At 35.5% G+C, this 576716-nt stretch overlaps 1 protein-coding gene across 2 annotated transcripts; it reads right to left on the bottom strand.

Moving 5' to 3' along the window:
• Positions 1-186347: 186347 nt before the first annotated feature.
• On the bottom strand, positions 186348-560358 carry hrg (poly(A) polymerase hiiragi). Of its 2 annotated transcripts, none has more exons than XM_090407503.1 (21): positions 560180-560358; positions 515320-515541; positions 472370-472436; positions 452251-452332; positions 428764-428873; positions 418780-418833; positions 403713-403824; positions 384186-384275; positions 364709-364847; positions 354408-354480; positions 328779-328899; positions 311787-311871; positions 290431-290484; positions 268889-269002; positions 257165-257265; positions 243239-243308; positions 229766-229829; positions 219473-219649; positions 213019-213219; positions 206562-206690; positions 186348-187206 (listed from the first exon to the last, which is right to left on the bottom strand). In XM_090407503.1, exons 1-21 carry the CDS (start codon positions 560185-560187, stop codon positions 187189-187191), a joined length of 2091 nt encoding a protein of 696 aa, XP_090263629.1. In that variant the 5' UTR covers positions 560188-560358; the 3' UTR covers positions 186348-187188. The 2 variants fall into 2 exon arrangements, with proteins under 2 accessions (XP_090263629.1, XP_090263628.1); XM_090407502.1 differs by having other exon boundaries at positions 186348-187137.
• Between the last annotated feature and the right edge of the window lie 16358 nt (positions 560359-576716).

Genomic DNA, 576716 nt, shown 5'->3' with positions numbered 1-576716 from the left:
TACTTTTACCACCATCTTATTACAGACCAATCCCAAGGTGGTGATTGGTCTGTAATTAACTACCGCAGTCTTAGAGCCACCTTTATGCAAAGGAAACCACTTTGCCTTCCTTCCACTCCCTAGGGACCAACCAGAGCTCAATTAGTCACCTCAATACCATCAGCACCCACTAAGGTTATCCTTCCAAAGTCATTCTTTCTTTTACTTGCCACATAGCGGAAGAACTCTTGGAGATTACCCTTGATCTCCTTGGCTAAGATCTTCTCATAATCTGATTTAGCTTTTCTTACTATGCTAGTAACCTTCCTAGTTTGAGCCTTGTACTGCTCGTGGGTGTACTGATCGCATTCTATAACATTTCTTCTTTTTTTGCAAGTAGTAGTATCAAGCCTGATACTACTACTCATCCATCTAATACTACCTACCTTGTTTATCTTCCTGACCATGGGAATACAATCTGATATTGCCTTCCTCCTCAGATACCCACTGATTATATCCCATGCATTGCTAACATCTTTCCCCTGCAATATGTTCTGCCATGGGACGGCTGTAAACTCACTCCGAAGCTCGTTATAATTATCTTACCTGTAGTTCCATATATATCCCTTATTAAAAGAGAAATCCACAAATTTTGCAACCTTCCAAGTCAATACCACATGATCGCTCTCACCAATTGGAGGTAACGAGGACACCTTACTTATGCATATGTCCTTTGAACCTACGACCAGATCCAACACTCTCACACCACGAATCCCTTCAGTTATGTGCTGTTTCAAGTAATTATTTTTTAGAAGGTGTATGAATTCCATTTCCTTTTTGCCATGTGATATTTCCTTCTTTCAATTGAATATTTGAATATCCATATCACCATAATTAAAATCCCCCATAATAATCACTAACCTTGCACTCATTGCTCCAATTTGCTGATGCACGAATTCAATATCACCCCTTGGCCTATAGCAGCAACCAACTGTATATTTGGTTGTGTTGGTCACTATTTCACACCAGACCACCTCAAATGAACTATCGTTCACATGTCTATCCTCTTGATTCACTTTCTTTGGCTGCAACTCCCCCCCCCCCACTTCTATCTTCTCTATCCTCCCTGAAAATACTGTACCCATCACATTCAATTCCAGTAACCACATCTTCTGCTGACAGCCAAGTTTCACTAATGCCTACAACTTTTGGTGAGATTGCACTGACTAATGCCAAAAATTCTTCCCTCTTATTTCAAATGATTCTTGCTTTAGTATACAAAAATTGCAGATTCCCTTTAGTTCTGATATACATTCTACTAATTTCAGTAGTCCCGTGCCGATTTTTATCCACTCTATTCTTCAAATGATTCCACGAAAAAGAATCAACAAATATACATTCCACTGCATAGGTTTCTCCTTCTTACACTCAACCTTTTCAATTTTAGTTTCCCTGCCCAATTACTTTAATTTGTAAAACAGTAACTTCTTCAAATTCTTATGACCTTCCATGTTCAGATGCAACCCATCTCTTGCATACAGCTGTCTTTTGCCTTTAAACACACTCCAGACATCAACAAATGCCAGACCTCTTTTTTTGCACATTCTTGCAATCGCATCATTCCTTATTATCCCTCATCTGTTTAACTCAGAACTGTCAAAACGAGGCAGCACATACACTATCCTCCCTTTGACACTTTTCTTCTTCACGATATCTAACTATGTTCTTAAATCTTGTGCTACCCGATTAATACTACCACTCAGGTCATTTGTAACCACCATAACTATCATCTTTTCTGCATCATGCCCTATCTTTATTGCTAAAGTCACTCTCTCTATTGTTCCGCCAGACAAGTACTCCTCAGGCATACTGCTCTCCATATCCTTAATCGTTGAATATTATACCACTCATAACTTCATTCAAACCTAAACAAGCATCATTCACGGCTTCATTTTCTACACTATTCAGCATGACTATCCCAGTTTCATTACTTTCTCCCTCACTTTCACAACGTCTCATTTCTTCTAGACCTCTCGTGCTTTCATTTTTAGGTCAGAATACTGATATGGCCAGATTCAATTCTAATAACTTTTTCCCTCTAAGCAAGTATGAACATGCTAGTTCTGCAGAACTTGCTATAGTAAAGATGTCATAAATTAGTCCACAATATCAAGATACGACAGTTCAGTTTTCAGCACTATGACCTATAGCTACAATCTAGTACCATTTCCCTGTTCTGAATTGTACATCTGGTATGAAATGCTATAGCTTTTCCTAGATGTTCCTAATAAAAACCTGTTCATTACATCTAAAAACTACCACAAAACTTATTCAGTTAACTAAGAGTATAATCAAGACACCAACTGTCAGCCAATAGATGGGGATGACTGAAGAAGTTGTCTGTTTGTTTTGTGTGTGAGCAAACTGCCAATTCAAATACTGAAGAAATAAAATATGCAAGCAATATAAGTGACAGTCCTGTATAATCTGAGACATAACTATCCTATGTTATTCATTTCTCTTTTGTATTATCTATCTTACCTGTATCTTGAAATTCAGAACTTGCAAATACATCTGATTCCTCTACATTATTTAAATTGTTATTTGGTGAATGCTGTACATCCTTACAAAAAGATTCCTGAAAAACAAAAAAAGAGCTTAACACATAACACCTGACCACAGAGACTGTTCTCAGAATGCAATTTTCGGATTTATAAATCAGAAGGCATTTAAATGCACATAACTACTATTTTTTTTTTTCATTAACAAATCAACTCTATAAAATTTATATAACAGAAACAGAAATGAAAAGAAGAAGAAAAAGCAAGTAAAAAAAAGTGAGAGTGAAAATTGTTGGTTTTACCAAGATATGACATCACTAAGTTAAGGGCTATAATAGCAAATTATAGACACCCAGCTAAATTCTACCATGTGCACAATTATTGGAATACTGAGAAGCATCCCTCTCCCATGGCTGCCTTCCTATCTAACATTGCTCCACCAAATATATGGAGAGGACAAGCCTCAATTAAAGAATTTAATAAAGTAATGAGCAAACCACTCCTGCCCCTGCAGCAGACTCTCATAAATTCATTTAGTCTTCGCCTAAAATCAAGAAACCCTTTCTGGTCAATGGACGAACTCTCTTCAGCTACCTTACCATCAACACTTGACATGTGGAGAGAACACTCGTCTAACAATCTTCCAACAAATGGCTTCCTGGTTAAAGATCCCTGTGCTCCAACCTGGTTTTGCTCTTCCTAGGAAGACTTGGTCATCTATCAACAAAATCAGAACTAACCAGGGCAGATGTGGTTACCTTCTACATAAATGGAGACTGTCAAGACCACCCTTATTGTGATTGTTCCCCTGTGGCCCAGATATTACTCATATTGTGAATGGTTTTCCCAGGCACCAATGGTGGTGACCTCCCAGACATCCATGAGGTGACAGATGAGGCCCAGAAATGGCTTTCTAGACTGGACATTGACCTGCAGCTGCTTTGTATTCCTTTTGCCATAAGAATAAATAAATAAATAGCAAATGATTCAATGTGCAGGCTGTATAGAAGAAATGGTTATGAGTTTCAGGATGTGTGTAGTGAATCCGATGGCAGAAAGGACTTCTATAAGAGGGATGGCCTGCGATGAATGGATTTGGCATCAAGAACCTGGCAAAATTACTTATAAGGGTGAAAATTCATGCACAGTCCAGGAAACTAGACAATCATTGGAGGAATGATGAGAACGTGTGAGGGGTAAGTTCAGCTATCGTATGCAGATATGACAATGATATGAATGTCATTGAGCCTGGTTATGAATCTGGTCAAGGGGTGGAAATTACACTTTGGGTTCAGACTCTTTGTGAATGGGTCTGTGGGCAGAAAACTGCCCAAATGGGTCAAGTAGACTGTGGATACTGAAGACTTTTGTATGTATACAAAAAAGCCAGGAGCATCAAGAATAAAATATATGGTGTGGCATAAAACTGTTGGCATTAATGAAACATGGCTATAAGAGTCACTGGAATCAACTGTAAAGGGTATAATATTTTTAGGAAGGATAGAAGATATAGAAGTGTGTGTGTGTGGGGGGGGGTATTACTCATGATATAAGATGATTTCTATCCAGTTACAGTAGAAACTCAAAGCAATAATAGTGGTTCAACTGCTGGGGATAATGAAATGCATCACTAAATTACCCTGATGGGTACTAAGTGAGTAATAATTATCGGTGAATTAAATCATCTAAATATTGATTGATAGAAGAGAAATCTAATGATAAGAATGAAGAATAATTTACTGAGCATGTGAAAAAAAAAGGAACTCGAGATCAAAAGATGTTAGATTTCACCATATCATTACAAAGGGTTTCAGTTAAGAATGTGAATGGTTTGCCATTGTTGTACTACCCTAGAATGTAGCTAACTACATGGATGTTCCAATTAGGACTAGTTACATGCTAAAACTACACAACTGGAAATTATGGCAAACTCAGAGAATACTATCTGAAAAAGGATAGCAACAACTGGGAAGCTTTGAAAAAAGGTGCTTAAATGAGGCAGTATATCTGAATGTGTTCCTAGAATTCAAAGAAGGTGGAAGTGAAATGGATGTGCAACCTTATTAAGCAAGAGATTCCTAAAAAGATCATGTGGAAGGAATATCATAAGAATAAGAGTGAGAGGAGTTATGAAATACATAAAATGAAGTCCAGAAAAGTTAAAGTATTATATGAATGCTAAATTGGAGCACAAAAAGAAGGTGACTGTGTAGGCAAAAGGCAATCCAAAATAATTTTATCATTATGCTACAAGTTAAATGACAGAATGAGAGTAGAAAAATAACTTTAACAAATGCATACTGTATGGTTCAAATAATGATTGCTCACTTTGTTAAGACCTATCAACCAGCTGTATGTAACATAGTACATAGTGCTACCACTCCATCAAATGAAGAGTTAGATGTGCATGAGAATGAAGTTCAATGGACCAAGCACACCTTATTACAGACAACTTCAAGCCAACAGCAGTCAGGACTGCTGTTAGCTTGAAGTTGGATGTTGGCCTAAATTTTGGATAGAAATAGCTCATTGGTGCACGAGATCAAAAAATAATGGCAAGGATTGTGAAACATGACAGGAGGATCATAACCAGTCAAATCACAACTCAGTACAACAGTGGTGGTCAGAACATCATCTCAGAGCACATAGCTTGCTGTATGCTGTCACAGATAGCACACAGGAGCAGATGACCATCCCCAGCTCCCAATGCTGTTGTCAGCTAAGAACAGGAAGATGAGACTCCATTGGGCACATAATCACAATACAAGAGGTGAAAAATGCAATCCAAAATTTTATCTTCGTATCACATTTCCCATCAGCACTAATATACTGACCAATTGACTTGTTCAACTCTCTCTCTCCATCTAACTCAGGATTAAAATCTGGTTATTTCTTCTTTCAGTACACATTTCTTTCCTCAATATTTATATACAGTTTCGATGCATCTAACAGTTGTGTTTAGGAGCTAAAAAATTTTCTTTAGGTCTATTAATTCTTGGGCATAATTTATTTTAATAAAAGTTAATAGTATGATATGAATCGCATTTTATATATATATATATATATATATATATATATATGATAATAAATAGTGAAATTCAACTTTTTTCCTTTTAACTTGGTACACACTACATCAAATCCTAAAAATTCACCAGTGCATTACAAAAGAAGCATATGAAGAAAAATGTCCCAAAATATTAATTCTGCTTCTTCCATACTAAGCTTGCATGGAACATTTTCTGATGTGATAAGAAAAATGCAAGTTTGAATATGTTCTAATAACTGTAAATATAGAAAGTATGATCTGCTTGTTGTTTTAATAAAAGTACAATAAGGACAATGATATATATTAGAGTTTCTGCAAATGATATGTGTATTCTCTTACCTTCAAAGGACTGAAGGCAAGAGAACATACCCACACACAAAGTGGACTTGACCTACCTGTTTTTCAGATGGCAGTAATGGCACTATCCTTTGTTCTGTATCTGCAGGAAAATTTTCAAAAAAAAATTCTCTTACTTAAAATGTCTTGAAAACCAAACAGAATAATACATTAAAAAATGAAAATAAAGGCAACACACTAAAGCACTGCTATTATAATTATTATTACTTACCACAACAAACTGCTGAAAAGTTCCAATCAAAGCCCATAGGTGCAATGATATTCTAAAGGAAATTCGCCGTGCAAATTATCAATTACAATGAACCATTCTTATAGTATATATGGTGCGAGTAACTATAAAATAAATAGCTGACAAAATGGGATTTCTGATTTAAGCCAGTTTAAAACTGACTAATACATGTCATATTTATCTGACATATTATCATCAGATAAATGCAAATCAAAGAAAGGCAAACTTATGTTTGGTTTTCTCAGAGAATCCAATTAGATGGAAATTATTACTGTTATTATGGCTCCTCCAGGAAGTCCAAGTACCAAGGGAAGAGACCCCTTTATTCATGCCTAAATACCTATTATATCCCTCCTTAACTATGTCTGTTGAAGGTGCTCAACAACTAATAATATAAATTTCAAAATATTACTTGTATCTACTTGTATATTTCTCTCATATCTCTGTCCTACATCTATTCCTTACACTGAAGACCATATTTCCCAATCTGCCTTCATATGCAAAATTGCATTATGCTAGTTATCTTGTTATCAACAGCTGGATCCTTTCAATTGTCACTCCCATCTTCTCAGAAACTAAATACCCATATCTAGTAGTCCTGATATGGTCTTATCAAAATCTTTTTCTTACAAGTTAGAGTTCTCTTCCATGGTGTAGTTATCTAATGCAACAGGAATTTTTTCACTTGTTTTTCTTGCTTTAATCACATTCTTGCTTTCATTTTTCATATTCTTGCTTTAATCCTATACTTGAGTGGAAGCAAACAAAGTTCGCATATGAGATATCTTCATGGCCAGACTACTTTTAAGAGGATGGTCTGAAAAGTTCTCGGCCTAACAATGAAACAACAAATTTATAACTTCAAAATTATTTTTATTTTTCAACATAATCTCCCTTAAGACTAATACATTTATTCCAGCGATGCTCCAGTGCCATTATCCCATCCCTGTAGTGGTTCTCAGTAAGATCTGCAAAATACCCCTCTATAGCTGCAATCACCTCTTGATTCTAAGAAAAACATTGACAGCGAGGAAGAGTTTTAGTTTTAGGAAGAGATAGAAGTCAGAGGGAGCCAAATCTGGGGAATAGGTTGCATGTCCTACAATTCATAGTGTAGATCCTTTAATTTTCCCATTGCCAAAACACCTTTGTGGGCAGATGCATTGTCCTGATGAAAGATGATTTTTTTTCTTCTGTAATCTGAGTCTTTTCTTACGAATTTTTTCATCTAGTCTGGTTAAAAGATCAGAATAATATTCCCCGGTTATTGTTTTACCCTTTTCAAGATAATTAATAAACAAAATGCCTTTAGCATCACAAAACACTGATGCCATGACCTTTCCTGCTGATGGAACCAACTTTGTCTTCTTTGGCGCTGAACAATTCTGTCCATTGTTTTGACTGCTGTTTGGATTCTGGTGTATAATGGTGAATCCACGTCTCATCAATAGTAATAAGTCGATGCACAAAATCAGTTTTATTCTTGTTAAAAAGCTCCAAGCACTGTTCAGAGATTTTCATGTGAGTGCATTTTTGATCTGCTGTGAGTAAGCATGGCACCCATCTTGCACAAAGCTTTTTTATTTGCAATTCTTCATGCAAAATATATCTTACACATTCTTTTGAAATGCCTATAGTCTCAGCAATTTCACACACTTTGACTAGCTGGTCATCCAATACTATATCGTGCACTTGATCAAAGATTTCTGGTGTTGTACTTGTACCCATATATAGAAGCTAATGACCACATCAAAAAGCAATTGATGTGAAGTCATTAGCTTCTATATACAAGTAACCCAGTCATGAAGATATGTCACGTGCATACATTGTTTGCTTACACTTGGATAAAGGACTGAACCAAGAATATAATTTGTTGGCAGCTTTAATTTATACTAAAATTTCTTGTCTGCTATAATTTATTTGATGACCAAATGGAAAAATTTTCTATGGCTATCGCTGATCCACAATATTTTTAAAATGGTGAATATTTTACTACTTTATATATAGATTAGATTAGATAAGATTAGATTAGATAGATAATATGACTTCCAGATTGATTTAACCTCAGCATTTTCCTGAGTGTAGCTTCAACTGAAGTAACATTAATAAAGGTCAAAATAAGTTTGGGTATTAACTTTTCCCATAATGCATAGTAATATGTATGTCTAAAAGAAACTGTGATTTGTACTGAGATACTAACACAATTAATGTAAAGTCAACAGCCTCTATATACAAGTAACTATTGTGAAGATACTTCATGCATAAACTTTGTTTGCTTACACTTGGATATAGGATTAAAACAATCTAATATAATTTCTTGCCTACTACAATTTATCTGATCCAGAAGAGATACCAAGTCATGCCTTAACCACTTTAAGGATATGGCTTCTAAACTAATTCTCGCTCTCTCTCTCTCTGTCTGTAAATATTTCCAAGCTTCATTGCCTATTGGCAGGCAAATTTCCATTCATATAATACTCTAGATGCAATTTCTTCAGTCCAATATGCATAGCCCTATACTTGGCAAAATTAATTATCTTCTTCTTCTTCTGCAGCTTCTCCCACTTAAGTGGGGTCAATGTTGATGATGAGTCTCCTCCACATCCTCCTGTCTTAGGCTGTCACCACATCCAAGTTCTTCATCCTCAAGTCCTCTTTTACCAGCTCCCTCCATCTTTTCTTTGGCCGCCCATGCTTCCTCCTTCCTTGCACATCCATCTGCATGACCCTTCTTCCCACATATTCGTCCTCCCTCCTCATCACATGACCAAACCATCTCAACCTTGCTTCATGTATCTTCGCTCCTAAGTTCGTAACTTTCACTGTTTCCCTCACATAGTCATTTCTCAGACGATCCTTTCTGGTCACACCACACATCCACCTAAGCATTCTCATCTCTGCTACTTCCATCCTGCTGATGTTATTTTTCCTCAGGGCCACAGTTTCTATAGCATACGTCATAGCTGGCCTCACTACTGTCCTATAGATTTTGCTTTTCAGATTGATCGGCACCCTCTTATCGCATAACACTCCAGTCATCTCCCTCCAGTTCCTCCAACCTGCTTGTATCCCGCATCCCACTTCCTTCTCAGCTCCTCCATCTTCTTCCACTTTTGAACCTAAGTATCTAAAGTCCCTCACCTTCCTGATGACATTTCCTTCCAGCTCCAGGTCTGTCTCCTGGCCGCCACCCACTGTGCAACACATATACGCTGTCTTACTTCTGTTCAGTCTCATACCTCTCTCTTCCAGTACTTTTCTCCATCTTTCCAGTTTAGTTCCCGCTTCTTCTCTTGAATCTGCACACAGCAAGATGTCATCTGCATACATTGTCCAAGGCGCATCTTCTCTCACCTCCTCCGTCACCACCTCCATCACAATGTTAAACAGAAATGGACTTAATGCTGACCCTTGATGCCACCACCTCCATCACTTCTGTTCAGTCTCATACCTCTCTCTTCCAGTACTTTTCTCCATCTTTCTGAATCTGCACACAGCAAGATGTCATCTGAATACATTGTCCAAGGTGCATCTTCTCTCACCTCCTCCGTCACCACCTCCATCACTTCTGTTCAGTCACATACCTCTCTCTTCCAGTACTTTTCTCCATCTTTCCAGTTTAGTTCCTGCTTCTTCTCTTGAATCTGCACACAGCAAGATGTCATCTGCATACATTGTCCAAGGCGCATCTTCTCTCACCTCCTTCATCACCACCTCCATCACAATGTTAAACAGAAATGGACTTAATGCTGACCCTTGATGCAAGCCAACTGTTACTTGAAAACTTTCTGTTCCGTCCCAGACAGGTCCGAACACTTGTCTTCACATTTCTGTACATCTCCTGCACCAACCTGACATATTTCTCCAGAACCTTCTTCTCCCTCAGACACCTCCAGACTTGCCTTGGCACTCTATCATATGCTTTCTCCAGATCAATAAATGCCAGATGTAGCTCCCGTTGTTTCTCTCGAAACTTTTCCATCATCTACCGTAACCCAAAGATAGCATCTGTTGTTGATCTACCAGGCATGAATCCAAATTGTTCCTTTGCAATCTCCACCTCCTCCCTCAATCTACCATCAAGAACCCTTTCTAGGATCTTCATTGTGTGGGACATCAACTTTATTCCTCTGTAATTTTTACAGTCTTGTGCATCCCCCTTTACCCTTGTAGATGGGAACAAAAGTACTCTCCTTCCATTCCTCAGGTATATTTTCCTGTTGGCAAACTTTCATGAACAGGTCCCACAGCAGGTCAATTCCCTCTACCCCCAGTGCCTTCCATGCCTTTACTGGAATCCTGTCAGGGCCCACTGATTTTCTATTCCTCATCCTCTTCATGGCCTCCGTCACTTCCACTCTACTGATGTTCTGCACCATCCCCTCAGAAGGCTGCCCATCTTCTCTGTGAGTCCTTGCATTTTCCTCAAAGTATATTCTCCATCTGTTTCGTATGTCCACATCCCTCCATAATATTAATTATAATTTTCCTAAATTATCAGTCAGCTCAAGTCAACCAGCAAGAATTCTTTATTAGCTATGTCTTGTATCACTTATCCCAACTATGCATTATCAGCCAATAACCAGATATCATCTTCTCAACCATCCCTAATATCATCAATATACAAATTAAACAACAACAGCTAGGTACAGAACTAGTGGCCATCCTATTCATTGTAGATGTGCCGAGTCTGCAAATGGAGGTGCCGACTCCATACGTCTTTTCTGACACCTATCAGTAATACTTCAGATAAGATTTTGCATACCCATTCATTTGTAAGCATGTATAAAAATCTTGCATGTGGAATCCTTCAAATGCATGTCTTGGCAAAATCCAAATATTTCTGATACAATGGTTTATACATTCATTCCCCTTCCAGCTCTGCTGTGCTTTGACTCTATTATAGTTTTAGAAATGTTTTGGGAAAATATGGTAAAAAGAGCAAGCTAATAATAATAATTATGATTATCTTCACTCTAACAATAATTCTTAGATTTCTGTTCAGGACATAAATCTGGTCATAAAATAACTTATATTAGACAGGAAATTATATTCCTGTATGAAGATACTTCATGACTATTCTATGTGTATATGGAGGAAGATGAAATTATGTGTGTCTGGATAATTTGGAATACCAGAGCAATTTGATGTGAAGTCATCTGCCTTCACATCCAAGAAACCTGGTCATAAAGATACTTCATGCTCAGACTTCGTTCACACTTGGGTAAAATATAAAAACAGGAATTTGTCTAGTCAAATTTACTTTCTAATCAAGTGAAAAAACTTTCTACAGCCATTACTAATACCACATTCCAACATAAAAATGTGCAAAAATTCACATGAAGAAAGCAAATAAGGAATAAGAATTATCTTTTGACTATGTTATTGCTGGTATTGATATCTTCAGACTGGTTCAGAATATAACAATATACCTAGTCTAGCCATAAATACTGTTACAACTTGAATAGCACATAAACCTTTAATCTATCATTCATTTTAAAAATCCTTTCTTTTAGGGTTTTTTAGGCTTTAATCTATGATTAAATCATTTATGGATTTCAGCACATACAAACCATTTGTATAACATGCATATAGCAGTGCTCAATGTTCGAAATGTCTGCCTTTTGCCTTCATGCATACACCAAGCCTCTGAGGCCACATATCAATTGATTCCTGTTGGAAGGTCCAGTGCCTACTGTGAAACAAAGTGTTGTTCAGGTTCTGTACCACAAGTTCCAGCACGAATAACTGCTGGTACCTTTTAATTCATGATTAACCCTGCATTAGTAAGGTGGGGTGTCACAGACCCCAAAGATATAGAAAGAAATAACTGTGACACCCCATCTTACTAATGTCGGGTTAAGTACTTGTTCACTGGAGTAAATCTTCAAAGCCCTTTTTTATTGTGTGTTAATGACACCTAGTTTTTGTGTTGGGTGGTAGTAAGAGTTTATGTGTATATATTAGCCAGTATGCATAGGCTTACAGTAAACAGTGAAGGAAAGACTGCTGGAAGGAAGATGTGTGACAATTGTATCTGAAAAAGGAAGTGTGTTCTGACTTTCAATTTCAACTAAATGCATTTTTGTTTGTTTAGATGGCTGAAGAAAGTGTCTAATGTCTGGCGGCTTTGGGACACCAAATAACGAAAACATCATCAACATATCTAAGCCAGACTTTGTGTTTTAAAGTATAAGAATCTAGAGCACGTTGGGGGGTGAGCACATGGCTGTGCCTTCATTTTGCAGGTAGAGTATTTTGCCACACAAATAAGCCAAAACATAGTACATGTGCATGGGCAATGAGCGCTGTGATACTGGGTGTTGTTCAGTATCACAGCGCTCATTTGTGCCGTAAAACAAGAATTGGGTCACTGATTGAAAAGAAAAGGAGTCCAGTGAAAGTCTGTAAGATTCCCTGACTAAATTGAATAACTGTTAATAAATTTGGAATGAAAATCAGGGATAAAAACACAAAGACAATGAAAACAGGCAGGAACATTAAAAACATCTGCTATATCCTGAATGCTGAACCTATAGAACAAGTAAAACGTTTCAGCTATTTAGGCACAATTTTTAGTGAAGGTGGTAAATTTAATATGGAAATAGACAACAGAATTAGTAAGGCTGGTATGGTAAGAAGTCAGCTGAATAAATTTATACCGAATAAGAAAGAAATTAGTCAAAACAAAACTAGCTGCATACAAGACTGTGTTCAAACTAATTTTAACTTATGGATCCATGAGCTGGATTAGAAATAAAACACTTGATCCAAGTCTTCAGACCTCTGATATGAGAGTTCTAAGAAAGTTAGTAATGATGTAATTTTTCATGTAGTACTACCATATCCTGTACACCCCTAGAGGGTAAATGTCAGAAATTTGATGATGTTGATGAACAGATGGCATTAATGGCAGTATCATATTAAAAAAATGAAGGATATTAGGAAAGAACTTGCCATTGTTAGAATTCAGGAATGGCATTGGTGTAGATGATGCGGTTCACTGAGTTGGTGGATTGAATGGTGGAAATAGAGAGTTGTAGAGCAGGTGCTCTCTCTCTCTCTATGAGTCTTTGGACTCCTTGGAGGTGTTATGTAATAATAATACTTTTTCCAAGCAGAATGCAGATGATGCATTCAATGTTCCTGCCTATTTTCATTATCTTGTGTTTGTCTTAGTAGTTATTTCATTTACAAGGATGTGTGCTGAAAAGTTATGATAATCAAAATGAAGGATTTGGGATAGAACCATGCAACTTACACATTATTCTACATATTCTCCATGAAGCTATACACTTGTCACAATGCCACTGCATCATTTACAATCCACTGAGAAAAAAGTCCTTCCTTTGTTGCACAAACCAGTCCTCAGCTGCAAATATGATTTCATCATCCATAATAAATTTTGTAACTTTCGAGTGTTCTTTAAACTTGAGAATAGGAACTAGTCAGATGGGGCCAGGTCTGATGAATAGGGTGGGTGAGGCAGACATTGAAAGTCCAAGCTGTGTATTGTCTGTTGGGTTTCATGAGCAGAGCGAGCAGGTGCATCGTTCTGAAAAAGCAACATGCCTCTGCTCAGTTTTTCACAGCATTTTCCCTTCAGTACCTCCTTCAATTCCTTCAGAGATGTTGAATAAACTGCTGTTGTACCAGTTTCACCTTTTTTGAGGTACTTGGTAAGGATTACACCATCCATATCCCAAAAGATAATGGCAAGAACCTTCCCTGTGGACTTCTGGGTTTGGAGGTTTGGCCATGGAGAACCTTTGTGTCTCCACTCCACACAAATTTGTTGTTTGGTCTCTGGATCATAGTGATAAAGCCATGTTTCATCAGCAGTCACAGTATGAGCCAAAAAATTTTCACCTGATTTCTCAAAATAACCCAAAATCCCTTGATATGACAGCACATGTTTTTGCTTTTGGTTGGCATTCAAACATTTGAGGACCCACTTTGCTGAGAGCATCTGCATGTGGCAGTCCTGCAAGAGGATTTGAATAAACTAGACAGATAGGCAAATGAATGGGGGTGCCAGTTTAATGTAGCAAAAAGTAAAGTCTTGAAGTTTGGGATCCATCGATGGGAGGATGCATACTCGATTGGAGAGCTATACTTGAGGAAGTAGTGAAGGCAAGAGATCTGGGGATGATGATTGATAACTGAGCATATTGCAAAAGTGGTGAAGGTAACCCAGAGGATTGCTGCAATACTGAGAAGGACTCTGACCTGCAGAGATAAAAGAGGTATCATTCCATTGTATAAGACCCTGATCAGACCACACTTAGACTATTGTTCTCAGATTTGGTCCCCAGGATTTGAAGGGGATAAATTAACTGTGGAAAGGGCACAGAGGTGGATAACAAAGATGGTTTCAGGACTGTACAGTGTCAGTTACGAGGATAGACTGAGGGAATGTGGACTGCAAAGTTTGGTAGATAGAAGAAGAAGAGGTGATATGATCGAGACTTTTAAACTGTTGAGAGGCAGTTACAGGGTAGACATTGGGGAGTTCTTTCACTTGGTGAAACGGCGGGAAGGAGCAACGACAAGGGGCCATCCCTTGAAGTTACGAAAGGAAGCTGTGAGCAAGAGGGTGAGGAGTGGTTTCTTTGCGTGGAGAGTGGTTGAACCATGGAATGCATTGCCTGAGAGAGTAGTTAGAGCAAGAATGGTCAATGAGTTCAATGAGTGGTATAATAAACTTTGTGTTTCCTAAAAATGACCTCCCACGATGAGTCTTTTGACTCCATGGAGGTCTGAATAAAAATAATAATCTTTACTCATTCCCAGAGTCTTTGCAATGTTTATGGCTGGTATTTGTCTATGATCATTGCAAGCACTACATTGATGTTTTCTGGTGTGATCACTGTGGAAGGTCTTCCTGACCTGGGGGCATCTGTTGTTTGTCTCAGGCTGCCCAGTTTTAAACTTGGCCACCAATCTGGCAACTGCTGGACATGCTGGAGTACAGTCCCCTAAAATCTCACATAAAGTTTGGTGAATATCAGTTGCAAACACTTCTTGCATGAAGAAAAATTTCATGACAGCTCTGTGTCTTTGAATTTCTTCAAAACCTCTGACATGTCTTCTTATATATCCTAAAAGAAAAAGAACAAATTATTACAATCTGATGAAACATGAGGGTTAAAGGGTTTTAAGATATGTTCTTTCTTGTGGTTATATCATTTGCTTTAATATCATTTTTTGTTAAGGTGTTCATCCGAACTTTTCAGCCTTCCTCCACTCTTGTAATCAGGGAATCATGCAGACATGTATTGGATTTATTTAGGAGTATATAACATCACCATAAAACTAAAGACCTGAGATTAGTATTTCCAATTTTAATAACAAGTTTAATGCCATGTTCCTCAATAACATGAGTCAACTAAATCATAGGTTGCCAAACTTTTTTGGGCCACCACCCACTTTGCAAGACATAAATTTTGTAACCCCCATTATAGCAGTTTGAATAAAACCATATTTCAAATACTCAATACTGTACTGTCGACATTTCTTCTTATATTCAGACATAATGAAGTAATAAAATTTGCAAAAATATTCACAAAATAAAAGATTTAATTTACACTTTGTATGGCTCCACTTAATCTATCATACTTTCGACTAATGATTGTTGGCAAAGCACACAAAAAATAATGAATAAATTACTCTCTGATATCTTTCCATCAACCATCCTCCTATCCATCTCACCAACCCTATATTAACCCACCTGGATAATATACTCTTGCAAAGTGTTTACTTAGTAATTCTACTATTTCAACTGATTCAGTTACCTCCTTACCATCAATATTTGTTAAAATCATTCTGCCTTTTACTTGCAACATATCGAAAGAACTGTTTGGGATTATCTTTCACCTGCACAGCTGATTTCCTTTCATCCCACACTGGTTACACTTCTGGCTTGTGCTTTGTACTGTTCATGTGCTTGCTGGTCACCTTTTGCCTTGAATTCTATCCACAATTTTTTTCTTTTTTTGTAGCTACACTTAATAGAAATATTCATCCATTTAATTCCCATTTGATTTGCTCTCCTGACTCTAGGTATGCAGTCTGCTATTACCTCCCTCAAACACTCCTTTACCAGTTCACATGCACTATCAACATCTAGCCCTTGCAGTTTTACATGCCATGGGACTGATCCAAGCAATCTTCTAAGCTTGCCTTACTTACCAACCTTGTAATTCCACATATATCCCGTCTTACCTGAAAATTCCACACATTTAGCCACCTCTCAGGTCAAGACCATATGATCACTCTTACCAGTTGGTGGCAACGTGTCATATTCATTGTAGACAAATTCTCAGATCCAAAGTTGAAATCCCTCATAATAATTACATGTCCTCTACTCACAGAGTCTATGTGCTGATGCATACTATCTCCATCATCTTTTCCATCCCCTGGTCTATAGCAATGTCCATGTATATTTTATTCTATGGACCTCAATCTCACACCAGATAGCCTCAAATTTGCTATTTTCACTGGCCTGCAGTTGAGGTTCTACTCTCTTTGGTTGCAGTTCATCAGCTATCAATAACACTCTCTCTCTCCCCATTCTTTTCTCCCTATCCTCCCTGAACACATTATACCCTTCACAATCTATATCTTCTTCTGTTAGCCATGTCTCACTAATGCCAAAAACCTTTGGCCAGGATGAGCCAACCAAGGCCAAAAATTCCTCCTGCTTGTTCCAAATGCTCTTGGCATTAGTGTACATATAAGTGCAAAAGCCCCTTAGGCTGATCGCTATCCTGATGCTTTATACTAACTATCCCATTCTGGTATGTTACCAGTGGTACTAACTTAGGCATATTATACACATTCTTACACTCAACTGCTTGACTGATGTCTGCATATCCACTCAAGAGCTTAGCCCCCCCCCCCCAAGCTCTAGTTTCCCTGATTCTGCACATACTTCATTCAACAACACTTTTTCTAGTCTTCAAACACCAAATCCATTCAGATGCAAACACCATCCTTCTTGTATAAGTTCTTTTGCCTGTCTCAAATTTCAAAATTATTAGCTGATTTCATCAGTTAATAATTTTGGCCAGAACAAATTATTTAAAAGACAAAAAAAAAAAAAAAAAAAAAAAAAAAAGTATGAAATATGAATGCATGCAAAACAGTACTGGAAGGAGCAAAAAACATGAAAGTGAAGTTGCTCTTACCAAAGTGTGATAAGTGTGAGAAGAAACCGTGAGTAAATAAATCAATGTGTAGTCGTATAGGAAGAATAGTGTAAAGCGTTTAGATGTTCGATTGAATATGATGAACCAAAGGACTTGTAACTGATGGATTGCACTTAGATTCACAGTTAGCTGTCTAGAGAAATTTTTGTTCAGTGAGAGAATGGATAGAGAAAAATCAAGAAAACTAAAGTTATTGAGGAGGAAGCAGGCAAGGATGCAGGCTTCCTTAAGGTGAGTAATACTGAAAAAGACCATAGAATGCTGAATGCAGTTTCTCAGTTCTCAAATCTGAATAAGATGCTGATTCAAAGATTCAAGGTTATCTCGATCCAAGAGCATTTCACAATATAATGCTGATAGAATATATGCAGAGTATGCATATATTCTATCAGAATATATGCATGAATGCATATATTCTGATAGAAATATCGGGAACAATGGCGAGGTGTTTACTGTAGTTAGCTTCAAGTAGACAAAAATTATAGGCATGAACATTTTTTTAATGTGTTTCTCCCACCCATGAAAGACAGTAAACCTATAGTATATTAGCACTGTGGACATGCAAAGATTTTTTTATCATTTTATTTGGTCTTTTATTTTTTTTATTTTTTTATTTTTTTTTTTATAGTCTGGAAACTCTGTTCTACAAAATATGGAACTTTAAACTACTTCGGCCTCCAATAACCAGGATGATAACATCACACCAGCCAGTGCAACTGATTTCCAACCTAAAGACAATCACAAACATCCATAACCATGGCAGGATTTGAACCTAAAGTCTGGCAGTTGGAAAACAGGTAAGTTAACTACCTAGCCAACCATGCTGGGTGGCTAGTGGTTAATTGTCTCCAAGTGGGAAGAGTGATCATGCAGTCTTGATCAGGGAGGTAGCTAAGCATATGTAATTTTCAATTTAGACTGAGTATATATGCACATACAGAGTATTATAACAAATCTTGGAGTCAATCAGAAGAAGATATTGACACAGGGTTAAAATGTAAGGGATACTGTATTTTCTGAAAGAATAGAGAGAACACAACTGGGGAGAGTTCTGCTAACGATAAAAGAAGAACTGCAACCAATAAAAGTAGAATTTACCAGGAAGGTAAATTTGAAGATGGCAGTAAATATGAAACTACATGGTATAAGATAAAAGCCAATAGTATAAAATATATAATTGGTTGCTGCTATAGGCCAGGGAGAGCAAAGGGAATATGAGTGATATGGATTGCTATATTAGCTCAATGAGCAGAGGGTAAGAAATCATAATGGAAAACTTCAATTTGGAGAAAGAGAGGAGGAAAGTGGAGTTTATGCAGGTATTGAGAAACAGTTATGTGAAACTGTATGTGATGAAATGCACTATGAGTTTAAGAGTATTGAATTTGGTGAAATTTTATTCAGTGGCTAAAAATGCTGATATCAAATAAAAAAAGTTCATCATCAACAAATACCTGATATGTACCCTCATGGGGTTTAAAGGAATAAAAAAGAAAAGTTAAACACCAGATTTCAGCATTCCTTTCAACATGTAGCATTTCATAACTTTGGAGAAATTGCATTATCAAACATGTTATATTTTAATCTCAGTGATAAAAACTTAATAAATTGCTAAACAAAGTCTCTCTATGTGATAAATATACTGGATATTAACTTCCAGGCATGTTCTCATCCAGGGAAGTACTTCCTTGGAAGCAAATAGGAATAGGTTTATTTGGAAAGGAATAAGAAAAGTACTACTCATACTTTTCTTTTCTTTTTAAATAGTTGCTCTTTTTTTTTTTTTCATTCATTATAGCAAATTTTTAATAACCTTAATAACCATTAAGGAATATTTCTAATTTATAGCAGAATGTACATACACTACTTTAGTTCTATTCTATTCTGATCAGTTTATCTAATGGTGAAAAGTTCAGCTTTTCCTACCTTGTAGTATTTTTTCTAATTCATTAATCATGACAGCAGATGAACTGTGTGACTGTGTTATTTCTTTAGGGCATTTCTCAGTGCAAGTCAGCTGGTGCTTTAAATCAGAAAATTCCTTCTCTAGCTCTTTATAATTTGATTCCAGCTGGGGAAAAAAAGTGAAGAAAATTATTTCAGTAATAATTTGCCTGCATACTCCAAAGTTTACAAATTATGAATAAAACTTTTACTTGAAGTCACAGAATTACTTTAACTAAAAAACTAGATTCATAGCCAGCTTAATTAGAAGAGCTGCTTTCTATAATGACTTTTCTATAAGAATGTCACAGAACCAGATAGAAAACAAATAGTAATACTTGTTGAGTTTTTCACTTGGTTATAAATTAAATTAAAGATGCCAAGAAATTATATTCTTGTTTAATCCTTTATCCAAGTGTAAGCAAACAAAAGTAAGCAAAACAAGTGCAAGCAAAGTTTGCTTACACTTGGATAAAGTTGTGAATACTTCACTTAGTTGTGAAGTATCTTCACAACTAAGCTACTTGTATATAGAAGCTGATGACTTTACATTATGGGGTAATAAGGCAATTAATGTGAAGCACACATCCTTTCAGAAAATGTGTAAAATGTTATGCATTATGGGAAAGACCACTATCCAGACTAGTTTTGACCTTTACTGATGTCTCATCAGTGCGAGCCAGACCCAGAAGTGATATCGAATGTTGAAGTAATGCAGAATTCTAATGTTATAGATGCGAACACAGATTGATAAGAAAATAACTATTTATTGACTTAATTGCTAATATTTCACTGGTATTCTCTCCAGCATTCTTCAGAGCACACAAAGTTTGTTACAGTAGTGCGACAACCACAATCCAGTGTAACAGTGGGACTAGTATGAGCAATTGTAGCATGCAACACAAAGACTAAAGTCTTAATTAGGCATCATCTAAATTGAAAAAAAGAGAGAGAGAGAGAAAGCAGATGTTAATTTGGTCTTAGGATGACTGTCTCCCAAATCTTTGGTGGACTTATATGGCCATACTTGTTGAGGTTTGGAGTGTTTCAAGGCTTCTGTTGATTCCAGGAACAACCTCTCTGACTTGTAAAAGCTTCTGTGCAGCACATTTGTTTATTTCCAATTGATCCTGTATGCAGGGGTATCCAAAGCATGGTCTGCTAGACTCAACTTGCCATAGCAAAAGTGACGGATATATTTTTTGTGTTCACTGAGGCAGATGTCCACGGTTCTTCCTGTCTGTCCATAGTAGACTCGATGACATGAACAGGGCATTTCATAGACTCCTGGATGTGATAAAGGAGAGAATCTGTCCTTAATTCTCCAACAATGCATTGCTACGCAGTGGCCACAATTACATCAACAAATGAGAACAAATGAGAGTTGCCAATTTCACATAACATTTAAATACGGTGTGTAGCTGGTGTTTGAGCACTCTAGATATCTTTTCAAATGTGCTTTTAATGTATGGGATGGTGACAGTTTTGTTGTAGTCTTCTGTGGTTGGGGGAGGGGATTTCTGGACAGCATTTAGTATTTTATTTATCTTATGGGGATTACAATTACAGCCTTGGTCAGGAAGGTGTGACGTAGGTGAGAAATTTCAGCAGTGAAAACAATGTCATTGGAACAAATTGCTCTAGCTCTATGGGTTAGTGTTTTTAGAATACCATATTGTTGAGATGGGTGATAGCGTAATTGTTTGTGTAAATAAGTCCAGCGTGCCCTACGTGATATACTATCTAACATTTTAAAGAAGCTATGGGATATCCTGAACAGCATCTCCGACTCTACAGCCAAAAAGAATTTGCCAAAGTTAAAAACCGGCACCAGAAGAAATTTGAAATCCTCCAACAATGCACTGCTATGCAGTGGCTGCAGTTACATCAAGATGGCATCATTGTGAACTTATCATCAGTACCCTTAACCAAAGAAGCCACCAGTGTGTTAAGTCAGGGACACAACTTTGTGTCACTCCTAAAGAAGATCCAAAAGCTAAAATAATGGCTTCCGTTGAACGCAGGATATACGACCTGCTTCCAGCAATAGCCAATAATATTCGGTTAGACACGGCCAACATCCTAGTCCATTCTAAGCCTCCCAAAAATAATATCCCACATAAAGAAATCATGACTCTAAAAGAGTTACACAATAATAACCACATTACCATAACCAAAGCAGACAAAGGAAACCAACTGTGGTGATGGATACAACAGAATATGAAAGCAAAATGCACGCATTTCTCCAAGACCAGTCACCATACCAAATTACAGATTGGGATCCCACCAACTCACAAAAGAATAAGGCGTGCAAATTATTGAACAAAGTCACTTCCTGGCCTAAAGAAACAGTCAACAAACTCAAGCCCTTCCACATTAAAACACCCAGAATATATGAAGCTCCAAAAATTCACAAAGACGTTACACCTTTAAGCCCTATTGTAGATAGTACAAACAGTCCTACATATAAACTTGCTAATCATTTAGCCCAACTACTAGCCACTTTCACAAACAATTCTCCCTCTTTTGTTAAAAATTCTACACACCTAAAAAGTATTTTAGAAAACCACACCTTAAAAAGTTCAGACTTAATGATGAGTTTTGATATCACCTCACTATTCACGAATGTACCATTAACTGAAACCCTTAATTTACTAAATTCACAATTTCCCCCTAATATATTTCAACTATTTAAATTCACAGTACAAGCAGGTTATTTTACATGGAAAGGGAAAATATATAAACAATCAGATGGGACAGCTACGGGATCCCCCCCCCTTAGCCAACTTCTACATAGAACATCTGAAAAAGCTAGCTATCAATACAGCCACTCTCAAACCTAGTCTCTAGCTATGTTATGTTGATGATGTGTTTGTTATTTGGCCACATGGCCCAGACAAGTTGAATACATTTTTAATGCATTTAAATAGCCAGCACCCAAAAATCCACTTTACAATGGAACTAGAAGTCAATGCCTGGATGTCCTTCCTGGACACACTAATCACACGTCTTCCCGAAGGTTCATTATCATTCTTATAAAAATAAAAAAAAAGTAAGCAAATTATTAAGGCAAGCCTAGTTAGAAATCCAGCAAATTAGCAAGTTCAGACATTTTTTTCTGGTGTCGTTTATACTGTTAAGCAACGTTATGAAAAAAAAAATTTTTTAAATAATACTTGAATTCAGTTTTCATTCTAGGACCAGCTGAGTTTATCATCAAGCTTAAATTATTACTATTATTACCAGAGACCTCCAAGGAGTCAGGGACTCATCACCTGTCATACCTTTTCTAGAATTCATTCATACCTGCACTCACCACCTCAAAAGGCAATCCATTCCAATCATGAACTGCTCTATCACAAAAATCTAGCTCTCATCCCATTCTTGATTACATTCATTCTCATATACCATGGGATGCCCTGTGGTCCTCTTCCAACCCTCCATAAAATTAAAAATTCCATCTACTGGTATCCTATATGACCCTTTCAAAAGTCTGAAGTTCTATCTTATGAACCCTCTTTCTCCTTTGCTAGTAACTGCAGCCCACAAATTCTCAATTTCACTTCATATTCTAAGATTCTGCAGTCTCACTGCACTCTTCCTCCACTGTATCTGCATCACTGTGGAAACCATGAAAACATATCAGTGCACAATAGTACAGGCGACATCATATAAAGAAGAGGAAAATGCCTTTCTTATTCTTACATGTCAATGTTCATTTCAGCATTGCAATTATCTTCTGAGCTGTATTTTCGATGTTTGCTATTTTTCCTGTAACATTTCTGATGCAAGGTAAGGAAACCATACATTTGTAGTCATCTGGTTGTTGTCACTGAGAATGAGATATTTCATTTCAAAATGGTATTGATAATTTTGATGTAACCATTTTTTAGGAGAATGTCGTTAACCAATTTTTTTTTACATATATTTTTTTTTATAATGATCACTGGATATTGTAATAACTCTTTCTTTGAGAGTTCTGATAATGCCTCTTTTCTGTGCTGGGTATACCAGCCTGTATTGAATCATTCACATCAGAAATGTTACAAAAAAATAGCAAAAATCCTAAAACAATATAACTTAAAAGTTGCCTTTCAACCACCTTGAAAAGTATCCATGATGTTAAGATCACCAAAACAATATCATCTGCCTATGAAGAGATCAGGGGTATACAAAATTTTTGTAACAGCATTTGTTACGTTGGACCAACAGTGCAGTCTGGAGAAATCCATCAAAAAGAACATTTTTCTCCACAGAGGTGTGGAGAAAAAATAATCATATAAATGGACTAGTTTTTCACACTACAAACAAAAACATCAAGGTAATTGGCAACTCACTAAAACGTGATATGTATAATTTAATAATTACATGCATACATTTAATGAGGTAAGCAAGAAGATAAGATGACTGACCACATGTAATAAAAACCAAGGTCTAATCTTAAATTAATTCTGGGCAGCATACATAAAAGATCTACATAATAATGAATTAAGCTTTGAGACAAGCTATGTGATATCTTATAACAATGAACCATGGGTCTGATATCTCATTCCTACAATCAACATATGTCTCAATGTTAAATGAATTTTTTAAAAAAATTATAGTTGTTAATTCAGAAAGCTCTTTGTAAATACCACTTTTTATTTGCATTCTGCCCTAATCTGCAGACGTACACAATAGTGTTGTACTAAACTCGTAATTAATTTATTAAAGTGATTTACTTTTTATATGGTTTTGTAGTAATCAACAAAACATGAATACAACAAGCCATGGAAACTAACTCTGATGATAAATGCTCATTGGACATTTCCACTGTCTTCAGCAGTAGAAATGTCCAATGAGCATTTGTCAGTGCATTTCATGTAGAAATTAGCAGTAGTGATGAATAACAATAGGAAGTTTTTCTCACTTGTACAATGGCACAAGGGATAAACCAAATCAATGATGCACAACTATAGGTTAGGTGTATATATCAGTTGAAGTAGTGAAGGTGTTAAAGAGGTTAATTAGAGAGAATACAAACCTAAGAATGGAAAACTTTTGAGAGGGCTTTGCTAAAGCACCTCCCCTTTTGTTAAGGGGAGGTGCTTTAACAACTAAGTTACATTTTACAACAGGATTACTAATGGATGGGACAGAGGAGATGTTAATACAGTGAATTTCTCTGGATTTTGCTGAAGCATTTAATGAGTACCACATGAAAAACTACTATGGAAACTGAGCAGGAAAGATATGACAGTCAGTTGGTGCTTGATTAGAGGGTTGACTGATAGGAGCCAGTTATTATATGGATCATGCAGTGTCCCAAAAGAAAGTAACAATGAGTAAGATACCACAGGATTCTGTTGTAGGACCACTGTTTAAGTTGTTCCAGCAGAACCACTCTTTCAACAGAACTCAACCATATACACAACAGCTTCCTATACAATGGGTGCAGTGCTTACAGAATTAAAATAAATAATCAATCTTCCCCCAATCCTTGGCCATCCCTTCAGAAAGATTTCAGAAATGCCATCACCATCCCCTATGTCTGGGATACATCAGAAAAATAGCTAGGTCTTTAAAAAAAGTACAACATCTACACAGCTTTTAAAGCCCTACCAGAAATTTGCTACCCTTTTCCATTCTACCAAAGATCAGCTCCCTCCTCTCTCTCTCTCAGTGCCTGGAGTATAAAGTACCCTGTTCCTGCAAGTTGGCATACTTCAGACAGTCAACAGGTAGATCAGCTACTGTCTGTTCAGATGAACACAAAACTTACATCTGCAATTATAACTATGTCAATCTGGTGTTGCAGACCATGTAGTGGAAAAGAAAACATTCACATGGGATCTTCTGGAAGAAAACCACCATGCTCCAGCAAAGACAGTAAAATTAAAAAATGAAAGACTGTTTTTAGAATCAGTTGGAATCTTTTTAAATAATTATGGGTGCAAAAAACTTCCCAAAATTTGAGAAACATTAATCATCAAAGGTCCTAATTTACATCTTAGGCCACCTACAAATGCCCATAGACAGTGGATAGGATTTTACAGTCACATCCACATGTTTCATTGAGTACTGTGTTGTCTTTTTGCATGTGTTACCAGTGTTACTTGTGCTCTCTGAAGATATCTCAGTGACTGAGATGAAATATTAGAAGCATTAAAATTATTTTTTAATCCTTTCTTAGTACTGTCAATACTCCATTAACCTTCCAACATGATGTCAAGAATATCTGGGGTATTATTCCTAATTAATTTTTCTATTACTGTCAGTAACACTGTGCAAAATTAATGGTCTTCAAATCTCTGACAATCAGAAGAAACTATTCCTAATCTCAGCAACTCACTAAAGAGTGACGGCTGAGTTGAATCCTGAAAAAATCATTGAAATGTCTTATGATGATACTGCATATCTTCAATTATATTGATGTAAAGTTTGTTCTATTAGTTGACTTTTTACTATTTGTCCTGGTTCCCTGACAAACAGGGAGGAGGCACGTTTAACCAGATAATATCCCACCCTGCATGACATTTCCTGACATTTACCCTCAAGGTTAAATGTCAGGAATCGGATGATGATGATGATATAAGTCAAGACGGAATAGAATTTGGTTGGTTAATTCACATACTGCCAGCACAGACATTACGTAATACTAAATGTAGAAACATTTGTACATTAGATACTAAATCATTCTCTCAATGATTTAGTATTAATTAGATACTAAATCATTCTCTCAATGATTTAGTATCTAAGCAGATACCTAAGAATAGGATGTACCATGAGAAAGGACTGGACATTGAGTCAAAGTCCTAGTCTGTTCTCTTCATTCCTTACAGTCTGTATGGAATGAGTTTATAGGTATCTTAGCTTGGTCCATTTCTGCAACCTAAGAATCTTCATCTAACTTACTGATTTTTCTAATAGTATCTTAATGATTTTACTTGCTAATTAATGAAAACTCGGATGTAAATCTAAATGTATATAAGTCAAAGAATAATACACAACACACATACCTTTGATTTTCCATTTTGCAACTTTTTCATTTGTCGTGATATAAGCTGAAAATTTCTTTCTTTCTCTGCATATTCACATATTAACTTTTCAAGCTCTTCTTGTTTTAGCTGCAGCAATTCCTTAGTTTCTGCCAATTGTTTCTGAAGAGTGCTTAGTTCAGAACAATCTATTAAAAAAGGGATATCATATGTTAAATAAACTAATTAAAATAATATGAACATATTGTAAATGATCTTCCTAGGGAAAGAGAATCGGTTATATGAATAATTATCTAAAGTAATTATGTTAAAATTATAAATATTACTACTATTTCAGGAGTGATGATATCTCAGCAGTTGTGGTACTGGAAAAGTTGGTTAAGGGCAAAATTCAGGAATGGTTGAATAAGAGACATGATTTTGTGAAGAGGAGGTATTATCTTAGCAATTTACTCACTTTTTTACAATATACTGGCACCTATGGCTGTACCATGATACTGCTAAGCTTTGCAAATGCATTCAATAGGATTCTGCATGGAACCCTGTTATGCAAAATGAAGTAAATGGGAGATGAACTTAAAGATGGTGACATGAATAAGAGACAAGCAAACAGACATACATCAGAGAGTAGTATATAGTCACCTGTCTTCTCCATGAGTTGAATCAAACAGAAGGCAAGTGACAATGGTGTGCCACATGCTCTGTACTTTGGGTCACTAACGTTTAGTTTGTACATTAATGATAAAATAACAATGATTGGGGTGAGGTGACTACCAAATTGTGTTCTGATGATGCTAAATTGAGAAAGGGAATAATATAGAAAACACAGAAGTCCAACATGATTTGAACAGATTGACAGTATGGGCAAAAATAGCATGTGGTGAAGTGTACAGTTATGCACTTTGGCCTAAAGAGATTATCAACTTTAGATTATACTGATGAAACTGCACTTCAGGAAACTGATGAAGTTAGATATCTGAGGACATGACAAAGCTAAAGTTAAGAGGACGAATGCCAAAAGTGCACAAAATAGTTCAAAGAATCGCTTAGATTAAACATTTTAAGGAGACACGTGTCAGACATTTTTATAAAGTGAATAATGGTTAACACATAAAAAATACAGATTTATTGCTTTCAATCTTTGATTTGGTTCCCTGAATAACTTGGAAATGTGAAAGTGGTGAGGAAAATTCAGAGGTGAGCAATCAAAATGGTAACTGTTCTGTATAGTGCTCCCTATGAGGAGACTGGAAAGGGTTAAAGTTTAGCAAGTTGCACACACATTGTACAAGTTATTAAACGGTTTTATAGAGTAGAAGCTAAAGAAATACATGCAGAAAATCCTTGTTCTTTGTAGAGGGCGTGTAAGGATGTGGTTAGCAAAGATGTGAGGACAAGAATTTTTGTATGGATAGTAGCATATGGATGGAATGAGTTGTCAGAGATAGTGGTGAGTTCTACGTTGGTGAAAAAGTTCAAGAGGTATGTGCCTCTCACAATGAATCTTCAGATTCTACGGAGATGCCAATATAATAATAATGTGATTAATTTGTTTCTGTCTATATGTATGAGTTGGAGGACAAGAATGATGCCAGGATGTCAGCTTCAAAAGTGGTGTATGTGAATGAAAGGGGGGCACAAGTAAGAAAAAATTTTGCCCAATGGCCTTTGCAAGGGACAAGGCACACTGCCATCTGAACAGGAGCAAAGTTTCTGCTGATGACCCTTTCTAAGATTTGGATTTGTTGATGTCACTGCATGCTTCAGTGTAGAGCGAGTACAGCATTTCTCAAGCCTTGCATAAATCTTACCAGGAACACTCAGTAGGCAAATACCTCTGTAATTCTCACATTCAGTTTTATTTCCCTTTTTTTGCATATGAATACAATGAGATCTCTACTCCATCATCTGGAATTCGTCTCTCTTTTTGCCCAATGGCCTTTGCAAGGGACAAGGCACACTGCCATCTGAACAGGAGCAAAGTTTCTGCTGATGACCCTTTCTAAGATTTGGATTTGTTGATGTCACTGCATGCTTCAGTGTAGAGCGAGTACAGCATTTCTCAAGCCTTGCATAAATCTTACCAGGAACACTCAGTAGGCAAATACCTCTGTAATTCTCACATTCAGTTTTATTTCCCTTTTTTTGTATATGAATACAATGAGATCTCTACTCCATCATCTGGAATTCGTCTCTCTGTCCTTCTGTTCAGGCTTCTGAACTATGCAGTGCAACCACTGTAAGGCTTTTATATCTCCATACTTGAGCATTTCTGATTGAATATCATCTACTCCCGTTGCCTTTCCACATTTCATGATTTTGATGGCTTTTTAAACTTCAAGTATGGATATCTATTCCTGACTGCATGCCTGTTGAATGTTTTTTTTACCACTGTGCTGTCACTGCTTGTTTAATTTAGCAATTTTTTAAATTACTCCAAATATCAAGGACAATTTTTTCTCTAGTTTTCATGTCACCTTTATCACCTCTAATTCCTCTAAAGCACTCTTTCCTACATTTCTGAACTTTTTACAATAGCCTCCAGAATATTTTGCCACCTTCCTGATATTTATTTTCTATGTTCTTGCCAAAATTTTCCGATGACATTTGTTCAGCTAGTTTTACAGTGTTTAGCTTTCTTGCATTTGTATCTGTATTCTCTAAGAGCACAAGCTGACTTATTCTCCAGTAACTTTTGATATGCTTTCTTCTTTTCCTTCATTGCATAACATAGTCAATGAGACTTTTCTTATTCCTTGTCTCTTCTTTCCATGTGAATTTACGCACATTTTTATGTTGTTATGTTGGAACATTGTGCTAGTGATAATCAGTCCATGTCCTGAGTAGAAATCCAATAGGAATTTACCATAATTATTAGCTTTGCTCTTTTCTCCAAATTTTCCCAAAATCTGTATGTCTGACAATCATTTCCTACTCTGCTATTTAGATCTCCAACAATAAACAACTTTTCTTTTTTCATTGTTTTTCCTAAAGCCTCAAAAAATTCCTTCACTTCTACGATACCTTCTGTGATATCATAGGCACAAATAAGTCTCATTGTGCAATTCCCCATTCTGATATTTGTCCACATCACTCTACTCAATATTGCCTGCCATTCAAGAATGATTAGCCTCGTACTTAGTGTTGAATACTATAACTACTCCTTCTTTTCCCTGATTATTGCCTGAATATAACATTTTGTATTTATTGCTTAGACAAATCTCACCAATTTTTGTCTTTTTTGTTTCAGTCACCTCTGCCCCCTATTATGTTGATCTGGTACTTATCCAATTCCTCAGCCAGCTTAATTGCTTTGCCATTCAGGCTTCTTATACTGATAGTACCAATCTTGAATTCTGGTAATGTTGAGTTGGGTGTGTGTTTCAGGATTTGTTCCAGTAGATGACTTTTCGCTGTTCACCCTGGTTTCCTGGCATAAACAATGGGACCCCTGTTTAACCGGCAACGCTCCGACTGGCATGAAATTTGGTCATGCTATACCATCATTTTATTTGTGGTTTAAGCCAATGAGAATACAATTTGGTCGGCTAAATCCCAAATTGCCAGTCCATCTCTGTTCGTTCGGTATCCAGGTAGATACCTAAGAGGGTGCATCACAAGAAGGTGAGGATTAGGTCTGAAGCCCTGGTTGGTTCTCCGCATTCCTTTAAAGGCTATGTGAAGTTCTCCTCTCAGTTAAACAGATAATGTATATAATGAAATATCTGAAAGCAGAAATATCAATGGAAAGCATGCATTTGCTATGAAGCTGTCTGCTGCAAACTACTGGCAACGACACGCATATTGAGTTGAAGTAGAGAGGACCAGACTTTAAGTAAAATCAACCCTTGTTTTTTGTTTTACTGTTGAGTGTTTGATCATTTCAGCTGATTCCTTGTACTCTCTCTCTCGAGAAAATAAGTGTAACCTATGTGGAGTTTTTTGGTTTGTTGCCATAATACTTGATGTTTGGTTTCAGTTGTATGTGATGCAAGTCCTGATTTGTGTTTCCTTTCATTGTCTATATCCTTGATGTATTCAGACTGGCATACTTTTTCTGACCCACCAGTTTGTCCTATGTAGTGCAAATCACAGGTACAGCTGATCTTGTAGACATCAGAATTTTTGATATGTGGATGGGGAGGTTTTGGAGGTTAGAGATCTTGTTGAGGGGATATAAGGAAACATTTATATTTTGTTGTTGTAGTATTCTTGATATTTTATTTGTGACTGACTGTACATTGAAGTTTTTTTCATGTTCATCCAACTATCCTGCAGGTTGACTAATGTTCTATTGTAACCATTCTTTGGTAAGATGGGGTTGAAGGAGTTGAGCTCTGGCTTTCTTTTATCTGTATTAGTGAAGATTTTGTCAGCCCTATCATATAGCAAACAATTAATGCCTATTTTTTGCACCAGGTAGTGGTTGAGATGTGATATGCAAGTATCATCTAATATTTATTCGCTTCCTATACACTGAGAAATCGCATGCATTCTGTGCAGATACTTCTACAACTGTGTAAACATGTCTTTTACTTGTAGAAGTATCTGAGCAGACTCAATTTCTCAATGTACAGAGAGCTAACAAACACTGGACGACACTTGCATGCCACATCCTATCACCACCTGGCAAAAAAAAAAAAAAAAAAAAAAAAAAAAAATAGCCATTATTTGTTCCATGTATGATAGAGCTTACAGAATTTCCACTAATACTGATAAAAGAAACCAAGAGCTCAAATATCGCAGCACCATCCTACAAAAGACTGATTATAATAGAGCAATCTTCTCTTCTTCTTCTTCTCTTCCGTCTAAGACAGGTTGAGTCTTCTCTTGAGCAGGATCTTCCAGTCTTCTCTATTCCTTGCTGTTTGAAAAAGTTCCTTATACGTTCTGCATCCCGAGATGTTCTTTATTAATTTCAGCCAGGTAATTCTTAGTCTTCCAGGTCTTCTTTTTTCAATTGGAAAAGTATTGATTAGGACGTTAGGAAGTCTGTCTGCATCCATGCATACAGTGTGTCCAAACCATCTCAGTTGTTGTTTTCTAATTTTTTCTATTATTGTCTTTTTATACAATAGTTCTTTTCTGACTGTGGTGTTTGTTTTCTTTTCTATCCAACTTGTTCTATTTATTTTTCTTAAGCATTTCATTTCAAATGCCAGCAGTTTTTTCTCCTCTCTTTTTTTAACTGTCCACGCTTCTGCTCCATAGATGACTGTTGGTATAATTATTGCTTCATATAATTTGATTTTGGCTTGCTTAGATATCTTGTTTGTTTTCCAGATTTTCTGTAATTTTCCCATGGTGATCCATCCTTTCACTATTCTGTGTTTAATTGTTTTGAGTTCATCTATTGTTTCTGTTAGTTTTGATCCAAAATATATGAAGTTGTCTACTTGTTCTATTTGTTCTCCATTTAGGGTGGCTGAGATGGTAGTTCCATTCCTTCCTATTTTCATCACTTATGTCTTTTGTATATTTATTGTTGTGTCATATGTTTTACAGGTTTCGTTTAGCTTGTTTATCAACTTTTGTAGTTCATCTGGGGTTCTTGCAAGAAGGACAAGATCACCTGCATATTTGATATTATTTATGTTTAAACCATTGACATTGATTCCAGGCTCATTGTCTATTGCCTTCTTTACAACTTCTTCTAGATATATGCTGAATAGGCATGGGGATAATGGGCATCCTTGCATTACTCCTTTTTGGATCTCTATGGGTTCTGTTGTGAGTGTGTCCGTTTTAATTATAGCATTTGTCTTAGAGTAATATTTTATCAGAAACTGTATTTGTCTATTGCTTTTTCTAGTAGAATTTTAAGAAGGATTTCTCTGTTGATGTTATCGAAAGCTTGTTTAAAGTCCACAAAACAACAATATAGTTCTTTATGGTCTTCCCAGCTGAGCTTTGCTAGTTGGTGCAATGTAAAAATTTGGACTATTGTTGAATAGTTTCCTCAGAAACCAGCTTAGCTTGTTCTATGCCTATCATTTTTTCATAGGTGTGTTTTAATCTATTTTGTATAATTCTTATGAATATTTTATAGGTGTGAGGGAGTAAATTGATTGGTCTGTAATTTCTGCAGTCTCTTTTGTCTCCTTTCTTGTATATTGGGATGATCTTTCCAGTTCTCCAGTTATCTGGGATCTCTCCTGTTTGTAGTATTTTATTGAATAGGTTGTTAAATATTCTGTTGATATGCTGCCTCCATATGACCACAGTTCAGTAGGGATAGTATCAATGCCTGGTGCTTTATTGTTTTTCATCTGTTTTATTGCGTATCTTACTTCTTCTTGTAAAATTTTATTGTTGGCATTGTAGTTTTGTTTCCTTGGTGGAAGATAGGCTTAAAATAGTTTGACCAGATTTTTCTTATATATTCAATATTCCCGGTTTCAGTCATCTTGTTGTAATAGAACAATACTTAAAATTCCGCAACAACATCTTTAAAAATATATCTGATCATAAGATATCAGCTATGATATCTTATGATCATATGCCCTTCAGTTGAAAAAACCTGGATTTGAATTCTGTATAGGACATAAAATTCATCCAAATCTATACCAGAGCTTTTCAATTGAAGGCGAGTTAACCAGTGTCATTAGTTAACTCACCAATGAAACTGGTGGAAGAATTTTTCCTCCCTGAAAGTCAAGATTTTTCATCCTGCAAAACAGATCTGACCAACCTTGGAATATTGCTCCTGCATTTTGAGTGATGCACCCAAAACCTCCCTAAGAATTCTTGACATATAGAATATACAGATACATATACAGAATATACAGATGAAACTTTCCATGAAACTTGACCACCTACAATTCAACTATTCATAGTGAGATCATCTTCCTGGGTGATCTCAACATCCACAATTCCAACTGGCTCCCTTACTCCAACACCACTGATCAAACAGGATGAGAAGAAGAAGTCTTTGCCTGTAAATAATGAATTAACACAAATTGTACATCCCTGATCACCCTCATCATCCTCCAAATACTCTGGCTCTCTTTTTTGACCAGTTCCCCTTCCAGATATACCAAAAAAAGGTCACCTCTCCTCTTGGCAACTCAGACCACAATTTCATACAAGTCTCCTCTCCCTCACTCTCAGAACCTTGCATACTCTGGCACTACAAAGGAGCCAATTGGGATGACCTCCAGGATTTCTACTCCTCCCTTCCTTGGCCTGACTATTGCCTCCACTCACCTGTCTCTAACACCTGCTGTGAACAAGTCATAGAAATTATTCTCACTGGTATGAAGGTCTTCATCCCCTTCCCCCTCATCCAACCCATAATCCACTTTTCAATCCCTGGTTCAACCAAAAATATGTCAAAGGAATCAAAGCAAAAAATTCAGCTTACCACATGTGGCTAAGCTAGCTCTGCCTATACCAAAGCACGCAACATATGCAAATTAGCCATCCAAATCTAATTTCATAAATGCCATCAGCAGAAACACCTCCTGTCCAAATGGAAGTTGTGCCTTCTACTCGCTAAGACCATTGGATGCAACTGCTCTCTCCTGCACTCCTACCTCTGTCTCATCCTAATGGCACCACTGATACTTCACCCAAAGATAAAGCTGATCTCCTGTCAGCACACTTTTCCTCAAACTCCAGCATAGATGACCAAGGAAATCACTTCCTACCATACCAGAACCCAAGCACTGCATGATTCCTATAGTTGATTGACAAAAAGTCATCAGAAAACTACTAAATAACTTTGATACTAAAAAGTCTTCTGCTCCTGACTGCATCTCCCCAATTGTTTTCAAACACTGTGCTCCAGAATTAACACCTGTCCTGCATTGTCTCTATAATTTATTATAGGTATCTGGTACTTATCCCAATGCATGGAAGCAATCTCATATCCATCCTATTCCAAAAAAGGGTGATAGGATGAATTTTTGTTAACAATTTGTGTTAGTCTACCTTCAAACTACCAACCAATTGCTATCACCTATGTCCTCTCCAAAATAATAGTAAAAATCATCAATAGGCAAGTCCTCCATTACTTAATCCACCAATTAATCAGCAACTATCATTACAGATTCCACCATTCATGATTCACAGCTGACCTTGTAGCTAACCTCACCTACCACTGGACATGTACCATGAAAAGGTTTGGAGAGACTTGCTGTTGCCCATGACATTTTCAAAGCTTTCGACCGTGTGTGGCATCAAGGCCTACTAAACAAATTCCCATCCTTCAGTCTCCCTGCCGCCCTCGGTAATTGAGTACCAGCTTTCTCTGTGGTCATTCCTGCAAGTTGTGGTAGATGGCTCCCTCTCTGAGCTTTGCCACCAATGCTAGACTCAAGATTCTGTCCTATCACCTACTCTCATTCTCCTACACATAAATGACCTACAATAACAACTAATCCTATCCACAGATATGCAAATGATAATACTCTGCTCATTTGACAAACCATGCAGTAGCCTGGGATGTAGCCAGACATCCCAGGCTACAAGATCATCTACAACTAGCACCTTAAACATTGATCTACATCCTCTCCCTCAATGTGGCAAGGAAAACCTTGTTATTTTCAAATGGCTAAAACAGTCTTGCCTTTTCGCACTCAAAATAGATCCTAGCTCCCTTACCCTCAGTAATACACAAATCACCAGACAAGAACAGATCTGTTTGCTAGGACTAACATTTACCTGCAGTCTTTCCTGACATAAACATATCACATGAATATCCTCCTCAGTATCCAAGAAATATGGCATTCTCTTTTGTTCAAGAGGCTATTTTACTCCCAACTAACTCTTCACTATATACAAATCCCAAATCCATCCATGTTTAGAATACTGCTCATATGTTTGGGGTGTTGCATCTAAAAATTCCCTTGAAATACTTGATGCCATCAAGAGGTTGCACGTGCAATTAGGCTCATAGATAGTCCCTCCCTCTCTTACAAACTTGCTTCAACTTCTATCTCACCGTTGCAGTGTTTCCACACCATGTCTATCCTATAGGTACTTCCATGGTCACTGCTCAAGTGAATTGGAAACCATCATTTCTCCATTTACTTTCTGTTGCAGCTGTTATAATAGAAAAGCTGCAGTTGCCCAACATCCCTTTACTGTGTAACTGCAAGCACACCGAATCTAATTCTATTCTCTGAAACAGCCTTCCTCAAAGATATTCCCAAACAACGACAGCCTACAACTCTTCAAAAAAACATCAATATACTTTTATCTCAGTCCTCATCTGCACCCCGCACAAGGCACTGAGTGCCTAAAGTTCCTTCGACCTCTAGTGTATGGGATCAATATATTAAAAAAAGTATATTGATGTTTTTTTGCATTATTAGATATGTTTTATGTTTTTTGCATCACAGATAGTCCCTCTCTTACAAATTTGCTTCAACTTCTATCTCACAGTTGCAGTGTTTCCCATCCTTCAGAAATCTGCTTAATAGGTGACCCCCTCTCCCTAACAGAGTCACTTTCCCATAGGCTCTCTGTTTCTGCAATGTGCCTATTTCATAAGTACATTCACGGGCATTGCTCCTCTGAATTGGCTACTACCATTCCTCCACTTTCTTCTAACCATATAGAAATAGAACAGCCACTGGCCAACACCCATACACTATCATTCCATTCACTTTTATTCTTTGGAACAATCTCCCCATAATGTTTTTCCCACTGAGTACAACATCCAACTCTTTAAGAAACATATCAATAAATTACTTCTTTCTCCTTAATCACTTATCCATTCATGGCACTGCTTTATTACAGATCCTGCAAACTATTGTATATGGAGTCATTATAAAAAAAAACACACAAGTTCAGAGATTTACTTATTTCACTGAGATTTACTTATTTTACATGAGGATAACATAATGGTTACTACTCTCACTTCATGATAAAAGTGGAAACTGGAAGTATTGTGTAGTGCATGAGTGAAAAGAATATAGTAACTAGTAAACAGCTGAGAGAGCGATACAGATAGATATGAAAAATTTTTTGGAACAAGCTAGTGGAAGGTTCCATTAGTAGAAGGTTGTCATAAAGAAAGAAAGGAACATTTAAAATTGTTAGCTGTTATATTACAAAAGGTAACTAGAATAATGGGGGAGGAAGAAATTATAGGAATTTTTACGATATGTATATAATTATTATTATTACTACAGTAACTTCCATAGAGTCAATAAACTCATTGTGGGAGGGCCCACTCATCCACCACCGTGTCTATCATATTGAACTTTAAAATTATTTATACTCGCTGCATTCACAATGTTCCAGCAATACATTCCACTCACCAACAACTATCCAAATAAAAAATTTACTCTTCACATCCTTCTTCACCATATCTTTATACAACTTCCAGGGATCGCCTCTCATTGTTCCCATCCTAATGTGCACTCTTTTTTATAATTCCATCTATATTAATCTGGTAGAATCCCTTAGAAAAATTGAAAGTCTCTCTCTTTCATACTCCTCTTTTCCTCCTATCCACCAAACTCTGTAATCCACATTCTCTCAATTGTTCTGAATAACCAACACTTCAGAGTCCGGATATCACTTTAGCCATTCGTCTTCAGATGCTCTCTAGCGTTTCCAAAAGACACCTCCTTATCCATACATGTCAATGTACTTTTTATCATAGTAACAATACAATGTTCCCTCAGAACTTTAGTCTACTGTCTACCATCATCCCAAGATCCTGAATCTTCCACTTCCTGAAGCACAGCTCCAGCAATACAGTAGTACATTGCTAGCCTTGTAACACCTTACATTTATGAATATTAACATATTCATTTACAATGAATTAAGTTACAATAAATAATTAAGAAACTGAGTCAACACAAATTTTAGTTTATAGAATAGCATAATGAGTCTAAACTTTTCTAATGGTACTAAAATCTCTGTCTCAAACTTAGAAAAAGAAAAATTTTCTAAGCATGTAAATTTTAGTCAAGTTATACCTAATTTTACAGCTGATCTGGTGGGTAGTGCTTTGTCATTTGCATAGTGGAATTTTCTAGATACTGTATCTGGCATATCAGCTACATATAAACTAAATAAGAGGGGGGGGGGGGCAATACTGAGCCTTGTGGAAGGCTGTTAAGTTTCTTCTGGTTACTAATTTTTTCCCCAAGGACAACACGGAAATATCCATTGCTGAGCACACTTGTTAATTTCTGCCATTATTAACAAGTTGTATTGTTCTTCGGCATGGTAGTACTTTCATTAATTTATACAGTGCCCTCACTTGTTAATTAAAAACATGCATTTCAGACTGATGGATAAAACCTATTAAATGCAAAAAGTTAATTATTTCTGTTTGAGTTCTATCTCTCTTTCTGGGCTTAAGTTCATTGTACATATTTATACAGCTTAATCTGGAACAATTGTATAATCCCCCCCCCGCGCGCCACACACACGCACCAATGCTTCATCATCTTCAGTTTCCTAATATGTACCCCAAAGGTGTGGTCAGGTTACTATAACAGCATTACACGATTAAGTTTACATTCTTATTAATCTCCTATCAACAATGTTCCTTCAAATCAATCTATTTGTGCACTCCAATATTGTCATATCTAACAATTCATGCTTCTAAAGTACTTCTGACAGAATCAATACACCAAGACCTTGATCTTCTTCTTCTAGGTCTCTTTCCAAGCTATCTTAGCATCAAACACCTGTTTTGCACACCTTTCTTTACTCATTCTACAGAAGTGGCAATATCACCTTAGACTAGCTCTGCATATACATTCTTGAATGCTAATAATGTCCAGGTCCTTTCTAATATCTTCATTTTTAATATGATTCTGCTATTGATGCCATCAGTTAACTTTGCTAATTTTTCTCCGACTCTTCATATCTGTGGTCTCTAGTCTTTGATCAAGTGCTTTGTTTCTAACCCAACTCTCAGATCCATAACTTAAAACTAGTTTATACACTGTCTTGTATACTGCTAGTTTGGTATTTTGGCTAATTTCTCTCTTATTCCATATAAATTTATTTAGCTGTCTCCCCACCATACCAGCTTTGCTTATTCTGTTGTCTATCTACAGATTTAACCTGCCATCTTCACTAAAAACTGTACCTAAACAGTTGAAATATTTTACTAATTCTATAGGATCTCTATTCAGAATGGAGCTGAAGTTTTCTATGCTCCTGCCTATTTTCATAGTTTTGGTCTTTTTTATTGCTGATTTTCATGCAAATTTGTTATAGCTGTTATTCAATTTAGTTATTCTAGTGGTAAGACTTATGCGTTGGTTAGACATAACTGGTGATTAATTTACGGAATTAACAACGCATATAAAGTAAATTAATTAAAGATAACTTTAATGAATCACTTCTATATTTCGACAATGTCACATTGTCATCTTCAGGAACATAAAGATATGGTATGTGCACTAAAGGAACTAACAAAGCAAATGAGGAAGAAATTAAGACACTAATTTTGTTCCTAAAGTCCTAATGGTGCCCTCTTGCGGGCTAATTTGGTAGTCTTGGCCGTTGGGCTGAAGTTCTCATAATGAAAGTCTCCCAAATTTGGGGCAGTTTCATGCACCCAAATTTGTTGAGGTTAGGAACGTTTTTTAGAGCTGCTGAAGATTCTTTGAATAATCTTTCGTATTTAAACTTGCTGCGATGGATTATTTTTGTCTTCTTCCAACGAATTTTATGGTGGGTATCTAAGGCATGGTCTGCCAGCCCAGAGCGGCTGTACTGGTGAAACCGGATGTAGTCTTGGTGTTCTGAAATCCTGATATTTGTTGTTCTGCCTGTTTGGCCAAAGTAGGACAATTTGCAGCTGCAAGGGACCTGGTATACACCAGGTAGGTCTAGGGGAAGTGGTTGGTCTTTGGTAGAGCGGATAAGGGATGCCAACTTTTTATATGGTCTGTAACAGGAAGTAAGGTCATATTTCTTGAGGATATTAGTTATTTCTTCAGAGGTGCCAGATGTAGGGGATAGTGATAGACTTGGTGTAGTCTTTATTGTTGAGGGGGGGAGGGGGGTTGTGGTTTTCGGGTTTTAGTATTTTTTGGATTTTTTTGGGGTTATAGCCATTGGCTAAGAAAGTGTTGAGGATGTGGTTTAGTTCCATAGTCAGGGCCTTGTCATCTGAGCAGATTAATTTTGCCCTGTTATATAGTGTTTTTATCATCCCATATTGTTGTGAGGGGGGGGGGGATTGCTGGTGAATGTATCTGCCAGTGTGGGTGGGTTTTCTGTAAACAGAGAAAACCAAAGATCCATCAAGCTGGCGGGTGATTAAAGTGTCTAGGAAGGGGAGGGTGTTGTTTTCCTCTTTTTCTAAGGTGAACTGGACTCTGGGATGTTGGTTGTTTAAGTGTGTTAGGAAGGAGTGGAGTGAGTCTGAGCCATGTGGCCAAATAGCAAACACATCATCCACATAACGAAGCCAAATAGTCGGTTTTTGTGGGGCAGAGTTTAAGGCTTTTTCTTCAAATGTCTCCATAAAGAAATTGGCCAAGGGTGGGGAAAGTGGTGAACCCATGGCTGTCCCCTCTATCTGTTTGTAGAACTTTCCTTGCCAAACGAAATAGCCTGAGTTCATTGTGAACTGAAATAGGGCTGAGATATCGGGAGGAAACTTGGCTTGGATGAGCTCAAGGGTTTCTTTGAGTGGGACATTAGTGAATAGGGAGGAGACTTTAGTGCACATACCATATATTTATGTTCCTGAAGATGACAATGTGACATTGTCGAAATATAGAAGTGATTCATTAAAGTTATCTTTAATTAATTTACTTTATATGCGTTGTTAATTCCGTAAATTAATCATCAATTTAGTTAGTGAATCCTGGAGACTTGAACTAGGTGTGTTTAGGAGTACAACATCATCTGCATAAAGCAAAGAGCTAAGTTTGACATCTCCAATTCTCATATCAAGCTTGATGCCACTTTCTTTCATAATGCAATCTATACAGATGATGAATAAGAGTGGAGATAATGTGCATCCTTGTCTTATCTCTGATTTTACATCGAACCATCTTCCTGTATTTCCTTCAATTTGAACTGCTGATTACAACTTAAATATAGAGTATGTATTGTTCTGTGTAATGTTCCATTCACCCAATATAATTGTAATGTTTTGAAAAGCTTTTCTCTGGGCACTTTGTCATATGCCTTTTCCAGATCTAGAAAACTTAAGTACAGATCCATGTCATATCCCCATGATTTCTAAACTATCTGTCTTAAAGTGAAAATCTGATCTTGACAACCTCTATTTGGCCTGAACACAGCTTGTTCTCCAAGTTTCTCTTCCACAATCTTTCTCAACCTCTTTTAAGTATGCCTGCATAAATCTTACCTGGAACATTTTATGGAGAAATTTCTCTGTAATTCCCACATTGTTTTATTCCCTTTTTATAGATGGGTACTATGAGAGCTCTACTCCAACATCTGAGAATTCAACCATCTAACCAGGCCCACTGCATAACTTTTATACCTCCATACTTAAGCATTTCTGGTCAAATATCTACTCCAGCTGTCTTTCCACATTTCAAGTTTTCAATGGCTTTTTCTACCTCAAGTATTGATATGTACCCCTTTTTTGCATTCCTCTTGAAAATTTTCTAGTATGGTTATGTCACTGCTTGGTTCGTTTAACAGTCTTTCAAACTTTCAGACATCTAGGATATCCTTATCTTCAGTTTTCATGTCACCTTTATCATCTTTAATACCTTTTACAGTACTCTTTCCTCCATTTCTAAACTTCTTCAATAGCCTCTAGAACATTCTGCCACCTTCCTGATAATTATTTTCTATATTCTTACCAATCTTCCCATTACTTTTGTTTATCTACTTTTACACGTGGCTTAGTTCTCTTGCATTTTTCTCTGTATTCTTTTAGGAAATCTGCCGACTTATTTGCTAAGAACTTGTGGTATGCTTTCTTTTTTTTCCAGGACTGCTTCTTTAATGTGTCCACGATGCTGTTCTTATTTTTATATCCTTGCAGACAACTTCACCACCTAGCTGAATTAATCAATGTGTTCTTCAGAGTTTTTCACGCATGTGGAAAGGCATAGGTGTTCGTTGCACATGTTGATTAATTTTAATGGTATACACGAAAACACAGACTGATATGAAAATAACTATTTATTAACTTATTGGTGATATTTCGCTGGTATTCTATCCAGCATCTTCAGAGCAGAAGTTTGTCACAGTATGCGAAACAACAATCCCGTATAACAATGGGACTAGGTTGAACAATTGTAACTACAACACAAAGACTAAAGTCCTAATTAGGTGCCATCTACATTGAAAAAAAAAAAAAAAAACAGAGGGAGAAATCAGATATTAATTAAGTCTTAAGATAACTGTCTCCCAAATCTTTGGCAAATTTATACAGTCATACTAGTTGAAGTTTGGAGTATGTTTCAAGGCTTCTGTTGATTCCAAGAACAATCTCTCTGACTTATAACAACTTCTGTGCAGCACTCTTCTTTCTTTCCAACTGATCCTGTGTACAGGGGTATCCAAGGCATGGTCTGCTAGACCCAACTTACCATTGGATGACCACAGTTCTTCCTGTCTGTACATAGTAAGCTTGATCACATGAACAAAGCCCTTCCATAGACTCCTGGATGTGATAAAGAAGAGATTCTGTCCTTAGGTGAACGGATGAGAGTTGCCAATTTGACATACAGTTGAAATGCAGTGCATAATTGATGTTTATTAAGCATTTTAGATATCTTTTCAGATGTGCCTTGAATATATGGGATGGTGACAGCTTTGTAGTCTTCTGTGGTAGACAGTCGGGGAACTTTTAAGGGGATTATAGCCATTGGCTAAGAAGTAAATCAGCAATCACTCAATTAGTGAGCCTAATGCGTTCTTTAAAACAGGCGCATTAATCGAAAACCCACTAATCGAATATAATTGTAAAAATAATCATAATTTAAAATTCTGAATATTTTTACGTATTGTTTATGTTAGAATTTTTATTAGTTTTAGTTTCATAACACGCATTGCCAGCACTTGCAATGTGCCCGTTATTGAAATTGTTTTGTCAAAAATGATATGTAAAGCAGTTAAAAATTTATGTACTTACCAGATTTGATATTTGTATTACTTAAAAGAATTTTATTGTAATTTAAAATCATCAAAGGTTGTGTTTTATGAAGACATTCTCTTGTCGCTAACGGAGACAACGTGTCAGCCATTATTTATACCTAACTTCTTGCTTACCAGTTTCACGAAGTGCGCATGCTCACCGAGAAGTTTGATGTGTGATTGACAGCTGACAAGTTCGGTATTGAAGCAACGGGAGAGTAAACAAGAAGAGCGTTCGAGAGAAAAGTAGAACACAGACCAGCAGATATTCAGATTCGGAGGAATTTGAGTTTTTTTATGTGACAGTCGGAAGAAAATGAATAGTATATTCCGAAAAAGGAATCATGGAACTATTAAGTTTAAAGTGGAATAAGTATTGATAAATAAAAGGGAAATATTACTATAGGCGTTTTAAAAGGAATATTGGAGGAAACACTAATTGAAAGATTTATAGTAGGTTCCAAAAAGGGGATTGTAGAACTATAAATTCTTTTAAAGTGGAAGAGTTAAGAGACTGTCTATGAGCATTAGTGAATAAAAGAAGTTGCTATTTACATTCTAAAGGAATGTTCAAGGAAACTCTGATTAGGAAGTTTCATCTGTCTTAAGGATGCCGGATCTAATTATTATTTCTATTAAAAAGAGGAGACAGAATTGAGTCAGAAAGAATTAATGTGTGCTACATAAGTATTGAGAAAGGATCCTGTGAAAATGAAGAATAAAGTCATATATCTTCGGAAAAGGGCCTTAATACAGAAAGAAACTGGCTATGAACATTTTGTCATTGTGAAAACAAAGTGTTTAATCTAGTCTTAAGTGTAAGTTTATTTTTAAAAGGCCTTGGATGCAATTAAATTTATAGCTAGTTATGTAATATTGTTTGAAGTGTATATATATATTGTTTTTGTTTTATTAAATGTGTTTATTTTGTATTTTGGTCTTGAGTCAGTGATTTATTTGGATTCTGAAAGAAATAGTAAAAAGGAGGTCATTGCACCAATCAGAGTGAACCCTTGTGCATATAATATATAGGTATGCTCGGAAATAAAAAAAAAATAATTGTTGAACAGAGATCATCTCTATAAAGAGATCAAATAAATATTATGATAATATCCTCTATATAAAATCTATATAAACATTACTAAATAAAATAAATCTCTAATTATTAGCAATGGAGATAGTAATTTCAGTAGTGAAGTTTCTTTAGTTAAAGATGAGGAATTTTTTAGGTTAATTAATCCAACTTTAGTAATACCTTCTTTCTCAGGAGATAGTAGTGAAAGTGTAGAAACAATTTTTAAATATGCAGAAAAAATTAGAGATTTAGCAGAATGGTCAGATTTTCATTTGTTAATTATACTTCGTAATAAATTATTGGGTAAAGCCAAAACATTCTTAAACACATCTCCTTTACTAAGAGACACTGACAGTTATGCAACTTTTAAAAGTCTGCTAATATCAGAATTTTCAAGTGAAAGAGAATTAGGGCCTAACATTTGGAAAATTCATCAGTGCATTCAAGGTAATAATGAGTCTGTTTCAGAATACTATCATAGATTATGGAGCATTGCTCATAAATTTAATGTTTCATCTGAAGATAAATCCTCTTTAGAATGGTTGCTCTTTAATCAATTTAGACATGGCCTTAGAGATAATTTGAAAGAAACAGCATACAAGAAAAAGGTTAAAATTTTTGAACAGTGTTTTGAACTTGTTAAGGAAAGGAAGAGAGACTTAGAGATATATTTCATTCCTCAAACAATAAACAGGTAAACTCTTTTCAGTATAATGAAGCTCATTCTCCTAGCATTGTGGTTACAGATAAAGTGAGAGAAGGAAAGTTTCAAAAATTAAAAGGTGCTAAGAAAAGGAAACAGTCTAAGGAAATTTCTGTAAATCTAATAGAAAATGTTCCAGAATATGATTCCAAGGTACAATCACATGATTTGGGAAAATTAGAGGAACTGAAAACATTTCTTAGTGAAGAAATAGAAAGAGAACAAAGACCAATATTAAATACAAGAACTTCTGTTTTAAGATGATATCTGATTTAACAATATCCAAGAATCTTACAGATAATCAATCTTTCTCTTGTAAATCTGATGGTATTGACAGGAATAAAGCATCTCATAGGAGATATGTTCCAAAATGCTTCAGATGCAATAAACCTGGTCATTTTGCTAAGGAGTGTTATGTTAAGGATAAATCTTGTTTTCAACATAAGAAATCACAGAATAAAGAAAAATCTGGGAATAATTATTATTCCAATATTATACTGGCAAGGACAGAAATGTCAAACTACTCATTAGATAGGGGTAAAGCTATAGACAGCTCCAACCCTAAAAGAGAGTTTGATGTATCATTAGTTCCTTATGCTAATGGAGATAATCCTTTGACAGTTCTACAAGGATTTATTGAAGATGTGCTTTTGTGAAATCTTGCTTGACACAGGTGCACATATTTCACTCATTTCTTATAGTTTAACAGAATCAAATCTCAAATCCCAAATGACATTTCAATTTTAAGCTATCCAATAAAATTAAAGGGCATATTTGATTCAGAAATTTCAGCTGATAAGCAAATCAATGTTTTTATTTCAATTCCTTGTTTTCCATTGAAAGTTTGTCATCCATTAATAGTTCTTCCAGAATCCTCAAATACAAATGTACAAGTAATATTTGGAATTGATTTTCTGAAACGTCATGGTTTTGCGTGTAATTTTGTTAATAATACAGTGTCCTTGTGTAGACTAGAATGCCGTTTAGACAGGAAATTGGGTGACAATAGAAAATTAGAGCAGTCTCCTGAAGTTTTTCAAGACACTAATGATAATGATCAAGTGTTTAATATTGATACTCTAAAGAATAAGGAACCTAGTTCACAAATTTGGGAAAAGGATGAGATTGTCCAAGCACAGAAAGATGATCCTGTACTTAAAACTATTTATGAAGCCGTATTGAAGGGTGAGACTCAACTGGATACATTTTTAAACCTGGAAAACTTATATTTAGATAAAGATGGGTTATTCTTATCTAGACAAATGGAAGATGGAAATTTGAAAGTGAAAATATTGGCACCAACTAAAATGATTCCTTGGATTATGTACACTTTCCATGATTCTGACTTGGCGGGATACCAAGGATTTTCTAGAACTTGGGAAAGAATAAAGGATCGTTACATCTGGAAAGGTATGAAGAGTGACATACTCACATACATCAAATCATGACATAAGTGTCAAATAAGATCCCCTTTTAGAGGAAAAGCTCCATTACAACCATTTCCAATTAGACCTTTTCAGACTGTTGCTATTGATGTGGTAGGTCCACTTCCAATTACTAAAAAAAAGCAATAGGTACATTCTGGTAGTCATAGATATGCAACTAGATTTCCTGAAGCAGTGTTGATGAAGGATCAAACTGCAAAGACTATTGCAAGAAAGTTTTTGAATATGATTATTTGTATATATGGAACTCCTCAGACCTTACTTTCAGATCAAGGAGCAAATTTTACATCTGAATTGTTATTACAATTATGTAATTTACTTAATGTTAGGAAGATTTTTACTACACCTTACCACCTACAGTGCAATGGTATGTGTGTGAAAGGCTGAATAAAAATATAAAGCAAATACTTCTGGCAAACACTAAAATGAATGATTGGGATACATATATTTCTCAAGCATTATTTGCATGCAGATCTGCTTTTCATTCTGCTATCAAAGAAAAACCATCTTTTGCTTTATATGGCTTTGATGCAATATTTTCTAATGAACTTGTTTCAGTCATTCCTAATATAGGATACAATGACATAAATGAGTATCTTGAAACAGTAATAGATAAATTTTCCACTACTCACAGATTAGTAGGTGAAATAAGTAAATTAAGTTTTCAGAAAACTAGACAGTATATTAATCGTTTTAGAAAGTATAAGCTATTTGCATTAGGAGATTTAGTTGGTAGATGATAAATCTAGTATAAAAAGAGTTGGAAAATTAGGAAGGAAAACTTTAGGTCCATATAGAATTTTAGAGAAATTTTCTCCTGTTAATATTAGGATTCAAGATGTCAAAAATCCTAGTAAAATTATAAATGTGCTCTGATAGGTTAAAAAAGTACTTTTTAGGGAGTAAAAATTTAGTTATATTAGGAGACAATATGAATAGAATAGTGAAGGATGAAAGTTGTTTTCCTGATACTAATTGTGCATCTCATTCACAATCAGTTAAAAAGAAAGGGAATAGTTTTAAACCTCATATTTCAAATACACAGCAAAGGAAAAAATTAAATATGGGTAAAACTAAACCTTTTACAGGAAATTTTAGAAATCCCGAGGTGCATAATTCAGATAATGTACAACGTAAGAGTGACTATAATCAAACCGACTCTAACATTGATGATATAGTAGCAGAATATCATAGGTTAGTTAATCTGGAGTTAAATAAACCAGAAAAATGTGAAAATACCTCTAATTTAGTTAATGAGGATAAAGAATCACAGATACCTGTAGAATTTGATTCTGATAGTCATGATTCTGTAGATTTAGAGCATAATTCGAATAGTTTAAATGAAATATTTGAAAAGTATAGAAATGAAATTTGTAAGTATAGTAAATTAGAAGATGTAAATTCTGAATCATCTCTAGCATCAGATGATTCTGAGAGTGTAAATAATGATAAGCAGGTATCATGTTATTTTTTAAGATCAAGGAATAAGGATTAAAAGTTTTGTTAGATATAGGTTAAATATTTAAAATTTTTCTTTTAAAAAAATTTTCAAAGAAAGATGAAACTAATGTAAAAATAATCATAATTTAATATTCTGAATATTTTTATGTATTGTTTATGTTAGAATGTTTATTAGTTTTAGTTTCATAACATGCATTGTCGACTCTTGCAATGTGCCCGTTATTGAAATTGTTTTGTCAAAAATGATATGTAAAGCAGTTAAAAATTTATGTACTTACCAGATTTGAATAGTTGTGTTACTTTAAATAAATTTATTGCAATTTAAAATATTAAGTTTTGTGTTTTTATGAAGACATTCTCTCTTGTCGCTAACGGAGACAACGTGTCAGCCATTATTTTAGTTTTTTTATGTGATGATAAAAAGTCGGAAGAAAATTAATAGTATATTCTGAAAAAGGAATCGTGGAACTAATAAGTTCAAAGTGGAATAAGTATTGATAAATAAAAGGGAAATATTACTATAGGCGTTTTAAAAGGAATATTGGAGGAAACGCTAATTGAAAGATTTATAGTAGGTTCCGAAAAGGGAATCATAGAACTGTAAATTCTTTTAAAATGGAAGAGTTAAGACTGTCAATCAGCATTAGTGAATAAAGGAAGTTGCTATTTACATTCTAAAGGAATGTTCAAGGAAACTCTGATTAGGAAGTTTCATCTGTCTTAAGGACAGCCGGATCTAATTATTATTTCTATTAAAAAGAGGAGACAGAATTGAGTCAGAAAGAATTAATGTGTGCTACATAAGTATTGAGAAAGGATCCTGTGAAAATGAAGAATAAAGTTATATATCTTCAGAAAAGTGCCTTAATAGAAAAAGAAACTGGCTATGAACATTTTGTCATTGTGAAAAAGTGTTTAGTCTGGTCTTAAGTGTAAGTTTATTTTTAAAAGGCCTTGGATCCAATTAAATTTGTAGTTAGTTATGTAATATTGTTTGACGTGTATATATATTGTTTTTGTTTTATTAAATGTGTTTATTTTGTATTTTGGTCTTGAGGCAGTGATTTATTTGGATTCTGAAAGAAATAGTAAAAAGAAAGTCACTGCACCAATCGGAATGAACCCTTGTGCATATAATATATATGTACACTCGGAAATTTTAAAAAAATAATTGTTGAACAGAGATCATCTCCATAAAGAGATCAAATAAATATAAAAATCACTCTATTTTAACATAATAACCTATGGGAAAAAGTATAATTCGTTCCTCAAATTTCTTTTTTGAACCTTAATTTTTTTATAAAAAAATTAAGGTATGTCTCAGGGCCTAGTTAAAGGAAAACCATGAAGCTGAAAGACAATAAAACATATTCAGAATATAAATTTTATTATTCTACTTCTTAACAAAGAATTGAGGTAATAACTTAGTTAGGGGGACATTTTGTTTCTCTTTTTATATACAACCAATGGTATGGCCCTATTGCCTCTTCTACTCTTCTGCAAATTTTACTGCTTCTCTCTTCTTCAGGGTCAGTCTCTAAGCATTGCTGCTTAAAAACTTCAATTGTACGAAAAATATTTTCAAATTGTTTCTTTGAAATTTCTTTGGGCTAGACTATCAGTGGTTAAATTTTCTTCATATTCTTCGGAATCTTCCTGCTGTGTATCTAAATTTAGCAGGTCGGAATCCCTCAATTCTTCAGAATGAGATTTAATTAACCTTTGGACGTTATCACTGAAGGGGAGAAAGAAATGAAGGACGTATGAATTGGTCACCAACATGCGAAACCACATGATTTATAGATAAAATATCCCAACTGTTATACAAGCAAAATAGTTACCACTTTAAGAACTACAATGATCGTAAAAGAGAAGTTAATTTTCCGATGTGTAATAATAAACAACTCATCCCTGAAGACGGATTGATTACCCTATTATCGGAATGGATTCTCCTTTTTGTGACGTGCGCAGAAGAGTCGCAGGGTCTCAAATCTGAGGGCCCACTATAGCAGACGACATAAATTTTGGCAGTAAAAATTTGGAACATAGTATATAGCGTACATGGAAGTAGTGTAGTATGCCATTAAAAATAACTTTGTAAAATGTTTTAAATCGGTAACTAAATTATTTCATTCTGGTGAGTGATTTTTTAAAATAGTTAGCCATAAAAATGTATAGATAGAAAATTTTTAAAATCTGCAACATTTATTTTTAAGATGTATATAGATGCACTAATCGAATTTGGGTATCGAAAAAAAATTATTATTATTATTATTTGACACCTCCAGGGAGTCCAAAGACTCATCAAGGGAGGGCACCTACTCTACCACTCTCCAACTCCACCACTCAACCTCATCCACAAACCTCCTCATCTACACCAACGCCATCTGCTGTGCACCATCACCATTACTATTTCCACAGACAATCACAAACATCCATGACCATGGGGATTCGAACCTGCAGCCCTTCAACTGGAGAGCAGATACAATAACCACTCAGCAAACCAGGCTGGCTACCCAGTGACAGGCTCACCCCCACCACCAGCAAGCAGAGCCATAATCTCAGCAGTGGCCCCACTCAGAGAGAAGCAAAAACCAATCCCGATTCAGGGCATCTCAAAGCCTAACCCACACCAGTTTCAATCCTATTTGGGGTGTCGTCAGTGGGAGCCAGACCTGACAATGACGCACTAATCGAGGACACGTATAAATTTCGAACATAGTATACATAGTGTACATGGAAGTAGTGTAGTATGCCATTTAAAATAACTTTGTAAAATGTTTTAAATCAGTAGTTAAATTATTTCATTCTGGTGAGTGATTTTTTAAAATAGTTACCGATAAAAATTTCATCATCATCATCAAATTCCTGCCATGTACCCTCAAGGGGTGTACAGGATATGATAGTACCACATGAAAAATTTAAGTCATTATTAACTTCTTATCTACAATTTTTCTCCAAATCAGCCTGTTAATTATCAAGACTCCAACATTATCAGATCTTATGTTTCTATGGTCTAAGGCACTTTGTAAAGTATCAATCCACCTATATCTTGGTCTTCCTCTGGGTCGTATTCCTGCCAACCTGGCAAAGAACACTTGTTTTGCTAATCTTTCCTTGCCCATTCTGTTTAAGTGATCATACCACCTGAGATTACCTCTGCTAATGCATTCCTAGATGCTGACAGTGTCAAGTTCTTTCCTAACATCTTCGTTTTTAATATGATATTGCCATTGATGCCATCTGTTCATACCTCTCATATCTGCAGTCTCTAGTCTTTGGTCAAGTGTTTTACTTCTGACCCAGCTCTCAGATCCATAAGTTAAAACTGGTTTGAACACTGTCTTGTATACTGTGTAGCTAATATAGTGTTCTGACTAATTTCTCTCTTACTCCATATGAATTTATTCAATTGACTTCCTACCATACCAGCTTTATTGATTCTGTTGTCTATTTCCATATTTAACTTACCATCTTCACTAAAAATCGTGCCTAAGTAGCTGAAATATTTTACTTGTTCCACAAAACACAGTTGACATTTTCAACGATTCTAGCTACAGCATACCATACCATATCTATTACAATAGTAATTCAATTTAGTCAGACAATCTTGCAAACTTGCAGCGGATTTATTTAGAAGTATAACATCGTCCGCATAAATCAAAGAACTGACATTAACATCTCAAATTCTGATATCATGTTTAATACCACTTTCATTCTTAATGTGATCCATATAGATACTGAATAACAGAGGGGATAATGTACATCCTTGTCTCACACCAGATTTAACGTTAAACCATCTTACCGTACTTCCTTCAATTCTAACTGCTGACTTGCAACTCAAATAAAGACTAAGTATTGCTTGATATAATTCCCCATTGACACCATATAACTGTAGCATATTGAATAGCTTCTCTCTTGGCACCTTGTCATATGCCTTTTCCAGATTGACAAAACTTAAATACAGATCTTTGTTATATTACCAAGCTTTCTCAACTATTTGTGATAAAGTGAAGATCTGATCCTGATAGCTTCTATATGGCCTAAATCCAGCTTGTTCTTCACCAAGTTCTCTTCCACAATTCTTCTCAACCGTTTCTCAAGTATACTGGCATAAATCTTACCTAGAACACTCAGTAGGGAAATATCTCTGTAATTCTCACATTCTGTTTTATTTCCCTTTTTTATATATGAATGCTATGAGATCTCTACTCCAATAATCAGGAATTCGTCCCTCTGTCCAGGTCTTCTGAACTATGCAGTGCAGCCACTGTAAGACTTTTATACCAACATACTTAACCATTTCTGCTGGAATATCATCTACTCCTGCTGACTTTCCACATTTCAAGCCTTTGATGGCTTTTTCTACTTCAAGTATGGATATGTATTCCTGCCTGCATGCCTGATCAGTGTTTTTTACCACTGTGCTGTCATCACTGCTTGTTTCATTTAGCAGTTTTTCAAAGTAATTACTCCATACTTCAAGGATATCTTTTTCTCCCGTTTTCATGTCACCTTTATCATCTCTAACTCCTTTTACAGCACTCTTTCCTCCATTTCTGAGCATCTTCAACAACTCCAGAATATTTTGCCACCTTCTTGATATTTATTTTCTATGTTCCTGCCAAAGCCCTCCCATGACTTTTGTTTAGCAAGTTTTACACGGTGTTTCGCTTTCTTACATTTGTCTCTGTATTCTCTAAGAGCAAATGCTGACTTATTTGCAGGAACTTTTGTTATGCTTTCTTCTTTTCCTTCACTGCCTCTTTTACTTCCTGTGTCCACCAACAAGTTCTGATTTTTCTATCCTTGCAGACAACCTCACCACATGCCTCTCTGGCTGAATCAATCAGGGTTTTCTTCAAGGTTTGCCACTGAATCTCCAAGGTTTGGTTCTTTTTCTCAAACTCTTTCATTTTTTCTTCAATAATCTTTGTGTATTTTAGTCTATAGTTCACATCTGAGAGCTGCTCAACTTTTATTCACTTTAAGACTTTCTTACATGTCATTCTTTTCAATATGAAATTCAATTTTATCCTGCTCAAGACTAAATGGTGATCACTTCCAATTTCAAATCCTCTGCACACTCCAGTGTCCTGCACCAGGAAGAAAACATCACTATCAACAATAACATAGTCAATGAGACTTTTCTTATTCCTTGCCTCTTCTCTCAATGTGAATTTGTGCAAATTTTTATGTTGGAACATAGTGTTAGTAATAACCAGTCCATGTCCTGAGCAGAAATCCAACAGGTATTTGCCATTATTGTTAACTTTGCTCTTTTCTCCAAATTTTCCCATAATATTTTTGTATGTCTGACAATCACTTCTTACTCTGCTATTTAGATCCCCAACAAGGACCAACGTTTCCTTTTTTATTGTGTCAGTTGCTTTCTCTAGAGCCTCAAAAAATTCCTCCACGTCTCCCTTAGTAGAACCTTCTGTGAGACAATAGGCACAAATAAGTCTCATTGTCCAGTTCACCATTCTCATATTTGCCCACATTACTCTACTTGAGACTGACTGCCATTCAAGAAGATTAACCTTGTATTTTGTGTTGAATACTATGGCTACTCCTTCTTTTCCTTGATTGTCATTGCCTGAAAATAACATTTTGTATTTATTGTTCAGAAAGATCTCACCAGTTTTTGTCTTTTTTGTTTCAGTCACCCCTATTATGTCGATCTGGTACTTATCTAATTCCTTAGCTAGCTCCATTTCTTTGCCATTCAGGCTTCTTATGTTGATAGTACTGATCTTAACTCTCGTGATGTTGAGTTGGAGTGTGTTTTCAGATTTGTTCCAGTAGCTGAGTTTTCACTGTTCGCCGTGGTTCCCTGGCGAAAATAATGGGGGCCTTGTTTAACCGGGCAATGCCCCAGCTAGCCTAAAATTTTGTCATGTTGTACCATCATTTTGTATACTGGTTTAAGCCAATAAGAATACAATTTGGTCGGCTAAATCCCAAATTGCCAGCCATCATTGTTCGTTCAGTATCCAGGTAGATACCCAACAGGGTGCACCACGAGAAGGTGAGGATTGGACATTAGGTCAGAAGCCCTGGTCGGTTCTCCGCATTCCTTTAAAGGTTATGTGGAGGTCTCCTCTCAGTTATACAGCTTTGAACCTTAAGCATCCCTCATAAAAATGTATAGATAGAAAATTTTTAAAATCTGCAACATTTATTTTTAAGATGTATATAGATGCACTAATCGAATTTTAGAGACGCACTAATCGAATTTGGGTATTTTAAAAAAATGACGCACTAATCGGGGGCCCATTATTCGAAGGATTACTGTATTTAAATGTGCTAAGAATATATTAAATGTGTCTGGGCCATGTTGCCAAATAGCAAGCACACCATCAACATAGCTTAGCCAAAGCATTGGCTTGAGAGAATGGCTGTACTAATTGCTAGTTTTAACAAGTGTTCTATGTAGAAGTTGGCTAAGGGGGTGGGGGAGTCCACTGCTGTCCCATCTAATTGTTTGATGGATAGAATATTAGCGAAATATCAGCAATAAGTTAATAGTTTTTTTTGTTTTTGTTTTGTGTTTTTTAAATCATATGTGTTCTCATCTATACTGTTAATAATCAACACTTCTTCAGAGTTTGCCAGTGACACTACAAGGTTTGGTTCTTGTTTTAGTTTCATTGTTTTCTTCAATAAAGTTTATATAGCTGAGTCTACAATTAACTTGTAAAAGCTGCTCAACTTTAATTCTTTCTAAAACTTTCCTACATCCTGTTGTTTTTAATGTGATATCCATTTTTTTAACCTGCTTAGTAGTAAGTAATGACCGCACGGTTAGCCTAGTGGCTTTGCGCTTCGCAACCATATGCCTGGGGAAGGAGTGTCCCAGGTTTGATTCCGGTTGTAGACGTGAGGAATTTGAGGATCTTCCTCAGGCATAGCCAAGTTAGCCGGTCTTGGGCGCAGTCAGTAGGGTTTTTTCTGCCAGTTTATCTGCCGTTTTTCATCCCGCAAGCAGGCAAACCGGCCCCATGAACATACGCCTCCACAGTCAAAAAATATCCCCCCCCCCCAGCGGCAGACCAGGCGACGGGTCGGTTGGGAGTAGTACTAACAAGAAGTCGCATCTAAGTAACACGCGGACCCTGCATAGGAAGCGGGAATAACGCGTAGAAGAAGAAGAAGTAGTAAGTAATGGTCACTTCCAATTTCAAATCTTCTGTACACTCTTGTTTGTATCCTGAATGAGCATGAAGATATCACTATCAACAATGACATAATCAATGAGGCTTTTCTTGTTTCTTGTGTCTTCAGTGCATTGTGAACATCTTTATGTTGGAACATGGTGTTAGTAATGACTAGCCCATGCCCTGAGCAGAAGTCCAGTAAATACTTACCATTATTATTAACTTTTCCCCAAATTTTCCCAAAATGTTTCTATATGCTTGGTAAGATTCATTTCCTACTCTACTGTTCAGATCTCCAACAAGGACCACTTTTTCTATTTTCTTTATGTCATTTTATAACATGCAGTTTAAGTCACTAGAACATGCTCATTCGACTTAAAAAGAATTCCTTCGCTTCTTCCTTGGAAGAACCTTCTGTGGGACCATAGGCACAAATAAGTTTCATTGTCCATGTCCCCATTTTGCAGTTTGCCTGCATAACTCGACTTAAAACTGCTCTCCAATCAAGAAGTTCATCTTCATATTTGGTGTCATATGCTATTGCTACTTCTTTCTTTCCTTGATCGTTGTTGTCTGAATAAAACGTCCTATACTTAGTAATGTCAGTTATGTCCATGTGGTACTTTTCCAATTCTTCTGCAAGTTTGATTTCCTTTCCATTAATACTTCTTATATTGATTGATGGTTCCTATCTTCAATTCTTCTAGTGTTGGGTTTATTCTTCTTCTTTTTCTAGATGTTGAGTTGAAGCTTGTTCCAGCAGCTGACTCTTTTCACTGTTTTCCCTGACAAAAACAGCTAGGGCTTAACGAGCCAATAAGCTATTTTGCCGGCGCCATAAGTTAAGTTAAAGGGAGATGGTAAATCCCATTTTATTTTATAGCCAGGTACGAAACTCAGATCGAAATCCATCGAGTTTCATGCCGAGAAAACTATCGGCGAGCCCAAGTGTAAGTAATCACTTGGGTAGTACAACACCAGGGTACTACCCAAGTGATTACTTACACTTGGGCTCGCCGATAGTTTTCTCGGCATGAAACTCTATGGATTTCGATGGATTTCAATCCGAGTTTCGTACCCGGCTATAAAATAAAATGGGATTTACCATCTCCCTTTAACTTAACTTATGTTGCTGGTAAAATAGCCTCTTGGCTCGTTATCGTAGTAATAACAATATAGGAGTACACCAGTTTAGTAATCGATAGTAGAGGTATATGTAAGTTCGGTTCACTTAAAAACCTTGATATTCCAGGTCTACCTACTCACTGATGAGACCTCAAAAAAGGTTGAAACCAGTCTGGGTAGTGACCTCTTCTCATAATGTAAAACAGTATATATACATCTCTTAGGAGCTGTGTTTTACATTATGAGAAAATATTAAGGTTAGTGACGGAGCTTGCTCCACCTTTGCTTGGAGTTGCCCTGGTGTTGTACTACCCAAGTGACTACTTACACTTGGGCTCGCCGATAGTTTTTTCAGCATGAAACTCTATGGATTTCGATCCGAGTTTTGTACCCGGCTATAAAATAAAACGGGATTTACCATCGTCCTTTAACTTAACAGCTAGGGCTTGTTTGACCAGGCAACGCCCCAGCCAGCCAGCATGAAATCTCATCATCTTGTACCATCATATACATTTGCGGTTTAAGCCAATAGAGAGTACAATTTGTCGGCCAAGTCCCAAATTGCCAGCCCATCCTTGTTTATTCCCATCCATCTAGTACCCACTAGATACCTATTAAAATAGTGCACCACTTCGAGGTGAGGATTAGACAATTGATCAGAAGCTCCAATGTCAGTTCTCCACATTCCTGAAAGGTGATATGGAGGTCTCCTCCCAATTATTTGGCTTTGACCCTTAAGCAACCCATCTATATACTTCTGTTTACCAATTGTTTAAACTAATTTCTCATCACGAGTTGTGGCAGAGATACTGCTAATATTTATTGTATGGAAAGCAAATACAACAAATCACATAAGCCCTAGATCATCCAACTTTTATATTTAGTAGAATAAAACTAATATTAGGAATAACTGAATAAAAATATTCATTTTATAAAATTAAAATGCTTACCTGATATACTTCCATTAGTCTCTTTAAAAAACTTTAGTTTTTCCTGCAGATGAGAAATTTCATTTTGGCTTTCTCTTTGTAACTGAGAATAATGATCTTGTAATGCTGTTAATTCATGCTGATGTTGATCTGTAACTGTCTGTAACTTTAATTCAAGCTCCTAATAAATAAAGAAAATAATTTTTTTATCAGCAAAAAAAAAATATATATATATATCATCATCATCATCAAATTCCTGCCATGTACCCTCAAGGGGTGTACAGGATATGACAGTATTACATGAAAAAATTACATCATTACTAACTTCCTATCTACAATTTTCCTCCAAATCAGTCTGTTACTTGTCAAGACTCCAACATTATCAGATCTTATATTTCTATCATCTAAGGCACTTTGTACCGTATCAATCCACCTATATCTTGGTCTTCCTCTGGGTCGTTTTCCTGCCAACCTGGCAGAGAACACTTGTTTTGCTAATCTTTCCTCTCCCATTCTATTTAAGTGACCATACCATCTGAGATTAGCTCTGCTAACACATTCCTGGATGCTGACAATGTCAAGTTCTTTCCTAATATCCTCATTTTTAATATGATATTGCCATTGATGCCATCTGTTCACGCCTCTAATCTTTCTCAGGACTCTCATATCTGCGGTCTCTAGTCTTTGGTCAAGTGTTTTACTTCTGACCCAGCTCTCAGATCCATAAGTTAAAATTGGTTTGAACATAGTCTTGTATACAGCTAATTTAGTGTTCCGACTAATTTCTTTCTTATTCCATATGAATTTATTCAATTGACTTCCCACGATACCAGCTTTGCTGATTCTGTTGTCTATTTCTATATTTAGTTTACCATCTTCAGTAAAAATTGTGCCTAAGTAGCTGAAATGTTTTACTTGTTCCACAGGTTCTCCATTCACAACACAGTTGAGATTTTCAATGATTCTGCCTATTTTCATTGTCTTTGTCTTTTTATTGCTGACCTTCATACCATATCTATTACAACAGCTATTCAATTTAGTCAGAGAATCTTGCAGACTTGTAGCGGATTTATTTAGAAGTATAACATCATCCGCATAAAGCAAAGAGCTGACATATATATATTACTATGTGTTAATATGCACCATACCCTCTTTTCCCATGAAAATGAGTGCATGTCACAAACACAAATTGCCCTTATTTGGGGTAGTGAATCAAACAGCAATAGTAATCCTACTTCAGTGACTTTTTAAAATTTTTTTTTGGTAAAATAATGTGTTGTGTGTAATTATTGCTTGTGTCTTTCAGATAAACATAAAAAATATTGGTGTAATTCCATAAAGTATGAATAAATATTCACTCTTAATTCTTTCTTATCTAAATGGACATCCTTATAACTCACTTGAGCACATTATTTGATCTTCATATGCCATAATGTTAATGTATCTTCAAGAAAATATTCATATATATGTATCAAAAGGGTAATGTGTTGATGATTATTCATATTAGTGCTTCAAGGTATAAACAACACCAAGAGATGAAAATTTATTGTACATACTAATATTTTGCTGGTTTTCTATCCAGCATCTTAAGAACACAAATTATAACTGTGACAAACACATAGGCACCACAGTAAAACATTAGAAACCATTCAATTTGTAACTGACACAGAACTAATATAACAACAAGGCATCCTCTATGGGCCAATTAACTGTAAAATTAATTTGGAGGAGTTAGGCTATATGCTCTCATAATGACTGTCTCCCATATTCTTTGGCAAATTAATACAACCACACTTGTTAAGGCTAGAGGAGTGATTCATAGCAGACACTGATTCTAAAAATAGTATTTCAGACCTACCTCGACTTCTGTGTAAAACCGATATCTTCCATTTAATGCTATGTGAAGGAGCATCCAGAGCTTGGTCTGCTGGTCCCAACTTGCCACAAAAATGATCGCAGATGTTAACTGCTTTATCGATCTGTCCAAAGTAGGCCAAACTGCAGGCACATGGAACTTATACACTCCAGGATGTGAAAGAGGATGAAGTTGATTGTTAAAAGAGCAGATGAAGGTGACTAGCAGCATGAATGGTTTAAAAGTGGCATGGAGATTATACTTGGAAAGAACTTTAGCTATATTTTATGATGTGCCTTGATGATGATGATGGGTAGAGAGGCAGTGAAATATTATTATGTTCAATAAATTAATTAATTTTTTTCAATTCTTATATGAAAATATTTCTTAGTTAAACTTTTGGGAACAGATCAAAGTTAATAATGATAATGTGATTTTTAATGATTCATTAGAAATTAGACTATAATGAGAGAAGCCAAGATTAAAACATTAGATTTAACTACAAAAAATGTATAATATAAAAATTGGTATATAAAAAAATTAACAAATTGTATATAAGTTAAGATTAATATAAGTTCTGAATTTAAAATATTCCACATACAATTATTTAGATTTAAACTAATACAGATTATGGTCAGCAAAAGTTCCAAATTGAAAATCCAAATCCATCTATGTTCAGTACCAAAGGCAGATACTGAACAAATAACTGCACACCATGAGAAGTTGAGGACTGCATATTAGATTAGAAGCACAGGTTGGTTTCCACATTCCTTAAAGGATATGCAGCATCCCAGTTATCTAGCTCTGACACTTAAGTGATCCTTGCTAATAGTAATGGTGGTAATGATAAAGTTCTTCTGTTCATTGAGCATCCACAGATGCCGTATGGTCACTCTGATGCTCGGTGATGTGCCACATCAGTCCTCGCCATGTAGTCCTGTTATATGCTTTTCTGGAAGTTTCAATCTCTGAAGATCAGTCACTTCACACACACACACACACACACACACACACACACATGCACAGGCACCATCCATCTCATTGACGGTCTCCCCGTCCTCTTTTTCCAGGAACTTTACCTTCTATTATTCCGAAAAGTCCTCCTTCCATCCTTTCAATGTGTCCAAAATATTTTAATTTTTTTCTGTCAATATCCTTAAGGAGCCTTAAAGTTCTACTGATCTTTTCTAACACTCATTAATTTGCATGCCTTTCAGTATACGATATCCTCAACAGCCTTCTGTAATACCACATCTCAAAAGCAGCTATCCTTTTCTCATCTGACTTCTTTAGGTTCCAAGTCTCATATCCATAAGTCGCTGTTGGAAAAACAACTGCATCAAAATCCTCAACTTTGTTCCCATAGAGACAGATCGATCCTTCCAGATTTTAGACAAGCCTCTGATTTAACTTCCTTTTCTTCTGGCGTTTTCTGAACAGCAATTATCAGATTAATAATGGATCCCAGGTACTCAAACTTGCTGACTTTCTCAATTCTTTCTCCATTAAGGTAAGGTACAGTTGTTTCTCAAGAGCTTCCCTGTTTGTATTTCCTTTGAGAATCATAATCTTTGTGTTGCTAGGATTGAGTTGAAGTCCTCTGTTATTACTGATCTTGCTAACTTCTTGTCATGTATGGTATCATCAGCATACCTCAGATTGCAGATGATCCTGTTAACTTCTTGTCATTACTGAGGAGTATGGTATCATCAGCATACCTCAGATTGCAGATCAATCTACCATCTATACTAATTCCACCATGCTTCAAGCACGATGTTCTCAGCATATATACTAAACAAATGATAACTGCCTGGCATGTTTCTGTTCAAAACATGGACTAGTCATTACTGATACCATGTTTCAACATAAAGATGTACAAAAGTTCACATGAAGAGAAAAGACAAGAAATGAAGTCATAATGACTATGTTACTGTTGATTTTATTATTATGGGCAACTTCATAAAGTCCTTAGACTCATCAAGGGAGGTCCTAAACATCTTGCCAAGCACTATCCAACATTTGTGCAGTATTTATCATACTCTGATTGAACTCATTCAATCAGTGAGTAATGACACTTACCACCTATTTTCTGGCCACATATTCCACTCATTTCACCACTCTCCATACATAAAATCTAGTCCTGACATCCTTACTAACTACACTTTTGCTCAGTTTCCAAGGATGGCCCTAGTTCTCTCACCACCAGACCTCTTCTGAAAAATTCCCTCATCTTGTAAAACCCTTCAGTAATGTGTATGTCTCAATCATATCACCCCTTTTCCTCCTGTCAACCAATTTCTGTAACCAAATCTTCCACCTGTCCTCATAAGGCTCATTCCGTAGATCTGCTACCATCTTGGTCACTCACCTCTATATCCTTTCCACCTCGTCCTCATCCCCAAGAAACCAGATCTGTGCACAGTGCCAAGATGGGGTTTTACCTAGGCTCTATAAAGAGGTATAATAACCTGCTTGTCTCTGTCATCAGGATATTCTTCAGTAATAAAGTAATCTGATAGGCTGCTTTAGCCACTTTTGCAATATACTCTCTAAACCTTAATTCCCTATACACTAACATTTCCAAACACCCTGGGCTTCAATTTTGTGGAGTACAGTTCCATCAATGTGGTACACAGCTGGTAAGGTAATTCTTTTACCCCTAAATGTGTAGTATACTTTGTGCCAGATTAAACTTACATTCATTCTCCTTTGCCCAGACTACCAGTCTATCCAAATCATCCTGCAAAATTTTAACGTTTCAGTAAGGAAATACCGTGAATAGATATATTAATTAAAATATAATAATGGAATTAACTCATGTAAAATATTATTTATTAGTAGAATTTTCACCTGAGTATCACACACATCTTCAGTGCATGTAAAAAGCTAATTAAACAATAACTGACAATTCCAAAAGGTGCCACCTACGTAGCTAATGTAAGATAACTAAAAAAAGTCGTTCAATTTCCTAACTAATTTAAAAAAAAAAAAAAAAGATAAATAAATAAATATTATTAATAATATAAGTGACTGCTGAACTGGATAAGGGTAATGGGTTTACAGTGATACTGCTGGACCTTGCTAAGGCCTTTGACAGGATACCACATGGAATTCTAATCAGTAAACTGCAGCATATGGGGATGGATATAGGGTTGGTGAGATCGATAGGAGGGTGGTTGATGGAGAGATATCAGAGAGTAGTTTATTCAGGAGTAGAGTCCAAAAGATGGCCTGTGACTAATGGTGTGCCGCAGGGTTCTGTTCTTGGACCACTACTATTTAATTTGTTCATTAACGATATAGGAAAGGATCTGAGAGGAACTGTTCATTTGTTTGCTGATGATGCAAAGTTGGGTAGAGCAATAGTGAATGCACATGATGTCAAAATTTTGCAGAATGATTTCGATAGATTGGAGGACTGGGCTAAGGAGAATGGATGTCAATTTAATGTGGCAAAATGTAAGGTTTTTGAATTTTGGGGTGAAAAGATTAGCAGCAGTATACCACATTGGTGGAAACTGTACTCCTGGAGATTCACGAGGCAAGGATTTTGGGAGTGTTGGTGGATAGGGAGATTAGGGGGCACATTGCAAAAGTGGCTAAATCAGCTCATCAAATCACTTGGTTACTGAAGAATACTTTGAAAAGCAGAGACAAACAAGTTATTGTTCCTCTGCATCGAGCCTTGATAAGACCCCATCTTGACTACTGTGCCCAGATTTGGGTGTCAGTAATACGAGGATAATCTTCTTGAATGGCAGTCAGTCTCAAGTAGAGTAATGTGGGCAAATATGAGAATGGGGAACTGGACAATGAGACTTATTTGTGCCTATGGTCCCACAGAAGGTTCTACTAAGGTAGAAGAGGATGAATTTTTTGAGGCTTTAGAAAAAGCAACTAACACAATGAAAAAGGAAAAGTTGGTCCTTGTTGGGGATCTAAATAGCAGAGTAGGAAATGATTGTGAGACATACAAAAATATTTTGGGAAAATTTGGAGAAAAGAGCAAAGCTAATAATAATGGCAAATATCTGTTGGATTTCTGCTCAGGACATGGACTGGTTATTACTAACACCATGTTCCAACATAAAAATGTGCACAAATTCACATGGAGAGAAGAGGCAAGGAATAAGAAAAGTCTCATTGACTATGTTATTGTTGATAGTGATGTTTTCTCCCTGGTGCAGGACACCAGAGTGTACAGAGGATTTGAAATTGGAAGTGATCACTATTTAGTCTTGAGCAAGATAAAATTGAATTTCATATTGAAAAGAATAACATGTAAGAAATTTTTAAAGCGAATAAAAGTTGAGCAGCTCTCAGATGTGAACTGTAGACTAAAATACACAAAGATTATTGAAGAAAAAATGAAAGAGTTTGAGAACAGGAATCAAACCTTGGAGATTCAGTGGCAAACTCTGAAGAAAACATTGATTGATTCTGCCAGAGAAGCATGTGGTGAGGTTGTCTGTAAGGATAAAAAAATCAGAACTCCCTGGTGGACACAGGAAGTTAAAGAGGCAGTGAAGGAAAAGAAGAAAGCATATCAAAAGTTCCTGTCAAATAAGTCAGCTTGTGCTCTTAGAGAATACAGAGACAAATGCAAGAATGCTAAACACTGTGTAAAACTAGCTAAACAAAAGTCATGGGAAGACTTTGGCAAGAATATAGAAAATAAATATCAAGAAGGTGGCAAAATATTCTGGCGGTTGTTGAACAAGCTTAGGAATGGAGGAAAGAGTGCTGTAAAAGGAGTTAGAGATGATAAAGGTGACATGAAAATGGGAGAAAAAGATATCCTTGAAGTATGGAGTAATTACTTTGAAAAACTGCTAAATGAAACAAGCAGTGATGACAGCACAGTGGTAAAAAACACTGACCAGGCATGCAGTCAGGAATACATATCCATACTCGAAGTAGAAAAAGCTATCAAAGGCTTGAAATGTGGAAAGGCAGCAGGAGTAGATGATATTCGACCAGAAATGCTGAAGTATGGTGGTATAAAAGTCTTACAGTGGCTGCACTGCATAGTTCAGAAAGCCTGGACAGAGGGACGAATTCCCGATGAGTGGAGTAGAGCTCTCATAGTACCCATATATAAAAAGGGAAATAAAACTGCATGTGAGAATTACAGAGGTATTTCCCTACTCAGTGTTCCTGGCAAGATCTATGCAAGTATACTTCAGAAACGGTTGAGAAGAATTGTGGAAGAAAAGCTTGGTGAAGAACAAGCTGGATTCAGGCCAAATAGAGGCTGTCACAATCAGATCTTCACTTTACGCCAAATAGTCGAGAAAGCATGGGAATATAACAAATATCTGTATTTAAGTTTTGTCGATTTGGAAAAGGCATATGACAAGGTGCGAAGAGAGAAGCTATTCAATACGCTGCAGTTATATGGTGTCAATGGGGCATTATATCAAGCAATACTTAGTCTTTATTTGAGTTGTAAGTCAGCAGTTAGAATTGAAGGAAGTACGGTAAGATGGTTTAACGTTAAATCTGGTGTGAGACAAGGATGTACATTATCCCCTCTGTTATTCAGTGTCTATATGGATCACATTATGAAGGAATGTGGTATTAAACACGATATCAAAATTGGAGATGTTAATGTCAGCTCTTTGCTTTATGCTGATGATGTTATACTTCTAAATAAATCTGCTACAAGTCTGCAAGATTCTCTGACTAAATTGAATAGCTGTTGTAATAGATATGGTATGAAGGTCAGCAATAAAAAGACAAAGACAATGAAAATAGGCAGAATCGTTGAAAATCTCAACTGTGTTGCGAATGTAGAACCTGTGGAACAAGTAAAACATTTCAGCTATTTAGGCACGATTTTTACTGAAGATGGTAAATTAAATATAGAAATAGACAACAGAATCAGCAAAGATGGTATGGTGGGAAGTCAATTGAATAATTCATATGGAATAAGAGAGAAATTAGTCGGAACACTAAATTAGCTGTATACAAGACAGTGTTCAAACCAGTTTTAACTTATGGATCTGAGAGCTGGGTCAGAAGTAAAACACTTGACCAAAGTCTAGAGACCACAGATATGAGAGTCCTGAGAAAGATTATAGGCATGAACAGATGGCATCAATGGCAATATCATATTAAAAACGAGGATATTAGGAAAGAACTTGACATTGTCAGCATCCAGGAATGCGTTAGCAGAGCTAATTTCAGGTGGTATGGTCACTTAAATAGAATGGGCGAGGAAAGATCAGCAAAACAAGTGTTCTCTGCCAGGTTGGCAGCAAAACGACCCAGAGGAAGACCAAGATATAGGTGGATTGATACGGTACAAAGTGCCTTAGACGATAGAAATATAAGATCTGATAATGTTGGAGTCTTGACAAGTAACAGACTGATTTGGAGGAAAATTGTAGATAGGAAATTAATAATGATGTAATTTTTTTCATGTTGTACATTCATATCCTGTACACCCCTTGAGGGTACATGGCAGGAATTTGATGATGATGATGATGGGTTTCTTCTTGATGGGGAGGAGGTTGAAAGGATCCAGAGGCGAGTGACCAAGATGATAGCAGGTCCATGGAATGAACCTTATGAGAACAGGTTGAAGATTTGTGGGTTGCAGAAATTGGTTGATAGGAGGAAAAGGGGTGATATGATTGAGACATTCAAATTACTGAAAGGTTTCTATAAGATTAATTCAGAGGATATTTTTGAGAACAGGACTGGTGGTTGGAGGACTAGGGGCCATCCATGGAAACTGGGCAAGAGTGTGGTTAGCAAGGGTGTTAGAGCTAGATTTTTTACTTGGAGAGTGGTAAATGAGTGGAATAAGCTGCCAGAGTCTGTTGTGGGTGCCATGACTGTGAATGAGTTCAAGGCAAAGTATGATAGATACTGTGTGAATGTTGAATAGTTGTTCTTGACATGATGTTAGGGCCTTCTTTGATGAGTCTAAGGACTCCTTGGAGCTGTCCGTAATAATAATAATATGTGCGTGTGTGTATGTATATGTATATATATATATATATATATATATATATATATATATATACACATACACACACGCACATATTATTATTATTGCGTGCGTGTGTGTATATACATACACACACGCACATATATATATATATATATATATATATATATATAATTGAACATTATTTACTCAGTAGAAAATGTATATAAAAATAAATTTAAATGACTCTATACCGAAAAAGAAGAGTTTAATGTTAAGATATGACTAGTTTTTGAAATTTAACTTCTTCAGGTATCACAGGAAAAGAATTAAATAAAAAATAACAGAGACATGATAAAATACATTAACAGATCAGTATAAAACACACAAGTACATTTAAAAACAGGAATGCGTGCTTGAGTTCCAACTGAAATTGACTACATGCGTGAGCTGGCACAAGTGCGCCAGTACTGAACAGTTGCAATGTGTGCATCAGAAATATTGTAGCTAAGGCTGTTATTGATATGAGATGAATCAAGCGATATTTCTCTAGATTCAATTATTCTTCTTTCAAGTTCTTAATTGTAATATATATATATATATATATAACAATTAAAAAAGTTAGGAAAGATTAACTGATTTAAAAAGTACTATCTCACACAAAGGGATAGATGTAGACCATCGGATCTGTTTAAGTTAGGTGAAGTAAGTTTTACATGTTTTTTTTATAAAACCGTTTCTTGTCTTGTTCCAATGAACTCTATGTCTAGTGTTGATGGCATGCTCTGCAAGTCCAGACTGATGGTAACCTACATTTCTCAGTCTATAGGAAGAAGAGCCATACAGGCCATTATATCCATTTTGAATCTCATCACCATCCCAATCAAAAGGCAGTAACTATTAAAACACTGGTTCATCGGGTCCACTCCTTTTGTTCTTGAGATGAAGAATAAAAGGAAATTTAATGATCTTTTTTAGTTATCTTACATTAGCTTTAGCTACCAAGGTGGGGCCTTTTGGAATTGTCAGTAATTGTTTAATTAGCTTTTTACATGTACTGAAGATGCCTGTGATACTCGAGAGAAAATTCTACTAATAAACAGTGCTGTAACGAGGGTGTGGCGAAAGAGGCGTCCACCACAGGCGCAATTAGGTTTGGGGCGCAAAACGTAAAAAATAAAATTAAATAAATAAATATAAAAGTCTGCTATTTTATATTGTATTTTTAAATTTCGGCAATATGCCACTTTAGACATACAAATTCTGCAACACAGCGGAATTCCGCTACATTTGGCAACACCGGTGAGTTCCAATTCGTCTCGAGTTAGATGGCAACAACAGCGCCTAAAATCACAACTTGAACCACTTGAGCATAACATTTCTTTGCAATTGTTCTCGTTTTTGTCTCAAGTAAATTGTTCCGTCGCATCATTAACTATTAATGCCTTTTCCCATTTTATGATTTTGTAGAATTTTGTATCTCCAAATTCCCGTCTAATCCTAAACATTTGCATAGATAAGCTAATACATTCTTCGGTTATCCTCCTAATGTGTCTATTTTCCCATCCCAAGTTTACCTTCCATATTATAATTTTAATCCCTTTATGACCTCCTTCGATATCGTTCCATCTACCTGAATCCCTCATTTCATGACCCACCCACAAAAATTATTCGCCATCCCTTATTTACACCCATCAAACCCAGGATCCAATGAAAATCAGGATCTTCCCACCCTCGATATTTCCATCCATCTCAACTTTTTGTAGATAATTACATGATTTTTTAAATTCTCTTATTATTAAGTCTTGTTGTCATTCATAACATCAGTTGTTTGTTGCTGTGTCGTAATTACTGTTAGATATTTTTGCTATTTTGTGGAACAAAGCATACTGGAAAAGAGATAATTCTGTTTATATACAACATACTGTTACACTGAGTAAGTACTATAAATAATTATATTAATAAAAACACAAATTTAAATTAAAAAACACTTCTAGGGTAATATGCCACCATAAACACCTTCTGGTGCACAGTTTAAAAAAAATAAGAGAACAGAAGATTGAAAATATAAAGAAAAATATAATTCCAATTGATATCTTTATTAAAAAATCATCTACACCTCTAGTTCATTCAAACTTAACAAATGAATTAAATCTGTCTTCTACAATAGTCATGTTTCATGTGAAATTGAAACAGAAGAGAAAAGTACAATTGTACATCAAAACCAGGAAATCGAGAAGCAATGTAATAATGATAATTATTATGGTGGATGTAAAATTAGAAAATATTGATAATGCAAAAATAATAGATTTTAATGATCCCACAACATGGCACATAACCAATAGTAACATACAAATATTTGTTCAACATGGGCCCAAGTTGTGTGATAATATAAGTGTTTATCCTAATACAGAAAATCGGCATTTCAATAAAAAATGGTTTGTAAAAACCATGTCAAATGGAGAACAAGTACTCAGAAATTGGTTGATTATATTCCAAGCGAAAAGATGCACTGTTCTGTTTTCCATGTATTCTTTTTGGAAAAAATCAGAATGTATGAACCACTGCGGGGTTTCGAGACTGGCAGCATTTGAATCCTATGTTACCACGTCATGAAAATTCATTATATCATAAAAGAAATTACGTCAAATGGAAAACTTTCGAATCAAAAATTAAGAAAGGCGGTTTTACAGATGATCAATTACAAGAAGCAATTTTAAAAGAAAAAGAAAAGTGGAGGCATATTTTAAAAGTTATTTTGGATGCCTTCTGCACTGCGTGAAAAATAATGATGCTTTGAGAGGAACTTGTGAAAATATTGGTCATCCCGAATGTGAAAATTTTTTGAACACAATAGAATTAATTAGTCATTACAATCCTATTATTGTGCAACATATTGAAAGTCATAAGAAAAATCAAATTAATTATTTCTCTCCTATAATACAAAATGATATAATTAATATAGTTGCTTCTAAAATTAGACAGCATATTATTTCAAATATTCAAAAAGCAAAATATTTTGCTATTTTATTTGATAGCACACCTGACACTTCTCAGCAGGAACAGATAACTCAAAGTTTGCGCTATGTTAACATTGATCTTAACACGAATAAATGTAGCATTGAAGAAACCTTCATAGATTTTATTGTGACACATGAAAAAACTGGCAAAGCACTTGTGAATGACATCAAAAAAAAGTTAATATCAGATGGATTAAATATTAGAAATACAAGAGGACAGTCATATGATAATGGAGCGAATATGGCAGGTAAATACAAGGGGGTACAAGCCAGGATATTACATTTAAACAATATGGTGAGGTTTGTTCCATGCACTGCTCACAGCCTTAATTTAATAGGCGTTCATGCTGCACAAACATCTGTTTAAATAAAATCATGTTTTGGAACAATTCAATTTTTTAACTTTTTTTGTAAATTCTACTAGTAGATGGGATCTTTTAAAGGAAAAATAATCTGTTCATCTTAAAGGTTTAAGTGACATGAGGTGGTCCGCAAAAGTTAATGCGGTAAAAGCCTTACGAAATCAACTGCTGAGAGTTTATTTTTCACTTGGTTAGACTATAATAAGTTTAGTTTAATTCTTTATCCAAGTGTGAGCAAACAAAGTCTGTGCCTGAAAGTATCCTCAGGACTGGGGTAAGGTAGTACAACACCAAGGCAACTCGTTGCAAAGGTGGAGAAAGCTCTCCTCACTCCTATCTCAGTATCTCCCATAATGCAAAGCACATCTCCTTGCGGATATCTGTAATGTTATGCATTAAGGCAAGGGCCACTACCCATACCGGTTTCGACCTTTATTGAGGTCTCGTCAGTGGGAACCAGGCCCAGTAGTGGAGACACCAAGGCAGAAGCAATGAGAGGTCATCCAAACCTATAGGAGTTGCCAAAGGGTGTACAACCTTATTATTAAATTACTCCGGATTCAGAGAAAAATGTTGATTTATTTTTCACTTGGTTATATAGGAGTGAGGAGAGCTTTCTCCACCTTTGCAACGAGTTGCCTTAGTGTTGTACTACCTTACCCCAGTCGTGAGGATACTTTCAGGCACAGACTTTGTTTGCTCACACTTGGATAAAGAATTAAACTAAACTTATTATAGTCTAACCAAGTGAAAAATAAACTCTCAACATCTTTCTCTGAATCCGGAGTAATTTAATAATAAGGTTGTACACCCTTTGGCAACTCCTATAGGTCCGGATGACCTCTCATTGCTTCTGCCTTGGTGTCTCCACTACTGGGCCTGGCTCCCACTGACGAGACCTCAATAAAGGTCGAAACCGGGTAGTGGAAAATGGGTAGTGGTCCTTGCCTTAATGCATATCATTACACATATCCGCAAGCAGATGTGCTTTGCATTATGGGAGATACTGAGATAGGAGTGAGGAGAGCTTTCTCCACCTTTGCAACGAGTTGCCTTGGTGTTGTACTACCTTACCCCCAGTCCTGAGGATACTTTCAGGCACAGACTTTGTTTGCTCACACTTGGATAAAGGATTAAACTAAACTTATTATACTCTAACCAAGTGAAAAATAAACTCTCAACATCTTTCTCTGAATCCGGAGTAATTTAATAATAAGGTTGTACACCCTTTGGCAACTCCTATAGGTCCGGATGACCTCTCATTGCTTCTGCCTTGGTGTCTCCACTACTGGGCCTGGCTCCCACTGACGAGACCTCAATAAAGGTCGAAACCGGGTAGTGGAAAATGGGTAGTGGTCCTTGCCTTAATGCATATCATTACACATATCCGCAAGCAGATGTGCTTTGCATTATGGGAGATACTGAGATAGGAGTGAGGAGAGCTTTCTCCACCTTTGCAACGAGTTGCCTTGGTGTTGTACTACCTTACCCCCAGTCCTGAGGATACTTTCAGGCACAGACTTTGTTTGCTCACACTTGGATAAAGGATTAAACTAAACTTATTATACTCTAACAAAGTGAAAAATAAACTCTCAACATCTTTCTCTGAATCTGGAGTAATTTAATAATAAGGTTGTACACCCTTTGGCAACTCCTATAGGTTTGGATGACCTCTCATTGCTTCTACCTTGGTGTCTCCACTACTGGGCCTGGCTCCCACTGACGAGCCCTCAATAAAGGTCGAAACCGGGTAGTGGCCCTTGCCTTAATGCATAGCATTACACATATCTGCAAGCAGATGTGCTTTGCATTATGGGAGATACTGAGATAGGAGTGAGGAGAGCTTTCTCCACCTTTGCAAAGAGTTGCCTTGGTGTTGTACTACCTTACCCCAGTCCTGAGGATACTTTCAGGCACAGACTTTGTTTGCTCACACTTGGATAAAGGATTAAACTAAACTTATTATAGTCTAACCAAGTGAAAAATAAACTCTCAACATCTTTCTCTGAATCTGGAGTAATTTAATAATAAGGTTGTACACCCTTTGGCAACTCCTATAAGTTTGGATGACCTCTCATTGCTTCTGCCTTGGTGTCTCCACTACTGGGCCTGGCTCACACTGACGAGCCCTCAATAAAGGTCGAAACCAGGTAGTGGCCCTAGCCTTAATGCATAGCATTACACATATCTGCAAGCAGATGTGCTTTGCATTATGGGAGATACTGAGATAGGAGTGAGGAGAGCTTTCTCCACCTTTGCAAAGAGTTGCCTTGGTGTTGTACTACCTTACCCCAGTCCTGAGGATACTTTCAGTCACAGACTTTGTTTGCTCACACTTGGATAAAGGATTAAACTAAACTTATTATTGAAATCAAATGCCTTTAATAATACAACTTCTTAATGAAATGTGTGATGGACAAAGACAAGTTACAGTAGACTCTGTAACAAATGCTCGAATGTTGCTAAAATTATTAACAAAATTTAATTTTGTTGCACTATTAATATTTTGGATACAATATTAGGAAAGATAAATCCAGTAAATTTACTTTTACAAGAAAAAAAAACCACAGTCGAAAATGCTGCGAAAACGATAAAAGCTCTAAAAAATGAAATTCAACAGTACCGAAATGATTTTTTCAATTCACTTCAAAATTTGACAAAAAGTTTAGCAGAAACAATAAATACTGAAACTTACATTCTAGAAATGAGACGGTGCAAAATAAAAAATATGCCTGGTGAGAAAGCTACTGATGATTCGTTTGCCATGAATGAAACTGCATTACTAAAAAAAGAAATATGTGAAGTTTTGGATATAATACTCATACAACTCAAAGACAGATTTACTGCTTTACAAGAGGTCACAAACGACTTCAGTTTTTAAATGGAAATGCTTTGAAAATTGTGCAACTAGATGATCTCAAACGATGCGCAGCTGACCTGGCATTGAATTAAAATAGCCACTTAGATGCTCCAGAATTTGTATGTGAAATTGAGAGTTTCAAATATCAAGCCATGAAAGTTTTTGAAAATTTAGGCAATATAGACGCTTTTCAAATCTTGCAAAAAAATTATGAACTTTCATTATAAAACACGTATCCAAATCTAGACATAGCATTAAGGATTTTCATAACAATGCCTGCAACAACAGCTTCCTGCGAACATTTGTTCAGCAAATTGAATATTGTAAAATCGTACCTTTGTTCTTCTATTGGACAAGAGCGATTGACAAACATGTCTATAATATCAATTGAAAAAGATATTGCAAAAACATTAAATTATGATGATATAACAGATATGTTTGCAAATGAAATAGCTAGAAAAATTTCTTTATAAAATATGCTGAACTTATTTGTTTTTATTATATTATTTTATATTATACCTATGTCATGTATTTCTTTAATTTATTTGTCATTGAATATGAATAAAAATTTGTTCTTATTTAATAGATTATTTATTTATACAAATGCATAATTGGATTTACAGGCAATTCATTTTGATGGGGTTAATAGTAAGTATTTAACATATTGCATTTAGTAAAATTTAACTTGTTACATTTAAATTTTTCTAAATTTTTGTCATTTTTGGGTTAGGGGGAATGCAAGTTAGACACTTGCCACAGTGCTTCATACCCTCATTACGGCACTGCTAATAAATAATATTTTACATGCGTTAATTCCGTTAATATAATTTTAATTAAAATTTTAACATCTTTATTAACTATTGCTTGACTCAATTTCGCATCATCAGCAAACAACTGAATAATTCCTTTCAGATCTTTTCTTCTATTGCTAATGTACAAATTAAACAGTAGTGTCCCAAGAACAGAGCCCTGTAGCACATCACTAGTCACAGGCCTTCTACTGAACTCTACTCCTGGATAAACTATTCTCTGATATCTCTATCAATCCTCTTATCTACTTAAAGATAATGTAAACCTGTAACGTATCTTTATCCAACTGAGCTTTCACTGGATTATAAAACATTAAGCAAGTTACCGAGGCATGACCTACCCTTCACAAAACCATGCTGCCCCTCCCAATATAGTATTGGAGCCTCCTTTATGCAATGGAACTACATTAGACGGCGGTTATCGTGTTCACTTTGGGACAGTCAGTTTTCGATAACAATAACCGGCTGATAACATTAATCAAAGGATATAAAAAACTGTATCATTTATTTGAATTTATTGTTATGAAAACATTATTTAATTTACTGTTATAAACACCTTTTTAATAAGCAACAACATGAAATTTATTTTAAAAACATATCTAGTGTTATCTGTCATGTGTTTGAATATAGTAGTTCGTGAATAAATTGCTCATACTCATGCCTTTCGAAGTTTGTTGCTCTATGTTGCACACCACGACGAAGTATTGATAGAGCTTCTTGCATCTGAGCATTGGTTGGAGGAGCTTCTAAAATTTGTTCTTCACTTTCTTCCACTAGTTTAAAGTTCTCAATGGAAGCAGCTTGACATATTTCCGACACTGTCATTGTAGCCACCATTTCAACATTGTTATCAATATCCAACCAATTTTCAAATTTTTCTTTTGAAATACCGTCTGGGGTTTTATCAAAAATTTCATTTGTAAGATATTCAAATTCTTCAGAAGAAGGAGTTTCAGTGTTTGTTTTAAAAAAATCCATCTTTTTTGGAAGCAGTTTTCAATAGTCTTCTCTAAGACTTGCTTCCATGACATTGCTATGAAATGCAATGCATCAAGAAGAGAAATCTTTTTTGCAATTGCACTTGCATCAGATCAAGTTCAATTGCTATAAAAAGCTTGTATGATGCCTTGGTCACAAGAAGATTGCTTTGATGTTCTTTAACGATAAATTGTTTGTGTGTACAATTGCAGTTGTCTACTAACAAGAATGTGTACAATTGCAATTGTCTACTAACTTGGATGACTAATGGCATTTTCATCAATTGGTAACCAATTGATGAAAATGCCATTAGTCATCCAAGCATTTGCACTAGAACAGTAGTCAACAGGCAAACTTTTGACATCTTTAAAACACTGAGGATTTTTACTTTTTCCAATCACTAGGAGCACTTGTTTCTCACCTTTCATATTAGCACAACAAAGAACTGTCACTTGCTCTTTTGAAGATTTAAATCCTTTTAATACTTTCATTTTTAAACAAATAAGTATGCTCAGGCATTGCATGAAAATAAAGTTCTGTTTTCACTGTATTGTAAATATCCCCAGGAGAATATTCAGCGATAATTTTTTGCCACTCAGTCTTAATCCATACATCAGCTGATAAAAAATATCAGCACTTTTTTCTTCACCATAAATATGCTTGTACACAATATTCTCTCTCTTTTTCCACCAGTTAAACCATCCATCAGTTGTGGTGAAATTTTCTTTCCCCATTGATTTTGCAAGTTCTGCTTTTTGATGCATTAAATGCTCATTAATCGAAGCATTCTTTTCACAACATTACTAAACCAAATTGTCAATGCTGATTCAACTTGAGTATCCTTACCAGATCAGGCTCTCTTCTGATCCATGTTCTCATTAGTAAGAGCTGAAGTTTCAATGTTTGATATCTATTTCTTTAAGATCTTACACAAGAGTGGTTGCAAAAATTTTAAATGTACAGCTGCACTATGTTGACTCATTTTGGGAAACTTATCATAGCACTCCAAAATTCTTTGCTTTTCTTGAAAAGATAAATCTTTACTTTTTTTACTTGCTTCTGCCATAATGTTAAGGGCTGTAATTCATTTACTGAAAGACAGCATGAAAATAAACTCGAAAAATCACAATTCCACTGTATTTATACCCGCCAGCATTTTCCTGGAAGACATAAGATTTACGGAAGAATAAGATTAAAAGAAGATTTCGACAAATATTCTTTGTCAAATTTTTTTCCTGATTAACCCTTAAAGTTCTTAATTTAAAAAAAAGTGGGAGATGCAAAAGGCTAAACATTCGAGGATTTTGATAACAATAACCAGAACTTTGATTATAATAGACAGTTCATTTTTAATTCATTTTAAATCGTGAATTTCGGGACAGACTGATTTTGATAACAATAGCAGATTGATATTATCCACGATCACAATAAGCAGATTTTATTGTATTTTCCCCTAAACAATAAATTACACAATAACACAGTAATTAACTTTAATGAAATTAAAGTAGAGATATTTCGTATTAAAAATAACACTACATCATCAGTGCGTAGAAAGAAGCAAATCAAAGAAACGGGAATACAAGGTACATACAGCAGTCAGTGGTTTACCAATTAAAAACTACTGTCGAGTGCTAGCAATTCGTATTAATAAATGATATTATTAAAAACTATTTTGATAGATTGTAGCGTAAGCTAAAGCACATAGTTCAACACTAGGGCAACTCGTTGCAAAGGTGGGTAAAGTTCTGATCACTATTCTTAGTATTACCCATAATGTAAAACACATCTCCTAGGAGATGTATGATGTTATACATCGTAACCCACCTTTACAACGAACTGCCCTAGTTATTAAAGGGATAAAAATCCTATGTTGTTATATAGCCAGTAAGCTTTTCATTTTAATTACAGAACTGCCCTAGTGTTGAACTACGTGCTTTAGCTTATGCTACAATCTGCCGAAACTTTTATAGTTTACTATATTCGGCATGAAACTCTTTGATTCCGATCTTTGAGTTTCTTATTCAGCTTTGAAATAATATGGGATTTAAAATCCCCTTAATTTAAATAATGTTACATTGCCAAAGTGAAGCCTATTGGCTCTTTTATTTAAGTAATTTATGGGTGCACCTTTTTGACAACTAGTATAGCAAAGTACATAAGTTCTTTTTGCTATAACGTCAGTATTACCTGGTCTACCTAGTCACTGATGAGACCTCAATAAAGTTTGAAACCGGTCTGGGTAGTAACCTTCCACCATGATGTATAACATCATACATCTCCTAGGAGATGTGTTTTACATTATGGGTAATACTAAGAATAGTGATCAGAACTTTACTCACCTTTGCAACGAGTTGCCCTAGTGTTGAACTACGTGCTTTAGCTTACGCTACAATCTGCCAAAACTTTTATAGTTTACTATATTCAGCATGAAACTCTTTGATTCTGATCTTTGAGTTTCTTATTCAGCTTTGAAATAATATGGGATTTAAAATCCCCTTAATTTAAATAATGTTACATCGCCGAAGTGAAGCCTATTGGCTCTTTTATTTAAGTAAAACTATTTTGATAGTCACACAAAATAAGAAGCTCCTGAACTTTTGGGGAAGAGAGACAATCATTCCAATTCAGATTTGGTCAATGTAAAAGGGCTTCGCAACTTGTTTTGAAAAGGCATTCATATTTAAACCTGCTTCTATGGAGAAGATGGGCTTCACACTGCAGAATACTGTGTTTAGTGTCAATACTATGTTGTGCCAGATCAGACGTTTGAAGTTTCATGTATTCGATATAATACTGATGTTCATTAATTCTTTTTTTCCACAGAACAGCCTGTCTGCCCAAAGTATGTTAGATTACATTCACGAAGTATCTGGTAAATGCCAACTAATGATGGAAGTGACAGTTTGTCTTTTGCGGATGGCAACAGATGAGAGCAATTTTGTTGATAGGAAAATATGTGGGAATGAGATGATACTGCTTCAAAATTCTGCAAATCGGTTCAGAGATGCCAGAAATATAAGGGACTGGAACCTTCAGTCTGTTGAAGAATCCTGAGGTGTTGGAAGTCAATTATCTACTGGATTTGATTAGGGTTGTAACCATTAAATTTCATTAACGTTTTGATAATGAGAATTTGATAATGTTGTAAGCTTGAGTGAGAAGAGCACACATTTAAAAGCACATTACCTCCATGTAATTTATCTAGTACTGAAAATCTGTGCACTGTTTTAATTAAGACAAAAGAACAACATATCTATTTCGAAAGCAGATAAAGGAAAAGCTGCAGTGTGTTTTTGTAGAATTTTGCTGGAATCTAGAAACACGAAAAATAGTTACTAATATTGCAATCCAAGTTTTCTACCCTAACTGGACATAAATCATCTCACAACAGCAGCACACCCTATCTTTTCTATCCATCCTAAAAATACTGTAACCCTCACACTCAATAGCTAGTATATCTGACTCTGAGAGCTAGGTCTCACTAATGCCAATAATCTGAGGCAACAACATATTCATCAAGGCAACAAACTCAATCCCTTTGTTCCTGATAGTCCATTAATTTATTTACAGACTTAATACATTATCTTCAGGCTTTTTGTATACTCACCTCTGTAGTATGCATGACTCAGCTAGACAACATCTATTCATATCTATAATTTGCTTAAGCAGACATCCTTGCACATACTTAAGTCTGAATTAGATGAATAGAGAACATCCTTTCATCGTAATCACTTCCACAATAATGGATATTTGTATCATTATCACGGGCAACTCCAAGGAGTCCTTAGACTCATCGAGGGAGGCCCTGAACATCACGTCCAGAACAACTATTCAGCATCCACACAGTATCTATCATACTTTGCCTTGAACTCATTCACAATCATGGCACCCACAACAGGCATTGGCAGCTTATTCCACTCATTCACCACTCTCCAAACAAAAACCTAGTTCTAACACCCTTACTCTTGCCCAGTTTCCATGGATGGCCCCCTAGTTCTCCCACCACCAGACCTGTTCTGAAAAATTTCCTCTGAATTAATCTTGTAAAACCCTTCAGTAATTTGAATGTCTCAATCATATCACCCCCCTCTTCTGCCTATCAGCCAATTTCTGCAACCACAGATCTTCAACCTGTTCTCATAAGGTTCATTCCATAGACCAGCTATCATCTTGGTCACTCGCCTCCGGATCCTCTCTACATCCTCCCCATCAAGAAGAAACCCTGGCACCCAGATTTGGGTACAGTAGTCAAGATGGGGTCTTAATCAAGGCTCGATAAAGAGGAACAATAACTTGCGTGTTTCTGCTCGTCAAAGTATTCTTCAACTAAGCGATCTAATGAGCTGATTTAGCCACTTTTGCAATGTGCCCCCTAAACTTCAGCTCCCTGTCCACCAAAACTCCCAAATCCCTGGCCTCATCAATCTCCTGGAGTACAGTTCCACCAATGTAGTATACTGCTGCTAATCTTTTCACCCCAAAATGCATTACCTTACACTTTGCCACATTAAACTGGCATCCATTCTCCTTAGCCCAGTCTTCCAATCTATCAATATCATCCTACAAAATTTTGATATCATGTGGATTCACTATTGCTCTACCCAACTTTGCATCATCAGCAAACAAATGAACAGTTCTTCTCAGTCCTTTCCTATATCCTTAATGAACAAATTAAACAACAGTGGTCCAAGAACAGAACCCTGCAGCACTCCAGTAGTCACAGGCCTTCTTTTGGACTCTACTCCTGAATAACCTACTTTCTAATATCTCTCCATCAACCACCTTCCTATCCATCTCACCAACCCTATACCCATCCACATCTGCCACAGTTTACTGATTAGAATTCCATGTGGTATCCTGTCAAAGGCCTTAGCAAGGTCCAGCAGTATCACTGTAAACCCATTACCCTTATCCAGTTCAGCAGTCACTGTGTTATAAAACGTGAGCAAGTTATGAGGCATGACCTACCCTTCACAAAACCATGCTGTCCCGCATACAGTATCCCATTATCATCTATCCATTCCTGTATTTTCCTCTTGACTACTTTCTCCAAAACCTTGACGACTCCTGATATGCTGATCAGTCAGTAATTTGCAACAGCAGTCTTGGAGCCTCCTTTATGCAATTGAACAATAAACACAGTTCTTCCATAATTTAGCTGCTTTTACACATAGATTCTCACCATTTCTTCCATAATGATCTAGTTTCCCTGTCTTTGCATTAAGTCTCATCTCAATAAATAATTTTTCCAGACTCCTGATACCAAACATGCAGGCCATCCTTTGTGTACACAGTATTTATTACTAGTTAAATCATTTATACCTACAAGAACTACCATCTCTTAATACTTTTCTTTTCTTCAATTTTATAAATTCACTATAACATTTTTTATATATATTCTACTTTATCACCTAATTATTACTCAATAATGTTAATAATCGTTTTTTTCTAATTCCCACATTTGACTATATAATAAAATCTCAATCTTGAGATTTCAAAAGTTAATTCACTTTCAATACTCCCACTATTTTCAGCACTGGCATGTTTCTGTTGAGTGGGGAAAAACCTTATTCTCAAAATGGTGCCAAAAAATGTTCTTATGCTTTCGTTACTATTGAAATGGTACATTAATATTGCAATTTCCCAACAAAATGTTAGAAAACATGAAACATAGCAAATCCAATAAAAAAATTTTTTTTAAAAAGAATCAGCATTAAAAAGCATGATTAACCTCTCTGGCCGATGTGGATGAATTAGGGAGACCAAACTGCACTTCTTATCCATATTATTCAATAGGTGTTACAGAATCGTATCCAGATTTAGCTGAATGTCTATAGATGCCCTTGCCGGTTGGTGTGTTAAAAACAGATACAAATCACCTATTTCACAGGAGTTTTAAACAAACTGACCTTTCATGTAATAGACTCCATTGCAAGCACAAGTGAACTTTAGTTAATAAGTTTGTATTTACAGAAGTTTGTTTCTTGCATTTATTTTCTTTCATATCTTCAAGTTTTGTCTGTTATTGTCTAAATTTGTAACATAGACAAAACTAAAAAGATATGAAAGAAAATAAATGCAATAAACACAGTTTCTGATAGGGTGTATTTTATCATTTACACACTCATTCTTTCACACTCTTGGCATACCAGTCATAGCAAATGCAACTCATATGTGACCAACCTCAAGCAGTGTTCAAATTATTATAGTATTAACAGTATAGTATTATTTTTAACTGAGTAGTTTTCAATTTATCACTGCATATCAGTGATAAGCATAACAATATCAATTAGCAATTGCTGGAATAGAACTATGAGCACAATGTTCATAGTTCTATTCCAGCAGAACTATATTGATAGTTCTGCTGGAAAATTAAAGGGGAAACTCATTAAAATCAAAATTACTGAATTTTTTTCTGACCTGGTTCCAAACTATGAGAAACTTAAGTGATTTAAAAGAAACATTACTTACATTTGTAGAAATTTGTTTTTCACTTGATGGTCCAGAACCACTTGGAAAAACACTCTTCTGCAGCTGAAATGATGAGCTCTGTAGAATTACATCTTTATCAGGAAAACTCAAATCTATTTTTTTATCAGGAAAACTAAAAGAAGATTTTAAGGCAACTTCTTTCAAATAATCATCATGATCAGATATCTGTTTTTTGAGATTCTTAATTTCCTCCTAGTATAAAATAAATATGCAAAATTACTCTTCTGTATGAAGCATTGATCATTAGAAAAATTAAAGGTTTGTAGAATCATAATGTAAAATCATAAATATTTTCCACACAAAGTTGTACTTGCTTAAGAAATCTTCTCTGCCTTAATTTGGGATTTTAGATAGAAATTGTCTGCTGTTAAGTTACTGTAACCTTCAACTGACAATCATGGAGTATTTGCAAAAAAAGAAACACAAATTGCTTGTAATATCCAAAACACTGGACATTACAATAATCCACAAGGAATACATTTTCTTTTTCTAACTAGAATATAAGGTGGGCCCAATACAAAATTTTTATTTATGATAAGAACTTCTAATGAAAATTTTGCATTCTGTGCAGGTTTTTATTGTCAAGAACAATTCACTCATGAATCAATAACATAAACAACTTTTTTTGTTTCAGGAATTACTGTTTTTGAAGTTACAATCCGTTACACGCTCAAACTACTAGCCTCGTATTGTCCTAAGATAAGTGGGTAAGCTTTCCTTTTAAAGTTCATATATTTTTATCATCTATTATTTTTCATAGTCTGTGGTACATAACCCCAAAGCAACCAATTAAGGAAAGCAGTTACATGTGATGGGTTATTAAACAAGAAGGAAATTTAGATCTTTGCATCTTCTCTTGTATTCTAACCTACACACTAAAAATTAAGCTTCATTAATTTAAAGATTTATTACATTAAGAAGAAAATTAAACATACCTCTTTTTGTTTTGAAGTAAGGAATGACATTATTTAGTACTAAACCTAATGAGTGAACCTAAAATAGTATGGGATTTGAAGAGGGAGGGAAAAAAATTCAAGGTAAAGAAACCAATACGTCAGCACAGAGATAACAGTAATAAGCAATTAATGTGATGTCATTAGCCCTCTACACATGTAGCCAAGTTGTGAAATTACTTCATTTGCAAACTTTGCTTGCTTTGTTTGCTTACATTTGGAGAAAGAATATAAACTTTGAATCCATTCGGTTTGTGGTTGTCATTACTAAGGGACAGAATGAACCCTTTGTATAATCCAATCCCTTTCTTGGCATATCTTTAATTTAAAGAACAAAAAAACAGTAATATACATGACATGCCAGCAACATAAAACTCACTCATATACCCCTCCACACACACTTTTCTCCCTATTAGTATCTCTTACTATGATAGATATGTGGACAATGTCCTATGTATCGGTAAAAGGAGTGCCATGCAAAAATTTTGTGTGCAATAAACATGAAAAGACCCTATCTAATCTTGTTCTTGTGACAATTAAACAAGATAAATTGATGTTACTGTTCAAATAATATTGATTTGTATTTGTATAAATTGATGTAATTTATCTTGTTTAATTTTCAACCATGCTGATTCCAGAGATCAGAAACTATTTTATTCAATAGTTTCTGGACCCTTTCCGACATCTCTTCTTCCATGAAATGAAACCAGAATCTCCTTACTTCTACAAGTCAGAATCCTCTACATCATTGCCAGAATTTGTTGTGTTGTCATCACAATTTTGGCAATCCTTATCCACAATCAGCCCAAAATCTCTTATTTTCTCCACGTCCTACAATACATTCTTACCAAGAATAAATAATACATCCCATCTTTGTTTCCAAATTTTAAAACCTTACATTTGCCAACATTAAACTGGTATCCCCACTCCCATTCCATTCACTCAACCTATTCAAGTCTTCTTGTAAGGCCACAGCATCTGCTATATTCTTCATTGTTCATCCGAACTTTGCATCATTTCAAACAACCGAATAACCTCCATTCAAATCTTCCCCAATATCATTAACATACAGGTTAAACAGCAATGACCCTAAAACAGATCCCTGACACACACACACACAACTAGTGAGTTTCCTCTTCCAGGATATTGCTTCACAATACACTTTGATGACACCTATCAGAGAGCCAATCTGTAATTCAATACACTAGTCTAATATCTAATCCCATCCACTCTAGTTTGACTATCAACTGATCATATGGTAATCTATCAAAAGCCTTTGCAAAGTTTATGTATACTACTGTGTATCCATCTTCCTCATCCAATGTAACTGGACGAGGGAGATGGATACCTTATTGTAATAAGTAGATTACTAAAACATGATCTCCTTTAGCAAATCTGTGATGTAAATCAATGATAATATCACTGTTGTCAACTCAATTCTGGATCCTAGTTCTCATCAGCCTCTCCAACACTTTAACCACTACACCTGACACACAGATTGACCTATAATTTGATGCTTGAGTTCTGTCACATCCCTTATAAAGAAGTACAATCTTCCCTTCCTACCACTCCTTTGGAACGGGACCCATGCAGCCCACTCTGAATTCTTGCCCAACTATACTTTTGCTGAGGATTCTGTTGTTGTGCTACTGTGTTTCTGACTTACTATCCAATCACTTTACTCCAGTAATTACAGCAGAGTTTCATGGCATTCAGTTTGTAATTATGCATACAAAAGAAAACTGCTACCAAAAGTGTATAATTTATACAGACTCACTAAGTTCTTTATTGGCCATCTCATCTCCTGTACATAATCCACATCCAGTGTTTTGCAAGATTTTACATTTGTTACACAGAATGAAGACCATTAATTTTGATGTTTGGTTGTGCTGGATTCCCAGCCAGATTGGAGTTAATGGAAACGAGACTGCAGATGCAGATTAGCTCATGCTTTTTTTCACAAGCTTCCACCTTAGTATCACTTAGTCAGTGGGAGCCAGACCCAGAGGTCTGGCTCCCACTGACGAGAATTCAAGAAAGGTCGAAACCAGTCTGGGTAGTGGCCCTTCCCTTAATGCATAGCATTATACATGTCGTCAAGGAGATATGATTTGCATTATGGGAGATACTAAGACAAATAGTGATGAGAGTTTGGTCCACCTTTACCATGAGTTGCCTCAGTCCTGAAGATACTTCAGGTGCAAACTTTGTTTGCTTACGCTTGGATAAAGGATTAAACTAAATTTATTAAAGGTAAGACTCATAATAAACAAATATCCCAAGACAGATGTTAACTCCCTGGCACATTCCTTCAAAATATGTAGTGATATATCATCAAAGCCCACAGCATTATTAACATCAAGTTTGCTCAATTCCCTATATATCTCTTGCTCACTCACAGTCAGTTTATCCTCATCATCTCCACTGCTCTCAAACTCTCCATGATGTCACATTCACAAGGATGAAAGACCTTTATAAACTGCTCATTAAATATCTCGACTATATACTCTGCAGCAGTTGTCCTTATACTATTTTCTACAATCAGCATCATGCTACAATAATCATTCTTTTTTTTTTTCCTTCATTACCTAACTGTTGATCATACTGAGTTACCCTCATTGCCTGTTCTTTGTACTCCTCATGGAATTGATTATTATTGTTGCCTCCATAATGCCTTCTTTCTCTATACTGCACGCTTAATCTCTTCATTCATCCATTTCACACTTACCTTATTTAACCTTCTGACTCTTGGAATATATTTAAACATTGTTTCCATTAGATTGTTCTTGGATATCATCCAAGCAACACTGATCTGCTTTCCACCCAATCCCTTATTCCATGCTACAGCTGCAAGCTGTCTCCTGAGCTTCTCATAATCCCCAGCCTCATAGTTACACAAATATCCTTTCCTCACAGAAATCCTCACATAGCTGGTAATCATTTTGAAGTAATTCTCACAAACTGGAGAGACCTCTTTTATAACAACATCCAGTGATGATATGCGACGAGATGATCAAATCCAATGCCCTCAATCCTCGTGTGCTCTCTATTACATACCCTTTTCTACAATCCATGTCATCCTACCATAATCATCCTCTTTCTTTACTGGCTACATATCGAAAGAACTCCCTAGGACAGCCACTAGAGAGTCACAACATGAGTAGTGTTAGAAAAGAGTTCCAGAAAAGTGCTACTTTAAGTAATAACTGGTAATACTGACATAATTTTAGTGTAGTATTTTGATAACTTAGTGCATCTGTGTGATTGGCCTTGGGAAATTATTACTAATTTTATTAATTGAAATCTTACCTTCTTTGAATGGAACACAATGGCAGTACTTAGAAGGTTAACACAAGCGAGAGTCGACCAGTGTAACTAGGTGCATGCTGCAAAAATCAAGTGCTGTTAACGACATAGACTTTTCAAAAATGGTTCGATGTCGTGAGCGTAATATGTATGTGTGTGAAATGTGACAGATGTGTTTGTGGAGAGACTAAACAGAAGACGAAAAAGTATGGATTTGTAGGAAGTGTGACGTTTTGTTAGGCTACGAGTTAACGAATGCAAAACAGACTGAAGAAATGAAAGCATCTGGAGCCCGGATTTCATCAGGAAGAATTATAATAATACAGTAATTCTCCGTGATAAAATGAGGAATATGTACTGTAATTTACTTTGCCAAGGCATTGCAAGCGGGTGCGGATTTCCCCACTTCGTCAGTTGTGTATCGGATGTCCACAAGTGCAGAATACGTTTGGCACTGATCCTGGTTACGTTAGTAAATTGTTGTTTGGTGTGCTTTGTTGTTTTTTTATTAAAGATAACAAAATGGATGATAAACGAAAAAAGGTTGTAGTGACTATGAAGGAGAAACTACGCGCTATAAAGTAACTAGACTCTGGGGTAAGGGCAAAAACTATTGCTTCGGAGGTAGGAGTCAGGAAAAGTACAGCTGGAGACTGGAAGAAAAATTGAGCAGAAATTGAAAAGTGGGTGCTGCCCAAGCTAGTGGAAGTGGAATGAAAGTAAGAAAAACGATGCTGAAAGGTAAGCATAAAGAAGTTGAGGAAGCTTTATTTTTGTGGCACATGAACACTTAAGAGGAAAAGGCTTGCCTGTTACTGGGCTGATATTGCAGGAAAAAGCATTGCAATTTAAGCAACAAATATATGTAGAAGGAGAAGATTCAGAATTTAATGCCAGTGACGGATGGTTAGATCGGTGGGAAAAAACGATTCAGTATTCACCAGATTACCATAAGTGGGGAGGCTTTATCCGCTGATAAAGAGGCTGTACCTTTGCTCAAAGACTATCTTTTTAAGCTTATTGAAAAGGAGGAAATTTCTGGGGAGCAGTTGTACAACTGCGATGAGAGCTGTTTAAATTATAAGATGCTCCCTAAAAATGCTTGCATAAAAAAAAAAGAAGCCACTGCACTAGGATACAAGAAAAGCAAGGAACGAGTCACCATCTTGGCTTGCAGTAATGCAACCAGCAACCACAAGCTTAGGCTTACGTTAATAGGAAAATCTAAGAAACCTAGAGCTTTTAAAAAACTGAAAAATCACGAATCACTACCCCTATCTTACACACGTCAAAAGAAAGCATGGATGAATTCAGAAATCTTTAAAACCTGGTTCCAAAATGAATTCGTACCAACTGTAGAAAAACATTTGAAAGACAACAATTTGCTGAGAAAAGCTGTGCTACTTCTTGACAATGCACCTTCGCATCCTGCCAATAAAACTCACAGATGGAGACATCAAAGCTTTATTTTTACCACCCAATGTGACTGCTGTTTGTCAGCTGATGGACCAGGGCGTCCTTGAAATGCTAAAGAAAAAGTATCGTCAGAGTTTTCTCAGTTCGTTGATATCAGCAATTGATAATAATGAAGACTGTGTAACCACTCTGAAAAAGATCGACTTGCTAGATGTCATAAGGTGGTTGGCCGAAGCATGGGAAGAGATTCGAAACATTCACTTGTAAAGTCTTGGAAAATTCTTTTGGATCATGAAGGTGGACGTTTCAACCTCGAACCTGTGTGTGAAACCGAAGTGGAAGATGAAAACGAGAAACTTGTTTCGTTGCTCAAAAATGTACCGAGCAGTGTGATGTCGATGCAGAGGACATTACAGAATGGATGTCAAACGACGAAGTTGATGAACTAACTGACAACGATATTGTGGAAATAGTGACACAGGGGGAAGAAGAAGAAGAGGAGGAGGCATCCTTAGATGACAGGAAAAATCTCATCGCACATTCGGAAGGGTTCAAGACGATTGAGGCAGCGCTGCAGTACATTAGTGAGCAGGAGGAAGCGATGCCAGCTGATATCATCTGCTTGCGCAAGTGGAGGGACATTGCGTCGCAGAAGAGGGCTAAAAGGGTGAAGCAGTCATCTATCAAGGACTTTTTCAAAAACTAAAAACTGTAAGTTTTGACTCTTTCATCTTAGGCCTACCTTTTCACATTTGTGTGAAAAGGTAGGCCTAGAACTCTGGCCTATCCGGCATTTGTGTTATCCGGCCTGGCCTTCTGCCACATTAGGCCGGATAGTTGAGTCTACTGTAATGGAAATGGAACGAAAGCTAGTGAGACTGAGAGAGTGAAGAACGCAAGAATGTAGAAGTGAAAGTAAGTGATAAGGGAGCAAAAAAGAGGTATAAATGAGGAAATGGAAGTTAGGCATTGCAGAACACCTGCCTATCCGGCATTTGTGTTATCTGGCCTGGCCTTCTGCCACATTAGACCAGATAGTTGAGTCTACTGTAATGGAAATGGAATGAAAGCTAGTGAGACTGAGGGAGTGAAGAACGCAAGAATGTAGAAGTGAAAGAAAGTGATAAGGGAGCAAAAAAGAGGTATAAATGAGGAAATGGAAGTTAGGCATTGCAGAACGAGAGGTAGCAAGATTATCGAAGTGACAGAGTGAAATTGTTGGAATGCAAGATTTGATAAAACAGTTATTCAAAATAAAAAATGAAATGAGGAATATGCAGAGTGATATCAGATGTTTAGTGGAAACAAATGAAAGTATGCAAAAGAATAGAATGAAAGAAAAAAAGATAAAACAGGTTATGAGTGAGTCGAAAATAGCAGTGTATGGAAATTCCATTGTTAGAGGATTGGTTAATGAGAGTCCATAAAGTCTGCTATCCAGGGAGGAGAATGAGCAAGATAATTCACACTCTGGACATGAAGAAGAATGAGCAAGAGAATTACTGATGGTTGTGGGGACAAATGATTTAAGTGAACATAAGGAAAATGTAAGAGCAAATATCAGAAAGTTATTGAGGATAGTGAAAGATAACAGTATAGTGAAAAAAGTTGTCAATGTGTTGCTGAGGTATGACAATGAGTTGAGATGAAGAGCCAGAATCATGAATGCTAGTGGAGCTGTGTGAGGAGAAGGGAGTACAGTATGTGGATATATGGCATGTATTCGATCTATTTACACATTTCTTCATCACCACCCTCCACATTCCCTGGCCTATAGCAACATCCAACTAAATATGTCATCCTGTCAAACTCCACCTCACACCACATTGCCTCAACCATTGACCATATATTCCCATCTCTTCCATACCACTCAGGAGAGTGGTATGGAAGAGATGGGAGTATTTGGCAATGGAAACAGTAGTAGTGTGAGAAGATAAAGAGGAACAGAGAAACGGGGGAGGGGGGGCTGGGTGGACAGGGAAATATAGCATAGAGAGAGTGGATATTAGAAGTAGTAGTGAATGTATGTATGGGGATGATTGGAATAGATCGAGATGTGAGTGGGGAAGTTGAGACCGAGCAGACACATGAGGTAAGCAGTGATAAAGGTGATTGGGCAAGGGTAGGTGTGGTGAGGAAATTACAACCAACAAGTGGCTTGGGTAGGTCTGGTTATAGACCTAAAAACGAACTGCTGTTTACTTACAAATGCCAGAAGTATCAGAAATAAAGGACACAAAATGGTATCAGTAATCGAGTTTATTTGCCCCAAAATTGTTGGAATAAATGAAACATAGTTGAATGAAGATGATATCCTTACAGGAATAGAAATGGAAGAGTACAGTGTTTTTCATGAGGATAGAAAGGACAAGATGGGAGGGAAAGTGCTGCTGATGATAGCAGGGGAATTATGTCCACATAAGGTAGACATGAGAGATGGAAATAGTGGCAATGGTTATGAGGCAGTGTGGTGTGAGGTGGAGGCTGACAGGATGACATATTAAGTTGGATGTCACTATAGGCCAGGAAATGTGGAGGGTGGTAGTAAAATTCGGACTTGTGATGAGTGGTAAAGCTGGTGAAAGTCTTGATCATTACGCAGAATGAATGCTCGCTTATACGTATACTTTTAGAACACATTCATACGCATTTCACTGATGTAACTCTAGTGATGTTATTTATTTCTGAAAAACTTGACACAAACTTGCTTTACAAGATTCTTGAAACTACAAAAACATTATAATTTGCCTTCAAACACTAATGTTGTACTTATTCTTTCACTTCGGGCACATTTAAAAAAAATGGATACCACACACAGCGGAAACTTTTCTAATCAAGTCCTAAGCGTCGTCTGCTTCTGTCACGACTGCAGCGCCTCCTCGCCAAAGTACACAGTTTTAAAGAGAATTCGCAAGTCTTTGTGACAAAAATCTTTACAGCTCCCTTTGGGGGAAGCACATCCGTCACAGGAGTGTCGATGTTGCATCTAAAAAAAAACTCAGGCGAGTAATTGACTCTAAAATACAAGAAATGAGGTGAGAGCTTTATGGTGCGATGCAGCTCCCACACACACAAAAAAAAATTATATAATTATCATTAACTAAACATCAAGAAAATATATAATCATTATTAAGAAACAAGCCAATAGCATTAATTAATTATATCAGTTTTTAATCTGGAAAGGGCATCAGCGTTACCGTGACGACTACCCTTTCTATATGTAACAGTCAGATTATAACGTTGTAGGGCTAAAGCCCATCGGGACAACTTGGCACCATGAGGGGCACTTTTAGTTAGATAGGTCAGAGGGTTATGATCTGAAATTACCTGTATTTCAGCACCAAATACCCATGTGTCAAACTTTTTCAACGCCTCCAAGACGCAAAAAGCTTCCCTTTCAATGGTTGACCATTTCATTTGACAGGAATTTAGTTTCTTACTGAAGAAAGCAATGGGCAATTCTTTTCCTTGTTCGTTGTTTTGAGCTAAACATGCGCCAATTGCTGTTGCTGATGCATCCGTATACAACTGGAACGGCTTGTCGAGATCTGGAGTATGCAAAGAAGGCATTTTTATAAGCTCTTCCTTGAGTTTCGTAAAAGCTTCATCAGCATCAGTAGTCCAAGGAATGTTGTTTGGGACACTTTTCTTAGTCAGATTTGTCAGTGGTAATACAATTTGGGAGAATCGTGGTATGTAGTCACGGTAGTAGCTAGCCAGTCCAAGTAGACTTCTTACTTCCTTCTTTGTTGCTGGTGTCGCTAAACCTTTTATAACCTCGACCTTCTCTGGGTCTGGAGAATGTTGACCGGATCCAATCAAATGACCTAGGAACTTCACTTGATTTTTCCCGAATTCGCATTTTTCTAGGTTTACTGTTAAACCCACCTCTCGTAATGTTTTGAAGACTTCATCTATGTGGGTGAGATGTTCAGACCATGTTTTAGAAAATATAGCCAAATCGTCGATATAAGATCGGCAGTATGCCTTATGAGGAGATAGTGCTTTATCTAATGATTTCTGGAATGTGCTTCCAGCGTTCTTCATTCCAAACGGTAAGACATTCCATTGATAGTGACCAGAATGCTTCACGAATGCAGTGAAGGGCTTTGCTTCCTTTTCCATAGGGATTTGCCAATATCCCTTGGTGAGGTCAACTACAGTGATAAATCTTGCTTGTCCTACCTCAAATAATTTTCACTTGGTTAGAGTATAATAAATTTAGTTTAATCCTTTATCCAAGTGTGAGCAAACAAAGTTTGCGCCTGAAAGTATCTTCAGGACTAGGGCAAGGTGATACAACACCAGGGCAACTCGTTGCAAAGGTATAGCAAGCTGTGGCATACCATTTGGCAACTCCTAGAGGTAGAGATGACCTACGAATGCTTCTGCCTAGTATCTCAGCTTGGGCCTGGCTCCCACTGAAGAGACCTCAATAAAGGTCGAAACTAGTCTGGGTAGTGGCCCTTCCCTTAATGCATAACATGAGACATATCCGCAAGGAGATGTGTTTTACATTAAAGGAGATACTGAGACAGGAGTGTTGGTTGCTTGCTACACCTTTGCAACGAGTTGCCCTGGTGTTGTATCACCTTGCCCTAGTCCTGAAGATACTTTCAGGCGCAAACTTTGTTTGCTCACACTTGGATAAAGGATTAAACTAAATTTATTATACTCTAACCAAGTGAAAAATAAACTTTCAACATCTTTCTCTAAATCCAGAGTAATTTATTAAAAAAGTGTGGCACACCATTTGGCAACTCCTAGAGGTAGAGATGACCTACGAATGCTTCTGCCTAGTATCTCAGCTTGGGCCTGGCTCCCACTGAAGAGACCTCAATAAAGGTCGAAACTAGTCTGGGTAGTGGCCCTTCCCTTAATGCATAACATGAGACATATCCGCAAGGAGATGTGTTTTGCATTAAAGGAGATACTGAGACAGGAGTGTTGGTAGCTTGCTACACCTTTGCAACGAGTTGCCCTGGTGTTGTATCACCTTGCCCTAGTCCTGAAGATACTTTCAGGCGCAAACTTTGTTTGCTCACACTTGGATAAAGGATTAAACTAAATTTATTATGATTTATTCATCTTGTCAGCAGGTGCATAGTGGAGTGTTCCGAAATCTTCATCTAGTTCGAAAACTAGACCGACATGATTAATTCTTTGAATATATGGTCGAAGCTTATTTATGTGGAGCTCCCTGATACTTCCATCCTTCATCTCAACCTTCGCAGAATGTGGTCTAGTAAGTTGGACGACTGTAGCAGGTCCTGTCCAAGTATTTAGAAGCTTATGAGAGGATGAAGGTAACAATACTAAAACCTTTTCACCAACCATGAAGGATTTTTCTTTGGAACGAAGATTATATCTGGAGGAGTATTGTTCTTGAGACCCTTTGGCATTCTCGGATGCAATTTCATGAGCTTTTCTTAGATTTTCAAGAAGCTCTTGTAAATAATTTTCAACCGAGTGAGAGGCAGCAGTTGGGATGACTCGTCCACCAGTCCAAATTTCTTTTAACAAAGATAAGGGGCCTGGAGGTAATCTTCCATATACCAACTGGAAAGGTGATAACCCAGTAGTGCTATGTGGTACTTCTCGGTATGCGAATAGAAGATAGAGAAGATGTAAATCCCAGTTTCTTCCATGTTCCTGTATATTCTTATTCATCATCTCTTTTAAAGTTCTGTTCCAATGTTCAACAGCGCCCATACTCTCAGGATGTCCTGGAGTGGAAAAACGTGGAGCTATGCCTAGCAGATCTTCAAAAGCTTGAGTGAGTTTAGATGTGAAATTCGTACCTTGGTCGGTACAGACCATTTTAGGAAATCCAGTCTGAGTAAATATCCTCATTAGAACATTACATGTAGTTTTAGCACTTATTTCCTTGACGGGTATGGCTTCGGCCCATCTAGTGCATAAATCAACAGCACATATTATGAATCGATGTCCTCTTCCCGATGGGGGGTTCTAACGGTCCGATACAATCCACGCTCCATACCTCAAACGGAGCTTCTGGTCTGACGATAGGTCGTATGGGGATTCTATCTCTATATGTAGCAGTCCTTCTCATTTGACATTCCTTGCAGCTTTCGCAATATTTTTTCACGTCTTGTTTAATGGTAGGCCAAAAGAATGAGTACTTGATTCGCTGACGGGTTTTCTTTTCGCCGAGATGGCCAGCAAGAGGGATTTCATGTGCCATCTTTAAGACATTCTCTCGTTTCACACGCGGTAGCACTACTTGTCTAATATTCTCGCCACAAATATGTTCATTATGAAGCAGAACCCCATTGTCAAACACATAGGAATTTTTCTGTCTTTTTGCCCATTCAAAACACCTTCGAAGCGTCTCATCATCCTTTTGAAGTTTGCCGAATTCGAATTTTGTTTTTTCTGGTATACACTCATTTTCTTCACCTGGTGGGGACTCTATCGTACTTACTGCCAATGCTGTACTGGTTATTTTCGAAGGCATGTCTTCATCTTCATCATCTTCTGACCGTTTATCGCTTAAATCTTTTGATTTCAGAACCGGTGTCTCCCAATGATGACTACTCTCATGTAGCTCGACGCTTTCGACCAGCATTTCATAGGCAGAGGAGCTCAGTAGCAGATCGGTAACCAGTTTTCTTGAGACAGCACATGTGACTGGAACATTACCATGTAAATTATCATCAATTTTCATTTCAAAAATCCTTAAGGGTGTTATTTCATTTTCTCCGAAAGCAGAAGATATTTCTATCTTACTTTCTCCATCATGGGGCGTATCTGCCACTAAATCTTCGCGCACTACCGATATTTGTGCTCCCGTATCTATTATTCCATTTAAAACCCTACTTCCACATTTGATTTTGACCGCCTTCAAATCATCTACATTTCGATCAATGTCCACTGATTTGGATACTGGAATGGAAATTTTGGCAGTCAACACACCTGATTTATCGTCATTCCCAGTGGTAGACGTTTGAACTAGGTTACTGTGTGCTGTAGTAGGAGTACCTTTTGATTGACTATTTTTCATACAAAACTTGGCAATATGACCTTCCCTTCTACAAGTAAAACAAGTTGGTTTGTAGTGAGGCTTGTATGAATCATCATTTCGCCACGGCTGGTACCATCTCGGTGGACTTTGAGAGGGAGATAACTTATTTTTGAATATTCGCTCAGCAGGTGGAGTATAAGGTCTAAACTTTTCAGTAACCTTGTCCTTCGGAATAGCTCCGATGGGCTTCCTTGATGTACTACGAACACTGTCGTATTCGTCCAATCTGTCAGCTAACTTGGTTGGAGAAACGAATTTTGTCCAGTCGTCTAAGAGATGTTCTCTCACTTCATGTGGTACTTTCTTCTTCAGTTGATCCGTAATAATTAGATCTTTTAACCCTTCAAAATCCTTGATATCAAGGCCACCAATCCACTCTTCGAAATAATTAGTTATTTCATAACAGAAATCCCTCCAAGATTTTTCAGCAACCTTTTGGTGCATCACAAACTTTTTTCTGAAACTTTCAGGATTCAGTCTAAATCTCTTTAGTAGAATTGTTTTAATATATTCATAATCTTCGCAATTTTCTTCTGACTCTCTACCAATTAATTGGACAATCTCAAATGGTAACAAAGTCAAGAGACATGATATCCAGTCTTTAACACCTATTTTTGTTCTCTTAGCTTGTCTTTCAAACAGGGATAGGTATATCACAATGTCATCCTCTTGTAATCTAAACCTAGGCATTAGCTTAATTAGTTCAAGACAATATGGTTTATTGTCACTGGATACTGGAGTTGAGGTTGGTTGAACACGCGCTTCAATTTCCAGTTTCTTCAACTCGACCTCCATTTGTTCTCTTTTCTGTTGGGCCCCCAATTCATCTTTCCGGCATTGGGCTTCTAGTTCTTCCTTCCGCCGTTGAGCTTCTAATTCTTCTTTCTTCATCAGTTCTTCCTCGAGTCTGGTACTAATAATCGTCTCCAACATCCCTTTAACAAATTCTTCTTCATAAAATTTACTTCCCGTAATAATCATTTTAAGATCTATCACTTTCATTTCAACAGTTGGCTTCTCTCCCAATTCTTCAGCCAATTTACGTAAATCTTCCTTTCTACCTTTGGTTAAATAAGTCATGGTGCTAAACAATAACTCTCTTTACTGATAAAAAAAAAATCACCCTAAAAAAAAGAATCAATTGCACTTTTTTTTTTTTTTTTTAAAAGCCCAAAAAGAGATGTATACATTTGGCGATTATGGGACTCATAATTAAATTCAACATATCATTTGTAAACATAGATAAATCTTACAATATTATCAGATAAAAACTTCAACTACACAATTTACTACACTTTCAAATACACAAATATATATATATATATATATATATATGTGTGTGTGGATATATAAAAACAAAACAAAAACAAAAAAATAGTTCCGATTTTACACCGCTACTATATAATAACTGAAATCTCGAAACAGAACTATCAAAACAGTATGCAAAAATTAACTATGATAACACTGTCGTGTTCTTTCTCTGGCGAGAAATCACAAGTTCTGACTGTTCCAAGCTGGAACTAACATGCAAAACAGGACAAATCGGTAACTGCAGAACAAAATAAATTTAAAATGAAAAAAAAAAAAAACTATTCTGAACTATCTGGGACGAAAATATAGCTTGAACACTGGCGTGTTTTTCATTTATCCAAACTGTTGTACTACTGTTCCAGGATGGAACAAAATTTGAATACTGACGTATTCTTTCTCTGGCGAGAAATCAAAACTACTACTGTTCCAGGATGGAACAAACTACGAACACTATTTTTTTTTTTGTTTTGTATTAAAACAGACTTTCGCCCAAATAATCAAAATAGAACTCTAAAACATGGGAGCATGCATTTACATAACGAATTGCTCTCACCTTGTAGGTCCTATCGACTGCGCCAGTAAAATTCGGACTTGTGATGAGTGGTAAAGCTGGTGAAAGTCTTGATCATTACGCAGAATGAATGCTTGCTTATACGTATACTTTTAGAACACATTCATACGCATTTTACTGATGTAACTCTAGTGATGTTATTTATTTCTGAAAAACTTGACACAAACTTGCTTTACAAGATTCTTGAAACTACAAAAACATTATAATTTGCCTTCAAACACTAATGTTGTACTTATTCTTTCACTTCGGGCACATTTAAAAAAAATGGATACCACACACAGCGGAAACTTTTCTAATCAAGTCCTAAGCGTCGTCTGCTTCTGTCACGACTGCAGCGCCTCCTCGCCAAAGTACACAGTTTTAAAGAGAATTCGCAAGTCTTTGTGACAAAAATCTTTACAGTGGTGATGAAGAAATGTATAAACAAGCTGTTTTGGTGAACAAAGGAAGGATGATTATTATGGGCAATTTTAATTATGGTGATATAGAATGGAATGAAGAGATAACATCTGGGTATAAGGAAAATTAATTTCTTGAGAGAAAACTACTTCAGATAGCATGTAAAGGAGGGCATGCGAGGATCGAGAGTTTTAGATCTGATCATTTCATCAGAGGATGTAATTGTGAGGGGTTTCGCACTTTCCTCCAGTTGGTGAGAGTGATAACCTGGGTTGTTGCCAACCATATGCAGACTTCTGTGAGGAAAGGATATATGTGGAATTAATAAGGCTGGAGATCATGACAAGCACAAGAGACAGCTGGGAGCTATAGCATGAAATGAGAAGTTGAGCAGTAAGGAAATAAATGCTGCTTGGGAACTGTATGAATGTATTCAGAAGGTCAAAAGGCTGAATAAGGTAGGTGTAAAATGGATAAATGAGGGAAATAAGCATAAAATCTAGAAGAAAAATGCACTTTGCAGACAGTACAAGATTAACAATGGTAATAATCAGTTGCATGATTTTTGTTGAGGTATTCAGTGATCAATTTATAAGGGTGTTTCATCTTTATCAGGGTGAAATCATGAGAAACTTGAGGACACAGGAGAGGATAGCTTAATTGTAAGTGAGCAGGAGGTATATGAGGAAATGAATAAACTTGATGTCAATAAGGCAATAGGATTTCATGACGTATCACCACACGTCTTAAGGGAATATTCCAGGGAATTGGAAGTAATATTGGCATGCCTATTTAATAAGAGTCTTATAACAACACAGGTTCCAAGGGAGTGAAAAGAAGATAAACTTGTTGCTCTGTATAAAGGTGGTGATAAGACTGTGGCTACAAATTATAGACCAATCTGTATATCTGGAGTTGTGGTGAAGGTTACTAGAGAAACTGGTGAGAACTAGGATAGAAGTGGGTTGATAACAGCAGTATTCTCTGTGGTTGTCAGCATGGATTTGTTAAAGGAAGATCATGTTTTACTAACTTACTTATGTAGTATAACAAGATGACAAGTCTCTTGGAGAAGGAAGATGTATACAGTGGATTTAGATTACGCAAATGCTTTTGATAGACTGTGACATGACAAGCTGTTAAATAAACTTAAACAGATTGGATTGGATAACAGACTTCTGAGTTGGATCAGTGACTGGCTGTCAGATAGGTATCAGAAATTTGTATACAGAGGTACAAGTATTATCCCGAAAGAGGAAGATCACTAGTGTGCTGAAGGGATCAATTTTAGGACCATTGTTGTTCAATTTGTAAATTAATGATACTGAAATGGGTTTAACTAGTGATATGCAGTTGTTTGCAGATCATGCAAAATTGGGGATAATAATATAGAGTCAAACAGATGTTACACCCTTACAGGAGGACTTAAACAGATTCAATGAATAGGCAGGTAAGTGGACCTGTCAGGTCAATGTTGTGAAGTGTAAGGTTTTGAAATTTGGTAAGCAATGATGAGATAACTTTAAAGGAGGTAGAGAAGAGAGATCTGGGAGTGGTGGTAGACAAGGACTGAAATTCAGAGACCACACTGCACAAGTTGTGAACACATAACATTGGATAATGGCAATAATGCAGAGGACCCTGACATGCAGAAATAAACAGGTTATGATGGCATTGTATAAGGTCTTGATCAGGTCTCATGAATTATTGTGCACAGATTTGGGCACCAGGTTTTCATAGTGACAAGGATATGATAGAAATGATCAAGAGATGATTCACAAAGGTGCAGTAGTGAATGTGGAGTATGATGACAGATTGAGAGAATGTAAATTGCAAAGCCTCGTGAATAGGAGGAGGAGGGGAGATATGATTCAGACATAAGTTAGGAGTTATCAGATCGACATGGACATTTTTTTTTCATAAAATGGGGGGGGGGGGGTGGAACAAGAAGCCATCCCTGAAAACTGTATAAGGAGGGTGTGAACATAGAAGTGAGGAGCAGATTATTTACATGGAGAGTGGTTGGTGAATAAAATGCAATGCATGATTATGTAGTGATTGTAGACACATTGATTCAGTTAAGGCAAAGTTGAATGAGCTTTGTGGGTGATAGTATGTACCTTTCATGATGAATCTCTGACTCCATGGAGGTCAGATATTAATAATAATAATACTGCCTGAAGTAGTTTTCCCTCAAAAACTTGAGAAACTCATTTTCTTTACTTCTGGTTGCTATCTCATCAATCCCAATCTATATTGCCATATTCATCAAAATCACCCATAATCATCACATTTTTCCTATTTGCTTGGATAAGTTGTTTATACATTTCATGGTCACTGCCCTACACATTACCAGGTCTATAGCAACATCCAAGTATTTCATTCTATTCAAATCTATCTTACACCATACTGCCACTATATCCCCTTTGCATCTCTACTTTGTATGGACATAACACTTTTTCTATCATCAATACCACACCACCTCCATTTTCACCCTTTCCATTCACATGAAATACATCGTACCCTTCCACCTTTATTCCTATCAGGATGTCATCCTCATCCAACCATGTCTCACTTATTTCAACAATTTTTGGGTGAATGAACTCGATCAATGCAACCATTTCTTTTGTTTCTGATACTTCTAGCATTCATATACAAACACAACAGTCATTCCTAATAACAAGTTTTACTAATACCCCTTATGAGATGTAACTTATCTGTACCTTACTCGAGCTATTTCTTTTTCTCCTTACCCCATCCAAGAACCTTCTTCAAATCCAACTGTTTTCCCTACATTCCAGACCATTCCCTTCTGGTCTACACATGCATTCACATCCTCCTTGCACAAATATCTTGCTCATACTGTTTCCCTATCTACCTGAGTCTCCCCATTTCTCTGTCTGTCTTGCACACTTGTTCTCTCATTCTCTACACTCATGCTACCCACTTCTCCATTCATAAGCATCACTTCAATCTCTCCTTCCTTATTCTGTTCTTTCACATTGCTTCTTACTTGCTCAGATTCATTCTCTGCACTCATTACTCTCTCTTCCAGCAACAGTGTCTCCAAATGACTCTCACCAAAACCATAAAATGCAGTTCACTCTTATACAGTTCAATTCATCCTTCAAACTCATTCCACTCATTAACAAACTGCTTCATTTTTTTTCTCCTTTTCTGCTTCTACATTTTTCCTTTCTTTTATAGTTGACAAATGCATGCAAGGAATGTAAAGATGTCAAAAATGTCATACAATAATTGTGGAACAGAAGCTAAGAACTTAGTTTCTGTTGCCATCGTGATAATCAGTTATCGCATCTTTAGTTCTGGATCTGAGTGAAGAGTGCATTTACAGCAAAAAGTGGATACACACCTTTTTCTGCTTAAAAACCTGAAGTAAAAGCCTATAAACAGATACCATTTAAACAGATATGTTCTCATTGTAGGAAGGCATCTCTTACAAGTTTCTAAATGGACGATCCAATGTCAAATGGCTCTACAAAAGCCACAGTGCATGTTAGAGAGAGATCTTTTTCTTCTAAATGCCAGCCAGAGAGTTCTGGCATTTACCATTTTCTCCAATATCTACAAAGATAGCTGGATAGATTAATCAGTAATTGTCTGCTTGTGTTGGATCTTTTTCCTGGTTTGATATTATTATTGCCTGGATGGCAATAATAATTGATTTATGCCATGAATCTGGAAACTCCTACTCAGTATTTTGTTGCATAGTAAGAAAAGGAGATCCATAGGTGGTGAAAGGTGCATCATCACAAAATGGATGTCATCAGACCCAAATGCACTGGAGCATGAGATAGTAAAACTGCTCCTCTTAGTTTCTTCTTAGTGAATAACAAATTGTCCCCTAACCCATTTGTAGAAAAGTTGTTGCTGTTTCTCGTGTTGTTCTTTCAATATCAAAATTCAGGAGGATAGGAAGTGATGCTGATATTTCAGCAAAGCTTTCTCCTAAAGTTTCTGCAACTGCTTGTTCAATTACATATCCAAGGTCTGTAGACGAATAGTATATTCTGTATCTACCCTCCATTTTCTGGCTTTAATCCCATACAATTTTCACATTGGTTGTATGATTGATGGATGTTGTGAACTGCATCCAAGATTATTTTTGACTCTAACATAATGTACTTTAGCACAAGCTCATATAGCATGCTTAAATGCTATATGAGATCTTGATTGCCCTGGAACTCAAGGTTCCACTATGGCTTTGAATATTTTTTGGATGTGTTTGGAATTACAGTTGTTTCTGCCTGGATAACAGAATTGGACTGAGTGCCTCAGCATTAAATTATGTAAGATAGGAAAATGTATTCCAGTCAACCTAGTCAATTTTCCATGTGGGAAATCTGTGTAGGAGAGCATGGTTCCTTAAGGATATTAGCACAAAACACAGGGAAATGATCACTTCCATAAACTTTCTCTTTAACATCCCACATGAACAGCAGCAGCAGCAGCAGAAGAATGGCAGGAACAGGCTGTAAGATCCATTTGAAAATACATGCAGGCAAACATATAAAAGAATGTATTGTGTCCATTATTAAGAAGAGAGAGAGAGAGAGGTCATTAGCAAATCTTGTCTTGCCATTCATGTTGGCACTGCCCCACAGGGAACTGTGTCCATTAAATACTTTTTAATAAGATTATCAAGGTTGATCCGTGTTAATTCTAAACCCAGTGTTCAATGGAATATGCTGTAATAAGAAATTCTACTGAGGGACATATTGCTACAACTTCCAAAGCAGTGTCAAGTCAGACGTGCTAAAAGGGAGTATGGTGTGGCTGTCCACTAGCATAGTGACTCCTCCATGATCAAGTCCAGTCCTTACAAATAATAGTGAAATGCCTCTAAGAAATCTACTGACATTTTTCTTAGAGCCAGAGGTTGAAGTACTGGGAAACATTATGAGAAAGACTGTTCCAGAGGACAAAGATAGATGGGATTATTGAGGGAGAGAAGAAGCAGGTGTGATGTGTTTGCAGTTATGCTGAAAGTGAAAGAATGATGTTTGCCAATTCAATGGAGCAGAGACCAAGGAAGTACTTGAAGAGACAGAGCTGAAATATTGCATCTCTGAGATAGAGATTTGAGCGAACTTGTAAGGGAAGGGATATCTACGAGATGAATTGCTCTTCTCTAGACAGCATCAAGAATTTTGAAGAAGGTTTTTTAGGTGCATAATCCTAAATGTGTGAACAGTATTCTAAGGATGGGCATATTTGGCATTTGTACAGCATCAATAGCTGGCTTTGTGTAAAATACCTTCTTGAATAAAAAAGAATAGCTAGTTCTCTAGAAGCTGAGGAAGCTATTGATGTGACAGGTTTATGCCAGGAAAATTGTTGGAAGTTTTTCCACTTGATTATACTATAAATAAAAGATACCAAGAAATTATATAGTGTAAGCAAACAAGTTTGCACCTGAAGTATTTTCAGGACTGCGGCAACTCATATACAGAAGCTAATGACTTCACATCACTTGTCTTAGTATCCCATAATGCAAAGCACATATCCTTATGGGTATATATAATGCTATGCATTATGGAAAGGGTCACTACCCAGACCAGTTTCGACCTTTATTGAGGTCTCATCAGTGGGAGATAGACCCAGAGCTGATATGATATTAAGGTTGAATTAATGCCGAAGTCATATTTTTCATATACGAGTAGCCAAAAGGCATCATGCCTTATTATTAAAATACTCTGCATTAGAGATAGTTGTTGGAAGTTTTTCCGCTTGGTTATACTATTTATTTATATTTATATGCCAGGAGAAGCTGAAGGTAAGTGTCAGTCCCAGGAGAGATAACTCATCCTGCTTGGCGATATGTGTAGAGGATAAGAAAAGGTGAGATGCGATCCCTTTTGTGAAAGAAAAGGAAGGACTATGTTTTGGTGGCATTGAAGGTAACCAGGTTATCCTTGTCCCACTTTAAAACAGTATGGAGATCAGTGTTCAAAGCACTAGTTGCAAATCTTGATGTCTGAAAACTACATGGTCTGTGAAAGAAGAAGGATAAGAAGGATGCATGGAGAGTGCTACTGTCTGCAAAGCTATGGATAGGATTTGTAGTGACCCAGAGTAGGTTATTTAAATATAAGAGAAAGAGGATAGGTGATAGAATGGAGACCTAAGGGATTCCTGCATTGGTGGTAAAGCTCGAAGACAGTGTGCCATCTGCCATGACACACAGTGAACGACCAGAGAAAGCTAGCTATCCAATTACAGAAGGAGGCAGGTAGACCGAAGGAAGGCAGTTTGCAAAGCAGGCCTTGATGCCAGATGCCAAACACTATCAAAAGTCCCAGAGATGTGAAGGACGACAGTACACATTTCTCCAAACCTTTTCATGGCACATGTCCAGTGGTGGGTGATGCAGGATAAGAAATCATCCATGGATCTCGATCATCAGAATATATACTGGTGGTTATGGATGAACTGATGAGCTTTGAGGTAGTGAAGAAGTTGACTATTGATAACTTTCTCCATTATTTTGGAAAGGATTGAGATGATGGCAATTGGTCAGTAGTTGGATGATAGACTTTTGTCTCCCTTTTTGTTAGAATGGTCAATGGAACAATCAATAATATCGTAACTTTTAAAAAAAATTACATTAAATAAGTTTCTTGATGAGTTTCCTCCATTTTTATATTTATTTTGATTATGCCAACTTACGCGGTATTCCATTACTGAAGCAGGGTAAGTGACAGCAACACTGTGTGCCAATGACCGGGAAGTGACTTGTCACTGATCAGTTTGGGCGTATATACTATCTGGTGGCCTGCCTACATTACCACCATTTTAACTGATGCACCCTCAAAATGGAGGAGGAGGATCTGAATATCTTAAACATGATAGGCATGTCCTTGAAGGGTATCACTACCCTGCAATGGAGAAGAGAGGTAGGATGGAGATCGGAACCTCTGCTGTGGAGGCCAAACATAGCCTTTGCGCTTCAGGCTTCAGTCCCCCCCAATAAGCAGGGTGGTGGTGTTTCACTGGGTGATGAAGGTTTTCTACCACCCAATATATGTGTCAGTTGTTTCTTATTTCTGTTATCAAGCGATGTATCTATGGTATCCGTAGTAGGTTGGGACCTTGTGAGGGCCTAGAAAATTTGAAGAAGAATTCATGCTCAAAGGGATCTTTTGGTTCAGTGCCAGAGATCTCCACCTGCTACAGGGCCACCCACTATATAGCAGCAAGCAAAAAATTTGGGGAATGTAAGGATTACCCCAAACACTATACACAATGTTGCAAGACTTGTCTGCAAAGGTCAACAGGAAACACTGTTGATATTTGCACTTAAGCTCATTAACTGACTAATCCAGACAGAGCCATCCAGGACTGCCCATCCTACCAAAGCAGGGAACAAAGTAATGTAAGGCAATCAGGATCCCCTACAACCCACCTCATGCAGATGAGGTGGGTTGTGGGGGATCCTAATCAGGGGATCCAGGTTACAACACATCGCAAAAACAACATCTGCAGGATATTGGATCACAGTGATGGTGGGGTGGAAAAAAGATACCAAAAAAGACTCATGAGAAGGAGAGCAAAGAATATGGGAAGAAAAATATTTTAAAAAAGAGAAAGAATGAATGGGATCTGTAGCACTAAAAGCCCTCCCTTTACTACTAAAAGGTGCCCCACATAAGGAGGGGAGAGATATCAACATACCAAATGTTATTAGTCTGTCACTCAAAATGTAATGAATCCAGAACATACAGAAGGTTCCTAATTTAAGTACACGACCTTAACTAATATTTGTAAATCTTAGTTTTGTAAAATCTGAGGTTTGAATATGTTTAGTAACCTATTATGTTCTTCTTTCTCTAAGAATCAAATGATGTTTAACATCCAACAAACACCGAATACATGTCTGCCATGTTTATAAAGGAACATTACAGGAAATCTCAGTTCTCTAACCAACTAAAATTTCCTCCTCATCATCCCTTCAGGGATTTAGACAAAGTGGCCTGATCTCAATCCTTCTTTTCCTTGGTTATCCCTGACTTCTACATCCTCCAACTGGGTGATATTGAAGTATCTTTTTTTTTTTTTTGGTAGTCTTGAATCCATTCTTTCAATATGTTCAATCCACTTCTTTCAGTTCACATATTTTATCCAATACTGAGCATTTTTGAGAGGGATTTCATTTCTGGTTTCTCTTCTTTTTTCTGCTGCAATTTTTATGGTCCATAACTCACTTCCATGCAGTAGAGAAAGTCTTGCCAAAACTTTATAAAATCTTATTCTTGTATGCTTTATGCTTCATTAGGTTTGAAAATATTATTCATCACCCCTGTTACTCAGGAAGTTTCAAATTTTGATGGTGATATCAGCTTCTTTTATATATGATATAGCACATCTGATATGTATCTGAAGCAGTTAATTTCTTCTAAACTTTTATTTTTGATTGAGATTTCACTTATAACGGGAGATGATACTTTAAAAGCCAAGATTTTTTCCTTTGTCTGTTGATAATTGCATTCCAAATATCACTAGCAGTTATGTTTAAAGAATACATAGATCTCTGATCAGTTATTTTTTTAAGCAAATTTACAATGCAAACTAATTATAAATGTAATTAATATTTCCGATATTTTGACAAAGTCGAATTGCTATCATCAGGGAACACAAACACAACACAGTATGACATGTGGACATTGGCAATAACACAATGGACAAATGGACTGAAGCATGGAAACCAAAGTTATTGAGCCTAAAGTCTCTAGAGGATGCTATTTGGGACTTTATTATCATTATTACGGGCAACTCCATGGAGTCCTTAGACTCATCGAGGGAGGCCCAAATCATATTCATCACAACTATTCGACATTCATACAGTATCTATCATACCTCGCCTTAAACTCATTCACTGTCACAGCATCCACCACAGACTCTGGCAGCCCATTCCACTCATTCACCACTCTAAAAGTAAAGAACCCAGCTCTAGCACCCTTACTAACCACACTTTTGCCCAGTTTCCATGGATGTCCCCTAGTCCTCCCACAACCAGCCATGTTCTCAAAAATATCTTCTGAATTAATTTTATAGAAACCCTTCAGTAATTTGAATGTCTCAATCATATCTCCCCTCCTCCGCCTATCAACCAATTTCTGCAACCCACAAATCCTCAACCTGTTCTCATAAGGTTCATTCCACAGACCTGCTATCATCTTGGTCACTCGCCTCTGGATCCTCTCAATCTCCTCCCCCATCAGGAAGAAATCTAGGTGACCAAATCAGGGCAAAGTAGTCGAGATGCCCAGACTCTGGCAGCCCATTCCACTCATTCACCACTCTAACACCCTTACTAACCACACTTTTGCCCAGTTTCCATGGATGTCCCCTAGTCCTCCCACAACCAGCCATGTTCTCAAAAATATCTTCTGAATTAATTTCATAGAGACCCTTCAGTAATTTGAATGTCTCAATCATATCTCCCCTCCTCCACCTATCAACCAATTTCTGCAACCCACAAATCCTCAACCTGTTCTCATAAGGTTCATTCCACAGACCTGCTATCATCTTGGTCACTCGCCTCTGGATCCTCTCAACCTCCTCCCCCATCAAGAAGAAACCTAGGTGACCAAATCTGGGCACAGTAGTCGAGATGGGGTCTTATCAAGGCTTGATAAAGAGGAACAATAGCCTGCTTGTCTCTGCTTGTCAACATATTCTTCAGCAACCAAGTGATTTAATGAGCTGATTTGGCCACTTTTTCAATGTGTCCCCTAAACTTCAACTCCTTATCCACCAACACTCCTAAATCTCTCGCCTCATCAATTTCCTGGAGTACAGTTCCACCAATGTAGTAAACTGCTGCTAATCTTTTCACCCCAAAATGTATAACCTTACATTTTGCTACATTAAATTGACATCCATTCTCCTTAGCTCAGACCTCCAATCTATCCAAATCATCTTGCAAAATTTTGACATCATCTGCATTCACTATTGCCCTACCCAACTTTGCATCATCCGCAAACAAATGAACTGTTCCTCTCAGATCCTTTCGTATATCATTAATGAACAAATTAAACAGCAGTGGTCCAAGAACAGATCCTTGTGGCACACCACTAGTCACAGGCCGTCTTGTGGACTCTACTCCTGAATAAACCACTCTCTGATATCTCTCCGTCAACCACCCTCCTATCCATCTCATCAACCCTATATCCATCCCCATATGCTACAATTTACTGATTAGAATTCCATGTGGTATCCTGTCAAAGGCCTTAGCAAGGTCCAGTAGAATCACTGTAAACCCATTACCCTTATCCAGTTCAGCCTTCACTGTGTTATAATACGTGAGCAAGTTACTGAGGCATGACCTACCCTTCACAAAACCATGCTGTCCCCGATACAGTATCCCATTTTTATCTATCCAATCTTGTATTTTCCTCTTGACTATTTTCTCCAAGACCTTGATAATGATTCCTGTTATGCTGATTGTAATTTTCAACAGCAGCCTTGGAACCACCTTTATGCAGCGGAACTATTTTCCCCTCTTTCCACCCCCTTGGGATTGACCCAGACCCGAGGCTCAAATTAAACAAAATGGTCAAGGGCACTGACAATTCTTTAGCCGCTTCATGTACGACACAAGTTGGTATACCATCCAATCCCAGAGATGTATTCACATTGAGGTTCTGTAAAAGACTAGTTACCTCTACTTCATTCATCACAATTCCAGTATAAGCTGTTGGTTCTTCCATTCCTGCAATGTCACCACCTGGATGATATACTCTTGCTAAGTGCTCGCTCAGTAATTCCACTATGTCGACTGATTCAGTACCTCCCTACCCTCAGCATTTTTTAAAATCATTCTGCCATGAACATTTTTCCTTTTACTTGCAACATATTGAAAAAACTGTTTGGGATTCTCTTTAGCCTGCATGGCTAATTTTCTTTCGTAATCCGCTTTTGCTTTTCTTACCACCCTTGTTACCATCCTGGCCTGAGATTTATACTGTTCCTGCGCCTGCTGGTCACCTTTCTCCTTAAATTCCTTCCACAATTGTTTCTTTTTTTGCAGCTCAAGCTTAATAGTGTTATTCATCCATTTAACCCCCTACTTGATTTATTATTCGGGCTCTTGGTATACAGTCAACCATTGCCTCCTGCAAACACTTCTTAACCACCTCCCATGCACTATCAACATCCAGCCCTTGCAGTTTTACATGCCATGGCACTGAGCCAAGCACACTCCTAAGCTTGTCATACTTACCAGCCCGGTAATTCTACATGTACCCTGTCTTAATTGTAAATTCCATTCCTTTAGCCACCTCCCAAGTCATGACCTTATGATCACTCTCACCAATTGGTGGCAACATGGTCATGTTTGTTACAGCCACATTCTCTGATGCAATTACTAGGTCAAGCACTCTCTGCCCCCTTGTATTTTCCACTACATGCTTTCGCAGATAGTTGTCCCTTAATAACCGCATAAAATCCAATTCCTTCCTCCCATGTGCCCTCTCCTCTTTCCAGTTAATGTTACCATAATTGAAATCACCCATAATAATTACCCTCCTTCCACTCATTTCTTCTATTTGCCTATGCATACTATCCCCACCATCTATTCCATCACTTGGTCTATAGCAGCACCCAATTGTATATTTTGTTCTGCTAGACTATCTCACAGCAAACAGCCTCAAATGTGCTCTTTTCTCTATCCTGCAGTTCAACTTCTATACTCCTTGGCTGCAACTCATCAGCTATCATCAATAACACTGCTCCCTTTTTATTCTCCCTGTCACTCCTGAACACGCTATACCCGTCGCATTCAATCCCACTAGCTTTATCATCTTCTGTCAGCCATGTTTCACTAATACCAACAACCTGTGGCCTGGAAGTGCCAACCAAGGCCAAAAACTCTTCCTTCTTGTTCCTAATACTCCCGGGATTAGTGTACATGAATTGCAGAAGCCCATTAGTCCCATCTCTTCTTTGATGCCTTATACTAACTATCCCATTCTGATTTGTTGTCCTTCGTACTCGCTCGGGTATATTATACTCATTCATATACTCAACTGCCTCCCTAAAGTCTGCATATCTACTCCCCACCCTTAATAAATCTTGTTTCCCTGAGTCTGTATATCCACTTCATTCATCAGCACTTTTTCAAGCCTCCGTACATCAAATCCATTCAAATGTAACCCATCCAACTTATATAAATCCTTTCACCCATCAAACTCACTCCACATCCACAAATTCCACACCACTCTCCATGCATAACCCACGCATAAAGTCATTGGCAATTATGGCCCACCTTCTAAACACTTCACTGTTATACCGCAGTAAAATACTCACCATCCTAACTCTCTCACTCTTCTCTTTTGCTATCTCAAGTAATTCCCTCACATCCTCTATCATTTCCATTTTGTCTTCTTTCAAATCATTTGTTCCTGCCACGATTATCATCTCTTTTTGCACTTGAATAGATTCGTTAGTGTCCTTTATGTTCGCACCTGGCTGGTACGATTTCGTCAAACTCTCAACTAACACACCTCTTAATAGCGAATCTCCATACATAATGATGTGAATCTCCATAAGGGTCATTAATAGCGAATCTCCATAATGATCAGATTTGATCATTATGCTATTGAACTGAAGTTTGAAGAAAGAGTGCTTCCCAAATTTTGAACAGTTTCATGCAATTAAACTTGTCGAAGTTTGGTAGTTTAAGAGCAAGGCACATTCCAGGAATAATCTCTCATACTTATATTTGCTGCAGTACAGTAAAATAGCTCCTTCCATTGTATCTTGTGGTAGGTATCCAAAAGCATGGTCAGCAAGTCCTGAGTGAACGTAGTGGTGAAACCAGATGTAGTCCTTGTGTTCAACAATTCTTATATTGATGTCCTGCCTGTATGGCCATAGTAAGACAATTTGCAACTGAAAGGAACCTGGTAAACACCTGGCAGGTATAGGGGTTATTTCTAGTCTTGGGTGGAGTAGATAATGGACTGCCAATTTCATATATGGTCTTTAAATGGTTGTAATGTATTGTTTTAGGATTTTTGTTAGAAGATAATTCTGGTACATCAAAAATACAAACAAAAATACATAAAACTATAAAATGCTATAAAATATAAATTTTATATAGTATTATAATATAATACTATAAAACATGAATTTTTCTAAGAAAAAACACAACAAAATAGATAAAAATCACTTATTTATTCAAGTAAAATACACATTGCTTTAACTATTGTAATTTGATTGCAATGATTGCATTATATATGTTGTAAAATAGTGAATTTATGAAAGTAGCAAAGAAATGAAGTAAATAGGGGTTATTTATTCAGAGTATTACTGAATTATGTGAGTGACACCAGCTTTAACTGCTCACATTACAGTAGAGTAATTATGATAACCAAAACTAATTTTAATAGTGCACAAAAGAATTTTACACTTTTCACAAGACAAAAAAAAAAAAGGTGTAAATAACAGTATTTCAGTGAAGTTATAAGAAGTTACTTCTAGACAAAAGTGTATGTTGACAATAATACTACAAAAGCAATATTGTTGACTGACACAATCCATGTCATTACATACCGTTTCTATGGTTAGCAATAGAGAACATTATAAAAATAATACAGATACAGAGAAAGAAAGATCCACATTATTCCATAACATTAGAAGTTATGGAATAATATGGATCCAGAATTTCCATAAATTTAAAGAATATAATAGAAATTTCATTAAGAAGTGAACAGATAGTACGTTAACAGCAACTGATATATAGCAATATATTTCAAGAGACTTCTTATGAGAAAAGTGGAATGGATGACTAATCATTTGAAATGACTCATTTCAGTAAAATTATAGAGACTACAACCATATTAGGAATAATTACTTTAGTTTTCTGAAGTGTTGACTTTCATATTAAGGTCATCATCTGGAGCACGCACACACACACACACATATATATATATATACAGGGTGGTTCAAAATTCCACGTACAAAACTTTGAGAGGAGGCAGAGAACATCAAAATCAACCATATTCACATAGGAAAGCATGACCAGAAACGCTGCCGGAAGGTACTAACAGGAACACAAAGATACAGAAATAACACAAGGCAGTAAGTAGTGTAAAAAACTTTATTAGGCATAACAGAACAGTTCAATAGTAGTTGGATACATAATATGGTAAACAAGGTGCATGTCTGCCATCTCAGCGTTCGTAAAATGATGCATGTTCTTCGTACAACATCGAAAGCTTGAATGAGGAAGCCCCAATTGCTCACTTGGGGCACTAGCGAACAGCGCCACCTATCACTTTCAGGTGGAATTTCCGGTCATGCTTTCCTATGTGAATATGGTTGATTTTGATGTTCTCTACCTCTCCTCAAAGTTTGTATGGGGAATTTTAAACCACCCTATATACATACATACACAAAGACAAGCTATATTAGATTTCAAGCAGTATGCTAAAGTGACAATGATTTGATCAACTGTTATTCTAGTAGCCTGACCTCTAGTGAAAAAAAACTACATCAAAGATATATTCTATTTATAACATCATCAGAGAACAAATTCATATCTAGTTTTAATACTGCAAAAGTGGTGGTCTAATCCATTTAACATGAGTGTTGTTATATTAGAGATAAGATCCTAGATTACTTACTAATTATAATTAACTCTTAGACCAAAAGGTTATGTGGGTAGAATATGAGCCATCCATATTATTGGATTTTTAGACCATCATTATTGTTAAGATTAGGGTGGTTGATAAGAATTTCACAGGCCTCCTTAAATTTACGCTCATACCACGTTTTGTGCGATGCAATTCCAGAATGTCTTGTGAGTGCTAGAAGTATGAATGAATTTAAGTTCAACATGACAGGTATGATTCTCACTGAATGAGACTTCCCACAATGAGTCTGCTGACCCCCAAAGGTTTGTTATAATAAAATGTTTTCAGTGCAAACATATAGATCATCATCATCAAATTCCTGACATGTACCCTCAAGGGGTGTACAGGATATGATAGTACTACGTGAAAAATTACATCATTACTAACTTCCTATCTACAATTTTCCTCCAAATCAGTCTGTTACCTGTCAAGACTCCAACATTATCAGATCTTATATTTCTATCTTCTAAGGCACTTTTTACTGTATCAATCCACCTATATCTTGGTCTTCCTCGGGGTCTTTTTCCTCCCAACCTTTCAAAGAACACTTGTTTTGCTAATCTTCCCTCTCCCATTCTGTTTAAGAGACCATACCACTTGCGATTAGCTCTGCTAACACATTCCTGAATGCTGAAAATGTCAAGTTCTTTCCTAATATCCTCGTTTTTAATATGATATTCCATTGATGCCATCGAGTCATGCCCCTAATCTTTCTCAGCACTATCATATCTGTGGTCTCTAGTCTTTGGTGAAGTGTTTCACTCTTTTGAACCAGCTCTCAGATCCATAAGTTAAAATTGGCTTGAATACTGTCTTGTATACAGCTAATTTAGTGTTTTGACTAATTTTCTCTTATTCCAAATAAATTTATTCAGTTGACTTCCTACCATACCAGCTTTGTTGATTCTGTTGTCCATTTTCATATTTAATTTACCGTCTTCACTAAAAATCATGCCTAAGTAACTGAAATGTTTGGCTTATTCCATAGGTTCTCCATTCACAATGCAGTTGATATTTTCAATGTTTCTGCCTATTTTCATTGTCTTTATCTTTTTAATGCTGACCCTCATACCACATCTATTACAACAGTTATTCACTGTAGGCAGGGAATCTTGCAGACTTATAGCAGATTTATTTAGAAGTATAACATCACATCTGCATAAAGAGCTGAGAGCTGAGATTAACATCTCCAATTTTGATATCAGGTTTAATACCACTTTCCTTCATAATGTGATCCATATAGATAATGAATAACAGATGTACATCCTTGTCTGACACCAGATTTAACATTAAACCATCTTCCTGTACTTCCTTCAATTCTAATTGCCGACTTCCAACTCAAATAGAGACTAACTATTACTTGATATAATGCCGCATTGACACCATATAACTGTTTATATGGTGTCAAAGCTATTTGAAATGCTTCCAATCATCTGGAAGCATTTCATATAGTTTCTCTCTTGGCAACTTGTCATATGCCTTTTCCAGATCTACAGAACTTAAATACAGATTTCTGTTATATTCCTATGATTTCTCAACTATCTGTCGTAAAATGAAAATCTGATCCTGACAGCCTCTACTCGGCCTGAATCCAGCTTGTTCTTTACCAAGCCTCTTCTACAATCCTTCTCAAATGTTTCTCAAGTATAATTGCATATATCTTACCAGGAACACTCAGTAGAGAGAGTATACCTTTTTAATCCTCACATTCAGTTTTATTTTCCTTTTTATATATATAGGTACTATGAGAGCTCTACTCCAATCATCTGGAATTCATCCCTCTGTCCAGGCCTTCTGAACTATGCAGTGCAGCCACTGTAAGACTTTTATACCTCCATACTTGAGCATTTCTGGTTGAATATCATCCATCTACTCCTGCTGCCTTTCCACATTTCAGGCTTTTGATGGCTTTTTCTACTTCAAGTATGGATATGTATTCCTGACTGCATGCCTGGTCAGGGTGTTTTTACCACTATGCTGTTATCACTGTGATAAAAAACACTGACTAGGCATGCAGTCAGGAATACATATACATAAACATATAGATCAATAGTAAGTAATTACAAATTATTGTACATAATAAGTGCCATTCATAAGCTGATTAATTGTTAATGTTGGTTACTGTTGAAAGTAGTTTTGTTAATTATTATTAACCACTATTATAAATTTTAAATGAACACTGATATGAATATAATGATAAGCAATTAATAACCGAATGTTATTACTGTTAAATTTAATGACAGGATAAGAAGGGATAATAAAATGATTGATATGAAATTAGTACTATTGAAGATGGTGTCATTAGTTGTTTTTTTTTTTTTAAATTATCATTAAAATGTATGACTTATGAGATACTGCCATGTAACTATACTTCACTTATCTGACCCTTCAACTATCAGAATGGGAAATTGCCTTTATTGAATTTTTTCAGGGGAAGAGCAATTTAGCCCTTCAGATTTCATAAAGAAATTAAAACTGATCAACATGCAGTAGAAGTTAAGAATTGTACACACTTGGAAGCGAATGTCGATGCTGAAGGTGGAACTAGCAAGGATATAAGCAATATTTGAGTTCAGAAAACTGAATAATGCAGCTACGGTTATATAACACGTTAAGTTCCAGACCACCATTATATAGTGAAGCACGACTTTTTTTTTTTTTCCCACTTGTAGATACATGTATTGGTTTAATAACATATTTAGGTGGTCATGTATGTGTGCAAATGACTTAAATAAAGAATTAATTTATGTCAGTTATACAAACAAAAAAATCAAACAAAAAAGTTATTCTAAATAGCTTGGCTTAAGGGAACATGCAAACCTGTTTGGTCATCAAACTATACCATTAAAAGCTTTTCCATTTCAGCAATAAGATTCTCATGTTTACAGGTAACTGTAGTAATAACTATTGTAGCACATTTCACTTTATCATTGTTTTTAAAACTGCAACAACAGTAATGGAAAGTAAGTTTAGCCCACAGCCTATCTCGGTGTTTGATACACTGTCGTCACTACACTTAATATTTAATATTAATGTAACAGGTTTCAGTGTCTTCTTCTTCTTTTTCATTGGGAGCAACAGCACACTTTCTTTGAATTTTATCTGCCATTATTAACAACAATAAAAAAACAACACTTATAAACAGTTTATAATTTACAGCAAAGCGCAGATGCAAGCCATGAAATCGTAAACAAACATTTTGCAAAAATTGCACATTAGCTGATTCATTGGCGCATGTCACTAAAACCATTGAGTGAATGCAGCAACATATAAATGACCATCAGTCGTAACTGAAAAGTACTGTAGGAGTGGATTGTTGTAAAGCTCAGTATATATGGAAATCATCCAAATATTATAATAAAAACCAAAAGAAAGTCTTCAATAGCAATGTAAGGCCATTGTAAAAAATAATCATAATTTAAAATTCTGAATATTTTTAAGTATTGGTTATGTTAGAATGTTTATTAGTTTTAGTTTCATAACACGCATTGTCGGCACTTGCAATGTGCCCGTTATTGAAATTGTTTTGTCAAAAATTATATGTAAAGTAGTTAAAAATTTATGTACTTACAGGATTTGATATTTGTATTACTTACAAGAATTTTATTGCGATTTAAAATTTATTAAAAGTTGTGTTTTATGAAGACATTCTCTTGTCGCTAATGGAGACAATGTGTCAGCCATTATACAGCACTTAGTTTCTCGCTTGCCACGGAGTGCACATGCTCGCCGTGAAGTTTGATGTGTGATTGACAGCTGACAATTCGGTATCAAAGTAACGGGAGAGTAAACAAGGAGAGCATTCGGGAGGATTGAACACAGGCTGGTAGATATTTAGGTTTATAGGAACTTAAGTTTTTATGTGACAGTGGGAGGAAAATTAATAGTATATTCCGAAAAAGGAATCGTGGAACTATGAAGTTTCAAAGTGGAATAAGTATTGATAAATAAAAGGAAAATATTGCTATATGCGTTTTAAATGGAATGTTGGTGCAAACACTAATTGAAAGATTTATAGTAGATTCCGAAAAGGGAATCATAGAACTGTAAGTTTTTTTTTTTAATTGGAAGAGTTAAGACTGTCAATAAGAATTAGTGAATAAAAGAAGAAGTTGCTATTTACGTTCTAAAGGAATGTTCGAGAAAACTCTGATTAGGAAGTTTCATCTGTATTAAGGACGCCGGAGCTGACTATTATTTCTACTGAAGAAAAAAGATAGAATTAAGTTCAGAAGAATTAATGTGTGCTACATAAGTGATGAGAAAGGATCCTGTAAAAATGAAGAATAGAGTCATATATCTTCTGAAAAGTGCCTTGACAGAGAAAGAAACTGGCTATGAACATTTTGTGATTGTGCAAACAAAGTGTTTAGTCCTGTCTTAAGTGTAAGTTTAATTTTAAAAGGTCTTGGATACAATTAATTTGTAGTTAGTTATGTAATATTTGTTTGAACTGTATATATATATTGTTTTTGTTTTATTAAATGTATTTATTTTGTATTTTGGTCTTGAGTCAGTGATTATTTGGATTCTGAAAGAAAGAGTTAAGATCATTGCACCAATTGGAGTGAACCCGTGTACATATATAGGTACACTCGAAAATAAAAAAATAACTGTTAGAAACAGAAATTATCTCTATGGTAAGATCAATAATATGATAATAACTATGAATATTCTATATATAAAAATCCACCAGTTATTAACAATTGAATGACCACCAGTCATAATTGAAAAGTACTGTAGGAGTGGATTGTTGTAAAGCTCAGTATATATTGAAATCATCCAAATATTATAATAAAAACCAAAAGAAAGTCTTCAATAGCAATGTAAGACCATATTATTATATGGATTATAGACATGAAAATTTACCAAAAAACATGAAGCTAAATAAATAGCTTTCAAACACAGTATTTCAATTTTAAAAAATTTAAATATTTTGTCCCTAACATATAACAAGTGATTAAAGCAACAGCAGATATTCCAAGAGTAAGACCATACAGCTTTGACATAGATGCCAGAAGAAACAAGGAAAAGGAGCAGGCATAAACTAATTGGAAAAGAATGACCCATTATTCACACAATACTTATCATAGTATGAGAGTGAATAAGCAAAAACCAACATTCATTATTGGTTTTGCCCACCCATAGTAGTAGAGAATATTAATATATGACTGATGTGTTACTGCAGATTGTGATGCCTTTTTTTTTGTTCCCAATTCATACTGTGTAATTCATAATTCATGGAATTCATCCCATTGTTAAATATTTTATTTTATGTGATTTATACTTAAAGTGTTTGTTACTTGATTATGTCCTTTCTTATTCAAAACCTTATTCAATTAAATTCCTGCCGGCTGTTCTATTGTTAGGTCGTTGCTTTCTGGATATATTCTGTTTTATATATATCTATTCTATCTTTCTATCGCTATTTTACTTCTTCAGATATCGGGCCTAATATGCTTACATCTAGGATTGTATCCTCTTCGGATGCTGGCAAATTTATATTTTGCTGCGCCAGCCAGTATCCTATAGCAGAAAAGGATCCTTGCTCAGAGAGACAATACTAGATTATGAGGCTTTCTTACACAATATCTTACTTTAACACTGCCGTATAGATTCAGATTATTGCGGTCGTGACCTAAATCTATAATTATATACACTTCCTAATTCCTTCCCACCAAAATAGGTTCTATTTTTATAGGTGGTAATCTGGACTCGTAATTAGGCATGACTCAGGCTTAGGTAAACATGACATGTTTATTGGAATATCTAAACAGAATACACAAAAATTCATACACTTAATTTGGCTCAATACTAAATAAAAAAAACTCCAGTTAGGAAATTAACATACTCTAAATTAAATCAAAGCTTATGAAACAGCGTAAAATACAATAATTGAAAATTGGGATAGATTGCAAATGATATGAAGTTAAGTTAAATTTCCTTTCTGCAATGCTATTCATAAGATAACATAAACAAACATATTTATGTTACTCAGTTACTATAAATCCACTATTCTAATCTTGTTAAGTTAATTCTATCACAAACAACACAAAAGATCTCTTCAAAATAATTCTTCTTACTCTCAAAGGAGGTTAACTTTCTAATTAGAGACTGTCCACAAAGTTCTTTAGAAAATTGTTCTTAATTTACACTCACAAATAATCTTCTCTCTTCTAAGGAATTTTATACACAAAATAGAGTAATTTTACTTTACCGAACTTTTTCCCACATCTTTCAGCACCACGTGTACGTCTGGTTACTTCTTGTCTATTGGCTGTCCTCACGCCAATGTAGGCGTTACGCTATCTTCATGATTTCTGCTGAAAACGGACTCGAATCTCTATGCTTCAGGATACATTTCGATGGGACTTTTCAGCGACAGCTTGATTCTGCTAGGACTGGAAATTTTACCTTCAGCTCTGCGTAGAATCCTACTCCATTCTCAAGAAAGCTTGCTGTCTGACATCTTATCTTAGCACAGACTTCATTCCCCCCCTTACGCAAAACTACCCGCTAACTTCCAAACCACCAAGCAGGAAAACGATACGACCAGAGAGATCTGATACGGCGCTTGTCCCCTTATATTCCTCCTTAGAGCGCCCTCTTTTTCCTCAGTCCCCTTTGCACATGACCCATATCTTTTCACCCCTTGGGTTCATCCCTTGCTTTTTCCCGACGCTGTTATGCTCTTGTATTCCCAGAATTCGCGTCAATATACGTTCTGCTTAAGCTACTGCCGCCAGCGTTACGCTGTACACGTGTAGTTTTATACCTTCCAAGAATTATTATTTAGTAACTATTTGATGACTCACAGTTAATTTTACACAGCTTAAGTGAGGCTTAAATTAAGTCAGATTATCCCTCTTTTAAGACATACTCTAATAAAATCTTAATATGAACACAATAGATTAAATATGTCGTACATGAAATAAGGAATGCAAATTTTATACATAAAGTGAAGAAGTTTCACTTTTAATTTTAGCTGATGTGCAGGTATTTCTATTTTTTTTTTGTAAGTTTAATTTGTTAGATTATGAATGAAGGATTTCTTTGTAAGATTCCTTCATTCAGTATCTAACAAAGGGCCCCTCTTTTTATAAAAAAAAAAAAGTTTTTCTAATTCCTTTATAAAAACTCTTTTTACTTCTCCCTCAATCCTCTGGGGATGAACCATGCATTCTTTCTGGGCTTAAATTCCTTAAAAGGGTTAATCATGGTCTGCCTAACACCCACATAGTTAATTTCTAGAGTGTCCTTGCTGTTCTCAATCTTTTTGCGGATTGCAACCTTTTCTTCAGTTTGTGTCTTTTCTTCCTCTGGTTTGATTATCTCAGGATCCTTTACCGGTCATTGATGGGGAGATCTCACTCAGTTTCGGATTTTTGAGTGTGTTAAACCCTGTGTCTCCCTCCCCTTTAGCCTGTGATCCCCTTTCGGCTCCAGTGTTCTCCTTTCTTCTTCTCTGAAAACAAACTTCCTTTCTAGTGTAATCACAAGAGAACCCAAACTTAGATGGGAAATCACTCCCAAGGATCAATCTTAGGTAAGGAAGAGAGTTCCTCGGCAAGACTATAAAATTGTGCCAAGCAGATATTCCAAATTTTGGCAAGTTCACTCTCAGCCTCGCAGACTTCGTAGCTTGGGTAATAGAGGAGGACATTCCCAGAAGTTTGATGGGTCTTCTTAGGTGCTTTACCCTTCCCTTTACATATGGCTCTATCTCCCTGAAGTAGTTTTCGGGGATAATAAAGCCTGTGTCTACTAGTGCCCTAAAGTTTCTCTCACGTATCCTTCCTTTTACTGTTAATTCCGTGTTTCTTTTTTGATTTCGTCCCCTTTTCCTTTCCTCCTGTTTGCTACATACATGTGACTTGGCCTCAAAATGATAGTTTTTCTTTGAATTTCCTTGTTTGCTGAAACAATTACGTTGGGACATCTAGTAATACAATTACTAGATGTCCCAACTTATTGCAGCTATAGCATCTTGGGGGCTCCCGGGAATAACCTCCAGAATTATCTCCGTCCGAGAACATAGGAGAATTGCCATTGCATTTAGCTGACAGCTCTGATAACTTATTCATCATCGTGTCCATTTTATCAAGAAGTGGGATCTGCATCTTTTCAACTTCCTGGTGGATCATGTTATTAATTCTTTCTTCTGGAAATGAGGAGTTCTCGTGGTTTGTTCTTCAAGCTGTTGTCAGTTGACCTAGTATAGCATCAAAACGCTCCATGATGGGCTGTTGTAATCTCTCCACTTCTTGTTTAATCAATGAGCGAACTTCGCTAAGACTTGGACTGCTAATGGCAACCTGGTAGACTATCTCAGGTCTATTTACTTCACATCCCTTCTGTGCCCTCTGCTTTTCTTTACTTTCCTTTCTACCTTAGCATCCTGTTCCCTAATGCTGTTTCTCTCTTCTCTAATGACATTGACGGCCCCAATTGAGGCTGCAGGACAAATGTCTCCAAACAGTTGCTCTCTTTGTCTCACTGCTGTCAAGCACTCCTCTAAATTTGTTATGTCCCTCCCAAACGCTGTTTCCTTGTTCTTGTCTCAATCCCCCCTAAAATGTTGAAAAACTGCCCAGTTAAGATGGTGCCGGTCTTTGTCAGAGACACTTAATGTATTGGCAAGAGCTAAGACTCAGTTGTGGTAGTCTAATACACTTTCTTTGTCTTTTTGCACCATCTTCTGGAGCTTCCATAAATTTGGTCCCACATTCCTTACTTTAGAAAACTGGGATATTAGGACCTCAAACTTATAGTAATCTCTAGTTTCCTTTAAGACAGGGGAGGAATAAAAGTATGTCTTTGCCTTCCCAATAAGCTTACTACAGAGCAGAATTAGCAGTTGGAGCTCACTCCATCTACCAATTCTTCTTAGTTCTATATACTCAAAACACGCCAGAACGTCATCAGACTCCTCCCTCGAAAACTGAGGAAAAACCTGTTGAGGATTTATAGTCCTAAAGAATTCAGAGTCATCTAAATCTGAGCTCGATGGTTGAGACATACCTGCATTCATCTTACAAACTTGATAATTTACCCTTTTTCACACTCTCTGATATTCCAACAATTGCCTGACTGTCTGTTACGAATCCAAGACCAACTTATAATGATTATTCCCTATTAACCTTAATTTTAGGGGCCCTAATCACATCCTGCCGACTGCGCCATTGTTAAATATTTGTTTATTTATAGGATTTATACTTAAAGTGTTTGTTACTTGATTATGTCCTTTCTTATTCAAAACCTTATTCAATTAAATTCCTACCGGCTGTTCTATTGTTAGGTCATTGCTTTCTGGATATATTCTGTTTTATATACAGGGTGTTCGGGATAAATTTGACATATTTATAATTAATTATATTTTTCCGTAAGTTACATGTATTAACACACACTTCTCTTCATTTAAAAGTTTGGACCCTTCTTCATTCACATACAAGATGTCAGAAAGGATGGATAGCTGGAACTCACCTGAATCATGGAAGAGAATAACTCATATCATGATGATTCGTGCCCGCCATCAAAATAAGGATATTACGACTGCTGCCCAATGCTCCCTGAATACAGTAAAAACAATCAGGCATGAACTAGAGACTTGCAATGGTGACTACGAGGATGTAGCAAGAAGAAAGATCCCTAGCAGACGATCTGATTGCGTTCGTACAGCAGAATTCCTCGCAAATCTGCAGGAACAGGTGTTGAAGAACCCTGGCATTGGAATTCGGGCTTTGTTCGTGGAGTTGCTAACTGTAGTCAAGCCCTGGATAACAAGGGTAGCCAATGGTAGGCCGTATGTATGGCAGCAGGATTCGGCCCCTTGCCACACCTCTGGGAAAAGTCAAAAATGGTTGTCTGAAAATTTCTACGACTTCACCAGTCCAAATGTTTGGCCTCCAAACTCCCCAGACCTTAACCCCATGGATTATTTTGTATGGGGCGCAGTTGAAAAAGACACCAATCGCACTTCCAGTAATACAAAAGCCCAGTTAATGGATAAAATTAAAACAGTTTTTGCGGCCCTTCCCAGGGAGACTGTAGCATCAGCTTGTTCGAGGTTCCGAAGCAGAATTGAAGCTGTGATCGATGCTAATGGTGGTTATTTTGAGTAAATCTTGTTGATAGTATTGTAATTAACTCTGCCTGTAATGTTTTTTTGTCAATTCATTAAATTTAATAGATACAAAGAAGATTTTCTTTTTCCTTACGAAACTGTCAAATTTATCCCGAACACCCTGTATATCTATTCTATCTTTCTATCGCTATTTTACTTCTTCAGATATCGGGCCTAATATCTAGGATTAGAATAGATATATATAAAACAGAATATATCCAGAAAGCAATGACCTAACAATAGAACAGCCGGTAGGAATTTAATTGAATAAGGTTTTGAATAAGAAAGGACATAATCAAGTAACAAACACTTTAAGTATAAATCACATAAAATAAAATATTTAACACCATTATCACCTTAATAGTCTAATGTATCCTGGTGAAAGGTTAAAATAATAATAAATATTTTAAGAAAAGACCACGCTCACCTCTTTTTGTTGAAGAAGAGTTCTATACTGTAATGAAATTTGATTAATTTGAAGCTCAGCTGACTGGCAATGTTCTTCTTGTTCCAAATTTGATGCTTTTAAGCGGTCAATCTAAAATATATATATCATCATCAAATTCCTGATATATGTGCCATTAGAGAGTGTAAAGTATATAATATAATATAATATAATATAAATATATATATATATATATATATATATATACATAATATAATAGTAAAACATGAAAAGTTTACATCATTACCAACTTGCTATCATCAATTTTCTTGTAAATTAATCTGCTACCTGTCAGCACTGTAATATCATAAGATCTTGTATTTCAGTCTGTTGAGGCACTTCTTACAATATAGTAAGAAGTGCCTGTTGAGAAGAATCCTTTTGTATTCTCATCCATTTCTAAGCTTTTTCAGTTAGCCTGCAGAACATTTTGCTAACTTTCCGATATTTATCTTGTATGTTCTTAATATATTGAGGCACTTCTTACTATACATGGGTTTTTTTTCTCATGGTCTTTCCCTGGCAAAAAACACTTGCTTTACTAATCTTTCCTCTTCCATTCTGTTTAAATGATGAAATCACCTTTTTGATAAGTTCAACTCAAACATTCCTGAATGAAAACAATATCAATTATTTTCTAAATATCTTTATTTTTAATATGGTTTTGTCATTGATGCCATTTGTTTACTCCCCTAATTTTTCTCAAAACTCTCATAACTGTGACCACAGTCTTTAAGCAATATTTTTATTTCTAAACCAGTTCTCCAATCCATAAGTTAATGGAAGTTTGAACACCATTTTGTATCCTGCTAGTTTAGAATTTTGACAAATTCTCTTATTACATAAAAATTTATTCAGTTGACTCCCTAAATTTCTTTATCCTATTATCTATTTACATATTTAATTTGCCATCTTCATGGTCCTGATATATAATATAATATATTGTTAGGTTAAATATAATCTGCTATATATAAGCCTATTCTATAAGAACACTTATAGAATAAGCTTTACTTATTCTATAAGTGTTCTATTCCGAATTTCTAAATGTTTGCTATGTTCCTGCCTATTTTCATAGGCAATCTTTTTATTACTGATTTTCAAAACACACTTCTACTGGATTTCTTTAAGCAATCATCATCATCTGAATAAACTAAACAGCTCAGGAAGATACTTCTATCATCAAGCCTCCCAGTGAAGCTTTCCTTCATAATGTGATCCATATAGATAATAAATAACAGTGGAGATAATATGCATCCTTGTCTCCACCATCTACAATATATATAATTGTAGTATTCTGAACAGCTTTTTTCTTAGTACTTTGTCATATGCCTTTCAGAGATCTATAAACTGAAATGTGGATGCTTGTTATATTCCCCATAATTTCTCAACTATCTGTCTTAAAATCTAATCCTGTCAACCTCTGTTAAGCCTGAAACACAGCTTGTTCTCCTCCAAATTTCCCTTCCACAATTTGTCCAAGCCTCTTCTGAAGAATGTTTGCATAAATGTTACCTTGAACACTCATTAGGGAAATTCCTCTGGAATTTGCACAGTTTTATTTCCTCTTCTAGGAGCTATGAGGTATATCAGGTTATTTTGGATTTACAGCCAAAGCCTCAGGCTATGAGACTTGTATATTATGTCTGTAAATTGCTCTATTCCAATCTTCTGCACTTTGACTTTCTGAAAAGCCTTTCTCATTTATGCAATGCAGCTATTGCAAAACTTTTATACCTCCATATTTGATTATTTCTGGTCAGATATCATCTACTCCTGCTGCTTTTCAGGTTTTTGATGGTTCTTTTCTATCTCAAGCACTGATACATATTCCTGAGTGATTCTCTGGACTATTTTCTATGACTAGTCTATCACTTCTTGTTTCATTCAGTAATCTTTCCAAGTAATTACTCTGGACATCTAGACTCTTTATCTTCAGTTTTCATATCACCTTTTATCATTTTTAATTCCTTTTGTATTCTTTCACCCATTTCTAAGCTTTTTCAGTTAGCCTTCAGAACATTTTGCTACCTTTCCGATATTTATCTTGTATGTTCTTACCAAAGCCTTCCCATGACTTTTATTTAGCTGCTTTTACAACTGCTTTGCTTTCTTGCATTTTTCTCTGTATTTTCACATAGTACATGTTGGTTTACTTGATAGGAACTTCTTTTCCCAATTTCCCAAGTCCACCATACCGTTCTGATTTTTTGTATCCTCGTAGACTTCACTATATACTTCTCTGGCTAAATCAACTGAATATTTTCTTCCAAGTTGGAAAAATTTGATTCTTGTATTCAAACTATATATATATATTCAACTTTATATTCAATTTTATCCTGCTCAAAACTAAATATCACTTCATATTTCAAATCCTCTGTTTACGCTTGTCTTGAATCGATGGGAAGATATCACTGTCAACAATAACAATCAATCAGAGTTCACTTATTTCTTGTGTCTTTTCTATGCTTGAATTTGTGTACATCTTTATCCTGGAACAAATTTGTAATCTGTTCAGCACATGGTCTAGTGTGTGTGCGTGTGTGTATATATAGATAGATCAGGCCATGTATTTACAGGGCTCAACAAATTATGCAAAAACCCCATTTGCCATACAAAAATGTACTCGTTCAAGATCCTCCCCCCAACCCCCATTTTTAAATAAACAATTCCCATGTCCCAAATAAGTGAACAGGAGTTCCATAAAGTCAAGCTACACTTGTGTCTTCTTAAAGTTTAAAAAAAAAAAATTTAGAAAGTTTTTTTTTCCCATTAAATAAGAAATATTCTATTTTGTCTCATTTACAGCTACTTGCTAGCTGGTAAAATCTACTTACCACAGGAAGTGTATTTGTCAAGTCCTGTGTGTATGTGTGAAATCAATAACAGGTTTTATTGTTGCAATGAACACAATAACTAAAAAAATAACCACCATTTTAATAATTCAATATCTAGAAGCTTTGCAATAGTTGAACATAAAATGCAAAGAAAATGATTACAATCTCAGTTATTTTCTTAGTTTTTGTGTTTATCACTATAAACCCAGTGTTTGTTATTATTATAAAAATCATCACTTAACTTTTTGCATACTTTGCTGATATGATTTTCTCACATCCCTCTATGCACTCCCAGACTTACATGAATATCTTACTGTATACAAGGAGGTACCCAAAAATAACCAGAATCTGAACTTGGCACGCATGCATTTTCTAGTTATGGATAATGTCGCTAGGCATCATGGGTATGCTGTTTTCTGTGGCAGTCTGGCAAGTGGCGTCATCCTGTGTGAAGTGATCCATTGTGCTGGATGCTTTTTTGTTAGTTTTTACAAGCAAGTTGGGTGATTTTGTGATGGCTGACCACAAGGAACAAAGAGTGGGCATGAAATTTTGTTTTCTTTTGAATAAAACTGCAACTGACACTATTGTTATGCTTTGGCAAGCCTTTAAGGAAGATGCTTTAAGTAAAACGCAGGTCTACAAGTAGTTTTCCCATTTCAAAAATTAGGACACGTCAGTTGAAGACCAACCATGATCTTGCTGACCTTCAAAAAGCAATAATGATGAAAACATTGAAAAGGTTTGCCAGGTAATCAATGAAGATTGTTGAAAGACCAGTGAGAAAGTTTCTGGAAAGATGAATTTGTCATGGAGTTCGTGCCAGGATATTTTAGCAAGAGATTTGCAAATGAAATGCATGTCTACTAAATTTGTACCTTGTTTGCTCACATAGGATCAAAAAAAAAAATCGTGTGAATGTTTGCTGCATTTTAGGGTGCAAGTTCTTGATGACCAGAACTTTCTTTCAAAAGTTATGACCAGGGATGAGTCTTGGCGCTATGGTTATGATCCAGAAACAAAACAAACATCAAGCCAACCAATGGAAACATGCAAATTCACTGATACACAAGAAGGCACGTCAAGTTCAATCAAATATCAAGACAATGTTGATTTGCTTTTTTTTTTTATGTGAATGGAATTATACACAAAGAATCTGTTCCTCTTGGACAGACAGTGAACCAACATTTTTATTTCAATGTTTGTGTGTATTTCATGATAGTGTGTGATTAAAACAGCCAGAAACATGGAGTAACGGAGATTGGTTGCTGCACCATGCCAATGCCCCAGACGACATGGTCTTGTCTGTTCCAACAGTTCTTGACAAAAAACAACATGGCAGTTGTTCCCCACCCTCCCTAATTGCTCCATGTGACTTTTTTTTTATTCCCATGGAAAAAGAAAACCATGAAACGGTAGCAATTTGGTAATGTGCACAAAGTGAAAGAATAGTCACTGGAGGCCATAAACAGTATTGCAGTTGAATAGTTCCAGAACTGTTTCCAGCAGTGGAAAAAATATTGGGACAAGTGCATTGATTCACATGGAGAGTACTTTGAAGGAGACTAGAATATCATATTATAAACTTTAATACAATTTTTGAGCATGCTGTATCAATACAGCATGCTCAAATCACACATTGCTCTTCCCACAGAACTATTATCTTCAAACACATTTTTTTTAGTCGATGGCTACAACCCCTATAAAATAACAAAATACTGTATAACCTCTCCATCCCACCCATACCTAACACACGTGATCACACCAAAACTATTATCTCCTTATCCAGAATATACTGAAAAATCAAGATTGACTTTTTTATATAAATATAATCTCTGTGACAATTTTAAAACATGCATCAAGATAGCAACTTTTATCCATTCTCTGTCAATGTGTAATAAGATAAAAGATCAGCTTCATCCTCTTGTGCATTCTGGAGTGTATAAAGTTCCTTGTGTTTGCAGCTTGCCTACTTTGGACAGACCAGTATTTCTCCTAACATCCAACTTGAAAAACCTAAAAACTATATTTATGACCTATATTTTTAGAATCAGATTCAGTTATAAAACACTCTCCTAACCTATAAACACAAGTGAATTAAATGGTCAAAGATCTGGGAAAAAGTTATTTAACCTGACCACATTTAGTCTGACTTCTCTGAATTAACTGTTTTTATTCAGTCTCTAGAAGACATCTTGATGGACATTACATTTTAGTTAAAGTGTGAACTGTTTCTTCAGCAATCTAATTGAGCACTACATGTTTTACCACAGTGTGCTCAGATAATACTGGTTAGAAATCCAGTGAAATAATAAAAATAGTAAGCTCGGTACATTATTTTGTTTTTTTGGAATTTATATCAGAAAGCACTTATGAATAACCAGTGGGTTTCAGTTTAATCCTTTATCCAAGTATAAGCAAACAAAGTTTGCACCTGAAGTATATCTTCAGGACTGAGGCAACTCATGATAAAGGTGGACCAAACTCTCATCACTCCTTGTCTCAGTATCTCCATAATGCAAATCACATTCCTTGTGGACATGTATAATGCTATGCATTAAGGGAAGGGCCACTACCCAGACCAGTTTCGAACCTTTATTGAGGTCTCATTAGTGGGAGCCAGACCCAGAGATGGTGATACTAAGGTGGAAGCAATGGAGAAGTCATATTCACCTATACGAGTTGCCAAAAGGTGTACCACCTTATTATTAAATTATTCTGGATTTAGAGAAAGATGTTGGAAGTTTTTTCCCACTTGGTTAGACTATAATAAATTTAGTTTAATCCTTTATCCAATAAGGTGGTACACCTTTTGGCAACTCATATAGGTAAATATGACTTCTCCATTGCTTCTGCCTTAGTATCACCACTTCTGGATCTGGCTCCCACTGACGAGATCTCAATAAAGGGCGAAACTGGTCTGGGTAGTGGTCCTTTCCTTAATGCATAGCATTATACATGTCCGCAAGGAAATGTGCTTTGCATTATGGGAGATACTGAGACAAGGAGTGATGAGAGCTTGGTCCACCTTTACCACGAGTTACCTCAGTCCTGAAGATACTTCAGGTGCAAACTTTGTTTGCTTACACTTGGATAAAGGATTAAACTAAATTTATTATAGTCTGGCCAAGTGGAAAAAACTTCCAACAGTGGTTTTAGTGGTTATTCACAAGAGCATTTGGTATCAACAGACTGATACCAAATGTTTGTATTGTTAAATTCCGCTGATGGATGGCTCTAGTCTAATTATATGATCTAATGCTGAATGAATTTTATGGAAGCTATATTGCAATATCAGAAAAAGGATGATGTTTTTCAGAGTAAGGTAACAAAAACAATCAACACTTCCCTCATTTAAAAAAAAAATATATATATATATATATATATATAATTAAACAAATTAGGAAAGATTAGCAGATAGACAAAATTGGGAGAGACTTTTGTCCAGCAATGGACTGATCCAGGCTAATGAAGAACAGCAGATTGAAAAGCTATCTCCCATGCAGACCATCAGACCTATTTCAGTTTGGAGAGTGGAATAATGTTTCACAAGTTTCCTTATCCAAAATAAATGCAGTTTATTGCAGAATTCAGTTCACTTTAGAAAAAGAAGAAAATAATCAAATAGCCTTTTTTGGATCTGCTAATTCTTCATCAACCTGATGGCAGTTCAATTTTCAGTATTTCAGAAGATATACATGCCACTATATCCATATAGAATAATCACACCATGATCCTAATCAAAAAAACTGGGACTACTAAGACCTTGAAGTTCCCACTCTATATTTCTCAGATAAACTTCTAAAGGAAGCAGTGTAACATATTAAGTCAACTTTCTTATGAAATTGTTTCAGGAAAGTGTTTATCAATAAAGCATTCAGTATTGACAGAATATCTGCCTCTTCTGTTCAAGAGGAAATCCCTCATATTCCACTTCCTTATATGCAAGGAATCTCTGAATGTATTTGTAAAAAAAATTTTAAACCTCTGAAGGGTTTTGGCCTTTTGTCCAGTTAGAAAAATCTCCACTTTTCTTTCATCTCCTAAGGACAAGCATCATCTACTTGGTTTTCCAGGTGTTTGCCAGATGTTTTTCTCCTGTGGTTTATCCTGTTATCGACAATCTGGAAAATCTGCTTTCATTTCATATATAAGACTTGTGTTCTTCTTGACAAATACCAGGAGCCCGAAACAGTCAGGGCTTGCTGAACATGCCATCTCCAACAGGCACAGAGTTCTCTGGATAGACCAAAATCCTTCATAAGAGCCAGTTTCTTCATCATCATCAAATTCCTGCCATGTACACCCTCAAGGGGGGGTGTACAGGATATGATAGTACTACATGAAAAAAATTACATCATTACCAACTTCCTATCTACAATTTTCTCCAAATCAGTCTGTTACTTGTCAAGACTCCAACATTATCAGATCTTATATTTCTATCGTCTAAGGCACTTTGTGCCGTATCAATCCACCTATATCTTGGTCTTCCTCTGGGTCATTTTGCTGCCAACCTGGCAGAGAACACTTGTTTTGCTAATCTTTCCTCACCCATTCTGTTTAAGTGACCATACCACCTGTGACCATATTAGCTCTGCTAACGCATTCCTGGATGCTGACAATGTCAAGTTATTTCCTAATATCCTCGTTTTTAATATGATATTGCCATTGATGCCATCTGTTCACGCCTATAATCTTTCTCAGGACTCTCATATCTGTGGTCTCTAGTCTTTGGTCAAGTGTTTTACTTCTGACCCAGCTCTCAGATCCATAAGTTAAAACTGGTTTGAACACTGTCTTGTATATAGCTAATTTAGTGTTCCGACTAATTTCTCTCTTATTCCATATGAATTTATTCAATTGACTTCCCAACATACCAGCTTTGCTGATTCTGTTGTCTATTTCTATATTGAATTTACCATCTTCACTAAAAATAGTGCCTAAGTAGCTGAAATGTTTTACTTGTTCCACAGGTCTCCATTCACAACACAGTTGGCATTTTCAATGATTCTGTCTATTTTCAATGTCTTTGTATTTTTATTGCTGACCTTCATACCATATCTATTATAACAGCTATTCAATTTAGTCAGAGAGTCTTGCAAACTTGTAGCGGATTTATTTAGAAGTATAACATCATCCGCATAAAGCAAAGAGCAGACATTAACATCTCCAATTTTGATATCGTGTTTAATACCACTTTACTTCATAATGTGATCCATATAGATAATGAATAACAGAGGGGATAATGTACCTTGTCTCACACCAGATTTAACATTAAACCATCTTCCTGTACTTCCTTCAATTCTAACTGCTGACTAACAACTCAAATAAAGACTAAGTACTGCTTGATATAATGCCCCATTGACACCATATAACTGCAGCATATTGAATAGCTTCTCTCTTGGCACCTTGTCATATGCCTTTAACAAATTGACAAAACTTAAATACAGATCTTTGTTATATTCCTATGCTTTCTCGACTATTTGTCATAAAGTGAAGATCTGATCCTGACAGCCTCTATTTGGCCTGAATCCAGCTTGTTCTTCACCAAGCTTTTCTTCCACAATTCTTCTCAACCGTTTCTCAAGTATACTTGCATAGATCTTGCCAGGAACACTCAGCAGGGAAATACCTCTGTAATTCTCACATTCAGTTTTATTTCCTTTTATATATATGGGTACTATGAGAGCTCTACTCCAATCATCGGGAATTCGTCCCTCTATCCAGGCTTTCTGAACTATGCAGTGCAGACACTGTAAGACTCTTATACCACCATACTTCAGCATTTCTGGTCGAATATCATCAACACCTGTTGCCTTTCCACATTTCAAGCCTTTGATGGCTTTTCTACTTCAAGTATGGATATATATTCCTGACAGTATGCCTGGTCAGTATTATTTACCACTGTGCTGTCATCACTGCTTGCATCATTTAGCAGTTTTTCAAAGTAATTGCTCCATACTTCAAGGATATCTTTTTCTCCCGTTTTCATGTCACCTTTATCATAATAATAAATTTAGTTTAATCCTTTATCCAAGTGTGAGCAAACAAAGTTTGCACCTGAAAGAATCTTCAGGACTGGTGTCAGGTGGTGCAACACCAGGGCGACTTCTTGCAAAGGTGGAGCAAGCTACCATCACTCCTATCTCAGTATCTCCTATAATGCAAAACACATCTTCTTGTGGATATATCTAATGTTATGCATTAAGAGAAGGGCCACTACCCAGACTAGTTTCGACCTTTATTGAGGTCTCTTGAGTGGGAGCCAGGCCCAAGTGGAGATACCAGCCAGACGCGTTATAAGGTCATCTCTACCTATAGTAGTTGCCAAATGGTGTGCCACCTTTTTAGTAAATTACTCTGGATATAGAGAAAGATGTTGAAAGTTTATTTTTCACTTGGTTAGAATATAATAAATTTAGTTCAATCCTTTATCCAAGTGTGAGCAAACAAAGTTTGCACCTGAAAGTATCTTCAGGACTGGGGTCAGGTGGTGCAACACCAGGGCGACTTCTTGCAAAGGTGGAGCAAGCTACCATCACTCCTATCTCAGTATCTCCCATAATGCAAAACATATCTCCCTGCGGATATGTCCAATGTTATGCATTAAGGGAATGCATAACATGAGACATATCGTTACCCCCCAGTCCTGAAGATACTTTCAGGCACAAACTTTGTTTGGTCACACTTGGATAAAGGATTAAACTAAATTTATTATATTCTAACCAAGTGAAAAATAAACTTTCAACATCTTTCATCCAGAGTAATTTACTAAAAAGGTGGCACACCATTTGGCAACTCCTGTAGGTAGAGATGACCTTACTAATGCTTCTGGCTGGTATATCCACTTGGTCCTGGCTCCCACTGAAGAGACCTCAATAAAGGTCGAAACTAGTCTGGGTAGTGGCCCTTCCCTTAATGCATAACATTAGACATATCTGCAAGGAGATGTGTTTTGCATTATTGGAGATACTGAGATAGGATTGATGGTAGCTTGCTCCACCTTTGCAAGGAATCGCCCTGGTGTTGCACCGCCTTACCCCAGTCCTGAAGATACTTTCAGGCACAAACTTTGTTTGCTCACACTTGGATAAAGGATTAAACTAAATTTATTATATTCTAACCAAGTGAAAAATAAAATTTCATCACCTTTATCATCTCTAACTCCTTTTACAGCACTCTTTCCTCCGTTTCTAAGCTTCTTCAACAAACTCCAAAATATTTTACCACCTTCTTGATATTTATTTTCTATATTCTTGTCCAAGTCCTCCCATGACTTTTGTTTAGCTAGTTTTATACAGAGTTTAGCATTCTTGCATTTGTCTCTATATTCTCTAAGAGCACAAGCTGACTTATTTGACAGGAACTTTTGATATGCTTTCTCCTTTCCTTCACTGCCTCTTTAACTTCCTGTGTCCACCATGGGGTTCTGATTTTTCTATCCTTGTAGACAACCTCACCACATGCCTCTCTGGCTGAATCAATCAGGGTTTTCTTCAAGGCTTGATTCCTGTTCTCAAACGCATTCATTTTTTCTTCAATAATCTCTGTGTATTTTAGTCTACAGTTCACATCTGAGAGCTGCTCAACTTTTATTTGCATGAAAACTTTCTTACATGTTATTCTTTTCAATATGAAATTCAATTTTATCCTGCTCAAGACTAAATAGTGATCACTTCCAATTTCAAATCCTCTGTACACTCTGGTGTCCTGCACCACGGAGAAAACATCACTATCAACAATAACATAATCAATGAGTCTTTTCTTATTCCTAGCCTCTTCTCTCCATGTGAATTTGTGCAAATTTTTATGTTGGAACATGGTGTTAGTAATAAACAGTCCATGTCCTGAGCAGAAATCCAACAGATATTTGCCATTATTATTAGCTTTGCTCTTTTCTCCAAATTTTCCCAAAATATTTTTAAATGTCTGACAACCATTTCCTACTGCTATTTAGATCTCCAACAAGGACCAACTTTTCCTTTTTCATTGTGTCAGTTGCTTTTTCTAAAGCCTCAAAAAAATTCCTCCACTTCTACCTTAGTAGAACCTTCTGTGGGACCATAGGCACAAATAAGTCTCATTGTCCAGTTCCCCATTCTCATATTTGCCCACATTACTCTACTTGAGACTGATTGCCATTCAAGAAGATTAGCCTCGTATTTTGTGTTGAATACTATGGCTACTCCTTCTTTTCCTTGATTGTCATTGCCTGAAAATAACATTTTGTATTTATTGCTCAGAAAGATCTCACCAGTTTTGGTCTTTTTTGTTTCAGCCACCCCTATTATGTCGATCTGGTACTTATCTAATTCCTCAGCTAGCTCCATTTCTTTGCCATTCAGGCTTCTTACGTTGATAGTACCGATCTTTAACTCTGGTGATATTGAGTTGGGGTTTGTTTTCAGATTTGTTCCAGTAGCTGACTTTTCGCTGTTCGCCCTGGTTCCCTGGCGAAAACAACGGGGGCCTTGTTTAACGTCCCAGCCGGCATGAAATTTTGTCGTGTTGTACCATCATTTTTTATTTTGGTTTAACCAATAAGAATACAATTTGGTCAGCTAAATCCCAAATTGCCAGCCCATCCTCGTTCTTTCAGTATCCAAGTAGATACCCAACAGGGTGCACCACGAGAAGGTGAAGATTGGACATTAGGTCAGAAGCCTTGGTCGGTTCTCCGCATTCCTTTAAAGGCTGTGTGGAGGTCTCCTCTCAGTTATACAGCTTTGACCCTTAAGCACCCCAGGGAGCATATTTCTAAGGAAACTTGTGAAACGTTATTCTATTGCCCAAACTTAAATGAACTTGCAATAGTCTAACTTAATAACAAACTGTTAAAAAAATTTGTGTGGAAAAAATTTTTCATGGAATGGAGAGAGACAGAGACAGAACATGTGACCATGGAGATTGTTTAAGAATTGCAATGGCAAGGGAGTGAGAATCAGTCCTCCTCCCTTCCATGGAAAGTAACTGGCAAGTGGTACAATGCCTGAAAGAAGTGTGGTGAGTGAGGAAACAATGAATGAGTTTAAGTTATGGTGCAACAATGAGTTCTGTATATGACAGTGAGGCCTTCCAATAATAAACTGGGATCTACAGATGTTTGATGATGATGATAACAATAAATGTTTATTTTGTTCTAGGAACAGGTCCATAAAGAATCAAAACCAGTTAGTTTCAGTTTAAGACTAATTCTGTATGGGATTATTTAAGAAGTCAAATCTTCTTAGAGATTTAATTGCAAAAAATGCATCGAACAAAATATCATATACATCATTTAAATTAAAACATTCTTACCTCTTGTTTTTGTGCAGCACACTGAATTTCTAAGTGTCTTATCCTTTCATTTGCAATGCTCAGTTCTGTAACACTGTCTAGAAAAAAATACTACTGATAAGAACAACAGTTTAACATATTTTATACATCTGTTTCAGTGCTAAAAAAGAATACAGTATAACTTAAAAATAAAATAAACATTATTAAATAGAAATCTCCAGAGAAACCAAAGACTCACTGTGGAAGACCACCATCTCTCTGCTTAAATTCATTCAGACAATGCACTCACCACTTCTACCAGTTCACTCACTAAAAGAAAAATCCAGCATCTTGTTAATCACTCTTCTACTCAACTTTCAGAGATGGTTCCTTCTTTCTTTGACTACACACCTGATTTTATCTATCTCTATCCTATGAAATCTTTATGCTACCTTTACTCTGCCTATTTGTCAGCACTTGTAATCCACATTCTCTTAATATGTCTTCATTGCCAATATGTTACATTGCTAATATCATTGCAGTTACATCCATGCCCTTTCCACTATTTCTTCATCCCTTTTAGAATCCTAAATATCAGATCTGAATCCATATGCAGCTGTAACAAAGCCATGTGAAGAATATGGAACACAACTGTGTTCCATATTCTTACAAATGTGTCCTTCTCAGCATAACTGTTTTCCTATGTTATTTTTTATCCATCTTTGTAACATGCCTTAATTTCTGAAATTCTTCGCTTCATTAGTTTTCCATTTTCCTTTGTGTGTTAAGCTCAATGGCCTGTTACAGACAAGTAACTTGAAACCTAATTAATACTCTGATAGGATGGTTAATTCTATCAGGATGGTGTATTATTTGCTGTCAACTGCTTCTGCCTGTTTTGAGGGATGAAAACCCAAGTTTTCTGTGTGAAAAACACTATCATTTCCATATGAGACCAGCTAACACACCTTTATATGAAAAATCCTGATAAAGATTCTTTGCTAGAAGGGATTCAAACCCAGGGCTTTCCAACCAAAGGGTATCATTAAAAAACTGACTTAGGTATAAAGGTTTCTTGTTACTTTCTTGTATCAAAATTCCAATGCAGTATGACCAGAATTTCTTCAGTTCAAAATGCATTATTTTGTATCTGGTATCATTATACTAGTATCCATCATCATTTGACCATAGTACCAGTCTATCCATATACCTTGCAACCACTCTATGCTGGACGAATAGCAAATCACTATCCTACCCAATTTTGCACAATCAAATAAATGGATATCTGCTCAAGCATTTCCCAATATCAGTGAACAGTAACATTCTCAGAACAGAACTACTGAAAATATACTCCAACCTTAATCCCTTATTATTATTATTATTATTACCCTAAGATCCCATGGAGTCAAAGACTCATCTAGGAAGTCACTTCCCTCCATATACTACTTGCATTATGACCCCTTATCCACATCACTAATTTAAACATTAATTTAAATAATGTTTATATCACCGAAATGAAGCTTATTGGCTCTTTATATTTAAGTAACTTAATGGGTGCACCTTTTTGACAACTCGTATAGCAGAGTATATAAGTTCTTTTCGCTATACCCTTTGGTATTAATTTGGTCTAGCTACTCACTGATGAAGCCTCAATAAAGGCTGAAACCGGTCTGGGTAGTGACCTCCCACCATAATGTAATAACAGCATATATTTCCTAGGAAATGTGTTTTTACATTATGGAAAATACCAAGAATAGTGATCAGAACTTTACCACCTTTGCTGTGAGTTGCCCAAGATTGTACTACGTACTAGGACTACTTGCATTAGCTCACGCTAGTAATCGCCGATACCTTATAGTTTACTATATTCGGCATGAAACTCTCTGATTCCAATCTTTGAGTTTCTTATTCGGTTTTAAAACAATGTGGGATTTAATATCCCCTTAATTTAAATAAAGTGAAGTAAGCTAATCTTATGGGGGTATAATGCCATGCATTATGGGAAGGACCACTACCCAGACCAATTTTGATCTTTACTGAGGTAGGTATGCTAAAGTGCAGGGATACATCTCAAAAAAATCTCTGAGTGATCTACAAGATTACTCTAAAACTCAATGAGTGACCAAAAGGATCACTATTAAACTCATCACTCCTGACCTGAAGCACTCCATGATAGGAAACTAAGCAGTCTCATCACTGGAAGCCAGACCCAGAAAAGATACCAAGGTTGAAGTAACACAGAAGTCACATCTCCCATATACATGTAGTGAAATGGTGTAACAACTTATTATTAAAATGGTCTGGATTAGAGATAGTTGTTGGAAGTTTTTCCACTTGGTGATACATTAAATTAAAGATGCCAAGAAATTATATTCTTGATATCTTTAATTTAATGTATAACCAAGTTGGAAAAAAATGATTCTATCATATCTCCACTTTTCTGCCTATTAGTTAAAATTTCAGTCTATACTCATAGGGTGCACTCCACAAACCAGTCACGAGAGGTCACTTACCTATGAATCCTCTCCACCACTTCCACATCTCCGAGAAACTCCAGGCAATCAAATCTGTGCAGTTCAGATGTAGTTGCATCAAAGTCTTATAGTGATAACTTTTTGCTTCATGCTTCTGTGTGTTTTTAATATCTAAGTAAACCTTTTGAAATATGTCCTTTGAATGTCAACTCTGTCCAAAAATACCTCCTACATCCCTAGCCTCATCAATTTCTTACAGTACAGTTCCACTATGCAATATACAGCGTGTCATCTTTAGAATTTCCTCAAGTTCTACAAAGGAGTGCCATCAGAACTAAATTAGGGAAATAGATATACCAAAATATTTCTGGATTTTGACAAGATTGACAGGATTCCAAAAGTAAGGTTGTTATATAAACTTAGAGATGGGCATGCAAACCAAACTTGTATAATGGATAGGAAAGTGGCTCAGTGACTTCCACTGTACTTAGTACTTGGGTAACTGTTATTGTTTAATGATGGTGGAACTGCAAGGGCAGCAGTTCCCAAACTCCTTTATAAATAAAACAACTACAAGCCATTACATTTTCTCTGAAAGCAGCTGTGCAAAAATCCTTTGACACTGATATTTTTCAATTAATGTTGTGTGACTGCTTAACTTTACTCAAATTCTTAATCTCTAGAACACTGAAGAAAAGCAGTTGTAAATCTTGTTCAGGACAGACTATTTTAATACTTGGTTTTTAAATTTACACATGGTAAAAATGCTTTTTTTTTGCATAAATACATTGTTGCAAATGGAAGCAAAACTGTAATTGTTTTATTTTACAATTCCTTCTTCACACTCAACATCTTAATAAAGATAATACAAACATTTTCTCACAAGACCTTCCCCAATATATGATTCATATATCCCAAGGATTTGCAAACCATAGTTTGGGAAATGCTAGTCCAGAGAGAAGGGTTTGAAACCTTTTTAGTTAACTTGCTGACTCCCTCATAAAGGCATTTATCTCTCAATGACCCCAACTCCATGCAAAAATATACACATTTTAACTTTAACAGACTGATTATAAGAAAATATTGGTTAATATTTATTAAAAAACAAATATAATAATAATATATAAGTAGCTATCAGTTTATAATAATCATTATTTCTGCTTATAATAATTATAATTTGTCTTGGAAAAACTGCAAGACATTACATGTTAATAGTCAGTCTCCCATAATCAAGTTGCTTGGAAACCTGAACTGATGTATGGTTTGAGGACCAGAATCCTGTTTCCCAAATCTTCCTACGTTGATGTGGTATTCCTATGGTCTCTCCTAGGAAACACAAAGTCTATCATACCACTCCTTAAACTCAGTGACCATTCTCGTTCTCGCCACTCTATCAGGCAATGCATTCCATGGTTCAACCACCCTCCATGCAAAGAAACCACTTGGTGCTGACATCAGATGTCAGCACCAAGCATGACATCAATTTCATGACTTCAAATGAGTTCAGAGTTCAGGATGACTAACAAAAAGCAAAGCAGGGTAGAAACACGGTAAACAAAAGCTTCCACATTATGCTGCAGTGGGTTCGCATGGATAGGCCTTGTATAAAAGCCAACCAACTTGATGAAATCAGACCCAATTCTTTTGGGATATCTTAGAGGAGGTGGAGATGATGAAAGAGTTTGGGTGATGATGGATAAGAACCACACTGCTGAAATTGTGAGGACAGCACAGAGGATTATGACAATAACCTGGAAGACACTGATTTGTTGAAGTAAGGATGGTATTACTGTATGCACAGATTAAGGTCACCTGGTTTTCAAAAGGATGAACAGATACTGAAATATCATCACGAAAGTGACATTTTGCAGCTTATGAGAGTTTATTATTATTATTATTCAGGTCTCCATGAAGTCAAAAGACTCATCGCTGGAGGGTCTTCCTAGGAAACACAGTCTATCAAGCCTCATCATGGGAGGTCCCTCCTAGGAAACACAAAGTCTATCATACCACTCCTTAAACTCAATGACCATTTTTGCTCTCACCACTCTATCAGGCAATGCATTCCATGGTTCAACCACCCTCCATGCAAAGAAACCACTCCTCATCCTCTTGCTCACAGTTTCCTTTCGTAACTTCCAGGGATGGCCTCTTGTCATCACTTCTTTCCACTGTTCAATCAAATAAAAGAACTCCCCAGTGTCAACCCTGTAACCACCTCTCAACAGTTTAAAAGTCTCAATCATATCACCTCTCCTTCTTCTATCCAACAAACTCTGCAGTCCACATTCCCTCAGCCGATCTTCATAACTAACATTGTACAGTTCTGAAACCATCTTTGTTATCTGCCTTTGTACCCTTTCCACAGTTAATTTATCCCCTTCAAATCCTGGGGGTCAAATCTGAGAACAATAGTCTAAGTGTGATCTGATCAGGGTCTTATACAACAGAATGATAACTCTTTTATCTCTGTAGGTCAGCGTCCTTCTCATTATTGCAGCAATCCTCTGTGTTACCTTCACCACCTTTGCAATATGTCCCCTAAATTTCAGGTTTCTATCAATCATCAACCCCAGATCTTTTGTCTCCCTTACTTCCTCCAGTATAGCATCTCCAACAGAGTATGCAGCATCCCACTGATGTGTCCCACACCTCAAGAACATTTTGCTGCATTAAACTGACAGACACCCCCATTCATTTGCCCATCTGTCTAGCGTATTCAAATCCTCTTGCAGGGCCTATTCAAATCCACATCTGCACTATTACTAATAACCCTTCCCAGCTTCACAGCATCTGCAAACAATTGAATATCCTCCTGCAATCCACTGACAATGTCATTGATATAAAGGTTAAATAAAGGTTAAAAAAAAAAGATGGGAGAAGAAACTGGGGTCATCACTGGAAGCATGTGAAGTCTGGATTCTTATCATGGGATGTAGTGAGCGTGTCTTCAGTGAACCTATTTAAAGAAGGATATGATAGATATTTAGGCATGAATGACTAAAATGGGACACTATCCCTTGAGTCCTTAAACTCCATGAAGGAGCCATAATAATAACAACTAAATTCTACCAACTACAGACATTCAAAAATGTCCATGCGACAGCAAAATTCAAAACCCACACTCAGTAAAATGTTTGCAATGTTTATAATGTGCTACCATCTACTCAGAAAACCAGCTTGAAACACAATAAAAATAATAATAATGATGATGTTCTTGTTGGTATTAATTTTATTTTAGAACAGAAGATAAAATATACAAGGCATAATTAAAAACTTCAAAAAAGAAACAGCACCTATCAAAAATTTGAATATTCAGATTTTATGAGTGTATATTCCGTAAATACCTCATGTAAAATACTGCATAAACTGAAAAGTGTGTTGTTACAGATGTTTTTGTAATGGAGGTCAATTACTTTTTAAAGGTTAAATTATTTAAAGGGTTAAAATTATATTTAAAAAAAAATTACTTTTCATATCTAGCAAGAGTACTATTCTATTACAAGTATATGTAGAATCAACAAATGTTACAATTATGTCCTACAAAATGGACTGAAAAACTTAAAATAAGTTTTTGTATCTCATCAGCATCCTATTTCAGCTATTTTTTTTTCAACTTTACTTTTGACTTTTCTTCATATCTGCTCATCATACACTGCTGAATTAATAATGCTCAATATCATTTATCAAAATCAAAACAGACTAATTTTTCATTATTTCTTAATGTGACATGCTTTGCAAAACTTTTATTCTTTATTATAAATGTGTTGAAGTGTCAGAATAACACAAAGAAATTGATAGTAGCACTTGATATTCAGAAAATGACATTTTTCTCATTTATCCAATTAGACTATATATTTGTTTCAATGTTTACAACAAGCTTGCAGTAGCAATTGATGCAGTATCAAACTCCTGTAAATATCTTTCCTCTGCCAGTCAACAGTAAAGTGTCAGTAAGATAAATAAGATGTACAATGAAAATTAAAGCAGTATAACTGGTAACATGAAATTACTGTATTTCCTGTCTGATTATAAAAAAACTTATTTTTTTGGTGAAAGCTATTAGATCCCAATTCTTAAGCTCCACTCTATGAAAGAAATCATCTTCAAATATAACATATTTGAAGGTAGAATAAGATAAAAAAAAACATCTAAAGGTGGATATAACATTTTGTTTACAACGTTCTTCGGATACAAACTTTATTTTTATTTCGGTGTATCACTGTTTGACACCATCACAAGTATATTTATTTTTCCCAATATACTTATTTATTGGGGTCATGTCACATAAGGGCGTGGAAAATTTAACCTACTTGCATTATGAAAACTTAGAGGAAGAACGAAAGCTCACAGACAATATTAAAAGGAAACATACTGATAATTTCAGACATTAACCAAAAGAAAAAAATATTACAAACATTGGAAAACGGGCATAAGTTTAAAACAAATGGTCTCAGAGTCAATAATAAACTAATTACCATTTATTTCTTCACGACCTTCATTTAGGACTTCTTTGGTAAAATTCGATAACTGGCCAGTGAGAGACGAAAAACTACCCCCCAACCAAGACATATTCCTATAATTACAATGATCTTAATTAAGGATGATCCATAGTGATCAACTCTAAGTGCTATTTACTCAAAACAACAAACATCACCAAACTCCATATGCCAACTTGTCAACACATCACCACCTGAACCTTGCAGATTAAGTACCTAACATTATATATATATATGTGTGTGTGTGTGTGTATATATATATATATTTTTTTTTAATATATATATATATTTTTTTAATTTATAATAAATTTTGTGTGTGTGTGTGTGTGTGATATATATATATCTTTTTTTAATATATATATATATATATTTTTTTTTTTTAATTTATAATAAATTTTGTGTGTGTGTGAATATATATATATATATATATATATATATACTGTATCAAGTATATATATCCGTATTAAAAAAGTATCCGTATTAAGTCCATACCATTAAATAAATAAATAAATTTGGTGTGTGTGTGTGTGTATACACACACACACACGCACCAAATTTATTTATTTATTTAATGGTATGGACTTAATACGGATAAACATGCCTTACTTCATGTAATATACATCTGTTATATTATCTGTAGACTGGGCCCTTCCCTTTTTTCTTTCCTTCTTTCTTTTCTTCTTGCTCCTTCCCTCAATGCTATTAGAGTATTCGAGGAGTAGGGATAAATCTTTCCTGTTTTAGTATTTCATTTCGTCTTATTCAGTGGCAGCTGCCTCACCAAGTCCAACCCACCAAGCCAACGTGGGATGAATTGGAGAACAAAACTTCCCAGATGTGTGGAAAAAGCCTCTGCAACCCTATCACTTTTTTTTTCAGTGACTTCACTCCAAAATTCTAATATGATTGTTTCTTATAAAAAATCTCGTGCAGAATAATCAGAACCGCGTTCAGGGATTAGGCAGAGGGTTCTGTTCGAGAAGTATATTAGTCTCCAATGAAATCAATGATATTGTGAATGAGGAACACAAAAGGTAGGATTAATCTTACATAGACACTTTACATAAAGCACAGATGGGTATTCTTAAGATTGTCTATAAAGAGATGGAGAGATATAAAAACTAATATCCTGGGAATGAAGAGGCCATTCCATCTGGTAATTTACATGTTGCTTAGTTGTTTACTCAGTAGGCATCATCGAGTGGCTGTGATACTGAAGCTGTTCGGGCAAGACCCCTTCTTGGTTATAACTCCGTTAATGACAGAATACTTTCTATTAGAGACTTAAAGTTCATTTTACCAATATATCAATCTTGGTAGTTTATGCACCCCACACGGATAGGCCTGATGAACAAAGTGAGAAATTCTATGAAAATTTAGAGACCGTTTTGGACTGCCTACCAAGGCGAGACGTACTTTACATCTTAGGGGACTCTAATTCAAAAGCTAGAAAGAGTATGAGAGTTGGGTCTTAGTGTGGCATGTAACTAGGGATTCCATACGTCCCGGTTTCCCCGGAACAGTCCCGGTTTTATTACTTCTGTCCCGGCGTCCCGCTATGTTTAGTTCGGGACGTTAAATGTCCCGGATTTTTTAGAATTTAAAATTATTGATATTTCTAATAAGAATAAGTACAAATCGTAATATTTTGGGTGCTTTTAAAAATGCATGTTTACAAAACAAAAAACAGAGACATATGTATTTTGTAGTTCGGTGAATTACCAGAATGTTAGAATTTTGGGAAAACGATTTAGTTCCATACATTTCATTCAGCCGGAGAAAAGAATGTCAGAATGAGGGAGACAGTCGCCCAACTGTATGTTTAACTAATCGCAACCACGGCATATATTTCGTTCATCTGGTAGGCGGTAAATTTTTAGCAATGTTTTGTCTCAATCTTAGAGTAGTGATTAGAGTGAGTTTGGATTGATTGAGTTATTCTGATGAAAATAGTGTGTATTCGTGTCTCAGGATTACTGATTTTCTCAAAGTATTGAAACCTTATTACAAAAGGACTACAGGAGCGTTTCTGAGTGCCAGAACTCAGAAACACTTACTAAGGTAAGTAGCAGCCAATTCTCTATTTAACTTAGCAATACCAAGACCATGGAAAAGCTCCTAACATTCGAAGAAGTTTACAGAGAGTTCCTAAGATTAGGAAAACTCTTAAATGATAGCTGGCCAGGGAAGGTAAAACTGTACGACATATTCCCCCCCGCAGAAGTCACAGACGATATCATGGACGACCAAAACAACGAAGATGACACACACCCTCAAAAAAACTTAGCACTCTTGCCACAATCAGAAGAACAAGCAACACTTAGCAACGCCTACCAAACAGCAGAATCACACACAGACTTCCACAAAGTACAAAATAAAAGAAAAATATCGAACATGACAGAAATACCCAAAATATGAGAAACAGAAACAGACAAGAAACAAATGAAAGAATATCCCCAGTCATCCTAAGGGCCAAGGAACACTGGACATCGATCGTCACCGCTCTGAACACAACAGGAATCACCTTCACAGAAGCAACAAACACGGAAGAAGGAATACGCATTCAACCTAAGAGATCGACAGACTACAGAAACATAACAAAATTCTTGGATAGCAATAACCTACCGTATCACACATTCCAACTCAACAGCGACAAACATCTGAAAGTAGTACTAAGAGGAATCACAGAAACAATATCAACAGAAGTCACCACAGACCTACATAACAAAGGATTTAACGCCATTAAAGTAAGCCAAATGCATAGAGCTGACAAGACTCCCTACCCCTTGATCCTAGTCGAAATCTCAAAAGACCAGAAAGATATATACGACCTCCAAACCATCTGCGACCTAATTATAAAAGTAGAATCTCTGAGACGCAAATCCTTCTGCCAATGTCACAGATGTCAGAAGTTCGGTCATGCACAGCTATGCTACAAAGCAGAATTCCGATGCCTGAAATGTGGAGGAAAACACGCCACACTAGAATGCAAGAATCCATGCACCCAGCCTGCGAAATGTGCAAACTGCGGGAGTCCACACCCCACTAAATGTCAGATGGATGCAAGTGAAACACACTTGCGTCCATCTGACAAGACAAGAATCAACAACTACACCATGTAGCGCACAGATAAAACCTATGAAAGAGGAGGAGGAACTGCCATCGTCATTAAAAGAAGTATAAAACACAACGCAATCGCCACACCTCAAACAGAACACATGGAAACAACAGGAATTGAAATACACATGGAGAACACGAGCAGTATCATAGTATTTGCAGCCTACTACCCTCCAAATAAAAAAACTCCTAGAATCAGATCTGGACGAAATATTAAATGCAGGTAAAGCAGTAATTATAGCTGGAGATTTTAATGTCAAACATTCAGCCTGGAATAGCAGAATCTCAAATATTAACGGAAGAATATTCAACTCTTATACTACTTCACGAAATATAGCAATAATAGGACCCACATAACCAACACACTACGGAGCAACCGGACGTCCTGATGTACTTGATATAGCTGTATTAAAATACATTGTGCACAGCTATCAAATACATGCAGTCAACGAATTAAGTTCTGATCACAACCCCATCATATTGCAACTAGGCACCACGCAAGATTTAACCGAAAATACCTCCACCTTTATAAACTGGAAACAACTTCCACCAGCCTTCCAGGAAACTCTTGGCCCAGTACCACATATAGTATCCACTGAAGACATAGAAAAAGCAGTAAAAATCTTTGAAAAGCAAGTACTAACAGCAGTATCACAGGTAACACATACAACCAAATGCGCACCACCAAATAAACTCCCAGAGGACATAAAATATCTTATCCAAGAGAAAAACAGATTCAGAAGAAGATATCACAGAACACTGGATCCAGAAGATAAACAGGCAATTAACAGAACTACAAACCAGGTTCGGTATGCCCTAAAGGATCAATGTAATGAACTCTGGAATAACAAAATACACCAATTAAACACAGAAGAGCAATCATTTTGGAGAATGATGAGATCACTTCGTTCAAAACGTAACATGCTTCCCCCAATCCAAGGAGAATATAGAGTCGCCTACAGTGACGAGGAAAAGGTAGAAGCATTTGCAGACAGCTTAGAAAGACAATGAAGTCCCAATTATGCCAATGTAGATTTAAGCTTCATAAGAAAAATCCATACCCAAGTGCATAAAATAACTCAAAATGCTTCAATCGAATCCAACAACAAATCCGTGTCATGAACAGAAATATATGACATCATAAGAAAACTAAACAACAAAAAGTCTCCGGGTCCAGATGGTATTAGGAACAAGGTATTCAAGCTACGTCCACGTACCAATGCTATCCTTCGGCTAAACAATTTCCCAGAGCGATGGAAGCTTGCAGATATCTTGCTAATTCCAAAACCTGGGGAAAATGCACAATTCCCACAGACCTATCGGCCTATCAGCCTTCTATCATGTGTAGGCAAGATAGCAGAACTCGCTATACTAACACGGATTCAAGAAGCAGCAGATAACAACCAAGTCATACAAAACGAGTCAGATTCAGAAAACAGCATTCTACGACCCTCCAAATTTACAGAATCATTGAATACATCACTCAAGGGTATGAATGGCACCAACATTCTGGCTCAGTCTTCTTGGACATAACACAAGCATTTGATAGAATTTGGCACCATGGTCTAATTTTCAAGCTACACCAAGTAGGAGTCCCAATAACACTAGTTCTACTTATCAAATCATATCTCAGTAACAGAAAATTTTAAATAAAACTGAATGAAATCAGATCCACAGAAAGGAGAGTCATGGCAGGAGTCCCACAAGGCTCTCTGCTATCTCCTCTACTCTTCTCCATATAGATGACAGATCTCCCCAAGTTGTCCCCATCCATCACCGCTCTCTATGCCGACGACACAATTATCATAGCCAGATCCCTCCGTCCCAATCTGGCAACAAACAAGCTACAGAGAGCAGTAAACGAATTAGAGGATTAGTACACCAAATGGCGCATTGCCATCAATCCAGGAAAAAGCTCTGCAGTACTTTTCACCAAACGTAAAGCAGAACCGAACACAAGCATGTAAATGTTTGGAAAAATCATCCCTTGGCAAAACTCTACCAAATATCTAGGAGTTTATCTTGATAAACGCCTGAATTTCAAGACACACATAAATAGTATCTCCACCAAAGCAAGTCAGACAATAGCACAACCATATCCACTTTTGAATAAGAAGAGCTTCCTAAACATAAATAACAAAATTCTCCTCTATAAATCAGTAATAAGACTGCAACTCACTTACGCATCACCAACCTGGGGACACACAGCTAAAAGCAACATCAACAGATTACAGACCATCTAGAACAAATGCCTAAGAATGGCATTTAATGCTCCATGGTTCATGAAAAACTTCCAATTACACCAGGAAGCCAAACTTCCAGGTATCAAGACCTACATGACAGGCATTGCAGAAAAATTCTTCACAGACACAGATTATCATCCAAATCAGCTAATTCAACAGGTAGCAGACTACAAACCCTCAGATCATTTCAAACATAAAAAACCAAAATCCTCCATCCCAAGATAAAGCTAATACAGTTTACAATGCTCACAATGAGCGGGTAATTTACCCATAATAATCTTCTCATTCACAAGCTAAAATCAGATGAAGGGATAAAGAGTCAAGGACTCGGTCCATCTCCCAAAGAAGTTCCAAGTCTCAAGCTTAGTTCGCATAGCGTACGATATCCGACGGTCAGAAATGTTTCTCATTGGTCGACATGTTTTTGAATATTAACGCGCCACGATAGTTCATTTTCTTTCAACAAATGAGAAACATTTCGAACCGTCGGATATCGTACGATGTGAGAACTAAGCTTCACGCGCAGAACCCAGAACGTCTGTCTATAAGGGTGAAGCATAATGCTTTTAATCCCTGCTATCTGATAGGTCACTGTGTAGGTGAAAATTTATGAGCAACGTGCTCAGCCCGAGTTGGGCAAGTTATAGATCTTGAAAGGGAACAATGATGGCATTAGGTCGTCTATTTTTGAATAAATCCGATTCATCATAATTTGCTGCTTGTTGGACTAATTCATTTGGATATGAGGACGATTTTGAGAAGGATTTTACTGTAAGAGATTGCAGGAAAGAGTAGATATAAGGGATATTTGTGTCTCGATGAAGGTGAACATTTCTGATGTACCATGGTGCATTTAAGATCATGCGTAAGCATTTGTTTTGCAGTCTTTGCAGTTTAAGAATATTTGAGCTTGAAGTATGGCTCCAGGCGGAGGACGCATAAGTGATAATGCGAGAAATCATCAACTGGTAGAGGAGCAATTTGATTTTAATATTTAGTTTGCTGTTCCTATTGATAAGAGGGTAAAGCTGTGCTATAACTTTTGATGCCTTTGCACATAAGGATTTTGTATGCGGGCTGAAGTTTAGTTTTGTGACATACAACTTTTAACTTTTCTATCCTAAAATTCATAACTTTACACTCTCCTACATTAAACTGGTATCCACAACCAAAAATCCTCATGCCTTTGTGAACCACATGCTTACCCAACATCCAGGAATAAACTGCTTGTTCTGCCTCATCTAGCCAAGTGTTGAAATATTTCCTTTTTATTAAACCTATCGAATCCGTTAAATAACTGCAATGTTTCTATTATATCTCCCCCTTTTTGCCCATCAATCAACTTTTGGAATCCACAAATTGATACTCACAGGGAGCATTCCACAGACTACTTGCCATCTTGGTCACTGGCCTCTGGATCCTCTCCACAACTTCCTCTTTCACGAGATCCCCAGGTGACCAGACCTGGGCACTGTAAAACGGATGTGGTCGTATCAAGGCTTATAAAGAGGAAACATGACTCCCTTATCTCTGTTTGTTCAGCATGTTCTTCAATAACCAATTAAACCTCTGAGCTACCATGGCTACTTTAGTAATATTCCCTCTAAACTTCATCTCTCTATTTACTACTACCCCAAATCTCTGGCTTCATTGTTTTCCTGTAGTATAGTTACCTCAATATGACACAACTTGTAATTTTTCTATCCCAAAATTCATGACTTTACACTTTTCTACAATAAATTGGCATCCACTATGTTTTGATCAGGGGCGGCTCGTGCATAGGCACTCCGGAACTTCAGCCCCCCCACCCAATTTTTCTCGATATATAAATATATTTATTAATTTATTTATATTTGCTTGTAATATTTAATTTTATCATCAACAGTCCTATACAATTCTCTTATTTTGTATAAAAAAATAATAAAAATCCATCTTGTAGCACTTAGGAGGGCGAAGGATGCCAGCAGTAGTATGTTTACCACAGTGTCATATTGCTACGCGCGCAAGCATATATACGTCATAGTGATATGCGAGCTATTAGCGTAATGCGGCACTGTCCGTCGCGCAGTTCCACTGTTGTTTATATGCAGTTTGCGCCAGTAGTAGAGTGTTCGTAATGCTTATCGTGTTTACTCCGTCTCTTTAAATATTTGGACATTACAATTAAAGACATAACATTTGTTATAGTTTTTATTTTAGAACATTATTGGGGTTATGATAATGGATTTTATTTTTAAGTAATTTTGAATTATACTAAACTGTATAATTTTATCGATAATAAACAATCTTTTTTCATGTTTAAATTTTTTTTTTAATTTTTACCATAATTTTGATATTTTATCCAAACACGTATACACTGTACTTACAGTGTTTATGTACATTTCGAAAGTTACAGACCCCCATGATTTCAAGCCACTAGCCGCCACTGGTTTTGATCATACTGTCAGCCTATTTAAATCATCCTGCAAGCTCTCTACATCACTATGATTAATAGTACCCCACCCAACTTCGCATTATCAGCAAATAACTAAGTATCTCCCATCAAATTATTTCCTATATCATTTATATACAAATTGAACAGCAGTGGTCCAAGCACAGAGCCCTTTGGTACACAACTAGTCTCCTGCCTTTTCCTGGATTCTGCTCCTTCATATACTACTCCTTTGTATCTGTCCATTAGCCACCCTTTTTTCCATATCATCAGTTTCATATCCATCCCATTGTTGCAGCTTGCGTATAGCCTGCAGCTGGCCTGTCTAATGCCTTTGCAAAATCCATCAGTATTATCGTGTATTCATTCTCTTTGTCAACTCAGCTGTCACCCCTATTTTAAAAAGTTAACAGATTTCTAAGGCATGAACTTCCTTCAGAAAACAATGCTGCCCCTCAAAGAGTATAATATTTCTATCCACCCATTCCTAAATTTTCTTTTTGGCAAACTTTTCCAGTGCTTTTACAACTACTATTCCTACTTCTCAGATACTAATTGGTCTATAATTTACTACCAAGGACCTAGATCCTCCTTTATGTAAAGGAATTATTTTGCCCTCCTTCCACTCTCTTACAACTTTGCCAGAGCTAAGACTTTAATTAATCAGCCTAGTCAAAGCCATCGCCAGTTTTCCTGTACCTTCTCTTAAAATGCGAGCCCTAATCTCATTCAATCCAACAGCTGTATTTGCATTCAGATTCTGAGTATTCTAAATACCTAAAATTCTTCAACCTGTGTACATCAGTCCCTGTCATCTTTGTCATTATTAACCTCACGTGGATGATATACCCTTGCAAAATGATCATTGACAATTTCGTCTGCCTCTGTACCATCTGCACTCATTAAAGTTATCCTTCCACAGTCATTCTTTTCCCAATTACCAGATAACGAAAAACTCATTAGGATTTCCTTTCGTCTGTTCAGCTCATTTTTTCTCATGTCTTTGAGACATTACAAGACATTCAAGTTTGCCATTTCTTTCCTTTACGAAAAGAGCTTCCCTCAAACACAATTCAATTAATATAGCCTTTTGCTTTTTATCCTGTTGATTGCTACCACGTGACCCCTTTTTGCGCGAGTGAAAATTTGAATGTGTATATCCGCTTTCTATTCCTAATCCTCAGTTATACAAATTTCCACAAGCGGTTTCGTTTGTATTTTCAGTTGTAATCTTTAGAAATAATGTTTGTCCTTAGGTTTTTGGACACGAGTGTATGAAACATGAGAAATTGCTTTGACATGATGCCTTTCCTTTAATAAACCCATGCTGTTCCTTGCAAATCATACCTTATTTGTCCACCCATATGTGAAAGTTCTTATACTGAAAAAGTCGATAGTTAGACACATCAGTCTTTGTACATCCATATTCAAATGGATTATCATAGATTCTTTCCATTCCTGTGGGATATTTCCTGCGCTAAGCCTCAGATTACACAAACATGTCAAGAGCTTAGCCAGTTCAGCTGAACATTCTTTAGTACGCGCGTTGACATCCCATGTCTCAATTACCAAGTTTTTATCCACGTTGTGCAACAGCCCTAGAACCTCATGCACTTCTATCATATCTTTATCTAATATAGTGGTAGTACTGTGCACTATGCTACATCCACTAGATTGATAGCTCTTGTAAAATGAACTCTCATTTGAACTATCTCATCTGCTTCTGGGATTCTGTTCTGCATTCAACAAAGTTAATCTTCCACATTCATTCTTATTATTAACTTACATCATAGTGTATAAAATTCTTTTGGTTGCCTTTAACCTATGCAGTCAATTTTACTTCAACTTAAATTTCCATAAAATACTTAACTTTTATGGTCTTAGATTTATATTTTTTTTTCTCTTATTCTCACGATATCATCTCTTTTTTTTTCTTATGGATCTCTTGATTAGTAATATTGAACATAGATGTCACTTCCATTCTATATGCTTTTCGAACACTACACTCATTCAATGTTGAAAGTTATCTCAATGTTATCTCTACTTATAAGAGTTGCCAAAAGGTGTGCCACCTTTTTTTATTAAATTATTCCGGATTTAAAGAAAGATGTTGAAAGTTTATTTTTCACTTGATTAGACTATAATACATTTAGTTTAATCCTTTATCCAAGTAACTCGCTGCAAAGGTGGAGCAAGCTTACATCACCCCTATCTCAGTATCTCCCATAATGCAAAACACATCCCCTTGCGGATATTTATAATGTTAAGCATTATGGGAATTGACACTACCCAGACTAGTTTCGACCTTTATTGAGGTCTCTTCAGTGGGAGCCAGGCCCAGATGTGGAGATACCAGGCAGAAGCATTAGTAAGGTCATCTCTACCTACAGGAGTTGCCAAATGGTGTGCCACCTTTTTATTAAATTACTCCGGATTTAGAGAAAGATGTTGAAAGTTTATTTTTCACTTGGTTAGACTATAATAAATTTAGTTTAATCCTTTATCCAAGTGTAAGCAAACAAAGTCCTGAGGAGGCTTTTCAGGCTTTATTCAAGTGTGTGAGCAAACTTTGTTTGCTCACACTTGGATTAAGGATTAAACTAAATTTATTATAGTCTAACCAAGTGAAAAATAAACTTTCAACATCTTTATCCAAGTGTGAGCAGACTTTGTTTGCTCACAACTGGATAACGCCAGAAAAGTCTCCTCATCATGACTTTGTTTGCTCACACTTGGATAAAGGATTAAACTAAATTTATTATAGTCTAACCAAGTGAAAACCAAACTTTCACCATCTTTCTCCAAATCCGGAGTAATTTAATAAAAAAGTTGGCACACCTTTTGGCAACTCCTATAGGTAGAGATAACTTTGCTATTGCTTCTGCCTGGTATCTCCACATCTGGGCCTGGCTCCCACTGAAGAGACCTCAATAAAGGTCGAAACTAGTCTGAGTAGTGGCCAATCCCTTAATGCATAACATTATATATATCCGCAAGGGGATGTGTTTTGCATTATGGGAGATACTGAGATAGGAGTGATGTAAGCTTGCTCCACCTTTGCAACGAGTTACCCGGTGTTGTACTACCTTACCCCAGTCCTGAAGATACTTTCAGGCGCAAACTTTGTTTGCTCACACTTGGATAAAGGATTAAACTAAATTTATTATACACTCATTCAGATACTGCATCTTTTCAAAGCTTCCGATGCCCTGATGTTATTCTTCCAATTGAACAACTGATACCATGAAACCGAATATAGTATAGCATGCTCCTGAGTTCTGGATTTGTAGTTTAGCATATAACCTGGCCTGATTGGAACATCCATATAGCTGGTTACTTCCTCAGTCAGTATGGCATGATCACTGTCACCAACGTGTGTCAAAATATTTCCATCCTTAACTGCTGTACCTGACGCTACGATAAAATCTATCACTCTTTGTCATTAAGTTATTTCACATGCTGCTTTAGAAAGTTATCTCGCAACAGCTCAATAAATTCTGATTCGTTCTATTGAGTTTTCTCAACTGTCCAGTCAATATTCGGATAACATAAGTCATCCATAATAATTACTCGATTAATATCTTTTAGGGTTTGGAGGGGAATTATTTCTAGAGCAGGAGTTCCCAACGTGTTCTGCAGAACCCTGGGTTCAGCAATATAATTAGTTTTGAACTCTAATTAATAGCTTAAAATATGTATGAAAAATGTATTTAAATAAAGTTTCAAAAATCTCAGTAAAATCCGTTGCGTCAAGTGGAGGATGAAGCAACGGATTTTGAGTCATATCCCTTGACAAAATCATATGTAGTGAGATGGGGCACAGCAGTGCAACGCATGAGCGGGCATATCAGTCATAAATCGGTGGCATTTTGCACTGCAATCATTATGGATGTCTTACGTATTTTTCATATAAAATAAAGTTGGCATCGTGAAAATTTATAATATAATATTGCGATTCTGTATACCCCAAATTAAAATATCATTGATCGTTGGTTGTGAGGAGTTCTTTTTTTAAAAAAAAAAAAAAAGTGTAGCTAGCTGTTCATATGTTTCTAGTGACAAGGGGACTGGCAAAGCAGATACTGACGAAAATACAGATCAAGGCATTAGCATTGCTTGTGTATATGAATTGAGAAAAAGGGAAGTGTTGTTTGTCAATACTAAAACATCATATCACATTCAATGGGCATCCACAGATGCTATATGGTCACTTCGATGCTCGGTGATGTGCCACACCAGGCTTCGCCATGTCGTCCTGTTGTATGTTTTTCTGGAGGCTTCAACTCTCTGAAGATCAGTCACTCCACACATACACACCATCCATGTATGTCATTGAAGGTCTACCCCTTCCTCTTTTACGAAAACATCACTAAGTCCTTAAAAAAAGTAAATACGACTCAAGTTATTTATTGCTTGGATTCACAACCACGGGAAATTCCGAGGCCCATGATGCGGTATGTACAATATTATGCATTAAGATGTTAAGATGTTATTGAATAATTTGTTAGCACCAGCTAAATTGTGCAGACATTTGAAACAAACTATTCAGAATATAAAAATAAAGATGCCAAATTGTTTGAAAGAAAACTTGTCTCTTGACAAAACTGAGAATATTGAGCAGGAACTTATTTTAAGGCTTGAGTCATGTGATGAGTATTCTTTACAATTAGATGAGACAACTGACGTTGCAAACCTATCAATTTTATTAGTTTTCGTTCGTTACTACTACTACTATAATTCTAATGAAGAAGACATGTTACTCCGTGAAAATTTACAAACCAATACAACAAAAATATTTCAATTTTGCACTCTTCATTTAAAATTTTGTAGTTTCCAACTGCTCTTTAGATTTTGCAAGAATAATATCCTCTGCATCTTTAATTTGGTTGATATCCGTGGCATTTATTTGTAGATGTGGTTCTTGAGCTATCGATTTGCATATATCTTCGAGATAGAGAGTAAATAAATTTGGTGAGAGCGGCAAATCCTGTATGACCCCTTTTTCTACTTTGAATTCGTCTTAAAATAGCATAAGTATCAAGATGTTTTTATTTTATTAAATTTGACAGTTGCCCTGGTATCATAATTTATAATAAAGGTTTGTAGTTTTGAATAGACCATCATAAATTTTAAGATGTTATTTTGTTCCTGTCAATGGAATCTAATGTTTGTTTGAAGTCAATAAAACTGCAGTACAGTACATAGGTAAGTTGTATTCCCAGCACTTTTCAGCCAGGCTATTAACTATAAAAATATGCTCTATAGTAGAACTTCCAGGTTTGAAGTGTGCTTCATCATTTCCTATTGTCTCATTCATTAGTCTATTCTATTTTGAATAACGCATGTGATAATTTTCACACACCTTCATTTCAGTGAAGAAAAAGTAAAACAACACTACAAAAATTTCCAAACATCGTTTCCTAATTAAAATTCATTTTTTTATTTATGTTGTGTCGTGTCTTCTATTTGTATACTGCTTATGAATTAGCGGTTACATAAAGTGGGAATATCCTATAGCTCTCGGGAATCACGGCCGGTGTGAACGCAAGGCGAACGAAGTTTTGCTTGGGCAGACCGAGCGCTACTTCGTTTTCCCGAGTCGGGCCAGAGGAGATCACTGGTATCATGTATTGGCGGTCACTGCAGATGCTCAGTCATTGGGGTGGGAGGTGGCGGCGGCGCAGTAGTGTAGGCTCGTTTCTAATGTGCACATCTTTAAATTAAAAAAAATTATATTTTATGGCTGTGTATTTCTCAGTTAGGTGCTTCTTTCAAGTCAAGCGTGTTTATTTTGTGTCGAGTATTTTTGCATTTGGCATAATTGGTTTGTATTTGGTATCAGATTGTATGATTAGGCATCGTTGCAGCTAAGCCTAATCTCGCTATTGTGACTGTTAAATCTTCTTTGTAGCTACGTATGTAAATCCTTGTGTTAGATATTTTTGGTTATTCATATAATGACGTGTTTGATGAAACATTTTGAGAATGATATGTTATAGTTATGTAATATGAAGAGTTAGTGTAATGAGAAGTTATAGTACTATTGCCTATAAATTGGTATTTCTTTGTATTTCTCAGTTAGGTGCTTCTTTCAAGTCAAGCGTGTTTATTTTGTGTCGAGTATTTTTGCATTTGACATAATGGTTTGTATTTGGTATCAGATTGTATGATTAGGCATCGTTGCAGCTAAGCCTAATCTCGTTATTGTGACAGTTAAATCTTCTTTGTAGCTACGTATGTAAATCCTTGTGTTAGATATTTTTGGTTATTCATATAATGACGTGTTTGATGAAACATTTTGAGAATGATATGTTATAGTGATCGCGTTCTTGTTGTTAAGCCTATTACTGCCATTCTCTGAGCATATATACTGGATGTTAAATGAAATCTATTGATTATAAGTGTATAATACTGAGATAATTATTTCAAGCAACGTATGTAAATTTTGTTAGGTATTGTTTAATGTTGGTTAATATGAGTATTTTATTTTAAACTTAGTTCAGAACTCAATATGATAACAAGATCACAGATAATTTGTTTGAAAGGGCACAATCACACACCTAATATATTATCTGTTTTTAATAAATTACTTGCTAGTGAAAGTTTGGTGGATGTAACATTACTGTGTGAAGGAATGACCCTTAAGGCTCACAAAATAGTACTATCTGCAAGCAGCACTTTTCTATACAGCTTATTTTTAGAGAACCCAAGTAGTCATCCTGTTGTGACATTAAATGACATGAAGTTCAACGACTTAAGCTTGATGATCCAATATATGTACCATGGTGAAATTAATATTTCATGGGATATGCTTCCATCATTGTTAAAATCTGCAGAGTTCCTAAAAATGAAAGATTTTTTGGAAGTTGCTAATAAGTACAATGATTCTGTGGAAGGCATACAGCAGAGCGCTTTAGATTATGATCGTCACGAAGCAGGGAAACCGATCATTGTTCACTTGGTTGCTGAGGGTCAACTGTCAGGTGAAAGTGTGCATATGGGTGTATTGTCTTGTTCAGTGTCTGATGCTACAGTTGATTCTCACCTAACAGTCACAACCTTGGGTTGTGATGACAACAGTCCTTTCATCAATTCAGGTGAATGTGTGCATAACGGTGTGTTGTCTGTTTCTGATGCTACAATCACGGTTTTTAGCGGTGATGATCGTCCTTTCATCAATTCAGGTGAATGTGTGCATGGCAGTGTGTTGTCGGTTTCTGATGCTACGGTTGATTCTCACCTGCCAGTCACAAACTTGGGTATGTCATCTGAGTCAGCTATTTCTTCTGTGGTTGCTGGTGATGTCAATCCAGATTACTTAACATCTTGTGTTTCTATAGTATCCCCTCTTGAATCTGATGTCAAAGTAGAAACGAAAGACTGTGCAGTCCATTCCACATCTAATATATCAAATGTTTTGCCTGTATTAAGTGACTCGTATGATCGCAGAAGTTTTAATGTAATATATGATGATACATCTGGTTTGACTAATATCCCAAGTTTAAGTGATCATCAAGACTTCGCAGTTAGCTACCATCAGTCACATAGGGAACATACATGTTTTATACAGCCATATCCCAATGTATCGGATAGAAGCATGTGGAGTAGACTGTGTTGTGCAAGTTCTCCTGAAACAAATGAACGGACATTTTTAAATGACTGTAATATATTTTATAATTTTGATCTGACCAAATTGTATAATCTATCTTTTAGAATTCCAATATGTTCTAATATTTTTTATGGAATAGGAAGTATGGGGGGATTAAGAATGACAAAGTATGAGAATGACAGAAGTGAATATGTGCATGGAATAAATAGTGCAGAAATAGATACACACATATTGCTGAGTGATATACTAAAGAATGTGAGAGAGGTTCAGGAACAAAAACAAGCATCAGTGGGAGTAAACGATGTCAAGTTAAGAAGAAGCAAAAAAGATGTTGTGCTGTATGGGAATTCCATAATTAAGGGTGTGAAAGATGGTAGAGTAATTAAAGCGTGTTACCCAGGGTCAAAGATTAAGGATATAACTAGGGCTGTGAAATTGTAGAAAGATAGAGTGAGTGAGATTATTGCAGTTATAGGGACGAATGATCTTCGTAGCGAAAGATTTTCTGTAAGACGGGATTTGAAGAATTTAATGATTGCAATGAATGCAAAGAGTGGGAGTGGAAAGATCATGAGTGTGCTACCACGATTTGATTGTGATGAAATGAACAGAAGAGCAATTATAGTAAATGGAATGGTGTCCAGATTGTGTAAAAGGTTTTGCAAAGAAATGAAACTGAATATTCATTTTATGAATGTCTGGGATGAGTTTGATAAAAGGAAGGAGTATTTTAAGAGAGATGGTTTGCACTTAAATGGATTAGGAGCTTGGCATTTAGAACATTTATTGATAAAGGACAGAGTAAAGGGTCATAAACAGGGAAATGGGATTTGCTAGGGAGGCAGGTGATAGAGTTAGCTGTAAATAGTACTAAGGTCATTAATCGTTGTGAAACTGGGATTAATTGTTCGCAGAATGTTAACAGTAGACAGAGTGGGGTAATTCGCACACAGGGATATTATGGGAGGAAGGGTGTATTGCAGTTTATGTATACCAATGCTCGAAGTATTAGGAATAAGTGTGAAGAATTTTTGTCATTACTGAGTACAACATGGCCAAAAATTATAGGAATTAGCGAAACTTGGTTAACCAAAAATGATATAGTTATTGGGATTGAATGTAAGGGGTACAGTATTTTCAGGCAGGACAGAGATGACAGAATGGGGGGAGGGGTTTTATTAATGATAGATGAAACATTAAAGCCAAAAAAGATAGAAGTACCTCACTGTGACAGGTATGTAGAGGGCAGTTCATTAGAGGCTGTTTGGTGTGAGATAGAGATTAACAAGGCGAAATTTGTAATTGGTTGTTGCTATAATCCAAGGGGAATAAGGGAGAATGTACATAGCATGTATTGGCAAATTAGCACGATGAGTAAAGGTCAAGTAATTATTATGGGGGATTTTAACTTTGGGGACATAGATTGGGGGAAGGAATGGTCACAAGGAACAACGGAAATGGAGTTTATACATTTGTTAAGAGATAATTACCTGAGACAGCATGTGATGGAAGGGACAAGAGATTCTAGAGTGTTAGATCTGGTCATAACATCGGAGAACATATCAATAAGTAATTTAGTTACAATGTCTCCACTTGGGGAAAGCGATCATGTGGTCTTGACCTGGGAGATTGAAAGACGTACTGAATATTCTAATAAGAATGGGTATATGTGGAATTACAAGGCTGGTGATTATGGCAAGCTGAGAAGTCAGCTTTCAGCTGTATTATGGCATGAGAAATTCAAGGGGAGAGATGTTGATGGTGCGTGGGAGATTCTCAAGGAGTATTTGAAGAAAGCTGTATCAGACTGTATTCCCAGAGTCAGAAGGAGAAATCAAGTAGGAGTAAAATGGATGACTAATACTATTAAACAAGAGTTGCAGATAAAGAAAAGGTTGTGGAAGACATATAAAGAAAAAGGTGATGAGCGTTCCAATGAGCAATATAAGGTACAGGCAAAGAGAGTAACCTGTATGGTAAGGAAAGTCAAAGCTAATTATGAGAGGAAACTAGCTGATGAATCCAAAAGAAACCCTAAAGAGTTCTTTCGCTATGTGGCTAGTAAAAGGAAGAATATCCATGGAAAGATTACTTTAAAAAGTGTTGATGGTAAGGAAATTACTGAAGCTAATCAAATAGTTGAGTTGCTTAGTGATCATTTCGCAAAAGTGTACCATCTTCGTAGTGATAGTGCAGTGTCAGATGTGCCATTGACAGATGAGAGTATAGAGATAGATGAAATTGAGGTGCTTAATATATTAAAGAACCTTAATGCTAACACTGCCATTGGGTTAGATGGCATATCGGCCCATGTGTTACGAGAATGTGCAAGAGAATTAGCAACTCCTCTAACCAGGATGTTTAATTTAAGCCTCAGTTCTGGTAAAGTGCCAATAGAGTGGAAAGAGGGGAAAATAGTTCCATTGCACAAGGGAGGCTCTAAGACTGATGTTGCAAATTATAGACCAATCAATATATCTGGAGTGGTGGTTAAGATTTTGGAGAAATTAGTTAAAATTAGAATTCAGGACTGGGTGGACAGCAATATGATACTTTATAAGGGGCAACATGGTTTTGTGAAAGGTAGGTCTTGCCTAAGTAATTTGCTTACGTTCTATAATAAAGTAACAGTGGAGTTGGATAAAGGAAATCCTTACTCAGTGATACTGCTTGACTTTGCAAAGGCTTTTGACAGGATTCCACATGGAACTCTGTTACATAAATTAGAGCAAATGGGTTTGGATCCGAAGATGGTGATTTGGATTAAAGGATGGCTGGCGGACAGATATCAAAGAGTGGTTTACGGAGGAGCTGAGTCCAGGAAAAGGCAAGTGACTAGTGGTGTACCTCAGGGCTCAGTTCTTGGTCCTCTATTGTTTAATTTGTACATCAATGATATTGGAAATACCTTGAATGGAAATATCCACTTGTTTGCTGATGATGCAAAATTGGGAAGAGCGATAATCAATTCAAATGATGTGGATATTTTACAGGATGACTTAAATAGGCTGACGCTATGGACTGAGGTAAATGGCTGTCAGTTCAACGTGGCTAAGTGTAAGGTGATGCACTTCGGGAGGATGAAATCGCATGCTGTGTACTATATTAACGGAACTGAACTGCAGGAAGTTGATGAGATAAGAGACTTGGGAGTTATTGTGGACAGAGAACTTAAGTTTAAAGGGCATATTGCTAAGATTGCCAAAACATCACATCAAATTACATGGTTGTTGAGGAACACACTAACAAGCAGGGATAGGAAAGTTATTATTCCACTCTATAAGGCATTAATAAGGCCGCATTTGGACTATTGTGCACAGATCTGGTCGCCAGGATTTCTTGGTGATGCGGAAGTGGTAGAAAGGATTCAGAGGAGGGTTACAAAGATTGTTGCAGGTCTGTGGGATGTTCCCTATGAGGATAGCTTGATGATCTATGGGCTCCAAAAACTAGCTGATAGACGTAGGAGAGGAGATATGATAGAGGTATTTAAATTGTTAAAGGGATTTTACAGGATTGATACTGATGATATTCTTAAGACCAATGCAGGATGTGAGAGAACGAGGGGTCATCCCTGGAGATTGTGTAAGAGTGTGGTTAACAAGGGTGTTAGGACTAGATTTTTTACTTGGAGGGTTGTGAATGGGTGGAATGCTTTGCCAGAACTGGTTGTGAATGCTTCAACTGTGAATGAATTTAAGGAGAGGTATGACAGGTATTGTGTAAATAATGGTTAGTGTGTCAATGTCGGGTCTCCCGCGATGAGTCTTTTGACTCCATGGAGACACCGTTAAAATAATAATAATAATAATAATAAGTCGTATGCAATGCAAAGTGTCTATTCTCAAATCGTCTACGCAACTCGGTCTCCACTCCAAGATTAAATCTTGAGTTCTCGTCCCCAAGATTGAACCCTGAATGCGTCACTGTACATAGTTCTCTTTTTGATACTATTGTTAAATTGTGAATGAAGAATTTTATGATTTATTAATACTTCATTCATGATTTAACATGATTTGCTGAGCTAAGTTTGCGCCTAAATAAATTGTAATTTAAACACTTACTGTTATTTGTTCATTGAAATAATAATTGTAATTTTTTTTTAGTTATTTTATCTTGTATAAATTATTAATATAACTTGTAAATGTATCCGAAGTGATTGTAATATATGCATTTTATTTGTTGTTACGGAAAGTGAAAGTATTTCTAACGGACTCTGCTAATGTGATTTGATTGCCTGCGGTCAGAAAACTAAGTAATTTCATGATAGCGTGTGCCTTAGCATTGAGAACTGTACAACGATCACGTGATAATTTCGTGGTTTGGGGGGGGGGGAAAGAGAGAAGATTTATGAGATAGAGGAAGAAGGAACCAGAAGGAAAATGGAGTGAGTGTAGATTGGTAGTGAGACGTGACCTCACCTGAGATCGAACTTCGCAACAAAGATTTGGAAGCTTGTTCTGATTTTAATGAGTCTTACTTCGAACTCATAATTTTTTATAGTTTCCTGTCACCTTGTAAAGGAATTTACCTGAGTGAATGGATAATAATAATATGATTGGGATTTATCGTAAGACAAGTTATTATGAGCAAGAAAATATATTTTCCAGTCTTGGCAAATAAGTTGTTGAACTCAGGGATACTACGAGTTTTGTGTCATCTACAGTGACGATTATCGAGTGCCTAGAAGTGTTGTAAGAATTTTCCATAATGTGCAAGCTATGATGATCATACCGGTAAGAATATATATTCTATAAATAACGTATGATAGTGTTACTTGTGTTCGGAGAACTTGGTCAAATTTCGTGTTGCTGGAGCCAGCTAGTCAAGCCTGAATGAGTGATATTATAAAACATTTCCTTGTGAAACTAATGTGAGAAACTTCATTGAAGAATTAGTTCGTGTTTGAATGTGTTATCTCACTACGTATATGTAAAATCAAGACTGATCCTTTTGAGAACTATTTTAATCATCTGATAAATAATTGATGATGCTTGTTAAGTGTTTGATAAATTGAAGTTTACGAATATTTCACTGAGACTAAAATGAACTAACTTTTGACAAATATCGATATTGTTTAAATTGAAACTAAGTTGAAATCCTAACGGATGTGAATTGTGAAAGTCATATATATAAGTTCTAGCAGTAAATGATGCACTCAGCTGAGTAGAATCTTAATACTTTATTGAATGTTCAAATTATTTTCTAATTGTATTGATCTTAATAGAGTTCTTGTTTCTTATGTAAGAATACTTTTGTGAGAGAATTAAATATCTTGTTTAACTTGATTCTTGTGCTTGCCTAATTTTAGTTCATTGCACCGCTCATTAAAATACGAATCTTGCAAGAAACCCTAAATATAGTTAAGAAATTATCGGCCTGTAGTATTTGATGCTTGATTCCTTCACTGTAATTGTGTAAATTCAAACATAGAGTGGCACAGTATAATAAAAATTTTCTTTATGTTTGAATGTGGGATCAACCAAAAGCTAACAAATATAAGGTTGGATGAAAGACAAACCCAACACTATGTTTTCATTTTTTATCCCACTCAAATAAAAAAAAACAAAAATTCGAATTCCATTTATATTGTTATATAAAAAAAAACCTTGCCACTGTCAGCTAAAATATGATCAACAGATTTTTCTTATATTTTTAATGCTTTATCCATACGATTTTTTATATTTCTTTTCTGCTGAAACAAAGTCGCGGTAATGAACAGGGTTGTTTTGAACTACGTCCGAAGCAACTGAAACTATGTCACTGTTATCTTATATTTTATCTGTTCATTTATTGGATTATGTTTTTGTGGAATCTTTGTTTTTCGGGATAAAGAATCAGTTTTCGATTTTGCTCTTTACTCCATGTTTTCAGAAAATATTTCTACACCTCTGGTATTCATTTCCCTTTCGCTCTTTGTATTGGCAATAGGAATCAAATTTCCAAATGACTCAAATAATTTTCTAGGCAAGAATGAGCCCAATGATTTTTTTTTTCAAATTAGTTGTATTTGTCTATGAACTCGTAATTTGCTTCCCATTCAAGAAATTTGTCATGGTGTTTGGTATTAAAAGCTACAGTTATGTTTTACTTGTCGATATCACGATTGCTTAAATATAATATCTTATACTTATTTTATTTATGAGTAACTATTCTGATTTCAGATGATGTCGACACTGTTCATCCTGGTTTCCTGCCAAAAAAAAATGGCCTTATTATACCTAACAACAGCACAGCCGGCACATGGTATTTCCTCATGTTGTTCCATCATTTTATATTTAACACCCAATACTGAAACTTTTTTTTGCTTAATATCAATTGCCAGCTGATTATCTTAATCCAGTATCTAGTTACATACGTAATCACGCAATACCATTATAAGGTAAAAATCACTGGATCAGAAGCTTCGGTTGGTTCACCTGCATTGCAGATTCTCCCTGGTTAACTAGTTTTGCAAGTTAAGTGAATCCAACAATATTCACAGATTGCTAAATCTCAGAGAAAATATGGATAATGGGCCAAATATGCAGAAATATCCAGCAAACACGGGTGAATGGATGTCCAGTGTTTTTTATCGCAGTCCTTGATCCATACAATACGTGTGAAATAAATGAAAACGAAATTTTACTTCATTTTTTCGTTTACTGGAATCATAACACATGTCATTCAGCAATCTCGATTGCCTTATTTGGTTGGAAGTTAATCTGGAAGACGAAAGAAGTAGCAATTGTAATGTTGCAGGTGCTAAGCATGATGTCAAACTTGATTACTACGTAATCAGTTGTCATACTTATATTAATTTGGATATACTCTACTTTAAATATATACCCTTTCAGCAGAATATATAATTTTATACAAAATATGAAGTTCCCTGTAAATAGGCTTTAAAACTTATCCAGTTAAGGAAATTACCCGTTAAGGAACAACAGAAAAATGACGGAATCGTTTACTTCCAGAAGCGGAAATGCAAATTATAAGCTTCGAATATCAAACCATGACTGACTGTTACAATAATCAACAGAAATTTCTACAGAGTAGATATTGCGAAAAAAAATATTTCTAGTAATGACTTTTCTCATTGGAAAAGCAATAATTAAACCGAAAGACGGAATGCTGATTAGACAATTGATTTTTATTAATATATATTAATGATTTCCAGATATGGGCTATTTTAGTGAAAAAACCATTTCTTAATTTCGTGAAATTGGTACATTTAAACAATTCCTGTTGCGTAGTAAAATGGGTTATGACATTCTTCTAGAGGACTTCTCTCCGTCGTTTCAAAATCTTTACTACGCTTCATATGCTGTTGATATAAAAATTATTCCTCTTTCTCCTGTAAATATCTCCAATAATTTACAGATTGTCCACAATGTCACAGTTTGCACTATACTTAAACGCAGATACAGTGTCCATACATTTTTAAAATAATCGGACAAAATGAATATAAAAAAGTAAAATATAACATTTCTGTAGAGAATCCCGTTTTTGTTATACTGAAATAGTTTTTAGAATTTATTAATACTTTTTGTAGCATATTTTGTAAATTATTGCACTGAATAACAGAACAAACAACACATTTTAAAACAAGATTCTTTATTAATCACAATGTAATAAGATATATCAAAAGAACCTTACAGAAATACGTTTACAAAAACAAAATAATGACAAAGTACATAATATTTCTGAGAATGATATTAAGTAATAATTAACATTAAAATACTATTAATCATGACCAAACAGAAAAAATAGAAAAAGAAAAAATAACACACGCATGCTTCTTACGTTGATAGTGCCGATCTTTAACTCTGGTGGTGTTGAGTTGAGGTTTGTTTTCAGATTTGTTCCAGTAGCTGACATTTCACTGTTCGCCCTGGTTCCCTGGCGAAATCAACGGGGGGGCCTTGTTTAACCGGGCGACGCCCCAGCCCGCATGAAATTTTGTCATGTTGTACCATCATTTTTTATTTTGGTTTAACCAATAAGAATACAATTTGGTCGGCTAAATCCCAAATTGCCAGCCCATCCTCGTTCGTTCAGTATCCAAATAGATACCCAACAGGGTGCACCACGGGAAGGTGAGGATTGGAGATTGGGTCAGAAGGCCTGGTCGGTTCTCCGCATTCCTTTAAAGGCTATGTGGAGGTCCCCTCTCAGTTATACAGCTTTGACCCTTAAGCACCCCTTTCTTCTTTGGTAAAGCGTACTTCTATATGTAAAGCAAAAAACGTCTTTTCAATTTACTTCATATCGAAAAGGCTTTGCCACACGTTGCCTAAGAGAAAGATCTCTTATTGTAAACCAACAAGTGGCTTTCAAGAGTAGCAGACGAAGTAATTCCCTACCCTATTTGCTAACTGAATATTTTCTACCGTATTTTGTAACTTATTTCGCTGAATAACAATAACACGAGTCAAAAGTTAAAATAAGATTGTTTATTAATCACACGTAATAAAACAAATCAGAAATGCTTTACAATAATACGTTTAAAAGAACCATCTTCACAAATTCCAAAAATTCATAACCATAAATAATAACCAACATAACTAATAAATATTACAAAACAGCTAAAAAGAAAAAAGGAACATATGTATAAATAACATCCACTTGAAGTTTATAATAAGCTAACGGCTTTTTTCCCCTTACATGGAGTAGGCGAGGCCTTTAAACCATATGCTAGCTTTTGGAGACTGAGTGGGCAGTTCAATCACCACCAGTAGCCAATCAGAAATAGCTTGCCCAGGTCTATCACTAAATATATATGGCCACCGATGGAGTGATTCGCTTCATTGGAATTCAAAACAACCCTACTCATTTTCTATAGTAAGAATGTTTCTGAATATAAAATAAGAAATTTTTCATTTTGAATTTTGATGGGAAAATATTTAATTCGTGTTTCATAGCAAAATGTTTATTGCATACGAAGGGCGGGACATCTTGAGAGATTAATTATGCGATTATAATAAACATGGAAGGCGTACCTTCTTAGAAAAAGTGAAGTAATTAACTAGATCTCCAGATTTAGGTTTCTGATCATATTATACAAGCAAATAGCTTTTGCAACTTATTATCAAAATTATTTCTTTAATATGTTACATCGTATATTAATAACATCATTTTATTTTGCAGAAGTCTTTCATATGTTGAACAAGAGAAATATTCATAATTAGGATGAACTAAGAAATGTCTTTCCAAGTTACTAAGTCGTGAAAGTAATGAAGCAAGATAAACAAGAAAAAAATAGCCTATCTGAAGTGTAAATTATTGTTTTCAGTTTAATAATTTTGAAAATATTTGTCATTAACTTGAACACGAAATCTCTCCTAATTTTAAACTCTTAAATGCCTTTCTAACTAAACTGATCTTGAGATCATTTCTACGATGAAAATCTTTCTCGTCAGAAACCTTTTCATAAAAAATGGTCTTTCCTTACAGCACCGGTGAAGTGATAAACGGCTATACAATCTGCATACTCGTCAAAATAGATCCCCTCATATAAACAAGGAAATAGATTTTACTGAGGATCAACCAGTAAATGGCTTAAGTTGCATAATATTGAAAATGATTTGCCAAAAATTTCAAAACATGATTTCTCCTCAGTGTGAACTAATAAATGGATTAAAGATTATAGTTTCGAAAACAGCTTGCCAAAATTTCACAAGGTAATTATTTTTACTGATTATGAACTAATAAATGTCTTTTCAGATTGTATGACCGTGAATATTCCTTTCCACAACTCTGACAAGAGAATGGTTTCTGGGGTGAACTAATAAATGGATTAAAGATTCAAAATTTCACAAGATAATTATTTTTACTGATTATGAACTAATAAATGTCTTTTCAGATTGTATGACCGTGAATATTCCTTTCCACAACTCTGACAAGAGAATGGTTTCTGGGGTGAACAACTAAATATCTCTTCGGGTTACTTGAGTTTGAAAATGCCTTTGCGCCTCTCAAAAGAGAATGGTTTTTCTTCAGTCTGAACTACTAAATGGTATTTCAATTCACTTGTCTGTGAAAAATCCCTTCCCACAAGAGAATGTCTTTCTTGAGTATGAACTAGCAATGGGATTTCAAATCTCTTTTCCATGAAAATACCATCCCACAAGTTTCACAGGAGAATGGTTTTTCTTCGGTGTGAACTAACAAATGGGTTTTCAAGTTGAATGACTGTGAAAATACCATCCCACAAGTTTCACAGGAGAATGGTTTTTCTTCGGTGTGAACTAACAAATGGGTTTTCAAGTTGAATGACTGTGAAAATGCCTTCCTGCAAGCTTCACAGGAGAGTGGTCTTTCTTGAGTATGAAATAACAAATGGCATTTTAATTTGACCTTGAAAATGCCTTCCCACAAACTTCACAGGAGACTGGTCTTTTTTGAGTATGAACTAACAAATGGGATATCAAGTGCCCAGTCCTTGAAAATGCCTTCCCACAAGTTTCACAGGAGAATGGTTTTTCTTTGGTGTGAACTAAAATGGGTTTTCAAGTTCCATGACTGTGGAAATGCCTTCCCACAAGTTTCACAGGAGAATGGTTTTCTTGAGTATGAAATTATCAAATGGATTTCAAGTGTCCTGTCATTGAAAATGCCTTCCCAAACAAGTTTCGCAGGAGAAGAGACTTTCCTTGGTGTGTGAACTAACAAATAAGTTTTCAAGTTCCGTGACAGTGAAAATGCCTTCCCACAAGTTTCACAGCAGAATGGTTTTTCTTCGGTGTGAACTAACAAATGGGCTTCCATTTTCCTTGCCTGGGAAAATGTCTTCCCAAAACATTCATTCGCAGGAGAATGGTCTTTCTTGAGTATGAACTAACAAATGGGTTTTGAAGTGAGTTGTACTTGAAAATGCCATCCAACAAGTTTCACAGGAGAATGGTTTTTCTTCAGTGTGAACTAACAAATGGGTTTCAAAATTGCTTGACTAAGAAAATGCCTTCCCACAAGTTTCACATGAGAATGGTCTTTCTTCAGTATGAGCCAATAACAAATAGGATTTCAAGTGACTTGTCCATGAAAACGCCTTACCAAAACTCTCACAAGAGAATGGTTTTCTGGAGTGTGAACTAACAAGTATCTTTTCAATTTACTTGATAATGTAAAGGCTTTGCCTCACGTTGCAAAAGAGAAAGACTTACTCTGAACGGATAAGTGGTCTTTAAGATTACCGTATTTTGTAAATACCTTACCAGAAATTTCATAAGATAATTGTTGTTAATGATTGTGAACTAATAAATGTCTTTTCAACCTACCTCATTTTAAATACATCTTTCCACAGATATAACAAGATATCGTTTTCGTTAAACATGAACTATTGTAGGTGTTTTCAGCTTACTTAATTTCAAAATATCTCGCTGTAAATGAGAAAGCGATGGTGTTCCTTGTGTGTTGTCATCCTTTTTCTAAAATCTGTTTCAACGTTTCACACTTTAAATGAATTTTTTTGATGAATATGCATCACTAAATTTATCTGTAATTTTTGAAAAATCAGATTTTATATTTTAGATATTTTCTAGATTTAGTTCAGCATAAATTATTTTGAGTAGTTTTCAGTGAGTCTTCGTTTTAATACTGGTTCATTTTTTCAGTGTTAAGATTTAAATAACAAGAACTGGGTGAGAAATAATTGATACATTGATGTTGACAGAAGGGAAGCAGCTTCAGCTTTGCTTATTTGAGTGTATCAGCTAATTTTTAATTTATTTTCCTACAAAAAATTAAATGCAAATAATAAACAGTTGTTACATTTTTTTTACAAAAACAAAAATTACTTATATCAAAAATGTTCTTTGGAATACTCTTCATTTTACACAAAGTCGTAGCATACAATGTTCTTAAATATTAACTAAACAATGTTCAATCCATTAATTATATGAAACTTCGCACTTCTTTATACCCCAATTATGCAATAAAGTTTGGTAATTATAAATCGATAAGTTCATTTGAGTCATTCTGTTTCTAAAATCCGTGTCAACGTTTCACACTTTAAATGATTTTTTTTTGATGAACATGCATCACTAAAATTATCCTCTGTAATGTTCAATCCATTAATTATATGAAACTTCGCACTTCTTTAACCCCAATTATGCAATAAAGTTTGGTAATTATAAATCGATAAGTTCATTTGAGTCATCCTGTTTCTAAAATCCGTGTCAACGTTTCACACTTTAAATGATTTTTTTTGATGAACATGCATCACTAAAATTATCCTCTGTAATTTTTAATAATGGTATATATACAGTCATCCCTCGACCTACGTCCGGGTTCCGTTCCATCCGGCAGGACGTAAGTCGATGCATTAAATCAACAGAGTTATAGGGGGTTAGGGACTTAACCGTAATAAGTATACTGTCATTTTAATTTTTAAACCTTATTTTAAAACTGTACTGTGTGTTACTGCCACTATAAAACGGAAGAATAATCACCCAAATCTTCCTCCACAATCACATCGTCATTGCTTTCCTGTGTAAACGATCAGGCTGTGGCTCTTCTGGTGTAACCTTTGTTTTTTTTATGAAAATGTCCAATGTGCTTTGCTTATTCCTCTTTTTCTTTTCATCATAAATTTGTTTACAGCAAGCAAACGCATCAGGTACTTTCCTTTATACTAATAAGTAGCGTTCAACATTTGGATCCATGTCTTCTGCCATTTTGAGAACATCGCTAACTACAGATAACATTTGTGCAAGACTCTTCACTGTGAATTGTTTCTCTTTTCCCTCTTCCATATCTCGTTCATCCTCTACTGCAATAGTTGTTCCTCCAGTTCGACCAATCGTTATTTTTTATCAATTTCTCCAAAACCTTAACCACCACTCCTGATACACTGCTGGGTCTATAATTTGCTACCTCAGACATGGAGCTCCCCCCCACACACATACTTACGAAGTGGAATAATTTCCACTTCCTAAGTGGGGTGGCCTCTTTCCACTCAATTGGGACTTTACCAGAACCGAGGCTTAAATTAAACAGCCAAGTTAGAGAAGAAATTCTCTTGCAATACAAGTAATATTTATATAAGTAAACTGTTTTATGGAACTCCAAAGTACTTTTCCGTATTGAATCTAGACCTGATCCACCACTGATTAGGCCCATTAAAGGATATGTAATTTACGTAGCTATTTAATCGTTTTTTCATTAGGATTTCAATAACCTTTGAGACTGTCGATATCGATATGATAGATATTGGTCTGTAATTTCTGATTTCATTTCTCTTATCTCCTTTGAAAAACGGAAGAACTGAAGCAATCTTTAAACTTTCTATAAATTTCCTATGTTCGAAAGATAAAGTTTCTTTATACATATTAATTAAACTTTTGGACATTTATATGAACATATCCCCTCCCCATCTTTTAATCCAATTACTACATCCGTTACTTAATCCTCATTTACTGCATATAGTTAAAATGAGTTATTTTAACTATATTCAAGGGAGGCGACTTAAGTACTTCGCTCTGTTCTGTACGGCAAAATCAGAATTACCACAGCTGGTAAAAATCGATCATATATATGTTACGGTTAAAGTAATAAATCCGGTCATTATTAATAATTACCGGTTAAAGTGAATAATTCCTAATCTGGTAAATGTAACAAAAACATATTTTTAGGTTTTCATTCTCAATAGAAATTATAACAGGTTAGGTTAGTTTATAATGAAAAAAGTAAGGAAAGTACTTCTTTTGCACTCAATGAAATCAGAAATCATTATAAACTAACCTAACATAATTTAAGCTGTTATAATTTCTATTGATAACGAAAACCTATAAATGTTTTTATTACATTTACCAGACTCCTCTTATTAATTTTAAACGGTTAAAGTGATTAATTCTCGTAAATTATTCACTAATTTATTACTTTACTTAACGTAAAGTAATATAACATACACACACACACGTGTGTGTGTGTGTGAAGAGGAAAGGGGAGAAATTGATGTGAAGTCATTAGTCTCTATATACAAGTAGTTGTGAATATACTTCCCATTCAAACATTGTTTGCTTACACTTGGAGAAAAGATGGGATTAAATGAAGATTATATTTTCTTGGCAACTTTAATTTACAGTATAACCAAGTAAAAAAAAAAAAAAGAAGCTTTCAACATTACTAAGGCAAATCACAAACAAAAACTGTGCTGAAATTCATTAAAAATTATGACCTTTAACCGCCTCGCTACCCCCCGCCTCATTTTTTTCCCTACTGGCTAAATGTGGTTATGATATCCAGTAATTCACATGGTGTGTGTGTGCGTGCGTGTTCATGTCAACTGGTCGCTCAATCACAGGCTAGCAAGTCCATCTTTCCTTACACATTGCTCTTTATTCTTATGGATTTTTTTCTATGTAAAAATAAATACAGGAATTTAAAAATTATCTTCAACAAGGTAATTCTTAAATGTCTGTATTGCTCATTTACACACAAAGAACAAAAATGTATCAATAACACAATAATTTGTAACAATGCAATCACTTTACTTGCAAGTATGCTAAACTGGCAAAAGTGCAATATAACAGGAGTAATGTCAGTTAAAAAAAAAAAGCAACTTTTTTTTTCATTAAGACATCCTAAAGGATATCATTTTTACAAAGAAAAAAAAATAGTGAATTATATATGGCATTTAATAAGTTTGTAATTCTTTTTTTATAGCATCACTTTTCTGACATTTTATGGCATCATACATGCGACAAAAACACACACCAGCCACTCAATTAGAATTCTTTACACAGATGTACACAAAATACTTGGTAATGTATTACCAAATCACTTAAGGAATTGACAATACATAATATAAATTAAATTACACTTTAATAAATATTTCGACGTTACGTTGCCATCTTCAAAAGGAACTTACAAAAAAGGCACGTGCATGTAGGCACTACAATACAGTAACTGAGAATGAAGTGATGAAGTTATTGTTCTCCTAAGAGACCTGATAGTGCCCCCTAGCAGGCTATGTAAGTGTGTTCTTGGCTGTTGGGGCTGAAGGTCTGCTGATGTAAACCTCCCAAATTTGGGGCAGTCTCATGCAACCAAATTTGTTGAGGTTTGGAGAGTTTCTTAGGGCTGAGGCTGATTCCATGAATAGTCTTTCGAATTTGAACTTGCTACGGTGTATCACTGTAGCTTTCTTCCACCGTATTCTGTGGCATGTATCCAGAGCATGGTCTGCAAGACCAGAGTGGCTGTACTTGTGAAACCAGATGTAGTCCTTGTGTTCCGAAATTCTGATATTCGCTGTCCTGCCTGTTTGGCCAAAGTAAGACACTCTATGACAATTACTTGGTAATGTGTCCCCACATGTTCTAGGCCATTTAAGAATTATTAACTATTATTAGCTATTTAAGAATGCTGCTGCTGCTGGTAAGTATCATCAATAATGTTGATCATAATAGGAAAATAAAGGATCTTACAGAGTTCAATAAAAGGCTCATTGTGAGTGCCTGTCTGGCTGGAATCATGATTTTGAAAACAGTAGAACTGACAGGTTTCTTAAAAGGTGAGACATCCTGGGTCTTTAATGAGTGGAAAACAACCCACAGTGCTTGTTTGTATGGGTTGTTTTCCACAGAGTCTTTGAGGAACGAGATGGTGGTCGTCTGAGCAGGCTTGTACGGACAAATTTACTGTGTGCAGCAATTGATCAAAGCATTTAACAAAGGCTGTTCCTGACCCATATATCACTGAACTATGCCCTGGGAAATGAAGAGGATCGGATGCATGCCTATACGGAAACCACAGATTCCTGCAAAGAATCAGAAAGTTTCTAATTCACTGGCTGGCTGGCACATGTGTGCATATGTATAGCAGTAACTTAGTTATTTCATGTCGACGTTTATTCTCCTTTTCATTAATTTACCATTTTATATAACTTTTTTGCTATTAGGCAAAGTTGCCTATGGAATAATGATGTTTTTTTTGACTCTGTAAAATAAAAAATATTACAAACATTTTATATGCATGGTCTATTTTTTGCCATTTGAATGTATTTGTTAGGAAAGAAATGCACGTTAAAAATCTGGCTATTTGTTTTTCCATTCTAAAATAAAATACAAGGCGTTTCAAAAGGGTGTATACAACTTTGAAGAGAATAACTTGGAGATGTACAAAAGCTAGTGAGTGTCATAATGTAGTGACACACATCAATTTTTGGTCACGTAACTTTATTACTAAATGACAACACAGATGGCATGATACATCACACTATTTGAAAATGGCAACTTTTGATGGTGCGAACATGTGTTTTGGTTTGAGAAAATGAACATACCTGGACGTGTTACAAGGGTACCTAATACCACAATTAGATGATGACAACAGATGCTTACATTTCCAGCAAGATGGAGCACCTCCTCATTACCTGACAGACATAAGGTAGTACCTAGACACCCATTTTCCAGGTAGATGAGACTGGTAGAGGGGCACCTGTAGCATGGCCACAGCATTCACCCAACCTTACACTGTTAGATTTTTTTCCCTTTTGGGGCTTTGCAAAGGATCGAGTGTTTGTACCACCACTACCAGACAATTTGGATGAGTTGCGTTCCAGAATTAATGCCACCGTTGCTGAAATTACATCAGATATGCTCTACTGCATGTGGCAGAAAATTGATTGCAGTATTTCTGCAGAAATACTGGAGATAGCCATATCAAACTTAACTATGTGTTGAAACTTCAAGTGTCACACTACATTTGCAGTATTTTTATTACAGTAATAAAAATTGTTCTATCTATCGCTATTTACCTTTTATCTTTGTCGTTTTCCAAGTTGTATAACTTCCTTTTGAAATGCACTGTATTTCAGTAATGCATAAATTGAGGTGAGATTGAGGATAATTGAGAATACATTGCTTCTGATTTCCATCATTTTGCACAGTAGACTAAAAGAAATATCCAGTTTCTTAGCACAAACTTTCATTTCCTGTTAACTGTCTATAGGCATAAGTTGTGGAAATCAATATTTACAATTAATTCATTTAGGCTGTATATTTTTTGATGTATTCAAGGTATTTATTATTCATTCCTAACAGTCATTTTTCTGAATGTTTTTCAAGCACTTCAGTTTCTTTCCTATCTATATACTGTATTTTGTATGCTTTCTATAAAACTTTTTCCTATACCATATTCATATTTAAAATTTGATACAAAAAGTGAGGCAGTTGCTTCTCTCACATTTAATTTTTTATTATTTATGCTTATTGTATGCATGTGTACTTGCTATTTTTTCCTTTTGACCCAGATAATATGCAACATTACCTTCTCCCAAAGAGTGCAGCTTCCTGAATTCTGTGTATACTTGCAACAGTTTGAAATTTTGAAATTCAGAAATTCGATAGTCTTCAGGTTCTACATCACAGAATCAAGATATTGGTGAGGAGAAAAGCGAAGTCCTGATTTTGAATGGATTATAGAAATATTTCAAAAAACTTATTCTAGATATATATCAGCTGAACATGTGGCTATTAAGAAAATACAGATTACTGTTCTGTACTTTGCCAATGCCTCTGAAAAATACAAGCTTCATAAAATTCTCTGTAAAAAACTCTTAACCTACTTGCAAAAATTAACTTTTCCTCAACACATCAACAGGACCAGAAAATTGGGAGATGAAACATTTATTACAGGAAATAGTTCATTCATCACTATGCACTCCATATAAATGCACATGGGAAAAGAAATTAACTTTCAAATTCAGAATCGTTTTTCTAGAAAGTTAAAAACAATAAGCACTAACATCAGTCATATACATTGCTCTAAATAATTAAATTCAATTCCTGGCCACTTTGATATCTAGACTTTTAATAATGCAATAATATATTACAATAAAATATTTTAGGAACGTTTCTTTTATTTCTATGAAAAGAAGCTGTCATCTCCAAAGTGTCTTTTCATTGCAGAATTTTATTATTATTTTTTTTTTTATATATATATTTCTGTGTTTTGCACAAGCAGCAATTAGTCTTTCCAAAAATCAGCTAATTGGAAAAAATCACAACTAAACATCAGCAGAGCTCAAGATAGGCATCATTAACATAAAATGCATTAACAGAAGAGAAATAGAACTAGCAGAACTGGATAAGTATGCAAGTTACCAAAATGACAAAGACAAAAACAGGCGAGATTTTTCTAAGCAACTAATACAAGATGTTGCTGGGCAATAACAATTAGGGAAAAGGAGTAGGCATAGTATTCAACATGAAATGCAAGGATATTCTTCTTGCATTTCATGTCATCAGAATCGTAAACTAGACAATGTTATTTATTTTTGCCATTGCTTGCAGAAGGTTCTACTAAGGAAGATGTGGAGGAATTTTTGAGGTATTAGAGAAAGTGGTTGATACAAAGAAAAAGTTGGAGAAAAGAACAAGGCTAATAATAAGTATCTGCTGGATTTCTGTTCAGGACATGAACAAATTATAACACCATGTTCCAAGGCAAATGTGCACAAATTCATACAGAGAAGAAATTGTTGTTGACAGCAACACTTTCCCAGTGGTTCAGGACACAAAAGCATACAGAGGATTTGAAATTGGAAGTGATCACTATTTAGTTTGAACATGTTAAAATTGAATTAAAGGTGAACTATAGACTCAAATACACAAACACTATTCAAGAAAAATTACATTTTGAAAACAAGGACCAAACCTGGAAGATTCAGTGGCAGATCCTGAAGAAAATATTGATTCAGCAAGAGAGACACATGGTGAGGTTGTCTGCAAGGATAGAAAATTCAGAACTCCATGATGGACTCAGGAAGTTGCAAGAAAAAGAAGAGAAAGTTACTGCCAAGTAAGCTTGTGTACAAAGCAGTTTAAACCACTGTGTAAAACTAGAAAGACTGTGAAATAAAGGCAGTGACAGAACAGAGTAAAACATATCAAAAGCTCAAACAACTGAAAGAAGTTTGAGCTGTTGAATATTATCTACACCATCTGGAAAGACAGCTGGTGTAGATAATATTTAAAAAAAATGCTCAGATGTGGAGGTATATAAGTTTTACAGTGGCTAGATCAAAGCACTGAATTCATAAAACTCTACTCCAGATGATTGGAGAAGATTTTTCATAGTACCCATGTAAAAAAAAATAAATAAATAAATCTGAATGTGAGAATCAGACAGGAATTCCCTACTGAGTGTTCCTGATAAGATTTATGCAGGTATTCTTTTAAAAACGTAAGAAAAATTGTGAAAGGGAAGCTTGAAGAAAGAAAGAAAAAGCTGAGTTCAAGCCAAATAGAGGTCGTCAGAATCAGATCTTAATTTAAGACAAATATTTGAGAAATGATTGGAATATAACAAGGATCTGTATTTTAGTTTCGTAAAAAAAAAAAAAATTACATGACAAGGTGCCAGGAGAAAAGATATTCAAAGGCTATAGTTATATAGTGTAAATGAGACATTATATTGAGAAACACAGTGTCTATATTTGAGGTGTAAGTTAGCAGTCAGAAATGAAGGAGGCACAAGAAGATGGTTTGATGATAAATGGTGCAAGACAAGACATCATCTCCAGTTATTCATTATTTATACGGATCACAAATCAATATCAAAATTGGAGATGTTAATCTGAGATCTTTATGCAGATGATGTTATACTCCTAAAGAAATCCAACAATTCTGCACGATTACTTGAAAAATTGAATGACTTCTGTGATAAACTTGGTATAAAACGAACAATAAAAACACAAAGACAATGAAAATCGGCAGAAACACTGAAAACATTCAACTGAATCTATAAAACACATCAGCTATTTAGACACAATTTTTAGTGAAGATGTCAAATTACATATGGAAATAGACAACGGTTTAGTGTTTTGATTAATTTCTAAATTAACTAATTAATGAAAACACTAAACTAGCTGCATACAAGATAGTGTTCAAACTACTTATCATACAGATCTAAGAGGTTAGAAATAAAACATTTGATCAAAGTGTTGAGACCACAAATATCAAAGTTCTGAGAAAGTTTAGTGGAGTGAACAGTTGCATGGATGGCAGTATCATATTTAGTACAAGAATAGTAAGAAATAAGTTGACATTGTTAGCATTCAGGAATGTGTTAGTAGAAAATTGTCAATAGGAAGTTAGTAATGGTGTAACTTTTTCATGTCATACTATCAATATATCATGTACCCTGAAGGTACATATCAGGAATTTGATGATGAAATTAGTTTTTACTCCTTGAATAATAAAATTGGCAAATTATACATAAACACCTTTATCTGTCTTGTCAACAACATCTGTGTTGAAAATTCATGTTTCACCCAACAGAATGGCATTTAAGTACTGTACATAAAATAAAGCAAATCACAAAAACCAGTTACTTTTTTGAAAAATTGACCTAAACTTAGTTCTCAATTTCTGCTATCAGAAATTCCTATTGTTTTATAACACAAAGTTTTTTCAGTAACTGTTACTTGGCTAAGAAATATGGACATTGATTCTTTTTTCTTTTTATATAAACTATTATGGTAATTTGTGTGCAACTGAATGAAAAGCATTCTCATGCTAGACCAATTTTTTTTTTTTTGCCACTGTGCATGCACCATGGAAAAGTGAAAAACATTTCATGCAATTGTCAGGAATTATATGCTTGTAAGAAAAATTTCACTCATGACAGCAAATTAGATTTGTAAGAATTTGAAGGTTTTTAGATAAACAAGCCAAAACAAAGTTATTGCTGGATATAAATGGATATAAACAAAAAATTATTGCTGGATGAAGAGGATAAATTGCTTCAGGGTCAAGCGCAATCTGGAATTGCTAATGATTGCAAATGACAAAGGAAAACTGAATGATGATGCTGTTCTACTGCACAAACTTAAGAGATATATAATAGAAGGAAGAAATAGAAGACAAAAACCAAGTTGGAAAAAATATAACACTACATGGAAATTTTTGTAAATTGTACAGAAATGAATTTCTTAAGTCATCAAAAATCTATGAATCTTAGTTTATACTTTGATTTAGGAATTTAAAAGATGCCTAAGAAGCTATTAATGCTCTGGAATTGGAGAATCTTTAGTAGGCTCAGAGTCATTACATTTATAATTCCAAATTTACTCAAGGTTTCTAAGCTTCTAGTCAACCAAGATAAATAGGCTCCATCTCATGAAACATTACTGGCACACAGAGATATCTAGAACTAAAATGCAAAACATCTAGTTATTTTTTTATATTAAAAACTCTGATAGCACTAAAATGAACTTCCTGTTTAAATTTTATAATGAATGTATATATTGCATTTACAAATAAGTCTGCACTAGGAAATTTCACAGACAATAGTTTAAATTCAAGAACAAGTACTGCGAATTCCAGTTAGCAGACATTATTAAGATCGCTGCAAAATAAACGCCTGCAATTGCATTTAAAAAATAAGTCTGCACTAGGAAATTTCACACAATAGTTTAAATTCAAAAACAAGTACTGTGAATTCCAGTTAGCAGACATTATTAAGATCGCAAAATAAACGTCTGCAAAGGGGGGGGGGGTATTTGTGGCAATAAATGCAATCATGAGTTGCCAATGTTACTTTAAGTTCACTCATAAAAATCAGACTTTTAGGGGGAAAAGCTATTGTCTAATCATTCGGCAGTGACATTTTGAAAAGCAAAGGAAAATTTGTTATGTATATATTATTATTATTATTATTTGACACCTCCAGGGAGTCCAAAGACTCATCGAGGGAGGGCATGCACTCTACAACTCTCTCTCCACCACCCACAATCCACCAACTACAACGCCATCTACCACTAGTATTGTCACAGACAATCACAAACATCCAAACCCACAGAGGGATTCAAACCTGCAGCCTTTTGGCTAGAGAGCAGATACGCTAATCACTCGGCCAATCAGGCTGGCTATATATAAACATTTCATATAAATGTTATGTATAAATTTCCTTCTGTGTGAAAAGGAAACTACGGAGTGTAAACAATTATTATTTTTAGGAAATTAATTCGGATATTTTAAAAGAAACCATGTGGAATATACAAAGCATAGCAACAAAGAAATTAGAAGTAGCAAAACAAGTAAAAATATTAATATAGATAACAGAAACAAAAGATAGATTAGATGGTTTTACTATTATATAGTGAAGCTGCCATTTCAATTATAATAAATAGAAAAATAGATACAAAAGTACAAGTAAATGATCAAATTATAACAGTTAAATTAAAAATAAATAGAAGCTACTTAAATATCATAGGAGTATATACCCTGAAGAAGGTAGAAAAGAAGATTGAACAATTTTATGAGGAACTACAAAAACAGTTAAATAAATGACTTTTTGACTTAAATAAATGATTTAATGAAAAATGATTATATATTAATAGCAAGAGATCTTAATACCAGAGTTAGAAATAATCCAATCCTGAATTATCTTAGGAAAATATGGAGAACTTTTCAATTTTATGAATAACAATGTCAAGAACTATTAAACTTCTGTATTTTCAATAATTTGAAAATAACTAATACTTTTTTAAAAAAAAAAAAAAAAAAACATAAATCGATACACTACTTGAAAAGAAGTCAATAGACACCATAGTGTGAGGAACAAATAGCCATGGCATCCACCTTAATGAGATGTAGGACCTCATCAACAACTGCAGCAAGTGTGTGATAGCAATCAATGAGAATTCTGGCCCTTTCTTCCTGTAGGCATATAATAAGGTCCTGGACTATTGTGGGGCTTGACCTCTGCTGATGCTCCAGTGGTGGCGTTCATATCCACAAACCACACAATTACAGTAGCAGTCTTATGACACATTGCATTGTCTTGATGAAAGAGACAATGGTAAGTTCCATAGAAATGCCACAAAGTAGGAAGCATTGCATTGTCTAGAATCTTCAGATACCTTTCAGAGTTCAGTGGTTGTGGTACCACAAACAGAGGTTCGTGGCCAAACCAGAACCATACTATCACACTACCACCACCACCAAATTTCACAGTTAGGGTTATGCACTCTAGTAAGACATTCACTGGGCCTCCGCCACATCGATCGATATGCTTAGTAGAGGGTGACGCGTGATTCGTCTCTCCATAACACAGCTTTCTAAGCTTCCAAATCCTACAGTACACACTCTTTGCATCATTGAAGATGACACTGCATGTTGGTTCAGGTAATGTGAGGCTTGCATATTGCAGTCCCACCATGGAAACCCATGTTATGAGCCTTGATTCATGTTCCCCGGAACTCCACATTCAACGTGTCAGCCAATAAATGATGGCTTTTAACATATTATCTTTTGTAGCCCCCACCCCACGATCATGTTCAGTGAGCATGGTAGGTTGTCAACTACAGATATCACTTGCAATTGATTCCCTGCACTTCCTTTTCAGGATGGTATAACTGATTGTTGACCTGGGGTGGCTCAATTCGTTGAACAGATAGGCCTACAACATGGCATTTTATCACATGCCTCTTTCAAACTCAGTCAGTTCCATTTTCACAGCCATTTCACCCAGACACAGTTGCACTGACTTGGAAGAATCACATTCCTCCAATTGATACCAGTTACAAATATGTGACTTGTTACATGGCACGTTGCACCTTGTCCATGAGAGGCATCTGTTGATTCCTTTCCAAGCAGTGTATACTTGGAATAGCAGAGAAACAAATCTATAATTAATTATATTATTACTAATCAGAAACTAAATCCACATACAAAAAATATGTATATTTACAGAGTAAATGAAATTTTTTCAGATCCTTACTTAAGATAAGAAGTAAATAAGAAAAAACAAGAAATGGAGCAAGTATACAAAGTATATCTATTATAAGAAGAAAGCATTAGAATGCTATATAAATCACAATTAACAGATTATCTAAAAGAAGCCAAAATCAATTAAGATATAGAAGAAGAAGAATGAAAAACTGGGGTGCTTAAGGGTCAAAGCTGTATAACTGAGAGGAGACCTCCACATAGCCTTTAAAGGAATGCGGAGAACCGACCAGGGCTTCTGACCTAATGTCCAATCCTCACCTTCTCGTGGTGCACCCTGTTGGGTATCTACTTTGATACTGAACGAACGAGGATGGGCTGGCAATTTGGGATTTAGCCGACCAAATTGTATTCTTATTGGTTAAACCAAAATAAAAAATGATGGTACAACATGACAAAATTTCATGCCGGCTGGGGCATCGCCCGGTTAAACAAGGCCCCCGTTGTTTTCGCCAGGGAACCAGGGCGAACAGCGAAAAGTCAGCTACTGGAACAAATCTGAAAACAAACCCCAACTCAACATCACCAGAGTTAAAGATCGGTACTATCAACGTAAGAAGCCTGAATGGCAAAGAAATGGAGCTAGCTGAGGAATTAGATAAGTACCAGATCGACATAATAGGGGTGACTGAAACAAAAAAGACCAAAACTGGTGAGATCTTTCTGAGCAATAAATACAAAATGTTATATTCAGGCAATGACAATCAAGGAAAAGAAGGAGTAGCCATAGTATTCAACACAAAATACGAGGCTAATCTTCTTGAATGGCAGTCAGTCTCAAGTAGAGTAATGTGGGCAAATATGAGAATGGGGAACTGGACAATGAGACTTATTTGTGCCTATGGTCCCACAGAAGGTTCTACTAAGGTAGAAGTGGAGGAATTTTTTGAGGCTTTAGAAAAAGCAACTGACACAATGAAAAAGGAAAAGTTGGTCCTTGTTGGGGATCTAAATAGCTGAGTAGGAAATGATTGTGAGACATACAAAAATATTTTGGGAAAATTTGGAGAAAAGAGCAAAGCTAATAATAATGGCAAATATCTGTTGGATTTCTGCTCAGGACATGGACTGGTTATTACTAACACCATGTTCCAACATAAAAATGTGCACAAATTCACATGGAGAGAAGAGGCTAGGAATTAGAAAAGTCTCATTGACTATGTTATTGTTGATAGTGATGTTTTCTCCCTGGTGCAGGACACCAGAGTGTACAGTGGATTTGAAATTGGAAGTGATCACTATTTAGTCTTGAGCAGGATAAAATTGAATTTCATATTGAAAAGAATAACATGTAAGAAAGTTTTAAAGCGAATAAAAGTTGAGCAGCTCTCAGATGTGAACTGTAGACTAAAATACAGAAATATTATTGAAAAGAAAATGAAAGAGTTTGAGAACAGGAATCAAACCTTGGAGATTCAGTGGCAAACTCTGAAGGAAACATTGATTGATTCTGCCAGAGAGGCAAGTGGTGAGGTTGTGTGCAAGGATAAAAAAATCAGAACTCCCTGGTGGACACAGGAAGTTAAAGAGGCAGTGAAGGAAAAGAAGAAAGCATATCAAAAGTTCCTGGCAAATAAGTCAGCTTTTACTCTTACAGAATACAGAGACAAATGTAAGAAAGCTAAACAGTGTGTAAAACTTGCTAAACAAAAGTCATGGGAGGACTTTGGCAAGAATATAGAAAATAAATATCAAGAAGGTGGCAAAATATTCTGGAGGTTGTTGAAGAAGCTTAGAAATGGAGGAAAGAGTGCTGTAAAAGGAATTACAGATGATAAAGGTGAAATGAAAACAGGAGAAAAAGATATCCTTGAAGTATGGAGTAATTACTTTGAAAAACTGCTAAATGAAACAAGCAGTGATGACAGCACAGTGATAAAAAACACTGACCAGGCATGCAGTCAGGAATACATATCCATACTTGAAGTAGAAAAAGCCATCAAAGGCTTGAAATGTGGAAAGGCAGCAGGAGTAGATGATATTCGACCAGAAATGCTGAAGTATGGTGGTATAAGAGTCTTACAGTGGCTGCACTGCATAGTTCAGAAAGCCTGGACAGAGGGACGAATTCCCGATGATTGGAGTAGAGCTCTCATAGTACCCATATATAAAAAGGGAAATAAAACTGAATGTGAGAATTACAGAGGTATTTCCCTACTGAGTGTTCGTGGCAAGATCTATGCAAGTATACTTGAGAAACGGTTGAGAAGAATTGTGGAAGAAAAGCTTGGTGAAGAACAAGCTGGATTCAGGCCAAACAGAGGCTGTCAGGATCAGATCTTCACTTTACGACAAATAGTCGAGAAAGCATGGGAATATAACACAGATCTGTATTTAAGTTTTGTCGATTTGGAAAAGGCATATGACAAGGTGCCAAGAGAGAAGCTATTCAATACGCTGCCGTTATATGGTGTCAATGGGGCATTATATCAAGCGATACTTAGTCTTTATTTGAGTTGTGAGTCAGCAGTTAGAATTGAAGGAAGTAGAGGAAGATGGTTTAATGTTAAATCTGGTGTGAGACAAGGATGTACATTATCCCCTCTGTTATTCATTATCTATATGGATCACATTATGAAGGAATGTGGTATTAAACCTGATATCAAAATTGGAGATGTTAATGTCAGCTCTTTGCTTTATGCGGATGATGTTATACTTCTAAATAAATCCGCTACAAGTCTGCAAGATTCTCTGACTAAATTGAATAGCTGTTGTAATAGATATGGTATGAAGGTCAGCAATAAAAAGACAAAGACAATGAAAATAGGTAGAATCATTGAAAATGTCAACTGTGTTGTGAATGGAGAACCTGTGGAACAAGTAAAACATTTCAGCTACTTAGGCACAATTTTTACTGAAGATGGTAAACTAAATATAGAAATAGACAACAGAATCATCAAAGCTGGTATGGTGGGAAGTCAATTGAATAAATTCATATGGAATAAGAAAGAAATTAGTCGGAACACTAAATTAGCTGTATACAAGACAGTGTTCAAACCAATTTTAACTTATGGATCTGAGAGCTGGGTCAGAAGTAAAACACTTGACCAAAGACTAGAGACCGCAGATATGAGAGTCCTGAGAAAGATTAGAGGCGTGAACAGATGGCATCAATGGCAATATCATATTAAAAACGAGGATATTAGGAAAGAACTTGACATTGTCAGCATCCAGGAATGCGTTAGCAGAGCTAATCTCAGATGGTATGGTCACTTAAATAGAATGGGAGAGGAAAGATTAGCAAAACAAGTGTTCTCTGCCAGGTTGGCAGGAAAACGACCCAGAGGAAGACCAAGATATAGGTGGATTGATACGGTACAAAGTGCCTTAGACGATAGAAATATAAGATCTGATAATGTTGGAGTCTTGACAAGTAACAGACTGATTTGGAGGAAAATTGTAGATAGGAAGTTAGTAATGATGTAATTTTTTCATGTAGTACTGTCATATCCTGTACACCCCTTGAGGGTACATGGCAGGAATTTGATGATGATGATGATGAAGAATGAAAAACTTTGATAAAGATAATTCATAAAGCAGGATCTGAAGTATTAGGGAAAAATATATATTAAAGAGAAAAACACTAAAAATTTGGAATACAAATGTAGAAAATGCAATAAAAGAAAAACAAATGCCACATACAAATCCTTCATTCAAAATCATACAAAGGAGACAGAAGATATATACAAAAACAAAAGAAAATAGCTAAAACCATAGTACAGAAAGCTCACCAAGATTCTTTGGACAGATTTATTAATAAAATTGATGACATATATCAAAGACAAAACATAACTTACAAAATATTAAGGAAATTGAAATTAATAAATAACTGTTGGAGGAACAGTTATTTATGAATTTAATATGGAATTTCACATCATTTATTAATGATGTGAGATTCCATTAGAATGGTCAAAAGCTAAGGTTATTATATCTATATTTAAGAAAAGCGACAATGATGATTGTTGAAATTGCAGAGAAATCAGTCTATTAAATACAGGTTACAAAGTTTACAGTAAAATCCTGAATAAAAAAAACTTAAAAATATTGCAAGCAATTTACTCTCAAAAGAACAAAATGATTTCAGATATATTATCTATATACAATCTTCCACGTGTAAAAACAAATTATCTGGGAAAAAAAAGTACAAGAATTTAATTCAGACACACCCCTGGCCTTTATGGATTATGAGAAAGCTTTTGATAAAATACACAGAGAAAAATTATGGAATATAATGAAAAAAAAAAAAACATTGATATCTATTACATCTGGTACAAGCTATAGAAAGTTTATATAAAGATACAAAAATACAGTTAGTTAGGTAATAAATTAACAGAAGGGATTGAAATTAATCAAGGTGTTAGACAGGGATGTAGCTTAGTTCCATCTCTATGCAATACACACACACACACTATATAAATATCAGATAATTAAAATATGGAAAACAACAATAAAACAAGGTATCCAGTTAAACAGAAGAACTTATCAATACAATGCCGGTATGCATGTGGTTTAATTATTTAAGCTGCATAATAATATATCTAAAAAGATATAGATGAAAAAAATAAAAAAATTTCAGAAAATTTGTGGAAAACAATTAAAAGAACACTGAATAATAATAAAAACAAGATGAGAAACTCAACTAAAATTTTATAAAGTAATGGTCACACATACTCTATTATTTAGTTCAGAAACATGGATTTAAAAATAAAGATGGAAGTAAAATATCAGCTGCAGAAATTTTTAAGCAATTAAAGGATACCTAAAACGAAACCATATAAAAATGAATTTTCTATTTCTCTCTATATACAAATATAGAAAGAAATGGAAAAAGCATCTATTCAGGATGGAAAGATATCACCTACCAAAAGAGATAGATAAATATAGACCAGGTATGTGTGTGTTGTGGGGGTGGGTGGGCGGGTAGGACAGATGGAAAGAGTGCAGGCAAATGCCTAATCCTTAAAAAGAAGGAAGACACAAAATTGTAATAAAAGAACTTTTACTCGTATGTTTAGAAATGCATGTTTCTACCTCATCCAATCAAACAACTAAATGTATATCATGCAAGAATGTGGTCTCGCTCATTGGATTTTCTATCCCCAGTTCTCTCCATATAAATAATTTGCCCATCTTGTCGGCACTGGTGCCAATTAATTTCCAATGTACAATCATCCTGGTGTGAAATAAACTGTGCACTACACTCTGATTTCAGACAGCCAACGAGGGAAGATTTACTCCCATTCAGTAGCCATAGTGTGTAAATTATCCCACAGTTTGCTTTTGAGCTCACACATGCTGCAATGACCTAGTTAAAGTAGAACACGAGAACATTGTTATTTAAGAATGCCTAGTTACATATCCCGAATATATGTATTCAAATTATATCCTGTATCACAGTTTTTGCTTTCTAGAAATAGAATTCTACAATATCTCACTATGTTAAAAATTTATTTCTGAGAACTTCTTCACTTAACACAAATCATCAGAATGAGATTTTCTCTCCTAAACACTGAATTAAAAAGAAAAATTTTAAATATTTTGCATAAGATATGTTTAAACTTAGTACAGGCTTAACACGGGATTTGATTAACACAGTGAAATTAATTGTGGCAATCCCTTGATATATGTGGCAAGAGTTTTGATTGATGCACCTTTAACCCTGCGGAACTCACAGCTGATCTGACAGATAGATGCAAAATGTTTAATATCAATATTCTTACACAATTCAGTGTATAGCTTGGAAGTCATGAATAGCTGTGCATGCATATGTTATGAGTGATATTCCACACTGTTTTTTGATGTCAGTTTGGTTTAACACATGTCATGTAAAGGTTTGTGATATTTGACAGTAAATTGTATCTGAGAGATACCGTGACCTCTGATGTTAGTATAGTATGGTTTAGTTGTCTTTTTTTTTTTTTAATTCTTTGTTCAATAATTTCTAGATTGTAACTGAAAATAAATAAACATCATGTACTACTGAAATAGAGAGCCAAAGGCTTATTTATCATACATGTCCTCTAGGAGATGTGCATTACACTATGGAAAATACTAAGGAAAGTGATCTGGAGCTTTATGGGCAACTCATAGTTGCCCATAAGGCTGCTTATGCTTGCATCTGCCAAAACGTTTAGTTTCTATATATTCGGCACGAAATTCTTGTAGTTTCTATATTTGGCTATGAAATAATGTTGGATTCAATATTCACTTAATTTGTACCATCATGTATTATATTTGCAGTGTTTTTTCTTTATGTTTTATGTTTTTTTCTTTGTTTCATTAGTGTTGATAACTTCTTTTGATAAAAAAATTGCAGTAACTAATGTAGAGGTATAAGCATTTATTAAACATTTACTTTGCATTCATTTTTTTTTATCTTTCCTAAAAGAGTACCATATAAAACGATTTATTAATACAGTAATCGACTTGTAATTTTTACAATTGATTATTAGATTTGATTAACGCAATTTTAATATATGCGGTAACATCGAGGGATTAATTAACCGTGTTAATCAAGATACCTGTTTCCCGAGGTCTGGAGAGTCATTTTGCTTGTTATCATAGAAGTTATGCTGATAAGAAAAAAAAAAAAAACTGTTCAGACTCTAGATAACTTCTTTTGATAAAAAAATTGCAGTAACTGATGTAGAGGTACAAGCATTTATTAAACATTTACTTTGCGTTAATTTTTTTTATCTTTCCTAAAAGAGTACCATATAAAACGATTTATTAATACAGTAATCGACTTGTAATTTTTACAATTGATTATTAGATTTGATTAACGCAATTTTGATATATGCGGTAACATCGAGGGATTAATTAACCATGTTAATCAAGATACCTGTTTGCCGAGGTCTGGAGAGTCATTTTGCTTGTTATCATAGAAGTTATGCTGATAAGAAAAAAAAAAAAACTGTTCAGACTCTAGATAACTTCTTTTGATAAAAAAATTGCAGTAACTAATGTAGAGGTACAAGCATTTATTAAACATTTACTTTGCGTTAATTTTTTTTATCTTTCCTAAAAGAGTACCATATAAAACGATTTATTAATAACAGTAATCGAATTGTAATATTTTCCAGTGATTATTAGATTTGATTAACGCAATTTTGACATACGTGGTAACATCGAGGGATTAATTAACCGTGTTAATCAAGATACCTGTATATGAAATTTCTGATCCATAATTTTAAGCTTTGTTAAACTGTATGCCACACTGATGATATAATCTGACTTTTGAAGTGGAAGCAACAAAATATAAAAATTAAGTGAACCAGAAGCTGTTACCGAAGAATTTCACAGTCTGCAGTTCATTGACAATAATTTATCACTTTAGTCATCTTTAAAATTATTGAAGATTTTTTTTTCTAACTCTTTAGAAGCCAGAAAACAGGTTTAATGAAATTTTCAAAGCAGACTTAGTGGCAATATCTTTTTATTATTGTTTCTTTCTGGGACAATGCAAACGAATTTTTATTTATTTATTTTAAAGGAAAGTTGTTAGAATCCTTCATTTGATTGAAAGGAATAAGCAAAACTAATATTTTTGTTTATGGTTTGTTGTGATTAACTCTCCCCACCTAAAATCTACTAATTGCTACCTGCTTCTGTTTGCCTGTGAGATATATTATTATGCCAAACTGTTATTATTTACATTTTTTTAATTTTTAAATTGACAAAACTAAGTTAAAGGTTGTACAGGGTGTCCCAAAAGTCACTGCATTTTGGTGAAACAGTGCAATTTTCATATAAATTTCATTACGGCAAGCATATATATATAACAAATATCTGTAATGTGTTACAGATGTTTTTAGAATTTTCATTAATTTTTTAGTGTTTTCTTTTCAAACCCATAATTCACAAAAGTTCAAGACTGAATTTCTGTTATAACATCCTACAAAAGAATGAAGTGTTGTGAAATTAGACAAAACTTTTCAAGGAGATTTCATAGAACTGCTCCTACAAACAATGTGATTAGAGCTTTGGCAAATAAGTTTAAAAGAACCGAGTCTGTGCATGATGAGAAATGTGAACAAGGTCAAGGTCTCTCACTCTCAGTTCACCGATTTGGAAAGCACCTGTTGATATTCCTGGAACATTTCAAGCATAACAGAGGCACAGCCTTCATTCTCTATGGTATAACAAAACACACAGTGACACACTCCTGACATTTGGAATACCCTGTATAATATGAAAATAATGTGAAAAGCATTCATTAACTGGAGGAGTGTTGTTTACTCGCAAACATGAGGCCTAGCTAACAATCCTTCAATACCGCAATTAAAAAAAAAAAAAAAAAAAATCAACCCCCCCCCCCAGTGAGATGGATTTTTGTAATTTTATTAAAAAATAAAGTGTGCACATTCTGAGCATAATGTGGGATCCCAGAGGGAAGGATCTTTATTGACTTTATATATATAATATATATATTACAGTTCATACAGTGAAAATATAAAAACTTGTGTGCTAGAGACTGTAAACACAGTACTTATATACAAAGAACAGATAATACAGCTTTGTGGAGGATGGCAAAAAGTGGAGTACCAATGAACTGCACAAATTTATCTACTCCTGGATAAACACTTTGGACCCTCTCCTCAACTTTTACACACCAACAAAGGAAGATTGTATATCAAAACGCCAATATGAAATCTGAACGACAAGCTGCATGCTCTCTAGCTGAAGAATATGCAATTTGTTTCAACACTGATTTTAATGTTTCATATAACTCCTGAAAAGTGATGCAACCACAGATGCATTTAAAATAAAAATGTCTATGATCTTTTGTCCTCTGAGAACTCACAATTTTTCATCAAAACAAGATATCCTATTTAAATAAAAAGAACAATAATTTTCAGTTTTTTTTTTTTGTTTGTTTGTTTGTTTTGTAATATACAGATAAAGACTACAATGTCCAATCATATGATATCCAGGCACTCTGCTCATGAGCTGGAGAACTGCTACTGCCACTGATGTGTCCATCACCTTTGCTGCAGAGGCTTTCCTGAACTAGGATTTGGAGACAGATGAGTAGTACACCAGGTCAATGGTCTTGCTTATTTTCAGTGAGCTATATCCTGTACCTGTACCCTTATGAAATTATATCACTGAAGCAGCATTTCTGTCACCAAAACTACTCAATGAAGAGATCAGTCTTTCTTCCTATAAATGTAGTTTCAGGTATGAAATCTTTTGTATTCCTAATAGTGTTTATCAAAGTTTCTGTAGTATCTGATAAAAAAAAAAAAATAATAATTAATTAATTAAATTAATCAAATAAACATTAAGGAAATGAAAAGCCCAAGCACATTTACTGAGTATAGTACCTACTTAACTAAGCTTAAACCGAAGTAAATATATGCTAGGACCTTTTATTCCATAAATGGAATGAAACCCAAGTATAATTCAAAAACTAAAATCCTTTCCTTTAGTGTTGACATTTTGCTAACTACTTACTACTGGCATCATCAAGACATTAAACTAAAAACCATTGCATTGAAAAAAAAAAATTAAAATTACAAACATTAAAGACTTTTAATTTCTGCATGTGTCGTTTTAGGACTTATATGCCATGAGAGCATAATCATCTCCATTACTACTTTAAAGATTGTGTCATAAGTGTTTTGCTTATATAGCAACAGTACTTGTTGTTTTGTTATTAATAGTTTACTAGTGAGGTGGTTAAGCCTAACTATATTTCATGGTTCAAGTCACCAGGAAATAGTTTTCCATTTACCAGCAACAACAAGAATTGGCCGAATATACATACCTTGCTACACTGGTCGAATTAAAACACCTGTAAAAGGATAATAAATTAGGTAATTATTTCAATTCAGTTTTGAAATAATACTGGATTTATTATCCACTTGATTTTTATAATTTTGCATCGCCAAAGTGAAGCCTTTTGGCTCTTTATTTTAGTAAATACCTGTAAAAGGTTTTTTTGGTTTTTTTTTTTTTTTTTTTTCAGTTTCATTTAGAAAGTGGAAGTATATCTCAATTACTTCTCCATCCTCAAGTCAGAGATAGCCAAACCTTTAGTAAGTACTATTTAAGACCAGATACCAAAAGACAAAAATTATAACTTTATTTTTGATGTTGCAACAGCTTAAGCCTGTAACAAAAGAATTGCCATTTGATATTGGTAAGTTCTGTTAAGGCAGTTAGCCTAAAATGATTTACGTATGTTGTATAATTTAATTAAAAAAAATAGTAATAATATAATTTCCCTGCTGTTAATTTAGAGCCTATGTAAAGATTTATTATGATTTATTCTAATTTTAATGAACTAAACAAACAGTTGTTTGTTAAAATATACAGCAGAAATGTCTAGTTTTGCCATTGATGGATGACTAGGGAGGCTATTAAGCCTAAACCACACCTCACAGTTCAATGTCACCAGTAAAAATACTTTCCAATTTACCAGCAACAACAACAAGAATTGGCAAGATATACGTATACAGTGGTATCTTGCTAATCTGAACCTCTTTAGTCCGAACCCTCCAGTAATCCGAACTGTGATTTGAAAGAAAAAAAAGTTTTATTTATTACGTATTATTATTTCTATTTAATAATTATTATTTATTATTATATTTACAGCTATTTTGCCTGCTTCTGTTCAGGAGTGCCCCTGTTTAAATGTCATTGATTCTTTCCAATTGTCACGAATTCTTAGGGCACTGTAGATGTATATTTACCAATAAATATATGCAGCATAAAGGAAGAGAAATTTACACATACCTTTTTCTGGGTGTTGTGATGGCAAACTACTGCAGTTAGGGTGTTTTGGAAGGAAGTGTGTGTGTGTGGGGGGAGGCAATGTGGGAGAATTAAAATAGAAAAAACGCGGGTTTTTTTGTATAATATACACACACACACACACATTTTATTATTAGGGATGGGCGGAGCGTTTTTTTATATAGGTGGGAAAGGGTGAAAGGAGTTGAAAACAGCAACTGATTTTTAGAGGGGGGGGGGGGGGGTTGATAGGGTGCGGTCTGTTTCGACTATGGTTGATCGTCGTCTGAACACATGGAAGAAGGGGATGCTATGTGTCAGGTCGGTTAGGTGCTTCTGCTTTTGAAGTGTTTGTGTTATCACCTATTGGTCGGGGTTGCGACCTCAATTTTATGTTGTGAAGCTTCCAAACCTCGGAGATTATGTAGGGCCTGTTGATATTGATAGAGTTCACGTCACATTTTATGGCTAATGTTTCCGATATTCTAAGCATTGTTTCATTGTCTTATCTGTCTACTATGATGGCCTTGTCGATCTGCAGGGTATGTTTTTGTTCAAGGGCGTGAACAGCTATTTCTGTTTTTCCTGCTTTGTATTCGATCTTTCTTTTTGATGTTGCGTTTTTTTAGTGTTTAAATGTTCTGGAATAGGGATGTTACAATTGCAGAAGTGTTCTTGTAGTCTTGCCCATAAAGACCTGATGGTGGAACCTGTGTAGGTGATATCACAGTCTTTTTGGCAGGGAAATTTATAGACTACGTTGTGGTGTTCAAATCTTTCTTTTTGTGTGTGAGATTTAGTGGGCTTTAGGAGATTTGCCAATTTTTGGTTTGTGGTGAATACCAGTTTGTAGTCAGCATGTTTGAAGATGTAATTATAGGCTTTGTATGTGTTTTGGGTGTATGGTAGTTTGATAATTTTTTTGTGTTGGGAAGTTTGTTTTGGTACTTGGGTTGTTTTGGCGAGTTTTGGCTGTCCTGTTTGCATAATTTATTAGTTGTGTAGGATAGTTGTGATTTTTGAAGATGTGTTAGTTTTTTTATTTCTGCGTTTAGATTACTATGATTGGTTGAAAATTTGTAAGCACTTATGAATTGTGATAAGATGACTGATTTTTTTAACGGAATATGGATGTATGAGTGGAAATGGAGATAGTTTCCGATATGCGAGGGTTTGTGGTATATTTTCGTGGCTATTTTGCTGTATGTTCTGATTAATGTCAAGTTTAAGAAATTGGTGGATTTGTTCTGTTCGGTTTCTATGGTGAATTTTAGTCCTTTGCTGTAACTGTTTAGGGATGCTTTTAAGGTGGTGATGTGTGTAGGATTTCCAATGCACAGAATATCATCCATGTATCTGCCATAAAAGGTGATGACGGGGAGGAGTAGGAGTGATTTTATGTGTGCTAGGAATAATTCTGCTAGTTGTCCGCTGATGTTTTGGCCCATAGGGATTTCGAAGATTTGAATATACATGTGGTTGTTGTTGAACTTGAAGAAGTTTGCCGAGATTATTAGTTTTATTAAGTTAATAATGTCATTGGGCGTTAGTTTAGTACGAGAGTGTAGGGTGTGGTCTTCTGTGAGTATGATGTCTAAAGTTCTGGGGACGTCCATGTTGGTGTATAAAGAGGCCGCATCCAATGAAGTGAGGATGCCTTCCTGGGATAAGGTTAGCTTTTTTTTTTTTGAACAAAAAGAAAGATTTGAACACCACAACGTAGTCTATAAATTTCCCTGCCAAAAAAGAATGATATATCACCTACACAGGTTCCACCATCAGGTCTTTATGGGCAAGACTACAAGAACACTTCCACAATTGTAACATCCCTATTCCAGAACATTTAAACACTAAAAACGCAACATCAAAAAGAAAAATCGAATACAAAGCACAGGAAAAACGGAAATAGCTGTTCACACCCTTGAACAAAAACATACCCTGCAGATCGACAAGGCCATCATAGTAGACAGATAAGACAATGAAACAATGCTTAGAATATCGGAAACAATAGCCATAAAATGTGACGCAAACTCTATCAATATCAACAGGCCTACATAATCTCTGAGGTTTGGAAGCTTCACAACATAAAATTGAGGTCACAACCCCAACTAATAGGCGATAACACAAATACTTCAAAAGCAGAAGCATCTAACTGACTTGACACAGCATCCACTTCCTCCATGTGTTCAGACTATAACCAAGCATAGTCGACCCCCACCCACACACTTCCTTCCAAAACACCCTAACTGCAGTAGTTTGCGCATTGCAGAAAGAAGAAAAGCCTCAACACTCAGAAAAAGGTATGTGTAAATTTCTCTTCCTTTATGCTACATATATTTATTGGTAAATATGCATCTACAATGCCCTAAGAATCCGTGAGTAAAAAGCCAATGACATTTAAACAGGGGCACTCCTAAACAGAAGCAGGCAAAATAGCGTAAATATAAGTTTGTTAAGAAGAGTAACATGGGAGTTTTCCCAGAAATAATATCCATAATTATTACAATACAGTATAACTACAGTGATACACAAAAAGAGGAAATTCAAAACATGCATAATTTGGTTAAAAATATAAATCCAGATGTTGAAATTTCACAAACAGATATTACGGAATGGATTACAGGTAGAACCGAAAGTGAATTTGAAATCAAATCAGATGCTGAAATTATAAATATGATGCTACAGAATGAATTAGAAAATGATGACGACGATAAAGAACTCAAAGAAAAAAAAGTAAAACACGAAGAGGCAGTTGACAATTTTAATATGTGTATAGAATGGGCTAAGGAGAATGATATGCCATTCCACAAAATTTTATTGCCAATTTAGCTCCGAGAAGAAGCATTCGAAAAAAGTTTAGTTTCCAAGAAGCAAAAGAAAATCAGTGACTTTTTTTTTACAAATAAATAAATAAATAAAAACTTTTTGTGTTATTTTGTGAAAAGTTTTTATGTTGTGTACAAGAAAGTGATATTTTTTTACGCAAATTAAGTTATGTACTGAACTATGCAATTTTATTAAATCAGAATCCTCAACAATACAGGTTTTAATAAATTTAGTTTAATCCTTTATCCAAATGTGAGCAAACAAAGTTTGCGCCTGAAAGTATCTTCAGGACTGGGGCAAGGTGGTACAACACCAGGGTTGTACAACCTTGCCCCAGTCCTGAAGATACTTTCAGGCGCAAACTTTGTTTGCTCACACTTGGATAAAGGATTAAACTAAATTTATTATACTCTAACCAAGTGAAAAATAAACTTTCAACGTCTTTCTCTAAATCCAGAGTAATTTATTAAAAAAAGGGTGGCACACCATTTGGCAACTCCTATAGGTGGAGATGACTGTGAATGCTTCTGCCTGGTATCTCAGCTTGGGCCTGGCTCCCACTGAAGAGACCTCAATAAAGGTCAAAACTAGTCTGGGTAGTGGCCCTTCCCTTAATGCATAACATTAGACATATCCGCAAGGAGATGTGTTTTGCATTATAGGAGATACTGAGACAGGAGTGTTGGTAGCTTGCTCCACCTTTGCAACGAGTTGCCCTGGTGTTGTACCACCTTGCCCCAGTCCTGAAGATACTTTCAGGCGCAAACTTTGTTTGCTCACACTTGGATAAAGGATTAAACTAAATTTATTATACTCTAGCCAAGTGAAAAATAAACTTTCAACAACAATACAGGTACATACAAACTAAATTTTTTACTAAAATAAACTTGTGTATTATATTATTTTTTAAGTTTTACATTATAGTATAGTAGCTTTTTCTATCAGTCACTTCATTTATTTACAGAATTAAATTGATGTACCATTAGAATCTGATTATTTTTGTCTTAAACATTAGTTGTCTCTTGGAGGAAAATTCACTAATCCGAACGAGCACAGTTTTTATTAGTTTGGATTAGCTAGATACCACTGTATATCTTCCTACATTGTTGAATTAAAATATTGATTTAATATTTGCACATAAGTTGACATATGAGGGTGTGCTGAAAAGTTGGGATAATCACCATGAAGGAATTGAGGTAGAACCATGCAACTTGCATATTATTCTACATATTCTCATGCTGAGTGTTATACACTTGTTACAACGCTACTGTATCATTTGCAATCCCCTGAGAAAAAAGTCTTTTCCTTGTTGCACAAACTAGTCCTCAGTTGCAGATATGACTTCATTTGTGGTAAATTTTGTTCCTTCCAAGTGTTTCTTTAAATTTGGGAATAGGAAATGGTCAGATGGGGCCAGGTCTAGCAAATAGGGTGGGTGAGGCGGACATTGAAAGTTCAAGTTGTGTACTGTCTGTTAGGTTTCATGAACAGTGTGAGCTGGTGCATTGTGTCTTGCAAAAGCAGCATGCCTCTGCTCAGTTTCTTGCAGCATTTTTCCTTTAGAGCTGTTGCATAAACTGCTGTTGTAACAGTTTCACCTTTTTTGAGGTACTTGGTAAGGATTACACCATCCATATTCCAAAGACAATGGCAAGAACCTTCCCTGCTGACTTTTGGGTTTGGAACTTCTTGTATCGTGGAGAATCTTTGTGTCTCCACTCCACTGACTGTTATTGTCTCTGGATCATAGTGATGCCCCAGAGACCAAGCAACAGTCATAATACAAGTCAAAAAATTTGCAAGAAATCAAATTATAATTATAATTTGATTTCTCAAAATAATCCCAAATCCCTTTGGGGTCATTTCTCTTTTGGTCAGCATTCAAACATTTGGGACCCACTTTGCCGAGAGCTTCTACATGTCCAGATGTTGGTGGATAATGATCCAAACTTGTTCCCTGGATATTCCCAGTCTTTGCAATGTTTTTGGCTGATATTTGTCTATCATCAAGGATCATGACATGCACTGCACTGATGTTTTCAGGTGTGATCACTGTGGAAGGTTTTCCTGACCTGGGGACATCTGTTGTCTCAGGATGTCCAGTTTTAAACTTGGCCACACATCTGGCAACTGTTGGATATGCTTGGGGCATAGCCCCCTAAAGTTTCACTCAAAGTCATGTGAATCTCAGTTGTGGACTTTTCTTGCAGCATGAAAAAATGATGACAGTCCATACCTCTGTGTCTTCAAAATAACTGACATGTCTTCTTATATATCCTAAAAGAAAAGGAACAAATTATTACAATTTGATGAAACATGGCAGTTAAATGGTTTTAAGATATGTTCTTTCTTGTGGTTATATCAGTTGCTTTAACATCATTTTTGTTCTAGGTGTTTATCAGAACTTTTCACTCCCCCCCCCTCATACCTGGAGAAATTAAATACGGAAACTTAAACTTACGTGAAATAAATTTATTAGTTGTAAAATTTTCACCTATTTAATACAGGCATCCTCAGTACATTGAAAATGGAATACAATATAAAATTATAATTAAAATAGTCCCATTAAGTGGAGATAATGTACACTGTAAAATCTCGTAAAGAGAAAAATTAGAAGTAATTTTTTTCTACGTTGATTTTACATGGGAAATTAAATTTACATAAAATATTTGTAATTAAATTAATGCAATAACTCACTTTGCTGTATTAAATCTGGTAACAAATTGTTAGAATATTTTTGTAAGAATCAATAGAATTGTAAAAACAAAAAAATAAGCACAGACAGGATTAGGCAAAAAGACCTAAGGCTAGCGAAAATCGCGAAGGTCACAGGATTATGAGTTTTCCCACCAAAACTCAAAGATAGAGTGGGTAGTGAAGAAAAACCCTCCAGTAAATCCGGGGGACTTAATTTGAAGAAAGGCCAAGTTCAAGAGAGTGAGATAAAAGGCAGAGATTGAGGGACCAAGAGGCTCTCGATTCGAAGTTTGTTCCTGTGCTGAGCCTTTTCCGAGGACAGGGAGACTCACGTTCCTGCGAGCATGCAATTCTGACAAAGATGGGAAGTTAGCAGCGAAGACGGTCTTTTCGAGATGTCCTATCGTATGATTCTTCAATGATTTAAGTGTGTGGTGTGGTATTGCTGTCATAACCTAGAGCCCGATTGGAAATTTTTTTTGGAAGAAGCGGAATGTGTCCGTATACCTTTAGGATCTAGGACTATATGTAAAGAGCTGGCAAGATTGTAAGTAAGATGTTTAATGTTAATTCCTAGATTGTGAAAATTAAGCGACGAATGTTGGTTCTATTGTCAATTAGCAAAGAAAGTATTAGAAAAGTTGGAAAGCCATACTTCTGTTTGAATGTGAATAAGTAGTATATAGTTTTAAGGAATTTGCTAATGTTGTGTAATGCAAAGAAATTGAATGTGGATTAAGCTTTAACTTTTTCCTGTTTATAGCGTGAGTAAAGATAAAGTGTGTTTAAGTCTATCCACGTGTCTGAAAATTTATGTGAAATTTTAATATCTTTGTCTTAAAGCTTAAGTGAAAATGCTTGAAGGATCATATGGAGAATTACACACGTGATTTGTATTGTCTCCATTGTTATTTAGTTGTATTAGGCTGAACCAGACACTTGATATGTGCAGTTTAAATTTTGTAATTAATTTGTCTTAGAATGAATAAACATGTTTGTTTTGTTAATAGCTTGCCTGATCTTGCTTTACTAATGCACTGTCTCATAAAAATATAGAACCTGTGTGACCAAAGAATAGTAATAGCCACGACCAACTGAAAAAAGTAAAATTTTAGGAGTTGCTTGAATTAGAGTTAATTTAAGAGATATTTGCGTACTTAGCTGAATGTTTCTCTTGCATGTAACGGAAAGAAAAACAATTCTTTTATGTGATCCTTAATGGTGCAGTCGAAAAAAAAAATTTTTTTTAAGGATCAATGCAAGAGAAATACAGCAAGGTAGATTAGAGAATTGGTTCTAGCCAGAAGCTTTTTCCTAAGTCTACACTTCGAGCACATGAAATAGCATTCTTATGAGCCTTGGGGGGGGGGGGGGGGGGGGAGCTTGAGAGGGGAGGGAGTTAAACAAGGGTTATAGACTAAAGCATAGATGCCGAACCTATGGCACGCATGCCAGAAGTGGCACGTCCGAGAATTTTGCTGGCACGTCAACGATTGTGCCAGCAAAATTATTACTATTACAATAATTATTACAATATGTACAAATTAAATTTTGTTTTACACGAGAGAGCAGCTATGAAGACGTGGATATGATTGGTGCAGTATTAACAAAAGATCACGTGCCCGAAAGACAAAGGCAACTAACAAGTGTTGAGTTGAAATGCTAATTCTCTTCAACTGAATTCCATAACATCTGAAACTGTCATTACAACATTCACTATATATTTCTTAGTTTTAACACATTCACGATGGGGTGTCATTTATCGTTCCTACGGAACTTCTCATTACCGGAGGGCTCAACTCACACAAAGTTTCAACCCTTGTTTGAATTTTATTCCTGAACGCTGCACGCATTTGCTTTTTTGTGTGTCTATTTCGGTATTTGTATAAACAAACAATACATTCGTGAAGATTTTTTTAGGTTTGTATTTTTGATGTGTACTGTACTATTTGTTTTTATAAGTGACGTATTTTATTATAGCTTCACGTTTACTTTCTGAATAATCTACCAGATAAGCATCATTCATTGATCAGCGTATTATTTTCAACATGGGGCCAAAGAAAACTAAGAAAGAAGAGAAGAAGAAAATCACAATACAAAATTAAGAAAGAGATTGTGGAAAAATATGAGAAAGGAGTCAGGCAAAGTGATCTGTGTAAGTAGAATGACTTGTCCAAATCCACCATAGCTACAATTGTCAAGAAAGCAGATTTTTATAAGGAACTGGATGTGGCCAAAGGAGTATCTATCATGTCATCTTGAAGAAATAAAGTTATGGAAGAAATTGAAACTTTACTACTCGTCTGGATTAATGACGTGCAACTGAAAGGAGATAGTGTATCTCAAAACATGATCTGTTTACAAGCTCAAACTATTTACAAAGATCTTTCGCAGAACTTGCCATCCACTAGCAGTAGCAAAGACTTCAGCGAAGAGTTTAAAGCTAGCAAAGGATGGTTTGAGAAATTCAAGAATAGAACCGGTATCTATAGTGGTGTTAGATATGGAGAAGGTGCTAGAGCTGATAAAGAAGCCGCTGAAAGGTTCATGAAGGAATTTCAGAAACTGATGGAGTCAGAAGGTTACAGACCAGAACAAGTTTTCAACTGCATTGAAAATGCCTAAGAGAATGTTCATCACTAAGGAGGAAATGGCATTGTCAGGACACAAGCCAATGAAACACAAACTAACTTTGCTTTTTTGTTTCAACGCCAGTGGTGATCTGAAGATAAAACCTTTGTTGGTTTACCACTCTGAAAATCCTAGAGTCTTTAAAAAGCAGAAAGTTAACAGGCACAAACTCAGCATTATGTGAAGAGGTAACAGCAGAGCCTGGGTAACCAGGCAATTCTTCTGTGAGTGGATGACAGAGGTCTTTGCTTCCACAGTGAAACGGTATCTACAAGAAAAGGGTCTGCCTGAGAAAGTTCTTCTTATAATGGACAATGCTCCAGCACATTGGCCACAGTTGGAAGAAGATTCGGATGCAATTTCATCAAAATTAAGTTCTTGCCTACTAATACCACACCACTCCTACAACCAATGGATCAATATGTTATTTCCAACTTCAAAAAGCTTTATACCAAAGTTCTTTTCCAAAGATGTTTCGAAGTTATCACTGACACAGAATTAACCCTCAATGAATTTTGGAAGAATCACTTTAATATTCTTCATTATTCGCATCTTATTAGTCAGGCATGGGAAGATGTTTCTGTGAGAACACTAAAATCAGCCTGGAAAAAGTTATGGCTTGACTGTGTCCAAGGAACTGTATTGGAAGGACCTGAAAGCGAAATTGACAGTGTAGATACAGTTCTCTCTCCTGGGCAAGAACATGCATTTAGAAGTTGATGAAGCAGACTTAGAGGAGCACAATGTTGAGCTGACCAGTGAAGAGCTACAGGAGTTAAGAGAGCAGGAAAAAGAAAGGGAGCAATTCCAACAAGTGAAGTAAAAAAAATCTTGCAGCACTGGGGCAAATTGCAAGAGTTGGTTATCCAAATCAAAGTGGCATCCAAATCAAGGTGTTGTTTCTAGATCCACCAATATCTTCAATGACAATGTCATTAATCACTTTTGAAGAGTGTTAAGGATACAACAGATTCGGTCAACGTTGGATAGGTTTTTTAAACCTCCCTCACCTAAGAGACAAAAAGAAGAGCCAACTAATGACAAGAAATCGAAAATTCCTGAACCACAAAACCAGCTACAAGAAAATTGATTTTCTTTTATAATTTAATGGAAGATGATTTTCATACTAATCATGTAAAAACAAAGATTTCATCAATAAAAATTAATATGTAATGGTATACAAAATGCATATTTATAGTGTAAAAATGCTCCTTCTCACTACTCCATTTCTTTTCATTTTCTTTGCATTAGTTGAGAAGTTCTTAAAAAAAAATTTATTTTAAAATTTTTGAATCTGGGAACAAATTAATTGATTTCCCATAAGATATAATGGAAAACTGGGTTTCGAGATACGACTCGCGGTCAGAAACGAATTCAGTTCCTAAGTCGAGGTACCACTGTATTTAAATAATCAATGCAGGATTGGTAAAATTTATGAATTGCATCTTTAAATATGTTGGCATCAATATTCAATTTACTATTTCGATTCACAAAATAAAAGACAAAATGGCGATTTTAGAAAAATAAATAAATCTAAAGGACAGAGCGGTGAAATAAAGGATGTATGGTCACCGTAATTATATGGCATGTTTCAATTCATGGTAGAATTTAGAATTTTATATGAAGTTAGCTTTTGTGATCTGTCATAATGACATTGAGAATTATAAATATAATAAAACAAACACTTATTTCATGTAATTTAAAAATTGGACAATACTTTTTAGTTAGATATTGTGTTTCAGTGCCACAAATGGTTTTGCTTGAGTCTATACAGCATAGGTTCTGTGGGAGGGGACAATAATAGTGCAATTAGAGACAGCTGGAATAAAAACAGCGCTAACTAATGAATCACACTATTTGTTGAGAAATATATTACACAAACTGCAAAAGCCACTGCATCTTATTCAGCTACACAATAAAACTACTTGTTTTTCTTGCATCTGCAGTATAATGGCTGTTGGGGGAGGGCACGTTGTTAAAGCGGGAGAGCGAGTTACTATTGTCTCGATGTGAACATGTTTAAACATTTTTCGTATGCAAGGTATATGCAAAACATTTTAATATCTTTTTTCGTAAAGTAAAATGAGGGATGCGAGTTATACGCGAGGACAAGTTATATTCGAGCAAATACAATAAGCATTTCGCCGACAAGTTGACATCCTTCTGCCACTTCCCCTGCTCAGCTGACTTGTATGGTGAGTTAAAATGCATAAATATTTTTCTCACTACCGTTTTTTTTTTCTTCAAACCAACATCATTAAAATCGATTTAATAATACAATAATCAATTTTACACTGAATAATATTATAAATTTATATATAAATAAATATTATAAATAAAATAAAATATTATTTATAAAATTATAAATAATTATTTATAAAATATTATATAATAATATAAATTTATTAATTAACTAATTTTCTATTAATTTTTCCCCTACTAAAAATTGCCTGGCACATCAGCAACATGATTTGTAAATTTTTGGCGCCAGCACATCAGCAACTCGATTTGTAAACTTTTGGCATGCGCACATAAAAAGGTTCGCCACCACTGGACTAAAGGATTAAGAATGATTGAGCTAGCTCAAGCAATGATGATTTTTACTACGATATTACGATGTAAGAAAAATTTTACAACTAGCACAGTAGTAACACAATTAGGTAAAATATAATAATAAATAAAATAATAATATCATAAAATAAGAGATATTTACAACACCCTTTAATAGTAATTTAATATTGTGTTATATTTTCAATGTACTGACAGTGCCCATGAAAAATAGGCAAAAATTTTACACCTAATAAATTTATTTCACTTAAGTTTTTTTCCATGTTTAATTTTTCAACTTAGTACTCAAAGAAGTTTTTTATGCTCATCATCATCAAATTCCTGACATACATTCTCAGGGGGCGTACAGGATCTTATAATAGATCTACATGTAAAGTTACATCATTACAAACTTCCTATTAACAATTTTCCTCCAGATTAGCCTGTTATTTGTCAACATTTCAATATTATCAGATAATACACTTTTGTCTTCTAAGGCACTTTTTACTGTATCAATCCATCTACATCTTGGTCTTTACCTGCCATCCTGGCAAAATAACACTTGTTTAGCTAATCTTTCCTCTCCCATTCTGTTCAAGTGGTCATATCACCTGAGATTAGCCCTGGTAACACATTCCTGTGGTCTCCTGTCTTTGATCAAGAGTTTTATTTCTAATCATTCTGATATCCATAAGTTAAAATTGATTTGAACACCATTCTGTATACAGCTAATTTAGAAATTTGATTAATTTCTTATTCCTTATACATTTATTCAATCAACCTCTTACCATACAAGCTTTACTAATTCTGTTGTTTATTTCCAATTTTAATTTTTCATCTTCACTAAAATTCTGCCTAAATAGCTGAAATGTCTTTGTTCTACAGGTTCTCCATTCAGGATGCAGTTGATATTTTCAATGTTTCTGGCTATTTTCATTGACTTTGACTTTTTAATGCTGATATTCATTCCAAATTTATTACAGTAGTTATTCAATTTGGTCAGGGAATCTGACAGACTTGTCCTGGATTTATTTAGGAGTATAACATCATCTGAATAAAGTAAAGAGCTGAGATTGACATTTCCAATTTTGATATCAGGTTTAATACTGCTTTCATTCATAATGTAATCCACATAGATAATAACAATGGAGATAATGTACGCCCTTGTTGCACACCTGACTTAACATCAAACCATCTTCCTGTACCTCCTTTAATTCTAATGCTATTTACAAGTCAAATACAGACTGCATATTGCTTGATATAATGTCCCACTTACACCATATAAATGGAGTGTTTTGAACAGCTTTCCTCTTGGCACCATGTCATGTGCCTTTTGCAGGTCTATAAAACTTAAATATAGATCCTTGTTATATGACAACTTCTGTTTGGCCTGAATGCAGCTTGTTCTTCTCCAAGTTTCTCCTCCACAATTTTTCTTAGCCTTTTTTTAAGAATACTTGCATAAATCTTAGGATCAGGAATGATTCCAAGATTTATGCAAGAATTTTGCAATGATCAAGAGAGAAATTTCTCTGTAATTCAAACATTCAGCTTTATTCCTTTTTTTTTATACTATGAGTGCTCTACTCCAATCATCAGGAATTCGACCCTCTGACCAGGCATTCTGAATTATGCAGTGTAAACTGTAAAACTTTTATACCTCCATATTTTAGCATTTCAGGTCTAATATCATCTACTCCAGCTGCCTTTCCACATTTCAGATTTGTGATAGTTTTTCTACTTCTAGTGTAGATATATATTTCAGATGGCATTCCTGTTGAGTGTTTTCTACCAACATGCTGTCACTGCTTGTTTCATTTAGCAATCTCTCAAAGTAATTACTCCATACATCAAAAATATCTTCATCTTCAATTTTCATGTCTTCTTTATGGTTTCTAATTTCTTTCCTGAGCTTTATCAATAGCCTCCAGAATATTTTTCCACCTTCATGATATTTATTTTCTATGTTCTTAACAAAGTCTTCCCATGAATTTTATTTAGTTAATTTTACACAATGCTTTGCTTTCTTAAATTTTTCTCTGTACTCCCTAAGATTGCATACTGACATACTTGCCAGGAACTTTTGATATGCTTTCTTTTCTTTGACTGCTTCTAACTTCCTGACCCACCTGAGTCTTGTTTTCAAGCTCTTTGTTTTTCTTGAATAATGTTTATGCTGATAGCTGTTCAACTTTGATTAGTTTCAAAACTTTCTTACATACCCTTCTTTTCAATATGAAGTTCAATTTTATCCTGCTCAACAAATAGTAATCACTTTCTATTTCAAATCCTCTGTATACTCTTGTGTCATGACTGTGTTATCATCAACATCACTGTTGATGATAACACAGTCAATGAGACTTTTCTTATTCCTTGCATCTCTCCATGTGAATTTGTGTGCATTTTTACATTGGAACATGGTGTTAGTAATAAATAGTCCATGTCCTGAGCAAATTTTTAGCAGGTACTTACCATTATTATTAGCTTTGCTTTGCTCTTTTCTCCAAATTTTCCCAAAACATTCTTATATGTCTGGAAATTATTTATTACTGTTTAGTTCTCCAACAAAGACCAACTTTTCCTTTTTTGTTGTGTCAGCTGCCTTCTCTAATGGCCTTGAAAAATTCCTCCACTCCTTTCTTAGTAGAACCTTCTGTGAGACCATAAGCACAAATAAGTCTCATTGTCCAAGTCTCTCCATTCTGATATTTGCCCACATCACTCTACTTGATATCCTGGCCACTCAAGAAAATTATCCTCATATTCAGTGTTGGATACTATAACTACTCCTTTACTCTGATTGTTATTGTTCAAATATAACATTTTGTATTTGTTGCCTAAAAGATCTCACCTGTTGTTGTCTTCTTTGTTTCAGTCACTCCTATTATGTCAATCTGGCATTAATCCAATTCTTCTACTAGTTACATTTCTTTTCTGTTGGTCCTTCTTATGTTGAACACACCAATCTTGATCTTTGCTGATGGAAAGTTGAGGTTTGTTCCAGTAGCTGACTTTTTACAGTTTGTCCTAGTTCCTTGATGAAAACAATGGGAACTTGTTTAACTGGGCAACACTCCAGCTGGCACGAAATTCCATCATGTTGTACCATTGTTTAAGCCAATAAGAATACAATTTGCTTGCCTAAATTCCAAATTGCCACCCCCATCTTTGTTCGTTTGGTATCGAGCAGATACCCAACAGGGTGCACCAGAAGAAGGTGAAAACTGGACATATCAGGTCAGAAGCCCTGGTCGGTTCTCTGCATTCCCATAAAGGCCATATGGAGATCTCCTCCAAATTATCCAGACTTGACCCTTAAGCTTTAAGTTGTTTTATGCTGAGTACATGGAATAGTCACCATGGAAAAGAAACTCATCACTTTCATTGGAGGTTCCCTGCACAAGTTCGACTCCTGTTGACTACCTCATTGTATTTTATATTTGTTACATATTCATAATCCTGATGGATTGCATCAACTGTTAATATTTACAACATTTGTTCTATTACTGATTATATCACTGTAATATTTTCCCCTAATTTTACAGGTTCTATCTCTAGGCCTAAATATTTGGTGTTTTGCTATGCTGCATACATGAAAACAAAGTTTTCTTTTTCATACATCTTATACAAAGTATGTGTGTGTGTGTGTGTGTGTGTGAGAGAGAGAGAGCGCGCTGCACACTGACTGCAATAGTAGCATCACTGAAAAAAACGCAATTCCGATATAATCAATGAGAAAAATTTATCTTACCATCTGAGATTAGCTCTGCTAATACATCCTGGATGCTAACAATGTCAAGAACTTTGCCATTGATGCCATCTGTTCACTCCACTAATCTTCCTCAGAACTCTCATATCTATGGCCTCCGGTCTTTAATATCAGAAGAGATTTGACCCAATGTTTTAAGGTCATGAATGTGTGTGTGTGTGTGTGTGTGTGTGTGTGTGTGTGTGTGTGTGTGTGTGTGTGTGTGTGTGTGAGAGAGAGCATGAGTAGAAGGTTCATTTATTTTTTTAAATATACAATACAATTTTATTATTCCATATGTTCTGTTAATCTTCTTGCTTACTGACTGCAGTGTTAGCACAACTTGGTTTTTAATTTTTGAGTTAATACAATATTTGAATAATACATATTGAATTGAAACTATATGTATTATTCAAATATTGTTAAAAAATATAAGACTTATAGATAAACTGACCATAGATTTTTAATTCGTACAATATTGCCTACCGGTTTCGCTAGTAACTGACTAGCTTTTTCAAGGCTTGCACAGTACAAAAAATTGATAAATGCAAAAAAGGTTTAAGAATACAAAAAACGTTGGTACCTGTTAGGTAGTTCAGGTTACTAGTGAAACCGGTAAGCAATATTGTATGAACATACGTATGAATTAAAAATCTATGGTCAGTTTATCTATAAGTCTTATATTTTTTAACATTTTACAGCTTTTATTTTTTTATGCATTATACAGAGATTCTTATTACATTATTATACAGCTTTTATTCTTATATTTTTTAACATTTTACTTTGATTAGTTTCAAAAATATGTATAATTCAAATATTGTATTAACTCAAAAATTAAAAACCAAGTTGTGCTACTACTGCAGTCAGTAAGCAACATTAACAGAACATCTAGAATAAAATTGTATTGTATATTAAAAAAATAAGTGAACCTTCTATTCACACTCTCTCTCTCTCGCACACACATTCATGACCTTAAAACATTGGGTCAAATCTCACCTGACATTAAAGATCGGAAGGCCATAGATATGAGTTTCGAGGAAGATTAGTGGAGTGAACAGATGGCATCAATGGCAGTTTCGTATTAAAAATGAGGATATTAGGAAAGTTCTTGACATTGTTAGCATCCAGGATGTATTAGCAGAGTTAATCTCAGATGGTAACTTGAACAGAATGAGAGAGGAAAGGTTAGTGAAACAAGATCTTTGACAGAAAGCACATCTAAGTGGCTTGATACAGTAAAAAGTGCACTAGAAGACATAGGATCTAATAATATTGGACTCCTGACAGAGAACAGATTAATTTGGAAGAAAACTGTTGATAAGAAGTTAATAACGATGTAACTTTTTCATGTAGTACTATCATGATATCCTGTACCAAAATCATTCCTTTAGAATTGAAGAAATTATGTGTATTACTCAAATACTGCATTAACTCAAAAATTGAAAACTAAGTTGTGCCACTATTGCAGCCAGTGAGCAACATAAACAGAACATAAAGAGTAAAATTGTATTGTATATTAAAAAAATTAGTTGTGTGTAAAGATAACATGCTTCCGCAATAACAGGCTGTTTCAGTTCATAGTATGTATCAGGTAACTAGTATGTATCAGTTCTGTGTCAGGTAACTAAAAAGGTTTGTGCGGTTTTTGGTTGAGTTTGCTGCAATGACTTATTTTATTTTGTAGTGGTTTGCAGAGTGCAATTTTTTTATGTGCATCATAAGGCACAGATACACGTCAGTCAATCGGTGTGTACTTTTTCTGTAACTTTGGACTCTTTTAAAATGTCAGTTGAACCTGGTGTAATTTGGGATTGTTTGCTTCACGAATTTAAACATGGTTTGAAGGCTTCAGAAGCATCCTTAAGATATCTGTGGCATTTGGAAAAAATGCGGTAGCAGAACATACTGCACAGAAATGTTTAAAAAATTTGTTTCTGCTGATGAATCTCTTGAAGATGCACCACATTCAGGAAACCCTCCATTATTGATAATGAAGAATTATGTGCCATTGTTGAAAATAATTCAAGATTAACATGTCAAGAACTTTCAGAAATATTTAACGTGAGTGGTGAAACAATTTGTGTCCACCACACACTATGCTTTGTGTGTGGTGGACAGGAGCCAGTATTGTCCACTACGAGTTTCTCACTGCAGGCCAAACAATTATGGCCAAGATCTACTCAATGCAACTCGAGCATGTGCAGGATGCGTTATTTCAGAATCAGCCAGGACTAGTTAATCAAAAGAAAGTGCTATTCTTACATGACAACACAAAACCTATCCATGAGAAGATTTGTGCTTTAGGATGGGAAATTCTCCCTCTTCCTTCACATTCTCCTGACATTTCTCTAAGCGATTATCACCTTTTTTTTTTGGTGCTAGACAATCACATGTGAAAAACAGTTCTGCAATAAAACAGATTGAAGCAGAGGTTTCTAGGTTACTTCTAGAAACAAACTTTTTATAAAAGCGGAATTTACAAACTTGTATCTCATTGGGAAAGAGTTGTAGACCGTGACGGTGCTTATTTTAATATGAATAAAACATTTTATGAAATTTCTGATGTTGTTTAATTTTTATTATGAAAAACCGTACAAACTTTTTTTGGTTACCAGATATTTCTTCGTTCCTTGTAAATTCCTCAATGTACCCTCAGGGAATATATTCAGGAATATGATGATGAATTGTATTGCAGCAGCAGCAATCTAATCACAATTAAATCCTGGCAAAGGTAGCATGTTAAGAAATAAAAATTAACATTCATATGTAGCATTAAGTAACACTACTTCCCATAATAAGGCCAAATACAGTCCACTGGATTTGTTCAAAAATGCTTCATAACTTATACATTTATATACCCCCCCCCCGCTGAACATGTGTGTGTGAAGGTGATAACATGCCTCTGCAATAACAGGCTGCTCCAGTTCCTAGTACTCTATGTAATTCTTCATTACTTGCTATTTGCATTGAACGGTTCCTAAATTGGCCAAAGTAAGATAATTCACAGATACAACGGACCTGATACAGTAGAGGAAAAAATAATAGTAGAGGAAGCTTGTGTTTTACAAGAACCTAAAAATGAAGAATCCTTCCACATAGGATGAAATGCAACATGAAGACAAGAGTTAAAATGTGTTCAGATTCCTCAGACATAAGGGATCGCTATATGGTCAACCTCTTCTGAAGTGGGTGAAGATGGAGCTGCTCCATATATGCTAATAGCCTTGTTGATGAAAGTATCACTAAAACTATTAGATAAAGAAAAGATTCAATGTGTTATGTTGCAAGTAAAACTGGGTGAAGAAGATTCTTTTTGTCTATGATACATAAATTCTGCGAATTAGACATCAACTCTGCAACAATGATAAAAAAATTCAAAAATGCAACAATAACTACTTACTTCACTCTGTTCCACATTCATGCTGCAAGAATCTCTGCTTGCATCATCAAATTCTGGCAAAGACCTTTCACCTATGCAGGAAGGTACACTGGACTCTATCCCAGTGACTGATGTATCTGCAGAGCTCATCTGTGTTCAAAAAAATGTCAATAAAAACAGAATCCGGAAATACTTAGTTGAAGCTAAAAGTTTCGCATACTACCAAAAGAAACACTTGCTGCACTTACATTTATCTGACTTTTTAGAATCATATATTTATAAATATGAACCACGGCTATACCTGTTAATAAAAACTCTTTATAATATTTATACTAGATACTTGTTCTTGTGATAATGTCAGTTTTCAGACATTTTTCATGCACTCTTCAAGTAAGAGTGAAGAGATATGGTTGATTCTCACTATAGCAAACACCATTATGACAGAAGAGATAGGATAGTACTACTAATGATATTAGATGACTTGAGTCAGAACAGAAACACACAAAAAGCAATAATGGTAATAATGTTCTGTGTGGCACTGAGTTTAAGGCTATTTGGTATGAAGTGGAGGATAACAGGATGAACTATATGGTGGATGTTGCTAGCAGTCCAAGAAATGGATTGCCAAATTATTCTGTGTAATAAATGAGTAATTATTCTGTGTGACTTAAATTATCCGAATATTGATTGGGTAGCAGAAAAAAGAACAAAGGAAAACTTGTTGAGCTGTTATATCACTAACTTTCTCAAGCAGCATGTGAAAGAAATAGAAATTTGCCATCAGTTGGTGATAGTGATGATGCCATATAACCTGACCTGATATGGAACATATCAGGTCAGGTTATATACTGAACTACAAATCTGGAAATATGACAAACTTGAGAGATTACTATCGCTGGTTCCATGGTATCAGCTGTTGAATGGGGAGGATATCAGCAGGGCATGGGAAACTTTGAAAGGATGCAGGATGTGAATCTGTCCCTAGACAGATTAGAGTTTGAAGAACATATAGGAGGGAAATGGATGTGCAATCTCATTAAACAAGAGATTTGTAAGAAAAAATGATGCAGAAGGAATATCATGAATAACAAGAATAAGAGAAGTTATGAAATATATAAAGCTAATACCAGAAAATTTACAAGTATTATATGGAAATATAAGTTGAAGTATGAAAAGAAATTGGCTGCATAGGCTAAAGGCAACCAAAAGAATGAATGTGGAAGAATAATTTTACTGAATGCATACCCCCAGAAGCAGATGAAATAGTTCAAATAGTCCTTACTTCACCAAGATCCATGCTACCACTACATTGGATAAAGAGATGATAGAGGTGCATGAGAAGGAGGTTCTAGAAGTGTTGCATAACCTGGATAAAAACTTGGCAATTGAGACATGGAATAGTAGTAGCATATGTGCTAAAAGAATGTTCAGTTGAACTGGCTAAGCTCTTGACATGCTTGTATAATGTGAGTCTTAGCTCAGGAAATATCCCACATGAATGAAAAGAATCTACGATAATCCCATTGCATATGGATGGTGCAAAGACTGATGTATCTAACTATTGACCTATCAATATCACAAGAGCATTTGTAAAGATTTTAGAGAAGCTGGTAAGAATTCACATACATGAGTGGACAAACAAGATATACTCTATACTCCACAAGGAACTGCACGGATTTACTAAAGGAAGGTCATACCTGAGCAGGTTTCTCATATTTTATAATAATGTAAAGGCTGAGTTGGATAAAGGAAATGGATACACTATGACACTGCCGGATTTTGCTAAGGCATCTGACATGGAAGGCTGTTCCATTAACTAGAAAATATGGGATTGGAATATAAACTTTTGACTTGGATAAGTGGCTGGTTGACAGACCTATATCCAAAAGTGATATACGGTGAATGTGAATCTGACTTGCAAGGGTATATCATCCAGGTGGTGACTTTGCAGTAACCAAGGTAAAAGAGACTGATGTAAGCACTGAGGTAGATGAACAGAAGGTAATCAGTACATTGAAAAATATCAATGTGAATATATCAATTGGCCTGGATGGTATGTCAGCACATGTGCTATGAGAATGCACAAGTGAACTGGCAGTACTGATGGAGTCAATTCTGGCAAGGTTCCAAGGGAGTGGAAAGAGAGTAAGATAGTTCCATATATAAAGGTGGCTACAAGACAGGTAGCAAATTACAGACCAATCAGTATCTCTGGAGTGGTGGTTAAAGTATTGGAAAAGTCAATTAAAAGTAAAATCATGAAATGATTGGATAGGAATACGATACTCTATAGGGACAGCCTGGCTTTGTAAAAGATAGGTCCTGCCTCAGTAATTTATTCACATTTTATAATAAGGCGACAGCAGAATCAAATAAAGGAAATGGCTACACCATCATACTACTGGACTCTGCAAAAGCATTTGACAGAATACCACATGGAAAATTATTAGATAAGTCTAAGTAAATGGAAATGAGGATGGTGGTTGATAGACAGACATCAGAGGGTGATATATGGTGGAGTGTCCCAGGGCTAGGACTGTTACTCTTTAATTTGTATGTATAAAGATTTGAGGAGGGTGTATTCAGTTGTTTGCTAATGATGCAAAACTGGGGATTGGGTGATATAGATATCTTGCAGGATGACTTAAATAAAATGGCAGTGTGGGCAAAGGACATCAATCTTCTGTAAACTAGTACCATCAATTCAATGTTGGCAGCCATTACCATGACAACCTTACATTTTACAATCAATGTTGTAAAATGTAAGGTAATGCACTTCAAGATGAAAAGATTACACACTTCATATAATATTGATGCTACTAGTTTACAGGAGTTTGATGAGGCTAGGGATCTGGGATTAAATGTGGGTAGAGATTTGAAATTCAGAGGACATACTGCAAGAGTTGGTAAAATAGCTGAAAAGATTACTTGGATGTTGAAGAACACATTGACAAGTAAAGATAGGGAGGTTATTATTCCTATTTATAAGTGTATGATTCAGTCACATTCTGATTACTGTGGACAGATTTGGTCACCTGTGCTTCTTGGGGATCAGGAGGTAGTGGAAAAGATTCAGAGATGAGTGATCAAGCTGGTGAGAGGTCTATGGAATGTTCTATATGAGGACAGGCTGAAGGTGTGTGTGTGGGGGGGTTTATTCAGTAAAGTTACTAAAGGGATTCTATACAACTGACACAAAATAAATTTTTGAACACATTGGGTGGACCCACTTGGAAATTCACCACTCTTCAAGTTATTTACTGGAAGAGTGGTGAATGAGTGGAATGGATTGCTAGAGGTGGTTGTGAGTGAGTGGCCCAACAGTAAATAAATTTAAGATGTATGATAGGTATTGTGTTTGTGATGAGTCTTTGACTCCATGGAGTACCTGTATAAATAATAAAAACCGCCTTTGCCTGGGAGGGGGAGGAAAACAGGCTCTACAGAGTTCAGAATCTCAGCAGAATTATTCATACCAATTTTTCGGTCATTGATTTCACTAAGATCAGAATGGACTGCTCCCACTTGTTTTGTTATTCAGTAATCACTAGTACTCTCCTGATATGTTTAGTGATACATTTAGGATTTTTCCTCTATTCACAAAAATAGTCTACTTCATCTTACTTGCTTTACTCAGAGAATAAAAAACTAGGTTACATCAGGAAATGACACATTTGATAGTAATATGAACTATGCTCAACAATAACAACAAAAAATTCTACTTACAACACAGCTCAAATATATTACAGAGATGACATTTTGTTTTATAATAAATTAGGGACATGCACATTTGAATACATAAAATTTAATAACCTAGTTATAAGATATCTAAATTGTGCCAGCTACTGAATATAGAAAATCAATGTTTGTTATAACTCATTTCATAGTTTAAAAAAAAAAAAAAAATTATTCCACTAGTAACATTGTCTTGACCAACATTGTCAGTGGTGTATAGAGGATTTGAAATTGGAAGTGATCACCATTTATTCTTGAGCAGAATAAAACTGAATTTGTTACTGAAAAGAAGAACATGTAAAAGTTGAGCAGCTCTCAGATGTGAACTGTAGACTAAAATATACAAACATTATTCAAGTAAAAATAAAAGAGTTTGAGAACAAAAACCAAACGTTAGAGATTCAGTGGCAAACCCTGAAGAAAACATTGATTCAGCCAGAGAGGCGTGTGGTGGAGTTGTTTGCAGGGATATCAAAATCAAAACTCCATGGTGGATAAAGGAAGTTAAAGAGGCAGTGAAGGAAAAGAAGAAAGCATATCAAAAGTTCCTGACAAATGTAAGAAAGCTAAACACTATGTAAAACTAGCTAAACAAAAGTCATGGGAAGACTTTGGCAAGAACTAGAAAATAAATATCAGGAAGGTGCCAAAATATTCTGGAGGCAGTTGAAAAGCTCAGATATGGAAGAAAAAGTATGGTAAAAGGAATTAGACATGATAAAGGTGACATGAAAACTAGAGAAAAATACATCCTTGATGTAGGGAGTAATTACTTTGAAAAATTGCTAAATGAAACAAGCAGTAATAGCAGTGATAAAAAAAAAAAAAAAAAAAAAAATACTGAAAAGGCATACAATCAGGAATACATATCCATACTTGAGGTAGTAAAGCCATCAAAAGTCTGAAATGTGGAAAGGCAGCTGGAGTAGATGATATTCGACCAGAAATGCTCAAGTATGGAGGTATAAAAGTCTTGCAGTGGCTGCACTGCATAGTTCAGAAGGTCAAAGGGACAAATTCAAGATGATTGAAGTAGAACTCTCATAGTTTCCATTACAAAAAGGGGAAAAAAACTGAATGTGAGAATTACAGAGGTATTTCCCTACTAAGTGTTCCTGGTAAGATTTATGCAAGTATATTTGAGAAACGGTTGAGAAGGATTGTGGAAGGAAAGCTTGGTGAAGAACAAGCTGGATTCAGGCCAAATACATGCTGTAGGGATCAGATTTTCACTTTATGACAAATAGTTGAAAAATTGTGGGAATATAACAAAGATCTGTATTTAAGTTTTGTGGACCTGGAAAAGGCATATGATAATGTGCCAAGAGAAATGCTATTCAAAACGCTACAGTCATATGGTGTCAATGGAGCATTATATCAAGCAATACTTAGTCTTTATTTGAGTTGTAAGTCAGGGTGTCAGATAGGGATGTACATTATCCCCTCTGTTATTCATGATCTATATGGATCACATTATGAAGGAAAGCGGTATTAAACCTGATATCAAAATTGGAGATGTTAATCTCAGCACTTTACTTTATGAAAATGATGTTATACTTTTAAATAAATCCAGTACAAGTCTGCAAGATTCTCAGACTAAACTGAATCACTGTTGTAATAAATTTGGTATGAAAATCAGCTATAACTGAAAATAGGCAGAAACACTGAAAATATCAAATGTATTGTGAATGGAGAACCTATAGAACAAATAAAACACTTCAGCTGCTTAGGCACAATTTTGATTGAACACAGTAAATTAAATATGAAAATAGAAAACAGAATCAACAAAGCTGGTATGGGAGGAAGTCAAATTAATAAATTTATATGGAATAAGAGAAAATTAGTCAAAACACTAAATTAGCTGTATACAAGACAGTTCAAACCAATTTTAACTTATGGATCTGAGAGCTGGGTTAGAAGTAAAACACTTGACCAAAGACTAGAGACCACAGATATGAGAGTCCTGAGAAAGATTAGGGGCATGAACAGATGGCATCAATGGCAATATCATATTAAAAAAATGGATATTAGGAAAGAAGTTGATATTGTTAACATCCAGGAATGTGTTAGCAGAGCTAATCTCAGGTGGTATGGTCACTTAAACAAAATGGGAGATGAAAGATTAGCAAAACAAGTATTCTCTGCTAGGTTGGCAGGAAAATGACCCAGAGGAAAAACCAAAATATAGGTGGATTGAAACAGTAAAAAGTGCCTTAGAAGGGAAACTGTTGATAGGACGTTAGACGATGCAAGTTCTTCATGTAGTACTATCATAATATTCTATAAACCCCCTTGAGAGTACATGTTAGGAATTTAATGATGGTGATAACATTCAAGAAAGAAGATTTAGAGTAGTTTCTACTAAAAGAAGATTGGGAAATAGCCATTTAATAATTTATTTTAATATCAAAAATTTAATGATAAAATTTAACTTAAATTTATTAAAATAAATCTGACATGTTCTATCAGCATAAAGGATCTACTGTTAGATTTTTTTTTTTTTTTTTTTTAAATTTAAAACAATCACATTTATCAACACTAATAATAAATTCATAGCTTCTCTAAGAGAGAGAATGAAATTATTTATGCATATTCTACAACTCAGTACAGCTTTGTTTCAATGATCAACAAACTAGTTATGTTGAGTACAATGAAAAGTTTGGAAACTAGGTGAAAAATGATTTTGAAATGAGATATTACTCATATTTTCAAGCTAAATTTAAAAATTAAGGAAAAAAAATACCTGTGAATCATTGGTGGTATCTTCTGAATCATCTAAGGTCTTTTCTAAGAATGGAAGTCTCACTTCTGAATGAGCTGAAATAAAGAGTGAAGTGGCTGAGCTAGATTCATCTAGCCTATATCGTTTCTGCTCGGCTTCATTTTCTCCAGAGCTACGCCTCTTTTTGCATAACTGTGAAGACCCATTCCCAGATGTTTCATTCTGAAACAATACAATTTAACCAAGAAATAAAACTTCATCTACAACATCAGATATTTTGTTCATTTACATTATTTAATAACAGCAAGCATGCAATATAAGGTCTTTTCAAACTGAATGTAAAAAAAAAGTCTCCAAAGTAAACCCATCAACAGAAACACACTCTGTCAACTATGCCACTGTTGTAAATTTGTTTAACATCAATACAATCCAATGAATATAGATACCATTATTTCCATGACAAAAATTTTGTTGATATATAGTTCATGTTGATTAAAGTTGAGTTACATAAGCATTTCAAAGTTGATCTTTTTTGTTCACTTTGTACACATTTAATCATCAATCCTTTTGAAATCACCTGTACACCTTTATTTTTCCAATATTTCTCAACAAAGATTCCTGTGGCCAGCAGAACATAAATCACTTTAATAAGAATCTTCTCTATTTAAACTGATGGATCTACATCTACACAAAGATTTGTATGTCTGTAGCAGAATTTCCACATACTATTTCCACCAACAGTTTAATAGATTTAATAGATTTCTATCACCTAATAAGGCCTTTCCTATATTAAATTTGCAAGTGTTTTTAGGTTTGAAAGAGTTGGTTCGAGTTAATTTTCATGACAGATTTGAAAATAAGATAAAATTTGAAAACCAGCCTTTGTTATAAACTTTCACAGTGGCATTTATAGCAACCACTTTAAAAAAATGTTAGAGATATATTGACATTTATTTAAATATCTAAAGTGCAAGACCAACACTTACCAATAGTAGCAGAGTATCTAAAGAGGTGTTTTATGATTGGTGTAGCTACACACCTATCAATAAAAGCTGTTAAGTGAGTGCAAAGGAAGGAAAATTTCCAACATTTCAGTTTTAATAACAACTTCAGATAAATCAGATAAAACTTTTTATTCCCTTATAGGGAATAGTTGAGAGCTTTTAACCCTATCTAGCTTTTGGAGACTGAGTGAGCAGTCAATAACAACTTTATATTTCAAAATTTCGTGCATGTTTGGAAATTTATAAATTTCCAAAATACACTACCCCACAACCTTGTTAAATCTTGCACACCAGTGATAAGCCATTTTATCATGACACCAAAATTGAATCTGGAAGATAAATTTTAGTAAGGATTCTATGTATCACAAAAACCTATCAAGCAGTTAAGTGATGTTTTGTGAACACAAGTAGAATATCTGGTGTGTGTGTGGGGGGCTGAGGTGGGGGTTCAGTTAAAATTGAGAAACAAATACCTACAAAATAGAAATATCTATATTCAATATTCAATATTCAATGTGTTGGCCATGCAATTTTTACATATCCTTTGTAGCACCCTATGGTCATGTTTAGTGAGTGTAGTGGGTTGTCCAGTGCAGGTAGCACTTGCAGTTGACTCCCTATGCTTCCATCTCAGTATGGTATCACTGATTGTTGATTTGGGGTGGCCCAATTTGTCAACAATTTGCCAAACAGATAGGCCTACAACATGGCATCTTATCACAATGCCTCTTTCAAACTGCCAATTCTCTTCTCTTAGCCATTTCACCCAGACACAGTTGCAATGACTTGGGAGTATCATATTCTGCAATTTATAACAGCTACAAGTGCATGACTTGTTACATGGCATGATGCACCTTGCCCATGGGAGTGTCTAAATATTTTTCCAAGCAGTGTACTTCTGTATGATGTTCTTTTGTGAATATTAGGTACTTTTCCTGTTTGTCCAAAAAGGACAAATTTGCATATGCAAAGTGCTACCTCCTTATATGCATGAAGTGTGACCAAGAATGAAGAGCATCTTTAGAATAGAAGGTAACAGTTGCCAATTTAATCAACTGTTACTGAATAATAATAATAGGACAGCTTCCTCTGAAGAAACAAGGTACCAAACTTGTTTCTACAAGGTCAATTACTTTGAATATCAAGGCCAAAACTGAATCTAAGATGTAATTTTTAATTGCAATAACAAGTGTTGCACAAAAAAATGGGAGGAGCAGCATAAAAACCTTCCATTATAGATTTCAGTAGTGTAAGTTAAAATTTGTAATGACACTTAATTTTTCCAGTTTTAGAATTAAGCATTATATATATATATATATATATATATATTCCCCCTCCCCAACCCATAACTTCTCCCCACTGCTGGGGGTAAAGGCCTCTCCCATTGCAGGAGGATTGGGTCTACTTCTCCCATGGTGACTCACTCCATCTTGGGAGTGAGTCACCATGGGAGAAGTAGACCCATAGGAGTCACCACGCCCAATCTCGGCTGAATTTTCTTCAGTTCTTCTTTTAAACAGTCCAACAATGGCGCATTATAGACTCCTGTTATTGTCTTACCCTTTTCCAAATAGTCTATCATGATAATTCCTTGGGAATCCCCCCCCCCCAAAAAAACCAGCTGCCATCACCTTTCCAGCTGACAAAACGGGGCTTTGCTTTTTTCGTTGCTCTTTTGCCCGGTATTGTCCACTGTTTTGACTGCTGCTTGGACTCAGATGTGTAGTGGTGGATCCAAGTTTCGTCTACAGTCGCAAATCAATGCAAAAATTTCTACAAATTGCAATTAAATATTGCCAAAACAAAGCATGCAAAAATCTCTTTTCGCATGCATTTTATCGGCATTTGATCAACAGTTAACAATTGCAGCACCCATTGCACACACACACACAGCTTTTTCATGTGCAATTTTTCATGCAGGATATTATACACCCATTCAGTTGAGATGCCTACAATCTCAGCAATCTCATGCACTTACACTTGGTGGTCTTCCATAATGATACCATGGATTTTGTCAATCATTTCCTTTGTAGTGACTCAGTCTGGAGTGCGCTTCATCTTCAATGGACTTATGACCACTTTTAAACTAATTTATCCAAAAATAAATAGTCTTTAATGCTGGTGCAGAGTGAACTGCATCTAACTCAGCTTTGATCATACGGCCATCCACTTCTTCAAATAAGTGTTTTATCACTGAACGAAATTGATTTTTCTCCATTTTTATGAAAAATGCGAACATGGTCATTTTAAATGTTTGCCAAACCGGAACTATGCATCACATGCGGTAAAAATTTTGCCAGGGGTCATGAAAAAGATGATACGTGCCGCCACTGGTATGAATGAACAAATTGTTTTGCCATCTATTGGAAATTTACGAAACTTTTCAAACAACCCTCATATATAATGCTTTTATATAGAAAAAAGGACGCTATACAAAATTTCCTTTAAAATGTCAGATTGTTGCTATGGTTCTTTTGGCCAGAGCTTTTCAGCAGTTTATTATGAGAGTTGACTGTGTGCTAAAAATTTCATGGATCAAGGTTTGTAAGCAATCTTCTATGGCAGTGCTGCAAAATGTTAAAAAAGTGTGTTCAAAGGACTATGTATTATGCATAAAAAGTGCAATTTGGGAGAACCTAGTTTAGTGTAATCCTGTGAAGATCTTATTTCATTCTTTGTTGTTAGATAATTAATGATTATTGCTTTTTTGCATACGGTGAAGAAGAATAAGTTCTACATACAAACAGACAGGATCTAAAAACCTTAAAATCAGCTTCTGATGTATTTTACACAAAAAATTCATAATACATATACAGCACGCATTTTACTACCTGTATAGTGCCTTATATAGAGGCAAAAAATTACAAAACTTAAAGTATAAAGCAACTTTATGAAGGTTGGTTAACATATAGTACATTAGTACTGTGGATAGGCAAGAAGGAACTTATTCACATTCATCTCATGTGTTTCCCAATTCCTTGGGAAACACATAAGATACATAGAATCCTTACTAAAATTTACCTTCCAGATTCAATTTCGGTGTCATGATAAAATGGCTTTTCACTGGCAAACCATTCCAGAGGACAGCAGTGGAAGGGACGAACAAAGAGGAGCAGGAGAAATTTGTTCTGTGAGCTTGGAGATGTACTTTGAGGGAGTGGTGATTAGTACTCGCATGCATTTCAACTGATTTGACAAAGAGTGGTGATATTACTGATACTACTTCTCATGAACACGAGTAGTAGTACTTGAAGATGTAAGCAGTAAAAACTGAGCACCTATGTGAAAGTGAGTGAGGAGTTATTGATCAGTTTGACTAATCTTTTCTACATACAGTGCAATATCTTTAAGGAATTCTTAGGGGCACTAGCCAAGATATATAGGAACAATATTCAATGGTAGGATGAATTTGTGATTTGTATAAAGTTAGAAGTTGTCTGGAGTAATGCCTTGAGCGAAAAAGAAAACCAAATTTTTTGGAGGCGAAGGAGGCAATATTTGTAATATGTTTGTATCAAGAGAGATTTGAGGTTAGTGTTATCAAAGGTAAGGAGGCAGGAGAAAGGTTCTTTTTGAGTGTGTGAAATAAGACAGTATTGAGTTTTGATTAACTGAAATTAAGATTATCCAAACCTTACTGATGAATGGTTTGGAGATCTGTATTTAAGGTGGTAGTGGTTAAAGCTTTGGAGCAGTGGTGAATTGTGCATTGCCAGGTTTGACAAATGAAAGGGAAGAATGCAATGTGTTTGTCAGAAAAATTATTCATTGCATTGGTAGTCTGCTGAAGTCAGTCATTTATATATAATAGGAATAGGATAAGCGAGAGAACAGAGCCCTGTGGGACCCCTGCATTGGTTGTATACTTAAAAGATAAGGAATTATCCACCATCACCAAAAGTGAGCATCCAGTCAGAAAGCAGACAGTTCAACTGCAGAAGTCCGGGGGGGGGGGGGTAGACCAAATGATGGAAGTTTACTTAATAGGTCTTTATGCCAGACTGGTACAAGCCTTGGAGATGTCAAGGGCAATTCTACTTGGGACTCAAACTTTTCCCATGGTATATATCCAGATATGGGTGACATAAGTGAGTTAGATCATTTGTTGACCGATAGTGATGGAAATACCGTCAGTCATTTATTAGCTGCGAGTATTCAAGATAGCATAGCAGTCAAGTGTTGATAGCTCGTTCCATTACTTTTTTGAAAGAACTCGAGTAAGAGAAATTGGATGGTAGTTTTAAGGTATAGATTTGTTGCTCTTTTTAGGCATAAGTTGAATATGAAATAATTTCCAGACTGCAGGATATATATACCAGTGGAATAAGAGTGTGTAAAAAGACAATGCAGAATGGGAGGCAACTCTGGAGCAGAGAGCTTTATGACAATCAGAGAAATGCCATCTGAGTCAGGAGACTTTTTTGGTATCCAATTTAAACAAACTGATCTCCTTTTTGGTGTAGGGACACACTGGGCACTGAGTGTAAAGTTTGTGGGATGTTATCCTCAATACAAATAAGAGACCACTATCTGTATAAGTAACATTCTAATTTTTTGTAATCTTTGAATAATGGCAGTCCACACACTATTTCATTAATTATCTCAGTTATTACTTTAAAGCAAAAAACTACACATATGAATAGAAAAATATATGCATCCATTTTGTTTTCTTCTTTAATGCACTATATCACCAATGTGTCTTGTTTAATCTTCAAAGATCACTCTGACTAGCCAATGGAAAAAAAAAACTTGCACGCACCAAGTGTTTTCAGAATTGATGTAGACCTTTGATGAACAAAAGAAAAGGAGCCATTTAGTGGCATATGGTGAATTGCACTTTCCATTCAAATTCCTGTAATCACAGAAAAGTAATACATCCTGTAAAGTTTGCAGATCTATTCTTTGTATGGAGCTGATGATCACTCAGCATTCGAAAAATAAATTATCCTTCATATGATGCATATAGTGGTTTTCTATGAACTGAAATACCCAAACTGCCATGCTGTTTTAACTGGGATAGTATATCAGAACATTTACGAAAATTATCCTCTTCCACCACCATTGTAAATTTAGAGTTTTAGACTATTAAGGAATGCCATAAAAGTATTCACCACCTCTGAAGTATATCACCAAAGAAGAAATACATCACCTACATTTATTCAAGACTGTCTGATGAATAATCTTATGTTCAACAGTTGTTTACAAAATAAATATCAAATTTCATATGTGAATGGTAGGTATATGTAACTTCTTTCAGGATTATGTGGGTGAATTAATAGTAAGATGGTACTGAAAAATTCCAGTAGTGTAAGATAAAAGGAAAATATTACTAACTCGCTTATAAAATGCCAGTATTCCATTTTAGTCAAATTCAATACCATTTGTGCCATCTATTTCTCTCTTCACGTGATTAGTAAAAAAGCAAATCTATGTTGCATTAGCAGATCGAAATACTAAAAGTTCTAGCTTACCAAAGGAGTAGAAAGCCTATTTGATTTCACAGGAGGGGAGGTGGTACTACTGATGGATGATGAAAGACAAGAGTCCGATTTGCTTTGATTAAGAGTCTTTTTATTCTCAATTCTTGTATCTGAGTTGGTTGGTGTTGCTCCAGGACTGTTTTGTGGAGTACAATTTGGAGTAGTGGACTGTAACAGAAATAAATTTGCACATTAAATTCATGTAAAATAAATTGATAATAATAAAAAGAAACATTATATTGAATAATCAATTTTTTTTTTTAGTGAATAGAAAACAAATTATTACCACACCTTAGAGTAATTATTATTATTTTTTTTTCAAACCTGATCATATTACAATCAACATATTTATGAGCAACACAACTAAGAAAATTTCACTTATCAAAGTTATCGTTTTATACTAACAATCAGCTAAAAATTCAGAAAAATTCATTGTCATTGCTTATTATAAAACCACTTATCTCGCACACACAACACACTAAAACATACTGCTAATTTTCTAAAATCCAGATCACGTATTTACATGCATTAAAAAATATAGAAGCACAACAACTCTTTTCCAACTTATGCTTCTCTACTTTGTAATAATAATCATGTTCAAAGAAGTTATATAATAATGAACGTCTGAAATTTAAACAGGGTTTCATCTCATGCCTTTATAATCAAACTAACAAGAAGAATTTGAAATTCTAGTACTTTAATTTCTTGAGCATTTCCCTCAGCAATGAATCTCAATTTTCCCTGCTAAAAGAGAAGTTTCCCTACTAAAAGAGAAAACTGAGATTCAGATATTTTCTTTTCTGTTTCACTTAACTCTAGTTTTAGACATAATGCCATTAAACTCTATCTCCAGCAATTAAGAATGCAAGAAAGGAACTAAAATTTTAGTATGAACCATCTCAGAAAAAAACGTGCTTTTCGCTTTAACTGTTCTGTTTTAAACATTAAGTGTGAAAATAAAAAACAGAAGATCGAAATCAGCATGAAATTCATTTATACATAATACAAAGATATAACATATGAACATGAATTAATTACATAAAAAATCCTGTGCAGATTAGGAGTACATTTAAACTACAATCTGTGGTATTTATGTGCAATCTAGAATACATTTTTTGGCTAGTACTCTCCTTACCTCATTCCTCAGACAAAAATATTATTCTGATCTCCATCTTTTAATGAAACTAACCAGTGTAAACTTTTTGATTTCCTTTCTTCAAGTCTATATTTTCTCAAGTCCAACTTTTAATAACAAAGCCATTTTGGAAATATTACTATTTATATCTCCAATTGGTTTCCCTTTTCCAATTACATTAATCCAGTGGACAGGGCCATATATGCACAGGCACATGAGGCTCTAGTTGGAGGGCCCTGAAAAATTAGGCCCAATTTATAATCCCACATAATGAGGGGATCCCATAGTACTCTAGGGCCTCTGGAAAAGTGTAAGTACAGTCTAGCGTGGATAAATATAATGAAGCACTTTATATCCTCAATGATCTCCCACAAATCATTCAGAATGCTAAATAATCCTAATCACTCACCAAACACTTGATCTATCTTATATTATAAACATTATTTGTCCTGTGGGCAAATCAGATCACAACCTAGAGCCGATTTTTTTCTCCATGAAGAAACTAACTCTCAAAGAGGAATCATTTTCATCTCATCCATTGCATGGCATTATAAAAATGCCCAAAGAAGGATGATCTTTATAGTTTTTATTCTTCATTTCCTTGGTTGGATTACTGTTTCCAGTCCTCTGTTACAAACACTTGCACATCCTTATAAAACATTCAACTAAACATTCCATTTTAAATTCTTATCTCTTACTTAGCTCTGTTTCTCCAAGAAATGTATCAAGGATGCTCAAAGGAAAAATTAAGCATACCACAACTAGCTTTGACTGTGATCATTTTATTTTCCTTTTTGACCTATAGAAGCTCAAAATGCAGTTGGTTCTCACCAGTGCTTTTTTTTCTGGCAGTACGTAGTACTGGCACTTTTTTAATTCAGTGTTTAAAAAATTGTGATTTATTGACATCAAAATGTATTATAAATATTCAAGTAGATGGTACTGTGTTCAAAAATTGAATTTTTAGTTTTGATTACTCATAAGTTGGTACCCTGCTTTCCTCTTTCATAGTTGGTACACAACCGGAAACAGGAAGTTGTGTTCACTTCTGATTGCTTCCAACATCAGTTTATCAGTTCTATATTCACTCTGCAACAGGCAGGTGTTCATGTGAGTTTTGAATTAATCTAAGTTAAATCAGTGCAATCATTGTTCAAAATGTGTAAACTTTACTTTTACTCATTACTTTATGCTAATGAGTAAAAAAATGAAGGCTGAAGAAGCAGAAATTGTCGAATCTACTTGTGATCCTGTAAAATAGAAAACTAGCACTGAAAATACACTTGGTGAAGAAGATCACGAAACTAAGACTGAAGATCCACATGGTCAAAAGGAAGCAGATTCTGATAAGTGGCCCGAATGTTGGACACTTTTGCAGAAAAATGACTTCTGCGAGAGAAACGTGTTGGGCTGTAAATTGTGTAAAGTCGGAGGAAGTCTTGCCATCGATAAACACATGGGAACGAAAATTTCAGCAGAGTGGGCAAATGTTAAAATCAGTCCTTTTGGAGAACTTCGCAAACAACAGTTAATGGTTAATGTCATTAAGGAAAAAGATTTACGATCATAAGCAGAGTGTAGCACACAAAGCGTGCCAAAAAATAAAATCTGAAGCAAAAAACGAAACATTAGAAAAAGTTTTCCTAAATACTTTGTCTCATAATAAAGACGTAACAGGAAAAGTGTTTTGAACCGCTTACAAAATTGCGAGGAGAAATCAATCATTTTACAACTTTGAAGATGAAATAAATTTACAGGAACTTAATGGCCTAGACATGGGATATATTCTTCACTCTGCAAATTCTTGCATTCACACTGTGAGCCATATCGCAAATGAAATGAGAAAAACATTAATAGACAATATAGTGAACCCCAAGAACAAAATTTCGTTACTTATTGATGAATCGACAACTGTAAGTAACACAACAACATCATTGTTATTGTTCGTGTAGTTCTTCCTGAACTTTCGGCTTCTGCGAGTCTTTTCCTAGATTTGATCGAATTATCAGATGTAACAGTTAGAGGAATTCTAAACTATTTAAGTAGCCATCTTGAGTGTTTAGGATTATCTGAAGATTACTTAAAGGAGTATTTGTCTGTAACTTGTGATGGTGCAGCCTTATTGTTTGGTATGCGTAATGGTGTAAGGAGGCTAATGCAAGAAAAGTTTCCTAGTGTTATTTTCTGGCACTGTGCTAGCCATCACCTTAAATTGTCTGCTAGTGACACGGTGAACAATGTGGCAGGAGTGAATCGCTTTAAGAGTTTCATGAACAAACTTTATGTGACTTATCATGCTTCATTTAAGAATACTAGGGAACTACAGGAATGCGCAGCAAATCTAGAACTTCAACTTCTTAAGATTGGCAGAATTTTAAGCACTCGCCAGGTTGCACTATCTTTTGCACTGTTTCTGCAGTGTGGCAGACTTTGAAGCCCTCGTCTGTCGCGTTCTGGAGGCAAAAGAAGCAAAACAGATCGCTTTCTTTATGAGGACCTTTTAAGAAAAATAACATCATGCGAGTTTGTTCTTGACTTGGGCCTTATGTGTGATGCTCTCCAAGAACTTAGTTCACTAAGTATAGATTTACAAGAGAGAAATATTGACTTGCAAAGCAGATAGAAAGATAAAGAATACCATTCAACTTTTTGAAGAAAGAATTGAAAATCCTGGTCCATAATACAGTATTTCTCTTCAAAGTCAGAAGGACATGAAGTTCAAAGGGATTGAGTTCCACAAAAATGAAAGACATAGTCCTGCAATAAGTTCATCTGCTTTCTACAAAAGTCTGAAAGAAGCTGTTAGAAAGCGTCTGCTTGAAGGAGATGATGCTGATTTGCCTGAATGTGCTAAGATTCTAGATTCCAAGTATTGGCCTGAAAATTCTGGGAAACATCTGACATTTGGTGAAGCTGAAATTAAAAGGTTAGCATGCCAATTTCGCTTAAATGAAAGAGAAGCAGTTCGTGGTTTCCGTGAAAATATTCAAGAAAATAAAGTCCCGGACATACTATTTCCTCTAAAGCACACTTTGGGCACAATTGCAATATCTTCCAGTGAATGTGAAACCACTTTCACAGAGATGAATCTTATAGTAACTTCATCTAGGTCATTTCTGCTTGTACGGACAATTTCTGCACTGATGTTCATCAGGATAGTAGGAACTCCTCTCACTCAATTCAACCATAACAAATATGTGGACTCATGCTGCTCCAAGGTCGTCATTCTGAGGTTGATACCAAAAGAAAGAAGCGATCTAGATGTGACGAGGGTATATTGGAGGATATGTTAAAAGTGTGGAAGTTGCTGTGATAGCATCTTCATGGTGAGTACCGGCATCTTTTTTCCCAGAAAAAAAACACTGGTTCTCACTATAGTAAACAATGATATAACAAACTACTAAAAAGTTCTGACCTTTCAAAAAGATATACATATGTGGTCAAATTCTAAGCGAAATTCATTATAGTAAATTATCCACTATAATTTACTATTCCTGCAGTCCTGTGGGTCTGCTAATGACAATGACAGATTTGCCATTGCCACATATGAAATTAACACTGCTTACTAGAGACCCAAAGTGGCTTGAAAAAAAATTCCATGTTTGGCTCCTAGAGCAGAGAACTCAGATTTATATAACCTTTAAGCTACCCATGGTACTAGTGTGCTACAGATTTACATCTTACGTTGATGACCTTGATAATTTGTCTCCAATTCCAAATTCAAACATTCCATGTCTCCACTGATTTTTTTTGCAAGAAAGAGATCAAAAAAATCTTGTCCAGCAGAGATATCAAAAAATCTCCTGATCCTAAATAACATTTGATTAAATATCGCACAGATATACAGGGTTAGCCAAAAAGAAATACACTTTAAATGCTTTATAAATTGAAATTTGTTTGTTACATCAGAAAGCACTTAGTACTGTTTTATAGAAAAAGTCCTCAAGTTTACGACCTCCGCTTTTCGTTTGTCTTTGTGATGTCAGCAGCACATGAGCGCCCTTGACGTAAGTCGAGCCATATGGCCACTAGCCAGGTGGAGAAGGCTTTCTGCATGACTGAATTTGTAGTGCAGCGTCGTTTTAGAACACAGTATGGTAAACAACCACCCACAAGGCAGTCAAATCTACAATTAGAGCAAGAAATTTAAGGAAACTGGTTGTCTGTGCAAGGGGAAAAGTCCTGGGAGACCACCTGTATCCAAGGAAACAGTGACTCGTGTTCGTGAGACCTACATGCGCAGCCCGAAGAAGTTGACAACACATGCAAGTTTACAACTTCAAGTTCCACAAAAGACTGTGTGGAATATCTTGTGTAAACGTTTACGAATGTTCCCTTACTGGTTGCAATTATAGCAGAACCTCAATGAAAATTACAAAATCCTCCGCCACTCATTCTGTATGGACATGCAGCAATAGAGTGAAGAAAGTGATGATTTCTTTGACCAGCTAATTTTCGGTGACGAATCAACTTTCCACATTGGTGGTACAGTGAACAAACACAACGTTCATATATGGGGAACTGAAAACCCGAGAGCTGTGTGTGTAGTGGAGCATGTGAGAGATTCACCCAAAGTGAAAGTTTTTGCACTGTATCCCGTAAAAAGGCATATGGACCATTCTTTTTTCCAGGAAAAAACAGTGCGCGGAATAACTTACATAGACATATTAAGTGAGTGGCTGATGCCTCAACTAAAAGAAGACAATGACAATTTCATATTTGTCCAAGATGGCACTCTGCCGCACTGGCACCTTGAAGTTAGAAATTACCTGGATGAAAATTTGCCTCAGCGTTGGATTGGACGTTCAACCGCTCAGAACTCTTACGTGTTGGCCACCAAGAAGTCTGGATTTAACAACCTGTGACTACTTCTTATGGGGGTACATAAAGGACAGAGTTTTTGTTTCTCCCCTTCCTACAAGTGTGGGTGATCTTAAACAACACATCACAGTAGCTGCTATGACTGTTGACATGGACATGCTGAGAAGTGTTTGGGAAGAACTGGACTATCGCATTGATATTTGTTGTGTTACAAAAAGGTCACACATAGAACATTGTAACTTACCCATGTAAACTTCAGGATGTACTCTTCAAAACCATGTAAGTATTTCAGCCATGCTATTAAAACTCTTCTTTCTGTAAAACTTTGAAAGTGTCTATTTCTTTTAGGCTAAACCTGTATATTAAGTAAGATCCCATCTTATAGTCTAACCTATAGCCAAAGAAAGCAATTGACGTCTTGGCTCTCCAGGAAACGCATGTGCCTGACACAGCCCTCAATAGACTAAAGATCCCAGGCCTAATTCTCATGTCTTATAACTGCCATCCCAAGCATGGCCTGGCAACTTACATCTGGCCTAGCCTCAAGTACATAACCCCAAGTTATGTCCTTGAGGCAGGACATAAAGTACCATCATCTACAATGTCCACAAACCACCATCATAATCCTGGCTTGATCAGATGGACCGGCCACCACCTCACCCTGTTATCTATGTTGGTGACTTCAACTCTCATCACACCATCTGGGGCTATTCCTCTAACAACTGGGACAGTAATAATCTAGTTAACTGGATGGATACATATAACCTGTATTTGATTTACAATACCAAGCAGGAAAGCACTCTCCACTCAGGTAGATGGAACAGAACCTATACCCCAGATCTGTGCATAGTCTCTAAAGACTCTGAAGACCACCCTTTGCCAACAAACAGAACCATCCTCGACAGAATCCCTAATAGTCAGCATTGTTCTATACTAATAGAGACAGGCACATCAATCCGTCATCAGTGGAATACCAATCGCTAGATGGAACCTTCGCAGGTTCAACTGGAATGTATTTCAGAAACAAATCGAGCAAACCATTAGAGCAATTCCATCCACGCCTAATTGCTATCCAAGATTTGTCAAACTAATCAAAACTGCAGCCAAAGCCTCTATTCCTACAGGCTACAGAAAACAATACATCCCATGCTGGAGTAGAGAAACTTTTAACCAAATATGAAGAGACTGACGACCCAACTGTTACCAAGGAGCTCATAGCAACACTGGACAAAAACAGAAAGGAAAAATGGATCTCAACCATCCATGAACTTTATTTCACCACATCTAGTCGGAAAAGCTGGTCACTTCCGAGAAAATTAGGTGGGCCAGAACCAACACCACACAAAACAACAGAGATAACTCCTGATTAAATGCTAATCATTTATTGAAAACCTCCAAGATATGTCCCAGCTCTATCAGGAAAATTACTGTGCAATCTTCCATCAGGCAAATCTTGAAGACGGGCCCGAGCTTCCTGAACTTGTACACCCAGTATCTCGGGAAGAGGTAGAGATAGTCTTAAAACTCACCAAGAATGGCAAGGCTGCAGGAGTGGATGGTATCCTCCATGAGTTTCTAAAACATCTTGGACAAGGCGAAATATGGCTAGCCGCCCTTTTCTCAAAAATTATAATGACTGGAAAACTACCAAATCTGTGGTGGGAAGACAAAATAATTGCCGTGTCCAAACCAGGTAAACATCCAAATGAGATCAAAAATCTATGACCTATTTCCTTGCTTTGCTCCATCTTTAAGCTCTTTGAAAGCATTCTCTTTAAAAGAATTCCACCACTCATCGAAAGTGCACTCCCAATTGAACAAGCTGGGAAGAAGTTGGTGCGACCAGGTCCTGGCAACACAGATTGAAGCAGGCTTCCAGAAGAAACTTAAATCCAGAGCCACTTTCTTTGACCTAGCATAAGCTTATGACACAGTCTGAATCAGGGGCCTACTCCTTAAGCTAGGAAATATTATAAGGTGCAAAAAAAAAAACTTTCCAGCTTTTTGAATCCATTCTCTCCAACAGAAAGATCCAGGTCCATATTGGCGGAAAAAAGAGCAGGCCGAGATTCCTTCACAACGGTCTCCCACAGAGACCCATGTTATCCCCTTTACTATTTAACATCTACGTGTACGACCTACCACATAAAAGCTCAAGCAAGTATATGTACACTGATGACCTAGCGATCCTACATCAATCTACCCCCTTTGCCAACCTGGAATCAACCTTGAACACCCTGAAAGAGTACTTCAAACAGTGGTACTTGAAACCAAATCCAATAAAAACTGTGTTCACAGTGTTTCACCTGAACAATGCAGAGGCAAATCGACACCTCAACCTTTCTTTCTGTGGAAAAATGGTAGAACACAAGCCTCACCCAAAATACCTTGGAGTGAGCCTGGATGGAAGCCTAACCTATAAAAGGCACATCACCAACCTGTCCAACAAAATTAAAACGAGAAACAATATCATTTCAAGGCTTGCTGGAACAACCTGGGGTTGTGGTACAGAAGTCCTAAGGTTGTCTGCACTAGCCCTTGCATTCGCTACAGCAGAATATTGTGCCGCTGTCTGGGAAAGAAGTGCACACACTAACATTACAGACACCCAGCTAAACTCTACCATGCGCACAATTAGTGGGACAGTGAGAAGCAACCCTGTATCCTGGCTGACAGTCCTATCTAACAATGCTCCACCAAACACACGGAGAAGACAAGCCTCGATTAAAAAATTTAATAAAGCAATGAGCAACCCACTCCTGCCCCTGCACCAGACTCTCATAACTCCACCTGGTCTTTGCCAAAAATCTAGAAAGTCTCTCTAGTCCGTGGATGAACTCTCTTCAGCTACCCTGCCATCAACACCTGACATGTGGAGAGAATACTAGTCCAACAATCTCCCAACAAACAACTTCCTGGTAGAAGATCCCTGTGCTCTGCAGCCTGGTTTTGCTCTTCCTAGGAAGATTTGGTCATCAATCAACAGGATCAGAACTAATCAGAGTAGATGTGGATACCTACTACATAAATGGGGGCTGTTAGACCACCCTTATTGTGAACGACTGCCCAAGGTGCAATTTCACGGTGGTGGACTACAGGACATCCACAAGGTGACGGATGAGGCCTTGAACTGGCTTTCCAGACTGGACATTGACCTGTAACTGTTCTGTATTCCTTTTGCAATAAGAATAAATAAATAAATAGTCTAATTTATGTCTTTTGTAACATAGTTGTAGGCATACACCCTTTTTGGGTGGATCTTTATTTTCCCACAAATGCTATAGGACAATATTCTTCAACTGTTATCTTCTTCCAGTTAAATGAAAATCCAGTCTAGTTTTGCTGATGATATTACCTTGCACTCCTCTATCATTTGACAAGCCCTACCTTACAACTTCTAGAATACTTCAACTACAATGAATTCTAATCTGAAACCTCTGGTGAAGTTAACCAGAAATTAATTGCAAAGATGACTGGTGTGTTGTTATATGAGGCTATATAATGAAGCTATTTAGTGATACGTCCGCGCGGTTAGCCTAGTGGCTTTGCGCTTCGCAACCATATGCCTGGGGAAGGAGTGTCCTAGGTTCGATTCCCGTCGGAGACGTGAGGAGCTGAAGGATCTTCCTCAGTCATAGCCAAGTTAGCCGGTCTTGGGCGCGGGCAGTAGGGTTTTTTTTGCCAGTTTATCTGGTGTTTTTCATCCCGCAAGCAGGCAAACCGGCCCCGTGAACACACAGGGATACAGCCAAGAATACCTTGAGGCATAGGAGTGACCATTCTATCCTCGTATTTCGGTTAAGAAATCCAAGCATGCTTGGAAGGTTGTGGGCCTTAAAGGCCTGTTAAAGCCATTGGGATAGATAGATTTAGTGATACACACACACACAGTAAATCTACAAAAATCCTAAGCAGGTTTGTAAAATGCAGATATGAATTTTTGTATCCGACAAAACTCAGACATTTGCATATTTTTAATAATGGAACATTTGTAACCACCTGTTGTCATTATACAGTTGGTTATAATCAATGAATTGCTAAAGATGAGCAAATGTCTAATTAAAGTTTAGAAAATGTATATCTGCAATTTTCAACCTTCTGCTTAGAGTTTTTGTAGATTTAAGGTGTGTGTGTGTGGGGGGGGGTATTATCTAATCACAAAATAGCCTCGTGTCATATAACAACGGACCAATCATCTCTGCAATTAATTCCATTCCAATGAAGAATGTTATGAAATCAGAATTCAAAATGCTTAGATGCAATCAACACTTACAGTATTATATTTAAAATCAAGAAAATTAGATTCTGTAGAAAACAGAAAAACTTACTACTTTATCCTTTTTTTTGTGTCGATTGAGAACACTCTGTGGCAAATACTTAGTAAGTTCCTTTCTGTAAGAAATAAGAAATTTTCACACTTAAAAATATTTTTATCTATACCAGAGAAACACACAAAATTAATTTACTTATAAAGGTAAACTTTATTTTAGCATGCTCACATCTGGTTGTGTCTAAAGTGTGCTGTGCATCAGGCAGGTGAATTTGTGCCAAGTTTTTTTTTTTTTCTTTCAATATATCTGTAGCATGAAGATAGCAATTGAAATTCTATCTGATTTCAAAATTTATTATATATATATATATATATATTTAGAAAGGATTTTTTTTTTTTTTTTTCCACCTTGGGTATAAATTGGTTTCTGCATCCACTAACTTTATTATAAACAAGTGCAACCACATATTTTCTACAAATGAAAACATGAAGTACTTCGTCAGGAACTGTATTCATTAGATACTATACCTAGTGCCACACAGAAGCTTCTATTTTGTTTAGTCTGTGTCTACACAGTCCAGTATGTGGGAAGAGACGCATTTTTCATTATAAAGGGTCATTTTCACTCTAAGTCTAATTACACTAATCATTCTAACACTAAATACAGTAGTCTCTAATTGTCTCTGTATTTAGTGATACAATAAAAACTTCTCTTTGTTTTGCTTGCATGTAATATGGTTTCATTCTAGTCTTTGGAAGTAGACATAGTCAGTAAAAATCCACTTTATTCCTGAGAATAAAAATTAATTCTGTTTTACCAGAAAAAGGGTTGCATCTGTGATCTTTAACCAAATATTTGCATATCCAGGATTTTATTATTTAAAAAATAAATGTACACTGATCATAATAATCATTACTAATAAAAGAAGATTCTCCTTTGAAAACTTTGAGAGAAAAAAATATATATAAATTTAAAAAATAGAAATAAATACACATAACAAGCACATAATAAAATTAGTTTAATCCTTTATCCAAGTGTGAGCAAACAAAGTTTGCACCTGAAAGTATCTTCAGGACTGGGGTAAGGTGGTACAACACCAGGGCAACTCGTTGCAAAGGTGGAGCAAGCTACCAACACTCCTGTCTCAGTATCTCCTATAATGCAAAACACATCTCCTTGCGGATATGTCTAATGTTATGCATTACGGGAAGGGCCACTACCCAGATTAGTTTCGACCTTCATTGAGGTCTCTTCAGTGGGAGCCAGGCCCAAGCTGAGATATCAGGCAGAAGCATTCGCAGGTCATCTCTACCTGTAGGAGTTGCCAAATGATGTGCCACCCTTTTTTAATAAATTACTCTGGATTTAGAGAAAGATGTTGAAAGTTTATTTTTCACTTGGTTAGAGTATAATAAAATTAGTTTAATCCTTTATCCAAGTGTGAGCAAACAAAGTTTGCGCCTGAAAGTATCTTCAGGACTGGGGTAAGGTGGTACAACACCAGGGCAACTCGTTGCAAAGGTGGAGCAAGCTACCAACTCTCCTGTCTCAGTATCTCCTATAATGCAAAACACATCTCCTTGCGGATATGTCTAATTTTATGCATTAAGGGAAGGGCCACTACCCAGACTAGTTTCGACCTTTATTGAGGTCTCTTCAGTGGGAGCCAGGCCCAAGCTGAGATACCAGGTAGAAGCATCTTTCAACACATAACAAGCACAATAAACTGTATAGGATGGTTTGCTCACTTGGTGCTTCGTCTATGCATGCTTAACTCATGCTAACCCTAAATGAATCATCTGATCAACACTGTTAGTTCAATGATTATGTCTCTTCCTATGCCCATTTATTAAGCTACACAACAGCTGTTTTTTATTGGTTACTTATTTATATTTCACAAGCAAATCTCTTTCCCTCTCTTTGTAAATTTATTTTTAAAATTTTTCCTGTCAAAACTGCAAACATACATGTCTAGAAATTATAGGATGCAATGTAATTCAAATTCATTCTATCCCACAGCAACTTATTACAGACCATATATTGTAATAAAATTTTTCTTTACAAGTAAAGAATGAAGATTTGAGGCACTGATGGATGCCAGAAGGAAATAGTTCTTCGAGGATTTCTATTGATTCTTACACAGAGACATTGCTAATTTCCCCACTTGACATATTAGCTAGTTCAGACAGTTTTATGGCAATGGGCTCACGTCGAGCACATCTTACTGCCAACATGGAATACATGGAAAAATTTGAGGAAGAAGCTATAGCACAGGTGATCTTAAAACCATATGTCTAGTGGAGATATGTTGGTCACATCTTTACCATTTGGATAGCATGCCCACAAAGACCTAGATTTTATATACTTCCTGAATGATTGCCATCCAAAAATCAAATTCACATTAGAAGGTAGAACAGAATGGAAAATTACTATTCCTAGACATCCTTATCAACAAAAACATTGCTGGAGGATTATCATTCGAATTCTACAGGAAGGAAACCCAAACAGGCAAGCTTTTCCATCACTCCCAACAAAAATTAGGTATCATCAAAACTTTAAAAAATAGAGCTTTAAATATAAAAAAAAATTATGAAACCAAAAGAAAATAAGAACTTCAAATCATCAGTTTCTCCAAAATGGCTACTCAAAATCTAAAGAAACTTATTTTCTGATGACCCATCCTGTGATGTAAATTAATTACAAAGATACAGTATCTGTACCATACGTTGCCAGTGCAGCATGAAAAATAGCCCAAATATTAAAATCAGTCAACACCTTATGAAGTTTCCTACATTCCTCTAAAGATAAAGTTCCATTTTATAAACATCCCGGAGTATACATGATTCCATGTTCTTGTGGAAAGATGTACACAGGTCAAACTGGCAGAAGTTTCAAAATCCATTAAAAAAAAAAAAAGTCCATTTGATTATAAAATCAAACCAAAGATTGCAGCATATATTCTCAAAGAATATCACATGGTAAATTAGCAAACATCCTACATGCCTTACTTAGAAGAGAATTACTTCCATAGATTGTTCAAGGAGTCTTCCGAGGTCATTTTTGCTGAAAAGGAACACTAAACACAAACCAAGGAATGATTATTCATGACATTTGGGAATCATTAATTAATGTGTACAATTCAAGACTTCTCCTATCTCAGCCATATGCAGAGTTTAGACTACATGTAAAATGCCTAATGATTCCATTCTTTCATTGGAACTATCAATATTGATAGATCCACTGAAACTATCAATGATAGTTTCAATGGAACTATCATTCCATTCTTTTCAATTTATAAAAATAGTGGGAGTTGGGAAAGTTTCATTTCTTGTCAGGTTTTTATTTTATTTTTTATTTATTTATTTTTTTAAATAACCCCCTAAAGATGCTATCATATAGACAGAGAAACATGTCGAGGAAACACATTCAGTGTTAATAAAAAATGTCTACAAGTTAAAACCTGATTATTTATTATTCAAGCCAAAGGGTCATACGGCAGTATGTATTGTACAGTCTCTCATCATATACAAAAAATAGTTGTCCACGTGGGGATGGTTTAACTGGGATTTTATTTTTGCAGTGTATAATAGAGACAGCTGTTTGATGCTGAAACAATAAATGTGGTTCAACATTCAGACCAGAGATTAGTGAAATTCTTATGGCTAGATAGTGGATGGGGGTCCAACCATTGCAGGGTACTGTCTCTGAGAGGGGCATAAACTTGGGACATGATATCGTGTTTTGATCTTATCAGTGCATGGTGTGCTCAAACCACAGAACATCTGTAAGCATCCAAACACTTTGGTAGTGTTTGGGTGGTGATAGATGAGACTTATCCCATCTTGATAATATAATATACATTATAATCATCATCAAATTCCTGCAATGTATCCTCAAGGGTTGTACAGGATATGATAGTACTACATGAAAAAAATTACATCATTACTAACTTCCTATCTACAATTTTCCTACAAATCAGTCTGTTACTTGTCAAGACTCAACATTATCAGATCTCATGTATTTCTGTCGTCTAAGGCCCTTTGCACCGTATCAATCCACCTATATCTTGGTCTTCCTTGGGTCGTTTTTCTTGCCAACCCGGCAGAGAACACTTGTTTTGATAACCTTTCCTCACCCATTCTGTTTAAGTGACCATACCACCTGAGATTAGCTCTGCTAACGCATTCCTGGATGCTGACAATGTCAAGTTGTTTCCTAATATCCTCATTTTTAATATCATATTACCATTGATGCCATCTGTTCACACCTCTAATCTTTCTCAGGACTCTCATATCTGTGGTTTCTAGTCTTTCGTCAAGTGTTTTACTTCTGACCCAGTTCTCAGATCCATATTTTTGTATGCCTGACAATCATTTCCTACTCTGCTATTTACTTTTTCATTGTGTCAATTGCTTTTTCTAAAGCCTCAAAAAATTCCTCCACTTTTACCTTAGTAGAACCTTCTGCAGGACCATAGGCACAAATAACTCTCATTGTCCAGTTCCCCATTCTGATATTTATCCACATCACTCTACTTGAGACTGCCTGCCATTCAAGAAGATAAGTCTCGTATTTAGTGTTGAATACTATGGCTGCTACTCCTTTTCCTTGATTGTCATTGCCTGAATATAACATTTTGTATTTACTATTCAGAAAGATCTCACCAGTTTTTGTCTTTTTTGTCTAATTCCTCAACTAGCTCCGTTTCTTTGCCATTCAGGCTTCTTATGTTGATAGTACTGCTCTTTAACTCTGGTGATGTTGAGTTGGGGTGTGTTTTCAGATTTGTTCCAGTAGCTGACTTTTCGCTGTTCACTCTGGTTCCCTGGCAAAAACAACGGGGGCCTGGTTTAACAGGGCGACACCCCAGCCTGCATGAAATTTTGTAATGTTGTACCATCATTTTGCATTTTGGTTTAAGCCAATAAGAATACAATTTGGTTGGATAAATCCCAAATCGCCAGCCCATCCTCGTTCGTTCAGTATCCAGGTAAATACCCAACAGGATGCACCACGAGAAAGTGAGGATTGGACATTAGGTCAGAAGCCCTGGTCAGTTCTTCGCATTCCTTTAAAGGCTATGTGGAGGTCTCCTCTCAGTTATACAGCTCTGACCCTTAAGCAACCCTATAATATACATTCTTTTTTAAAATTCCTTTTAAAATTTAAATTGAAATAAAAATTGTAGAACGTATTATTACAGACATAGTTTTTATCTAACGACATATAAAATGCATAAAATAGTATATCCCAGGAATAATCATTTATTATTTTAACGTTTTTGCATAACTAAGGGAGTTAATCGATTTGGCAAGTCAAAATAACTCAGTAACTCATTAACACATTAAGCACTGTGTCGGTCACCGACAATGATTTTCCCGTTCGGCTTACGTCGATCATTGGTGACCGACGATCTTCTTCTTCTACAGCTTCTCCCACTTAAGTGGGGTCACTGTTTGTTATGAGTCTCCTCCACACCTTCCTGTCTTGGGCTGTCACCACATCCAAGTTCTTCATCTTCAAGTCCTCTTCTACCAGCTCCCTCCATCTCTTTTTTGGCCGCCCACTATTCCGCCTTCCTTGCACATCCACTGTTCCCCTGACATAGTCATTTCTCAGATGATCCTTTCTGGTCACACTGCACATCCACCTAAGCATTCTCATCTCTGCTACTTCCATCCTGCTGATGTTATTTTTCCTCAGGGCCACAGTTTCTATAGCATATGTCATAGCTGGCCTCACTACTGTCCTATAAATTTTGCCTTTCAGATTGATCAGCACCCTCTTATCGCATAACACTCCAGCCATCTCCCTCCAGTTCCTCCAACCCGCTTGTATCCTGCATCCCACTTCCTTTTCAGCTCCTCCATCTTCTTCCACTGTTGAACCTAAGTATCTAAAGTCTCTCACCTTCCTGATGACATTTCCTTACAGCTCCAGATCTGTCTCCTGGCCACCACCACCCACTGCGCAACACATATACTCTGTCTTACTTCTGCTCAGTCTCATACCTCTCTTTTCCAGTACTTTTCTCCATCTTTCCAGTTTAGTTTCCACTTCTTGTCTTGAATCTACACACAGCAAGATGTCATCTGCATACAACATTGTCCAAGGTGCATCTTCTCTCACCTCCTCTGTTACCACCTCCATCACAATATTAAACAGAAACGGACTTAATGCTGACCCTTGATTCAAGCCAACTGTTACTTGAAAACTTTCTGTCTGTCCCAAACAGGTCCGAAAACTTGTCTTCACATTTCTGTACATTTCCCGCACCAACCTGACATATTTCTCCGGCACCTTCTTCTCCCTCAGACACCTCCAGACTTCTTGCCTTGGCACTCTATCATATGCTTTCTCCAGATCAATAAATACCAGATGTAGCTCCCTTTGTTTCTCTCGATATTTTTCCATCATCTGTCATAACCCAAAGATAGCATCTGTTGTTGATCTACCAGGCATGAAGGCAAATTGTTCCTTTGCAATCTCCACCTCCTCCCTCAATCTACCATCAAGAACCCTTTCTAGGATCTTCATTGTGTGGGACATCAACTTTATTCCTCTGTAATTTTTACAGTCTTGTGCATCCCCTTTACCCTTGTAGATGGGAACAAGAGTACTCTCCCTCCATTCCTCGGGTATATTTTCCTGTTGGCAAACTTTCATGAACAGGTCCCACAGCAGGTCAATTCCCTCTTCCCCCAGTGCCTTCCATGCCTCCACTGGAATTCTGTCGGGGCCCACCGCTTTTCCATTCCTCATCCTCTTCATGGCCTCCATCACTTCCATTCTACTGATGTTCTGCACCATCCACTCAGAAGGCTGCCCATCTCCTCTGTGAGTCCTTGCATTTTCCTCATTCAAAAGTCCCTCAAAGTATATTTTCCATCTGTTTCTTATGTCCACATCCCTCCATAATACTCTTCCTTCAGCATCTTTGATCTGCCTCACATGTAAGATGTCCTTAGCTGCTTTATTTCTACATTTTGCTAGTTGGTAAATTTTTCTGTCCTTCCTTTGTTTCTAATTGATCATACAGATCTTGATATGCCATGGCCTTCGCCTGTGCCACAACTCTCTTGGCTTCTTGCTTTCTCTCCTTGTACACCTCTGTCCTCTTCCACTCTTGACTCATCCCACTTCTGCTTTGCCTTCCTTTTAGCTGTCACTGCCACTTGTACATTATTATTCCACCACCAACTCTCCTTCTGCTCTCTAATCTTTCCAGATGTCTCACCAAGCACCTCGATTGCACAGCTCAGGATTACTTTTGAATTATGTTTCCACCAATCTTGTACACTTTCCAGTCCATCTGAAATCCTCTCTAACACTCTCTCTCTAAAATGATTCCTCACACTCTCTTCTTTTAAGCGAAACCACTTAATTGTCTTCATCCCATGGCAACCAGAAGTTCTTATCTTCAATCTTATTTTAAAGTCTGCGCACAGCAGTCGGTGTTGTTGTGCTACTTGATCTGTTGGAATTACTTTACAATTTGTCACAACCTTAAGATGTTTTCTTCTAGTCAAAATGTAGTCAATTTGTGAGCTGTTGTTACCACTTCTAAATGTTATCAAATGTTCTTCCCTCTTGAAGTAAAACGAGTTCACAATTGCCAGATCAAACGCTACTGCAAAGTCCACAACCCTCTCTCCTTCCTGGTTCATCATTCCCACTCCGTGGCCACCATGCACCCTTTCACAGTCTCTATTCTGTCTTCCTATGTGCCCGTTCAAGTCTCCTCCGACAATCACCATCTCATTTTCTTCCAATTCCCTCATTTCTTCATCTAACATGTTCCAGAACTCATCTTTTTCCTCTGCTGTACAACCAACATGCGGGGCATATACACATAATACGACCACCCGCTCTTCTCCAAGACCCAATTTCATTCGCATGATCCTGTCGTTCCTTCTACCCACGTCCAGTACTTCACCCTTCATTCTGCCACATGCCGCAATTCCTACACCATTTCTTCCCTCGTTATTCGCTCCAGAGTAGAAGAATTTATATCCATCTCCCAGTTCCTTTGCCTTTCCACCTTGTCTCCTGCACACATAAAATGTCCAACTTCCTCTTCCTCATCATGTCTGCCACCTCTCTTCCCCTTCCAGTCATGCTTCCAACATTCAGTGTTCCCACTCGCAACATCCTCTCCACCTGCTGGGCTTGCTTCTTTAACCGCACCCGCCCTTGATGCGGTAGCCCTCATCCACTTCTCACAGCTGTAGGGTGATGTGGCTGCGCGTCGCTTAAGGGGTACGCCCTAGCCCTTATATCATTTTCTCTTCGACTCATAATCATAGTTTGAGTTGGCACTTAAGTTTTCCGACCGGATGCCCTTCCTGACATCAACCCTCGCATTTATCCGGCTTGGGACCGGCACCTATTGAGGCTAGCTTGCCTCCTTCGGTGGCTGCATAAGGTGAAATGACTTAGCAAGATAGGAAAGACTCACCCCTAGCCCTCGAATACTCTAATAGCATCAGGGGGAAGGAGCAAGGAGAGGAGAAAGAAGCAAAGAAAGAAGAGGAGGGACCAGTCTACAGAATAATATAACAGATATATATTACATGAAGTAAGGCATGGTCCAGCATCAGGTACCTCGGGTTTGCCATGCCTGTACTCACTAAAGTGAGCCCTTGACTGACAATATAAAGTGTAATAAAATTTATTACCTTTTATAATATTCTGATATTAAAAATTAATGCAAAGTGATGCAAATTTTGAGACTTATTTATAGTATTGCTATTTACAGTTTCTTTATCTATATTCAGGGAAAACATCAGAAAGTCAGCTATTGAAACAAATCCCTCAATGTCAGCAGAGTTAAAGACCATTAACCTAAGAAGCATCAATAGAAAAGAAATGGAACCAGCAGAAGAACTGAATAAATACCAGTTCAAAATAATAAGTGTTACACAAAAACAGGTGAGCAAGTGATACAAGATGTTATATTCAAATTGAAGTTGAAAGCACAGAAACATGGCTTTTTACACACATAACCGCTATGTAGTGGTCTAGGCTGGGTTACTCTTGCCGTTTCTTTTCTTTTTCCCCTCTCTCTTTTTTTTTTTTTTTATTGTCTTTTTCCTTCCCTCCCTCTCTCTCTCTTTCTTTTAATTTCATTTCTTGTAAATGATGCCTGCCAAAAGCAAGGTTGAGTAGTAGTACCACTGAGTTTGGTATGAAGATAAAGGAAAAATGCTGTTTTTGACTGATAAAATTCAGGTTTAGATTATTTAAGAAACTCGAAATTTATGCTCCTCTTGAATGATTGCTGTTGAACAAGCCTACGGTTTGCTTTATTACGAAAAAATAGTTTAAGAATAACCTTTGCATCTAGCTCTTACCATCTAGTCAGAACGATAGTTTGTGAGCTGTGCATTCCTTATGGAGAGGGACCGAATAATCAGTGCAAGGAACTGAAGATGCTACACATCTACGAGCTTCTTGCAGAGGCTAACATTATAGGGATATAAATGTCGAAAACAGTCTGCGTTTGCCAGCTTCAATGAATCTTTGAAAGAGATGCATGCTGAAGCGAAACAGATCATAAAATTGAGATGATGCTCATGTGAAGCGTGGGCAAATATTGTTAACTTTTGGAGGAGAAAGGTCTCCCATTGTAATGGTTAAGCGAGAGCAGGGATATGAAAACATCAAAAAATGGCCGACGACCTGACCTGAATTATTTTAATAAATATCACTTTTATGGACATTTCTTATGGGGCACTATGTCAACACTGTGCTACACTCAGAAAAATATGTACACTGCAAAAAATTATGTGCATATAGATTCTTTCCATTGCTTTAAGTAATGTTTAGGAAATGAGAAAATTCTCAATATATGTCTCGATTAACTAACTAAATTGGTTTTGCGTCCCCGTGGTTAGCCTAGTGGCTGTGCGCTTCGAAACCATGTGCCTGGGGAAGGAGTGTCCTAAGTTCGATTCTAATCGGTGACGTGAGGATCTTCCTCAGCTATAGCCAAGTTAGCCGGTCTTGCGTGGACAGTAGGGTTTTTCCCCAAGTTTATCCTGGGGTTTTTCATCCTGCAAAGCAGGCAATCCGGCCTTGAGAACGCAACACTACAGGACATAGGATACGCCGGGGTGTAGGGCTGATCACCTTATCCTGTGAACGGTTTGAGGTCTGATGATTAATAAACCCTCGACATTGCAAAAGAGGGTAAAAAGGAGATGAATTTCTTTATCTTGACAATTCCTAAGACGAGTAGCTAATTTTAGAAAGTATTTTACCTTGGGTATAATAAATGTTAAAGATACCAAGCTATTTTAAACCTGGTTTTACTCCATTTCCCAAGTTAGCAAACAGACAAATAAGTCAAGTTTGCGCCTGCAAGTGTTGCAAGTCTAGCTGATCCTGCATATAGTGCAAGACCAAGGCAACTCATGGTAAAAGTAGAATAAGCTCTGATCACTAATCTTAATATTTACCCTTAATGCAAAGCACATCTCCTGGAGGAGATGTATGATGCTTTGTATTAAAGGCAAGGGGCCACTACCCAGACCGGTTTCGACCTTTATTGAGGTCTCATCAATGGGAGCCAGGCTAGAAATATCAAGATTTTAGTAATACAGAGCTTATAAGTATTTTACCAGAACAAGTTACCATAAGGTGTTTTAACCTTATTAAATAAAAATCTCAGGAGGAGATATAAATGTAGTAAGTATTTTACCTTGGGTATAATAACGTGCAGGTGCAAACTTGACTTATTTGTCTGTTTGCTTACTTGGGAAATGGAGTAAAACCAGGTTTAAAATAGCTTGGTATCTTTAACACGAGTAGCTAATTTCCTTCGAAATTCTGTAATAGATATATTTTTTTTGTTACATTTTTAAATAAAATGTGTGCACCATAAATGAAAAGGTAAACGAAGTGGGCTTAGCACTTAATGTGTTAATTATATTTGTTTTTTTGAAATTTTACTTTTTTAATGACAGGATAACAGTAAACAGTTTATCATTATTGTCTAATATATACTGTTGCATTAAAAAATTACTTAACTAAATTCTTATAAGCATTTGAATTGCATTATTGCAACGATTTACTTAAGAGTATGAAGTCTTAAGTTGAATCATATTGGCTTCTGAAATAAATTATTTATTATTTGACAGCCAAAAAATTTTGTTATTTAATGGTGTTAAATATAAAAAGTTAAGCATCAATCAAGTGCTTTGGCACTAAAATTTAAAGAAATTTAAAAAGTGGAGTTAATCACTTTGGCCTGTGAATGATCATATGAAGAATGCAATCCAATTTGCGCTCAAATAATTGTACTTAGTTTAAATTGCAAACGTTTTGGGGATATTGAATGAACAAGGTTGGGCTGGCTTTGGGATTCAGCCAACCTAATTGTATTCTTATTAGCTTAAACCATAACAGAAAATTATGGTACTACAACATCACCGCCTGGTTAAACAAAGCCCTACTGTTTTTATCAGGACCCAGGGAAAACATCAGAAAGTCAGCTATTGAAACAAATCCCAACTCAATGTCAGCAGAGTTAAAAACCATTAACGTAAGAAGCATCAATAGAAAAGAAATGGAACAAGCAGAAGAACTGAATAAATACCAGTTCAAAATAATAAGTGTTACACAAAAACAGGTGAGCAACTGATACAAGATTCAGGAAATATTGATCAGGGAAAGGGAGTAGCTATAATATTCAAACACCAAATATGAGGATAATCTTCTTGAATAGCAGGCTGTATCAAGAAAAGTGATGGTGGGAAAATATCAGAATGGAGAAGTGGAAAATGAGACTTATTTGTGCTACAGTCCCTCAGAAGATTCTACTAAGGAAAAAGTGGAGGAATTTGTCAAGGTATTAGAGAAGGCACAAAGAAAAAGTTACTTCTTGCTGGAGATCTAAATAGCAGAGTAGAAAATAATTACTAGACATAAAAATGTTCTGAGAAAATTTGGAAAAAAGAACAAAGCTAATAAAAATGGTAAGTACCTGTTGGATTTCTGTCTGGGGCATGAGCTAGTTATTACTAACAGCATGTTCCAACATAAAAATGTGTACAATTCACATGGAGAGAAGATGCAAGAAATAATTCTCATTGATTATGGTATTGTTGATAGCAATATTTTCCCACTAATTCAGGATACAAGAATATACAAAGGATTTGAAACTGGATTTTTAACTCTTACTATCACTATACCTATATTTTTCTATTTTGTAAACCAGAATCTTAACCTTGACTAAAGAAGCTACCAGATATTAAGCAAAACCTTTTCATTACTCCTACCAAAAGTTGTAAACACAATACATTAATACTGTGGGTGGGATAAGAAGTTTTTATTTATTGATTGATTTTTTACATAATCTAGAAATCCCTTATCTAGAGACCAAACATGGAATTTATTCAAGCTGCTTCAGGTCTCTAAGCAAGATTGCAAAATTCATTTTTAACCTAAAATGACAACTTTTTGGTTTTATTAGCTTTCAATTTATTATAACAAACCCATTATATATATAAACTTGATCAGCTGCTAACACAGATATTACACTTTAGAGACAGTACCTCCCAACTTCTGTTTCATCAACCCATAGGCATAATAATAAACTTGAACATAAATAATGCATCACAGAATTAAATATAAACAATCAGGCTCTATTAGCAGCTGTCAGTAATGAGAAACATTTAATAAAGAAAGTCTTCAATTGCTATGATTAGTTCTAAGGAACTGTTGAGTCAGCAAAACGGTTGGAAACCTAAATGAACAAAATGTCAGTCATCACTTTACTCATAATTTTTTAAATATCCTCTGGAATACTAAAAACAAACAGTCAGCATAGCAAATGATATCAACCTCATATTTATTATGTGCCACGTTTTTGTAAATTTTAAATTGTTAACCATAAAGCATTTATGTTGCTTGAATTTCATGACAATTACAACTATGTAAACATCGTTTACATAGCTGTGTTTATACTATTATGTGTTTATACTATGTTTAGTATATACTGTGTTTATACTATTATGCCAAAAAGAACCAATCTTTTTGGCATAATAGTATAAACACAATTTGTAATCAAACATCCTTTAAAATTATTTAAATTTTAAAATTGCATTCAAAGATGATACTCTCTCTGAAACATGAATTGTAACTAGAATCTAACTACCATGACTAGAAAGTATTAAGCTGCAATTTTAATATTTAAATAATTTTAAAGGTGATTCAATTATGTTCTTTTTCAAAAAAGGAATTTGAAACAAAAAAAAAAAAGCCACTTTTGTCAAATCATGTATTATGTGTTAAGAATCATTGCATCACATCAATATTTATCTAATTAACAATGGAGGAAGTCAAACATGGTTTCACTTCTTTTGGCTACTCCAATACAAAAAAAATTCTTTTCATCAATTTGCACTTTTCATCTTTTTTTTTTTTTTTTTTTTTTTTTTTTTTTTTTTTTTTTTTGATGAGAGAGAGAATTTTTAACATATTTATATGCTTAAAATAAATAAAATAAAAAAATAAATAAATACCCACCGTCGTACGTGCTTGGTGTCTATCTTCATTCCTGGCTTGTAAAGGTTGATAGATACTGCTTGCCTGATCACTAAAAACAAAGTTATTCTAACTATGACACAAAAATAGATTCATTACTTAAGACCAAGTTTTATTTAAACACATCAATTGTTTTATTAAGAAATCAACAGGCCTGAAAGAAAATGGAGTGTTATCACATTTTTTTTAGTTATTAAGTTGTAGTGTTTACCAGAATAACATGTTTAAAACCAAGAAAGTTAATTTGTATTTATTTTTAACAAGTGTATACAAGTAACCCATCCACTAGAACAGGGTTTCTCAAACTTTTTCTACGATGGAACACTTCACAAATCTTGAAATGTTAACGGAATTAATACATTACAAAATAACACCTTGGTTATTTTGTAATGTATTAATTAATAATTAATTTTTAACTTAGCTTATTTTATTGTTAAATAATAATCGATAATTAATTATTAATTAAACATCAATTAAACCATCGTTAAATTAATTTGTGCTGAATTTCATTGACATATCCCATTCTGATCCCCAAAAATTTATAATATTATTATAAGTACTTACGAGTGAATGCAGACTTTTTCTTCTGTGTGCTGGTTTTGTACGGTAGGTAAATATAAATAAAATAAATGAGTAAATCTAAGCGTTAAGAAAAAACAATCACTTATTGTCAAATGTTAATTAGTAAAAACGAAACACATAAAAATAGTAAAACGTATATTGCAAATTAAGTTCTTAATGACTCCGATGTTTTGGGGTCTTTGAATTACAAATTCTTTCGATATCAGGCACAATATTAGAAAGTTGGATTCTCATATTTGGTGTAGCGTCGAATCTGTTCCTGGACTTTGATTTGGTTGCAGCATAATATGAAAATCCTGCCTCACATAAATATGTCGTTGTAAAAGGAAGTAAAACAAGAATAGCTAGTTTTGACACGCTGGGGCACTCTTCTGTTAAATTTGTCCAGAAATCATTTATTGGCAGTTCCTTGTATTTTTGTTTTATATCAGTCACTAATTAAGTCAATTAGATTTTCATAGTCATTTGAGCTGAAGCCTGCTGGCTTAGCTGTCACTGTAAATGGATTCAGAACCCAGGAATTGTCCTCACTGGATTTTGGAAAATATTGCAAAAGGGTTGATTGCAAGTCATGCAAGTGTTCTAAAATTACGTTAGATACTTCTTCATTTACTTTAGAATTTTTCAATCAAAAATTCATACAAGGTGGGAAAACAATCAAAATTATTCTGTTCAACTGTAGAAATCCAGAATTGCAACTTCCTATCAAAAGATGCAATTTTATCTCTTGTATTAAAAATTGTAATATTCTTTCCTTGTAATGATAAGTTAATTTCATTGCACTTTGTAAAAATATCTGCCAGATATGCAAGAATTTCTTAATAATTCAATAAAATTTTGTCCTAAATTATGTGACATCAAGAAGACCATTAACTCGCTACAAAATTCAAAAAGCCTCAATAATGCTTTTCCTCTGGATAGCCATCTCACTTCAGTATGTAATAAAAGTGCGTTATGTGCACTACCCATTTCATCGCAAAAACTTTTAAATAATATGGATTGAAGTGGTCAAGATTTTACATAGTTGATCATTTTTACGGCTTCATCCAAAATAGTTTTTAAATATGTAGGAATTCTTTTTGTTACTAGTGCTTGTCTATGCAAAACACAATGACTTTTGGTGGCTCTTGTAGCTACTTGCAGGATACGTGTTACAACTCCCTTCATCTTTCCTACCATTGCTTGAGCACCATCTGTACAAATGTCAATATACTTCTCCCAACCGATTTCCTGTTTTGTAATATAATTATTAATACAGTTGAATATATCTTCTCCGGTAGTTTTTTCTTGTAGATATTCACGCATGAATATTCGCACATGAATATTCTTCTTCAATACTTTTATATCAAATACGTAACGAACAAACACTAGTAATACAGCGAGTCCTGCGACATCTGTAGATTCATCCATTTGCAATGAATATTCACTGCAGTCTATGTCGATGAATTAGCTCTTTTTCTATGTCAGCAGAACGATCTTTGATGCGGCATGAAACAGTATCATTTGATAATTGTACTGCATCTATTTTTTTAGCAACCTGCTCGTTTAATATGCATGATACAATGTCTTTCACACAAGGCTTAATGAGCGTCTCACCAATCGTGTGAAGTGCAATGCGTGAGTTACCGCACTGCACTTCATGGTGAAGTGCAATGCGGTAACTCACGCGAAAAGATGCCTCTGTTGCATTTTCAGTTGCAGCAATTGTAGCCATTTGAAGTTTAGATTTTTCTAGCGAGTCACGTCGTCTCTTAAAAAAATGTATATCTTTTCCTTTGTAATCAGTGTGTTTCGTTTCGAAGTGCCTACGAAGTTTAGCTGGAGCCAAAGAACGGTTTACTAGTATTTTATTACATAAAACATCAGGAGCATATGTATTGCCAATACACGTAAATCCATAATTAATTTTTTTTTTTTTTTTTTTTTTTAACTTCCGTTTTGGTCTGTTCTTAGATGACTCTTGTTCTTTAATATTAGCTTTTGAAACCACAGTTTGCAATTCCATATCTTCTCCAATCATACAAGTAGATGTGTCAGCAGAAGTACTTGCTCCTCCTTGTGTTAAAGTTCCTGTCTTTAAACAAGAATCCATGGGTATTTTTTCAATAATATTCAAATTCTAATATTTGTCACAGCTATAATAAAAACAAATAGAATTGTATTGTAAAGGTAACTTTAGTATGAAAAACAATTAAGATTATAAATAAGAAATGTCGAATAACATAAAAGTAAATGAATAATGCAAAATAGTAAAAAAAAAGACTGCAATACACAAAAGTAAATATAAATTGTAACAATGCTTGTAAGAAATGGACTAAACCATATCAAATAATGTAAAAGCAATTGTAATAAGAATGATTTAATAAAATGTTCAGTAACAAAAATTAAACAGTTCGAAATAAATCAGCTATTAATTATAAAATTAGTTAAAAGAGTAAGAAGAATTCTTTTTTAAAAGTCGCCTCGCCTACTCCCTATATACGGGAATAAAAAGGCGTTAGCTGATTCCCTCACAGGGCCCGGTCCCAACAAATTTACTCGTAAATACCTTTCCAAATTTTTTAAAAGTTCATACATTAACATAAGTATTAATAATTAATTATGGCATAATTTATATGACAAATATAAATTACATTTAAATTAGTTATCAATTACTGGACTAATGAAATGTTATAGCATGTCGTAGTTTCTTCAGGCAAACATCATTAAATTAATTTGTGCTGATTTTCATTGACATATCCCATTCTGATCACGAAATATATTTATAATATTATTATAAGTACTTACGAGTGAATGCAGACTTTTTCTCCTGTGTGCTGGTAGTTTTCCCCTCCTTGTGTACATCCTGGAGATCTTTGTAGGATTGAGGTGGATGACTCACTATCTGTTCCATCACAAACACCTTCAATAAGAGATTTCTTAATACCAAAATTAAATAAAGTGCCTTGTCTCTTATTCATATCAGATTTTAACTCTGTATTCCTATTACTTTTAAAAAATCACGGCACTCTGGTTTCAGAACAAGCACTTACACACTGCAATACGAACTTGCGAAGAAAGTATTCAGTAGTAATAGATTTAAGAACCGGATACAGACTACCTTAATCTTCAATTTCAGTGGAAAATTTTCTTTATACTTCCTTGCTGATTGGTCACTGATATTTGCAACGCAGCTGTTATTTCGTTTAGTTTTGAGGACACGCCGCCCAGTGTTGTAATCGGCTTGCAGGCAGTTTTTATGATCGGTCATAATCGGCAGTATTCTCTTTCCCAATTGTTGAAAGATTTTAATGTGTGAAAATTAGCGATAATTCATGAATACTTCCATGTTTAAAAATATGCTGCTTGGTCACTGACATTTGCTACACAGATGTCATTTCCTTCAGTTTTGAGAATAGAAGATATGACACCAATTGTTGTAATGAGCTTGCAGGCAATTTTTATGACCCGTCATAAACAGCAGCATTCCCTCTCCCAAATGTTGAAAGGTTTCGATGTGTGAAAATTAATGATACACAGATTAGGTGTTCTGGGTCTGAGCTTTTCGACATATTCACGAATATTATTCTCCTCAGAATATTTTTACTATAAAATATTTATTCATGAAAAATGCTTAGAAAACTAAAATGACAAATTTCAGAACTTCTCGCGGAACACCTATTTTCACCTTCCGTGGAACACTAGTGTTCCGCTGAACATAATTTGAGAAATCCTGCACTAGAAAATGGACAAAAGCAGTAACAAGGAAATATGCATACCTAATTTTTTGTATTATCATGCACTATGTACTCTAAAGATACTTGTAAGCAAGTATCTTTAGACACATATGTTTTGGTAAATTGTGTCCTTGCAAGAGAAAAATTGTTTTAAAATATTACAAGAATGACTGAGTGAAATCTAATAAATGGAACAAATAGTGGGGTCTTGATCTATGATTTGGTAAGAGATCTGAATCAAGAGGATTATGATGCAGGATCTCTTAGATGACAATTCTTACAAATTCACAGATTAGGCCTCACTGTATAAAAAGAAAAGGTTTGTAAACTGACACATTAGTCACTTACCTTTCAGATGGTTCACTACTTTTTCCATTTATAGAAAGCCAACATATGCAAGAAGATATCTACATAAGCAATTGCATCATCTTCAGTCCCACAGTATGGAATTCTAAAATCATTTAAACAAAGAACTACGGCTATTTGTTCCAATGCTGCAGCTCTTTCCACTGAACTCAACTATTTCTGCCATACTTTCCCTTCCCAAACATGCAAGAACTTTTTTGATACAACATTACAAGACATCAAATTAGGGCTTAAGAGTTTCTGTCCATTATACAATTTGAATTGTTTCACTTACTCATTGTCATGTGTAAACTAATGTTCAGCTTGAAATCCAGTAAAATAGAAGTCAGTCAATAAACATCCTTTCATAATTTAAGTTTGTTCGGTGTTGTAATACTGTTAAATTAACTCACGTATAACTTCCGAAACCTAAGATTTTCAACTAAATAAGAAAATATAAATTATTTATTAAAATTGAGGATATTACAGATACATCCATCTTTTATAACCAAATTTAGAATGAAGCTTAAAATTTTGATATTTCCCATAGAGCTTATGAGAAAGTAACCTTCAACAGCAGAGATGCCTTGGTTTGCACTACTTAAAAGTATGAACTCTGCTCAGATACCCATATGTTCATTAGTGCTTTAATTAATTTCACTGGCTTGACAGTCATTTTAATATATTATCTGATATTAAATATCAAATTGAAGCCTTCTGGTTCTATACTTTAGTATTTGATTATGCACCTACCGAGAGCTCATTTATGATGATGATGATGATTTTAACTGACATATAATTGTTATAGTATTAAACAGAGGATTTTTATCTCTTAAGGCTTCTCCCTGGTCTCTGATGGGAACCAATGGTTTAAAACAGCTTTCAGGCTAGTGAAACCTAATTAGAGCACTAATTAAAAGGCAGAACATACAAGCTTGTGTGCAGAGTTCCCATCTTAAATTCAAGGAAATGCAAATCAAGGCAACTCCAATGCTGAAAGTTATATATTCATAACCCCCTGATTAATTTCAAAACTTTTAAATTTCTTTCCACATTTGCTATAAAACATGGATGGATCCATAATATCATTTTAATATCTCATTAGTGCCAAATTGAAACCTTCTGGTTCTATACTTTATTTGTAAATAAATAATTTATATATTAAACAATTATGAATTGTTTGAAAATATTATGAATCATAATATTTCTATAAACTCAATCATTCACTCATGCTCACTTTAAATATATAATCGAACAGATTTACAAAAGGCTACAAATGTTAATCTGAGGAATTTAACAGCTCAGTGACACTTAAACACACTATGACAGCTGACGTGGATGAAGTATAGCATCTCCTGATGAGTCCTTGACTCTCTGGAAGTCTAATAATAATAACTGTTTATTCATAAGTTCATAATGAACAACTGAATAATGGACGAGAGCATCTCCCAAGTCATACGAAAGGTCCTGGATGAAAATTGGATTTACATACCATTTCCAGTAGTTCAAGCACTTTTACCAGGCTACCATCATGGTTGGTGAATTTTGTGATTGGTTTCTACAACACTGTACATGGGAACAACATTTTCTCTCTTGTGCACTTTCACGTATTAAATGTTCACCCAAGATAGTATTATCGATGATCATAACAATCATACGTGAGCAATTAAAAACCACATTGTTATTCTCGTCTACATGCTGATAAAGAATGACATTCTTTATCAGCATGTAGACAAGTATCTTTAGATACAGATTTATAAGGCCATATATTTTGTCAATCAGGCTTACAGAACCTATTCAATGATCATAATGCCCTTTGGCTTCTGACAACTGAGTGTGGTGGAACAGCCCAAGGGCATTGTGATCAAAGTTTCTTGAAAGAATGGATTGGTTAAGGCAAATCCATTACATGTTCTCTTTGATCATCTGACCTAAATTCTATGGATTTTAATTTATGAGACCATTTGAAATTGCTGCCCACAAAGGTGTTTCGGCAACGAGAAAATTAAGGGATCTGCACATCCACCCTATTCCCCAGATTTGGCTCCCTCTGACTTCTATCTCTTCCTAAAACTCTTTCTCGCTGATCAGCATTTTTCTTCGAATCAAGAGGTGATTACAGCTATAGAGGGGTATTTTGCAGATCTTACTGAGAACCACTACAGGGATGGGATAATGGCACTGGAGCATCGCTGGAATAAATGTATTAGTCTTAATAACTAATAATAATAACTGTTTATTCATAAGTTCATAATGAACAACTGAATAATGGATGAGAGCATCTCCCAAGTCATACGAAAGGTCCTGGATGAAAATTGGATTTACATACCATTATGTTAAAAAATAAAATGTATGGCCGAGAACTTTTCAGACCACCCTCGTAGTTGCACAATTCAGTTGTAAAGTCAGATAACCTAGGTATTGGTTATCTGTTGAACTGAATTCTGAGTATTGTGCTTAAAAGAACAATAACTAACTGAGACTCATCCTATGAATGGGAGATTTTTTTGGATTCTGGGTTCATAACTAAATCATAAAAGGATGTACAGTATATAAGAGCAGTGCTGAAAATAAAGAATTTTGTTTTCAAATTTTAATTATTAAATTAATTTGTTGAATTTTTTTTTTTTGTTTTTGTTTTTTTATGAGTGTGTGATAGATTGAGTTTTCATTTTAAGGAAAACATATATTTTGTATTAAATTAGATATTATTAGAATGTTGCCAATGTGTTGTAGAACAATGGTGACAGGACATCTTTGTTGGCAGAGCTGAATATGCAAATTTTGTTCAGTGAAGAATGTGTTCATCACTAAAATTAAAAGATTTGTGGAAGGAAAGCAAAACTTATGAGTGAATATGTGGGAAATGTTTTGAGAGAGAGAGAGTGACAGTTGTGTAGAAAATAAAACATGTGATAGTGTAGCAGAGAATATTAAGAAAGTCTGGAAAATGTTAATAATGCCAGTGATATTGTTGATAATGCTGTGGTGGAGGGTCAGGAAAACCTCATGGGGGGAAAAAAGGGTGCTTAATGGAATCCTTCAGAGGACAAACTGTGAGATTGAAAGATTACAGAGATGTAAGGAACTAGTAGAGTGGAGAAGAGATAAAAAATAGTAAGAGGTGATAGAAAAAAAACAAAAAGTTGAGATGAAAGTAACAAGAAAATTTTTTTATGGAGATTCCATAAGAGTATGTATTACTGAGAGTGTAATAATCTTTTTTTCACTGGTGAGAAAATTAATATTAGGGAAGTAGTCAGGATGTTAGGATGAAAAAAAAAAAGTTAATGTGAAAACACTGAGAGAAGATATGAGAGTTATTAGAAGAGAGAGAGAGAGAGATTTTAAGTTTGCTCCCACACTATGATAGAGGCAAGTTGAAAAGGAGGGCAATGATCACAAACGAATCATTCCTTCTACAGTTTGTGTAGAAGGAATGGTGTGGAGCTTGTAAATCTATGGACTGAATCTGAAAGATGGAAGAGTTTATACAATGGTAATGTAATTGCTTGAAGGCATATGTATCTCTGAAATTATAAAGAAACTTTCAGTGAAAACACCATGTTAACACCCCAAGCGGCCATGACGTCTATAGACGTTCAGCAAAATTGGATACGATTCTGCAATACCTATTGAATAACATGGATAAAAAGTTCAATTTGGTCTCGCTATTTCATCCACCACGGCCAATAGAGAGGTTAAGAGAATTAAGCGGTTATTATTTAATTTAAGAGGTTAAAAGAATTTTTAACCTGTATTAAATAAATTGTGGTATCAACTTATTAATCATATTAATTCAAAAAGCATGTTATTAAAAACCATGTAAAGTGAGGGATTTACTGATTTTTGATCCAATTATAAGCTTGATACAAAAAACTTTCAAGCATTAAATCATATGGTCTACAAAATGGCAATCATCTTTCAAGGAAATGTCTCCATATTAATATATCTTTCAAAATAAACTATTAGTATACTTTAAAGCAGATTTATGAATCTTACAGTATGGTAACATTAACCCTTTATTTGGCAGTGATGCTCTCAGGCAACATGACTTTACATTGCTATTCTCATGCCAATAAGGGTTTCCACCCAAGTGGCACCATTTGTTGGCAAAAAAGTGATTCAAAAAGTGCATCCATGAAGACAAATGTTGCCTGGAAGCCACAATAACAACATTGGGTGAAAATCCTTATTGGCATGAGAATAGAAGTGTAAAGTTATGTTGCCTGAAAACAACACTATCAAATAAAGGGCTAAGACAGCTCTTCCATTAAACCTTGATAACCAACTATTTAGTATCCTATTCAACTTTGATAATGCTGACAAGAAAGAAGCAGACTACAAAATAAATGTCATGTTAGCATCAGCAATAACAAAAGGAGGTGGGGGTAGAGGAGTGGGAAAGACCTAACATACTTTCATGAAGGTTTATCCCAACATTTATGATAATGTAGTGTATAGTATAGTATATATTATTCCACACAAAAATAAATAGTACAATGCTGTGCTAAAAAAAATTGCTGTTGCTGTTGTTAGCCTCCCCAACCTCTCCTCTCCAAGGCCACTCTTGTCCATGTGACACTGGGCCGTTTTTCTATATCATCTATCTCTCCATCTTTTTCTCTGTCTTTCAGGTTTTCTGACTCCTTCTCTTAGCAGCCACTTTCTTTGATCATCTATCACCTTGATATCTTGCCAAGTGGCCTGCCCAATCTCATTTTGATTTCCTAGCTCTCCAAAATAATATCTTTTATTTTTGTTAGATCTCTTAAATCCTTGTTCCCTATTCTGTCTAATTTTTTGGATACTACTAGTACACTCCTCTCCATTGCTCTTTGGCAAACTTAGAGCTTTTTTTTTTTTTTTTTTTTGTCTGTGTAGCAGTTAGTGTGCCAAGTCTGGGAACCATAAGTCAAAGTTGGTAAGACAATCATATCTAATAATTTTCTCTTTAGACAAATGGGGAGGTTCCTCTTTCATCCAATGCTTCATTCTCCAGTAACTCTTCCAAGCACTGTCAATTCTGCACTGAGTTTCAAGGTCAAAGAGATTTGACATAAAGATCATTTGTCCTATGTATTTGTAGTTCTGTAGTTTTTGTGGTAAAAAAAAAAAAAAAGAAAACAAAACGAAATTATAACTACAAAACTATAAAAAAAATTTAAAAATAGCAATTGTGCAAATAACAGTTTGTGCATATTCAAAATTTTTCACTTAACTTTTAAATTACACAGAACAAAACTTTAATTTTTAAATTTTTAAATATGTTCTGAATTTTAAGTAAAAAGGACCAATAAAAAGATAAAAATATGATAATTTAGGATTGTCGTAAGTAGCATGAAGATGAGAAAACCTTAAATTTAAGGCTCTTTCCTCAAATTGACTCCATTCTCTTGTTGGTTAGTACCACATACTAGCTACATGACTTTCAATATAAAATTAAGATTTCACTTCTGACCACCATATTAAAAAAAAAAAAATCTAAACAAATTTCAAGTCAGTGAAACAAAGACAAAAATAATCGTTATGAGCCATATTTGTAAAATGCGTAGAAAGGCTTATGTAATGTGATGGCAGTACATGTTATTTTTTTCACAGTATTGATTACAACACACAATGATAAGAAAATAATAGTTATTAACTTATTAGCTGATATTATATTCAGCATCTTCAGAGCACAAGAACAGTTTGTCACAGTACACGAAACAATTTGGTATAACAGTGGGACTAGCTTAAAAAAATTGTAGTGGACAACACAAGGAATGTCCTTTGGTGCCATCTATTTTGGAAAAAAGGAGAAAACAAGTATTAATTAGATCTTAAAATAATTGTCTCCAAGATTTTTGATAATTTATATAGTCACTTTAGTTCCTTGTGTTATGTCTCTGTATTTTTGTTTTCTTTATTAGAGTAATATGTATTCAGTATGATCCAATTTTAATCCAGTTCTCTCTATATCCTTCTACCTTAATTTTATATCTTTCTCCTTTATATATAACCCGGTGTGGCTCCTAGGGATAATATTTCCTCTTCAGAAACTGGCAAATTTATATTTTAAATGTGCCAGCCAGCTTCCTATAACAAGAATATAATCCAAGCTCAGGGAAATAATTCTAGGTTTTAGGCATACGCGTTAATCTAGAATTCACACGCGAGTGTATAGATCTTGGTACCTTGCAGTCGTGACCTAAGATCTTATCGCAGTTATATAATTATCTAAACACCTTCCCGCTATTTGGTTCTATTTTCACAAGTGATAGTTTGACACCTCGAAATCACGCAAGACGCAGGTTCAAGTAACAAAACGTGTTTCTTAATGCTAAAAGACAGGTACATTAAATCTTGTATTAAGTTAACAAAACTTCTGAATCGCTAGCTAAGTGAATGTCTTATGCTAAGCTATACAAACTGTTCAATACTAATCTAACCTTCTTACATAAACTGACATGCAAAATCATAGGTAATACAAATGGATAATTAAACAATGTCACGCTCAAGTTGAGTTTCTTCATTCACATTTTACTTTAAATAGATATTTCACAACTCATTTCTTTCTAGTTAAATTTACTCAATTAACAAAGGATTTTCACTACTTCAATCATATACAAGTTAGAGATTTATCCTATACAATTCTATGTCTAATAGAATTGGCTGTATTAATTACTCTATCCTGTCAAAGTTCTCTAAAATGTCCTCAGTCTTGCTTTATCAAGACACAAATTCTACCTTCAAACAATCTCAAGATATAAAACAAAAGGATCTTTACTTTACCAAGTCCCTTCGAAGGTCTATTAGCTGTCACGTGTTGCTTAGGTCATCCTTCGTCTTAGCTGGTTCTGGGTCAGGTCTCATGACTCATAAGTGAATGTTTGAGCATGAGCTGTTGATTCTCATATGGGTCTCTGCGGAATACCTCTCAGTGCAAGTCATGAATATGGCCAGCTGTCCGTCAACATTGCACCCTTGGCTTGTCCTATCTCTGATCACTCATCAAGAGTCCTCGATCTCCAAAATCCCCGAAGAAACAGAAAAAAAGCCTAGAGCTTGGCACGTATTGCCTTAAATATTCTTTCTCGGCGCCCTCTTTTTCTGTATTGTTTTTTCGCACGATCCATAACTTATATCACCCTTAGGTTGATCCCTTGCTTTCCCTCCTTGCTATTAGGTGTTGTTTTCGAGGAAAGGCATTTATGTCAGCCTTCCCCGTAAGCTGCAGTCTTTGGTGTTACGACAGGCACTTGTGGCTTAGATGTGACCGTTGATCCTATTAGTCATTTCTTACCTGGCGACTTACGATTTTTTGATAGCTTATTAATACATAAATTAAGCCATTATTCCTTTACATGAATTGCTAATCTGACATAATTCTTGATTTTAGCTTTCCGTTTGACAATAAATAATTTCAATACATTACACATACTGATATACACTTTCACATACAACAACTTAGGTGTTTCTCACCTTCTGCTGGTAAGCAGGTATTAAGCAAATTTCTTTGTTATTTTGTAAAGCTTACATGTTAGATCTTGAATAACCTGTCAAGAAGTTCTCCATTCAATATCTAACACTTGTGTTGTCCGTTACAACTTTTTTTTTTTTCGTGAACTGTTCTTTTGCTCTGAATGATATAATACCAGTGAAATGTCAGCTAATAAGTTAATAAATATTATTTTCTTATTATTCTGTGTTGTAATCAATACCATAAAAATAAACTAATATATATACTTAAAAATATGGCATATCATGAATGTCTTATTGACTGCAATACTAAGCTAGGTCATGGCAATAGTGGATATGTTTTCAATGAAATTTTATACTTCAGAGTAAAAAATTAAAAAATGACATGACATTATCCAGTATTTAATATATCATGTGTTTGTGTCACCAGACAAAAAATTATGGAATGCAAACTTTATTCCTTAATATGGAATTATATCACCACCTGCTTTAATTACAGCTTTTTTTTTTGTATGCTGTCAATATGATTAAAATAGCACAATTAAAAGATCTCTTAATTCTGCAAATTTGCAGGGTGTTGATGTTTCTTCTTTATGGCCCTTTCTAACATGTCCCAGATTTTTTCAATACCATTCAGATCAGGTGAATTGGCTGGTCAATTAAGATGTGGAGTCTTTCTCATGTAAACCAATGCAAATCAATCCAGCACAATTCTAGCTCGGTGGGCATGAGAGGTATCACCTTGAGACTCAGGATCCATGTGTCCTTGTTCTAAAAACTGGACAAATGGCAGTACTTCATTATTTAAAAGTGTCAGATAATCCATAGATTTCATACAATTGGACACTTCAACAAACTGGCCAACTCCAGTGCTTGAAATACAGCCCCAAAACATGCCACTACTACCTCTTTTCTGCACAGCTCTTTGACCCATTTGGGGATTAAATGCTTCTCCAGCCTTCTGCATGATCCTGGAGCAGCTATCATTGGGGTACAAGCAGAATCTGGATTCATCGGACCATATTATTCATCTCCATTGGTCAATGGTCCAGTGACAATGCTGTTTTGTCCAAGCAAGACGATTTTTTTTTTCTGGACAGTTGTTAACTTAGAACATATCTAGGCAACATGACTTAAAATTTTTACAAACCTTTTGTAGTTCTCTCCGTAGCGTTCATTCTGAAACTGATTTATTGGGTCCAGCATTGTACTGTTGAAGCAGTTCTTGACTAGTCTGAAAAGTTCAGCTGTTGCTAGTTATGCCAAACGCCTGCGATCCCAATTTGTCATCATAGAGCTTCTATCACAGTTGCTCCAACTACAGTGATAGCTTCCATACTTCTTCCACTGTAAATTGACACTACTGACTGTGGGTTCTTAGTTTATTTCACTCCAACAAACTTTGCTACCTCTTGCAAAGAACGTCCATGTTCTCAGCCAAAAACAAATCGCACCCTTTTGCTACTTGGTAATGTCACCTTTATGACCCATGGTTGTACCGGTAAAAGAGAATATAGAATGCTACAGATGCATTAAACATACCCTCTGACACCCACAATCATATTCCAGCAGTTTTACTCTACCTATATGTATGACTCTTTATGTTCATCAACTTTAAAATTATGTAGATGTTTCAATCACCATAATTTTTTTGTCTAGTGTGTTTAAATTGTTAGTGATGTACTGAATCAAATTACGTTTTTTTTTGCATCATTTCCACACTTTCTCAATGGTCTTGTTTTGTATTAAAAAGAACAAGCACACTTATTATTTCATTAAAATAATAATAATAATAAATACTAACCTGTGTCTGTAAAAGTCTGAATATCATAAGTTAAATCAACATTCACATTTTCAGTCTTTGCGAACTGTAGTCCAATAAACCACATTGACTGAAAACTGCCTCTGAAAAACAAATTATGTAAAATAGTAGTAGTAATAATAATAAATTAATAAAATAATAAGAAATATATTCATGTGGAGGGCTAAACTAAAACAGTTACTTCTTAGTTTATTTCACAGCACTGAAATCAGTCCATTATGTTCTTTTTTGTTTCTCACTATTTATGACTATCAATTTCTCACAAAGTAAGAAGAACAGAACGAAAAACCATAGGAAATCAGTATCTGTGAAAAATTCATATTTTTCCCGTCAAGCACATTTCATATGGCTGAGTAATTGATGATCACCACAGCATGGTGTCATTCTGTCAGGGAATGAAGTCAGATGGTCTACTACTACTGATATGGACAGCTCCATTTGCTGTGGGCTTTTACTTGCAGTAGAAGAAGCTTGGTACTTAAGAATGGGTGGTATGCAGGAGATCTACCCAAAAATTTCGAAGTTAAATTAAGTAAGTAGGGCACAATGCTGTATTTCTTTGCTAAACCACTCCATAAGAGCTTTCATGCATCTAATTTAAAAATATCAATGTCTCTTTGGATTAAGTCACCATGGTGACATAACCCAAAGATAAAGCAAACCTTTTGGCATCACTCTTTTCCACTGACACTTGTAAATAACTAAAGCATATCACTTCCTGCTAAACCAAGACCTGCTCACAGCATGAATCATCTGATTTCTTACCAGAAAGACATCAGAAAAATCTTCAGTAGTCTTGATACTAATACGGCTTCTGGTCCAGATTGCATCCTCACAGTTGGGCTCAAAACTTGTGCCCGCAGAATTAACACTCATCCTATGATAGCACCTATATAAGCTATCATATTCAACTGGCACCTATCCAACAGCATGGAAGCAAGCTATTATCCAATTTATCCCTTTAAAAAAAAAGAGATGAAAGTTGGCCAATTATTGCTCCACTGCCCTCACCTCAACTTTTGAAAGCAATGAAGAAGGTCATCCATAACTGAGTTCTTCACTACCTGGAGAGCTATCAGAAAATTAGTCCTCACCATCGTGGATTTCACATTTCTCATTCTATAGCAGACTTCCTTGCTAACCTTATCCACCTTTGGACTCAAAATTTGGAAAACTCAAGTAGGAACTCTTGATACATCCAAGGCATCTGATCATGTCTGGCACTGATGCCTTCTCAACAACTATGATCTTATAGTTACCCTCCTGCCTTTGGTATTGGATAGCCAGCTTTCTATCATCAGATTTCTTTATCAATGTTGTAGTATTCCAGAGTTCTGTATTCTAACCTATACTCTTCCTTTTAAACATTAATGCCTTTTCCCACTAACTTCAAATCCCATTCATGGATCTGTATGACAATATTTTCCATTCCTCTTTTTCATTTGAGAAACCTTATGGTATTCAACTGATTCAAGCTTCAAAATCTTCCATAACAATGTCTTAGACAATGATCTCCTAAAAATTTCCAAGTGGAATGAAGATAATCTACTGAATTTCAATTCTATCAAAATGCAGTCCTGTCTTATATGGAGAAAAGATCATACTTCCCCCTCCTCATACTTTTGATAATGATCCAATTTACAGTCAAGATCAGTTCTCCCTTCTTGAGTTAACTTTCACATCTACATTATCCTATCATAAACAGATTACACTGATAGTCTGCTCAGAGTGCAAAATTTTTTCTCCATTAAAACACTACCTTTCTTCTGCTCAACTTTTAACACTTTATAAATCCCAAAACTGACATCTTGGAATATTGTTTTCACATTTGATGATACACCTAACACCTCCCAAAGAATCCCGGTGTATACAGAAGACTGCAACCTACCTAATAGTTGACCATTCTCCCAAAGACTTTCTCACAGCTACTGCCACTCCTCTGCTTTCCTCCAAGCAGATGAATATTATGAACACAAACATCCACCAGTCAACATACATATACTTCAACTCCAAACTTATCAATTTTTCTTGCTTCTTCCTTTATTCCCATCTATCTCTGTTTTTGGAACAGCCTTCACCATAGCAGCATTTTGTTGTGAAATGAATACAACCTCCTGTTTAACAAGAAACACATTAATATATTTGGATTTGAAGCTATATTGTGAAGTTCTTTGTTTAATGCTTGGGTAAAACAGTTAATTTTTATCTGTTTTTCTAAGAAAAATTATTATTATTTTTTTTTAGTAAATTACAGCTGATTTTCATGATTTCATTGCATTTGGTGTATTTCCTATTGGGTGAGATGATATAAATTAAAGCAGTGCCACAAAATGGCACCAATAATGCATAAGCTGATAGTTGTTAGATGAGCAAATTATTTAATTAGCATACATGCAGTACGAGACATGATATAAAATAACTGCTGAAAGAAAGGAGAGCGAATAGTGAGAAAGTGAAGACGGTTGGTATATTACCAAAATATAATAGTAGCAAATTAAGAGGGAAAAAAAAGAGGATAGGATAGCAAATGATTCAATGCACAGACTGCATATAAGGAATGGTTGGAGTAGTTTCAGGGAAGAATCGATTTATATAAGGGGAAGGGGCTGAACTTGAATGCATTTAGTATCAGAAGTGTAGAGAAATTAGTTATTGGTACGATACCTATGGAGTCAATGAAACTAGATCATGACAACGGGAATTGTGAGAATGTATCCGTAAGAGTTATTCAATTTGCAACTGTGTTAATGATACAAATGAGCATCACAGAGATTTCACAAAATGATGACTGCATATATGCCCAATTCAGACTGATTAAATATGTGCAAAAATATATGCAGAAGTGATGCATAAGATAAAACAGACCTGCAAGTTGTACAACAAAGTCATACAGACCATAGAGGCATACAAGGGTGGAGACAAAGCATTATGCCTGTATACAAATGGTAGGGAGTATCACAAAATAAGGTGGTGGAGTTTGCAGTTTTGGTGACAAGGCCCCAGAATTACAGGCTCTCAAAGCTAGATACACTAGCTGTCATCAAGTGTAAAGAGAAAGACTATGATAATCCCATGTTGCATAAGGGTGATAGAAAGAATGATGTCTAACTATCGATCTATCAGTATCTTGGGAGAACTGGTGAAGATTTTGAAAAAAGTTGAAAAAATTTTGAAAAAAAGAGCTCAGAAATCGAAATGAGTTAACAGCAAATCCATACCTTACAAAGAACATAGGTTTACTAAGGCAAAGTCATGTTTGGGCAGCAACTTGCTCACATTTCAGAATTATGTTACGTTTGAGTTACATAATGGGAATGGATACACCATGGAAGGCTGTTGCAAAAGGTGAAGGATTATAAGCTACTAGCTTGGATAAGAAGATGACTACTGACATATATATATAAAAAAAAGTGGTGTATGGAGTAGGATTCTGCAAGATTTAAGTGACCAGCAGTATACTCCGTATTGGATCCATTGTTTTTCAATCTTTACATTAAGGACACTAGGAACAATTTGAAAGGAGACATGCAGCACTTGCAATTTGATTTGAATAGGCTGGAATTATGGGCAAGTGAAAATAGCTGTCAGTTCAATGCTAGTAAATGTAAAGTAATTCACAGAAGTGTAATGATATATCCAATAGCATATCATATTAGCGAGATTGTGCTAGATGCAAATATACTTGAGAAATGGTTGAGAAGGATTGTGGAAGGAAAGCTTGGTGAAGAACAAGCTGGATTCAGGCCAAATAGAAGCTGTAGGGATCATTTTCACTTTATGACAAATAGTTGAAAAATCGTGGGAATATAATAAAGATCTGTATTTAAGTTCTATGGACCTGCAAAAGGCATATGATGACGTGAAAGAGAAAAGCTATTCAAAACTCTACAGTCACATGGTGTCAATGGGACATTATATCAAGCAATCCTTAGTCTTTATTTGAATTGTAAGTCAGCAGTTAGAACTGAAGGAAATACAGGAAGATGGTTTAATGTTAAATCTCGTGTCAGACAAGGATATACATTATCCCCTCTGTTATTCATTATCTATACGGATCACATTATGAAGGAAAGCGGTATTAAACCTGATATCAAAATCGGAGATGTTAATCTCAGCACTTTACTTCATGAAGATGTTATACTTTTAAATAAATCAAGCGATACTTGGTATCTAGTACAAGACTGCAAGATTCCCTGACTAAAATGAACCGACTAGGACTTCTGACCCAATGTCCAATCCTCACCTTCTCCTGGTGCACCCTGTTGGGTATCTACCTGGATACTGAACGAACGAGGATGGCCTAGCAATTTGGGATTTAGCCAACCAAATTGTATTCTTATTGGCTTAAACCAAAATGCAAAATGATGGTACAACATTACAAAATTTCATGCCGGCTGAGGCGTCACCCGGTTAAACAAGGCCCCAGTTGTTTTCACCAGGGAACCAGGGCGTACAGCGAAAAGTCAGCTACTGGAACAAATCCGAGAATACACCCCAACTCAACATCACCAGAGTTAAAGATCGGTACTATCAACATAAGAAGCCTGAATGGCAAAGAAATGGAGCTAGCTGAGGAATTAGATAAGTACCAGATCGACATAATACAGGTGACTGAAACAAAAAAGAGAAAAAACTGGCGAGATCTTTCTGAGCAATAAATGCAAAATGTTATATTCAGGCAACGACAATAAAGGAAAAGAAGATGTAGCCATAGTATTCAACACAAAATACGAGGCTAATCTTCTTGAATGGCAGGCAGTCTCAAGTAGAGTGATGTGGGCAAATATGAGAATGGGGAACTGGAGAATGAGACTTACTTATGCCTATGGTGCCACAGAAGGTTCTACTAAGGTAGAAGTGGAGGAATTTTTTGATGCTTTACAAAAAGCAACTGACACAAAGAAAAAGGAAAAGCTGGTCCTTGTTGGGGATCTGAATAGCAGAGTATGAAATGATTGTGAGACATACAAAAATATTTTGGTAAAATTTGGAAAATAGAGCAAAGCTAATAATAATGGCAAATACCTGCTGGATTTCTGCTCAGGACATGGACTGGTTATTACTAACACCATGTTCCAACATAAAGATGTGCACAAATTCACATGGAGAGAAGAGGCAATGAATAAGACAAGTCTCATTGACAATGTTATTGTTGATAGTGATATTTTCTCCATGGTGCAGGACACCAGAGTGTACAGAGGATTTGAAATTGGAAGTGATCACTATTTAGTCTTGAGCAGGATAAAATTGAATTTCATATTAAAATAAAGAATAACATGTAAGAAAGTTTTAAAGTGAATAAAAGTTGAGCAGTTCTCAGATGTGAACTGTAGACTAAAATACACAAAGATTATGGAAGAAAACATGAAAGAGTTTGAGAACAGCAACCAAACCTTGGAGATTCAGTGGCAAGCCATGAAGTAAACCCTGACTGATTCAGCAAGAGAGGCATGTGGTGAGGATTTCTGCAAGGATAGAAAAATCAGGACTCCATGGTGGACAGAGGAAGTTAAAGAGGCAATGAAGGAAAAGAAGAAATCATATCAAAAGTTCCTGGCAAATAAGTCAGCTTTTGTTCTTAGAGAATACAGAGACAAATGTAAGAAAGCGAAACACTGTGTAAAACTAGCTAAACAAAAGTCATGGGAGGGCTTTGGTAAGAACATAAAAAACAGATATCAAGAAGGTGGCAAGATATTCTGGAGGTTATTGAAGAAGTTTAGAAATGGAGAAAAGAGTGCAAAAAAAGGAGTTAGAGTGATAAAGGTGACATGAAAACAGTAGAAAAAGATATCCTTGAAGCATGGAGTAATTACTTTGAAAAATTGCTAAATGAAACAAGCAGTGATAGCACAGTGGAAAAAAACACTCAACAGGCATACAGTCAGAAATTCATATCCATACTTGAAGTAGAAAAAGCCATCAAAGGATTGAAATGTGGAAAGGCAGCAGGAGTAGATGATATTCGACCAGAAATGCTGAAGTATGGTGGTATAAAAGTCTTACAGTGGCTGCACTGCATAGTTCAGAAAGCCTGGACAGAGGGATGAATTCCCGATGATTGGAGTAGAGCTCTAATAGTGCCCATTTATAAAAAGGGAAATAAAATTGAATGTGAGAATTACAGAGGTATTTCACTACTGAGTGTTCCTGGCAAGATTTATACAAGTATACTTGAGAAACGGTTGAGAAGAATTGTGGAAGAAAAGCTTGGTGAAGAACAAGCTGGATATTCAGGCCAAATAGAAGCTGTCAGGATCAGATCTTCACTTTATGACAAATAATCAAGAAAGCATGGGAATATAACAAAGATCTGTATTTAAGTTTTGTCGATCTGGAAAAGACATACGACAAGGTGCCAAGAGAGAAGTTATTCAATACGCTACAGTTATATGGTGTCAATGGTGCATTATATCAAGCAATACTTAGTCCGTATTTGAGTTTTAAGTCAGCAGTTAGAATTGAAGGATGTACAGGAAGATGGTTTAATGTTAAATCTGGTGTGACAAGGATGTACATTATCCCCTCTGTTATTCATTATCTATATGGATCACATTATGAAGGAAAGTGGTATTAAACATGATATCAGAATTGGAGATGTTAATATCAGCTCTTTTCTTTATGCGGACGATGTTATACTTCTAAATAAATCCGCTACAAGTTTGCAAGATTCCCTGACTAAATTGAATAACTGTTGTAATAGATATGGTATGAAGGTCAGCATTAAAAAGACAAAGACAATAAAAATAGGTCGAATTGTTGAAAATGTCAACTGTGGAACAAGTAAAACATTTCAGCTACTTAAGCATGATTTTAGTGAAGATGGTAAATTAAATATGGAAATAGACAACAGAATCAGCAAAAGCTGGTATGGTAAGAAGTCAATTGAATAAATTCATATGGAATAAGAGAGAAATTAGTCAGATCAGTAAATTAGCTGTATACAAGACAGTGTTCAAACCAGTTTTAACTTATGGATCTGAGAGCTGGGTCAGAAGTAAAACACTTGACCAAAGACTAGAGACCGCAGATATGAGAGTCCTGAGAAAGATTAGAGGCGTGAACCAATGGCATCAATGGCAATATCATATTAAAAACGAGGATATTAGGAAAGAACTTGACATTGTTGGCATCCAGGAGTGCGTTAGCAGAACTAATCTCAGGTGGTATGGTCACTTAAACAGAATGGGCAAGGAAAGATTACCAAAACAAGTGTTCTCTGGCAGGTTGGCAGGAAAACGACCCACAGGAAGACCAAGATATAGGTGGATTGATACGGTACAATGTGCCTTAGACAATAGAAATATAAGATCTGATAATGATAATATTGGAGTCTTGATTTAATTAACTTAGATTCAAGTAATAGACTGATCTGGAGGAAAATTGTAGATTGGAAGTTAGTAATGATGTAAATTTTTCATGTAGTACTATCATATCCTGTACACCCCTTGAGGGTACATGTTAGGAATTTGATGATGATAAATTTGGTATGAAAATCAGCAATAACAAGACAAAGGCAATGAAAATAGGCAGAAACACTGAAAATATCAAATATATTGTGAATGGAGAACCTATTGAACAAGTAAAACATTTCAGCTACTTAGGCACGATTCTGAGTGTACACGGTAAATTAAATATGGAAATAGAAAACAGAATCAACAAAGCTGGTATGTCAAATGAATAGGAAGTCAAATGAATAAATTTGATGGAATAAGAGAAAATTAGTCAAAACATTAAATTAGCTATATACAAGACAGTGTTCAAACCAATTTTAACTTGGATGGTTAGAAATAAAACACTTGACAAAAAAGACTAGAGACCACAGATATGAGAGCCCTAAGAAAGATTAGTAGCATGAACAGATGGCATCAATAGCAATATCATATTAAAAAGAAGGATATTAGGAAAGAACTTTATTATTAGAATCCAGGAATGTGTTAGCAAAAGAAGTGTTCTCTTCCATGGCAGGAAAAAGACCTGGAGGAAGACCAAGATATAGGTTGATTGATACAGCAACAATTGCCTTAGAAGACAGAAATATAAGATCTGGTAATGTTGGAGTCTTGACTGATAACAGATTGATTTAGAGGAAAACTGTAGATAGGAAGTTAGTAATGAGGTAAGTTCTTCATGTAATACTATCACAATATCCAATATACACCCCTTGATGGTACATGTCAGGAATTAGATGATGATGATTATGCTAGAAAAAACTGATCATGATAGGATTCTTTGAATTTTATTAGATAAGTTCAAGAGTTATATATCAAAAATTGCAAATACAACCCCTTGATGGTACATGTCAGGAATTAGATGATGATGATTATGCTAGAAAAAACTGATCATGATAGGATTCTTTGAATTTTATTAGATAAGTTCAAGAGTTATATATCAAAAATTGCAAATACAACTTAGAGAATAATTGCTAAAAGATCATCGTGTAAGGATAAGGAATTGCCTCTTTACAAGACGTTGATGTGACTTCACATGAACTATTGTGTGTAGATCTGGTCTCCATGGTAATGCATATACAGTGAAGAGAGTGCAAGGGAGTGTGTTAAAAATTATATCAGGACTGTGAAATGTAGATTATGAGGACAGATTGAAAATTTGTGGATGGCAGATGACACTAGTATACAGAAGAAAGAGGAATGTATATCACCATCTCATAAAACTCCTGAGATATGTACAATACAGCAATCCCTCAATTAGTAGTGCGCCTAATGTGTTCTTTAAAGGCACATTAATCGAAAAGGCACTAATCGAATATAATAACTATGGGAAAATGTATAATTCGTTCCTCAGATTTCTTTTTTGACCCTTAATTTTTTTTTTTTTTTTTTATATAAAAGAATTAGGGTATGTCTCAGGGTTTAGTTAAAGGAAAACCATGAAGTTGTAAGACAAAAAAACATATTCAGAATATAAATTTATTATTCTGCTTCTTAACAAAGAATTGAGCTAACGTAGTTTGGCGGGTATTCTGTTTCTTTTTTTCATACAACTGACAGTATGGCCCTACTGCCTCTTGCAAATTTTACTGGTTCTCTCTTCACCAGGGTCAGCTTCTAAGCATTGCTGCTTAAAAACTTCGATTGTACGAAAACTATTTTCAAACTGTTTCTGTGAAACCTCTTTGGGTTTGTCAGTGATTAAATTTTCTTCATATTCTTCAAGATCTTCCTGCTGTGTATCTAAATTTAGCAGGTCAGAATCACTCAACTTCTCAGAATGAGATTTAATTAACTTAGATCCATTTGAAAAGTCTCTAAAACAGTGGTGGCCAGTTAAAATTTTAAGTGGGGGTGCTGCATATACAAAATAAAAAAAAAAATAAAAAATTATTTTTTTCCTAATCAGTAACCAATTTATTAATAAATAAATTTACATATTAAAAAATTGATTTATTAAAAGTATTTCACCCTCACCACGAACAAACACCAATAATAAAAGTTTCATATCTCACAGAAATAATGCACGCAAGTATATGATACACTGCCCAAACGAACAGTGTCAGAATCACTTGTCACGTGCAATAAACGAATATTGGCGAGTCTAGCCGCAATTTGTGAGATAATTCTCACACTGCTTTAGATCGCAGTGCATTTGTTTCATGTAACAATAATTGAAAAAATATAATTCTTTTCATATTTTGAACAGTGACACTCGTCATAATTCAGCCTTGTATCTATAATAAATAAATAATTATATGTTCTTTTAAGAAAATAAAATATGATTTACAAAAACTAGTTCACCCTCACCACGAACACGCACCAATAATAAAAGTTTTGTATCTCACAGAAATAACATCCGCAACCATAAAATACACTGCCCAAACGAGCAGTGTCGGAATCACTTGTAACGTGCAATGAGAAGTGCAAACGAACATCAGCGAGTCTAGTTGCAATTGGCCGAATGTGATAATTCTGACACTGCGTTAGATTGCAGTGCATCTGTTTCGTAATCTAAAGCGTTAATCGAACAATTCCAATTATTAACTATTCAATCAATGTCAAAACGTAAGTTGTAACCTTTAACATGTTGTATTGCATTTATATAATGTTGTAAGCATTGTTATTATTTATAAACACAAACAAAATTTAATTTTTTCATTTTTTCCTTGGGGTGCTGCAGTGTCGCAGTGCTTATGTATAAGCCACCACTGCTCTAAAATCATTTGCACAATGTGGAAGAATGTGCTTCCAAACAGCTTGCATATTGCTAGCAGTAATTTCACTCGACTTTATAACCAGGCTGAGATTTCTCTGATTTGGCTAGAAAAATCTTAGAAGGCATTCGCTTCCAAAAAAAAGGCCCGGTTTCATTGACATTAAATATTTGTTGATCACAATAGTCTCCTTCTTACACAATTTTCTTCAAAATCTCTGGATATCTCCTTATCTGCACTTGTAGCTTATCTGTGATTAGAATATTATGTAGGCTTTTTGAAACACTCAAATCATCCAGCACTAACGTGGAATTCTTCTTTTCCATCATTGATAGCCCTTTCTTTCCAGGTTACAAAGAGACAATGCTTTTGATTTAATAAGGTCAGTGTTTAGCGGAATTCGTTTTTGGTTACAATCTTCGATCCATGTAAAAAGAAGTCTCTCTAATTCAATCATTATAATACTTTGATTTCGAGTGCATGCATGATGAACTTGAAGCAGCCTTACCTTTCTCTTTGTATTCAGCAGTTGATTCACCCATTTTTGTGTTCTTGTCCTGTCTCTGCTCTAAACTCGCCTTGTTCATTTTTCTTTATTATTTCAAGTTTTTCTTCCAATGAGATTACTTTTCGAATCATTTTCACACTTCTATTTTTTGCTCTCTAATTCTTTTACTAATGAAGGTTAGGAAAATAATTTAAAATAAAAAAGTAAGGAAAACAATTGCATGAGATATGTTCAACAAAATGCTATGTAAAGCAGACGACATAAATTTTGGCGGCAAATTTGGAACATAATGTACATGGAAATAGTGTAGTATGCCATTAAAAAATAACTTTGTGAAAAGTTTCAAATTGGTAACTAAATTATTTCATCCTGGTGAGTGATTTTTTTAAATAGTTAGCCATAAAAAATGTATAGATTGAAAATTTTTGAAATCTGTAACATTCGTTTTTAAGATGTATATAGGTGCACTAATCGAATTTAGATATCGAAAAAGATGATGCACTAATCAAAAATGCACCAATCGAGGGATTGCTGTGCCAGCGGATTGAAATTTTAATTTTATGAAGGGTGGTGAGAGCACAAGAGGATATCCATGGAAGTTAGGATGAACACAGTCAAGAAAGAGGAGAACTAAATTTTTGTCTCAGAGCTATGCTTGACTGGAATGTATTGTGTTTGGAGGTATGTGTAGGTAGTGAGAATGAATTCAAGAAAAGGTATATCAGCTGGTGTAGGTTATATGTGGCAGCCTCCCTCACTGAGTCCACCCTGACTCCCAGGAGGTCTCTGGTAATAGTAATATTCTTTCTTCTTAGCCAGGTGCCACATGACCCCAAGACACTATGTTATAGGTTTCTTGACCTCTCTTATGTGGGGTTTAATACAAGTACACATGTGCATACACACATATATAAGATAACATGATGAAACAGCATATTAAATTTTCTGGCAGCATGCTCAGCTAACAATTTTGGATAATAAGTAATAATATTCTGGTTTCTACATAACAGAAGGTAGAAAATTAACTTACACCTCAGGTTCTACTGGAGTGAACAGCTCTGGATTCACATGGGCTAATTGAATACACGGATGTCTCTCCAGATTGCCAATTAATAACCTAATTTTTGATTCCACTAGACCATACCTTAAAGATATAAATGATATCTTAATGACAATCAAATTTAAAGAATTATATAATCAGTCTAATTTTTTAATATAGTAAAAATAATGGTCTGTTACCTTTCCTAAACACTATTAATTACAATATTACTAGCAAAATTATATACTACAAAAAAGTCAAACTAAAATAACCATTAATCAATATGCAAAATCATAAGAATCATTTACACAATAACCAGGAAATAAATGAATGCAATTCTTAATATAAAATTAAAATATATAGAAGGACTCCAAGTTAGTACAGATTCAATTATACTTCAAATTTGGAGTATATCTTGATTCATGAATAAGCAATCTCCCCTTCCCCCATAAATCCATAATGGTTTGCAATCTTAGCTATAAGTCTGGGCAGGATTGTAGATGATACAGCCTGACTGAATTCAAATGAACTCTCATTAAAAATGGATGAGTGGGTCACAGGCATTCGCATCTTTCATGATTAGGTACAAAGTTGTATATGTGGTTTTGAGAGATGGACTTTTTTATTGTAATATAAGAGCTACATTAACAGCAATATAAGAAATAAAACTTAAGTAGTGAATAGAGTAAGGAAGTGAAACTGCACAAAAAGAAAGCACATGCTATTTATTATGTGGGTTCATTTGTTTCCAGTAAATTTTTGGTCAACATAAAGTGTAACCATAAAGTGAACCAGGCAAAATAATAAATATCTTAAAATCTATGGTGTTAGATTCAGAACTATAAACCTTTATAAATTATTATAAAGATGCGAAAGCAACAGTCAAATTTAGTAAATCAAAAGCAGACAGATTCAGAGTATAGAAGAGAATACAATTTAGAAACACATATTTATTGACTTTGAAAGAGCATTTGATAAAGTTAAAAGAAGTATTTTATTTAAATTAAAAGAAATACAAAATACAAATAAGATTCAATTATGAACTATCATATCTGAGAGAGAGATAAACCAAAGAGTCCGACAGGGATGTCTCCTTTCAGCAGCAACTCTTTTTAATATTTATTTATATGAAATAATAATAAAATGGAATAAAAATTTTCATCGAGATATTAAACTTTTTCCTACTGTGAACTTAAACTCTCCTTTTTTGTTAATGAACAAATAATAATTACAAATTCTGAAGATAACTTACAGAGAGATATTTTAAATTTAAGTGAGACAGCCAAAGATTATGGAATGATAATATCAACAGAAAAATCAAAAACGATGGCTTTTAAAGAACAAGATCCAATAAGAACTAAAAAAGTAATAGATAACTAACTTTTAGAATAGATGAATTCATTTAACTACCTAGGATGTATGATTGCATATAAAAAAGATATAAACCTAAAAATTGCAAAATATTTAAAAATAACAGGTGTAATTAACTCTACATTTAAACCTAACCCAGTTGGGAAAAAAAACCAGACTAAAAGTATACAATACATTAGCCTTATCAGTCCTATTGTATGAAAGTGAAATCTGGACAATAAAACAAAAAGACAAAGATTAATAACAGCTGAATGAAGTTTACGAGAAAAAACTGCAAAATATACCCTATTCAATCACAAAAGAAATGAAGAAATTATTAAAGAATTAAACCAGGAATCAGTAACAGAAAAAATTCAAAAATATAAACATAAATGGATGGAACATATTGAAAGAATGAAAACAGAAAGATTACCAAAACAAGCTTTAAATTACAAACCATCAGAAAAAAGAAAACCAGGACATTCTCTAAGAGATTCAATGATGACTTCTAAAGCCAGAAGAGGCCACTCTAGGCTTATATCCTTGAAAAGCATGATGATGATGATGATGAAATTCAGAGTAAAAAAAATGAGTCATGCAGGGTTGCCCACTCTCACCAAATTTATTTATCATCTATCTCGAAGAAATATGCAAATCCATAGCTGAAGAACCAGGTTTACAAATAAATGTCACAAATATCAGCCACATCAAATAAGCAGATGATATTATTATTCTTGCAGAATGGGGGGAAAAAAATTTAAATGAAGAATGCAAAACTTTTGGAATGAAAATCAATCTAAGCAAAACTAAAACAATGAAAATAGGAGGATATGGAGAAAAAATGTCAATAAACTTAGAAAATCGCATACTTGAACAAGTAAAGCAATTTATGTATATCGTGGCAATTTCATTACTCACAACCTCAACAACACAAACAGCAAAATACGGACTTAAAAAGATGGTCTAATATGAATAAATTAAACAAAATATGGAAAAATAACAGCATTTCAAAAAGCCTCAAACTAAAACTATAAAACCATTATTATGCCAATAGCAATATATGGAGTCGAGACTTGGTCACTCAAACAGAAAGAAATACAGAAAAATAAGAGTACTCGAAATGAAATGCTTAAGAAAAAGAAATAAGGATCACTGGTCAAAACAAAACAAATGAGCAAGAGTTAAGCAAGAGTTTTAGAGAAGATATCATAGCTATAATTCTTAAACAACAATTAAGATGGTTTGGACACCTCCAGAGAATGTCCTTTTAAATATTACCAAATATAGTCTTGAATGAAATCATTGGAGGAAGACGATGAAAAAGTAGAGATAAAAGAACTTGCCTGCAGTCTTTGAAGGAAAGGTCACAATTATTGAGCATAGCAAAGATTTGCACATACGGGACTCAACCAGTCATCTGGCAGATGAGAAAGAAGAAAAAAGTGTAACCTGACAAACAAGTTTAATGTGTGGCCATGCTCTTGCAATATATATTTTGTGACAGATTCCTTTTTGTTGTCACATCAAATTCATTTGCAATGGCATCAGGAAAATCCTATGTTACAGTACCCAAGATAGTGTACAGTGCTAGATTTGTGGCATATTTAATGGCTATCATTCAGATATGTAATGTTTTGATAATTAAATTACTTTCAAAATTAAACTATTTTAAATAACACAAATTTAGAAAGAGATTAAGATAAAATTAAATGTCTTAATATTTTCTCTTCCAACAGTGTAGAAATATGGGCAAAGTTATTTTTATGCTAACAGTCCATTTTGAATTTTCTCATAACAAAATTCTTGTTTTTATCTCTATAAATTATAAATATTTATCAATAACCCCTCTTTCCCCCCCCCACATTCGTGTTCAAGAAAAATGCATTACTTAAGTTTATGTTATAAAGAATTGCCAAACTTCATCAACATTTCATAATGTGGGAGTAAGCAGTTTTTAAGTTCAATACGTACACTGATTTCATTTGAACAAATATCAAGATTAATATCATTCATTTCCTTTAACAGACTGAATCTGTACAAAAAGTTTTTGCTACCTCAAAATTTATTTAGACATTATTTGTCCCATCTATTTATGAAATATATGAAAGAAAAACTCATTTAAATTTAACAGGCAATTTATGGTGTGCATGCACAGGCTTCCAAGGAGTCAGTGCAACTAATAACTGATGAAAATTCACATGTGCTGAGATTTGAATCCTATATTACTTTGAAGAGAAAGAAAAGTGCAAATCAACAGATCACAATATTTGTCTGAGTTTCTTTCAATGGTGAGCTATCATAGGGTTTTTTACGCCAGTTTATCTGGCGTTTTTCATCCCGCAAGCAGGCAAACGGCCCGTGAACACACACGGATCTACAGCCATAAATACCTAACCCCCCATGAGGGGGCTCAACTCACCCCAATAGGGATGGGGGAGAAAAAGGAAGGAAACTTCATACAAATAAATAAATAAATTAGAATATTTAAATATTAAAAAAAAGAAGTCCTCATAAATATTATTTATAAGGTTAAAACTGAAATACGGTTTGGACATAAGTTTGTTTTTTTTAAGCAAATAGACTACTTAGATTAGCTACTATAGAATTAGAAGTGGAAGCAGATATTCTATATTAATTAAATTTAGGGGATATTAGATCCCACATTGTTTTAAAACCGAATAAGAAACTCAAAGATTGGAATCAGAGAGTTTCATAACGAATATAGTATAAAAAAAAAACTATAAAAGTATCGGCGAATACTAGTGTGAGCTAAATGCAAGTAGTCCTAGAATGTAGTACAAACACGGGCAACTCGTTGCAAAGGTGGGTCCAAGTTCTGATCGCTATTCTTGGTATTTTCCATAATGTAAAAACACATTTCCTAGGAAATGTATGCTGTTATTACATTATGGTGGGAGGTCCTTACCCAGACCGGTTTCAGCCTTTATTGAGGCTTCATCAGTGAGTAGCTAGACCAAATTAATACCAAAGGGTATAGCGAAAAGAACTTATATACTCTGCTCTACGTGTTGTCCAAAAGGTGCACCCATTAAGTTACTTAAATATAAAGAGCCAACAGGCTTCATTTCGGCGATATAAACATTAATTAAATTTAGGGGATAAATTTAGTTGGCTCTTTATATTTAAGTAACTTAATGGGTGCACCTTTTGGACAACTCGTATAGCAGAGTATATAAGTTCTTTTCGCTATACCCTTTGGTATTAATTTGGTCTAGCTACTTACTGATGAAGCCTCAATAAAGGCTGAAACGGTCTAGGTAGTGACCTCCCACCATAATGTAATAACAGCATACAATTCCTAGGAAATGTGTTTTTACATTATGGAAAATACCAAGAATAGCGATCAGAACTTTACCCACCTTTGCAACGAGTTGCCCGTGTTTGTACTACGTTCTAGGACTACTTGCATTTAGCTCACGCTAGTATTCGCCGATACTTTTATAGTTTTTTTTTTTTTTTTTTTTTTTTTTTTTATATACTATATTCAGCATGAAACTCTCTGATTCCAATCTTTGAGTTTCTTATTTGGTTTTAAAACAATGTGGGATCTAATATCCCCTAAATTTAATTAATGTTTATATCGCCGAAATGAAGCCTGTTGGCTCTTTATATTTAAGATATTCTATAGTTCTTCAGGAAGGAAAAAGGAAAAATTACGTTTCCTTTTAATAGCATTGTCTGTATGAAATTTGTGCATTTTAAGATAAAGTGTGCATTGAATATACTTGAGAGAGAAAATTAGGAACAGTTCAGTAAATGACAGGAATGACCAGGCACACATCCATGCAACAAAAGTCCTATGCTCAGTTTGTTTTTTTGGATGCTTTCTAAACGAGAAATTTTTTTGGTAAGACCGTTCAAAACTCCACTGAGGTAGGATAGTTTAAAAAGTAAAGAAAACAACTGCAAAACTGCAAAATAATGTTTGACTTATTGGAATTGACTATGCATACCTAGATAAGCAGTGAAAACTAAATTTGTAAACTTTAAAAGATTAACAAAGGATTTTTTTTTTTTTTGTCAAGTTGTACAGGTATTCCTTGCTTAACGCAGCAAAATTAAATACAAAATTCTCTTGAATGCCAAGCCTCCTCATCCTAATCTTTCTTACTCAGAATTTAAAGCGTTGAAATGACTGAAGAATAACAATAATTTAATTATTACGAAATCTGATAAATGGAAGGCTATAGTTATTCAAGATAGGAAGGAATATGATAGAAAAATGTCCCTATTACTCCACGACTATTCAACTTATATGCCTCTTATATCGGATCCTACAGGGAGTCAATTGAATAGACTTAATTCTCTTATAGATAATGTATCGACTTGGAATGAAGATCAAAAGAAAAACCTTAGAACCTTCTTCGGTCGTCCACCTAGATTGTATGGTCTTCCGAAAGTTCATAAACCAGGCATTCCAATGAGGCCAGTTGTAGATTGTATACTGTTCCACTAACAAAATTTCAAAATTTTTACCATATTTACTCACTTCCTGAACTAGAAGAACTGATATTTATATAAAAAATACTTTAGATTTCAAAAATAAAATTTTAGATCTTCATTCGGACGTTTCTGATATCATGATCAGTTTAGATGTTTCTTTATTTACAAATGTTCCTTTATCTGAAAGTATTGAATTACTGCAACAGAAATTTCCTTCAGACATTGTAAAAATATTTGATTTTGTAATACATTCTGGCTATTTTTCCTTTAAAAATAAATTGTATCAACAAATTGAAGGAACAGCAATGGACAATCCTCTTTCACCTGCTTTCCCCAACTTCTTTATGGAAAATTTTGAAAAATGTATCTTTGACTACATTTCTCCCAGACCCACTCATTGGTTCAGATATGTCGATGACATTTTTGCTATTTGGAATGGCTCTTCTGATGAACTTCAACAGTTTCACACTAAGTTAAATGCACTTCATCCAATAATCCAGTTTACCCTTGAAATAGAATCAAATAAGCAGTTAGCCTTTTTAGTTCTTCTAATTCTTCGCCAACCTACATTTCTCAGTCTATAGAAAGAAGACACATACTGGCCATTATATCCATGCAGAATCTCATCACCATCCCAGTCAAAAGGCGGGAACTATTAAAACACTGGTTCATCGGGCCAACTCCTTTTGTTCTTCAGATGATCTCTTGCAGAAAGAACTGCAATTTATTACTTCTTCCTTTCTATCTAATGGATACAAGAATTCCTTGTATCCATTAGATAGAAAGACTAAATAACGTGCATTTCCTAACCCGTATGTACAACACATTAGTGAACATATAGCAAATATTTCATTGTCTGCATAAAGCAAAGAGCTGCCATTAACATCTCCAATTCTGATATCATTTTAATACCACTTTCCTTCATAATGTGATCCATATAGATAATGAATAACAGAGAGGATAATGTATATCCTTGTCTCCACCAGATTTAACATTAAACCATCTTCCTGTACTTCAATTCCAACTGCTGACTTACAACTTAAATAAAGACTAAGTATTGCTTGATATAATGCCCCACTGACACCATATAACTGTAGAGTATTGAATAGCTTCTCTCTTGGCATCTTGTCGTACGCCTTTTCCAGATCAACAAAACTTAAATAAAAGATCTTTGTTATATTCCCATGCTTTCTCAACTATTTGTCGTAAAGTGAAGATCTGATCCAGACAGCCTCTATTTGGCATGAATCCAGCTTGTTCTTCACCAAGCTTTTCTTCCACAATACTTCTCAACTGTTTCTCAAGTATATTTGCATAGATCTTTCCAGGAACACAGAGTAGGGAAATACCTCTGTAATTCTCAAATTCAGTTTTATTTCCCTTTTTATATACGGGTACTATTAGATCTCTAATCCAATCATCGGGAATTTGTCCCTCTGTCCAGGCTTTCTGAACTATGCAGTGCAGCCACTGTAAGACTCTTATACCACCATACTTCAGCATTTCTGGTCGAATATCATCTACTCCTGCTGCCTTTCCACATTTCAAGCCTTTGATGGTTTTTTCTACTTCAAGTATAGATATGATTTTCTGACTATATGCCTGTTGAGTGCTTTTTACCACTGTGCTATCACTGCTTGTTTCATTTAGCAATTTTTCAAAGTAATTACTTCATATTTCAAGGATATCTTTTTCTCCTCTTTTCATGTCACCTTTATCATCTCTAACTTCTTTTACAGCACTCTTTCCTCCATTTCTGAGCTTCTTCAACAACCTCCAGAATATTTTGCCACATTCTTGATACTGTATTTATTTTTTTATGTTCTTGCCAAAGTCCTCCCATAACTTTTGTTTTACACAGTGTTTCGCTTTCTTACATTTGTCTCTATGTTCTCTAAGTTCAAAAGCTGACTTATTTGCCAGGAACTTTTGATATGCTGTCTTCTTTTCTTTCACTGCCTCTTTAACTTCCTGTGTCCACCATGGAGTTCTGATTTTTCTATCCTTGCAGACAACCACACCACGTGCCTCTCTGGCTGAATCAATCAGGGTTTTCTTCAAGGCTTGCCACTGAATCTCCAAGGTTTGGTTGCTGTTCTCAAACTCTTTCATGTTTTCTTCAATAATCTTTGTATATTTTAGTCTACAGTTCACATCTGAGAACTGCAACTTTTATTCGCTTTAAAACTTTCTTACATGTTATTCTTTTCAATGTGAAATTCAATTTTATCCTGCTCAAGACTAAATAGTTATCGCTTCCAATTTCAAATCCTCTGTACATTCTGGTGTCCTGCAGCAGGGAGAAAACATCACTATCAACAATAACAGTCAATGAGACTTTTCTTATTCATTGCCTCTTCTCTCCATGTGAATTTGTGCACATTTTTATGTTGGAACATGGTATTAGTAATAACCAGTCCATGACCTGAGCAGAAATCCAACAGGTATTTGCCATTATTATTAGCTTTGCTCTTTTCTCCAAATGTTCCCAAAATATTTTTGTATGTCTGACAATCATTTCATACTCTGCTATTCAGATCCCAACAAGGACCATCTTTTCCTTTTTCATTGTGTCAGTTGCTTTTTCTAAAGCATCAAAAAATTCCTCAACTTCTACCTTAGTAGAACCTTCTGTGGGACCATAGGCACAAATAAGTCTCATTGTCCAATTCCCCATTCTGATATTTCCCACATCACTCTACTTGAGACTGCCTGCCATTCAAGGAGATTAGCCTCATATTTTGTGTTGAATACTATGGCTACTCCTTTTCCTTGATTGTCATTTCCTGAATATAACATTTTGTATTTATTGCTCAGAAAGATCTCACCAGTTTTTGTCTTTTTTGTTTGTCATCCCTCTTATGTCGATCTGGTACTTATCTAATTCTTCAGCTAGCTCCATTTCTTTGCCATTCAAGCTTCTTATGTTGATAGTACCGATCTTTAACTCTGGTGATGTTGAGTTGGGATGTGCTTTCAGATTTGTTCTAGTAGCTGACTTTTTGCTGTTCACCGTGGTTCACTGGCGAAAACAACAGGGGCCTTGTTTAACCTGGCGACGCCCCAGCCAGCATGAAATTTTGTCATGTTGTACAATTATTTTCTATATTGGTTTAAGCCAATAAGAATACAATTTGGTCAGCTAAACCTCAAATTGCCAGTCCATCCTCATTCATTCAGTATCCAGGTAGATAACCAACAGGGTGCACCATGAGAAGGTGAGGATTGGACATTATGTCAGAAGCTCTGGTCGGTTCTCCGCATTCCTTTAAAGGCTATGTGGAGGTCTCCTCTCAGTTATACAGCTTTGATCCTTAAGCACCCCAGAATTATTAGATTCAAATTCAAAAAAGATTTCAGTGACAACGGTCTTCTTGAAATTGAACAACTACGTGCATATGAAGACAACGAACAAACAGAATGTGCAGATGAATTTCCAAAGGAGATAACATTCAAAGAACTGGATGGAATATTTCACAGTTTAGAATCGCTTAAGCGGCAAGTAATGGATATGGATCCAGATGTTAATCGAAGAATGCTTGTTTAGGTCGAGGTCTAGAGAGTCATTTTGCTTGTTATCGTAGAATTTATGCTGATAAGAAAAAACTAAAACTCTTCAAACGACTCTTGATAACTTTTTTTTTTATAAAAAAAATTGCAGTAACTAATGTAGGTACATTAATCTAACAGATAAGCTTAGGTGTTGACAGTTATTCGTAACTTAATTTTTTAACGGTATTAACAACATAAACAATTTAATAAAAAGATGTTTTATTAACTGCTTATATTTCGCTGAATTTCAAATCAGCGTCATCAGAGCACAACTCACTTGTACACGTGACAGTGAGCAAGTAAAACAATAAAATTGCAGTGTACAAAAGATCTAAAGTCCTATTTATGGCACCCTTTAATGTTTAAAAAAAAAAAATCATTATAGCTATGTGGGAGTTGCTCTTAGGATGGCAGTCTCCCAAATTTTTGGCAAATTAATGCAACCATACTTGTTCAGGTTAGGAGAATTCTTCAAGGCCATTGCTGACTCAAAAAATAATCTTTCAGATGTGTAACAACTCCTAAATAGCACATTTGTTTTCTTCCATTTAATCCTGTGTGAGGGAGTATCCAAAGCGTGGTCTGCCAGTCCTGACTTGCCATAATAATAATAGAGAATGTATTGGCAAGTATTAATAATAGTAGCAAATGTATTGACATTATTGGCATTGCTGAGACAAAAACAGCTGACATCTTACCAAATAATAAGAACAGAATTTCATTTCAGACAATAATCATCAAGGAAAGAAAGGAGTAGCAGAAACATTCAACATCAAGCATGAAAATAAACATCTTAATTGGAAGACAATTTCAAGTAGTTATGTGAGCAAACTTCAAAATGGGGACATGGACAATGAAACTTATTTATGCCTATGATCCCACAGAAGGTTCTTCCGGCTGACATAAAGAAAACAGAAAAAGTGGTCCTGGTTGGAGATCTGAACAGCAGAGTAGGAAATGAATCCCAACAGGAATTTTGAGAAAATTTAGAGAAAAAGGCAAAGCTAATAATAATTGTATTTACTGGACTTCTGGTCAGGACATGAACTAGTCATCACTTTCAGCATAAAGATGTGCAAAAATTCACATGGAGAAAGCTACAAGAAATAAGAAAAACCTCATTGCCTACATGATTGTTGATAGCGATATCTTCATGCTTGTCCAAGATACATGTGAACAGAGGATTTGAAATTGGAAGTGACCATTACTTAGTACTAAGCAGAATAAAAATGGATATCACATTGACAAGAAGAGTATGTAAGAAAGTTTTAAAAAGAATTAAAGTTGAGCAGTGTTATGTCGCTGCTTTCTCTATATTTTACTGATTTATATCTTCCTATTCTATCTTTCAATCGCTAATTCACTTCTTTAGATATCGGGCCTAATATACTTACATCTAGGATTGTTTCCCCTTTGGATACTGGCAAATTTATATTATGCTGCGCCAGCCAGTATCCTATAGCAGAAAAGATCCTTGCTCAGGGAGACAATACTAGATTCTGAGGCGTTCTTACACAATGATTTATTTTTAACACGGTCGTATAGATTCAGACTGTGACCTAAATCTATAATTATATACACTTCCTAATTCCTTCTCGCCAAAAGAGGTTCTATTTTTATAAGTGGTAGCTTGGAATCGTAATCAGGCATGACTCATTTACCTAAACCTGATTCGAAACTACATATGACATGTTTATTGGAATATCGATACAAAATATACTAAAAAATTCACACATTCAATTTTTGTTTCAATGCTAAATAAGGAAGCTCGAGTTAAGGGATTAACATACTCTAAAATAAATCAAAGGTTATAAAGCATGTATAATTATGTTAATTCAATCACATACAACACAAAAGACTTCTTCCAAACAATCCTTCTTATTCCAAAAGGGGTTTTTACTATCTAATTAGAGTCTGTCCACAAAGTTCCTTAGAGTAATGTTATTTACATTCACAAATAATTTTCTCTCTTCCAAGGAATTCTAAACACAAAATAGAGTAATTCTACTTTACCGAACTTTTTCTGATGTCTTTCAGCACCACGTGTACATCTGGTTACCTCTTGTTTATTGGCTGTCCTTACGCCAGTGTAGGGGGCTATGCTATCTTCATAATTACTGCCGATCATGGACTCGATTCTTTGCATCTCAGGAAACATCTCTATTCCTCTCAATAGGACTTCTCTGTGAGGGCTCGATTCTGCTAGGCTGGAAATTTCACCTTCAGCTTTGCGTGGAATCATACAGCATTCTCAGGAAAACTCGTCGTCCGACATCATAACACTGACGCCTCACTCCCCCCCACTCGAACCAGGAAAATGAATAGACAAGAGAGCTGATACCGTGCTCATTCCCTTATATTCTTCGTTCGAGCACCCCCTTTTTCGGAGTCCCCTTTTGCACATGACCTATATCTTTTCTCCCCCTTGGGTTCATCCCTTGCTTTCCCCTTTGCTGTTATGCTCTTGTATTCACGTCAACGTACGTTCTGCGTAAGCTACTGCCACCGGCATTATGCTGGACACGTGTAGTTGTATACCTTCTATGAATTGTTACTTAATATCTATCTGGTGACTCACAGTCATTCTATACAGCTTAAGTGAGGCTAAAAATAAGTTAAATTATTCCTCTTTTAAGACATTCTCTAATTTGATCGTAATATGATCACAATAGATTAAATACATGGTACATAGAATTAATGCAATTTTATACATAGGTGAAGAAGTTTCATTTTAATTTCAGCTGATGTGCAGGTATTTCTCTTTGTCTGTGTAGTTTAGTATGTTAGATTCTGAATGAATGATTTTTTTGCAAGATTCCTTCATTCAGGATCTAACAGCAGCTTTTACAACTCGACTACAAACATTATTGAAGAAAAAAATTAAACAAATTGAAAACAAGAACCAAACCTTGGAGTCTCTGTGGCATGGTGAAGTTGTCTGCAAGGATATAAAAATAATAACACCATGGTGGACACAAGAAGTTAAAGCAGTCCTGGAAAAGAAGAAAGCATACCAAAAATACCTAGCAAATAAGTCAGCAGATTCTCTAAAAGAATACAGAAAAAATGTAAGAGAGCTAAGCTGTGTGTAAAAGTATTGAAGAAGCCTAGAAATGGAGGAAAGAGTACTGTAAAATAAATCAAAGATAATAAAGGTGACATGAAAAACTGAAGATAAGAACATCTAGGATATTCTTTCAAAGGAGTAACTACTTTGAAAGGCTTAAACCAAGCAGTGACAGAACCATACTAGAAAATTTTCAAGAAGAATGCAAAGAGGAGTACATACCAATACTTGAGATAGCAAAAGCCATCAAAAATTTGAAATGTGAAAAGGCAGTTGGGGTAGATTATATTCAACCAGAAATGCTTAAGTATGGAGGTATAAAAGTTATGCAGTGGCTACACTGTATAATTCAGTGGACTTGGTCAGAAGGATGAATTCCCAATGATTTGAGTAGATCTCTCATAGTACCCATCTATAAAAAAGGGAATAAAACTGAATGTGAGAATTATAGAGAAATTTCTAAGTGTTCCAGGTAAGATTTATGCATGCATACTTGAAAAGAGGTTGAGAAAGCTGTGAAAGAGAAACTTGGAGAAGAATGCTGAGTTCAGGCCAGATAGAGGTTGTCAAGATCAGAGTTTCACTTTAAGACAAATAGTTGAGAAATCATGGGAATATGACAAGGATCTGTACTTAAGTTTTGCAGATCTGGAAAAAGCATATGACAAGGTGCCCAGAGAAAATCTTTTCAAAACACTACAATTATATGGGGTGAATGGAACATTATACAAAGCAATACATAGTCTATATTTAAGTTGTCAGTCAGTAGTTAGAATTGAAGGAAATACAAGAAGATGGGTTGATGTAAAATCAGGGGTAAGACAAGGATGCACATTATCTCCACTCTTATTTATCATCTATATGGATCGTATTATGAAAGAAAGAGGCATCAAGCCTGATATTAGAATCTGAGATGTCAAACTTAACCCATTGCTTTATGCACATGATCTCCCAAACACATCTAGTGCAAATCTCCAGGATCCTATAACAAAATTGAATAACAACTGTAACAAATTTGGCATGAAAATTAGCAATAAAAAGACCAAAGCTATGAAAACAGTCAGGAGCATAGAAAACTTCAGCTGCATTCTGAATGGAGATCCTATTGAACAAGAAATATTTCGGCTATTTAGAAACAGTCTTTTAGCGAAGATGCCAGGTTAAATCTGGAAATAGACAATAGAATAAGAATAAGCAAAGCTGGTATGGTGGGCAGCCAGCTTGAATGAATTTATATGGAATAAGATAGAAATTAGCCAAAACATCAAACTAGCAGTATACAAGGCAGTGTTTAAACCAGTTTTAAGTTATGGATCTGAGAAAAATTAGAGTGAACAGATGGCATCAATGGCAGAATCATATTAAAAATGAAGATATTAAAAAAGACCTGCACATTATTAGCATTCAAGAATGTGTAAAGAGAGCTAACCTAAGGTGGTATGCCCACTTAAATAGAATAGGTGAAGAAAGCAAAACATTTTGATGCCAAAATGGCAGGAAAGAGACCCACAGGAAGACCAAGATCTAGGTGGATTGATTCAGTTAGAAGTGAGAAGCACAAAATGTTAGATACGAAAATATTGGAGTGCTCATAAGTAGTAGATTGATTTAGAGGAAAACTGTTGGTAGGAGATTAATAATAATGTAAACTTAATGATATAGTGCTGTCATAGTAACCTGAACACCCCTTGGGAATACATATCAGGAAACTGATGATTCTGGTGAGAACAATTGGCTTTTAATGAATGAATGAATGAATCTGTATAAGAGAATTTTAATAGCCAGTTTAATATTTTGTCTCTAATAGCCTGCTTCACAGTATATTAGAGACAAATCCTGATTTATAGTAAGAGTACAATGTTTAATAGTCGAAAATGGTTTGGTGTGAGGGTATTCTCATAAATACAAGTGAATTCATCAAGCTGAGTAAGGCCATAAAACTCAATATTTCTGAAAAATAAAGACATGACACTCAAGGAAATTTATGACATCTGATTGACTATATGTAGATATGAAAGGTATTCCAAGAAATAATAAGAGGGAATTCACAATAACAGTAAGAAAACATACTAAAGCATACTGTGAATGGTGACATGTTCATATATACTAACATACAAAGCTAAGAATAACAGGCATTTGAAATTATTGGCCAGAAAAATTAAACCAGATATTGTGGGAATTTCTTAGTCACACCTTAATGATGAAATTCAGGTTACAGAAGATTTTAGTTTTAGACTATATAATGTTGATAGAGCATATAAGTAAAACAGGGTATATGTTATTGCTCATCAGAGAAAAGCTATCAGATCAACAAAATGATGTTTGTGTTCCAATTTTGGATAGCAATGTGGGACAGTATGGTAGATTAGTTACTTATAACAACTAGGTAATCCGAAATTTTAAATTAGGAGATATTGACTGGGAGAATGAAAGAACTGATAATACAGATAATACAACTGGCAGTAAATTTCTGGAATAACTGTGATAGTTATTTAAAGCAACATGTATAAAAACATTGTTAAAGGGATAAGATCTTGGAAGGAGAATTAAGATGGGAAGGAAATGAAATCAGAAAGCATGAAGAATGGGATTTCAAAACCAAAAAAAAAAAAAGTTACTTTAATGACATGTTATGAGGACTTCATGCTGGCAGAGAGATCATGTGGCTATACATGGGCCTGATATTTTGTCAGAGAACCATTGTGAGTAATGAAAAGCCAGCTACTGAAACAGACAAGTTAAACATCTAGAAGAAGTAGAACCAACATCAGAAAAACTGAAGATAGCAACAATAAATATAAGGAGTATTAATGGAAAGGAAATCAAGCTTGCAGAAGAATTGGAAAAGTACCAAGTGAACATAATTGGCATTACCGAAACAGGTGAGATCTTACCAAATAAGTATAGGATGTTATATTCAGACAATAATGATCAAGGAAAGGAAGAAGTAGCAATAGCATACAACACGAAATATGAAGATGAACTTCTTGATTTGAAATCAGTTTCCGATAATGTTATGTCAGCAAACTTCAAAATGGAGACATGGATAATAAAACTTAATTGTGCTTATGGTCCCACGAAGAGTTTTTCCTAAGTTAAAAGTGGAAAAATTTTTCAAGTCATTACAGCAAGCAGCTGAAATGACTTGAAGCAAATCACAAAATCTGGTACTTGTCAGAGATATAAACAACAGAGTAGAAATTGAATCCCACCAGGCATACAGAAATGTTTTGAGAAAATTTGGAGAAAAAGGCAAGGCTAATAATAATGATAGATATCTGCTAGATTTTTGCACAGGATATGGACTAGTCATTACTAACACCATGCTCCAAAATAAATATGTGCACAAGTTCAAGTGGAACAAGAAGATACAAGAAATTAGAAATGCCTCATTGACTATGTTATTGTTGATAATGCTATCTCTTGTATGCTTGTTCAGGATACAACAGTGTACAGTGAATTTGAAATTGGAAGTCCATCCACTTACTTAAAACCAACCATGCCAGCTTAGTTTTAAGTAAGTGAAAACTGAATATCACATTGAAAAGAACAGAATGTAAAAAAAAAAAAAAAAAAGAGCTAAAGTTGAGCAGTTGTTACAGGTAAATTGTACACTCAACTATACAAACATTACTGAAGAAGGAATGAAACCTTTTGAAAACAAGAACCAAACCTTTGGGATCTCAGTGGCAAACTTTGAAGAAAACATTGATTCAGATAGTGATATATGCGATGAAGTTTTCTGCAAGGATAGAAAATTAAGAACATTATGGTGGACACAAGAAGTAATCCTGGAAAAGAAAACCTAAGCAAATAAGTCAGCAGATGACCTAAAAGAATACAGAAAAAATGTAACAGTGCTAAAGCCATATGTAAAAGTAGCTAAACAAAAGTAATAGGAAAATTTCAGTAAGACTACAGAAGGTAAAAATCAGGAAGGCGATAAAATGTTCTGGAAGCTATTGAAAAAGCTTAGAAATGGAAGAAAGAGTACTTTAAAAGGAATCAAACATGATAAACATGACATGAAAACTGAAGATAAGAATATCCTAGATGTCTAGAGTAATTATTTTGAAAGACTGTTAAACAAACCAAACAGTGACAGAACCATACCAGAAAAAATTTTTTAAGAATGCAAAGAGGAGTACATATCAATACTTGAGGTAGAAAAAAGCCATCAAAAACTTGAAATGTGGAAGGGCAACTGGAGGAGACAATATTCAACCAGAAATCCTCAAATATAAAGATATAAAAGACGATTGAGTAGAGTTCTCATAGTTCCCATCTATAAAAACAAGAATAAAGTTGAACATTAAAATTACAGAGGAGACTTCCTACTAAGCGCTCCAGGTAAGATTTATGTAAACATACTTGAAAAGAGGATGAGAAAAATCATAGAAGAGGAATTGAGATTAGAACAAGCTGGATTCAGGCAACATAGAGATTGTCAGGATCAGATTTTCACTTTATGACAAATAGTTGAGAAATCATGGTAATATGAAGGATCTATAATTTCAAGTTTTGTAGATCTGGAAAAGGCACACAGCAATGTTCCCAAGGGAAAGCTTTTCAAAACACTACAATTTTTTTGAGGTAAATGGAACATAATAGAGGTAAATACATACTCAATATTTAAGTTGTAAGTCAGCAGTTAGAATTTAATGGAATAGAATTTTAATAGAATTTGATGTTAAATTAGGGGTAAAACAAGGAGGCACATTATTTCCACTCCTATTCATTATCTATATGGATCAAATTATGAAAAAAAGTGGCATTAAACCTGATATTAGAACTGGAGATATCAAACTTAGCTTTTGCTTTATGCAGATGGTGTTGTACTTCTAAACAAATCTAGTGTAAGTCTCCAAGATTCTCAAACTAAATTGAATAAAAGCTGTAACAAATTTGGCACAAAAATCAGCAAAAACCTTAAACTATAAAATAGACACGAATACAGAAAACTCAGCTTCATTCTCAATGGGGAACCTGCAGAACAAGTGAAATGTTTCAGCTATTTAGGCACAGTTTTCAATGAACATGATAAGTTAAATCTGGAAATAGAAAACAGAATAAGCAAAGCTGGTATGTTAGTAAGTCAGCTGAATAAATTTATATAGAATAAGATCTGAAAGTTGGGTTAGAAATAAGGCACTTATCAAAGATTAGAGACCACATATATATGAAAATTCTGAGGAAAATTAGCAGGCCTGGACAAATGGCATCAATAGCAGAATCATATTAAAAATGAAAATAACAGAAAGGAATGTGGCATTGTTCACATTCAAGAATGTGTGTGAGCAAGCTAATCTAAGCTGGTATGGTCACTTAAACAGAATGGGTGAGGAAAGGTTAGCAAAACAGGTGTTTGATGCCAAGATGGCAGGAAAAAGACTTTGTAAAATACCAAGGTAGATTAATTCAGTCAGAAGTGCCTTAAACAAACGAATTATCAGATACAACAATATTAGAGTAATATTAGAGAGCTGACAAGTAATGGATTAATTTGGAAAAAAATTTTTGATATTAATATTAATAAATGCAAACTTAATAATATATTGCTGTCATAGTAGCCTGAACACCTCCTTGTGTGTACATCAGGAGACATTATTTAATAGAAGAGATTAAATTGTAAAATGAAATAGAGTATGATATGTTAGACAAAAAAGTATATTCTTGTTTTTTAATCCTTTACCTAAGACTCAGCAAACAGTTTGCTTATGAAGTATCTTCACGACTAGGCTATTTGTACACACACACACACACACGCACACACATATATATCCTTTGCAACCAGTGCAGTTTAGTATAATATATGTGTCTAATATAATTTACTTTGGGAAAACTTTCTGCAACTATCCGTAATGCACAATGGATAGTCCGAAGGACATGATGCATATTAAGTTCATTTCTGGGAATAAATTTCATAATACACCTACAGTTAGCTAATGAATAATTTAGTTCTTAAAGAAATGCATAAAAGAAAAATCTACAGAAAGAATATCAATCTCATGAATCAGTTACAGAGTATCATAAATATAAGTAACAACTAGCATTAACAAAACTATGTTAAAAATTAAGAAAACCAAATAAAACTATTATATATGTTGCACTTTAAATTAAATACTGCTATAAAAATTCATATTAGCTAGGAATGCTAATATTAATCCAGAAAGATTTTAGAGATATCTAACAAAGGGTGAGGGGTAAGGATTATAGGAACAAATTTAGCATAATCAGTTTGTGTGGAACAATTTTGAATAATCTGGCTGTGGTTGCAAAAGAATTTAATAAGAATTTTGGAATAGTATATGTGAAAAATGGTTTGAAGGACAAGATTTTACCTAATAATATAATGCAAGAGGAAGACATTTATGATATCTTAAATTACTTGGCAATTTATAAGGTTAGAGGCATGGATGATATAACATATATAACAGATGTATGCCAGAATAAATTTATCCATTTTTGATCATATTCAATGAATCACTAAGACTGAGAATAGTTTAGTTCCTTCTGACTGGAAGTTTGTAAGGACTACTCTTATTCATAAGGGTGGTTCATCACAAAGTATTACTGACTAATTAATTCTGTTAGTATTATAGACAATGTAATGGAAAAATTAGAATCATTTCCAGGTTATTCTTAACATGAACCTTGTTAAGCATTGCACAGCATGGTTTCATTAAGGAAACATAAGGATATGACAAATAGTGCTTGCTTTTTATGAAGTTGAAAGAGATCAAGGTAGGAATATGATGTGATTTATTAGGATTTCAGAGAATTTGATAACATTTCACATAAGAGCCTACTGATTAAAATGTACTAAATATGTATTGATGCTCACCTACTGAGATGGAAATGGGGTTGAATAACAGATGAAAGGAAGCAGTGTTCAGAGGCCAGTATTTGAAGAGCTAGGTTGTTGTTAGGATACCACAGGGTTCAGTTGGGACCCTATTTATTTAATATATTTATGAGTAGTTTAGGTTCAAATATTAACAGTTAAATGTTCTGAAGAAAGAAGCCTGTGTAGCTCACTGGAAGTGCCATTTGCATTCCATGGCAGTTGACTGCATGAAGGAAGACTTAGGTTTAAATCTAGTTGTTGACTAGAGGAACATTTTCTAAGCCTTTTTTCAACTCGTTCCCGAGTTAGTCATTCTCTGGCATGGGCAACGGGTTTTTTCTCCTGGAAACTCGAGTATTGGTAATTCGTCCAGTAAATTCAAGAAAATTGACTGTCGAACCCACACTATTTTCAGACATTAAAAATATTGTGTGAGGGCTAGGGACCATGAGAAGGTGGCACTTAACCACCTCTTCACAGTATGCCGATTAAATTACTGATAGTCTTGGGGCTGAAACAGCCTCGTCTACTCTCTATACAGGAATAAAAGGTATTAGCTTTTTTTTTTTTTTTTTTTTTCAGTTCATTACAGGATGATCTTAAAGTATTGGATGAGTAAACAGGGAGATGAGATTTAAAATTTAATATAAACAAATACAAGATATTTGATTCAATAAAAGGACATACAAAGGTTGTTATGCAAGTCTTTAGTCAGAATGCCTATGCAGCCTTATTGATATGATATTTGCTTCCACACTGCTAGGTCACCCAAAGAATTGCTTGGAAAGACATAGATGGATAAGGTGCACTGTGCCGCGTAATGAGTCACGTGTTTGTAACTGGTATAAATAGGAGGAATGTGATGCTCTTAAGTCAGTGCAACTGTGTCCAGCTAAAATAGCTGGTAGAAGAGAACTGACAGATTGAAAAAGGCATTGTGATAGGATGCCACGTTGCAGGCCTATGTACTTGCTTCAGCAAATTGTTGACAAATTCGGCCATCCCAGGTCAATAATCAGTGATATCATATTGAGATGGAAGTGCAGGAAGTCAACTGCAAGTGCTACCTACAGTGGACGACCCACCACACTCATCAAATGTAACCATAGAAAACCATGAGGGATAATATGTAAAAACTACCATTCATTGACCGACACTTGAGTGCAGAATTCTGGACATCAACAGGAACACAGACCTGTATAAAACATTCAGAATTAAGGCTCACAACATGTTTTCCATGATAGGACCGCAATATGCAAGCCCCACATTACCCGAACAAACATGCAACATCATCTTCAGTTATGCAAAGAGCATGTACAGTGGGATGTGGAAACTTGGAAAGCTGTGTTATGGAGCAACAAATCAACCTACACCCTCTATCAAACAGATCGATGGGTGTGGCAGATGTTCAGTGAATGTCTTACTAGAGTGTGCAACCAGCACTATGAAATTCGGAAATGGTGGTGTGATGACAAGTGGTGCACTGCAGCTCATGGATATACTTGAAGGAAACAAGCTACAGCATAAATACAGATCACTTGGCACCCCAAAAAAACAGCTTTCTATTCCACTCCAGACACAATTTTTCACCTGATCCTCTGCAAACCTCAAATTCATACTGTCATGAAATTCTGCTCTAATACCCAGGGGAATACTCAAATCCTTAAAATTCTGGACCATCTAAATGAAAGATTGAGACTAATCAACTTCCGGCGTTGAAACTTCAAACATGACAATTTCCCCAAAATATGTTAAACCTGAGAAGCAATCAATACGAAATTTTAGTAAACTCCAACCTCATCTTACTACTATTCACAAGGTGAATAGTAGTAAGATGCAAACATTCATAAAGAATGTCCATAACCTTGTTATAACCTTTTCTATTTCATGTTATCCTACTCATGATATAAAGTTATTCTGTATATTCTGAAATTTATATGAATGTGATTCTTATAAAGAAAGTCACCATTTCCAAAAACTGACTGGCCCAAAGCACATCACTACCTCATGCACTTCTGACTTTTCACCTTTATTTTTCATATGAAAGCAGTTTGAAATAAAGCATTCATAATCGCATAGCAGGAAACTCACAACTTTGTTGGCTTAAATTATTTATAGACAAATAAGGAAATAAAAATCACAGAAATACTCTGAGAAATGATTCATAACACTTTATTAAGAGTACTTATTTTCAAAAGAAAAACAACAGCACTAAATGATACTATTCAGGTCAAGTTTTAAAATAAAAATTACCATTCTAAATGATGTTCCTTGGTAGATGCTGTTGCAATAAGCACAATAAAATGCCTGTAAAGAGAAAATTTAAAAAAAATTATTATTATAATTCTGTTTTATGAATGATTCTGATTAATGATATTATTGAGACTACTACAAATAATCAGTTGGATTTCCATACTCCCACATGCCACGAGAACTCATCAGAATTAAATAAAAAATAATGCGCTTTAAAAAAATTTTTTTTAAATAATTAAATACTCTAACAATATCAAAATGTTTAACAAACAAAGATTGCAATGTGCAGCAACAGTAAAAGGACTTAATGGTCTAATATGCTTATTAAATGCATGTCATTCAGAGGCTACTTTAATTCCATGTTAGACAATTCTAGATTTATTGTAATTTTAGCCAGAATTTTTGCTGATTATAATACAAAAGTTGTGTTTTCTAACAAATGCACTTGCTCAAGAAAATAATTGTGTTTATAGGTGTTTATTGAATCATCATCTTGCGTTAGTTATATAGGTGCAATATATATAATTCATATTAGGTGTTTATTGATTTATCATCTTGCGTTAGTTATATATGCATCATACATAATTCATATACGTCATTTTGAGGACATATGGTCATTCCCGTACCACACAACGTTTTCGGAGTGAAACCTTTTGCTACAAGTGGTAGGGTTGCAGATGCTGTTTCCACACCAAGTCAGTAGGACAATCACAAACATCCATGACCCTGGCAGGATTCAAATCTACAGCCTCTTGGCTGGAGAGCAGATATGCTAACCACTCAGCCAACCTGGCTGACTATCACCTTATGGATTAATTTATCATATAAACATTTATTTATTTACTCTTTTTTGATGTTACATTTCCTTACTTAATCAAACTACTGACTTCATTCTAAGATGTTCATTTATAAATAGCTATATTAAAAATTTAACATGTTTGAAATCATTTAGCAATTTTTACAGAATGAAAAAATGAAATACTTTATATCAGACGTAATTCAATTGTGGTGACAACTTCTGAGTTAAATAATTATCAAATCTATATGCAGACCAGATAATTATTCAACTAAACAAATATCATATGTATATTTTTTGTACCAATTTATTATCTTAAATATTGTAAAACAGTGAAGATAAACTATTTGAAGAGCAGTCTCATTTAATCCTCCCCATCTTTTAATATGAAGAATATTCGTAAAAGATTGTAAACATATCATACATTAATGTCATAGGCAGGCTAAGCCTTAAATAATCTTACAATGCACTGAAGTGTGATATCATACAGTTTTTGCCAGTCTGGTTAGTTGGCTGATCAAGTGAATAACCCAAAATAAGATGTTAGAGAGTAAAAGTGCTATCCTTCATTCAGCTACCACTGGATTTTGGCAACCTGGTTCAACTCAGGTTGCCAAAATCTTTGGTATATCACTTCCGTGCTTTATTAACCATAATTTTATCATTATTGAAACACATTTTATTGTTGAGTATATTTCCATATATCAATTAGCATCTTAAAAAATGTGAATAAGACAACAGTCAAGGAGGAACCCTTTGTCCTTTCCCTTCTGTCACATATACTGATTATGAACAGGTCCATCTTCATTGCTGTGTAATTAATGCTATATAATAAAATTCCTCTAATTGCTAACAAAGTATTTAATATTTTCTATGCATTTTCTTTCTTGGTCTTCATTTACATGCCTTCTGGATGTCTTGAATTTCATTAATAGTGGCTAGAGAATTAAATGATAAAAGTGAAAAAGAACAGAATTAAATGATAAAAGTGAAAAAGAACAGAATGAAATAACAGAAAACTCAGAAAAAAGATTGTCAATTTTCTAAAAATTTGAAAAAAAAAAAAAATTTTTAAACCACAATACAAAAAATGTGGAGAATAAAAAAAGGACGTACATATATCATATATTATAAAATAACGAACAAAACTATATGAAATACTGGCAGGGGTGCTTAAGGGTCAAAGCTGTATAACTGAGAGGAGACCTCCACATATACTTTAAAGGAATGCAGAGAACTGACCAGGGTTTCTGACCTAATATCCAATACTCATCTTCTCATGGTACACCCTGTTGGGTATCTACCTGGATACTGAACGAACGAGGATGGACTGGCAATTTGGGATTTAGCTGATCAAATTGTATTCTTATTGGCTTAAACCAAAATACAAAATGAAGATACAACATGACATAATTTCATGCCGGCTGGGGCATCGACCAGTTAAACAAGGCCCCGTTGTTTTCAGCGTAAACAGTGAAAAGTCAGCTACTGGAACAAATCTGAAAACACACCGCAACTCAACATCACCAGGGTTAAAGATTGGTACTATCAACATAAGAATCCTGAATGGCAATGAAATGGAGCTAGCTGAGGAATTAGATAAGTACCAGATCGACATAATAGGGGTGACTGAAACAAAAAAGACCAAAACTGGTGAGATCTTTCTGAGCAATAAATACAAGATGTTTTATTCAGATGACAATCAAGGAAAAGAAGAGGATAGCCATAGTATTCAACACTAAATACAAGGCTAATCTTCTTGAATGGCAGGCAGTCTCAAGTAGAGTGATGTGGGGAATGGATAGAATGGAGGAATTTTTTTGAGGCTTTAGAGAAAGCAGCTGACACAATGAAAAAGGAAAAGTCAGTCCTTGTTGGGGATCTAAATAGCAGAGTAGGAAATGACTGTCAGACATACAAAAATATTTTGGGAACATTTGGAGAAAAGAGCAAAGCTAATAATAATGGCAAATATCTGTTGGATTTCTGCTCAGGACATAGACTGGTTATTACTAACACCATGTTCCAACATAAAAAAGTGCACAAATTCACATGGAGAGAAGAGGCAAGGAATAAGAAAAGTCTCATTGACTATGTTATTGTAGATAGTGATATTTTCTCCCTGGTGCAGGACGCCAGAGTGTACAGAGGATTTGAAATTGGAAGTGATCACTATTTAGTCTTGAGCAGGATAAAACTGAATTTCATATTGAAAAGAATAACATGTAACAAAGTTTTAAAGTGAATAAAAGTTGAGCAGCTTTCAGATGTGAACTGTAGACTAAAATACACAAATATTATTGAAGAAAACATGAAAGAGTTTGAGAACAGCAACCAAACCTTGAAGAAAACCTTGATTGATTCGGCCAGAGAGGCATGTGGTGAGCTTGTCTGCAAGAATAGAAAAATCAGAACTCCATGGTGGACACACGAAAATAAAGAGGCAGTGAAGGAAAAGAAGAAAGCAATTCAAAAGTTTCTGGCAAATAAGTCTGCTTGTGCTCTTAGAGAATATAGAGACAAATGTAAGAAAGCTAAAAACTGTGTAAAACTAGCTAAACAAACGTCACTGGAAGACTTTGGCAAGAAGGTGGCAAAATATTCTGGAGATTGTGGAAGAAGCTTAGAAATGGAGTAAAGAGTGTTGAGTTAGAGAGATGATAAAGATGACATGAAAATGGGAGAAAAAGATATGATTGAAGTATGGAGTAATTACTTCGAAAAATTGCTAAATGAAACAGGCAGTGATAACATAGTGGTAAAAAACACTCAACAGCCATACAGTCAGGAATACATATCCATACTTGAAGTAGAATAAGCCATCAAAGGCTTGAAATGTGGAAAGGCAGCAGGAGTAGATTATATTCGACCAGAAATGCTGAAGTATGGTGGTATAAAAGTCTTACAGTGGCTGCACTGCATAGTTCAGAAAGTCTGGAAGAGGGATGAATTCCCAATGATTGGAGTAGAGCTCTAATAGTGCCCATTTATAAAAAGGGAAATAAAACTGAATGCGAGAATTACAGAAGTTTTCCCTACTGAGTGTTCCTCGTAAGATTTATGCAAGTATACTTGATAAACAATTGAGAAGAATTGTGGAAGAAAAGTCTGATTGAGAACAAACTGGATTCAGGCCAAATACAGGCTATCAGGATCAGATCTTCACTTTAAGACAAATAGCTGAGAAATCATGGGAATATATCAAAGAGCTGTATTTAAGTTTTGTCGATCTGGAAAAGGCATATGACGAGGTGCCAAGAGAGAGAAGCTATTCAATAAGCTAGTTATATGGTGTCAATGGGGCATTATATCAAGCAATACTTAGTCTTTATTTGAGGTGTAAGTCAGCAGTTAGAATTGAAAGAAGTACAGGAAGATGGTTTAATGTTAAATCTGGTGTGAGACAAGGATGTACATTATCCTCTCTGTTATTAATCATCTATATGGATTACATTATGAAGGAAAATGGTATTAAACATATCAAAATTGGAGATGTTAATGTCAGCTCTTTGCTTTATGCAGACAATGTTATACTTCTAAATAAATCCGCTATAAGTCTGCAAGATTTCCTGACTAAAGTGAATAACTGTTGTAATAGATATGGTATGAAGGTCGGCAATAAAAAGACAAAGACAATGAAAATACGCAGAATCGTTGAAAATGTCAACTGCATTGTGAACAGAGAACCTGTGTAACAAGTAAAACATTTCAGCTATTCAGGCACAATTTTTAGTGCAGATTATTATTATTATTACATGACACCTCCAGGGAATTCAATGACTCGTTGAGGGAGGCCACTCTACAACTCTGTCTCCACTTCTTAATCCACCAACTATCATCATCTACACCAGCACCATCACCGCCCACCATCATCACTAGTATTTTCACAGACAATCACAAACATCCATATCTCCGGCAGAATTTGAACCAGCAGCCTTTTGGGTGGAGCGCGGATACACTGACCACTCAGCCAACATGGTAAATTAAATATGGAAATATACAACAGAATCAACAAAGCTGGTATGGTAGGAAGTCAACTTAATAAACTGATATGGAATAAGAGAGAAATTAGTCGGAACACTAAATTAGCTGTATACAAGATAGTATTCAAACCAGTTTTAACTTATGGATCTGAGAGTTGGGTCAGAAGTAAAACACTTGACCAAAGTCTAGAGACTGCAGATATGAGAATCCTTAGAAAGATTAGAGGAGTGAACAGATGGCATCAATGGCAATATATTAAAAATAAGGATAATAGGAAAGAACGACACTGTCAACATCCAAGAATGCGTTAGCAGAACTAATCTCAGATGTATGGTCACTTGAACAGAATGGGCAAGGAAAGATTAGCAAAACAAGTGTTCTCTGCCAGGCTGGCAGGAAAATGACCCAGAGGAAGACCAAGATATACGTGGATTGATATGGTACAAAGTGCCTTAGACGATAGAAATATAAGAGCTGATAATGTTGGAGTTTTGACAAGTAAGAGACTGATTTGGAGGAAAATTGTAGATAGGAAGTTAAGAATGTAAATTTTTCATGTAGTACCATCATATCCTGTACACCCCTTGAGGGTATATGGTAGGAATTTGATGATGATGAAACACTTGCAAGAATTTAACATCTGCAAACTTTGGAAGTGCTCAGACGATTACAAGAAACTTGACCCTCCAACAACAAAATATAAATAAGGTAAATAAAGAAAGTGAAGAAGTCTAAGGAAATAAATTTAAGGCTGAATTATTATAAGACAATACAGGAATATGATACTAAATAATAAAATAATAAACATATATTAGAGGCATGAACAATGAGATAATAAGGAAGATCACCCTGGGGGAAGAATTTAGATTTATTCCTCAAAAGTTCCCATTTTTCGCTTCTTTCGATACTGGTACTGTAATGTTTATCCATCATTCAGTGGGGGAGATCTATACTTTCTTAAAGAATAGTTTAAGTTTCTTGTGTTTGTTCATTTCTTCCATCCATATTTAGTATTTTATTATAAATTTCATCAATCCCAGATGATTTCTTATATTTAAATTTTGAAAAAACTGATTATGTTAATTTATTTTAATTTCTTCTTCATATAATTTGGTAAAATAACTTTTTCTACTGTTTTCACTTTATAACTGACATTAATGATAATGATTCAATGTATTCACATTTCTTAAATTTCAAATCATTTTCCATATTTGTACTCCACAGTCATATTCTAATTTTTTACATTCAGATTATAAAATAATACTTAGGGTTACAGATGCAGAAGAGGTTGTTCAACTAATGAATGCCCATTTTGCTAAAAGCTATCAACCTGGTGTACGGAACACTGAATTCACTGCTAACTCTTCAGAAGAAACTCAGGTGTATGAAGAGGAGGTATTAGAGCTTTGGCACAAATTCAATAAGAATTCAGCAATAGGGACTGATGGGATATCAGCATGGGTGTTCAGCTGAACTGGCTGTTCCTTTGACCAGGCTATAATTTTAGTCTCAGAACAGGGAAGATTCCACAGGAGTGGAAAGAATGTATGGTAATTCCATTACACAACGGTGGTGCAAAGACTGATGTATCCAACAATCGACCAACTCGTATCTCAGGATTGGTGTGGAAGATTTTGGAAAAATTGGTTATGGCTTGCATTCAGAAATGGGTTCACAGTGAATCTCTACTTTGCAATGAGCAACATGGGTTTACTAAGGGAAGGTCATGTTTTAGCAACATGCTCACATTCTATAACAATGTTACCATTGAACTAGACAAGAGGAATGGATACATCATGATACTTTTGGATATTGCTAAGGTTTTTGACAGAATACAGCATGGTAGACTGTTGCATAAATTGGAGAATATGGGTTTGGATTATAGAATATTAGCATGGATAAGAGGATGGCTGGCTGACAGATATCAAAAAGTGGTATACGGGAGATGTCAGTCTGCAAGATTTAAGGTAACTACTAGTGTACCACAAAGATCGGTGATTGGTCCACTGTTATTCAATCTGTACATTAATGATACTGGGAAGGATTTGACAAGTGGAATACAGCTATTTGCTGATGATGCAAAGATAAGTAGGGTAATCAGGAATGCAGATGAAGTACTTGCAGAATGATTTGAAGGAATTGTGGGCATGGGAAAATGGATGTCAGTAAATGTAAAGTCATTTGCATAGGCATGATTAAATATCCAATGCCATATTATATTGGTGGGATTATGCTAGAAGAAACTGATCAGGCTAAGGATCTTACAGTGTTAGTAGATAAGAAGTTGAAGTTCAGGGGCCATGTAGCAAAGATTGCAAATACAACTCAAAAGATAATTGTAATCAACATGTAAAGATAAGGATGTCATTTTGACTCTTTTCAAGGAAAAGAGGCAAAACCTCACTTGGACTATTGTGTCCAGGTCTGGTTCCATGGTGTCTGTTGTGATTCTGATATAGTGGAGCAGGAGAGATTGCAAAGGAGTGTGTTAAAAATGATATCAGGTTTGTGGAATACTGATTATGAAGACAGATTGAGAATTTGTAGACTGCAGACACTAGCAAACAGGAGAAAGAAGTGTGATATGATTGAGACTTACAAACTTCTGAGAGGGTCAGTCAGAGGATTTCAGTTGATGGAATTTTTCAATTTAAGAGAGGTGGGAAAAGGACAAGAGTCCTTGGAAGCTGAGAATGAATGCCACTAAGAAGGGAGTGAGGGCTATCATGGGGTGGTGCATGAGTGGAATTGATTGCCATTGGATGTTGCGAGTGCAAGCAGCCTGAATGAATGCAAGAATAAGTATGATAGCTGGTGCATATAGTATATGGCCTCCCTCGAAAAGTCCCTGACTCCCTTGAAGTCGCTTTTAATAATAATAAAAACCAAAATAACCTTCATATTATTTTTCCTCAATAAGTATTACTCTTTGTTTATTTCATTTATCTATTACACTCCATTTGGCTATATCATCTTATAAATGTTCAAAATATTTATAAGATCTTATAAGGGATCTTATCTTATAAATGATTATCAAAAACAGCATTTAATATAAATTTACAAGATAAGTAAATGACTGATTTACTCAGGCACTGGGGATAAATAAAAGGAGTGGGTTGTTATGGTACTCAACACTAAACATTTAGATAAACTTTCTTTTTGAATGTGCAACTATTTGACTCATTTTTTTCACACCATAGAATTTAACAATGGATGTGAAAATAAACTTTTTGAAACAGAGCCAATTCTAAGCAGAAATTGGACAATGAGATATGTGCCTATTTCACAGAAAGTTGTTCTAGAGGGTGATCAAGTCATTAAAGAGGACAACTGAAACAAAAGCTAGTTCTTGCTGGTGACCTAAAAAGCAGAGTAAAAAACAAGTACTAGACCTTGGATACTGAGTGGCAAAATCTAAAATAAACGGTGGTTGACTCAGTTAAGTAGTTGTCTGTAAATACAGAAATAAAAACTTTGTAGTGGGCACAAAATTAAAACAGTCCATGGAAAGAAAAATTATCTAAAAAAAATTCTCAGCTAATAAGTTAGCAGACTCCTAGAGAATATAGGGAAAATACACTGCACACGAGTGTGCAAGGTGCATTGTGCTATATAACGAGTCAGTCATGTGTATGTAGCCAGTATGAACTGGAGGAATATGATGATCCCAAGTCAGTGCAACTATTTGTGATGCCAATGAACATTGAACTTCGAGAGGTATCTGAACATTCTGGACAATGCATTGCTTCCAACTTTGTGGCATTTTTATGGAACTGAACTTTGTCTCTTTCAGCAAAACAATGCACCGTGTCATAAGGTGGCTCTTGTAACTGCATAGTTTGTGAACATGAATGCCATCACACTTGACTGGCCTCCACAGACCCTGTGTATGTGAGACTTGACAAAAGCATGGGTCCCATATTTCTTGCAAAAGCACCATGGAAGATGTAACGAGGAAAGTTGAGGTGAGATGTTGTAGAGGGTGCCAGTTGTGGACCGGTTGTAAACAGTATATCGGAGCTGGTAAGTTGTGGTGCACATCATTGATATTGGAATTAAGATCTCTGATGTTAGTGAAGTAACTTTGGACGTTTTTTCCCTTGTGAGGAGTTCTGGGATTTTTTTAATTTTTGGATATTTTTCAGTGTTTTATTTTGTGGGAGATTATATTTTTAACCACAGTGACTCTCAGATTTTTTGTACTGTTAATAAGGGATGAAGGACCTATAAAACAAATAACATGTCACAGCTATTTAGGAACATTTTTTAATGAAGATGGCAAATTAAATATGGAAATAGATAACAGAAAAAGCAAGGCTGGTATGGTAGGGAACTAGGTGAATGAATTAATATGGATAAAAAAATAAGCAAAAATTATAAATCAGTATTATACAAGATAGTTTTCAAACGAATTTTCAACTTATGGATATTCTGAGAGAGCTTCTGTAGCTGTTGGTAACAACAACAACATCCTTGCTAGAAATATCTATTTTCACTACAACCCAAAGCACCTTTAAATTTTCAATTTTCAACAGAAGGTAAGTTAGGTTGGTCTCATGCAGAAGTGGCAAGATTAAACTTATCTGCATAGTCTATGCAGATAAGATTGTCTTGTAGTAGCAGAGATATGCAAGAATATGAGTTACTTGGCTGTGACAAGCTATTGAGTTTAACAATTATGTTAGGCAAAAGATGAAAACACACAGATCCTGAGAGATGAACTGGAAATAAAACGGTTGATTTAAAAATTAGAGACAAATATTTCTGAGAAAAATTACAAGAATGAACAGACAGCATAAATGGCAGAATCACATGAAAAATGAAAATAATAAGAAGGAAAGTAACATTGTTAGAATTCAAGAACGTGTGAGCAGAGCTAATCTAAGGTGGTAAGGTTCTTAAACAGAATGGTAGAAAAAAAGATCTCCCAAAGATGACAAATATAAACTTAATTTTGGGGATGTTTGGAATTCTGGCCAAAGCACTAGAGCTATGAGATCTATGTACTACGGCTGTAAATTACATGTGTGTGCATCCTCTTCAGCAGGCTAGTTTGCCTACTTTACCAGAACAAAATGACCTTTCACCTCCACATGAAGCTTGCTAGTTCACCTTCAGAACGGTGGGGGGAGGGGTGCCCTTCTAAAGGTTCTTCACATCCCAGATAAGATTTAATACCAGGTTTTTCCAATACATTGTTCATACTGATTGAGCTAAAACTTAATCACATATTACTAGTATAGTATATTGTACACCCTTTAAGGAACATATTAGGAATTAGTTTACATATTTTGACAATGCCCAAGATGAAATCATATCTCAGATGCAATTAATCTTTATAAAGACTTTTCAACTGAATGTGAATTAGCATCTTTCATATGGAAATGGCAGATGTTATCACTTTCAAAACAGTCAGAAGAACACATGCAACTGATAGCCATAATACACCATGCAGACAGAATTTTTAATTAGATTAAAAAGAAGTAGGTCCACTAAGTCAACGTGATGGAGTAAAAAAAAGCAGTGAAACACATGGGTATTTTATATGAATTTAAACTAATTTAATCCAAATGAGAATACTTCTGGTGTCTTGGTATACTACTTCTCATATAATTACCTAGCATAGACATAACTGTTGAAAACTGAAGGCCTGGATGGGCAGGATTTTTGAATTAATGGAAGTGTTCCAACCAGCACGAATAAGATTAGTAACTTGATCAAATCAGAGCAAGTGTTTGGACTAGGTTGTGAAAACATTATAATCATCATGAAAAGAGAATAAATTCTCAAAGCTGTCCCACCTTCATGCTGTTGCAGTACCAAAGGACACAAGGCCAAGGATGGCTGATCTAGAAGGAGACTCAATGAGTTTATGATCTGATTTACCTAGAGAACAGCTGATGTCAATGGTATGTTTGAAAAAGTTTCTGCACTTCTGATTAATTAATAAACAAACAGGATTTTTGTGAAGTAACTTGCTGATTATAGTAAATACTTCGGCATCTCCTCCAATTGGATTAGTAGAGTTAAGCATTAAAATCACTAAAGAGATAGACTTCTTCATTTAAATACTCGAAATGCAGAAAACGAAAGTCCGGTGACAAAGAGTTGAAGTTTAAGTGATTTTCAAATAATGGAGAGAAATAAGGCCAACAGATCAATGATACAAAATGAAGACAAGGAAACTTTGTATCACAGAGGGTCTGTCCTTGCAATGGAAGAAATAATACAAATTAGAGCATGGACAGCTAAAATGTTCAATAGATATTAATATAGTTACAACTTGGGATCAGTAAAAACATGGTGAGTGATATACATCATTTAATTTTATGAATGCAAATACTGGAAAGGATGTGTGAAAGTATTTTTCAAGTCCCCCTTCCAATGTTTTTTAATGAAGAGTTTAGTAATAATAATAATAAATCCGTTAATGCATTTTAGCCTCCACAGGAAGTAGATGAGGCCATTTTAGCCTAATTTTTGGAGCCTGGGAGGAAAGGGAAGTTAACTTTTGCCACGGCCAATCAGAGGTGGCTGACCCAAGACTATCACTAACTTCCAGTGAAGGGAGGGAACAGAGCAAGTGACACTATCTCATGCCCCTAACATAATATATTATTGTCTGAAATAGCATGTCTTCTGCACTCACTTTTCTTGATTTTATGAGATGAAAAACCAGCTTGCCTGTCCCAGAGATCAACTAACTTGGGAAACCAAAAAAATTCAAGTTCTTGTAGTTGAGGAACTTTGAATGGTCTTTCTTTGAGCAGCCTAGCCTTTGAATGCAAACACCATTTCTATAGCGGTAAATAGACCTTTTTTTTTTATTTATTTATTTTATTTTTTTAAATAATTACAATGATGATATCTGCTTTTCGTTTCTGGTATTAGAGAGTAAATTAAAGAGCAGAGGCCAGCAGCAAGAGGTAATGAATTCTTAGGATATATTTCTCAAATAGGAATCCATCATTCACCATGTCACATAAATTTGCTTTGGGTCCTCACACAACAAGTGGAAGAAGCAATATACACCAGTGATAAAGCCTTTGAAATGTTAACCATCAACCTTTGGCCATGTGTGTACCACCTATAGCAGGGGTGGGGAACCCTTGGCAAGTGTGTCAAACATGGCACGCCAATGACTTTTTCCCAGCACACAACCCAGGGCTCATCTTAAAAAAATAATTAAATAAATGAACACATATCTAACATCTACGCTAAGTTGTATATTTCAACTTAATAGAATACAATTTTAAAGATACCAAGAAATAATATACTTGGTTTAATTCATTATCCAAGTGTAAGCAAACAAATTTTGCCCAAATGTTGCCCCAGTCCTGAAGTATCTTTCAGGACTGGAACAACTCGTGGCAAAGGTGGTATAACTTCTCATCACTTGCATGATGAGAAGTTTATATAGAAGTTATACCACCTTTGCCACGAGTTTCCCTAGTCCTGAAAGATACTTCAGGTGCAAACTTTGTTTGCTTACACTTGGATAATGGAGTAAACAAATATAATCTCTATGGTATCTTTAATTTATAATATAACCAAGTGAAAAAATTTTCAACAGAATACAATTTGATTAAGTACAGCGATACCAAACAAACATGCAATAAAGAAACAAACACTATCAACTGTTTTAGTAATAATAAGTAATAAGAAAATGAAATAAACATCCTATTTCCAAGCCATCTATCACTGCGATATACTGACTTACAAGTTTTGTCCTGTTCAGTTGTTGCATCATTCATCAGGCAGCCAGACATGGTGTGACTCCTTTACCATCATTTTATATATTTTTTTGTGTTTTTGTAAAGAATTTATCGTTTTTTCAAAGTGTGTATATATGTGGATTTGGATTTAATTAAATCATAAGTCATTAAAATATGGATTGGAAGTATTTATTGTCAATATGTTTAATTCATTAGATATAAATGCATATTTTCTTTACATTGTCATAAGCCTAAGTTATTGTTAAAGCAATGTGAAATGTATTAATCAATATTCAGAATTATGAAGTGTTATCGGCACGTGATTAGATGGCATGCATACCCTTCTCTTTCATTGTATGTAGGTAGGCTTATATTTTGTCAATGTCCATACATCTCTGTCCACATTTTTACGCCCTATGATCCGATTTTTATTAAACTGTATGAAGAAAGCAATCATTTTTTGTATGTACCTTCTGGTTGTTGTTGGATTCTGATTATGTAGAGATTAAAGTAATTATTATTTGCTTCAGAATCCAACATGATCTTCCATCACAAAGGCTAGACTTGTAAATATTATTTAATGTAAACAACTTATTTTACAATTTAATATTCATATAACTACCATTAATTTTATCTAATATTTAATTATTTAATCAAAGATATATGTATTAATAGTGATAAGACTGTATTAAATATTATTAAGCTATTTTATTTATTACTATGTTAATATTATAAGAGTTTGTATTTGATAATTTAACTGCACATTAATTGAAATATAAATATTGTCTATTTATTCCTGTTTGTAGAAGTTTAACGTTATGCAATAGCTCAATTTTATTATATTTTGTTTTGTTGTCATAGAAACGTACATAAGTGAGCGAGCACATTTTGGAACACCACGTGAGGTTTATTGAAAAGAGTTTTAGAAAGAAATCACGTGAGCAGTTTAGGGGGAAAAACAGATATATAAGCGACGAACGCTGGAATTATTAATTAACCAGGAGCATTAGAGATTTATTAGAGAGGGATTGGCATTAGGTTGGAATCGGAGCATTCGGCATTCGAAAATCACAGTGCAATAATAGCGAGTCGGCAAGTCACTCAAGCACCTAAATAAAGTCTACTAGTCGAGAAGCGGTTAGCTTAAAAGTTTAGGAATAACAAATAAAGCTACGGAAGATAGCCAAGTGATTACGGATAGACTAGCGATTACTTGAGTTGAGATTTAATTTCAGGGCCGACCTGTCAAGGACAAACAGAATCTTGAAATAAAGCACGGAGTTACTAGAATAGTAGAGGCTGTAAAAATTGAAGTTTACCGTTAGCTGTGCTTAGAATTATAGTGCCTAAAGAATTAATTGAATGCCAGAGGAATGAACAACTGTGCTTATAAAACCTCAAGTTAAGGAATTATTGTGTGTTGCCTTATTTCATGAGTGATCAGTAGTACTTTATGCAACAACGTTTGTTTATGTGTATTGTGACCGATGATTAATTCAGTTATTGCTTAGAAGAATTATTTTAATGAGTGCCATTTACTGTTCAAAGTGTTTACAGTTATAAAAAGTGTTTACGTATAAGTAAATGAAGAAGAAAAGATTATCGGTAAGATTATTCCAACCTTAATATTTCTGTACAGAGAAGTGTGCGAGTTTCATCTTAGAATTCCCTGATACTAACAGTAACTATTGTGGAGAATTAGCCGAAGTGTAAAATTAAAAGTGATTGTTTGTGAAGAAGTGTTACTGAAAATTTTATTGTATTTGGAATTTAAGGAACTGTGAGAAGACTGTAAAGTAGAGATAGCAGAATTACCATTGTCTGAGTTTGCATGACTGTATTGCCAGGAAGGCTGAAGTGTTTCTAATAACTTAATTAGTGATTTGAAGTTAAGTGTAAAATTTGTGATTTTAAAATTAAATGTTTGTTTTTGTTAATCAAAAGTTGTATTTTGCCTGAATCTCTTTTACTCCACCATTCATAAAATATTCAAACCAAAGCGGGAGTGATAAAAAGGTTAAATATACTCAGCCAGTATTTATAATAACAACATATAAAGGAAGGGTAGTTGAGAGTTGGTTTATCTTCAATTCGTGAACTAATTCAGATATAAAGTGGCGCAGTCTTTAAATATAAATTTTCTTTATATTTGAATTAGAAATCAACTTACAACGCATCAATTAGTTAAGAACATCGTAATAGTAATCATGTCTGATCCAAAGTAAGGATTGACAAGAAGTAGGATCCAACATTGTACAACTTTGATCATTCAATTGTAATTTACGTTTTTTTCCTTTTGCCTATTCCCTTCTTGGCTTCATTTTTTTCTTCTATTCATATTTATGCTAAATATATAAATATACCATTACATATTTTTATTTGCTTCCTACTTTTTACAGATTGTACAGAATGTCACAACCACCAACAAAGCAACAGACATTCAAATGAAGAGGATATTAGAAAATTTAAATACTCGACTCAAAAATTTGGTAAGCTTAAGAAAGATAATAAAGCATTATGCATTTTGTTCCAAATCAGTTGTTTGTAGGACTTCTTCTGTAGAGAGACATTTTGAAACTGTTCATAAGAACTTAAATAATAAAAGTGAGCAAGAACAAAGAGAATTAATTTCTTGTGAACTGAGCGAGACAAAAAAAAATTTCCGAATACGTTGATGAAATTTATTTCAGGGAGGCCTGGTTCCAAATTAGATGCTGCTAGTTTTGAAGTTTCAAAAGTTATTGCCCAACATGGAAAATCAAAGTGATGGGGAGTATATTAAAGAAGCATGGCTAGAACATGCTCCTTTCCTTTTTGACAATCTTTCAGAAAAGATAAAAATTATTCAGTGCATTAAAGATTTGTCTGTGATTAGAAAAACAGTTAAGGATAGGATACTTAAGTTGGAAAGGAATACAGCAGAACAATTAACAAAAGATTTGGCTTCATGTAAGTTCTTTTCTATTTGTGTTGATGAGAGCACAGACATTACATCATCAGCTATGCTAGCAGTCTTTACTCAATTTTGTAAGGTTAACAAAGTATGCAAAGAGATGATTAATTCTGAAACACTACTTGAGCATACTACTGGTGTTGAAATGTAAAATCAGTTATGAACAAATTATCTATTTGGAAAATTGATAATTCAAAAGTAGTATCCATCAACAGATCATGCACCCAGCATGATTGGTAAGAAACCAGGATTTGTAAATCTGTTTGCGAAAAATGTTGGTCATCCACTGATAGGTTTTCACTGCATCATAAATGAGGTTTTATGTGCAAAAACTAGCATAAAGGAACTTTAAAAAGTAATGCAAACAGTAACCAAAGTTTTGTTGATTACATTTCTGCATGTGCTTTGAATAAAAGACAATTTTAGAATCTATTGAATGAGGTTAATTCTAGTAACAAGGCTTATACGTTGGTCATACATAACTGGTAATTCGTTTACGGAATTAACAACGCATATAAAGTATATTAATTAAAGGTAACGTTAATGAATAACGTCTATATTTCGGCAATGTCACGTTGCCATCTTCAGGAACATAAAAATATGGTATGTGCACGCAGGCACTAACAAAAGCAAATGAGGAAGAAAGCAAGAAACTGATATTGTTCCTAAAGTCCTAATGGTGCCTTCTGGCAGGCTAATTTGGTTGTCTTGGCAGTTGGGCTGAAGTTCTCATATATTTGGTGTAATCTTTATTGTGGAGGGGGGAAGGGGGTTGTGGTTTACTGGTTTTAGTATTTTTTGGGGGTTATAGCCATTGGCTAAGAAAGTGTTGAGGATGTGGTTTAGTTCAGTAGTTAGGCCCTAACTACTGAACTAAACCACATCCTCAACACTTTCTTAGCCAATGGCTATAACCCCCAAAAAAATCCAAAAACCAGTAAACCACAACCCCCCCCCTCCTCCACAACAAAAATTACACCAAATCTATCACCATCCCCTACATCCAGGGCACCTCTGAGAAAATAACCAATATCCTCAAAAAATATGACCTTATTTCTTGTTACAGACCATATAAAAAGTTGGCATCCCTTATCCGCTCTACCAAAGACCAACTACTTCCCCTAGACCTACCTGGTGTATACCAGGTCCCTTGCAGCTGCAAATTGTCCTACTTTGGCCAAATAGGCAGGACAGCAAATATCAGGATTTCAGAACACAAAGACTACATCCGGTTTCACCAGTACAGCCGCTCTGGGCTGGCAGACCATGCCTTAGATACCCACCATAGAATTCGTTGGAAGAAAACAAAAATAATACACCGCAGCAAGTTTAAATACGAAAGATTATTCAAGGAATCATCAGCAGTTCTAAAAAACGCTCCCAACCTCAACAAATTTGGGTGCATGAAACTACCCCAAATTTGGGAGACTTACATTATGAGAACTTCAGCCCAACTGCCAAGACAACCAAATTAGCCCACCAGAGGGCACCATTAGGACTTTAGGAACAATATTAGTTTCTTGTTTTCTTCCTCATTTGCTTTTGTTAGTGCCTGCGTGCACATACCATATCTTTATGTTCCTGAAGATGGCAACGTGACGTTGCCGAAATATAGAAGTTATTCATTAAAGTTACCTTTAATTAATATACTTTATATGCGTTGTTAATACTGTAAACGAATTACCAGTTATTGAATGAGGTGGATTCGGTGTACAAAGGATACAACGATTCGTTGTACTGGGGTTGAAATGTACAAGTCGAGGTCTTGTTCTGAAACGATTTGTTGAATGCGTGGATGAGATAAATCTCTTTTAGACTAATCAACAAATGTCTTATAAAGAAATGTATGACATCGTGTGGGTTAGTAAACTGATTTTTTTTTTTTTTTTGCAGATTTTTGCAAACATTTAAATGACTTGAACCTTAAACTACAGGGCTCTGGATGTTATGTTTGATGACATAAAGGCATTTAAAATGAAACTAGGAGTTTTTAAAAAACAGATCGTCAATATCTTCAAAAACTATTTTTAAAAGTCACTGTGTCAACTGGTGAGCAGTTCTCTCTATTTCTGTAAGATTCGTTAATTTCAGAGAATTAGAAGAGACTGCAAAATTCATTAAGTTTCCAGCCACTATAAAACTGGATGAATTAAACTTGCAGTTGTTTTCTGGATAAATATGGATGATTTTGAAAAGCACTTGATTGATTTTCAAATTAGCTCAATTTGGAGGCAGAAATTTGTTGACCTCATAGTTGACTTGGAAAATATTGAAAAGGAGCAATAAGAGACAGGAGTAACAGAGAGAAGTGTGGAAAACGAGGTACTAAGGACTGACATACTATCGAAACTTTTGTATGTTTAAAAATCCTTGCAACAGCATTACTATCCATTTTTGCATCTACATATTCTTGTGAATCATTGTTCTCAGTGATGAACTTTGTTAATAGGAGTAGCCTTGCAGATGAAACTAATAGAGCATGTATATCTCTAAAGGTTACAAAATATAAACCTGATATAAATTATCTGTCGTCATCAGTGATGCAGCAACAGAAGTCTCATTAATGCTGAATAAATAAAATGTCCACTATTTTTTCTTTCTCTAGTTTTGAGTTGATGTTTTCTGCTAAAACTGGTAAAGATTAGCTTCTATTTAATATATTATTTAGGTAAAATAACATTTTATTTTATCTGTAATTTTTATGTGTACTCGTAAGGGATTAAGAATAAAAGAATACTTTAATTTTATTTGCTCTTTTATTCTGCTTTAGTCAGTAAAATGATTCAGATTGTGCACTGTAATATATTGGAAAAGACTTTTAATTAAAAATTCTGTCACTAATTTTTACATTCATTCAATGTTACATGACTTAGAATAATCACTCTTACGATATTGTTTGATTTTTACCGCTCTAGTGTAATTTTTGATTATTTGAAAAGGTTCTCCCAATACTTAAGACACCAAATAATAATACATTCCCCAAAATTTCGGTTGGCACATGAGAAAATTTTTTATCAAAGATTTGGCACTTAAAAAGGTTGCCCACCCCTGACCTATAAGGCTGGTCTATGGAATGGCTTTATGTACCCTTGAATGGAAGGACATGCTTTTAAAGGTATTAATCATCATCGTCTTCTTCACGCATTAGATGTAGTATCTGTTGCGACTAAGACTTCATCATCTTTAATAGTATCTTTTAATCTTTTTCTAAGTCTTCCTGTTCTTCTCTTATTCTTTTGGTTTCCAACTATAGACTTGTTTTATTATTTAATGGACAAAAATAGAATGTATATGATTTGAATAAGGTTTATTTAGAAAAAAATTATGCTATTTTGAGAATGAAAGTTAAATTAGAGATTCATATTATATTTCTATGACTTCTGAACTATTTGTCATTAACTAAAGAAGAGAATTCAAAATCTAGTTTTTGACAACCTATATTTGGCTACCAAAACAAAGTTATTCTTCACTACTTTTCCAATCAACAATTTTTTTTTCCTAAGCATGCTTCATAAATCTTTATTGGAATATTAAAAACTCCATTACATACTTCTTGGAGTTATATTTTCATATTTATAAACTGGTACAATTAGAACACTACTCCACTTGCCTGGATTCAACTTTCGAACTAAATCTTCTGAATTATGCAGTGTAGCCATTATAAAACTTTTGAGCCAATGTATTTCAGATTATTAATGGCATCTTCTACATCCAGTTAAGTGCATACTTTCTAGATATTTTCTATAATTGCAGTATTCCTATCCACATTATCAATTTTCTGATGACAGTACTACATGATTACTAATCTCCTATCATCAACAGATCAATACTGTTCATATTTAAAATTTTGGTCTTCTAGGACACTTCTGGTTAAATCAATTCACCTAGATCTTGGTCTTCCTCTAGGTCTTTTTCTAGCCATCTTGGCATAAAACACTTGTTTTGCTAACCTTGACTCTCCCATTCTGTTTCAAGTGATCATATCACCTTAGATTAGCTCTGCTGGCACATTCTTGAATGCTAATAATGTCACGTTCCTTTCTAATATCTTCATTTTTAATATGATACTGCATTGATGTCATCGGTTCACTTCCCTAATTTTTCTTGGAATCCTCATATCTGTGGTCTCTAATCTTTGATCACATGCTTTATTTCAAACCAAGCTCTTAGATCCATAACTTAAAACTGGTTTAAACACTGTTTTGTATACTGCTAGTTTGGTGTGTTGGCTAATTTCTTTCTTATTCCATATAAATTTATTCAACTAGTTACCCACTATACCAGCTTTGCTTATTCCATTGTCTATTTTCATGTTTAATTTGCCAGCTTCAATAAAAATTGTGCCTAAATAACTGAATTATTTTACTTGTTCTATAAGTTCTCTATTGGGAATGAATGACAGATGAAGCTTTCTATGTTCCTGCCAACTGTTACTTCTCAACTGTACCTTCTCAACAACAACTGTAACAAAATTTGTTACAGTTGTTGTTGAGAAGGTACTTAACATACATAAAAAATGGGGAAAAATTAAAACGTTTTCCGACAATAGCTAACATCTATAGTTAATTGATTGGAACGATAGTCTAATCATGAATATCATTAGGTATGTTATGCAAGTCTCTGCATTGTTGTGTAAACTTTGTATATGATTGCTGGAATAAAGACAGGCTTTAATTTTACACATGTTAGTGACTTCCAGATGTTGTGAAGAATCATCATTCCTTGATTTCTATTTAGTGTACCTTTTGGGCAAATTACCTAGGAAGACTCACTGAACAACCTGTCGACGTAATTATCTTCTAAGTATGGCATGGAGGATGCTTGCCAATTTACAGTGTGATGTTCTTTGAGGATGTGTGCTGCAAGTCTGCTTTTTTCCCTCCCGTTTGTTTTCAACATCGCCCGTATGTTCTTTGTTGTGGATTTCGAAACTTCTTCCAGTCTAACCTTATATCTTACCAGAAGAGCATAGAATCTTGTATACACCCAGATGTTTATAAAATGGAACTTTGTCTTTAGGGGAGTGTAGAAAGCTTCATCAGGTGTTGATTGGTTTGAAGGCTGCTCTCATGTTGACTACCTTTAATATTTTGGTTAATTTTCTTGATGTATTGCCAATGCATAGAATAGATACTGTGCCTTGGTAATTAATTTATGTTATCAAGGAATGGTTTGTCTAGAAAATAAAAGTTTCTTTAGTACCTTTTTTGAAGTCCTTGTTTTCATTTGATGTCATCATTTTTAGTATGTTTAAAGCTCTCTTTGTAAAGGTTCATTATGCACAATTTTTGTTGAGGGTGATGAAATGAGTTTGCTTGTAGGTACCTGCCTGTGTGGGTACTTTCTTGTAAACTTCTAATGATAATCTTCCAGCAATGTTTTTGTTGACATACTTAGAAGAGATATCTAGGAATGATAGATTTATTTGTCAATTTTTTCCCATTAACTGCTCAGCTTTCTGCTAGAGAAATCAGTTGCAATTTTTTATCAATCTACTTCATGAGCATTCATTAATGCCTATTCTGCCACTGCTGTTTGTTCTTTGTGTTCAACAGTGTATAAGACAGTTACAACTAAAGCTGCTTTTCCAGAAAAACTTTGCAATAAGTAGTGAATTTCAATATCACTCACATTTTCAAGTTTCAAAAATTTGAGTACTTGTGTCCCTTGTGTAAGTGATGACATGAGAAATACAAATTTCGTGCATGCCTGTGAATACTAAACCATAGATGGATGAATATACAAGGCCAGTCACATTCGAAACACAGTGTACATACAGGTGTTACTTTTGGAACAACCATCATATTCTTAAAGTTATTATGCCCAGCTGTTGAAATCACTTTTTCCCTGCCTCAGCAGCAAAAGTTTAATGAAAAATTTTTAACATATAAAATATAAGTATACATACTTATACTTTCCAAAAAAATTTGGAGGCTCAAATAACTTATTCCAGTCCGCCTTTCCCATCATGATGTCATCAGTGATGGCTAAACCTAAACACAAAATAAGGATATCATTATATGAAAATTTAAAAAATTAAGACATGAATTAAAAAAGTAAATGTGTAAGTATTGTAGGTTGAAATCAAATATGCATATGAAGTTAGTATTTTATTGTTTTCATTATCATTCCTGTACTTCTGCGAACTAAATATATGTTTGTTGTATATTTCACAGTATAAAGTTACATGATGTGTTTTAGTTTTGTGAATCCCAATCCACAGAAACAACATCATCAAATTCCTGATATGTACCCTCAAGGGGGTGTACAGAATATGCTAGTACTACATGAAAAACATACATCAATACTAACTTCGTATCTGCAATTTTCCTCCAAATTAATGTGTTATCTGTCAATACTCCAACATTATCAGATCTTATATTTCTGTCTTCTAAGGCACTTCTTAGTGTATCAATCCACCTATTGTTAAATCTTGAATGAAAGGTTTAATTTATTGTAAAAAATATTTCATTCAGATTTAACAGGTAACAAAATTTCTGGAGAAATACTTCTATATGGGTATAGGTGAAATTTAATGAAAAAACGAAATAGTCTGTTAATTGTAAATTCTCCTATGTTATATGTCCTTGTAAAACCGACAAGAGTTGAAATTTAGTGAAAAATATGTTAGAATGAGAAAGTTAGATCGACATATACAATGAGATAATCGGCTTATAAACATAACCTGAGGCAGTCACATACTCGAAGACTACATTGCATGTGGGAAGTCCCCGTGGAAAACTCAGAGGAGAGAACGGTACTGAGTGCAAGAGATTTAGGTGCCAGGCGGAAAAGGAGACATAGTAGGGAGAACAGCTCAGGAAGGATATATAGAGCTTGGCGATGCAAACTCGAGACTTTTTGCTTTTTTCTCCCTTGGATTCCTGTTCCAGTCGTTCCCGGAGGAGGAGGAGTACATGAGTGCGGTCGAGAAGAACGATGTTCAGTGGCAGCTATGCGGCCAGATAGTGATCCAGTGCAAGCATAATCATCGGTACGGCAGAAAAGTCAGTGCAGACCGAAACAACATGTGGAATCACATGGACCAATCCCGGCAGAGCAGCTACACCCACATCGGAGAAGGCGATTCATGATCGTATTTGCCAGTTTGTTCTGAAGACAGCAAACCGTAGGAGAAGGTAACAAGCTGTGTGAATTTAATGAAAGATCGAGAGAGAGAGGACCAGAGAGATCCAGTTACTCAGTAATGTAGGAACTTTAATTCCTTTGTATACTAAAAAGAGTTAGAAAGCAATAATGTGCAGATATGCTGAGTGATTGGACTTACATGAATTGAAACAGGACTTTAGAATCTAACCAAACCTGTAAATTGTGTCATGTCTGAGAATGAGATATTGTATAGTGTAAAGTTAATGTATGTCAAAGCCAAGTATATCTTGAAATTAAATAAGATAAATGCTTGTATAGGATTGTCAAATGTTGTAGGAAGGAGTCAGTTAATTTAAATTAGTTGTAGATATTGTCTAATGTTGAGAAAGATTAGGAATATTAAGGTTGTCTATTTAACCCATTTAACTTGTAGGAGAGGGATTTAGCTTAATTAAGTAACCTTTAGTACTTGTATATTGTATTAGTGTGATGAATAAGCCTTTTTCTTTACCTAACAAAATTGCCTGATCTGAAATCGCAATGCACCACACATTAAAAAAGAACCTGAACGAATCAATAGTCGGGGATAGCTACAACTCCAGTAAGGGAAAATTTATACATATAAAATTTTGTAATTGGAAATATTAATTGCTTGATTGTCGATGAGTGTGTTATTCTGAGAATTAACTCCCTGGCAAAGAAGCTTCTCTTGTCTAAGAATTTGGATGGTGCAGCTTCAACAAATAATTTTTTCCAAATTCTGATACAAAGTTAATTCCAGAATTGTAACAAAGAAATTTGGCAATGGCCTGAGGCAATTTCTTTGTCTACCGAGTTTTGCAGACACGAACAATTATAGTAGTGGCCACAAAGTATTTATAAGTAAATTGGAATTGACAGAGATAGCAAGGTAGAAACAAGCTCGAGAAAACACATTAAGTATTAAATATAATCACTTAAGTACAATAAGTAAGGTTTGGTTATCTAACAATTTTACAAATATGATATATATAAAAAAATATATATATATTCAATGCTATATCTTGGTTTCGTCTGGGTCTTTTTCCTACCAAGCTGGCAGAGAACACTTGTTTTGCTAATTTATCCTCTTCCATTCTGTTTAAGTGACCAAACCACCTGAGATTAGCTCTGCTAACACATTCCTGGATGCTAACAATGTCAAGTTCTTTCTTAATAACCTCATTTTCAATATGATATTACTCATTGATCCCATCTGTTTACGTCTCTAATCTTTCTAAGGATTCTCATATCTGCTGTCTCTGGTCGCATGTTTTATTTATAACCCAGCTTATAGATCCATAAGTTAAAATGGACGTCAACACTGTCTTGTATACAGATAATTTAGTGTTTTAAGCAATTTCTCTCTTATTCCATACAAAATTATTCAGTTGACTTCCTACCGTACCAGGTTGTTGATTCTGTTGTCTATTTCCATATTTATTTTACCATCTGCACTAAAAATCATGCTGAAGTAGCTGAAATGTTTTACTTGTTCTATTGGTTCTCAATTCACAATGCAGTTGATATTTTCACTGCTTCTACCTATTTTCATTGTCTCTGTCTTGTTATTGGTGACATTCATACCATAACTATTACAAGAGCTATTCAATTTAGTCACAGAATGTTGCAGACTTGCATACCAGATTTATTTAGAAGTATAACATCACCTGCAAAAGTAAAGAGCTGAGATTAACATCTCCAATTTAAATCAGGTTTAATACCACTTTCCTTCATAATGTGATCTATATAGATAATGAATAACAGATGGAATAATGTACATTATTCTCTGACACTAGATTGAACATTAAACAATCTTCCTGTACTTCCTTTAATTCTAAATGCTAACTTACAACTCAAATAAAAACTAAGTACTGCTTGATTGATATAATGCCCCATTGGTGCAATACAACTGTAGCGTTTTGAATAGCTTTTCTCTTGGCACCTTGTCATATGCTTCTACAGATCTACAACGTTTAAATACAATTCTTTGTTATATTCCTGCAATTTCTCAACTATTTGTCATAAAGTGAAAATCTGATCCTGACAGCTTCTATTTGGCATGAATCCAGCTAGTTCTTCGCCAAGTTTCCCTTCTACAATCCTTCTCACCATTTCTCAAGTATACTTGCATAAATCTTACCAGAAACACCCAGTAGAGGAATACCTCTGTAATTCTTTCAGTTTTATATCTCTTTTATATATGGGTACTATGAGGGTTCTACTCCATTGATCTGGAATTCATTGCTTTGTCCAGGCCTTCTGAACTATGCAGTGCAGCTACTGTAAGACTTTCATATCTCCATACTTCAGCATTTCTGGTTGAATATCATCTATTCCTGCTCTCCCTTTCCACATTTCAGACTTTTGATGGCTTTTTTCTACATCAAGTATGGATATGTATTCCTAGAGTATGAGGGTATTTTACCACTGTGCTGTTACTGATTGCAATTTTTCAAAATAATTACTACATACATCAAGGATATCTTTTTCTTCAGTTTTCATGTCACCTTTATCATCTCTAATTCCATTTACAGCACTCTATCCTCCATTTCTGAGCTTTTTTAACAGCCTTCTTGATTACTTAAGTATAAAGAGCTAATAAGCTTCATTTCGGCAATGAAAACATTACTTAAATTAAGGGAATATTAATTTAAGCATTTTTATTTGTCATAAAGTGAAAATCTGATCCTGACAGCTTCTATTTGGCATGAATCCAGCTAGTTCTTTGCCAAGTTTCCCTTCTACAATCCTTCTCAACCATTTCTCAAATTTCTGAGTAGCTAGACCTAATACCAAAGTGTATAGCAAAAAGAACTTATGTACTCTGCGAACGAGTTTTCCAAACAGGTGCAACCATTAAGTTACTTAAGTATAAAGAGCTAATAAGCTTCATTTCGGCAATGAAAACATTACTTAAATTAAGGGGATATTAAATCCCGCATAGTTTTAAAACCGAATAAGAAACTCAAGATTGGAATCAGAGAGTTTCTTGCCGATTATAGTAAACTATAAAGTATCGGCGACACTAGCTATAATCAGCAAGAAACTCTCTGATTCCGATCTTGAATTTCTTATTCGGTTTTAAAACTATGCGGGATTTAATATCCCCTTAATTTAAGTAATGTTTTCATTGCCGAAATGAAGCTTATTAGCTCTTTATACTTAAGTAACTTAATGGTTGCACCTGTTTGGAAAACTCGTTCGCAGAGTACATAAGTTCTTTTCGCTATACACTTTGGTATTAGGTCTAGCTACTCACTGATGAAGCCTCAAAAAAGGCTGAAACCGGTATGGGTAGTGACCTCCCTCCATAATGTAATAACAGCATACATTTCCTAGGAAATGTGTTTTTACATTATGGAAAATACCTAAGAATAGCGATCTGAACTTCCTCCACCTTTGCAATGAGTTGCCCAGTATTGTACTACGTACTAGGATCACTTGCATTGGCTAACGCTAGTGTCGCCGATACTTTATAGTTTACTATAATCGGCAAGAAACTCTCTGATTCCGATCTTGAGTTTCTTATTTGGATTTAAAATATGCGGGATTTAATATCCCCTTAATATAAGCCTTCTTGATATTTATTTTCTATATTCTTATCAAAGTCTTCAATGCCTTTTGTTTAGCTTTCTTACATTTGTTTCTGTATTCTCTAAGAGCACAAGCTGACTTATTTGCCAGGAACTTTTGATAGAGGCAGTGAAAGAAAGAAACAAAAGCATTCTTCTTTTCAGCCCATTCTTGTTCGTTCAGTATCCAGGTAGATACCTAACAGGATGCACCACAGGGTCTCCTCCCAGTTATACAGCTTTGACCCTTAAGCATTCACAGAAACTTATAAATTTTATTCTCCTAACTTTAGACTGTCAGTGTTTTCTTAAGGATTTGCCACTTAATTTCCAAGGTTTGGTTCCCATTCTCAAACTCTTTCATTTTTTCTTCAATAATGTTTGTGTATTTTAGTCTACAGTTCACAGTGTCTAGCTTTCTTACATTTGTCTCTGTATTCTCTAAGAGCACAAGCCGACTTATTTGCCAGCAACTTTTGATATCCTTTCTTCTTTTCCTTCACTGCCTCTTTCTGATTTTTCTAACTTTGCAGACAACCTCACCACATGCCTTTCAGGCTGAATCAATCAGTGTTTTCTTCAAGGTTAGCCACTGAATCTCCAAGGTTTGGTTGCAGTTCTCAAACTCTTTCATTTATTTTTCAATAATCTTTATGTAATTTAGTCTACAGTTCACATCCGAGAGCTGCTCAACTTTTATTCGCTTTAAAACTCTATTACACTTTCTTATTTTCAATATGCAATTGAATTTCATCCTGCTTAAGACTAAATGGGTGATCACTTCCAATTTCAAATCCTCTATACACCCTAGTGTCCTGCACCAATGAGAAAACATCACTATCAACAATAATATAGTCAATGAGACTTTTCTTATTCCTTGCCACTTCTTTCCATGTGAATTTGTGCACATTTTTATGTTGGAAAATTGTGTTAGTAATAACCAGTCCATGTCATGAGCAGAAATCCAACAGGTATTTGCCATTATTATAAGCTTTGCTCTTTTCTCCAAATTTTCCCAATATATTTTTGTATGTCTGATAATCTCCTACTCTGCTATTTAGATCCCCAACAAGCACCAACTTTTCCTTTTTTATTGTGTCAACTGCTTTCTCTATTGGCTCAAAATATCCCTCCACTTCTACCTTATTAGAACCTTCTGTGGGACCATAGGCACAAATAAGTCTCATTGTCCAGTTCCCCATTTTCTGATATTTGCCCCAATCACTCTACTTGATATTGCTTTCCATTCAAGAATATTAGCCTCATATATGTTGAATACTATGGCTACACCTTTTACTTGATTGTCATTGCCTGAATATAAGATTTTGTATTTATTGTTCAGAAAGATCTCACCAGCTTTTGACTATTTTGTTTCAATCACCACTATTATGTGAATCTGGTACTTATCCAATTCCTCAGCTAGTTCCATTTCTTTGCCATTCAGGCTTATGTTGATTCGGGGTGTCTCTCACCATTTATTCCAGTAGATGACTTCTCAATGTTTGTCCAGGTTCCCTGCAGAAAACAACAGGAGGCCAACTAGGCAATGCCCCAGCAGGCATGAAATTCTGTCATGTTGAAGCATCATTTTGAATTGTGGTTTAAACCAATAAGAATACAACTTGGTCTGCGAAATCCCAATTTGCCAGCCCATCCTTGTTCGTTCAGTATCTGGGTAGATACCTAACAGGATGCACCACAGGGTCTCCTCCCAGTTATACAGCTTTGACTCTTAAGCATCCACAGAAACTCATAAATTTTATTGTCCCAACTAGAGATTGATGCTATGGTTCTACATGTAATATGGCCACTAGAGACCTAAGCCCCTACAATAATATGTTCTATCCAACTTGGACCTGGGTTTTCGAGAAATCATTCCCTAGTAAATCCTCAATGCTGCCTGAAAGGCATATCTTGAAATCACCCCAAGAGAGTCCAAAGCTTAATAAGCACATATAACTGCTGACATCATATGCCTTTAAAGGATATGGATGCAGAGGAAAATTTTGGTACAATGTGTCATTCTTCCCAAAGTAGCTACACAAAGTCATGTTTTTCAGCATAGTATGAATGATGGAGAGTAGTGAGTGGTAGCCTAACACCCATAATTTGTATGTTGATAATAACTCATCTCCTCTTTTTACAAGGTCAGACTTCCTCCATCCAATATTAGTCCTAAAGTGGAGATCTACCGCTTTTATTCAATCTCTGTTCTTCAACTTATTTGTACGAGTTCCAGTTGATAGAGCATTGATTCTTGTCCTAACGTAATCTATACATTCAAATTCAAGGACAGGTAGTGAGTCCTGTCCTTGATTCTCTGCGGTTGAGAAGGAACATGTTTAGACTCTTGTAATGCAATGCTGTTGACTGAATACGAGGGTTGTTTTAAAAGTTTGATAAAAAAAAAAAAGTTAAACACATTTTTTTTTTTTTTTTTTTTTGGAAAAAAAAATCACCTTTATTTCTCAACATAGTCTCCATTGAGGTCTACCCATTTGGTAAAGCAAATTTCCAAATTTTTTCATCCCATCTAAGAATTAGGATTTGTCAAATTGTGCAAAATAGTCATCATTGACAGCCTTGATGAAATCCTCATTCAAAGAAAATTTTTTCCCACCGAGCCAAATTTTTAAGTCTGGGAACAAGAAGAAGTCACTCAGGACCAAGTCCAGAGAATACAGTGGATGTGGAACCAATCTGAACCTCAACTGGTGCAATTTTGCCATTGTGACAGTCAACATGTGGGATGGTGCATTGTCTTGATGAAAGAGCCCTTTTTGTGTGCCAATCTTGGCTATTTTTTTCTTCAGTTCTTCTTTAAAACAGTCAAACAATGACACATAATAGACTCCTGTTATTGTCTTACCCTTTTCAATATGGTCTATCATGATTACTGTAGCCATTACCTTCCCAGCTGACAAAACGGTCTTTGCTTTTTTCGGTGCTCTTTCACCGGACATTTTCCACTGTTTTGACTGCTGCTTGGACTCAGGTGTGTAGTGGTGGATCCAAGTTTCATCTACAGTCACAAGTTGATGCAAAAAATACTCCGAATTGCAATTAAACATTGCCAAACACTGTATTGAAATGTCTTTTCCTCATGCATTTTTGATCGACAGTCAACAATCACGGCACCTATCACGCACACAGCTTTTTCATGTGCAATTTTTCGTTCAGGATATTATACACCCACTCAGTTGAGATGCCTATAATCCAGGTAATGCACTTTCACTTGGTGGTCTTCCACAACGATACCATGAATTGTGTCAATCATTTCCTTCTTAGTGACTATAGTCGGGCACCCGGAGCATGCTTCATCTTCGATGGACTTACGACCACATTTAAACTCATTTATCCAAAAATAAATAGTCTTTAATGCTGGTGCAGAGTCCCCATGAACTGCATCTAACTCGGCTTTGATCGTACGGCTATCTACTTCTTCAAATAAAAGTGTTTTATCACTGCATGAAACTCGTTTTTCTCCATTTTTATGAAAATGCGAACACAGTCATTTTAAATGTTTGCCAAATGAGAACCATGCGTTGCACGTGGCTAAAATTTTGCCAGAGGTAATGAAAAAGTGAATACGTGCCAACACTGGTATGAATGAACGAATTGTGTTGCGCCTATTGGAAATTTACCAAACTTTTCAAATAACCCTTGTAGTACAACATTAAAATTAAAACCCATCTCAATCAGTGTCCTTCCATCAAGCACCCATCCAAAGGTATGTCAATAATCATGCTTAATACATGAAATCCTAGGCAGCAGGATATCACTAATTCTGAAGTGGAGAGAAAGAATTTCTGTAATTTGAATAGACATAATCCAAGCACAAGCCCCTGCAATAAGAAAATCTCAAGAGACCTCCATGTTTTACAATGGCATGGGAAAATGTTAATGGCACATCATCAGGAAGACATAAGGATGAACTGCTGAGTAAACAGCTACATCCATCCTGGATACTGAGAGAGAAACTCTACCTAGGACTAGTCTACAGTGATTTAGAAAGGAAGGAAGTAATTCAGAATGAAGAGCCTCTGTTGAGCTTTAGGTAGAAAAAAAAAAAAAAAATACTTCTTAGCCATATGTGTCATGGGGAACAAGAGGATAGGTAAGGAATGTATTCCATTTTTCTAAGTTTTTTCAACAGCAACAAGAACAGTTTACTATCTTTAATGTTTATCTTCTATATATATTCTTACCAAAGTTTTCATATGACTTTTCTTTAGCTTTCTCTACATTCTTTCTACAGCAGAACAATCACATAACACTTTAGAGCACATCTCAATATACTGCTGTAAGCATCTAGTAGTGAGCAAGTCTTTTGTGAAGGGGAAACAAGGAGGAAAATTTATTAACTCGAGATAGAAATTCATTAGATGTGGAAATGTGGAAAAAAGGGTACAAACTACGATAAATTGTGGAAGAGAAACTTGAAAACAACAATATGATTTTAGGCCAAATAGGGATTGTCTGAAACAGATTTTTTTATTTTTTTCCTTTAAGACAAACAGTTGAGAAATCATGAGAATATAACAAGGACCAGTGAAGTTTCATATTTCTGGAAAGGGCATATAAGGTGCCAAATGAAAAAACTGAAATGCTTTAGTTATATGGTGTCAATGGGACATTATACAAAGTAATATATAAGCCATTACTTCAGTTTTAAGCCAGAAGTGAGAGCAGAAGTTGGTACAGAAAAATGATAATTAATGTAAATTCAGTTGTAACAAAAAAGGGGATAATAGTGTAAACTTAATCACGTAGTGCTGTCATAGTAGCCTGAACATCTCTTAAGGGTACACTGATGATTTAAAAAGGATGCACAATAAATCCACTGTTTATAACAAATCATCTGTATATAACACATTATGACAGAAAGAAGTAAAATTATGGCTGATATCAAAATTGGAGAGAGTAAATTCAGCTTTTTATACAAATGATATTATACTCTTACATAAATTCAGCATGAGTCTTTGGGACTATCATACTGAAAATAACTGCTGTAATAAATGTGGCATGCAATTCAGCATTATATATATATATATATATATATATATATATATATATATATATATATATAGCAATTTGTAGTATTAACATGTTTCATCGGATTGTCCGACATCTTCAGGCGTGGAAACATAGAAAGCAAGTAAACACTATAAGAAACATCGTATCATTATAAAATCAGTTAGTTTTGAACTGTAGCTACAGTCCGTGTTGAAGTTCTATTGTTAAGTAGCTGCGTGCGTCTGATTTCACGCGTGTGCCAATATCAGGCAGCAGAGCTGAAAGAGTCCGGTAGATTATAGCTGAGGTTATTATTTATGTGATGAGGGTCCATAACAATTTCCTTAGACTCGACTATGCGTCACTCCACCTCGTCAAGGCATATATGAAGGTTTGAGGTTGTTGTCCAGTTTATCTCATGTTGACAGCCTTCATCATTTGTGTTTACTGAAAACAGTACATGGCTTGACAGGGCACTTGCTCTAGTTCTTTTGTAGGCAATGTCTCTCTGATGCTCTTCTAGATGTAGGAGGATGGATTTTTCAGTTTGGCCATAGTATTGCTTCCCACAGTCACACGTGATTTTGTACACTCCTGGGAATTGTAGATGGTTGTGAGCTTGTTTGTATTTGCTTAAAATCGATCTTAGGTTAGGAAGAGTAGAGAAACAGGTTTTTATGTTGAACTTTCTTAAAATTCTTCTTAGTTTCGTGGAGCGCGAGCTGATATATGGTAAGCAGATATAACCTCGGTAATATCTAGTTATATATCGGTTATTCTAGTCTCGGTTATAGTCAGTATATATATAAATATGAATATATATATATATATATATATATATATAAGAAAATTAGATGAAACATAGAAAAAAATCAACTATTCTCAAAGGAGATTTTGCTACACAAAAATCTTTCCTATTTAGTTACAATTTTTAGAGAAGACAGCAAATTATATTTCGGGATAGATAATATAATAAGCAAAGATGGTATGGCATGGAGCTAGTTGAAAAAAATGTATATGGAATAAGAGAAATTAGCCAAAAATTCTGGATCCGATATCCTGGTTAAAAATAAAAGTAATGATGAAAGACTAGAGACCACAGATATGAGAATTTTTAGAAAAATTTGAAGTGTGAATAGATACATTGATGACAGATTCATATTAAAAAGAAACATTTTAAGAAAGAGATATAAGTATTATGATTGCACAAGGTGATATGGTCAGATTGCAGTTGCACAAGAGTTTGAAGTTTAAACAAAAAAAGTGGTTTGCAAAAGCTTTCAGGTTAACCTTTTCAGGATATTATAGACAATATTAAAAAGCCATCATTACATCACTGCAAATAACAGGATTAATTCGGAAGAGTGTGGATTGTATGCTAGTAATAAACTTATGTAGTACTAATCACAGAATCCAAAATACTACATATACCAACCTTGTTACATTCTCGTGCACTAAACTTCTTGTTGATAATGAATGATTAAATGCAGAATTCTGATAGGAATAAGCTAGATTAATTACCACCACCAACTGAAATAAGAAAGCTGTATAAGTGAGAGGAGACCTCCACATAGTTTTTAAAGGAATGCAGAGAACCGACAGGGCTTCTGAACTAATGTCCAATACTCACCTTCTCGTGGTGCACCTGTTGGGTATCTACCTGGATACTGAACGAACGAGGTTTTTGATTTAGCGAACCAAATTGTATCCTTATTGGCTTAAACCAAAATATAAAATGATGGTACAACATTACAAAATTTCATGTCGGCTAGACGTTGCCCAGTTAAACAAGGCTCCTCCGTTGTTTACGACAGGGAACCAGGGCAAACAGCAAAGAGTCAGCTACTGCAACAAATCTGAAAACAACAAATGAACATCACCAGACTTAAAGATTGGTACTATCAACACATCCTGAATGGCAATGAAATGGAGTTAGCTGAGGAATTAGATAAGTACCAGATCGACATAATAGGGGTGACTGAAACAAAAAAGACAAAAACTGGCGAGATCTTTTTGAGCAATAAATACAAAATCTTATATTCAGGCAATGACAACCAAGGAAAAGAAGCAGTAGCCATAGTATTCAACACAAAATACGAGGCTAATCTTCTTGAATAGCAGGCAGTCTCAAGCAGAGTGATGTGGAGACAAATATCAGAACAGGGAATTGGACAATGAGAATTTTTTGTGCCTATGGTCCCACAGAAGGTTCTACTAAGGTAGAAGTGGAGGATTTTTTTTGAGGCTTTAGAGAAAGCAATTGACACAATGAAAAAGGAAAAATTGGTCCTTGTTGGGGTTCTAAATAGCAGATTAGGAAATGATTGTCAAACATACAAAAATATTTTCAGAAATACAGACAAAAATATTATCATATCGAGAGAGGTTTAAGATCCCTCCCCGCCAATGTAGCTGACAAAATACGGATGGAAACTGCCTGTTTACTAAATTCAACCAAAAAATTAAGCAGCAACCTAAAGAAAACGGATAAACTAGCCCTCAAATCCCTAAAAAATAACCGTGACATTATTATCACTAAAGCCGATAAAGGGAACGCCACTGTTGTTTTAAATCGGACAACCTACATTGAAAACATTAACCATTTGGTATCGGACCACAACACCTACCAAATGGTAAATTACAACCCCACGCAACGTAACAAAAAGAAAATTACTGAACTACTTAAATCAGTTAGCACGTGGCCGAAAGAAACAATCGAAAAATTAATACCGCAGTATGCCCACACGCCCAGAATTTATGGCCTGCCAAAAGTACACAAAACAGACACACCATTACGTCCAATTGTGGAAGGAATTGACAGTCCGAATTACTGCTTAGCCAAAAAATTAGCGGCCACACTCAAGGAATTGGTTGGTCATTCCCCTTCCTACATAAAAAATACATAACAATTCATAAACAAAATTAAAAATATTACACTCAATGACCAAGATCTATTAGTCAGCTTTGACATAACTTCCCTTTTCACCAATGTCCCAATCAATGATACTATCCTACTCTTACAAAACATATTTCCACACGACATCACGGCCCTCTTTGCCCACGTACTCCGCTCCGGATACTTCGTGTGACAAAACAATTTTTACCTTCAAAAAGAGGGTACCGCCATGGGCTCTGCACTCTCCCTCCCAATAGCGAACTTTTACATGGAAGATTTTGAGCAACGAGCTCTAGAATCGGAGTGTCTAAAGCCCAAAATTTGGCTCAGATACGTCGACGATATTTTCGCCATTTGGCCCCACGGTCGCGAAGCACTAGATACATTCCTTAGCCACCTGAACAAACAACACAAACGCATCCAATTCACCATTGAAATTGAAAAACAACAACTCTCTTCCGTTCCTAGACACACTTGTCACACGTCTTCCTTCAGGCTGTCTCTCCGTCTCAGTTTACCGAAAACCTACACACACAGGCCAGTACATACACAAAACTTCTTATCACCACCCAACACAAAAACTAGGGGTCATAAGCACCCTTAAACACAGAGCTCAAACCATTTGTTCAAATGAACAAGCTCTTAACCATGAATATGAGACCATCAAACATACCTTTATAAAAAATCGATACAATATAAAAACTATTCACAAGATCGTCCACAAAGATACCACTAATAACAAAAAAATTTCAAAAATGCTATTGCTATACCATGTGTTAGAGGCATTTCCGAAAATATAGACAGAACGCTACACAAATACAACATCAAAACCACCTTTAAACCCCCGACAAAATTAAGACACCTACTCAGTTCTTCCAAGGATCCCCTGCCACACTTAGCCCACCCAGGGGTTTACAAAATAGATTGCACATGTAACATACCATACATAGGGGAAACAGGGTGAACCATCCCAATCAGAAAGGATGAACACAAACGTCACAAACCGGCCTTTCTGACCACGCACTCCAAACATACCACAGAATTGACTCGAAAGGTACCAAGTCGTCCCTACACCACACCAAAACCTGGTTCGAGCGGAAATTCAAGGAAGCTTGTGAAATGCTCAAACATGATCTGAATCTGAATAAAATTGATGGTCTAACAATTCCAAGAATGTGGAGGGCCCATCTACAACCCATCTACTAATAACAAAAAAGATTTCAAAAATGCTATTGCTATACCATGTGTTAGAGGCATTTCCGAAAATATAGACAGAACGCTACACAAATACAACATCAAAACCACCTTTAAACCCCCGACAAAATTAAGACACCTACTCAGTTCTTCCAAGGATCCCCTGCCACACTTAGCCCACCCAGGGGTTTACAAAATAGATTGCACATGTAACATACCATACATAGGGGAAACAGGGTGAACCATCCCAATCAGAAAGGATGAACACAAACCGGCCTTTCTGACCACGCACTCCAAACATACCACAGAATTGACTCGAAAGGTACCAAGTCGTCCCTACACCACACCAAAACCTGGTTCGAGCGGAAATTCAAGGAAGCTTGTGAAATGCTCAAACATGATCTGAATCTGAATAAAATTGATGGTCAAACAATTCCAAGAATGTGGAGGGCCCATCTACAACCTTCACAGCAACCACGAAGAAAAATTTCAATACAAGACCTAGTGAAGTGTTTTTTTCCCCTTGAACATTCAGTAGCAACCTGTACTGTACAAATCCAAAAGATAATCGTAATATAACTGTATAATTCCAGAAGAATCCTAGTACGTGAGGACTTTAGCAGAGTTTATTGTAGTTTTTATTTTTATTTATTTAATTTTATATATATATATATTTTTTTTTCCACTAGAGGGCAGGCTAAGAAAAAAGATTAGTTAACAACGTAGATGTAATTTACTTGTATAGAGTGCAACAACATGTAGCTTGTTCTTATACTTCTGAATGTATCCTTATGAAGATGACCTCAATACAGGGGTCGAAACGTAAAGTTATTATTTTATTATTAATCAGTAAAATGATCTTTTCAACACGTGTTTTGTGTCCCTAATTTAACAAATATGAATATTTTCAGAAAATTTGGAGAAAAGAGCAAAGCTAATAATAATGGCAAATACCTGTTGGATTTCTCCTCAGGACATAGACTAGTTATTACTGATACTACGTTCCAACATAAAAATGTGCACAAATATACATGGAGAGAAGAGACAGGAATAAGAAAAGTCTCATTGACTATGTTACCAGTTATATATTTGATTTAATCCTTTATCCAAGTGTAAGCAAACAAAGTTTGCACCTGAAGTATTTTCAGGACTGGGGCAACTCTTGGTAAAGTTGGCATAAGTTGTAATCACCTGCCTTAGTATTCCATAATGCAAAGCACATATCCTTGAGGACATGTATAATGCTATGCAGTAAGGGAAGGGTCACTACCCAAACCGGTTTCAAACTTTATTGAGGTCTCATCAGTGGAAGTCAGATCCAGAGGTAGTAATACTGCTTGGGATTTCTGCTCAGGACATGGACTGGTTATACCATGTTACAACATAATCTTACAACATAAAATCGTTAACAAATTCACATGGAGAAAAGAGAAGAGGCAAGGAATAAGAAAAGTCTCATTGACTATGTTATTGTTGATAGTGATGTTTTCTCCCTGGTACAGAACACCAGAGTGTACAGAGGATTTGAAATTGGAAGTGATCACTATTTAGTCTTGAGCAGGATAAAATTGAATTTCATATTGAAAAGAATAACATGTAAGAAAGTTTTAAAGCGAATAAAGTTGAGCAGCTCTCAGATGTGAACTGTAGACTAAAATACACAAATATTATTGAACAAAAAATGAAAGAGTTTGAGAACAGCAACCAAACCTTGGAGATTCAGTGGCAAACCTTGAAGAAAACACTGATTGATTCAGACAGAGAGGCGTGTGGTGAGGTTATCTGCAAAGTTAGAAAAATCAGAACTATATGGTGGACACAGGAAGTTAAAGAGGCAGTGAAGGAAAAGAAGAAAGGATATCAAAAGTTACTGGCAAACAAGTCAGCTTGTGCTCTTAGAGAATACAGAGATAAATTTAAGAAAGCTAAACACTGTGTAAAACTAGCTAAACAAAAGTCATGGAAAGATTATGGCAAGAACATAAAAAATAAATATAAGATGGCAAAATATTCTGGAGATTGTTGAAGAATCTTAGAAATGGAGGAAAGAGTGCTGTAAAGTTAGAGATGATAAACCTGCGAAAACGGGTGAAAAAAGATAACCTTGAAGTATAGAGAAATAACTTCGAAAAATTGCAAAATGAAACAAGCAGTGATAGCACAGTGGTAAAAAAACACTAAACAGGCAGGAATACATATCCATACTTGAAGTAGAAAAAGCCATCAATGGCTTGAAATGTGGAAAGGCAGCAGGAGTAGATGATATTCGACCAGAAATGCTGAAGTTTGGTGGTATGATTTTTAGTGAAGATGGTAAATTAAATATGGAAATAGACAACAGAATCAACAAAGCTGGTATGGTAGGAAGTCAACTGAATAAATTCATATGGAATAAGAGAGAAATTAGTAGGAACACTAAATTAGCTATATACAAGACAGTGTTCAAACCAGTTTTAACTTATAGATCTGAGAGCAGGGTCAGAAGTAAAACACTTGACCAAAGACTAGAGACGTGAACAGATGGCATCAATGGCAATATCATATTAAAAACGAGGATATTAGGAAAGAACTTGACATTGTCTGCATCCAGGAATGCATTAGCATTGCTAATCTCAGGTGTATGGTCACTTAAACAGAATGGGCGAGGAAAGATTAGCAAAACAAGTGTTCTCTGGCAGGTTGGCAGGAAAACGACCCAGAGGAAGACCAAGATATTGGTGGATTGATATGGTACAAAGTGCCTTAGACGACAGAAATACATGAGATCTGACAATGTTGGAGTCTTGACAAGTAACAGACTGATTTGGAGGAAAATTGTAGATAGGAAGTTAGTAATGATGTAAATTTTTAATGTAATAATACTATCATATCCTGTACACCCCTTGAGGGTACATGGCAAGAATTTGATGATGATCAACTGAAATCTGTTAGCTATATTTACCTATACTATCACAGAATTCTGTACACCCCCCCCCAATGGATTATAGCCAGAATTTTATCACTAATATAACTAAAAATGCTTAGTCAAAAAAATATTTATTAAATTAATCAAGAGATTCCAAGATCAAATATTCCAAAACATGAGACATACCTTGTTTAAATTCTTCCTGCATCACACTTCTTGTTGATAATGAAACATTAAATGTAGAATTTTGATGAGGGTAAGCTGGAGTGATTATTGGCATCAGATGAAATCTGTCAGCCACATTTACCTGTAAAATAATTCAAAAGTAATCTTCAAAATTAATTAAAATAATATTAAAACGTACATTAACTCCATATCCTGTAAGTGACAGAGGACACAATTTCAGATCTATGAAAAATGAAAGTAAACTAACCTCTGATCAAGTATTCAAGTCTAATTTATTATATTAGATGCATCAGAAGCATATTTTTTTGTTCAAAACTTACTGAGACTCAACATTTAACTGTTGAGTCTCAGTAAGTTTTGAACAAAACACACATTTACCAAGAGCAGTACACATAACAAAAATGAAAATAATCAAATAAAGAAAATAACTGACAAACTGAACTTAGTTCACTCCTTATTTCAGATTTGCAACTTTCCATTAGAGTTCCTTTTGTGGCAAAGGCAATAAATTCCATAGAATTTCCATAATGCTCTTTATTGCAAATGCCAGTTTTTAGTAGAAGTAATGACTTACTTATCTATGCATTAGAATACCTGAAGGGTTCACTTTAGGGAGTATGAAAATGGCAAACCCGAGGTAGTACCCGATGCTGGACATGCCTTACTTCATGTAATACACATCTGTTATATTATCTATAGAATGGTCCATCCCATTCTTTCTTTTATTCTTACTCCTGTCCCCCAATGCTATTAGAATATTTGAGGGCTAGGGATGAATCTTTTCTATTTTGCTATTTCATTTCATCTTAAGGTCATTGGGTCTGCCTCACCTAGTAGGTGGAAGTCGAACCCACCTGGCCAACATGGGATGAATTGAGGAACAAAACTTCATAGATATGTGTAAAGTGCCTTTACCACCCTACCACTTTTTTTCTTGCAGTGATTCCATATCAAAATTCTAATATGGTTATGCCTTATAATACATCTCGTGCTGCACAGAATAATCACAGCGTTCAGGGATAAGATAGAAGGTCCTATTCGAGATGCATGCTACAGTCTCTAACAAAAGTCAGTGATATTGTGAATGAGGAATACAGATGGTATAGGATTAATCTTAGAAGGGAATTTTACACAGGCACTTGGAATATTTGGGGTGTACAGATGGGTACACTTGATGTCTGTAAAGAGAGGAAAATTTATAAAATTGAATTATTGTCTGTAAAGAGAGGAAAATTTATAAAATTGACTTCCTGGGAAATACAGTGACCAGATGGAATGGAGGTCACTTCAAAAGACAGGATGATAAGCTAGTTGTTTATTCAGGTTTGGTTTGGTTTAGTTTATTTGGCACAAAAACAACACAGGTCATACTGTGCCATACTAAGGGTTACAAGTATACATAAGCAGTTACAAAAAATTGTAAACAATATGCATGTACAAAAATCAAGTTCCACAGAGTAGCATCTACAGATAAACAGAACTGCTGCAGAGGGCACAGCAACACACAAGATAAGACGTTATTACGGATGTACAAAAATAGTTAACAATACAAGGTAAGAGGTTATTATGGTAGTACAAAAATAGTTAACAATACAAGTTAATACACAAAATGCATGTACACAACACCAAGCCAAGGAATGCAGTATCTACATATACGTAAAATTATAAATGCTTTTACAGCAGTAGAAAAATAGGCAAAAAGGAATTATTATACAATATGCATGGGTGAAAATTAAATTTAGCAATGCAGTATAAACAGAATTAAGCAATAGATATAAATAGAATTACTAGAAGGTACACAAATAGATAAGGCATCCTACAGCAATACATGATTAGTCGAAAAATAAACTAGTAAATAAAGTGCACGTACAAATTTAAGTTAGCAATGCAGTATCTACATATAAACAAATTACTGCAGAGGTTTCAGCAGTACATAAATAGATAACAGTACACGTAAACATATGCATATACAAAACAAGTGAAAACAGTATCTACATGTAGTAAGATTACAACAAATGTTATTATGCTAATACATAAAGAGTCAGAAAGGAATTATTATACAGCAAATATGCATAAAAATTAAGTTTAGCATTGTGGTATTTACATATTAGCAAAATTACAACAGGGCGACACAAATATACAAGATTAAGGTCTATGGTAATACATAATTCGTCAAAATTTAAACTAATGAATAATATATATATGTATAAAAGTTGAGTTAAGTTAAGCAATACAGTATTTATATATAAACAAATTTACAGGCAAATGTGTTTGTACAAATTAATTCTTTCTAAAAAATTAAAAACATCAGGCAATCTGCCTGAGTGTGCTAGCATTTGTCTGAGTGTATATGGCTTGGTTAGATAGGTGAAAATTTCATTCCTCTCTCATGTAAAGTGTTGGCACTCTACTAGAATACAACAAATAGTGAGATGTGTATTGTATTTTTCACATAAAGAAAGGGGTCATCAGCCCTCAGTAAATAAGAATGCATAAGGTGACTGTGACCTATGCAGAGCCTAGCAAGAACAACTTCCTCCCTTGTCTTTGTACACTGACTAAAATGCCAGTGCTTAATTTCGCGTTTAATGTCATATAATTTGTTTGTCAATGTTTTCTGCCATGATGACTCTCACTGAAGAATTAGCTTTGATCTTATAAGCTGTCTGTAGTCTGCATATGGTACTGTCAAACAGTATGTAGAGAAGGTTTGAGCTGATTTAGAAGCTGCATCTGCAGCCTCATTTCGTTTAATTCCGATGTGGCTAAGAATCCAGCAGAACTGAACAATAAGGATTTTCATTTTGTGAAACAGGTGTAGCACCTCAAAGTATACTGGATGTGGATTATACATAGGACAGGAGATAGCCTGTATAGAGCTCAATGAGTCTGCATAAATTATACACTTTTGGTAGCAGTTTTCTTTTATATGCACAAGTGCAAGCTGAATGGCATGTAACTCTGCTGTATAATTACTGCAGTCTGGTGGTCTCTGATTTGAGATAATAATGTCAGGAAACACAGCAGCACAGCCAACAGAAGTATTAGTTCTTGAACCATCAGTATAGATAGGCAAGAAATCAGTGTGTACTGCTCTGTGTGCATTAAACAATTGCAGGTAGATGGATGATGGAGTATAATATTTCTGTAGCTGACAAAGTGAGAGGTTGCAGAATGGTGTGCAAACCTGCCATGGAGGAATGCTGCTGTTATGTTTAGTGTAGGTAATGTTGTCAACATTCATACCAACAGCTTGCACAGTCTCTTTAACACATATACCAAAAGGATGTATAGCAATTTCACATGTGTGGTACTGAGCTTCCCAATGCAGAATAAAGATACTAGTCCATGTAGGATGATCTGGGAGATATTTTATTTTTAGGGCATAATTAAGAGATAACCAATTCTGTCGAAGTGATAGAGCTGGTTCATTTTTTTTCAACATAAAGACTTTGAGTGGGTGATGTGCGAAAGGCACCAGTAGCTATCCATATATCCTGATGGATGAAATCCAACCATCACAGGTTACTCTGTCTTGCAGAACCATAGACTTGAGACCCATAATCCAGTTTTGAATGTATAAGTGCACGATAAAGATGGAGCAATGAAGCTCGATTAGCACCTCACTCAGTAAAGAATAGAGTGCAAAGGAGGTTCAAAGTTCTATTGCATTTTTCTCTTAGTTGACGAATGTGTGCTAGAACTTGGCTTTTGTAGCGACTGTAATAACAGTACGTCACATTCTTAATTCAGAATCTGGGTGATGAGTGCGTTTTTGACTGAAGTGTACACAGACACTTTTTCTGTTGAAAACTTAAACCCATTATTAAGAGCCCACAGAGAGACAATCAATTGCTTGCTGAATTTGTCTTTCAATTACCCTCATGTTACGTGAGTGACAGTAAATTGTGAAGTCATCAACATATAGAGCATTGTCTACTGTGGGAGGAAGCTGTTCAATGATTGAATTAATTTTAATAGCAAAAAAGGGTCACACTTAAGACAGAGCCTTGGGGGAACACATTGTTCTTGATATGGTCAAGATAGTGTACTTCCCACTCTGAATTGTAAAGTTCGCTTGGACAGAAAATTTTTAATAAACACAAGGTGTCCTTCGAGAAGTAGGTTATAGAGGTCTTTTAATATTCAATATCTCCAGGCTGTCATAAGCTTTTTCCATCTCAAAGAAAACTAAAACGAGATGTTCTCGCTTCAGAAATGCATCTCTTATACAAGTTTCTAAATGAACAAAATGGTCTAAAGTTGAACGATGTCTATCTACGGAAACCACATTGTGTACCGAAGAGAAGACTGCTGCTTTCTAAATACCAGAGAAGTCTGGCATTAACCATTTTCTCTAATATTGTACACAGACAGCTGGTCAGAGCAATGGATCGATAATTATTGGCTTGGGTTGGATCTTTTCCTGGTTTTGGGATAGCAATTGACTCATGGCAAGAATTTAGAAACTCTTCCTCTGCAAGTATTCTATTGTATAATAACAGAAGAAGGAGATGGTAGATGTTTTATCATTTTGTAATGGATGTCATCAGGCCCTACTGCACTAGGGTGAGATTGTAGAAGAGCTCTTTTTAGTTCCTCCTTAACAAATGGATGATTGTTGGCTCAAGAATGTTGGTAGAAAAATTAAGCCTTTGTTTCTCTTGCTGCTCTTTCAGTATTGAAAATTCAGGAGGATATGAAGCTATTCCTGAGATTCTAGCAAATGTTTCTCCCAGAGTGTCTGTAATGGCTTTGGGATCAGCAATAACGCTTCCATTATGGTCTAAGGTAGACAAACAATGTGTACTATATTTGCCTTTCATTTTCTGGATTTTATCCCATACAATTTTTGGACTGGACATTTAATTAATTGATGTAGTAAATTGGATCCAGGATTGTTTTTGACTCTGACGTCTCACATTAACATGCTTTGGTTCGAGCATGCTTGAAAGCTATTAAGTTTGATGTGGTAGGATATCTATGAAATATATCCCACGCTCTGTGTTGATCTTTTTTGGCTGTCTGACATTCTGAGTTCCACCAAGGCTTTGAATTGAATGGAAACCGAGATGATGTTTTCAGGACAGAGGCGGTTGCTGCCTGGACAATGCACTCTATTATATACTTTACCACTTCATTGATAGGTGTTTGACTGATAGTATCAGTGTAAAATCTCTTGCAAGAAAGAAAAAAATAATTTGCTATGTTTAAATTTTGCAACTGATTTTCCATAATTTTTATTTCTCTCAGTATTTCCAAATATTTAAAATGTAATGTGAAAATATTATGTGCTGAATATAATGTTATAAGAATTGCTGTAAAAGTGCATATAGACAGACTTAATTGTAAAGCTTGGTAGGGATTAGCCAGATTAGCGATGACAAATATCTGCCAAAAGTAGTGAGGCTAAATGTTGTTAACAAAACAGCAGCATTGACATCATCATACTATAAGCTCATCCCAGAAAAGAAGACCATGAGAACAAAGGAATAAGTATGATATATAAGGAGCCTGTAGCTCTTAGAGCTCCTCCTCCTTTTTTTGGCTCTCCTTTTCTCCAGTCATTGTCAAGGCCTTTCCATGTGGTCGTTGTGCTGTGTTCCTGTGATCGTCGGCACTTCTCCCACAGTTGTCGGCCGTTTCCTTGTATCCAGCAGTATTTCTATAACCGGGCCATTCCCCAGGTCATGCAGGGTCAATAGTGTCCGATCTGAGAACTTACAAAGTTGGCAGTATCTCGCTGAGGCAGGCTCTACAAGACTACTGCCAGCGCAAGTCCTAGCAGCAAGAAGAAATTTTCTAGGATAGGAATGGTCAAATCCTGAGGTGGTTTGCTGTAAAAGTTTTGGGACAGTTCATGCATGGTTAATGTGAGTAAGCAACAGCTTTTGTATCATTGTTAAAGTGTGTATCGAAATTGTGTGCATTGCTTAAGTGTTTGTAAACAGGCGGTTTCTCAATCAAAATGTTGTGGGAGAATAGTACGTTTATATTCATGTTTGGATATTGAATGTGTGTCTAACTGTGAGACGGAATAGTGCTAATAAGGAGTATATGTAGCTAGACAAGATTTAAGTTGCTACACTTAAAGGATGAGTTTATGTCACTTGTGATCACAGTGCACAAATTTTGTATAGCAATGTCACAGGAAATTTCCTTAGAAAGTAACTTAGTGTTAAATACACTGTAAGCTTTATTGCATGAATTTGACATTCTAATGTATGTTAGTTGTGTGGTTTAACTTCTCAGTATTCTTTTAACTTCTCAGTATTTAACTTCTCAGTTTAACTTCTCATGTCCTTTGTTGTTATTGTTTTATCAAAAAAAAATAAATGTTGCGTTTTTGTAATTACCTGGTCCGTTTTCTTTACCCAATGCACTATCGCTAAAAATTAAGTTTCTGAACCTACGAGCATAACAAATAGTCACAACTTGCATTTTATAGAATTAGTATATATGTTTTGTGATTATTTCCTGTTTTTCCCATCCCATCTTTCTAACAATATCCAATCAAATTAGTTGGCACAGTCGAAAATAAAAAATAAATTTCCTAATTTGATTTTGTGCAAGAGTGGGAAGCTGCACACATTAGACTTACTTATACTACAAAGTTTGTCTAATAGCAGGGGGGACAGAACTGGTCACAAAAGGATTAACCTTGAGAGGCTTATGAGTAAAGTAGAGATAGCCTAAATAAAGTGAGTTTGAGATGAATGAATAAAGTAAGGTCAAGTTACGATAAAATAAATGAAGTAAGATATAAAATAAAAATAAAACGTAATATAAAAAATAAATTTTACATCAGCAATAAATTCTTCCATTCTCCCACTGTTCTCTTCAACGTCCCATGTGAACAGTGGAAGGGGAAGAGATTGTAAGATCAATTGCAGAATATGAACAGGCAGGCATATGGAGAAAAGAGCAAAGCTAATAATAATGGCAAATATCTGTTGGATTTCTGCTCAGGACATGAACTGGTTATTACTAACACCATGTATCAACATAAAAATGTGCACAAATTCACAGGGAGAGAAGAGGCAAGGAATAAGAAATGTCTCATTGACTATGTTATTGTTGATAGTGATGTTTTCTCACTGGTGTAGGACACCAGAGTGTACAGAGGATTTGAAATTGGAAGTTATCACTATTTAGTCTCGAGCAGGACAAAATTGAATTTCATATTGAAAAGAATAACATGTAAGAAAGTTTTAAAGCGAATAAAAGTTGAGGCAGCTCCCAGATGTGAACTGTAGACTAAAATACACAAAGAGATTATTGAAGAAAAAATGAAAGAGTTTGAGAACAGGAATCAAACCTTGGAGATTCAGTGGCAAACTCTGAAGAAAACATTGATTGATTCTGCCAGAGAGGCATGTGGTGAGGTTGTCCGCAAGGATAAAAAAATCAGAACTCCATGGTGAACACAGGAAGTTAAAGAGGCAGTGAAGGAAAAGAAGAAAGCATATTAAAAGTTCCTGTCAAATAAGTCAGCTTGTGCTCTTAGAGAATACAGAGACAAATGCAAGAATGCTAAATACTGTGTAAAACTAGCTAAACAGAAGTCATGGGAGGACTTTGGCAAGAATATAGAAAATAAATATCAAGAAGGTGGCAAAATATTCTGGAGGTTGTTGAAGAAGCTTAGGAATGGAGGAAAGAGTGCTGTAAAAGGAGTTAGAGATGATAAAGGTGACATGAAAACGAGAGAAAAAGATATCCTTGAAGTATGGAGTAATTACTTTGAAAAACTGCTAAATGAAACAAGCAGTGGAAGTTTATTTTTCACTAGGTTAGACTATATAAATTTAGTTTAATCCTTTATCCCAGTGAGAGCAAACAAAGTTTGCACCTGAAAATATCTTCAGGACTGAATATAGTGTTGTACTATCTTACCTGGGTAAGTAGTGCAACACCATATAGGTAAAGATGTATATATATAAAGATATATAGGTAAAGATGACCTTGCTACTGCTTCTGCCTGGTATCTCCAACTCTGGGCCTAGCTCTGACTGAAGAGACCTCAATAAAGGTCGAAACTAGTCTGGGTAGTGGCCAATCCCTTAATGCATAACAGTATACATATCCACAAGGAGATGTGTTTTGCATTATGGGAGATACTGGGATAGGAGGGTTGGTACTTGCTCCACCTTTGCTACGAGTTGCCCTGGTGTTGCACTACTTACCCAGGTAAGATAGTACAACACTATATTCAGTCCTGAAGATATTTTCAGGTGCAAACTTTGTTTGCTCTCACTAGGATAAAACTAAATTTATTATGAAACAAGCAGTGATGAGAGCACAGTGGTAAAAAACACTGACCAGGCATGCAGGCAGGAATACATATCCATACTTGAAGTAGAAAAAGCCATCAAAGGCTTGAAATGTGGAAAAGCAGCAGGAGTAGATGATATTCGACCAGAAATGCTGAATTATGGTGGTATAAGAGTCTTACAGTGGCTGCACTGCATAGTTCAGAAAGCCTGGACAGAGGGATGAATTCCCGATGATTGGAATAAAGCTCTCATAGTACTCATATATAAAAAGGGAAATAAAACTGAATGTGAGAATTACAGAGGTATTTCCCTACTGAGTGTTCCTGGCAAGATCTATGCAAGTATACTTGAGAAACGGTTGAGAAGAATTGTGGAAGAAAAGCTTGGTGAAGAACAAGCTGGATTCAGGCCAAAAGAGGCAGTCAGGATCAGATCTTCACTTTACGACAAATAGTCGAGAAAGCATGGGAATATAACAAAGATCTGAATATTTAAGTTTTGTCGATTTGAAAAAAGCATATGACAAGGTGCGAAGAGAGAAGCTATTCAATACGCTGCAGTTATATGGTGTCAATGGGGTATTGTATCAAGCAATACTTAGTCCTTATTTCAGTTGTAAGTCAGCAGTTAGAATTGAAGGAAGTACAGGAAGATGGTTTAATGTTAAATCTGGCATGAGACAAGGATATACATTATCCCCTCTGTTATTTATTATCCATATGGATCACATTATGAAGGAAAGTGGTATTAAACATGATATCAAAATTGGAGATGTTAATGTCAGCTCTTTGCTTTATGCGGATGATGTTATACTTCTAAATAAATCCGCTACAATTCTGCAAGATTCCCAGACTAAATTGAATAGCTGTTGTAATAGATATGGTATGAAGATCAGCAATAAAAAGACAAAGACAATGAAAATAGGCAGAATCATTGAAAATGTCAACTGTGTTGTGAATGGAGAACCTGTGGAACAAGTAAAACATTTCAACTACTTAGGAACGATTTTTACTGAAGATGGTAAATTAAATATAGAAATAGACAACAGAATCAGCAAAGCTGGTATGTTGGGAAGTCAATTGAATAAATTCATATGGAATAAGAGAGAAATTAGTCAGAACACTAAATTAGCTGTATACAAGACAGTGTTCAAACCAGTTTTAACTTATAGATCTGAGAGCTGGGTCAGAAGTAAAACACTTGACCAAAGTCTAGAGACTGCAGATATGAGAATCCTTAGAAAGATTAGAGGGGTGAACCAATGGCATCAATGGCAATATCATATTAAAAACGAGGATATTAGGAAAGAACTTGACATTGTCAGCATCCAGGAATGCATTAGCAGAGCTAATCTCAGGTGGTATGGTCACTTAAACAGAATGGGCGAGGAAAGATTAGCAAAACAAGTGTTCTCTGCTAGGTTGGCAGGAAAACGACCCAGAGTAAGACGAAGATATAGGTGGATTGATACGATACAAAGTGCCTTAGACGATAGAAATATAAGATCTGATAATGTTGGAGTCTTGATAAGTAACAGACTGATTTGAAGGAAAATTGTAGATAGGAAGTTAGTAATGATGTAAATTTTTAATGTAATACTATCATATCCTGTACACCCCTTGAGGGTAAATGACAGGAATTTGATGATGATGAGGCATATGAAAGAAAGAATTAACTTTATTATTTAAAAGGGAGAGGTTATTATCATCAAGGACACGTTCAATGATTCGACCTCGTCTGTTAAAACGTTCATTGCCAATCATGCGATATCGTGTGATGTGCGTTCTCACCGGCCGGCCGATCGCGCGTTATCGCATGGACGTCGATATCAAGTAAAAAAAAATTGGCCACCACACGAAATTCCAATTTTCAGCTTGGCAATGAACATGTTAATGTTGGCACTATCACTCATCGAAAGTATAGGTTCAGGCAGTTGTAAGATAAGATTATCAAGATCAATTTCATTAAACTCAGCACTTGGTGGTAAATATACTGTAACAAGAAATCCCACAGAGAGCTGAATCGCTACTACTTCCAGAGTGGTATTAAGTTGGACATGGTGGAAAGGAATACGACTGCCTACTAGGATAGCTACTCCTCCATGAACATGACCACCTCCAGTTCTGTCCTTATGTACAACAGTGAAATTCCTAAAGGTATGGTCCTCATTGGGTCTTAAGTACATTTCCTGTAGACAGAAACAGAAAGGTTTGTGTTTCTGCAACAACATCTTGATATCATCAATATTCTGGCAAATCCCACAAGTTCCATTTTAAAAATTTTCCTATTGTTTTGGTTTTATTGACTTAGCTGTTTTTTGGAAGGTTGAGGACTCCATTTTCCCATTTTTGGGGAAGTATGGATGGCCAGTGTCCGTCTCTTCCTCTGGTAGTGTTAAAAACATCTAATATGTTAGGGTCAGTTGGTAAGTTTAGTTTACTTTCAAGTGAGTACTTTTTTTGTACAGAAAAAAGTATCCATTTTTTCTGTGCAAGTGTTTGGTGGTTTATCTTTGAGTGATATCTCTGCCATAATTTTTTTTGATAGGTGAGTTTTCATTGAGTGGGACCATTTTTGAAGTTGTCTCTGGAGTAAGGCCATAGGCTTGTGATTGATGTGCTCAACAGAGAAGCACTCTCAATCATAAGGTACATGAATGGTGAACTTATCAGATGGTGGAACAGACATACATATTTGAGTTGCTGTTGGCACTTCCTTAATTATTACCTTTTCAGCATAAGAGGATCTCAGAATAGGTGTAATGGTGGCCAGCTTTCTTTTTGCATCCCGATATGTTATGTTTTGTTCTGTTTTAATTTTTTATCTCTCTTTTTCATTTTTAACATGCACGAGAGTAAGCTGGATGATCTCCCTGACAGTTGACACATTTAGCATTTTTTTCGCACAGCAAGATTTGTTATCATGCTCTTTACTACCACATTGGACACAGGCAGTAGAACCACAACAGGTACTTTGGGCATGTTCATATCTCTGACATTTAAAGCATCTCAGCGGGTTAGGGATGGACATTCTAACAGTACAGCTGAGATACCTTTCTTTTACGGATGTCAGAGGCCTAGGTGAATCAAAAGTAAGGATCGTGTTCTCGGTTGAAACCAGGCGACCATCCCTACGTATCATGATGCATCTCACACCTGTCGCTCCTTGATCTTTAAGCTCTGAACATATGTCCTCATCAGGAACATCAAGGAGATCCCATTCTCATATCACTCTTCTACTGGAATTGAGTGTTCTATGAGATGTTACTGTGATTTTTGTATTCCACCCATTGTCGTTGCTCTCAGTAGTTTTTTGGAATGTTGCTGACACAGTGTTTCCACGAGGCTATCACAAGAATGCAATTTCTTAACAGTTTTGGGAGGTCCTGCCAGTTCTAAACTTTTTGAATAAAGAAGGGTGACATTTTCCCAATGGGTTTTTCACCTGCTGCATGAATGATTAAAAAGGTTGGTACGTTTATATTAATATCAGATATCTTTTGTTTCTTGATTCTGTTTCCATATGCTGTATCTATGGTATCAGTATTTTGTTAGGGCCCCTGAAACATTTGAGGATGATGGATTCATGCTCAAGGAGTTGTTAGTTCAGCACTAGAGCTCCCCACCAACCATGGAGCCACATACGGACGCCCACTACCCAGCAAGAAAAGACTGTGCTCAGGAGTGGAATGCCAGGGCTACCCTGGACGCTATACCAACACTACAGCAGATCTAGGATCCCGACCCTGGACAATTGGGTGAGAGACTTACTGCAACACCATTGACTCTTGCAGGCAAGCCCACTAGCCGATTGATCCTGGCTGGGCCATCAACGACCATCCATCTTGCCGAAGTAGGGGGCCAACGTAATGAGACTACCCAGATCCCCCCCCTTTCCAGATGTCCATGGGTTGCACAGCACGGCAAACAAAGTGGCAGGGCATTGGATCCCAGTGATGGTGGGCTGGAAAAAAGGATAGTGAAAAGACTTTGGAGAAGCAGAGAAAAGAATACGGGAAGAAAAGCAAAGAAAAAGAGGAAGAATGAAAAGCGCCAGTACCATCACAGTTCCTCAGACAGAAATGCCTGAGGAACAAGCAGGTTTTTAGGAAAAAGGATACCAGAGATCAGATCCTTAGTCCTAGACATATCATAGAAAAGTATAAAGAATCTAGACTCTCTATGGTAATGTGTTTCATAGAATATTCTAAAGCTTTTAACTATATTCAGCATGTGAAACTATGGGAAGTAATGAAAATAATGGATTTTCCCTCAGCATACAATTAGGCTGATAGCTAACTTGTTGGATCAAAAACAGGTGTTGGAGTAATTGATTGACTTCATGTTGGAAAGGGGACAAGGCAAGGATGTTTATTTTCTCCTCAATGCTATACGCATGCTGAGGACATCATGCATGTAGCACTGAATGAGCTCAAGACAGAGGTAGATGAGGTACAAATTTTTGACAAAGTTTTCGAGATCAATAAAAAGAGATGACTTCAGCTCAATCCTAGCGAGACAAGGATTATGGTTACAGACAGAGAAGATCTTGAGAAAGTGGGAAAATAATTGAGGATGTCAGCAAGTTTGAGTACCTGGGATCAATTATTAATGTGAAGAATTACCGTTCAGAAGATGTCAGAAGAAGATCAGGAATGGCCAAAATAACAGACTTATCTAAAATCTGGAAGAGTGGATCTATTTCCATGGGAACAAAAGTGAGGATTTTGGATTTCTAATAGCATATGGATGTAAGACTTGGAACCTAAAGAACTTAGATAGGAAACAGATAGCGCTTTTGAGATTTGTTGTTACAGAAGGTTGTTGAGGATATCACATACAGAAAGGCTTGCAAATATATGGGTGCTAGAAATGATCAGCGGAACTTTAAAGCTCCTTAAGGATTGACAGAAGAAAGTTGAAATACTTTGAACAAATGAAAGGATGGAAGGGGGAGGACTGCTCAGAACAGTAATAGCAGGTCAAATTCTTGGAAAAGGAGGAAGGGATAGACTGTCAATGAGATGGATGGTGTGTCTAGAATGACTGATCTTCAGAGTTAAATCACCAGAAAAGCATATAACAAGACCTCAAAGTCTTGTGACTGGTGTGACACACCACCGAGCATCTGAGTGATCATACGGCATCTGCTGATGTCCAATGAACAGACAGATGGGATGCATTAGAATGATATACTGCATATCGAACTATGAAAGAGTATGATATAGGGAGATTCAATTACTGGAACACAAGGTAGAGTAGTAAAAGTGCTTGGTCTTAGAGGAGTGCCTGCCTAGAAAAACAATGCAGAGTGTGTTCATAGCAACAAAGCAAAGCAAAGCAAAAATGTTGACAATTGGTGGGAACTGGATAGTGAGATAATTGAGACTGACACTGAAGATTACACAGCTGAAAAGGGTACCAAGGGTATGGTGAATATGTTGCTAGGTGTGATAATGCAAAGTTAAAGAGAAGAGAAATGATAATGAATGAAATAGAAAGAACATGAAGGAAGAGGCACCTAGTAACTTTTGCAGAAGACCCCATGCCTTTCCCAAAAGCACAATTTTCATCTGCGAAAGAGAATTTTTCAGCATTTGAGCCTTTCAGAGTTGGATCTGTTGCTCATGCCTCAAGTCACTGCAATGCTTTCTTGGACAACTCTAGCACTTGCTTGAATTTTGAGTACAGGAGATAATACAGGTGTTTAATTCCACTGTGACTAATTTTTATAAGGTGATTAGAGCAGGATTGTTGGATGTTTGGATCAGGAGAGTGGAAACAGTTGTCTGAAAGGAAGATCATAAGTACTAGAGTTCATCTCACTTGGCATTGGTCTAATGCCAGAGATCAAGAGTTTGGGAGTAGCTGAGCTAAAGACATTCTTTAAAAGAGGAAATGTGCACAAAATTATGGTCCAAGTTTTACAGGGAAGAGAGGTAAACTCTAGAGTATACTTAAGAGAAATGGTTAGATAAAGTATTGGAAGTGTAGGAAGATTATTTTTTTTTAGAAAGTGGACATATGTTGAATATTTGCTTATATCAGATATTTCCACATTTCTTCCTGCTTGGTTTGTTGGTGGAATTGGAAAAGAACAGCCATTTGAAGTGAATACAAAATCACCTAGGAAAATAACTTCACTATAGGTAGTTAGACTGGAGAAAATCAAGCTTCAGGTAGATAGATGTCAGAGGGCATAGTAATTTTCATAATATGGAGAATAGTCATGACAGATATGTGACAAAATGGCAGAAAAGCCTTAAGCTGTTAAGTGGATTGCATAACTGCAACCCTAGTTGTATTGTGGTAGAACAAATCATGCAGTGTGGGTTTTTATAGTCAAGATGCAGTAGAAGGCAGCTACTATTCAAGAGCCTGTCACAAACGTGAAGTTAGGTCTAGATGTCTGTAAATGGTGATGTTTATTCATGGAATAAACATCAACATCATTGTGCTTATTCCATAATTGTTGGTGAAGTGGCTGTGTAATAATTTTTGGAAGGATTTTTTTATTTATTTATTTTTTATTTTGGTAAGCTCGTTTGAGGATTTTTAAACTAGTCTCATACACACTATAATTCTCCCCATGCTGGAATTTGGTGAATAGTTAAAGATACTCTTCGATATCTTCTCCATACAAAGAGCACAGCACCCAGTTTCTTTGCAGAAATGTAAACCTGACAGAAGAACTCCATCCCCTATCATCACACTGCCAGCTAATATGGCAGACATATTCTGCCATTTTAGCTAGATTATGCACGACCTGATCAGGCAGACTTCTGTTGTATTATCATTAGGTTCAGTCTTGTATGCTATCTTCTAGTGGCCTGTCACTAGATTCTATGGAAAAGATCTCCATGATATGCTTGGCCTCTTTGAAGGATCTGACTCCCACTACACAGACCTCAATAAATGACAAAACCTGTCTGGGGAGAGGGTTTTGCATTACAGAATATTAAGGCAATTGATGTAAAGTCAACAGCTTCTATGTAAAAGTAAAAACTGGATAAAGGAATAAACAAGAATATAATTTCTTGTCAAGTATAATTTACTATGAAGTTGGGTTATTGAATGCTTCATGTAACTGAGAAGGCAGTGTTAAATAGTTTACTGTGAAAGATTACGTACTGTGCTTCACCTTCAATGCACTCTATTAATCTATATAACACACACACACACACACATATATATTCAAATTCCTGACGTGTACCCTCACAAGATATTATGATAGTACTACATGAAGAACTTACATCATTATTAACTTCTTATCTGCAATTTTCCTTCAAATCAATCTGTTATCTGCCAAGACTCCAACATTATCAGATCTTATATTTCTGTCTTCTAAGACAATTCTTACTTGATCAACCCACCTATATCTTGGTATTCCTCTGGGTCTTTTTCTTGCCAACCTGGCAGAGAACACTTGTTTTGCTAATCTTTCCTCTTCCATTTTGTTTAAGTGACCATACCACCTGAGATTAGCTCAGCTAATGCATTCCTGGATGCTGACAATGTCAGGTTCTTTCCTAATAGCCTCGTTTTTAATATGATATTGCCATTGATGCCATCTATTCACGCCTCTAATCTTTCTCAGGACTCTCATATCTGCAGTCTCTAGTCTTTGGTCAAGTGTTTTACTTCTGACCCAGCTCTCAGATCCATAAGTTAAAACTGGTTTGAACACTGTCTTGTATACAGCTAATTTAGTGTTTAAACTAATTTATCCCATATTCCATATGTATTTATTAAGTTGACTTCCAACAATATTTAATTTGATTATTCTGTTGTCTATTTTGAGATTTAGTTTACAATCTTTACTAAACATTGTGCCTAGGTAGCTGAAATGTTTTACTTTTTCAATAATTTTACTTGTTCCATTCATGATGCAGTTGATATTTTCAATGTTTCTGCCTATTTTCATTGTCTTTATCTTGTTATTGTTAATTATTAATTATATGAAGAGACAAAGGCTTCAATTCGGCGACATATAAACTTATTTAAGTTAAGGGATATTACATCCCATATTGTTTCATAGCTGAATAAGAAACTCAAAGAGTTTCATGCCGAATATAGTAAATATATAAAGTTCGGCAAGTCCAAGCGTAAGCAAATACCTGGATAGTGTTACAACTGACCCTTTAGGGAGTGCAACACTGAGGCAACTCATGGTAAGGGTGGTATAGATAATGAGTAACAGAGGGAATAATGTCCATCGTCTGACATCAGATTTAACATCAAACCATCTTCCTGTACTTCCTTCAATTCTAACTGCTGACTTACAACTCAAATAAAGACTAAGTATTGCTTGATATAATGCCCCATTGACACCATATAACTGTAGCTTATTCAATAGCTTCTATCTTGGCACTTTGTCATATGCCTTTTCCAGATTGACAAAACTTAAATACAGATCTTTGTTATATTCCCATGATTACTCAACTGTTTGTCGTATCTGATCCTGACAGCCTCTATTTGGCCTGAATCCAGCTTGTTCATCATCAAGCTTTTCTTCCACAATTCTTCTCAACCGTTTATCAAGTATACATGCATAAATCTTACCAGGAACACTCAGTAGAGAAATACCTCTGTAATTCTCACATTCAGTTTAATTTCCCTTTTTATATATGGGTACTATGAGAGCTCTACTCCAATCATCAGGAATTCGTCCCTCTGTCCAGGACTTCTGACCTATGCAGTGCAGCCACTGTAAGACTTTCATACCACCATACTTCACATTTCTGAACAAATATCATCTACCACTGCGGCCTTTCCACATTTCAAGTCATTGATGGCTTTTTTTTCTACTTCAAGTATGGATATGTATTCCTGACTATATGCTTGTTGAGTGTTTTTACCACTGTGCTATCACTGCTTGCTTCATTTAGCAATTTTTCGAAGTAATTACCCCATATTTCTAGGATATCTTCTTCTTCCATTTTTATGTCACCTATATCATCTCTAACTCCTTTTACAGCACTCTTTCCTCCATTTCTAAGCTTCTTCAACAATCTCCAGAATATTTTGCCATCTCCTTGATATTTATTTTCTATGTTCTTACCAAAGTCCTCCCATGACTTTTGTTCAGCTAGTTTTACACACTGTTTAGCTTTCTTACATTTGTCTCTGTATTCTCTAACAGCACAAGTGACTTATTTCCCAGGAACTTTTGATATGCTTTCTTCTTTTCTTTCACTACCTCTTTAACTTCCTGTATCCACCATGGAGTTCTGATTTTTCTATTCTTGCAGACAACCTCACCACATGCCTCTCTGGCTGAATCAATCAGGGTTTCCTTCAAGGCTTGCCACTGAATCTCCAAGGTTTGGTTACTGTTCTCAAAATCTTTCATTTTTTCTTCAATAATCTTTGTGTATTTTTGTCTACAGTTCACATCTGAGAGCTGCTCAACTTTTATTCGCTTTAAAACTTTCTTACATGTTCTTCTTTTCAATATGAAATTCAATTTTATCCTGCTCAAGACTAAATGGTGATCACTTCCAATTTCAAATCCTCTGTACACTCTGGTGTCCTGCACTAGGGAGAAAATATCACTATCAACAATAATATAGTCACTGAGACTTTTCTTATTCCTTGCCTCTTCTCTCCATGTGAATTTGAGCACATTTTCATGTTGGAATATGGTGTTAGTAATAACTAGTCCATGTCCTGAGCAGAAATCCAACAGGTATTTGCCATTATTATTAGCTTTGCTCTTTTCTCCAAATGTTCCCAAAATATTTTTGTATGTCTGACAATCATTTCCTACTCTGCTATTTAGATCCCCAAGAAGGACTAACTTTTCCTTTTTTCATTGTGTCAGTTGCTTTCTCTAAAGCCTCAAAAAATTCCTCCACTTCTACCTTAGTAGAAGTTTTTTTGTGTTGAATACTACGGCTACTCCTCCTTTCCTTGATTGTCATTGCCTGATTATAACATTTTGTATTTATTGTTCAGAAAGATCTCATCAGTTTTTGTCTTTTTTGTTTCAGTCACCCCTATTATGTCGATCTGGTACTTATCTAATTCCTCAGCTAGCTCCATTTCTTTGCCATTCTGGCTTCTTATGTTGATAGTGCTGATCTTTAACTCTGGTGATGTTGAGTTGGGGTGTGTTTTCAGTTCCGATTTGTTCCAGTAGCTGACTTTTCACTGTTCACCCTGGTTCCCTGGCAAAAACAACGGGGGCCTTGTTTAACTGGTCGACACCACAGCCGGCAAGAAATTATGTCATGTTGTACCTTCATTTTGTATTTTGATTTAAGCCAATAAGAATACAATTTGGTCAGCTAAATCCCAAATTGCTAGCCCATCCTTGTTCGTTCAGTATCCAGTTAGATACGCAACAGGGTGCACCATGAGAAGGTGAGGATTGGACATTAGGTCAGAAGCCCTGGTCGGTTCTCTGCATTCCTTTAAAGGATACGTGGAGGTCTCCTCTCAGTTATACAGCTTTGATCCTTAAGCACCCCAGAGTAAAAGTTTAAACTAGCATAATTCAGAAGTTGTGCTTAAGGGTCAAAGCTGTATAACTGAGAGGAGACCTCCGCATAGCCTTTAAAGGAATGTGGAGAATCCAACAGGGCTTCTGAAGAACTAGGATGGGCTGGCAATTTGGGATTTAGCCACCAAATTGTATTCTTATTGGTTAAACCAAAATAAAAATAAAAAATGATGGTACGACATGACAAAATTTCATGCCGGCTGGGGCGTCACCCAGTTAAACAAGGCCCCCGTTATTTTTGCCAGGGAACCAGGGTGAACAGCGAAAAGTCAGCTACTGGAACAAATCTGAAAACAAATCCCAACTCAATATCACCAGAATTGAAGATCGGTACTATCAACATAAGAAGCCTGAATGGCAAAGAAATGGAGCTAGCTGAGGAATTAGATAAGTACCAGATCGACATAATAGGGGTGACTGAAACAAAAAAGACAAAAACTGATGAGATCTTTCTTAACAATAAATACAAAATGTTATATTCAGGCAATGACAATCAAGGAAAAGAAGGAGTAGCCATAGTATTCAACACAAAATACGAGGCTAATCTTCTTGAATGGCAGTTAGTCTCAAGTAGAGTAATGTGGGCAAATATGAGAATGGGGAACTGGACAATGAGACTTATTTGAAAATTTAGAAAAAGCAACTGACACAATTAAGAAGGAAAAGTTAGTCCTTCTTCTTGGGGATCTAAATAGCACAGTAGGAAATGACTGTCAGACATACAAAAATATTTTCGGAAAATTTGGAGAAAAGAGCAAAGCTAATAATAATGGCAAATATCTGTTGGATTTCTGCTCAGGACATGGACTGGTTATTACTAACACCATGTTCCAACATAAAAATGTGCACAAATATACATGGAGAGAAGAAGAAAGGAATAAGAAAAGTCTCATTGACTATGTTATTGTTGATAGTGATGTTTTCTCCCTGGTGCAGGACACCAGAGTGTACAGAGGATTTGAAATTGGAAGCAATCACTATTTAGTCTTGAGCAGGATAAAACTGAATTACATAATGAAAAGAATAACATGTAAGAAAGTTTTAAAGCGAATAAAGTTGAGCAGCTCTCAGATGTGAACTGTAGACTAAAATACACAAAGATTATTGAAGAAAAAATGAAAGAGTTTGAGAACAGGTATCAAACCTTGGAGATTCAGTGGCAAGCCTCGAAAAAAGCTCTGATTGATTCAGCTAGAGAGGCATGTGGTGAGGTTGTCTGCAAAGTTAGAAAAATGAGAACTATATGGTGGACACAGGAAGTTAAAGAGGCAGTGAAGGAAAAGAAGAAAGGATATCAAAAGTTACTGGAAAATAAGTCAGCTTGTCTTAGAGAATACAGAGACAAATGCAAGAATGCTAAACACTGTGTAAAACTAGCTAAACCAAAGTCATAGGAGGACTTTGGCAAGAATATAGAAAATAAATATTAAGAAGGTGGCAAAATATTCTGGAGGTTGTTGAAGAAGCTTAGGAATGGAGGAAAGAGTGCTGTAAAAGGAGTAAGAGATGACAAAGGTAACATGAAAACGGGAAAAAAAGATATCCTTGAAGTATGGAGTAATTACTTTGAAAAACTGCTAAATGAAACAAGCAGCGATGACAGCACAGTGGTAAAAAACACTAATCAGGCATGCAGTCAGGAATACATATCCATACTTAAAGAAGAATAAGCCATCAAAGGCTTGAAATGTGGAAAGGCAGCAGGAGTAGATGATATTCGACCAGAAATGCTGAAGTATGGTGGTATAAGAGTCTTACAGTGGCTGCACTGCATAGTTCAGAAAGCCTGGACAGAGGGATGAATTCCCGATGATTGGAGTAGAGCTCTCATAGTACCCATATATAAAAAGGGAAATAAAACTGAATGTGAGAATTACAGAGATATTTCCCTACTGAGTGTTCCTGGCAAGATCTATGCAAGTATACTTGAGAAACGGTTGAGACGAATTGTGGAAGAAAAGCTTGGTGAAGAACAAGCTGGATTCAGGCCAAATAGAGGCTGTCAGGATCAGATCTTCACTTTACGATAAATAGTCGAGAAAGCATGGAATATAACAGATATCTGTATTTAAGTTTTGTTAATTTGGAAAAGGCATATGATAAGGTGCCAAGAGAGAAGCTATTCAATACGCTACAGTTATATGGTGTCAATGGGGCATTATATCAAGCAATACTTAGTCTTTATTTGAGTTGTAAGTCAGCAATTAGAATTGAAGGAAGTACAGAAAGATGGTTTAATGTTAAATCTGGTGTGAGACAAGGATGTACATTATCCCTTCCGTTATTCAGTGTCTATATGGATCACATTATGAAGGAATGTGGTATTAAACATGATATCAAAATTGGAGATGTTAATGTCAGCTCTTTGCTTTATGCAAACGATGCTATACTTCTAAATAAATCCACTACAAAGTCTGCAAGATTCCATGACTAAATTGAATAAATGTTGTAATAGATATGGTATGAAGGTCAGCAATAAAAAGACAAAGACAATGAAAATAGGCAGACTCATTGAAAATGTCAACTGTGTTGTGAATGGAGAACCTGTGGAACAAGTGAAACATTTCAGGTACTTAGGCACGATTTTTACTGAAGATGGTAAATTAAATATAGAAATAGACAACAGAATCAGCAAAGCTGGTATGGTAGGAAGTCAATTGAATAAATTCATATGGAATAAGAGAGAAATTAGTCGGAACACTAAATTAGCTATATACAAGACAGTGTTGAAACCAGTTTTAACTTATGGATCTGAGAGCAGGGTCAGAAGTAAAACACTTGACCAAAGACTAGAGACTGCAGATATGAGAGTCCTGAGAAAGATTATAGCCGTGAGCAGATGGCATCAATGGCAATATCATATTAAAAACGAGGATATTAGGAAAGAACTTGACATTGTCAACATTCAGGAATGCGTTAGCTGAGCTAATCTCAGGTGGTATGGTCACTTAAACAGAATGGGCGAAGAAAGATTAGCAAAACAAGGTGTTCTCTGCCAGGTTGGCAGGAAAACGACCCAGAGGAAGATCAAGATATAGGTGGATTGATATGGTACAAAGTGCCTTAGATGATAGAAATAAGATCTGATAATGTTTGAGTCTCGACAAGTAACAGACTGATTTGGAGGAAAATTGTAGATAGGAAGTTAGTAATGATGTAATTTTTTTCATGTAGTACTATCATATCCTGTACACCCCTTGAGGGTACATGGCAGGAATTTGATGATGATGATGATATTCAGAAGTGCTGCTTTACCAGAGAACAGCAATCTCTCCAAATGCCTGCATAATTCCATGTTGATATGCAATTCATCTCTTGCATAAATTCCCCTCTGTTCTGATATGCATTCCAAATATACCAGCTACTTCTGCTTGTAAAGATGTCCTAGATGTTTGGAGTAGTTACACTGAAAGATTTGAAATGAAACCAAGTGAGAGAACAGTGGTAGAAACTATTAAAGAAGAGAGAGGCAGGTTCAATGAGTTTGCAGTTGTACTGCAAAGGGATGTTAAACAGCAGCTGCTGTTGTTTTAACAAACTTAAGAGCAAGTGGATGAATGATGTTTGCTATGTCACTGGAATAGCAACCATAGTAGTACCTGTAGAAGAACAGAGCTGAAACAATCACTGCATTGTGAGATAGAGGTTGAAGTGAGCCTGTGAGGGAAGAGTCATCTATGAGCCAAACTGTTCTCCTCTAGACTGCATCAAGAATTTTTAAAGTGGTTTTATTTGCACTACTCTAAATATGCGTACAGTATTCTAAGAATGGATGGATTTAAAATTTATATAATCAGTACAAAATAGCTTCTAGAGCAGAAAAGAACTCCTAGATTTTTTAGAAGCTGAGGAAGCTACTGATGTGATGGGTTTGTGCCAAAAGACTTGAGGTAAATGTCAGTCCAATGAGAGAGTTCATTCTATCTGGTGATGAGGGAAGGTGAGCTGAGATCCTTTTGCAAAAGACAGGGCTGCGTTTTAGTAGCAATGAAGGTGACCAGGTTATGCTTGTCCCAATGAAGGATGATACTGAGATCAGTGTTTAAGACACTGATTGCAGATGATGTAAGAGATGTCTGGGAACTACATGATTTGTCAAAATAATGGCATGAGTGGAGAGTGCTATTGTCAGCAAAACTATAGATAGAATTTGTAGTGATTGAAAGAAGATCACTTATGTGTAAAACAAAGATTAAGTGAGAGAATGGAGCCCTGAGGTACTCCTGCACTGGTGGCAAAGCTTGAAGACCACAGCAACACTCAGTGAACGACCAGAGAGAAAGCTAGCTATCAAATTAGAGAAGATGGCAGGTACACCAAAGGAATGTTAAAAATACCAAGCAATTTTAAAGCTGGTTTTACTCCATTTCCCAAATAAGCAAACAGATAAACAAGTCAAGTTTGCGCCTGCAAGTGATGCAAGACTAGCTGATCCTACAGGTAGTGCAAGACCAAGGCAACTTGTGGTAAAGGTGGCATAAGCTCTGATCACTAATCTTAATATTTACTCTTAATGCCAAAACACATCTCCAAGAAGGGGATGTATGATGTTTTGTATTAAAGGCAAGGGGCCACTACCCAGACCGATTTCGACCTTTATTGAGGTCTCATCAGTGGGAGCCAGGCTAGAAATACTAAGAAAAGAAATACTTTTTTCTAAGATTTGGTAATACCAAATCTTAGAAAAACTAAGATTTGGTATTACCAAATCTTAGTATTTCTAGCCTGGCTCCCACTGATGAGACCTCAATAAAGGTCGAAACCGGTCTGGGTAGTGGCCCCTTGCCTTTAATACAAAACATCATACATCCCCTTCTTGGAGATGTGTTTTGGCATTAAGGGTAAATATTAAGATTAGTGATCAGAGCTTATGCCACCTTTACCACGAGTTGCCTTGGTCTTGCACTACCTGTAGGATCAGCTAGTCTTGCATCACTTGCAGGCGCAAACTTGACTTGTTTGTCTGTTTGTTTACTTGGGAAATGGAGTAAAACCAGCTTTAAAATTGCTTGGTATTTTTAACATTTATTATACCCAAGGTAAAATACTTTCTAGACCAAAGGAATGCTGTTTGCAAAGCAGGCTAAACACAAGCGAAAGTTTTGAGAATGTCAAGGGCAACAACAACATGTGTTTCTCCGAACCTTTCCATGGCATGTGTCCAGTGGTAAGGTGACATAGGCTAAGATATCAGTCATGCACCTGGATTGGCAGAATCCATACTGGTGGTTGCTGATTAACTGGTGAGCTTCTAGGTACTGAAGAAGTTGACCATTGATAACTTTCTTCATTATTTTGGAGAGGGATGAGGTGATGGCAATTGATGAGTAGGTGGACGTTAGGCTTTTGTTTCCCTTTTTTGCAACAGGTCGGATATGTGTTAGTGTCCAGAAGATGAGATAGGTGCCAGCTGAGAAGACTGAAGAGACAATTGAGGACAGGTGTTAGCTCTTGGGAATATTTGAGTACAATAGAAGAGATGCCATCAGGACCAGACAACTTTTGTAGTTCAGGTTGTTTAATATTCTTCTTATATCTTTCTGCAAAGGGGCTGCAGGAGACATATGGTGCTCAGCTGCTGATATGGAAGGAGATGATTTGCCTTCGTCTATAAAGGATGTTAAGGAAAAGAGTGATGATAGGAGGTCAGCTTTTTCTTTGGGTGTTAGGCGCCACCTGGATGGGAAAAGGTAAGTGAGCAGAAGTTGCATCCAATGGCTTTTGTGAGAGACCAGAAGGCGCAGCCGCCATTTTGACGAGAGACTTTTCAGCTAATGGCTTTTATAAAGTTTGATTTGCTAATGGTTGATTTACATGCCTCTGCATAGCTCGCAGGTTGCTTGCAGATGCCTAGGAACAGATTCCACAAGGTGTCGAACATTCTCCATGCATAACTTGACCCATGTCCCCTGCAGCAACTCTGTCAGTTCATGCTCATTCCATGGAGGAGGATCAGCAGTTCTCACACCCCATTCTAGCATATCCCACACATGCTCAATTGGATTACAGTCAGAGGAGTTTGGGGACCAAGGCACTGTGACAAATTTCTTATGTTCCTCCAATCATTCAGTAGTTGTACAAGCCCAATGACAAGGTGTGCTGTCCTGTTGAAAGATGGCACTGTGGTTGGGGTAGACCACCTGCAGATATAGATGGTCAGTCAGATGGTCCCAGTAGCATTCACGATAACCACCAGACCTAGGGCGCATCAGGAAAAGGCTCCCCAGACCATAACACCACCTCCACCAGCCTGTTGAACCCCCCAACTGTGCGTTGTTTGCGATGCCTGGCTGTCAATCATGGGTTCCTTGTTGGTCTCTGGCTGTGGAACCTCAGGACAAGCAAAGTATAGAGCATGGTGCATGTGGAAATGGGTCAACTGCCCCACTGTTGTACTGGTGGGTGAGCTGTGTAACTGGTGCATTATTGCTGAGAATTCAGTCGTTACACCTGATGTTCACCTCTAGGACCAACCATACATGGCTGACCAATGCGAGTCCTTCTACTGGATGTCTGTTCATGATTAATCCAGTTCTGGTACACACTTGATACAGTAGTATGAGAACAACCAACAAGTGTGGCTGTTTCCGAAATACTGGCACTTGCCCACCGGGCCCCAACTATCTGCTCATGATCAAATTGCCTTATATTGCCACATTTTCCCAATTACTGGCAAACGTTTACTGATTATGTACAGAGGACAGGTGTGTCCATTTATAGTAGATGCATGTGATGTTGATATTACATGGTACTTCGTTATTGCACCGAATATGTAATTCCGGGGACCGTTCCTAATGCAAAGCTAGCTCAGTATGTGTGCTTAAATATATAAAAAGAGTTCAAAACTTACTCTTGGATCCCACACAGGAAATCCCAGCTTGTTTTCCTCAAATTGTTTCAAGAGTACAGGTTTAGCCCAAGGCCTTTAATAAACATAAATAAAAAAAAAAATATAATAAAAACCAAATGAATTAATATGCTTTTGTAAAATTAAATTATGTTTATTTATCAGCATGTTTTTGGTACTCAAATTTCAGGGATATCTTAATTCTTAATCTTAAAATGTCTTTTTCATTCCTATAAACTACATTCAAATGAAATTGTCCAATAATACTGCTGTCTGAATTCAGCCCTTTTCTAAATGTAATGGATTCGATCACCTTTTGTTGTTACATGTTTAACTTGAAAAATAATTATAACAAATTGAATTTCATATATACTTTTAAAATGAAAACTGAAAAAAAAAAAATGCACAGAATATTAGGATAAAAAAGAGCACCAATAGGTTTTTCAAGTTAAATGTACAATCTTTCTCTATTAATTTTCAATGAAAAGTACAAAACAATTTAGCAATTCATAAACTCATTTCAAATACTTTCATTTTAATGCATAAGCTTTACAAAGATATTATATGTGTAATAAACTGCATATACATTATTACTTCACAACATCATATAGCTGGGGTGACAAGACCTCCCGCTGTTTTTATCATGGAATGATGGAAAGCTTCAAACATTGGCTACTGAAACAACCTAAACTTCGATAGAATGGCAGATAAGCACTATTAACATGAGTAGCATTAACATTAGAGAAATCCACTGTTGATACAAGATGTGTTACTGAGATTAAGAAGTCTAAACCAAGATCCATCTTATTACTGAGATCCTTCTCAGTAATAAGATGAATAATCAGGTACACAGGATTATGAAAAGGAGGAAGTAGCAATTCAACACTATTGCTGATTACTAGACATGAAGGCAAACTTCTTGAATGAGAACTCATGTCAAGTAGAGTGATGTGGACAAATTTTGCAATGGGGAAAATGAAGACTTAATTGTGTCCATGATCACAGAAAGTGATGGTAGGAAAGAAGCAGATGAATTTTTCAGATCAGTAGAGAAGGCAAATGATACATAAAGAAATCTATTCTATTAGCTGCTGTTGGAAATGTACACAGTAGAGCAGGAAAGGAATAGCAGGCATAAAAAGATTTTAGAAAAATTTAGTAGAAATTGCAGGGCTACTAATCTACTAGATTTCTGCTCAACAGGAGCTAGTCATTATTAACATGACAATCATATTCCATGTGGAGAGAATGCACAGAAAGCAAGAAAAGTCTTGTTATTACTGAGTGATGGTTTCAGACTGAAAAGCACACAAAGGATTTGAAAATCTTCAGGAAGATAGTATCAGAATGAAAAGAAAACATGTTTGAAAATATGTTTTCTTTTTACAACAAACTCAGATATGAACTGTAGACTCAAATATACAAATGTGAATACATGAAGAAGTTTGTAAACAACAACCAAATGCAAGACTGATTATCATCACCACCACTGCCTGACACCTCAAGGGAAACCATACATCACCACACCAGATGTTACCACATCTTTTTCTCAAAAAACTCATTTGCACTAGATACATTCACTACTCTGTGGGAGAAAAATCTAGCTTTGAAGATAAACCAATATCCTATAACACACTCTTTCAGAAGTTTACAGACTTCTATAATATTAACTCTCCGATCTACAAGTGTCTGTGATTCACACATTATCAATCTGTCCTCAATCTATATTCCATAATCCCGATATCATAAACCCAAGAGACCAAATCTGCACAAAGTAGTTCAAATGCAGTCATATCAAGGCCTTGTATCGAGACAAAATGACTTCTGTTAACTATGAAAGTCCAGGATAAAGATACTGCCTGTTCATGAACAAGAACATTATCAGTTTTTTTTTCAAGCTGAGAGGCATGTCTCATTATTTTCCCAACTGTGCTATGGAAATGCTAAGCAATTAAAGTAATCAGCAAAAGATGGTATTGGAAAGGCAATCATGGGAAGTTGATTCAGTAAGGTCAAGGATGAACCATAAATGGATATTAGAAACTGGATACTTGAGTTTTGACATGGTTAGAGTAAGTGGAGATGGTCGCCAATCTAGTGGAACAATGCCTACCAAAATGGCTACAGCACGTTTATGAGAGAATCACTGATTAAGTAGACTTTACAAGGGCATACAGCAATTTTGGGGAGGTTTTTGTTGTATCATCCTTAATGTGAGAACACATTTCCAATGTTGTACAGTTTTGGTATTTATACCGAGTTGCCAATTTCTTCTCTGGTTTATTCAGTACATGTCATGATGAATGGCTTGCTTTAGATTTCTTTGGCCAACATTCTTTTCTTTTATTTATATATGATCTTCTATCATTAACTTCAAATTCTATTCATGGTTTTGTCCTCTATACTTCATTTGCCAAACTTTGCACTGCTCATATACCAACATTATAAAATCTTCCACAAACACTGATTTCTTACCAAATTTCAGCACTGAAACATCATTGAAGCTGCAACTGTAATACTGCCAAAGCAAAATACCGCATTATTATATCATACAAGAAAGATCAAACTTCATCTTCCCCCCACCCACACACACCTTCAATAATAGCCAGATTTCCACATATCAGATGTCTCTTCAACTTGATCGTATTTTTTGGACTCTCCTGGCATAAGCACACCACATCCATAACCTCCTTTGCCACCAAAATGATGTGCCCAGTGTCCTTTTTTCCACTTAAGACATCGATTCTCAACAGTACAATTCTTAGCATATAACAACCTCTGTAATTGTTCAAGAAATGTGTCAACAAGTTCCTTCTTTTCTTTTTAATCATTTGTCCACACAACACTGCTGTGCTCTAAGTTGTGCAACCTGTGTATGGAAATATTACAATGAACACACAGACAGTGCTAGAAGTACTATAGATAAAGTAGTAATAAGTGGAAAGGATGTCTTTTTATTATATTTTTTAAGGACAGGAGAGAGAGAGAGAGAGAGGGGGGGATAATGTGATTATGCTAGGAAAGCCTTGAGGTAAATAAGTTCAAGAAGAAAAAGGTCACATAAGGAGATCTAAGTCTTATCAAATATGAGAAAGTGAAGCATTATGCTTCTTCAGTTTGCATGTCACTTTCATCCTCTCTAATTTTATCATGACTTTTGTTCAGCTAGTTTTACACAGTGTTTAGCTTTCTTACATTTGTCTCTGTATTCTCTAAGAGCACAAGCTGACTTATTTGCCAGGAACTTTTGAAAAGCTTTCTTCTTTTCAATCAGACAATTTTCTGACAATCAGAAAATTACAGTGTGCTAATTCTCTCTCTAAGACTCAGTCAAAAGCAATCACAAATTTCTCCAAATATTTTCATGGCTTGAGTTCAACATTGTGGAAATTGCTTAAGAATCAATGCTAGATACCGGAGAAGATCACCGACAATTGCAGAAAACCCACCAAGGCAGCTTCTGACATAGGCCTCAATTTTGCCTTCTCATGGTGCACCACAGTAATAATAGGTATCTACCTACTCAATGAACTGAACAAAGAATGATGAGCTGGCAATCTTGGATTAAGTTGTCCAAATTTTTGATACTGCTTAAATAAACAAAAAATGATAGCACACAAAATGTCATGCTGAGAAGTTGTCCAGTTAAACAAGACCCAATGCTGATTTCATCAGTCTATCAATTCAAATAGGTGCATAAACATAAGTATCAATGGAAGAAACAAACTGGAGAAGAATTAAAAGAGGTACCATGTTGAATAATTGGTGTTATCATACCAAAGAAGACAAAAAAACAGGTAATATTCTTCTAAATATAGCAACTACAAAAAATGCTATCTTCCAGCATTAGTGATCACTGAAAGGAATGAGTAGATCTAGCATTCAACATAAACACAAAAATAATCTTGCATGGAACATTCTATTTCAATAGAATGATCAAAATGGGAAATTAGACTGATGTATCATGGTTCTTTCTTTCAATGAGAACTTATTTGTGGTCCACAGAAGGAAGAAAAGTTTTCAAGTCATTAGAGAAGGAAGCTGAAATAAAGGAAAAGCTGGCCCTGATTAGAGATTGAAGCAGCAGCAGAGTAGGAAATGAATGCTAAATATATAGAAAAATCTTTAGAAATTTTCAAAAAACAGGGGTACACATCCTGAATGTTGACACATTTGCTTTTTTTTTTTTTTTTTTTTTTTTTTTTTTTTTTGGAGGGAAAGATTTATTTTTATATTATGCTTTTTACTACCACATTAGGCACGAATAGCAGATCTATGACAGACAGCTTGAACATGCTCATATTTCTGACATTTAAAGTATCTTAGTGGATTAGGGATGTAAAGACTAATAAAACAGTTGAAATATCCAGCTTTTAGATATGTTGCAAATTTAGCTGTGCCAAAATTAAGGATGATATTCCTGGTTGGAACAAGACACATATCACGATGCACCTCATACTAGTTGCTCCTTGACCTTTAAACTCAGAAGATATCTCCTCACCTGAACCATTAAGAAGGTGCCATTCTGCTATCATTCCTCTAGAAGAGTTATTTATGGAGTTTACCAGTAAGAGTCAAAGTGTATAACTAAGAGGAGACCACATAGACTTTAAAGGAATGCAGTGAACCGAAAAGGGGTTCTGACGTAATCCTCACCACCTTTTCATGGTGCAACTTGATAGGTATCTACCTGAATACTAAATGAACTGGGATGGGCTGACAATTTGGAATTTAGCCAAAATGTATTCTTATTCACTTAAACCACAAGTAAAACGATGGTACAACATGACAATTTCATGGCATCTGGGGCATCAACCGATAAAAACAAAGCCCCAGTTATTTTTGTCAAGGAACCAGGGTGAACAGCGAACAGTCAGCTACTGGAACAAATCCTGAAACACACCCCAGCTCAACATTACCAGAGTTCAAGATCAGTACTATCATCACAAAAACCTGAATGGCAAAGAAATGGAGCTGGCTGAGGAATTGGATAAGTACCAGATTGATATAATAGGGGTGACTGAAACAAAAAACACAAAAACTGGTGAGATCTTTCTGAGCAATATATACAAAATGTTATATCCAGGCATTAACAATCAGGGAAAAGAAGGTGTGGCTAGAGTATTCAACACTAAATATGAGGCTAATCTGCTTAAATAGCAGGCAATATCAAGTAGTGATGATGTGGGCAAATATCAGAATGGGGGAACTGGAAAATGAGACTTATTTGTGCCTATGATACCACAGAAGGTTCTAATAAGGCAGAAGTGGAGGAATATTTTGAGCCTTTAGAGAAAGCGACACAAGGAAAAATTGGTGCTTGTTGGGGATCTAAATAACTTAGTAAGAAATGATTGTCATACATACAGAAATATTTTGAGTAAATTTGGAGAAAAGAGCAAAGCTAATAATAATGGCAAATACCTGTTGGATTTCTGCACAGCACATGGACTGGTTTAACACAATGCTCCGACATAAAAATGTGCACCAATTCACATGGAGAGAAGAGGCAGGAATAAGAAACGTCTCACTGACTATGTTACCAATTATATTTAATCCTTTACCAAGTGTAAGCAAACAAAGTTTGCGCCTGAACTTCAATATTTTCAGGATTGGGGCAACTCGTGGTAAAGGGTGGCATAAGTTATGATCACTTGCCTTAGTATCCCATAATGCAAAGCACATCTCCTTCAGGACATGTATAATGCTATGCATTAAGGGAAGGGTCACTACTCAGATCGGTTTCAACCTTTATTGAGGTCTCGACAGTGAGAGCCAGATCCAGAGGTGGTGATACTAAGGAGGAAGTAATGCAGAAGTCATATCAACATATACCAGCTGCCAAAAGGTGTCAGCACCTTATTATTAAAATTCTCTGGATTAGAGATAGCCGATCAGAAGTGATCAGCTATCTCTTCTGATCTTCCCTTAATGCATAGCATTATACATATCTGCAAGGAGACGTGCTTTGCATTATGGGATACTAAGGCAAGTGAAGTCATACCACCTTTACCACAAGTTGCCCCAGTACTGAAAATACTTCAGGTGCAAACTTTGTTTGCTTACACTTGGATAAAGAATTAAACCAAATATATAATTGGTAACACAGCCAAGTGAAAAAACTTCAATCATTGACTATGTTATTGTTGATAGTGATATTTTCTCACTGGTGCAGGACACTAGTATGTATAGAGGATTTGAAATTGGAAGGGATCACTATTTAGTCTTGAGCAGGATAAAATTGAATTACATAATGAAAATAAGAACATGTAAGAAAGTTTTAAAGTGAATAAAAGTTGAGCAACTCTCAGATGTGAACTGTAGACTAAAATTCACAAACATTATCCAAGAAAAATGAAAGAGTTTGAGAACAGAACCAAACCTTGGTGATTCAGTGGCAAGCGCTGAAGAAAACATTGATTCAGCCAGAGAGGCAAGTGGTGTGGTTGTGTGCAAGGATAGAAAAATCAAAACTCCATGATGGACACAGGAAGTTAAAGAGGCAGTGAAGGAAAAGATGAAAGCTTATCAAATGTTCCTGGCAAATAAGTCAGCTTGTGCTCTTAGAGAATACAGAGACAAATGTAAGAAAGCTAAATACTGTGTAAAACTAGCTAAACAAAAGTCATGGAAGACTTTTGTAAGCATATAGAAAATAAATATCAAAAAAGTGGCAAGATATTCTGGAGGCTGTTGAAAAAAACTCAGAAATAGAGGAAAGTGTGCTGTAAAAGGAATTAGAGATGATAAAGGTGACATGAAAAATGGAGAAAAAGATATCCTTGATGTATGGAGTAATTACTTCAAACAATTGCTAAAAGAAACAAGCACTGGCAGCACAGTGGTAAAAAAAACCTCAACAGCCATGAAATCAGGAATATATATCCATACTTGAAGTAGAAAAAGATAAAAAGGGAAATAAAACTGAATGCGAGAATTACAGAGGTATTTCTCTCTGATTATTCCTGGTAAGATATATACAAGTATACTTGAGAAATGGTTGAGAGGATTGTAGAAGGGAAGCTTGGCAAAAACAAGCTGGATTGAGGCCAAATAGAGGCTGTCACGATCATATTTTCACTTTATGACAAATAGTTGAGAAATCATGGGAATATAACAAAGATCTTTATTTAAGTTTTGTAGACCTGCAAAAGGCATATGAGAAGGTCCCAAGAGCAAAGCTATTCAAAACACTACAGTTACATGGTGTCAATGAGGCATCATATCAAGCAATATCAGTCTTTATTTGAGTTGTAAGTTAGCAGTTAGAATTGAATTAAGTACAAGATAGTTTGATATTAAATCTGATGTCAGACAAGGATGTAACATTATCCCTTCTCTTATTCATTATCTATATGAAAGAAATCACATTATGAAGGAAAGCAGTATTAAAATTGTATATGTTAATGTCAGCTTTTACTTCATGCAGATGATGTTATACTTTTAAATAAATCCAGTATAAATAAATTTGGTATGTAAATCAACAATAACAAGATAAAGACAATGAAAATAGGCAGAAACATTGAAAATATCAACTGCATCCTGAATGAAGAACTTATAGAACAATTCAGCTACTCGGGCACAATTTTTAGTGAAGATTAAAGTGAATATGGAAATAGACAACAGAATCAACAAAGCCAGTATGGTTGGAAGTCAAATGAATAAATTTATATAGAGCAAGAAAGAAATTAATCAAAACACTAAATTAGCTGTATACAAGGTTGAAACCAATTTTAACTTATTGATCTGAGAGCTGGGTTAGAAATAAAACACTTGACCAAAGACTAGAGACTGTAGACATGAGTCCTGTGAAAGGTTAGTGGCATTAACACATGGCATCAATGGGAATATCATATTAAAAATGAGGTCATTATGAAAGAACTTGACATTGTTAGGATCCAGGAATGTGTTGTTAGTAGAGCTAATCTCACCTGGTATGGTCACTTAAACAGAATGGGAAAGGAAAGTTTAGCAAAACAATTGTTCTCGGCCAGGTTGGCAAGAAAAAGACCCAGAGGAAGACCAAGATATAGGTGGATTGATACAGTAAGAAGTGCCTTAGAAGACAGAAATATAAGATCTGATAATGTTGAAGTCTTGAGAGATAACAGATTGATTTGGAGGAAAATTGTTGACAGGAAGTTAGTAATGATGTAAGTTCTTCATGTAGCACTATCATAATATCCTGTACACACCTTGAGGGTATATGTCAGGAATTTGATGATGATAATTCTTCTACTGGTGTTGCTTGAAGGAGCTTTTATCAATTTTGCTGACAATGCTTTGACAAGAATATCACCAGCACAAGTGCTTTGGGAGAGACTACTAATCATTCTAAACCTTTTTGGATAAAGGAGGATGACATCCATAATGAACAGGTGCCTCACATGGATAAAAAAAAAACAATAACGTAATTTTTCCAGCTAGATAGGATACTCCTGCATTTTGCAATAAATAAACTCAAGATGACATTTTCCAAATATTATGATTGGGTAGAGAAGGATCAATTTATGGTATCACCTCGTAGCACTAACTTATGTACATGAGAAGTGACTTGCATATTTTTGTTACAAAATACAGTATAAAATGTTTTTTTTTTGTTAGAACAATTCACTTTTTTTAATTATTATATTATACAATTCAAGTATTACTATCATTTTCTGTTGGTACTTACACTTATTTTAAGCTATTTATTTTGTTATAGTTAATAAAAAGTTTTCTTATATATATGAATAGAATAAAATACATTTCAGATAGTTTTCATAGTTTATAATAAGTTACTGGTTTCAGTGATAAACTAAATTAGGGCTCACCTTACATGGTTTGATTTGATGTACATGTTAATATATTAGTCTCCTAATTGAATGAACTAGTGGTAGAATATTATAAATGACAAACATATCGTTGGTTGAATGTGCAAAGTCAGTAGTGGTTATGGCTGTGATTATTCTGTTTTGTATTCATATTAATGGAAGCGGATTGTTGTAATAATCTCCAACACAACAGGTGATGTCATATTGCAGTGAGGAATTTAACCAGCAATAGCATAAGCATCTTAAGACTAATATTGTTCCTAGGACTTTAGGAACAATATTAGTTTCTTGCTTTCTTCCTCATTGGCTTTGTGTTAGTGCCTGCGTGCACATACCATATCTTTATGTTCCTGAAGATGGCAATGTGACATTGCCGAAATATAGAAGTGATTCATTAAAGTTACCTTTAATTAACATACTTCGTTTGCGTTGTTAATTCCGTAAACTAATTGCCAGTTATGTTTTTTATTATATTCTGAAAAGAACATTCCTTTTCACCTATCTCCCTCTCTTCAATGTGGGATTAGTTACAATCGAAGAAACTGTTATGAAAGGTCTGACAACATGCAAGAACAAAACTGCCGGTAAATTCGCTCACTTCGACAGGTGGTTGGGTTCACAGTGAGCGAGCTACGATCGCCTGAACGTGTTAATAGGGAAATGGTGCATAAATATTCTAATTTAGTACTGAAAAATTCCCAACCACAACTCCATAAGCACAATGTCATGCTAAAAATTTGACAATAGCAAACTATCCCCTATAACAAACTGTTCCTCTGGTCCCTACAAATGTGCTATAATGAGCAACTATAAACATGTAGGAAAGACATCATTCATAAAAAAAAAAACCTGTGCATATTAAAATTCGTTTTTTTTTGTTGTTGTTTTGATTTTTAATGGATGACATCTTATGGATGATATTGTATATAGAGACAATATCACTTGATTCTATTGTCCCTAAACTCTTCAGTAGCTAAACATGCAGAACCACCGTGGCATCCACAATCAGTAACAATGATGTCCTTTGGTTGGAAAGAGTATGAATCCTTTCAATGATGTGAAGAATCTTTATAGTTTTCAACTGAAGGTGAAATAGCACAACCATCAGTTAGGAAAAGGCATTGCTTTACTTTTCTACAGTATTCACTTTTTTAAAAAAATATTAAAAAAAAAATTTATACAAATGTATTGTATCTGTGCATGATCCACAACTCCTATTTAAAATCTTGTCTGCTGATATTTATGAGCTTCATAAGCACCATGTTAATTGAGTCTTTTTAGTTGGGTCAACGAGCTCTATAAACACCTTCAGAACAATTTGAGCTCGGAACTTTGCCATCCATAAACCCAAAATCTGGGTGAGAGATGTGTATATACAGACAATATCATCAGATTTCATTGCCCTAGACTCTTCTGGGTAGCTAAACAGCTGCCCTATCCATGTTTACATATAAAGGATAGAAAACAGATAATGATGTTATGAAAACTTACCATTGGGAGAATACTAAGAAGAATTTGTGAACAAGAGTTGCTGCAGCAGCATTTGGATAAAGTTGACATGTCCTTGCTACAAGCATGGCCCAAGAAACACCGCCTAAGTAGCCTAGAACATTGGAATATACACCGTGCCCTAATATGTAAAAGTGTGATAAATGAGATTTAAATAAACTTAGTTTATTCAGTATTTTTCAGATCATGCAGAATTTAAAATGTTTATTTCAAGCTTATAGGCCTTTGTATTAGTGCAATCAAGTATAACATTTTAAAATAATGTAGCGCACACATTCCATCAAAACTATTAATTATGAATTTCTCTAATTATAAGTTACGCAAATATCTTCTGCTAAAAGAGCAGCTAATTTCAGTAGATTTAAAAAAAAAAAAACTAATTTGTAATAATATATTGGCAGTATTCATTAAACTTTAAAAAATGTATTAATGAAATAAATATTCTTTTCACTGGCATTTGTAGTGATTTATCCAATCACATTCTGCTTGTGCTATTTTCAATATTAATTCAATATTATGACAGAAATTATGGAATTATTCAGAGATCAATTAAATTAATCAGTTGTATCAGAAATTTACTGACCACACTGGAAAACAAATGCCAAATGCATACAAGCATTTAAGAGTGATAACTGCAACACAAATTGTGGAGGTGTTCATAAATTGGAGACTGTTTTTCCAGCAACTACAAAAATATTTAAAGAAGTCTAACATTAAAGCTTGATTTCCTGCTATGTGTTAAATAACTACATGCAGCATAGTTGAGAATTTAAATATCTTTAATTACATAGATTTAGAATTATTAAATTTATATAAAATATGCAAAACTTTTTCATCTACAAATTTGTACTGAGGCAGTGCAAGAGTTTTGTACTTTTAGTTTTAAGGATGTGTTTTCTTTACAGGTGGATATTATTTCTAGCTACTAACAGTTTGCTTCAAATTCTTTCAGCATTAATTTTTATTTTTTTAAAATCCATTTGATGAATATATATAGCTTCTGTATTCGTTACCTGAATGTGTTTCATTCCAAAAGGAAATCAATGGAAACATAAAAAACACTTACGGAAACTGCAACAGTTTTAAGTTTAGATGAAATTGTATTAAATGAGAAAGGATAACAGTAATTCATGTTCTTAAAAATAAAATAAATCATTAGAAATAATTCATTGCCACTCTTATGAAAACTAATATATTATCTGATTACGAAAGGCATATTTGGTACATAAAACAATATAAATTATTATTCATGAGATTGTAGTGGACATAGGAGACACCGAAAAATCTGCAGATTAACTATCTGTTATTATTTGATAAATTACTCAATTTAAATGCATTTAACAAAAAAGAGATAACTACTCCAAGAGAAAATAAAGATCACAGCCACAAAGAGAGCTTTTATGTAATCCTTGAAATTAAACTGTGTTATGGAAAACTTAATAGCTCTGTACCTACCACATGAAGTTTTAGTGAAGTACTTAAGAGCTGAAAGAATCTATCTCAATGGGGAAAATGTATTTTACATTTGTAACAATACCAACTCATAATGCATATGTGAAAGCAATTTTAAAGCATTAAACTGTAAACAGCATTATGATTTCCATACCTTTCGTTAGTCCTCTTGCAAAAAATCAAATTTGAATGACATTTGTTCTTATTCTTTCAAAAATAAAATCAATAAATGTAATAAAGAAAGCATTCTGAATTAGTTCTTTTGTCATGTTGCTCTGAACAATCTTTTTTACTTTATCAAACCTTTGTACTCCTCTCCCCCAAAGATCTAGTAACCCTAAGTACGAAAGTGATCTGAAACGTTCTCAGCCATAGATGGCAACACTATCGGCAAGATTTTTTTTTTCGAAGTTGGTACATCTGTCATAAGCATCCATGTAAAATTGCAAATCATTCTATCAAGTAGTTTGTTTTATATAGCTATCTGAAGCAAAAGTGTTGTCTGTATCCCTTGAAATAAAAAATTTGAGTATCGTGCGGTTATAAAACTCTTTGTAAAAGAAGGTTTAACAGCAAAAGAAATTCATTCAAAGTTCATAAAAGTTTATGGCACTCTTCACCTTCATTTTCGACAATTAAGAAACGGGCTGCCGAGTTTAAACATAGCTGCACCAGCCTTCAAAATGATCCACATGAAGGACATCCAAAAAGTGTGACACCACCAGAAATCATTGATCAAGTGCACAAGATCATACTGGATGACCGGCGAGTCAAAGAGCGTGAAATTGTTGGGACTATAGGCATTTCAAAAGAACATGTAGGATATATTTTGCATGAACAATTGCAAATGAAAAAGCTTTGCACAAGATAGTGCCGTGCTTGCTAACAGCAGATCAAAAACGCACATGCATGAAAATCTCTGAACAGTGCTTGGAGCATTTTAACAAGAATAAAACTGATTTTGTGCATCGATTTATTACTATGAATGAGACTTCGATTCAACATTACACACCAGAATCCAAACAGCAGTCAGAACAGTGGACAGAAGCTGGTTGTTCAGTGCCAAAGAAGACAAAGTCAGTTCATCAGCAGGAAAGGTCATGGCATCGGTGTTTTAGGATGCTAAAGGCATTTGCATTTCGTTTATATATCATGAAAAGGGTAAAACAATAACTGGGGAATATTATTCCGATCTTTTAACCAGACTAGACAAAAAAAGTTCGTGAGAAAAGACCAGGTTTGAAGAAGGAAAAAAATCATCTTTCATCAGGACAATGCACCTGCCCATAAGGGTGTTTTGGCAATAGGAAAATTAAGGGATCTGCACTATGAATTGTTGGAACATCCACCCTATTCCCGAGGATTTGGCTCCCTCTGACTTCTATCTCTACCCAAAACTAAAACTCTTCCTCATTGGTCAGCGTTTTTCAATGAATCAAGGGGCGATTGCAGCTGTAGAGGGATATTTTGCAGATCTTACTAAGAACCACTACAGGGATCAGATAATGGCGCTGGAATAAATGTGTCTTAAGGGAGATTATGCTGAAAAATAAACATAACTTCATCATCCAATTCCTGACATGTACCCTCAAGGGGTGTACAGAATATGATAGTACTACATGAAAAATTTACATCATTACTAACTTCCTATCTACAATTTTCCTCCAAATCAGTCTATTACTTGTCAAGACTCCAACATTATCAGATCTTATATTTCTATCGTCTAAGGCACTTTGTACCGTATCAATCCACCTATATCTTGGTCTTCCTCTGGGTCGTTTTCCTGCCAACCTGGAAAAGAATACTTGTTTTACTTATCTGTCTTCGCCCATTCTGTTCAAGTGACCTTACCACCTGAGATTAGTCTGCTAATGCATTCCTGGATACTGACAATGTCAAGTTCTTTCCTAATATCCTCATTTTTTTTACATGTTTTACTTCTGACCCAGCTCTCAGATCCATAAATTAAAACTGGTTTGAACACTGTCTTGTATACAGCTAATTTTATCCTACTAAAGACTAAATAGTGATCACTTCCAATCGGAAATCCTCTGTACACTCTGGTGTCCTGCACCAGGGAGAAAACATCACTATCAACAATAACATAATTAACGAAACTTTTCTTATTCCTTGCCTCTTCTCTCCATGTGAATTTGTGCACATTTTTTTTGTTGGAACATGGTGTTAGTAATTAACCATGTCCTGAGCAGAAATCCAACAAGTATTTGCCATTATTATTAGCTTTGCTCTTTAGTCCAAATTTTTCAAAAACATTTTTGTATGTCTGACAATCACTTCCTACTCTGCTATTTAGGTCCCCAACAAGGACCAACTTTTTTCCTTTTTCATTGTGTCAGTAGCTTTCTCTAGAGTCACAAAAAATTCCTCCACCTCTTCCTTAGTAGAGCCTTCTGTGTGACCATAGGCACAAATAAGTCTCATTGTCCAGTTCCCCATTCTGATATTTGCCCACATCACTCTACTTGAGACTGCCTGCCATTCAAGGAGATAAGCCTCGTAATCTGTGTTTAATACTATGGCTACTCCTTCTTTTCCTTGATTGTCATTGCCTGAATATAACTTTTTGTATTTATTGCTCAGAAAGATCTCACCAGTTTTTGTCTTTTTTGCTTCAGTCACCCCTATTATGTCGATCTGGTACTTATCTAATTCCTCAGCTAGCTCCATTTCTTTGCCATCCAGGCTTCTTATGTTGATAGTACCTATCTTTAACTCTGGTGATGTTGAGTTGGGGGTGTGCTTTCAGATTTGTTCCAGTAGCTGACTTTTCGCCCTGGTTCCCTGGCAAAAACAACAGGGGCCTTGTTTAACTGGGCGACGACCCAGCCGGCATGAAATTTTCATCATTTTGTATATTGGTTTAAGCCAATAAGAATACAATTTGGTCAGCTAAATCCCAAATTGCTAGCTCATCCTCATTTGTTCATTATCCAGGTAGATACCCAACAGGGTGCACCACGAGAAGGTGAGGATTGGACATTAAGTCAGAAGCTCTGGTCGGTTCTCTGCATTCCTTTAAAAGCTATGTGGAGGTCTCCTCTCAATTATACAGCTTTGATCCTTAAGCACCCCTAAAAATAATTTTGATATTATAAATTTGTTTTTTCATTGTTAGGCCGAGAACTTTTCAGATCGCCATCATATAGCAAAAGTTGACTGTATAAGCTAGTGATAACACTGAATACGATTGTGTTATCGAATTCGCTACACTTCTTAGAAAAGTGATAATTAAAACAAAGTTAATAACTTTGTCAATAGTAGGCATGAACTTTAGTAGGCAAAAAGCTGGTTGAAGTTTAATGAGACTAATAATATTCCAGACTGCTTATTTATATAACCACTGTAATTTACATAATTTGTTATATGGCATTGCAGCAAGGCAATTAATTACTGGTGTTCTCTGATTAGTTTTTTTTTTTTTTTTGCACATTTTTAAAGTGAAGGGAGGAGAGAGGGGATAAAATATGAGTTTCTAGAAATGAAAAGTCTTCAAATGAAAAACTTTTAGAAATTACACTCGCATACAAAAGGTTCAGCGTCCTTTTTAGCACTATCTACTGCTAAGTTCTGTAATATTTCGAAATATACACCACCAGTAATTTTTTTTTCCCCAATAAAAGAGTATAAATCTTTGTAATACTCCAAGTACAAAATCATATCCGCTTGATAAACTATATATACCAGCCTAGTCCACGAAATATGCCCATTTTGATTCCTTATCACACTATGAAACAGATTATTAAATTCACAAGTAAAAATTGTTATTTTCATGGAATGTTTCAAATGTGTTCAAAATTTTGGATAAATAATTATCCTTGTCACAAAAAGGCTGTAAACCTAGAGTATATTAGTACTGTGAGTGGTCTCAGGATTTTTTTCCCATTTTTTAATTTATTTTTAAACACAATCTGGAAATCCAACGTGGAACTTTTACAAACCACTCCAAGCATCCTGTAAGCAGGTCGGTGTTCTCCTACCAGATGATGAAATTCATCTACCACCATGGATGATTGCATCACTTGAAATTAAGATTTCCATAACATTTTGTTCAAATCTACCATAATCAATGTTTTAAAACTAATCTCCTTGCAATTTTTTCAGTAGGGTAAGAATAAACTGGTGGACATTTGATATTAACCACATATCCAAACAAGATCAGGTTTCACTTTCCTGGCACAAATGTATCACACTCACAGCCTCTTCATCTATACCTGATTTTCTTTTTTAACTATACAACTACTAACACTATATAAATTTTAAATCAAATGTCCAACTTTGAAAAATGCTAATCGTTCATTTCATGGAGAGCACTAAAAATTTTCCCAAAAAATGCTTGCACAATCACCAGATTTACTCCAATCACATACTTCTCTTGCTCTCAAAGACAAAAGACAAAGATATTATGTTTGTCTTATACATCTTCTATTTCCACAGGCAATGTTTTATTCACCATTAAACCTCCCCATTAAGACCTACAGAATCAACTTCTCTAATCTTTTGTAGAGTCTCCCCCAAAAACGACCACCTCCAGCTGTTCAGCAAACATGTCAATGGATTCCTGCTTTGCCCTAACCTTTGCTCATATATTAATGTGCTGTATATTGCAAACACACAAATCGGCAAAGGAAGTTCTTTGTTCTCCCCTTTGTTCAAAAACACTATAAAAACCTAGTCTAATAAACAGTTCTTTATATTGTATGACGAAAACGATGGATATTCCAAAAAAAAATAAATAAATAAAAAGAAAGAAAGAGGCCATAATAAATTAAAAGAAAAGCTCATTCTTTCAGATGAACCGAAAAGGCAATGTGGCTGGATAATGCATGGTTTAACACATTTACATTAAAGACAACTAGTGGATTACATCATCATCAAATTCCTCACATATACCACAGCATGTACAGTATAATTATGATAGTACTACATGAAAAAGACTCACAAAATTGATAATGACTCCAACATTATCAGATCTTTTGTTTTTGTTCTTCCTTTGGATCTTTCTTTTCCTGCCAACTTGGCAAAGATCATTTGTTTTGCTAATCTTTCCACGCCCATTCTGTTCAAGTGAATATACCATCTAGGATTAGCTGTACTAACACATTCCTGAATGATAATCATGATGATTCCTGAATGGCCAGCCTGGCTGGCCAAGTGGTTAGCGTATCTGCTCTCCATCCGAAAAGCTGTGGGTTCGAATCCTGCCGTGGGCATGGATGTTTGCGTTTGTCTTTGGAAATACTAGTGGTGGTCAGCGGTAGATGGCAATGGTGTAGTTGCGGTCAGTTGATGGATTGAGTGGTTGAGACAGAGTTGTAGAGCAGGTGCCCTCCCTCAGTGAGTCTTTGGATTCCCTGGAGGTGTCTAATAATAATAATAATAAAATAATAATAATCGTATGTTCTTTCCTAATATCTTCATTTTTAATGTGATAATGCCACTGATGTCATCTGTTCATTCCACTAATCTTTCTCAGAAAACTCATATCAGAAATCTCCAGTATTTGATCAAATGTTTTTATTCTAACCCAGCTCTCAGATTCATAAGTTAAAAATTGGTTTGAACACTGTCTTGTATACAGTGTTCAAACCAATTTTTACTTATGAATCTTTAGTGTTTTAATTTAAAACACTAAATAATTTAATTTAGTGTTTTGACTAATTCCTCTCTTATTCCATATAAATTTATTCAGTTAACTTCCTACCATACCAGCTTTGTTGATTCTGTTGCTATTTCCATATTTAAGTTACCATCTATACTAAAAATTGCACCTAAAGAACTGAAATGTTTTAATTGTTCTATAGGTGCACCATTCAGGATGCAGTTGAGGTTTTCAGTGTTTCTGCCTATTTTCATTGTGTTTGTATTTTTATTGCTGAATTTCATATCAAATTTATTATAACAGTCATCCAATTAACTCTGCAAATCTTGCAGGCTTGTACTGGATTTGTTCAGAAGTATATCATCATCTGCATAAAGCAAAGAGCTAAGATTAAACATCACCAATTTAGATATCAGATTTAATAGCACTTTCCTTCATAATGTGATCTATATAGATAATGAATAACAGTGGATATAATATGCACCCCTTGTTGTGCAACTGATTTAACATCAAACCATCTTCCTGTCTCCTTCAATTCTAAATGCTGACTTACAGCTTAAACAGAGACTATGTATTACTTGATATAATGTCCCATTTAATGTGACATTTAAATATAACTGTAGCGTTTTAAAAAGCTTTCCTCTTGCCACCTTGTCATGTGCCTTCTCCAGGTCAACAAAACTTAAATATAAATCCTTATTATATTCCAAAGATCTCAGCTATTTGTCTCGAAGTGAAAATCTGATCCTGACAACCTTTATTCAGCTTGGAAATCCAGTCTGTTCTTCACCAATATTCCCCTTCCATAATTTTTCTTAGCCATTTCTCAATTATACTTGCATAAATCTTACCAGGAACACACTTAGTAGGGAAGAAGCACCTCTGTAATTCTCATACTGTTTTATTTCCCTGTTCATAGATGGGTACTATGAAAGCTTTGCTTCAATCACATGGAATTCAACCCTCTGACCAGGCCTTCTGAATTATGCAATGCAGCCATTATAAAACTTTGATACCTCCATATTTGAACATTTCTAGTCAAATTGCATCTCCTCCAGTTGCCTTTCCATAGGTAGAAGGAACTTTTTTTTTTTTTGATCTAGAGATAAATCACTATCTACACCAGTGTTTCCCAGATTTTTCCTACGATGGAGCACTTCACAAATCCTGAAATTTTCATGGAACACCTTGGTTATTTTGTAATGTATTAATAATTAATTATTAACACATTACAATATTAATAATTAATTATGGCATAATCATAAAGAGTATTAGTATATTTATGTATACGGTGTGACATGTTGACAAATTTAAAATTACATTTACTGGACTAATGAAATCTTGTAGCATATTGTAGTTTCCTCAGGCCAACATCATTAAATTAATTTGTGTTGATTTTCATTGCCATATTCCATTCTGATCACTAAAAATTAATAATATTATAAGTACTTACAAGTGAATGCAGGCTTTTTCTCCTGTGTGCTGGTAGTTTTCCCCTCCTTTTGTACATCCTGGAGATTGCTTTGTAGGCTGGTGGTGAAAGACTCACTATCTGTTGCATCACAAACACTTTCAATAAGAGATTTCTTAACACCAAAATTAAACAAAGTCCCTTGTCTTTTATTCATATTAAAATTTAAATAATTAGTTGTTAAAATTTTAATTTTAACAACTAATTATTTAACATCTCAGGTGATGTTAGGTATTCTTATTGAAACTTTAAAACAGTAGTTTTCAAGAAAATTCATCTGTCAATAAATTATGAAAGAATTCATTGAAAAATTATCGGTGAATTGTTTTTTTTGATTAGTTGGATTTGTAAAAAATTGTCGCAATGAATTACCATCCACCAAATTGTCGTTCAGTTAGTTGTTTATTCGGTGAATTGCTTTTTCAATTTGCAATCAGTAAACTGTCTTTTGATCAACAGTTTTTGATGAATTTTCATGAAACTTGGAAAGATACCTAACAGGATGCACCACAAGAACATGAATATTGGACATTAGGTCAGATAAAGATTGGTTCTCCACCAGGTCTCTTACCAGTTATACAGCTTTGATTCTTAAGCTACCCCCTAGAGGATTACTTAAGCTGTTTTATCTTCAGGGAAAGTATATATACTGATCAGCAGATGGCAATTCAGATGGTTTGGTTTAGTTTATTTGGCACAAAGACAACACAGGTCATACTGTGCCATACTAAAGGTTACAACTATACATAAGCAGTTACAGAAAATTGTAAACAATATGTCTGTACAAAAATCTAGTTTCACAAAGCAACATCTACAGACAAACAGAACTGCTGCAAGGACACAGCAATACACAAGGTCAGAAGTTATTACGGTAGTACAAAAATAGTTAACAATATAAGTTAATACACAAAATACGCAACAACAAGCCAAGGAATGCAGTATCTACATATATGTAAAATTATAACAGATGCTTTTACAGCAGTAGAAAAATAGGCAAAAAGGAATTATTATACAATATGCATGGATGAAAATTAAATTTAGCAATGCAGTATAAACAGAATTTAGCAATACATATAAACAGAATTACTAGAAGGTACACAAATAGACAAGGTGTCCTACAGCAATACATTATTAGTCGAAAAATAAACTAGTAAATAAAGTGCACATACAAAATTTAAGTTAGCAATGCAGTATCTACATATAAACAAAATTACTGCAGAGGTTTCAGCAGTACATAAATAGATAACAGTACACGTAAACATTTTGTATATATGCATATACAAAACAAGTGAAAACAGTATCTACATATAGTAAGATTACAACAAATGTTATTATGCTAATACATAAAGAGTCAGAAAGGAATTATTATTCAGCAAATATGCATAAAAATTAAGTTTAGCATTGTGGTATTTACACATTAACAAAATTACAACAGGGTGACACAAATATACAAGATCAAAGCCTACGATAATATGTAATTGGTCAAAATTTAAACTAATGAATAATATATATGTATAAAAATTAAGGTAAGCAATACAGTATTTACATATAAACAAATTTACAGTCAAAATGTGTTTGAAAAAATTAATTCGTTCTAAAAAAAATTAAAACCATCATGCAATCTGCCTGAGTCTGCTAGCATTTCCATCAGTGTATATGGTTTGGTTAGATATGTGAAAACTTCATTCCTCTCTCTCTCTCATGTAAATTGTTGACACTCTATCAGAATATGATAAATAGTGAGATGTGTAATGCGTTTTTCACATATAGGAGGGTCATCAGTTCTCAGTAAATAAGAATGTGTAAGGTGACTATGACCTATGCAGAGCCTAGCAATAACAACTTCCTCCCGTGTCTTTGTACACTGACTAAAATGCCAGTGCTTAATTTCAGGTTTAATGTCATATAATTTGTTTGTCAATGTTTCCTGCCATGTTGACTCTCACTGAACAATTAGCTTTGATCTTATAAGCTATCTGTAGTCTGTATATGGAACTGTCAAACAGTATGTGGAGAAGGTATGAGCTGATTTAGCAGCTGCAGTCTCATTTCCTTTAATTCCAATGTGGCTGAGAATCCAGTAGAACTCAAAATCAAAATTAAGGATTTTCATTTTGTGAAACAGGTGTAGCACCTCAAAGTATACTGGATGTGGATTATACATAGAAGAGGAGATAGCCTGTAAAGAGCTCAATGAGTCTGTGTAAATTATACACTTTGGTAGCAGTTTTCTTTTATATGCACAAGTGCAAGCTGAATGGCATATAACTCTGCAGTATAATTACTGCAGTCTGGTGGGATCTGATTTGAGATAATAATGTCAGGAAACACAGCAACACAGCCAACAGAGGTAGTTCTTGAACCATCAGTATAGATGGGTAAGAAATCAGAGTGTGTGCTGCTCTGTGTGCATTAAACAATTGCAGGTAGATCGATGATGGAATATAAGATTTCTGTAGCTGACAAAGTGAGAGGTTGTAGGATGGTGTACAAACCTGCCATGGAGAGATGCTGGAGGAATTAAGAGATAACTGTTTCTGTCGAAGTGATAGAGCCAGTTCATTTGCTTCAACATAAAGCCTTTGAGTGGGTGATGTGCGAAAGGCACCAGTAGCTATCTGTATACCCCGATGATGGATGGAATCCAACCATCGTAGGTTACTCTGTCTCGCAGAGCCATAGACTTGGGACCCATAATCCAACTTTGAACATATAAGTGTACAATAAAGATGAAGCAATGAAGCTCGATTAGCACCCCACTGAGTAGAGGATAGAGTGCGAAGGAGGTTCAAAGTTTTTTTGCACTTTTCTCTTAGTTGACAAATGTGTGCTAGAAATGTAAGTTTTCTGTCAAAGATGAGTCCCAAGAACTTGGTTTCTGTAGATATTGAAATAACAGTGTGTTCCATTCTTAATTCAGAATCTGGGTGATATGTGCGTTTTTGACAGAAGTGAACACAGACACTTTTTTCTGTTGAAAACCTGAACCCATTATTAAGAGCCCACAGAGAGACATGATTAATTGCTTGCTGTAGTTGTCTTTCAATTACCCTCGTGTTACTTAAGTGACAGTAAATTGTGATGTCATCAACATATAGAGCAGTCTATAATGAGAAGAAGCTGTTCAATGAGTTAATTTTAATAGAAAAAAGGGTCACACTTAAGACAGAGTCTTGAGGAACACCCTGTTCTTGATGATATGGTCGAGATAGAGTACTTCTCACTCTGATCTTGGAAAGATCACCTGGATAGAAAGTTTTTAATAAACACAGGGAGGTGTCCTTTGAGATTATAAAGGTCTTTTAATATGCCTATCTTCAGGTGTGTCATAAGCTTTTTCCATGTCAAAGAAAACTGAAACGAGATGTTCTCGCTTCAGAAATGCATCTCTTATACAAGTTTCTAAAAACGAACCAAATGGTCTAAAGTTGAATGATGTCTACGGAAACCACACTGTGTACTGGAGAGAAGACCGTTGCTTTCAAAATACCAGAGAAGTCTGGCATTAACCATTTTCCCTAGTATCTTACAAAGTCAGAGCAATGGGTCGATAATTATTTGCTTTGTTGGATCTTTTCTTGGTTTTGGGATAGCAATGACAATTAACTTATGCCAAGAATTTGGAAACTCTTCCTCTGCAAGTATTCTATTGTATAATAAGAAAAGAAGATCCATAGAAGATGATGGTAGATATTTTATCATTTTATAATGGATGTCATCAGTCCCTACTGCACTATGGTGAGATTGTAGAAGAGCTCTTTTTAGTACCTCCTTAACAAATGGCTGACTGTATGGCTCAAGAATGTTGGTAGAAAAATTAAGCCTTTGTTTCTCTTGCTGCTCTTTCAGTATTAAAAATTCAGGAGAATAGGAATCTGTTGCTGAGATTCTAGCAAAAGTTTCTCCAAGGTGTCTGCAATAGCTTTGGGATCAGCAATAACACTTCCATTATGGTCTAAGGTACTATATCGGCCTTTTATTTTCCAGATTTTATCCAATACATTTTTGAACAGGTCATTTGATTAATTGATATAGTAAATTGGATCCATGATTGTTTTTGACTCTGACATCTCACATAACGTGCTTTGGCTCGAGCATGCTTGAAAGCTATTCAGTGTGATGAGGTGGAGTATCTACAAAGTATGCCCCATGCTCTGTGTCAATCTTTTTTTTTTTTTTTTTTGGCTGTCTGACATTCTGGGTTCCATTCCACCAAGGCTTTGGATAGAATGGAAACTGAGATGATATTTTCTGGATAGAGGCTGCTGATGCGTGGACAATGCACTGTCTTGTATACTTTACCGCTTCATTGATAGGTGATGAAAGTTTATTTTTCACTTGGTTAGAGTATAATAAATTTAGTTTAATCCTTTATCCAAGTGTGAGCAAACAAAGTTTGCGCCTGAAAGTATCTTCAGGACTGGGTTAAGGTGGTACAACACCAGGGCAACTCATTGCAAAGGTGGAGCAAGCTACCAACACTCCTATCTCAGTATCTCCTATAATGCAAAACACATCTCCTTGCGGATATGTCTAATGTTATGCATTAAGGGAAGGGCCACTACCCAGACTAGTTTTGACCTTTATTGAGGTCTCTTCAGTGGGAGCCAGGCCCAAGTGGAGATATCAGGCAGAAGCATTAGCAGGTCAGCTCTACCTATAGGAATTGCCAATTGGTGTGCCACCCTTTTTTATAATTTACTCTGGATTTAGAGAAAGATGTTGAAGGTTTATTTTTCACTTGGTTAGAGTATAATAAATTTAGTTTATCTCCACTTGGGCCTGGCTCCCACTGAAGAGACCTCAATAAAGGTCGAAACTAGTCTGGGTAGTGGCCCTTCCCTTAATGCATAACATTAGACATATCCGCAAGGAGGTGTGTTTTGCATTATAGGAGATACTGAGATAGGAGTGTTGGTAGCTTGCTCCACCATTGCAACGAGTTGTCCTGGTGTTGTACCACCTTAATCCAGTCGTGAAGATACTTTCAGGCGCAAATTTGTTTGCTCACACTTGGATAAAGGATTAAACTAAATTTATTATACTCTAACCAAGTGAAAAATAAACTTTCAACATCTTTCTCTAAATCCAGAGTAAATTATAAAAAAGGGTGGCACACCAATTGGCAATTCCTATAGGTAGAGATGACCTGCTAATGCTTCTGCCTGATATCTCCACTTGGGCCTGGCTCCCACTGAAGAGACCTCAATAAAGGTCAAAACTAGTCTGGGTAGTGGCCCTTCCCTTAATGCATAACATTAGACATATCCGCAAGGAGATGTGCTTTGCATTATGGGAGATACTGAGATAGGAGTGTTGGTAGCTTGCTCCACCTTTGCAACGAGGTGCCCTGGTGTGGTACCACCTTAACCCAGTCCTGAAAATACTTTCAGGCGCAAACTTTGTTTGCTCACACTTGGATAAAGGATTAAACTAAATTTATTATATTCATTGATAGGTGTTTGACTGATAGTATCAGCATTAAATTTTGCAAGATCAGAAAAACTATTCCAATCAGCCTGGTCCATTTTCCATATAGGTATTTGTGTGGGTGAACATGGTTCTTGTGAGGACATTGTGCATAGAACAGGGAAGTGATCGCTTCCGTATATGTTCTCTTCAACGTCCCATGTGAACAGTCGAAGAATGGAAGGGGAACAGATTGCAAGATCAATTGCAGAATATGAACGGGTAGGCATGTGAAAGAAAGTATTAACTTTATTATTTAAAAGGGAGAGGTTATTATTATCAAGGACTCTTTCAATTTAATCGACCTCGTCTGTTAGTGTTGTATTGTGACCATTAAAGTCACCCATCAAAAGTATGAGTTCAGGCAGTTGCAAGATAAGATTGTCAAGATCAATTTCATTTAACTCAGCACTTAGTGGTAAATAAATTGAACATACTGTAACACTAAATCCCTTAGAGAGCCGAATTGCTACTACTTCCAGAATAGTATTAAGCTGGACATGGTGGAAAGGAATATGACTGCCCACTAGGATAGCTACTCCTCCATGAGGACTACCTCCAGTTCTGTCCTTACATACAACAACGAAATTCCTAAAGGTATGGTCCTCATTGGGTCTTAAGTATGTTTCCTGTAGACAGAAACAGAAAGGTTTGTGTTTCTGCAACAATATCTTGATATCATCAATATTCTGGCAAATCCCACGACAGTTCCATTGTAAAAATTTTGCTATTGTTTTGATTTTATTGACTTGTCTGGTTTCTGGGAGGTTGAGGACTTACCTTTGTCAGGTTTATATTTATCCATTGTTTTAGGAAAGTATGGATGGCCAGTGTCCATCTCTTCCTCTGGTAGGGTATTAAAATCATCTAATGTGTTAGGATCAGTCGGTAGGTTAAGTTTACTTTCAGTGGGTACCGAGGTGTCCATTTTTTCTGTGCGAGTGTCTAGTGGTTTATTTTTGAGTGATATCTCCACCATAATTTTTTTGACGTGAGTTTTCATTGACTGGGACCATTTTTGAAGTTGTCTCTGGAGTAAGGTCATAGGTCTTGTGATTAATGTGCTCAACAGAGAAGCACTTGCGATCATGAAGTTTAGGTATTGTGAAATTATCAGATGGTGGAACAGACATACACGTTTGAGTTGCTGCTGGCACTTTTTTAATTGTTACTTTTTCAGCATAAGATGATCTCAGAACAGGTGTAATGGTGGCCAGCTTTCTTTTTGCATCCTGATATGTTATGTCTTGTTCTGTTTTAATTTTCTGTATCTCTTTTTCATCTTTCCATTTCTGACATGCACGAGAATAAGCTTAATGATCTCCCTGACAGTTGACACATTTAGCATTTTTTTGCACAGCAAGATTTGTTATTGTGTTCTTTACTACCGCATCGGGCACAGGTAGTAGAACCACGACAGGCAGTTTGGGCATGTCCATATCTCTGACATTTAAAGCATCTAAGTGGATTAGGGATGTACATTCTAACAGGACAGCTGAGATACCCTGCTTTTACAGATGTCAGAGGCCTAGGTGTATTAAAAGTAAGGATGATGTTCTTCGCTGAAACCAGGCGACCATCCCTACATATCGGGATGCGCTTCACACCAGTCACTCCTTGATCTTTAAGCTCTGAACATATCTCCTCATCAGTAACAGTAAGGAGATCCCATTCTGATATCACTCTACTGGAATTGAGTGTTCTACGAGGTGTTACTGCAATTTGTATTCCACCTATTGTAGTCGTTCTCAGAATGTTGCTGACAGTGTTTCCACTAGGATATCACAAGAACGCAATTTCTTAACAGTTTTGGGAGGTCCTGCCAGTCCTAAACTTTCTGAATAAAGAAGGGTGACATTTTCCCAACTGGTTTTTCACCTGCTGCATGAATGATTAAAAAGATTGGTACATTTATATTAATATCAGATATCTTTTGTTTCTTGATTCAAAATTTGGATCACAGTAATGGTGGTCTGGAAAAAAGGATAGTGAAAAAAACTCAGGGAATACATGAAGTAAAACAAAGAAAAAGAGTAAGAATGAAAAGGGTCAGTACCATCACTGGGAGGTCCCCTCCACCATGAACACACGCCCCACATGGAGGGGAATGGACTATGTCTGCTATTAAACTAGGAAATTATTGGATACAACTTGAGTGACACCATTCATCCTACAAAAATATAATTACAGTGAAAAAAAGTGCATAAAAACTTGTGACTGACATAACCAATGTCACCCATCCATTACTATGGGGGTGCAAAAATGCTGTTTATTTTTAACATGTTTTGTAAGGAAAATAAAGGAGGCTTCTACATAACCTACTCAGTGCAATAAAAACCAAGACAATACTGACTGAAAAGTTAAACTAAACAATGAACATATGAAGGTAGGAGAACTAGATGGCACTGCCATACTCTGTAATGTCCATGTATGTCGTATTTTTGATGAAGATCAAACAAGGACATTACAGTGTAGCAGTACCTTCTCATTTTCCTACCTTCATATGTTCATTTTTTAGTTTAATTTTTCAATCCACTGTATTCTTTCATTAAATAATGTTGTGTTCTTTCATTTCTTTCATTAAATAACGTTTACTTTCTGTTGTGTTTTTAACTTATTTTTGTAACATCAATAAGCTCCTGACGAAGTGGATATATTGGCTCATGAAACCAGTAGAGATTTCTAGTTGATTAATATAAGGGGGACCAGAAAGTAATCAATTTTTTGAACTACATTTTTAATATAAATTTTATTAAAGAACAAATTAACATTATTCAATTCTATAATCGCCATCGTTAATTATAACCTTATTCCAACGATCTATTAAGTTTAGAATTTATTTTTTGAAAAAAGTTTTTTCTTTGGAAGCAAAAAATGATATCAAATTCCTTTGGACATCATCTTGCGAACGGAAAGTTTTATTTCTTATGCTGTGTTCTAAGGACCTGAATAAGTGATAGTCACTAGGGGCAATATCCGACAAATATGGAGGATGTGGTAAAAGTTCCCATCCTAACTGCCTAATTTTTTCTTGAGTCATTCTTGCAGAATGTGGTTTGCATTATCTTGCTGTAAAATTACTCCTTTTCGATTGACAAGTGCAGGACATTTGATTAGCAATGCTTGATGTAGTCACTCTAATTGTTCACCGTAGATGGCTGCTGCGATAGTCTTACCTTGTTCCATGAGTTCGTAATGAATAATTTCATGAATATCCCACCAAACGCACAACAGAACCATTTGTGGATGAAGTCCATCTTTAGGTGTTGGAATTGGAGTTTGATTTGGAGAAAGCCACTGTTTTTTGCATTTATTATTCTTATACAGCACCCATTTTTCATCACCAGTTATGACTCATTCCAAAAAGGGGTCATTTTGTTGTCTGGTCAACAATGAATTGCAAATTGCCCGTCTCGGTGCTTTATTGTTTTCTGACAGTTCATGCAGTACCCATACACCCTGTTTAAGAACCTTTTCACTCTTATGTAAGTGCTCTTGGACAGCTGACCATGATAAATTAAGTTTCTATGCTAATTCTTGTATGGTTTGTTTTGGATCTGATTCAACGAGAGGTCTTCCATATCAAGGACGATCAGAGAGATCAAAATTTTTTTCTGCAAATCTCTTAAACCATCGCTGACATTTGTTAGCCTTCAATACATCTCCATAAGTTGAGCAAATGATTTTGGTAGCCTCGGTAGCATTCTTTCCTTGGTGAAACAAAAACAGCATACAATGACGTAAATGGCGCTCTTCAACTTTAAAGTCTGCCATATTAAAAAAAAATAATCTAAAATTAAAAAAAAAAAGATTTTTTAAATAGAAAAGTGATGCTGATATTTAAATAAAAATCAAATTTAATAATTTGTGTTATTTAAGAAAAAACAATCGGCTAAAAATGACCTATTAAAAATAATTGATTGCTTTCCGGTCCCCATTATATAATTTTTTCTGCTCTTTACAACATAGTCATTGTAACAAAACCAAGATAAACACTTCTTGTTTCATTTAGCAATCTTTCAAAGTGATCTAGAATTTATCAAAAATTTGTATGTTACTTTATTATTTCTTAATTCCTTTTACAGTACTTTCTTTCCTCTATTTCTAACCCAGTAAAAATAAAAGTCATTGGTTTTCCAATGACTTTTGTTTAGATACTTTACATCATGGAGGTTGTCACTGAGTCTCCAAAGTTTGATTCTTGTCTTAACCATTTCATTTTTTCTTGAATAACATTCGTATATTTCAGTCTATGCACTTCTAAAAGCTGCTCAACTCTGACTCTTTTCAAAACTTTCTGAAACACTTTTTAATATGATATTCAATTTTATCCTGCTCAAAACTAAATGGTAATCAGAGGTTTAAACATGTAAATAACATGGCTAATACACAATGGTTAACACATGTATAGAAAAGTAGAATTTTTATTAAAAACTCCAATGTATTTTGTCCAGTTTTACATGGACAAAATACATTGGAGAAGGAAATATCCATTAACTTGCGATTCATGTTTTCATTGAAATGAAAACATGAATCACACTTTTTTTTTTTTTTTTTTTTTTTTTTTTTTTTGCGATATTGAGCCGTATCTAAAGCATGGTCTGCAAGGCCTGATTGACCACAGTCATGACTGCAGGTGTATTTTTTGTATTCTTGTGATGCAAGATGAAGTTATTTCACTGAATAAATGCACAAATTACACACTGCATCAATTGTGATGTATTTAAAATGAAATGTTTATAATCTGAAACAGTTTGTGCCTTTCGGTGAGATTTGATAAACGGTATGCAAGAAAGTTTTCCCCTTTGAAAAAATATATTTTATTGAGAGCTTATTCACTCAGTGGTATAGCACAAAAAAGAACTTTGTTAAGCTGATTAACAACATTTCTTACAGAATGTTACTTTTTCTTTCTTTCTTTTTTTTTTTTTGCCATGTCAAATGCCAAGAGTCCATGTAAAGGTGCTGGTGGAACCATTAACCAGTTAGTCACAAAGGCAAGTTTTGCAAAGGACTACCGAAAAGAAAGAAAAAATATTTTCACAGTTTAGAAGTTGTTGCAGTCATGTGAGAATCAAAAGTTATTTCATCACAAATGAATTTTTTCTGTACTGTGTGGATATTAAAATTGACAAGTTATATTCTTTATGAAAAATAAATTACATTGATGTAATTTTTCTACAAAATTTGATCTTGTCAATATTACAGCAATACCTATCTCAAAAGTGTGTTTTGCATAAATGGAAACTGAGGTAACTGATGTCAGGTCATCAGCCTCTATAAACAGACTAGTCATGAAGATACTTTACACACAAACCTTGTTTGCTTATGCTTGGGTAAAGGAATAAAAACAAAAACGTATTTAAATATTTCATAAAACTGAATTTTGCAATATTTGACTATGATACTTCAAGGAGGAGATTACTTCTAATAAAATCTATACTTACTTTTAGCCCATAATTTTATTGACCTTAATGCTAGTCTAAAACATTCTCTATTAGGAACAAGATGTAGAATTTCATCAGTAACACGACAACCTATAAAAAAATTTTGCTTAGTATCTGCTAAACTAGTAAACTGAATTCTCAAAACATCAAAAAATCTTTTTTTAAATATATATTTTTTTGCTGAGCTGCAAGATCAGAATATAAAAATTTTCAAAATAAGTTTTTAAAAATTGTAATTCCAATAACATTTTAAATATTAAAAATGATTAGAAATAACCTAAAATAAAATTTAAAGTTTTACAAGTCACCAACTGCTTGACTTTTTACATATGCTATTACAACATACCTTACAAAAACGAACATTCTTTGAGGTGGTGGATAATGGAAACCTATCCACATGGGTAATCATCCACCATCATCATATACTTCATGTTATGAAATATAGCTTCATAAAAACCCTTGTTAAAAGATCCCCAATTCTCTTTTCCAACCATGCTTCACTCTCAGATGATATTTCCTTTATTTGCCATACCTGCCTGTCCAGTGGCTCCAACGCCAGAAACATTAACAAAAATAGTTCCTCCATCACCTTACATCTCTCATCTCTCTCTCTCTCAACATACAGATAATATTCCCTATTACTATTCCCTTAAAAAAAAAAAAAATCCTCCATTTCTAAGCTTCCTTACTAAATGCTAAAATGTACTTTCATAATATTTATCCTGTACATCCTTCAATTGTAGCTGCAAAATTTCTAACTTATAACTAGTATACAGACATCCCTTAGCATTCAAATTATTTGTTGTAAACTGCAAATTAGAATTTTACAAGTCCTAATTTGCCTAAATCCTTCTGTTTATCAAAATTTTCCTCTTCAACGATTTTTCTTAGTCATATTTTCAAATATGCTTATAAAAATCTTTCCTAGAACACTCAGAAAAGATATTCTTCTCCAATTCTCATTATTATTTTTCTTTTTTTAAATAAATAAATTTTAGTATAATAAGCTCTGGTCCAAACATATCATATTTGACTTTTGTATTATGTAATCTACTCACTACATAGTCTAAAGTGATATGTCTCAGGATCAAATGAAAAATAAATCAAATAAAAAGCTGAAACAAAAGATAAAAATAATCATCCACTCCAGTTAGTTTTTTTCCATTTCCACTTTCTTGACAGTTTTTGCTACCTGATATTTTCCATCACTTTTCTATCATTTTTATTTTAATAAATTTCAAATTAACTCAAGCCAAGCAATACATACATACATACATACATACATATATACATATATATATATATATATATATATATATATATTTAACATTTTATATTTAACAATTGCATTTACCATCTTTTATTCCTTTTGTGATGCTTATGCTTTCATTTCAGAGCGTTTGTGTTAACACCCCAAAAAATCATGAACATGATTACATGTTTACCTTCTATATAGTTTTGAAAATCTTCCTTTAACATTTTTAGGTACTTTTCATATATAACTTAGCTTTTCTAACCTAGATTTTTTGCTTCACCTAAAGCAAATGATGACTGCTAATATTAATCATAATATTGATGCCAACAAAGTGTTTGCAATCCATGCTACTTCACAGTGATATAAAATACCTGAAATGGTAGATGGACAGTATGAAGATGACAAGTGAATATGCACTGCATTCACTAAAACAGAACTCATATATTTAACAATGAAACTATATAAAGAGCCCAGTTATAAAGTTACTTTGTATCTTTATAACTGGAAACATAAAATTTATGTTTTCAGTTGAAACTAGAAACATAAAATTTATTTGCTTAGATAAAATATTAAAATAAGAATTTCTTGTCTAATCTACTCTGCACCTATGTGAAAAAACTTTCTATAACTTATAATCTAATCTTTAATCCTACACACTGATGAAGTACTCTTATTTTCAGTATGAAATATCTGTACTTTCTTTTCATTAAAGTTAAATAGTGTGGGTTATCATGTAATTTATTGCTTATAAGTCATGCCACATGTACCTTTAAAGATTAAGCTTGAATCCTTCACGGGGAAGAATTCACTAAACAAGCTACACACTGATGATGTACTGTTATTTTCAGTACGAAATATCTCTACTTTCTTTTCATTAAAGTCAATTACTGTGGTTATCGTGTCATTTACTGTTTCTATTATGACTAAACAGCATATCTTCGATTTAATGGATTCTGGAAGAAATTGTCAACTGGAAGTTATTTACCTAGGAGCAAAAAATATAAAATCTGTATATCTGCATATTGTTAGCGAAAAAAGTTTCAACAATTTTTGGCTTAAAGAAATCCTAAAAATGCAAGAAATGGCATGAAAATTCATAGACCTGAATGAAGCATGCAGAAGATATAGTTTAGGACTACTTTTGCACTTCCCTATTACATGTATTTCAGAAAGTACTGCTGCCAATGGGCACGACTGCTTTACTGCCTCATGCCAATGGGCATATTACCGTGAAACAATCATAATGCAAGCATAATGATTTGTATACATATGCAAATTTCATGTTTAGTTTGTTTAATATTACCATCTATTTATCACTTAAATATAGTACTTATCAGCAGTTATGACAATCTTTCATGAGGACTGACAATAAACATGGAGGAAAAATAAAAGTAATTATTTTTTCACAATGAATAGACTAACTAATATCTAGTTGTTGTTGTCGTGTTGTTGAAAATGATGCAATTAATTTATATTATGATTATGTAATATCTAATGAAGTAGCTATTACACAATAAATAATAAATAGAATATGTTTTACTGCGTCAGTGAAATTTGTAATTTTGCATTTAAAGAAGTGTTGTACTGTGCTTCAAACATATAATTTGTTATTTAACAGACCTTGGATTTCATCATCATGATCAAATTCTAGACATGTACCCCCAAGGGGTGTAAAGGAATGATAGTATTACATGAAAAACTTATATCACCACTAACTTCCTATCTACAATTTTCCTCAATCCCTAATCTTTCTTAGATCAAGTGTTTTATTTATAACCCACTCTAAGATCCATAAGTTAAAAGTGGCTTCAATACCGTACACAGATAATTTAGTGTTCTGAATAATTTTTCTTATTCCATATAACAAATTTAGTTTAATCCTTTATCCAAGTGAGCAAACAAAGTTTGCACCTGAAAATATCTTCAGGATTGGGGTAAGGTAGTACAACACCGGGAAACTCATAGCAAAGGTGGACCAAGCTAACATCACTCCTACTCAGTATCTCCCATAATGCAAAACACATCTCCTTGCAGATATGTATAATGTTATGCATTAATGGAAGGGCCACTACCTAGACTAGTTTCGACCTTTATTGAGGTCTCTTCGGTGGAAGCCAGGCCCAGAAGTGGAGATACCAGGCAGAAGCAATGGCGAGGTCATCTTTACCTACACGAGTTGAGGTGTGCCACCTTTTTATTAAATTACTCTGAATTTGAGATAGGATGTTAGCTTGGTCCACCTTTGCTATGAGTTGCCCAGTGTTGTACTACTTTACCCCAGTCCTGAAGATAATTTCAGGCACAAACTTTGTTTGCTCACACTTGGATAAAGGATTAAACTAAATTTATTATAGTCTAACCAAGTGAAAAATAAACTTTCAACATCTTTCTCTAAATCCAGAATAATTTAAAAAAAGGTGTCACACCTTTTGGCAACTCCTATAGGTAAAGATGAGCTCGCCATTGCTTCTGCATGATATCTCCACTTCTGAGCTTGGCTCCCAGGGAAGAGACCTCAATAAACGTCAAAACTAGTCTGGGTAGTGGCCCTTCCCTTAATGCATAACATTATACATATCCGCAAGGAGATGTGTTTTACATTAAGGGAGATACTGAGATGGGAGTGATGTTAGCTTGGTCCACCTTTGCTACGAGTTGCCCGGTGTTGTACTACCTTACCCCAGTCCTGAAGATATTTTCAGGCACAAACTTTGTTTGCTCACACTTGGATAAAGCATAAACTAAATTTATTATAGTCTAACCAAGTGAAAAATAAACTTTCAACATTATTCCATATAAATTTATTCAGTTGACTACCTACAATACCAGCTTTGTTGATTCTGAAGTCTATTTCCATATTCAATTTACATCTTCACTAAAAATTCTTTTACTTGTTCTACAGGTTCTCCATTCACAATGCAGCTGATATATTTTCAATGCTTCTGCCTATTATCATTGTCTTTGTTTTGTTATTCCTGACCTTCATATCATATCTATTACAACAATTATTCAACATTATTCAATTTTGATATCAGGTTTAATACCACTTTCCTTCATAATGTGATCCATATAGATAATGAATAACAGAGGAGATAATGTACAATCTTGTCTGACAGCAGATTTAACATAAAATCGTCTTCCTATAGTTCCTTCAATTCTAACTGCTAACTTACAACTCAAATAAAGACTAAGTATTGCTTGATATAATGCAACACTCACACCATACAACTATAGCGTTATGAATAGCATCTCTCTCTTGGCACCCTGTCATATAAGTTTTGCAGGTCTACGAAACTTAAATACAGATCTTTGTTATATTCGCATGATTTCTCAACTATTTGATGTAAATTGAAAATCTGATCCTAAAAGTCTCTATTTGGCATGAATCCAGCTTGTTTTCCTTCCACAATCCTTCTCAACCACTTCCCAAGTATACTTGCATAACCTTATCAGGAACATTCACTAGGGAAATACCTCTGTAATTCTCACATTCAGTTTTATTTCTCTTTTTATATATGGGTACTATGAGAGCTCTACTCCAATGATCGGGGATTCGTCCTTCTGTCCAGGTTTTCTGAATTATGCAGTGCAGCCACTAAGACTTTTATACCACCATACTTCAGCATTTCTGGCTGAATAGCATCTACTCCTGCTGCCTTTCCACATTTCAAGCCTTCATGGCTTTTTCTACTTCAAGTATGGATATGTATTCCTGACTATATGCCTGTTGAGTGTTTTTTTTTTACCACTGTGCTATCACTGCTGTTTCATCTGGCAATTTTTCGAAGTAATTACTCCATACTTCAAGGATATCTTTTCTCCATTTTTCATGTCACCTTTATCATCTCGAATTCCTTTACAGCACACTTTCCTCCATTTCTGAGCTTTTTCAACAACCTCCAGAATATCTTGCCACATTCTCATCATCATCATCATCGTCATCAAATTCCTGCCATGTACCCTCAAGGGGTGTACAGGATATGACAGTACTACATGAAAAAATTACATCATTACTAACTTCCTATCTACAATTTTCCTCCAAATCAGTCTGTTACTTGTCAAGACTCCAACATTATCAGATCTTATATTTCTATCGTCTAAGGCACTTTGTACGGTATCACTCCACCTATATCTTGATCTTCCTCTGGGTCGTTTTCCTGCCAACCTGGCAGAGAACACTTGTTTTGCTAATCTTTCCTCTCCCATTCTATTTAAGTGACCATACCACCTGAGATTAGCTCTGCTAACGCATTCCTGGATGCTGACAATGTCAAGTTCTTTCCTAATATCCTCATTTTTAATATGATATTGCCATTGATGCCATCTGTTCACGCCTCTAATCTTTCTCAGGACTCTCATATCTGCGGTCTCTAGTCTTTGGTCAAGTGTTTTACTTCTGACCCACCTCTCAGATCCATAAGTTAAAACTGGTTTGAACACTGTCTTCTATACAGCTAATTTAGTGTTCCGACTAATTTCTCTCTTATTCCATATGAATTTATTCAATTGACTTCCCACCATACCAGCTTTGCTGATTCTGTTGTCTATTTCTATATTTAATTTACCATCTTCAGTAAAAATTGTGCCTAAGTAGCTGAAATGTTTTACTTGTTCCACAGGTTCTCCATTCACAACACAGTTGACATTTTCAATGATTCTGCCTATTTTCATTGTCTTTGTCTTTTTATTGCTGACCTTCATACCATATCTATTACAAGAGCTATTCAATTTAGTCAGAGAATTTTGCAGACTTGTAGCGGATTTATTTAGAAGTATAACATCATCCGCATAAAGCAAAGAGCTGACATTAAAATCTCCAATTTTGATATCAGGTTTAATACCACTTTCCTTCATAATGTGATCCATATAGATAATGAATAACAGAGGGGATAATGTACATCCTTGTCTCATACCATATTTAACATTAAACCATCTTCCTGTACTTCCTTCAATTCTAACTGCTGACTTACAACTGAAATAAAGACTAAATATTGCTTGATATAATGCCCCATTGACACCATATAACTGCAGCGTATTGAATAGCTTCTCTCTTCGCACCTTGTCATATGCCTTTTCCAAATCGACAAAACTTAAATACAGATCTTTGTTATATTCCCATGCTTTCTCGACTATTTGTCGTAAAGTGAAGATCTGATCCTGACAGCCTCTATTTGGCCTGAATCCAGCTTGTTCTTCACCAAGCTTTTCTTCCACAATTCTTCTCAACCGTTTCTTAAGTATACTGGCATAGATCTTGCCAGGAACACTCAGTAGGGAAATACCTCTGTAATTCTCACATTCAGTTTTATTTCCCTTTTTATATATGGGTACTATGAGAGCTCTACTCCAATCATCGGGAATTCGTCCCTCTCTCCAGGCTTTCTGAACTATGCAGTGCAGCCACTGTAAGACTTTTATACCACCATATTCAGCGTTTCTGGTCAAATATCATCTACTCCTGCTGCCTTTCCACATTTCAAGCCTTTGATGGCTTTTTCTACTTCAAGTATGGATATGTATTCCTGACTGCATGCCTGGTCAGTGTTTTTTTATCACTGTGCTGTCATCACTGCTTGTTTCATTTAGCAGTTTTTCAAAGTAATTACTCCATACTTCAAGGATATCTTTTTCTCCTGTTTTCATGTCACCTTTATCATCTCTAACTCCTTTTACAGCACTCTTTCCTCCATTCCTAAGCTTCTTCAACAACCTCCAGAATATTTTGCCACCTTCTTGATATTTATTTTCTATATTCTTGCCAAAGTCCTCCCATGACTTTTGTTTAGCTAGTTTTACACACTGTTTAGCTTTCTTACATTTGTCTCTGTATTCTGTAAGAGTAAATGCTGACTTATTTGTCAGGCTCTTTTGATATGCTTTCTTCTTTTCCTTCACTGCCTCTTTAACTTCCTGTGTCCACCAGGGAGTTCTGATTTTTTTATCCTTGCACACAACCTCACCACATGCCTCTCTGGCAGAATCAATCAATGTTTTCTTCAGAGTTTGCCACTGAATCTCCAAGGTTTGATTCCTGTTCTCAAACTCTTTCATTTTCTTTTCAATAATCTTTCTGTATTTTAGTCTACAGTTCACATCTGAGAGCTGCTCAACTATTATTCGCTTTAAAACTTTCTTACATGTTATTCTTTTCATTATGTAATTCAGTTTTATCCTGCTCAAGACTAAATAGTGATTGCTTCCAATTTCAAATCCTCTGTACACTCTGGTGTCCTGCACCAGGGAGAAGACATCACTATCAACAATAACATAGTCAATGAGACTTTTCTTATTCCTAGCCTCTTCTCTCCATGTGAATTTGTGCACATTTTTATGTTGGAACATGGTGTTAGTAATAACCAGTCCATGTCCTGAGCAGAAATCCAACAGATATTTGCCATTATTATTAGCTTTGCTCTTTTCTCCAAATTTTCCCAAAATATTTTTGTATGTCTCACAATCATTTCCTACTCTGCTATTTAGATCCCCAACAAGGACCAACTTTTCCTTTTTCATTGTGTCAGTTGCATTTTCTAGAGCGTCAAAATATTCCTCCACTTCTACCTTAGTAGAACCTTCTGTGGGACCATAGGCACAAATAAGTCTCATTGTCCAGTTCCCCATTCTCATATTTGCCCACATTACTCTACTTGAGACTGACTGCCATTCAAGAAGATTAGCCTCCTATTTTGTGTTGAATACTATGGCTATTCCTTCTTTTCCTTGATTGTCATTGCCTGAATATAACATTTTGCATTTATTGCTTAGAAAGATCTCACCAGTTTTGATCTTTTTTGTTTCAGTCACCCCTATTATGTCGATCTGGTACTTATCTAATTCCTCAGCTAGCTCCATTTCTTTGCCATTCAGGCTTCTTACGTTGATAGTACCGATCTTTAACTTTGGTGATGTTGAGTTGGGGTTTGTTTTCAGATTTGTTTTCTGAATATTTTCAGAGTTGCCACTTTCTTGACATTTATTTTCTACATTCTTACAAAAGTCTTCCCATGAGTTTTGTTTAGCTAGTTTTACAGAGTGTTTAGCTTTCTTACGTTTGTCTCCATATTCTCTAAGAGCACAAGCTGACTTATTTGTCAGGAACTTTTTGATATGTTTTCTTCTTTTCCTTCACTGCCTCTTTAACTTCCTGTGCCCACCATGAAGTTCTGATTTTTCTATCCTTGTAGACAACCTCACCACATGCCTCTCTGGCTGAATCAATTAGTGTTTTCTTCAATGCTTGCCACTGAATCACCAAAGTTTGGTTCCTGTTCTCAAACTCTTTCATTTTTTCTTGGATAATGCTTGTGTATTTTAGTCTACAGTTCATATCTAAGAGCTGCTCAACTTTTATCTGGTTTAGAACTTTTTGCATGTTTTTGTTTTCAGTATGAAATTCAATTTTATCCTGCTGAAGACTAAATGGTGATCACTTCCAATTTCAAATCCTGTATACACTCTAGTGTCCTGCACCAGTGAGAAAACATCACTATCAACTATAACATAGTCAATGAGACCTTTCTTATTCCTTGTCCCTTCTCTCCATGTTAATTTATGCACTTTTTTTGTATTTTAATAGAGATGAGACCTCCACATAGCCTTTAAAGGAATGCAGAGAACTGACCAGGGCTGCTTACCTAATGTGTAATCCTCACCTTCTCTAGGTGCACCCTGTTAGGTGTCTACCTGGATACTAAATGTTCAAGGATGGGCTGGCAATTTGGGATTTAGCTGATCAAAATGTATTCTTATTAGCTTAAACCACAAATTTGAAAATTCTGCTATTAAAAAAAAATAAAAAAGCAGGCAGTACTTTTTTTTTTAACAATAGGCATGGCTATATCAACACCAGGAGGCAAAAATCATCTACTTAAAAAAAAAAACTTAATGCTAAAGTGGGATAGGCAAATGTCTGAATAAATACCTAGATTAGTCTCCTGGAGACTGAAAACATTATTCAACCATTCAGGCATCTACTATCTAAATAATTATTTCACTGGACAAGAATATAATTTATGATTTTGAGAATATTTATCCCTAATTAAAAGAATAAGGCATCAGATTATTGCTGATATCACCCTGACAGACACTACCTAACATGCAATGGTAGAAATATTAAAAATCAAAAAGCCAATGTAACATATGTAACATAATAGAAATGCATAAAATAAATTATAATCGAAGAGTTATGGCAATATTTTCAATATGGAAAATGAGAGTGAGATAGCATCACAACATATATTCAGCATATTTTGCTGGGTTTTATATTACAACCTTTTAGATTATCTTACAATATAAGTAGAATAAAACTACCAATATTTAAGCATATCAATAGTGTTTTCCAAGTGTTAACTTCTGTTTATGAGAGCTCATAAAATTTAAAAGTGGTCTGTGAAGGGTGCTCTGCATTACTGGATATCAGAGACAGCTTAGTACAATAGACAATTGCTATAGTGAGCTTCTAGGGAGGACAGAGACATTGTTCATTTATAATGCAAGGTTCACTACTGTGAATCTAGATTATAATAAATTTAGTTTAATCCTTTATCCAAGTGCGAGCAAACAAAGTTTGCACCTGAAAGTATCTTCAGGACTGGGGTGAGGTGGTACAACACCGGGCAACTCGTTGCAAAGGTGGAGCAAGCTAACATCACTCCTATCTCAGTATCTCCCATAATGCAAAACACATCTCCTTGTGGATATATGATAAGGGAAGGGCAATTAGCTAGACTAGTTTCGACCTTTATTGAGGTCTCTTCAGTGGGTGCCAGGCACAGATGTGTTTCAATTGAATAAACTTTCAAAATGTGAATCTAGAGTAAAAATATTAATCCCTGCACCCTGTTCTCATTAAATGAAAGAAAGCCAAATTTTCATCAAGTTTTTGGTTTACTATTTTCGGTTTTGGTTTTAGTCACTATTTTTATTGAATGCTGCATGTTTTAGCTGTGTCTACAATGTTTATTAATAGTGTTATGCATTTGTAATAGTATAAAGTTGACATTTGAATGTTTTATTCATTTTGTGTAGCTATAAAATGGATACATATCCAATAAAGCATTCAAAAATATGTACTCTCTCTCTCAGCACACATCCACAACTCAACAAATTGACAATGATTGTGGGTGTTGGTTTTGGTACTATTAATGTGATTTTAAAGTGGTTTAGAAAGACAGGTAACTTTTCTCCTGACAGAAAAGGAAAATGTGGGCAAAAAAGGAAAACTACACTTACTCAATATCATTTACTAGTTAGGAAAAGCAAAATGAATCTCAGATTGTCTGCTGTAGACTTAAATAGAAACTCTGCAGCTAGTGGGATTCATGTTTCTGACATGAGAGTCCCTCAAAGACTGTTGGAAGCTGAGAGGACTTGATGTGGGCTATGCAGAAAAAGAGGCTCCAGTGGGCAAACGTGTACAAAGATTGGACTGTTGAGAAATGAAAGAAGGTCATATTCTCAAATGAGAAAACTATTTCTATGTCCAAAGAGAGTGAGTAACCTGTTCGCAAATCAGTAGCTGAGAAGACTTCTCCCACCTACCTTCAACAAGCTCTAAACACCTGGCTAAAAAGATGTTATGAGGTAGTTTTACATGTGGTGGTCCAGGATCACTTGTGCCTGTTGATGGTATGATGAAAAATAACCAATACATGAAAATACTGGGAAAAAAGAGCAGTCCCACAGATCCAGAAAGACAGAGACCTCATCTTCCAACAGGATTTCGTTCAATGCCACACTTCAAAAAAGGTGAAAGAGTTCCTCAATAATTACAACATCCAATTTATTCTGTGGCCAGGTAACTTTTCCGACATTAACCCAATATAAAATTTGTAGACCATAGTGAAAAAGAGACTTGGAAAATTAAATTGTGATACAAAGGATAACTTAATACAACCAATTATAAAAGTATGGTTTTGATGCAGAAATAAGAAAAACATGTTCTACGTTAGTAGAGTCCATGTCTGAGTGAATTAATGAACTATTAGGAACAGAGGAGTACATATGATTATTATTTGAATTTAATTTTTGTACTTATTTTCTTGCAAAATTAAAATTTTTATTTAAATGTATTTGAATTAATTTGTAAATGTTTGGATTAATCTGCCACTGTAAATGAAAAGGTAGTGCAAAGTGGAAAATTTAAGAGAAATGCAAACAGAAATACATATCAACACTTCAGATCGAAAAAAACCATTAAAAATTTCAAATATGGAAAGGTAGCTGGAGTAGTGATATTCAAACAGAAATGCTCAAATATGGAAATATAAAAGGTTAATTCAGAGGGCCTGGTCAAAAGGTTGAATTCCAGAAGACTGGAGTTGAGCTCTCATAGTTCCCATTTATTAAAAAAAAAAATGGCCAAATTGAATGTGAGAATTACAGAGGAATATTTCTACTAAATGTTACAGATAAAATTTATGCAAACATTCCTGAAAAGAGATTGAAAAAAAAAAAAAAATTGTGGAAGAGAAACTGTGAGAACAAGTGAGATTCAAGCCAAATAGAGGTTGTCAGAATCATATTTTTAACTTTACAACAAATAGTTAAGAAATCATGGAAAAGTGACAAGGATCCATATTAAGTTTTGTAGATATGATCTTGAAAAGGCATAAGACAGTGTCCAGAGAGAAAAGCTTTTCAAAACACTACAATTATATGGGGTAAATGGAACATTATACAGACCAATACACAGACTATAATCTAAGTTGTAAGCCAACAGTTAGAATAGAAGAAATACAGGAGGATGGTCTGATGTAAAATCAGGATTAAGACAAGGAAGCACATTGCCTCCACTGTTATTCATCACTTAGATGGATTGCATTATGAAAGAAAGTGGCATTAAGCCTGATATTAAAATCAGAAATCAAACTTATTTCTTTGCTGTATGCAGGTGATGTACTCATAAAAACATCAAGTGTAAATCTTCAGGATTCTCTAACTAAATTAAATAACAGTAACAAATATGGCATGAAAATTAGCAATAAAAAGACCAAAAACATGAAAATAGTCAGGAACCCAGAAAACTTCAGCTGGATTCTCAATGAAGAACCTATAGAACAAGCAAAACATTTCAGCTATTTAGGCACAGTTTTATTGATAATGACAAATTTAGAAATAAACAACAGGATAAGCGGGATGCTTAAGGGTCAAAGCTGTATAACTGAGAGGAGACCTCCACATAGCCTTTAAAGGAATGCGGAGAACTGACCAGGTCTTCTGCTCTAATGTCCAATCCTCACCTTCTCGTGGTGCACCCTGTTCGGTATCTACTTGGATACTGAACGAACGAGGATGGGCTGGCAATTTGGGATTTAGCCGACCAAATTGTATTCTTATTGGTTAAACCAAAATAAAAAAATGGTACAACATGACAAAATTTCATGCTGGCTGGGACTTTGACTGGTTTAATAAGGCACCCCATTGTTTTCGCAAGGGAAAAAGGGCGAACAGCGAAAATTCAGCTACTGGAACAAATCTGAAAACACACCCCAACTCAACATCACCAGAGTTAAAGATCGGTACTAACAACATAAGAAGCCTGAATGGCAAAGAAACGGAGCTAGCTGAGGAATTAGATAAGTACCAGATCGACATAATAGGGGTGACTGAAACAAAAAAAAAAAAAAAAAAAAAAAAAAAAGCTGGTAAGATCATTTTGTATTTATTGAGGGCAATAAATACAAAATGTTATATTCAGGCAATGACAATCAATGAAAAGAAGGGGTAGCCAGAGTATTCAACACAAAATATGACGCTAATCTTCTTGAACGGCAGTCAGTCTCAAGTAGAGTAATGTGGGCAAATATGAGAATGGGGAACTGGACAATGAGACTTATTTGTGCCTATGGTCCCACAGAAGGTTCTACTAAGGTAGAAGTGGAGGAATTTTTTTGAGGCTTTAGAGAAAGCAACTGACACAATGAAAAAGGAAAAGTTGGTCCTTGTTGGGGATCTAAATAGCAGAGTAGGAAATGATTGTGAGACATACAAAAATATTCTGGTAAAATTTGGAGAAAAGAACAAAGCTAATAATAATGGCAAATATCTGTTGGATTTCTGCTCAGGACACTAACACCATGTTCCAATATAAAAATGTGCACAAATTCACATGGAGGAGGCAAGGAATAAGAAAAGTCTCATTGACTATGTTATTGTTGATAGTGATGTTTTCTCCCTGGTGCAGGACACCAGAGTGTACAGAGGATTTGAAATTAGAAGTGATCACTATTTAGTCTTGAGCAGTATAAAATTGAATTTCATATTGAAAAGAATAACACGTAAGAAAGTTTTAAAGCGAATAAAAGTTGAGCAGCTCTCAGATGTGAACTGTAGACTAAAATACACAAAGATTATTGAAGAAAAAATGAAAGAGTTTGAGAACAGGAATCAAACCTTGGAGATTCAGTGGCAAGCCTTGAAAAAAGCTCTGATTGATTCAGCTAGAGAGGCATGTGGTGAAGTTGTCTGCAAGGATAGAAAAATTAGAACTCCATGGTGGACAGAGGAAGTTAAAGAGGCAGTGAAGGAAAAGAAGAAAGGATATCAAAAGTTCCTGGCAAATAAGTCAGCTTGTGCTCTTAGAGAATACAGAGACAAATGCAAAAATGCTAAACACTGTGTAAAACTAGCTAAACAAAAGTCATGGGAGGACTTTGGAAGAATATAGAAAATAAATATCAAGACGGTGGCAAAATATATCCTGGAGGTTGTTGAAGAAGCTTAGGAATGGAGGAAAGAATGCTGTAAAAGGAGTTCAAGATGATAAAGGTGACATGAAAATGGGAGAAAAAGATATCCTTGAAGTATGGAGTAATTACTTTGAAAAACTGCTAAATGAAACAAGCAGTGATGATAGCTCAGTGGTAAAAAACACTAACCAGTCATGCAGTCAGAAATACATATTCATACTTGAAGTAGAAAAAAAAAACCCATCAAAGGCTTGAAATGTGGAAAGGCAGCAGGAGTAGATGATATTCGACCAGAAATGCTGAAGTATGGTGGTATAAGAGCCTTACAGTGGCTGCACTGCATAGTTCAGAAAGCCTGGACAGAGGGACGAATTCCCGATGATTGGAGTAAAGTTCTCATAGTACCCATATATAAGAAGGGAAATAAAACTGAATGTGAAAATTACAGAGGTATTTCCCTACTGAGTGTTCCTGGCAAGATCTACGCAAGTATTATTATTATTATTGTTCCGGGAAACTCCAAGGAGTCGACAGACTCATCGAGGGAGGCCCTAACATCATGTCAAGAACAACTATTCAACATTCACACAGTATCTATCATACCTTGCCTTGAACTCATTCACGGTCGTAGCACCCACAACAGACTCTGGAAGCTTATTCCACTCATTTACCACTCTCCAAGTAAAGAACCTAGCTCTAACACCCTTGTCAACCACGCTCTTGCCCAGCTTCCATGCATGGCCCCTAGTCCTCCCACCACCAGTCATATTTTCAAAAATATCTTCTGGATCAATCTTATAAAAACCCTTCAGTAATTTGAATGTCTCAATCATATCACCCCTCCTTCACTCCTGGGCACAGAAGTCCAGATGGGGTCTTATCAAGGCTCGATACAGAGGAACAACAACTTGTTCGTCTCTGCATGTTGAAGTATTTTTCAGAAGCCAAGTGATTTGGTGAGCTGTTTTAGTTACTTTTGCAATGTGCCCCCTAAACTTCAACTCCCTATCCACCAACACTCCCAAATCCCTGGCCTCATCAATCTCCTGGAGTATGATTCCACCAATGCGATATACTGCTGCTATTCTTTTCACCCCAAAGTGCATAACCTTACACTTTGCCACATTAAATTGACATCCATTTTTCCTAGCCCAGTCCTCCAAACTATCCAAATCATCCTGTAAAATTTTGACGTCTTGTGCACTCACAATTGCTCTACCCAACTTTGCATCATCAGCAAACAAGTGAACACTTCCTCTCAGATCCTTTCCAATATCATTGATGAACAAATTGAAAAGTAGTGGTCCAAGAACAGAGCCCTGTGGCACTCCACTAGTCACAAGACGTCTTTTAGACTCCACTCCTGAATAAACCACTCTTTGATATCTCTCCTTCAACCACCCTCTTATCCATCTCACCAACCCTATATCTATACCCATCTGCTCCAGTTTACTGATTAGGGTTCCATGTGGTATCCTATCAAAGGCCTTGGCAAGGTCCAGTAGTATCACTGTAAACCCATTACCCCTATCCAGTTCAGCCGTCACTGTGTTATAAAACGTGAGCAAGTTACTGAGGCATGATCTACCCTTCACAAAACCATGTTGTCCCCCATACAATATCCCATTTTCATCTATCCAATCCTGTATTCTTTTCTTGACTAATTTCTCTAAGACCTTGACAATGATTCCTGATATGCTAATCGGTCGGTAATTTACAACAGCAGTCTTGGAACCTCCTTTATGCAGTGGAACCATTTTCCCCTCTTTCCACCCGCTCGGGACTAACCCAGACCCGAGACGCAAATTAAACAAAATGGTCAAGGGTACTGACAATTCTTTAGCTGCTTCTCGTACAACACGAGCTGGTATACCATCCAATCCCACAGATGTATTGACATTGAGGTTATGCAATAGACTACTCACCTCCACTTCATTCACCACAATTCCCGTATAATCTACTGGTTTATTCGTTTCTGCAATGTCACCACCTGGATGATATACTTTTGCAAAGTGCTCACTCAGTAACTCAACTATCTCAACTGATTCAGTTACCTCCCTACCATCGGCATTCTTTAAAATCAATCTGCCATGTACATTTTTCCTTTTACTTGCTACATATCTAAAAAACTGTTTAGATTTCTCTTTAGCCTGCATGGCCAATGTTCTTTCGTAATCCTTTTTTGCTTTTCTTACCACACTCGTCACCTTTCTGGCCTGCGCTTTATACCGTTCATGTGCCTGCCGGTCACCCTTCTCCTTAAATTCCCTCCATAGTTGTTTCTTTTTTTGCAACTCAAGCTTAATGGTGTTATTCATCCATTTAACCCCTACTTGATTTATTATTCGGACTCTAGGTATACAGTCAGCCATTGCTTCATGCAAGCACTTCTTAACTACCTCCCATGCACTATCAACTTCTAGTCCTTGCAGTTGTACATGCCATGGCACTGAACCAATCAAACTCCTACGCTTATCATACTTTCCAGCCCGATAATTCCACATGTACCCTGTCGTAATTGAAAATTCTACACCTTTAGCCACCTCCCAAGTTAATAAATCCCAACTCTCACCGATTGGTGGCAATGTGGTCATATTTGTTACAGCCAAATCCTCAGATGTAATTACTAGGTCAAGCACTCTCTGACCCCTAGTATTTTCCATTACATGCTGTCGCAGATAGTTATCCCTTAATAACCGCATAAAATCCAGTTCCTTCCTCCCGTGTGTCCTCTCCTCACTCCAATCAATGCGACCATAGTTGAAATCTCCCATAAAAATCACCCTCCTTCCACCCATTTCTTCTATTTGCTTGTGCATACTGTCACCACCGTCTTTTCCATCACCTTGTCTATAGCAGCACCCAATTGTATATTTAGTTCTGCTAGCCACAATCTCACACCAAATGGCCTCAAATGTGCTCTTTTCTCTATCCTGCAATTCAACTTCTATTCCCCTTGGCTGGAGCTCATCAGCTATCATCAACAATACTCCTCCCTCCCCCATTTTATTCTCTCTGTCATTCCTGAACACACTATACCCATCACATTCAATCCCACTAGTTATATCATCTACAGTCAGCCATGTTTCACTAATACCTATAACCTGTGGTCTGGAAGTGCCAACCATAGCCAAAAACTCTTCCTTCTTGTTCCTAATACTCCTAGTATTAGACACGTTTGAGAAGAATTGTGGAAGAAAAGCTTGGTGAAGAACAAGCTGGATTCAGGCCAAATAGAGACTGTCAGGATCAGATCTTCACTTTACGACAAATAGTCGAGAAAGCATGGGAATATAACAAAGATCTGTATTTAAGTGTTGTTGATTTGAAAAAGGCATATGACAAGGTGTCAAGAGAGAAGCTATTCAATATGCTACAGTTATATGGTGTCAATGGGGCATTATATCAAGCAATACTTAGTCTTTATTTGAGTTGTAAGTCAGCAGTTAGAACTGAAGGAAGTACTGGAAGATGGTTTAATGTTAAATTTGGTGTGATACAAGGATGTACATCATCCCCTCTGTTATTCATTATCTATATGGATCACATTATGAAGGAAAGTGGTATTAAACATAATATCAAAATTGGAGATGTTAATATCAGCTCTTTGCTTTATGTGGATGATGTTATACTTCTAAATAAATTCACTACGAGTCTGCAAGATTCTATGACTAAATTGAATAACTGTTGTAATAGATATGGTATGAAGGTCAGCAACATTTCAGCTACTTAGGCACGATTTTTAGTGATGATGGTAAATTAAATATAGAAATAGACAACAGAATCAGCAAAGCTGGTATGGTGGGAAGTCAAATGAATAAATTCATATGGAATAAGAGAGAAATTAGTCAAAACACTAAATTAGCTGTATACAAGACAGCATTCAAACCAGTTTTAACTTATGGATCTGAGTACTGGGTCAGAAATAAAACACTTGACCAAAGACTAGAAACTGCAGATATGAGAGTCCTTAGAAAGATTAGAGGCGTGAATAGATGGCATCAATGGCAATATCATATTAAAAACGAGGATATTAGGAAAGAACTTGATGCGTTAGCAGAGCTAATCTCAGGTGGTATGGTCACTTAAACAGAATGGGCGAAGAAAGATTAGCAAAACAAGCGTTCTCTACCAGGTTGGCAGCAAAACGACCCAGAGGAAGACCAAGATATAGGTGGATTGATACGGTATAAAGTGCCTTAGACGATAGAAATATAAGATCTGATAATGTTGGAGTCTTGACTTGTAACAGACTGATTTGGAGGAAAATTATAGATAGGAAGTTAGTAATGATGTAATTTTTTTCATGTAGTACTATGATATCTTGTACACCCCTTGAAGGTACATGACAGGAATTTGATGATGACAACAGGATAAGCAAAGATGGTATGTTGGGGAACAAGTTGGTGAACAATTTATATGGAATTTATCAAGAATGTGTTTTTTTTTTTGATCACAGACTAGACACCAGAGATACGAGCTTTCTGAGAAAAATCAGGAGAGTGAACAGTCATCAATGGCAGAATCATAATAAAAATGAAGACGTTAGAATGGACCTTGCACTGTTATCATTCAAGAATGTGTGAGCAGAGCTAATGTATAGCCACTGAAACAGAATGGGTGGAGGAAAGTTAGCAAAGCATGTGTTTGATGCCAAGCTGTCAGGAATGAATGAATGAGACCAAAAGGAAGATCAAAGTCTAGGTGATCTGAGTCAGTCAGAAGTCCCTTAGAAGCAAGACATGTTGGATGTGACAAGATTGGAGTGGAGTGCTGACAAGTATTTTGTTGACAGGAATTAATAATAATATGAAGTTAATCATGTAGCGCTGTTATAGTAGTCTGAACACCTCCTCGTGGGTACATATCAGGAAAGTGATGATGACTGGTGTTACTTGGTAACTGCAGTGATATGTATTTAACAACTAATGTAATCATACATGCACTGCAAAATGGCATCTCTCCCCCACTTCCCAATATAAACTTTTCATTATTCTCTTATGAGTTGTGTTTTCACTATTTGGTACTCGAAACAGTACAATGAAAAGCAAAAATTTCTCCAGAATTGCTGCACATAACTTCCTGTGATGGTTGATCGCCATATCAACTGCTAAAACTAGACAATAGTGCTGCATCAGGTATATTGTGTAATATACTACATGTTGTTCACCAGCGGACAACATGTAGTATATTACACTATAGCCCATAACTGAGTAACAGAGATAAAGATGTGATACCTTTTGGTAGGCTTCCAATACAAGACAAACAGACTTTCAAGTCCATATTGCAAATAACATTATGGCAGCCTGCCTGGAAAAAAAAATTTTTTTTTTTTTGAGCTAGATGTTTAGAGCAAAAGCAACCAAAACACATGTGCTATTTTTTTTAATGACAAATCTAACCATAAAAGTAAACTTATAGCACAACTTCACATTAATAACATGGATTAAATAAACTGAAACCATGTTTTGAAGGCTAAATATGGTTTTTTCATATCATCGAAACAAGTAAGATAGTCAAACACTAGGTAATGAAAATCATCTCATCTACCACATAAAAATTAAGATAATATTGTGTACTTACCATTCAGACTTCGAACACACTTTGGATCTAAGTTTTTTAAAAGACTGACATCCCTTAAATCTTGATCTTCTGGTATATCTTTCAAAGCAAGTCTTGCAAAAAGCATATCAAGCTAAAATATAAAAAAGTGAATTATTATATTGTACTAAACATACTATAGTACAATGAAATACATTAGAGTGATCAACTCCATAATGACTAGTCGCTAGACAATGAATATTATTTATCAGCTTATGACTACAAAAGGAAATTATACATTATTCTGAAAAGTACCATGATTGTCATTAATTGAATACATTTCCATAGAGCAGGATTAAAAAATTCCTATTATTCAAACCAAGAAAAAAAAGGAAACAGAAGTTAAAACGAAAGAAAATAGGTTATCACACCGATATTCGATGTATTCAAAAACACTGCACCTACTGTGGTATTTGGAAGACTCCTTGACCAGAAAAGCTGAGAAAGAGTATAATTTTCCATGTCAGATCGAGTCCCTCCCTATCTGCAGGTTTTTCCAAGGTGAATAGTTTCTGGTTGATAATAACAAAATAAGCTCACAAGGGGATGGATGAGTGACCTTAGGAGAAGGTGGTAAGTTTTGAAGCAGGAATGGCATTAAATGTAATGAGGATAGCACGTAAATTCCAATATATTTGCATAAATAAAATTATTCCAAAATCAAGCCAAATGATCTTCTAGTTTTAAGAAATGTGGAAAACATCAATGAGCAATTGATGAAAAACAAAATATAAACATATTCATTCTGGACAGAACAAGCTGAGGCTTCCTTCACATGCAGCCTTAACTATCCAAAACTATACTTGGCATGATTTATTTGCACCCTCAAGGACTCACTTTAGTGAGTACGAGAGTGGCAAACCCAAGGTACCTGATGCTGGACCTGCCTCGTATAATATATATCTGTTATATTATCTGTAGATTGGTCCCCCCCCCCCCCCGTCTTTCTTTTCTTCTGGTTCCTTCTCCCAATGCTATTCGAGAGCTAAGGGGTGAATCTTTCCTATTTTGTTATTTCATTTCATCTTATGGGCTGGTCCAACAGCCAGAGACAGCAGCACTATCATTGGACACCTTGTGCTTTGGCTAGTAGCCAATTCGCAAGTATTATAATTACTTTCAAGTCTCAAAAAAAGAATTCAAGGACTGCTCAAAATGGAAATAATCCTAGACCAGCTAAAGATACTGACTGGAAAAAGATCACTCATTTTGCTATCTGGAATGTAAGAAGTTCATCTTACAAATAAAACCAAATAGATGAAATTCTATATCAAAAGAAAATCAAAATAGCAGTATTCACTGTAGCAAAGAAATATCAGGGAACCAAAGAAACTGATAACTACATACATATCTATATGTGTAGTACCAGAGAGAGCAGGAGTATCAATCATGATTCACAAATCCTTAAAGACAATATCAATAACTATAAATATGGGAACAAAAGGATATTACAACTCAGAATGAAACTTGATAGAGGATATCTCACAGTTCTTGGATTATATGCTCTGGAGGAGGGGAGAGAAGAGGAAAGTTCGGACTTCTATAACCAACTCCAAAATATAACAGAAAAAATAAACAAAAATGACATGTTATTACTGCTGGGTGATTTAAATGCTCGTGTAGGCAATATGAAAATCCACAATCATGTCGGAACTATCGGAGAATTAGTAAAAAATAGAAACGACTAAAGATTAATCGACTTCTCTATCTATAATAATTACTTCCTGTCATCTAAGAATAATGAATACAATGTTCAAACACAAAGACGTCCATAAATTCACATGGTTAGCAAGAGGATTGAAATCTATTATAGACTATACCATAGCAAATAATAAAATAGGTAGATTCATTCTTGATGTTAGAGTCTTCTGAGGTTTTGAAATTTAATCAGATCATTATCTATGTGACATCAATATGGTTGATGGATAAAGTACCAGTATCCATTAGACAACTGAGAACTTAGGTTCAAAGTCAGCTCATTATCTGACTCCGGTAAAAGAAAACTAATCAGCAAAAAATAGGAAAAATTACAGCAACTATCCTCAGATGAATCTATTAATGAAGAGTGGAATTATCTCTGCAATAATTCTTGGGAATGAAAACACAATGGAAAAGAAAAACAGGTCTTCATAACTGGGACCCAGAAATCAGAAAAATCATAGATGAAAGCCTATAAAAAATGGTTAAGCACAAATAAAATAGAAGATGAAATTGGATATATATACAAACATAATAGCATAAAGTGAAAGACCTAAAAGACAGAGTTCAATGGCACAATTTTATTACCAATCTAGAAAACAACATGGATAAATCTCAAACACAAATATAAATTTATAAGACACATGGATAATAGCCTTAGAGAACCAATCAAGATCAATACCATACTTTTGGAGGACTGGCTTAAATACTATAAATTATGGACAATGGATGACAACCCACTCTCTCAGAGCCATTATTTTCAAATAATGGTCAACAAACTTCTTTACTCTTGAAGATTTAAAGTCAACACTTAAACATTGCAAGAACCAGGAGAGGATGGTATCAATATGGATCTTTTGAAATGTTCTGGAGACACCTTCAGATACAAACTACTAGAAATCATGAATAAGATCCTAAATGGCCAATTACCACCAGAAAACTGGCAAAATGCTATGATTGTCGCCATCTTCAACAAAAGACAATATTAAAGAATGTCAAAACTATAGAGGCATTAGCCTTTTAAATACCAGATATAAAATATACTCAATTCTCTTAAAGATTAAATTAAACAAATATTATGAAAATACTTTTTGAGAGGAACAAACTGGTTTCTGTAAAGACTGCACTGATGCCTTTTTTCACTCTCAAGCTTTTGATAGAAAAAAGAAGAGAATTCAATTTAGAGATCCATATATTATTCATCGATTATATAAAAAGGCATTTGATAAAGTCAATCATAATAAGCTACTTGAAATTTTAAGAGATGACAGCATTCCTAACCAGTTAATTAAAAAGAGCCACACAAAAATAAGAGAGGAGGAAAACAACCAGTTTTGGCATTCAAATAAATGATTGCATCAACATTGACAATTTTTATCCCAATGAGAAGGTTCTAATTGAAGATAATGAAGATTCACTATAGTGAGCAACTTTTTCATTAAATGTAATAGCAAAACCATACAATATGGAAATCTCCGCTCCCAAAACCAAAGTCATGGCATTTAAAGGCCGAGACCCAATTAGAAGCAAAAATTACATCAATGATTATCTAAATTACATCTAAGCCAGGCATGACCAACTTCATTCTATATGAGGGACAATATATGATGAGTGGTAACATCACTGGTCCGCACACTTTTAGACAGAACTTAAATAAAAATAAACTCTGCATTTTTTCAAGGCAATGGTTATGTATTGAATTACTATATTTGTTAAATCATTTTACTACTGGGAGAACAATATAAAATACTTGATTGATTTTAATATAAGTTGTTAAATTAAATTTAATTACATATTTCTGATGTAACAATTTAATGAGAACACTGTGGGTGCTCATGTGCTGCAAAAAGTTCATCAAAGTCGAATTTCAACAATGATGACGATATTTGTAACAAATCCTGAAGGTGGTCACATCAGTTAGTTGGCTTCTTTGTGACAATTTAACTGTCCTCATAGTTGAGAAAGTGCATTCACATATGCATGTGATTCCAAACGTAGATGCAATTCTCAAGCTGAAATCACTCAATGCAGGATATTTTTCCCTTGGTACCAGTTTCCAAAAGTCAATGCCTATCTCCACCCTTGACTGGAAAAAGGGGTTCACTTTGAAGGTCACACAACTCCAATTGAATAGTGTCATGCTGCTCTGAAATGCCACATTTCATTGGGTTGTTAAATAATGTCAGTTGTGGTCATGTCACTGAAGTCAGAAAATCGCTTACTGAATTGCTCAAAAAGTTGGTCTAACATTGGCACAGAAAACTTGAAGTCAATGTCATGGCTCTCCTCCATCAACTCCCTGCAGGAAGGGAAATGTACCAAGTTTCCTCTGACTACAGTGAATTTAAAAACCTTCAGTCAACTTATGAACCATCTTGGTGTCCAACTAAATCTGAGATTGTTTGGATACGTCCCTGTAACTTCATGTTGAGTTCATTCATGTGGTGTGTGATGTCTGTTAGAAAGGTGAGTAAGCTGTTAAAATGAGAATCACATAGTTTTGTGATTAGTTCTTTGTTTGTCTTCTCGTGTTCCTCTAAAAACTGTTTTATTTCCTTTCTCAAAACAAAAAACCATTTCAAATAGTTCCCTCTACTTAGCGAACGTACTTCTGTGTACAACACTAAATCGTCATATTCTGCCTCCATTTCTGTTAGAAAAGAAAGAAACTTGCGGTGTGTCAAGACCCAATTTCCACCCTTAATTAGATTCACACACTTCATTACAGTTTTCATAACATCCTCTATCTTCAGAATTTTACCACACAGAGCCTCCTGATGTATATAATGCAGTATAATACAGGGCAACTGATTCCAGCATTCCTTAGTAAGCCAACTAAGCTTGCTTGAGTACCACGCATTGATTTGTTGCCATCTGTCACAATGGCTGTGAGATTGTTGATGTCACCAGTACCATTTACAACCTTCATAACTGCATCATAAATGTTTTGACCTTTGGCTGTGTTATGCAATGATTCTAATGCTAGTAGCTCTTCATTAATAACAGTCTTTGGAAACAGTTCAAATGAAAATCAGAGTTGAGCTGTATCTGTTATGTCAGTTGATTCATCCAGAGCCAATGAGAAGTAAGCTGAATCTGTAATAACACTTTTTAATTTATTTAATATGTGAGAACCTATTTCCTCGACTCTTTTTGTTACAGTTTGTTTTGATAGTGGGATGCTTTCAAACTCATTGGCAATTTTATCTTCCCCAAATGCACGTGCCATTTTCACAGAACAGTGTTTTACAAATTCATCATCAGATAATGATTTTTTTGCTTTTGCTATCTCGGAACTTACAACAAACAATGCCAAGAGTGAGCTTTTTTGTATTGATGTTGGTTTAGTAAAAATAGGTTTCTGAGCACTGACCTTTCTCTTCAAATTATGTACAATTTTAGTATGTACTTGCCCAACGTATTCTTGGTATTTAGTGGCATGGTGCTGTATGTAGTGGTGTTTGAGGTTATATTCCTTGTGCACAGACAATACTTGCAAACACACAAGGCACTGTGGCTTGTTGTCGTTATTGTTTATAAAGAGAAATTCATTTTCCCATTTCTCCTGAAATGACCTGTTTTCTTCACATATCTTATGTTTCTTACTCATAGTACACAAAGGCTGAAGTAACTGACCAGGGGACACAAACTGCAACAATAACACTATTAACTGTGAAACTGAGTCTCTGAAACTGATCACTGTAACCAGAGCAGAGCAAGTGACTTTCAATGATGCATTACTCTGGAGCTCACAGAAATCTACCATTTCCACTACTACAACTCGCACATAGAAGCAGTAGATTTTATAATTTGAGTAATCTTTTTAAAGCAATTCTGATTCTGTGTTGAGAATATAAATTGTTTCCAACATCAGAAATAATGAATATAACTAGTATATTAATCAGAAAATCTGTGGTCGAAACTAATAGCTAATTTGATAATACAATAACTATTTGATAATACATATAATTTAATCTAGTTTTTATCTATGTGATTTTGTGCAGCCGCGGGCTGCACAAAATCACATTGCGGGCCGCATGCGGCCCGAGGACCTGCTGTTGGCTATCTATGATCTAAGCTACCACTTATCTTATGAAAGAGCAAAAGCCATGCAACATAAAATAACCAATTATATAGGAATAATAAAAACTATTAAGCAAATATTCAACTCAAATTTAATAAACAAGAAAATAAGAATAAGAATCCAAAACTCAATAGTAAGATATATCCTAACATATGGTTCAGAAGTGTGGACTAAAACTCAAGCAGGCAGAAAAAGACTGATAAGCTCTGAAATGAGATTCATGCACAAAACAGCTGGATACAATAGACTACTTCTTAAAGAAACTTAGCAATACCTGTGTTAAACTACATTGATCTTTATATGTATATATATATATGTTAAAGATACCAAGCAATATATTAATATATTATACTCATATATTAACATAACATATTAACATATATTATACCCAAGGTAAAAAACTTTCTACACACACACACACACACACACACACACACACACACATATAGAGAGAGAGAGAGAGAGAGAAATGGGGACAGCATACAGAAAGAATGAGTGAAGGAAGACCCCCCAGAGAGATACAGAGGTATCGACCTCAAGGGGGAAGGAACAGAGGAAGGGCCTTTGAAAAGATGGGAAGAGACTGTAACAAATCACTAGGCCTATTACTAGAAAGGAAGAAGTAGGAGATATGAATTTGCCAGATCAGAAATTCCATGTTAAAGAATGAAAACTTGGAATCTCCTCTTTATGATCAGCTCTGGCTATTCCATGTCATAATTTGTTGCTGTCTTTACCAAACTCTAATAATCAGTCTGACTTTGGTTATTTACCTTAAACTCAATTTTGTGAATTCTAAATATCCAAACAGCAAGGTCTAAATACTGAACCCAACTTGCATTCTCTAGCTCCACTGATCAAATTGGAATAGATGATAAAGTAACTGCTATTAGTAATACTGTAATACAAATTGTCTATTCTTTCACCAGATACTAGACAAATATATCTTATTTTAATCCTTTACCTAAGTCACAAAGATGATTCAAGTTTTGCTACTTCAAGTCATGAAGGTACTTCAGTTTTGTTTCCGTGAGGTTTATAACATCCAGTATAAAACGGTATTCAAATCAAATTTAGCATATGGATCAGAGACGTGGGTTAGAAATTAAACAGTTAAGTAAAAAAAAAAAAATCACAGGTTTTGAGAATTCTGAGGAACCGCATCCATGGCCAGAACTACTGTTGTGTCCCAATTTACGATTTCTACTCTAATCTTACAAATTCCTTTTATCTATATTCTTCTAACTTCTATGCCCAAGATTTTACCAAAACTTATACCAATATCTAAGTTATTGCTCCCCATAGTACCCCTAATATTTGTATTTATACTGCGCCTTTGGGGATATTTAGTTTAGGATATTTCATACATAAACAAGGAGAAAGAACTCAAATATATCTGAAAGTGTAACTATTGCAGTCGTGACACTTAACTCGATTCTCAACTTAAATTTTTCGCGTGACTAAGTACAATATTTTCAAGTGGTTATCAACTGCACCGTTTATGTTGTCATAAATAGGGAGAAAGTCAATCTCGAATATATCTCTTAGTATTTAAATATTATTGCAGCTGTGACTCTTAATCTCTATCCTCAACATTAAATTTCCCCGCGTGATTAGGTACGATGATTTTAAGCGGTGCATTGGATTAGCAACATCAGACAACTCTTTTATCACTGAACAAAAGGTTTATTAAGTTTTTAAACATGGTACAATTCAAATACTAAACTAAAATACTTATAGACGAACATTAAATTATTACAAGCAATATGGCTATTTGTGATTATGCCGCCATACACATTAATTCAAAAATTCAACCTGATGTGAACAAATTAGATCAATTCACACTATCTGATTATTCATACTGAAGTAGATTAACAAATTATTCATTACATTAGGCATTCAATTCTTAGGATATGTAATTACTTAATTCACACTACTCCGTTATACCGTTATTTGCACTAACACACAATTATGTCATTTAAATATCTTGTGCAATATAACAGATGCAAAAATACCTTAGGACTCTTAATCATTCACAAATCTTTAACACTAGTCAATCTACACATAACACATTCTATCATATACTAAAGTCCTAGTATAACTTCAACAGTTCTGTATTGGAATCACGATACTTTTCACAGACAAATTTCTAGCTAACATAGGTTATGATTTACAGTACCTTTCTTGAGCTTTTCGTATGGGCCTTTATTCTTTTCCAAACGAACCTCTGGTATAACTTCTCGTAACTCTGGAATACTTTAACACACATATATTTGCTCTACTATGAGCAACGAGGACATCAATCTCTTTACAGCTTTCTGCTTTGCGTAGTTATCACTAGCGTCGAAACGAAGAAGATCCCTCCTTTTCCAGGACTCTATGGCAATTTTCTTTGCTTCCTACTCGGGAAAAACGGGAATCGAAATCCCGCTCACTTTCGTTTCTGTGTTGTGACGAGGAGATATCACCCCTGTCGCCACTCAGGAAAACCCCGTGAACTCCACCGGAACCAAAAACCAAACTCCAAGGCCAAAAGCGACTATCCAAAAAAAAGGTCCCCCGTGGGGTTACCAACCCTTTTATAGCTGCTCCCCTAACGGCACCTTTTCTTACTTCCTTTCTCCTCCTTCTACTTGTTTTTTAATCATCGACCAATTAGGGTGGCGTTTTCTCGCCAAACGTCATTTGATCGGCAAGCCCGTTCTCAATGTTTCAATCCGGGGATCGGCCCTAAGCGATAGCTTTGCTTTTCTTGTGCTAGCCTGACTTAATCCCCTTTCAAACTTTTTCTATGAATTCTACTTAATAACTTAATCTCTCACATAACGTATTTTATGACTCACCCCTTTCTACTTATTTACTTAACTCTCTCATTTTTAATCGTATTACAATAATAATCTATACTTTCCTTTGTTAGCTACTTATTTAGTTAGAATTCCTTATTTTAAGTCATATTACAATATTAATACATTCCTTCCTTTATCAGCTACTTTAACAACAACCCTTACGTTTTACACATTTTACTGGATGCAAGAAATTTTCCATTAAATAATTCATTTTTTTATGCAGGGGTTTTAATTTATGATATTTATTCTTCATGTTACACCATGATAGCTGAGAATACTATATTCCTAAGATATCAGGTGTAACACTATGTTCAAAAATGAATATATCAGAAAAAAAAAATTATCAATATTCAAAAATATGTAAGTAAAGCTAATCTTATCTCATTCTGTGGAAATGACCATGCCACAGAATGGGTCATTTCTGTGGCATGAAAGTAAAATAACAATGAAGTAGTGATCAAATCAGAGATTGGATAAACAACAGATCAATTTGCAATGATTGACTGAATGATTTATGGTTTATTAGCACAAGGACAAATCAATATGGAAGAAAATTAACGATACCAAGGGAGTCACAAAATACTGTCTTGATAAAACAATCTTTAAAAGTGTGTATGTGTGAGTGTTTACCACACCTATAAAAAACATAGGCAAGACATGTGAATATCATTTAATTAGTTCTAATTCCTTTCTAATATATTTTTCTACTTCAAAACAATTTTAAGTTACTAGACTTTTAAAATCTCATATTACATGCACTTATCTAAGTCTTAAAAATATGATAAATGTAATAAAAAGAAACTGTTTAATTAAATAACTATACAAATATAATTATTTACATTACACCCCTTGAGGGTGCATTGCAGGAATTTGATGATGATGACATTCTCTCTCTCTCTCTCTCTCTCTCTTGCAATTAAAAAAAAAAATCCTTTGCTTAATTCTCTCTATGAGTTATAAGTTTGGCTTTCCAATACAACCACTTCCCAAATAAGAGTCGCCTCATTCTGGCTCAAAGTTAACACCCTTTGCAAATAAAGAATGTTATCCGATTCCAGTAGAAATCACCCTGTTCCAGAAAGTTATCTATGAAGGACAAATACATAAAAGTAAACTGTTGGCTTTACAGCAGTTCTCTAAACAAATCTCCATTATATGAATTCAGTCCTTTCTTTGTCTGAATAATAGAGTTTATTTCTTTTGTTCAGTAAACATAACTTTCTGATTGAAATTAAATGTTCCATCTTCAGTCTCAGCTGACAGGAAAAAATAAATGCAGGATTAAATAAACAAACAGTAGACCAAAGCTAGTACTGGAATTTGCTCCTTCCAAACTTTATCCTTTTAAAATAAACAATATTAGAGGTTTTCTAAATTTTTATCTTCTGGTGGCCATACACCATTTGAAAGAATAAATGCTTTCAGATAAAGCTATCAGTTTCCAAATACATTCCTATAACTCTTTCTTCTCTCTAAATAGAACCCATATTCTTGTTCCAATCTCTCTCTCTAGCAATGTAACAAACACCAGTTGCTTATTTGTCCAGATGCTTTGAGTGTCTATGCATGTGTGAACCAGCTCTGAACTGCCAATATAACTATTCTACCTGTACAAGGAAAGCACAGGTAGAACTAAATGTGTAAAATAAATTTTCAGGTAAGAAAAAACAGTTTACTATACATTTTCACTCTATTAAAGTAAAATCACGATAGTTTCTTGATCTTCTGCAAAATGTAGTGCAGTTCTTGAACTTGAAAGCTGCCATCTACACACATTGTTTCCATTGCCATTATCAAATGACAACGTTCTGTGATACTTTACGACAAACTAAAGTTGCAAAAATGCTTTAATCAATGATTTATTAACATTAATTCTTTATTCTTTTTGTGGAGACTAAGACAAATGAATTTAAGCATAACAAAATAAAATTGTTATAAAAAAAACTAAATAAAATTTTATAACAGGGTATTCAATAAAGAAACTATTACACTATAACTAAACTATAACTTTATGATGTTCCATGCATTTACTAATAGATCTTTATAGACCATATCTGTCTTATCAAACTGCACAAATCTGGCCTCCCACAACACGGAGTTGAAAACCCAAACCACAGGATCCAGTGGAAAAACACCCAACGTCTACATAGATCATTACATAAACATGAGAATTTATATAAAGAAACTGCTGAAGCCCTACGTCACAGACCCAATTTGAACTGTAATGACGTTCTTACTATACCTGATGTCTGAGAAATTGTTATCTTTAATTATGTAAAATAAATTTATGTTATTTTAATTTAATTTATTTTTTTATCAGATATATTTTAATTTAATTCTATAACATGCTACTGCATGCATAGTGGGATTCCATTGTAAGCATGTATATAATAGAACTATTACACTATGGTAAACATGCATGGGGAGGGGACATAAAATTAATTATCCCAATTTCTTTCCAAATTTTTTTGAAGATTACTTAATAAAACTTACCTAATTTTTAAAACAACTAAAATAAAATATGGTGTATCTGAATGTAAAAGTCATCAGCTACTCCATAGTCATATCTGGTGATATAGCAAGTAATGATAGTGAATCATATTTTCATATTTCATTGTTATTTTAATTATAATAAACAAATTCCTTGACTCATATGGAGTGATTTACAGTTTATTTTTCTCTTCTCCATAGTCATATCTGGTGATATACCAAGAAATGATAGTGAATCATATTTTCATATTTCATTGTTATTTTAATTTTAATAAACAAATGGAGTGATTTAGTTTATTTTTCTCTTCTAAAATAGTAATGCCATTCACATCAGTTATTTAATCTACAGTACATTACTAATGTAGATAAGCAGAAACTGTATTCTGTAGGAAATAAATAAGGGAGAAAGGCAGCGGAAGGAGAATAGATTGGGTAAAAAAAAAATTTTTTTTAAAAACTACATGAAAGAGCAGAATAAATTAGTGAAATAGGTCAGTAATCAACCCAGGTACTCTCAGTTCAAGTTTTATTACGGGAATCTTAGAGGCACCGAAAAATGTCAGAACAGTATTCAAAGGTTAGATGGATTTGTGATACTGGGGAGGTAATATTTTTAATGTTTGTGGCAAGACTTGAGGTTACAGTAAACCAAAGAACAAAAATCTCATCTTATCTAGAGATCTGGATGTTGGACTGGAAAAAAAAAAGTTCTGTTGAGAAATAAAATGGGATAGGTCAGCATTAAAAAGACAAAGACAATGAAAATAGGAGAAACATTGAAAATATCAACTGCAATGTGAATGGAGAACCTATAGAACAAGTAAAACATTTCAGCTACTTAGGCATGATTTTTAGTGAAGATGGTAAATTAAATATGGGAATAGACAACAGAATCAACAAAGCTGGTATGGTAGGAAGTCAACTGAATAAATTTATATGGAATAAGAGAGAAATTAGCCAAAATACTAGATTAGCTGTATACAAGACAGTATTCAAGTCAATTTTAAATTATGAATCTGAGAGCTGGGTCAGAAGTAAAAACGCTTGACCAAAGACTAGAGACTGCGGATATGAGAGTCCTGAGAAAGATTAGAGGCATGAACAGATGGCAGCAATGGCAATATCATATTAAAAACGAGAATATTAGGAAAGAACTTGACATTGTCAGCATCCAGGAATGCATTAGCAGAGCTAATCTCAGGTGGTATGGTCATTTAAACAGAATGGGAGAGGAAAGATTAGCAAAACAAGTGTTCTCTGCCAGGTTGGTAAGAAAACATCCCAGAGGAAGACCAAGATATAGGTGGATTGATACAGTAAAAAGTGCCTTAGAAGATAGAAATATAAGATCTGATAATGTTGGAGTCTTAACAGGTTACAGACTGATTTGAAGGAAAATTGTAGATTAGAAGGTTGGCAATGATGTAATTTTTCATGTAGTACTATCATATCCTGTACACCCCTTGAGGGTATATATCAGGAATTTGATGATGTTAGTTTCACTAGCCCTGATATTAACAAAGCTTTCAGAACTGCACTGAATAAGATCAGAATTTAAGATTGCAGAAGTTAATATCCTGGAAGTTTGTGATTTGTGCAGTGCAAGGCTTGCCAAATGAGAAAGAGGAATGCAGTGCACTGTTATCAGCAAAACTGCACATTTGGGATTTGCAGTCACCTGAAGAAAGAAGGCCAATGATATATAGAAGGAAGAGAGTAAATAAAAGGGCATGGGCATGCAGGACACTGAATAAATCAAAATTTGAGGATAAATATCCATCCATCACTGAAGTCGTGATGGGAAGCAGACTTAATAAGGCCATTGTTACGCAATTATGTTACCCAATTAAATGCCTTAAAGATTAAGAACAGCCACTTGAGATTCTCTTCCATAAGTCACATAAGAATAAAAGGAGGCAGCTTCCTGTTCACTGGCAGTGAGAATCCCATATTGGGAATCATTTATTATTTGAAAGAATTCAACATTCTATAGAAGTAGAGTTATTGATTTTGTCATTACTTCAGAAAGAACTGAAGTGAAATTAGATGCCAAAGATTTGTTGCTCATCTTAGGAATGGATTTGAATGTCTGTCCCAAAACTTGGCTAAATTGCCAAGTTTTGGGACAGACACCAATGAATAGGAGAAAATAAAAAGGTAACAAGAACAGCAGTGTGGACACTAACCTTCAGTACTACAGAAAAAATGCCATTGATGCTAGGAGACTTTTTTTATTCAATCTGGAGAAGATTCTTCTGATTTCCTTCTGACCAAAAAAAAAATCAAAGCAGGCATTGGACGTTGTGTGTTTGGAATGGTTAACATGGCATTTACCAAAATCATGCATAAAGAAGTAAAGTAAGAAGTTTGGCTTTTTCTTTGGATTCATAATGCAATAAAACCAATTCAAAAGGTGAAAGCATGGTCAGAAAAAGTTACAGCTTTAATGTCCATCATGTCCAAAAAGCACGACTGCCATTTGGACATGATGCAATTTCCTGCTTTTTTTTTTTCAGCCCTTTCAAAATCAGTTTTCGGTATGTAGACTATTTCAGGAATGTGAAAGATGGAGATTTCAACGAAAGTCAATTGAGATACATTCAGTTCTTCTCATACAGTCTTGACACACACACACTTCTAGGAGACCCATGGTGGAATAAATGTTTTCCTATTAATAAGAATCACATCAGTGATACATTCAGTGCATATGTTTGAATCAGAAGACTGAAAACAATAATCTAACCAAGGAAATAAAGCCTAGAAGCAAAAAAAAAAAAAAAATTATCCTGCTTGGTGTTTTATAATGGATTTGAGTACTTTCATAAATGATGCTTCATGAGAGAAGAAATTAACAGTAGATTATGATATGAATTGCCAAGAGAACAAACAAATCTACAATTACGTAGAAGGATCACGGAAAGCATGGTTAGTGTTTGGAAAAAATTCACGTGTGTTTTTTGAGCACAATGTTTTTATGATATATGATCGTGCATTTTATATACTAGTGCAGACAATGAAGGATTAATCATAACTAAGTAGCACAGATCTACATCTCTGTGTGCTTAGTTATGATTAACCAGACATACACTTACTTTTCACAATCTGTGTGTTATGGCTAAAGAGCTGAGAGAAACTCATGTTAGAAGCTTAATGGAGTAAACCAGCACTCAGAAAGAATTAAAAATAATATTTAATTCTTCCAACATTTCATCTCAGTTGCTGAGAAATCATCAAGGAGTGCAATATGACACTTGTAACCACTCAAAACTAAGTGAAACACATAGATGAAAGATTGAATCTTTAGAACAGAAGTTCTACTTAAGATAAGCTCCCTCCTCTCTCAATGCCCAAACTATATAAAGTGCCCTGTTCCTGGAAGTTGGCCTACTATGAATGGACATAGGAGGATAAGCCAACATTTGCATGGAAGAAGACTCCCATGCTCCATTGCAGTAAATTTAGAAGAGAAAGACTGTTTTGAGAATTAGTAGCTGCTCTCAGAAATGAGCTGAATTTGAATAAATATGATTCATTAAATTTCCCAAAAAATGGGAAATACTTAGTTTTGCACTGCCTTTGTGTTTGTGTGTGTGCTACAAATCTCATTGTATTTCCTGATGTCTTAGTGACAGATGAAATACCAGAAGAATTCAATATTCTTCCAGTATGCCAATACGACTTTCTTTTCATACTTTTTCTATTTTGCTCAGTTTATATTATTGTATATCTTATTATTCCTTATGCAATTTTGACTTTTTTTCTGCAATTAGTGTTAACATACTGAACATTAATTGTTAATAAATTAAACTACTTTAAACATGTAAAGTCATTATGAAAGAACAATTAAATATTCTAGTGGAATTTATCTTTCCTTTACTCTTATACATCTTTACTCTTATACATCTTTACTCTTATACGTACACAAGCTTACCTCAATCCCATCAAATGTCATCTTAATTACAGGTACATATGCTTCTTCAACAGCCTGTAATTATGAAATACATTTTTAAGAATATCATATTGAGCAAATATGCACCGTAGAATAAAGAATACATATTGAAGTATGCACATACAGAGAAAAGTAGAAAAAAAATAATAAAAATAAAATATATATATATATATATATATATATATATATTTACCATAACATTTAATCTTACAAGTGGTCAAGGAACTATATTCATTATATATAACAACAAAATATAACCTATTTTCATAAGCAAATTTGCTTCAGACTTGATTCTTTTAACGACTTGTTTTTATGCAAATCTTATGTGCATAAAAATAAATCATGTTAAAAGAACCTAATGACTCTCCCTAAAGCAAACTTGTATGGACCACAAGAATAGTTTATAGTGGCTTTGCTATACTTAATTTTCTTTAGAAACACTTTTGTGACCATGGTATTTCAGTCAAAACTTTTCAGTAGTTTGTTAGTGTGTTAATTTGTTTAGTCAACTCCACTATATAACAAACTGCTACTTTATAGCAGTTTGTTATAAAGATAATCTGCTATAGTGGAGTTGACTACACAAATTTTAAATTGAAAAATTTCACTTCTAATATGAACCTATGACAATTATCTATTGTTAAAATCATAACAGTTATTGTTTACACACACTGAACTCTCAGTATCAAAAAATTAGTGTATAAAGTATGTACATCTCTTTAAATATCATAATGAACCAACATCTCTTACCTGTTCATAGAAAGAATAAAATATCCCTGTCTGTATGAACTTAGCATAATGTAAGCTTGAAGCAGCCAGTTGCTGTTTCCAAGGAGTTAGAAATTTGAAATTTACTTACAGTTTAGATCAAGAACATATGTACTGTGTTTAAACAAAGTAAACAAAATATTATTTTTCTGAAAGAAAAAAAGAATTCCTGATGAATGGAGTAGAGCTCTAATAGTACCCATATATAAAAAGGGAAATAAAGCGGAATGTGAGAATTACAGAGGTATTTCCCTACTGAGTGTTCCGGGCAAGATTTATGCCAGTATACTTGAGAAATGGTTGAGAAGAATTGTGGAAGAAAAGCTTGGTGAAGAACAAGCTGGATTCAGGCCAAATAGAAGCTGTCAGGATCAGATCTTCACTTTACGACAAATAGTTGAGAAAGCATGGGAATATAGCAAAGATCTGTATTTAAGTTTTGTCAATCTGGAAAAGGCATATGACAAACAGCGAAGAGAGAAGCTATTCAATATGCTGCAGGTATATGGTGTCAATGGGGCATTATATCAAGCAATACTTAGTCTTTATTTGAGTTGCAAGTCAGCAGTTAGAATTGAAGGAAGTACAGAAAGATGGTTTAATGTTAAATCTGGTGAGAGATACATTATCCCTTCTGTTATTCATTATCTATATGGATCACATTATGAAGGAAAGTAGTATTAAACATGATATTAGAATTGGAGATGTTAATGTCAGCTCTTTGCTTTATGCAGACGATGTTATACTTCTAAATAAATCCGCTACAAGTCTGCAAGATTCCCTGACTAAATTGAATAACTGTTGTAATAGATATGGTATGAAGGTCAGCAATAAAAAGACAAAGAGATATGAAAATGGGCAGAATAGGTGAAAATATCAACTACATTGTGAAAGGAGAACCTATAGAACAAGTAAAACATTTCAGCTACTTAGGCACGATTTTTACTGAAGATGGTAAATTAAATATGGAAATAGACAACAGAATCAACAAAGCTGGTATGGTAGGAAGTCAATTGAATAAATTCATATGGAATAAGAGAGAAATTAGTAGGAATACTAAATTAGCTGTATACAAGACAGTGTTCAAATCAGTTTTAACTTATGGATCTGAGAGCTGGGTCAGAAGTAAAACACTTGACCAAAGTCTAGAGACTGCAGATACGAGAGTCCTGAGAAAGATTAGAGCCGTGAACAGATGGCATCAATGGCAATATCATATTAAAAACGAGGATATTAGGAAAGAACTTGACATTGTCGGCATCCAGGAATGCATTAGCAGAGCTAATCTCAGGTGGTATGGTCACTTAAACAGAATGGGCAAGGAAAGATTAGCAAAACAAATGTTCTTTGCAGGTTGGCAGGAAAACGACCCAGAGGAAGACCAAGATATAGGTGGATTGATACGGTACAATGTGCCTTAGACGATAGAAACATAAGATCTGATAATGTCGGAGTCTTGATAAGTAACAGACTGATTTGGAAAAAATTGTAGATAGAAAGTTAGTAATGACGCAAATTTTTCATGTAGTACTATCATATCCTGTACACCCCTTGAGGGTACATGTCAGGAATTTGATAATGATAATGAAGCAGAAAAAAAAAACATGCATTTTGTAACTGCTTAGGTCATAGCAAAATTTTCCCCAAAAAAATGCCAAACCATCTTCAAAATTCAGTAAATTTTCACAGTAGTCTGAGTGTAATACAATAAAACCAACTATCTCAGCAAAACAAACTACCAATAAGTCCTAGTTGACATCTGATAGCAACAATGGAATTTTAAAGGATGTTCACTGCAGTTAATATCAGTATTATAAACTAATCCTTTAGTTTGCTATAGTGAGAGTTGAATCATATGATTAGTACTGTCATGAAAGTAATCCTATTAAGAAACTCAAACCAAATATAATGTTACATGGAATTTGCAAGTAGGATATTAAAATGAAACGAACCTACTAATTAAAGAAGTAATTTCAAGTAGCCAACTAGCAGTCTGCAGGGGTGGGGGCAGAACAGAGAATTAAAATCAACCCTGTAATTAAAATTCCAAAATTCTCAAAGCATTAATGACGAATTCAGATTAAGTAGAAAGAAAGAATAAAGTAAAATGAAGGATAGATTAAAAAGAAAGGGATGAGTTCATTTTGATTTTTCAAAGTAAACTACAAATTGGAAACAAACATGACAATACACATTTTGAAAAGAGAAGGGCAGAAAAGAATTATTTAAAAAAAAAAAAAAGGTTGGGGTGGAATGGAATGCAGTATGACTGGGTGACTTTATATATTTAGATTCATTATGTCTTAAATATCAACTGAACTTTTTGAGATGGAGTTTTTACATGGCCTCCACAGCTCAATCAGTAATGACAATGTCCCCTGTTGTTGAAAAACAGTTCTTCTCAAGAATGTGAAGAACCTTTATAAGGGACCTCCATAATTAAACTCACATTTAATTGTAGCAGTCTCTTAAGGGAAGTGGCAGGATTTTTCCTCACAGAACATAGACAAAGTGGCAAGAGAATACAGTCAATTTGTAGACATACCAGACTATGATGATAGAATTTATGTCCTGTCACAGCATTAAACGACCATGGTGGGTGATATATATATAAAAGCCACTTCAACCTTTGTGATCATGTTATTTCTATGAGATTTTAATGATATTTCAGTATCAGTGGTACACTTCGTATCCATGTTTTGAAAGATAGATGAAAATGCCATGACCAGTAGGATGGATAGTTTTCTCAATGAAGCAAAATTATTTGACCATGACAAACAAGCCTATGAGTTTAACACATTACAGGAAAGATGGTGTAATAAAAATTTATTTGCTCATTAAAAGCTTTCCTAACTTATAACAGTGCTTCATGGTATAAACAACATGAGAAGAAAATAAAGTAATTAACCTAATACTTCACTGGATTACAAATTAGTGATGGAGAAACAATTCAAACTATGACTGAAAAGGAAGTAATCTTACATGTATTGGATTTTGGGAGAGTACAGAGAGTATGCAATATTTTGTCCATTTTATACAGGTTGTAACCACTGGATAAAATAAAGCACTGCAAAGGAATTAGCTGTTCAGTGGAAAGAGATGTATCATTCAAAGAAATAGCACTGGTTTTTTTGTGTGTTTTAAGAATGACGTAATATTAGAACAGATGATGGTGTGGCTGCATATGTAACTACCATCCAGTGTGTGTGTTTCCTATAAACAGAATAAGATAATGAACTAATTCATAGTAAACAAGCGTCTGAAAATGCATGACTGGTGTTTTTATTTTATTTATTTATTTTTTTTTTTTATTTATAGTGAAGTGTAGTTTTGAATGCTAAACGTGTTTAATCTGTATGTTAACAATCATCTATATAGTATAACTAGATTGTTGGTTTGTGTGTAGTAATGATAAGTACTTTATCATTACTACACACTACATTTATAAGTACTGATATATATATAAATTAGTTTGAATGACTATATACCGAGAATGAAAAAGAATAAGGTTTAATGTTAAGATACTACTAGTTTTGTTGAATAAATCAACTTCTTCAGGTATCACAGGCAAAGAATTATATAAAATAACAGAGACATGATAAAATTACATCAACAGATCTAGTATAAAAAACAATAGCATTTTAAAACAGGAATGCGTGCTGGAGTTCCAATTGAAGTTGACTACGTGTGTGAGCTGTCACGAATGCGCCAATACTGGGATGTACCCACGAATGTACCTACTCATGAAGTCCTCCACCTTCTCCAGAACAAACTATCCAAGAAATTCTTTTCCTTACTCTCTCACTGTGTAAATTCAGGATACATCAAATCCAAAAACAGGATTTACAAACAGAACTCAGGCTCAGGATTGGCTATGGGCAGTCCGCTGTATCCGATTTTTGCTGATATATTTCTTAAGGATTTTGAAGAAAAAGCAATTAATTCCTCAACTCTTAAAGATATGGTATCATTATATAGACGATGAATTCCTCATCTGGGAACACTGTCAACAACCTCAATTTTTTTCTAGACCCACCTCAACAAGTTTCATGAGAAAATCAATTTTACCTACGAACTGGAATCCAATGACTGTCTCCCCTTTCTGGACTTAAAACTTACGAGACGTGCTGAAAATATCAAAATTTCCATTTTTAGAAAACCCACACGCACAGACAGATACTTTCATGCTTCTTCCCATCACTACCCTCTGCAAAAATTTGATATTATTTCAACCCTGGAACATCGAGCCAGATCTTTACTAACAGATGAAACAGAAATTGAAAATGAACTCCATTTACTAAAAAGGACTTTTGTCAACAATGGTTTCTTTCTTAAAAAGATTGATAAATTTTTCTCTTTCCATCGCTCAACTGCTATTGAAGATTCTTCTCCCACAAGAGCTTTTATATCGTTGCCATACATCAGCTCTCTCTCCCCAAAACTGGCAAAAATTCTTAAGAAATTCAACATTCGAACTTGCTTCACTACGTTTCCAAAACTTCGCTCCATACTAAGTAGACCTAATGTGAAACATCTCCCTATTCAGTATCCAGGAGCCTACAAGATTTTGTGTGAATGTGGCAAACAATATTACGGCCAGACAGCTAAATCCATCCTTTTACGTATGGAAGAACACTAAAGAGACATATCCTACAATAGGACCAGGGCCAGAGCTCTCTCTAGTCTCGTTCTCTTCTCTATTAACTTGGATGAAGGCTGCCAATATCTCACAGACTGGCCGCAAACTTCTGATATCCATGTGTGTTATGATGAACGCGAAGAAAGATTATCGAATCTAGAGAAATATCCCTCGATTCATCCCATATTAACAACAGCCTTAGCTACAATCTTTCTGATGCACACATTGCCACTGTCCAGTATTGGCGCACTCGTGACAGCTCATGCATGTAGTCAACTTCAATTGGAACTCCAGCACACATTCCTGTCTTAAAATGTACTATTGTTTTTTATACTAGATCTGTTGATGTAATTTTATCATGTCTCTGTTATTTTATATAATTCTTTGCCCATGATACCTGAAGAAGTTGATTTATTCAATGAAACTAGTAGTATCTTAACATTAAATTATTCTTTTTCATTCTCGGTATATAGTCATTCAAACTAATTTTTTATAACATTATCTACCGAGTAAATATGAATGATAATATATATATATATATATATATAAAGATAACCCAAAATTTGAAACGTTTTTGTGTCACGTTTTTTGTCTCCGGCTTACCAGCCCAGAACTCTAGGGGTTGGGCGCCGTAGGCACCTGAGGGGCCCCCCAGGTGCCTATGGCATTAATATGATACACCATATGCAACCTGTGACTAATCTTACATTTTGCCTGTGATTAAATCTTAACTGTGACTAATCTTACATTTTGCAACATTAAATTGAAAATCATTATCCTTTGTACACAATTCCAATTTATTTAAATCATTCTGCAGGATATCTACATCATCTTTATCAACCATTGCTCTCACCAGTTTTGCATTATCAGCAAACTGAATATTCCCTCTTAAATCTTTCCCTATGTCACAACCAAACAAACAACTGTGACCCTAGTAACGAACTCTGAGGTAAGGTACTCCACTAGTCACCATCATTCTCCTAGATTCAACCCCACCATATACTACTCTCTGGTGTCTGTCCATCAACCTCCCTCATCCATTCCAATTTGCTCCAGTTTTTGTAATAGTTTTCCATGTGGTATTTGTCAAATGCCTTGGCAAAGTCTAACAGTATCATAGTATAATCATTACCTTTATCCAATTCTGCTGTCACTTTATTATAAAATGTCAACATTACTAAAACAGAACCTATCCTTTACGAAAGCCATGCTGCCCACCATAGAATTTGCATCCCTATCCACCAGCTGTTGTATTTTACCTTTCCAACTTTTCCAATACTTTAATAACCACTCCGAATATATTAATTGGTCTGTAGTTTCCTACCTCTATCTTGGATCCACCTTTGTGAATCTTACATTTTGCAACATTAAATTGACAATCATTATTCTTTGTCCACAAATCGAATTTATTTAAATCATCCTGCAGAATTTATGAATTTATTTACATCACCTTTATCAACTATTGCTCTCCCCAGTTTTGCATTATCAGCAAACTGAATATTCCCTCTTAATCACACTCCACATGGAGTCAGCAGGCTAATTGTGGGAGGTTCACTCAACCAACAACATATTTATCATGTTGAACCTTAAAGTCCTTAATACTGCCTGCATTCATAACATATTCCAGTAACGTGCTTCATTTACCCACAATTCCCTCTTTCCACCCCTTGGAACCCTGTCAGAGCAGAGATTTAGATTGAACAACTTCAGAGGCAATGTCAATTCTCTTGCACATTTACATAGTACACAAGCTGATATGCCATCCAGTCCCACTGCTGTGTTCACATTCATATTTTTTAATATGCTGAACACCTCCTGTTCATCTACCTTAATGTTGATATGCAACTGTGTAACATCAGCAACTGCAATATCACCACATGGATGATACACCTTTGCAAAATTATCACTCAACAACTCAACTACTTCTTTTGGTTCAGTCATCTTCCTACCATGAGCACTGTTTACTTGCTACATAACAAAAAAAAAAAAAAAAAACTCTTTTGGGTTTACTTTGGCCTGTTTGGCTAATTCTCTCTCATAGTCTGATTTGGCCTTACTTACCGTACTAGTCACCCTTCTTGCTAGCACTTTGTACTGCTCGTGAGTATGTTGATCACTTTTTTTTTAATTTCCTCCACAATGTTTTCTTTTTTTTTTGTAGTTCTTGCTTTATATCATTACTCATCCACTAATTCCAACTTGTTTTATCCTCCTGACCTTGGGTATGCAGTCTGATAGTCAGAGATTGCTACTCTCAAGCAATCTCTGGCCACTTGCCATGCACTACTGACATTCTTTCCTTGTAGCTTCTCAAGCCATGGCACTGTTCCAAGATGACTCCTGAGTCTCTCATAATCACTAGCCTTGTAATTGTACATAAACTTCTTGACAGAGAACTCCATGTGTTTGGCAACTTCCCAGAACAAGACCATATGGTCACTCTCCCCAATTGGAGGCAGAGTGTCTACCTTAGTTATGGATACATCTTCTAATGCTATTATCAGATCCAATACCTTCAAACCCCCCTTTCCTCCCTCCAATCAATGTCCCCATAGTTAATGTCTCCCATAATAATCATTCGGCCTACACTATTTGTGCTAATCTGCCGACACATGGATCCACCGCTACATACCTGAGTCCAAGTAGCAGTCAAAATAGTAGACAATGCCGAGTGAAAGAGCACTGAAAAAAGCAAAGACCATTTTGTCAGCTGGAAAGGTGATGGCCACTGTTTTTTGGATTTTCCAAGGAATTATCATGACAGACTATTTGGAATCACCCATTTTCAAGGATTTTATGGATAAAAGTTATCAGTATGAGTGTTTCCTAACCAGTATGGAGATGTGGAAATTTAGAGTGCTGTGTTGAGTATTTATTTTAGAAGCTAAAAAAAATGAATGAATATCATCTGAATCAATTTTTAAAATAATTTAAATTAATAAAAGAAATTAATATAAAACTCTTATAATAGCTGCTCAAACAGCCTGCTTTCTACTTGGATACATTTCAATGTGTTTTCGCAAATGCTGATTATCTCTAATGCAATCCACAAAATTTGCATGAAATGCATTCTTATTGTTAATCTTTTTTTTTTTTTTGCGTATACTAATAATTAAGCAAGTTTTTACTTAACTTCTAAATCCAGGTTTCTGCTTCACATCCTTCCCATAAAAATAAACACACACACACACCAATCTTCAGCAAATCCAGGTCCCAGTATTACAGCCGATATAGTGAGTGTAGCCTAAGGCAAGGCTTAGAATTTGCACTTCACTTTAATAGGTCCCACTTTCAATAGACCAAATGAAACCTCTTTGGGATTCCCTCACTGCAGATTCGATATGAGGTAGCGACTCGCCTTCTATGGGACTACTTAAGTATCCTCATGAGATGATCCGAGAAACCTTGCATACACAGCTTAGGAACATGAATTAGACAATTCAATGCAATGTACAATACAGGTTAGAAGTCATACTAAACAAATTCACCACTTATGAATCTACTGTACTATTTTTTATTTATGGCTGTTCCTATTAGTATTTGTTCTCAGCTAGTTTGTCTGAAGGATAAAAAAAAATCCTATCCCTAAACGACATCCAAGATATCCTTATCTTCTGTGTTCATGTCACCATTATCATCTTTGATTCCTTTTACAGTACCCTTTTCTCCATTTCTAGGGTGTGTGTGAATAGCCTCCAGAACATTTTGCCATATTTCTGATATTTATCTTCAATGTCCTCACTGAATTTCCCATGACTTTAGTTACTTTTACACTTAGCTACGTTCACAGAAAGTTTTCAATAGATTAAAAGGTTAATATATTTTGAGCTCAGATAGGATGTGAATGAATTATCTTTTTTTTTATCTTTGTTTCCATTGTTAAAGTTAAATTCAGAATGTTGTATATTTCTTTTTATTTATGTGTCATAGAATTATTAAGCTGGGTTTTTTTTTGTTGTTCTTTTTTTTTTTTAAATATATGGAAGTGTGAAGATTCTTAACTTGCTTAACTGTTATGAAAGTTAAGATTGATTTTTAAGAAATAGGAGAGTATTATCATAGGAATATGCATATATGATAAACTTGGAGACCTTCACATCATCTTTAAGGAATGCTGAGAACAACCAGGGCTTCTGACCTAATGTCCAATCCTCACCTTCATGTGGAGCACTCCATTAGTAGGTATTTACTGAATACTGAACAAACAAGGATGAGCTGGCAATCTGGGACTAAATCAATGTAACTGCATTCTCTATTGGCTCAAGCCACAAAAAAAGCATAATCGTACACTTCAATTTCAGCTTATTTTTTTTACAAGGCTGTAAAAGATCTATATAAAAAATCATGTACAATTAGATCAAGTGAGCATTATTCTTATCAGCACTCCTTTCAGTATGTTACAAAAATTTGGATTATTGCATATTACATGGGTTACAGACAGACAACAAAAAAGTAAAGCAAACTTCTTTACATAGATACTAAACAGATGATAGAAAATGCCAAAATATTTAGAAAGGCTATATGAAATAACACTAATAAATTGAGCTTTGGTGAGTTACCCTTAGATCTTTAACTTCAGGTTGCTGCTTTAATAATTCAACATAACTACCAAAGAAATCTGATCGATCAACATGTCTTGGGGCTACACAGAGAGTATCAATATCAGCACCTGAAAAAGACCAGAAATTGCAAATACAGCATACATAAAAAAACTGGACAATAATGTGACCATATCTCCACATTTGCATTAAAGTATAATTTACAATCTGCCACTGTTTGGATCATATATGTTAGTAAGCAGAAATAATAGATTCTGAGATGAGGAAATAAAACATCAAAGAATTAAGTGTATTAAGTACTTTATTGAGTTCAAAATTAAGTACTTTATTTATTGAAAGTAAATATATGAGAACAACTACTGCTTTACGGTTGCTTTCAAAAATACTCTACAATAGGTAAAGAGCATTAGCTAAGAGATTACAACTACACCACAAAACAGATTTATCACCAGACAAGTGCAGTGGAGGGGAGGGGGGTACAAATAGAATTTTTTTTTGTATGAATTTCATAAAAAAACTTTCCAAGGTAATATGATCTTCATTAAATCAACAATAAAGAAAGTATAAGAAATCCTTTGGAATATAATAATTACTAGGAAATTCACAAAATAGTGCAATAAAAAAATACTGATCACTGAATTTGAATATTCCCAGTGATTAGAGTTCATCTCCCATCAATTACTTTCCTTCTAATTTTTAGGTCCACAAATGTTCATCTCCACATTACAGGAAACCATCATCATCAAATTCCTATTATATATATATATATCCTTGAGACAGGGGATACAGGATAATTACAATAGTACTACAAGAAAAAGTTACACCATTACTAACTTCCAATCAACAATTTTCATCCAAATTAATCTGTTATTTGTCAAGATCCCAATATTATCAGATCTTATATTCATCTTTTAAGGCACTCTTTACTGTATCAATCAATCTACATCTTGGTCTTCATCCGAGTCTTTCTCCTGCCAACCTGGAAAAGAACACTTGTTTTGCCAATCTTTCCTCTTCCTTTCTGTTTAACTGATCATACCACCTGAGATTAGACCTGCCAACACATTCCTGAATGATAACAATCGCAATCGATATGAATATATTAGGAAGCCAAATTTCCTAATATCTTTATTTTTAATGTGATACTACCATTCATGCCACTGGTTCGCTCCACTAAACTTTCTCAGAACTCTCATATCTGAGGTCTCCAGTCGTTGATCAAGTGCTTTATTTATAACTCAGCTCTCAAATCTATAAGTTAAAAATGGTTTGACACAGTCTTGTATAAGCTAATTTAGTGTTTTGACTAACTTCTCTCTTATTCCATATAAACTTATTCAGCTAACTTCCGACCATACCAGCTTCACTAACTCTGTTGTCCATTTCCATATTAAATTTGTCATCTTTACTAAAAATTGTGAATAAATAGCTGAATTCTCGTGGAAAAGCTTAGACGTTAGTTATACATTAAAATAAATTTTAATATACTTCAATATTTCGTCAACATCACGTTGCCATTTTAATGAACTTAAGAACAAGACACGTGCATGCAGGCACAACAAACAGTAAGTGAGGAAGAAGCAGGAAGCTATTATTTCTCCTAAAGTCCTGATGGTGCCCCTAGCGGGCAATGTTGGTATTCTTGGGCGAGTGGGCTGAAGGTCTTCTGATGTAGGTTTCCCAAATTTGAGGCAGTCTCATGCAGCCAAATTTGTTAAGGATTGGATTGTTTCTCAGGGCCGAAGCTGATTCCATGAAAAGCCTTTCATATTTGTATTTACTATGGTGTATTATCGTGGCTTTCTTCCACCGTATTCTATGGCAGGTATCCAGGGCATGGTCAGAAAGACCAGAGTGGCTGTATTGGTGAAACCGGATGTAGTCCTTGTGTTCTGAAATTCTGATATTTGCTGTCCTGCCTGTTTGGCCAAAGTAGGACAGCTTACAGCTGCAAGAGACCTGGTATACACCAGGTAGGTCTGGGAGAGGGGGGGGGGGGGCTTTAGTAGAGCGGATAAGGAATGCCAATTTTTTATATGGTCTGTAACAAGAAGTTAAGTCATGTTTTTTTAGAATTTTTGTAATTTTTTTCCGAGGTGCCTCGGATTTAGGGTATGGTGATGGATTTGGAGTAATCCTTAGCTAGTTTCAATATTTTTTGGATTTGGGTGGGGGGGGGGGGGTAGCCATTCGCTGAGAAAGTGTTGAGAATGTGGTTTAGTTCTGTGGTTAGGATATTGTCATTTGAACAGATAAGTTTAGCCCTGTTGTGTAGTGTCTTAATGACTCCATATTGTTGCGAGGAAGGGTGGTGGGATTGTTGGTGAATGTATCTGCCTGTATGGGTGGGTTTTCTATAGACTGAGAAAACCAAGGTTCCATCAGGCTGGCAGGTGATTAGTGTGAAGTGTTGACGTTGGAATTAATTTTTAATTCCAACGTCAACTAGTAAAATAATTTTACTAGTTCACAGCCAACTTCAAAGCCAGCATAGAAAACCTTACACTCAAATACACTGACATAATGGTCAGTTTTGATGTCTCCTCCTTATTCACAAATGTCCCACTCAAAGAATCCTCAGAGCTAATCCAAGCTAAATTTCCTCCCGATATCACAGCCCTATTTCAGTTCACAATGAACTCAGGCTATTTTGTTTGGCAAGGAAAATTCTACAAACAAATATAGAGGGGATAGCCATGGGTTCTTCGCTCTCCCCACCCTTGGCCAACTTTTATATGGAGACTTTTGAAGAGAAAGCCTTAAACTCTGCCCCTCAAAAACCAACCATTTGGCTTTGCTACGATGATGATGTGTTTGCTATTTGGACAAATGGCCTGGATACACTCCTCTCCTTCTTAACACACTTAAACAACCAACACCCTAGGATCAAGTTCACCCTAGAAAAAGAGAAAAACAATAGCCTCTCCTTCCTAGACACACTAGTCACCCGTCAACCTGATGGAACCTTGGTTTTCTCTGTCCATAGAAAACCCACCCATACAGGCAGATACATTCATCAGCAATCCTACCACTCCTCCTCGCAACAATATGGAGTCATTAAGACACTACACAACAGGGCTAAACTTACCTGTTCAAATCACAGTGCCCTAACCACAGAACTAAACCACATTCTCAACACTTTCTCAGCCAATGGCTATCCCCCACCCCAAAAAAATCGAAAAAATAGTGAAACCAGTAATCCCCCCCCCCCACCCCAGAACAAGGATTACTCTAAATCCATCATCATACCCTATATCCAAGGCACCTCAGAAAAAATTACAAAAATCCTAAAAAAACATGACTTAACTTCTTGTTACAGATCATATAAAAAATTGGCATCCCTTATCCACTCTACTAAAGACCAACCTCCCCACCCCAGACTTACCTGGTGTATACCAGGTCCCTTGCAGCTGTAAGCTGTTCTACTTTGGCCAAACAGGCAGGACAGCAAATATCAGAATTTCAGAACACAAGGACTACATCCGGTTTCACCGATACAGCCACTCTGGTCTTGCTGACCATGTGCTGGATACCTGCCATAGAATACAGTGGAAGAAAGCCACGATAATACACCGTAGTAAATACAAATATGAAAGGCTTTTCATGGAATCAGCTTCAGCCCTAAGAAACAATCCAAACCTCAACAAATTTGGCTTCATGAGACTGCCTCAAATTTGGGAAACCTATATCAGAAGACCTTCAGCCCAATCGCCCAAGAATACCAACACTGCCCGCTAGGGGGCACCATCAGGACTTTAGGAGAAATAATGGCCTCCTGCTTCTTCCTCACTTACTGTTTGTTGTGCCTGTATGCACGTGTCTTGTTCTTAAGTTTCTTGAAAATGGCAACGTGACGTTGCCGAAATATTGAAGTATATTAAAATTTATTTTAATGTATATCCTAGTTGACGTTGTAATTTCCTTAAATTATTTAGTAAAAATAAATAGCTGAAATGTTTACTTGTTCTATAGGTTTTCAATTCAGGATACAATTGAGGTTTTCAATGTTTATGCCTATTTTCAGTGTCTTAATCTGTTTATTGCTAATTTTCATACTAAATTTATTTCAACAGTTATTCAATTTAGTCAGAGAATCTTGCAGGGTTGTGCTGGATTTATTCAGAAGTATAACATCTGCAGAAAATAAACAGCTAAGATACATCGTCAATTTTGTATATTATATCTGATATAAGTAGTATTAGATCAGATATAATACCATTTTCCTCCATAATGTGATCCACACAAATAATGAATAACAGTGAAGACAATGTGCACCCTTATTGCACACCTGATATTTTCCTGTATCTTTTTTCAATTCTAGTTGTTGACTTACATACAGCTTAGAGACTGTATTATTTGATATAATGTATCATTTACACCATATAACTGTAATGTTTTGAAGAGTTTTTCTCTTGGCACCTTGTTATATGCCTTCCAGATCAACAAAACGTAAATACAAATCCTTGTCATATTCCCAAGATTTCTGAACTATCTGTCTTAAAGTAAAAAACCTGATACTAACAACCTCTATTTGGCCTGAATCCAGCTTGTTCTTCGGCAAGCTTCCTTTCCACAACTTTTTTTTAGCAATTTCTCAAGTATACTTGCATAAATCTTACCAGAACATTCAGTAGGGAAATTACCTATGTAATTCTCACATTGTTTTATATGTCTGTTTATAGATGGGCTATGAGAGTTCTGCTTCAATCAACTGGAATTTGACCCTCTGACCAGGCCTTCTGAATTATACAATGCAGCCACTATAAAACTATTATACCACCATTTATGAGCATTTCTGGTCAAATTTCATCTAGTCCAGCTGCCTTTCCACATTTTAGATTTTTGATGACTTTTTCTACTTTAAGTATGGATATGTAGTCAGAATACATTCAAAATGGGAGTTTTCGACCATCATGCTGACACTGCTTATTTCATTTAGCAGTCTACCTTCAGTTTTCATGTTACCTTCTCTGATTTCTTTTATGGTACTTTTTCCTACATTTTTAAGCTTTTTCAATAGCTTCCAGAATATTTTGCCACCTTTCTTTATTTTCTTTGTTCTTACCAAAGTCTTCCCATAACTTTTGTTTAGCTAGTTTAACAAAGTGCTTTGCTTTCTTACATTTTTCTCTGTATTCTCTAAGAGCACAAGCTGACTTTCTTACCAGGAACTTTCAATATGCTTGCTTCTTTTCCTTTACTGCCTCTTTAACTTCCTGAATCCAACATGGAAGTTCTGATTTTTCTATCCTTACCGATAACCTCACCACATTATCTCCCTGGCTGAATCGATCAATATTTTCTTCAGGATTTGCCGCTGAATCTCAAAAGGTTGGTTCTTGTTTTCAAACTCTTTCTTTTTTTCTTGAATGATGTTTGTGTATTTGGATTTACAATTCACCTCTGAAAGCTGTTCAACCTTGATTCATTTTAAAACTTTCTTACACACTCTTCTTTTCAATATGAAATTCAATCTTATCCTGCTCAAAACTAAATAGTGAAACTAAATAATAACCAAAAGAAAAACAGAATAGAAAATACAGAAATAGCAGTCTCTTGAAAAGAAGCATATCCTGCAAATTGACAAAGCCGTGATAATAGACATACAGGAAAATTAAACAATGCTTAGAATATCGAAAACAATATCCATAAAAAAAACGTTCACTGACCCAATATAATTTCAGAGAGTTGGAAGCTCCAAAACATAAAAATCAGGTCACCACTCTGACCAATAGAAAGCAACACATATACACCCAAGACAAAAACACCAAGCAGACATGACATAGCCTCCACTTTTCCCACAAGCTCCGAAGGAGACACACAGTTGAAACAACTCACACCCTGTTACTCCCACCCTTAATCTTGTTTCATCATATTCTATCCTTCTGCTTTCCCCATAAAATTTCTCTTTCACCTTCTTCCCAAACAATTCACTGCCAACCCTTAAAACCCAGATTTTTAAGTGTCTTACCTGCAATTCTCCCACATCTCTATATCTCCACATTTCCAACCCCCCTCCCTTCCTTTCAGTCAATAAGATGACAACCAGGAACATCCTACAATGTCCAAAATTATTCTTTCCTTATATTCTTCACATATCTATATCTTTAAAACATCAATAATGCCTTAAAAATTGAGTAAAAAGCCATCATAAAAGGGATATACTCCTAAACAAAAATAGGCAAAATAGCCATGAAAATTAATATGTATTCAGAGGAGTAACATGGAAAATTTTCCAGAAATAATATCTAAATAGTGATCACTTCCTATTTCAAATCCTCTATATACTCTTGTATCCTGAACCAGTGAGAAAACATCATTATCAACTACAACATAGTCAATAATACTTTTCTCCAATTTCCCAAAACATATCTATATATCTATTAATCATTTCCTTAGTGCTGAATACTATAGCTACTCCCTCTTTTCCCTAATTGTTATTGCCTGAATATAACATTTTGTATTTGTCCCTTATGTTGAACCGGTACTTATCCAATTCTTCTGCTAGTTCTATTTCTTTTTCATTGATGCTTCTTGTTGATAGCACCAATCTTGAACTCTGTTCATGTTGAGTTGGGACGTGTTCTAGGATTTGTTGAAACAAATCCCAAAACACTTTCCTGTGGCATACTTATGCTTCATTAATAAAATGAACAGATTCATGTAGGCTAGATATCAAGAAGAGATGAGAATCCTATTTGTGTTATTCCTGAATAGTAGGAAACTTGTAGTCCTTTGGGGGGGGGGGGAGAGAAATAGGAGGTTGGTTACATAGATATTTGGACTTGAAAGATAATAAGTAGGTTTGAAGTTGGACTGTTAATGGGTATCTGGCAGCTGCTCAGAGGAAAGATACTAGTTCGGCAAAGTCAGCACCTGTAAAAATACCTACAGAAAATGCTTAGGGCAGAAACTATAAGGAGGTATTGGAGTGAGCCTGACTTAATTTTAATAATCATTTGTATCTGTGTGTGTGTGATCACTCAATCATTAATGTTGATAATACTAGCTACACTAGAGAAATATTAGATGTTAAATCTTTTATATTTCTAATAAGCTGTTTCTATCATCATCAATTTCCTGATATATATACCTTCAAAGGATGGATACTATGATGCACAATTAAGCTTATGATTATAATTACTGATTCCCTGTCATGAGTTTCCCTCCAAATTAGTCTATATCACTGTTGGCACTCCAGTATTGTCAGATCTTATATTTCTGCCTTCTAGGTTACTTCTGACAACATTGATCAACTTAAATGTTGGTCTTCCTATGGATCTTTTCCCTGTCATTTTAGCATGAGACATCAGTTTTGCTAACCTTTCAGTTTCTGTTTTCTATTTTGTCTTGTATATATAGTTTCTTTACTGTGTTTCTAATGATTTTATTTCTTTAAAATAAAAGAGAGATTATAATCTGAAATTTGATTTGGATGGTATAAAGTTTTGTTTAAGGGGATTTTTGGTATACAAATCCAAATATGAAAATAATTTTAGATTGAGTAGATTTGAAATTTGTACAGAAGAGAAATAAGGACTGGAGGGAGAAAGCATACGAAGTTTTAGTAAGCAGGGGACACTATGGATGTTCTCTTATGAGAGTTAGTTGAACATGTGCGAGTATTAGGGCATTATGTTTTGGTAATTTTTCAATGTACAGCATCTGAGAATTAACTATTATGTGCAGTAGGTGAAAAAGAAACTTTCTATGCCACTTCAAGAGCTTACACAAACATTCAATAGAACTACTCAGTATGTCTATTATAACTGACCAGAAATTACAGTCTTGTTTTAATCCTACACCCAAGCATAAGCAACTTCACAAATAGCCCACTTATATGTAGAGGCTGTTGACTTCATATCAGTTGCCTTAGCATCCAATAATGCAAAAACATTATAGATGTAGGATTGCTACCCAGACCTATTTCATTCTAATGAGGTCTCATCAGTTGGGAACAGTCTGGGTAGCAATCCTTATCATAATGTTATGTTTTGCATTGTCAGATGCTATGGCAATTTATCTAGTCAACCACTTCTATGCACAAGCAGATGGGTCATGAAATTAGTTCATGCTTATGCTTGGATATAGGATTAAAACAAGATTATAATTCATTTGTTTAATATATACAGGGTGGTTCAAAATTCCACATACAAACTTTTAGGATGGATAGAGAACATCAAAATCAACCATATTCACATAGGAAAGCATAACCAGAAACTCCATCCGAAAGTGATAGGTGACTCTGTTCGCCAGCGCTCCAGGTGAGCAATTGGGGCTTCCTCATTCAAGCTTTCGATGTCGTACGAAGAACATGCGATGTTTTACGAACGCTGAGATAACAGACATGCACCTCGTTAACAATATTATGTATCCAACTACTATTGAACTGTTCAGTTACGCCTAATAAAGTTTTTTTACACTACTTACTGCCTTGTGTTATTTCTGCATCTTTGTGTCCCTGTTAATACCATCCGGTGGCGTTTCTGGTCATGCTTTCCTAAGTGAATATGGCTGATTTTGATGTTCTCTACCTCCCCTCAAAGTTTATACGTGGAATTTTGAATGGTTTAATTTATCAATTAATTGTAACCAAATCTGCACAGAGTGGAGGACAATGTGTTAGTTTTAAGATACTGTATAAAACAATAATGAAGGAGAATGCTATATTTGGTTGGTATATTTGAATTACTCAAAGGCGTAAAAATTTGGAAGAAGAGGATGAGACTAATCTCCTTCGACTACATTACTTTTTCTCATTGTAAATATGGGAAAAGGTATCTATAACCTACTGGGCAAATTGGGAAAAAAAAGTTATAAATTTATTGAAAATTACATATCAAAAAGTTGTCTATATTATATATAAAAAACTTGCCTACCATGTCAGTTTGCACTTCATGCAAAACAGAGGAAACTCAGAAAACAAAAGCAGCAGCTCATGACAAATAACCAATCAGAGCCTCTAGGTGCTATTGTCTCAGAGCTCATCCTGTTTTGCCTTCTGAGCAGTTTAAAACTACTAGAACGCTAAGAATTTGACATGCTGCACCATCTGTACATCTTTTCAAAGGGCTCAAAGGTGCATTCTTTTGAATGCACACCCAGGCTATTAACGCGAATGTGATGCAAAGTTTATGCATCAAAAAGTATCCTCTTCATGTAGCATTAGTATATTGTGTTTACTTTTATATATATATATATATATCGTAACTATTTTCCACCAGTTATCATGTCTGACTAATCAATTACTCCCATATTTTCATTGTATTCTATTACACAGTTGAGCTTCATTACCAGCTTGAGTTGAATTTTCATGACTTCTGTCAGCATTCACACGTCCCACTATTTTTACTATCCCTGGGAAAGCATGGACCATGAGACACATTGGCCATGATTTTTTATATAAATATTTTCTACAGATAGCAGATGTATGCAGGTGCTTGAGCTGAATTAAATTATATTCATAATAGTCACCACATGTCTGCAAAATTTAAATTTAACTTGTTTTAGCAGAGATTCTTTTTTAATGTAAAAGTGTGCTCGAGATAACCTTAGCAAAGAACAAACAAGGATCAGGAATATTGCAATGCACACATACTGGCCAGTGAATTAGAAATTTTATGTAATGCTATGTTGGATCTCCTTTAGCAAATGCCAATATCGATCGTCTTCAATTTCCTAGCTGTCTGTTGTACAAGCCCTCTCAGATGACAGTGATCTTGTTCCTGACAGACTGTCTTAGGATCACAGTAATGCCTCTTAGACAAGCAATGTGGGTTATCTCACCTTTTGAGAAACCAGTCAGATCCACTGTTTTCAAAATTGTGGCTACGGATAAACAGGTACCCACAATAAGCGCTTTATCGAACTCTGAAAGATTTGTTTTTTCCCAGTGTGAACACTATTGACAATTACTGACCAGCAGCATTCTTAAATAGTTGCCTAGACCACATGGTGATGCATGTGACCAAATATTTTGCATATATGCTGTGCAAGTGATGCGTACATACATCTGTATGAAGGTATAATTCGGTGCTGGTATGTATACAAGTGATGAATTCAAGTAACAGATTTTGTTTTGTGCTTTTAGTTTAGGTAATTAATCACTTGCACTGACATAGTCACTGCAGTAGGTTATAGATGATTCTCTTCATTTATATTTCAGATTTGTTCAAAGTAGAAATATTAAATGGACTTTACTAGATACTGTATGCGATGAAAATGAGAAATCTGTTTAAATGGCTACCATTATTTTTATTTACTAACTAGTAGATTTTCACTGGCTAGCTTAACATGCATTTATAAATTGTAGGATGCTTTAGTTTGCCAAACAAGCGTCAGAGGGATTGACATCTGATTTGTTGAAAACAATGCTAAGAAATTAAACACTTATTTGTTGCAAGATAATTATTAATATCAGGGTGGACTGAAAAGTTCTCAGCCTCGACCATATATGGCAACACTATCGGTAAGATTTTTCTAAGTTGGTACATCTGTCATAAGCATCCATGTGAAATTGCAAGTCATTCTATCAAGTAGTTTGTTTTATACAGCTGTCTGAAGCAAAAGTGTGTCTGTATCCCTTGAAATGGATAAAATTAAGCATCTTGCGGTTATAAAATTCTTTGTAAAAGAAGGTTTAATGCCAAAAGAAATTCATTCAAAGATCATAAAAATTTATGGGCACTCTTCTCCTTCATTTTCAACAATTAAGAAATAGGCTGCCAAGTTTAAATGTGGCCGTACCAGCTTTGAAGATGATTCACGTGAAGGACATCCAAAAAGTGTAACACCACCAGAAATCATTGATCAAGTGCACGATATCATATTGGATGACCGGCGAGTCAAAATGTGAGAAATTTATGAGACTATGGGCATTTCAAAAGAACGTGCAAGATATATTTTGCATGAAGAATTGCAAATGAAAAAGCTTTGTGCAAGATGGTGCACAAAGATCTGCTTGCTAACAGCAGATCAAAAACACACTTGCATTAAAATCTCTGAACAGTGCTTGGAGCATTTTAACAAGAATAAAACTGATTTTGTGTGTCGATTTATCACTATGAATGAGACTTTGATTCACATTACACACTAGAATCCAAACAGCAGTCAAAACAGTGGACAGAAGCCGGTTGTTCAACGCCAAAGAAGACAAAATTAGTTCTATCGGCAAGAAAGATCATGACATCGGTGTTTTAAGATGCTAAAGGCATTTTGTTCATTAATTATCTTGAAAAGGATAAAACAATAACAGGGGAAATTATTCCGATCTTTTAACCAGACTAGACGAAAAATCTCGTGAGAAAAGACACAGTTTGCAGGGGGAAAAAATCATCTTTCATCTGGACAATGCACCTGCCATGAAGGTGTTTTGGCAATGGGAAAATTAAGGGATCTGTACTATGAATTGTTGAACCATCCACCCTATTCCTCAGATTTGGCTCCCTCTGACTTCTATCTCCTCCCAAAACTAAAACTCTTTCTCACTGGTCAGTGTTTTTCTTTGAATCAAGAGATGATTGCAGCTGTAGAGGGGTATTTTGCAGATCTTACTGAGAACCACTACAGGGATGGGATAATGGTGCTGGAGCATTGCTGGAATAACTGTATTAGTCTTAAGAGAGATTATGTTGAAAATTGAAAATAATTTTGAAATTATAAATTAATTTTTTCATTGTTAGGCCGAGAACTTTTCAGACCACCCTCGTATGATAAGAAAGTTACTGCTTTTGATTCATGCTATTCATAAGTTTTCATATCAGTTTAGTGACCAGTCAGAGAAATCTCAATTTTTTTAAGCAGTTATTAATCAGTCACTGCTTAATAAACTTCATACCACCTCAAAGAAAAGTATTCATTGCATCAGGATTCTTTCATGATAAGTATTCAAAAAAAGAAACAAATACAATTAATGAGTAAATAAGTGCATGGGAATTTCATTGAGATTGTCTGAATAGAAATAACAAAGATTGTTTTCAGGTTACTCTTTTTAAAGAAGAGATATGTCTAAGAATATGGGTCAAGTACACCGAAACATATCTTGGTATTGCATGAGCAATTAATGCCAATCTGATTTTGTGTGTGGAGAGGAAGATAATGGCATTTAAGATTTTAAAAGAAGTGTAATCTGATATTAATTCATATGCAGAAATCAACTTACTACACAATGATGTTTGTTTTAGGAAGGCTGAATACAGTCAGCTGAGGAAATCAGTCCTTTTTTCCATTAAATATGGAAGGGCTTGAAGTTTCGAACATTGCTTGAGTATTGTTTATTGTAGTGAGAGCATTTAAATTAGCTCAGAATGTGAACTATCCACTTTATTTTTGCTGCATAATACTGCCTTTCTTTTGTAAGTTTATAATATCATGGCCCATAGAGTCAACAATAGTCATGTGGATACTTCACATTCTGAGAAAATTAAATACCTCACTACAATAAACAATACTCAAGCAATGTTCTAAACTTCAAGCTCTTCCATATTTAATGGAAGAAAGGACTGATTTCATCAGTAGACTGTATTTAGCCTTCCCAAAACAAACATCATTGTGCAGAAAGTTGGTTTCTAAATCACAAAATCAGATCGGCATTAATTGCTCATGCAATACCAAGATATACTTTGATATACTTGACCTATATTCTTAGATGTAACCTGAAAACAATCACACACCAAACAATTACAACAGCAACAGGATGATTATAACTTAAAAGTTATACAATAACAAGGAGATTATCATATAACTTTCAGTTATGACAATGCTATTATAATGAATCAAACAGGAAAAAAAAAAAAATTTTTTTCTCTGAAAGATCATTATTATACTTACCATATTAAAGTTCAAGATGCTACTGATAACAAAAAAAAAAAAGTTTTAACTTTTTTTTTTTTTTTTTTTTTAAAAAGTTGCAGCACTTTAGCCTCTTGGCTCAATGTTTACCAAAAAAATTTCATAGCTAGCATTTTAAGACTGACTTCACCTAACAGCTTTAAATCTGCTTTTATCTAACATTAGAAGGTACCAAAATAGGACATTAGTTCTTTCGCCCGTTCTAATTTCAATTGTTTCTAGTATTACTTGAATGGTAGTGCACTTTGAAGGTCCTCTTAACTTGCAATAGTTATAAGGCTTCCAAACATTATGTGGCTGGATTGCTTGGTTCCATTTCAAGGTATCACACAAGGTACTGTGTGATAGGCTGAATGCTACAGATTCATTGAGAATTCCTTCATCATAGTATGTTTTAAATGGAATGCAGATTTTTCTGTTCCAAATTTTTACATTAGTGGATACACGTGTTATTATTCTCTCAATGCGATGGCAGTGGTGTGTATGTGTGTGTGTACGCGCACATCAATGAAAACAATGTCATTTTCTATTTTGTCAATCTGCACATTAAGATTAGTCTTCTTTAACATGCTCTGCAGTAAATCTGATTTCTGGATAATGTTGATTCAAGTAAAGAGGACAAAATTTATCACTAGTTTCATGTCATGAGCCACATGAAAATGAGATCCCCATGGCAGCATGCTACCAAACTGTTAAGGTATCTTTATGCAATCAGATTGCTGCTGCACTAAAGTATATACAACTGCATCCTAGTTGAAGTCTTCATTAATTCAGTGTCTGAAAAGTGTGATGTTGATGTGAACCTTTCTTTCTAGGTAAAAAGGATCATATCAAGACTGGCCAGGATATTGTGATATTACTATAATATTTTAGTTTATTGACTCTGTATTTACAATTTTAATATATATAAGATCGCATATATAAGTGGCGAGTGGCAAAGCTCATCCCATTTATTTACAGTAGGGTATGTTGGAATGCCTGGTTTAGTGTATTTTAGGTTGGTGGTGTTTAGACCAGAGTTTCTTGTTAATTGTTCATTCCACTGAATCGTGTCTTTAATAAGAGTATTTTGTATATTTGAGACTACTGTAGGATTTGTCTGTAGTTCTGTGTTTCAACAGCAATTGTTGTGGTTTTGGTATGAAGATTTACCATGCTGTTTCCTTGTTTTAAAATTAATGTTTCTTTTTTTTTTCCTTTTTTTTTTTGAGGGGGGGAGAGAGTTGAGAGCTTCAAATTGTATTGTAATGAAATTTGTTTCGATTGTTCTGTGCTTAGGAGTAGGATTACAATTATGGGAAAGTTTTCAAAAATAAAATCTTGTACTACAACAATTGCAAGCCAGTTGTTTTGATATATTATGTTATAACTATTGCAATCAATATTCCTCTAATTTTTTCTGCCCCACATGTGCATGAAAAACATTTTGCAAGTTTTCAGTCTCTCAGAGTCAATGAGTGCTCACAATAGCAAAACTCACAAGCCACAAATTCTTAATGTGATACACCTAAAATTGATGACACCCATCTTTGTTAAAAGATCTTGTACAATGCATACTAAATATTTCTATAAGAGCAACCTAAATGTTTACTCCCTCAGCTACTCAAATACTATATACACTTGGGTCTCTTTTTATGCGGATTTGAAGTTATGCAGTATAGTATGCCCACAGATACAAGACCTTTCGACACTTCTACGCATGTCAACAGAAGGAGAATCCATTCCGATAATAGGATTTCCTAGGATGGAACACTTCACAAATCCTGAAATTTTCATGAAACACCTTGGTTATTTTGTAATGAATTAATTAATAACTATTTGTTAATTTAGCTGATTTTTATTATTAATTAATTGATCATTAATTATTAATTAATTAAACAAACATTAAATTAATTTGTGCTGATTTTCATTGACATATCCCATTCTGATCACCAAAAATGTATAATATTATTACAAGTACTTACGAGTGAAAGCAGACTTTTTCTCCTATGTGCTGATAGTTTTCCCCTCCTTTTGAACATCCTGGAGATTGCTTTGTAGGCTGGAGGTGGATAACTCACTATCTGTTGGGTCACAAACACCTTCAATAAGAGATTTCTTAACACCAAAATTAAACAAAGTCCCTTGTCTCTTATTCATAATAAAATTTAAATCTGTAGTCTTATTACTTTTAAAAAATCACAGCACTACAGTTTCAAAACAAGCGCTTTCACCCTACAATACGAACTTGTAAAGAAAGTATTCAGTATTACTAGATCTTAGAACCGGATACAGACTACCTTGATCTTCAATTTCAGTGGAAAAATTTTCTTTAAACTTCCTTGCTGGTTGGTCACTAACATTTACAACACAGAATTTTGTTCAGTTTTGAGAATAGAGGATACACCACACATTGTTGTAATCGGCTAGCAGGCAATTTTTATGACCCATCATAAACAGCTGTATTCCCTTTCCCGAATGTCGAAAGGTTTCAATCTGTGAAAATTAACGATAATTCATGAATACTTCCACGTTTAAAAATACACAGCTTGGTCATCACTAATGTTTGCTACACAGATGTTATTTTAGACGTGCTGGGTCTGAGCTTTTCGACATATTCACGAATGTTATTCTCCTCAGAATATTTCCACTATAACATTATTCATTAAAAATGCTTAGAATACTAAAATGACAAATTCCACGAGACTTCTCGCAGAACACTTAATCACCTTCCACAAAACACAATTTAGGAAACCCTGGGGCAATCAATCCGTATTGTGGGATGAGTTCTTTATTATTACATGACGGAAAATTAACTTCTCTTTTATTATCATTGTAGATTTAAAGTGGTAACTATTTATTATTATTATTATTATTTTCGGGCTACTCCAGGGAGTCCTTAGACTCATCGAGGGAGGCCCTAAACATCATGTCAACACAGCTATACGACATTCTCACAGTATCTATCATACCTTGCCTTGAACTCGCTCACTGTCATAGCATCCACAACAGACTCTGGCAGCTTATTCCACTCATTTACCACTCTAAAAGTAAAGAACCCAGCTCTAACACCCCTGCTAACCACACTCTTGCCCAGCTTCCATAGGTGTCCCCTAGTTCTCCCACCACCAGTCCTGATCTCAAAAATATCCTCTGAATTAATCTTATAGAATCCTTTTAGCAATTTGAATATCTCAATCATATCTCCCCTTTTCTGCCTATCAACCAGTTTCTGCAACCCACAAATCTTCAACCTGTTCTCATATGGTTCATTCCATAGACCTGCTATCATCTTAGTCACTCACCTCTGGATCCTCTCCACCTCCTCCCCATCAAGAAGGAACCGAGGTGACCAAATCTGGGCACAGTAGTCAAGATGAGGTCTTATCAAGGCTCGGTACAGAGGTACAATAACTTGCTTGTCTCTGCTCGTTAAGGTATTTTTCAACAACCAAGTGATTTGATGAGCTGATTTAGCCACTTTTGCAATGTGCCCCCTAAAGTTCAATTCCATATCCACCAACACTCCCAAATCCCTGGCCTCATCAATCTCCTGGAGTACGGTTCCATCAGTGTGATATACTGCTGCTATTCTTTTCACCCCAAAATGCATAACCTTACACTTTGCCACATTAAATTGACATCCATTCTACTTAGCCCAGAACTCCAATCTATCTAAGTCATCCTGCAAGACTTTGACATCTTCTGCATTCACTATCGCCCTCCCCAACTTTGCATCATCAGCGAACAAATGAACTGTTCCACTTAGATCCTTCCCTATATCGTTAATGAACAGATTAAACAGCAGTGGTGCAAGAACAGAACCCTGCGGCACCCCACTAGTCACAGGCCGTCTTTTGGACTCCGCTCCTGAATAAACCACTCGTTGATATCTCTCCATCAACCACCCACCTATCCATCTCACCAACCCTATATCCATTCCCATATGTTGTAGTTTACGGATTAGAATTCCATGTGGTATCCTGTCAAACACCTTTACCAGGTCCTTGCTCAAGTTTTATAACAAGGTTATAAAACTTGAGCAAGTTACTCAGGCATGATCTACCGTTTACAAAGCCATGCTGTCCCCTGTACAGTATCTCATTTTCATCAATCCATTCTTGTATTTTTTCTTGACTACTTTCTCCAAGACCTTGACAACAACTCCTGATATGCTGATCGGTCGGTAATTTGCAACCGTAGTCTTGGATCCTCCTTTATGCAGCGAAACTATTTTTCCCTCTTTCCACGCCTTCGGGACTAAACCAGACCCGAGACCCAGATTAAACAACATGGTCAAGAGCACTGATAATTCCTTAGCCGCTTCACGCAAGACCCGTGCCGGTATACCATCCAATCCCACAGGTGTATTCACATTAAGGTTCTGTAATAGACTATTCACCTCCACTTCATTCATCACAATTCCGTATAAGCTAATGGCTCCTTCATTTTTTCAATGTCACCACCTGGATGAAATACTTTTGCAAAGTGCGCGCTCAGTAACTCCACTATATCGACTGGTTCAGTGACCTCCTTACCATCGTCATTCCTTAAAATCATTTTGCCGTGTACAGTTTTTTTCATGCTTGCAGCATATTGAAAGAACTGTTTGGGATTCTCTTTTGCTTGTATAGCTAGTTTCCTTTCATAATCGGCTTTTGCCGTTTTTACCACACTCGTTACCCTTCTGGCCTGCACTTTATACCGTTCATGTGCCTGCAGGTTACCCCTTTCTTTAAATTCTCTCCACAGTTGTTTCTTTTTTTGCAGCTCAAGCTTAATGGTGTTATTCATCCATTTAACCTCTACTTGTTTTACTTTTTGGACCCTAGGTATACAATCAGCCATAACCTCCTGTAAATGCTCCTTGACCACTTCCCATGCTCTATCGATGTCCAGCCCTTGCAGTTGTACATGCCATGGCACTGATCCAAACAATCTCCTTGTATTTTACTTGTATAACAGTTGGAAAATTTCACCTATAAAAGCATGTGATTTTGCGTGTTGTTGACCAATTCGTTCATCGGCATTGTACATAATGAACAGCATGTTGCAGCACATTCTGCCGTAACACGATAACGTGTAAGCAGTGAGTGTTAATGAAGTTTAATTTTGCATGTGAGTAAGTGTTTGTCTTTTTATTATCGAAAGTGTAAATTTTGCTAATTTGTTATTTTAAAGATTTAATTTGGCCAAATGGAGAAAAAAAAAGCACCAAAGAAAGTAATTTCTTTGGAAATGAAAATTGCAATTTTAGATTGCTTAGCAAAAGGAGAGGGATCTACGGCGATTGGTAACATTTTAATTTAGGCGAATCTACTATAAGAGCAATTAAAAAGAATGAAGCCGCAATAAGTAAATTTGTCATTTCTGGCACACAAAACTAAGTGCCAAATTATCATCATACTCAAGAGATGCTTTATTAGAAAACACGGAAGGAGCGCTCGCAATTTGGATTAAAGAATTAACTCAAAGGGGAATTCCTATAAGTGGTTATTTAATTAAAGAAAAAGCTCTTCGGTTTTATGAACAGATGAAGCAATTAGAGCAGTCTAGTTCTGCTTCCCAGGCTGATAAAGAATTTTTGGCTAGCAAAGGATGGTTAACCAGGTTTTTAAAAAGGAATGCACTTCATAATGTGAAGATTACAGGCGAGGTTGCAGCAGCAGATGAAGAAGCAGCAGCCAAAAATTTTCAAGAGAAGTTAGCCAAAGTTATTGAAGATGGTGAATATTGTCCCGATCAAGCATTTAAAGCTGACGAAACAAGATTGTTTTGGAAGAAAATGCCTAGTCAAACTTACATCGCAAAGTCTGAAAAAAAAGTGTGTTTAAAGCAAGCAAAGATCGAGTAACGTTGTTACTTTGTAGCAATGCATCAGGAGATATCTCGAATGTTGAAACCCCTCCTAGTAAATCGATTTCTAAGACCACGTGCTCTAAAAGGCAAAGATCTAAAACAGCTGCCGGATGGCTAATACAAAGGCCTGGGTAACAACTGCTGTATTTAATGAACGGTTCAATAATTGCTTTGTACCAGAAGTGGAAACATATATGAAGCAAAAAGCTCTAAATTTTAAAGTTTTATTAATTGTTGACAACGCAACAAGTCATCCACATTTAGAACATCCAAATGTGCAGGTAGTGTTTTTTCCACCCAATACAACAAGCATTATTCAGCCATTAGATCATGGCATAATTGCTACTTTTAAAAAATATTACGTTAAGCACACTTTTCAATTTATATTGGATAAACTAGAAAATGAATCATTAACAGTAACTGACAATTGGAAAAAATTTTCTATTTTGGACTGCTTAAATCATGTCGCATCTGCTATCGTTGAAATAAGACCATGAACTTCAAATGCCTGCTGGAAAGCAGCTTGGCCTGGATGTATTGCAAACAGTGCAACCATGCAAACATCTGCATTATCAGCTGAAATCATTACATTGGCACATGAAATTGGTGGAGAAGTTTTGATACATTTAGCCAGAACGATGTAGACGAATTGCCTGTGGATAATGCCTTAAGTGACGATGATATTATTGGATATCGATTAACTTTAGATATCGTCGAGGATCCAGAAAATGATAATGAAAAGGAAGAAAGACCTGTCTTCCTCACTGTAAATATAATTCGAGAAGGTCTTGAACTGTGCAATAAATTGGAAAATCATTTTCTTGTTAATGAAACAAATTCTGAACAAGTCTTTAAATTCCAACGTGAGCTGAAGAACTGTATGTCTGGATATTGCGAGCTGTATAAAAAATGAGTGAAATCATCATCGCAAAGTTTAATCACTGATTACATTGTCAGAAGAAAAAAATCAGCACAGAACGAGAGTGAAACTAATTCTGTTTGTGAAGAACTATTGCCTTTACCACAGATCTGATGCACTGACTATCTCTTCTGGTGATGAAAGCGATTTTGCACCAGTTCGCAAAGATTGCCGAATATCGTCTAATAGCGATGATAATTCTGATGGAAAAAAAAAAAAAAAATCTTACTTTTCAATAAAAATTAAATGAATAGAGCTTTAAAACAAACTTGGGCATTCTTATTTTCCTGAATTTTCATAAACTTTTTTATGCGATTTTAGGTTTATTTTAATTCATTGCTTCGGTTTTATGCGGTTTTAGAAAATTATGGAACGTATCCCTAATTTTTCAACGTAAGTTAGGTCTTTTTTATATGCAGTTTTCTGTGAAACATATCTATTGTTTATATATATATATATATATATATATATATTTTTTTTTTGTACCTTTGGAATAATGTATATTAGGGTTACCAAGTAATTTTATAAACTTGGTTATTTATTCCTAATCCCAAGTAAGCAAACAGTTAAGTTTGCGCCTGAAATGTAGTTCGAGTCTAAAGGTGGTGCAACATCAGGGCAACTCATTGTAAAGGTGGGTAAAGCTCTGATCACTATTCTTAGTATTTTCCATAATGTAAAGCACATCTCACTAGAAGATGTATACTGCAATACATTATGGGTGGGGTCACTACCCAGGCCAGTTTCAACCTTTTTTGAGGTCTCCTCAGTGATTAGCCCTAAATACCAAGGTTTTAGTAATACAGAGCCTTATCAACTTTACCTATACAAGTTGTTACAAGGTGTTATTATTTTTAATAAGAATCTCTGGAGGAGATATAGATGTAATTAATTTTTTAACTTGGGGATACTGTATATTAGGGTTACCAAGTAATTTTATAAGCTTGGTTATTTAATGTTTCAGGCACAAACTTAACTGTTTGCTTACTTGGGATTAGGAGTTAAATAACCAAGCTTATAAAATTACTTGGTAACCCTAATATACAGTATCCCCAAGTTAAAAAATTAATTATATATATATATATATATATATATATATATATATATATATATGCAGTTTATAAACAAATCATGTCAAGTTCTAGAATAGGCATATGTGGTCTCTTATGAAACTTACATTAATGTAAAATTGGCATGGTAAATTTTACATTAATGTAAGTTAATATAATATAAGCCTAATATAAAAAAACTGCCTTGTCACCCCTCCACATACACACACACACACACAAAAAAAAATATGGGGAGAGAAGGAAGAAAAAGAAATCATGTGCCTACAAAACTGTTGCTAACCACAACCTGTCCATGCCTAATCACAATCACTAATATGAAATACCTCCTTTGTCTTCAATCTCTGTGGTAACCAATATCAGCAACCATAAGAATGCATCTTATTCTTTCAATCAGAAAACAGTGTACATATTTTATGGGAATCCCATTCATCAGAAGCATTGGAAATCTTCCTATTTCAGTTTAATGTGGGTGGACTAAAGAATAGATTTATATATGTATATGAATTCTAACCAGGAAGGTTGTAAATCTATCCATACATCATATATACATAGCTTATCATCATCATCAAATTCCTGCCATGTATCCTCAAGGGGTGTACAGGATATGATATAAAAATAAAAAAATGGTGGTACAACATGACAGAATAGCTTATCATGGATGGGCTAAAAGATAATCTGGGAACTTGGTCAAAAAACTTTTATTTTTTCCCCAAGCCATTTCAGGCCTCTAATAAGAAAGGTGGTGGTTTCACATCACACAATGAAAATCTACCATCTAAAGACATTCACAAATATCCATGCTCCAGTGTTCTCCAGCAGGAGAGCTCACAATCTCCACTTTGACAAACAGGCAATCTGATTCCTCTGCCTTCAGAAATTAAATAAAACTCCATATTTACCACTGAAAGACTTTCACAAAAATGCATGGCAGCAGCAGTGTTGGGGGGAAGGGGTACCACACAAATGTGCCTTATCCACAGCTTGTGGAGGAGATATGCTATCCTTCACTCAGCTACCAGGCTAGCAAATGTCTCTACAGTATGATTTCACAAACTAATATATAAATGAGTAACCAGTAATGAATAAATAATAACAGAAGCAAAAATTACTGCAATTATTTTTTTCACACAACATTATCATGTGCTCTGCTTTCCAGTCTGTGGATTTGAAGTGTCCTATAAAGAATTTTTTTGAAATATTTTCTTCGAAAACTGAATTATCTGTCCTACTCTTCTTCAGATACTATTTAAAAATCACTGATTTTTAAATAGTATCTGAATTGCCTGTCCTCTTCAAAAGTCAGATTATTGCAGCTACACTTTCCTTTCCCTGATCACTGCTGCTTGAACAAATCATCTTATTATTTAAAAGAATTTCACTTACTTTAGTCTCCTTCGGTAATGTCAGATTGGTACTTTTGTATTTGTTGTACCTATCTCAATCTAATCTCCAACAGATTCTAATGTTGATGGAACATATCTCTAGTTCTATTCAGTATGTTCTAGTATCTGACTTTTTCACCATTTTATCCTTGGTACTTTTGTATTTGTTGTACCTATCTCAATCTAATCTCCAACAGATTCTAATGTTGATGGAACATATCTCTAGTTCTATTCAGTATGTTCTAGTATCTGACTTTTTCACCATTTTATCCTTGGAATCTTGTTTCATGGCCCAGTTGGCATAAAAGATTATGTTGTACCATCATGCTTCAATGTCTGTGTATAAACTAAGACAATGCAAAATAAATCTGGTGAGCTAAGATTCCCAAAAATAGACATCAGTCAGAAGCCCTTGTTGATTCTCTACATTCACAATAGGTTATGCTACCTGTTATCTGGTGTTCAATTAGTTCGCTGCAAAACTCTTAGAAAACTAACTTTAAATAAAAATATTTTCATTGAAACTATTTTGTTCATAGGAAGTAAAGCAAATCCCCCAACAATGCAAAACACAAATATATCACACAACTGAAGAGGGTATTTGGGTTAATTTTTTTAAAATAAATTATGAATGCAAATAATAGCATAAAATTGTTTCAGAGTAAATAATTACTACAAGCTTTTCTAATAGTTCAACAGCCAGTAGAATTAAGGCAGCTGTTTACTTATCAGAATTACAGATGGCACATGAAAATTATGCAATAGCAAATCCTACCTAATTTTATTCTGATTTGAAATAAGAAAAATCCTCTGGATAACTAGGATATAAAAATGTTCTATAAATAAAACAGAGTTGCTGTTTGTAATTATGCCCAGAGCAGTGATGCTATGAAGCCAGTGTGTGTGCGCGCTTGCGCATGAGTGTTCATGTTCTTCTGGCCGGTTTCCCTGTTTTTCAGAATGAAGGGCACTAGTTTTCACAAGGATAAAATGGAAATCCCTTACAAAGGTTCTTTGCATCCTGAATGGGATTTGAACCGAGGTCTTTCCAGCCAAAGGTTATCATCAATTTGAACTGATTGAGCATAAAAGATGAACACGTGAATTTGCAATTGATTTCTGAAAATCATTCAGAAATGCTTAATTAAAATACATTTACTAAGTTTTGTTATTTTCTCTAAGACCCTGATGAGAAATAATCTATACTCCTACTAACAAGTGTATGAATGTGAATAAAAGTCAACTTTCAGCACTAAAAAGATTATGTATGTACATTTTAGTCAATAATATGTTTAGTCGATATTTCATATAATAAGCACCTTGAGATGTTTACATTTTCATAAATATCCATAATGATTCTGAGTGATTTTAATTTTTCCCACTCCCAATATGACATGAAAACAATACCAATGAGTATATATAAGCTTACCCTTTGTATGAACACCAAGGCGATAAGAACCAAAGGTATATATTTTTCCTCCTACATTTTCAGCAACATTTGCAGGCATGTTCTGCAACAGAAGAGAAAATTTCAATAACCAATACTTATGAAGAAAAATCTCTATACAATTTCAATAATTTACATAATGAAAGTTCATCAGCCACTAACTTTTGTGAAAAAAATAAATAAAAGGAAAACAACAAGTTTCAGCATAATCACGGGATTTCTTCAGAGATTTTTCTAAATTCCTATCATGATAATGAGAAACTAAAAAGCATTAATTAATAAACATTGTCAAGTATTCAAAAAAAAACTACATGGACATATTCTGCTAGAAAACCGAGGTTGGCTTATGAACTAAACAATGAGAAGTACCACAAAGATAAAATCACTATCAATATTTGAGAAATCTAGTCATCCACTTATAAAGTTGGCAGTTCTCTACTACTATTTCAGTTGATGCTCGCTACACTAAACTCAGAGGATCTAAAGAAACAATCTGTAATAAGAAAAAATTTGCTCTAGTAACTTTCCCATAATGAAGCATTGTTGCTGAGTTGCTATTAAACTGCAAAGAATGGGATGGATGACAGACTGGATTTCTTATAATTATACTAGCCTGCATGAAAGTGTTGACAATGTAAATAGTGAAAAATTTCCATATGATTCCTGAATGTGGATAGGATACTGGCTGAATGGAAGATAACTACAAGTTGCACAAGAAAAGGCAGTCTCATTTAAGCTGTATACTGATGACATGCCAATAGAGTTTAAAAAGAGAATGCAGTATATTTTGAGAAATCTGGTAGTCATTTGCGAGTAGTATTTTCCAAATAGTTTGGCTACATTCAAACTGTTCTTTGATATATGGAAGGGACTGAAGTTGGCTTATAGAGGACTAAACTGCAAAGCATGAAGATAAAATAAATCTAAATGTTTGAGAAGCTTAGTCATCCACTTCAGATGATGCTTACTATAAGCTCAGAGGATCTAAAGCAGCAATCTGCAATAAGAAAAAAATCTGCTATAATAAATTTCCCATAATGCAGCATTGTTTTCGATTAAAAGATGTTTAAAAAAAAATTTAAGAATGACTAATTTTCAGTTATCAAAGGCTTCCTCATTGGTGCCAAATTATATCTTCTGTCATTTAATAAATTATTTAAGGTATGAATCCAAAGAATATGTACAATCTGCTTTCTCAGCACGGTGCTTAAGGGTCAAAGCTGTATAACTGAGAGGAGACCTCCACATAGCCTTTAAAGGAATGCGGAGAACCGACCAGGGCTTCTGACCTAATGTCCAATCCTCACCTTCTCGTGGTGCACCCTGTTGGGTATCTACTTTGATACTGAACGAACGAGAATGGGCTGGCAATTTGGGATTAAGCCGACCAAATTGTATTCTTATTGGTTAAACCAAAATAAAAAAATAATGGTACAACATGACAAAATTTCATGCCGGCTGGGGCGTCGCCCGGTTAAACAAGGCCCCCATTGTTTTCGCCAGGGAACCAGGGCGAACAGCGAAAAGTCAGCTACTGGAACAAATCTGAAAATAAACCCCAACTCAACATCACCAGAGTTAAAGATCGGTACTATCAACATAAGAAGCCTGAATGGCAAAGAAATGGGGCTAGCTGAGGAATTAGATAAGTACCAGATCGACATAATAGGGTGACTGAAACAAAAAAGACCAAAACTGGTGAGATCTTTCTGAGCAATAAATACAAAATGTTATATTCAGGCAATGACAATCAAGGAAAAGAAGGAGTAGCCATAGCATTCAACACAAAATACGAGGCTAATCTTCTTGAATGGCAGTCAGTCTCAAGTAGAGTAATGTGGGCAAATATGAGAATGGGGAACTGGACAATGAGACTTATTCGTGCCTATGGTCCCACAGAAGGTTCTACTAAGGTAGAAGTGGAGGAATTTTTTCACGCTTTAGAAAAAGCAACTGACACAATGAAAAAGGAAAAGTTGGTCCTTGTTGGGGATCTAAATAGCAGAGTAGGAAATGATTGTGAGACATACAAAAATATTTTGGGAAAATTTGGAGAAAAGAGCAAAGCTAATAATAATGGCAAATATCTGTTGGATTTCTGCTCAGGACATGGACTGGTTATTACTAACACCATGTTCCAACATAAAAATGTGCACAAATTCACATGGAGAGAAGATGCTAAGAATAAGAAAAGTCTCATTGACTATGTTATTGTTGATAGTGATGTTTTCTCCCTGGTGCAGGACACCAGAGTGTACAGAGGATTTGAAATTGGAAGTGATCACTATTTAGTCTTGAGCAGGATAAAATTGAATTTCATATTGAAAAGAATAACACGTAAGAAAGTTTTAAAGCGAATAAAAGTTGAGCAGCTCTCAGATGTGAACTGTAGGCTAAAATACAGAAAGATTATTGAAAAGAAAATGAAAGAGTTTGAGAACAGGAATCAAACCTTGGAGATTCAGTGGCAAACTCTGAAGAAAACATTGACTGATTCAGCCAGAGAGGCATGTGGTGAGGTTGTGTGCAAGGATAAAAAAATCAGAACTCCCTGGTGGACACAGGAAGTTAAAGAGGCAGTGAAGGAAAAGAAGAAAGCATATCAAAAGTTCCTGGCAAATAAGTCAGCTTTTACTCTTACAGAATACAGAGACAAATGTAAGAAAGTTAAACAGTGTGTAAAACTAGCTAAACAAAAGTCATGGGAGGACTTTGGCAAGAATATAGAAAATAAATATCAAGAAGGTGGAAAAATATTCTGGAGGTTGTTGAAGAAGCTTAAGAATGGAGGAAAGAGTGCTATAAAAGGAATTAGAGATGATAAAGGTGACATGAAAACAGGAGAAAAAGATATCCTTGAAATATGGAGTAATTACTTTGAAAAACTGCTAAATGAAACAAGCCGTGATGACAGCACAGTAATATAAAACACTGACCAAGCATGCAGTCAGGAATACATATCCATACTTGAAGTAGAAAAAGCCATCAAAGGCTTGAAATGTGGAAAGGCAGCAGGAGTAGATGATATTTGACCAGAAATGCTGAATATGGTGGTATAAAAGTCTTACAGTGGCTGCACTGCATAGTTCAGAAAGCCTGGAGGGAGGGACGAATTCCCGATGATTGGAGTAGAGCTCTCATAGTACCCATATATAAAAAGGGAAATAAAACTGAATGTGAGAATTACAGAGGTATTTCCTTACTGAGGGTTCCTGGCAATATCTATGCAAGTATACTTGAGAAACAGTTGAGAAGAATTGTGGAAGAAAAGCTTGGTGAAGAACAAGCTGGATTCAGGCCAAACAGAGGCTGTCAGGATCAGATCTTCACTTTACGACAAATAGTCGAGAAAGCATAGGAATATAACAAAGATCTGTATTTAAGTTTTATCGATTTGGAAAAGGCATATGACAAGGTGCCAAGAGAGAAGCTGTTGAAAAAACGCTGCAGTTATATGGTGTCAATGGGGCATTATATCAAGCAATACTTAGTCTTTATTTGAGTTGTAAGTCAGCAGTTAGAATTGAAGGAAGTACAGGAAGATAGTTTAATGTTAAATCTGGTGTGAGACAAGGATGTACATTATCCCCTGTTATTCATTATCTATATGGATCACATTATGAAGGAAAGTGGTATTAAACCTGATATCAAAATTGGAGATGTTAATGTCAGCTCTTTGCTTTATGCGGATGATGTTATACTTCTAAATAAATCCGCTACAAGTCTGCAAGATTCTCTGACTAAATTGAATAGCTGTTGTAATAGATATGGTATGAAGGTCAGCAATAAAAAGACAAAGAGATATGAAAATGGGCAGAATAGGTGAAAATGTCAACTGTGTTGTGAATGGAGAACCTGTGGAACAAGTAAAACATTTCAGCTACTTAGGCACGATTTTTACTGAAGATGGTAAATTAAATATAGAAATAGACAACAGAATCAGCAAAGCTGGTATGATGGGAAGTCAATTGAATAAATTCATATGGAATAAGAGAGAAATTAGTCGGAATACTAAATTAGCTGTATACAACAGTGTTCAAACCAGTTTTAACTTATGGATCTGAGAGCTGGGTCAGAAATAAAACACTTGACCAAAGACTAGAGACCGCAGATATGAGAGTCCTGAGAAAGATGGCATCAATGGCAATATCATATTAAAAATTAGGATATTAGGAAAGAACTTGACATTGTCAGCATCCAGGAATGCGTTAGCAGAGCTAATCTCAGGTGGTATGGTCACTTAAATAGAATGGGAGAGGAAAGATTAGCAAAACAAGTGTTCTCTGCCAGGTTGGCAGGAAAACGAACCAGAGGAAGACCAAGATATAGGTGGATTGATACGGTACAAAGTGCCTTAGACGATAGAAATATAAGATCTGATAATGATGGAGTCTTGACAAGTAACAGACTGATTTGGAGGAAAAATTGTAGATAGGAAGTTAGTAATTATGTAATTTTTGCATGTAGTACTGTCATATCCTGTACACTCCTTGAGGGTACATGGCAGGAATTTGATGATGATGCTTTCTCAGCAAGAATTTACTACCACAGTTTTGAAGAAGCACAATGGCAGGACGTCTTATGATTATACCAGCCTGCATGAGTGCATTCACAGTATAAATACTGAAGAATTTCCATATGTTTCCTGAAATTCTGGAGCTGTTGTCCTGATAATTCTCTCTCTTTCTAACTCTCTCTCTCACACACACGTGTAATTTATGTATCCTTATTCTATGTAAATTGTTCCCTAACTGTCATTACAGTGGACTTAGACAACTTTAGGCATCTGTGAGTAAGCTACTATAAACTAGTACTCAATCATTTTATTGCTACTGTGATAGTTTCTCTTACAGTCGCTGGGCTGTCACGGCGCATCGTGCCCCTTCGGTGGTGGATAAGGGGGGGGGGGGGTCATGCTACTTTGTAGGCCTCCCTGCAAGGTCCATGCCGGGAGGCTTACAAACTGCGGGAGGACTGCAACTGCTAACCAACAACAGTTGCAGTCCTCCATTCATTTTGGAGGTTGCATGGTGCTGGCAGCCCATTCCGTAAAAAATGCTGCTATGTAAAGCATCATGTCTAAACAGAAAAGAATTTAAGTCCAGGTAGTCTCAATATATAAAGAGTGTCCCAAAATTCACGCAAGATTTAAATTTAGCGCGATTTATGCGGTAAAGTGTTGCCAACGAGAAAAAAAAGACAGCGTGACAGCTGACAGTTCAGTGTTATTAAAAATGGAGCGCTACACGAAAGAACAACACATTTTCATTGTTGAGCAATATTTTAAAAATAATGAAGGTTTGGCAGTACAGTTCGCAATTTTCGTACAAAATATGGTCGGAATAGTGATTTAACTTCATCAACTGTGTAAAGATTAATTAAAAAATTCAAGGAAACTGGATCAATTACTGATCTTATACACTCTGGCCGTCGTTCAACAGAAAACATCGAAGCAGTTCGTGAGAGTGTTGCTTAGAGTCCAGGAACATCCATTCGGCACCGTGGTCTTGAATTGGACATTTCGAGAAGCTCTCTACAGAGTATTCTCATGAAAGATTTGCATCTTTATGCTTACAAAGTTCAAATGACTCAAGAACTGAAGCCTACTGACCACACACAGCGCAGAGAGTTCATTGAATGGATTATGGAACAACAACAAGTGGATGCTTATTTATCGAACAAAATCAAGTTCAGCGATGAGGCACATTTTCATCTTGATGGCTTCATTAATCGACAAAATTGTCGCATTTGGGGTTTAGAAAATACTCGAGTGATTGTTGAAAAATAAATGCATCCACAACGTGTCACTGTTTGGTGCAGATTTTGGACATTTCGAGAAGCTCTCTACAGAGTATTCTCATGAAAGATTTGCATCTTTATGCTTACAAAGTTCAAATGACTCAAGAACTGAAGCCTACTGACCACACACAGCGCAGAGAGTTCATTGAATGGATTATGGAACAACAACAAGTGGATGCTTATTTATCGAACAAAATCAAGTTCAGCGATGAGGCACATTTTCATCTTGATGGCTTCATTAATCGACAAAATTGTTGCATTTGGTGTTTAGAAAATACTCGAGTGATTGTTGAAAAACAAATGCATCCACAACGTGTCACTGTTTGGTGCAGATTTTGGGCTGGAGGCATCATCGGTCCATTCTTCTTCGAAAATGCGGCTGGTAAGGCAATAACAGTTAATGGTTCTCGCTATCGCGACATGATAATCCAGTTTTTTGTGCCTAAATTGTAAGATATGGATGTGGGCGACATGGTTTCAACAAGACGGTGCCACGTGCCATACAGCCCAAGAAACAATTCAATTACTGCATGAGTCATTTCCTGGTCGTGTAATTTCCGTTTTGGTGATCAGAATTAGCCGCGCAGATCATGTGACTTAACGCCGTTGGACATTTTTCTTTGGGGTTTTTTGACGTCTAAGGTTTATGCCAACAAGCCCACGACCACCCATGCCTTGAAGGAGAAAATTGAGCGCTGTATCAACAAAATTCAGCCACATTTATGCAAAACAGTCATGGAAATTTTCGACAAAAGAGTGCGTATGTGTCAGCAAACCCAATATCCATGCATAACCCTATACTGTATACTTTATGAATCAATAAGAAATTACAATTTTTAATTAAAAACCTGTGTTTTCTATCAAAATTACATCTTGCGTGAATTTAGGGACACCCTGTATATGGGGTGTTTAAGGATCAAAGCTGTATAACTGAGAGGAGACCTCCACATAGCTTTTAAAGGAATGCGGAGAACAGACCACGGCTTCTGATCTAATGTCCAATCCTCACCTTCTTGGGGTGCACCCTGTTTGGTATCTACCTGGATACTGAACGAACGAGGATGGGCTGGCAATTTGGGATTTAGCCGACCAAATTGTATTCTTATTGGCTTAAACCAATATACAAAATGATGATACAACATGACAAAATTTCATGCCAGCTGGGGTGTCGCCCGTTTAAACAAGCCCCCCCCCCCGTTGTTTTCGCCAGGGAACCAGGGCAAACAGCGAAAAGTCAGCTCCTGGAACACTTCTGAACACACACCCCAACTCAACATCACCAGAGTTAAAGATCGGTACTAACAATATAAGAAGCATGAATGGCAAAGAAATGGAACTAGCTGAGGAATTGGATAAGTACCAGATCGACATATTAGGGGTGACTGAAACAAAAAAGACACAAACTGATGAGATCTGAGCAATAAATACAAAATGTTATATTCAGGAAATGACAATCAAGGAAAAGAAATAGTAACCATAGTATTCAACACAAAATACGAGGCAAATCTTCTACTTCTTCTACTTCTACAAATCTTCTACTAAGGCAGAAGTGGATAAATTTTGAGATGCTTTAGAGAAAGCAACTGACAGAATGAAAAATGGACAGTTGGTCCTTATTGGGGCTCTTAAACAGCAGAGTAGGAAATGATTGTCAGACATACAAAAATATTTTTGGAAAATTTGGGGAAAAGAGAAAAGCTAATAATAATGGTAAATACTTGTTGGATTTCTGCTCAGGACATGGACTGGTTATTACTACCACCATTTTTCAACATAAAAATGTGCACAAATTCACATGAAGAGAAGAGGCAAGGATTAAGAAAAGTCTCAATGACTATGTTATTGTGGATAATGATGTTTTCTCCCTGGTTCAGGACACCAGAGTGTACAGAGGATTTGAAATTGGAAGTGATCACAATTTACTCTTGAGCAGGATAAAATTGAATTTCATATTGAAAAGAATGACATGTAAGAAAGTTTTAAAGCGAATAAAAGTTGAGCAGCACTCAGATGTGAGATGTAGACTAAAATACATAAAGATTATTGAAAAAAAAATGAAAGAGAACAGGAATCAAACCTTGGAGATTCAGTGGCAAACTCTGAAGAAAACATTGGTTGATTCAGCCAGAGAGGCATGTGGTGAGGTTTTCTGCAAGGATAGAAAAATCAGAACTCCATGGTGAACACACGAAGTTTAAGAAGCAGTGAAGGAAAAGAAGAAAGCATATCAAAAGTTCCTATGTAATAAGTCAGCTAGTGCTCTTAGACTTGGTAATTTATTTTGTAACTGTATACCGCATTTTGATTATTAAATATAATTATTTGAAATCGGGTCATTCTTTTTGAAACACCCTGTATTTTATATGTTATCCCCATTCATCTGCCCACACTCCTGAAGCTAGCCCCACAACAACTTTTATCTTCACGAACTCTCTAACTCTGATCATTTGATTTCACCTGCGACATGAAACTGTTCCATTCGCTAAGCACGTTGTGAGACGAGGAGAAAATGTTGTTCTTATCTTACTCCATTCATCATAATACTGAATACCAACTTGACATCCATGGATTCTAGTATGGATGACATCCCTTGTCCTGTCCAAATCATTCCCTGCATATACCCAAAAATTTCACTCAGAACATCCCAAATCCATTAATATACACAAACACATCCGGCTGATACGAATCGCATTATTTTCCTGAGGAGTTTTCAATGATCAGCAAAAAAATTTAAGACATCCTGTTATGTGAGGTCATGACCGATATCTATAAACAGTCTATCCCATGATGTCAGTTGCAAAGTGCCATCCAGAGGTCGGGTGCATTTTCCCACCAGCTACTATATGTCATATATACCATAGGCATATGATTTGTACTAATCGTGTTATGATGGTGGTTTTAATTATATCCGTCCTGTTTTATCCAGAGGCACAACAGTGGTCATCGTAAATCTGGCAGATTCATTAATCGTGTGGTAGTTTTATTTATATCCTTCCTGTGTGCGGCTTGTATTTGTTACGTTGTGATGTGTGTTTCTGTACAATCCATGACTGTATGGATTTTGTTGTCTGCATGAGACGGATTCAGCACGCTCGGTCGCATATTCCCGCAAGTGACCGTACGAGAAACTGAACTTCGCTAAACGGGATGCATACAGCTATCCTCCTTGCCAGCCGAGCTAAGCCTCATCGTGACGTCACTTTGCGTAACTTTCGTTTCATTCCTGATTTTGGAATTGGATTAATTCCAAAACCATTAAGTAATGAGAATAATCGGAAACTGCAGTCAAAATAAATAATATAATATAATTATGTTACTACTTTTAATGAGATGGTTCAGCCTCTCGCCCTTTGCAGAGTTGCTGGATATCTGGCTCAATATTGGTCAACTTCAGTTGAAGATCGGCACACAGACTAAGATGATTTCTGTATTTTGTTTTTATTTGAAGGAGCGATGAAAATCTTTTCTCACAAAGATAGGTTGCAGAAAACTGCATGACGATTTTCAGTGTTTCTTCAAATAATTCGGGAAATTCAATTCTTACTGAAGGCAAGATCCAGAATCAAGCCAAACCAAGATTACAGAATTCCATTTTAATCCCACTGTCACTTGAAAGCTCAATTAACTGTTCTTTTTTCGATAACGACAGGTCGTTCTCGTGACTATAAAACTGAAATAGATCTCGAACCCACAGAAATTTCTAATAAAAATTATTCAGAAAATACGTTTCAAAATTCTGTTTCAGAGTTTTGAGGCAGTCATAAACCCTTTCCAGAAAGTCAGAATCAACAAAAAGATCATTTTCCATTAAAAAAGAATCCAATGTTGGAAAAGGTGCAAATTATCTGTCTTTGACATAACTAATGTAAAACACCAGTTATTTTTTTTTCTCAAATGCCTTTATTGTGTAGTAGGCATCAAGAAAAGTTAAAGAATTTCCCTGAAGGGAGAGATTTAGTTCATTTAATTTCGAAAAAAATGTCTGAAAGAGAGGACAGTGTTTATAACCATGCTTCGTCAACAAGGAGTGATGCATTTCATTGCTAAATAACCTGTTATTTAGCAATCGAGCCTTAATAAAATTAACTAGCTTTACAACGTTGTATAACACAGCTTTAAATTCTTGTGGCATTCCATTGGAGGCCAACCTTTCTCTATGTATGAAACAACCGATTCATATCTGGGGCCACTTCCTTGTTCATGGAAACAACCCCACTATGTGTGCCTGTAAGAGTGCAAGCTTCATCCGAACAGAAGCCCATGCATTTTTTCCACTGGATCCCTTTGTTATTATGTAATTATTGAGAGTGTGAATATTTCTTCTCTAGTTGTTTGGGATAACAAAGTTCTACAAAACAGAATATCGTCATGAATGTTGTTATCATGTGCATATCTTACGTAGCATATTAACTGCGCATCATCTGTAAAATCAGACGTCTCGTCTATTTGTAAAGCATAATAAGGGCTCTTCTTAACTCTTTCGATTAACTGAGATTCTACATCACCTGCAATATCATGCATGTGTTTGGGTTGGAAGATTGAAAGCAATAGTCCAACCATTGGAATGAGGCATAGAAGTTGTAGAGATCCCATGCACCGAACTTATAACCAAAGTAATCCTCACTGGCATGGAAACATACATTCCCCACAGTACTCTGACCTGTCATTCCCATCTTTTGGAAAACTAATCCCAAGTTTTCCAAAAGATGTACCAAGGCTGTACAAAAACCAAACATACCTGGCTCAGATCAAGAACTCCATCCTGCTTTACAGCTTATACCCAAGCCCGAAATAAATGCAAAAAAAAAAAAATAATAATAATAATAAAATGCTTCCGAAACAGAGTTCGAAAGAGCAAAAAGCAGGAAATTAGCAGGCTGTCCAAACAGCAACAGAGCCTTTTGATCTCTCGCAAAAAGCAATTGGTCGTAATTTCTGCCCAACACCATTCCCACCTCTATCATACCCAGATGGCTCCACTGCAACATTATCTACAGAAAAGGCCAATCTCCTGGGCTCACACTTTGCTTCCAATGCATCCATAACTGACAATAGCAAATGTCCCCCCAACCATTCCAGATGACCAACATACAATGCACACCATATCCTTTTGCCAGAAAGAGATCAATAAAATATTGTCCAAATTAGACTCCAGGCCCAGATGGCATTCCTCCAATTGTTCTGAAGATTTGTGCACCAGAACTGACTCCTGTCCTATGTCGCTTATAGATACCATCTTACTCCACTGGTATCTACTAATTTCCCACAGCATGGAAATTGGCCTATATTCAACCCATTCCCAAGAAGGGCGACAAGTCATTGCTGTCCAAAATCAGCCCCATCTCGCTCACCTCAGTCCTGTCTAAAGTAATGGAAAAAATCATCAATTCCCAACTCCTACACTACCTTGAAGCTACCCGTCTAATAAACGACCACCAGTATGGATTCCATCTCTGCCGATCAAGAGAAGATCTGCTCTCATATGTCACCCATCTCTGGACAAATACCATGGAGAAGTATGGCGAATATCAAGTAGCTGAACGTGATATCTCTAAGGCATTTGACCGGGTCTGGCACAAGGACTTACTAAGCAAGCTACCATCGTTTGGTCTATCTCAAGACCTCTGTAATTGGATTGCTAGCTTTGTCTGGGCACACACACTATGTTGCAGTGGATGGTTTCTTATCCTCTCACCATTCAACTGATGATGGGGTTCTGTCCTCTCACCAACCCTCTTCCTACCGTACATCAATGACCTACTTCAGCTGACCTCCAACCCAATACATAGTTTTGCAGACGACAACACATTACACTCCTCCCTTTCTTTTGAGGAACCTTACTCCATACAACTCACCTCAACCTACAGAACATCAACTACCACCACCGCCTCAATTCTGATATCCAAGTCATCCTCCAATGGGGTTCAGATAACCTAGTCAATTTCAATGTTAATAAAACCCAGTACTGTCTTATTTCTCATAAAAAAGAACCATTTTCTCCCAGTACTATCTTTGACAACACCCAAATTTCCAAACAATTTGAGATTTCTCTTCTTGGAATTACCTTGACATCAAGCCTCTCATGGCATAAACAAATAACAATCATTGCATCCTCGGCTTCTAAAAAACTAGGATTTTTCTCTTTCGCTCAAGACATTACTTCGCCCCTGAACAGTTGTTAACACCTTATACAAATCACAAATCTGCCCAACCATCGAATACTGCTCTTGACATATGGGGTGGGGGGGCCCCAAAAGCTCCTTCAAAATGCTTGACTCGATACAGAGGAGAGCAATCAGACTTATTAATGATCCATCTCTTACCAACTCACTCCCCTCACTTTCACACAGAGGATCGGTCTCCGCTATGTATATTCTACAAATATTTTCATGGAAAATATTCATTCACAGTGCACCTCGAAACCCACAGAACAAGTTTCTTCTCCTCCTCCTCCATTCCTGCAACTGCTGTACTATGTAACAGTCTTCCCCTTGCTGTGTTCCCCAAGGAATATAATATACAGTCATTCAAATCAAATGTGAACAAGTACCTTCTTTCCCAACCCATCACCCATACATGGTACTAATTTACTATAGGTTGATCAACCAACCTCACGTGTATGGGCTCAACATAAAACAAATAAAAATAAATAAATAAACAACAAAAACCAATTCAAATAAACCAATTCAAAAACCAAATAAACAACAAGTTCATGCACAAATACACAAATTACTCTAAAAGTTCAGACCAAAACTCTAGGAATGGGCAATAAAAGGTTCAAAATTTATTTCTGGTATAAATTTATTGGAAAACATCAAATTGAAACACTCTACCAGCAAAAGCATAAACATCTATGCTCGTGATGGGATTTGAACATGCTGATTGAAGAGCACATACAGTATGCACAAGAGTGTCTTACTGCTGATAGTCTTTTCAAAGTAAAGGAATATGCAGTCGAACTTTGTTATAATGAGCACCAGGGGACCAACAAAATTTCCTCACTATAAAATGATTGTTCTTCAGAATATGCATGTTTAATAAATATTAAGTGTCTGTACTAAAATAAAGAGCCAAAAGGCTTCACTTCAGCAATGCAAAATTATATAAATCAAGTGGGTATTAAATCCAGCATTATTTCAAAGCTGAATGTAGAAACTATGAAAGTTTCATAAAATAAAAAAAAAAAATAAAAATAAAAAAAAAGTTGACCAGAGAGCTTATGTTTTTGAAACATCAAGGTTTTCACAATTTTCTAATAATAAACTGTTTTTATTATTTAACACGTTTGCTGCCAACTACAAGTATACTCGTAGTTGGTATATGACCCTCACAAGCCAACTACGAATATACTCGTATGACGCTTACCGCCGGCAACGAGATTACTCGTACTGACCTTGAAGAAGTAAAATTGCTTGGAGTGCGGAGCATAGCAGCAAAAATGTGTATACTCGTAGTTGGCATACGAGCCTCACAATCCAACTACGAATATACTTGTATGTCGATGACTGCCGACAACGAGATTACTCGTACTGACCTTGAAGAAGTGAAATTGCTTACCGTGTGGTAACAAACTATGCCCGAGGAGCGTGGCAGTGAACATGTTAAATCTTAAGTCCTGTTTCATCAACATTATAGATGTCTTCAGCATTGAAATCTTTCCATATTTCTTTCCAAATGCAGATCAATGCATTCATTTATCATTATTGGATCTGTGAAGTGAGATTTAATATTATTATTACATAAGAGTCCAAAGACTCATCGAGAGAGGGTTATACAACTCTGTCTCCACCGCTCAATCCACCGACAACTACACCAACAACCATTCACCACCACCACCACCACTAATATTTTCACAGATAATCACAAACATCCATGCCCACAGCAGGATTCGAAACCGCAGCCTTTTGGCTGGAGAGTGGATATGCTAAGCACTCAGCCAACCAAGCCGGCATTTTCCACTAATATTTGCATAAATGTCATGTTCAGTTTTTAAATCAATCGAGTCAACCATTGTTGCATACAAAATCATCATGTACAAATTGTTCCACTTCAGCCTTCAAGACCATCTATTGAGAATCAAGCACTTCTTTGTGTAGTGAACCATTAAAGCAATGCTTTCATTGGCATTTGTAAGCTCACACTTTCTAAATTTTTTTTTGGTTATGTTGTTTTCCAGTGCTGTTATGTAAACATCTTTATTCTTCCACAATGTCAATACTGTCGAACAGGTTAAAGAAAGCTTTTTACAAACTTCAACATTTTTCATACCCTGTTCTAACTCATGAACAATAATTTCAACTTTTTTGCAAATCGAAAGAAACTTTCTTTTAGTAGACATGTTTCCAATGGAAGAGCGAGTTTTTAACTGATTTTACAGTCACCGCAGTTTGGGTAAAGTGAACAGAGGAGAGCAAGACACTAGACACTAAAGAGGTAGATAGAGTGGGTGCTTCCCAAGTACAACATTAGGTTAAAAGCCTGCCAGTTCAGGTGGTCATAAAAGTTAATTTGCTCCTTTCATTTTTGTCTATTCCAAGAATTATCCAAGCAATTAAGAATGTTTGCATGGTTATCAAAATGTGTATATATATCTGTGTAATATGCTTGTTATAAAATTGCTATGGGCAATTTTATAACAAGAATTATAATTCTTGTTATAAGGCCTGTGTAGCCTGTCTAATCCATAAAAACTCAGTTTTATGGATATTCTATAAAACTTGCTCATTACACAGCCATGATCTGGTTATTTCTATGCTCATTACAAAATTAGACTTTATATGCATGCCTTCATCAATAAGAGAGAAAAAAATGAGAAACTATAACAAAGGTAGCGCATTAGGCTATCTACCTGGAATGAGCCAAGTGTCTAACCTAATGCTGCCTCAAGAAAAGCACGTGCATGCGTGCACACACACACACACACACACACACACACATATAGGTAGGCCTGTGTAGCTCAGCAGAAGTGACGCTTTCATCCTCTGCGCTTGGCTGCACGAATATAGAAGTATAAGTTATAGTCTAGTCATCAACTGGAGGAACTTTTTCTAAGCCTTTCTTCGACCGGTTCCCAAGTCCTGGCAAGCGAGTTTTTTCTCCCAGAAACTTGAGTTTTTCATCCTGTAAGCTCAAGAAAATCGACCATAGAACCCACATTATTTCAGACAGTAACATATCTTGTGAGGGTTAGGTACCAAGAGAAGGCAGTAATTGTTTGCTTGTCTCTTCATTGGTGTGCCTATAATCAGTGATAGACAAGGACCAGGTATCTCTTATTGGCTCCCAGTGGAGATTGAACTGCCCTTCAGTCTCCAAAAGCTAGATAAGGTTTAAAGGCATTGACTACTCCCTATAAGGGAATATAAAGGTGTTAGCTTATTTTATATATATATATAATTATTAACATATAATATATATATATATATATAATTATTAACATATAATATATATATATATATATATATATATATATATATATATATAAAAGATATGTGCAAGGTAGTCTTATCGGAAAAGGCAACATGGCTAAGAAATGCACTTCATCTATCCACTGTAAAATCTTCAATGAGAAGGGGGTTCCAATTAAATTTATGTAATAATTTCTACAATAAGTGAATATGTTAAAATTTTTTTTCTCGCAATCTCAGATAATACAGAGGCTGCTACTCTTCTTCAAGCAGTGTGGCAGTCTTTATTCTTTAAATGAAAATCATCTGCTACACAAAACAATATTTCCCAATATATGTCCTTGAGGGATGTACATGATGCTATGAGAGTGCACTAGACATATTTAAATAACTTTCACAGCTTACACATGTAACAAATATTATATAGAATTTTATTCAAAAACTCCAATATATTTTATTCAGAATAACATGATCATTGTCAGCGAGGCAGACCATTAACTACAATCAAAACATGAATCATAAATCATGCATATATTTGCTCCTATCTTGGTAGCAGCTGAAGTATATAGTTCAAAGGAACAACTGTAAAAATATTTATGTAGCTCCAAAAAGTCTAAATATGTTTTACATAAATTCAACCAAGATCAAGCCCAGTAAGAATTGTAACTTGTACATAGATGTTTGTTTAAATGTAAATAATCCCAATGGGAATTGTATATGCTCTCTGCCAAATAAGGGAATATTCTAGAAGGTGAAGTATTAAGGCAATACCTTGCTACTAGTAAACAGTATATTTTCAGCTCTTTGTAAAGACGTCAAATTTTGTGTATGTTCAACATGGAAACGCTCAAGGTCAGTACTAGGTGGACTGACAAAAGCTTCAAATGAATAGGATTTAGGGAGTGTTGGAGAAAAACAAAGGAAGGGTCAGTCTGAGAAAAGGATCAAGGGATTTCACTGAAAAGTTCGTAGGTCACATATCTCCGTACAAGGATTCGAAACCGAATAAAAGGCGTTGGTGAAAAGATCACAACATCAGTTCCAGAAATTTTCATCACTGATCCAGAGGTTGTCGGCAGTTATTCGTCAGATGTACGTCATCGAGAACGCGACTTCAGGAGAAATCATGCCAGTGATCTAAAAGAAAGATGACGAGGAGTGGATCCAACAGGCAAAGCAGATATTTCATGACGAATTGAAGTCTTCGCTGGAAGCTGTTAACCAGAGGGAAGAAATTGCTCCATTGGTCCAACGTGCATGCAAGCATTCCACAAGCCGATAATCTTCGTCCGAAGTGCGGCGAGTACAGCATCCCAGAAGCGTCAGTAAATCTATCGCCGCAGTAAAGAGGGAGAGAAAAACCTGACACGAAAAAAAAAAAAAGGGAACAGAAATCCAGTTCGAAGCCAAGTGCACAGTGGGTAGCAGCTATAAAGTAAGTTGGCCCGTTTGTTAAATTAAATTGAAGATTATAAATTAATTAATTGTCAGGAATTTGTAGTTGAAATAACTCATAGTGTAACTGTTTGCTGAAATGGTGAAACTTGCCTATAGAATATTCCTAACATAGAAAGGAAGGAGCAATTGAGTGTAAAAGATATTGTCTATGTGTTCGATGAATAAGAGTTAATAATTAAGTAATAAGTACCATTGATCAGTATAAATGATTTATGATATATTAAGAAAATTAGTTAAATATGTGATATGATTTGTGTGAGTAAAATGCAGGAACTTAACTAATTTATTTAGGCAGATTTGAATTGAGATGTTTTTTTTTTTCTTTTACTGAAATTGCAGTGTAAATTTGTCTTATGTGAATTAAATTTTGTTGTTTAAATATTAAATAAGTGTCGCCTAATTCTTAATTATTTGATGCACTATTCTGAAAAAAATAGTAGAGCCTATTAGCGGGTACCCAACAGAAAGGATAGTAAAAAATAGATAGTAGACCACGACTGCAGATACTAATTAAATCAGAGATATCCTGAGGGTAAATAGAAAACTACTGGATGCATGTTACACTTCTGGTTAATAGAAAACGAACATGAGTGGCGCAGCTTTTAAACAAATAAGTTTTCTGGCGTTCGAAGAATAAGAAGGCAAGTGCGGAAGGTAGTTTAGCGTAAGGAGATATTAAAGATATACCAAAGCGTGATAAGGAAGAATAGTTAGAAGCACATAACAAAAGTTGCATTAAATACATAAATACATATAAAGAGATAAGATAGAGACATAGAATAAAGAGAATAAATAAGGTATATAAATAAAGTATAAAAAAAAATAATAATAAATAAGATAAAAAAAGTGCCACCTTTCTGGCAATCGTATAGCAAAAGTATGTAAGTTCTTGTCACCTAACTCTGATATTCTAGGTCCACCTAACTCTGATATTCTAGGTCCAGCTACTCACAGATGAGACCTCAAAAAAGGTTGAAACCGGTCTGGGTAGTGACCTCTCCTCATAATGTAAAACAGTACTACATCTCCTTAGAGCTGTGTGTTTTTACATTATGAGAAAATATCAAGAACAGTGAGAGAACTTGCTCCACCTTTGCAACGAGTTGCCGTGGTGTGGCACTACCAAGTGGTCACTTACGCTTGGATACGCTGACAGTTCGTCGGCATGAAACGTTCAGATCGTAGTTTTCGATCTTAGTTTCGCTTACTGGCTGAAAAACAATAAGGGATTTTTATCCCCTTAACTGATCAACCTCGCCAGAAAAAAAAAATAGCCGTTTGGCTTTTCATCTTCGTTATACTAGGTTATAATATAATATAGTGACGCACCTTTCTGGCAATCGTATAGCAAAAGTATGCAAGTTCTTGTCACCTAAACTCTGATATTCTAGGTCCAGCTACTCACTGATGAGACCTCAAAAAAGGTTGAAACCGGTCTGGGTAGTGACCTCTCCTCATAATGTAAAACAGTACTACATCTCCTTAGAGCTGTGTGTTTTTACATTATGAGAAAATATCAAGAACAGTGAGGGAGCTTGCTCCACCTTTGCAACGAGTTGCCGTGGTGTGGCACTACCAAGTGGTCACTTACGCTTGGATACGTTGACAGTTCGTCGGCATGAAACGTTCAGATCGTAGTTTTCGATCTTAGTTTCGCTTACTGGCTGAAAAACAATAAGGGATTTTTATCCCATTAACTGATCAACCTCGCCAGAAAAAAAATAGCCGTTTGGCTTTTCATCTTAGAAATTTATTATAGTCTAACCAAGTGAAAAATAAACTTCCAACATCTTTCTCTAAATCCAGAGTAATTCAATAATATGGTGGGACACCTGTTGGCAACTCCTATAGGTAAATATGACCTCTCCTATTGCTTCTGCCTTAGTATCTCCACGTTCGGTTCTGCCTCTCACTGATGAGACCTCAATAAAGGTCGAAACCGGTCTGAGTAGTGGCCCTTTCCTTAATGCATAGCAGTATACATGTCTGCAAGGAGATGTGTTTTGCATTATGGGAGATTCTGAGACAAGGAGTGATGAGCGTTTGGTCCACCTTTGCTCGGTGTTGCACTACCTTACCTCAGTCCTGAAGATATTTTCAGGTGCAAACTTTGTTTGCTTACACTTGGATAAAGGATTAAACTAAATTTATTATATTGAACTTCCTGTAATGAAGAAGTTTTTTCTGGTTCCAAAAAAATCTGTGCCTAGTGTCAGTAGTATGAGAAGCTATCCAGAAAACCTGTTCTAGAGACCAAAACATCTTGTATTGAGTCATTTCAGAACTCGGTAAGCAAGATCACAGTCTCACACCAGGAGATAAATTAGTTAAACACATTCCACAACAAATTCACACCTATGAATGAGAATCTATAGTTTAATGGTTCGCAGGTAGATGAGCTAATCACATGGTTCAACCACGTCTAGAAATAAATCATTCACAATCAATCATTTTGTAATATCTTCCGATGAATATTTAAACATCAAGATCGAACATATTCAATGGACAGTAGCAACCTTTATATACTACTACAGATAGAGAGAGTATGTCTTCAATGAGAGCACAAAAGGTGCACAACATTTATAGCATGGTGGCAAATTATGTCATTGTCAAAAATAATTTTGGCATAATATCATACTTTTATGAAAGTTTACAAGAATACACAAAATTGTTTTTTTTTTAATACTGAAAGGAAACATTGTTTACAAATGTATTTTTCAAATTATTTTGTATAAATATGACTGCCAATTCAATTATCAACTAATAGTCTAATTTAATGAAAAGTGTATAATTTGGTTTGATTCTAGTTCTATGAACTAGAATTTTTGTCATATTAAGATTTGATAAAAAAAAAATGTTTTCAGTCATAATACCAAACAACTTTTCATTATGAATTACATCGTGATAGGGAATAACCTCAGTGCTGAGAAATACGAGGTACACAATTTTGTTTATAGAATTATGAAATGTTACTCTGAAACTCACCATTTCTAAATGCATATCTCGAGCTTTCTATTTTTTTATTAAAAAATTTCTCGAGGACAATTTTTTTTTGTCATATTTAGCATTTCATATTTGGAATCTTGGTTCAACCAAGAACCCAAATATGAAATGTTCAATTATTCTAAGAGCACTGTGTAACTATTAATTTAAGAAGCACAAACCTAAAGGATAATAAAACTTTACATTGATATATATAAGAAACTAACAGCTTTGAACAACTCATTCATAAAAATTTAAAGAAATAAAATGAACATTGAAAATTGTAATACATGATTATCATTGAAGAAATTGATGACATTTTACTCTTATTAATATATGTAGATGCAATTAATGAATTCTGCTAATGTTAAATCAAATGCATCTTCTTTATATTACTTGAATGTTATCTAATTACAGTAATAATTTGATTTAATTCCATATGCAAAAATTCTCACCTTTCTTGTGCTGACTTCAACAATCCATTGTTTTACTAGCTGATTTATTTTGCTTAGAACCTCCATTCTGTAAAACATATGCAAGTTGTAAATCATTTACACAAAAATCAATTATAAATTATATTTGTTATATCTGACTATTTGTATAACGAGACTATAACGATTTAAATGAGAATGATCAGAAATGTAAGTCAAAAGACATGACAGAAAAATAACCAGCTAAACTGTTTTTTGCTGGTTACATGAAGACTATTTTTGGCATATAAAGCTTTCAGACTCCATCATTAAACTTTTTCTCCAACATAATTTAATATTCTACCACTACATAATTGCAAGACAAAACATCCAGACATGTTTCTGGTTTACATGAAAACACTTGTAAAAAAAAAACAAGGCATAATAATAAAATGACTAGAGGAAAACAATTCAAAACATAGAGCACAAAAATAAGGAAACACTTTGTTCTTTCTAGGAATGAATGCATATAGGCAGCCTAAGTCCAGTGGGATGAAGACTGTCTTAGAATAACAGTGACCCAAATTTTGAAGAAATTAATTCAGCCAAACTTGAAATTAAGGAGATGTTTCATTATGACTGCCAACTCCAAAAAGTCTTTAGAATCTGTAAGTATCTATGTGGTACTGCAGTCTTCTTCCATATCATCCTGTATAAATGGAGTTGGTCTGTTAATTACTGAACTTAGCACACCATCATCATAGTTGTGTTATGTTCACAGCAGATGTTAGCAGTTCCTGTCTGTTCCACAGTGTGCCAATTTTTGTTATATGTATATGTCAAATCTCCCCCCCCCCCCCAACACACACACAAGGTTGTAAAACTTATAGCACATACTGGTGTAGAAACGAGGCATTTTATACACTCAGTCTTTCAGCATGCATAAGCTTTCTATAAAAAAAAAAAATTAAAAAAATGACAATTAAACATTTGAAACACTTGTGCCTAAAAAGGATAATTATATTTTTCTTAGAATGAAGTGAGTTTCTGGATGCAATAAAATTTATTAAAATATGATTATTCCAGGCATGTTAAATAAAAAATATATTACAAATTTAAAAAAATAAATAAATAAAAAACTGTTAGGAAAACTATATAGAAATTAGCTAAGAGAAGAATTGGAGGACATATATAGACAATGATATGACTGCGGTCCTATCAGTGCTTATATATATATATATACATAAAATAAACCTCTGTTCCATTCCAGGATTCCAAAAATATCAGGAAGTGTCAGCATTATATAAGGTCAAGTTTCTTTAAAATGATGCATTAATGAACAGTGATATAATATCAAAATATTGGAAGTTTTTTCCCACTTGGTTAGACTATAATAAATTTAGTTTAATCCTTTATCCAAGTCAAGCAAACAAAGTTTGTACCTGAAGTATCTTCAGGATTAAGGCAACTCATGGTAAAGGTGGACCAAGCTCTCATCACTCCTTTTCTTAGTATCTCCAATAATACAAAGCACATCTCCTTGCAGACATGTATAATGCTATGCATCAAGGGAAGGGCCACTACCCAGACCGGTTTTGACCTTTATTGAGGTCTCATCAGTGGGAGTCAGGCCCAGAGGTGGTGATACCAAGGTGGAAGCAATGGAGAAGTCATATTTACCTATACGAGTTGCCAAAAGGTGTCTCCGTTATTATTAAATTACTCTGGATTTAGAGAAAGATGTTGGAAGTTTTTTTTCCACTTGGTTAGACTATAAAAAATTTAGTTTAATCCTTTATCCAAGTGTAAGCAAACAAAGTTTGCACCTGGCAACTCGTATAAGTAAATATGACTTCTCCATTGCTTCCACCTAGGCATCACCACCTCTGGATCTGGCTCCCACTGATAAGACCTCAATAAAGGTCGAAACCGGTCTGGGTAGTGACCCTTCCCTTAATGCATAGCATTATACATGTCTGCAAGGAGATGTGCTTTGTATTATCAGAGATACTAAGACAAGGAGTGATGAGAGCTTGGTCCACCTTTACCACGAGTTGCCTCAGTCCTGAAGATACTTCAGGTACAAACTTTGTTTGCTTACACTTGGATAAAGGATTAAACTAAATTTATTAATATCAAAATATGTGCATTATATCTGAATTTTTATGAACAAGGTTTTTCTAAACTAGATTAAAGTAAAATGAATTTTTTTTATATAAAAGATCAAAGAGCAATTTTGCTCACTATCTCAATCTTTAAAGGGGGAATGCTTGCACTACAAAGTATAGCTAAGGTGAATATTGGAGATGTAAATTTTTGGGATCCCCCCTATATCCACAATAATTTAATACAGTTACCAAATTATAGATAATGATCCCACTAACACATAAAAGAAAATGTTTCAAGTTACTTCTTTGTCCAAAAAATTACTACAATCTGAAATCTTACTGAGAACATCCCCACTATGTTGGAGTCCTATAATTCACTTATAATTCCCCTTTGTTCAAAAGAAGTTTTCAGTAGTTAAGTTGAATTTCATCTTAAAATCATTGTCTTTCAAATTTTTAGTAAATTAATGTGCCTATATTTGTTTAGGTTTGTGGAGTGTTTCACTGTTGCTACTGTGGACTCCAAAAATAGTCAACTTCCTGCACATAACTTTATACTGCACTGTAAGGGATAGAAATACTTTTGCTTTGTTCTTGTGTATTTGGGATAAATGGTGGAGGTGTAGTGTTTATATTGTTAGGTGGAGGTGTATAGGACTGCATTTGAGTGGTTATGGTGTGAGTCGCTTGGAGAGACTGCTGCTGGAAGGTAGAGAAGTGAATAGAGAGAATGAATCAGGTAGAGAAGTGAATAGAGAGAAGAAGAAGGGGGTGATGTGGAAGAGCAGGAGAGTAAGTGGATATGAATGGGGAAGTGAGTGGTATGAGTATAGAAAATGAGAGAATGGGTGTGCAAGAAGAGCAGGGAAACGGGGAGGCTCAGGTGAGAAAGGTGGATGCTCCAAGAGGAGGTGAGAGCATGTGTAGGCAGGAAAGAAATGGGATGACCAGGGATCAAGAGGAAACAGATGGAATTGAAAAGGGTTCTAAAATGAAGAAGCAGAAAGGGAAATGGCCCCAGTCCAGCATGGAGAGATCACATCGAGTGAGTGGTATCAGTGGAACTAGCTGTAGATCCAGAAATAAGCTGTTGTGTTTGTATACCAATGCTAGAAGTATAAGAAACAAGGTGGATGAAATGGTTGCACTAATTGCGTCTGTTCACCCAAAGATTGTCGGAATAAGTGAGACATGGTTAGGTGAGGACGTCAGCATGACAGGAATAGAGATGGAACGGTATGATATGTTTCGTGAGGATAGAAGGGGTAAAAAGGGAGGGAGAGTGCTATTGATGATAGAGAAAGAGTTATGGTTTTGAGGCAGTATGGTGTGAGATTGAGGTGAATAGAATCAAATACTTGGCGGGATGTTGTTATAGACCTGGTAATGTGGATGGTGGTGATAGTGAAATGTATAGTCAAATTAGCCAAGCAAATAAGAAAAGGGTGATCATTATGGGTAATTTTAATTATGGCAATATAGCCTGGAATGAAGAGATAGCAACTGGAAATAAAGAAAATGAGTTTCTTGAGTTTTTGAGGGATAACTACCTCAGACAGTATGTAACAGAGGGCACATGAGGATTAGGGGGTTTTGGATTTGGTCATCTCATCAGAGGATGTAATTATAAATGAGGTGTCAAATCATCCACCAATTGGTGAAAGTGACCATGAGGTGATTACCTGGGTGGTTGCCAGCAGTGCAAGGACCCCTGTGAGAAAAGGGTATATGTGAAACTACAAGGGGGAGTGATTATGAAGAGCTCAGGAGACAGCTTGCAGGTGTAGCATGGAATGAGGAGTTAGATGGAATGATGAGTCTGGGCACATTCCATGTGCCCAGATTTGGTCACCAGATTTTCAGAAGGATAACGAGATGTTGGAATGGGTCCAAAGGCGACTGACTAAGGTAGTTTCTGACCTCTGGAATGTCGAGTATGAGGAAAGATTGAGAAGATGTAATTTGCAGTCTGGTGGAGAGAAGGAAGAGGGGGGGGGGGATATGATAGAGACCTACAAGTTGGTAAGGGGTTGTTATAAGATTAATGGTGGAGAAGTTCTACAGAGAATACTGGGAGATCAGGGGAGAACCAGAGGTCATCCCTGGAAACTGTATAAAGAGGGTGTGAGTAGGGCAGTGACAGGCAGGTTTTTTCGTGCAGAGTTGTGAATAATTGGAATGCCTTGCCCAAGAGTGTGGTGTCTGCAAGGAGTTTGAGTGTGTTTAAGACACAGTATGATGAGATGTGTGTGTGATAAAAGGACCTCCCAGGTGAGTCTTTGACTCCATGAGGTCTTGGGTGGTAATAATAATAATATATATATATACACAGACATTTTAGTCAGTGTTTACAACCTATATAATATAAAAACAACTGACATAACCACAAGAAAGAACATAAGAATATAAGTTACCTTCATAACTCTGCTACTAGTATGTTCTTTCTTGTGGTTATATCAGTTGCTTTAATATCAATTTTGTTCTAGATGTTTATCAGAACTTTCCAGCCCCACGTTGTACACTGGTACGACATGGGGCATTCGTCCAAAACCTAAGGACGAATGCTATTTCTGAAGATAACAGCAAATTCAGACGAATCAGCTTATGGCATTTTTATAGCTAACAATTTTGAGTAGAAAGCGGGATACACACTCAAATTTTCAATTCACAATACAAAGGGGTCACATGATAGTACTCAACAGAATAAAAGGCAAAAGGCTGCACTAAGTGAATTGTGTTTGAAGGACGTTCTTTTCATGAAGGAATAAAGTTGCAAACTTGGATGCCTTAATGTCTCAAACGCAATCTAGATGATTTCAAGTGGGGAAGAATTATTGAAAAGCTTGAAGAAGGCTGCAGTATTAGTGATATTGCCAGAGAGTTTAGAATCTCACTTAGCACTGTATCCAGGCTCTGGGAAGCATTTCAAACCAATGTAATGCAATGTGTTCCAGATGTTTACTAGGAGGTCGCCCTAGATCCACCACAGAGTAGGAAGACAGATTTTTGGTTATAACAGCAAAACGTAATTGACACACCAAGGTAAGTCGGCTTGCAAGTTAGCTCCAATCAAGCACAAGTAAATGGATATCTCGACAAACTGTTGCAAGACTTCTGTGACAAGTAGGCATATATGCCCAAAGACCTGCATCCCTTTATCCCCAGCTCATCATAGACAAGATTCTAGACAGCATGTGTTTTTAAGCCTGGTGTTTGGGCTTAAAAACACATGCAAAAATACTTAATTTGTATAATTTTGGCAGGTAAATCACAAGCTCACACGCGCACACACACAAAACTGATGTTGAAGACGAAATAAAAAGGGGAGAAAATATGGGAGGAAGATGAGGTAAAGAAGGAAGTGAAATAATTAACACCAACTGGGTGTTACGTGCTCACATAAAGAACACTAAAGAGACTCTCCAGATTTTACACTTGCTCCTAATACAAATATGGGCTATGAAAAAAACGATGGGATTGATTTGAAATGTTTTGTTTATTCTTTCTGCTAGAACTGCTTAAAATATTTTTCTCAAAACAAAAAATGCAATGTCATATTTTTGTTTCATTATCTTTTCTCTTCACTTCAGTCTTGAAGATAAATTATGAAAGGGGGATAGATATGGCAGTGCTGAGTGGGTGCACCAAGCCACAAGTGCTGTAAAAAGGGAATATGACTAGTGAACAATTGTAAAAAAATTCAATGTTCACTTAAATTTAACCTTCGTACCACACACTAAAGTAGCAATCTTCATCCATTCACCATAGAGCAAACCACATCATCTACCACATCCCAGAAATGTATGAAGTGTCCTATGTTTGTAAACTTTGCCTAATAAGGACCCACAGAAAGTCATAAGTTAATATATGATTTTTAAAAAATAAAAATATGATTTTTTTTTTTTTAATTTATGACTTCCACCTTCAAAAGGCTGCAGCTCTACAATACATTACTACAGTGGGTGTGGTTAGGAATTTATTATTCTATCAATTATTAAATTAATACTGGCAAAAACCATGTAAAAAAGTAAGCCAATTTAATAAATCAATGACTAGTTTCATACAACACTACTGTATAAAATAATAAATAAACACAGAAATAAAGAGGTATGAACATGGAGATTTCTAAATAACAAACCGTCATTTTTTAAAAAAATTCATCCAGACATTGAATGCAAGAAAGAGATATCATGAGCGCAGGTCACTGTTACCGGATATAACATATTTTGTCTCATAGCCTAATTCATCAATATGTCAATCTCTTATGTATGCTGCCACAGTTGATTTAATATCAGGCCTTGGTTTTAATTACATTGGGTCAGACGTCACATATTCTCACTAGCCTCTTTAAATCTGCATACATAAGTATTAAATTCTATGTATGGTATTTTGGAGTTTTTTGCCAGTTGCCTTAATGGTTTCCTTTGGTGTGCATGTGGAAGGCTAATCCAGATTAATACGCTCATTTTTTTTTCTCCACATCTGATATGTCCTTAATGGATTTCTCCAGATCATCTCCTGTTTGTTCAACATAAAGGCTGCAAATTGTTATACTCTGAATGAAAGGAAAAGTCAAAACCTTTACCTTCATTCAGATTTAACACGGTTTATCAATTCCGGAGCCAGTATTAATATATCAAGAGAAAAATAACCAATTGTAATTTATCAGTTACATTAATATTTAAGAAAGTTTTACCTAATGCATCATATTGAAAATAATTAAGTGTTTTGTGAAATTTGAACTATGCGTAATCTATGTAAGTGCTATTACAATGTTGAAGGCAAAGGACAATCCGATTATACAGCAATTGGCTGAAGTCATACATGTGCACCTAATAGAATGCGCACACGGATGTCCTCCGAAGAGCTCGCTAGGGGAGATATTGGCGCTAGGTGCTGAAAGGAGTGACGCATCATGAGAAAAGGGAGAAATCAGGATAACATAGGCAAAAAAAACATAGGGCGCGCATTTTAAAAGGCGCTGCGTCGTCAGCTCGTGGCTTTTTTCTCATTCCCTGTACTGGAGTGGTCATCGGTGGAGAAGTCCATCGTGAGGTCATCGCAGCAAGCGGCAGTATCCATGGGCAGTTCTAGGCTATGGAATGACCTGACATGGTAAAGTTCCAGATCATGCCAGAGATCGAAAACCCATGCCCAGCCGATTGATGAGCGAGTGGGGAGCCAGAATTGCTTCCCCCATCAGCGATGTTTCATGTCCGAATTCAACTGATGTGTAGAAAAGCCGAGGTAAATCTGGAAATTGAAGGTGCTGTAGGGATACACATGGCCTAGTGCGTCCCTAACTACTGGTAATGTAGACTCTTAATTGTTATGTAAATCTGTGTAGGGGACAATAATTAGATATAGGTAAAATCTTCAACTCAGGACTGAGCCCTCATTGAAAGAACTTTAGGAATTATGCTGATGAAACTTAGGAACTCTATACTTTAATTGGAATAATAGTGTGAAGATATTTGTTAATGTATCTGAAGTACAGAAAGAACAGCCTTTAATGATGTCATATATAAATGAGAGTTAGATCCTTGTTAGAATTAATGGTAGGAAATTATGATCTAATATGTTAAAGGAGATTTAGCAATCATAAGTGAAACTACTCACTTCCCAATATTATCAAGATTAATTTTATTTTATGTCAGTAAAAATTTCTTATAACATGTATTATGACTATTCAGTGAATTAAATGTTAAATTCTCTTGAAATGAATACGAAGACTTGCCTGATTTTCATTTTACTGAACCGTTCATAAAAGTTCAAACCAAGGTGGGAGGTAAGATTAACAAACATCAAATAGGGGGCTACAACTGCGAGATAAATCCTAACAGTGAGATTAATTGAGAATACTCTGCTAAGTGTTTAAGAATTACGAGAGAGTGTGTGTTGATCTAGGCTTTGGTTCCATGAATAAATATTCATCAAGTACATTTTAGGGTGGTGCAGTATAAATATAAATTTTTCCTAAAATTAAAAAGGAACCAGTACCAGAATTTAAACAAAGGAATTGGCACCAATTAACGACATTTCCTTTGTCTTCATAGCCCACGTGCACATCTTGTAAAATTGCTTATCAGCCTAGATTGATAGTTAAGACATGACTCACTGATGTTAGATTAAGAAGTTACTAAAGGTGGCAATTCAGAACAGAAGATATATATATGAATACAAATATTAAATTAAAATTCGATCACCAGTTTAACAAAATGTAATAGATTTTATAAACCCCAAAGTCTCTTTGTAGGTTGATGTGGTTGTTTAGGCTATCTTAATGTCATGGAGATTTTTGGTACTGGTTTTTGCCTGTATTAATTTAATAATTATGAATACTATAAACCCACAAGAATATTAAACTCTTTTTTTTTTCTATTATCCTATTTTTATTCATTTATTTATTTATTTTGTATAATTCCCATAATCCACAGATCCTACTGCAGAAACCAAGAATTTTTCAAGTGACTTCAGGCATCCCATAAGCAGGAAAGTGTCCACACTGGATGATGACATTCATCTCTCACCTAAAGAAAATCATCAACAGCCAAGCCCAAAGTGGGATATGAATCTGCAGCCTCTTGGTTGTAGGGGGATATGCAAACTACTTGGCCCACCAGTCTTGACTTACTTGCTGGGTCAGAAAGCAAGCTATTATACAAGCAGCTGTGTGTGCGTGTGCCCCATATATTTATGTGCATTTACCTTACATCCAAATGGAACAATCATGGAATCATTTCTGGAACTTTAGGGGAAGGCAGGAATGTTCATATAATATATATATATATATAGAGAGAGAGAGAGAGAGTGTGTGAGTGTGTGTGTGCATGCATGTCTTCGTTCCATTCATCTACAGCTCATAAAAATCCCCTATAATAAACATCACCTCACCAAAGTGATCTTAAGAGGCTGGGATTTCCTGTAATCAGGCAACATGAACATGTCACAGATCAGCTTTCTGCACTTCTTAGTATAGCTGAGAAACTAAATGTTAAGGAGTTTTACAGGAGTTGCAGAACAACACTAGGATGTTTCAGGTACTGAAGTGCAAGAGGAGTGCAATTCTAACTTCAGTGCACAGCTACCATTCAGCATGATAAGAGGCATGCTTGATGAAATCATGATTAAATGGTGCTTTCCAAGTCCAAAGATTAATGATGTTAGTGAGGGTATTAGGATGAAGCATAGCATGCTGCATCCTAATTCGTTCACTAACATCATTAATCAGGTAGATGATTTAAAATGTGATGAGTATGGTATGAGAGAATAAATATAGCAAGTCTGTTGCCATGGTATGATAGAGGCAAGATGATAAGACAAGTCAATGCATAGGCTGTGCAGAAGGAACATGCACTTTGTGGATGTGGTATCAAATTTGATGAATAAAAAGACATGCTGCTTAACACCATCATCCATTACAAAAGACATGCATGATTAAAACATTACGAAATAAAGCATACAATATGTTCATTATGTCAATTAACAGGAATGAAGAACTATGGCAAAACTTCACACTCAGTGGTTATGAACCCAAGACAATCAACAAAATTCTTAGTAACATTTCCGACAGCTTCTATAAACAATATTTTAAGAATGCAATCATGCTACCTTACATCAAGAATGTTACAGACAAAATGGCAAAGTTGCTCCATAAGTATAACATTAAAGTGGCTTTTATACCATTGCAATCTCCAGATTCTTACATCAGGTAAAACATGCACATCATCTCATGAAAACACCAGGCATTTATGAGATTCATTGCTCTTGTGGTATTTGCTATGCAGTCAGACTGGAAAGTAGGGAGGAGATCCACATGCATGAACATGTAAGAGATATTGAAAAAAGAAGACAGCATAAATTAGGTTTGGCATCCCTTACAACTTACAGTAAGACACAGTCCAGGAAGTTTGGTGACAAATGCCTTGTACAGATCTCCATTACTTCCACCTTAGTATCACCACCTCTGAGTCTGGCTCCCACTGACGAGACCTCAATAAAGGTCGAAACCGGTATGGGTAGTGGCCCTTCCCTTAATGCATAGCATTATACATGTCTGCAAGGAGATGTGCTTTACATTATGGGAGATACTAAGACAAGTGATGAGAGCTTAGTCTACCTTTACCACGAGTTGCCTCAGTCCTGAAGATATTTCAGGTGCAAACTTTGTTTGCTTGCACTTGGATAAAGGATTAAACTAAATTTATTATAGTCTAACCAAGTGGGAAAAAACTTCAAACATCTTTCTCTAAATCCAGAGTAATTCAATAATAAGGTGAGACACCTTTTAGCATCTTGTATAGGTAAATATGACTTTTCCATTACTTCCACCTTACTATCACCACCTCTGGGTCTGGCTCCCACTGACAAGACCTCAATAAAGGTCGAAACTGGTACGGGTAGTGGCCCTTCCCTTAATGCATAGCATTATACATGTCTGCAAGGAGATGTGCTTTACATTATGGGAGATACTAAGACAAGTGATGAGAGCTTAGTTCACCTTTACCACAAGTTGCCTCGGTCCTGAAGATACTTCAGGTGCAGACTTTGTTTGCTTACACTTGGATAAAAAATTAAACGAAATTTTTTACAGTCTAACCAAGTGGGGGAAAACTTCCAACTGATCGTAATTGTTTTACAAGAGTTTGTTAAATGAAACAAGCAGTGATTAAAAAAAATTAACAGAAATATGATACAATGAAAGAGCTGTACATATCAATATATGAGATAGAAAACCATCAAAAACAGGAAATGTGGAAAAGCAGCTGAAGCAGATATTATTTAACCAGAAAGTATTCCAGTGACTGCACACGGCCAGATTGGAAGAAGCTCTCATAATACCCATACATAAACAGAGAATTACAGAAAAATTTCCTCTGTAATTCTCACATTCAGTTTTGGTGTTCAGGGTGAGATTAAGCTAAGCACATCTGACAAGACGCTAAGAAATATTGTAGAAGAACCTTGGAGCAGAAGTTAGATTTTGGCCAAAGAGAGGTTGTCAGGATCAGATTTTCACTTTAAGAGAAATGGTTGGGAAATCTGAATATAACAAGGATCAGTATTCATAGATAAGGAAACGCATATGATGAAGTGCCAAGAGAAAAGCTATATAATTATATGGTGTAAATACGATCAAAGGCCTTTTTGAGGTCAATAAATACTATGTGCAGAATCTTCCTATTATCTTTGTCACTTTCTAGTAAGTTTGTGATTGAGTGTATCACATCAATTGAGAATTTTCTTGAGACAAACCCCCAATGATTTTTTCAGTGACATCTGCTAGCTCTTAAAACCTCTGATTAAGTATGAATGTGTGAGAGATGAGCTTTATGGCTCTGTAACTTTATTTTTATAGAACAGTATCAAATAGCTTTTTCCCCATTCGTCTGACAATTTCTGCAAGGATCTGTTAAAAAGATTTCTCATTTGCTATTTTGTCAAATGCTCTCTTTACTTCTAATTCTGTGATCTCCAGCACAGGACCTTCTGTTGGTAGGTCAGGCAAAACCTCACTAGGGTAGGTTTCATTTGGCAGGTGATGTTATGTAATACTCCTTCCATCTCTGTCTTATGTTCTTTGTTCAGTAACAGCCCCTGTTCAGTCTATGTATTTGACTGCCTTGGTGTGGACTATGATGTCTTTGTTTTGAAGAATCTTAAAGATTTCCTTATTGCTTTTGGCGATTTTGAGTTGTAAAATATAATATATACATGTACACTCTAGTCTAGCCATAAATACTGTTACCAACTTGAACAGCACATAAACCTTTAATAATATATCAGTAAATCATTCACAGCTTTCAGCAAATACAAAACATGCATAACATGCATATAGCAACACTCAATGTTCAAAATGTCCTCCTTTTGCCATCATGCACACCCAGTCTGCGAGACTAGATATCGATAGCAGCATGCACAACATCCATCGGATGTTGTGTATGCTGCTAGCATTACCAACCTGAAGGTGGTGATGCTAGGGAGTCGTTTCTTACACACTCTCAAGCTCCAACCACAATCTGAAGTCCAACGAATTCAGATCAGGACTTCCAGACAGCTAATCGGATGGTGATATGTAGTTGGGCACATTCGTCTCCAACCACTGTTGTGTGATCCCTGCCTTGCATAACTTGGTGCCTACCATGAAACAGTTCTTGTTCAGGGTTTGTACCACAGGTTCCAGCATGTGTCTTAATACACTTTAGCAGAAGGTTTAATCCTTTTTTTTTTTTTTTTTTTTTTTTTGCAAAAATGCAACTTAGATATCTCCATGATATGCCACCCTTCCCCCAACTCATCACTGATGTGGGATGATGATGACCTCTCTGAATCCTGGATGCTATGGGACGGGCTGTATTACTATCCATGGCATATCAGCAATCATTTTGGCAGTTAAATGACACTTCAATGGTGAAAAATCTTTAGATCTGTGAAGGGGATATCGTTGTGTCTGTTGTTCATGTACTGTCAGAAAAGTATCTTTGATTTTATCACCCTCTGCTGCATAAGTTGTGGTGTTAGCAAGTGTACAGTAGAATGACGATTAAACTCTCACAGGATTAAAGCAGAGGCATGCCTTCACAGCCCTCGTGTCCTAATGCAGAGTGGTCGACCTGTTTTTTGGTAGTCAGATGTCATTTGTATCATTGTAACAATTAACCACGTTACCGGCCAAGACGTCTATAGACATCAAGGTTATCATGGATGCGAAGTGCATATTAAAATTGTAATACCATTGATATCGCATTGAAATATATGATGGATACGAAGCGTATCGCGATGCGTATTTGATCCATAATGGCTGGTAAGGTGGCTAATAGCCCATATACAAACATCCTACTGATCCTGAGTGTTTTTAGCATGTTGAAAATAACAGGTGGGCTGCATTCCAACCTTGTAAAGGCTGCTATTACAGCCACATGATACTCAATCTCCACACTGCATGTGTTAACCACGTGATATCTCAATTTGAACATTGGTATCTATCATGAAGCCCTTAGCAGCACTTCATTTCTTCCTTTTCAACTGTTTGCAAGGCAAAATTAATTTTCTACATGAAACTTAATACCCCCCCCCCACACACACACACAGAAAAGCACACCTTTCCCCCTTTCATTGCAATCTTTAACCACTGTCTCATTTCAACAATACAACAGAAATATTTTCTAACATTTTCAGTATACTCTGGTCTCTTACCTTCACCTTCAGTTTTGCACTTCATAAAGCTAAAAGGTGTAGTTTGTACAGTTTGCCTCCTCTTATCTGTTGTTTTACACGACATTCACTCCCAAATTACCACATTTTATATGTGCTCTCTCTCTCTCTGTTTCTTTGACTTAGAGAAAGGAATAATAACACAGACCTTTATGTATGTTCGGAACACAAATTAGCATTACAATTCCATGTAAGAACACAACATAATGTTCAAGACAACTAACATTATTTCCAGAATATCAAATTCTAAATATTGAATACATGATCTTAATATCTGCTTAATTCAATGCTCAATTGATTTTCTATCAGAAAGATAAGAATCTTGTCCAAACTGGATAAAAAGTCTTAGTCTTAAAGGCATCTCCACTGTACTCAAGGTTTGCATTCAGGAGTCAATTCCTGTTTCTGTGTCACCTTTTAATTCTCTCATATATTATTGATATCTATCATGAAGCTGGGAGGTCAGTCTATATTTTAAGGAGATCCTAAGGACGGACAACAAATCTTTGTCATCTAATTATCATCCAATTTCACTTGTTTTTAGTTTATTTTTCCTAAACCAAGAGAGCAAATCATTAACACATACTAGAGTGAAGTAAAATGAATTCTGTCAACTCATAAATTTTCAATTAACAGTACTTCACTCTAGCAGGAATTGAAACAATGCCAATCAACAGGGAGATCTTTTTTGTTTTTATTACCCACCTCTGAATAAATACTACAGAAAATTCTGTAAAATCTTAAGTGTTTGCTTTTGACATCTATAAGATAGAGTCTCAAACTCTGCAACTAATTCTGGTATTCACTCTACTGTTTCACCTACTCTCTTACTTCCATATATTAATCACATCCACTTCAATGCAAATCCAATAAACAGTTTTGCTGATGGCACTACATTCACTCTCTCTCTCCACTCTCAAATGTCACCTTGCACAATACCCAAAAATAAATGGAATTTCAACTTGGCATGTGCACATTTTCTAGTTACAGGTGATGCTGCTAGGTATCGTGAGTGTGCAGTTTTCCACACCAGTCTGGCAAGTGGTGTCATCTTATATGAACTGGTTCACTGTTCTGGCTGCTTTTTTGTTAAATGCTTACAAGCAAGTATGATAATTTTGTGATGGCTGACCACAAGGAACAGACAGTGTATGTGAAACTTTGTTTACTTTTGGGTAAAACTGCAGCTGAAAGTATTGTTATGCTTCAGCAAGCCTTTAAGGAGAGCACTTTAGGTAAAACATAGGTCTACAAGTGGTTTAACTGTTCCAAAAATGGGGACATGTCAGTAGAAGACCAACCACAATCTGGCCAACCTTCAGCAGAAATGTACACATCGAAAAGGTTTGCTAGGCAATCAATGAAGATTGTTGAAAGACCATTGAGCAAGTTTCTGAAGAGATAAATTTCTCATAGAGTTCGTGCCAGTGAATTTTACCAGAAGATTTGCAAATGAACTTGTGTCCCCTAAATGTGCCTTGTTTGCTTACAAAGAAAACAAAAAAACTTGAATGTTTGCAGCAAATTGAGGAAGCATGTTCTTAATGACCATAACTTTCTTTCAAAAGTTGTAGCACCAGGGATGTTTTGGTGCTACGGTTACGATCCAGAAACAAAACAAAACAAAAGTCAAGCTAATGGAAACATTCTAAAACACATCAAGTTCAATCAAACATCAAGCCAATGTCTTTTTTTTTTTTTATGTGAATAAATTGTACACAAAGAATTTGTTCCTCCTGGACAGACAGTGAACCAACATTTTTGTCTCGGCGTTTTGAGAAGACTGTGTGACAGTGTGTGACGAATACAACCAGAAATGAGAAGTAACAGAGAATGGCTGCTGCACAACGACAATACCCCAGCCCACATGACCTTATCTGTACAACAGTTTTTGACGAAAAACAACATGGCAGTTGTTCCCCACTTGCCTGATCTCTCTCTCTCCATGTAACATTTTTTTATTCCCATGGATAAAGAAAACCATGAAAGAACAGTGATCGTTGATGTGGACAAAGTGAAAGAAAAGTTGCTGGAGGCCATAAACAGTATTCCAGTTACAGGACTGTTTACAGAAGCGTAAAAAAATATTGGGACAAGTGCATTGATTCACGTGGAGAGCACTTTGAAGGAGACTAGAATATGGTATTATAAACAAAAATTTAAAAAACTTAAACAAAATTTTAAAAAAATAATAATAATAATAATAATTTCGGTTATTTTGGGATAACCCTTCATACATATCACCAAAGCTTCCAGTATATCAACTTTTAAATTCTGATCTCCAAAACATTCTTTAATGGGTTCCAGGTAAACCTGTTAATTTCAGTGATACTCCTCTTATATGTCTTGCAAAACAGAACCAACCTTACTTGCAACAAAAGCAAAGTCTGTATACAAGATGAGAATTCTCTTTTTAGTATTACTCGATCCTCAAATCTACTTTAGTACAAACGTCTCCTCAGAATCCAAATATGTTGGTTATCTCGTTCATTTAAGACATTACTTCTTAAATACTGACTGTACAAATCACAAAGTCATCTAACCAGTGAATACTCTTCTTACATTTGGAGTGGAGCCTTCCTTAAAAATCCTTGACTCGTATAAAATAGAATAAATAATAACTCAACTCTAATTCAATCTGCTTTTTCATACAGATCTCTGCAGTTTGCATTTTCTACAAGTATTTTCACAAATATTTATCAGAATTGCATTGATGTTTCCACGACTCTAATTGAAATCTATTAAAATATATGAACCAGCAACATGCATTTGCAGTACTCATCAGAATTGGAAATGATAATTCCTTAACCTTCCTCTAAATCTGTTAAAATACATTCAGCACCTATTCACTTCTTCAGAGTTAAATACTAAACTCAAATGTTGTTCCTTCATTCCTCTTATTGCTGCATTTTGAAAAAGCTTATCCTTTTATGCATTTCTTAAAGACCATAACCTAGAAGTCTTCAAATCCAATATCAACAAATTTCTTCCTTCTTTTCATCTTGCTGCTAATAAGCTGCATTAACATACTATACAGTGAACAATCTCTTGATTACCACAAAAAAAATTCAATAACTGCTATAGCAAATTTAGTATGAAAAGCAGAAAAAACAAATTATCAAAATAAGCAGGAACACCAACTGCATCATCAATGGAAGGCCTATCAAACAAGTAATACCTTTCAGCTATTCAAGTACAATTGTTAGCGAAAATAGCAAATCAAATATTGAAACACAATAAGAGACAAGAGAATTACAAAGCTGGTATCATAACATCCAAGAATTGCTTATTCCATTCAATTCCACCAGTGACTTAAACGATGAGATGCAGTTAGGTTTAATGGCCTAGCCAATCAACTATTAATAGTGAAACTACAAGTGCTGCTGCTTTGTTGCAACATTTTATTGTTTAGACAAATATACTTTTTTAGGTCAACTTATACGCCGGGTCAAAAATTGACTTTTTTCCAAGAAAAAACTAGTACGTATCATACTCTGTTAAATTTATTAGCAATATACAAAAAGGGTAAATAAATAAAAATATTTCAACTTATATCAAATTTATTTATAGAAAAAATTATTTACATGTTATATAATTATTTATTTACAAAAGAAAATAGGTAGGTAACTACATAATTAAAATATAATAAATTTAGTTTAATCCTTTATCCAAGTGTGAGCAAACAAAGTTTGCGCCTGAAAGTATCTTCAGGACTGGGGTAAGGTGGTACAACACCGGGCAACTCGTGGCAAAGGTGGAGCAAGCTAACATCACTCCTATCTCAGTATCTCCTAATGCAAAACACATCTTGCGGATATGTATAATGTTATGCATTAAGGGAAGGGCCACTACCCAGACTAGTTTTGACCTTTATTGAGGTCTCTTCAGTGGGAGGTACAACACCGGGCAACTCGTAGCAGAGGTGGAGCAAGCTAACATCACTCCTATTTCAGTATCTCCTAATGCAAAACACATCTCCTTGCGGATATGTATAATGTTATGCATTAAGGGAAGGGCCACTACCCAGACTAGTTTCGACCTTTATTGAGGTCTCTTCAGTGGGAGCCAGGCCAAAGCTTTGCCAAACTTTGTTTGCTCACACTTGGATAAAGGATTAAACTAAATTTAGTATAGTCTAATCAAGTGAAAAATAAACTTTTCACATAATTAAAATTTATTTTTCACTGTCGGAATGTATGAAAAGTTTATTGTATTCTGACTCTGGTTTTGTGCTTTCTTTTGGCAATTATAAATTTTGAAAACTTAATAACTTATCATCCAAATCCTTTGGCAGCTTCTGTGCGATTTTCGTTTTTAGTCGAAGCACTAAATCGGCTACACCAATTCAGTGTAGCTTTGAAGTTTTCACTGTCCTTCTTATTTGCTTTGCCCCACTTCAAAGCAAATAAACGAATATTATTTCTCTTTTTAATGAGTCCATTTGGGTGATTTTCTCGAACCTAATCTGCGACATTATTTTCCAGAATAGGCCACTTACAAATTCGTTTCCGTAATGCGCACTTATTTTTTGGCATTTTTATTATTAAAGTTTCATTTTTTCTCCAATTGCGAACTAGTTTTTCGTTTACTCCGAACTGACGTGCAGCAACACAGTATTTTCTTTTGCAAATTTAATCACTTTGCACTTAAAACTCACGTCATATTTCATTCTTTTAAAAGGAGCCATTGCACTTTAGTTCACTATTGGTCAACTGGTCAATACGAAATAAAATTTCTTTTGTCAACTAGGTATTTTATATCTTTTGCTAAAACAAAGAATGGAAGGACTAAAACGGCAGTTATGATCCTAGTGGTTGACGCCTGCATAAAAATTTTACTTAAAAACTGTCACTTTTTATTTTTAAAGAAATTTTCCGAGTCGACTTATACGACGAGTATACTATAAAAACTCAAAAAATTCTAATATCGACTTATACGCCAGGTCGACTTGCATGCCGGAATATATGGTAGTTATGTAATATTGTGTGAAGTGAATATATATATATATATATATATATATATATTGTTTTTGTTATATTAAATGTATTTATTTTGTATTTTGGTCTTGAGTCAGTGATTTTTTGGATTCTGTAAGAAATAGTAAAAATAATGTCATTACACCTATTGGAGTGAACTCTTGTGCAATAAAATAATATATAGGTACACTCGGAAATAAAAAAAATAATTGAAATGCCTATAGGCTCAGCAATTTCACACAATTTGACTCGCAGGTCCATATTGTGCACTTGTTCAATGATTTCTGGTGTTGTTATACTTTTTGGATGTATGTCCTTACGTGGATCATCTTCAAGACTTGTACGGTGTTAGATCTTGAATAAGGATCTTTCATCAAAAGGATCATTCATTCAAGATTTAACAAGAATACAATAATAACCAAGAAATACTTGTACTGTTAGTAAAGAAACAAATTGTTAATAGAGAACATAATTGAATTACCTTAAAATGAAGCACAAAAAAAAAGGAGGAATTGGTCTGTCTAGATAGAAATATTGTTGTTTGAAAACACTAGTAAGAAAAAAATACTCTATGCAAAATGTATATCAATGCAAACAAAAGTCCAAAGGTTGCGTGTGAGTTACCCACGATAAGCATAACGCCCCGAAGGCATTCGTGGAAAGCAAATTGAACTCGCATTCCCCAAAAAGAGTGCTCTTGAGGAGAAGATTTATGACTCAACGACTTAAGGGCCAAAAGGAAGGTGCCGTGAGAAACTTCTGCAACGAAAAGAGGGTGCAACAAGGGATAATAAATGCGGGTTCGCACGGGTTTCAAGCCCCGTTTTTTCTGTTTCTGTTTTCATTCGGACCCATGATGCTGACCAGCGGGAGGGAATTCTATGACATCGGACGGCAAGTTTCTCCCCATTGCTAACTGGCGAGCTGTATGCGAGGTGACAGCATCCACTGACTCGGGCCATCTGTAGAAGTGCTACCGGAATGAGACAATGGAAGGTTCCTCCAGGGAGATGGGCAGTCAGACGATAGTGACCAGTGAGACAAGCGTTGCCCAGCAGATTGCAGAAAATGGTTGTACGTGACAAGCGAAGTGACCTCCACGTGGACGCAACCCACTGAAGCAGTATAGTATCTAACAGTAAGGGATGGATAAAGGGGACATGGTAACCTCATGCGGCGGTGGTAATGTACAGAATTTTCTTATTTTATTAACAATTAGCATTAGAGGAAAAGGGTGAATCAATTTCTAGTTGGAAGAAAAATGGACAATTGCCTAGAGAACCTTTTGAATGACTTATATGCATTGTAACTTTTTAGCTCCATTGGACTGGTAATCGGAGGACTTATGTTCTTGTGCGAGACCTAATTAATGTGGTGGGGTTTGTGTTGGCATTTGGAGTTAAAACTGTAAACTTGTATTTTCCCATGCTAAGTGTGTTTAATTGACCAGAGGATATGAGTTATATATTCATTAACTAGAGTGTTCATTTATGATTGTCAGTTGATTTAGTATAGGTATTGTGATAGGCTTTTGATATGTTTAAACCTAATTGTAAACTCATTAGATCTTTGATAAAGATGTTTTACTATGGTAAGCCTGAGTTTTGCTTGAGCATGAGACTAATTTAGCACTCATAAAAGTTTGAACCTATGGATAAGGGGAAGGTATAGAATAATTAGAATAATTAGAAGGTATAGAATAACTCTTCTGTCCTAGGACTCTGACTGGCACAGCTGGAACAAACAAATTTGTCTGACAAATTTGTTTGTCTCCTTTTCGAACTCTGACAAACAAATTTGTCAGAGTTCAAAAAGAAGACTGCCCCAGAGAGATAGACTGGAGATCTCATTCTTAGTTGGCACAAGAGGGGATAATAGTAACATAGATTTAAAGAAAAACTATGACGTAACAATGGCCATGTTTAAACTCGGCAGTCCATTTCTTAATTGTCGAAAATGAAGAGTGCCCATATATATGTGAACTATGAAATAGATATATGAACTTCGAATGAATTTCTTTTGGCATTATACCTTCTTTTACAAAGAATTTTATAACCACATGATACTGAATTTTACCCATTTCAAGATATACAGACAACACTTTTGCTTCAGACAGCTGTATAAAACAAACTACTTGATAGAATGACTTGCAATTTCACATGGATGCTTATGACAGATGAACCAACTTAGAAAAAAAATCTTGCCAATAATGTTGCCATCTATGGTCGAGGTCTAGAACTTTTCAGACCACTCTCGTATGACAAAAGGACCTTCTAGATCAGAGCTGTCCAACCTTAGGTAATCCGAGGACAGCATTAAAAAAAAAAAATTTATAAGAGGGCCGCATCAAAATGCATATCTAGTAATTTGGTGAGCAGCAGCGACAAACCTCGAACCCTGAACAACACTAATTGCACACTCACGTTCCCCGTGAGTGCCCAGAGCATGTGCATTGGAACAAAACAGTGTAAGAACGCTTCTTTGACACATCTAATATTTGAAAAACACGTGAGTATGGTATATAGTGATGTAAAAACACCAAATAAAATTACCAACATCGAGATTAAAGATTAATGACAGAATTAAAATATCTAATACACATTCAATTCAAATTGTTATTTTATTTTTTCATTCGTGAAAATCAAAACCCACAGGCAGGCTGAACAAAATAGCACCGCGGGCCACATGAGACCCGCGGGCAGTGCTTTGGACAGTCCTGTCCTAGATGATTGACTCCATGGGGTCTTAGGGTAATAATAATAATATTTAAATATCTTTATAATATCCTGACGATGCAGACTGCTAGCTAATCTCAGGTGGTATGGTCACTTAATGAAAATGGGAGAAGAAAGGTTAGCAAAATAGATGCTTAGGTGGATTTGGCCTTCTCTAAGTGCTTCATAAGAGTGAAATATATGTTATGACAAAATATTGGGATCCTGACAGATAACGTAATTCAGAGAAAAATTACTGATAGGAAGTTACTAATAATGTAAAGTTTTCCTGTACTATCATATTATCTCCTACACCCCCATGCATTTACATATAGGGAAATATGAATCTTGTTTCTGATAAACAAGAATTTTAATTAAAAAAAAAAAAGAATATCCGGAATGTCGCTACTCAGAATGTCAAAGTATTCATCATAAACACCAAAATCTAGACAAGACTAACACAAAGTAAAATAAAATTACCAGTAATAATGGAAATAAAAAAACAACAAAAAGAATAAATGTAAGACATAATTAAATCTATCTATAGTTGAGTTAAGAATTGAGTAATGATTTCTATTCATAAATCAATTAAGAAAAACATTCATCATAAATACTGGTGAGAAAATTATAAATAATAAATTAAAATAAATTAAATAATAAATAATAAATTAAAGATAAAGATTGGTGAAAAAATTCTCGAATTCAGATTCCGAAGCTTCGTGACTGTGGCGGTATCAATATTCCAAAGGAAGGAATAGAGAAGACATCGTCTTCTCTATTCTTTTTATATAAACCCAAATCTTTTATTTCTGAAATACAGGAATGAACAGTGAAGCCACCTGATAGAAACAGATATGTGTTTAAGGATTTCTCCACATATGATGTAAAAAAAGTACTAAATTTTTCAAGCATAAAGACGGCTATAAATTCACATGGGGAAACAAGAAACTTCAAAAGTATAATAGACTATATAATAATTAACAGGAAAACAGCTAACAGGATACTAGATAAACAGTATTCAGAGGAGGAGAAACAATATCAGATCATCTAGCAGAAAAAATATTGAGAACACCCCCCCCCACACACACACTGATTTAAAATAACCAAAAAGCAAAGAAAAATCTCCAGAAAACCTTTAGAGCTCAGCCTTTGGATAACAAGAAATATTAACCTCTATCTGTGAAAAATAAATGAAAAACTGGAACAAATAAACTGTCAGAAATAGAATGGAATAAATGAAAAATCACATTGTCAACCTCCAAACTAACGGCACATGGTGTGAGGTGGAGACTGACAAGAAGAGATATTTAATAAGTGTAGCAAGAGAATGTCTTGGAACAAAAAAAAAAGTTAATGGAAGATGAAAAGAGGAATAAGAAACTGGGATGAGAATTAATGAAGCAATAATCAATGACAAGAAAGAAGATTGTAAACAATGGATATATGCAAAAATTAAGAAATCAAACTGCACAAGAGAGTTAGTGGTGGCTGTGAGAACAAATGATTTGGTTATGGATAAGGAGAATAAAAAATAACTGTGTGTGATAAGAAAAGTTGTCAGTGTGTTACCAAGGTATGACAATAACAATGCTGTGCTGAAAGAGCTGTGTGAGAGAAGGGAGTGTTTGCAAATATGTGGGATGGATTTGAGTGAAGGATGGATATTAACACAAAAGTGATGGATTGCATTTGAATGCCTATGGAAGAGGCTAGTATTGGTATGAGTCAAATGGGGAGACTGGCTAGAAGGAAATGTAGTGAGTGACATTAGCAGGATATCAGAGGAAGTAAGAGGTAAAGTGAAAGATCAGGAGATAAGACTGAAGTGCCTGTTAATGGAAACGACAGTAGTGTGAGAGATGAGAAAACAGGAATGCAAGAGAGATAGGGAAACAGGTGGAGTCTAAGTGGACAGGAAGATATAGCAATAGGAATGTGTATGCTGGAAGGAGAAGCGAATGTATATGATCAGAATAGGAATGGAACCAAATATGAGGGCATAGTTGAGTCTGAGGAGATCTATGGGGTGAGTGGTGATGAAGGCGATTGAGAATGGGCAGGCATGGCAGGAAAATCACAACTAACTTTTTCACAACTAACTAACAGATATTGGTAGGACTGGTTACAAACCTAAAAGTGAAATATATTTATTTAGAAATTCCAGGAACATCAGAAATAAAGAAAAAATTAAATTGTTTAACTAATTAGGTAATTTGCCCAAAAATTAATTGAAATAAGTGAAATGTGATTAAATGAGGATAATATCCTCATCTAACCATATTTTGACAGGAAAAAGAAATGGGAGGCTTCCGTGTGTTTTTGCAGGGATAGAATGGACAAGAAGGAAGGGAGAGTGCTACTGATGATTACCATGGGAATTATGTACACATAAAGTGGAGATGCAAGAGGGAAATAATGACAATAATTTTGTGTCAGAATGGTGCGAGATGGAGGATGGCAGGAAGCATATTTAGTTCAATGTTATGATGGGTCAGGGCAGTGATCAAGAAATGTATAAAGCAACTTGGGTAAGTGAACAATGGAAAGGTGATCATTATGGATGCTATTAATTATGGTAATACACATTGTAATGATGAGATAGCATTTGGGAATAAGAAAAGTGAATTTCAGTTCTTGAGTCTTAGATGTGATCATTTCATCAGAGGATGTGATTATGAGTGGAGATGTTGCCCTTCCTCCAGCTGGTGAGAATAATTACATAAGTGATCACTTGGGTGGTGGTGACTAGTCAATATGAAGACTTCTGTGAGGAAAGGTTATGTGTGGAATTACCAAGTCAGTGATTATGAAAAGCTTAGGTGACAGCTTGGAACTATAGCATGGAATGAAGTGGGAAGAAGATAAATGCTTAGGCACTGACAGAGATATTTAATAACATTAATGTGTGAACATATTCTGAGGGTCAAAAGGCTGAATAACATAGGTGTCAAACAGATGAATGAAGAGATTGAGTATAAAATATCACAGCCAGCTTAGCACACCAGGCTTACAAAGTACAAAAGTGCAGTATTCACAGAAATTAACAAATCAGGTTAAAAAAAATCCTAGAAGGTTTTTTTTTTAATTTATTTTTTTTTTTTTTATTATTTTTTTTTTTTATATTGTATGCCCACAATTCATAGAACTTGGGCTGGGGAGAAAGAAATAAAGGATGTATGAATTGATCACCAACATGCAAAATCACATCACGTGCTTTATATGTAAATTTTCCAACTGTTGTACAAGCAAAATAGTTACCACTTTAAGAACTAGAATTTTCATAAAAGAAAAGCTATGTATAGCATTATACATGTCTGCAAGGAGATATGTTTTGCATTATGGGATACTAAGGCAAGTGATGTCCACCTTGACCACGAGTTGCTCCATTCCTGAAAATACTTCAGGTGCAAACTTTGTTTGCTTACACTTGGATAAAGGATTAAACTAGTATATAATTTCTTGGTATCTTTAATTTATAGTATAACCATATACTAAAATGGTTATACTATAAATTATATACTAATACATATATAATAATATAATACATATACTAATAAAAAAACTTCCAACTAAGTTCACCAAGATTCTTGGCACAGATTAATTAATAAAATAGAAAACATGACATAGCCTACAAAATATTAAGGAAATTAAACAATGAAGAAAGAGATACAGCACAAATCAACATAATACAAGTATAATAAACATAATAAATACAGAAGTTTGGAATATTGGTGGAGAATATTTACATCAGATTCTTAAAATTAATAAATAACTGTTGGAGGAAATGTAAGTTTCCATCAGATTGGTTAAAAGCTAAGGCTATATTTATATTTAAGAAAGGCGACCGAGTAGATTGTGGAAATTACAGAGGAATAAATTTATTAAAATACAGGTAACAAAATTTACAGTAAAATCCTGAATAAAAGACTTAGAAATATTGCAAACAATCTGCTCAGAAGAACAAAATGGTTTCAGACATGGAAGATAATGTATAGACAATATTTATGTGCTTGAAAAAATAATTTAATTTAGAGACTCATATGGCCTTTATAGATTATGAGAAATCATTTGATAAAATACACAAAGAAAAACTATAGAATATGATGAATCCTTGTTTTTCTTCCTTATAGCTTGTATTACATTTAATACAAGCTATACAAAGTTTATATAAAGATACAAAAATACAGTTAGGCAATAAATTAACAGAAGAGATTGAAATAAATCAGGGTGTCTGACAGGGATGTAGCTTATCTCCAACTCTCTTCAATATATATATACAGTGGAACCTCGGTTGTTGAACTTAATTCATTCCCGAAGGCTGTTCGGAAACCGAAACCATTTTCCCATAAGAATTAATGTAAAATGGATTAATCCGTTCCCGAATCCCAGATGATTGTTTACTTAAACCTTTACAACAGTACTTCATGCATAAGATTGTATACAAACATACTGAAAATGCATAAAATCTTACATAAAAAGAATAAACACAATAAATAGATAAAATATAGATGAAAATTGATCGCCTCTTTATTTTTGAGTACTGTACAGATCGTTGATTTCGCCATACCTAACTGCATAGCAAGATCCGAGACACGAACGCCATTTTCATGTTTGGATATGATTTCTTTTTTCATCTCTATCGTGGTTCTAACAACTTTTCTTTTCGCTTTGCTGCTATCACTATTCTTCTGTGGTCCCATGATGGCTTAATTAATAATAATTTATGAAAAAAAAACAACAAAACATAAAGAAAATCAAGAAAACTCACTGCAAATTCGAGCAGGTGTCTGCACTGAGCGAAGGCTGCTGCGTAACTGACGCTTTCCCGCTTTACAGCTCAGCACGTGGAGCACATGGTTGCCGTTTGCCTGTTTGGGAACCGAAATTCTGTTCGGAAAATATGTTCGGGAACCAAATTGTTTGAGAACAGAGGTGTTCGACAACTGAGGTTCCACTGTATATATATTGATCAAATGATTAAAATATGGAAAACAACAATAAAACAAGGTATCCAGTTAACCAGAAGAACTGTTATCAATACAATGCTATATGCAGATGATCAGATTATATTACAAGACAATGACCTTCAAAAATCAATTTATGAATTAAACAAAATAAGCCAACAATACAATAAATTTCACAAAAGAAAACAAAAGTCATGGCATTTAAAGATCGGTATCATGTTAGATCAAAAATGGTTACAGAAAATAAAATAATAGTACAGATAATACAATTTAATTATTTAGGCTGCATAATAACATATCTAAAAGATAAAGATATAGATGGAAAAAAATTTTCAGAAAATTTGTGGAACAATTAAAAAGACACTGAATTAAAAAAAGACAAGAAACTCAACTAAAATTTTGCAAAGTAATGGCCACTTACACTCTATTATATGGTTCAGAAACATGGACTATTAAAAAGAAAGATGAAAGTAAAATACCAGCTACAGAGATGAGATTTTTAAGAGCAATGAAAGGATACACAAAATTAGACTATATAAGAAATGAAAACATCAGAAAAGAACTAGATATTATTATTATTATTATATGACACCTCCAGGGAGTCTAAAGACTCATCGAGAGAGGGCACCTACTCCACCACTCAATCCACCAACTACAATGAACCGCAACTATTTTCATCATCTACACCAACTCCATCTACTAGTGTTGGTGGTGCCGACCACCACCACTAGTATTTTCACAGACAATCACAAACATCCATGCCCACGGCAGGATTCGAACCCGCAGCCTTTTGACTGGAAAGCAGATACACTAACCACTTGGCCAACCAGGCCAGCATATAATGTAAATGAAATGATCAAAGAATACAGAGAGAAATGGAAAGAACATCTATTTAGAAGGCATTGGCTACCAAAACAAGTAGAGAGACATACACCAAAGGGAAAGAAAGAGATAGAGAGATAGAGGAAGACCAGTAAAGTCAGAACAGTAAAATGCCTAACACTTAAAGAGGAGAAGGAGAAGAAAGAGGATGTCAGGACAACTATTTAGTTACTGTGTTTGGCAATATAATTAAACTGTTTCTGGTGTGCATGTAGCATAGTGTTTGTGGGAGAAGGCATGTTTTTGATTGTCATGGGTCCTTCCAGGTGTCTCTAATTACACAAATTGTTTGCTAAATATAGTACCAAGACTGTACTGTACCTAGTGATACAATAAAACTACTTGTTTTTCTTCCTTCTGCAGTATAGTGTCTAATGAGAATAGAATCTTTCCAGTTTTCTAAAAGAACAGACAGTGAGTAAAAATTCATCTAATCCTGAATAAAAATTAATCCTTCTATGTATTATAAGAAATAAACTGCATATGTTGATCACCAACAAAATACCAGAATATGCGAGATATCTATTCTTGCTAAGACAGTAGATCCTCTGACAAGAAGAAAAAAAAATTATGTAAATGAACATAGAATTCGTGAAAGGATGAATTCTGACCATGATCGGAAATTATTTACATATATTATTATGTAAAATGTGTATACTGATCATCAGTGAATAAAACAATATTCTTAGAAAACCAAAAACAAAATGTAAAAATATGATGGATCACCGCGAGTGGGTGAATCATGTGTCTTGTGTTATTACTGTTGCCAAAAGACAAGTCATTTTTTCATGTTTTAGTTAATAATATTAGGTTAACTCGTAGTTTTTGTTTTACATGAATGTGGGATCGGACGAGTTATTTACTTGCAAGTAAACATTTTTTTTGCTTAAGTATGATATTGTCAATATGGCACCAATGCATAATAACACAATAGCAAAGATGTCATTGTTGAGGGATTTGAATTTTCATGATTTTGTATAGTGCAGTATGTTTTTGTCTAGAAAATTAAAGGATTTATACAAGAGAGTGAAACAGGTGAATGCGCATGTATTAAGTATTTCGACAGCAAGTGCCAGTTAGGTGAAAGGAACAAAGCGAATGTTAGTAGAATAAATAGCATCAACAGTAAAAGGGAAAACATTAATGTCGGAATTAATACTGAACATGCAGCGATGGAAATACATGAGAACGAGATAGACCTAAATAAGGAAATAGCACAGTCATGCTATCCTTCACAAGACAAAACACAAAATCGAAAGCTGCAGAAGCAGCAAGAGATTAGCAAGGCTGAGGAAAGAAAGAAGCAAGTGGTCTGAGGTAAAAAGTGAGATCATCTCAACAAAAGAGACAGGGATACTATGATCAGAGGAGTACTTAGCAAAAGTATAACAAAATCATGTTTCCTGGCATAAAAATTTTATATTAGTCATACCATCTGGATGAAAAAAAATAAGGATAAAGAACTACAGTGGTACCTCGACTTACGAACTTTTCGAGATATGAATTTTTTTCATATCCCATTTTGACTTCTAGATACGAACCGTGACACTTTTCTTTTCAAATGAACTAAAGCCTGTTTTACATTACACTTTTTTTTAACTTTTTATTTATTATGTGTACTGTATGTATTTCTTTTTATAAGTGGTGTGTTTTATTGTAGCTTCACATTCATTTTCTGAATAATCTACCAGATAAGCATCATTTCACTGATCAGCATATTATTTTCAACATGGGGCCAAAGAAAACTAAGAAAGAAGAGAAGAAGAAAATCGCAATAGAAATTAAGAAAGATTGTGGAAAAATATGAGAAAAGAGTCAGGCAAAGTGATCTGTGCAAGCAGTATGACTTGTCCAAATCCACCATAGCTACAACTGTCAAGAAAGCAGATTTTTATAAGGAACTGGATATGTCCAAACAAGTATCTATCGTGTAATCTCGAAGAAATAAAGTTATGGGAGAAATGGAAACTTTATTACTCGTCTGGATTAATGACATGCAACTGAAAGGAGATAGTGTATCTCAAAATATGATCTGTTTACAAGCTCAAACTATTTACAAAGATCTTTCACAGAACTTGCTATCCACTAGCAGTAGCAAAGACATCGGCGAAGAGTTTAAAGATAGCAAAGGATGGTGTGAGAAATTCAAGAATAGAACCAGTATCAATAGTGTTGTTAGACATGGTGAAGGTGCTAGTGCTGACAAAGAAGCCACTGAAAGTTTCGTGAAGGAATTCCAGAAACTGATGGAGTGAGAAGGTTACAGACCAGAACAAATTTTCAACTGTGATGAAACTGGGCTTTTCTGGAAGAAAATGCCTAAGAGAACATTCATCACTAAGGAGGAAATGGCATTGCCAGGACACAAGCCAATGAAAGACAAATTAACTTTGCTTTTTTGTACCAATGCCAGTGGTGACCTGAAGCTAAAGCCTCTGTTAGTTGACCACTCAGAAAATTAGTGTCTTTAAAAAGCAGAAAGTTAACAAGTGAAAACTCAGCGTTATGTGGAGAGGTAACAGCAGAGCCTGGGTAACCAGGCAATCCTTCTGTGAGTGGATGACAAAGGTCTTTGCTCCCATAGTGAAACAGTATCCACAAGAAAAGGGGGGTCTGCCTGAGAAAGTTCTTATAACAAAGCTCCAGCACATCCACCACAGTTAGAAGAAGATTTGGATGATGAGTTTAATTTCATCAAAATTAAGTTCTTGCCCCCTAATACCACACCACTCCTACAACCAATGGATCAATATGTTATTTCCAACTTCAAAAAGCTTTATACCAAACCTCTTTTCCAAAGATGTTTTGAAGTTATCACCGACACAGAATTAACACTCAGGGAATTTTGGACGAATCACTTCAATATTCTTCATTGTTTGTGTCCTATTAGTCAGGAATGGGAAGATGTTTCCGTGAGAACTCTAAAATCAACCTGGAAAAAGTTATGGCATGACTGTGTCCAAGGAGCTGCATTGAAAGGACCTGAAAGCGAAACTGACATTGTAGATACAGTTGTCTCCCTGGGCAAGAACATGCATTTGGAAGTTGATGAAGCAGACGTAAAGTAGCACAATGTTGAGCTGACCACTGAAGAGCTACAGGAGTTAAGAAGAGAGCAGGAAAAAGAAAGGAATGAGGAGGAAATGCAAATGTCTTCAGAGGATGAAGAAGACAGAACAAAAAAGGGAGCAATTCCAACAAGTGACATAAAAAAATCTTGCAGCACTGGGGCAAATTGCAAGAATTGGTTAACAAGTGGCATCCAAAATCAAGGTACTGTTTCTAGAGCCACCAATATCTTCAATGACAATGTCATTAATCACTTTAAAAGGGTGTTAAGGAAACGACAGATTCAGTCAGCATTGGATAGGCTTTTTAAACTTCCCTCACCTAAGAGACAAAAAGAAGCAACTGATGACAACAAATCGAAAATTCCTGAACCACAAAACCAGCCACAAGAAAATTTATTTTTTTTTACAATTTACTGGAAGATGATTTTCATACTAATCATGTAAAAACCAAAGATTTCTTAAATAAAATTTAATATGTAATGGTATATAAAATGCATATTTATAGTGTAAAAATGCTCCTTCTCACTCTTTCTCCATTTCTTTGCCTTTTCTTCATTTAGTTGAGAATAGTTTTTTATTTTTTGAATTTTTTTTTAAATTTTGAATCTGGGAATAAGATAATGGAAAATTGGGTTTTGAGATGCATACTTTTTGAGATATGAACTGCGGCCAGGAACAAATTAAGTTCGTAAGTCGAGGATCAAGAGGCAAAAAACGAAGGACATGGCGTGAAGATATAAGATCATGGACAGGATCACATGGTTATGCAGAAACAAAAAGAAAATCCACCAACAGAGAGAACTGGAAGGACATGGTGCTGCACCCTCTCGCTGAGAAAACTACATGAAGAAGAAAGTCAAGGTACCATATAACTGTCTTCATTGGCACTAATGATCTCAGAGGTGAGAGGTATTCTGGGAGAGGGAGTAAAGTTGTTGGATGAAGCAAAAATTAAGAGCAAGAAGGTGAAGATTGTAAGTCTCCTGCCACATTATGATAGAAGTGAATTGAGGATGGCTACGATAGCAAACAAATCAATATGCAAGTTGTGCAGAAGGAATGATGTAGGATTTGTAGACCAATAGTCTGGATTTGACAGAAAGAAGGATTTGTATAATGCTGATGAACTCCACTTAAATGATTTTGGTGTCTAGAGAGAGCTTTGGAAATGCATGATATATATGGGATATATGAAGGGGTAGTGCCACATACATAAATATGTAGCACTACAATGCAGGTGATTATGACAATCTTATGTGAAACCTCAAAGCTGAGCCACAGTATAAAATCCTACAAGGAAAAAATGTTAGTAGTGCATGGGAGTTAGTTAAGAGGAAACTATACTCGATTATGTACCTAAATAAGGAGGGTTAATCAAATAGGAGTTAGTTAGATGCTATCCTGATGCAAAAAGGTAAGGCAATAGAACTAACTGTCTTCATTGGCACTAATGATTTCAGAGGTGAGAGGTATTCTGGGAGAGGGAGTAAAGTTGTTGGATGAAGCAAAAATGAAGAGCAAGAAGGTGAAGATTATAAGTCTCCTGCCACATTATGATAGGGATGAATTGAGGAGGGCGTAATGTCAAATGAATCAATATGCACATTGTACAGAAGGAATGATGTAGGATTTGTGGACCAATGGTCTGGATTTGACAGAAAGGATCTGTATAATGCTGACAAACTCCACCTAAATGGTTTTGGTGTCTAGAAAGAGCTTTGTTCACAAGCATGCTGAAGTGCAAATTCAGGAATTTGCACTTCAGCATCCTCATCTCATAGGTGAATGTTGTGTGAAGGCACCTATGAGGCAAGTAAGTGTGAGAAGGGCCACCAAATGTTGAATCTAGACTCTCAAGCAAAAATATTGAGTCAATTCAAGAATTAAAGGTGGTTGGGGCCTAAAGGGATGATCATATACCAATTCCAGAAGTATAAGGAACAAGACAGATGAGTTTTGGACATTGGTTAGTGCAACCTCACCAAAAGTTATAGACATTATTGAGACTTGGCTAACAATAGATGTAGTTACAGGGATAGAATGTGAAGTATTTAGTATTTTCAAGGAAGACAGAGAAGATAGAATGGGAGAGGGGTACTGCAGATGACAGCAGATGAATTGCAGCCAAAAAGAATAGAAGATAGGCAGGAGGGTGGCTGGTCATTTGAAGCAGTCTGGTGTGAGATTAAAGCCAGTAAGACAAAACATACAGTTACTTGTTGCTTTAAGCCATGGAGTTCCATAGATAATTTGGAAGACATGAATCTCCAAATTAGTAGAATGAGTACAGGTTGGGTGATTATTATGGGGACTTCAACTATGGAGATACAAACTGGAAGGAAGAAAGATCACATGGTAGGAAGGAAATAGAATTTATGCTAAGAGGCAACATGTAATGGAGAGGACTAGGAGTGGGAGGGTGTTGGACCTGGTCATAAGATCATAACTGATCTATCCACAACATTGCCTCCAATTGGTGAAAGTGACCATGAAGTCTTGACTAGGGAGATCATACATGAGGAATGCTGTGGAAAATATATAAGGAGAAAGGTGACCAGCAAACTCATGAACAGTACACGGCTCAGGAAAGAAAGGTGACCAGTATGGTAAGGAAGGCAAAATCAGATTACAAGAAGAAACTAGCCACGCAGCCCAAAGGAAATCCCAATGAGTTCTTTCGCCATGTGGCAAGTAAGAGGAAGGATAACTATGGAAGAATAACCTTAATGAGTGTTGATGATCAAGAGGTGACAGAAGCAAATAATAGTTGAGTTAACGAGGAACCACTTTGCAAGTGTATATCATCAAGAGGTGAGGTTAATGCTGTGACACATGTGACAAAAACTTATGCAGGAACAGAGGTGGATGACTGGAGGTTATATTGCAGAATCACAATGCAAATACTGCTGCAGAATTTGATGGGATATCAGCAAGCATTTTGCAGGAATGTGCGAGGAAACTGGCAATTCCTCTGACTAGGCATTTAATTTAAATAATTATAATACTGGATAAAAACTCACACATTTTATTGGTGTAGAATTTTTGCCTAAGTATCATAGGCATCTTCAGTACCAGAACACAAAGACAATTGAACATTAACAGAAAATTCTAAAAAAAGCACCACCTAAGTAGATAATGTAAGATAACTAAAAAGGTCAGTAAATTTCCTAACTTATTTAAAATAAATAAAATTAGGAAAGATTAGCTGATTTAAAAAGCACTATCTCCAACAAAGGGGATAGACGTAGACCATCGGATCTGTTTAAGTCAGGAGAATGAAGTTTCGCATGATTCTGTATAAAGCCATTCCATGAGGAACTGACTTTTAAAAGCTTGTCTTGTTCCAATGAATTCAATGTCTAGTGTTGATAGCATGCTCTAAAAGTTCAGACTTTTCAGGCTCAAGGTATTGAATATAAGACTTGTGTTCTTCTAGCCAAATAAAAACAGATCTTCATGCCTGCCTGAAATAAGATAACCCAAAGGGTAAGGAATATAGTAGATGCCTGGATAATTGAGATGTGGAAGCTTGTGCTTAGAAGTGAGAAAGGTGGATATTTTTCTGATGGAGCGAAAGGCAACAAAAATATGCAGGAGTTTTAAAAGTTTTGCTTGCATTCACTAATGCCTTGCACATAAGGGATATGAATAAGAGTCATTTCTGTATTTAAACAGGTAGAGATAACTGTAAAAAGCTCTCTTGATTAAAGAATTCTTAAAACCATTAGATAAAAAGGTGAAATTAACATGTAATTATTCCTGTAACAGTTCATCTCAAGAACATAACGAGTGGACCCGATGAACCAATGTTTTAATAGTTCCAGCCTTTTGACTGGGATGGTGATGCGATTCAGCACGGATATAATGGTCTGTATGTCTTCTTCTGAAAAACTGAGAAATGTAGGCTATCATCTGATTGACAAAGAATTAAAAGACCTCAGTGTGCAGAAAGTTCCATCCTCATGAGTTCTTGTGCACAGATTTCGTATTATTAGATTTGGTGATGAAGATATATTATGAGAGGGTCCAGAGAAAACTGAAGTTGGTAAATGGTCTTTGGAACATGGCAAATGAAGACAGATTGAGGGATTACAATTTGCAAAGCCTCGTAAATAAAAGGTGAGGGGATATGATGGTGACAAAAATCCCAAGAATATGGATGGCACACATTCAGCATGCAAATCCTCACTTAAGATTAAGCAATAATTTTGGCTCTTATTGGCCACCATCAATATTATTTTTGTTCTAATTTATCTGTGAGTAATCTCTAGCTTAGTCTCCCTCTTAATGATTTCTAAGCTAACAACATTAAACTAAAAATGTCAAAAAATTATATTCTTACTTAATCCTTTATCGAAGTATAAGCAACAAAGCATGCACCTGAAGTTTCATCATGACTAAGCTACTTGTATATAGAGGTTAATGACTTCATATTAACTGCCTTAGTATCCCATAATAATGCAAACACATCCTTCTGAGCATGTCTAATACTATGACAAAGGCTGCTGCCCAGACTGGTTTCGACTTTTACTCTGGTCTCATCAGCGTGAGCAAGACCCAGAGAGATACCAAGATTGAAGTAATGCAAAAGTCATATATATCCCATATACAAGTAGCAAAAATGTGTATGAAGATTGTATACAGTTTCTGCCTTACTTGAACCTTGGTATTCCCCTTCTGGGTCTAGCTCCACCTGATGAGACCTCAATAAAGGTCAAAACTAATCTAGATAGTGCCCTTTCCATAATGCAAAGCATTATACACACCCAAAAGGATGTGTGCTTTGTGTTATGTGATACTAAGGCAGTTAATGTGAAGTCATTAGCCTCTATATAAAAGTAGCCTAGCTGTGAAGATATTCAGGTGCAAACTTTATTTGCTTACATTTGGATAAAGGATTAAACAATATAATTTCTTGGCATTTTTAATTTAATTTATAACCAAGCAAAAAACCTTGTTACAAACAAGCAAAGCTTTTACCAATCGACCAACCTTTGCCAGCATAGGTTGGTCGATTGGTAGAGCTTCTGCTACTAATGGCTCACACAAAAAGTTAAGCAAGTTTGAGTGCGATTAGTAGTTGGAAGGGGTCAATCATTCGATGCTGTTGGCACACTCTCCTTCAATGAGTCTTTGGACTCCCTGGAGGTGTCAAATAATAACAAATAACAAGACTCTAGTTTTGATGTAGTAAGTGTCCCCCTGCCCCCACCACCACCACCACCACACACACACACACACACACACACACACACACACACACACCAGAAGTCAGCTCAGCAGTCTTAATGGTTGACCAAATTAGTGTAACTAGCATACTATGTAGATGATAATGTACTTTGTATTTGTGTATACCCCCCCGATGATGAGCTTGATATGAAGGTCATCAATAATCACCCAAAACATTGGGTGATTATTTTGGTTTATATTAAACTGAAGTTTTACTATAACTTTAATTGTGGAAACAACTATTTCCACAATTAAAAAAAAAAAAAAAAAAATAGATACATAAAAATAAATTAAGAGCATTCCCTGGAGAGATTGGAATAAATATTGAACTTTATTAAAAATGCAGGAATCCTGTGCTTCTGTTGGCTAGTATCTACTGACAAGAAGAGATATCAGTGAGTTGGAATATATACAAAAGGGGGAAGAAAAAAAAAATGCAGTAAGTTTAACTGTGAAAACTAGAGTAAGTTTTCTAAATATTGATTATAAGATGTACACCAAATTAAGTTCACAACACATATGTACAAGATATTTTTATGAAGAACAAAACATCTTTAAATAACCATGACCAAATGTATTTACTTAGCTTTTACATTAAAAGTCTACAAAAACAAACACACATTCATTGCATTTGTATGTTACAGAAAGCCTCCGACAAACTCATAAGGAACAAGCTATGGATCGTATTCAAGAAGTTAAATGTTCCAAATCAGCTGCTCTTAATAACTGATATGCATCAAAACAATCGAATAGCTGTGAGAATCAATACAGATGTTACAAAAGGGGAGAATCAATAAACACCGAAGTCCATCAAGAATACCTAATGTAATTCATATAGAAATTATGATTTGTGGGAGAAAAGAGCAAAGCTAATAATAATGGTAAATACTTGATGAATTTCTGTTCAAGGCATAAACTACTAATTATTAATACCAAATTCCAAGATAAATATGTGCACAAATTCATGGTGAAATAAGAAAAGTCTCAGTAACTATATTATTGTCGATAGCAATATATCTTCGACACTGGATTAAGACAAAGCGTTAAATTGTGATAGATTGAGAATTTAGGATTTCCAATCTCATCATAGCTTAACAAACAAGACCCAATGAAAGGGGTATAAATACATATGTTTGTCTCTAAGTGTGTTATAATACAACCTGTAAATATATCAAGTGTTCCAAAACTTAGAGAAAGGAGTAGTTTATCAATTAATTCAAGTCAAGATCACTCACTTGTTTGTGTAATTAACAGTGCAATGTGTAAATATTCAATACTTGTTAGAGCTATAAATATTTAGAGTTGTTACATTACTTGCATAAAATTCTGAGTGGATTGTAAGTCCAAAGTTCACAGAGCAGTAATGTGAGGGGAGCGGTTTGCCCCGAGCGATCGCATACCTTCGGACGTGAGAGGGATAACGGAGAAGGTGGTCGCTGTGACGTTGACCCACGTGACAAAATGTTCCAAGCGCTAGGTGGACATCGTAGAGTGCGGGAATCATTGAGATGAAAGGTGAAATAAAAGGGTAGAGAACCCCCCTAACAAGGCTTTTTCATTTCCGGATCTCCTCGTGTTGGTCGCTCGGGTGACATCGCCTCCATTCCGGAGAGCTTGGACAATGCATCGACGGAAATTCTAGATCCATAGTCCCGAGGAGCTAGAATAGGCCCAGCCGTCCGTAGAAGGAAGTGTTACGCGCTCGTCATGCGGAAATCGTTAAGACTCATCGATAGCTCGGAGAGCCACGTGCCTTAAAGCCTGTTGAGGGAATCAAAGGAACATTCGAATGAGGTGAGGAAATTTCCAACAGATCAGGAAGTGTGATGAACTTTGAGTATAGATAAGTAGAATTTACTATTTTTGCTAGCTATGGTTGAAAGGAATTTGTGTTGTGTAGTGATTCATAAGAAAGAACTAGAGTAGTATCATAAACTGAACTGAACTAAAGTTGTATATCATAACATTATAGCTTTGCAGTACTGAGTTATTGTATGTGCTTAAAGAATGTTAAGATCATTCAGAGTGAAGGTTGATGTTAGTAACGAATTATAATTGGCATTATTGCTACCTAGAGTGGTCTGCTTGTGACTAATTTAGAGTAATTATTGCTATTAGTATCGTACCTAGCTAGAGTACTTATTGACTGATTGAATTGACAGTGATAACATAGAATAATTAATTTGAGTAATTGTGTCCAGTTAGAGTATTTTATGTATAACCTAATTGTCATTAACCTTCTTAGAGAGAGAATTGTAATATCATATTCTGTATATTTATATAGTGTCCAATAAACCTTTGCTTTTGAATCCAAACAAGATTTTCTGTAATTTGGAATCTGATGCACCTCTTGCAAAAATTTAATACAAACCTCAGCAGGAAATTAGGGAGTAAGAATTTTGGCCATGTCTGCAAAATAAGGTATCACTTGAGTACATTCTAGGGATCGCCTCTTGATTGATATAGTTTGTTTAATCTAAGGGCCCTAAGTGGCGCAGCAATATTAAGATAAATTTCTTAGAGCTTTACAAGAGGTTGATCTCGGAACTCTGATACACTGGCATTGGCTCGACCCTGAGGCAATTCCTTTGTTATCCAGAGGTACCACGTGATATCTGAAAAGGGTTATTACTTGTATTGATGTGTTAGACAAAAAAATATGTAATATAAAGAAAAATCGATACAACAAAAGTATACACTTATATATAGGGGATTGGAAATAGGAAGTAATCATAATCTAGTTTTCAGTGGCATAAAAATATGTACAAGTTTTCAGAAAGAATCAAAATCAAGTAGCTTTCAAAGTTGAACTTTAGACAAAAATATAGAAATATTATTCAAGAAAAAAATGAAAGTTTGAAAACAATCAAATCTTGGAGACTCAGGAGTCAAGTGGCATGTGGTGAAATCTGCAAGGATAGCAAAACAGAACTCCATGATGAACAGAGGAAAGTAAATCAGCATGTCATCTCTGAGAATGCAGAGAAACTATAAGAAAGCAAAACAATGCTCAAAGAGTAGCTAAACAAAAGTTATAAGAAGACTGGTAACAATACAGAAGATAAATGTCATGAACATGGCAAAATGTTCCGGAACCTATTTAAAAAGAGCAGGCAGTGTAAAAGGATTCTTACCATTTCTAATATCTTCATTTTTAATTATTCTACCATTAATGCCATCTGTCTACTAATTTTTTCAGAGGTCTCATATCTGTGTTCTCTAGTCTGGAAGATCTCAGAAGTCTGAAATGATTGTGCACTATAAGATTTGTCACGAGAAGAATGAAATGTACTGTCATGAGTAAGGTTATGGATAATATATGGTAAGTGAAAGGCTATCTATAAAAGGAAGAATGGATAAAAGTAGTTGGAGTATTCTAGGTGGGGAAATTTGAGAAGAGGAAATCATCTATCATGACGCAATCACCAGAAGAAGTAGTTGAAAACCTAACTGCAAAGGATAGAAGGCAGACCATCATTAGGCCTCTGTTTCAGATATAATCAGATGCCCTGGAAAAGTCAATAACAACACAAGTTTTCCTAAGCCTTTATCATGACCTTTGTTCAAAGGAGGGCAGTGAGAAATGAATCTGATATGGATCAATAGTGGCACAATACACTACTGATGACTGATTAACTGATAATCCAGGTGATGAAAGTGTTAATTGTTAGCCCTTCTACATGATTTTTTACAAGTGAAATGAGAACAATGGAATGAATTTAATGACTAACTTTTTTTTTTCACCCATTTACAAAACAGGACTGTTGGATATAATAAATTTAGTTGTAAGCAAGCAAAGTTTGCACCTGAAGTATCATCAGGACTGAGTCAACTCATGATAAAGGTGGACCAAGCTCTCATCATTCCTTGTCTCAATATCTCCCATAATGCAAAGCACATCGCCTTGCAGACATGTATAATGCTATGTATTAAGGGAAGGGCCACTACCCAGGACGATTTCAACTTTTATTGAGGTCTCGTCAGTTATATATGTCTGCAAGGAGATGTGCTTTGCATTATGGGAAATACTGAGACAAGGAGTGATGAGAGCTTGGTCCACCTCTACAAAAAGTTGCCTCAGTCCTGATGATACTTCAGGCACAAACTTTATTTGCTTACACTTGGATAAAGGATTAAACTAAATTTATTATAGTCTAACCAAGTGGGAAAAAAACTTCCAACATCTTTCTCTAAATCCAGAGTAATTTAATAATAAGATGATACACCATTTGGCAACTTGTATAGATAAATGACTTCTCCATTGCTTCTGCCTTAGTATCACCACCTCTGGATCTAGCTCCCACTGGCAAAACCTCAATAAAGGTCGAAATTGGTCTTGGAAGTCGGTCTTGGGCATGGACAGCAGGGTTTTTTCCGCCAGTTTATCTGGCGTTTTTCAACCCAAGCAGGCAAACCGGCCCCGTGAACACACACAGGATACAGCCAGGAATACTTCGAGGCATAGGGGTGACCATTCTATCCTTGTATTTCGGTTACAAAATCCAAGCATGCTTGGAGGGTTGTGGGCCTTAAAGGCCTGTTAAAGCCATTGAGATAGATAGATCCTGTCAAAGGCCTTAGCCAGGTCCAACAGTATCACTGTAAACCCATTACCCTTTTCCAGTTCAGCCATCGCTGTGTTATAAAACTTGAGCAAGTAACTGAGGCATGATCTACCCTTCACAAAGCCATGCTATCTCCCTTACAGTATCTCATTTTCATGAATCCATTCCTGTATTTTTCCCTTGACTACCTTCTCCAAGACCTTGACAACGACTCCTGATATGCTGATTGGTTGATAATTTGCAACAGTAGTCTTGGATCCTCCTTTATGCAGTGGAACTATTTTCCCCTCTTTCCACACCTTCGGGACTAAACCAGACCCGAGACTCAGATTAAACAACATGGTCAAGGGCACTGATAATTCTTTAGCCACTTCACGTAAGACCCGTGCTGGTATACCATCCAATCCCACAGATGTATTCACATTAAGGTTCTGTAATAGACTATTCACCTCCACTTCATTCATCACAATTCCCGTATACATTCTTTCAGTGTCACCACCTGGATGATATACTCTTGCAAAGTGCTCGCTCAGTAATTCCACTATATCGACTGATTCAGTGACCTCCTTACCATCAGCATTCCTTAAAATCACTCTGCCGTGTACAGTTTTTTTTTTTTGCTTGCAGCATATTGCAGAACTGTTTGGGATTCTCTTTAGCTTGCATAGCTAGTTTCCTTTCATAATCCGCTTTTGCATTTTTTTTTACCGCACTCATTACTCTTCTGACCTGCGCTTTATACCATTCGTGTGCCTGCAAGTCACCTTTCTCTTTAAATTCCCTCCACAGTTGTTTCTTTTTTTTGACATAAGCTTAATGGTGTTATTCATCCATTTAACCTCTACTTGTTTTACTATTCGGAGCCTAGGTATACAATCAGCAATAACCTCCTGTAAATGCTCCTTGATCACTTCCCATGCTCTATCGACATCCAGTCCTTGCAGTTTTACATGCCATGGCACTGAACCAACCAATCTCCTAAGCTTGTCATACTTGCCAGCACGGTAATTCCACATATAAAGTGTCTTAATCGAAAATTTCACACCTTTAGCCACCTCCAAGGTCAAGACCTTATGATCACTCTCACCAATAGGTGGCAACATGGTCATATTCATTACAGTCAAATTCTCAGATGCTATTACCAGGTCAAGCACTCTCAAACCCCTAGTATTTTCAATTACATGCTGTCTCAGATAGTTATCCCTTAATAATTGAATAAAATCCAGTTCTTTTCTCACATGTGTCCTCTCCTCCTTCCAATCAATGTTACCATAATTGAAATCCCACATAATAATTACCCTCCTTCCACTCATTTCTTCTATTTGCTTATGCATACTATCTCCACTACCTATTCCATCACCTGGTCTATAGCAGCACCCAACTGTATATTTTGTTCTGCCAGTCTCAATCTCACACCAAATAGCCTCAAATGAGCTCTTTTCACTATCCTGCAATACAACTTCAATTCTCCTTGGCTGCAGTTCATCAGCTATCATCAATAACACTCCTCCCCCCATTTTATTCTCTCTGTCCCTCCCAAACACACTATAACCTACACATTCTATCCTACTAACTATATCATCTTCCATCAGCCATGTTTCACTAATGCCAATAACCTGTGGCCAGGAAGAGCGAACCAAGGCCAAAAATTCTTCCCTCTTGTTCCTAATACTCCTGGCATTAGTATACATGAAATGCAGAGGTCCCTTTGTCCCACCCCTATCTTGATACGTTATTCTAACTATCCCATTCTGATTACTTGTCCTTAGTACTGGCTCGGGTACATTATATACATTCTTACACTCAACTGTCTCACTGATGTCTGCATATTCACTTCCTCCCCCCCCCCATCCTTGGTAGTCCTAGTTTCCCTGGTTCTGCACATCCATTTTCACTTCATTCAGCAACACTTTTTCCAGTCTCCGCACACCAAATCCAATCAAATGCAGGCCATCCATCTTGTATAAATCCTTTTGCCCATCAAACTCATTTCACACGTCCACGAATTCCACACCACACAATCTGCATAACCTGCACATAAAGTGATTTGCGATTATGGCCCTCCTCCTAAACTCCTCTCTATCGTACCGCGGAAACAATCTCACCATCCTAACTCTGTCACTCTTTTCTTTCCCTACCTTTAACAATACTTTCAAGTCCTCTCTCATAAAAAATTTACCTCCTTTCAATTCATTTGTACCGGCCACAACTATCAATTCTTTCACCTTCTTTTTGCGCTCTAATACTCTCACTTACATCCTTAAATTTTGCACCCGGTAAATACAATTTAGTTAAAATCCCATCTATCACACCTCTTAATAACGAGTCACCGTACAACACTCTTTCCTTCATTTCCGAAACTCTCCCACACTCACGCTTATTCTTCCTTTCAAACACTTGTTTATTTCGTTAGCCGAGACACTCTGGAAAGTTTTGCAGGTGCTCTAACTGCCGCTGCACACTGTGTATTACTCCAGGTAAACTTGCGATCTCACTCCTTACAAATAATTCCTAATTTAAACCATTTTCTCTCTCTGTATAATTGCTTTCACTCTCTCTTTGATCACTGCTCACATTGCCATCTTGTACAATATCACAATTCCCTATCAAGCCACTATTTTCACTCACATTCTGGCTTTCTTCAACCACAACAATCTCACGACCTGACATACTTCAATTCCTCACTTTCCTTACACTTTCTGCACAGTCTCCAACCACTATCATTTTCCATCCAAACTCCAGCCTCTTTCAGGAAAGTATACATCCCACACATATCACACTGGACAAACTTCCTCACATTAAAGTTTTTGAACAAAGGCGTCGTATTTTTGGACTCCATTGTTTTTCGTCGTATTGGCACCATGTGCTATTATCTTTAAAATACTAAGTTAAATAAAACGGAGTTCACACCAAAATCACACAGACACAAGCTACCAAAAATAAACAATACAACGTTAAGTTAAAAACCAATATTCCAATTTTCACTCAAAATTATACTTAGCTTTCGGGAGCTCTCTGAAAACACTACACACCATGCAGCCCTCTAGCGACTCTAACCAATATCAAAACATAAAATGTTGCACATGCAAATGGTGCATTTGTCCACCCAAGTGGCTGAGGAATAACTTGCATATGGACAGACAAAATGGATCTAACAGGCACTCTGCAAAATTCTAAAGTGATTTTCAAAATTCACTAAAAAAAAAAAAACTGAAGCCAAATTAATGTGTGAAGTTATTGTTAACGAAATTTAATTTCTTAAACAAAAGTACCTGTGAGTAAGCTCCTCATCTGATTCAAACAGGCCATACTGTTTTAGCACCTCTTCCAGTTCCTTGGTTCTTTGCAGATCAATAGGTTTGGGAGGAGCAGTACTGATAGGTGAGGTAACACCTAATGTCTTTTTTGGTGCTTGCTGTTGTTGCTGCTGCTGCTGCTGCTCACTACTATTGCTAGCACTTAAACCTCTGCCCATTATGTTGTTTCCATGCAAACTACAAAAAAAAATGAAAGTACACAATACATACATACGCAAATGCATGAAAAAAAAATATATATACAGGGTGTTCGGGATAAATTTGACATATTTATAATTAATTATATTTTTCCGTAAGTTACATGTATTAACACACACTTCTCTTCATTTAAAAGTTTAGACCCTTCTTCATTCATATACAAGATGTCAGAAAGGATGGATAGCTGGAACCCACCTGAATCATGGAAGAGAATAACTTGTATCATGATGATTCGTGCCCGCCATCAAAATAAGGATATTACGACTGCTGCCCAATGCTCCCTGAATACAGTAAAAACAATCAGGCATGAACTAGAGACTTGCAATGGTGACTACGAGGATGTAGCAAGAAGAAAGATCCCTAGCAGACGATCTGATTGCGTTCGTACAGCAGAATTCCTCGCAAATCTGCAGGAACAGGTGTTGAAGAACCCTGGCATTGGAATTCGGGCTTTGTTCGTGGAGTTGCTAACTGTAGTCAAGCCCTGGATAACAAGGGTAGCCAATGGTAGGCCGTATGTATGGCAGCAGGATTCGGCCCCTTGCCACACCTCTGGGAAAAGTCAAAAATGGTTGTCTGAAAATTTCTACGACTTCACCAGTCCAAATGTTTGGCCTCCAAACTCCCCAGACCTTAACCCCATGGATTATTTTGTATGGGGCACAGTTGAAAAAGACACCAATCGCACTTCCAGTAATACAAAAGCCCAGTTAATGGATAAAATTAAAACAGTTTTTGCGGCCCTTCCCAGGGAGACTGTAGCATCAGCTTGTTCGAGGTTCCGAAGCAGAATTGAAGCTGTGATCGATGCTAATGGTGGTTATTTTGAGTAAATCTTGTTGATAGTATTGTAATTAACTCTGCCTGTAATGTTTTTTTGTCAATTCATTAAATTTAATAGATACAAAGAAGATTTTCTTTTTCCTTACGAAACTGTCAAATTTATCCCGAACACCCTGTATATATATATATATATCAGAAGTTTAAGTGGCTAATAGTATAAATGATAGTGTCTTTGTTCACAACCAGTTCAAGTTCCCTTTTAAGGATTTTCCTCAATGTACAATGCACAGAAAAGTGAAAAAATGAAACATAAATATGTATATAAATACAATTTATAATCCTAACATTAAATTGATTTCAGATGAGTTTGAAGTGAAGAGCTTACACACACAAACAAACTGTCACTATGAACACATGCTTGGCAACATTTATATTTGTGCTTCCGTGGCACAAATGGAAGAACAATTATACTGTGTGCCCTTCGACTGAAAAAGGCCCCAGTTCGATTCTCATTGAAAGGAGAGAAATCTTGATGTTTTTTAGCAGGCCCGGTTGGCCGAGTGGTTAGCGTATCTGCTCTCCAGCCAAGATGCTGGGGGTTCGAATCTTGCAGTGGAAATGGATTCTTGTGATTGTCTGTGAAAATATTAGTGGTGGTAGTGGGCAGCAGATTGCATTGGTGTAGATGATGCTGTGGTTTGTGGATTGAATGGTGGAGACAGTTGTAGGTGTCTTCTCTCAATGAGTCTTTGGACTCCTTGGAGGTGTCAAATAATAATAATAATCTTTCTTTCTAATAATAATAATATTTCAAGAGCTAACTAACTTTCTGAAATTAAAGTTATAATGGCTGTTTAATATTTAACTTGCTAAGAGAATACAATACTGCCAATTAAAGTATATTTTTTCTTTCAGTTTGAGTACAGCACCTCAATAATATTCTTAAGTTCATAAGATTCAGAATATAGTCAAAAGCATGTGACTTAATTTTCTGTTTTAATTATAATATTAATACATCATTTCTTAAAAACAAAATAAAGATATCTTCAAATATATTTACATACTGTTGTTTATTATTTTAACGGTATAATAGAACACAGAAACTAAGTAAATAATTAATTTATTAACTTGATGCTGATATTTCGCTGGTATTATAACCAGCATCTTCAGAGCACAAAAACACTGTTTGTCACAATACGCGAGACTAAAACAACATGGTGTACTTAAACAAAATTGTAGCAGCAACACAAAGACTAGAGTCCTGATTTTGGCACCCTCTATCTGAAAAAAAAAAAAAAAAAAAACGCTATCATATATTACTAGAGTCCTAGAAAAGTGCTAGTTTTTTCTTAATATGACTGTCTCCCAGATCTTCGGCAAGTTAATACAGCCATATTTGTTGAGATTTGGAGTGTGTTTTAGGGCTTCTGTCGCCTCTAAGAACAATCTCTCTGATTTATATGGGTTTCTGTAGTACTTTTGTGTTTTTCCAGTTGATCCTGTGTGCAGGGGTATCCAGAGCATGGTCTGCTAGGCCCGACTTCCCATAATGATAATTCCGGACGTATCATTTATGTTCGCTGATGCGGATATTCACAGTTCTTCCTGTTTGACCAAAGCACATCTTCTTGGGGACATGTATAAAGCTATGCATTAAGGGAAGAGCCACTACCCAGACCGGTTTCGACCTTTATTTTCAGGCGCAAACTTTGTTTGCCTACACTTGGATAAAGTTAAACTAAATTTATTATAGTCTAACCAAGTGGAAAAACTTCCAACGTCTTTCTCTAAATCCAGAGTAAATTAACGATAAGGTGGTACACCTTTTGGCAACTCGTATAAGCAAATATGACCTCTCCATGGCTTCTGCCTTAGTATCACCACTTCTGGATCTGCCTCCCATGACGAGATAAAGGTCGAAATCGGTCTGGGTAGTGGCCCTTCCCTTAATGCATAGCCTTATACATCTGCAAGGATATGTGCTTTGCATTATGGGAGATACTGAGACAAGGAGTGATGAGAGCTTGGTCCACCTTTGCTAAGAGTTGCCTCAGTCCTGAACTACTTCAGGTGCAAACTTTGTTTGCCTACGCTTGGGTAAAGGATTAAACTAAATTTATTATAGTGTAACCAAGTGGAAAATAAACTTCCAGCAAAAAAGTTGAATGATGCAATACACATACACAGGTGGATTGTTTGCAAAGAAAGCTCCTACAATTCCATTTTTGATAAGCTATGCTAAAATGACACAGCCCCAATAGCTCAGTCGGTATAGATGAAGCCCTCGGTTTGGAAGATCTGGGTTCGATTCCCCGTTCGTGACATAAGGAACCTTTATCTGGTCTCTTTTGACTAAAGTGAGTTAGTCAGTCATACAGAGGTAAGAGGTTTTTCTCACCCAGAAACTCAGGTTTTTCATTCCCAGGAACAGGCAAACAGGCCCAATGAACACATGCATCTACACACATAGAGCATACCAAGAGGCAATAGGGCCAACCACCTTATCCTCGAGATGGTTGTGAAGTCCACAGTTTAAGAGCCTTAAGGGTTTGTGAAAGCTTAAGAAGATGCTAAAATGACAAGGACATTTATTTAAGCAATGATGTAGCATTAACTATATTTCCACTTCAGCTAAACTCAATTAAACCAGCATCACTGCAGAGATAGCAATCCTCTACAGCAGTGTTTCTCAAACTTCAGATATCCGCATACCCCTTCTTAAATTTTCATTATTACCAAGTACCCCCTAATTAATTAATTTAAAAATAAATTCATTAATTAAAATTAATAAATTAATTTAAAATATTAATTAAAATTAAATATCTATTTTATTTGAATTTATATGCTCATGTAAACAAAAAATATGATTTATTTTAAAATTCTGGTTCTCTAGAGATATCAGACGACACACTCATCAATTTCATTTGATCCAAATGCAATATCAACATTTTCTTGTTGTTTCAGCTACTTGTATTTGCTATATTGTTCTCTTTTGGAGGTTTTATAAATCCAATCTTTAACCAATGATCCATACGTAATGGTAGCTCAGCAGAGGCAATTTCCTCCATTCTGCTCTGTCATTGGCTTTCTCCTTAATCTCCTGATAACTCCTCAAACCCGTGCTGTCTTTGACTTGGCCAAGAAAGCTTTTCCTTGGTCTGCCTCTTCTTCTTTTACCCTCTATTTTGTCTTCAGTTATTCTTTTCACAAGTCCATCATGTCGAAGTATATGTCCAAACCACCTATCCCTTCTAATTTTGATCGACTTAGAGTTCTTGTTTCGTCTATCTCTCTCAGGACTTGTTCGTTTGATTTTTTTTCCTGTCCATTTTATTCTGTTCATGCAGTGCCAGCACCACATTTCAAAAGCCTCCAATCTTCTTACATCTTCTCTGCCTAGAATCCAGGTTTCACATCCATGCAGTGCAATGCTCCATATCAATGTCTTTACTAATTTTTTTTTTCAATTGTAGGTTGAGGTTTCCTGTTAAAATGATTTTCATTTTAGACAATTGGGTTTTTGCATTGTTTATTCTTGATCTTATGTCTTCTCTTGTTCTGCCATCTTCTGTTATTAGGCTTCCTAAATATTTAAAGCTTTTCACTTGTTTTATTTGTTTCCTGCTGATGTCTATATGCTCTATATTGATAGGGATTTTGCCTGTAACAATGATTTTAGTCTTATCTGTGTTGATTTTCATTTTATATTTTTCAAGGTTATTATTTAGTAATTCTAGCATTGTTTTTAATGTTCTTCTGTTTTCTGCTACAAGGGCTATGTTATCAGCAAATCTCATACACATGACTTGCTCACCATTTATCTTTATGCCACTATTTATTTTATCTTTGGTTTCCAGAATGGCCTTTTCAATATATAAATTAAATAAAAGCAGTGAAAGTATGCATCCTTGTCTTACTCCACTCCTGATATTTATTATTTTCTCCTTATCATTGATTTTAATTCATCCATTTTGATAAATTTTTTTCCTATCCCTCAAATCTATGTCGATATTAGTTAGACAATTTAGGAGTATTTGCTGGTTTACTTTATCCAACGCTTTCTCTAAATCAAGGAAGCAAATATAAGTATTTTGAATAAGATCTAATCTTCTCTCTATTATTGTTCTTAAACAGAGTATTGCCTCTCTTGTTCCTTTATTCTTTCTGAATCCAAATTGGACATATTTTTGAATAAATCCTATTTTGAATAATTTTTAGCAGAATTTTGCTAACATGTGGGATTAAAGCTATTGTTCTAAATTGGCTGCATTTGTTTGCATTATTATTTTTTGGTATTGGTATTATGGTTGATTTCATAAACTCCATTGGTATTTCTCCTCTATCATAGATTTGGGCTATTAATTATTATTATTATTCAGGCCTCCAAGGAGTCAAAAGACTCATCGAGGGAGGTCCTTTCTAAGACATAAAGTCTGTCAAGACTCATCGAGGGGAGGTCCCCCCCCTGAGAAACACAAAGTTTATCATACCACTCCTTAAACCCACTGACCGTTCTCGCTCCCACCACTCCATCAGGCAATGCATTCCACGGCTCAACCACCCTCCACAGAAAGAAACCACTCCTTACCCTCTTGCTCACAGTTTCCTTTCGTAACTTCCAGGGATGGCCTCTTGTCATCACTCCTTCCCGCTGATCAACCAAGCGAAAGAACTCCCCAGTGTCAACCCTGTAACCACCTCTCAACAGTTTAAAAGTCTCAATCATATCACCTCTCCTTCTTCTATCCACCAAACTCTGCAGTCCACATTCTCTCAGCCGATCCTCATAACTATCCTTGTACAGTCCTGAAACCATCTTTGTCATCCGTCTTTGTATCCTTTCCACAGTTAATTTATCCCCTTCAAATCCTGGGGACCAAATCTGAGAACAATAGTCCAAGTGTGGTCTGATCAGAGACTTATACAACGGAATGATAACCCTCTTATCTCTGCAGGTCAGTGTCCTTCTCATAATAGCAGCAATCCTCTGTGTTACCTTCACCACCTTTGCAATATGTCCCCTAAACTTCAGGTTTCTATCAATCATCAACCCCAGATCTCTTGTCTCCCCTACTTCCTCCAGTATAACTCCTCCCATAGAGTATGTAGCATCCCATCGATGTTTCCCAAACCTCAAGACCTTACATTTTGCTGCATTAAACTGACACCCCCATTCATTTGCCCATCTATCTAGCTTATTTAAATCCTCTTGCAGGGCTACCACATCTGCACAATTACTAATAATCCTTCCAAGCTTCGCATCATCCGCAAACAACTGAATATCCCCCTGCAATCCACTGGCTATGTCATTGATATAAAGGTTAAACAATATAGGTCCTAGTACTGAGCCCTGTGGGACCCCACTTGTAACCCTCTGCCTCCTGGAAACTGCTCCACCATACACAACTCTCTGATACCTATCAGACAGCCAATCCTGAATCCAGTTGACCAATCTGACATCCAGACCCATGTGCTGCAACTTAAATATCAGCTTATCATGTGGCACCCTGTCAAATGCCTTCGCCAAGTCTAAGAAAATTGCAGTATATGCCTTTCCCTCATCTAATGCTCTTGTAACTTTATTATAAAAGGCTAGCATATTGCTAAAACAAGAGCGTCCTTTCACAAATCCATGTTGATTCTCACAGATAACATTACCCTCATCTGCCCAATGCTGTACACGGTCCCTCACTACTTTCTCCAAGATCTTAACAACTACTGATGACACACAGACTGGCCTATAATTAGACACTTCCAGTCTGTTACCACCCTTATGCAATGGCACTATCTTACCTTCCTTCCATTCCCTGGGCACCTTTGCCAAAGCCAGACTTTCATTGAAAAGCCACGTTAAAGGTATTGTCAATTCCCTAGCACATTCTCTCAAAACTCGTGGCGAAATACCATCCAGTCCCACAGCTTTACTGACATCCAGAGTACTCAGTATCTGAAACACACTCTCCTCCTGTACCTCCAGACCTCGTACCAGTCCTATCCCTCTAGCATTAAAACTGACTCCTCTAGGATGAAATACTCCAATAAAGTGTTCATTGAACAATTCCACTATGTCCTCTGCATCAGTCACTCTATTCCCATTTTTATCCCACAATATCATTCTTCCACAGTCATTTCTCCTCCTACTGGCCACATAGCTAAAAAATTCCCTAGGATTTTCTTTGGATCTTAGGGCCAATATCCTCTCATATTCCAGTTTCGCTTTCCTTACCACACTAGTCACTCTTCTGGCCTGTGTCTTATATTCCTCATGCATCTCTTCACCTGTCTCCTTATATCTCTTCCATAGCTTCTTTTTCGCATGCAATTCCTGTTTAATATTGTTTGTCATCCACTTTACTCCAAATTGCGCCCTCTTCTTCACTCGTGGTATACAACTTACCATTGCTGATAACAAATATTCTTTCACAATTTCCCACGCACTGGTGATATCCCGGCCTTCCAATTCCTCCCTCCATGAAACTTCCCGAAGTTGACGTCTAAGACTATTATAATCACCTGCCTTATAATTCCACATAAGTTCCCGTCTCTTTGATACTCCTGCATGTATATTCATTTTCCAAGTCAAAACCATATGGTCACTCTCTCCAACTGGTGGGAGAGACGTCAACTCAGTTATTATCAACTCTTCTGATGCTATAACCAAATCCAAAATTTTTGAACCTCTTGTTCCCTCTGTTACATGTTGCCTAAGACATTTGTCCCTCAAGAATTCTAGAAATTCCATTCCCCTATTGTTACATGCATCTTCCTCTCTCCAATTTATACTACTGAAGTTAAAATCTCCCATAACAATCATTCTTCTTGCACTTGCCAAACTTAGCTGTCTAAACATCTCCTGGTCCCCATCCTCTGTGCTCCTGGGTCTGTAGCAACACCCCACTAAATATCCTGTCTTGCCTACCTCTACCTCACACCATACGCTCTCAAAATCATTTGTCTCACTTCCTTCCAAATTCTCCACTCTTAGAGGACATAGGTCATCACTTATCATAAGCAGCACCCCACCACCACGCTTTCCCCTCCTATCCTGGCGAAAAATGCTATACCCAGCGACTTCTATTCCTGTTTTTATATCCCCTTCTGTCAACCACGTCTCAGTGATCGCAATAATTTTTGGCCAGGCTGATGCTATCTGCGCCACCAATTCCTCTCCCTTATTCCGGATACTCCTGGCATTAGTATACAGCATATAAATGTCATTGTTTCTATACCCAGCATTATCCCTTCTAGACTCCACTGGGCTCAGTCTTACCTGACATTGTCTCCCTTCTCCCAAGTATCCATTCCCACAAGAGGCCACCCCTGCTATCATCCTCCCTGGGACACACTGACTCGTTCAGAACAGCAATCTCTCCAGATGCCTACGTCCTTCCTCATTCAAATGTAAACGGTCTCTCGCAAACAACTCCTCTCTTTCCTCAAACGCACTCCAAGTATCCACATATACCAGTCCTCTCTTGTCACACATTCTCGCTATTATGCCATTCAATATCACCGCTCTTCTGCTCAGCTCATCATTATCATACCTAGGCAACACGCACACTATTTTTCCTCTCTCTGTCTTCTTCCGTACAGTCTCAAGCAAAAATCTCATATCTCTCGCTGCCCGACTTACATTACCACTCAAGTTATTCGTTCCTACCATCACAATCATCTCATCCACCCTTTCACTTCTCTTAATTGCCATAGCCACCCTTTCTATTGTTCCTCCTGGCAAACACTCCTCACGCATCCTATCTTGAACACCACGGATCATTGAGTCACCATACATTATACCTCTTACCATTCCATTGCTCCTATTGTTTCCATTCTCTCCTCTTCTTTCATTCCCATACCTCTCTCTCCTACTGTTTCCATTCTCTCCTCTTCTAGCACTCCCATACATCTCTCTCCTACTGTTTCCATTTTCTCCATTTCTAGCACTTCCATATCCCTCTCTCATTCTGTCTCTCCTACTACTGTTTCCATCCACTCGTCTTCTAGCATTCCCATACCTCTCTCTCATTCCATCTCTCCTACCGTTTCCATTCTCTCCTCTTCTAGCACTTCCATATCTCTCTCTCATTCCGTCTCTCCTACTGTTTCCATCCTCTCGTCTGCTAGCATTCCCATACCTCTCTCTCATTCCCTCTCTTCTACTGTTTCCAATCGCTCCTCTTCTAGCACCCCCATACCTCTCACTCATACTCCTTAAATTCTCTCTCTCTCCTACTCTGATTTGCCTTGCATTCATCTCTTCCATTCTCCTAATCTTATCTTTCATACTTCTGCTCTCATTCACTAGACATTCCACCTCCTCTTTCAACTCATCTATCTCCCTCTGCAGGTCAGTCACTCTTAATCTAAATTCACTCTCCCAAACAAAACCATCTCCTAAACTTCCACAGTCACTCACACCTTCCACACTATCAACCATTATTTTCTCATTCTCTCCTATCATACTACTTGTCTTCCTACATTCATTCTCCGTACCTGGAGCAACAAAGTCGGATATCGATATATCTAATGTACTTATTTCCTCCAACTGCCTGCATTTTGCACACATACGCTCTCCACTCTCTTTAACAAGCCACATATGTAATTCCCTAGAAGCATACATGCCGCAAGTACTGCATGCCACAAAGTCCCTTATGATATTGCTAATAATTGAGTTCTTAAATGGCGGAGGACTTGGCGTTACGCCACTTGCGACTGCTGCTGAATCCACCATCATTCCTTACTGCCGAGTAGCGTAATCCTTAATAATTATTCAATTGATAAATAAGAGGGGAAAAAAGTACAAACATCAGAACATTTAAGTACTAATATAATTAAATAAAATGAAATATAACTAAATACAGTAACTTAGCTTCATTTTGTCTTCCACCGTTACGCGTTCGATTCTCACGGTACCAAATATATTATATCGCGACAGCAACTAACTTCCGAAAAACAACCACTGAAGTACACTCGTATTCAGAGAAACAATTCAGCACTCAAAAGCGTAGAAAAACGGGAGAAAAAACGGACTATTCACCGATTAAAAATCACTTTCTTCTGCACAGCTCAAATTCACCGCCACGTGCTACGGCGACGCTAGCGCCACTCCACTGATACAGTATTGTTTGATATTGATACAGTAAAGTTTTTGTCTCATCACCTAGATTTTGTAGCAGTTCTATAAGAATATTGTCTACACCTGGACTTTTTTCCTTACTCATTTCGGACAGTGCTTTATCAAATTCTTCTCGCATTATTGGGGGTCCTAGATTATGTTCATTTTGATTTTCTATGCTGATATCAACATCAAGTTCATTCATCACCATTATAGAGATTTTCAAGATAATTCTTTGATTCCATTAATATATCCTCAGATTCTATTAGTAATTTTTAATTTTCATCTTTGATGGCATTGTTTTTGCTGTTCTTATTAAATTTGAAAGTCAGTTTGTTAATTTCTTTATGGGCTTTCTCTATGTTTTCTTTTTTAAATAATTCATTTGTTATTACACTGTTCTTCTAGGTATTCTTTTTTGGCTTGTCTACATTTTCTTGTAATTTGATTTTTAAGATATTTGTATTTGGCCACATCTTCTTCTTTAACAGCATTTTTATATTTTCTTCTTTCATCCATAAGGCAAAGTATTTCATCGGTTATCCAATGTTTTCTTTTTTCTTTTTCTGCATTTTTCAATAACTGATTTGATGAATTTGTAATTAACTCTTTAATCATATTCCATTGGTTTTCAATATTATTCTGACTATTTATGTTTTCTGGAATTTTATAATCAGTTGCCTCTCTTTACTTCTTTACTCTTTAATTTTTCAAGGTTCCATCTTATTGGTTTGTATCTTTGGATTTGTTTCCTCTCATATAAATAAATAGATAAATCTCATATAGATAAAGCTCATAAATAAATAGTTGAAATATTTTACTTGTTCTACAGGTTTCTCTACCAAGAATGTAGTGATATTTTAAACATTCCTGCCAATTTTCATAATTTTTCTTTTTTGATTGATCCCATACATGAGAGGTTGAGGGACCTATAGGCAACATTGGTGCTGTGTGTAAATGAGGACTGAGACGGAAGTTTTTTTTTTTTTTTTTTTTTTTTTTTTGAGGAAGGCTGTTCCAGAGGGCAAAGACAGACAGAATAGAAGACAATGAACAGAAGCAAGTTTGCAGTTGCACAAAAGGGATGCTGGGCAGCTGCAGTTCTTGAATTAACACGTGCAACAGAAAGTGGAGGAACAATGGTTGCCAATTCAGTGGAGCACTGGCCATTGAAGTACCTGTAGAACAGACAAAGTGCTGAAACATCTATGAAAAAGAGGCAGAAATAAATTTGTAAGAGAAGGATCATCTATGAGCCTAACTGCTTGCCTCTGGACAACAACGAGGATTTTAAAGAAAGTTTTAGGTGTACCACCCCAAACATGAGAGCAGTATTCTAAACATGGACAGATTTGGGATTTGTATATAGCCAACAGTTTGTTGGGTGTAAAACGGGCTCTTGAACAAAAGCAAATGCCAAGTTTCTTACATGTGTAAGAGGATATCGATATGATGTGTTTACCAAGAAAGACTGGAGGTAAACGTTAGTCCAAACAAAGACATCTGATCTTGTCTGGTGATTTGTGTATTAATGAGAGTAAGGATAGGTAAGCTGGGATATCTTTTGCATAAGAAAGGGCAAGACTATATTTTGGTGGCATTGAACATAAGGTTGTCCTCACCCCATTGGAGGATAGTATGTAGATCAATGCTTAAGGCACTAGTTGAAGATGATCCTGTAGTCTAGGATGTCATAGTACTGCATGGTTTGTCAAATGAGTAGGATGAGTGAAGAGTACTATTGTCTACAAAACTATGGATGGGATTAGTGGCTATTGTGAGTAGATCATTTATGTACAGGAAAGAGAGTAACTGATAGAATAGAGCCTTGAGGCACTCTAGGACTGGTAGTTAAGCTTGAAGAGAGGGAGTCATCTACCATTCCTCGCAGAGAACAACAGGGAGATCCAAGGATGGCAATTTATTTAGTAGATTTCACTGCTACACATGGCAGAAAGCTTTGGAAATGTCAAGAGGGACAGCAGAAAATTTTCTGAACCATTCCAGTGGTGATTCTTGAATGGCAGAATCTGTAGTGGTGGTCGCTAATTAATTTGTGGATCACTAAGTAGTGGAGTTGACTACTTTCTCCATTATTTTGGAGAGGACAGAAGTGATGGCAATTGGTCAGTAGTTTAACAGTAGACTTCTATCACCTTCTTTTGGAACAGGATGGATATAAGATTGCTTCCATGCATTGGAATAAGTACCAGATATTTATAATAAATTAGATGGAGCAATGTTTGAGAAAAACTGGTTAGTTGCCATTAGGACCTGAAGACTTTTTTAGTATCCAAGTCATTTAGTAGTATTCCGATGACTTTTTGTCAAAAAACAATAGGAGGCATATGGTGTTCGGATTCTGGTATGGTAGAAGGGTGATTTCCTTCGGTCTTATATGCAGAGTCAAGAAAAAGAGTAATGCCAGAAGGTTAGCTTTATCTTTGGGTGAAGTAACAGTGGTGCTATCAGGTTGAGAGAGAGATGATGTACAAATTAAACAACAGAGGACCGAGTACTGAGCCCTGTAATACATCACTGGTCAGCTTCTTCTGGACTCAACTCCTCTATAAACCACTCTTTGATATCTGTCCATCAGTCACCCTCTAATTCAAATCACCAATGCTGCATATCCATTCCCATTTCCTCCAATTTATGAAGAGTTCTATGTGGAATCCCGTCAAATGCCTTTTGCAAAGTCTAGCTATAAAACTGAGTAGCCTCAGTCCTGAACTACTTCAGGTGCAAACTTTGTTTGCCTACACTTGGGTAAAGGATTAAACTAAATTTATCATAGTCTAACCAAATGGAAAATAAACTTCCAACATCTTTCTCTAAATCCAGAGTAAATTAATAATAAGGTGGTACAACTTTTGGCAACTCGTATAAGTAAATATGACCTCTTCATTGCTTCTGCCTTAGCATCACCACTTCTGGGTCTGCCTCCCACTGACGAGACCTCAATAAAGTTCGAAACCGGTCTGGGTAGTGGCCCTTCCCTTAATGCACAGCATTATACATGTCTGCAAGAAGATGTGCTTTGCATTATGGGAGAAACTGAGTCTAGGAGTGATGAGAGCTTGATCCACCTTTGCTACAAGTTGCCTCAGTCTTGAACTACTTCAGGCACAAGCTTTGTTTGCCTACACTTGGGTAAAGGATTAAACTATATTTATTAGAGTAGTCATTTCCCTCATCCAACTCCATTCTCACTTTATTGTAAAACGTAAGCAAATTAGTAAGAGCTACCCCCATTGTTGTCCCTTATAGGAGTTTTACTAACTATTAAAATAACGGAATTAACTCACGTAAATTATTCTTTATTCGTAGAATTTTCATCTGAGTATCACAGGCATCATCAGTACATATACAAGGCTAATTAAACAACTGTTATATTCACAAAGCGACACCTAAGTAGCTAAGGTTAAATTTCCTAAATTTATTTAATTATTTTTTTAATCATTTAGTTATTTAATTATTAAATAATAATTATTTAATTATTCAATTATACTAATTTAATTTTTTTTAATAAATATATATATGTGTATACAATTATATGTTAGGAGAGATTTTCTGCTTTATAAAGTACTATCTCCCATGTTTCTTTGTATAGCCATTCCATTAACCAACTAACTTTTGTGAATGACTTTTGTCTTGTTCCACTTAACTCTATGTCTGGTGTTGATGGCATGTTCTGCAATTCTAGACTGTTCGGGTTCAAGGTACTGGATGTACGACTGGTGTTCTTCTAACCGGACCTGAGCAGATCTTCCTGTTTGTCCGAAATATGATAATCCACACGAGCAGGGAATCTGGTAGACACCTGGATAGTTGAGATGTGGGAGCTTGTCTTTTGGAGACATTAGGAATGTAGAGATTTTTCTGATGGGTCGAAAATTCACACAGATATTTAGTGGTTTTAGCACCTTAGCTATGCATTCACTAACTCTGTGTACATAGGGGATAAGTATACGTGTAGGTTCTTCTGTACTTGAAGAGGATGCTGGAGTCGTGGTCCAGCATCCGACTACTAAAGTGTTAAAACTAAGGTGCTAAAACCACTAAATATCTGTGTGGCTTTTTGACCCATCAGAAAAATCTCCACATTCCTAATGTCTCCAAAGGACAAGCTCCCACATCTCAGCTATCCAGGTGTCTACCAGGTTCCCTGTTCGTGTGGATTATCATATTTCGGACAAACAGAAAGATCTGCTCAGGTCCAGTTAAAAGAACACCAGTCGTACATCCAGTACCTTGAACCCGAACAGTCTGGAATTACTGAACATGCCATCAACACCAGACATAGAGTTAAGTGGAACAAGACAAAAGTCATTCACAAAAGTCGGTTCCTAATGGAACGGCTACACAAAGAAACATGTGAAACATTACTTCACTCCCCTAACCTAAACAGATCCGATGATCTACGTCTTTCCCCCTTGTGGGAGATAGTACTTTATAAAGCATCAAATCTTTCCTAACATATAATTGTATACACATATATATATTTATTAAAATAAATAAATAAATAAAATAAAATAATTTTTTAATTATTATAATTGAATGATTAAATAATTATTATTTAATAATTAAATAATTAAATTTAAATAATTAAAAAAAATTAAATAATAATAATTAAATAAATTTAGGAAATTTATCCTTAGCTACTTAGGTGGCGCTTTGTGAATATAACAATTATTGTTTAATTAGCCTTGTACCTGTACTGATGATGCCTGTGATACTTAGAAAATTCTACGAATAAAGAATAATTTATGAGAGTTAATTCCGTTATTATAATAGTTAGTAATATGTGTACTCGCAGTATTTCCTTACTGAAACTTATAAAGGAGTATCATAATCCTATCCACCCAGTCCTGAATTGTCTTTCACCAATTTCTCCAATACCTAACCACTACTTGTGAAATGCTGATTGGCCTATAATTTGCTACTTCTGTCTTGGAGCCTACCTTATGCAGATATTTTTCCCTCTTTCCACTTCACAGTACTGAGGCTTAAATTAAACAGCGAAGTTGATCATTCCCTTGCACATTCTCGTAATACATGAGTCTATATACCATCCAATCCCATGACTGTGTTCATATTGAGCTTCTGCAATGTTTTAAGCATCTCCATTTCTTCAACCTCTATTCTCCCATCAGACAAAATGTCACACTGCATTGCAACATCACCACCTAGATGGTACATCCCTGCAAAATGCTAACTCAGTAATTCAACTATTTGGTTTGCTTCTGTTAACTCCTCATCATCAGCACTTTTTAAAGTCATCCTTCCATAATCATCTTCTTTTTACTTGCCACATAGCAAGAAACTCTTTCGGTTTTTTTTTTTTTTTTTGCTTCATCAGCTAGCTTTCTCTCATAATTAGCTTTTCATCTTATACATGTCGCACCCCCCCCTCCTTGTACTGCTCATGGGCATGCTGATCACTATCTTTATAATCTCTTCACAACCTTTGCTTTGTCTGCAACCCCTGCCGACTGGCCAAGACATATATACTTCCAGCAAAACTTGGATACAATGCATACTCTATTGAAAGAACATGGATAAGAAGTGCAAGTCGGCCGTCCTTTCATTACAAGGTGCAATAATCCTTTAATAATGGTGTAATGGTAAAATCCTTTAATAAGTGGGTTTAATAATAATCCTTCATGCTAAACAGAACACTTAACCTGATTAACTCGTTTTCATAGCTGTGTCTCAGTTATCTATAGCAAGAAATGCGGTTTCTTGTTCTTTATGCCGGGTGACTGCAACCTTATTCATATTAGACAGACTAAATATCTACAAATTACACATGGATAACAATAGAATAGTTAAGATGTTTAATGCTAAGCTGGAATGGAAAAGAAAAATTGGAAGACCTAAATTAAGATGGGAAGATGAAGTGATGCAAGATATTAAGGTTTTAGGAGTCAAAAATTGGGGGAGTTTGGCACTGAATAAGGAAAGCTGGCAAAAGTTTCTGAAGAAGGCCAGGGCCCACACAGGGATGTTGAACCAATGATATGATGATGATAAATACCTACAAATTATTTTTATTATTTATACTTCTCTTATTGTATATAGTTTTTAATGCCAGGACAAAATAAGATCCTGTCATACTTTTTTAACTTAAATATTGTATCTCCTTGGAAAGCCAATGTCATTATCAATTTTTTTGTTGTGTCTAATTGCTTAGTCACAATAAATAAATTGTATTTGTTCTCAGTGAACTTCAAAATATTTATTTTTGTCAAACAATTTCATAAATTAATGAAAATCAGGCTCTTACACACTGCCTCTATATGTTCCAAAGTTAGTTTTGGTTCTTTTTTTATTCATAATCATACAGTAGTATCTCGCTAATCTGAACTAATTAGTGAGTTTTTGCCCAAGAGACAACAATAACTAGTGTTTAAAACAAAAATAATCAGATTCTAATGGTACATCAATTTAATTCTGGAAATAAATGAAGTAACTCATAGAAAAAAAAAGCTACTGTGCTGTAATGTAAAACTTAAAAAGTAATATGTTTATTTTAGTAAAATATTTAGTTTGTATATATCTTTATTGTTGAGGATTTTGATTTAGTAAAATTACATAGTTCAGTACATAACTTAATTTGCGTAAAAAATATCACTTTCTTGTACACAACACACACAAAACAAAGTTTCACAAAATAACACAAAAAAGTTTTTTTTTTAATTTCTCTCTAAAAAAAAGTCACCGATTTTCTTTCGCTTCTTGGAAGCTAAACTGTTTTCAAATGCTTCTTCTCGTAGCTGCATTAGCAAAAAAACTTTGTGGAATGGCATATCATTCTGATTAGCCCATTCTATACACACATTAAAACTGTCAACTGCCTCTTCGTGTTTTACCTTTTTTTCTTTGAATTCTTTATCGTCATCATCATCATCTGCTAATTCATTCTGTAGCGTCATATTTATAATTTAAGCATCTGATTTGATTTCGAGTTCACTTTCGGTTCTACCTGTAATCCATTCTGTAACATCTGTTTGTGAAATTTCAATATTTGGATTTATATTTTTAACCAAATTATGCATGTTTTGAATTTCTGCTTTTTGTGTATCACCGTAGTTATCTTCGTAAATTCTAGAAGACTCTATGATACTCGAATTGCTTCAGGTTTGAGGATTCCCAAGCAACATCAATTGAGAATGCTACATCCTTCAAATTTATATTTTTTACTGATGTGGTAACGTCATAATTTTAGGAAATTACATTTGAAAGCAGGTCTTTACAATCTTTTAATTTAATGGATTGTATTATGTTCTGATCCACTGGTTGCAACAATGCAGTACAGTTAGTTTGGAGGCAAAATAATAGCACACAAAATAATAATATAACAAATATAATAAAAATAATAAATAAAACTTTTTTTTCTTTCAAACCGCAGTTCAGATTACTGGAGGGTTCAGACTAAAGAGGTTCGGATTAGCGAGATACCACTGTAGTTTGAAGAATACTTCGCAGATTGCATGAAGGTCCGCACTTTTATAATTTTGCTTTATAGAGAATATAAAAATCTTTATGTTAAAGATACCAAGTAATTTTATAAGCTAGGTTTTAATCCTTTTTCCAAGTAAGCAAACAGACAAGTATGTCAAGTTTGCACCTGTACGTAGTGCAAGACTGAGGCAACTCTTACAAGTAGTACAAGACTGAGGCAACTCGTGGTAAAGGTGGAGTAAGCTCCGATCACTTTCCTTAGTATTTTTCCCCTAATGCAAGGGGATGTGCTTTGCATTTTGGAAAAAGAGGCAAACAACATATAGCTGATTTTCGATCCCAAGGATAACTGCACTGCATTGTTGCAACCAATGCATCAGTAGCTAGATGGAATAGTGGCACCAATCCTGACATGTTTTGTAACAACCAATCAAAGGGGCCTCTCAGTGCTAACTAGCCGTCGTGTTTTAGGAAGATTCCCACAGTCAATACTGCCCTGTCTTTATTGAGGTGGGCCCTCAAATCCCAATTACTGAAACTACACCAATGCCACGTTGAAATTTTGCCAAGGCAAACTGGAACAGATTTTCATCGGATCCAGATAACAATGTGTGCTGGATTCCACCACCACCACCTGAATAACTACCAAAGATTTGTGAAAATAGTAATTTCTACAGGCAAAAAACACATCCCTAGCTAGAAAAGAATACATACCTGGCTGGAGCAAAACCAGCGAAGCACTTTATAATCACTTTGTGAATAGTGGACGTGTGGATGTTGCAGGTGGTCTTATTGACAGCTTAAATGAAGCTAGAAAGAACAAATGGATTGATACCATGGACAAACTGAACTTTAAACATTCAAGCAGGAAGGCATGGAGCCTCCTTAAAACGGTGGGGGAGGAAGGTAATTCCCATCACCCCAATGCAAAAGCTGCTGTTAGTACCAACTATATTGCGAATCGGATAGTGAATCTGTCCAGAGCTAAATCAGAAAAAACCCACACTTAAAAAAATAATTAGCAAGGAATTGACCAGACTTGTTCTGAAGTGACCAATCTATCAAATCCATTCACCAAAGAACTTCTAGCTACACTCCAGGGAGTGCAGCTAGAAAACTGTAAAGTGACTGGATTTGATAATATTCATCCTGAGTTTTTAAAAAACTCTGGACCAAATACAGTGGAATGGCTGACAAAATTCTTTTCTAATATTCTACAGTGGTAGATTACAGCAGAATTTAAAAAATTAAAGATAATAGCCATCCTGAAACCTGTAAAGTCTGCTGAAAAACCTGACAGCTATAGACCTATAGCACTGCTCAGTCTCTGTCTTAAGTTACTAGAAAGACTTATTTACAATAGAATTAGTACTATTATTATTGACACTCTCCCTCATGAACAGGCCGGTTTCAGACCCTGGCCCAACTGTGAAGATCAAGTTTTGGCCCTAACGACACATATAGAATCTGGTTTCAAAAATGCCTTAAAACTGGTGCAGTCTTTATAGACTTGACGCTGCATATGACACCGTATGGAGGAAAGGCATGATCTACAAGCTCCTTAAAATACTGAAATGTAAAAAAATGACCCATCTGATCAACACTATTCTATCTCATAGAACAATGCAGTAGTTCTAGATGATGATATGAGCAAGCCAAGAACACTTAACAATGGACTCCCACAAAGGGTCAGTTCTGGCCCCACTTCTTTTGAATTTGTATATTTCTGACCTTTCAAGGGCAATGTCTAGAAAATTCACATATGCTGATGATTTATGCATCACATTCCACCACCAGAACTTCTGTATTATAGAACACTAGTGACCTAGAGGAGCTAAACCACTTCTTTGAGAAGTGGCGTCTTATTCCAAGCACTACCAAGACTGAAACATGCTGTTTCCATTTGAACAATAGCATGGCACGAGACATCTTAAGAGTGCCACTAAATGGGAACATACTACCGCGCAATTTTAATCCAAAGTATCTGGACAGAACCCTCTTCTTTAATAGACATCTCTCCAATATTGCTGCCAAACTCAGAACTAGAAATAGAAATAACATACTGCATAAACTTAGTGGGACAACCTGGGGGGGGGGGGCTTGTGCTCCCACATTAACAACATCTGCTCTGGGCATCGTCTACTCCACTGCTGAATACTGCTCAGCTATCTGGCTGAACAGTGCACACATTAAATTAATTGATACTGTGTTGAATCAGACAATGCATATCATTTGTGGAACAATAAAGGACTACTCCATCATATTGGCTACCAGTTCTGAGCCACATACAACTGCCACAACTACGATGCCAAGACAACCTGATTCACGAATATAACAAAATTTGCCAGAACCCACTGCTTCCTATCAACTCAGAACTCACAGATTTACATCGCAGAGGCTTAAGTCAAGATGCCCACCTATTATAACGGCACAACAACTTGTCACTGAGGGCTATGATGCAACAATAGCATGGCAGATGGAATGGACTGCCAAAGCCCGAGTAATCTAGCAGACTGTCTTTTACCCAAACAGTCCTCCATCAGAGTTCGACCTACCTCCCTAAACAGAGTTTGCACCAACCATGGCAGGTGCAGAACTTCCTTATTTACTTGGGAAATAAGACCAAACTCGTCTTGTGACTGTGGTGAGGATAACCAAACTATACAACATATCACATTTGACTGTCCTCACAGAGCCTTCATGGGACCAGTATCTGACTTTATAACAGTTTACACTGATGCTGTTGACTGGTTGTCGAACTTAGTCATTTAATTTTAATTTTATGACTATTTGTATATTTTTATATGTATGACTATGTCACCTCATACACTATTGTATTCTTTAATTCATTTTGTTGTCTTGTATGTGGTTTTTGTGTATGTGTGTGGTAGCATATGCATATATTCTTCTTAGCCAAACACTAAATAATGAATAAATTCAGATATTAGGCACAATAAGAGATTAGCAACAATAATATGTAATAAAAGTAATCTGAATGTGATGGAATCTTAGCCACCATCATAAGTTTATTCTTCTTATTATTATTTATTTATTATTTTATGAATTTAAAAACTTTCACCTTTTTTCACTTAAAAGGAAGCACTTTATGACTTCTCTTTGGCATATCTGAATTCCCAGCATCACTACTCTTGCACTTTGGGGCCATTATTAAGTAAATAAACTAAAGGTTACTTGAACACAAGCACTGCAATACAGCAAAGTTGATCTGGTAACCGAGAATAGCACGCATTTTAAAACTTATGAATTGTCTATTACTAAAAGAAAGAGCCAATACAGCTTCATTTCGGCGATGTAAAATTACACAGGCAAAGTGGATATTAGATCCAACATTATTTCAAAGCTGAATGTTTGTAGAAACTATGAAAGTTTCGTAAGCTGACCTGAGAGCATACGAGAATACAATCCTCAGAATCACCGATTGCCTTAGCTTGCACTACTTAAGTAGTGCAACTCGGTGATTCTGAGGATTGTATTCTCGTATGCTCTCAGGTCAGCTTACGAAACTTTCATAGTTTCTACAAACATTCAGCTTTGAAATAATGTTGGATCTAATATCCAACTTCAAAGTAATTATAAATTGTTTATTTCTGGAATTTTCCATTTAATATTTTCAGACTGGCCTTGACCACAAATAAGGGGGGGGGGGACTACTGTACCAGAATAGTGAAAAAAAAAGTAATGTTTAAACCATGTTTATTTCAAAAAATGTTACTTGACAATATTTTTTTCCTCCCAGAATACTTTTAAAATAATTGTTTGACACAAGCTTTGAAAATTAGTGTAAAAATAATTTTCACAACATGAGGGTTGTTGGAAAAGTTTGATAAATTTCCAATAGACAGTAACACAGTTCGTTCGTTCATATCAGCGTCAGCACGTATCATCTTTTTCATAACCCCCTGGCAAAATTTTAGCCACGTGCGACACGTAGTTCTCGTTTGACAAACCTTTTGGAAAGAATGTATTTTTGAGGTTTGATAGCTCATAACACCACTTTTTTTTGGTGTAATACCACAAAATTATATATCAATGGAAAGATAATTTAATCAAAAATGTAATGCAACAAAGTTTGTTCAATTATCTGTATTCTATGAAAAGTTATAGCCAAATAACCAGAAAAAAGAAGCACAACTTGCTTAGATTGATATCAAGTAGCTTTCCTTCATTTGAATGTAGCCAATGAGCATGAGTGTTTAGAGAGCCAATCAGGTGTCATCTTGTTTTGGCAATGAGCCAATAAGGTCACAGCAGGATTCAGCTATTGATGTCGTGTATTGGAGCTGAGAGGAGGACATTTGTCAGTGTGTTATGCTATCAAGTTGGTTGGGTTTTTTTTGTGTTCTTTCATTTAGTGAGCTTGTAAAACATAATAAAATTAAAGAATGGTGCAAAGAGTTGACTGGTCACCCAGAAAGCGATGTAAAATAGTACTATTAAGTGCTATTTTACATTTATTTAACAAGGCTACAGTTATGAATTAGAAGAAAAATTGGTGGAAACTTAACCAAAGGTGGCATTTCTAAATTTGTGAAGAGGTATAAGGAAACTCGGTCACTACAGAAAGTGATGATAGAAGAATTTAGAGACTGTGCCTACGTGACAGAAGAAAATCTGGGTGTATACAAGATGAAATGGTGCAATACAACGTGAAATTGAGTGCAAAGACTATTCGGCACAGACTGCAAGAATTTGGTCTAAATGCTAGAATTCCAATAAAAAAGCCATTTTTATCTCTCAAACAAAGGTTGAAAAGATTAAACTGGACTAAAACCCATGTTAACTGGACAGCAGAACAATGGGACAGTGTTATTTGGAGTCATGAGACCAAAATCTCCCTGTTTGGTAGTGATGACATAAAATACGTAAGGAGAAGAATCGCATCCTGATTGCATTACACCTACCGTGAAACATCCACTTAGTGTTATGATCTGGGGTTGTATGACATCAAAAGGTGTGGACAGAATTTGCATGATTAATGGGAATATAAATGTCCAAAAATGCACAAATGAAATACTTCAGCCCAAACTGAAGCCTTCCGCACATGATCTTTTTTCCAAGATAATGAAGCATTTATATCTCAACAGGATTCAGCTCCATGTCATGTCGCTGCTTTGTGCAAAAAGTGGTTTCAGGATAATCATATTCCACAGCTGGAATGGCCTGGGAACAGCCCAGACCTTAAACCAATCGAAAATCTATGGAGCCGACTAAAGAAACTTGTCAGAAGCAACCCACCAATAAAACCCAATTAATAGAAGCAATAATTCAATCTTGGTTTCACATTATAACAACTGCAGAAGTAAAAAATTTGGTTCACTCCATGGGAAGGCATTGTAAGGCCGTAATTAATGCTAAAGGTTACCCAACTAAGTATTAACTCACATTGTGAGAATTTTTGTATATCTCATTTTTTCTGTGTTTCACTTTTCTTCTTTATAACTGCTGTTCTAATAAAAAAGTCCTTCATAAAAGTTATTGCATTACATTCTAGATTAAATTATCTTTCCATTGATATATAATTTTATGGTATTACTCCTAAAAAAGTGGTGTTATGAGCCATCAAACCTCAGAAATACACTTTTTCCAAAAGGTTTTCACAATTTTGGCCAATAGTGTAATTGTATCTTTCTGATGCTTTCTTCAAACACCCCTTGATCACTCACTCCCATGCACCACCAATATCTCTACCCCTCCAAATTCTTATACTATTGAACTGCTGAAAGCTGTCTCCTCAGCTTGTTATAATCACTTGGTTTGTAATTCCACATATATTATCCTTTCTTAAGAGAAAATTCTTCATGTATGGCAATCTCCCAAGTCAAGAATACATGATCATTTTCCCCAAGTGGAGACAGTGGAACTAGATTGGTTACTATTAAGTTCTCTGATGCTAAACTCAGATCCAGCACTTTCAAACCTCATGTCCCCCTCACTGACATTCTGCTCAAGGCAATTATCTTTCAGCAGGTGTATAAATTCCATTTCCTTCTCTCCCTGTTACCATTTTTCCTTCTAACCTATGTCCTCGTGAAATCCCCCATTATAATTACTTAACCAAACCTCATCATGTTAATTTGCTGATGAATGTCATTCGCAGCTGGATTATAGCTACAACCAATTATATATTTCTGCCCTCTGCATCCATGCTCCCCCCCACCCTTTGGCTTCAATTCATCTGCTATGATGAGCAGAACTCCTCCACCAACCTGTTTCTTCTCTCTGAATCATTCTCATTCTATTCCTATGATTATATCATCCTTGGTCAACCAAGTCTCACTAATACCTATAGCTTCTAACAACGTTGAGCTAACCAATGCCAAACACTCCTCATCCTAAATTCGAATACTTCTGGCATTAGTATACAGTCAGTCACAAATATACAACCTTAAAAACAGTGTTATTAGAAAAACTAAGAATTTGAGAAATGATACATTTGTTACAGTAAAAGATTAAATATATACAGAGGTGTTTGTCTAGGAAAAAGAGAAAATATTAAGCTGATATACAAGAAATATGTTTTTTTAATGAAAATTTTAATGAAAAGTCAGCATAAAAAGGAAAGACATTTCTAATTGTCTTTTCTTTGTATGTTGACTTTTGTATGTCACAAAAGTCTGCAAACAAAGGAAAGACAATTAGAAATGTGAATGATTCATACCTCTGGAAAATAAACTAATATCATATAGGCCATCCTTTGGAATCAATCACTGCTTATAATCTCCTGGGCATAAACAGCACTAGAGATTCTGTGGTATCCGGTGTAATTTCAGAACATGTGCACTAATGCTTCCTTCAACAATTCCCGATCAGAGATAGTGCATTTTCAAACTCTTCTCTCAAGCTCATCCCATAGGTGTTCAATTGGATTTAAGTCCAGTGACTGGGAGAGGTGAATGGGCTGCTCAGGTACCTTATAAAGCAGACACTCCTTAATAATCTCAGCTGCATGCTTAGGATCATCATCCAGCTGAAAGACCCATTGGCTTCCTGGCCTGCAATATCTTCAAGTATTGTAGGTGGTGCATTGTACCCTCAATAAAAACTAATTTTCCAACTCCAGCTGCTGCCACAGATCCCCAAACTATTAAATTGTTTCCACCATGCTTGTGGGAACCAAATTTTCAGGTTTCATTTCTTCATTTTTCCATTACCAAATCTTTCCATGACTGTTAGATCCAAAAATATTGTACTTGCTTTCATCAGTAAATAGGACTGTTTTTCCAAAAATCCAAGTCTTTGTTGATATATTCTTCAGCAAGGTTGAGTCTTTTTATCATTTGTTGAGGTTATTAGAGGCTTTCTTCTGAAAACACTACTATTAAATCCTTTAGAACGAACAGTCGTCGTTGCAATATATTCTGTTAATTTTGGAACAGATATTTTCAGATTTGACTCAACTCCTTCATTTCAACTCAAGCTCATAATTTCTAATAACCGTTTGGACACTTGAACAGCTTTTACCAAAAAATGTCTGAAATCTCACAGTACGATTTTTTTTTTTTTTCATTTCGCAGCTGTATTATCACATTTCTCATGCCCAGAGAAATCTCTTTATGTGGAGTCATTTTAACTGCAACACTAAAAAAAAACTTCATACACACACAAGATTAACTTTTCAGCAGTGTGATGCAATGCCATTTCCTGATTGCTTAAATAAGAATGTGTTCATATGACTAAACAAAAATACATGTGTTGTATGCAGATTTTTGTGATGTGATTTTCGAAGTTTGAATTTTTTTTTTTTTTCTCAAAGGAAGGTTCCCCAAAGAGTCACATTTTCTGTAGGTTGCCTGGACCTCTGCTCACCTGCATTCCCCCCAGACATTCTAGTTTCCCTTACATTACACTTTAGAACCTGCATTGAACAACACTTTTATCAAGACTCCTGACCAAATCTATTCAAATACAAGTCATCTACCTTGTACATATCTTTCCTTCCATCAAACTCACTCCTCACATCCAGAAACTCCATACCATTCCTCCTGCACAATCTGCAAACTCATTCACAATCATTACTCTCCGTCTCAGCTTACCTCTATCATACATTGGCAACAGACAACTTTTACTTTCTCACTCTTCTTTTTTGCATGCACCAGCAACTCTTTCATATCTTCTTGAATACCACACTTCTCACCTGCTAAGAAGTGTGGTATGCAAGAAGATAAGAAGATATGAAAGAGTTGCATACCACACTTCTCACCTGCTAAATCATATGTACCAACCAAAATAAAGATTTCTTTCATCTACACTCTTCACATCATCACTAACATCCTTAATCTTAACACCACGAAAACATGATTTCATCACACTCTCCTTAAGCACTCAATGAACCACCATACAAAATCCAATCCTTATTCTTATGTGCTCGCTCATTCATATTCTGTTTTCTCTCCCACTGAATCTTCCTCTTCTATCACTTCTGTAATACCATCCATCAGGTCTCTCTCCAACCTCTCAACTCACATTTTGTTCTGTGGAGAACTCCACTAAGTGCATTATTCTCTTCACACTTCTGACATTCATTCATGAAACACAACAAACATGTTCTCCTCCCATAAATCCCTTGGTTTGCAAAATGCATAAATTTTGTATACACCGCAGCAAACTAAAACACACATTAAAACTGCCAGTCATTGATCTGCACATCAGTGCAATGACTCACAATACATGTACAAAAAAAAGCAAAAATAAAAACTCTGCTAAATCTACTAATGCCTTTTATTCCTCTATAGAGATAGGAGAGGCTGCTTTAGCCCTATCCAACTTTTCTCCATCAGTAGCTAATCAGAGATAGTTGGCGCAAAACTATTACTAATTATACAGATCATCCGATGAAGAGGCAGCTGACAAATGCCACCATCTCGTGATCCATAATCCTAGCACTATATTTTGCTGACTGAAATGTTTTAGGGTTGATTTTCTTGAGTTTATGGGGCAAAAAAAAAAAAAATGTTTCTGGGGGGGGACCTGCTTCCCTGTGCCAGAGATTTTCTAACTCGGGAACCGATCAAAAAAAGGTTTAGAAAAGGTTCCACTAGTCAGTGATTAGAATTGTACTAAGGTCACTATTGTTCGAACAATCTAGCACTGTAGATACACACGTTACTTCCAATGAGCTACACAGGCTCTAAAAAATAAATAAAATAAAACATTTGAAAACTGCAAAAGTTAAAAACGCTACCCTTACAGTTAATCAAACAAACACAACAATACAAAAAGAGTGACTTAATTATCTCTAAATATTAACAAAATAACTCCTTTCGGCACCCAAAAATCACCTTCCACCCTCTTGCAGAAATAGAGAAAAAAAAAAGTTTCAAAATTTACAAGAGCTTATGAGAATATAACCTTTGGTATGGGAGTTTCTTAGTTTGTTTACCTAAAAGATGCAAGCTCTGATCTGACAGCCTTTCCTCATCAAAGACGGGGGGGGAGACAAAACACCTCACAATATGCCGGCCTGGTTGGTCGAGTGGTTAGTGTAGCTGCTCTCCAGCCAAGACTGCAGGTTTGAATCGCACCATAGGCATGGATGTTTGCGATTGTCTGTGAAAATACTAGTGGTGGGCAGTAGGTGCCGTTGATGTTGTTGCAGTTCATTGTAGTTGGTGAATTGAGTGGTGGAGACAGTTGTAGAGTAGGTGTCACATAATAATAATAATAATAATAATACAGATCAATTCTATGTCAGAAAGTTCAAATGAAGCCTTTTGGCTCTATACTTCAGTAACTAATTATGAATTTTTCTTTCTGACATAAGATTGCTATGGTACTAAGAGGGGGTTCTGCTTCCCCCCCCCCCTCCCTGTTTCTATCTGGTCCTTTCAAGTAGTGCAAGTCAAGGCATCTGCAATGCTTAAAATTAAATTCTCATAAGCTCGGTGGTAAATTTTGAACCTTTTTAAAGTTTCATAATTTAAAGTCAAATTTAGAAAGACTATGGAAGGGATCCATAACATCCTCCATTTTTACATATTAAAACTGGCTACTAGTAGCGATTTTTTTTTCCTTTTCACCTGTTTAACAAAACCACCTGATAAGAGTAATACCGTAAAAGAACTGATTCAAAGCAGTTAAGTGTAACAAAAATGTCTATTATATGTGGAGGTTTCTGTCATATTAATCATAGTTATATTATTATATTTAAAGGAAACACAAACAGATGTATAAAATAGAAAATAACATTTATTGCTGCTGTTGAAGTTTCATTACTTCATAATAAAATTTTAATAATCTAATAATTAAACTTAATACAAATTTTAGCTTGCATAATATTTTTATTAGCATAGAATTTTCACCCCAGTATCAAGAACATCAGTATGGCTTTCAAATTAACTAGAATAGAAACCAAAAGATTCAACAATGAAAATGTGTGTGCTACACATACATGATAGTGACACAGTACAAATATGTTGTTATATGTCATCCATGAGGGGTGAAATCCAAGCCACACCTCCATGCGGCACCCCCTGGGAAATACTGGTAGGCCACCCCTCCACCAGTAGGCAAATGGTCCCAATTGGCCCTAATATGCTGATGAAGTATATTAGGGCCAATCACCCGATATGTGATTAACTTTAGATAACGAAAAGAAACAATCCAAAACGAAACCACAGAACACACTTCAATCCTCCCCTATGGTGGCTGGAGGTCAAAGCCCACAGGGAAGCCTTCAGCCTGATGAAGGAAAGAGGCGCTCTAAACACTATTTCTGGAAGAAACCAATAATCATCTCAACATATAATGTTCACGCCTCCTAATATGTGAAAAATTTCATGAACTTTGCAGGGGGAGCAGATTTGCATACAGGAGCATCAATGGAAAACCCACCTGGCATTCAATGAAATCAGGTCCCATAATCATAAATGGACCTCTGTGTACTCATAAATGGACCTTTGTGTACTGCAGATCAATGTGGAAATGGCGGAGTCGGAATCCTGGTAAACAACAGTCTAGAAAAAATTCTAATAGAAAGTGTTTCAAAAAGAATAACAACCATTACAATAAACGCAAACCCAAAAATAACAATTACATGTGCATATGCACCTACAGAAGCAGCAGAGGATAAAGACAAACAAACCTATCAAAACCTAGTCGACTACATTATCAAAATACCTGCACATAATTGGAGGGGACTTCAATGCACAAATCGGAAAAGATGTAGCTGGAAACACAAAAAACATAGGACAATATACCTACCATGACTCAACCAATGGAAACGGCCATCTTCTTGTGGACTTTTGCAACTCTCAGAACTTGATATCTCTTCAATCAAAATTCCCAAATAAATTAGAAAATGGATCTGGCAATATCCCAATGGAACTAAGGCTCGAATTGATCATATCTTAATAAATGGCAAATGGATAAGGTCAGCCCAAAACTATAGAGCATACAACAGCATAGAATTAAACTGATCATAGAATTGTAAGTGTACGATTAAAGCTATTACTAAGAGCATCTAAATCGCAGAAAAAACACCTCAGATACAATTGAAAAGAATGAAATGACTCTAGCAAGGCAAATCAATTCCAGCAACCCACAAAGTACATCCACCAACAAGCAGTATCGAATGATAACGCAGACAACATATTATTATTACGAGCAACTCCAAGGAGTCCTTAGACTCATTGAGGAAGGCCCTAAACATCATGTCAACAACTATTCAGCTTCCACACAGTATCTATCATACCTTGCCTTGAACCCACTCACAGTCATGACACCCACAACAGACTCTGGCAACTTATTCCACTGATTCACCACTCTCCATGCAAAGAACCTAGTTCTAACACCTTTGCTAACCACACTCTTGCCCAGTTTCCATGGATGGCCCCTAGTCCTCCCACCACCAGACCTGTTCTGAAAAATATCCTCTGAATTAATCTTATAGAAACCTTTCAGTAATTTGAATGTCTCAATCATATCACCCCTCTTCCGCCTATCAACCAATGTATGCAACCCACAAATCTTCAACCTGTTCTCATAAGGTTCATTCCATAGACCTGCTATATTTAGAGCAATAGCTAGGGTCATTCATCAAGCAGCCACCCAAACATTTCTTCAATCAAACACAAAAAGTGTAGATAAAGACTGGGTAACCAAAGAAACAAACTCACTGATTGACAAGTGCAATAAAATAAAATGCAAAGTAAAAACCCAAGACTCCCTTCAATATAAAAATGAACTAAAGCAATTAAACCCAGTGGTATATGAAGCTCTCTCAAAAGATAAAGCAGCCTACATCCAGAACATCTGTCAAGAGCTAGAAAATTGTCGAAAATTGCACAGAACAAGAAAAACTTACAAAATGGCGAAGTCCCTGAGCACAGCAGAAAGAAAACCCAGAGTATTGAGAATCAAGAAAAAAAGATGGAACCTTGTTTGAAAACAAGACCGAAGAACTTGATGAATGGAAAGCACACTTCCAAACTCTTCTAAACACGCCAACCCCAAACATTGATTTCATCTCAAAAAAAAACCATAGTACCAGAAACTCTTAGCATCAACTGCGACGATTTCACCATGCAGGAGTTCACAATGGCCCTTGAACAACAAAAAGCAGGAAAATCACCAGGAGCAGATGGCATCACAGTTGAGGCTTTAAAGCACTGCTCTACAGTCAAACAACTTCTACACATATATAACTTTGCACTTTCCTCTGGGAAAGTTCCTGAACAGTGGAAAGAGGGTCTAATAATACCAATTTCAAAAAAGGGTAACCTGAACAAACCTGAAAACTACAGAGGAATCACACTCCTCTCTACTCCACTAAAAATCTAAAACAGAATGATATTAAATAGAATTGAACCACATATAACTCCATTACTTCGTAGAAACAAGCTGGATTCCTCAAAAAACATGGTACTCTAGAACACATTCACTGCATCAGAAGACTAATAGAAGGTCCAAAGGACAAGAATCTACCATTGCTTTTGAACTTTATTGACTTTACAAGCATTTGATTCTGTTGACAGGGAACGACTATGGGAAACACTCAAACTTTATGGCATTCCACCTAAGTTTATCAGGGTAATCAAGGCACCCTACCAGGGATATCAAGCCACAGTACTAGTTAATGGAGACAAAACAGACAGTTTTCCAATCACCACAGGAGTCCTACAGGGAGATACTCTGGCCCCATATCTCTTCATAACAGTGATTGACTATGATTCTTGTTTAGGTTTTCAGTTTTATGGGCGACTGTAGCTGCTTCCTTGAAGGTTCTTGATAACTACCATTCAAGAACCTTCAAGGAAGAAGCTACAGTCACCCGTAAAACTGAAAACCTAAACAAGAATCAAGGTCTAACCTTACCAGAAATTTGGAAAGCTTTAATCAGTGATTGACTATATTTTTAAATTAATGCAAGTTAAATCTGGAATCCTTATCAAAGATCCGTATATGCAGATGCACCTTGAAGACCTGAGCTTTGCAGATGATACAGTCCTCATTGACTCCAACATTACAGATGCCCAAAACCACTTCAACAGCCTTAGGAGAACCGCAGAAATATTTGGACTAAAAATAAACTCCAAAAAAACAAAGATATTAAAACATCAGATAGATGGGCACATCTATAGAAATCAAAATGATCACCTTGAAGAAGAAGAAGACTTTGTATACCTTGGATCACGCATCTCAGATTCCTTAACAGACATTAAAACAAGAAAACAGAACCTGCAGTTCCACAAAAGTCTTAATGAAGTATGGAAGTCGAACCTCATCTCAAAGGAGATGAAGATTTGTCTTTACAAGTGCACCAGCCAGTCTATCTTTCTGTATGGCTCCCAGATCTGGAACATCTCAACAAAAGCAGCAACCAATATTAGAAATAGCTTTGGAATTACTTGTCTAAGAAATATCCTGGATTACTCCTGGAGAGACCACATTCCCAACTCTACTATATTAGATGAAACCCAGCAAGATCCTCCAATCAGCACTGTTCAAAGAAACCAAATAAAATGGCTCAGCCACCAACTCAGACATCTACCCTCTGTACCCTTTGATGCTCTGGTCCTTTACGCCCCTACAGATGGAAAAAGAAAAAGAGGCAGATCCCGAACTCCATATTGGAAATACATCAGCAAAATTCTCCCCGTTTCCCTCCCAACTCTCTGCATCAGAGATCTGTCAATTAGCATATGACAAAGAAGCCTGGTTTTCCTTCACGTCATAACAACCTCCAAGTCCTATCTTAGTGTACACAGACTACTTATTTGTTTTGATTGGTTTCCCTGTTTATAATTGTAAAATTATAAATAAATGATGAATGTCATCCAGTCGTTTTTGACTCTTGGTGATCTTGTGAACAAAAGTTCCATCTCACTCTGTCTCTTGTCCTTTCTTTCAGCAGTAAGTTTTTTTATGTTGTCAACCCAACTCCTTTGTGGTCTTCCACTTCTTCTTATTCCCTCAATCTTCCCCAACATAACTGCCTTTTCCAATGATTCATCAGCTTGCATATGTCAAAAGTACACCAATTTCTGTTTAGTGAACATTGCCTCTAAGGAGATTGTCTTTGTACTCTCTAAAACCTTCTTATTGGTCATTTTTGCAGTCCATGGGATTATTAAGTCTCCTCCACATCTATAATTCAAATGGGTCAATTTGCTTTCTGTCTTTCTTAATAATCCAGCTGTCACATTCATACATCACTACTGGAAATACCACTGCTTTGGCAATTCTAACTTTCATGGCCTTACTCACACCCCTATCTTTCATAATTTTTTCAGGTTTAACATAGCTTTTTTTTCTCCGTGAATACCCTTTTAATTTCATCTTCGCATTTGCCATCATTTCTGATTCCAGACCCCAGTAAATCATAAACTTGCAACGATTTCTATTTTATCTCCCTCCATTGAGGTTAGGTGTAGAGACAGTTCTAGGTGTCCTCCCGTGATGAGTCTTCAGACTCCTTGGAGGTATCAGGAATAATAATAATGAATAATAATAATTATAATTCATTTAAATTGCCAGAAGCCATCACTTTTGTTTTACTGATGTTTAAATTAAACCTGGCTTTGTAGCTTTCTCTCTTAACCAATAAAATCAACTGCTCCAGATCTTCCTTAGTTTCTGCTGAGGATTTTATCATCTGAATATCTTAAGTTATTAATTCTTCTGCCACCAATCTTAATTCCAGATGGATCTTTGTCAATTTAGCCATTCTCATAACAGAATTCACTTTAAATATTAAAAAGATAGGTCAATAGTATACAAAATCCTATAGCATCCCTTTTTCCACTTGAACACTGTTTCTCCAAAAACTGTTTTTTCCAGAGCTTCTTGGTTGTCATATAGCTTCTTATCAAGAGAATTAGATGCCCAGCTATTCCCACTGATCTCATTACAATCCACAGTCGGTTGTGATCAACACAATCAAAAGTGTTCTTATAATGAGTAAAACAGATGAATACTTCATTCCAATCCATAAATATATGTTAAGGTTCTAATAAAATAACTTTAACAAGAAATCATTAATTTTTTAAAAAAATGAATTCCAGAATTTGTGAAGACAAATTATCTACCATAAAAGGGATAATTTCAGACCAACACTTCTGTTTAAATTTGGATGATGTAACAAGGTTTCACAATTTTCCTTATATAAATATTCCATGAGATAATTACTTTTATGGAAACCTTAATCTTCCAAAGCAGGGGTCGGCAACCTTTTCAGGATCAGGGGCCACATTCAATTTTTATTTTTAGTAATCAGGCCACAAGCGTTTAAGAGAAAATAGTGAGTAAAAAAAATACTTAAGTTATCAATTTTTATTATATCAATCTTAAAAACAGAAATTTTTAAAATACGAGATATGAAACAAGCATGAAAATGAAACTCGATGAAAATTATTATCACGTAAAAACAATGTAACAGAGTTTATGCATCACAATATGTGTGTTTCCCTATGTGACTTTTGTGATTGTTTTCCTTTAGCCAGATTATCTATATCTACTTTATAAGCTGAGGTGCAAATTCGAATTGAAGCATGCAAATGTTCATCAGTCAGTCGAAAAGAAAATTTATTTTTTCTAAAACTCATAGCAGAAAATGCTGTTCGCAAATGTATGTGCTTCCAAATGCAACTATCACCTTCTTTGCAATACTAATAAAAAAAAAAAAAATCAGCTAACATCTTTTTATTCCCGTATATATAGGGAGTAGGCGAGGCCATTTTTAGCCCTATCCAACTTTTGGAGACTGAGTGGGCAGTTCAATCTCCACTGGTACCCAATCAGAGATAGCTGGCCCAAGGCTATCACTAATTAAGTGGCACGCAGTGAAGAGTGGCGGCTCAACAAGTGCTGCCATCTCGTGGTCCCTAACACTCATATTTAATGTCTGAAATAATGTGGGTTCTATGGTCGATTTTCTTGAGTTTTACGGGATGAAAAACCCGAGTTTCCAGGAGAAAAAAACCCTTGCCCATGGCAGAGATCAACCAACTCAGGAACAGGTTGAAAAAAGGCTTAGAAAAATTTCCTCTAGTCGCCGACTAGACTCGAAATCAAGTCTTCCTTCGTGTGGCCAAGCGCCGTGGTGTGCAAACACCACATCCACTGAGCTACACAGGCTATCCTGCGATATTATTAATCCTTCAAATTTTTTTTGGTAAGCATCGATAAAATTTTTGGATATTTTCTAACGAAAATGTGTTCTTTAATGTTTCATTATGTTGTAATTCCAAAACTTTCATCTGTAGTTGGTTTGGTACATCATCAATGCAAACATTAAAAGAGTTCAAAAATAATCGCATTTCAATGCTATTTTTTATGAAAATCTACAAATCTTGTTGAAAATTCCATTTGTAAATCTTCAATGATACCGATAAAAGTTTTCTTTTGTATTTATCATCCAACTGTAGATGCAGATTTGCAACAAATATAATGATGTAGATTTTCTTCCATCATATGTTTCTTCAACAGACATACTTTGCCTTCAAAAACTTTTATGTCAGAAAAAAGTTCTGCTAGTAATTTACCTTGGCCCTGCAGGTTCAAATTAATTCCCCTTTGTCTTATGACAAATAAGACAAAGGGGCTTACCCCCCATTTTCAATAAAAAGTACTTGCTGTTCCATTCATCATACCTTCTTCCTTCATCTGCAATTTTACGTTTTCTTGAACCCATTTTTGAAATTATTTTTAAAAAATATATAAGACAGACAAGGGAACTCGACTGCAAAAGTGCGCCAAAATATCGGTTGTTGCCAGGTGAAGTCACTTTTGTTATCCCCACTCATGATGACTCACACGGTTGACTTGCTCCAAGAAGTTGCAGGGCTATATCACAAAGTATCAGTATCAAATTATTTTTAATTTATTATTCATATTATAAAATGTATTATTTAAATAAGTCAACGTATTATTTATTATTATTTAAATAATTATTTAAATAACTATTTAAATGTATTATTTAAATAGGTCACATGCCATGTAAGTATTGTCAACCTTTTATGGGCCGCCAAAAATACACGTTCAGGCCGCATGCGGCCCACGGGCCACAGTTGCCGACCCCTGTTGCAAAGGATTCAATGTCTGGTGGAGATAGCATGTTGTGCAAGTCCTGACTGTTCAGGCTCATGGAATTTAATGTCATCCATATGTTCATCATGATGCATAGCCACTGATCTACCTGTCTGGACAAAATATGATAAACCACACCAGCAAGGAATTCAATTCACTCCAGGGTGGGCCTAAGGCAGAAGAAAAGTAGAAATCTTGTTGATAGGACAAAAGGACACTTCTAGGCCATCAGATCTAAACAGTTTGACTATACCTTCAGAGACACCTTTAACATAAGGAATGGTAACAGAGTGGACCACCTCTGTATCACCATCACAATGAGACGTGACGACAAAGAAAATCTATAACTAATCAATGATTTTGTTGATATAAGATTCAGTAAGCCATTAACAAGGAAGCTGAACTTGATGCAATTTATTTCCTGAGAGCTTGAATGTAAATTGTAATAAATTTAGTTTAATCCTTTATCCAAGTGTGAGCAAACAAAGTTTGCACCTGAAAGTATCTTCAGGACTGGGGTAAGGTGGTACAACACTGGGCAACTCGTTGCAAAGGTGGAACAAGCTCACAACACTCCTATCTCAGTATCTCCCATAATGCAAAGCACATCTCCTTGCAGATATGTATAATGTTATGCATTAAGGGAAGGGCCACTACCCAGACTAGTTTCGACCTTTATTGAGGTCTCTTCAGTGGGAGCCAGGCCCGAGTGGAGATACCAGGCAGAAGCATTAGCAAGGTCATCTCTACTTATAGGAGTTGTCAAACGGTGTGCCACCTTTTTATTAAATTAATCTGGATTTAGAGAAAGATGTTGAAAGTTTATTTTTCACTTGGTTAGACTATAATAAATTTAGTTTAATCCTTTATCCAAGTGTTTGCTCACACTTGGATAAAGGATTAAACTAAATTTATTATAGTCTAACCAAGTGAAAAATAAGCTTTCAAAATGTAAATTGTGATATGGGTTTCCTTGAAAAACTAAGAAATGAAGGCTACCATTTGGTTGACAAAATGAAAGGAGATCCAAAAAGTCAATCCAATTGTTCTCTTCTATCTTAAAAGTGAACTGGATACAATGGTGAAAACTATTCGTCATATTGACAAACTATTGTAGATTTGCAAGGGAACCATGCCAAACTGAAAGGATATATTATCTACATGTCTATACCACAATGACGGTTTAGGAAAGACACTGTTCAGTATCTGTTGTTCAAACCATTCCGTGAAGTAGTTAACCACTAACGTGCCCTCAATTTGTTGATAAAGATTATTCTGGCATGTGAATTAGCCAGAGTGAATGACAAAGTCAATATCTGCAGGAAAGTTTTGCTTGAGAAAGTTAAGTATTCCATCTAAGAGAACATTTGTGAATAAAGAACACTATCAAAGCTGAAAAGAAGACTGTTTTCAGCTCTGTAAGTGAAGCACCTGTCCTGTTTATCTTAACACCCTTACCGGCCGAGGTGGATGAAATAGTGAAACCAAATTGTACTTCTTATCCATGTTATTCAATAGGTGTTATTACAGAATCATATCCAGATTTAGCTGGACATATATACATACATCCTGGCCAGTTGCAGGGTTAATAATCTAATAGCCTGTACATAAATTTTATGAGCTTTGGGAGACTGAAAAGTTTCTTTTAACCTCCAACAGGTTTAAAGAAACAAGATTTCTACTTTTCTAGGCTCTGCAAAAGATAAACTCCAGCTTTGGCCCACCATGGAATGTATCAAATTCCTTGCCGGTGTAGGTAATTCATATTTAGGCCAAACAGGTAGGTCAGTGGCTGTGCATTAAGATGAACATCTAGATGACATTATATTCCATGAGCCAGAACAGTAAAAACTTGCAGAAAATGTTATCTCCACCATACATTAAATTCTTTTGGAAAAAGATGAAGGTCCTAAAAGTAATTATCTCATGGAAGACTTATACACTATCTGATCAAAAGTATCCAGACACATCTCTGTAATTCATAAACTGATGTCTAGATGTCATTACAATCTCACTTACCAGTATAAAAGGATGCATGGAGCTGTGTGTGTTGTTCAGTGATAAGAAGTACAAGAAGAATGGGTAGGTCAACAGAGCTCAATGACTTTGAACGTGGACTAGTTGCCACATCAGTAAGAAATCTGTTAGAGACATTTCAACCCTCCTCAAGTTGTCCAAGTCAACAGTTGGCAACGTGATTGTGAAGCGGAAATGTGAAGGCACAACCACAACAAAACCACGGTCGGGTAGACTGCGTTTAATGAAAGACAGGGACCGTTGAGCATTCAAGAAGGTGGTTCATGAAAATCGCCAGACACAGAGTGAAACAATCACCCAGGAGTTCCGCAGTACTACTAATTGTCCAGCCAGCACCATGACTGTGTCAAGAGTAAAGAGGAATGGGGTTCCATGGTCGAGCAGCTGCCCATAAACCAAACATTTCTCCTGCAAATGCTAAGTGCTGCCTGCAGTGATGTAAAGAGCAACACCACTGGACAGTGGACTTAGATTCGGAGTGATGAATCACGCTTTACCATGTGGCAGTCTGATGGGAGGGTCTGGGTGTGTTGAATGCCTGGAGAACGATTCCTGCAAACACATGTAGTGCCAACAGTAAAATTTAGAGGAGGTGGCATTGCAGTGTGAGGATGTTTTTCATGGAATGGACTTGGCCCTCTCATAACACTACACAGAAATCTAAATGCAGAAGAGTACAAGGACATTATGACCCATGGCGTATTGTCTATGGTAGAAGATCAATTCAGTGATGATTATTGTCTGTATAATGGTTTGCAGACAATAACATTCCAAATGGACTGACCAGTCCAGAGCCCTGAACTGAATCCCATAGAACACCGACTTCACTACAATCCACATAACGAACTGCTCTGGCTACAGCTCTTCAGGAAGATGGACTGCCATTCCTCCAGAGATGTTCCAACACCTTGTAGAAAGTCTCCCTGGCAGAGTTAGAGCTGTCATGGAAGTAAAAGGATGGACCCACCCCATATTAATGTCCACTACTGGAAAGCATGTCACAGGGAAAGTCTGATTAGTTTCAAGTATGTGTCCAGATACTTTTTGATCAGATAGTGTATTAAAAAATCTAAGTAACCTTGCTACATTGTCTGAATCTAAACAGAAGTGATGGACTGAAATTATCCTTTTTATGGGAAATAATTCTTCCTCACGAGTTCCAGAATTAATTTTAATTAATTATTGATCTGTTGATAAAGTTATTTTATTAGAATCTTAATGTATTTAGACTGTGTCACTCTATATCATGTACATGTAGTTCATGCAATTTCATTGTCTTTCGGTGTTTCTATTCTCGTTAATTTGAAAGTCATAATGAAGACACTCTAAACTGGAGCAAAAATTCTATGCTAATAAAAAGAAAAATCTGCATTAAGCTTTGTCATGTTATTTTAATCATCTATAATCTATATGATGCGGTACTCATTTTACTAAAATTAAATATTATAATAAATTAGGCATGCACTTTTCTGTTTAGGATTTGTAAATTTAAATTTGTCAAAGGTCTCAAATTTTGAGTTGTTTCTCCCAGGACTTGAGACAAGATAGATTAGAAAAATTTTTTGCTCAGCAAATTACTTTTCATCTGTCCAATCACATATGCTGTACAAATCCCAAATCTTCTCAACCTTAGAATACTGTTCTCACATTTAGTGTAAGGCAACTAAAACCTCTTTAAAAAAATAAACAAATAAAAAAAAAAATTGATGCTATTCAAAAAGGAGTAGGCAGGTAGGTTAACAGATGATCCCTTTCTCAAAGACTACAGACAGTCTCTAAGAGAGCTGGTTTCTGTACTATATGGCTTCTATAGATGTTTCCATGGACACTGTTCAACAGAATCCATCCATGATGTCCCACCATTTCTTCTATACTTATAGTAATACAAGCAAACAGCTGTCCAACATCCTTTTACACTTGAAGTGCTGCCTCATTGTACCTGCTAGCCCTAATCATCTTTCATTCAATCTACTTCAGTAATGTGGAACAACATTCCCAGTTAAGTATGTCCCAAGAGTACAATCACCAGTTTTTTAGGAATATCATCAAATTAGTTTGCTCCTGATGCCAGTCCACACAGGATATTTGCTCTAGTTCATACAATCTGAGTGATATGTGGGGGGAGGTTCCATTTGGCTTAAACTAAATAGTAATTATTCCAATTTCAAATTCCCTGTATACTGATGTCCTGAATCAGTGTGTGAAGATGCCATTATCAATAATAATAACAGGAGTCAATTAGACTTTCTCATTTCTTGTCTTTTTTCCATTGAATTTATGCACATTTTTATAAATTGGAACATACTACTTACTACTAGTAATGACTAGTAAATGTCCTGAAGAAAAAACTGTGATAGACATTATTATTCGCTTTCCTTTTTTTTCCAAATTTTCCCAACAAATTTCTATAACCCTGGTAATCATTTACTCTATTGGTTTAGATCTCCAACTGGATCAACTTTTTCATTGTCATTTTTCTTCTTTAATGACTCAAAAAATTCCTCCACTTCTTTAACAGAACCTTCCGTAGGACCAAAGGCACAAGCAAATCTAACTGTGCGATTCTCGATTTCAATGTTTGCCTAGATCACTACTTGAAACTGCCTGCCCTTTAAACTATGTTATTTTCATGTAAAGTGTTGAGTACTATAGCAACTCCTTTGCTCATGATCATTATGCCTGAATTCCCAATACCATCTGATATTGGTAATTCAACAGAATCTAACCTGCTTTTGATTTCTTTGTTTTGGTACCACCAATTATATGGACGTGACACTTCTACAAAAGATGCATGAAAAAGATTAAAAAGAATCAAAGTGAGTTTTAAAACAATAATCAAACTTTGGTGGCACGCTCTAGAGATAACACTGTTTCAGCAATGAAGGCATGTAGTGAAGTCATTGGAAAAGATAAAAAAATTGCAATTTGATGGTGGTCAGAAAAATTAAGAGGCATTCCTGGGGGGGGGGGGCATATTGAAAGTTCAGCACATCATGCTTTGAAACAACAGAGAAAATTCTTAGAAAGTGAAGCAGTGTACAGAAGAAACAAAAGACATTGAAAGACTGGTAAGAATACTGAACATAAATATTAGAAAGATGGCAAAATGCAATAGAGACTATTGGAGGAGGGAAAAAATGTAGGAAAGAGCAGTTTAAAGAAATCTTAGATAAAGGTGACATGAAAACTAAAGGTTCTAGTTGTCTTAAGTAAGAATACCAGATGACTGGGGTAAAACTTTCACAGCACCCAGTCTTGCTACAAATACTATTACAACTTCTGCATGAGAGCTGTCCACAGAATTGCATGAACCTGGTTTCACTAGTGGCACTGTGCACAGCCAATAATAGAAGTGCTCACAACTTCAACAGGCAAATTGTTCCTCTCACTTCTGTACAATGGTGGTGGTGATGCGAGAGAAAAATCTAGCTCCCCCTCTTTCTTAACCATACACAAACTTCCATGGATGCCTCTTTGTCCTCTCCCCACCTTCCATATAATGAAAAATTTATTGACTGATATCCTATAATGCTCTCACAAAAAAGTCTCTAAATCACTCCCTCTTTCCCCTATCTACCAGTGACTGCAGTCCACACACACTCAATCTATTGTCATAATCTACATTCCATAATCCTGATATCATCTTTGTAACTCTGAAGTTTGCAACCTTTCCATAGGTTCTTTATCCTTTTGAAACCCATGAAACCAAATCTGTGCACAGTAGCCCAGGTGCAGTCATATCAAGGTTTTGCAAAGATGCAAAATGACTTCATATCCTTACATGTCAATATTTGTTTCAACATCACAATTATCCACTGGGATGTTTTTGCAATTTTTGCTATGCGACTCTTAAACTTTGACTTCTTATCCACCATAACTCCAAGATCTCTAGTCTCATCAGTTACTGCAAGCATAATCTCACCAATATATGCTGTTGAATATATCATAACAAAGTGCATAACTTGACACTTATTAACGTTGAAATTACAGCCATTATTGTTTACCCACGTTTCCAGCCTATTCAAATCAACATGTAAATACTGTATATCAGCAGCATCTCTGGTTGACTTGCCTATCTTTCCATCATTAGCAAACAAATGTACAGCTTATATAACAATGATCGAAGGGCTGAATTCCTGAGGCACACCACTGGTCACCGTAAATCTGGCAGATGAATCCCCTCCCATATACTATTTTCTGATAACTATCTGTCAGCCATCCAATATTTTCAAGTTTATGCACCAACTTTTCATGTGATATCCTATCAGATGCCATAGCAAAGTCAAGCAGTATCATAATATATCCATTCCCTTTATCCAATTCAGCTGTAACATTGTTATAAAATGTCAGCATGTTGCTCAGACATAATCTCCCTTTAGTAATTTTCACTTTCCCAATAATACAATTATTGTTTCTGCCCATTTCTGTATTTGAGTTCTTATCAACTTTTCTAAAATCTTCACAATCACTCCAGATATGTTGATTAGACAGGTAAAGCTCAAGTTTTTAATGAAGAGGGCAAATAAAACAAGGAAATACACACACAAAGTCGGTATAGTTGGGAGTCAAATGAACAAATTTATATGGATGAGATAAATTAGTCCAAACAGAAAACTAGCTATATCTGAAAGACAGATTAGAAATAAAACAGGAGACTGGAAACCACAGATCTTTTAAAAGTTCTGGGAAAAATTAAGAGTGTGAATAAACAAACTTATTCACACTCTTAAAAGAAAAAAAGTGTGGGTAAACAAACTTATTTCTGGATTAAGTGACCATTCCACTTGAGATTATCTCTGCTCACACATTCCTGCTAAAATATCAAGTCCATTCCTAATATGTTCATTTTTAATATGATGTTCCAATTGATGCTATCTTTTCACACTAATAAGAAGAAAAAACTTTCGAGATGGGTGTTTGATGCCAGAATTCCAGGTAAAAGATAGAGGAGGACAAAGATATAGGTGGACTCATGCAGTGAGAGCCTTAAAAAAACCTAAATATAAGATATAATTTTAGGAAAATTGTCAATCGTACAGTAAAAATACTGTAAACTTGTTATGTAGTATCATGATAGTATCTTATACTCTCCTTGAAGGTACATATTAAGAATTCAATGATTAGATGCCAAATATGAAAATAACATTTTTGGAAATTTTCATGGTTTAGTTGGACTAAACTAAATATCTCTTAAATGACTTAGGGAAATTTCTTGTGAATACTTTGTGATTTATAACAATTTCATAAATGCTATTAAAAAGACACATTTACAAAAATATGCTAATACTTTAAAACTTTCTTAAAAAAATTTTCTAGAAGAAAATTATAATGTTCTATTAAAAGAAAGTGTGTGTGTGTGTGTGTGTGTGTGTGTGTGTGTGTGTGTGTGTGTGTGTGTGTGTGTGTGTGTGTGTGTATCTCCCACAAACAAAGCATATTAATAAAGATTTCTAAGAAATTTTCCATTTCCTTTTATATAAAGACAGAAAATTTTATGTGACCTCAGATACATATAACATATGGGATTAAAAGTGGCATTTCCATATATTTAAGCCCCATCAGAAATATTTTTTCCAACAAATTATAAAGGTACTTTACTTTGACTTTGTTGTTACAAAAATAATTAAAAATTACTTAAGAAGTTTGCTTTTTTTTTTCCCCTATGCATAACAAAGAAACTATTTAGATTATTATTACACAGGCATCGTCAAGGAATCAGTAAACTCATCGCAGGAGATCCAAACTATTCACACAATATCTATCATACCTCTTCTTGAGCTCATTGACAGATAAAGCACTCAACTAAATCAGGCAATGTATTCCATTCATTCACCACTCTCCAAGTGAAAAATCTAGTCCTCACACCCTTGTTGACCACAGATGCACAATAACAGATCTGCAGACACAATTAACAACAACAATAATAAAACATTAGCAAATATAGCTCTTACGAATTTTTTTTTTATTTATTTTCCAATGGGCAGGCAGCTTATTGGAGGATATTATTCTACAATTATTGTGCAGTGTGAATGTTGTATTTTAGAGCATTTTATCATTTGTTAAATTTTGCTATCATCTGCCCACACATCAACACTGCTATGTTATGAGTTATGTGACCTGTCATGAATGCGTGTGTGGTGAAGTAAATATTTTAAAAAAAATTTAAATAAATGATCAAATTTCTGAGGTTTTATCTGGGTGATAGAAACCCCACACACTTAAATTCATCCTAAACACTTTTAGTAGCAGTTATGCTTATACTAAGGTATAAATTCAGGTAATTCATGGAGTTTGTGCCATTACAATCACAGAGGTTTTAGGTTTTATGCCCTACCATCTCCAAATGGAAGGCCAGAAATAAATACCTGTATTTGTTTATTAATACCAATAATACCTCAGTCAGAATGCCTGGGATATCATCTAAATACTCATCTACGATAATGTATATGGGATAGAAAGCGATAAACGCCGCATATTATAAGGCTCTTATTATTAAGTGACACCTTCAAAGATTCATGCAGAAGATCACTTCACTCCATACAATTAAGGATCTACCTGACTACTTATATTGACATATTCAATGACATCAATATAATGAACTCAAATAATAAAAACTTATAATAACTATATACATCATGTGGCTTCAAACATTTGTAAAATCCAGTAGCATTCAAATTTCTTGTATTGACTCTCCTCTGGTATGGTAAGAACATCAATCCAAGCATCTACCCATTTCATATTTGATGGACAAAAAGGAACCTGGTAATAATAACCACCATTTTCACCTAAAAATGACTAATTTAGCACTATGTAATTTTTTCCTATTCGGAAATGTAAAAAACGTAGTTCCCTTTCAACAGGTATGTTTAAACGGTAGCCCTTAAAAGTAATGTAGGCGGTCGGCATAACAAATAAGCCTACTAGTTGAAAATAAAGTCCGTCTCATCACGATGACATTTATAAGCAAAACTTCAATAAATTCCTGAACGCATCTTTTACGAATGCACTCGCTTTAAAAATAAATAAACAAACAGAGCCATGTGCTGTTTCAGCTAGTATATATTGTGTGAATTCACCAGCTGCTACTAAGAGAACTGCTGTTGGCAAAAATTGTTTTCGAATTAAGATTAAAAATAAAAATAAAATTACAAAATTTAATGGAGAAAACTGGTTAGCACTGTTTTGATTAATATGAATAACTACGAACGAAATCGAGAGATTACTAACCATGTGAATATGTATTATATACTATTGATAACACAAGAGTTAAATTTATCAACATTATACTTGCCAAATGGCAAAGACAGGATTTCTTTTACTCATAATAATGTTTCAAAATAATCAACAAGTCAGCGTAACTAAACAAATTTAAAGCGGTAACCACAATTTGAGATGGGGGGGGGGGTAGGAAATCCAAGGTTAATACCGTGCGGCATTCATGGTGTTCAGTCTGACAGTTACAAATATTTTCCCTAAACTTACAATAAAAATTATACTCGTGAAAATAGGCGCTATGCACAGTTTAATTTAAAAAAGTATAAAGCCACTGTCACCTGATATAAGATGAAAGTACTCCAACTATTTCGAAATAAACCTAAAAGCAAACAATGTCAACATTCTATTTCTTTAGCTGAGCGTACGCAATAATTCAAAACAAATGGTCTTCAAACTTACTTTGCCATTTCTTTGGAAAGAGGTGCGTTAACTACTTTTTAGGGAATAGCTCCCCCACAGTTTCCCCGACATGTGCAAATTTTTAAAAATACATCAATAGCTGAATAATCAAGAAAAACTTTAAAACAAGCACTACCAAAACATTCTCCATTCAATCGGTCTACCTGAACATGGCGGGTACATTAATCTTCCCATGATGCTTTCTGTCTATGAACACGTGATACTTATAACGTTTCTAGTACTGAAACGAAAAACACATGTCGAGATATGTATATAAAAAATAAAGCCATAAAATTTTGTTTATGTTAATATTGTACAAAATTGTCCTTGAGAAAGAATGTTTGAAAAAATATTTTAAATTAGTCTAAATAGTTCAAAAAGATATTCTAGGCAGTTAAAAAAAAACATCATACAACTAATATCATAATCGAAAAAAAAAAAAAAACTATCATCGCGTTTCTTAACTATTTGAGAGATAAGTTAAAAATATGAGATTAAAAATCGACGTAAATATATAACTTCAATACAGTTCAATAGCCTCCGTTCCGCAATTGGAGAACGTTGCGTACATTGCGCCCTTCAATTGGAAAAGGCGTAAATTCGATTCTCGACGTTAAAATGAATCTTTATATGGGATTTTTCATTTGAAGGTGAGTTAACCGATCTCATACGGAGGTAGCAGGGCTTTTCTCCCAAAAACTGAGAATTTTTATCAAGCATACAGGAGAATCAGCCATCAGCACAGAAAATATAAAATAAAAAATGCTGTTGGTAGTGGTGATGGTCGGTAGATGGCATTGATAGTAGTTGCCTGTAGTAGGACAATAAAGTAGTAGGTAGAATGCTGAATATGTGTAGTGGATTGGAGTAGAGTACCCTCTCGCGATGAGTCCATGGAGGTGTCACGTAATACTAATAATGATAATAATAATTTGAACATATATATATGTATACACCACATATATATATGTATATGCATATACCAGTACTCTTTTCGAGATGAATGATGACGTCTATATGTTGCTTTACTGTTCAAAGGGAGACTTCATTTGAGGCTATCTGGTGTGAGACAGGGGACAATAGGACAAAATGCAATGTTGGCTACTGCTGCTGATGCATAGCATCAGCATGTTCAAAACAATGAGTACAGACTGTACCGTCGACAGGATGTAGCATAGCTTACCCTTATTAAACAGCGCCTCACGGCGCTGCTTAATAAGGGCGCTCGTTCCGCCATATTGCGGGAGACGCTGTATTACGGCAACAAGATATTCTACAAATATACCGCGTTTAGGTTGGTTTATGTGCTTATTATATTTTAATAATAAAAAAATTATAGTCATACATACTGATTAAAAATTATTTGCAAACAGCAATGACTCAAGAAATATTCGTTAGTCTAACAACTATATCGATAGAGGGGGACATAGCTTATAATGTAAATTTAGAAGAGCTAATAAACAGTTTTATTGTGCGATATCCCCGTCAAGCACACATTTAATTAATATTATTATATAATCGTTTTGCATTAATGTTTCTCTTGTAATAAAAACAAAATAGCAATTGGAGATTTTCTTATATTTTTGTCTTATAAGCCATCAGGCGCGATATTTAATTGTTTGCTTCAGGGCGAGATCTTATCTGGCGACGGTCCTGAGTACAGATCGAGCAATTTTCATGGGTGATTTCGACCATGAAGATATAGATTGGAAAGAGAAATGGCATGTGGCAAGACAGAAATGGAATTTTTACAGTTACTGGGGGATAATTTTCCTGAAGCAGCACGTGGTGGACGAAACAAGGAATTTGAATTTGTCCCATCTGCTAATAGCATCGCAAGATCTGTCTCCATAACTACAATTGCAAATCATCTTCGATACAAAAGTTATCATCCAGTCTTGTTCTGAGACACTGTCCAATATGTGGAATTCTCAGTCAAAAAGGGTAAGTAGAAATATAGAGCTGGCGATTTTGATAAAGTTAAGTGGCAGCGTGGAGCAATGCCATGGCATAAGGAGCTATATGGAACTAGAGTCAGGTAGTGCAGACAATATAGTCAGTGATTGTTTGAAAGAGGCAGTACAGCATATGCAGGGCAACAAGATAAACCGAGTGGGAACTAAACAGTACCGTTATAGAGTAGGAGCTTAAAAAGTATCATGGAGGAACTACAATCCAAAATATGATCAGCACGCTCAAGAACAATACAGAGCTTGAAATGTTAGCAGGTAAGGAACATTAAACCAGATTTCGAGATAAAATTTCCAATACAAGTTAAGGTGACTTCATAAAAATACAGAGATTTATCACTATTATGAACTAAGAGAAAGAATGATTCTGCAAGGATAACTTTAATGAATATGGATGGAGTGAAGGTGACAGGAGCAGAAGTAGTTGAGCTACTAAGCGATTACTTTATTTGGGTGTATCATACAGGTGTAGATTTATAGAGGCAAATGTGAAAATTATGGTAAACTAAATTGAAGTGCATATTGAAAATATTTTGAACAATAAAAGTGAATATAGCAGTGGGAATGGATGGTACATCAGCCCTTATGCTACAAAAATTTGAAAGATAACTGGCAGTGCAGCTGACGAGGTTATTTATTTTGAGTCTCAGCCCTTCCAAGGTCCAAATCAAGAAGACAGAGGATAAAACAATTCCATTGCTTAGTAGCTGCTACAAAACAGAAGTAGCAAACTACAGAACAATTAGTATCCCTGGAATAGCTAAATATCGGAGAGTTTGCCTAAAGGGAAAATTCACGGAAGGGTGCATAGAATATGATAAACTATGGTAGTGAGCACATCTAAGTAAAACGTAGGTCACGGTTTAAAAAAAAAAAAAAAAAATCAGCTAACGCCTTTTTATTCCCGTATATACGGGAGTAGGCGAGGCCATTTAGCCCTATCTAACTTTTGGAGACTGAGTGGGCAGTTCAATCTCCACTGGTACCCAATCAGAGACAGATGGCCCAAGGCTATCACTAATTAAGCGGTACGCAGTGAAGAGAGACGGCTCAAATGTGCCGCCATCTCGTGGTCTCTAACCCTAACACAATATATTTAATGTCTGAAAATAATGTGGGTTCTACGGTCGATTTTCTTGAATTTGCAGGACGAAAAACCCGAGTTTCCGGGAGGAAAAACCTGCTTGCCCGTGCCAGAGATCGACTAACTCGGGAACCGGTCGAAAAAAGGCTTAGAAAAATTTCCTCTAGTCGCCGACTAGACTCGAAACCAAGACTTCCTTCGTGCGGCCTAGCGCGGTGGTGTGCAAACGCCACATCCACTGAGCTACACAGGGCTCTAGGTCACGGTTTAGTAATTTATTAACATTTCATAAAGGGACAGAGGAAATGATATTCCTGAATTAACAAAGAATTTGACAGAATACCACAGAAAATATTATTAAAAAAGATGTAAGAAATGGGAATAGAAGTCACGAATAGGAGGGGAGTGACTAACAGACAGCAAGTGACTAGGGAGTTCCACATAGCACTACTGCCCTTAAACCCGGGCAAGTGTGGCCGTGCACTTTACAGAATCCCGCATATCACAAACACAAAAATATTAAATAAAAAGTTCAAAATATTCAGAATCAAATCACACAAATCCGTTCTTAAGAAAAACATACAACCATTGAAAGGAGAGCAGATATACTAACCACTGTACAAACCAGGTTGAAAAACTGAAGCCAGGACAGAGGGCTCAATATAAACATACACTGCTTTGAAATGCGTTAATGAACACCATAATATGAGGGACGAACAGCCATGGTGTGCACCTTAAAAGATGTTGGACCCCTTTTGGTGCGATGACTCCAACAATCTTATGGGGCATATTTTTCACAAGCGTACGATAGAGTTCAATGGGAATTTTGTAGCATACTTATTATAGGGCATGTAATAAGATACTGACAGAGGAAGATACTGACGGACAGTTATGAATCGGACGTCTATTGAACTCACGCGATGCCCGAGGTCATCACAGATATTCAGTAGGTCTGAAATCAGGGCTTTGTGGAGGCTAATCAAGTGTGATGACGTCATGTCCACAAATTCTGCAGTTAGCAGTTGCAGTCTTATGACATGGTGCATTTTCTTGCTGAAAGAGACCTTAGAAGTGTCACAAATTAGGATGCATTGCGTTGTCCAGAATGCTCACACCGCTTGGAGGTCAGTATTCATGGCACCACAAACAGAGGATTGAAACCAAACAAAGAAAAACAGTACCATACTTCCATCACAGAATTTCATAGTTGTGGATAAACACTCTGGTACGAGACGTTCACAGGGTATATCCGCCACGCCCGTCCATCTGCTTAATAGAGGGTAGCGTGATTAGTCCCTCCATAAGACAGCTTTCGAAGTTTCTACTTCTCCCTGCATATGCTCTTTGCACCACAGAAAACGATGCTGCACGTTTGTTCCGGTAGAAGAGCGAGGCTTTCATAATGCAGTCCTACCATGGAAACTCATGTTGTGAGCCTCGGTTCTGAATGTGTTTTGTGCAGATTCGTGCTCCGGTCGATGCTCGGAACTCCTCATTTAACTTCTCAGCAGACAAATGGCTGTTCTTACATAATTTCCTTCGTAGCACCTTAAAGTCACGTTCGGTGAGTGTGGTGTACTATTCATATATATATATATATATATATATATATATATATATATATATATATATATATATATATATATATATATATATATATATATATATATATATATATATATATATATATATATATATATATAATATTAAAACACGACTAGTTCGGCTTGTAACAGCCTTCATCAGGTGACATTATAAAAGAAAAAACACTAAAACACTGAAGCTTAAATAAACTAACAACATCATAGACAGTCTATATACATAATTAACATTAGAACGTTGTGGTTGTATTTGTTCCAAATACAACCACAACCTTTTCATGTTTAACCACAACGTTATAAATATTTGGAATAATTAAAGAAAAACACTCCCTATACATAATTATCATTAAAACGTTGTGGTTGTATTTGGAACAAATACAACTACAACGTTTATATATATACAGGGTGTCCCATAATTCCTAGATATTTGAATAATTCATAAAAATTAGAAAAATTGGTACATTAGAGTGCAGTTTGCACGAAAGTGAATCGCAAGGAGGAAGATTTTTTTAATTTTTTCTTTTGGTGAGGAAAAAAAGTGTACTTAAAATCTTCAAGGACAGAGGGTGCTGTACAATATGCATCATTTATAAATATTTGCAAATGAGAATTTTATAAAACGCATGGTGTACTGGCGACAACTCGTAATGAATGCGTGCAAATTTCCAGTCATTGGGGGATGAATAGCCTAGTGGCTTTGCGCTTCGCAACCATATGCCTGGGGAAGGAGTGTCCTAGGTTCGATTCCCGTCGGAGACGTGAGGAGCTGAAAGATCTTCCTCAGGCATAGCTAAGTTAGCCGGTCTTGGGCGCGGGCAGTAGGGTTTTTTCCGCCAGTTTAACTGGTGTTTTTCATCCCGCAAGCAGTCAAACCGGCCCCTTGAACACACAGGGATACAGCCAAGAATACCTTGAGGCATAGGAATGACCATTCTATCCTCGTATTTCGGTTACGAAATCCAAGCATGCTTGGAAGGTTGTGGGCCTTAAAGGCCTGTTAAAGCCATTGGGATAGATAGGGGGATGAATAGAAATGTTTTTGTGAAAGGAAAAATTTGTTGCTGTGATGCTTACTTTGTTGGATAAGATATTGTCAGTGAAGTTGTTTTACGTAAGTGGGGAATCGGTAGCGGAAGTTTTACAAAAGTTTCGAATGCAGAAGAGAATAAAGAAAGGTCGAGGTCCTATCACTCCTGCCAGAATACAGTCTCTAATACAACGTTTCGAGAAAACTGAAAATTTTTCAGATCACCTTCGAACGTGCAGACTAGTGTTATCCGAGCGTTGCAGTATTGCAAATGAATGCCCTAGAGGCACAATGAAAACAAGCGGTGTAAGCAGTGCACGGGAAGCTGGAAGAATCACATGCATAGCGTATCGAAAATTTCACTATTCGGCATCCTTCATGGTGCGTAATCATCTCACCACCAAACTAAACATCACAGCAGCAAATTTTCTTTTCAAAAAAACAATGCTGTTCACCCCCAGTGACTGGGGATTTGCACGCATTCATTATGAGCTGTCAGCATACACCCTGCATGTCATAGAACTCTTATTTGCAAGCATTTTTAAATGATGCATGTGATAAAACGCCCTCTATCGGTGAAAGTTTGAAGTTACTTTTTACTTCCCACCAAATAAAATACCCCTCCCTGCCATTCACTTTCGTGCAAACCACACTCTAATACTCCTATACCAATATTTCCAATTTTTGTCAATTACTTAAGGGACACCCTGTATATACGAGGGACGTCCAGAAAGTAAGTTCCGATGGGGTGTCAAAGAAACAAAAATTTATTTACAAAAAAACTTTATTGGAAATTAAAATAGACATCTTTCACTACTTTTCTGCATAATTTCCGCCACTGTTCAGGCATTTTTCATAATGGTGCAAAAAGAGTTGCATACCTTTGTCGTAGAAAGTTGCCGTCTTTGATGCAAACCACGTATTGACTGCTTCTTCGACCTGAAATCGCCGGCCACCAAGGAAAGATTTCAGATGTTTGAACATGAAAGTCGCTTAGTGCGAGGTCAGGACTATATGAGGGTTGATGGAATTGTTCCCAGCCGAAGGTGGCGAGAAGTTGTTGTGTTACGCTGGCCGTGTGGGCAGGCGTTATCATGAAACAAAACAACGTTCCTCGCATTCAAAAAAACGGTTAACTGACCTAATTTCATGGGGCCGGCGATTCTATTTTCTTAGACATTATAAACACACACACCAAGAAGCGTATGCACTGCGAGAATGTCTCAAAATGGCACCAACGCCTTGCTAAGAAACAATGGCGGCCATAGATAAGCACTGCGATACTGCAGCATCCTCAAGGAAAAAATTAAAAAAATAAATTTTGTTTGTGTTTATAAATAATGACAGTGCTTACAACATTATATAAATGCAATACAACATGTTAAAGGTTACAGCTTATATTTCGACATTGATTGAATAGTTATTTAATAATTGGAATTGTTCTATTAACGCTTTAGATTACGAAACAAATGCACTTCGATCTAACACCGAAATTCCTTTGCGCTTGTCATTGCACGTTGCTTCATTAGATACACTGCTGTCTGGGCAGTGTATCTTATTATTGCGCGCGTTATTTCTGTGAGATATGAAACGTTTATTATTGATGCATGTGCGTGGTGAACTATATTTTGTAAATCTTATTTTATTTTGTTAAAATAACATATAATTATTTATTTATTATAGATACAAGGCTGAATTATGATGACTGTCACTGTTGAAAATAATTATATATTTTCAATTATCGTTATACACAACAAATATACTGCAACCTAACGCCGATATTCGTTGCGCTGGTCATTGCACGTTACTTTATTAGATACACTGCCATCTGGGCAGGGTATCTTATTATTGCTTGCGTTATTTCTGTGAGATATTATTATAAAAAAAAAAAAAATCAGCTAACGCCTTTTTATTCCCGTAGGCGAGGCCATTTAGCCCTATCTAACTTTTGGAGACTGAGTGGGCAGTTCAATCTCCACTGGTACCCAATCAGAGACAGATGGCCCAAGGCTATCACTAATTAAGCGGTACGCAGTGAAGAGAGACGGCTCAAATGTGCCGCCATCTCGTGGTCTCTAACCCTAACACAATATATTTAATGTCTGAAATAATGTGGGTTCTACGGTCGATTTTCTTGAGTTTACAGGACGAAAAACCCGAGTTTCCGGGAGGAAAAATCTGCTTGCCCGTGCCAGAGATCGACTAACTCGGGAACCGGTCGAAAAAAGGCTTAGAAAAATTTCCTCTAGTCGCCGACTAGACTCGAAACCAAGACTTCCTTCGTGCGGCCTAGCGCGGTGGTGTGCAAACGCCACATCCACTGAGCTACAATATGAAACGATTATTACTGGTGCGTGTGTGTGGTGAACTATTTTTTGTAAATCTTTTTTATTTTGTTAAAATAACATATAATTATTTATTTATTATAGATACAAGACTGAATTATGACGAGTGACACTGTTGAAAATATGAAAAGAATTATATATTTTTAAATTATCGTTACACGAAACAAATACACTACAATCTAAGACCAATAATCGTTTGCGCTTGTCATTGCTATTGATAAAAATTTTGTTATTGGTGTTTGTTCGTGGTGAGGATGAAATATTTTTAATAAAGCAATTTTTTAATATGTAAATTTATTTATTGATAAATCCGTTACTGATTACGAAAAAAAAAGTTTTTTTTTTTTATGCACAACCCCCACTTAAAATTTTCACCGGCGCCACTGCTAAGGAATCAACAAATTCAGCACGTATGCCCACCATTGCGATCGCAGCTCTGAAATGTAAATATTTAAAGACGGAACTTACTTTCTGGACAACCCTCGTATATATGCAGTTAATGATAGGACAAAATAGGAAATAAGAAAACTTCCTTAATGCAATATGATTTTTTATCACTGGAATAACAAGGCCATCGATTGGTATGGTAAATTATTGTAATAATTTGCCTTCTTATTCTTCTTTTCAGCCATTTTCTGTCCACTGCTGGACGAAGGCCTCCTCCAATTCTTTCCACCTTTTTCTTTTCTTGGCAATGGTTGACCAATTTTTCTCGCCAAATTTTGACAGTTCTTCACTCCACCTTGTTTAAGGACATTCTCGGCCTGGTTTCCCTTCTTTTGGAATCCAGTTCGTTAGTATAGTGACAGCCTGTGTAGCTCAGTGGATGTGGCGTTTGAAAAACACAGCGCTTGACCGCACGAAAGAAGACTTGCTTTCGAATCTAGTCGGTGACTAGAGGAAATTTTGATAAGCCTTTTTTCGACCGGTTCCAGAGTTAGTCAATCTCTGGCATGGGCAAACGGGTTTTTTATCCCGTAAACTCAGGAAAATCAACCGTAAAACCCACATTATTCAGAAATTAAATATATTGTGTTAGGGTTTGGGGTTATGAGATGGCAGCACTTGTTTAGTTGTCTCTCTTCACTGCGAGACAAATAATTAGTGATAGCCTTTGGCCAGCTATCTCTGATTGGGTACAAGTAAAGATTGAACTGCCCAGTCAGTCTCCAAAAGTTAGATGGGGATAAAACGGCCTCGCCTACTTCCTATAGGAGAATGAAAAGGCGTTAGCTGATTTTTTTTTTTTAGTATAGTGGTCCATCGCTCATCTTTTCTCCTGGATAGATGTCAGGCCCATTTCAATTTTAATCTCTTATGGTGGAGAATGATGTCAGTGATCTGAGTCTTGCTTCTTATCCAGGTGTTTTGCTTCTTATCTTGTAATGTGATGCCTAGCATCATCCTCTCCAGTTGTTGTTAGTTTATTTGCCAGTGCTTTTGTTAGCGACCAAGTTTCACAACCATATGTGATGACTGGAAGTATACACTGGTTAAATGTATTCCTTTTTAAACTGAGTGGCACATCATTGTTTTGAAAAATGCTTTTCAATTTTCTGAATGCACCCCAGGCAATCTAAACTCTCCTATTTATTCGTTTTGGAGTCCACAGTTTAGACAACTGAGATGACCTAAGTATGTAAAAGAAGAGTCTCTTTCCAAGAAATTGTTTTCTATTATTATGTTTTTTGGTGTTACAAAATGATTAAACACCATTTTAGTTTTTTCTCTCTTTATCTTTCGACCGACTTTACTGCTTTCATGATATATGTCTTCTATCATTATATTAAGGTCTTCTGGACTGTTTGCAAAAATTATGATATCATCTGCATATGTTAGGTGTGTTAAGTTTCTGTTGTTAACTTTTATACCAAGGTTTGTCCAGTTTTTATTATTAAATATTTCTTGAAGGACTGCTGCAAAGATTTTAGGTGTAGAGAGTCTCCTTGTCAGACACCTTTTTCAACTGATATTTTATTGCTACGCGTGTGAAGTTGGATTGTTGCTGTTGCAGTGTGGTATACTGCCTGGAGGAGGAGGTCTATCCATTCTCCAGGAACTCCCCGATTCTGGAGTGCTTTGATTATTGCATTAATTTTGATGGAATCAAATGCTTTTTCATAATCGATGAAGACTAAACAGAGAGCCAATTGGTATTCTTCTGCTTTTTCTATTATTCGTTTTACTGCAGGAATATGATCAATTGTGTTAAAGCCTTTACGGAATCCTGCTTGTTCTACTGGTTAATTTGAGTCTAGAAGGGGGTTAACCTGTTTGTTATTACTCTGAGATTTTTTTACAGATTGGAGAGAATACTAATTGGTCTATAGTTCTTTACTTCTTCTTTGTCCCCTTTTTTTTAAATAACAGTATCAGAGTAGCATTTTTCCAGTATTCTGGTATCTTCCCCTCTTCTAGGCAAAGATTTTGTAAATTTGTGACATGGTAAATTATATTATTTCCACTCCATTTAATTAATTCTGTGTAAATTAGGTCTTCACCAGGATATTTTCCATTTTTCATTTGTTTTAATGTTGTTTTATGTCATCTGAAATGAATGGAAGATGAATTTTATATGCGATGGAGAAGAGTTATTTATATTTGATTTATCTATTGAAGGATCACTATAGAGTTCTTTATAAAGTTCTTCTAGCCTGCTTAGGATTTGTTCTTTGTTCCTTATTATATTTTATTCTTGTGTTTTATTGCAGTTATTTGACTTTTGCCGACTGATAAATGTTTTCTTAGCATTTTCATATTTTTATTGTTTTCAATTGTTTATTTTATTTTTTTAGTGTCATAAGTTATTTCATTTCTTATCTTTCTCCTTATTATTTTGCATAGTTCTACATATTCTATTTTAGAAATTAAGTTTTTGTCTTGTTTCATATTTCGTCTCATTTTTAGTAGTTGTAAGGTTTCTTCTGAAAGTTTATGGTCTTTTTGTTGTTTGTTGCTTTTGAATTCGTTGGCTGTGAGCATCCAATGAATCGAAATATACATAAACTCTGTAAGTACAGTGTATACGTGTTTGGATAAAATATCATATAGTAAAAATTTTAAAAAATTAAACATGAAAAAATATTGTTTATTATCGATAAAATTATACAGTTTATTATAATTCAAAATTACTTAAAAATAAAATCCATTTTTCTTGTTTTGTTTTGAGCAAAAAGGTGAATAACTTTTTCCTTGATGTTTGTGTGACTGTTGAAGAATTTGTAGTTTACTTCTACACAGTCACTACTGTCACAGAACTTATTCTTGAGGTTGAATTTCTGAGGTCATAATTGTCAATAACCCCAATAATGTTCTAAAATAAAAACTATAAGAAATGTTATGTCTTTAATTGTAATGTCCAAATATTTAAAGAGACGGAGTAAACATGATAAGCACTACGAACACTCTACTACTACTGGCGCAAACTGCATATGAACAACAGTGGAACTGCGCGACGGACAGTGCGCATTTCGCTAATAGCACGCATCTCGTGCATATGTTTACGAGCCTAGAAATATGACACTTTGGTAAACAGTGTCATATTGCTAGCGTCCTTCGCCTTCCTAAGTGCTACAAGATTAATTTTTATTATTTTTTATAGAAAATAAGAGAATTGTATAGGATTGTTGATGATAAAATTAAATATTAGAAGCAAATATAAATAAATTAATAAATATATTTATATATTGAGAAAAATTGGGAGTTCTGCAATTCCGCAGTATCTATGTACGAGCCATCCCTGCTGCTGAAATTATTACTTCCGTTAGGTTTCTGCTTATTTTATTTATGTCTTCTTCTTCAAATATATTTATTATCTTATTTATTAATTTACATACATGAATACTGTATTTACTTGAAAAAAAGCAATGTCAGAATAATTTCTTTGCTAATCATGCCTAATTAGCTATTTGTTCAGAATTCAGTAAAAGTGTCTGATGTGACACCCTTTTTTTCGATATTGGAAATATATGATTTCTGCATTTGTATCTTTTCCTCATTTATCCCATTGACGAGTATGCAATGTAGGTCGAAACTGGTCTAGGTATTGGCCCTTCCTATGATACAAATGATACACCAAAAAGAATGTGTGCTTTGCATTGCAGGATACTAAAGCAATTGATGTGAAGTCATTAACCTCTATACAAGTAGTCTGGTTGTGTAGATACTTCACGCACAAACTTCGTTCACTTACACTTGGATAAAGAATTAAACAAGAATATAATTTCTTTTCAAATTTATTTTAATTTATTTATAATCTTAGAAATCAAAATCCCTTAAGAGTTTTTCTCTACAGAATACAAAACAAATACTTTATTTCCAGTAATCTGTTCTGCAGTTCTCCCCCATTTCCTAGAATTCTATTTCATTGAATAAAATTAAAAGTGATGAAAGGAATTGGTATGCATAGGCCAAGCCCTCATCTTAACATGCTACTAATGTATGAGTATAACATAATTTCTTCCAATTATTTCTGATGATCAACTGGCGAGAAAACAGATATAAAATCATATTCCAAAATATTTTTTATCATTGTAAAAAATGTTTTTAATAAAATGTACTTTAGGAAACAATCATATATCATGAAAAAGTACATCTTGCATATATATGAAAATAAAATATTTACTTCCACTTGTAATATCTTATAGCATTTCCGAAGTAGCTTTTGTTTTACAATGGTATTACATGAAAAAAATGTATAAGTGCTACATATTTCCATAGTCCATGACAGTCTTATTTCCCTTGCCATCAAGTTGAAAATAAGGTATAATCGAAGTATCTACATACATATATGAAAAAAAATCAGCTAACGCCTTTTATTCTCTTATACGGATTAGGCGAGGCCATTTTAGCCCTATCTATCTTTTGGAGACAATGGGTAGTTCAATCTCCACCAAGAGCCAATAAGAGATAACTGACCCAAGACTATCACTAATTTTAAGCACAGCAAGTGAAGAGCTCAGTTGCTGTGAGCTCATCTCTATCACGGTATGTTATTATCTGAGTCTGAGTTCTTCGGTCTATTTTCTTGAGTTTCCAGGGAGAAAAAAAACTCAGTTTCCTAGACGAAAAACCCGCTTGCTTATAATCGAAGAAAATTTCTTCCAACAAACTGGGCCTTTTTTGGCCAGCTTAGCACCAATGAAACAAATGCCATTTTTACTGAGCTACACAGGCCTATAAATATATGAATATTTCCTAGTTAAATACTTGTTCTACTCAAAAAAATAAAAATGAAAAGAAAATAGTCGAATGAGTAGTGTAACCTAGTTGCAATTTTTAAACGTCCTGCCAATAAAATAGGTTACGATGTCAGATGAAAAAGTACCAAGTAAGATACTGTTTTTTTTTTTTTTTTTGCCTTCTAAGATGCACCATTGTATTGGATGCATCATACTTTGTCAAGTCGAATTTTTGGGGAAAAAACATTCTTCGCAGTATAAGACACACAAAGTATGCATCAAAATTTTTATATAAATATTTTTTTATTAAATAAAAAAAATTCTTAAAAATCATTAAATCGTTAAAAATGTAACATATAATAGTATATATAATATATAATAAATCAAGGCCTGTATAACTTAGTGAAAGCAGCGCTTGCATCCTCTCTGCTAGGCTGCACGAAGGTAGAGCCATAAGTTCATTTCGAATTGCCGACTAGAAGAACTTTTCTAAGCCTTTCTTCAACTGGTTCCAGAGTTAATCGATCTCTGGCACTGGCAAGCAGGTTTTTCTCTCCATGAAACTCGGGTTTTCATTCCTTAAACTCAAGAATATCTACAGCAGAAAACACATTATTTCAGACAGTAACATTTCTTGTAAGGGTTAAGTACCAAGAGATGCAGTACATATTTTGTTGTCTCTTCATCGGTGACTACTTGTAATTAGTGATAGACATGGGCCAGTTATTTCTGATTGGCTACCGGTGGAGATTGATCTGCCCACTCAGTCTCCAAAAGCTAGATAGGGTTTAAAGGCCTCACCAACTTCCTATAAGGGAATAAAAGGTGTTAGCGTATTATTTTTATTAGCAGCTTTTATTAGCAGTAGTAGTTATCTTAGCCTAGTGGTAGTTAGGGGTTAGCTTATTTATTAGTATAAATAAGCTAACCCCTTTTATTCAGGAAGTGGGAGTTGGCGAGGCTGTTTTAGCCCTATTTAACTTTTGGAGACTCAGTAGGCAGTTCAATCTCCACTGGTAGCCAATCAGAGATAGCTGGCCGTAGACTAATACTTTAATTGGCATAAATTGAAGGGACGGCTAAAAAGTGCCGCCATCTCCTGGTCCCTAAACCTATCACAATATCTTTAATGTCTAAAAATCATGTGAGTTCGACCGTCAATTTTCTTGAGTTTGCAGGACGAAAATCCCGCGATTCTAGAGAAAAAGTATGCCCATACCAAAGACGGACTATAAACAAAATGATTTTTATAAATTTTATTAATCTTCTTTTCAAGTCTTTAATCATCATCATCTTGACTCTCAAATTTTTTTGGCCTTGATTCTACATCAGAAACTAAGTCATCACTATCTTGAAATAGTAAGTCATCCTAGATACCATCAAGAAAATTACTAATGCCATACGGTTGAAAAGATTTTAAAATTTCGGGTTTCACTTCATTCCATGAACTCTTTACCCATTTACATACCCGCAAAATTTAGCCTTTTTTTCTCCTACCTGTACACAATGCCTCGTTCTCTGTTGCGCTAAATGGGCTATAGCCAAGGGGCGCAATTGATCCAAGGAAGCTTAAGAACCGAGTAGCATTTTTCCATTGTGTATATTTTTATAAATACAAGTAAACCTTTATTACATTATAAATATCATTGAATTAAATAAAATTGTGAATGCCGATATATTTTCAAATAAAATGTTTGCAATGAAAGTTATTTAATTAATTTCATTATTATTATTATTATTATTATTATTATTATTATTATTATTATTATTATTATTATTTAAAAAAAAAAAAAACGCCACATCCACTGAGCCTGTGTAGCTCAGTGGATGTGGCGTTTGCACACCATCGCGCTAGGCCGCACGAAGGAAGTCTTGGTTTCGAGTCTAGTCGGCGACTAGAGGAAATTTTTCTAAGCCTTTTTTCGACCGGTTCCCGAGTTAGTCGATCTCTGGCACGGGCAAGCAGGTTTTTCCTCCCGGAAACTCGGGTTTTTCGTCCTGTAAACTCAAGAAAATCGACCGTAGAACCCACATTATTTCAGACATTAAATATATTGTGTAGGGTTAGAGACCACGAGATGGCGGCACATTTGAGCCGTCTCTCTTCACTGCGTACCGCTTAATTAGTGATAGCCTTGGGCCATCTGTCTCTGATTGGGTACCAGTGGAGATTGAACTGCCCACTCAGTCTCCAAAAGTTAGATAGGGCTAAAGGGCCTCGCCTACTCCCGTATATACGGGAATAAAAAGGCGTTAGCTGATTTTTTTTTTTTTTATTATTATTATTATTATTATTATTATTATTATTATTATTTTAACGGTGTCTCCATGGAGTCAAAAGACTCATCGCGGGAGACCCGACATTGACACACTAACCATTATTTACACAATACCTGTCATACCTCTCCTTAAATTCATTCACAGTTGAAGCATTCACAACCAGTTCTGGCAAAGCATTCCACCCATTCACAACCCTCCAAGTAAAAAATCTAGTCTTAACACCCTTGTTAACCACACTCTTACACAATCTCCAGGAATGGCCCCTCGTTCTCTCACATCCTGCATTGGTCTTAAGAATATCATCAGTATCAATCCTGTAAAATCCCTTTAACAATTTAAATACCTCTATCATATCTCCTCTCCTACGTCTATCAGCTAGTTTTTGGAGCCCACAGATCATCAATCTATCCTCATAGGGAACATCCCACAGACCTGCAACAATCTTTGTAACCCGCCTCTGAATCCTCTCTACCACTTCCGCATCACCAAGAAATCTGGCGACGAGATCTGTGCACAATAGTCCAAATGCGGCCTTATTAATGCCTTATAGAGTGGAATAATAACTTCCCTATCCCTGCTTGTTAGTGTGTTCCTCAACAACCATGTAATTTGATGTGATGTTTTGGCAATCTTAGCAATATGCCCTTTAAACTTAAGTTCTCTGTCCACAATAACTCCCAAGTCTCTTGTCTCATCAACTTCCTGCAGATCAGTTCCGTTAATATAGTAAACAGCATGCGATGTCATCCTCCCGAAGTGCATCACCTTACACTTAGCCACGTTGAACTGACAGCCATTTACCTCAGTCCATAGCGTCAGCCTATTTAAGTCATCCTGTAAAATATTCACATCATTTGAATTGATTATCGCTCTTCCCAATTTTGCCTCATCAGCAAACAAGTGGATATTTCTATTCAAGGTATTTCCAATATCATTGATGTACAAATTAAACAATAGAGGACCAAGAACTGAGCCCTGAGGTACACCACTAGTCACTTGCGTTTTCCTGGACTCAGCTCCTCCGTAAACCACTTTTTGATATCTGTCCGC

The sequence above is a fragment of the Typopeltis vanoorti genome, chromosome 17 (assembly GCF_054136105.1).
Source record: "Typopeltis vanoorti isolate ZY-2024b chromosome 17, IOZ_Tvanoo_1.0, whole genome shotgun sequence".
Lineage (NCBI taxonomy): Eukaryota > Metazoa > Arthropoda > Arachnida > Uropygi > Thelyphonidae > Typopeltis > Typopeltis vanoorti.
This window is presented reverse-complemented; position numbering and strand designations above follow the sequence as displayed.

Excerpts from the sequence above, each read along its gene's own strand:
- hrg (XM_090407502.1), bottom strand. Across the intron at positions 269,003-290,430 it reads AAGGAACATCATTTAGAATG|GTATGGTCTAGTGGAATCAA; the intron begins GTAATTTTTATT and ends TATATCTTTAAG. Across the intron at positions 219,650-229,765 it reads ACAAAAAAAAGGATAAAGTA|TCCACTACTCCAAATTGTAC; the intron begins GTAAGTTTTTCT and ends TTTCTGTTACAG.